This window comes from Candoia aspera, chromosome 1 (genome assembly GCF_035149785.1).
Source record: "Candoia aspera isolate rCanAsp1 chromosome 1, rCanAsp1.hap2, whole genome shotgun sequence".
In the NCBI taxonomy this organism is placed as follows: domain Eukaryota; kingdom Metazoa; phylum Chordata; class Lepidosauria; order Squamata; family Boidae; genus Candoia; species Candoia aspera.
Window position 1 is genome coordinate 4,844,288 of NC_086153.1, and position 472,636 is coordinate 5,316,923.

Genomic DNA, 472,636 nt, shown 5'->3' on the forward strand with positions numbered 1-472,636 from the left:
CCGCCTTTCGGGCGAGCGGCCGGGAGGCCCGCGGCAGCTGCGAGGGGAACCGCGGGGAGCTTCGGCCCTGCCTCGGCTCGCCGCCTCCCCGCCCCGCCGCTCCTTCCCCTCTTTTCGCCTGTGGCCGCTTCTTTCCTGTAAATCCCGGGTGACGGGAGGAAAGCGAGGCGCCGGGGGAGCGGGCTCGGTTCCTGGATTACTACTTCGCGCCCGCCCTCCTTCCCCCCGCTCGCTCGCTGGCTGGCGCTCGTAAATCTCTCGGCTTTTGCCAGCCCTTTTGGATCCCGCGCCCCCGTCTTCGCCTGCCCCCTCCCTCGCTCCGCGGATTTTTTTCCCCCCCTTTGCCCCTTCTGCTGGCCGGGAGGCGTTGAAATTTGTCCCCCTGGCTCGCTCGCTTTTGGGAAAAAAGCCTCCCTCCCATCTTTCCCCGGCGTTCGCCTCTTCCTCGGTTGGCTTCGCGCTCCGGGCAGCCCCGCAACCCCTTCCCTTTCTCTCCCCGCAGTGCGTGTGTGCGCGCGTTTTGGAGAAGGACTAGGCCCGTTCTTCTCCCCCCCGCCCCCCAATCCCTCCCTTTGATTGTGCCCCCCTCCTCCTCCTCCTCCTCCTCGGTCTGGCGTGGTGTGTGTCGCGCTCTCGCTCCGTCTCCTCTGTCTTTTCTTTCTTGTCGGAGGCTGTGGGATAATGGCGTGCGGGTTGTGGCTGTGAGGATGAGTTCCTGCTTCGTGCCGAACGGGGCCAGCCTGGAGGATTGCCATTCCAACCTTTTCTGTCTGGTAAGTGGCCACTTTGTTCGTGGGGGTGGCGGGAGAGGCATTGAAGGGCAGATCGCTAGAGACAGCCGTGCGAGGGGGAGGGGGGGGCGAGAGAGAGGAGATCGCCAGCATCGGGGAGGAAAGGAAGGTGGGGGGGGAGAGGAATGGAAGCAAAGCAGCCATTTTTAGCATTGCTTCTGCTCGGAGGAGTCCTCTGGAGTAGGCCTTGGCCAGGAGTCGCCCAATTCTCCGTCTCCCTCCCCCCGTTTTCCTTCCTTCTCGCAAGGCTATTCGCTCCCAAGCCTCTTCGGCGCTGGGCTTCCTCTCCCCGTGTTTTTCTCTTCCACTCCTTTGTTTTATCACCTTCGTGATTTTTCTAAACTTTCGTTTTCTCTCCCCAGCCTCCCTTTTTTGTTGTAGGTGGTAGCACTAGTAACATGATTTCTTGTGTTTATCTTATCCCAGCTCCTGCTCATTATGGCTAGCCCAAGGCATGTCTCTCCCCCCCCCCCGTTTTTAAATCTCTCAAGCTAACTTTACTTCTTCCCCCCCTTCACCCCACTCCCCTAATAGTAGCACCCTACTCAGATTGGAGACAAAGTGCCTCTGGGGGAGGGGCCAAATTGTTATTTGTAGGCTCCAGATTTCCTTTTAAAAAAAAAATGGATGGAGGCAAACCGCCCCATGCTCTCTTACAACATTGTTTTTCTCCTTCCTTCTGTGGAATCCAGTCGAGTTTCCTAGCCAGGGTTTTTACTGACCTCTTTCTCAAGTTTTATTTAAATGCTGATTGGTAGCTGCTTTGGCTGGTTGGTGGAAGTTGGTGAAGGGCTGTGTATGCACGTAGCTGGCGCAAGGAATTCAAGAAGCTGGAATACATCTGCAGGGATACAGATTGCTGGTTAAGCTGGCCCGTGCTTAGAATTACCACTGTCCCGTTGGCTTCTCTCCCCCCTGCTCCAAAGGCACCGACTGTTGCAAATTCTGTTGCTTGATCCCGCTAGCGGGATTGCCCTTGTTGGAATTAAAGAAGCAGAAAAACCTGTATCATCGGCTTCTGTTGGGAAAGGGGAGTTACATATTGAATAGGGCATGATGGATAGTTGAAGTGGAGCCCAGGCAGTTTCTGTTCCTTCCCCTGATAATTTGTGGACCCCGTTTGTGAGGAAGCGGGATGGGGGTATTGCACTACTGGAATAGGGAGCAAGGAGGTTTTTGTACACGTTCTTTTGGAGTACGGTAAAACTGTTTCAAAATTCTCTTAGCTTATTTTGCCAGCTTTTTCTCTGTGTTCCTCTCTGGTAGAAATAGTAGCAATTAATGCTTTTATTGGAATTTGTGTGTTTAAAGATGGTCTGGCTGCATTTAATTATGTCTCAAGTACTAAATAACTCTGCTAATGAGGGGCTTATTGCTGAGGTGTGTTTGCATTTCTGACAAATGCAGACTCTCTCAAGGCACAGGTTCTTTATATTGAGATAATCAGTAGATACACCCAAATGACAGCTATTCAGAGTAAGCTTTTAGGTGTTTTGACTCAGCTCTCTCAAAACTTTACCCTTAGCCTTGCTGACTGGGTGACATGGGAATTAAAGTCCCAAACATCTGGAATGTGCCCTGGCATTATTGAAACCATTATTTTGGTTTTTACATCCTAGAATGGAATTTTAACTGTATTTGAATAACAACACTGCCACTGATTTTATGGAGCGCAGATGGACTCAGTGTAGCTGCTGTGGCTTCAAACATTTGTCACCTGCAAAATGATTATTTTGTAATTTCTAAAGTGTCTTTTATGTGTTTATTCTCTAGGATGAGAGGAAAAAAAACTTGTTTGAATCACTAGAGAACTGTGGATTTGATAAAGTCTGAAACCTAAAAAGAACCTCCAGCCCTTTCTGCTCTTAACAACTGTTAATTTTTTCTTTCAGGCTGATTTAACTGGGATTAAATGGAAACGATATGTATGGCAGGGCCCAACATCTGCTCCAATTCTTTTCCCTGTGACGGAAGAAGATCCCATCCTAAGCAGCTACAGTCGTTGCCTGAAGGCCGATGTCCTGAGTGTGTGGCGACGAGACCAGAGGCCTGGGCGCAGAGAATTATGGATATTTTGGTGGGGTGATGACCCCAATTTTGCAGACCTAATTCATCATGACTTAGCAGGTAAGGCAAGGATAGCTAAGCCCTTGGACCCCTTCTGTGATGGTGCCGTGCTTCGAACTTAACATTTTCTTCTTGAATTTGTTGCTGGTTTACTGGCTTGATAGGCTTGGCTTTAAAAAGAAAGAGAGGATGAAGTGCATGTGATTGTGTTCGCTCATACTGCTCCTTTCTGCTCAAACTGATAAATTTTTATTTTCTAAACTCCTTGTAGTGGATACTACTGTCGGTCTACGAAGGGCCACATACACCGCTAGTTCTGTGTGAACTTTCAGGTCGTTACAATGGCCACAGCCTTAGTGCTGTGTGAAAATCAGCAGGGTGGCAAAGGCCACGTACGCTTCTCTGGGAAAAAAGTTTCAAGAGAACTTACGGGATGGCTTTATTTCCGCATCTGAAATGTGTCTAGTCTTGTATGTGTTTGGAAAATGTGTTGAATTTAGAGGTCTGGAAGTGAGGCAAGTGTAAGATTCAGGTAGATTTGTCAGTTATGCTACATCCACAGGAGAATTGTGTTCTTTCTCCCCCCCCCCTTTTTTTTTCTCTCTCAAATGGAAGTTGTTAGGGTCAGTAGAAGAGCTGTGTTTAAAAAGAAAATGGATTAGAGAAATGGATAGGATCTGTTTCGGCTGATCAAACCACCCATCTTGAATGGATGGTTGGAGATGCCTATCCCTCCTCCTCAGTGGACTACATACTTAGCATAAACAAGCTCTTAGATTGAGTTCTTGACATCTTTAACTACAAGGATCAAGTAGCAGATGATGGCACCCTTCTCTGCCTGATAGAATTGGCTACATGAACAAGTAGTCTGACGTGGTGCACTCCAATTTATGCTGTTAATATAATTATACTGGTAATTGGTAGGAGTGAATAACGTGCAGCATTTCACAGTTGTTTATGCACTTGCACATACTGCTGATGAATCCCCTTTTTGCCGTCAACAGTTTTTTCCCCCAGACCCTAGCAAGAATTATATACCTGTTTAGGGTAAGGGGGTCATATTTTTAAGTAGTAATATGGGTTATCTGTATGGAACTAAATGATAGGCAATTTTTCTTTTTTACAAAAAGTCCAAGCAAAGACAGTTGGAGGAAAAAGTTGTAGAAGCAGGTTTTGTGGGAGCTTTCAAAATGGGCTTAGCAGAATTGACTTGTCTGCCTTTGGCTGGTGTATCCTGTGTTGATAGTCAGTAACTCTTAAGTGCTGTTCATGAAAGTACTCTAGCTGCAAGTACACAAGAAATAAAGTATTAAATCTTTAAGTTAATGTTCTAAAACAAACTGTGTATCAGCATGTTCATTGTGTTCACATCCCTCTATTGAACCAAACATCAAAGGAATAGAAAGAGTACAGTTGAAAAGTTAAAACAAGGTTTGATAAAATAGTGGCAAAAGTTTGGGGAAAGGAGAGGTTATAAATAGCACAGAACAAGTTAATTTGTTGTGTTCTAGAAACAGAGTTTTACGTTACTTGGAGAGTGACTTGTTGGTTTAATCTAAAAATAAATCAGTGTAGTTCAGCTGTAAAGCTGGGAATCAGTGGTCTTCAGAACATTTGGACATTTCCCTCTAATTTTGGAAGGATCACCTCCAAGCACTTATTTCCAAGGTTTGAGCTATTTTTTCCTCCTCTATCCTAGCAAAATGGTGCATCAGCTTGTTCTTGGCAGCAGTATGCTTTACATAAAGATGCTCATCAGCCTTTAAATGTCATATTTAATCCTTGAAAAGTTAGCATCTTCTATGTGCTATATTATTGTAATTTAAACATTTACATATTCTAACTGCTGCACATATGTAAAAGCTAAGAGTTGTTTTCTACAGGGTCTCAGACTAATAGACCCAATAGGAGTAAGGAATGGGAATGAAAATGGAAAGCAAACATTGGCATTTCCCATCATCTTAGAGGATTGTCTAAAACAAGTATTCCCTTTCAATTGGATTTGCATCCAGAGTCGTACTTGCCTGTCCCAAAGCTTGTAGAATTTAAGAAAGATCAGTGCAGATAATATATATAGAAGATCCAAGAATACTAAGACTATCGTTATTTGGTGTTAAAACAAGCTTCTCTCTCAAGTTAGAGAATTCTGGAGTGGAAGAGTGGTATAAAATATTGTAATACAGGATTAAGAATTGTGTCCTCCTTGATAAGACTATTGTAATGACAGTATGCTTGATCAATTAAAGCGTTTGATTTTAATTATTGTTATAGGTAAAATCCAGTTAACTCTGTAGATCTTGGGTTATCATTTGCGGCAACATGGATAGCTCTCTAGCAAGACTCACCGGATGCCTGTATTGTGGTGTTTTTAGTTACAGGTGTTTTTGGAAGTAGAATTGTGTGTGTGCTTTGTATAACCTTGCCGCGCTGCTGTTTTTACTTCTGGCTTTGCTGTGTCCTGCTGGCAACTTTTAATTTGACCTATTTTGTTTCAGCTATTTTTCTTCTTTTATGCATTTAATTTAAATATCCCTGAAAAATTTCAGTTATTAGATGGCTTAATAACATAATAAATATATAGTCAGTTAATGTAGAAACCTTGTTGTAACATAGTGCACGGTATAATATAGGTCAGGAGGAAGCAATATGGTGCTTTCTAAGGTTTTTTTGGGGGGGGGATTTAAGCTTCTGTCCCTTTATATTGTTTGACCAGTGGCAAAGTAGCAATGGTCTAAAACATCTGAAGGGCACACTTGTGCATAGCACACACAGCTACCCAAACCATCCCCATTTTTATATCATGACAATTTTGCTGAGTCTTCTCTCTGGCTCAGGACTTGCTGGAGCAATTAAATAGCACAGTCTCTGGACTCCTCTGTGATCCCCCTTTATTTGCTATGACTTAGGAGAGAGGAAAAGCTTTATGCATTCAAGAGCTCAAAGCTAATGAGTACATTGCTAAGAATATTGAATGCATGGTTGTGATCCTAGCAGCAATAATAGGGATGCCAGAACATCCATAACTAAGCCTTTTACCACAAAGCTGCATTGTTATCTGAGGAATTGTCTTAAACCTGTCCAGCCATTAGGAAGCCGCTGCTGTCAGAAGTTCATTTTTCTGGAGTGTAGGAGATGGCCTTCTGCTCCCAGGCTATGGAATTCACTCTCTCTGCAATTAAGCTTAGCCTTCATTCTCTCTGCCTTTGGAAGAGCAGAAGAGAATGCATTTCTTCAGTATGTATATATTTTTATGGTTTTATTTGTATTTTCATTTTTGTTAGCTGCCTTGAATAACTTAGATGAGGAGCAAGGCAGTATAAATTGAGCAATATGTATAAAATCTATAAAGATATGAAATGATACAAATAAAAGATCAGTTCAGACATGTATGTCTAGCACAACAGACAGGTCATATAGCAGAGAAGAGAAAATATTCCTTTATGTTGTAAAAAACAGTTTCCTTCTGATTCTAAGATACTTCTTAAATATTTATTGCTGCTTCAAGGATTTACAGGGATCTAACAAATAGTACAACTGTAGGTATCAGATGAGTGTTTAAGAATGCGCTTTAGGTTTTATCTACTGAAATCCAATGAGATGATCAACCGATCAAAATCCTCCTCCTCCTCCTCCTCCTCCCCACCCACCTTTTAAGTGTAGCACAGACTTCTCATCTCGCCAAGGTGATATAACCAAGCCTAATGTTGGATACTTTGTCCATCTGACCCTTCATTGATTATTTAAGACCCAACCCGAGCTCTTTCCTGTTGTTTCCCATCTAAATGTTTTAGCTGGAGGGCCAGGATCAGGGACTTTATACAGGTGAAGCATGTACTTTATCACAGTTGAGCAGTATTCCCTTAAATTGCTTGTCTGTGGGTTCCTAATAAGTTGTAATAGAAGCAAGATTTGAAAAGGGAGTATTCAGTTTTATAGCTCAGTTGCTAGTATCTAAGAAGCTCTATGGTAGTTCTGGTGTACAGCGTGTAATAAAGAAATTGGAAAGTTTTTGCCATGGTGCTGGTTGAATTGTGAGCATAAGCTAATTGGAATTCCATTTGTTTGTAAAAAAAATCTCCCTTTGTAATGCTGTAATTAAATAACAGATATGTTAAGTATTTTGATAAGAAAAGGAGATGGGTATAGCCTGTAGTCTTAGAATTGAGTAGTAGGAGAGAGCGCATTATAGTGGTAAATCTGTGGCTTCCTTGTTTTGTTGTCAGAGCTAGTTCAGTCCTAATGTGCATGGGCTATCTTCTGTAAAGCTGAGCTGTAACTTAGCACATAAACCTATTTTTGTCCTTGGCAGTTTCAGAGCAAAGGCCAACAGATGTGTAGGAGTATCTGTTTAAGCTTTGCTCACCCTTGTGTTATTTGCTAGAAATAAAATGTTCAGAAAGTGAAAGGATTACTGGGCTATCTTTTGATTTGCAGAGATACACAAGTGTTTATTTTACTGAAAATTCTTGGTTTAGCAGAATGGGAAGGGAGCTAAAGTATTAGATTGTTACCACAATTATGCACTCGTGTCCTGTGTAAGATTGCATAGAAATGCAACTTTAATTAATGATCTATTAATGCAGCCTTTCGCTTGTCAGAAGGACCAATTTTATCTGTGGGTACCTTTCCATTAAATGACAAGACAAAATTAGCCTAAATTCTCATTTACCAGAAAACAAACCAAAGTCTCGGATTCAGGCAAAACTGTGAACAAATTTGGAATGGAACCACCTGTCATTGGTTAATTGCTAACCCAATATCTAGGCAAATTTGTCTGTGTATCTTATGAAGGCTTTACATTTGTCTCTCTAGTTTGCTGCTGTCAGCTAAGTTTTCAGGCATTTATTTATTATTTTAATTTTTATCCTGCCTTTTATTTTTGGTCGGCTCAAGGCAGTATACATACCTAATGTTCCTTCCTTCCTTTTTTTCCTCCCCACAACAACAACCCTGTGCGGTGGTTTGGGCTGAGAGAGAGTGACTGGCCCAAAGTCACCCAGTTGGCTTTAATGCCTAAGGGAGGACTAGGATGCACATAACTTGGTTTCTAGCCCAGCACCGTAGCTGCTATACACACCCCCCCCCCGGTCAGTTGCTTAACCAATTGTTCTAAGTGGAAAAGTCAAATTGAAGTTGGAATTGTCTGCATGCAAAACAGACAATTCTGCCTGTTAGGCTGTGTCCCTTCACTGATGTGCAAGGGTAGCATTAAACCTGTGGCTCTAGAGGTGCATTTTTCTTTCTGACACCATCTTTCTGTTCCTTATCAATACTTTCCAGAGGGTCGCCAAAGAGTGAAGTGGATGCAGCTGAGAAAACTTATACGTGCAGTGCATGTATAGATGTAGATGATGAACAGCCCTTTGAATTCAAGTCATAACATTCAGCAGCTGAGGAGCTCATGGTTCTATTCTAACACTTTTTTAGCCAAGATACTAGCTGTCCAGAAGATATTGATGGATATTTTATTTATTTATTGTAGGATCAACATTGACTTGCAAATGTGACTTCAGATGCATGTGCATTCTGCATTCCTTTGCAAGGAATAGCAGCTCACCATTTTGTATTAATTTCCCAATATCCTTCTAAAATCTTCCAGCCTCCTTGATAGGTAGGAAGACCTAACCTCCTATCCATTATTTTGTTCCATTAAAAACTGCTGCTGGCTGTCTGCAGTATTACCCTTAATAGGCTACTTCACAGTTTCCTTGGTTATTAACACATTCAGAAGTGGTTATGCAACAGTGCTTTCCAGGAAGGCAGATGAAGTACTGTATGTCTGTGAGATAAGGACCTGGTTTCAACTTTTCTTGGAGGAATTCTCTGAGAAAGGACTCAGGCTGAGACTCTTCCTAGCAAGCCCTACAGCTCCCAGTTGCTAAGCTTGAGGGAAAACGCGGGCTGGAGTTACTCAAGCTGTGAGAAGCTCCCATCCAGCTAAATCTATAATAGTAATTGTATTTCAGCAATAGCCTAATATTGCCTTGTACAGTTAGCCTGTTTCCTCCGTTTTCCACATACGACAAACCAGAAGCTTATGTGTTTGTTAATACTTTTCTTTCATCACCTTAGTGGTGTGAAAGCTTTTGCATTTTAAACCAGTTATTTTAGCAAGCGAAATGCTTTGATTTATGTGATGCGCACCTAAATTTGTGAAATTTTCTCCTAGATTTTCCTGACTTAGTCACTATTTCTACACTCTCCTCTTTAATGTGCATTATGCTGAAAGTTTTGATAACTTAATTGACTAGCATTGGGTTTAAAAGCTTTAAGCATGATTTGTTTTGCTTTGCTATGGTCGCATGCATTTTCACCCTCTTTTTAAAGTAGCTTCTAGAATTACTGAAGCACTGTGCTAAAAATAACTGGGGGCAGTATACTGTAGTGTTGGGCTTCGCATAATGAATGACATAATCTATTTCAAATGAACGTTCTTAGAAGATTATGGAAGAGCAGTAGCAAAGTTCTGAAAAGGAATAATTATATGTTTTCAAAGCTTGAAATTTTCTTGCATTCTGGCTTTGCTTTGGAGCATGAAACCGTTGCTGTCACTGCAGGTATTTGGATGCATTAGAACTTCAGCAGTGGCCCCTTGCACAAGTCTGTATTGCCTGAATCATTTTAGAAATTGATTCAAAGCAGCGATTTGACAGCTTTCTGTGTTCAGGGTACTGTTTGCATGTTGGCTGCTTTTTCACAGGATACCTCTGTTTGTAAACAGTTATAGTTTGGTAGACCAAGGGAATGCAGTGGAAGTATTGTATTTGGACCTGAGTAAAGCATTTGACAAAATCTCATCAGATCCCTGTGGATAAGATCCATACGTGTGGGCAAGATGGTATTGTGGTCTGGTGTCTCTAGCTGAAGAGTGTGATGCAGCCACCAAAAAGCCACCACAAACTTTGGGCTGCATTAGTAACAGAATTGTGTGCAGATCATGGGAGGTAATAGTTCCATTGTATTCTGTACTGTCAGACCACACTTGAAGTACTGAGCATTACCTTTTAAAGGAGACATGGAAAAGCTGGAGAGTATTCAGGAGAGGGCTACCAGAATAAGGGTTCGGGAAACCAACCCTGTGAGGAATTATTAAAGGATCTGGGCATCTTTTGTCTGCAAAAAAGGAAGATTGAGGGGAGATATAATGGTCAAATAACTAAAAAGGCTGTCATGTTAAGGGACAGACCTGTTAACGGTTTAACATGAAAGCAGAACACAGACCAACAAGTTGGAATGAAAGAAAGAATGAAAATTGGTTTAGACTGACTAATAGGAGGAATTTCTTGGTGGTAAGATCAGCCGACCTGTTAGTCTGCTTAAAACAGCGAGGCGTTCCATTTTGTTTGAAATTTTTAAATGAGGATTGGATGGCCACCTCTCAGAATGGTTTATAGTAGATTCCCGGGGTTTGGACTGCCTGATTCTAGGTGCATGCTCAGTTGCAAGAGACCGTGGCTGCCACTGGGCTTCAACTTCTTATGAAAGCTAAGAGAACGTTGTGGAATGTGCACGTGGGAGGAGGTGGGTGGTGACAAATTTGACGAATACATGAATAACAGTGCCATGCAAAAGTGGATCGGTGGAAGTGGATGAGTTGCCTTTCATGGAGCTTTGCTCGGTATTATTGAGAGGGCTTTCAAAATTGTACACTGTTCAGTGGGACTTAGTTTGAAAACATTTGGATTAAAGGTGGAGTTTTGGATCTAGAAGCATTTTCATTTGGAATCCTCTGCTGAAAGGTCTGGAATGCAGACTCCTTCAGGGGGCTTCTCATCACTTATTTGGTTCTCTCGGCAAGGGCTTCTCTTTTCAAAAGCAAGCAGAATAGAGTCACTAGAATAGAATACCTGGACCTTGCCTTTTCTTGGGAGAGAGAGCTTGGATTATGGTGCCAGCTGGCTGAATTTGCTGCCAGCATCAAGTCTGGCATAACCACTTATTATTTCTTTTTGCTCAGTAGAACCTTTCCCCCGCTTTGCTTTTTTGTTTTGAAAGGATTTTTTTCCCCCAAGGTCAGAATGCTGGGTAAAGAATCCTGGTGTGTCTCCTTATACAGACACCTCTACCAGACGTAATATGAAGATTACCTCTTCAGTTCTGCAGCTGGCTCTGGGCCGTGGCATTATTTTTATCTCACGGCTTCCTTGCAACAGTGACACATGTCTCTGGTGGTAGTGGAAGCTCAATTATTGTAATATCTCCCCTACAGGGATTAAAGTAGGACATCTACACTGCTTACAGCTCATTAGGAAAGCAACAGTGTGTGCTGATAGGTATAACAGCAGTTGCAGTTGTGTCACACACACACACACACACTGCCTCCCTTCCCCACATTTTCTCAGCTTATAAAGAGGGCTGTGTGTATTTTGTGCCAATGATCAAATTATGCGAGTAGAATAGATTTGTATCTGTTGGCACACGATATTTGAAAGACTAGATTTTGAAAATAGTTCTGGCACTCTTTGGTTTTGTTTTGGTGGTGGGTTGAATAGGCAAGCAAATAATATGGCTAACCAAAGAATGCAAAGAATAAGTCTGCCTGGGGCAGGAAAGAAGCTGGAATTCATTGATAAGAGTAGCAAGTGCTTTGCAGTCCATTGTAGTACGAAATTGCTTTATGTGGTAGGTTTTGAATGTTGCTGTGTGTGTGTGTAAGAAATTGAAATGTGAAATTCATTGATTTCTCAAATTTGTGCTACCACCCAACTCCCCCCAAAGAGGGGCTCTGAGCAGATTGGAATATAAAAGCATAAGTAAATTAAAAAAAACCTTGCAACATGCACACATTTCTCTGGCTGCAGTACTTTGAAAATAAGTTGCAAAATCTTATCCAGCAGTCTCTTTCTCAGCCTAATCATATCCTCAGTTACTCTTTGGGATTGATTAGGCTGAGAAAGAGACTGCTGGATGAGAAATTGGGAAAAAATATTTCTCCTTGTACAGATGTCATGCAAATACGAATAAGCTAGCTGATGCAAATTTAGCCATACATCATATTAAAGAGGCTACCGGCACAATACAAGTCTTTGTTGGTTCTAAAAAACTTCAAAAGGCTTCCGTGGAGGAGTTGGAAGTCAGGAGATGAGAAACCTCTTTGATTGAGGCTCCCTTATTCTCTTGAGATCTGTTTTTCTCTAAAATAGTTTAAATCTCCTGCTTTTTCCTAAATAAACGAGCTTCTCTTATATTGAAGATTATATGAAAATCATGTTTCATTTCAGTTAACTGTTCATAGCACTTCAGATGACAAAAGGGGAAACATTGGAGTGATTATTTAAGTTGCTAGCTGTTTGATATCTTTGTATCCTCTTATGACCAATTTCCTTTCTTTTTTTTATGGGGGAAATGGTAACATGTTAATGAAAATTCTTCCTTTGCCATCCAAACCGCTGTCCTTGTGTCTGTATATTATATTTCTTCTGTTCAAATATACTTTCTTTGTTTCTTGGCCTCTTAGGTCTTTCTATTAAAAAAAATGTTAAGGTATCATATCCTTTTGCAATTTATGTGGCTCATGTGGAGACATGTTCTCTTCTCATTCTCTTCAAAGCATTGTCGCGGTTTTTGCGCAACTTATTCTGCAGAAGTTCTTTATTTGCTTTTATCTTTGTGCTTGATGTGCGTAAAAGCTGGAAAGGTTTCATCAGCTACACCTTCTAGGTTTTTGCCAAGTCAGCAATAACTTATCCACGGTATCTTTACAGAACAGGGAAAATCAGTCAGAGATGGCAAAGGTGGGTTTGGGACGTGATTACCTTGTTGCCAGAATAGGATCAACATGATTGGCATGTATTTCCTTCTAATACTTGGATTTTGCTTTCTGAAGAGCGTGGATATCGATCGTGAATGTAAATACATGTTTTTTGTTGTTGAAATTTGGTATCGTTTCCCAGGTTAAAAAAAGTAACTTGGGTGGTAATTCCAAACATCTGTAATGGGAGGCAACAGGGTATAAGAAACATAGTTTCTGAATAAACACACTTCTCACTGCTCTGCATGACATGTCTCATTAATTAGGAATGCAGGGAGCAGAAGCTTTTATGGAATTCCCTTTCTTTGAGAACTTGACAGACCATGTTCTGGAAGCAGAGTAAGGCGCTCTTATTTCAGGTTGCCTTTAGGTAGGAGAACAAATTAAGAATTAATTAGCTTTTTGATCTATCTCTGTTATTATAAGGCTCAAGAGCCCTTACTGCCATGAGGTGCCTTTGATCAGGCTAGGCTTGTGAGTTGCTTGTAGCCCTGCTTGGGTAGATACTTGCTTCAGTATCCCAGAGCCTAATAAATGTTTCATTTAGATTGCTGAAGTACATTATTTGTGGGGCTGCCCTTGTAGACAGTCCAGAAACTTCCACTCATGCAAAAAGCTGCAGCAAAAGGTACTACAGGTAGTCCTCAACTTACAACTGTTCGTTTAACAATGGTCTGAAGTTACGATGGCCTCAGAATGGGTGCTTTATGGCCTGTAAAACACTTCCAAATGTCGCAAAAGGTTGCACTCCCCCCCGTGGTCACATGATCGCATTTGGGCGCTTGCATTTACGACCGGTCGCAGCATCCCGTGGTCATGTGATCACATTTTGTGACATTCTTTGCCATTTTCCAGCAGAAAACGCCCATTGGGGAAGCTGGATTCACTTAACGACCATGGTGATTCTCTTATCTACCTGTGATTTGCTTAATGACCACTGTAAAAAATGGTTGTAAGATCTTATCCGATCACGTGGTGACTCAACTTATGACCACAATGACCTATGATGGAAATTCTGGTCCCAGCTGTGGTTGTAAGTCAAGGACTACCTGTAGAAGGTGGTGCTATATTCATATTAACACAAGTTCTGCAAAACCTTCACTGCTTCACAGTCAGCTTCCATTCCTGATACAGGGTACTAGTATTTATTTATTTTTCAAATATCTCAGGCTGCCTGACTCCATAATGACTGACCAGCGTACAATATTAAAAACAGTTGAAAACACTACAGCCAGCAGAAAAGAAAGAGGGACATCCATAGGGAGCAATAACATCCTAACTGTCAACACCATATATGCCCCAGAGGGGCCTGCCACATTCCATAGCTAAGAGCCTGAGGGAAGGGCCAGGTTTTCAAGGCTCACTTAAATAAGGTGAGGCTGGGGAATTCTGGGAGTTGAAGTCCACACCTCTTAAAGTTGCCAAGGTTGAGAAACCCTGGGGTAGGGGATGCTGTTCCAGAGTGTAGGCTTTCTCCTTATAAAGCCCTTCATGATTTGGGACCGCAGTATCCAAAGGACTGACTTACCCTATTTGTTGTGGTTGCCCCTCCATGCCAAGCTGCATGTTACGTGTTTGCCTAGGAGTTAGTTGGTGTTTTTAGTAGGAAGGCCTTTATTTTGAAATCCTATCCAGTGAGCACACTAGGCATCTACTTAATCATTCTTCCAGCATCAGGCAAAGACCTTTTTATTATCCTAGGCCTTTTAATATGTTAGTATTTTCCTTAATCTCACAACACATGGACAGACTCAACCATAGTTTCAACTGGGAAGCTGTGAGCATCCTAAACCAAGCCAAATCCAAAAACGCCAGAGAATTCCTGGAGGCCTGGCACTCAGACAAAGCAGCCATCAACAGACACATAGAGGGAAACAACATTTCCATACCATTCAAAAGAGACAACAGAAAAGCCAAAAGACCAGGACCCTCCCTCGCCAGCAATCAACACCCAGATATGCAAAGGTCAACACTAGGATTAACCCCAGATGAGCCATCAAACAGCACAATACACCCTCACCAAGGAACTATCAACTCAGGCAATCAACCAAGCAGCAAACAACAGCCCAATCAAGGAACTCCCAGGGAGAGAACAACCCCCCCAGCAACACAAGCAGGGTAAGCCCCGGTATATAAGCTGAGAGCAAGGCCCACTCCCTCTTTGCACTGAAGATGTTGCCCAGCCTGGCAATGAAACGTCTGCAAGAAAACAACGAGGCTCAGAGAGCACCAGGGACGCCACAGCTCAACCCTGAGCTACAAATATTCGCTTTGATTAGTATTTTAAATATATGTGTTTCATAGAAGGTTTTAATCTGTCTCTGATTTTATTGTATATTGCATTTTTAATTATTTTAATTTAAAAAAGCACATACCGAGATTTTAATTTGTTGTGCACTGTCCTGGGAAAACTCAGTTTTGAAAGGCAGCATATAATTTTTTAAAAAATTAGAAATAAATGTCACTTGCCTCAGCCTAAACTTTCAGTGAAGACAAGAGCCATTCCACATATGTTTTCTTGAATATATTTTCCACTCAAAAAGTGACCCTGTGATGACTCAGCTTTTTGCTACACAATTGTTTTGTTCAAAGTCTGTCTTCGATCGCAAAATTAGTATCTGAAAAATTCCCTAAAATAAAGCTTTGGCATAATTATCTTTTGTTCCTTGATCATGGAGAGCTGATGAGGTTGAATGCCCTTTTTTTTTGTTCTTACAGTGAGAACAGTTGAACCAGTTGCCATTACAGCCTTGATGAATGAGGTTTGAGTTTCTCAGTTAGGAAACGAAAGCGCTCTTAAAACCTATATCTGCAGCTGTAACTTTTATATTTCCAACAGCTTTACATTTCCTACTTTGAAAAGCTGCCTGACTGGTGTATAATTTCAGTGGTAAAATTAAAAACGTCAGTTATTTCCACGTGCATTTTCTACAGCTCAAGGCTTACTGTTCTGCAGATATTCTCATGTTACTAGGTAATTATCACTTTCTGCTATAAACAAATACCGTTTTTGTATCACTTCTTTAATCACAATCTTTCAGTTTCTTGGTTGAGTCTTAATGCTGTTTTTAAAACTCTGTTTAAGGCTGCTGTGTATGATTGTGAAACATGAATTGATTAAACTCTTTTGGGATATAGCTTTTAATTTATGCATCTGGAATGAGGGCTGAAAGCCTCGTGGCATGCTATACACAAATGACCTCCAAAAGTGAAATTCTCTGGAAGAGTTGGATTTCCATGATCCCGTGATGGTTTGGGATTTGTGGAAATTCAAATTCAACCCATTTGAAGTGTGCCTATTTGTAGAGAGTTGTTTTGTGCTGTGGAGGCTACTTTTAACTACACGGTTACGTTTTCTAGCTACAGTCAATTACAAATTATGGTTAGAAGTTTTCTGTCTTTAACCTTAGTTTGCTCTTTGTGATGGTAACAGTTCAAGGTGATGCAAATTAATTGCTTTCAGAAGTAAAAGTCAGGGAGAGAAATGATCATTTAGTTCTTGGGAGTGGACTTGGTCTAATTCTCTAGCATACTAAGAAAATCTGGCAATGTTTGCCTGTGTCAGTTTTGCCTTATATAAATAGATTGCAATTTTGTAATAGTTACACTGTAACAAATGATTACCTAATCACCCTTCCAAAGTGAAGAACCAGATTAAAGTTTTGGTTTTTAAATACAATCAAATGAAAATTTCCAGGCGTGTATGTTTGGAGAGCAGGATAGATTTAAATCTCTTCACAGAGAACTTTATGTGCTGATGTAGAATGTGGAAATTAAGGTACAAAGTGCAGTTTGGATTTTGCTGTATTTTATTATGGGTGTTTGCTGTTGCTAAAAACACTTGCACTGTGTTCACAAGTCAAGGGTGGAAGTAAATTGAAAGACTAGCATAATGTTCTCATCTTTTTCAAAATGTTTCCTTGATTTATTACTACTTGTATCTTGAATCAAACAGCCATTGTCTTGGTATACTTTTGAGGTTAGTAAAATGGAAAAAACAGTTTATTGTTGGCAATTTTAAAAATTTGCTGCAGCTTTTTATAAAAGAAGCTAAAGTGTCAGACTGTTAAGCAGAACCTTAAAGATGATAGAGTAGCTGATTCATTAAAATACTATCAAATGAAGTTCGTAACATTCTAGCAGTTTTCTAAATATTTAAATAGTGGGTTCTTCTTTGTTTCTACCAACTTAATTTTGCTTTTAGCAGGACAAATACAAAACCACAATTAACAATAAGTTCTGTCAGTGTTCAGCCACAAACAGATGATGGCTATATTCCAGCTGTGTCTTCAATTTATGCTGATCCAATTGGGTTCAGTAAGCCTAGTCCTGTACTGTATAAAATACAGAGCAGTACCTTTACAACATATTTGTTAAGTTCCGAGTTGTTGTGCAAAGATAAAATATTTGAAGGCCAATTCATGAAGCTCAATATTAGAAAGATGATTATGTTAGAATAGAATGAGGATTTAGTGTAAAGACTGATATTAATGAAATGACAAAAGTAAGTTCAGTTAATAGGTTACTGTGTTCTTGCAAATTTGAAGTCACAGAACTGGGGAAAAATAATTAATGGCTGTTAGCCATGAGAATCCCAAACAATTAGGTACCAACATTAGTCTTTTAAAATGTCAAGTTTTTTTGTTCTTTGATGTTAAAGTTGGTCTGCATGCTGTCTTACACTGAGTCAAGCCATTATTTCATCTAGCACAGGACAGTTTACTCCTATCTGTTTGCCAGAGGATTACTTGAAATTCATAGAGACGTTATTCCGTTATTCCATTCTTGTTACCTGAGATCCTTTTCATTTGGGAGTATAACATGATGTATTCTGTCTGAAAGTTCTAGGTTCTACAGTAGATACTGTGTATTCTGTAGGCCAGCTATTCATTTTACCATCTAATGGAGAAAATGCTTAATCTTCATGGAAGTTGTGGCACTCTGCACCATTTCATGTGAAACCTTGATTCTTTAAGTCTTCCTGACACTTCCTGTGCACTGTGTGCCTTTGTATTATACTTGGATTTGTTCATTCTTTTAGTGTTTACAGAGACTAACTCTACTTGACCTTGACATCTCAGAAAGCTAAACAAAATGGGGTGGGGTGGGATACAGAATGTTCCTATCTTATTTTTCTTAATGATGACCCTACATGAGGGGTTGTGGTTAATACTATGGAATGGTTTGTCAGATCCCCCAGCAGGCCTGAAGCACAACAGAAGATTGAGTCAAGTGGCTTGAATCTACTGTTCAATTCTAAACATGAATACTAGGAAGTTAATCTCACAGAATTTAGAAAGACTTTCCAATACATCTGTTTATTCAGCATTGCTCTTGTTCTCTTAATCCAACCCTTAGATGTTGGATGTTCTTTGCATATAGGGTCAGATCCAAATGGCCAGGTATAAAAGTGAATATTTAGGCAATTTATTTTTCAATTTGGATGCCATCTGACTCCAACTGACTCTAGTTGGTTCACAACAATAACATAAAAACAGCAGAACACAAACAATTGTCCAAAACAAGTACAAAAATAATGACAAACTAATCACAAGGTGGCAATCCAACAACAAGGATACATAAAACATCACAAACAGTGGAATCCCATCCACCCTACCCCAAGGTTTGGGTAAATAGTCAGATCATTAAGGCTCTTTGGAATGATACCAGGGTGGGACCATACAGGTCTCGAGGGACCTTATTCCAGTGGGCAGATGCCACTACAGAGAAAATGCACTTCCTGGGTCCTGAATGATGACACTTTGATTAAGGAAATCCAGAGCACACCAGCTCTTCCAGATTGTACCAGATGGGTAGAAGCCATGGAAGACAGGTAGCCAGGCCCTATGCCATTTATCTCCTGCTTCACTTCAAATAGACTTTAGGCAGTGTACAGGAGCTAAAAAATTAAAATAAATTTCAAAACAATTGTGTTACTACATAAGCCAATATTTCACATATTTTGGAAGTAATCTGCGGACTCCAGGCAGTGTACATCAGTCTTCAACGGCTATACATGGGGCTGCCCTTGAATCGCATCCAGAAGCTTCAACTAGTCCAGACTGCAGTGGCACAGGCAGTGATGGGCATGCCTTGGTATGCCCATGCAACACCTCTGCTTCGTGAGCCGCACTGGTTGCCAGTTTACATCCGGGGGCTGGTTGTTACCTATAAAGACCTACATGGCAGAGGGCCTGGTTACTTGAGGGACTGCCTGTCTCCCATGACATCTGCCTGGCTGATTTGATCTGGTGGGGTTGGTACACTCCAGGTTCCTTCAATAAGCAATGCCATGTATCAGGACCCTGGAAGTGTGCCTCCTCTGTTGTAGCACCTGCCCTATGGAATGAGGTTCCCCCAAATCCAAATGGTCCCATCTTGCTGGTGTTTTGAAGGGGCCTGAAGACCTGGCTCTTCACTCAGGCCTTTAGTGAGGATGATTGAAGCCTCCTTTTAACTTAGGTTGTTTTCTTTTGTTTCCACCCAGTTTGTTATTCCATTTCTCCCCTTTCTTGTTGTTGTTTTTATTGTCCTGTTTTCATGTGTTAAATCATTTGTAAATCACCCGGAAATGCTGGGCGTCAGGCAGCATATAAATTTAATAATAAATTCAGAGTGAAAACAAAAAGACAAACATATGCTTAATAGAAATCCCCCAGGTGGCGATTGGAAACATTCAGTCCTGGTTCAAAGCACCCTGGAAGAGTGGTGCTTTAATCGCTTTATGGAATTCCAGAAGGGAAGGGGCTGAAGGCAAGAAGTTCCAAAGTGTAGGCACTGCAGTAGCAAAGGCCTGCTGCCTGGACCACGTCCTCCGAATCTCCCTGTGATGTTTGTGCTAATTTAACACTAGTGATGATGGCTCGACATTAATCAGTCCCCAAAGGCGTCATGGAACAGCCATATTTTTACAAGCTTCTGGAAAAGAAGGGAGGTAGGCTGTTCCAAGGGTGGGGAGCTCCTACAGAGAAAGCCCACTGTTAGAGTTAGGTATCAGATGGTCAGAGTCTGTCTGGGAAAGGTGATCTTTTAAATAGGTCTTTAAAGGTCACCACCACCACCTTCAATTGAATCTGAAACAAACTGGCAACCAGTGTAGCTCCCTCAGCAGTGGTGTAACATGGCAATATGTTTATAACACTTCATTTATACCAGCTGAAGTTTCTGGGTGGTTTTGAAAGGCATCTCTGTTAGAGGAAATGATAGTGTTGTAGTGCAACTGAGGAGTACGGCAGGGCTGTCTACTCTCACCCTACCTATTCAGCTTGTACGCAGAACACATCATGCGACATGCTGGGCTTGAGGAATCCAAGGCTGGAGTTAAAATCGCTGGAAGAAACATTAACAATCTCAGATATGCAGGTGATACTACTTTGATAGCTGAAGGTGAAGAGGAACTGAGGAGCCTTATGATGAAGGTGAAAGAAGAAAGTGCAAAAGCTGGCTTGCAGCTAAACCTCAAAAAAACCAAGATTATGGCAACCAGCTTGATGGATAACTGGCAAATAGAGGGAGAAAATGTAGAAGCAGTGAAAGACTTTGTATTTCTAGGTGTGAAGATTACTGCAGATGCTGACTGCAGCCAGGAAATCAGAAGACGCTTAATCCTTGGGAGAAGAGCAATGACCAATCTCGATAAAATAGTTAAGAGCAGAGACATCACACTGACAACCAAGGTCCGCATAGTTAAAGCAATGGTGTTCCCCGTAGTAACGTATGGCTGCGAGAGCTGGACCATAAGGAAGGCTGAGCGAAGGAAGATAGATGCTTTTGAACTGTGGTGTTGGAGGAAAATTCTGAGAGTGCCTTGGACTGCAAGGAGATCAAACCAGTCCATCCTCCAGGAAATAAAGCCAGACTGCTCACTTGAGGGAATGATATTAAAGGCCAAACTGAAATACTTTGGCCACATAATGAGAAGACAGGACACCCTGGAGAAGATGCTGATGCTAGGGAGAGTGGAAGGCAAAAGGAAGAGGGGCCGACCAAGGGCAAGGTGGATGGATGATATTCTAGAGGTGACGGGCTCGTCCCTGGGGGAGCTGGGGGTGTTGACGACCAACAGGAAGCTCTGGCATGGGCTGGTCCATGAAGTCACGAAGAGTCGGAAGTGACTGAACGAATAAACAACAAAAACAAAGTGCAACTGAGAGGCAGACAGGGGCATGAGTGATGGGCCTCAGTGTATCTTGTGCCAGATAAAATCACAATTGGTGTACTAGCTGAAGCTCAGCAAAGGCTCTCCTGGCCACAGCCTCCATCTGCTCCTACAGCGAATAGGGGCAATTTTATCCACAAAATGTTTGGTCAGCTAAGTGTAACACAGACTAATAGGCTGTTCTGGCCCGTCCTTTTTTCATTAAGTTTGGACTAGTGCAGTTGCCTAACTCTCCACAAACCAAGTATGGCAGAGAAGCTCCTTGTTGCCTTATCAGCCTTATAGATTTGAGCTCATAACTCTGTGTGGTTGTACTTTTCATTTTTCCCCAGCATTGCTCCAGGCATCTCTTCATCTGTGTCATTTTCCACAGCTTTTTAGAAAATCAAGAAACTGATTAGGATTGGTGGGCAGGGAGAGAGCGTTCCGGAATCATCTTGTATAGCACCTTGTTCACCTCTGTATTTTAGAGGTGAACAGAACATTGAACGGAACTATATTTGAGTCCCTTGGGAAATTTGGAAACCTCTGGATCCATCAAGTGCTCTGGTGGGCCATCTAAATCTAACCACCCAGAGCCCCTCCTTGGAGGGAGATGGGCGGTGATAAATTTGATTAATAAAATAATAAATCACCTTGTCTTCCCAAGGAGCCTAGTGGGTCCAGTCAAGTCCATTGTTACAAGGAAGTGATTGTGTTCATTGTGTTTCCATTTTTATTTGAAGAGTCTCCTTTGCCCAGAGGCTCATAATTGTGCCTTGGCCTACCAAGGCAGCCGTCATCTGTGTTTTCACTGAGCCTTGCGCTAACTTCTTTGTGCCATTCAGATGACTTGAAGGATAGTATCTCTCGGCACGTCAAGATACGAAACATAACAGCATCTAAAGAAGTCTGTTCTGTTTTGGGGCCTGCTCCAAAGCTCTCCAGTGGCGAACATCCTCTTGTTACCCCTTTATGCTCCAAAGGGAAGGAGAAAGTCTTATCTCGTACTGTGGTCTGCAGCAGGCCAAAACTGATGCTAGTCATAAGTTCATTGTGACCTGAGTGTTTTTCTCTTCCACAATTCATAGAGAAATTGAAGGAGAGGGCTTGTGTGCTGGTGGACATCCTGTCGTCTTAGGGTATTCATCTCCTTTGCAGAAGGCTTCTACACGTGCCCTTCACCCTGACTCCTTCACCCTGACTACTAAACAGTTCAGTGGTCAAATCACATTCTGTGGCTGAGACTCTTTCCAGGGATATCAAATATATTTAATAACTCTTCTTGTTGGCTAGTTTCACTTCAAACAACTACTTAAAGTCTCTTAAATTAGTATTGATTTTAAACACTAGCCTAATAGGTACTGGTGATGACAGACTTTATATTCAGAAGAGAGTAGGAACAGTCTTTTTTCACCTCTGAGCCCAGTACGAGACAAGTTGGGCTGCTAGAGAAGTCAAATATCTGCTGTTTACAACATGGACATGCTATCTTCCGTCAGTTCTTAGTGGTAATGTACTTTGCTGAGTAGTAAATTTTCTCGTGTTATTTACAAGCTTATCTAAGGTGCTGTGAAGGAAAATAAATCCTAGGGAAAAGGAATGATTTGGACCGCGTATCCCACTAATTATGGGAGCGCTCGTATTGTGTGTTGTGATTACCGGTTTTCATGTCTTCTGCTATTAAGCTGCTGTCCCATCACCAGGCTTTTCTTGTTGACAGTGCTTAGAGGGAATGCTACTAAAACTGAAGATTGAATTGTAACCCAATTTTCTCATCAGGTTATATAGTAGTGCTTTTCAAACTCTCTGCTTTCAGGGGTTTATAGAGGATTTTGAGCAAGTTCTAGCATAAAAACTGGCCAGGCCTATAGGGTATCATTGCTACCCTGCATGAGTGGTGAATAGTCCATACTCTGAACAATTCTGTACATTACAGAGATAGTTTATGGAACGTATAGGCAAGCTGTTGTTCAGGAAAGCTCGTCACTGAGGAACTAGGTTTGAAGACTAGTGATGTAGAATAACAGATAGTTTCAGTCTCTGGAAATGATGTATATTTATTGCGTTTTTAAGAATCAGTTCAGTTACTGTTTCTCTTTCGCAGGTAGACGATGTGGCAGGGCCCGTATCATCTGCTTTGATTAGGGATTTGAAACTGCTAATTCGTAGCAAAATCAAATGACTTCAATGCAATTGTGCCCAACGTGAATTTATGAAAATGTTCTCTCTTTCTGGCTCAGTGTACTTTTCCCATAAGGAAAAACCTCACTGATCCCTGACATTTGACAAATTTAATTATTGACCTAGGCTTCTGCCTTGTTAACTTTATGGAATGTTTTGAGCTACTTCTAATGTTATGTTTATGACTTGTGTTTCAAAAAAAAATATGGTAAGGGCCATGAAATAATTAAGACAGGGTGATTACCAGAAGAGTGTAACTTTTGCAACTTTTTACAAATACATTCACAATGGTTACTAGTTTGCAGAATCTGTTACTAACCTGCTGGAGGCTGGCAACAAAAGAATAATATTCTAGATTGCTGGGCACAGAAAGGGGTGCAGTAACCAAAAATTCAATACTTGGCACTAGGGGTGTGTGTGTGTGTGTGTGTGTGTGTGTGTGTGTATAGTAGTGGGATACTACTGTTCTGTTGTTTGAACGCTTGTATGAGCGTTGGTGATGATGCATGGACACTGCTTTAATTACTTATGGTTGCTCTGTTGAATGTGCTTGTTTTAACTTAAGAATTCATGAATAGTATGTCAAGAGAACCTCCATATTAAAAATTACTTATAATAGTCAATATCTGGGCTGTATTCTCTATGTTGAAAATTCTCTGTCAAAGAGAACTGGTATTAGAGAAGCCCTACTTTACTCAAACTGTCCATGCAGTTAAGTATCTTTTTTTCCTATAGTGGCTAACCAGGTGGCCCATTAGCAGGGCACGAAGGTGGTACAGTGTGTATTAATTTGATTTATATGCCCCCTTCCAACTCTGGTGGATCCTTAAGGTACCTAACAAAATTTGGAAATGCAAACAGAATGCATTGAATAAAAAACACAGATTAAAATTGTGTCCCTCGCCTGAATACTGCAGCTCTTTGTGAGATTTTACTGTAAACTGCCCAGAGTCCCTCTTTTGGGGGAGATGGGCAGTAACAACATTTGAATAATAATAATAATAATAATAATAATAATAATAATAATGAAAAATACGTGTTATGGAAAACATTCATTTATACAGCTTAAGGGCATCACTACTGATTGGATGTCTGTAACTCTCGGTTTCTTCTCTTTCTCACCTGTATCCTCCATTGTATTTCTTAGCACAGGAATGTGTGTTTGTGGAGAGAGTGTGAGCGAGTGTGCCTACGTAATAAAAAATGAGTGATAAATTTATTAAAGACTCTTATTGGTGATAACTGGAGAGCTGAGTTTCTTCCACTGAAACCAGAGGGCTCATTTCATCTTAGTAGTAACTGTGGGGAAAAAACCTTTATCTCAGAGGTCTTTATCTCAAAGATCTTGTAGTCTAAAATTTAACAGCGGCTGAGAGAAAAGATGTGCTCATATTTTACTGACATGGCAAATCCCTGACATCTCTGCTTAGACAGAAAGGTGATTTCTGTTTAAGAGCTGGAAAAGATGTCTGTTCTGAGACCATGGAGATTTGCAGCCTATCGGAAGACCAGATAAGACTCCTTCATGTATTTATACTTCAGGTGGCCTTTGTGTACACTTTAATATAAGCTATTTAGATGCTTCTTACACAAACTGTGAAAGCTTGATATTAATTTGGGTTTTTTGATCTCTGCAGATGAGGAAGATGGTGTCTGGGAAAATGGGCTTTCCTATGAATGTCGCACTCTGCTCTTCAAAGCAATTCACAACCTGGTGGAAAGATGTTTAATGAACCGGAACTTTGTGCGTATTGGGAAGTGGTTTGTGAAGCCTTATGAGAAGGATGAAAAACCTATAAATAAAAGGTAAGGTATCTTAGTGGATTTTTCCCTCCATTTTCTTTTCCCCTGTACCCTTTACTTGCAGCTTTAAAATAATGTATTTTTAGAAATAAATAGAAGAATAGGAAGTGGTGAACTGATGCTTCATTTGGTGCAGATTTTACATAGTGATAGAACTGATTTTCATATGTTTACAGCTTCCTAGAATAGAATCTGCCTCTGCAGCTATTCCTATATAAGACCTTTCTTTAATTTTGCATGTTCTGGTATCAGTGACGGCCGAGTTGCTTTTTTATCCTTTCCTTAGGCTGCCGTCAACTCAAAGTTATAGCTCTCACAGAGAAGAGATGCAAATAAATGCCATACCGAAGTCTTTTATTAAAATAGTTTTTTGGAATCATGACAGTAATGGCATGTAGCTATATTGGTCCATTAAAAAAATAAATGGAAAGGGCCATAATGAGATTGAACTTTTCATTAGGATCGAATGAAAGTCCGAAAGAATGTGAAAGCTTATTCATTGTTTTCTGATTTAACTGGACCTGAGAAAAGATAAATACATCACTGTTACTTTTAGATTTAGGAACAGAGGCTCTTACTTGTCCTCCATTGTACACTGTGTATGACCTTCACTGGCTCTTTTTTAAAGTCATTGTAAAATGACTTTATGGATTCTTGTATTTGTTAGGTATATTTTGCTTTGTTCTGGAGAATACAGAAGGTACAGTAGTTTGTATTTTGAAAATGGGATGTTCTGCAGGCCTTCAGAATCTTCCTGATAGAAACTCATTCAGTTATTTTGTTAAAAGAGTCAGTTCCCATAATTCTTACTGTGAATTGTGCAGCTGGAACTGTATATATGTTGCTGAATGTTCATTGGCTGTGAGTTCCTGGTTTGTGTGCAGTATTTTAGGATGAGCTCCTAAGAAGTTTTTGCGTAGGTATGGCAAAATGATCACTGTGAGAAGTATGAAGCAAGTTTGGTCTATGAGTTCACTTGTTCAGTATTAAAAATGTGTTGCATGTATACCTTTTATTTCATCCAAAGTTGTTAATAATGTCAGTTATGCTGTTTATGAACATTCATTTGTAGCCTGCACTGATTTTAACCTGGCACATAGTTACAGTTTTCTTCAGGAAGAATTCTTAACCTATTTTCATGTGGCATTCCTCAGTATAGTTTAATGTGGCAGTGTCAAGTACTGTTTGCATGTAGCAGTTGCTTTATGTAATTTCAATTCTGAAATTGCATGTGTTTTTTTTTTAGTTTTAGGTGGATTAAGTTTTTTTTAGCAACTGAAGTATTGATTAAATGGGATATCTGTTTTAAGAAGTCAATAAAAAGATATTTTTAAATAAAATTAAAATGGATGGTTTGATAGGTACCGCAGATATTAAGCAGCTAGCATTGCCAGTGAGATAACTGTTCAGTGCTCTTTAGAAATATTTTGTATTTATTCAGTTTGGAAGTGAGCGGATGAAAGAATCTGGACTGACACAATAAAGAAAATGTATGAAGGAGAGTCTACAGGTAGGAATAGGAAGCCAGAGAAAAGCCCCATTTGATCAGAACAAAGGCCCACCTCAGCGTTCTATATCCACAGACATCTGATGTTTCAGAGAGGAATCCATAAACCACAAATAAGCACAATTTCACCCCGTTATCCGTATTCCTCAGTAACAGGTTTAATATGGCATAGGACCCCTGAGGTTATAGCTATCATGGCAAATAACCATTAAAAACCTTTTCCTTTAGGACTTGGTTTAACCTCCTTTTGAAATCAAGCAAGTTGGTGGCCATCTCTACGTCCCATGATTATGAATTCTGTGGAATATCTATGTGCTGAGTTTAAAATGCTGAAGTTTTTGCAAAATAATTGTATTAATTTTAAGGTTACCATTTGAAACTACCCTTGCCTTAAATATTCAGATGATGGTAAAGGAATCTGCTTTGCAGAGATGCCTAGATAATCCATGGAAGCATTCAAATGGTGCTGTGTTCCGGTGGGAGTTCTGAAGAAAAGCAAATGAAGCTAGAAAGCCAACTGCACAAGGGGGCATTTTCTGAAAGCAAGGATATTTATTGGGCAATCATGAAGAGGAATTCACTTAAACCATAGTTCAGATTCTATCTTAGATAGGCCTGGCTTGTAACCTGGAATGCAGTGCAATGGAAAACAGCAGGTATATAGCTCAGACTCCAGTCTGAGTGAAGGCATCAGACAATAGGCCCAAAAAGAGCAGAAAGAACATTCCACTGAGCATCTGCTTTAATTGATTTGTCTTCTGCTCCCTTCATCTTTATGCAGCAAATACAGAAAACTGCAACAAAATGAGAATATTAGTAGCTGAAAACAGGAGAGAGTTACTTTGATTTCTAATATTTTGACTACAGGTAGTCCTCACTTAACAACCATTCATTTAGCAACTGTTCAGACTTATGACAGTGCTGAAAAACCCCAACTTATGACCGGTCCTCACACTTATGACCATCACAGCATCCTGTGGTCATGTGATCACCATGTTCAACCTTCCCAGCTGACTTACAGCAAGCAAAATCAGTAGGGAACCATGTGATTCGCTTAACAACCACATGGTTTGCTTAATGCCCTCGGTGATTTGCTTAACAGCTGCAAAAAAGATCATAAAATTGGGTTGGATTCACTTAATGACGGTTTCACTTAGCAACTGAAATTCCTGTTCCCAGTCGTGGTCTAAGCGAGGACTACCTGTAGTGACTTCTCCATTCTCTTCTGTCTTAACCCTGGATCAAAAGAGGCCATAAAGTCTGGAAATAAACACCTTTTACAAGTCCTATAAAAATACTGAGCAGCTCAGTGTTAATTGCTACTAGTGATTTGAGTACAGATTTAATCTGCTAACTTTAAGAGAACGCTGATGTCAAGCAAATATGGTCTGGGGAAGTTCTTAAGCACCTTCCAGGAAGTGATCCTTTGGATATTTTTCTTCCGTATTGCTTAGGACTTTCGATTTGAAAATATTATGGTTGCTGTGAGGGAACATGGAAAATTGAGATACCACTCCTTTTTCTTGGCCAGAGGCTACCTAATAATCTGCTTCCTAATCCTTTTTCGCTTGAGATGCCAAGGATATCTTTTTTTTTCCTGTTCTCAGTTTGTAAGTTTGAACTTGTGGTTAAAATGTAATTTTTTTTGCTATAAAATGGAATTTGCTATGTGTGCTGAGGTTGTATGAACATACAGCAGTCTCTTTCCTCTGCTCCCCAGACTCCGCTGGGAACAGGAGCCTGAAAAACATCCTGCGTCTTTAAATCTACAGCATAAAACTGTTAAAAAAACAAAAACTCTGTAGCAGTTTTGCATGAGTACATGATTATTTATGTTGTTGTTTTTGAGTGCATGGGATTTATCCATTTGGATGCTTCCAGGCTTACTGTTAAGATATTTTTAAAAATACGTTCTTAAAAACCATGCATTCTTTACATATTGGTTGCTTAAGGATGGTTGAAATTGTGTAAATTTCCTGGAGAAAAGCATGGTTATACACTCCCTCCATTGAAATAGAATATGGTGACCTCACCTTTAAAATGAATTCATGTAAAGTTTGCGATGCTGCTGCTGATTAGGTGGAAGGTTTAACAAACAATCCACTGATCACTGAATGGGCAGAAATAATTAGACTCTTAGGTATCTTTATACTCCGACTTCACCCTTCATGGTTCCCACTGATAACCGTCGTCTGAGGAAATCATTGAAAAAAACTCCACAGTGAGAGGCAGTTTTCCTTAAGGATTTCTGTTGTGGCTGAATTTCAGCCACTTCTCTTGCACAGCCGCTCCAGCTGAGGAGAACTTTTTGCTACTTGGAGGCAGCCTTAGTTTTATTTTGTTTCCCAGGAAAATATGTGAAACTTAAAAAGAAGTAAAATGTGTATGGACTCGTTTTTATCAAAGGAATGTTTTGTGGAGGGGAGAAATAGAGATTCCTCTATTCCTTTGCTGTTTAATTAGATATTAAGGCCACCCTGCCCTACGGGAAAGCTACAGTTGTCTTGCCTGAGCTGCTCTGAGTTCCACCTCCAGCTTGAAATCATCCTCCTATATGGAAAAAAAAAATTGTATAAAAACAACTCTAAGCTATTCATTTTGAGAAGCATAGCTGGGTTAGCCTTTTGCAGCAAAACAAGGTTTCATGGCACCTTATTAACCTTATTTTTATATTAACAAGTGTATTAGGGCAACTTCAGATGTATGAATTGGGCTATTTTTTTTAAAAAAAAGTGCTACAAGCCTCTTGTTTACTTAATCAGTATGTGATAGTCTCTTTAAATGGAAGATGAGCCATAACATGGTGTTTTTTTTAAATTTTAAATGCATTTACTTCAGGTAAACTATCTTATTTAGGGAAACATTTAAAAATTGTAAAGTGAAATTTAATGGCACTCCACGTACAAGATTCAGTTGAAATTAAAGGAGGCTGCTTGTCATCACTACTTGATGGAATGGCTGAGCACCTGGAAATTGAAGAGAAATGCCTACAGCCATATACTTGCACAATTAGGTTGGGTATAATTAGATTTGGAAATGGCAGAGCTAAAAAATCCCTGTCTCCTCTCCGTGAATATTTAGATTTATAAAGGCGAAATTGTCTCTCTCCAGCAATCTTTTTTGTGGCAGAAAGATGTACCCAACAATATTTAGAGACCTTCTATGATCGTAGACAATTAAAAGATTCCAGACATAAGTCTGTTTAACACTAATCAACATAATGTTTATATATAATTAAGTATCAACATTCAACATACAAATTGCTGAGATTTACTTAGATTTCATAGTAAACAAAGCTAGTCAATTAATTTCCCATCCAAATAACCCAAAATAAAATGGTTATTAATTTGCAGTTCCTTCTAAAGCAAAAGTTTTTCTTTATTAACAATTCATTTGCCCAAAAACACAAGTCTCCCTCATCCAATCTTTCCCGTCCCTTTATTTCTATACAACTCTGATAGACAATCACTGGGAAACAGCAAAATTGGCAACTTAATGGAATTTGATATATTTGACAATATGCGAACATATAATAAATCCAAAAGTGATGAGATCTAGGGTGTCAACCTCAAACATTTTCCCCATTCACACCTGGTCCTATTCCAGCATTTGATCAATTGCCACTTTCAAAAATCATCATTACTCCCATAAATTAAACTGCAGATAAAATAAGCCATTATGCCATGTTTGAAAACGGGTTCAACATACAGTACTTGATGAGTGCTGAGAGAATGGGACAGAGGAAATAGAAGAAAAATTGCAAGATACAGAGGAAGGAAGATAGAGAATGGAAGGAAGAGACAGAACATTGGGATCAGAGTGTACTGTGGGATAAAGCAAGGACTGGATATTGTGAAAGAGTCAGAGTGCTTGAAAAGTGCACAAGGAAGGAAGTGGCTAAGCTGGGCAAGTGCCAGCTCTCTTCTGCAGAGAATGTATATTAACTGTTACTACTATTCTTATATTAATCCCTCCAATCGAGGATGTGCATTCTATTGCGTTGTCGTTCCTTAAAATATTTCCAAATAGGTTTGTTGAAAATACTTCAAAGTAAACTTTTGAATTGTTGAACTAGTGAAACTTCATCCATATGGAGCTAAATTGTAGGTATATTTGCACAGAAGCAAGCTGGCAGAGCTTATTGTGTCTTGTTGCAGTTTGAAAGCATGTGTAAGCCCACATCAAATATTTCAGTTCAACTACACTTGACTATTTTTTTAAAAAAAATCTTCCATATATTTATGTATCGTGTAAAATATTTTCAGCTGTAGGTTTCTGTAGGCTCCTTTACATTTAAACACGATAAATTGGGTATCAGCATAGCAAGTGGGAAACTTTTCTAGGCAACTCTGTTATTGACCTGCAAATTATATTATGGAAGATGAAATACTTGTAAAAATTAACATTTTCCTGTTAATATTCTCAGACAGGTATTTTCCAACTCACATAATAGAATCCTAAATGTAGTATAATATTAAATACTGCTTGAAATAGCATAAGAATGATAATATTATTATCTGGCTGGTCTGAGAGTAGTGGATCACTTCAATTTCAATTGATTGTTCACCGTCAGTTACAGATTGAATAAAATAAATAGTATTATCATATAGTCATGTGTTATGCTGTTACATTAATTCAGTTACTAATACATTATTGGAGATGCTAATTAATTTATTTTTACAGTGTTAGTGCTCAGTATATCTTTGATTAGAAATAAGAACAACTTAAGTTAGAACATTCTGAATTTTAGATGATATCCAAGTTCCTACAGTAGTTAAAAATAAATGTATGCTGCTTGCAATCCTTCTATCATTAAATTCCTGAAATTTTTGTTGTCACGAGTTCAAACCCTTACTAAATTTTACACAGGCTTAATGGAAGCTTAGAGATTAATATAGCATGAAACAATCCTGAAAGCACGCCCAGCACAAGATAGATACTTTCATTAGTGTGTGTGTGTGTGTATCTTTTCAACTGTAGTAGCCCTTCAACAGTGTTTTCCAGAAGTAAATGTATTTAATTAATTCTTACAACACACTAATTAGAGATACTTAATCTAAAGCTATTTAACCTGCATGGGAGAAAATTGTAGTCTGTCAGTGGTTGCCCGTGGTATTTTGAGAACTGCGGCCATCTTGAATTTCATCCTTTGGTTATCTCTGTGACGTGTACATTTATAAATGTGTAAATCTGCTTTAAGGTGCAAATTTTGTGGGCACACGTCAGTTTTTCTCACTGCAGTTATGCAGGAGTTTGCACGAATGTGCGTGTTGATTTGGTATATCAGATGCTTCCTCTGCATTGTTTATTACTTTATTTATTTGATTTGTATCCTACCTTTCCTCCAGGAACTCAAGGAGTCATACATAATTCTCCTGTTTTTCGCCACAACATCAGTCCAGGGAGCTTGGTTGGGCTGAAAGAGACTTCACCAAAATAACTTACTTACTTATTAATTAAATTTGTATAACTGCCCATCTCACAAGTGTGACTTGGTGAACTTCCATGGTTTAGGCAGACTTGAACCTGGGTTTCCTCAGCTCTAGTTCAGCGTTTTAACTGCTACACCATGCTGCCTCATGCTGTTGCTGGTGTACTTAGTTTCTTGCCATTTTAAACCAGCTTCTACCATCTTTATTCTGGAAATGTTAGTTCTCTTTGGAAAGAGGTGGAGTGTAAATACTTAAACATACGTTGCAAAGCTGGTATCTTTCATTATAATGACTTTTGTAAGGTCTCTGAGCTGGTGTTTCTCAACCCCGGCAACTTTAAGCTGTATGGACTTCAATTCCCCAGCCAGCGAGCTAAAAGTTGCCAAGGTTGAGAAAGGCTGCTCTAAGCATTCAGACATCTCACTTTCTCCCAGGTTACTAATACAGGCATGCTACTTGGACAAAATTATTCTCTAGCCCACATTTAAGAGTAAAAAACTCTGAGGTGCTGGTATCACCAATAAAACAAATTAGCATTCATTAATTTTTGATACCTAGACACCCATTCCCATTTTATATTCTTCATAAAACACTAAGAGTAGCCAAATCCACTCCATATCATTTCTTCTTTGCCCTGCCTAATGCCCCTTTCCCCAATTTTCCTTCCAAAGTGTTGCATTATATTATCACTTAGGTTCAAGGGCAACTATAAAGGCTTTTCTTCCATTGCAACCATTCAAGCAGAGCTTATTCCTTTTGTATGTAATTTGAGTTAGTTTCCATCTCAAAGTAATCTAGGATGAGGAATCAAGAAATTCCAGGCATATTCAAGCTGTCTGTTTCTAAGGATTGATTTAAAAAAAAACCCTGAAGAATGTTTTGGAATAGAAATACATTCTAGCACAGCAGAACTCTGGACCGCATTCTTCATCTTGCTGTGAGGAAAAGAAAATGTGTGCTATTGTTCCCTTATCATTCTTCAATTTTTTTTTTTGTCCATTTTCTCTAAAAGTCTGTATCGTTATTTGGCCTGGGTGCCTGGGTTTCTGATGCCTATAGCTTTTTTTTTAGTTGATATCACTTAACTCTTGATATTTAACATACATTGATCTTGTCACCTCCTGTCTCTTCCTACCATTTTGTAACTAGTTTCTGGTCTGTCTAAATGCTATCCCTGTACACTCTTTCAGTATTTCTCCATTAAACTGATTATCTGTTTGCTCTAATGCTGTTTTTATTTCCTAGCTGATCATTCCTGTAATAACTTTGTGGTGTACTCTGACCCTTGATTCAAGATTATTCCTTTTGTTCATGAGAGCAGCTGTTGGGATATAAACAGGAACAACAATTATTTACTAATATGACAAGTATCTGTTTACTAGGGACACTTAATGTCATTTCACACACTTCAGACTATTTGAACGTGAACAAGTTAAAAGTGAACAACATTTAAAACGAGCCACATCAATCGGAGCATTAGGAAATGAGGAGGAAAAAAACAGCCTTACACATTCAATCACAGGAAAGCCTTCCTTCTATGAAAAAAAAAGGCAGATGGAGCATACATGTACCCAAGCTACTTTCCCAGCACTCTTTTGATTTTACAGCAAAAAACTTCTGTAATTTGGGTACAACTGGTATGGGTGTATCAGAGCTTTAGACATCAACAGCTTATGTAGGCTCTCCAGATACTGAAAGTCTACCAGTGGGACTAAAAATGATATAGTGTCATTTTTTAATTATTTCGTTCCTTGGCTTTTCTAAAGAACAAAGTATAAGCACTGCTTTAGATATCCTTTTTCTTCTGGTAGATGGACTATTTACTGGGAAACATCTTACAAATATTTGTAGGTTACTGAGACAATTTTCATACAATAAATCGGCCCTGGTAATTTCAGTGATTTTACTTAAAGTTCATGAAAGACCATTAAAAAGAGAAAGAGGAGCATGACTTACACGTGGTTTTCAGATGGAGAAGGGTGTGTAAGCCAGTGTCATGGATTATTCATATATGTCTGTCTGTTTTTCACCTAACTATAATTTTGTTTCCAAATAGACTTTTATTTTTCCAGTGTTAACTGAGATGAAATCAACCTCTGTGGTAGAAAATAAAAGTGGTACATTTGAGATATAGTGCCAAACTTCCTTTAGCGTCAGGGGCAGATCCAGAAGTTCTAAGATGTCTTTGAGATTATCAACCATCTTGGAAAATTCAACAGAAATCATTGAAGTGATCTGCCTTGTGCCTGCAAAGCCTGATATCTGTTTCAGGTTTTATTTCTTGGTGTAATGCAGTGTTTCTCAACCTTGGCAACTTTGAGACGTGTGGACTTCGACTCCCAGAATTCCCCAGCCAGCATGCTGGCTGGGGAATTCTGGGAGTCGAAGTCCACACGTCTCAAAGTTGCCAAGGTTGAGAAACACTGGCGTAATGTCAAAAGGCAGCCAAATTTTAGCTGTTACGATCTTTTAGTAATACGATCTGGCTGAACATTTTTGGGGTTCACATATTAGGCTACTTGGCTCTCATATTTAAATTCTTGGCTGTTACTTGTTTCTGAACAATTGCTGCCACCTGTAGCTCTCGTACCATTTGCTTTCGAGTTCTTTTCCAACATTATTCTTAAATTTGACTCCTGGTATTGAAAGTCTACTTTTAGCTGAGTCCCCTTTTCTTTTTCTTTGTTCTTTTTTTGCGGAAACTCTGAAAATGAAGACACCCCTGTGTTTTCCTTCCTCTCTTTTCAAAAATATGTTTATATCAGCCTTCTCCATAGTGGGCATCCTCCAAATATATGGAGTCAAGCCCCAAAATTCACAGCAGGGGTTGATGCTGGCTGGAGCATTCTGACAGCTGTCAGTGCATTCATCTGGAGCAGCCTTTCTCAACTTTTTGACCCTGGAGGAACCCTTGAAATATTTTTCAGGCCTGGGGGAACCCCTGCACATTCAGGCTCAAATACAGGCCAGAGGCTAGAAAATTATGACATTTGTTTCATGTGTGGGCCTGTCTAGATGCATCAACAGTGTTCTTAAACTAAAAAAGAATGAAACTTACCTCTTTAATGTGAAGTTCCCCAAATTTGAATTATTTTTTTAAATAAACCGTGATCTCCCAGGGAACCCGTAGGGATCTCTCGCGGAACCCTCGGGTGCCACAGAACCCTGGCTGAGGAACCCTGATCTGGAGAGTGCCAAATTGGAGAAATCTGACATTCATATTCATGAAATGATCCATTAAAAATTGTGGGAAAAATGGAAAAAGTTTGACGCTTCCCACGGCTGTCGCTGAGTTTCTGATCCCCCTTCGATGGGCTGTTTTACTCTCTGGTCTCCCTCCTTATGGCTCCTTTCATTCTGCTCAAGAGGGAAAAAGCCAGTATGACTGGTTTTTAGAGTTGTTTGAGAAGAGGAGGAGACAAAGCGCGCAATGGCCTTCTGCGTCTTTCCCTTCCCTCAAGAAAAGGGCTGCCTTTGAGCTGTGGGGCACCTGCTTAATGGAGGAGATTAGTGGGACGGTGTGAGATTCTGTGCCTTGCTGCCAGCACTGCTACTCCACAGGTAGTGCCTCTCCGCACTCCCTTGACCAGGGCCCTGAGACAGAGGCGATTTCAGGGCAGCATTCATCTGGCTCCGAAGATACCAGCTCCTGTGTGTGTGTCCCACCGTGCTGAGAATCCTCCCTGCAGCCTTCCTCCCTGTACAGCGGCAAGGGTTAATCTAGAACAGTGTTTCTCAACCTTGGCATCTATAAGACGTGTGGACTTCAACTCCCAGAATTCCACAGTTGAAGTCCACATGTCTTAAAGTTGCCAAGGTCGAGAGACACCAATCTAGGAAGTGCTAATAGGGTTTTCTGAGAGGCAGGAGAGAGATGGTTTATGGAGGGAGAGGAGCAAAAGGGGGAAACGAAACAGGTTCCTACAGAAGTTACGACAAAGTTGGATGTGGGAGTTTGCTGTGGAGGAACATGATGAGGCGGTTCTTACGCAAGATATTTAAAATTGCAAGCTGTAGAAGGTCTGTAAGTTCAAACTTCAGGACCTAGCAGTCCTTGGCTGATTTTAGAAGCTAGGCAGGATCAGCTCTGGTTAAAGCTTTGATGGGCACCACTTGAGAATCCCAGGGCCATTGGCTAGATTGGGAAATAAAAGAAATACCCCAGAGGGGCGGGGGGAAAACAGTAACAGACTACTTCTGTTAACATTCCCAGGAAAACTATGGATGTAGTCATCAACAGTTAACCTGTACTTGAGGAGATCTTTATTTTTTTCAAAGGGTGGCATTTGCTGCCCTTTTCAAGTATTCTTGATGGTTCTCTGAATAAATAGGCAGTGTTGAAGGGTTTGTAATAGTTTAATAGTTTTTAATAGAAGCCTTGATTCCTCCCCTCCCCCCAGCCAAATCATGGCATGGAGGTTCTATTTAAGGATAGCAGTTCAGTGCACACAACTATGGAATGAATCATGCACCAATTTTGTATGGAATCTAAGTAGTCCTTACAGTAGCCTTGCATAATAGGCCAGCATTACTATATCCAGATAAGAAGATAATACATAAAAATGAGTTGGGGCTAGATAATCCTTTGAGTGTAGAACAGGTAGTTCTCACTTAACAATCATTCGTTTAGTGATGGTTCAGACTTGCAACAGTGCTGGAAAAAAAGATGACCAGTCCTCACACTTACAACCGTTGCAGCGTCCCTGCGGTCATGTGATCACAGTTTGGGCACTTGGCAACCAGTTCACATTTATGACTGTTGCAGCGTCCCTTGGTCATGTGATTGCCATTTTTGACCTTCCTGGCCAGCTTCTGGCAAGCAAAATCAGAGGGGAATTGTGTAATTCGCTTAACAACCACCTGGCTCGCTTAACACCCTCAGTGATTCGCCTAACAAGCACTGCAAAAAAAGGTCATAAAATTGGGTTGGATTTGCTTAATGACTGCTTTGCTTAGCAATTAAAATTCTGGTCCCAGTTGGGGTTGTTAAGTGAGGACTGCCTGTAGTAATTTCCTATATAGAGTCTCAAGATAATGTTGGAAGGTGCCGTATTCTGTAAAAACATCAACTTTCTCACAGTGCTTACATTTTATTATTGCTGTATAATCTCCTCCTTTCATTTACAGTTATGATGAAATGAGGATCTCCCTTTTTACCACAGGTGTCTCTAGCATGCACAGAATATCTTTCCTTTAGGCAAATGGCAGTGCTGCATTTGCTGAATAGTTTTTCTTCTGTTGCTTAACTAGATTGGCAGGTTTAAGGACTATGTGATTCATGGTGTAAAATCATCTAGATTTGCTACTGTGAAACACATTCTTACTGGTATTCGTTTACGTTTATACTGCTATTGAAGAATTCAGTGTTTCATTGACAGGTCCTGGTAACTACTGATGAAAGTAGGCATCTTTATTAGATTTATATTTTCCATCCTAAGAAACAAATGAGCCAAAAGCACAACATTGCTCAGTATCTGAAATACTCATAGTTTCAGATTTTAAACTTTCCTTTCAACTTTCCAGATTTGCAAAAAATGGAAGTATTGCTGGCTTGTTCACTGATAGATATTCATGCTTTAGACCAGCCTTTCTCAACTTTTTGACCCTGCGGGAACCCTTGAAATATTTTCCAGGCCTCGGCGAACCCCTGCCCATTCAAGCTCAAATATAGGCCAGAAGCTACAACATTAATATATTTGTTTCATGGGTAGGCCTGTCTAGATGCATTAACTGTGTTCTTAAACTAAAATTAAGGAATGAAACTTAACTCTTTAATGAGAAGTTGCTTGAAAAAATGTTTTTAAGTAAATCATGATCTCCCAGGGAACTCCTGGTGACCTTTTGGGAAACCCTAGGGTGCCACGGAACCCTTAGGGTATCACGGAATCCTGGTTGAGAAGCCCTACTTTTGACGTTCACCAGTGTTTGATTACAGAACGTAGAGGAGGGGAAAAGTTTCCGTGCTATCTTTCTCTAATGGATCAGCAGTCAGGCTGTTTAAACAGCATTATACAGTATACTGTTTATACCGTATTGCTACGGATCTTTTCTGGATAAAGAGCTGGGCATTACATCCCACATTCAGTATTTTGAGGCTTTTGGTCTAAGAGAACAGTTTGGGAGCTTGCCAGGCGTACTGCTCTGGGCGATACTTCAAGCCCTTTCTCTGGTGAATTTAATGAAAGTGAAAAGTGGAGCTGGTTAAAGGTCTTATCGCTATGCTGTGGGAACAATATTTCTTGGTTGTTGCCAATATGGCTTTGCTATAAAAATACTGCAATTTGTGGTGGCAATTTTTTTTTTTACCATACAGTATTATTTTAACACTGAACTAAGTCAAATAATTTCTTTTGATTAACTTGGCTATGGAACATAAATTGCACATGTTCTTTTTTGTTTTTTTCCCCCTAGTTTCAAGCTATGATGGAGGCAGTATAAAAAATGGTGGAATCCTCTCTATCACCAGGGCTTTATATATCCATTTGTGTGTTCTAGAGAACAACAGGATGCACTGATTTCAATTGGAACGATTGACTGTGTTGAGTAGTAGCTAAAATAGACACCTGATGAAAAGTTGCAGTCAGTCTTTATTACCACAATAATATCTGAGTGAACAAACTTGCAGTTAGAGACACAATTTTATATTTGTAGGGCCGAAGAAAGAAGGCTTAATGACAGACGCGCATTGACAGATTAGACATACAAGAATAAGAACATAATTTGAATTTCCTAAGAGGTAGGATTTAAATCAGTCCTGCACAAACCTGAAAAAAATTAATTCTTCAGCAAAAAAATTGTCATTTTTAGGAGCCTGGTTTTCAGTCTTCCTGAATTTTTTTTTTTTTAGGTCTAGGCTGTAGGCATGCACAGTATATCTTACATGAAGAGAGGGATTTTATTCATCTAAAACACAAATTCACGTGTGTGGAATTGGATTATCATATAAGAGGTATTTTTGGACAGTTTGCCACTTTATGGCTGAATTCGGTGAAAACTATTTGCTTTTAGCCATGCTGTTTTCTAATAATATAACAAACAAAAGCAAGTAGTCGTGCCAGACTATTTGAAAATAAACTGAAGTTTATGGCAGTTACTGATTTGTATGCATGTGGTTCATGCTGACTCTGCTGAAGTCAGCTGCAGTTCTGTGCAATCTTCCCAGAGCTGTGGTGGAGCAGAATGTGCCCAAGTGACGTCCGGCCAATGACGGCATCTGTCGTGAATGGTGACATCATTGGCTGTATGCCACAGTGCTTTCCTTCTCCCTCACAGCACCCAGAAGGGCTTTGGCCATCTTCACCACCATCTTGAGCTTGTTGCTGCCGCATTGGCCAAATGGATCAGCTGTGCCTGACTCTGTTACAAGGCTGCAAACCACAGCCTGAAATGTACTGCTTCCTAACAATCTGGATGCCCGTGATTCTGTCATTCTCTGTAGTTGCAACTTCTAGAGGCCTTGATTAGGACGTGCTATTGATTGATTAATGCTAAAAGAGTGTGCGTTGCATTCTGATAACTTGATTAATCTGTTTTTAATAAAATACGAATGGTAGACACATGGTCTCTTTTAAACTCTGCACTTTCTCTCCCTTACACCCTTGCTTTAACCCAGTTTTAAAGATTTATTTATTTATTAAATTTATATCACCGCCCATCTCCCCCAGTGGGGGACTCTCGGCGGTTTGCAATGAATACTATTAACTTCCATGAATGTGAAGGTTAGGAGACCAGATAATGGTTCCTTGCTGTAGAAAGCTGGAATGGGAAGCTCCTGTAAAGTGGGGCAGGGCAGCGTGAACAGTGGGAGCTGAGAGCATTGATCACATGATTGTCTCATGGGAATATGAGGTTACTGCAGAGACCATTCAGCCAAATTCAGCACTTAGCATAAGAACAGTGATTTCCCCCGTCTGTCTCATAAGAATATATAGAAATGGTTAGAGGATTTTGTTTGGTAACGGGCTGGATTTTCCCTTCCTTTCCAGCATTGCTCTGTACTTCTAAGAAAATAAAAGTATGTTTTCTTCTGGTATGTTAGACCGAAACCAGCTGAAACTATTCAAGGAAGGTTTGCGTGGAAGAGACACTGCCTTACTCCACCTGTACATATTTATCGTATTTTATATCTTGCTCATTTAGGATAGCACACACATCTCGTTTTATCACCACAGTATCCCCATATGAATGAGTAATGTGCCCAAATCAACTCATTGGTTGTGTCTGAACCGTGTACTTAATCTGGCTATTGAATTAACCTATTTATTGGACTTGGATAGCACATTGGACCAAAACCAGCCCAATGAGCTGTGTTCATGTGGTATGCTAAACCACAAAAAACAAAGCAAAGTTAATAGTATACAACCTTAGTATGTTCTGAAAGTACAGACTGGACCGGAGAGGGGAGGCAGAGGAGAACACCGCAACACCCGGCCTCCTATTTCCAACCCCTGAAGGCAGTCCGAAAGGATACCAAAAGAGATGGCATCCAAGGCCGCTGAAAGGTTAACATGCAGTCTCTTAACATCTTTAGAAATCAACTGATTGAAAGTGTTAATTCTCTTTAGCTCAAGCCTTCCCACACGGCAGCTCCCCTGCTATTTTCACATTTGGGTTATTCCAGAGCACCAATTTCTCATGTGACTTGGGATCAAAATGCAGCTGCTTATCTGTTAGTAACCAAATGTGCCTGACAGGTTTCAAGGCTGGAATAGAAAGGTGACTTTTCAAGATTTCACTTGCTCCGCAGATGGGCCCAAAGAGATGAGTAATTATAAAAAGGTTTATATCTAGATAGGCACATGCACGTGTGTGTTAAAAGAAAAGCTCAGTGATATAGTTGGAAATCTGCCACCATCTTAATAAGGCAGCCTCAGTTTGCCAAAGATATTCTAGGCACTTTAGCCTGCCATAAAGATGTTCCCATTAGCTTATCTACCTGGGTAAATCATTAAATAGGAATTAGCACTGAAATCCCTCTCGAAATACACTTAATGGCTGAGGTTATAGGTGAGGGTACAGAGTTGCACCTCTCCATGATTATGGTGGCAGTGAAAAGAGCTTTCTTCTTTGCCATTAGTGATCTGTTTAGCTTTCTCAGGTAATGAGGGGGCTCCTAAAGTTTTGTCCAGATCTATCTACGCAGACTGCTCGGAATCCTATTGCAGTAGGCTTGGATAATGGCCAATAAGAAGGGTACTGTTGGTAGATGGGTGTCAGGCCTGGGAGTTAGTAAGAACTGTTCTGGATGAGGTGACACACCCTCTAAAGAAAGAGATGTGTGGTTTGGGGAGTCTTCTTAATACCAAACTATTATTAGAGGCTCACATGTTTTACTGCCACAAGGGCCTGGCTTCAGATGATGCTCTAATCATGACCCTCCCTAGATTATGATAGTGTGGTTATTCTGTGTCTGAATAACTATACAATTGAGTGGCTGCATAGTGGGAATACGCTTGTAGTGAAAGAACACAGCTCGCCAGATTGGTAAGCAGGTTATTCAGACTTGGAGGCCAAGGTTAAAACAAACAAACAAACTGGAAAACTTCAGGGAACTTTGCTTTCCTGCTCCCATCCCCCCCGTCCCTTCTCCTGGGGCCTTTTTAATTTTTAACAATGTGGAAAACTGAAGAAATTACGAAATATTTCCATTCTTTTAAAGTGAAATATGACATGGTTTCAGTGTGAAACGAATAGGTTTGTATTCGGAAACGCTTATACAAAATTGAAATACTACAACATGAAAAGGCAGAGAAGTTTGTGTCAATCAACACTGGTGAATCTGCAAAAATCCATTATCATGATAAAAATAATCAGAAAAGATAGAAGCATTGATGACAATAGCATTTTGAATTTAAAAAAAATGGACTAATAAAACATTTTCTGGCTTTGACCTCTTTAAGTGACCGTTTTCCTTTACCACATATTTCATATAGCGAAATTGGTATGCACTAGCATAAGTTCCCCTCCCCCTTCCAATTTTCTCAGTTCTTTTCTTGACATTAACTCTTGTATCTGCTTAATATGTGGGGGGAAAAGGTCTAGATTGTACAATTTTATTTTATTTTTACTGTAAATTGATTTTTTTCTTTTAATTCTAATATTTGCGTAGCTCTTTCAGGCAAAATTGAAGAGATCTTCAATTTCCCTTAATATTCTTCCTCATCTTCCTTAATATTCAGTGTTTTGTAGCTCCATTTGGAACAATAATTAAAAACACTTAAATTCAATCAGGGACTTTTATCATCTTTGTTTAAATAAACCATATGTGTCAATTGTATACACAAAGTATATTTTTATGAGCTAAAGTTATGCGTAAATAACAAGCATGACCTTATAAAGGATGCAAAACAATAAGTGTAGTGTATATGTCTAAATTTTCTGAAAAAATATTTTTTCCATTCTTTCAGAAATGACCACTGATTTAGTATATCTAGTAGGAATACAAAGGGGCTTGTATCTTTAAAGCGCTGCACGGGTTGCCTGTGAACTACTGGGTACAAATATTTAAAGGACCATATCCTCTAGTCCAGCATTTCTCAACCTTGGCCATTTGAAGTTGTGGGGACTTCAACTCCCAGCATTCCCCAGCCAGCCATGGACCACATCCTCTAGTCCAGTGTTCCTCATGCTGGCTGGGGAATTCTGGGAGTTGAAGTCCCCACATCTTCAAGTGGCCAAGGTTGAGAAACACTAGTCCTTCTAACCTGTGCAAGCTGACGAGGCCCTGCTTGTGGCCCTGTTGGTGGTTCTGACTAGTGGGTAGACCTCGTTGCAGTGGCACCCTGCTTATGGGATTCCATCCTGGGAAGCAGCGTCAGTGGCCCTAATTTCAAAAGACAGCTTAATATTTGCGTGTCCCCGCAAGCATTTACTGGGTAGCAACGGGTTCTGGAACGCTTTGTCTTTTGAGTTGAATTTTAACTGCCCTCTCTCTGAAATTGCCACTTGGTAAGATCAGCACATGGCACCTCCTGTTTGTTTTTATCTCTGTGTGAAGTTATAACCCCTGCATGTGATACTACTAGTGCTGTGGGGTGCACTTCTGGACTCCACAGTTACAGCCCAGCTGCCCGCACCAGAGAACTATGCGGAACCTAATCTCGGCTAGCTAGTCGTATCTCTTCCGCCCTGTCAAAGACATACTACTTACGCCTTTTGCAGCAAAGGAAGTGAAATGAAAGATACCTGAATGTATTGCGAGATAGGATTCATTCTATGTAAATCTCCATTATGTCAGGCCATGTGAATTAAAAATATGTTGTGGTGTGGTGCAAAGACTTCAGTAGCAGCCAAATTCTTGGACAAAATCAGATTTTGACATAAATAGAAGGAAGGAGAAAGAAAACATACTTCATTGCAATGAAAAAGCTTGCCTCTCCGTTGAAATGTACTTCTCTTCATATCCTGTGCTGATAAACTAATAATTCAGGGTAGTGTACTTTTCAGGAGCCTTAGATAATCCTGAAAATGGTTCTGAGCAATGCACCGTTGACTACAGATTATCAAATTAAGCTAATCTACTGAAAACTGTTCAAGCTGGATAATAAGTATTTGACTATATTATGACCCAATTAATAGTACAAGTAAACTAAATTCAGTTATCTAGAGAATGGGAGGAAAATGTGCATTTAGACTGTTCAAATTAGCATGATAAGAAGAAGGTTAATTGGTTACAAAAGCACTGATCATTATGGTGGATGCTTTTTTTTTTTTTGGTACTTTCAGATTGGTTACTTTGCTCTTAGTTTAAATTAAAACATCTTAATATTTTTATGATAAAATATAATTTTATTATACATATTATTTGCAAAGATATGATTGTGCAACACCCCCCCCTCCATAGCTTGCTGATTACTACATTAATTGCAAAAGCCATAAAATGTTTCCTTTTAAAATGCTTCCCTTTTAGTCTCTTCCCAGTATAATTATTTTCCTGGGTTCTGAAGTGTTAGATATCTGTTGATTCAGTTTTCAATATCTGTAGGACTGCCTGCTCCAGTTGGAATTGGCCTAATCCACCAGATCTTCTAGGTAGAAAATACTTACATTTATCCCACACTATTTAGAATTTTCTGAAAAGCTGTTGTGTTTGTTTGTTTTGGAGAGCAGTAGTATAGGTCCCCCCCTCCCCCAGATTATTTATTTATTTTTCAAAAGTGTTATTGCTTTTTAAGAAATCTCAACAATAGTTCAGAATAAAGACTAGTCAGAAAAGCAATTTGAATTAATATACGAAACACAGATTAAAACAATTACATAAAATGGAAGAAAATAATGTTGAGAAAGCAGAAATAGAAGATAAAAAAATTACATTATTGTTGTTAGGCCTGGGATAATTAAACATATTTTTACCTGGTCCTGAAAAGATAGTAAAGATGGTGCCTGGCATTTATTGATCAATCAATCAGTCGAATCTGTATGGCCACCCATCTCACAAAAACGTGATTCTGGGTGGCATATAACACTTAAAAAAAACCAATAAATGTATAAAAACATTCATTATAAAAACTATAAAAAGCACAAGAACAAGTTTTCCCTGCTCCCCTGGGACCCCCAGACCTGATGGCTTTAGGACAGTGTTCCTAAGTGGGGGCTGGGGGAGAAATGCCCATTTCCAGGTAACTTACAGGCTTGGAATGGAAGGGGGAATAATTGTACTTGGGGATGGCTAGTGCCCTAGAGTGACTTTGGATGGACCTTCGACACTCATGGTCTGATAAAGAATTCTTGCCCATCTTGATTCCATTACCTTCTTTTATTGTATTTATAATTGTTTTGGTTTTTAACTCTATTTTATTGTAAACTGCCCAGAGTCCCTCCTTGTGAGGGAGGTGGGTGGTGGTAAAATTCGATAAATAAAATTAAATAAATAAATAAATAAATAAATAAACTTACCTTCATAGGTTAGCCTTGGATATGGCCCTTGGAACCAGCCCACCCAGACGATCTTGGGATGTGTAGAATGAATGAATGAATGAGGGTAGCAACACAAACAAGCATTCCATTGGGCTTTGTGGCCTCGATAGAAGAGCGTACATAGTACATAGCTCAGGGTTGAACTGTTGAGTCCTTGGTGCTCTCTGAGCTTGGTTGTTTGCTTGCAGACACTTCATTACCCAACCAGGTACATCATCCGTGCCATCAGCACCAGGAGCTCCACTCTACTCTCAAGCCATGAAGGGTTTTCTAGACCAGGGTTTTTTTAAAAAAAAATTCCCAGAACCCCTGACCAAGAGGCAAGGCTCTAGCGATAGAAAACTGACTGTGTTGAGTGAACCTTTTTTTTCGTTTTTGGCTCTTCGTCTCTCTCAGAACCCCGCCAAGTTCTCACAGAATCCTGGCCTTCCCTGGAACCCAGTGTGAAAAACCCGGTTCCAGGCTATTGCCCAGTTTCCATCAGGACTCTAGCCACACATTTTGTACTGACTGAAGTTTCTGAACTGTCTTCAGGGCCAACTTGGTGTATAACAGCTTATAGTACTCGAAATGGGAAGTAGTCCATGGTATGGATTACTGCTGTGAGACTATCAGAGAAGGATTCTCTGTTCCCTCTTTCTGACTAACTGGCGCCATACTGATCATTCTATTCAGACTTCAAGATTCAGGAAATCTTTGGCTCTTAATAAAACTTGTTTAGATCGCTGTGCGACACATCTGGGCTTAGTCTTGTGTTGTGCGTCTGGATTACAAAAGGAAGTTAATAGGCTCGAATGTGCTTTTCCAAAGGTCAGACTAGGTCTATTTTTTGAGTAAATCAAATGAAGAGAATCTTGTGCTTCATAAAGGCTGGCAATCTTTAACTAATTAAAAAAACAATTGCAGCAAACAAGATTTGAGTAGGCATGGTCAAGAATGTAGTTGTAGGTGAATCCCATCAAACCCTACGATTGAGTGTTCAGTTTGCATGCATGTATAATTATTTTTCTCTAGCAGTTAAGTAAGAAATACAATGTCCTGTGTAATTTCATTATTTTGAGAGCTCATTTAAATTACTCTCGGGGATCTGTCTCTATGTTAGGCTTGGCAGTTCTTTTTCCATTCAAGTTAACTTTAGGGAAGGAAGACATTTATGTACTTTCCTGTAATCAGATGAGATCTTTCCTCCAGAAGAGTAAAAACTTCCTGAAGAACGATAATTATTCAGAAAAAATCCTAGAGTTCTTCAGTTGTTGTCTGGCATGGCAAAATTGCAGCGTAATAGTGTTTCTTCATGTAGTCTGTAAATTTATAATCAATGCTCAAGAATTGACTAACTATATTGGAACTCCAGAAATTTTATTGATTTAAAATATACACACACTGCTTTTTATAGAATCTACAAACAGTGTGCTTGTGTCCCCCCCCCCACTGCAAAGCAAGCTTCACCTTAGAAAGTAACTTGTTAAACTGCATTTTGCATAAACAACCAGAAAGATTTTTCCACACTTAACAGAGTGAAGAATAAGTGAAGTAAACATTGTTTCAGAGCTTGCAATCACCCAAAGGTCTATCAAAACCCAGGGTTGGAGTTACAAGCTTTGGGAGAGGCCCTTGTTTTGTGGAGTTGTGTTTGAAAATGTCAGAGAGGGCCTTGTTACTGACTGGTAGGGTTTGAAATTGCCACTGAAGACCAGGTTTCTGTTACCGTTTGATGAGCAGACCTTTGTAGGCAGGCTTGGGACAATCAAGTTAGGGAAGACCCAGTTAAAGCAATTGAAGAAGTTGAGATGTTACATAGATACATCCAGTAACATTGAAGGACTTTGTACTGTCTCTACATTTAGTGGAAGAATTAAGCAACTAGAACGGGGCCTTGTATCCTCCTCCTCATATACAAAATGTGTGCAGTAATACACTATTGCGTGATACGTGATATCAGTATTTACTGAACGTGCTTGTTTTATTGTTTGAGATAGTTTACATACTTTTAATTGGATACTAAACCTGTGCCTTTAAAAGTTGATTTAAAATCAGACAGCCTGATTTAAAACAATCCAACTTCCGTTCACTAAAATTAATGTGATTTCTAAGTTTAAAATGTAAGATTGACTCAAAACAAGCTAAGGGTGCTGACAATTAATCTTTTTTTTTAATCAGTAAAATTGCTTAATAACATTCTTTGTATTTTAGATATAAGAGTAGTAAGCTTATCTCATTTTTAATTATCTAGGGCTTTTCTGTACTGTTTCTTCAATAACAATTCTGCTGTAATTTTCCCAAGTGCCGCCTTGTACAAAGTAAATGGTCAAAATGGTTAAAACTTCACCACCAGTAACTTGAATTCTGAGTTCGAGTTCTACTGGACTTCTTGTTTTTAGGCAGAAGGAATCTGTTAGTGCCACAAGATCTGCTCTGTTTTCATTTCTCTGCAAGCTACTGTACAGCTGCATGAAACTGGCACACCGCCAGTTGTAAATGAAGGCTGAAAGTGTTTCTGAGCTAATGCTTAAAGATCTAGCACAGACTGACCCTGACATGAGGACAGAATCTTACACTGTGTAATGGCTAGATTTGCTTTTGAAGTTCACTGTCTAAATGGAAGAGGTAAATTAATTGACAGTAACCACTAGGCACACAAAAAGTAAAGTAGATTTTAGCACCCAGCTGATTGTTGTATGTTCAAAAAGTGCCAGCCCTGCTTTGTGATACTTTAAAACCAACTTGTGGATTTCAAATGCTTGTACAGTGATTTGTTTAACATTCAGAGGAATTGCTAGATTCTTATTATTTTCTTTTTCCAAGCTGAGCATATGGATTCTTGAAAACAATTTTTAAAATTTGACCAAATAGGCAGATTAGGTATCCAGTGAATGCAAGAAAATGTGGTACACATTTATACTGGCTTAATTTTGTAAATTAAATTGTTGCCTTCTTACTGACGCTAGGATAATACCCAAAAGACTGTCAGGGAGACAAAATCAAAGTTTTAGTTTCTGTTGGATCACTACTAAAAGAGCTTGAGCAATGCTCCTGTCATCTGAGTGTAGGTGGAAACTTTTTGCTTTCTCATGAAGGTTTGATTTTTCTTCTATGCTTTTGTGTGTTAACACTGTAAATATTATACATTCATTGAGATATGCTGAGAGGAGCATCCCTTGTTCATCTTTGATTTGTTTTATCATTGAATATGAATTGTAACTCACTAGGATTTTTCTTTTGTAAGAGTAGTAGCAAAGTTTAGATACCCTTAGCTAGATATCTAAAATGGGGCGGGAAGTTCCAGAAAGAAAGGAATCCTAATCTCTGTATTTTTTCTATCTGTAGTTTCATGGGAATTCCCTAACAGAACCCTTTATTTGATGAAAGAGGTGCATTTGCTGGAATAAACATACCTGCTCACCCATACTATATGCATTGTAACACTGTAGTTTTTATTTCTTCTTATAATTAAAATGAGTAAAGTTTTTTTTAAAAATGTTTTTCCTCTGGTGCTTGGTTAAGACATTTTGGTGGTCTGGAGAGAAAATGAACATAATGTTTGGACTTGGATGATGAAAAGTGCAATTTACCCCTTAGTTCTGATATATTCATACTCATAGGTAAAGGTAAAGGTTTCCCTTGACATTAAGTCCAGCTGTGTCCGACTCTAGGGGGCGGTGCTCATCTCCGTTTCAAAGCCGAAGAGCCAGCGTTTGTCCATAGACACTTCCATGGTCATGTGGCCGGCATGACTAACCGGAATGCCGTTACCTGTCCGCCGAAGCGGTACCTATTAATCGACTCACATTTGCATGTTTTCGAACTGCCAGGTTGGCAGGAGCTGGGACTAGCAACGGGAGCTCACCCCGTCACGCGGATTTGAACTGCTGACCTTCCGATCGGCACGCTCAGCAGCTCAGCGGTTTAACCCGCAGCGCCACCGCATCCCTTATTCATATATATACACACATTTTGGGGGTGGGCTTAATGTTGAAAACAAGGCATTTTTTGTTTTACTTTGTACATGAGTTATTTAAAGAAATTTAGACTGGTGTTTATGTTGCAAGTAATAAGATTTTGTATATAGTGTTAATGGGACAGAGAAGGGCTTGGGAACTTGTAGTCCTCCAGCTGTTGCTGAACTACAATTCCCAGAAGTCTCTGAAAGCATGCAAATAGTGAATGATGCTGGAAATTGAAGGTCATCAAGATCCCCAAAACTATGACTTTCTCATCTCTGAGATGACTTACACGGTAGTCAGAAGGAGTCTGGTGGTACCTTTTGTGACTCGCAAATTTTAGTAGAAGGCATGAGTTTTTGTGAGGTCTCTTAGGAAATTAGCTGTAGGTCACAAAAGTTTGACTTTTGATAGAACTTGTTAGTTGGAAAAAGTGCTACCAGACTCCTGATTTTTTGCTACCATAGATTAACGTGGCTCCTCTTCTGCAATGCCTACATTACAGTCCTAAGTATCTTTACTTCTGAGCAGGCTTTGTCGTAGAAACAGATGACACTTCTCCATCTAACTTAGTATTATCTGTTCTAGTTGTTTTGGGTGTGTACTCAAAACATCTTGGATAGGTACTTAAAAATGTAAGTGGGAATGCAACAAGGCATCCGTTTATAATCCTATGCCAGTTATTGCAGTTGGTGGGGAGCTGTTGTAGGAGGACAGCCATGTTAGACAATAATAGTGAATATTCAGAAAGTCTGGTAGCACGTTTTGAGACTATGTTATTTAAGGTATGAGCTTAAATAGCTGGAACTCACTTCATCAGATGCATAGAGGGGTTTGACTGTTGTGGGGCACCTATCAGTTAACAACTGCAAAGTATTAAGAACTCACTGTCTGTGTTAAATCCTTCTGAGATAGCCTGAGACCTCTTGAAGTATGTAAACTCAACTGTTTCCCATTCAACTGTGCTGTCAAAGTTTCTTTGTGCCAAAACTGCGACTTGGAGATCTGTGATGAAATGTCCTGGGAGATTAAAATGTTCTGCAAAACCTCGTTGCTGTTTTGAATCCTGCTGTGAAACTTACGTTGGTTAATTGTTTTGCGCAACGTCTGACCTATTTGTCCTACATAGAATCCAGAGTGGCATTGCTGGCAGATGGTGGCACGTATCACCTCAGAAGGAGAGCATGTGAAGGCGCCTCTAGCTTTGTATGTTAAGTTGTTGAGGCCTGTGGTGGTACTGTTGGTGTAGATGTAGGGACAAAGTAGAGTAGCCAGATGCAGGGTCTGACTCCCATGCTGGTATCATTGTCCTGTTGTTTCATGTGGTTGTCAGAATTTGCTTCAGGCTGGATGTTTTCTGTGTGCAAGTATGGACATAACAGACAACTACCCGTTGGTATAGAGCTGTGACTGGATGCTGCTTCTCATTTTTATCTATTTTTAATCTTTTTAGGCTTTCTTTATGAATAAAATGTACACCTGAACATTAAAATAAACCTCAGTTCTCATTGGGCCATTGGCAGAGCAACTTAGTCAGGGAATAGCTCCTTGGGTTGTGTGAATTATAGTAGCAAACTTTTTTTAAAAATTTAGAAAACAGTATTGAGATGGTATTTACACTTATACTGGTAGTCCTTGTTATCCTTCAGCCTTATTATATGCAGTTTTGTATATTTTTGGTTGGTAAATATAGACCTGTTGGAGGAAAATTCTGAGAGTGTCTTGGACTGCACGAAGATCAAACCAGTCCATCCTCCAGGAAATAAAGCCAGACTGCTCACTTGAGGGAATGATATTAAAGGCCAAACTGAAATACTTTGGCCACATAATGAGAAGACAGGACACCCTGGAGAAGATGCTGATGCTGGGGAGAGTGGAGGGCAAAAGGAAGAGGGGCCGACCAAGGGCAAGGTGGATGGATGACATTCCAGAGGTGACGGACTCGTCCCTGGGGGAGCTGGGGGTGTTGACAACTGACAGGAAGCTCTGGCGTGGGCTGGTCCATGAAGTCACGAAGAGTCGGAAGCGACTGAACGAATAAACAACAAATATAGACCAGATCTCTTACCTGCAGAAAAGTGTTTTATATAGCCACATTTTTTGGCACATGGTTCTGACCTGTCTGCCATTTTGAACTTGCTTAAAAAGTACACATCAGGTCCCACCCCCCATCTTCACAGCAAGTTGCTACTGATCTTCCTATCCATTAGCTCATCCAGCCTTGCTGCACACTTGCCATCTCCACATACTTCTTCCCTTCCCTTCAGCCTATCCAGGCCTGAAATTCCCTCCAGACACCACCTGATATTTGTAGAACCTTTGTGGCCAGTTCCTATAGACGTAGAGTCTTTTTATCCATGATTCTATTGTCCACTATTATAGGCTGGAATGGAACCTCGGTGAATAATGAGGGCCACCTGTATTTCTTACCAATCTTAATTCCTTTTCACCTCCCCATTTCACCATACACATACCCAAGAGGCAGTGCAAGAATGCTATTTTTGGAGTAAGCCCCCTTTTATCAAAATGGTGGATGGATTTAACAGAGAGGGGGACGAGGAGGAGTCTCTAAATGCATTAAGTCAGAGGTTCCAAACTTGGTTCACGGTCTTAGTTCACAGTGCCACTAGTGGTTCTCAAACTGTGTGCAGTGATGTCACTAAATGTTCTGTTAATTACATAGTAAAATATCCCGTGGTGACCCTGTGGGTTTGTTGTGGTGCCACAGTTTGGGAACAACAGCATTAAGCACTGGATTTCAGTGCTGCCGTTTACTTTGAAATAACAGGGAACAAGTTAATTCCTTGGGTTGTGTTTGAGGATTGCCAGGATACCTTCAAGCACAAGTATTGTTAATTCACTTGCAACTTAATTGAAGGGAAGAGAGTACGTTTTCTTAGTGTTTTTTGGTTGTTTTCTGAAACGTTCATTAGTAATTGAAGATCATGGAGTATAAACTAATTTTAAACAGCCCTGGCAAATATACCTCCCCTTAAGTGTTTTAGCTTTATTTATCTTTTTGAGGCCCTGTTTCATTAATTATCTTCTTAATTCATAGTATTTTGAATCTGAAGACTTAATAGCCAATTTAAATAGCCAAATTCTTTTTCTCAGTTGTAACTTCAGACTCCTTTGATCTGAAGCCCAGTAAGTTTCTTCAAATATTGCCGAAAAATAATTTTGCGAAGGACGAGTCCTGCAGCATACTGGGGCTCCTAACTTATTCTGAATGACCGATGTGCTTTTATGTGCAGCCTATTTGCATTCATTTTGTTATTCCCCTTTCGTACCAACTGAATCAAAGATACCAGACTGGATTTTTGTTTTTATTTATTGAGTTTTGGCTTGTTTGGGAGAGACAAGTCAGGATTTCCTGCTTTAATGACATTGCTAAGCATACTCTTTTTTTAACTTAGTGGTTGCTTTAATGTGGAAGAGCAATGTGCAAGCATAGTCAGGATCTGATGTAGTCCTTTCTGTGTTGTGTTATCTTATCATGTAAAAAAAACCTTGATATTTAGGCTGACCATACGTTCCATTTTGAACGGGACAGTCTTGTTTTTTTAACATTTCCAGACCGTCCCGTTGTTTTAATATAAATGTCCACTTTGTCCCGTTTCCTTAAAAACCTTACTTAAAAATTTGAAAGTTCCTGCGAACCTGTCAGAATGCAGTCTGACTTTGAGTAGAAGGAGAGGGAGCTCAGCAGAAACAGCGATAAAAAAGCCGCAGAGCTCAACCCGCCGGGAAACCTAAAAAGAAATAACAGGATCAGCTGATAGGCGGTGATCAAAGGGCGAGCCGATTGGCTCCTGCCTTGAAAGGGTGGGAAGAAAAGAACGTCAAAGCACAGCCAGAGGAGGAATGGCTTGTTGGGGACAACTGTTCACTAGACTCTCCAGCCCAGCCTGGCCTCTCGCAGATGAAGGAATCCAAAGATTCCCAACCCAAGAAAACCGGAGAAGTTCCTGCCTGCTGATCTGGCCCCTCACCCAGCCCTGCCCCGTTTGGCCATCCCAATGTCCCATTTTTATCTCAAGGAAATATGGTCAGCCTATTAATACTCCTAGCTTTACAGTGGTGGGATAGACTTCAATCCCACCACTATGGTGGACCCACAAAGCTTATTGCTGTAGTTTCAGATTAGCCACCTCAGACTATGGATTGTTAACTGGAGGCCAGCTGATTGGTAGCCTCTACATTTCTTCTGTCTGCCCACACAGAATGGGTACTTTGGATCAGGTTCCTAATTTAAGAGGCACCCCCTTTTTGGATGTTGGCTGTGACATTCTTAGGATGCCGCTCTGTGCTAATTAACTTTACTGCCTTCCGTTTCTTCTTCAGCGAGCACTTGTCTTGCTCCTTCACCTTCTTCTTGCATGGGGACAGCAATGTCTGCACCAGTGTGGAAATAAACCAGCATCAACCCGTGTACTTTGTGAGTGAAGAGCATCTCACCCTTGCCCAGCAGTCTAACAGTCCTTTTCAAGGTAGGTTTTTTTGGCTGACTATGAAAAATTGTGTCCTCCTGTTTTCAATCTTTAAATAAAAATATTGCAGCAGAGAGAGAGAGAGGACACAGAAGGGATGATCATACAGTGGGGAAATACTTGATGAGTTTTCAGACTCTTTTGCACACTGAATTTTAGTGCTTTGTTTTGCCTGTGCTTAGTTTTTTCATTTTGTCAGAGTCATTGTCAATCATAGTAAACTTAAGCAGATGATAATAGTTCAGAAATAGGTGTGCTGTTTACAGATTGTTTATTAAGGTAGTGTGTATTTTTTAAATCCGTTGAATCGTGTCTGATTCTTGGACACTGCCTGGACAAGTCCCTGCAGTTTTCTTGGCAAGGCTTTTCAGAAGTGGTTTGCCATTGCCTTCTTCCTAGGGCTGAGAGAAAGTGACTGGCCCAAGGTCCCCCAGCTGGCTTCGTGCCTAAGGTGGGACTAGAACTCACTGTCTCCCGGTTTCTAGGTCAGTGCCTTATCAGTATCTTAGAAGGATTTTAATCCTGGGATACTTAGCACTCTCTTCTTGTACGATGTGCTGAAAAAATCTTAGAGGAAAATCTTAGCTCCATGTTGAAAGGGATTTTTTTTTTAATCTGTTCAGTCGTGTCCGATTCTTGGAGACTGCCTGTCAATTTTCTTGGCAAGTCCCTGCAATTTTCTTGGCAAGGTTTTTCAGAAGTGGTTTGCCCTTGCCTCCTTCCTAGGGCTAGAGAGAGTGAGTGGCCTAAGGTCACCCAGCTGGCTTGGTGCCTAAGGCAGGACTAGAACTCACGGTCTTCCAGTTTCTAGCCTGGTGCCTTAACCACTACACCAAACTGGCTCACAGTGTGTATTTAACATATCCTATGATATGTGGGATGCTGTTTTGTTGTATGTTTTATTTCTGTATCCTACTTCCTTCTGAAGGTAGAGTAATTAAAAAAAAATCTTAAATAAATCCACCAGCAATAAAATAAATAACCTAAAAAATTACATAAATTTCATTGTAAAAAAGGGAAGACAATCTGGATGATAGTCTAAAAGATTGTCTAGTCCTTGAAAATGGATATCATACAAACATCTGGACGAATATGCTTTTCTTCAACTGTTGCCTAAAAGAAGACACTTTGGGACCAATTGTACTTCTCTCAGCAAAGAACTGCATAATTGGGGTGCTGCCATTGAGCTGGCCCTACTGTTATGAACCAGATCAACCTCTGGGAGGTCTAGCAAGTCTTCTCCAGCTTATTTTAGTGCTTGGGTTGGATGGTATTGAGGGAAGCGATGTTTTAAATGTCTGAAGTCAGACAGATTAAATTGGACCCAGTAGGTCATAGACAGCAAGTTATTGTTTCAAGCCTGGTGTTACAAGATGCTAGTTAGCTGCCTTACAGCTTAACTGGGGTCTATACTAGTTGCAGTTTCCAGACAGTTTCCAAATGTCAATTGACATGGAATGTGTTACACAAAGTTATTTAGACATTGATTACTGAGGTTAGCCAGTTCAATTAAGGTTGCAGGTAATGTGTCAGCCAAAGCTGGGCACGGGTCCTCCTTGTGACTGAGCTCAGCTGGATTTGTAGCGATAGTGTATATTGAAACCAAGGAAAGCCCCCAAAGTATGCATCTGTTGCTTCTTGTTGCTCCTTATCTCATCCAGAGTAGGCTACTTTCCCAATTCCCAAACCTGAGAACAACCCGTCCTCAACACTTTTAGTCTTTTATGGATATAGCTTGAATTCCTTGGCCCTCATTCAGCTGGTAACTGTCTCCAGGCAATTGTCAAGCACCTACATATTCCAGTGGAAAAGAGAGATAATATCGTCAGCATACTGATGACACAGCAGTGCAGATCACTGGATCACCACCCCTGCCAGCTGAACTCAACCAGGAAAGGGAAATAGGATCGAATCTTGTGGAATCCCACAAGGCAAAGACCAAAGTTGAACAGAAATCTCCCAGTAACAATCTGTCATGGCAGGCTTGCACGCAGGAATAAAGCGCCAGGAGAATCCAATGAGAGACGGTCCCTGTCTCTCTCTAAGCAAAGTTCACCAGTTAGGGCAACCAGAGCTGTTTGTGGGCTAACTCCAGGCTTGAAACAAGACTGGCTAAAGAGTTCGCTTTTTTCAGCCATGCTTCTCATTGCATGGCTACCACTCTCTCTGGCACATTGCTCAAGAAAGAAACAGTTGCAGCTGTGTAAGACATCAGAAACCAGGAGGGACATTTTCAAGGGATGTTGCACCTTTCCCCCCTTAACAATGCAAAGTCATATTGACCACTCCTGGGACTTACCCAGTTTGACTTAGTTGCTACATCTGAATCATGATGGGAACAAGTAGAGAACAGGTAGCTGGCCATTTTGTCCACTTTGTTAGGCTACAAAAATTGAAATTGATCACACAAACTCTGGCCAGATCCCCCGCTAAAGATTTTGTAATTATTGTAGTGTCTATTTGTGAGCCAATATGACTAACTTTACCCTCAAAGTGCATTGAAAAGCTGTGACAATCAGCAGCTGACTGTCAACTGAACCTAACTGTGGTCAAGCTTTGAGGTAGCTCACTATTGTCTGTTCAGTAAAACAGGAGGCATTCCAGGGTCACGGTAACCAAAGAGAGTGATGATGTGAAAAATTCTTGATGTTCTGCAGTGTGACCAGGCCTTCATTTGAATTCCCAGCTCTTGTGCCTAGGAAGTCCTTAGAAGTCCTTCTATTGTGCCTAGGAAGTCCTTCAGATTCTCTAAGTTCTATCAGCCCTGCCCTTGCTGGGGAAATCAGCCACTGCCAGTCCAGATCTCACCAGTAAGGGTCAGAGTTCACATGAGAGAGGCAGTGAGGTGAACTGGAGGGCCAGATGAGAAACCAGGGCTTCTATCATCTAAGTCTGGCTTGTGCTTGGAGACTGGCTGAGCTGCCTAACTTCCTCTCTGGTCATTATGTGAGCAGGAATTCCTGCTGAGAATTGCTTTCTGCTGGCTGTTGCTGATCCTGATTATCCTGACAATGTTTTTTTTTGCTGAAGAAGGTGTGAATGTTGTGAGGATATGGCCAAGTAAGAACTGGGAGCTTCCCCAGGGGTCAGGGAGGTGCTGACTTCAGTCTTGTGTTAGTCAGAGCCGAGTTGGTGGGCAGTTGCCAAGATGAGAGCTGGATTGTTGTCCTTGAATTTATGCCACATGTAATTTGGTGGGTGGGCTAGGCGTTTGACTGCCTACAGTATTCTGTGGAATTTTAATTATTGCCTTTTGTTTTTTCTTTGGATGAGTGTTGGGGTGTGTGTGGAAAGGGTATGGGGTGTTCCTGGAGTGGGAAGATAGAAGAATAGGGTGCCACAACTGAAGTGATCACCAGTGGCAGACGTGAAGGACATGGAAGTACTAAATATTTAATGACGAAGGGATCCAACCACTCTCCCTATTGTTGAGGCCTGAATGGGCAAGCTACATAGGTGGTTTGGATACTTCTGTGTCAAATTCCCTGATTTCTCAATGCAGCATCACCCTAGGTTGGGGGACAGGAAGGTGGAATTGGTGTGATCTGTATGAACGCCATCTTGCTTACCAGAAAACATGACCTTGGGGGACCTTGAACTTGGCATTGGGTCAGCGAGACAGATTGGGGTATTTGGTAATGAACCACCCCTGCTGCTGTCTAATAGCCTCCCACTGAGCTGGCAGAGTGTGATCTGATACTATGTTTGGTGTTGGAAAACCCCAAGTCTCTGTTTCTGGAAGGCTTCCACGTTGATTTTGAAGTTGTCTTAACACTGCCAGCTTGGGATTTCATGGACACCATGGCCGTGATGGGTCTTTCTTAAACTGGTATTGTGCCAACCAAGAGCACGCCTTGACTTTTTTGTTTGTTTGTTTGTTTGCCTTGACTTCAGCATTAGGTAGCTGATTACCGGAGGTCAGAGTTATCGTTACACCCTTGTTATGATCTGCTGAAGTTTGATCTTACGGCATGGTGCCTCCCTCCGCATGGGTGGCTACCCATTAAGATGGTCCACCACTTACGGAATCTGACGGATTCTTAAATGCCCTGGGAAATTTTTCAGGTGTCAGGTCTGATGATAATGTTGCAGTCTGGTTGACCTGTGGAATGAAGAAACAGAACGGACCATTGAGAGGCTTTTCTGGGGAGCTTCCTGCAGTGACATTGTCAGGAGACAGCTAGAGTGTGAGTGATGTAAGACTTGCCTGGAAAACAGCTGGACGTGCTTTGGAATATATAATCATTTCCCTGTCTTTAAGTGAATATTTCTGCGGAGGCACACACATTCATCTTCTCCGTCTAGTTTTTTGCCATTAATGTATCATCTACAATTGGTCATTTCATTTTCCCTGGCAAACACAACTGCCTTTCTCTTTAATTTATTAATTTTCAGACCCGCGTTCCTTGTTTCAGCACACAGTCTGTCTACTGCAGATCAATGTACCATGCAAAATTCTATAATTCAAGCCTATTAACGCTATCATACATTTTCTTTCAATCAACGGGCATAAAGTGAACTTACTTTCTTACATTCGTAAGCTTCTCAACAAGTGAGGTTCAGGGTTTGGATTGGTGATGCCCCGTGCCATCGAATGACCTCTCCCAGCCAAATTTACAGCCCCAAGAATCCTGTCCACTTCCTCAAGACTAACAGGATCAAATTCAGCCCACATAACCAAGCTAGCGCACGCTTCAGTCAACTCCACGGGACCTGCACCAAAGCCAGAGTCCAATTGGGAGCGAATCTGAGTGACTTTATCCACAAGATGCCTAACATATTTCTTACCACTGCATTGGCTCTCAGTTTGCTTCCAGGCACAGTTTAAGGTATAAAGCCCTGCATGGCATGGAGCCAGATATTTAAAGCGCCAGCTTATTCCCGTTGTTACTACCCATCCTAGTAGGATGAGCAGGAGGGGCATGCTCTGGGTACCGTCAGCCAGGGATTGTCATTTAACAGGACCCAGGAAGCCTTTTCCATAACTGCACCTTCATCTTCCTTCAAGGCATGGGGGATGGGAGAATAATTGAGCCCACTTTGTTGCTATATTTATTTATTTATTATTTATTTTCAATCCCGCCTTTATTATCTTTATAAATAACTCAACGCAGCGAACATACCTAGTACTCCTTCCTCCTCCTCTTTTCCCCACAACAACAACCCTGTGAGGTGGGTTGGGCTGAGAGAGAGGGACTGGCCCAAGGTCATCCAGCTGGCTTTCGTGCCTAAGGCGGGTCTAGAACTCTCCTGCCATGCCTGATTGGCTCTTGGGCTGAGCGCGTGCGACTGGCCCAAGGTCACCCAGCCAGCTTTCATGCCTAAGGCGGGACTAGAACTCACAGCTTCCTGGTTTCTAGCCCATTGCCTTAACCACTAGACCAAACTGGCTCTCTTTTTATTGCATCTTTGGCAGTCACCTTGAGTTTTAGTTGGTCCTGATATGTATTTTTTATATTGTGCTTACATTGTATTTTTAAGTCTTTGTTAGCTGCCCAGAGTAGCTTTAGTGAGATGAGTGGCCATATAAAACAATAGAAATAAATAATAATGAGTTATTGTTCACATTTTTGTGCTAAGAATCTTGAATATTGTTGTTAGAATTTACATTAACAGCCAGAATTTCCTGATGACAGTAAATGGACTTTGATCTGTTTTATTTCTGAAGTGATTTTGAACATGTTTTTTGACCATTTCTTCTGTGTGTAGATTAAAAAAACATGTTCGGCAACTTTTCAGCTGTGTCTCTGTTGAAGTGTACTGATGAAGTGTACTGACTATTGAAGTGTAATTTTCCTAATATAGTTTATTGTACTTTTCAGAGACCATCCTTTTATTATTAGGCTCTCCTCCAGTTTTTAAAAATTGAACTCCAACCTGGTAGCATCCTGCAGTGTTGACTTCAGTACATTGTATTTGTTTTATATCTTTTAAAAATACAATATTGTATACCAGAATATTATTTCCATTCCTGCTTTATTGTAATGAGTTTGTGTCAGATGTTCAGAAGGATTAATTTCTAGCTGTTGTTATGGAACATGATTCTTACATAACATACTGTTTTAGGACACATACATTTTAATGAGGGACAATAAGTCCTTGTCCTGAGATTGCCAGTAATCAGTAGCTCTTTAATGCAACACAACTTACCTTCTGATACAAATAGGGCATTCAGTTATTAATTCCTGAGATGTTAATTTTTTGTAGTAGTTTCAGATCTTGTCAGAGTTAAGAGATTATCCATAATATTAAACCATGATTTAAAAGTTAAAAACTAGTAGACATGAATTTGATTTATACTCCATTCTCTCCTTGCACGTCAGTCTTAGAAACATTCCAAATTCTTTGCCATTTCATCTGAAACTTGGAAAATTATTTGCATAAATTGTGATCAGCCCACAAATTATGGATGCATTCGCCAAGAAACTCAGCCTTACTTAAAAAAAAATCCAAATGCTCATGAAAGGGTTAAATAAACTGGGGTGAGCCATGCTTAAAAGTTTTTGGGACAAGGGGGAGTGACAGCTCCAATAGATGGGACAGTACATAAATAGAAAGTGGAGGGGCTGATGTTATACATGTAGGCAGAGCTGGGATTAAAAAAAAAAAAAACATGCTAAGCTGATTTTAACAAATTCAGGGTTTTTTTGTTGTTTTTGATCCCAGAAGCATAAAATGTTGTGGGTCTCCAAATCTCTTAATTTCCAGAGACGGCTCGTGGAAAGAGGTGATGGGACCACCTACATTATTACTAAGCTGTGTTCAGTTTTTGAGGAAGTGATGAGGGAGAAAGCTCTTGGTCAAAGGGAGAGCTGGATCTAAACCCGGCACCATTTGCAACCACCTAATTATAGTGACATTTTTATCCTGTCCTGTTTTGCAGGCTTAGGTAATGATACTTCTCTGTGTAAATATTCTAAAGAGGAATGTTCACAAGCCTCTGTTCTGTGCTTAACTTTGGCTGCCGAAAGCCATTTTAATAAGAATTGCGTGCAGCCCTTGGGGAAAATACTTAACAGTTTGGCATACCTCCAGAAATAGATCTTTCTGTGGGATAGTCCCGAGCAAGTTTTCCTGGGATAGAGTCGTCATGACCTATCAGCAGCCTTTGGGTATATGATCCAATGTTAATTATTGCCGTTGCTGTTCTAATGCAACATTTTCTCTGTCACTGTAACTTTTAGTTATTCTGAGTCCGTTTGGACTGAATGGTACACTCACGGGGCAATCGTTCAAGTTGTCAGATTCCGCTACAAAGAAACTGATTGGCGAATGGAAGCAGTTCTATCCGATCACGTCCAACCTGAAAGAGGGACTGGAAGAAAAACAAGAAGAGATGGATTGGGAAGATGACTCTCTAGCTGCTGTGGAAGTCCTTGTTGGTATGGGCTTTTAAAAAAGTTTTCCAAAGAAATGAATCTCTATTTGAATAGTTATTTATAAAACGTTGAATGTCATTTTAGGATTGACTATGGAAATGTTAGATGTCCTGCCACAAGTCATCAAATTATGGCATTATCCCATTGCCATAGGGTATTTGCAGCAATTAGGGTGGTTAAGAATAATCGTTCTGATTCAGAAATATGCTTATCAGTAATTTTGATAGAGGAGTATATAACAAAATAATTGGTCTTTAGAGAAAAGCACCTAAGTTTTCCATTTAATTTTTTTTAATCTGTCACATTACGTACTACCATATAAGAGGGTTTCCCTCCAGTGAAGAAGGAAAGAGAAAACGCTTCTTATAAGGAGCTGCCAGCTGTTCACTCTTTTTAAGAGTGATATTTAAAAAGATTGGGAGCACCATTTCAATTAAATGAAAGGTTTTAAATTGTTCTGATAAAGCAAATAAATATTGTATTCCCTATGTAATATACCATATGTCGCTATTGGGCAGCTGCATGCAATGTAGTAGGGTTGTAGCATACATTTGATGCACAAATTGCTCTGTGCCATTCATGTTCAGGCTGAAGTGCACAAGTTTGTCTGGACCTGTAGCAAATTGTAGGTCTTCTGATCAGGTTCTGTGTGGCAGGAGGAGGGCAGTCAGGGCCAACAACAACGGCTAAGGAAAGGTCAAGAAAGGAAGGTGCTGGGAAGATTGACAGGCAGATCAGGGCCAAGACTATCCAAAAGATGAGGGGAGGCAGCTAAGGGGAGGTCGGGAGAGAAGAATGTGGCAGAAGAATGTGGCTTCTAGGCCATATGGAAGAGGGGAGCTAGCTGATGGCTAAGCGGAAAGGAAGGTACCAGGTAGACCAAGTGGGCAGGTGAAGAGGTCATGTAGAGAGGAGAAAGGGGCAAGGTGCACTAGCCTTGTCCCACTTGCTCTGTAGAACATTTCTGATTTTGATTCAGCTGAAGTTCGGAACAGTCAAAATGTTCCAGGATTCAGTTCTGTTGAACTGCAACCTGCTCTGAATGGATTAGCAGACTTCTGAGATACAGCACCTTTTCCATTTTATGCCCATCCTTAGGACGCAACACTGAAGGCACCCTTGTTTTAAAAAACTCTTCCCTTGTATTCACCTGACTTATTTCATCAGTCGTTTAATTAAAATTAACTGGCAAACTGGCATCCTGCAAAATAAAGGACCAGTTTTCAGCATCATCTTTATTTCCAAGAACACCTCTGGAACCTATCTAGGTCCTATACTTGTTATTACAAAATCAAAAAAGGCGAGTTACTGCAGACCAATATTTGGTCTGAAAGTGTGCTCACCTGCCAGGAGAATAAAAAGTTATCTTGGTGGAGAACTGTACCCTGAAGAGGTAGAAGACATTGGTGTGGAGCAAGCCTTCTTGTAAATAGCTGTTGGGTGACTGGCAGTCCATCATGGCAGCCTTTTTGTGAGAGCGCCACAACATGCCCTACCTACCTACCTCTTCTCTGGAGCTATCTTTGTCAAGAATTGTGTCATAAGCACACTAATTTAGGAGCTGTTAATTGCCTAGTGAAAATAGCAGTTATTTTGTCCCTGCCTACTTAACTTGCATGGATGTGTAATTCATGAAAGCTTGGGCCATAATAAATTAATTACATACCACATTACTCTTTGTTGTATAATAAATAAATCCCTTGGCTCTGAGACTATATTATGTTTTTAATTTTAACTGGAGTTAGGGCTGATTTAAACGTAATAGTAAGAGAACTTAAAGGCTTTGCCAGAAAAGGGCACGGTAAGAATGAGGAGTAATCTGTAAAATAGAAAGCGATATGGTAGAACTGCACAAATTAAAGTAAGTCTAAAAAAGCCATTCAGGGCAAGGTTTTTAGGAGGGGAACTGGATGCCAGTCTAGTCCAGTTGTGGAATGTAAAACAAGCTATTGTTGTTTTACTGATTATTCAAAGTTTTGTTGGCTAATATAAATAGAGGAAGAAAGATGAAAACTGAAAGGATATCAGTATTTTAATTTCATTTTTAAGGTTGAATTTTGTTATTTAATCCTAATATTGGCTAAACGTCCCTTTGATTTCCCTATTATCACAATGAATATTTGTTTTGATAGTTGGCTCTTTCCAAACAATACAGTTTTGGAGATTAAGATACCCAGCCTCATTAAAATTTAGATATACATATTAAGGTTCTAGATGAGGGAAATGCGCCCCCCCCAGCCGCCCAGATGCTGCTGGGGCTGCTTGGAGCTATCATTCAGTAACATTTGGAGAGCCACAGGATGTTCAGCCTTGTATCTTGCACACAGTGTATCATTCACCTCTTGGCAATTAAGTCTGGATGTAAAACTTTATAGTGCATTATATTCAATCATCTTGTCCTGCATGCTTTCTAAATCTAACAGATTTTCTCATAGTCCTGTAAGCTTTCCTGGTTGGTTAGAAACCCATCCCTCTGCTGCTTGCTTGTACCTCTTGAATTTGAATGCTTCTCCTAGCTAATCCCCAGTGCATGTGTAAATGCTTCTCCTAGCTAATCCCCAGTGCATGTGCAAATCTGTATCTGCCACAACTCTGCAAAAAGATCTCTTGTTATATCCTCTCTCTACACATGCATGTGGCTGGAACATGTCTGGCAACACCTGGACTGATGGATCCTTTGCAGAGTTAAAAATTGGGGCTTGTCTCTGTGTAAGATGTGGAAATGAGGCTTATTTGCAGCATAACTAATTAATTTTATTCAGTAAAATCTTAATTGTAGTTCTTTTCCTGTAGAATATCAAAAGGGCTTTTTTCTTCTTCTTTAGAATATGCTTTCAGCTGTTACTCCTTTAGGTTGGCAAGTGATAACTTCTAAATTCAGAATGAAAATGAAACAGCTTTGATAAGAGGAGATAACATTTGAAATAAGATTTCAAATTATGAGGATATACAGCTTGTCTACTGCACAATTAAACTGTTCTCAGCTAGGGTTCCTTCTGGATAAAATTAGTGTGCAGTTCAAGGAATTCCCAAATAGAAGGCAAGTGGATAAGGCTGAATGGTATCCCTCTGCCCAAAAGAAGAGAAATTAGTCCTCCAAGTGAAGAAAATACTTTTATTAATAAAACCCGTAACACACAGCAAACATCTGCAGAAAAATGCGAAAGGGGAAAAAGACTCTAAATGCACGTTCTGTAAAAAACCTATGTGAATAATCTGTTTGTAATACTAAGCTTACCAAAATCATGAAATAGGATAACCTTGCTGTTTACCACAGTTATAAAATAGGATAGCCAACCGGCTTTTTTTGACAAAGAAATAATATGACGAAGAAATAATGTGACAGACAAACCAGTAAGAATACAAATGAATATGGCAACATTTCTTACTGAAAAACATGGTTTAGACCCAAAATGTTAACCGTACTTTTAATTTTTCGAACTTAAAATGGTCACAAAGAATTGTGTTTCCGTAGCAAGTATGGAATTTATTTATTTATATATTTATTTTTCAAATTTCTATCACTGCCCATCTCCCTCAAAACATCTGTTGTGTTGCACTTACAAATCTGCAGGGGGGGGGGGGTAAAGAAGATGCAACCATTCACAAAGGTAGTGACTGACTCCCTTGGTTACATCGAGAAGAGACAAATTATGAAACCATTTTCTTTATAGACCAGATAACACAGCTCAGGTAGCTGAAATATTGCTGCATATTTTAATGTCCAGCAGGTGGCAAATACCAAGTGCTGCGCCTTTAAAAATGGTGTTCTAAAAAAGGTGGTGAGAATAATTATTTATTCATAAGTAGACCGCATAAAAAAGCTGTGTAGCCTATGATCATTGTTTTGCACCATTGAAACAAAGCCAAATTTAAAACATTCATTATGTATCTGTTAGACATTACCTTAACAGATGTAAGTATTCTAAATTCTCATGCAACTAAGAGCTCTTGAATTGAAGTATCCTGAACGTTTAAAACAGGATAAGCAACCTGTGCACCATGCAAGGATTCTCATGGAAATGCCATTGAACTTTGATGGCAGAATGGCTTGACACGCCTAGGTTAGGTAATCTCCCATTAATGCACTCCAGCATCCATGAAAAATGGCTGAAAACGTTGATGCCGTCCACTGATATAACTGATTATATAGCCAAATTGAGGTTGAAAAGCTTTTAAAAAGTGAAAGTGGGATGCTCTGAAGGCAAAAAAAATTATCCATCGTGGTTCTAAAGGAAAACTTAGCGAAGAATATATTCAACTAAAGAAGGATCTGTTGTACTGTTCCAAGGATTACCACAGTGTTCAAGGTTCACAGACATGTTTTTAAAAATGTATTATTTATATACCACATACAGAAAATTTTAGCTACTATACACAGAGAATTAATGAAAGTATGAATTATTTTGCCTTCAGGATTAATGATATATTTGTCAGTATATATGCAAAACCCAAAAAGGCTATATGCATCTAGGAAGATCGTTACAGAAAGCAGTCCTTTTTTCAAGGCAGAAGTTGTTGAATGTTTCATTTTGAGCAGGGTTCAAACCTGTGATTGCCTGATTGCCCCCTTTTCTAATACCAATGCTGTAGATAGCTTGCAGCATCCTGTATTTCTCTTACCTGTTATGAACTTGAACGTCCAATCTTCACTTTCCTATTTGTATCTCCTGTTGGGAGATGGCATTAGACAAATTTTAAGTTTAGAATGTTCTGGAAAACCCATGCCAGTAGGTATATGCCTCTGTAGATATTTTTTTCATCTCTCCTATACAGAACTTTAAAGGGAAAGGAGGTACTGGCAGTCCTTGCTTAATGAACACAATTGAGACCAGAATTTTGGTTGCTAAGCAAAGTCATTAAGTGAATCTAACCCCATTTTATGACCTTTTTTGTGGCAGTTGTTAAGCGAATCACTGGGGTCGTTAAGTGAACCACGTGGTGGTTAAGCTAATCACGCGGTTCCCCATTGATTTTGCCTGCCAGAAGCCAGCTGGGAAGGTTGAAAATGGCGATCATGTGACCGTGGGATGCTGCAACGGTCATAAATGCGAACCGGTTGCCAAGCACCCAAATTGTAATCACATGACTGGGGGGATGCTGTGATAGTCATAAGTGTAAGTGTGAGCACCAGTTGTAAGTCGTTTTTTCCAGCACCGTCGTAAGTCTGAACTGTCACTACACGAATGGTCATTAAGTGAGGACTACCTTTAGTTAAAATTGTTATGAAGCTTATGGCCAATATGTCATGGTGTTACTATTAGGCTAGAAAGGTCTAAACAGACACAAACAGCCACTCAGCCTTGTAAGCCTTGTGAATATAAAATGATAGGAGAGAATCCTTTATACCTTTCTGAATTCAGCACCGTCGTAAGTCTGAACTGTCACTACACGAATGGTCATTAAGTGAGGACTACCTTTAGTTAAAATTGTTATGAAGCTTATGGCCAATATGTCATGGTGTTACTATTAGGCTAGAAAGGTCTAAACAGACACAAACAGCCACTCAGCCTTGTAAGCCTTGTGAATATAAAATGATAGGAGAGAATCCTTTATACCTTTCTGAATTCCATGGAGAAAGGGACAGAAGAAGGATGTAAGTAATTTAAGAAATTCCTTGTTTAGCTTTGATTAATTATCAAGATTTACAAGTCTGAAGTCTTGCCTCAAATAATCCTCCTGCTCTTTGGATGTCAGAACAGTTGTCAGCCACGCTGGGGTGCTTGGTATTATTTAACTTTTTAAAAAGGATGACAGTGAGATGGATTAAAATTTAAGTATCTTCGCACAGGAGAGTGGCATTATTGTGGACCCCACTAGAGTAGGATTTATGGCCAAGATGTCAAAAAGGTTTTACTGCTTTAGTGGAGGAACAGAAAAGGGAGATAAATTATATTACATCACTGACAAGTAACATGCTTTTAGCCTAGTGCTGGACTGGAGATAATTGAGACAGAGACAAAATGAGGGGGTCTGTCGGATTTATATGTGAGAACAGAAGTAGTTTCAGGTTTCACAGAGAAGAAACCGTACGCTGTGCATTATTGAGCTTAAGTAGAGAAGCTGGTAATCATTCCTTGGGTTTCTATGGTTCTAAGAGAAGAAAAGTGGGTAAATTTCTAGAATCCCATGTCCTGCAGCTTGTAAACAGCACACATTATATAGGTACAATGTTGAAATGGAAAGCAAGGAGGCAGAGGTGGGTAGAGGGTGTGAATTTACTGTGAGGACACTATTCTCATGCAGGTTCTTCTGTTGTCTGCTTAGCGACCACACATTGTCTAAAATGCACGTTTGGTTCACTGTGATATAGGCCAAGTCTCACTCTTGTTTGGCTGAAACTAGGAGTGATACCCAGAGAACACCTAATGTAATTTCCTGCAGTTGCAGGGAAACACCCCAAACCTGTTGCTTATAGCCTTAACTACAGTTTTTTTAAGAGGGAAGAAAGTCCCAAAGCTTTCTCCCAAACCCCAGGAAACGCCCACCCAGGTGTATTGTGTATTTCTACCCACTTTGTAGGAAATGTTAGCCAGGAAGGTCTTTATTCATGGCCCTGCTTAACAATGAAACTGCCTGGGGGACATTTAGCCAGCTCTTTTGGCTGTGTTTGTGCTACCCTAAACCTTGATTTGTTTTGTGTTTTGTAAAATAAGCTACAGTGGCTGGACTCACATGTTGCTGTTAGCCAGCACAAATTTCCTAATAGTTGAGCATTTGTGAACCCCATAATCCTCAGCGCAGTCACAGGGGCTGAGAATTTAAAGACAGAGTGAAAAGGCTTGAGCCTTCTGGCATTGAAAGGGGGATAAGTGCAAACTCATTGCTGTATCTGTAACTCATCTGAACTGTGAAATCAGTAAACATTTATTTCCTTTTTCTTTTCATTAAAGCTGGTGTGCGAATGGTCTACCCAGCATGCTTTGTTCTAGTTCCTCAGACAGACATTCCTGCTCCTAGTACTGCTGGTTCAAGCAACTGTTTGGGTGTCCATCAAGTGCCTGTTTCCACAAGAGATCCAGCTATTTCCTCAGTTACTCTCACTCCACCAACATCTCCAGAAGAAGTTCAGACAGGTAGAGTAAAAATAATTATTTACCTGTCAAAATGGAGGCTTCTTAAAATTAGTCTTGTCTTTTGAATCTCCAGAGTAGAGGAACTTAAACTCTTGACGTGGTCTTTTATGCTGATACTTAGAATGGCTGTTAGTGCCAGCAATATCTAGCAGACGTGCCACAATGAAGTCCAGTACATTCATGTGTATGCCTGATGCATTTATGAAGGAGGGGAGGGGAGGGGGAAAGTATTTTGCCTTTTGGCCCTAGCAGAGCTTCCAAGGCAGTTTACAGGGTATCGTGCCACAAATTAATCAGTTTTTCTTTGGTACAGCAACCTGAATAGAATAAAGAATCATAAAGTTGATCTTAGAGACCTTTGAGTCCTGTCTCCTGCTCCATGCAGGATTCACTAGAGCATCTCTGACAGATGATTGCTGGCCTTTCTTTGAAGACCTCTAGTGAAGGGGAATTTACCGTCTCATGTGGCAGTCGGTTCAGCTGGCTGACAGCTTGAGTTGCTCCTGGTGTCTGGCTTGAACCTCCTTCCTTGTAGTTTTAACCCACTGATTCTGGGCCTGCCCTCTGAAATAATAGAGAATAAGTCCACTCCCTTTTCTGTGTGACAGGTCTTCAGATACTGGAAGACTGCTATGATATCTCCCAATAGGCTTTTTTTTCCTGTAACCCGAACAGCCAGATCCTTTAATTGTTCCTTATAGGACTTTGCTTCCAGACCCTTCACCATCTTGATAGTACCCCGCTGAAATTGTTCTAGTTTGTTATTGTTCTTTTGGAACTGTGGTGGAATTTTGGATTTTCTTTTCCTGTATGGCAGCATCAGCAACTAGACATCCCAAAGGCTTTAATCTAGCCATGTCATAAACATCATTAGTACCCCAAAAGATCCTCAGCTCTTACTCAGTAACAAGTTGAGTGCCATCCGACCTGAGGAGCCCATCATCCGGCGCTATATCGTCAATCATTTTATATTTTCTATCCATATGGTTTTCTTGGTAAAAATACAGGAGTGGTTTACCATTGCCTTCTCTCGTGCAGTATGAATTGATGCCTTTTCCACTGTCACTAAAGTGATCATCTGCCTCCAGCATCATCATATATCACTCCTGCCCAATATAGGTACCTTCTTGTTTTAGCTGGGCAGATGGGATGACCATCACGCCTTGGGTGACCCTGCTGGGACTATATACCCTTGGCATATACTTCCGAAGTTCTCCCCTCATCCCTCCCCACCCTGATGAGGCAGCACAGCAGGATTTGGGGGGTTAATTATGCTGCTTGATAATCTGATGGAAAAACTTACCAGGTATAGATGTCCAGCTGATAGTTCTATAGTATCCCAGATGCTCCATCTTCCTGTTTTTGAAGATGTGGATGATATTTGCTTTTCTGCAGTCTTCTGGATCTCACCGGTCCTCCAGGAGTTCTCAGATACATAGTTTGTGGTTCTGTGATTACACTCTAGTTCCTTCAGTACCCTGGGATATGATCCATCTGGCTCTGGAGACAAATTCATTTCAATTAGCTAAGTTCTCTCTTACCCTCTCCTTGCCTGTCCTAAGTGCAGGTCCCTCCTTCAGTGCTTTAGCATGATCAGCTAGGACTTCGTTTTCCTCTAAGAGAAGACAAATGCAAAATAAAAGTTAATGGGTAATGGTGAGAAGGCAGAAGTTCTTAAATCAGTGCCCTTTGTACCTTAAAAAAAATTAAGATGTAACTCACCTCTCCTGGTCTTGGCTGTATAACTGTCAGTCTTCATCCAGCAGGCAGACCTGGAATCCTTAAGGAGGCTCACAAGAATCCTGTTCAGTAATCTTTGCTGAAGAAAACCTGAGGAAGCCATAATGAAAGAATTCTAACTGCTGCGCTTCAACAGCAGGCCCTTTTAATTGAAACAATGCTCACATTCTTTTGCGTCTTGTTCTTTTTCTCATCCCTTCTCATGTGTAGGAGAGCTAATTTCCATTATTTTTGCAATAACCAGATTTGCTATCCACTAATGTTGTTTTGTACTGGCTGTGTGAGAACCAACACTCACAATAATCTTCCTTTCATAAGCTGACCTTTTCCATTATAAGAAGCATCCTCATGAGCCCCCCCCCCCTTCCAGAGCTAGTAACCGAATTCTGAGCAGAGATGAAGAGAGGGGGAGCGTGACTAGAGGAAAAGGCAGGCAGCACCTCTGTGCCCTGAATGCTGGAGCCTTGAGAAGGCCCTGAGTGCATTGAATATCCCCGATAAACAGAGCTTTCTAGAGAGAAAAGGTCTAGCTGTCTGTTCAAGCCAGAGTCTCTAATCTAGATACCACCTTGCAAGCTTCCTTACTGTTGCCCACAAACCACCAGCTCAGAGACACCTGCAGTGTCCTGACACACACTCTAGCATTGTATAAAGCAGCGTATGGATGAGATGGAAGCAAGGATAGTTTGCAAAGACAGAAAGGCATGGAGAGTTAGTAATGAATGGCGTTGTCATAAATTACGCCTTTTCTTGGCTTAATATTTCTCCTTTTCGGTGCTTTGCTTAGCCTTGCTTGTCTTCAAAGGAAGTAATGTGATGAGTATGGACATAAAACTGAGCAGAAAAATATTTCCCAATAACCAGATGCTCCAGCTAAAAATTACAGGAAAATGCCATTTTCACGCAGTCCATGTAGAACCAACAGTATTCATTTTTACCTGCATTTGCAGAATTACACATGTGCAGCATATAGTCGGTTGAATGTAAATTATTTTTCTTGTTTGACCATTATAATGTTATGTTAAGAAAGGTTTTATGTGGCTAAAATAAACCCAATTCCATCAGGTTTTCCTTTTCTGAAAGTATTTTTCTTGTGCTGCTTTTCTGTACCTGTTATCAGCCAGGGGCTAGTGTAATTTTTTGATGCTGTGGCATACTTCATAAAACTTTGAGGCTTCTGGTTAAGCTTGTGTCTACACAGTGTCCTAAAATGCTGGGCTTGTTAGTTTTGACCTCCATTCTAAATGCATATCTAATTGTGTCTCATCGACAAAGGCTGTATCGATTTTCTTTTGGGTTTCTGGTTTAGCAGGTGGGGTAGATGCAATATAATATTTAGATAACTTCTGTTTTGGCTTCCTTCTCCAGTGGATGCTCGTTCAGCTCAGAAGTGGGTCAAACTGTCTTCAGTTTCAGATGTATTCAGTTCCGACAGCACTAATCACCATGGGGGCAGAATCCCCCGAAAACTGGCCAGCCAGGTGGTTGACAGAGTTTGGCAAGAATGCAATATGAACAGAGCACTGACCAAGTACGTGATTCATTCTATCTATCTATCTATCTATCTATCTATCTATCTATCTATCTATCTATCTATCTATCTATCTATCTATCTAGATTTTGTAAGAACTTTAAAATGCAGCTCAGTTGATCAAGGATTCAAGATGGGGTGGGAAGAAAATACTGCCTGCTTGCTTATGTATTATAGGTATGGACATAATTTAAAATATATCCACCAGCTCAAAAATGTTGGGGACCCTGAATGGACTATATAAAGCTTAATAATTGATTTGCTGACTCAGGGCTCGGCCAGTGTTGTTGTTTTTCCCTAAATTTGATCAGCCACACGCTTTGAGGAGCCTGATCTTAAGTCACAGAGATGCTGGAGCACCTTGATAGTTAATACACTGACGTGGAAATGCCCAGTAAATATCTTGTGATATTAGAGGCTGATAAACAGCATCTATATTAATTATTTAATTAAGTGTGTGCTGCCAAATCATTCGGGCTCCCAATGGATTATGACGAAGTAAAATACAATAAAGTTTCCATAGTGAAGAAAGACAATTACTGTACAACATTTGCAGTAAGGAAAATAAGCAGAAAAATTTGTCCCACGATCCCAATTACGCCACAACCCCAAAATGAGTTTTCAAATCAAAACCAACGATAACAATTAGAAAAATGCAATAAAAAGCATAATAGTAATAATAATAATAACAACGACATCCCAAAAACCCTCCAGAAAGTTTTCAGCCTTCCCTAGCTTCTGGAAGGCTGTTAGCATGAAGGCCAGTCTAATTTCTAGAGGAAAGCTATTCCAAAGTGTGGTTGTCATAAGCAAAAAACGCTTTCTAGCCTCAGTGTTCCTCGTTTCCCCAAAATGGGGCACCACTGGTAGCTTCTTCTAGAATGATATCCTTAGACAGGTCCATATTTGTTGGAATAGGCAGTCCTGCAGGTAACTTGATGCCAAGCCATAAAAGCTTTATAATCCATATGGGGCCTGTCTAATCTTGGAATGTACCCGAAGCTACTCAGTATTGCTACAGTAAGTTCTCTAAAGGACTTCGGTATGCTGTAATCTGAATAATTTCTCACTCCTCAACCAGTTGTCTTGAGGGAATGATATGAAAGGCCAAACTGAAATACTTTGGCCACATAATGAGAAGACAGGACACCCTGGAGAAGGTCCTGATGCTGGGGAGAGTGGAGGGCAAAAGGAAGAGGGGCCGACCAAGGGCAAGGTGGACGGATGATATTCTAGAGGTGACGGACTCGTCCCTGGGGGAGCTGGGGGTGTTGACCGACAGGAAGCTCTGGCGTGAGCTGGTCCATGAAGTCACGAAGAGTCGGAAGCGACTAAACGAATAAACAACAAAACAACCAGTTGTCAACTTCATTCTTTTGCCTAATATTTAAGTATACAGGAAGAAGAAAAAATCATAACTTTATAGACATTTTATCTAAAAGGGCCAGCAACAGCTTTAAGCTGAAATGCAGTGTCAGTCTTAGCAGGCTGCATAGAGTTCACATTGCATAAACTGCAGTGCATATGTACCGCAATGTACTGCCAACTGGATATAGTTCACATTTTAAATGCTGTGATAGGCATCACAGGCTAACTACAAAGTGCTAGTTTGCAACTATTTAATTTGGTAACATTGTGAATATCCAAAGAAGTTGAAGCCTTACAAGACATTTTATGGTTTATTTATTTATTTATTTATTTATATTATTTATTTAATTTTTATCCCACCTTTATTCTTTTTTTATAAATAACTCAAGCCGGTGGACATACCTAATACTCCTTCCTCCTCCTATTTTCCCCACAACAATAACCCTGTGAGGTGGGTTGGGCTGAGAGAGAGGGACTGGCCCAAGGTTACCCAGCTGGCTTTCATATCTAAGGCGGGACTGGAACTCACAGCCTCCTGGTTTCTAGCCCAGCATATTAACCATTAGACCAAACTGGCTCCCTGGTTTACTTGTACATGCTTGTTAGTTGTTCATGATTTTAAAAAATCCAGCGTGATAAATGGTGTATGCTAATGTGATAATTTCTTGCTATGGGTTGGTTAGGGAGATGTCCATCCACAAACTTTCTGTCTCTGTGTTATTGTCATAACCTCCCCTATTATGAAATGTATGGGGATTGTTACTCCTAGAATTCCTAATTAACAGGCCAAAGTCCTGGGAAGTCTGGGAATTTCAGTTCCAGTGGAGCTGCAGAAGACAAGTTGGGGAAGATTATTTTGTAGCTTAGTGCCTTTTTTACATTTTCCTGTACTTAAAGAATAATTTTCCCCTAAATGCAATGTAGAAGGAAGTACTCTGCTACATCAAATGGCTTATGCGAAGAGGAGACAATTGAGAAAATGGCATTTTGGGACTTCGTTGAAGCTGCGCAGAGGGCAAATTGCACATGTTCCAGGTATGAGGGCCTGATGGGTGAGAATAGGCAGAGGCCTTTCAGGATCCACTTTATGGAATAACAAAGCAGTAAGAAGCTAATGGGCTGCCAGCATGATATAAGTTTAAATGTATTGATTTCTCAAGGTAAGATACTGGACTATGTATACATAATCTAGCCAACCTTTGCTAATCTCCAGAGATCGATCAGGATCAGATCTGATTAGTGCTTGGATGGAAAACTGCTAGAAAATCCTAGGGCTATAGACTAGACTGGGAGGTTGAAAGCATTCCTGGAAGAAGGCAGTGGCAGACTACTTCTGTATAGGTAAAGGTAAAGGTTTCCCTCGACGTAAAGTCCAGTCGTGTCCGACTCTAGGGGGCGGTGCTCATCTCCGTTTCTAAGCCGTTAGAGCCGGCGTCCGTAGACCCGTCCGTGGTCATGTGGCCGGCATGACGACACGGAACGCCGTTACCTTCCCGCCGAAGCGGTACCTATTGATCTACTCACATTTGCACGTTTTCGAACTGCTAGGTGAGCAGGAGCTGGGACTAGCCACGGGAGCTCACCCCGTCGCGCGGATTCGAACCGCCGACCTTCCGATCGGCAAGCTCAGCAGCGCAGCGGTTTAACCCGCAGCGCCACCGCGTCCCACTTCTGTATAGTTGTCAAGAAAACTACATGGACATGTCCATGAAATCACAAGGAATCAAGTTCGAGTCAAACGAAATTGTGTATCCATCCTTATGTATAATCACTATTTAATTACTGTTTTTTGTCTGCTTCCATCTATCGTCTAGAGTCTTTCCCATAAGGCAGTTACAGGTAGTCCTTGGTTAATGATCACTCGGTCAGTGACTGTTTGAAGCGCTGAACAAGGAGACTTATGACAGGTCCTTGAAGTTGCAGCTCTCGCAGCGTCGCTGCGGTCACATGATCGCGATTCAGGCAGTTGGCAACCAGCTTGCAATTACAACAGTTGCAGCATCCCGCGGTCACGTGATCACCATTTGCGACCTTCACTGTCGGCTTCCAACGAGGAAAGCAATGGGGAAGCCAGCAGGAGGTTGCAAATGGCGATCATGCGACATCGCGCCAAACAACCATGTGGGATCCGCCTAATGACTACAGCCGGAACTGCCGTCATAAGTCAGCGTGGTCAGGTGATGTCGTGCTTTATGACCGCGTTGCTCAGTGACAGAGTTCCAGATCCCAATTACTGTCATTAATCGAGGAGTACCTGTAGTAGTAAATGGCCCTGTCAACCCACTTTGAAGGAAGGAAGGCTCAGTATTCCACTGCCCCTTCTCTTCCTGTTTTTACTTGGTTGTAAATCTCTTATGACACAGGGGTGCCGCTGGGTAATTTCACACTCTGGATTTCATGCTCTTACAAGGCCCCTAAGGGCAGCCATGCCTCACGTGCCCTTATGTGACAATCAGCATCATTTTGTTAAGAAAAGACCTATTTACGCTGAAAGGAATAAAATAAGAGTCTGTAATTATGTACATTTCCAGCTGGCTGCCCTCTGACTATATAATATATGTAAAGAAGAAGAAAGAAAGGAAAGAAAGAAAGAAAGAAAGAGAATGCTGTGGTGAGCAGAGTCAGTCCCAGTTGGCCCTGTCATGTCCTCTGTCATGTATTGACATCAGGCCTGTTTGCTGCTGCACCTGTTGTCTACCACTCTGACTGGGTTCACGCAACCTGCGAAACCCAAAACCTGGGTTAACAAAACACAGTTGCTATGTTCACATTACATGCTATGCCCTCCCTCCCCCAATAAATGGTTTAATGTGGTGGCCTGGTTCATAAACTAGTCAGTTCCATTTTAGTCTAGTCCCTGTGCAGTATCGTGCAACCCAGCCCTTAGGTGCTCTTTTATTTTGGCCCTTCCTTTACCGCAGGGCCCGTCTCTTTGGCCCCACTGTCTGGTCATGTCTGCCTTGCTGGGTAAATATTGCAACCTGAACTTATGCTTTGAAGTACCTTTGCAAAGGGCAGGGTTTATCAACCATTACAGATAACTGTCTATAATACATTTATGTTTATGTTTATCATCTATTATAAATACAAATGTGCTTGGTTGAAATTATGTCTAAGGTGCTTTCCCCCATCTTCAGTTTCTCTATAAATAAGGTAATTAGTTGATTTTATGAGTGTCTCCTTATTAATGTCCTCCACGAAATGGCCTCAATTCAACTCAACTCACAGAGCTAAAGCACGATCATTTAATTTTGGAGCTTCACTAATGTTAAGGTTAGTAATGTGAAGAGCAGTGAGGAGGGAAAAAAAAATGTAAACAGTTCTCTCTCTCCCTATGCGTAGCTCTAGTTAGCAGTGAAGCAAAATAGTAATCATGGCTAAATGTTACATTTGTGTATCAGTTGGTTGGTTTTGCTTTTGTGAAATGTTTATTTAACTTGTGGGATTTGGCAGCTAAAATACGGATGACCTACATCCAATTATCTTTCTATCTCGCTTCAGGCACAAAAGTCTCAAACCCAGACTTGCTGTTCAACAGGGGCCAGTGCCTCCTCTGGGCCAGCAACCACAGCCAGCTACAAAGCACAAGGCCAACGAGAAGCAAGAGAAAGGGGATAAGCCCCAGAAGCGTCCTTTGACTCCATTTCATCATCGAGTGTCCATTAGCGACGAGGTGATCATGGAGGCAGACTCGGCCAGCCAGCGGCTTGTGATCACCACAACAGACAGCCAAGTGCGGTTTTCCAATCTCAGAACTAACGATGTAGCAAAGACTCCTCAGATGCATGCCACAGAAATAGCAAGCTCCCCTCAGCCACCCCCCCTCAGCCCTCACCCGTGTGACGTCGCAGATGAAGGGGCAACCAAAACGCCTTCCACTCCCCAGAGCCAGCATTTCTATCAAATGTCAACTCCTGATCCTTTGGTTCCTTCAAAAGCCATGGAAGATAGGATAGAAGGCTTATCACAGACTTTCCCAGCTCCTTTTCCAGACGTCATAGAGCCCACGATGTATGTGGGTGCCGCAGTGAACTTGGAGGAAGATGATGCAGATTCCATGTGGAAGTATTACAAGGTTCCAAAGAAAAAAGATGTGGATTTTTTGCCACCACAGCTTCCAAGTGAAAAATTTAGGGATGAGCCTGTGGGATCTGCGGCGTCCGATAATGTACCTTCTGCTACAGAGTAAGCATACCTGACATTTGACCTCAGAGTACACGTCCATGCTTTTTCAAACATTTGGTTGTCTTTAACTGATCTATATGTTCTGTGTGTGTGGGGGGGTATCTGCATTAGTTTTAGAGATGTTATAGTATTAGCAGCAGCATCAGTAACAACAACAACGACAATATAATTTCTTACTCTGATCAGTTTTTTCTCAGCCTTGGCAACTGGAAGATGGGTGGACTTCAACTCCCAGAATTCCTCAGCCAACCATGCTGGCTGGGGAATTCTGGGAGTTGAAGTCCACCCATCTTCGAGTTGCCAAGGCCGAGAAACACTGCTCTAGGTGATAGTCCCATAAAAACCTGTGTCAAAAAGCTAAGGATGTCAGCACATCAACATATCATGGAATCATAATGCCGCAAGGCATGTCAGAGGTCTTATATTTCAGTTCTGTGTGAGTGCAGGGTTTGCTAAAGCATTTCAGACAAATGGCTATCCAAGCATGATTTCAGGACCTCCAGTGAAGGGGAACATATTACTTCACGAGGCAATCTGTTGTACGGGGTGACAGTTCTTACTGTCAGGAAATTCTTCCAAATAACTAAGCTGAATCTGCTTCCCTGGTTTCACTCAGTTGGTTCTGGTCCTTCGGTCCTTGTTGATAGAGAACAAGTTTACATTTTCTTCTATGTGACAACCGTTCAGATATTTGAAAGGCACCATCCTCTCTCCCTTCAGCCTTCTCTTCTGCAGGCTAAACATGTCCAGTTTCTTTAGTTGTTACTCTTAGGCCTTTTCAGACCCTTCCCACCTGGGTAGCTCTCTTTTGAACTTGCTGTAGTTGGTTGATGTCCTTTGTTGACTGCTGTGCCCAGACCTGGCCCCAGTATTTCAAGTAGGGACTGTCCAAGACAAATAGAGTGAGGCAGTGGCTTTCCATGATCTGCATTCTGTGTTCCTGTGGTGTTTGCCTTTTTAGCAGCTGTATTACATTGTTGACTCAGCCCAGGTTTTGCTTCTGCTCCTGTCAAACCAGGTTTCCCCCATCCTGTACATGTGCCTTTCATTGTCTTTTTCCACTGAGGCAGGACTTTACATTTCTCCCTGTTAAATTTCATTCTGTTCATTTTGGCCCACCATTCAAGCCTATCTAGGCTGTTTTGCATTTTCTCTTTCTGTTCTAGCTGCTTCTCCTAGTTTTGTGTCATCTGCGGGTTTGATCATCCCCTCAGTCTCCTCATCTAGGTCCTTATTAACAACGTTAACTGTTCAAGACCCAGGATAAATCCCTGTGGCTTTCTGCTCTATACTATTTTCCAAACTAATAACGGGATTTTTTTACGAGTACTCTCTGGATGCAGGCATTCAGCCAGTTATGAATCTATTGTGTCACCTAGCCCATATTTTGCGATTTTATTTATGAGGATACCATGAGAGACTTCACTGAATGCTGTGCTGAGGTCAAGGTACACTATGGCATTTACCAATCTATTAAGCTAGGATAGCTTATCTTGTTCAAAAATGAGATAAGGTGAGTGTGATAATACTTGATTGTGATTCACCGTGCTGACTCTTGTTAATTATTGCATTCCTTTCCATATGCTATGTGTTTATTTGACTGAGCTTATATGTCACTCTAATCATTACTGACTAAGCAGCTTATATACTCTGTTTTGTAAAACCAGATTGAAAATATTTATATTTCAAATTTCTGTCATCGCCCATCTCCCCCAAGCGGGGGACTCTGGGTGGTTTGCAAGACAATAACAAATTAAAACCATGAAACATAAATTACAATACAAATATCAATTATAAATAGATAAATATACGACCCTTGTGGCGAAAAGCTACATAAATACACATAAAACATGTAACAGGCAGCTCATAATTCTGTGCCACAATTCTTTTATATTTAATAATCTGCTTGAAGAGCTTTCCCAGTATAAATGTCAGGCTGACAGGACTACGGTTTCTTGGGTCCTCCTGGTCCTCCTCCTCCTCCTCCCTGTTTTTGAAGACTGCCCCGAGATCGGGTCAGTGTCTGTGCTCCTTGTCTCCTGAGACCTCAACAGTTCTCCAGGAGTTCTCAGAGATTACAGTTAGTAGTTCTGTGATCACCTCTGCTAGCTCCTTCAGAACCCTAGGATATAATTTATCTGGCCCTGGAGACTTGAATTCATTTAAATTAGGTGCAGCTCCTCCTCATCCTGGTGGCACAGTGACGGCCAGCTAAGGCTTCATTTCTATTCTAAGAGAAGGCAGATGTAAAATAGGAATCATATTTTCTGCTTTCTTGCTGTAACCCATCAATCCACCCCTTTTTTTCCTCACAATAGACCCACATACAGCCTTTGTGCCTTTCTTTTTTTCTGATGATGCAGAGATTTCTCTCAAGCCATAGCACATTCTGAGATTTAGTCTTTTGGGCAGAATCCCTATATTTTCTGGTAACTGCTTTCTATCCTTCTTTGGTTATTCATCTCTCCGTTTTTCCCTATTTCTGTCTTTTTCTTTTCGGTGTTTTAGAAATCCCTGTGTATATGCAACTGGTTTATTTAGATATCTCCCATTTTTCCTTTTAGTAGGAATTGTTTATAGGAATTGCATCTTCCGTATCTTGTTTCACAAGCTTTCCCAGACATTTCTCCTTCAGGATTTCAAACCATTGGATCTGAGCTACCTTCTTTTTTGAGTTGATCAGAATCTATTCTTCTGAAGTCCAGTATGCACTTCTGACTCTTCTCTGTCCCCCCCACCCCTTTGATATCATAAACTCCAGGATAATACAGTCACAGTCTCCCAAGGTTCCAATCACCTTTACAATACGTTTTGATAGCCAGTCTGCTCTTCATTGTTTCCATTAGCATTTACGTTGAGAGAGAGAGAATTTATTGCTTTGCTTTGTTCTTGAGTCATTTTTTTCACTTAGAATTTACGAAGTCCTGGATTCAAATCCCCAAGGGCCTGGTAGCTGAACCATGATAATGTTGGGAAAGAAGCCGAGTGGTGCATAATTTGCCTGAATAAGATTTAGATTAAATTCCTGGCATTTCTGTTTGTATGGATCGTGGCTGGTACGTTCTGGGAAGGGAAACACTTTGGTAAGCTGCTGCTCGTTAAACGGTAGTATTGGGTTAATTAAAATGTTTTATTATTTTGTGCTTCGTTGCCTGGGAGAAATTTCTAACACTCTTCAGACTTCCATACGTGGCCTTCTATGAATGTGTTAAAGACTCAAGCTATCTCCAGACTTCTCTCAGTGTTATTAAAAGGTTGAAAGCCTGTGATTCCCTTTGGATGTGTTCGCAAGCTTCTGATAGTGAAGTCACTTTTTGAGTGAATTCCTCTTTGTGAACTCTACTAATGGAGCTGTGCTTAGGTTCAATGCTAGTCCAAAGCAAACTTCCTTCCCCAAATTTTGAAGTTTGTAATGTGGTATGTAAACTATTAGAAAGACAAAAAATCTTGCCTTCAGATTTTTAAAGATACCTCAACTGCTTTTAAGCTGCTTTGGAGTTTCCGTGCTAATTGTTTGTTCCATGAACAGTATTAAATTATCAGCAGTATTTATACGGCATATTATGCTGTCTACTTAGGACAGTGTACAAACTTTAAAATGATAGACTAGGATTGTAATGGACTTGTAATCAAAGCTTAGAACATAAATGCGTTGGGGGACGGGAGGGTCAGAGAATGATATGAGAGAGAAAAGTGCATTTCAAAATTTAACTTGAACTGATTCTCAGAGAGACTTCAACAATAGATAATGTTTTCATAATATTTTGATGGTGGCTGAAGACAGGGAGAAATGCATTTCTGCTGATCCAGGGACTAATAATTTTTTCCTTGTCTGCCTCCCTTTCCTGTAGTTCATTCATACAAGGTAGCATTATATGGCCACTTGCTTATCCCTGCTGAAATTTGAGGCATATGCAAAAATGGCATCTTCATTTGCCCCATCTCTAATCCCTTTTTGGTTTTTTTCCGGACTCCTATCTATCTATCTATCTATCTATCTATCTATCTATCTATCTATCTATCTATCTATCTATCTATCTAATTTTGTTACCGCCCATCTCCCCCAAGAGGGACTCTGGGCGGTTTACAATAAAATTCATACCACAACAATAAACATTAAAATCTGATAAACAAATTACCGATATAAAATACAACGTAAATAAATATAAAATCCAAGTGGCTCTAAGATGCCAATTGGGTGGGAGGGGCTCTGAGGTGCAAGCCACTCCCACGAATGGCTACCCACCTTCCCGCCCCAAGCAAGACGGCAGAGCCAAGTCTTCAGGGCCTTCCTGAAGGCCAGGAGCAAAGGGGCCTGCCTCACCTCCAGGGGCAAGGTGTTCCAAAGGGCGGGGGCCACTTCAGAGAAGGCCTGCCTCCTGGACCCCGCCAGGTGGAATTCTCTTGCAGACGGGGTCCGCAGCATGCCCCCTCTACATGACCGGGTGGGGCGGACTGATGTGATGGGGATGAGACGGTCCCTCAGGTAGCCTGGCCCCACGCCACGTAGGGCTTTAAAGGTGATAACCAACACCTTGAATTGGACCCGGAAGCAGACCGGCACCCAGTGCAGCTCGCGCAGCAAAGGTGTTACATGCGCCGATCTAGGGGCGCCAAGAATGGCCCACGCGGCTGCATTCTGGACCAGCTGAAGCTTCCGGATACTCTTCAAGTATCTTATGTTTGATCGGTGTATGTCGGCCTCTTCTGTCAGTGGGATCACTGTACCACCGAAGATGTTCTCTTCCCTTTCAATGAATCTACCTCTAAAATGTATGGGCTGCCACTAAAACCACAACCTTTTGCAGCCATATTGCTTTGTGAATATGAGCCACTGCATGTCTTCTGCTTTTCTGAATCTGTACCGTGTATTTATTTGTCTGTCTCTCAAATTTGTCACCGCCCATCTCCTCCGACCGGAGGGACTCTGGGCGGTTTACAATATACAAATACGGCTCAGGCTGGGATGGCCCGTGTAGGACTGAATCTGCCCTATAAGAAGGGTTGGTCTGTGACAGCAGAAGGGAGGCAGGGAGAGGTGACAAAGTGGCCTATTCTTGCTTGACTCAGTCTACTGCCCTTTGGGCTTTTTCACAGTTTTAATCCCCTACTGAAATTTGCCTCCGTAGTGATTCTCGGCTGTGTGATTTATTTGTATCAAACCTGTATTTATCAATTCCAAGTTTGTTCGTGCTTTTCTGTTCTCAGGTATAGGTTTAAAACATCTCAGCGGTATACCTAAAATGTTTTTATGAGAACTGAAGCAACGATAAGGGAGAGGGAGCATGCTATGCAAGGAGCTGTCTTTCCGATTCTGTTGCTTCTGGCAGGGTTGCATCTTCCTTTGCTTCCATTATTCAGAGAACCAACCTGACAGTTTCATAGCAAGCTATCGTCAATCTTCCCCCCTCGCTAACAAATGATGAATTTAATTGTCCTTGATTGCTGCTGAATTTCAAAAGCGCTGCATTTCCCTGAAATAAATTGGCAAAAGAACCTGCAGCTCTTGCATCTGTCTTAAAATACTTCAGTTGCAGATGATGATTGCAGCTGTTCGTTGCCTCAGCGTGACATCAAAACAGAGAGAGACGAAAAGATACAAGTTTAATTATCCTTGGGTGGAAAAGGGCAGGACTCTTTTTTGTTGGACTTAAGAGCACATTTATACCCAGTTGGGAAAGACGGTTGAACCCTTTACTGATTTCATCCTGAGAGTTAAAAACCATCTTCCTGATGCTGATTGTATCATTTTTCTTTATCCGTATCTGGAAGACTAGTGAGGGTCTCGTGACTGCTATGTTCTATTTAAAAAATGTGGGGCGGTTCTGCTGCTATTGTGGGGAAGCGCAACGAGGTCCATCTCCACTTTTTTTTTTAATTTTAAAGCTGAGAGCAGAATTTGCAGACATCACATCCAACTGTCCTGGTCTGATGTTAGTGCAGAAGCTTCGGATCTCTGCGGGAACAAATCTAGATTGCTTGTTAGTGGCCGTAGAACGGCTCCTCTGAAGCCCGCCCTTTTCAGAGTGGTCCTCCAGAGAAACTGAAGGACTATTTGAATACAGATTTATTTTCAATACTCTCTCTAACCCTGGTTGTGCTAGCTGGGAATGTTTGGCATTGCGATCATAAGACAGCTGAAGGGGGATGCTCAACTTTTTCAGTAAGTGGCATAGTTTTACGCACTCTCCTCAGATCAGATCACTTGGGGAATAATTGTGTCCCAGTGTGAAAATTCTGTGCTAATTGCACTCTAATCTGCTAAACGAGGAAATCAGTCACAGTCTTCTAACAGGTTTCAGTGGTGATTCCCAAGTCGTATGATGTGCATCACAATCCTTTTTTGTGCTTGATTGACATGTATGGAGATAGATTTTATCTGAATTCTAGCTGCTGAAAAGCGAGGAAAAGGTCTACTAATCCTCCAGGGTCATTTTGTAAGAACACAATCTGAACTAGGATGGCTGTTTTAAAGGTATGGATTTTGATACAGTAAAATTACTGTGGCTGCATTGGAGAACTAGGAAATTACTTTTGTGAACCCAAGGGCTTGTGTTATTCAAATGCCCCATTTCCCTCACTGAAGGGCCTTTCAGAATTAGTATATAACACGGTCTGTTTGGTTAAAAAATTCCATAATATAATATAAACTGTTAGGTATACTTGACATGTTTTTCGGGATTTTGGTCTATGTTTGTCTTGGATAGAAGTTTTATAAAGTCTTCCACGTGTAAATAGTTTTTGGCAGCTACTATTAATGTTAGCGCAGTTCACTATACATATACTGAACTGTACGTTGATTTGGTATTGGTGAGACAAAGCAAAAGGTTAAAATCTAAATAATGGTGTTATTAATAGATATTTTAAAAGACATAGCTATTACTAGATGATCAGAAAGGAAAATCGTGATGCACTAATAATACATGGACATAAAAAACTTAAAACAACATTAGTCCATACATAAAGTTCATTTAAGTGAAAATAGGAGGAGGAGGGAGTATTAAGTATGTTCACCGACTTGAGCTATTTATAAAAATAATAATAAAGGTGGGGTGGAAAATAAATAAATAATAAAAAGTGCCCACGGTGCATTACCTAATATTCTTACAGAAGTCTTACACATCTATATGAAGGTTAAATTACTACAAATTGTATTGTGAGAGAATCAGCATGGTGTATTGTTTAAAGAGCTAGATCTGTAAAAAGTAAATCCACAATCAAATTCTTGCTTAGGATAGTATGGTTGGGATGTGTTAAGCAACCCATTTTTTGCAGGGTGGTAAATTGCTGCATGCTATTTGGAGCTGCCTGGAGAAAAGATGGATATAATTGTGAGAACCATTTAAATGTCTAGTGAAGAGAAGGGTTTTGGATTTTCCACTTGTACTTGTTAGGGTTATGTCTTTTTCTTTCCCATAGATTAATGGTGCAATGCAGAAAGCCTCTAAAGGTCTCGGATGATTTGGTGCAGCAGTACCAGAGCAAGAACCAATATCTAGCAGCTATGGTAGCTGACCAGGAGCTTGAAATGGACCCTTATGCATTTGTCGATGGAGATGAAGAGTTCCCATTTCCCGATAAAAAGGATAGGCCAAACAGTGACAGAGAAGTTGGGAAAAAACATAAGGTAAGTGAAAAAAAAATCAAGGTATAAACTAGTACAGCAAGCATTAATCTCAGGGGTCTAGGATTTTTTTCTGGAATGTTTTAATGTGGTGGATTACGCACAACAGGAGCACAATGTCTGTACAACTAATTCTGTGTCCCAGTGGAAAAGTGGGCTAAGATTTCTTTAGAATTTCAAGGTTTTCTTAAAAATATAAATTGTGATAGGGCATAGGCATCTGCCTTCAAGGAGTGAAGTTCTGCCAGATATGCCTTGGGTTTTTAGACCCATTTAAAGTAGTTATTTATATCCCAGGACAAAAAAACCCCATAGCAATCCAGGAAGATTTTGATAACTACACATTTCTTCTGGATTATGTTTCTGCTGGCTAGAAGCTTTTTTCCTGAAACAACGGTGTTCCAGTGTTTTCTGCTTAGATCTGTCCATGGACCTCCTTTTGAAACAGTTCTGGGGAGTGAGGATAGCTCAATAATAAAGCACAGGCTTTGCATGCTGAAGATTCCCAGGATCAATCATATCTTAAGTGGAAAGGATCTAGTAAAAGATGCTGGAGAATGCTTCTGCTGAGACCCTGGATTGGTTAATTGATTGACTGATTATGTGCCATCAAGTTGGTGTCGACTCCTGGTGACCACGTAAATAGATTTTCTCCTTGCTGGTCTGTCCCTAACTGAGTCTTTCAGGTCTTCCAACAGTGCATTCATCACCACTGTAACTGAGCCCATCTGCCTTACTGCTGGTGATCCTCTTCTTGTCTTTCCCTCCATCTTTCTCAGCATTTAGAGCCTTCTCCAGAGAGCTAGGACTTTGCATAATGTGTCCAAAAATAGGTTACTTTGTGCCTGGTCATTCGTGTCTGGAATGAGAACTGTAGGTTGATTTGTTCAGTGATCCATTTGTTTGTTTTCTTGGCTGTCTGTGATACTCTCAGGAGTCTTCTTCCGCACCAAATTTCAAAAACATCAGTACTCTTTCTATCCTGCTTCTTCAAGGTCCAACTTTTGCTTCCATAGAGTGTCACAGGGAATGCCATTATTCACACTATTCTGCTCTTTGTAGCTGTAGAGTCATCATGGCATCTGAGTATCTTTTCCAAGGCCTTCCTACCAGGTGCTAGTCTGTGGTGTATTTCTTGATTGCTTGTTCCTTTACTGTTGTTAGTCGATCTAAAAAGCAGAAGCCCTCCACCGCTTCTTCACTGTCACTTCTAAGGCTGGTTGTTGTGCTCGTCATTAGTTTGATCTTCATTGTATTTAATTTTAGTCCCATTTGTTCACTGTGCTTCTTGACTTTTATTACCAGAGCTTGCGGGTCCTTTGCATTTTTGGCTATCAGAGTAGTGTCAACTCATCAGCATAGCACAGATAATTGATGTTTCTTCCTCCAGTTTTAAAACCCCACTCATCTTCTTCCAATCCAGATTCCTTTAACGTGTATTCAGCGTGTAAACTGAATAAATAAAGGGAGAGTACACAGCCTTATCTCACTCTTTTGCCAATCTGGAGCCAGTCTGTTTCGCTGCATTCTGTCTGTATTGTAGCTTCCTGACCTGTATACATACAGGTTTCTCATAAGGACAATGAAATGTTCTGCGATTCTCATTTTTTCTAGGCACATTCTGCAGCTTCGCATGATTGGCACAACTGAAGGTCTTTCTACGATCAATGAAGGCCATACTGACTTCTTTTTGGCATTCTTTGGCTTTCTTAATTATCCAGTGTGCATCAGCAATGATGTATTGTGTTCATTGGCCTTTTCTAAAGCTTGCTTGAATATCTGGCATCTCATTCCATGTAGGGCTCCAACCTGCATTGGATGATCCCAAGCGTTATTTTGCAGGCAAGTGAAATTAAGGATATTATATGATAATTTTCTCCTTTTTTGGCGGGGGCGGGTATTGGAAGGTAGCTTGACCTTTTCCAATTGGTTGGCCGCTGTGTTCTTTTCCAGCTTGCTAGAACCTTGACTGATGCTTCTTCTGTTGCTTGCCATATTTCAGTGGGCATTCCATCTCTTCCTGTAGCCTTCTGACTTGGTAATGACCAGAGTGCTGAGCTAACTTCATCTTCTAGTACTAGAGGTTCTTGTTAAGTAGGGAGTATCTTTTAAGAAATCTTGGATGTTGACATCTCTACTGTGCAGTGTTTTAGTGTACTTCTTCCATCTTTGTTTGACCCTGGATGGTCGCTGCTAATCAGAATAGACAGTACTGGGACGGATAGGCTAATCGTTTGACCAGGGTCATGGCGGATGTGTTCCACAAATGTCTCTCAGTCAGAATGCAGTCATTCTTCATGCTGAATTTGCTCTAACTGGCAATGATAGCTTGTCAAAGAAGAAGAAGAAAAATCTTACTCGGGTTTTGGATGTTGTTGTGCACAAAATATCTTACGGAGTAGCTTTGGTGGTCTGGGATTTGCTTTTTACTTCTCTGTCCCTTTTGCTTTGAAGGCATAGCTCAGAGAGTAGAGCGCAGAGATCTTAATTTGTCTCCGAGCATCTTTATGTAAAAGGATCTTGGTGCAGCAGCTCTATCAAGGGAAGCAACTGCCAGTGAAAGAGGCAGTGCTCAGCTAAGTAGTCTGTCTCAGTGGATGGCGGGATCTAGTTGTTTGTAGGCCTGTTCACATGTCCTTATTCACATGCGCTGCTGACTGCTGCCTTTTTCACAGCCTGAAGATGGAACACCCAGTGTTGGGGAAGATGCAATGTCACTTTTCAGCCCTTCAGTCAAACAAGGTAAAATGTCTTAGTTTTAAAAAAGTGTTCAGTTGGCTCATTTTTGAAAATCTGTTAAAAGAAATGCATTAGTTTATTTGATAGCAGAGCCTGTAATGGAATGCTGTCATTCAGATAATGGCTTTAACCTGCCTCACTCTGTTTGGGTGAAATTGGACAGAATCAGGTGTGATACTGGAAGGAGTGCCTCTGCCCTGTATCAGCGGGGCTGGAAAGACTCCCCTTGTTGCGACTGTGGTGCCGATATGCCAACTATTAAACACCTTGGGCAAGACTGCTCACGATGTGCGTTCGCCGGCTCCTTAGAAGATCTGCAGGAAGCAACACCAGAAGCGATCGCCTGGATAGCTGAACTGGACATCCATTTATGAGCCTACTGCTTTTGGGGGGAGATGGGCGCTGATCAAATCTGATAAATAAATAATAAAATAAATACTGCTGTATCCCTGCAAAAGTTTTATATATAATTGTGTGGACTGTGTGTACATATTTGCCTTTTCTCTTGTCACGTGCTCATCATATCCTATCTGTGTATTCATATTCATTCAGATAATAATGCCTTATGGTGGAGCTCTGACCTTTCTCTTCTTTCAGCAATAGATGCTCAGCGTGTCCCGCCCCACAATCGTACGGCATCAACCAGTTTGTTCCATGAAAATGACCTGGTTGTCTCCTACACTGACCTTGACAATCTCTTCAACTCTGATGAAGATGAGCTAACAGTAAGTAGCTTTTTAAGGTTGGTAGTGTCATCCTGGTGTGATCGTGGTCATCTAGAAGCATAGCCTAGCTTCTCCCCCCTCTTTGGGGGGAGATGAGCGGCAATAGAAATTTGAATAACAAATAAATAAAACAGCACAGAGGGACTGCAGTATGGAATGTACCATAGTGTGCATTCTTATACAATGTACAATGGTGCCCATTTTGATTTTTGCAACTTCTGTGTCATTTCATCTAATTCTCTAAATGGACCATGTGCGTAAAACTGATGTTAACCTTTGCCTGTCGACTGTTGCTTGTAGTGCAGTGTGCTGATATCTTTCCTGTTGTGTTACAAAAGTATTGTGTAGTGTAGTCAGTTCGTGGGTGAGGTATGGAGGTTACAGGGGGAAGTTTCCTGTTGTGCAGCTCTGCAGCTGCAAGGCTTTATCTGGAAGGGGAAAACATTTTGGAAAAGGTTGCTATTAAAAGGTTACTAAATTGTAAGCTGTCTTCTTTATGTTTGGATTCTTTCCCCATTTCTGAGCCTGGAAACGTTAAGACGGATTCACGGATGTTTCGTTTTGTTTTTGTCTCTGTGTGTGTTTCACTTAATGACTTACTAAGTGATGTAAATACCATGGAAAGATAGCTCATCAAATCATTTCAAAGGAAACAGTTTGTACAGTGAGTTTCATCACAGTTGCTAAGAGTGACACATACGCAATTGGGCAAGTATCTCCCTACATCACTCTTCGTCAGTGAAGTTGGCGCTGCTGAGAAGAAACCATTCCCTCAGAACAATGTTTCTCAGCCTTAGCGACTTTAAGGTGTGTAGACTTCATCTCCCAGAATCCTGGGGAATTTGGGGAGTTGAAGTCCACATGTCTTAAAGTTGCTGAGGTTGAGAAACAAAGATGGGGAATTCTCGGAGTTGAAGTCCACACATCTTAAAGTCACCAAGGCTGAGAAACACTGCCTTAGATGATCCACTGAGTTACTGCTTCAGTGGTATAGTACCCAGTGTCACACTGCCCTCCCCACCTCTTACTCAATGAAGTGGGTGGTGGTGGTGGTGGTGGTGATGGTGATGAATCTTCTCTCTGTTTTCCCCTCAAATTTAATGGCTATGTGGAAACGGTTGCCCAGATGTTGTCAATGGAACATATGCAGATAATTGAAGCTTTTACTCTATGATGTGATTTGGATGGGATTCTGTTTTATTGGCTCAGCTGTTTGCTTGTATTTTAAAAAGATGGTTATTTATTTTACAATTCCTTTTTTATTTGTGCAGAGTTATAATTTGGAACTTACGCCATTGGGGCATTTTTTCTTTCTTTCTTTCTTTCTTTCCTAGCCGGGATCTAAAAGAATGCTGAATGGAACAGATGACAAATCTAGTTGCAAAGAGTCAAAAGCTGGAAACTTGGACCCATTGTCATGCATAAGTTAGTTGCTTTTTTCTACTGTCACAATATTTCTAGTGTTATCTTTGTGGTTTGATAATGAGAAACTTTATCATGGAAGTGTATACACTACCAGCTAAAATGAAAATGAATCAGAAATGTTCCAATTAGTTGGCACATGTCAAGTTGCTTGTAAAAATGCTGCTTTAGAACAACTTTCTCATATTGGCAGGAAATTATGAAGGTCGCAGTCCAACTGAGCTAGAGGGCACCACAATGGGGAAATCTAGCCCAGGTTATAAAGCACCTAAACACAAAGAAAATAGACTTTTTAAACATCTAAGGAGTCAATTCCAGATAAAACCTTGCTGAACGGTCAAAGAACAATCAACAGGTTCATATGGAGTGGGGAAAAAGCAAGATTAAGAGTCAAAATTTTGCAAGACTCGAAAGGAAGAGGTGGACTTGCATTTCCTAACCTTTAATTATAACATCGAGCAAGCTGTCGCTCATGGATAAGAATGGATAAAAATCTCCAAAAAGTAGTTGTCTTAGCCAGTGGATTTCATAGGTACTTAAAAGAAACAAAAGAATTTGATGGGACATATTATGAGGCAAAGTTTGTTAAACATTTGGAATCTTCTGAGAATAAGGATAAGTCTGGTGATTTTACCATTAGCATCGCCATCAAATGCTTTTTACTTCAAGGATAACTACAGTAAGTTTTAGGTACATATGCTAATATGGTCCATTCAGACTCAAAAAACAGACTAAGGCCACAGCAAGATTTGCTAAATGAAGATAGGAATTTACAATAGTTAACGTATTTAAAAATTTCTGGAAGAATAACAAATGACCTCAAGACACAAGGACAGGCCCTGAGAATGCAAGGCACTTATGGAGAGTCAAGATCATTTATTGAGATGTATTTATAAATTGTTATTGAAATATGACATGGAGATGGAGCAAATTAAAAATTGCATGATAAAGTGGATGCAAAACTTCAAGGAAGTAATTACAGTAGAACGATGGGAAGACATACAGAAAGATCAATAAAATTCACTCAAGCTATAAATTGAGGGAAAGTAGGTATAAAATATTTCATAGATGGTATATAACTCCATTAAGGATTGCCAAAATGGACAAATCATCTATTATAAATGTTGGAAATGCCATAATAGAGAAGGAACATTTTACCACATGTGGTTGTGCAAAAAAACTCAAAACATATTTGGAAGGAAATAACATCAAAATATTCAAAAATTCGGACTGAAACCACAAATAATTCTTATTAGGAGTAATTCCGGAATATATAAATGAAAAATATTATAATTTACTAAAACATATGGTGACAGCAGCCAGAATAAATTTGGCACAACACTGAAAAAGTGAAATTTTGTCGATGATACAAGATTGGGAGACCAACTTTGGAGAATAGGCGGCAGCGGCAAAACTAACAGTATATATCCATAACAGAAGTTTAACTAAATTTAAGCAGAAATGGCTCACAGCAAAGCAAATTTAGACATTTAGGATATGGCTTCTAGAGTTTAAAAAAAAAATTAAAATGACATAATGAAATGATTTAAACAGATATAAGCAACAGTCTCCAATGTTGAATGTTCAGTGCAACAGGCAAATATTCAAGTAGTGGTTACTGGTTAGGGAAAATGGAAGGGAAGGGGAGGAAGCTTCCTTCATAATGTTTTTATCGCGTTTCATTTTTGCTTTCTGTATCATTATTCTTGATTTCTGTGCAATTTTTGGTCAAGCTTATGTAACAATTCTTTTTAAAAGATATGTAGGTGTTTCTCAGGTTTATTCTGGTGGTCCCAGTAGAGGTGAGAGAGTACTATTACAGGTTTCTGGAATTAAATGCTATTACTGATCTAGCCTGCAGATTGGCTACATGTAACCATTGGAAGATGAAGAAGCCCTGAAAAGCCCAATTCAAAAAATGTCTGTGTTTTGGCTTTGCAAAAATCTCTAGAAGATTAATATATCTTAATAGGCCTCTGGGTCCTTTAGACATGTGAATTAAGAGTAGAACATGCAGAACGGTGATTTTGTGATAGATGAGAGCAACTGCATTGTTTCAGTAGCCCGACATGTGGAAGGAAAAATAAAATATTAAAAACCATCTTAAACTTGAATCTAAACCAGGTACAGCCGATCTTCATAAAATGTATCCCACACCACCATCCTTGGAGCAACACATTATGGGGTTTTCTCCCATGAATATGAACAACAAGGAATATGGCAGCATGGACACCACACCTGGAGGAACTATCCTAGAAGGAAATGGTGCTACTACTGGCATTCAGTTCAGGATTGAGGTGGATGAGGGATTCTGTAGTCCAAAACCTACAGAAATAAAGGTATGGGAATTCCTCTGGATATCACAGTTCTTGAATTTTAGTTGTGTTGTCTAATTTTGATTTATCTTCAAAAATGATAGGGGAGGACTTTTTATATATCCTTGCTGTTAAAAGTCGGAAGTCACATCTTTCCGTAAATTTGAAAAAAATTCTCTTGTGTTTTCACATCTTTTTAGTTTTTCTTCTGGGGTTTTTTTTTTTTGGTAGTTTTTTGTTTTTTTGTAGCTTTTATCTTTGTCTTGAAACTTAGTAAAATTCTTATAAAAAATACTGAAAGAGGAGGACAATTTAATAGTTTCTTGGTTTGGGCTTGTTAGAGATAATGCTTTTCTGAATTGTATTTTTCTCCTCAAAGAGCCAGTACAGTTCATTTTAATACTTCTAATTTTGTTCTCATGGAATTCAGTTTGTTTTTTCCCCCTACCACCTATCATTATGAGGTTATTCATAGTTTTATTTTGGTGCACGGTGAAATGGACTGTTAGCTGTTCATTAGCTGTGGCAACAGCTTGTTTGATGACCTCTTGACTTTTTCAGCCCTGCATTCAAATTAAGTATTGACTTATACGTGTTTCTGTTTGTATGTCAGGTGAATGCATTTTGCATGCAGGAGATTCCTTGGCAATGGGGAAAAACAGTCTTTGCCACCATTGCCACAAACAATAGCTCCAATGTTACGTAAACTCAGATATGGGCCAATTTTTCTTCCACTTGTATCCTATTTTTCCAGTAGCTTCATATCCAGGATGAGACAACTGAGCTTTAAAATAGACTGTTTCACATTTAAAATTTAAATCCATGAGTCCTCCTTTTTAAACTTCCCATGTATCACTCTTGGTTTATGTTCTTCCTGGTTTGGGTTTCAGGATTACTCCTATGTTTATAAGCCCGAGAACAGTCAGGCTTTCCTGGGATGCTCCATGTTTGCACCATTGAAGACTCTCCCAAGCCACTATCTCCCTGCCATCAAACTGCCAGAGGAGTGCATTTATCGCCAGAGCTGGACCGTTGGCAAGCTGGATTTGCTTCCGCCAGGACCCACAATGCCATTCATTAAAGAGGGGTAAGTGTTTCCTTACGATGTGATAGTAAAAGGAGTTTAAGGGAAGATTTCATGTGCATCTTCTGATAAATGTGTTGGCCCGCGAGCATGGCTATGTTTTACAGAATTCAGATGCATTTCAGCAGGGATTATGTAGGAGAAAGATCATCCTAGGTTGGTTAAAAGTCCAGCATTCCTTTGAATAAAACAGTGTTCAGGTGGAAAGCCTGTTCTCTAAATAATTCACATTTATGTTAAACCATAATTTAACACTGGTTAGCTTTTTCTCCATTTAAACGTTGTTATTAAAAAGGCTATGTAACAGGTGTACAATCTGACTCCAGCATAATGGTATCTGGGGGGTACTTAATAGTATAAATTTAATTTTAATAAGCCATGAAGAATATTAAAAGTAAATACAAACCAGGGATTCCTCTATACCTCTGGCAGTCTGATAGTGCTGGGTATGTGGAGTGTGTGTGTGTGTGTGTTCCAGTACTTTTTTATTTATAGAAAAAAAAAAGCATGTGAACGTTATATTCCATTGAAAAAAGATCCTTAATAAATTACGAGGACTCCAATCAATGTTTGAGAGTGATTAATTCTTTTTAACAACCACCACCAATAATAATTTTTTTCTCTTATCAGAGTAGTGCACAAAGCACTAAAAATACATCACTGTCAAATTAAAAGACATCCGAGAAAAAGCTAATGGAAAATACATATATTAAGCAATTTTAAGAGACCAAGGAGGTGTGGAATCATTGGAATTATTGCATTGCTTCCACCTTCTTGCTGGTTACACTCTTTGTAATGATGCCTTGATTCCAACTGAAGCGAATATTTGTAGCTCAGCGTTGAACTGTGGAGTCCCTGGTGCTCTCTGAGCCTTGTTGTTCTCCTGCAGACGTTTCATTGCCCGACTAGGCAACACCTTCAGTGCGAAGAGGGAGTGGGCCTTGCTCTCTGCTTACATACCGGGGCTTGCCCTGCTTGTGTTGCGGGGGGGGTGTCGTTCTCTCCCTGGGAGTTCTTTGATTGGGCTGTTGTTTGCTGCTTGGTTGATTGACTGAGTTAATAGTTCCTTGATTAGGGGGTATTGTGATGCCTTGATTATTACGCATGCATTTGGTCTAAAACATACTGTTTGAAAGTCTTGAATAAAACCTTTTCCCATCCTTTTCTAGGGATGGGAGCACTATTGATCAAGAGTATGGCCCTGCCTACACTCCACAGACACATACTCCTTTTGGTATGCCACCCAGCAGTGCCCCCCCAAGCAACAGCGGAGCAGGTATCCTTCCTTCACCTTCTACCCCTCGCTTTCCAACTCCTCGAACACCAAGGACGCCTCGGACTCCCCGCGGGGCGGGTGGGCCAGCAAGTGCACAAGGCTCTGTCAAGTACGAGAATTCAGATTTGTATTCACCAGCTTCTACACCGTCGACATGCAGACCCTTAAATTCTGTTGAGCCAGCGACAGTTCCTTCAATTCCTGAGGCGCACAGCCTCTATGTGAACCTCATCCTGTCCGAATCAGTGATGAATCTCTTCAAAGACTGTAACTTTGACAGCTGTTGCATCTGTGTCTGCAACATGAACATCAAAGGTGCTGATGTTGGAGTTTACATTCCAGACCCAACGCAGGAAGCCCAGTACAGGTGTACCTGTGGTTTCAGTGCAGTTATGAACCGAAAATTTGGCAACAGCTCTGGATTGTTCCTTGAGGATGAGTTGGACATCTTAGGCCGCAACTCGGAATGTGGCAAAGAAGCAGAGAAGCGCTTTGAAGCCCTTCGCGCTGGTTCTGTCGAGCATAGTGGAGGTTTGAAGGAGTCAGACAGGCTTCCCGATGAGCTGATCCTTTTGCTGCAAGACCAGTGCACCAACTTGTTTTCACCATTTGGAGCAGCAGATCAAGACCCCTTGCCCAAAGTTGGCGCTGCTGGCAATCCAGTGCGTGCTGAGGAGAGAGATTGTTGCTATGACTGCTATCTTGCATTGGAACATGGGCGCCAGTTTATGGACAACATGTCAGGAGGGAAGGTTGATGAAGCTCTTGTGAAAAGTACTTGTTTGCATCACTGGTCAAAACGAAACGGTGAGTGCTTCCGTTTGCTGATGGATCAAAAGAACGCTTTTAATCATCTCATGTAAAACGTGGACTTAAAATTGAATCGTTGGTTGGCAAGGAATGGCAAAGAAACGATAACTTGCTTATCTGTCCTAATTATCTAGAATGACCTGTTCATCCCCGAGTTTGAGGATTTTGCTTTTAAGTGAATAGAGACAAGAACAGCAGAAAACCTACTATGGAGCATAGGAAGAACTTGTCTCAGATGGTAGGAGAGGTATGGAAGGTTTAGTTAGATGTGGAGTCATTTATACTTTTCATGTTTTTTAAAAATACAATATTTATGTTTAAATAGAAAACCAGTTTGGTGTTATAAAGCGTTACTGGCACCAAGAAGACTTGGTTCAAACCCATCTGCAGCCACAGGAGCTCCCTGCGTGACTTGGGGCCCACCGTTCTCCCCCGGCCCAGCGTAGCTCACAGAGTTGTTACTCTGGGGGTGCAAGGAGTGTTACACACGCCACCTTGAGCTCCTGAAGGAAAACTCAGATACATATCTAATAAAATATTTATAAACAGCCCTAAGTAATTCTTGGAGTGTGATAAAATCAATATAAAGCAATAAAGTAAAACCTAATAAAAACAATCCAGATTAAAAACAAATACAAGCTGATGCTATCACTGAATTGCAAAGCAAGTCAGGAGAGGAAACTGCGAACACCTGGAGTAGAGCATAGGCGTGATTTGCTACTGAAGTTCATGCCAGCAATTTAGCGGTTGCGTTCTGCAGCCTCTGTGTCATAAAGAGCACACTGAACAATTACAGTCATCTGTGGCATCTCAGTGGGAAGCCACCACTTCATAAACCACAGCGGTCTAGTTTGGGAACGGTTAGAGCTGGTTAGCCTACTGAGTTGGCTAAAAAAAAAAAACTTTAGGCTACTTGGCACCCCAGTGACAAAGAGGAATGCCTGCTATTGTAACATTGCCCAGGGCAGAATACTTAATCACCTTCAAGATTTGGGATCCTTCAGTCTGCAGCATCTCTGTGCCAGTATGCAGTTTGAGTTTGCCAGCCCGCATTCAGTCCATTACAGCTTTGAGGAACTAGTCGGGCATTAGTTGGTATAGATCCTGTATAGACTCCAGTTAGCACCATCTGAATAACATGCTAAATTGGTAGCCATCGTTGCTCAGAATTGATGTAAGCCTTCCAAAACAAAACACTCCGTTAAAGAGCAGTCCTGCCCACTCCTGTCAACAGCCAAGGGGAAGTGGGGGAAGTGTTTTTTATTTGGAAGAAATTCCTGTGATGGGATAGCAGGCCTGCAGTAGAGATCCTGGTTTGATCCTGGAAATTTCCACGGGGATGTTTTTGAGAGCGGTAGGGGCTGCATTGTAGTCAGCCAGGGATGGTCTTGGGTCTGCTGGTTAGATATTTTCCTCTCTGTTCCAACCTGTGGAAACTGACGGAGTTTAGAAGCAGGTCATCGCGACAAGTCGTGACTCCGTGGTACCCGAGTGAGTTAGCTTTAAATAGACTGAGGAGAGGGCTAGGATAACTTTCTATGGGTGTCTGAAACAGTGTCATGCAGGAAAAGGCCAAGATCTGTTCCCTGTCATTCTGGAGGGTACAGAATAAGGGGTTTATTTATCAAACCGGAAGGCATAATTCTCTTGAAGATTAAGAAAAGATTACTTACAAGAAGAACTGTTTGATAGTGACACCAACTGTCCGTGAGATGTTGATCTTTAAATCGGAGTCCTTCATTTATTTGTCTGCGTGTTACGTTTGGGAAGAAGTCGAATTCTAAAGCTGAAAATGCCCCCTTCCTGCTCCTTAACGCTGCGGGTCTTAAAAGTTACAAGGCCTGGCCTTCAGAAACGTAGCTGTTAACAATTAAGGGCAGTGGCCGGTCCTCCGCTTCCCAATTCATCTGAATTCGCTTTTGTTCTTCCAGTTGTGGACGTGAGCATGCAGTGTTCTCAGGACGTACTTCGCATGCTGCTCTCGCTCCAACCAGTTCTTCAGGATGCCATTCAGAAAAAACGAACTGTTCGATCTTGGGGTGTGCAGGGGCCTCTCACGTGGCAACAGTTCCATAAAATGGCTGGACGAGGCTCTTACGGTAAATGCTGTCTGTGGAACATGGCTTCCCTTTAACCGACTGGGCGCTGAGTGTCTGTTTTAAACCATCTTAGTGTTTTATTTGTGGAGAAAAACCATTTCTAAAATAGTTTAAATGGTAGGTACAGAACCATGGCGAGGTATTGGACATGAAAACTGCCCAGGGTTGTGAGAATGGGAGGCATATAAATGTGACAGATACTGTACATTGAAGGAAGTGGCCACAGGACTGTAATGTTGTGTGGCCGCCTCAGAATATAATACAATCGACCAGGCCGTCTTCGTACATTGTGGCAAAACCACAGTTTGCCCATCAAATAATTGCCTGCCTGATTCAGGCAAACCATGGGCATTTCCAGTTTTTTTTTCTTCCTTTTATAACTGCCAAGTCCAAACCATGAGGCACATTGTGGCTAAAAGTAAATCTGGATTGCCTCGTTAGAACAGTTTGGCAAATTTAGCTTTTGGCAATCAAATCCGTAAGTATGGACGTCCACGGAGGAGGTAAAGGAGGGTGTCTGCATTTCAGATGACAGGGACGGGACAACATGAGGCAAACACCACGACCCGCATACTTGCAGATGCTGGGACTCAGGTTGGTTGTGGCATTAGCGTTACGCCGTTGTGGGTGGTGGTTTTGGTGTCACTGCAGTTTACTGCAGATGCTTCTGCCAGCCACTGTAGGAGTCTGAATCTGCAACATGCTTCTGTGACCTTTGATTTGGGTGACTGAGCTTGTGTGTGGGTGTGGGTGTTCGTTCCCCTCTGAACTTGTTTAATTATTCAGGATCTCTCTTCTGGAGAGAAAACTCCTTGCAGTCTGGGACATTGATTCCATTACTAGAACTGTTTTCCTACTAAGTCTTCATTGGGTTGTTTTCAGTTTCTGGGAGGGTTCAGCTAACTTGGTCAATGTCAGAAGTGGCCTAGGGTTATATAATAAAATTCCCCTCTCACCCCTATGGGTGGTCTGTGTCTTCCTCAACCTCGGGTCCTCCACCAGAGGCCTGGGAGTTTGAGGGTTCTGCGCAGGATCTCAGCTGTTCCCAGCCCTGCGCTCTTCTGGACAGAGAGCTCCGATGTTGCTCCTGGGATCTGCTGGAGCCCCTCTCCCAGCTTGGGAGTCACAGCCCCGAGTGCTCCCACCACCACTGGGACCGCTTTGGCCTTCACTTCCCGCATCCTCTCTAGTTCCTCCTTCAGGCCCTGGTCCTTCTCCAGCTTCTCATCCTCCTCCTCCCTGATGTTGCTCTCACTTGGCACCGCTACATCTGTCACCACCGCTGTCTTCTGGTCCTTGTCTACCACCACGATGTCTGGTTGACTGGCCAGTACCTGCCTGTCCGCCTGGATCTGGACATCCCGCAGGACCTTAGCCCTGTCATTCTCCACGACAAACATACCTGCATGCATACATAATTCAAATTTCGTCACCTCCCGTCTCACTCAGAGAGCAACTCTGGGTGGTTTACAATAAAGCTAAAATAAATACAGGTTAAAATAAAACAAAACAGTATTCTTAAATAAGAGTATAAATACAAATATAAAATCCAAGATGGGGATGTTAAAAAGTTCTTATATAAATTCATGTAATCCACGGGGGCCTCTTCAAGTTCAGTAACTCCTATGTTCTTGGAGAAGGGGTGGATAGCCGCGTCAGTCTGTGACATTCTCAGGACCTAATGGGGAAAAAATCTACTGTTTTCTCGTCCAGGAACTGATGAGTCTCCAGAACCACTGCCCATTCCAACTTTCTTGTTGGGGTACGATTATGACTTCTTGGTGCTGTCGCCGTTTGCCTTACCATACTGGGAGAGGCTGATGCTGGAACCCTACGGATCTCAGAGGGACATTGCCTACGTTGTGGTGTGTCCGGAGAACGAAGCCCTGCTGAACGGCGCGAAGACCTTCTTTCGGGATCTGACTGCAATATATGAGGTTAGGAGTTTAAGGGCAGTTCTTTGAGTTGTAGGGCCCCCGCCCCCACCCCCAGTGATCATTCATCAACTCTGCATTCCAGCTGTCGCTGAGAAGTCCTGCCGGCCGGCCGTATCTGAACAAAGCAACTAAAATGGATGGTCGAGTAAGATAAAAGCCGCCTCTGGTTTTTCTTCTGAAGATGCCATCATGTGGTTAACCTTTGTACTGCCCTCCTGCAGTACAGCAGCACATCTTGTAATGTAGGGTTGCTGAACTCTCTGTGTTTTCCAAAAGGCTGTTCCATCCTTGATGGGAAGGCTTCATCTCTCCTTTCCCTGCGTTATATACGTCATTTTAAAATGTTCTGGACCCCTCCCTGGTAGTTCCTGCCCCAGCTTATTAGCCAGTCATCTTGTTAAAGCCTTTGGGCTCCACGTGAGAGTCACAATACAGTGTTTTTCCCGGGTTTATTAAGGATGGGGGGGGAAGATAGTTTGATTCGATCTTGTTTTACAGTGCTGGGCATGACACATGCTGTTTATCTGTTACATTAACTAGCATCCTAATGGTTGGGATCACACAACTTCTAATTTAATTACTGAATTAACCTATTTCCTGGGTTTGCTGGACACACTGGATTATGAACTAACCAAACAGGCTGAGGTTTTGAACACCGTGTGGCAATAAGACAAACCAGCTTAAGCAAGCAAGCATAATATGGGTTGCCCATGGGCAGCTGCTAGGTCTCCAAGTCATCTGGTCAAGTATATTGTGTGAATCCAGCCGATGTGTGTAGTGAAAAGATTCTGGCTTGCAAAATTTTAGCTTTTAAAAGTGTCGTGAGAACACTGCTGTTTTTGTGAAGTATATTATTACTTTTTTAAAGTAAGGTTGTATCCAAAACGCATTCAAATTTGAAAGGTTATATGTACTCACAGCTGAGAGGCAAAATATATAGTGTACTACATCTTGTTCTATAAGTGTGGTAACTCCTTAAATACAATTTAAAATTATGTCAGCCAGCTTTCTTTATCTTATGTCCTTCAGACAAGTTCCAAAATTCCTAAGAAGTTGTCTGTGCAATTCTGGGAATTGTTACCCCAATAAATCTGGAAAGGACCATATTACAGTCTAAACGTTTGTGGAGTAGAATTTGCTTCATTTGCATATTTTGAATTTGTGATGGCTTATTTCATGATTACTCCACTGATCTTGGAAGATGTCAACATAATTTTCAGTGACTGGAAACCCCTTGTGGATTTTTTGCTGAAAAAAAGAGAAAAATGAACTTGTGATTTATGGGTTTGAAGATTAGAAAGGGTAGTTTATGGAAAGAAGGAAATTATGATGTAACCGTAGAGAGGGTAAAATATAAATGCTCCCCTGTCAAAAAGATCAGAAGCCGCTTCCTTATAAGCTTTTCTATTTCTACTTTTTCTATTTCTTTTTTTTTACTTACTATTCTTCCTTATTTTTTGTTTCTTTTTTAATATTTGTATTGTTTTTCTTGTTAAAAATTTCTTCAATAAAAATTATATTTAAAAAAAGATGTCAGCATAATTTTGAGCGTTTGATACAGTATCCTAGCATAACTTTTTGCGGGATTATCATGACTTTTTCTAACATACCCTTGGTCTAAATTATACCCTGCCAAAAGGACATTCAGTCAAAGAGAGCTGTGGTACATCTATCACGTTTATTTACCATGCATGCCAGTGAAGGGACAAAACAGAAAAAGTAACAAAATATAATTTGAAAGTGAGAGAGAAAGCACTTAGCATTAGAAACTATAATTTTTAAACCTAAATTACAACAATAGAACGTGATGCTTTATCTCAGTTGCAGAGGTCACTCGAAAACAAGCAACGAATGGCATTCAACTGCTACCAGAGTAAACTGGTACTTTTAAATTAACCTTCTTTGTTTGTTTGCCCACCTGCACTCCAACTTTTGGCATTCCTTGACAAGGGCAATAAGGGACCAAGAATTTGGTGATGGCTTAATTGGCAGAAATGTCACCTGTTTCCTGCTTATTCTGTATTCCCCGGCTTTTTTATATGCTCTGTGGATGACTTTGTCCTCGTGGGTTGGCCTCTTGAGTACACGTGCTGGAATCAGTCACCAGGGCTTTGCATTCACCGTGCTTCCCTCCTGCTTATGTTGTTCTGCAGTCCTGCAAACTTGGCTTGCATCGACCCATCTGCAAGCTGTTGCCTGACGGGATCATGAGAGTGGGATCCACTGCTTCAAACAAACTCTCCGGGAAGTCTGTGGCCGAGTGGTTCTCTCAGACAGCTCATGCCAACAAGGAATCGTTTTCTAGACTCAAGCTCTACGCTCAAGTCTGCAGATACGACCTGGGTATGGTTTCTGCCCCCCCCTTTTTTCCTAAAGCAGCACTGAAAAATAGGAGTCCTTGGAACAACGCTGAACGCTTTGTGATACTGGCCTTCGAAAATGCAAACTCATCCCTGCACTTGGGCGTGCAGTGTATCACTCTAGAATCCTGGGCCAATTATCCACATTATTTGACACACACCTTCTGCGTGTGACTTTTCTAGCAGCATTATGGAGAATGGCAATGGGCTGCTAGTCAGAAAAGCGCACTGCCCTCTTGTGTCCAGAACATGCCTTGCAACTCCAAGAGTGATACTTTACCACAGCCTAAGAGCTTTAGAAATCCTTCTGATTTCCAACTCCATGTCTGTTGTTGTTTTTTTCCATATCCTGCATGTCTGCCACAAAAATGCAAAGCTTTGCAGAGCATTTGGGGCTGTGTACCAAGGTGTCCAGGTAGCTCATGGGGAGTGGTGGGTGTTGCAGCTCACAGTTATAGGGGGATAAAATGGATGGGTTTGGAGAAGCTGTCCTTCACAAACAGGTGCCAATTCTGGAGACGGCTTTTTCTTTCCTGCAACATAAATTCTCACGCACCCTCAGCTTGGTGGGTACTTAATTTCAGGGAATACAAATAACACCCCGCTATGTCCAGTCGAGTCGGCAGAAACAAAACCACTGATTTCTGTGTGCCTTTTTCTGTTTCAAGGTCCTTATCTTGCTACACAGCCATTGGACAATTCCTTGCTTTCTCAGTCCAGCCTAGCTCCTCCCACCAGCCATCCTGCTTCCACTCAGCCTCAGATTGCAGGCAGCTCCACTCCATCATCCACCCCTTCGTCTGCCACCAGCAACGCCGTAACAGTGAATTCGAGCAGTGCCATCACTACTTCTGCCACCACTGCCAGCTCCACCCTGACCACAACTGCTGCTTCGTCCTCTTCTTCCAGCCAGGGCAGCGGGATGCCGGCCAGCAAGCCTTCTTCGTTTCCCCCTTTTGGCAGCGTGAACAATACGGCTGCTTCCTCTCTCCCCACCCAGCCCGCGGCGGTCCAGAATGGGCAGGCCGGGATACAGCAACAGCAGCAAGGGGCGGGGATGACTGGGGAAGCCTTGTCTGCCCCAGCACAGCCGCACCCGGAGGTTTCAGAAAGGTAATGTGTTGTTCAAAGTTTTTTAGGGGTTGCTTTTAAAACTTAGGTGCCTCCTGACTTTTCTTTGGGAAGTCCAGGGTTCTTACAGGTGTTCTTTCTTCCCGCTCCCAGTTTTAGTATTATCACGGTACAGCCCGGAATGGTGACTGGCTTAGCTTTGCCAAGTGCTCTTCGTGACCTCACAGGACTTTGAGCCGGAATGTTTGGTTGTAGCCCAAGCCTTCAGGGCAGGTTCACATTGCCTTGCCTATCCTTAAAATATGCTCAACCGTGGAAGATTTTAAACATGAGCTCTGCTGTGGCTTCCCACTTCTGCAGCTGGGTTCATCTTGCCCTTCTGAGCCACGTTGCCTGTGCAGACGAGTAGACGTGTGTGAGAAAGTGTGAAAATGAGCGAATAACATCCTATCCGTTGCTTTTCCTGGTCCTTATTTCCTGAGGGTCTCCTCCTTAATGGCCACTGCACAGCGAATCCTCAGGTTGGATTACCAGTCCCCTCATTTGTTCAGGGTTCCTAAACATGGCCTCCTGGCATCTTGGCTGTCCACCGAACTGCCTAGGAACCTGCACTGAAGACAGAGAAGCAACATCAGGGCACGGGCAGGCCGAATGTAATTCTTGTCCTTTGCTGACGTAGGCACCAGGCCTGAAGTCTCAAGAAGCAATAAATCAGCAGGAGGGGATTGTCCCTAACTTGTCAGGATCAAAGGTGGTGTCACTTAGGTCCCCCAGGTGGGATATATGGAGTGGGTGAGGTGGGGCGTGGGGCAGGCTTGCACAAGGGACTGATTGTCTGGAAGAGGAGAAGATTTAAATGCCCAAATACTCAACACTGGAGGTCTGGGGACTCCGTCTTCCAGGTGGGATGAGCGGAAGTCAGCCCTGTTCCGTAGGAATTTATTTCGCACAAGAGAGAAACTGCCTGCATCTCTCAGCCGTTCTGCTTGCCATCTCCTTCCAGCACTATGGAACGGGACAGAGTCGGAATTCCCACAGACGGGGATTCGCACGCGGTCACCTATCCGCCCGCCATCGTCGTTTACATCGTTGATCCTTTCACATACGAGAAGAAAGAGGAGAGCACCTCCTCAAATGTGTGGACTCTTGGGCTTCTCCGCTGCTTTCTAGAAATGATCCAAAATCTTCCTCCTAACATTAGAAACATCGTCGCTGTTCAGGTGAGCTGCTGGAATAGAATGCTGGTGCCAGCTGGACCTCCACCTTTGCATGGTAGACCTTTGGAGCGTTGGTGCCTTGCAGTGACCAGTTTCTTCCCAGTCCTCGGCTAGTTTGCCTTGAAGGTTGGATAGGGAATGGTGCCTCTTTCTAGACGTTGTGGGACCCAGTCAGCCAGCATGGGCATTGATAAGGGGTGATGGGAAGTCCAGTCCAGAAACTTTGGAAGGTTCCAGATTCCTCTGTATCTCAATATTTCCTGCACAGATTCTGTTTGGTAGTCAAAATCACGTAGATTAAATACTTGTATTATTTTGCACTGAGAGCCAGTCTGAGGGAGTGGTTAAGGCATCAGGCCAGGAACCGGGAGACGGTGGGTTCTAGTCCTGCCTTAGGCACGAGGCCAGCTGGGTGACCTTGGGCCAGTCACCCTCCCTCAGCCCTAGGAAGCAGGCAATGGGAAGCCGCTTCTGAAATCTTACCAAGAAAACTGCAGGGACAAGTCCAGGCAGTCGTCAGGGGTCAAAAATGACTAGAAGACGTGTGTGTGTGTGTGTGTGTGTGTGTGTGTACGTACGGACATTATACTGGTGCAAGGTCTTCTGTTTTGGATTGTTCTTCTGAGACATTCTTACTCTGCCAGGCACAGGGATGCCCCTTGATTTGCAGGCAGCTTCTCTTTCCCTCTTCCAAGACCTGGATAGGTGAGCAGGTCTGCTGCTAGAAGAGGTAGATGGCAGTGACCCTCCTGTTATTTGTGCTAGGGGCATATTGTGCCAGCTCCTTGCATTGGAATGGGGTATATTGGTCAGTGACTGCAGGGGCTGCACCAACTTTGACTGGAGTGCTCGAAAAGGGGGAAGTGTTTTGGTCCTGGCAGATGCCTGCTCTGCTGGGCTTTCCTCCCCAGTCTCCTTCAGCATTTCAGTTGCGCATTTCAGAATGTTTTACAGAGAAAAGCAACAGACAAAACGGTCTCAGTTACACAGAAGGTCAGTCGGCGCGACCTGCAAAAGCCTCTTTCCGCTGTTTTGTTATTTATTGTTTAATGGACTAAGCTTCATAAAATTACGGGAAAGATGTAGGGGGGGGTGTACAAGCCATCTACCTGTTGTTATAAAATGATCAGGTTTTATAATGTTTATTTCTTTGGGCAAGAAAAAAAAAAGTTGGTGACCAAAGGGCAGATCTTACCTTAAGTTTTAGTCTTGGGAATGGTCTTAACAGAGAAAAAGAAAGTTGATAGGACGCCTATATGCTTCACACTTTCACTCTTTTTAATAGCTCTGAAGCCATAGTAGTAGCACAGTAGCATTAAATAGATTAATAGATGCCCAGATTAATAGATGTGCGCTCGCTCTCTCTTGTGCTCAGCTTGTTCCCTGTCAATATCTGTTGCAACCTGTCAAGAATGAAGACAGACAGATCTACACCCAGCACTTGAAATCGCTGGCATTTTCAGCCTTTACACAGTGCCGAAGACCACTCCCAGCATCAACCAATGTGAAAACGTTAACGGGGTTTGGCCCAGGCTTAGCTGTGGAAATGGCACTCAAAAGTCCTGATGTGAGTACTGCAAATGGGAGAACAAGGTGAAATTCTAGTAGAGGTTTGAGAAATACTAGCTGAATAAAATTGAGTCCCAGTATGAGGACGGTTCCAGGGTGTGAATGTCCCTTGCTCTTACTGGGAAGGATCTGAAGGAGCTTCTGACTCTTGCGCTGTAATTTGTGGAAGGGAAGCAGCTGCAGGAGTTTTCCTGTACTTTCTTTCCCCATGTCTCTGCGGAGCTAAAGCGATGTTCTTCTTTACCTCAAAGCTTCCTATCTTTGCTACAAGATTAGAGCATTAGAATAATGGTCTGTTTATTCCTGGGCTCTTAGTTTTACTGTGATTAACTGCCAACTCAGCTGCTTTTTGTGCTTAGTTGAGAGGGGCTGCGGAATTGGGGATAGATACGAAGGATGGATGTATTTGTGAAAACAGAAGGTGGGTAAAGTTGGTGTGGGGAAGAGAGACAATTCTGTTTTTTAAAAACACAGTTACTGTAAAACAAGTGTAACGTTTCTGATATTCTGTTTTTTTTTTTTCCTGTGTGTGCGCTTTGCAGAGACCAGAGTGTATTAAACTCTACGCTCCACCTTTCATACTGGCTCCTGTCAAAGATAAACAGACTGAGCTGGGGGAAACATTTGGCGAGGCTGGGCAGAAATACAATGTGCTTTTTGTGGGCTATTGCCTGTCCCACGATCAAAGGTGGCTTCTGGCATCATGCACAGATCTGTACGGAGAACTTTTGGAAACATGCATCATCAATGTTGACGTACCGAACAGGTACCCCTATATCATCTCTTTTGGCATTGTATGTTTTAGACTGTAAGCCAGATGGGAGAGGATGGCCTTTTAAGATACCTTAGCAGCCAGTTTTAAGATCCTTAAAGTTGTTACGTTGCAAGTAAGGAAGAGACAGAGTCTCTTGGAATTCGTTTCCACAGATGATCTACTAAAGGCAGATGTGTTCTCTCTGTCCCCCTCCTGCTCATCTTTTTCCTTCTTTTAGGAAAAAAAAACCCTATAAATTTTTCTCTTCCAGAAATCATCTTCTCTCAGTTTTATGCTGTATTTGTATTACTATGGGAGTTTTTACACCCTTCCTTCCTATCTTCTTCTCTCATTTTTATGCTGTAATTGTATTACTATGGGAGTTTTTACACTCTTTCTTTCATTCATTCATTCATTCATTCATTCATAATCATGTTTATATAGCCGTCCATCTCACGAAAGTGACTCTGGGCAGCATACAGCAATCCAGTTAAAGCAGTAAATATATAAAACAATTGTTAATTAAAACCATTGTCTAATGATTACTTAAGAACAATAAAAACAGAGCTAAAAACAGAAAGGAAATAACAGAGGGAGGGATGTTAACATGGAGTAGTGGAGCCATCTCACTAGCTCAGCTGTCCCCAGGGACCCCAGGCCTGCTGGCACAACCAGGACTTGAGGGACCCCCGAAAGCTCAGGAGTCACGAGGCCAACCAGTGCAGGCACCACAGCAGAAAAGGCCCACCACCTAGGGCCTGCCCTAGGCCACGGAGCCTGCCACATGCCCTCTCTGCTGGATCTAGTAGGACAGGTAGATGTAATTGGGTGGAGGCGGTCCCTCAAATAACTCGGCCCCATGCCACGGAGGGCTTTCAAGGTCAACACCAGCACCTTGAATTGGACCCGGAAACAGACTCCTATTTGATAAGTGGTTGGTTTTAGCTGTTTTTTTGATAATCAAAAGCCAATTCGATTTTTTATTTACTAACCTTTCATTTTAAAAAGTAGGGTAGAGAGCAGGAATGCCGTCCTTTTTGCAAGGGAGGCTGCGCTGTCATTTTTTGCTCTTTCAGATAATTAAATGAGAGGAAGATGTTCAGAAATGGTTCAACCGTGAAACGATTTGCAAACTTTAGAAAAGATACAACTGTACTATTTGATGATGTAGCACGTCAGACTGTTCTCTGCAGGCATCTGAGCGGGGGCGTGGGCAACTATATTTACTGAAGAACTTTTGTTTCTAAATAGAGCTCGTAGGAAAAAAGGATCTGCCCGCAGACTTGGCCTCCAGAAACTCTGGGAGTGGTGCTTGGGTCTTGTGCAGATGAGTTCGGTGCCGTGGAGAGTCGTCATAGGACGCCTTGGAAGAATTGGCCATGGGGAACTGAAAGGTACTATGGAAACCTGTCTTGAAATGGTGGTATGTAAACTGTCTAAACCAGGGTTTCTCAACTAGGGTTCCGTGGCACCCTCGGGTTCCGCAAGCGGCCACCAGGGGTTCCCTGGAAGATCACGATTTATTTAAAAAAATATTTCAAATTCGGGCAACTTCATGTGAAAGGGGTAAGTCTCATTCTTTATGTTTAGTTTAAGAAGACAGTTAATGCATACAGTATAGACAGGCCTACTCATGAAACGAATATCCTAATTTGGTAACTTCTGGCCTATATTTGAGCCTGAACGTGCAGGGGTTCCCCAAGGCCAGAAAACTATTTCAAGGGTTCCTCCAGGGTCAAAAGGTTGAGAAAGGCTGGTCTAAACATACCCTTGAAATAGTTTTCTGGCCTTGGGGAACCCCTGCACGTTCAGGCTCAAATATAGGCCAGAAGTTACCAAATTAGGATATTTGTTTCATGAGCAGGCCTGTAGGTATGCATTAACCGTCTTCTTAAACTAAACATAAAGAATGAGACTTACCCCTTTCACGTGAAACATACCAAACTTTTATTTTTATGCTGCCCTTCAAACCCATTTTCAAGGGCACCTTACCACGCTGTATTTTGCAGAGGATGACTCCTGGCTCATGGACTGCTCTCTGGGGAATAAAGTAGCTCTCGAGGATTGGGGTTTGGATGGTTGCCCTAGTTGCCCTGGGTCTTGTTTTGTTAATTGGTTGGACCTATATATGCCAACTTTTTCAGCTAACGAGCATCCTTTTTGGTAAATCATTCTCACATGTTTTCCTTTGCTTGCCAGACTACAGGGCAGATAACATCCGGGCACTCTAACTGGTTGCAGTCAGAGTGGCGTGAAACCCTTTTACTCGTGCCTTTAAAACCCTCCACAATGACAGCTTCCACCTCTGCAGGCAAAATTGCTTTCATCGCTGTGAAAGTGACGTCCCAGGAAGTCACCCATGCTGTTTTCTTTCCAGACTGGAGCTGTTTGCTGAGTCGCCGAAACCTGCAGTCTCTTAGCAAAAGGCTCAAAGATATGTGCAGGATGTGTGGCATATCTGCGGCTGACTCCCCCAGCATCCTTAGTGCGTGCCTGGTGGCGATGGAACCTCAGGGATCTTTTGTCATCATGCCAGGTATTGCCGAAGTCCTTTTCGTCACCTGCAAACTCCCGCCTAGGGGAGTATTGACAGCCTTGATACCAAGGGTAATTCTCCTTTGTTCTTCTCTTTCTAAAGATTCTGTGTCAACCGGCTCGGTGTTTGGGCGCAGCACCACCCTAAATATGCAGACATCGCAGCTCAATACCCCACAGGACACGTCGTGCACGCATATACTTGTGTTCCCCACCTCTGCCTCTGTGCAGCTAGCACCGTCCACCTACACCACTGAAACTGGTTTGGAACTGGCCTTTAATACGAACAATGGTTTGTGTGTGTGTGTGCGCCTGTGCGTGTGCATGCGTGTATGTGTGGGTATGCTCAAGGACTTAATAGCAGAGTTAAATTAATAGAGGAGCTGTTGGTTAAGATACAGCTGTTTTATTGGATCAGTACGTGGAAGGCAACTGTGCCCATCGCCTCCCAACAGCATACAGACGCTTTCCTTGCTAATTCCCGTGGGTGAGGGTTTCCCTTCCTTCTGCTAACGTCACTAGCTTCAGGATTCCCACACATCACTCTTCACAAGCACAAGTAGTCTTCACTTGCCAACCGTAATTGGGACCGGCAGCTCCATCGCAGTCATTAAGTGAAATGTCACGTGACCACGCCAACTTACAACATCAGTTCTGGCTGCAGTCGTTAAGCAGATCACCACAGGTCATTAAGTGTGACATCACGTGACTCTGACTTGCGACTTCCTGCCGGCTTCCCCGTTGACTTTGCTTGTCGGAAGCTGGCTGTGGAGGTCGCAGATGGTGATCGCGTGACTGCGGGGATGCTGCGGTAGCCGCAACTTGGAGAACCGGTTGTTGAGTCTCCTTTTTCAGCACCGTCGTGACTTCAAATGGTCGCTGAGTGAGTGGTTGGCAAGTGAGGATTACCTGTACACGGCTCTACCTGTACTGGTTGCTTTGTAGAAACCCTTCACTGTAACAAAGCAAACTTCCCATTTGCAGAAACTACACCGATTACGTTCGATCTTATGCCAACCTCAGCTGAAAACTTTGCTTGAAACGTGATAGGCTATTCACAGAGGAATTAAGGAGAATATGCGCAGCCAGTTCTTTGCAGTTTGAAACAAATACAGTAAATTGAAAAAAGATAGATTTGCAAAGTGTCAGACATGGGTAGACTTAAATAGCTGGTTCATTGGCCGTGTTACCCAGTGAATATCCTGGTTACGTAACAGCTCAGACCCCGTCTTTGTAGTTCAGCCCCAAACACTCTCTGCTGCAGTATAGATCAGATAGGGTGGGCACACTCCAGGTCCCTTCCCTGAAATATTGCCATCTAGTGGGACCTTGGAAGCGGGCCTTTTCCATGGCTGTCCCTTCCTTATGGAGCACCCTCCCCCGGCCATCCAGCAGGCCCCCACCCTCTTAGCCTTCCAGAAGACCATTAAAACCTGGTTCTTCAGCCGGGCACCGGGGTAGAGCGGTGGAGCCTGCGGAGGATTGTGGGGGCACCCTGGGGGATCGATTAAGGTGCCAGGTTTTTAGTTTTTGATCCATGGTGTTTATAGTTTTATTGTTGTTGTGAGCTGCTGCCCAGAGTTGTTTCAAGATGGGCGGCCATGCATATCAGATCAGATCAGATCGCATTGCATCAATCAGCAAATTCACAATTACTTGGTCTTATAACGTATGTATGGGTGTATGTTTTCTTTTTCAAAGCATATGAGTCGCTACTCTTGATGAACAGTTCTTTTCTGTTTTGTGGATCTTTTCTTTCAAGATGGGGCAGATGGAATGGGCATCTTTGATTTGCTGGACACTGGAGATGACCTGGACCCCGACATCATAAACATCCTTCCTGCATCTCCAACAGGATCCCCTGTGCACTCGCCAGGTTCCCACTTCACCCATGGAGGCGATATGGGCAAGGTAACATTGCACGGGAAAACCATTTTTTTTAAAAAAAAAAAAAGCTGATTGAAATTGTGTCTCGGATATGGCGTTTACTCCAAAATGCATAAATGCTTCTGCGACCAATGCATACGGGTTCATGATGATGATGATGATGATAGTGCTTGGCAGGGTGATCAGATGACTCTGCAAAACTATCATGATTGCCCCAGTAGGTAGCAGAGCTAATCTTGAAAAGGCTAAGTAGGGTTCCATCTGGTAAGCACTTGGATGGGAGACCTCCAGGCCTGTAGGCTATTCTGGGGGTCAAAGAGCAGAATCTCGGAAGGAGACAAAGCTTCCATGCTGCTGTCAAGAAAACAGCAGGGACGCGTCAGCCTAGTCAGCAGGAATCAAGTGCCGCTTGAAACAAGCGTTACGTACAGCAAGATCACCCTTAGAATATACTACTCAGGTGTAGTTGTAGCGTGTTGAAGGGAGCATGTGGAGCAGGAGATGGTGGCAAAAGTAGCCACCAGAATTATCAAGAGGCTGAACTATCCTTCTTTACCAGGAAATATTATAGTAGCCTTCAGAAAAAGGGGAAATAAGGGGAAATGCGATACAGGTTCGTGGAACTATGCATGGTAAGGATATATTTATATAAACAGACACAGACGTAACCCACTAAGTACTTTGCAAAAAGGTGAACAGGAAAACTCCACATCAGCATCAGCAGAATAAAAAGCTGGCGGCCCAGTGCCGTAGGGTCAAACAAGAATACTGACGATTACTTGCCAGATGCCTGCTGAACCAAAACCATGGCTCTTTGGAAAGCAAGTTAGGAGGGTGCCTGGTGTGTCTCAGGGGGTAAAATCGTCCCTAAGAAGCTGGTCACTACAAATAAGGCATGTCCTCAACTTCACAGTCCCTTGATTTCTCACGGGTGGGCAGATTTGGCCTAGAGGGGACAGTCCCTAAGGCAGGGTTTCTCGGCCCTGGCAACCTTAAGGCACGTGGGCTTCAACACCCTTGCTGGCTGGGGAATTCTGGGAGTTGAAGTCCACGCACCTTAAAGTTGCCAGGGCTGAGAAACCCTGCCCGGAGGTGACCTGGAGCCAAGCCGTGAAGGACTTTCTAAGCCAACTCCAGTACTTCGAATTTGGCCGGTAAACAATCGATAGCTAGTGCAGCGTCGGGCGAGTGCGTGTGTCTTTCTCCCTCTCCCATCTGTAATCCGAGAACCGAACAGCGTATCCCAATGAAGCTGAATGGCGGGAGATGTAGGACATCTGAAATGCGCTCATGAAATGCGATCCCACCCAGTGCAGGGTTAGTTAAATTGACCAGCGCAAGGTACGGTCATGGCGAGCGACTTACATCCCTTTTAAGGTGAATTGAACGCATTCCTAGGTGATAAGGCTGTTGCCGGCTATCAACTCCGTGGCTAGGAGGGGTAGGGAAAGTGTGTGGGTGTGCGTGCTCCCCATGTCTTGCTTGTGAGTTTCCCAGGAGCAAGTGGCTGATCGCTAGTTAAAACAGGGTGCTGAATTGCTGAATTATAATCCTTTGTTTTGACTCAGGCCGGTCCTAAATGCCCGTTTTCTCTGTTGGTTGCATCAGGGTCAAGGTACAGACCGGCTGCTGTCCACCGAGTCCCACGATGAAGTCACCAACATCCTGCAGCAGCCACTGGCCCTTGGCTACTTCGTCTCAACTGCTAAAGCAGGCCCGTTGCCTGACTGGTTTTGGTCGGCATGCCCTCAAGCACAAAGTCAGTGTCCTCTGTTTCTTAAGGTAAGGCGCTCCCTTGCGTGCCACTTGGGGATGGGATGGGATGGGATGGGAGAGGTGTTTGTAGAAGATGATGTGAAAAACAGTGGAGTAAAAGCCAAAAGGCAGCGCGTCCTTTTCTTTTTATCACATTGTTTCTGAGGGACAGTTTTTGTGGGCTCAGTGATGGAAAGGAAGAGCGTAGTGATCATGGCAGGTAGGAAATGGGTGTCCTGTATATTAACAACACAGCTGTAAAATATGCTCGTGATATTTACAGTCCGCTGCTGCTTTTACAAAGCAGGAGGGACCTTCTGTCCCTCTGCCCAAGGAGGTACCAGCCACAAGACTTGGGAGATGGCAATAACCAAGGACTCCCGGCATAGAACTGCTGCCTTCCAGAAACATCTCCCGCTCACTGAAGCTTAAGCAGAGGAGAAGGTGGGGAGCCTTTCCCCCTTTACAGCCAGCTTCTGGAAACAAGGGTTAGGCCATTGCCAGGACATTCTGGAGCCCTTGCTTGGTCCCTGGTAATCCTCCCCTCAGTCCAAGCCGGGTGGCTCAATCAAAGCTGTTTTTTGCACTTTGAGAGAAGGAACGGATGCCCCTGGCTGAGGAGGGCTGCCTTCCGGGAAAGAGGATAATCCCTGGAAGCAGGAGAGCTCTCCTGTGCCACACACTGGGTCGGGAGATTTGAGGAAATCTTGAGCCGTTGATTCTTTTTGAGAAAAACGGGAGTGCAGCATTTCTCACTTCAGTGACTCGTACATGTCCGGAAGGCCCTGAGTGTGGGACAGCTGTGTACTGCCTTAAGTAATGGTAATCTTCTGTTCTGTCCTTCCTTAACCATTGAGGCCTGGGAGGTCTGACCCCAAACAGCCCTTTCCAAGAACGTAGGAGTACCAGCATAATCATGGTTTTATTGTCTTATGCAAGAGCTTTGGTAGATTTTAAATCTGGAAGAAAGGAAGGAAATACTGGGTAGGGGGGCTTAAGCTGGACATTATGAAAGTGATAGTCCAACTCTTCTGGTGGCCACCAAGTTGAAAGGAGGCCCAGTTGAATGAACGGACTCTGTGATTCAAGGGGTTTTCTGTGTGGCCTTTCTAGGTGGCACAGGCAGCGGTTTCTGTCTTCGTGTCCCAACACTGTAGTAGCTGCCAGCAATGAGTAAGGTGGCATTATTAGGCAGGACTTGGCTGCACATTTTTATGGGGCTTCCATTTAAACACCTCCAGGCAATTTAATTCTAAGGCCTAAGCTATGATTCATAATATTGCCTCTTCTGAGATTTTGCTCCACAGCTAGAACATCCATTTCAGAGAGATGGATCATACTGAATGCTGATTCTAGGCTTTGGGTTTTTCTTAAAGGCTTCTTTGCACCTCCACGTGCCTTCAGTGCAATCGGACGAGCTACTTCACAGTAAACACTCCCACCCTCTCGACTCAAATCAAACTTCCGATGTCCTCAGGTACGCTTGTTCGCTGTGGGGTGGGGGGTGCTTGCCAGAGAAATATAGTCGTCATTTTCATTATTTTAAGATCCACTACTGGGCATATCTCTATTTTAACCTGTCAGTAGCTTTCTTTTGTTTATTTTGCTTTTATTCCACAATTTAAGCTATGCACATTTGTTTTAACACATTTATATCCTGTCTTGTTGAGAATACTATTGACTTAGTCACCCACTCAGAACCTGATGGACTGAGGTACTATGCGTAATTATTTAGAAGGTTTAGAACAGTGTTTCTCAACTGTGGCCACTTTAAGATGGGTGGACTTCAACTCCCAGAATTCCCCAGCAGGCAGGCAGGCTGGAGAATTCTGGGAGTTGAAGTCCACCCATCTTAAAGTTGCTAAGGTTGAGAAACACTGTGTTAGAGTCTGCTTTTTGACTGGAACTCTCTTAAGGTGGCTTACAACAGATGGTAACGATATACTTCTGCAGTTTGGCAGCCTAACTTCCCTGGTTGCTGGGTGACCCACAATAGGCTTCTTTTCAACTCTGCAGCCTGAGTATTCTTCCTGATGGGGGAAGCAAGGGAAGAGCCAAGTGCCTCAGAGCTGATTGTCCTTTGGCCAATGGATAGGGCCTTTTCCATGCTCTTTTTCTGGCAATACCACTTGCCATTCCACAGTTAATTTTACCAGTATTGTCTGGGCTGAGTGAGGCTCGCTCTCTCCTGGCTGATGTTCAGATTTTTTTAAGCGTACAACTACAATTTGCTTCTGGATGTTGGAAGCTGAGTAATTGGATTTTACCTGTTGAACTTTTCTGAAAATGAAAAGACCTCCCTAAACGATAACCCGGGCAATTTGTTGATTTGTTTCTGCCTCAGGTTTGTGCTGGAACAGTACAATGCACTCTCGTGGCTAACCTGTGACCCTGCGACCCAGGACCGGCGGTCGTGTCTCCCAATTCACTTTGTGGTGCTGAATCAGTTGTATAACTTTATCATGAATATGCTGTGATCTTTATCCAAACTGCGCGAGATGAAGAAAAACATGACAGAAAGGGAAAACAGGATTCCACTGCAGGACTCAGTTAATTCTTCTCTGTAACGTCTTTTTGTGATGGGGGGGTGGAGGGTGGGGGGCTGTTAATCATTCTTCATCGGTTCCAAGGAAGAAAGCATTCTGACTTTTGGTGGGGAGGTGCATAACCTGGTTGTTTGGCCCCCTCCCCACTTTTTTGTTGATGTGTTACCTAGATCTGGCTGATTGAAGTGGTGGACTGGTCAGTCGACATGTATTATAATGCATCTTTTTGGTAGCCAAGTATCCATTCTCCCCCCACCCATCAACCCGTCACAGTATTTGTGAAGAGTTTATGAGCCATAGGCCCCTGCCATGTTAATGAATATTTTAAAAAGAATGAGCATGGAGACCATAAAAAGATGAATGAGGGAGGAAAAACAAAATTTGTGGATCGCTTTCGGAACATTGCAATGTTCTTGTATTGGATTATAGTATCTAGTATTCAAAAAAAAAAAATGCCTGCATCTCTTATTTATTGTAAGTTTTTAAATGTATAAATTGTCTTATATTTCTTAACCTCTTTTATAAAAAAAAAATTTCCTAGAAGGTTTATACCGCCTTCTTGCTTTAAAGCAATTGGTCTAAAATTATATCTGTAATCGTCTTAATTGAAAGTTGCGGTAGGTTGCTTTTAGAGTATTATTTTTTTGTAAGCGGGTGGGGGGGGGTCAGGGACCGCAAAAATTTGTATTTGGTCTTGATGTACAGTTTAATGGGGAATATAGGAAGTGGGGAGGGATAGAAATGTCCATACCATTGTGTGTGGGAGATTTACAGCTAAGCTGTAGTTGCAGATTATATGTGTACAGTAATGAAGTTCACTGTGTTTATATAAAATTGAAGAAAAAAAAGGTACCAGGTCTTACAGCAATTTTATATCACCCATTTGCAGAGTTAACATAATGGCAATATATTAAAAAGTGATATTGTTAGGTGGTTTAACTTGTAGTGAGAATTTAAAGAAGAAAATAATAATAAATTGTTTTATTTTATTTTATTTTATTTTATTGGTATTTTTGTTGAGGGCCGAGACTAACTTTTGCAGGCCCCTTCCTGTTTCTCAAGGAAGGAGGATCTGCTTTACTACAAGGACCTCTGCTGTTTTTCCCTGTGTGCGTTTTAGCCAAGGCGGAATCTGTGTCATCTGATGAAATCGCAACACTTTTTTCTAAAAAAAGAAAAAAAAAAGAAATCCTTCCCCTCAATAAACTGTGTCACTTTCATTTTCAAGTATTTGTGTTCGTCACTGATCAAGCTTCTCAGCATGGGAATTGTGGGGAAATCGCCTTTCTCTTTCAGGTTGAGTTATGTCGCTCTAACCGTTGTACACAGGCTGAAACAATGGCAGCTGAAGGAAAAACTGGTTGGTTTTGATTTCTGACAACTGCGGTTTGTTACTGATTTAAATAGATTTTCACTAGATTCTTACTTTCAGAATTGATTTCACTAATGCGAGTTCAGTCTTTTTGGAGGGGGAGGGAAGACCCTACTTCTCTCCATGCCTTGATTTAATCTCTGCTGTTTGCACGTTGTAGTGGAAACTCTGGGTTTACCTGTACAGGCCCTTTCCTCTTTTAACTAAGCATTGGTGCCCCGGTGTGATGAAACCATAAGAAAAGGATGTGAAAAACCATGACTTCCTCTGCTGCTTCCATCCCTTTCTTTCAGCAGACCCTTCACTTCCTGTCTTCCCCTTCTATGACGTGCCCAATCTGTGATGCTTCCTTACGTTCCCGCAGCCATACTTTTCTCTCCGGTTTTCCATAGCTGTGTGCAGCTCCTTTCAAGTTTGCTCTGTGGCAGTTCCTGTCTAAGTGCCCACTGCAACACACAGTTCGATGGGCTCGGCTTAGGTCCAAATGTTGATGCTGAACTTCGTGTGATATGTAAAATCACGGAAGTGGTGTCAGTCATCCTTGTGGGTAAGTAGGGACTTGGGAAAAGGGGGTTCTCGCTGCCGTCCTGTTGGAGAGATCCCAAAAGGTTATTCTTAACCTTTTGGGGAGCAATATCTAGTCTTATTGAATAGAAACCCTTTGAATGGTGAAATATATGAACGCCAAATGAAATTCCTTAGAGCAGTGTTTCTCAACCTTGGCCACTGGAAGACGGGTGGACTTCAACTCCCAGAATTCCCCAGCCAGCCATGCTGGCTGGGGAATTCTGGGAGTTGAAGTCCACCCGTCTTCCAGTGGCCAAGGTTGAGAAACACTGCCTTAGAGCCCCCATCTATGTGAGGCTCCTCTGCAAGTCTCAGCAAAGCACTAGACATGATAATAGCAGTCTGGCTAGCTTGGTTTTGTATTGTATTCTGAACCCCTAATTTCTTTACAAGGTCTCAAAATGACCAGCGTCCACCTGGCTTCGGTTTCATTGCCTGCGGAAATCAAGTTAAGCAAATATTTACCCGAGAAGTGTTTATTTGTCCTCCAGATACTGAACTGGGGTGTACAAGTGGGGGTGAGATGGGGAGGTGGAATCCCTACTAGCAGGTTCCCTTAATGTGCAACAAAACTGCCACTTTCCCATTATCGTCAGACGCACCAAAAACCACATACGTTGGTATTGTTACAAGATGGAAATGATTTAATATTTTGTATTAACAACAGAGGAGATAGCTACGATCAGCAGTTATTTTTCCTTACAAGAGGCTGAAGCTTTTTAGACAGAATTAAGTCCCTCGAATAAGTGCAAATCCAATTTTGAAATAGCCAGGTTTCCCTTTATATTTGTCCTGTTGCGTTGCATCTTGTTTAGTCTGTCTAGGACACTGTGCTGGGAAATTAAGTATTAATGACAAATGCTTTTCAGCTCCTTTTTTGTTCCTGTCCCCTTTGCTTCTAAACAGTTGAACTAAAGTGGTTTGGGTGTGTGCTGTTGCCAAAGTTAGAATTTTGTCACATCCAGTGGATTTCAGTGGGGAACTTTAAAACGTGTTCAGAATTTCTCATTAAAATCAGTAGGACTTAAAAGCAGCCACATTGTGCTTTTCTGTTGCGGTCTAAGCCTAATTTATGTGGCCCATCCTGTATTTTGTGTGGCCATCTTCGATCAGTCAGTTAATTAATTAAATCTTGTGGATAATTCTTTTGCCTGCATCCCCACTGTGGCCTGGCTTTTTTCAGATCTGCCTATAGCACAGCCATCTGGAAACGTCCTCATGCTTTGAATTTCTTGTTTAAAACAAAAACTCAATTAAAAAAAAATTCAAGATGCCCTTTGTACTCATTGGCTAGGGAACAGAGTTCCCATTTGGCCCTCTTTTTATGATCAGGTTTCCACTTGCTGTTTAAATTCTTAGGTGGTGATTAGAAAATGGACCTTTGGATGTAAGGTGTTGTAAGCTCATCACCATGGGAGCATTTGAGGTGTGTGGAAATTAGGGTTGACTGTTGACTGGCTAAGCTGGACTCAGAGAAATTACAAAGGAGGAACCTTGCACACAGCTTATTGCAAGGACATATCTGATACCTCCTGGGTTAAATCAGCAAAATTAACCAAGTGTTATTTTGTTTGCTATTAGAAGCACCGCCAAACCTGATTGCTACTGATTTCTGTTTCTTGGGTACTGTGTTCTTTACTTTTTGCTTGTCTGACCCAGGCTGAAAAGTGGACTGATTGGAAAGGTCAGGTGCTTATGTTTCTTGTTTGAAGGGGTGCGGAACTGCCAGATCCTCTCCGTGCATGGCCACCTCTAGACTGGAAGCAGTTTGCAGTCAGCTGTCTGTTTCGCCCCACAGAAGTCCTGCTTATAAAATGAGACGGCCAGCTGCCAGATCTTATTGAGATCTAGAACTTAGTGGGCCAGATCCAATGAGGCATGGAAAGAACACCGTGTACCTCCAGATACACTCTGGCAAGTTGGAGGAACCTTTGTAACTGGGACACCCGGGGATGAGATCAGCATGGAGTTGGAGCAGCAGCAGCAGCAGCAGTACCCGGGAGGTAGCCATATGCATGAATGTATGCGTGTTGCGTGTGTGTGAGTAATAATTCCACACGCATATGCACAAACTCAAGATAAAATGTATGGAGGCGTGCAATATTTTAATGGGTCTAGACCAGCGTTTCTCAACCTTGGCAACTTGAAGATGCCTGGACTTCCAATTCCCAGAGTTCCCCAGCCAGCATACTTCCCTTCCGAAGAGGCTAAGATAACTGCCATTGCCACCGAGTTGAAGGGTCGAGCGGCTGACTGGGGAATGGCTGGCTGGGGAATTCTGGGAATTGGAAGTCCAGGCATCTTCAAGTTGCCAAGGTTGAGAAACGCTGGCCTAGAATGGAAATGTGACTGTATCTATGCTTTTTTCTGATTTGAGATTTGGGGCCTATGTGACGTGGAGAAATGGCAACCTTACCACCTGACTGCTTAATTTACTTGAACTGGGGACTCAGCAGTGGACACCAGTGGACACCTCACTGGATGGCCAGAGGCGACAGCAGCATTTCAGGAAATCCGTAACCAGTCTGAGGTAAAACTTGTCCCATTGGTTGCCTCTGCCATTAAAGCACGGGGCGCAAATCCTGGCTAAGTAAGTTGCTCACCCAGCGCACCCAGTGGTATGACACAATCAACTAAATATTGACCCATCTTCCTTGTTCTTCCATTATATATCTGGTTTGAGTCAAGACGTACTTTTCTGGTTTCGGTAACTTTTCTTTTAAGGCCACACACTTCTATGGAAAGTTGTAGATAGGTTTAATGAAGCGTTCTTGTCTAACTGCAGTATAAAACCTTGGTATTTGAGCCCATTCAGATAAAAACTGGTTCAGAATGGTTTTCTGTGCAGTACAGCAGTCCTGTGGCATTGCATGTTGTTCTGTTAATATCCAACTGTGTCTATGACAGTGCTTCAGGCTGGGGTGTTCTTCATCTTGGCATGGTTCCTCAGTCAACCATGTTCTGCTAAAGACTACTTTGACATGATTTCTTGAGATCGTCCAGTGGATGGATTTTATACATAGTTTGCCCTTGTATGCACCAGTAGAATGGACTTCTCCACCCCAGCTTCCTCTTAGTACTTCAAAACCCCAGGCCAGAGTAGTGTTGTGGGAGAAGACGACACGGGGGAGTTGTTCCTCCAACTGAGAGTCACTTACATGAAGTTGGTTCTGTGGTCCTGAAAATAGCGTCTGTCTCCAAGGCCTCAAATAACATACAGGAAATATCATTAGTTTGCACCTGTTGCTATGAGCGTAACGTTTCAGTTGAAGAAAATAAAATCCTCAGGGTCAAACTTTGAAGAAAATGTTAATGTATAACTAGGAGGCTTTCCAAATAAACTGGGTCTGAGAACTTGGAATTCAAAGCAGCATAGTTTCTGGAAATGCTAGTTTCCAGTTTTAAAAATGCTAAGCTATTCTTAAAAGAAAAAAAAACTTGGTCATTTTAAGGGATGGGAGGAGAGTTTTTTTCAGCAGTCTCATTTGATGGTCCAAGTCTCTTTCTTTCTTTAACCTGACGATAAATGGGATGAAATAAAAAAGGAACAAACTGTTGTTGCAGAATGCCAAGTTGTACAAACTGTGATTGAGGAATGGAAATAGGTTTATACTTAAAAGGAAAAAAATCAAATGGAATAAATTATTCATGAAGCCTTCCTTGATTTTCATGTCTTGATTTTGGGGATGATATGTCTGCCCTTTGAAAGACATACAAGCATGCGTGCGCACACTTTTTAGCTGTCATGTACTGAATTCAAGGCAGTGTGTACCTCAAACTTGTCCCGTTTTATCTGTACAACAACCCTGCATTGCACCAGGATTTGAGCCTGGATCTTCCCAGTCTAAGTCCAAAACTTACTAGTATACCACATTGGCTTCAAAAGAACATTGAAGCTAGTGGCACATTATCTTGCATCCTGCACACTTCATTAGCCGCCAAGCAAAAAAGCAGCCAGTGTGTCAGAGCCAAAATTGGGAAGAAGACTGTCTTCAAATCCTGTTTGTCAACTGTTTTAAACCAGTGTTTTTCAAACTTGGCAACTTTAAGATGTGTGGACTTTGACTCCCAGAAGGGGGTTCAACTTTACTTCCTTCCATTTTGGGAGTTGAAGTCCACACATCTTAAAGTTGCCAAGTTTGAAAAACGCTGTTCTGGTGTTTCAAATAGTCTCACTATAGGCAGGGCAATGTTGGGACAAGTTGGCATCATGGGCTGAGCTTTGCATCTGGCAGCAGTCCTCTGTTAGATGCCATAGAATGGACTCAAATGTGACACAATGCAGAATTGCAGGCAGGCTACACATTGCCATTTCTGGCACAAAAACAATGTTCTGAAAGCAAGTTTGGATTTTAGGAGTATATATAGAGTCCTTGGGCTAAAAAGGTAAAAGCAAGAAATGATACCCTGACGTTGAGTTTGTCTTCTGACTTCCTGGATGCCATGAAGCAGTTCTCTTGGCAACAGCGCAGAAGTGGTTGTCGTCATCACCCCTTGGGTCATTTTTTCTGCTTGGTATCCCTCAGTGGCCTTTCCGGGTATTACAGGTAGTCCTCGCTTAATGACCACAATTGGGACTGGAATTTTGGTTGCTAAGGGGTCATTCAGCAAATCCGACCCAATTTTACAACCTTTCTTGCAGCAGTCATTAAGCGAATCACCGCTGTTAAGCAAACCATGTGGTTGTTAAGCAAGTCATGCGGTTCCCCATTGATTTTGCTTGCCAGAAGCCAGCTGGGAAGGTCGAAAATGGCGATCATGTGACCACAGGACACTGTGACGGTCATACATGTGAACTGGTTGCCAAGCGCCCAAATTGTGATCATGTGACCAGGGGATGCTGTGACAGTTGTGTGAGGGCCAGTTTTTTCAGCGTCATCGGAAGTCCGTACCATCACTAAACGAATGGTCATTAAGTGAGGACTACCTGTAACCAAGTCTGGTGCTGCTCAGCTGCTAAAGTCCCACAAACTCAGGCTGGTGCTGCCTCCTAGTGACTAGTTCGGCTGTCAGTTCATGAACATCGCTTAATAGCTGTGCCTTGCTGTGACCGTGATGTGGGGGAAAGTCGAAGACTACCCTCGCCGCCCATGCCAGCTTTTAGAAAGATGTTCTGCTTTTGCACCCCATTACCCCCCTCTCGCCCTATTGCATGTCCACACTTAGAACCTAACTGCGGTGAGGGGGTGGGGGCGCTTGCCAAGTCGGCTATTAATGTGGGGAAAATAGGAGGAGAAAGTAGTGTTAGGTATGTTCGCAGCCTTGAGTTATTTATAAAAATAAAGGCGGGATAATAAACAGGATTTCTTCTCTGGGCCCATTTCCTTACACTGGCAATATAAAAGGACTTCCACCAAAATGCTCTTTTAATATAATCGATGCTCAAGATACTAAGGATTGCATCTCGGTGAGCTTCCCGGCCACCTAAAACCCACCAATATCCCCCCCGGTTTCAACCACTTTCCCGCAATCCGGTGCCCTCCAGATGTTTATGTTGGGAACGTAACTAGCCCCAGAATTTAAAAAAATTATTTAAAAGATTTGTTTGCAGCCTATCTTCCGTAACAGAAACCTGGCCGGCTCAGAGCAGTAATTAACGGGGGGGGGGGGAAGCATAAAAACCAACCCAGCATAACGAACCCGGCGCCCCAAACGCAGCACAAGGCACGTGTGAGTGCAACAACGATACAACCCCAGCCTCGCACCGCATCATCAATCTGCGGGCGGAAGAGAAGAGGGAAGGAGTCAGTTCCGCCCTTAAGGGGGTGGGGCTCGATGCTCCTCCCAGCCCTCACCGGAAGTGACCTTTTCCTCGCCTTTGGAGGCCTCGCCTCCCATTGGCGGAAGTAGTACTTTTTACCCCGGGAGTAGTGCTTCCCAGGCGTTTTCGCCTGGCCGGAGCGGTGGGATGTGTCGCGTTTTCCTCCTGCGGAAGCATCCCGTTCTCAGGGCGGGTGGGGAAGGGGAGCTTCCCCTGTGAGGGCGTCCCTGGGTCCTCTTCTTGCTTTCCCCCGCTTCCATGTATTAGGTTCATATCCCGCCGTTCCTTCAGGCGCTCAAGGGGGTGTTCATAGCGCTCCTTCCTGCTATTTCCCCCCACAACAACCCTGTGAGGTAGGTCGGGCTGAGAGAGAGGGACCGGCCCCAAGTCCTCCAAGGGAGCTTCCGGGGCTCCGTGCTCCTTCCAACATCTGCAACACTGCACTAGCCTAGCTGTCATTATTGGGGGGTTTTCCCGTCATTTTATATCTGTTTACCCTTTTCTGATAAACTTAAAACAACCTCCCTGCTTCTCCCCTTCCCCGTGAAGTTCACAGCAATCCTGTGAGGTAGGTCAGCCTTAGAGAGCAGGACAGCCAGTTTGTTTCATTGTCCCCTCTCTCTCTCACTTGCTCTTCCCTTGTCATCACGAGGGAAGAAAATATTTTGCGCTCGTTTGGAAAAAATATGCACAATGCTTTTATTTTTGCCTATAATCCCTGATATGGCTCCACCCACATACCTGGTACTGTATACATCAGTCTAAGAGCAGACAGGTAGCCAAAGCAGAGGGATCAGGGCAAAGAGGATAAAAGTTGTACTTAACCAGTATTTTTTGGGTTATAATAGGAGGTTGGCAATTGTTTTCTATTGTACTGGAGTAATTTGATAAATACACGGATTTATGTCATATTGTAATGTATTGTTAATCCGATCAGTCGCTCAGAAAAACTTACTTTGACTCAAACTTTTAAAAAGCTGCTTTCTTTAGAACATACAAGAAATAGATTCCTTTATGACCAAAAGAAAAAATTATTTAAGCACACGCACATTTTAAATGGACAGTATCACAACACCGAGTGTCCCGTTTAATACTGTTTAATGCATAGTAGTAGCATAGTGGACATTTGGTGTTCTGTTGTAAGTACTGATTACTCAGGAAGGAAGAATTTGGTATTGCTTAATAGTTGGATTAGCCCCTTTGCTATATCCACGCGTTTGGTTCACGGATAAAAAATTAAGGAAACCAGAAGGCACACAATCTTGGTTGCTAAATTTCCAGACAGGTTTTTCTAGGGTCTCAAAGCATAGAAGAGAAGAAGGGTTGCAATTTTTCATGGTATGGATTTATTTGTAGCGTTCCGTATAATGTTTGCTTTTTGCATCCGTTGCTTTCTCTTTCTTTTACATATATTTTGACAGCTGCCTTTGAAAATCCATACTATAATAAAGTGGTTGGCCCATGGAGTAGCGATTAAATTACACAGTAGCAGTTCCAGGGTCACAGTTCCTTTCCTGGAATTTGTGCTGTGTGTTTGACTGGTTCAGTAGCAACCCTTTTATTTTCCAAACCCTGTATTTATTGTGGTTTTCAGGGCCCTGTGCAAAATGGCGGAATGTTCAGCTCTCCAGTTTGTCAGTCCTTATGCCTTTGAAGCCATGCAAAAGGTGGATGTGGTGCGTTTAGCGGCGCTGAGCGACCCAGAGCTCCGACTGTTGTTGCCGTGCTTGGTGCGAATGGCCTTGTGTGCACCAGCAGATCAGAGCCAGAGCTGGGCCCAGGACAAAAAACTGATCCTCCGCCTGCTTTCAGGAGTAGAAGCCGTAAACTCCATTGTCGCCTTGCTGTCTGTGGACTTTCATGCTTTGGAACAGGATGCAAACAAAGAGCAACAGCTTAGGTAACGTCCCCTGGTTCTGGTTTCTTCACAACAATTTTAAAAAGTGTTATAACAAATCATTACAAAGAATTTAAACAGCAGTCAAATGAAAAACATAATGTATGAACGAAATGGAGCTTTTTAAAAATGGCATCTGTTGATTTAAGAAAGTGAATTACAGAATATTTGGTGTGAATATGAAATTGAAATCTAGTTGTTGCATGTGGTAAGGTAGAAGTAAAGCCTGCAAAAGAATAAATGGATGGAGAATGGATCGACATTGAGCAGGGAATAAGATAATGTTTGACATCCCTTTGGTTTTTAATGTATTACTGGATGAGTGAAGTAAATAAGGAATGCTTGCGTTTGGTAGAGAAGTGTTCGTTGACAAAATGAAGATTTATGTATTTTGTATGTAGGGGATACTGTGCTATTGGCTGAGAAGCTGAATGATTTGCAGCAAATATTGATAGATTGTATGATGAAACAAGGATCTGAGAATTAATGTGTCAAAGACTGAGGTTGTTATGTTGATAGAGAGAATGGAGTGAACAATTGCAAGTTTTACATAAAGAACTACATAGGGGCGTGTGTGCACCTTCGAGTCAACGCTGACTCCCGACAACTGCCTGGACATATCCCTGCAGTTTTCTTGGCAAGATTTCGGAAGTGGTTTGCCATTGCCTGCTTCCTAGGACTGAGAGAGAGTGACTGGCCAAGGTCACCCAGCTGGCTTTGTGCCTCAACTGAAAGACCCTGAGTTCTAGTCCTGCCTTAGGCACAAGCCCAGCTGGATGACCTGGGGCCAGTCACTCTCTCTCAGCCCTAGGAAGCAGGCAATGGCAAACCACTTCAGAAATCTTGCCAAGAAAACTGCAGGGACTTCTTCAGCAGTCTCCCAAAATCGAACACAACTGAGCAGATTAAAAAAAAATACTTGGATAGGAACTTTCAGGGCCACAGACAAGACTGGGAAGTCAAGACGGCTTGCTAAAGCTTAACTGGAGAGCCGGTTTGGTGTAATGGTTAAGGGACCAGGCTAGAAACCAGGAGTTCTAATCCTGCCTCAGGCATGAAGCCAGCTGGGTGATCTTGAGCCAGTCACTCTCTCTCAACCCCAGGAAGCAGGCAATGGCAAACTACTTTGGAAATCTTGCCAAGAAAACTGCAGGGACTTGTCCAGGCAGTTGTCTGGAGTCAGTGCTGACTGGAAGGGACAAAAAACTACATAGGTTGATGAATTAAATTATTAGAATGTTTACTAATGATGGGAAGATGAAAGGAGAAATGTTAAAATGTGCAAATGGTGGTAGATAGGTTTACTGCATGGAATGAGTATTTATTGAAAAAAGCAAAAACGCCCATGTAGAAGTGCCCACTTGGTTATGTCCCCCCTTTGGGGGGAGATGGGCGGTGGCAAAATTTAATAAACAAATAATTAAATGGGAGTGAGAGTTGGGTACGTCAAGTAAGGTGATGTGGGAATGGCAGTGTGCCTGGTAAAGCAAGAAAAGAGGGTCAAGAATAAATGTTGATGAAAAGTACGAGTGACTAGTCCAAAAGACTGAACCGTGGTAGTTGGTCATCCAAAGAATGAGGAATGAATCACAAAACAAATAGATGAAAGAAGAATGAATGGGTTAGCAGAGGAAAGAGGTGGTGATTCAACAGAATGGATGGGATCCTGAAAAAAATAAAAAAAAAGATGAGGACTTTCAGGGATTGAAGGCAGTGTGTGAAATAATGTAAGGATGCTTACGAGCAAGGAGTGTGTGCGAGGATCTAAAGTTATGGAGAGAGTGAAGGTGTGATGTCGGTCTAAACTCTTTCCCCCCCTTGTGCCTCAGCCTGCTCCTCCCATTGGCAGCAGGCCAGCGTGGCCAGTGGGCATATAGGCCCAAATAACAGTTTAGAAAAGGCGGCCCTTATATTCCTCTCTTCTTAGACATAAACTGGGTGGAGGCAGCGGAGATAGCATTTTGGTGTCCCAACTACAACACGGCCTGACTCTGGAATTCGAACACAGCGATTCCCCCCGGCGGCTCCGTCTTGTGCTGAGCGAGCTGCTGGCAATTATGAATAAGGTGAGCTTTTCCTTCAGTCCTTCCTGACCAGGTCACCTCTCTTTTCAGGGCCCTTAAAACTGCTTGGCTGCTTTGCTTTTCATTTTATAAAAAACGCCTGTCTCTCCAAACAGGTGGCCGACTCCAGCGGCGAGTTTTTTTTCAAATCACCAGAGCTGTTTGAGAGCCCCGTTTATTTGGAGGAAGCTGCCGATGTCCTTTGCATTTTGCAAGCAGGTGTGTGTTTACCTCCTTTTCTAGCTTTGTGGGAGTACAAATACACTTTTCTAGTGCTAGGAGAATTTTGCAAAAGCACAGGCAAATTCTGTTGTGTGTAAATGCCAGTTTCCTGTAAAGGTTAGACCCATATTGTTCCTAAGACTAACTGCAAGGCTGGCGGGGATCAGAAGAGCTTGTCTGTTCATGTCAGGGTGGAAAAACACACTTGTGAACTTGGGAAGCTGCATTATAGCAAATAAGACTGTTTCTCCAACCCAGTTTGCAGTTTTGTAAAGCAGGTGTTCTCTTCCACTGAAGAAGGCTCCCTCCCTGGGTTAAGTATAATAAGGATGAAGAAGAAAATGTTGTGCATCAGAAACTTCAGCACTAAGCCAGCCTTCCTCAACCTTTTGACCCTGGAGGAACCCTTGAAATATTTTTCAGGCCTTGGGGAACCCCTGCACATTCAGGCTCAAATATAGGACAGAAGTTTCCGAATTATTGTATTTGTTAACGTGTTCTGAAACTAAAAATAAAGAATGAAACTTACCTCTTTAATGTGAAATTGCCTGATTTTGAAACAATTTTTAAAATAAATCGTGATCTCCCGGGGAACCCCTAGTGACCTCTCGCGGAACCCTAGGGTGCCACGGAACCCTGGTTGAGAAACCCTGATTTAAGCCCTTTTTTCTGTGCAACTTCCCCTTCAAAGTACCTTCTTTCTTGCACGTCTGATGGTCCAGATCAGTGTTTCTCAACCTTGGCCACTTTAAGTTATGTAGACTTCAACTCCCAGAATTCCCCAGCCAGCCATGCTGGCTGGGGAATTCTGGGAGTTGAAGTCCACACATCTGAAAGTGTCCAAGGTTGAGAAACACTGGTCCAGATGCTAGAGAACGTTCCCACCCTGTTCTCTAGGAGGAAGTTGGCTTTTTCAAAGAGAGAATTGGGTGGAGACTGTCTTAAGAAACCTGTCCTGTCTCCATCCTTTTTTTTTTTTTTTTTGTGGCTTCTATCTATATTTTTGCTCCTGTCCTTGAGGTCCATATTTCCCATGATGTGAAAGCATCTTTCCCCAGCCTGTGCAGTAGTGTGTTGTTGGCTGTCTTCACTGTGAACTCTCTGTGTCTCAGAACTGCCTTCGCTGTTGCCTATTGTCCATGTGGCTGAAGCGTTGCTACACATGAAGAACGGTGCTTGGTTCCTCTGCCTTTTGGTAGCCAACGTCCCAGACAGCTTTAATGAAGGTATGTGACGCAGCTTAATAATTTGTTCTAGCTAAAGCACATGCTTGCAAATTGCAAAGGCACCATTGATGTCCATCAGGAGAAAAATTTGCAGGAGCACAGTTTTTTAAAAGAAGCATTAAAAAGGTACGAAAAGTAGCCGAACAGCTGAATAGGAACTGAGCATGCTCATTTCTCCCTAATTTATAATTCTGGTGTCTGTTAGGGAATGTTAAGATTGTACTCTTAGGGTGGAGGGAACATTAGAACGGTTCACTCTAAGTGTAATTGCATTCGATATGCGTCTTAGATGCTCTGTATGGACTGTAAATTAAATGGAAAATACTGTATATGTTTCAAAAGACAGGAAGAAAGAAAGAATGCAATTCATTTCACAAATATTACTGGAAAAATGTAAACGTAAGGTTTATCTTTGGGATGAGAACGTGGCCCAGCTGGTCAACACCATCACTCCTGAATGCCCTACTTCATTCAGCAGAATAAGGGACTTCTTTGTCTTCTGAACGTTGGATAACCCTGGAACCTTTAGGCCAGGGTGGGTGGCTTGCAATCTGCATGTGCTCTGGCCCCCCAGCACTCTCTTTGCAGTCCCAAGGTGGGCTGAGATGAAAATTTTGAACCTGTTTGTTTGTTTGTTTTTTACATTGGTGGTAGTGGATGTAATTGTTTTGGTAATTACAGGTTGGGCAAAATGGGTGCTTTAAGTTCCTGAGCCAGGATCAGACTTTTGATGTATGGCAGACCTGGTCAGTCTCTGAGATCAGCCAGAGGTAGTCCCATCTGGAGTTATTCACAGGATGGGCTCTGTCTCTGGTACTTAGAATACAGGTAGTTCTCAACTTACGACCACAATTGGGACCAGAATTTCCATCTTAAGTTGTTGCGGTTGTAACTCGAGTCACCACGTGACTGGACCCAATTTTACGATCATTTTTATTTATTTATTTATTTCTCACATTTCTGCACTGCCCATCTCGTGAAGCAACTCTGGGTGGTTTTAGAATTCAATTAAAATAACAGATTAAAATCATAAAAACAAGTACATCATAAAAATATAAATATAAGATAAAAAATACAGAAAATATTTAAATATCCTCAGGGCCACATCATGGCACCAACCACCCCCATGATTGACTATCCCCTCTCCCACCCCAAGCGAAGTGGCAAACCAGGTTTTCACTCCCTTTTGGAAGACTGGGAGAGTAGGGGCCTGCCTCACCTCTGGGGGTAACGTGTTCCACAGGGTGAGGGCCATGGCAGAGAAGGCCCGCTTCCTAGACCACGCCAAGCGGCATTGTCTTGTAGACAGGGTCCGCAGCATGCCCTCTCTGCCTGACTGGGTGAGACAGGTCAATGCAGTGGGGGTGAGGCGGTCCCTCAAGTAACCTGGCCCCATGCCATGTAGGGCTTTAAAGGTGATAACCAACACCTTTAATTGGACCCAGAAGCAAACTGGCACCCAACGCAGCTCGTGCAGCAGAGGTGTTACATGCGCCATCCTTGGGGCTCCTAAAACTGTTCACGCAGCCACATTCTGAACCAGCTGTAGCTTCCAGATGCTCTTCAAGGGTAGCCCCATGTAGAACACGTTGGCAGTAGTCTATGCAGGAGATAACTAGGGCACGAGTGATTGACCGGAGGGCTTCCTGATCCGGGAAGGGGCGTAACTGACGCACAACATGAAGTTGGGCAAAGGCTCCCCTGGCCAGACTGCCACCTGCTTTTCGAGCAGGAGTCGTGAGTCCAGGAGAACCCCAGGTTCCACACCAGATCTGTCTGGGGCAGTGCAACCCCATGCAGAGCCAAATATGGTAAGTTCCTTGATGCCGAGGAGGCCCAACCCTCAGCCACTCTGTCTTATCAGGGTTCAGCTGAAGCTTGTTGTTCCCCATCCAGACCCCCACAGCCCCCAGGCACCGAGAGAGGGCAGTCACCGCATCCCTACCTCACCCGGGATGGAGATGTACGATTGAATATCATCAGCGTATTGATGATACCTCACCCCGTGGCGGCGGATGATCTCGCCCAGTGGTTTCATGTAGATGTTGAAGAGGAGCAGAGAGAGAACCGAACCCTGCGGCACCCCACAACGGAGGGGTTGAGGGTCGGACCTCTCTCTCCCTATCACCACCGATTGGCCCTGGAGGAAGGAGGAGAACCAGCGTAGAGTTAGGCCGCCCACCCCCAACTCCCTGAGCCGCCCCAAAAGGATACCATGGTCAATGGTATCGAAAGCCACTGAGAGGTCAAGAAGAGCCAGAATGGATGCACTGCCCCCATCCTGCTCCCACCAGAGATCATTCAAAAGTGTGACCAATGCTGTTTCTGTCCCAATGCTGTTTTACGGCAGTTGGTAAGTGAATCATGGGTTGTTAAGTGAATCACTGCAGTCATTAAGCGAATCCAGCTTCCCCAATGGGTGTTTTTTTCCCCAGAAAACAGCAAAACACGTCACAAAACGCAACCATGTGACTGCGGGATGCTGTAGCTGGTTGTAAATGTGAGCCAGTTGCCAAGTGCCTGAAATGCGATCATGTGGCTGTGGGGGTTGGTGCGATGTTTTGCGACACTCAGAAGTGCTTTGCAGGCCATAAAGCACCCATTCCAAGGCCATTGTAACTTCGGACCATCGTTAAACGAACGGTCGTAAGTCGAGGACTACCTGTACTTTCCGCCTGGAGCTTTGTGATTAGCATAATGCTACATCTTTCAGGTTCTGACTGAAGGCCTTTTGTGAGAGTCAGAATTCTCACACAGTTAGTGAAAAACAATATGATCACAAATCTGACCATTGGTACTGTAAAGGGGGGGGGCAAGCCAGCTAAATCGAAAGAGGTCTTGTGGTCTGTTACATAAAGCTGGAATGAAAATGAAATACATGAGGGTTTGAGCATTGTTTCATGTTCTTGAATGACTGTAGCTGGTGAAATTCTTTGATTACCGTATCCTAACCTCCATATTCTTTGATTACCGTATCCATGTGTCACCTGACATCCTTGGATTTTTTGTGAAACTTGTCTACCTGGCTCATTCCTGCCGGTGGGGTGTAAAACCTCTTGTTCTTCCCCCAGGTCTTCCTTTTTGGAATCTTTCAGGAATTATTTCCATAATGCGTTATTGTTGCTGTTCTCCCCCCACCCACCCACCCACCCCCCAATTTTTTTAATGAATGTAGTTTGGTTTCTTTCAGTTACTTTTATGGTGATTGATATTTTGCAAGCCCCTTTGCGTAGGAGGTAGTATAGGCCAGTACATAAATAAAAGCCCAGGGTGGGGAGGCTTAGACTAAACTGAAGCTCTGTTATTGTTCCACCACCACCACCCTTGATGGATTCCAGTGTGCAGGGGCTTGATTAAGAATGGCGAGAGGCAAGATGAGGAAAGCTTTGGAGGCCGTCGCAGAACAGATGCTCTGCGCCACCTTTGCAAGATGAACCCCTCCCAGGCGCTGAGGGTCCGTGGCATGGTGGTAAGTCCTCTGGCAACCTCACCAGTTTGAAGGGGAGGAGGGCACATAAGCGAGAAGAAAGAGGTTGGGAATAGAGGAAGGTGCTTGAGGAGGGCTGGCAAGTGTTGGAAGAAATTGCCGCTTTGTGGGTTTCGGGTGGTTTGCGGTGTGTGTGTGTGTGTGTGAGTCTTCTCATTCTTTTGTCTCTTAACCAGAGTGCCTGATCCCTTTCCCAGTTAGCAGACTGTGCCTGCAGCTAAGAGTTTCCTCATGTGATCGCCATTACAGTCAGTACATGTTGTCCTGTGCCTGCCCTGTTGTTTTTCTTTTTTTTCCCCACCTCAGAGCAGAGAGATTGGAGAGGAAGGGATTACAAGAGAGTAAGTGGGCACACAATGGGGAATGCACATCAAAAGCTGCGAGCATGCTACACAAACAGCCTAGTGTATTCCCCATTGTGAGCCTGTGTACTCTTTTGCAATCCCTTCCTCTCCAATCTCTCCACTCTGCGAAGGGAGAGGGAGAAAAAACCCAAGCGATTTCTGCAGGCAGTCTCTCCTGTGCCTGACCTTTTTTTTGCCCGCTCACAAGACTAGTCTTTGAGATTGGTATTTGGTTCAGGGTGATGTAGAAACTCAGTTGAGATAGCAACATGGTTAAAGAGGCGAGGCTTCCCTTGCACAAGGAAAATAAACTTACACAGTTCCTTCGTGGTGGATTAGCATGTGTGTGTCTTCCAGTAATCTGGCAAGGGAGACCCCTTTCTCAAGTAAATTGGCAGTCAGATTTTAAGATCGTTCTTATGTGTTTAGGTGGAGGAATGTCATTTACCAGGACTTGGCGTGGCTTTGACTCTGGATCACACAAAGAATGAGTTTTCGGAGGATGGTGTCAGTGACTTGGTCTGTTTCGTGAGTGGCTTGCTGCTTGGGACCAACGCCAAAGTTCGGACCTGGTTTGGGACTTTCATCCGGAATGGTCAACAGGTGAGAACATCCAGTGTTTGATACAGGAGAAGGCCAAAGGACCAAGCCAATAAAACAGGTGGGAAGTATGACCTGCCTTTCAAATGCCACATCATTGGTAATAGCGTGAAGTTGTTTGCTAATGCAGGGATTTTTAACACCATACCAAAAGAATAGCAGCAGTAGGTTGCTATTCAATGCATTTCATTTATTTCAGTCTCTTTTCATAAGCAGGACCAAACACCAAAGGATTTAATGCTGATTTCTTTTCTTTCTTTCTTTCTTTAAGAAAAAAGGAGGCAAAATGATGAAATTGTGCAAATGACACGATTGGTGCAAATGCACAATGTGTTATGGTGTCATGCCACTTGTGTTCTTCTTTTGTTGCCATTGCGGCTCAGAGTGGATGCCATGGAATCTGGCTATTTGGTTTGCTTAAACTGAGAATGGTAGTTAATGGGGTGATAGAGCTTTTCTTGCAATCCCAGGAAAAGGCCTGCCTGCCTTAAAGAATTTCAGACAGGTGCTACGTTCCTACTCTTCCGGGGCACTCAGAATCCCCTTTTCTTGTTTCTGAAGCGTGGCAGAATCTTTGCCATTTGTGTTAATTGCAATTTAGACCACGGGGTTGATGTGAATGGGAGTCCAGAACATCTGGAGGACCATACTGTAGAGCAGTGTTTCTCAACCTGGGCATCTTTAAGATGGGTGGACTTCAACTTCCAGAATTCCCTCACCAATGCTGGCCATGGAATTCTGGGAGTTGGTCCACCCATCTTAAAGTTCCCAAGGTTGAGAAACACTGCTGTAGATCCTCAACTCCTGGTTTAGAGAAACAAAGCAGGAAGATGAGCTGCGGTTTGTAGTTAACTGAACTTTGTAGTAAATGCCAATTAATTTGTTAAGGTTTGGACAAAACACAGTGCAGTGTTATAAGAAAAGGCCTATTTTTCTGACAGGTAGTCCTCATTTACCAACCGCAATTGGGTCCAGCAACTTGGTCATTAAGCAAAGTGGTTGCTAAGTGAAACATCACAATTTTACTCCAGCTTTCCTTTGCTTTACACACGTGTGAAGATCGTAAATGCAGGAACTGGTTACCAAGTTACTTTTTCATCACTGTCGTAACTGTGAATGGTCGCTAAATGAGTCAGTTGCTAAATGAGAACCATCTGTACTTGCAGACCAAGCCAGTGAGCCTGCAGGTTCTTAAAGAGTATGATAAGCAAGCTTTGGGTTGAAAACGGGTTAATGCTCAGTGGCCTGGTTCACATATAACCTGGTTTGCTTGGTTTTTGTCTTTGTCTGGTCTGCAAGCCTGCCCGATATAGCTTAACTTTACATGTGAATTCAGCCATGATGGCTGGTTCAATCAACAAATCAATATTAAAAAAAAGTCCTGGCTGTGTGAAAGCAGCAATTGCTTTTTCTAAATACAAGCCTTTATTTGGTTCATCAAACAAGCAAACAAACGAAAGAAAGAAAGAAACTCAGAGCAGAGCTGAGCAAGAAATTGCAAATGGGATGGGATGGAGGAGCAAGATTCTTATTTATTGGTCGGTTGGTTGGTTAAATTTATTTCAAGAGCTCAAGGTGCTATGTGGCGGTGTTCCTGCATGGCGCTAAGCCATAATTTGGGGTTTGCTCAGCAGACCATGGTTAAAGGGAACCGCATCTTCCTCCTCTCGTGCAGCGCAAGCGGGAGAACATCAGCTCGGTGCTTTGGCAGATGAGGAGGCAGCTGCTCCTGGAACTGATGGAAATCCTGCCCACGGTCCGCAGCTTGCACATCCCGGAGGAGGCGGAGCCCGACATGGAGCCCAACGTCTCGGTCTACTCCGGCCTGAAGGAGGAGCACGTGGTCAAAGCCAGCGCCCTCCTGCGCCTCTACTGTGCTCTGATGGGGATCGCTGGCTTAAAGTGAGCGGGCGCTGACCCCTTTTCCGTGGACCATGGGATGGCCACGTTCGTGGGTGGGGTCTCAGGGCTCCCTTTAGTGGCCATTCGTGGGGTGGTGGCTATTTTATCCTCCCGTTCTTGGTTTTGGACAAAAAAGATTTATTGCCCTTCTGCAAGCCACCAGGTCTCCCCAGAGCGTGGATGCCCGCCTTTCGTTTCGTATTTGGACAGCAATCTGGTTGGCACCAAAGAAGCATATCTGTGTTCAGAGAAAGGCCAGCAGGGCTGTCTTTGCAAGAGAACGGTCTCAGAGTGGCTGAACTTCTGAAGAGAAAGCGTCGGTCGGAGTCCTTTGCACGCGCCTCCTCGTTTTGGACTTGAGCCGTGTTTTCCCCTCTTTGGTGACGGATCTGGCTTACCACTATCAAGGCTTTCTTCTTTGCTCTCTGCTCCCCTTCCTCTGCCATTTCCTGGTTTCTCTTTTCAGAAGTTAAGCCATTTTGAGACCGTTGTTTTGCAAAAGCTGAAGTCCACACGTCTGAATGTTCCTGAGGTTGAGAAACACCGGCATAGGCCAACGCAAGTGCTGGAATCCAGGACTGCGGCATTCCTAACGGATGGCCACCCAACTTCTCTTTCAACCCTCCTCCAGTCAAGGAAACCCCCCCCCCAAGCCCATCTGTACCACCAGAATGGTGGATTCCTCGTAGGATTTCAGACGGGTCGGATAGCCAGCTGTTTGGATTCCAGCACTAAACACTGAATTGGACTAGATGACCCATAAAGCCTCTTCCAGCTCCTACACTGTATGATTCGCTGTGATCTTACCTGTTAGTTAAGCAACCGTGTGTGTCTGTGTGTATAATTTTTATTTACAGCCGGAGGACCCAGGCAGTCCTCGCTTAACGACCATTCGTTCAGCGACTGTTTGAAGTTACGATGGTGATGAACGAATGGTAGTTACAACCGGTCCTCGAAGTTATGGCCGTTGCAGCGCCCCTGTGGTCACGTGATCAAAGTCTGGGTGATTGGCAGCCCGCCTGCACTTAGGTCCGCAGGGGTGCTTCGGCTACCCCCACCTGCCCCCTCCTCCCCATGTGTGCCCTTTTGGCCTCCTGCACATCACCACCCCGCCTGCCCCCACTGCCCTTCGCCGTCTTCTTCCTCCCGCCGCTGATGAGGTGCACCCGGCCAAGGCAGCTGCTGGCCCTTCATGACCGAGGCATTGTGGAGGCCTCGGATGGCAACTGTGATTGCCACGCCAGATAATCCTGTGAACGCACAACATGGGAAATGGTAGTCCTAGCCACCATCTCGCTTCCTTCTGTTTCGGAAGAATGAGAATAGGAGGAGGAGGATAAATGGAACTGCTGACTGAGACTGGGGGGAAATTATTTTTTTCACCGAACCCCTTGACAGATTGGAGCGAGTGGTTCGCAATTAACGACCGTTTTGTTGGTGATTGCTTGGACGTTTTCAAGGGCACGCTGGGCGGGTGGCAGCGGGAGAGGTTTGCCAATGGAATATCCCATCCCCAAAGGTCACGTCTTTGCTAGGAAGGCCGGCTCTGTGGTTCTCCGTGGGAAGCTTGTTGTGTAGAACAGGACGCCCGTCCTCCTTGCGCGAACCGGTCCTGACAACTGCAGCGCGGAGGAATAGAGCGGCTGCCCAGAAGATGTGTCTCGCCAACAGGGCATCCTGGCGCTGGGGAGAAACGTGCCCCATCGTAGGACGCAGCCGATCCCCTCTTTGTGTTGCTCCGCAGGCCGACCGACGAGGAAGCAGAGCAGTTGCTGCAACTCATGACCAGCCGCCCTCCTGCCACTCCGGCCGGCGTCCGCTTCGTGTCGCTTTCTTTCTGCATGCTCCTCGCTTTTTCCACGCTTGTCAGGTACCCTGTAAATAACCCAATGGTTCCCCCGAAGGAGGGGGAAAGGGGGCAGCCTTGGCTAGGTTGGGGAATTCTGGGCGCTGAAGCCCACCCCTCTTCAAGCTGCCAAGTTTGAAAAACACTGGTTTGAAACGTGCAGCTTTTTTCTTGGCAACGTTCATCTTCCTCTGCAGGGCTCCAAAACTAAGATTAAAGAGCCTGGGGAAAACGGGAGCTCAGATGGTTAATTTAATCCCTCCTTGTTTTGAGTTTATGGTGTTTCGGCTTCTTTTGCTGCCGTGGGTCTCTAGCGCGAGATTCTTGGTGCTTCCCTAGAGGATAGGAGCGCCGTTCTCTTTCGTCTTTCACCGGTCTCTCGCTCGTTAAAACTGTTGGAGCTGAGAGAGTGGTCGCTTGCGGTCTTCCAGCCTACGACTCTAACGCGGTCATCTCTTTAGCACCCCAGAACAGGAGCAGCTGATGGTGATGTGGTTGAGCTGGATGATCAAGGAGGAAGCGTATTTCGAAAGGTTAGAGACCCTTTTCCTGGCCTTGCCAACCCAAAGGCGGCTATGGTGTGGCCTGTAGAAGGTTCTCAATGAAACCTTTTCCTCTTCTCCTCCCCGCCCCTCTTTTCGGACAGCACATCTGGAGTTTCGGCTTCCTTCGGTGAGATGCTCTTATTGGTCGCCATGTACTTCCACAGCAACCAACTCAGTGCTATCATCGACTTGGTCTGCTCTACTCTAGGGATGAAGGTGAGTGGTCCACACTGCCTGGACAGCTCTTCTCCCTCCCTCTGCGGGGCCTGGAGTGCAGTCCTTCCTGCTTGGCTTCTCCAAAACTGCCCCTGTAATCTGTCCAAAATCAGACTTAACCCAAGAGTGGGCTGACCACACGTCCCGTTTTGAACGGGACAGTCCCGTTTTTTTAACGTTTCCTGACCGTCCCGTCGTTTTGATATAAATGTCAATTTTGTCACGTTTTTTAAAAACGTTGGAGCCGTTATTGGGAAAAGCGGGAAAAAAATTGAAATTGAAATTGAGAAGGAGGCTGACTTGGCAGTAGTTCTCAATCCGGTGGGAAAACCTAGAGCGGAACTGCAGGAATAGCTGATCGGTGGTGAGCAAGAGGGAGAGTCGCTGCCGCCAATCAGTGCAGTGGAAGACGGTCGGAAAAGCGCGCCCGGCAGAAAAGAAGCCGATTGGCTCTCGGGCCAAAATGGCGGGAAGAAAATAAAATAAAAGGGCGCGCCAGAGAGGAGCAGGTTGTCAGGGACAACCGTTCACTAGACTTCTCTGTCCCTGTCCTCCTGTCCCAGCTCGCCACCACCCTCAGCCCTCCTGCACTTCTCCACCCAACGCCACCCCTGCACCAGCCTCTCCGGACCCAACCATTGCCACACCTCCCCCTCCTGCACCTTCCCAGCCTACTGTCGATAACCTTTTTCATTGTCTTTCTCGTGAATACGGAATATTACATAAGTTTAGCCCCGTCCTGTTTTCCCATCCCAATGTCCCGTTTTTGTCTCAAGGAAATATGGCCAGGCTATCCAAGAGCTTTAGCAGGACCGTATAAAATGGAATGAGGGGTTCCAAGGATAGTGGCAAAGCCCTGGCTTGACATGCAGAGAGCCTCGTGTCTGATCCTTGGTCCCTCCAGTCATACAAATTCAGATAGTGGTCAGCAGAAAAAATATTTCTTGCCAGAGACCCGGTGTCAGCCAGAGTGGACACTATGGGGAAGGGCTGCCAAAGTTGATAGCTTCCCACCAGAATTCAGTGATTCCCCCCCTCCCAGTGTTCTAGAAATAAGGTCAACTTACAGGTAGTCCTCGGTTTATGACCAAAATTGGGACTGGAATTTCCATCGTAAGTTGTTGTGGTTGTAGGTTGAGTCACCATGTGGCCCGACCCCCCGATTTTACGATCATTTTTATGGCGGCCGTTAAGCGAACCACCATGGCCATTAAGCAAATCCAGCTTCCCCGATGGGTGCTTTTTGCCAGAAAATGGCAAAAAAGTCACAAAATGAGATTACGTGACTGCAGGACGCTGCAACGGGTTGTAAATGCAAGGCAGTTGCCAAATGCCCACAGTGGGATCATGTGACTGCAGGGGGTGGTGGTGAAACATTTTGCGACGCTCGGAAATGCTTTACAGGCTGTAAAGCACCCATTCCGAGACCATCGTAACTTCAGACCATCATTAAACGAACGGTCGTAAGTTGAGGACTACCAGTACTTTTTTTACTTTTAAGGGGACTGGGTCAAAACTTCCAGCCTATCACCATCGTTATTGCTGTGGCTTTTATTATTATTGCTATTAGTATTATACCCCACCTTTATGCTTATAACAGCACCATCCCCCTGTAGTTTTTGGAGAGCTAATTCTCTCATTCTCTTTTTTAAAAATGGACTGTTTCCTAAAATAGTTGCCTGTCCCAGGGCTAGAGGGACAAATAATCCAATCAAGTTTAAGGCAGATTCCTGTGTCCTTGTGAAGGTGGAACAGTCACTCTGTGGTATAGTCCATACTTTACACCTTCCTTTAAACACCAACATCTGGACCTAAAGTGAGGCTGGTGAGGATCTGGATTGTTTTTTCTTCCAAACGCTTTAGCATAAATGCCTTTTAGAGGAAACGGTGTTGACCAAGATAGATAGATAATACATTTTTAAGAAAGACAAACTGTTTTTCTAAACAGATTTATTTTTTTAAGAGAAAGGTTTTCTAATCTGATGGAAGCCTTGCTCTGAATGTCAGAGCTTGGGATACAATTTGGCTGCCCTGGCCTTGAAGAGAGTGGGTGCCATCATCCAGGAAATAATTGTCGAGCTGATTGAGAAGCCGTATTACTCTCTGGAGGGCTCAGCACGAGCTTTTTCAAAATCCTGGAGTGATTGTGAACTCATTAGGCTCATGGTATCATTTTTGATGAGCGTCGATCTGGTTCGGGATCCCAGTGGCCTTTATTTTAGCATGATTTAATTCTTTGTAGGATATTTAATCAGGAAGGTTGGAAGCTAAATTTATCTCAATTCTGGGAACAGCCCTGTCAGCTGTGGGAACATGCACTGTAGCAAAACCCTCAACGTAACAGCAGTGGCGCTCCTGGTCTTTGTTTCAGATTGTCATCAAACCCAGTTCGCTGAGTCGCATGAAAACCATCTTCACCCAGGAGATTTTCACCGAACAGGTAACCTGTTAAGCAATCTTTTTGCTTAATCCAGGATGGAAATCAACTTTGGTTTTAAAAAAAGACACTGGAGGAAGAAACCTTCCTCTGAGTACATATTTAATGTAAAACATTTCTAGCTTTGCTTCACAAAACAGTACAGATAAAAATGGCTATACGTCGTTATTTTTATAAATAACTCAAGGTGGGGAACATACCTCATACTCCTCCCTCCTCCTATGTTCCCCACAACAACAGCCCTGTGAGGCGGGTTGGGCTGAGAGAGAGGGACCAGCCCAAGGTCAGCCAGCCAGCTTTCGTGCCTAAGGCGGGACTAGAACTCTCATACCACGCCTGATTGGCTGAGGGAGAGGGACTGGCCCAAGATCACCCAGCTGGCTTCCGTGCCCAAGGCGGGACTAGAACTCTCAGCCTCCTGGTTTCTAGCCCAGCACCTTAACCACTAGGCCAAACTGGCTCTCGCTGTACGGGCTCCCCTGCACATCAGATCCCCATGCCAGGACTCCATTATTCCAACAGGACAGAATTTTTATCTGGGACACTTGGACACTACAGGAGGCCCAGACTGGTGTTGGAACGCAGACCTGTAGTGGAGAAATTGAACCTAACAAACAAAATGGAGGCTGCACCCTTTTCCTCTCTGTCTTTTGGACACGAGCAGGGTCAGACCCAGTTCTTCTCTTTGCCTAATCCCATCCGACCCAGATTGACCCCCCCGCCCCAGACAAAGCCCCCAACATTGGTCTTAATCCCCCTTTTCCTTCCGAACCAAGTTTCTATAGGATTTATCCTGGAGAGGAGTTTCCTGAAGTTTGTTACCCTTCGGTCCATCCTGACTCTGGATGGCTTACTCTCCTCTCCTCTCCTCTCCTCTCCTCTCCTCTCCCGCCTTTATTATTTTTATAAATAACTCAAGGCAGGGAACATACCTAGTACTCCTTCCTCCTCCTCTTTTCCCCACAACAGCAACCCTGTGAGGTGGGTTGGGCTGAGAGAGTGTGACTGGCCCAAGGTCTCCCAGCTGGCTTTCATGCCTAAGGTGGGACTAGAACTCAGAGTCAATTACTTGTCAGCTGCTTCCTTCTGAGATGAAAGACCAAACCACAGAGAATGAAAAGAAACATGGGTTTCAATGTGGTTTTTGAGTAAAAACCAGCTTGGATGATGAATAGAGGAGATGATTTTTTGGAGCAAACGCTGATGACCAAGAAAAAGGAGATCTTCCCATCTCTGACATAAATGTTTTGCAGGCAGTTTGGAGTTGAACTTCCCTGTTTTTGTGTGCGCATCACTGCACATCTCCTTCCATGAGGTTTCATCCATCAGAAAGGCTTTCCAAAATGTTGGTGTCCTGTCACTTCCACAGGTCTGTCTCCTTCCAGTCAGCAAGAGAATACAGAGCAGAGCTTCAGAAATATCTTCGGGGGAACATGGCGGTCTTGTCAGGTGGAACACTCCCACTTGGTCCTGGGTGTAAATAAGTTTTTTTCTGAGCCAGAAAAAGTGGGCCTGGGTTTTGTCTTTCAGCAGGGACAGCAGCACTAACAAATTTCTTTCTTCTTTTCTTCCTTTCTTCCTTTCTTCCTTTCTTCCTTTCTTCCATTCATTCATTCATTCATTCATTCAATTTGTATAGCCACCCATCTCAAATCAGTAACTCTGGGCAGCGATTCTTTTTCTCTCTCCTAGGGGATTTTTTTTTTTTAATATTTTAAAAAAATAGATTTTTTCCTCTCTCCTAGGTGGTCACTGCTCATGCGGTCCGGGTGGCCGTTACAAGCAACCTGAGTGCAAATATCACCGGGTTCCTGCCCATTCACTGCATTTATCAGCTTCTCAGGAGCCGGTCGTTCACCAAGCACAAAGTCTCCATCAAGGTGGGTCGTGCTGTTTGCAACCGCAGATTCCAGGCGACAGGAGAAGAAGGGCAAGCAAAGGATTGTCTGCTTAATCTTTGGGATCTCCAAGAAGGGCTGGGAAAAGATTGCTATCTGAAGTTGTGGTGCCACCATAAGTGGTATTGGGTGGAAAGTACAATCTGTTTGACGTAGCAGAAGGCAGTGGGAGCTTGGCTTGGTTTTGGGTCAGGGTTTGTAGGCAATGTTGGGGGTGTGGAGGATGTGTCACCACATGACAAAGAAGCAGCTGATTTCGTTTTGGGCCAAGCCCAGGGTTGGCAGTCTTGGGTGTCCTCCAGATGTTTCAGCTATAGCTGACCAATAGTTAGTCTAGCTGGATTGGTCGAGGTTGCAATTCAGACACCTGCAAGGGACCAGTTGACCTGTTCCTACTTTCGCCAGCCAACATTTCCTTTTTTATATTTCTTTCTTTTAAGGACTGGATTTACAGGCAACTGTGTGAAACCACAACACCCCTCCATCCACAGTTGCTTCCACTGATCGATGTCTACATCAACTCTGTTCTGACACCTGCCTCTAAATCCAACCCAGAAGCCACCAACCAACCCATCACAGAGCAGGAAATCTTGAATGTTTTCAAAGGACTGACTGGGGTATAAATTAGGGGGGGGAATCAACATTTATGGGTGATGTTAAGCTTATTGCAGCACTCTACTGCTGTGATTTTGGTTTGATCAGTATTTTTTCCTAGATCTCACGTGCAGAAGGGGATCTGATTCTAGCTTCCAACTGTATAGATCAGAGCTTCTCAACCTTGACAAGTTTAAGATGAGTGGACTTCAACTCCCAGAATTCCCCAGCCAGCGTTGATTCATTCCGTGGGTTTTTACTAAGACATGAGTCATGGGCCTTGCTGGCTGGGGAATTCTGGGAGTTGAAGTCCACACGTCTTAAAGTTGCTGAGGTTGAGAAACACTGATTGAAAGGAGAAGGATTGATCTGATTGAGGACAAAAGGGTAGAAAAGCTGGATTAGCTTTCACCCAGTGCAAAGGTTTGGCCTGATCACCCAAGACCCTGGATGATGTGCAAAGTACCAAAAATCAGTAAGCTGGGCTAGATAAAATCTTGTGCTCAAATAGAGTTAAATTATCATTCTGACAAAAGGTGAATGTTGTAAAATAGACTAATTGAGTGGGCCAACTGTGAGCTTCTTGTGTCAGTCATCGCAGGCCATTGACCAAGTCTTCTGACTAGCCAGCATGAACAGGAATTCCCGTATTTTCTTGAGACTTGCAAGATTGATGTCAGCCTTGCAAGGTAGTCCAGACAGGAAGCATGCCCAGATGAACTAATTCTGCTTTATTGTGAGGTTACATTAACTGAGTCTTGCAAGTCTGAAAGTACATCTCCCTCCACCCTCGCCTTGACAGCCCAAGAAACTAGGGAGGGTCCCTTCTGAGACGTTGGCCGCATCCCTGTTCCTTCTGCGGTCTGAGCTGCCTCTTACCCAACCATTACCCTGGCTGTGGCAATGCCCCCTGTCTCCCGAGGTCATTCCCACAGACCATTTCACTACCACATGATGTATCTTCCGCGTTTTTCATCTGTAGGGAGGAGAGGCTGCTCGACTGAGTCCGCGTTATGGAATCACAGCTCAGCTTTTGGTCCTGTATTACGTCCTGTCTTATGAAGAAGCCATCCTGGCCAGCTCCAAGACGTTGGGTACGAGTCAGAGAATGGGGTCATCTGGACAGCATGAATCTCGTTCAGAAGTGGGACTACCATGTGGTGTTTGTAGTTGCGTTACACTTGAACTTAGGAGGGTTGTTGCTCTCATTTTTTGTTGTTGTCTTTTGCACAGCGGCCATGCAAAGGAAGCCCAAGTCTTACTCCCCGGCACTGATGGACCAGATCCCAATTAAATTCCTCATCCGGCAGGCTCAAGGGCTGCAGCAAGAGCTGGGAGGTAGGTTTAGCTAAAGTTTATTGTGGAATCCTAGCCTTGGAAGGGACCCTTAAGGCCATCTAGTCCAACCCCCTGCCCAGGGCTGGCATTCAAATTAAAGCATCCCTGACCAGTGGCTTGTCTCTGCCTGACAACATCCACTGTGGGGTAATTGAGTCTACTGAGTTTCCATTAGAAAAAAAAATCCTTTAATCAGAGTAGTATATAAGTAGAGGTAGTCCTCGCTTAATGACCATTCATTTAGCAACAGTTCAGACTTACGACCGTGCTGAAAAAACTGACTTCAGACCAGTCCTCACACTTACAACCATTGCAGTGTCCCCACAGTCATATGATCACGATTTGGGCCCTTGGCGACTGGTTTGCATTTATGACCATAGCAGCATCCCATGGTCACGTGATCGCCATTTTCAGCCTTCCCAGCTGGCTTCTGGCAAGCAAAATCAAAGGGGAACCTCGTGATTTGCTTAATGACCACATGGTTCGTTTAACAACTGTGGTGATCTGCTTAACGAGCACTGCAAAAAAGGTCATAAAATCTGGTTGGGTTCGCTTAATGACCACTCCACTTAGCAACCAAAATTTCTGTCCCAATTGTGGTCATTAAGCAAGGACTACCTGTATTGAGAAAAAGCAGTATTTTTTGCATATAAATAACATCATTGAGATTGCAGAATTTGGCTTTTCTTGGAGCTGGAGCTGGAGCTGGATTTTCTGATCTTCTTAACTTTTGTTAAATGTCAAATAATGCACCCAGTTTTGGAGGAGCCCCCTGCTTCCCCTCCCTCTTACACCCCAGGAGTCAGGGCTGGCTGGGGAGTTCTGGGAGCTGAAGTCCATGCATCTTAAAGTGGCCAAGGTCGAGAAGCACTGCTTCTGGATACTCCCTTCAAGGCATCTCTATGGCTCCCCACACTAAGGCAGAGCGTTACCAGCCCTGTTTTGGGGACTCCTGTGATTATATAACTGAGCACTTGTTTTTGAGAAGGGTCCAAATAGGTGCGCTGAACCTTGTTGGAGTTCAAATCTCCACCCCCTGTAAAAGAGTTGACAAATGTGGTCATTTTTGATCATGGTCATGTCCCCTTTGTGACCTGACTTCCATTTCTTCTGTGGCCCCCAGAAGCTGGAAAAATAACTTTTAAGAAGTGCAGCATCCTGGGGGCACACAGGTAGCTCACCCTGTTTTACTGGGCAAACTTTGGAGGTCTGAAAGGATCTGGCGAAATTCTAACCATTACAATGAAAGCTATTTGCCTCTCCCAGGGTTTTGAATTTTAACCTAACTGAATGCTTTGAGATCTGTTGCCTTTGCACTTTGCTGCTGGTATTTTTCATTTCGTTTTAGTCTTCCAGCAAATACGTGCCATCAGGGGGTCGGTGCGTTTTGTCCAACTATTTTCTCTCTCCACCCCACTCCCCCAAGGCTTGCATTCTGCACTACTGCGCCTCCTGGCAACCAACTATCCCCACCTTTGCATTGTGGATGACTGGATCTGCGAGGAGCACATCACGGGCACCGATGCTTTGCTGCGCAAGATGCTTCTGACCAACGCTGCCAAGAAACACTCCCCTGAGCAACTGCAGGAAGGTGGGTCCGTTCTCCTTGGCACTGGGTGTCAGCCTTGCAAGGTAGACCAGACAGGAAACACAACCAGATGAGCTAATCTTTCTTTAAACCTACCTTAACAGAATCTTGCAAGTCTGAAAGTACAATTCTCCCCTCCGTCTCCTTTACAGCCCAAGAAACTAGGGAGGGTCCCTTCTGAGCCTCTTTCCCCACCCACTATGCAGCTGCGGGCTCTGCCTTCTCTTATCTGACCGTTCCCTAGGCAGCATCTCTTCACCCCGCCTCCCAAGGTCTTTCCCACATTCCATTACATTCCCACCCATGGCATCGCCATAACATTGTCTCACAGAGAAAGGATGAAAGAAACAGGGCCGGGGAATACAAATTACAGACTAAGAGATGGCCCTTTAAAGGCCATCAAGGCAGGCATTGACCGGCTGGGACGGAGCTGCTGCTTACTGAGGGCTGCATCCAGGGCAGGGATGGTGGGGCAGCACCATGGCAACAACTACCAGACCATCCCAAAAATACCTGATCTTCTCTGATCTTGGGAGCTAAGCAGGCTCAGGCCTGGTTAGTAATTGGATGAGAGATTGCCTGGGAATACTGGGTGCTGTAAACTTAAGAACCAGTTTGAAGTAGTGGTTAAGGCAACGGGCTAGAAACTAGGAAACGGTGAGTTCCAGTCCCACCTTAGGCATGGAAGCCGGCTGGGTGACCTTGGGCCAGTCCCTCTCTCTCAGCCCAAGAGCCAATCAGGTGTGGTAGGAGAGTTCTAGTCCCGCCTTAGGCCTGAAAGCCGGCTGGGTGACCTTGGGCCAGTCGCTCTCTCTCAGCCCAAGAGCCCATCAGGTGTGGTAGGAGAGTTCTAGTCCTGCCCTAGGCACGAAAACCGGCTGGGTGACCTTGGGCCAGTCCCTCTCTCTCAGCCCAAGAGCCCATCAGGCGTGGTAGGAGAGTTCCAGTCCCGCCTTAGGCATGAAAGCTGGCTAGGTGTTACTTTGGGCCAGTCCCCCTCTCTCAGCCCAAGAGCCCATCAGGCGTGGTATGAGAGTTCTAGTCCCACCCTAGGCACGAAAGCCAGCTGGGTGACCTTGGGCCAGTCCCTCTCTCTCAGCCCAAGAGCCAATCAGGCATGGAATGAGAGTTCTAGTCCCGCCCTAGGCACAAAAGCCGGCTGGGTGACTTTGGGCCAGTCACTCACTCTCAGCCCAAGAGCCAATCAGGTGTGGTATGAGAGTTCTGGTCCCGCCTTAGGCACGGAAGCCGGCTGGGTGACCTTGGGCCAGTCCCTCCCTCCCAGCCTGACCCACCTCACAGGGTTTTTGTTGTGGGGAAAAGAGGAGGAGGTGGCATTATGTACATTGCCTTGAGTAGCACAAAATAAAGGTGGGAGAGAAATCTAATAAATAGGTGAATAAGCAATATTCTCCCCTGAGAAGTACACAGCGTCAGCCAGTATTCAGGTGAAGCTTGATGTTAAATTGGGGAAATGTATACGTAACCATCACTGTTTGGGCAGGGATCATATGGCTGAGTTTAGACAGTTGTGATGGTGTGACAGTGGTGCCAGGGCTTGTGCAAGGACCTGGTGGGTGGGGCAAGCTAGGGGCTGCCTGTCCCTGCATCAGATTGTGTTGTAACAGACCAGGAATAAGGACAAGCCATCAGAGAGGGGGTGTCCGCCCTCTTAGGTGGGCCAGATCAAACCTGTACTTTCAACATATTTTTTAATCCTTAGCTTTTTCAGCACTGCAAGGCAATCACACTCAAGTCTTGCAGATTTTGGAGCACCTGACCCTGCTCTCAGCTGCCGAACTAATTCCTTACGCAGAGGTGTTGACGTCCAACGTGCATCAGCTGCTCTATCCTGGAGTCCCTCGGCGAATTCTCCAGACCGTCAACAGGGTTTGGATGGCGTTGAACATGGTCATGCCTCGAAGGTGGGTGGCCTGGAGCTTCATCTGGAGATATTAGGAAAGTAGCAGCCTTCATAATGGAGAACCATTGGTTCCCTTGACCAAGAAGTTTGTTCTAGGATCGGGGTGGATCTATATATCATATATAGATAAATCAGATAAATATAAATAAATATAATAAATATAAATATAGATAAATACAAATAAATTATATCATCTGTATATCTATATATCGCTTGGATTTTTATTCTTTATTTTTATTTCTATTTATAATATTTTTATTGTATTTTATTTTTTGCATTATTCTGATGGTTTTAATCACTTGTTGTAAACCGCCCAGAGGCCTCCGACGGGAGGAGATGGGCGGGGATAAATTAGATAAATAAATAAATAAATAAAATAAAATATACTTGCTTGCCTCTCAGCCTTTCTTTCTGATTGCCCCTTCCATTCTGCCTTGTTCTTTGATCATGATTTGGGCTTTCCCCATAATTCCTGACTCCTCATGTTAAGCCTTTGATCAGATCCTGTGAGGTCTTTGAGGCCAGGTCAGGAAACAGACACCAGAAGAAATACTGGAATTCTGCTTTATTGATACAGGCTATGATAGCAGAAGCTTGACAGCGTTTCCCCTTCCCTCCCTCTTACACTGAAGAGAGTCAAGGTGGGACAATCTTGAGTTTCTTTCTCAACCTTTCCTGTTTTCCCATACTGAGGTCATGTTTTACCGATGGTTCCCCGCTCCCTCCCTCTCTCCCTTTATCTTTGTGAGAACTAGGGAGGGTCAAGGCTGAGACGCTTTTTCAAGTTACATTTCTGCCCCGGACTCCGACTTCTTTTATCTGATTGTTGTCTTGGTTGTGGCTCTTCCTCCTGTCCCTTGAGGTTATTCCTTCTGCCCATTGCACCTGGCTGGCCAGCAGAAGAGCCATTGCTCTAAGATGGCCCTTGAGCTGATTTAGCATGGTTCTTCTTAAAATTCTTACATCTACGGTTCCCCTTCTTTTCCTGCAGGTTGTGGGTAATGACCGTGAATGCCCTGCAGCCATCTCTCAAAGTGGTCAGACAGCAAAAGTACACTCAGAAGGACCTTCTCATTGACCCCCTGATTGTGTTAAGATGTGATCAAAGGGTCCACAGGTAAGACTTTTCCCCCCTGCTTCCTCAACAGGAACGTCGTGATCTTGAGTTCTCACATAGGGCACAACCTACAAATGTGTAGAAACAACATTTCAAGTGTGTCAGGGTGGAATTCTGCTTGTCAAACATTCCTGTGTTTTTTTTTATTTTATGTTTAATCTTGGCAAGGAGTGTCTGCTTTACCTAGTCTAGAGTTCTGTTTTGTAAAGGTGTGTGCGGTGGCTGCTAAAATCTCAAGCAAGCAGAGTGGCTGAATTCCTGCGATGGCTGGCAGGCACTTTTTGACTTAATGCACCCTTGATGCAGGCTTTGCAATTCAGCAATTCTTGGTCCAGAATTCTGATTTTGCAGGATTTTTGTAACGGAGCATTTCTGGCTATAATCTAGTTAGTTAAGTGCCCTTGAGTCCAGACCGACTTCTGAATATATGGAGAAGTGCCCTCCATCACAGCTTGCCTCTAGCAACAATCCACAGCTCTTCCAGGGACCATCCAGGGATATCTTTAATTTTGTCCATCAGATTTACCCATTATCTTCCCCTTCTTCTGTTTCCCACAACTTTGTATAGCTTTTTCTTTAGTCCACAGTATAACAAAAGGGATAGCAATGCGTGTCCAGAAGAGGAGAAAACTTCCATATTAACATGAATCAAATTCAGCTCTGTTCACTTCTTCCTCCTGCCCTCTTTTTCTCCCTGTTTGTGTATCCTCAGGTGCCCCCCTCTGATGGATATCACTCTGCATATGCTGAATGGCTATCTTCTGGCTTCGAAAGCCTACTTAAGCGCCCACCTCAAAGAAACTGCGGATCAAGATGTCAGGCCTTTGCAAAACAACTTAATGGGTTTGGAAGCCCCAGAGGTGACCCGGGAAGAGCTGAAAAACGCATTGCTAGCAGCCCAGGTAATTCTGCAAATATTCAGCTGTTGAAAGGACTAGCTTTCCACAGCTCAGCTGCTGGACAGGCTTGTTGAGAAGAGTTGGGTCTCAAGCTCAGCCGTTCACTAGACTCTCCAGCCCAGCCTTGCCTCTCGCAAACGAAGGAATCCGAAGATTCCCAGCCCGAGGATACCAGAGAAGTTCCTGCCTGCCGATCCAGCCCGTCGCCCAGCCCTGCCCCGTTTGGCCATCCCAATGTCCCGTTTTTGTCTCAAGGGAATATGGTCAGCCTAAACTGGCGTGATACATATCATGCGGTTAATCCAGCCCTGGGTGGTTTGCTTCTGGCTACCAACACAGAATTCACCCGGCAATCCATTCTTCTCTCTTTCTCCTGCAAGAAAGTCTGCCCAAGATGCATCCCACCTGCCTCCACCAGAGGGGGTTGTGGAATTTGACCATTAAATGTGGCCATTTGATGCTCCAACCAAAGGGCAGCTCATTCTTATCCTCAGCACAGCGCATGCTTGCAAATTGCCTCCACTCAGACTGCTGTGATCTTGAGCTCTGTGTGGCAAGGATGCTGTATAGGCTGGACTTTATCCTGAAATGAGCAATGCCACAAGCTGATTTTGCCTTTTGAGTGTTTCGATCCTGTGCTGGGAAGCTTGGCTCCAAAGCATTGTGACAGTTGCCTCTGTCACTCTTTCCTGTGGCTGGATGGAGTTTCCTAGTTCTTCATTGCTCCCCCTCTGCCCGTAATAACATTAGGCTCAATACTAAAAATAAATATGCAGGTAAGAGACATTTTGCAAAGTAGGCTGACGTTCTGTAATGTATACAAGTGACGAAGGGAAGCATTTCTTTTGGAGCAGAATTTACATTGCCTGGACATGGCGCTTTGCTTTCCCGTTTCCTGCATGTGTGTGGGAGGCAGTATTAAGCCTTTGGAGGGTTGAAACCAGGGTTTCTCAAACTTGCCAACTTGAAGATGGCTGGCTGGGGAATTCTGGGAGTTGAAGTCCACCCATCTTCAAGTTGCCAAGTTTGAGAAACACTGCTTTAAATGCAAATCAGGACCCTGTTTTTTGCGATAGCCTGCTTTACACCATGAGCCGTTGCCTAGTCTGAACTTGGCCTGATTGCGGCTGGCTTGCCTTGATGAAAGGATTGCGGCTTCTGCATCGCTTTCTTCCAGGATAGTGCTGCGGTGCAGATCCTTCTGGAGGTTTGCTTGCCTTTGGAAGAAGAAACCCCTCCAGGTAGTAGGCCCAGCAGGCTGCTGAAGAGCCAGCCAGGAAGTGCTGAACGCAGTCCTCGGAAAAAGCAGGTGAAAGAGGAAGAGGAGGAGGAGGAGGAGGAGGAAGGAGACAGAGAGGAAGTAGAGGATAGCCTTCTGTGCAACTTGCGAGAAGTCCAGTGCCTGGTCTGCTGTCTTGTACACCAGATGTTCATCGCTGACCCCAACATCGCTAAGCTGGTTCACTTCCAGGTGTGTGTTTGCCTTTTTCCAGGCTGCCCTGTGGAGACCTTGGCTGCTCCATGCCATGCCAGACCATTGGTGGCTTTCAGTGGGGAAAGCTCTCCAGGATCTTTCCTGGGATCCGTCCCTTGAGCTTGAGATGCCATCAGGTACAGTTGTCAGATGATACAGGAAACTAATACAGGTAGTCCTCGACTTACGACCACAATTGGGACTGGAATTTCCATCATAAATCATTGCAGCTGTAAGTCGAGTCACCACGTGACTGGGCCCAATTTTACAACCTTTTTTACGGCAGTCATTAAGCAAATCACGGGTCGTTAAGTGAATCACTGTGGTTGTTAAGTGAATCCAGCTGTCCCCGAAATGCGATCATGAGACTGTGGGGTGGTGGGACGTTTTGTGATGCTCAGAAGTGTTTTACAGGCTGTAAAGCACGCGTTCTGAAGCCGTCGTAACTTTGGGTTCTCGTTAAACGAACGGTCGTATGTTGCGGACTACCTGTATTCTAGAGGCCAGAAACCAAGTGCGAAACGATCTTGGTCAGTTAAGGAAGTGGGTTGAAAAGAATAGAATGAAATTTAGCAGACTGCAGCAGGTTTGTCTTAGCGGCACCAGTTGCTGGACGAGGCGGCCGCTTCACAGTCGCTCAGGCCTTGGCCACCTTACATGTGGACTCCTGCAGTGTGCTTTCAAGGGATGTGGTGGTGGAGCACATACAGGCATGGCACAGCGTGCCTGTGTAAGACTCCTGCTTCACCAGCTGCGTTGGCGCAATGCAAGGTGGTAATCCCCTGCGTGGCAAAGGGCCAGGTTTGGGCAGAGACCATCTCTCTCCCATTGTTTCTACCCGTCCTGTAAGCCAGAGCTTCTCAACCTCAGGATTTTAAGAAGGGTGGACTTCAGCTCCCAGAATTCCCCAGCCAACACGCTGGCTGGGGAATTCTGGGAGTTGAAGTCCACCCATCTTAAAGTGGCCAAGGTTGGGAAACACTGCTGTATCATAAAGTCATAGTCGGTCATGGTTGCCTGCATCAGCTGTTAGGATGACAACAGCTCCTTAGTATATTTGAGTGTCGGCAGACATATTTAGAGAGTTGGCTGATCTTCCTTCCACCTCTTCGGTTTGCTTGAAGCAGCCAGGACTAAGTCAGGTTTCCCACGGGTGTGACTTTCGCCTCCGCTTTTTCTCCAAACAGGGCTACCCTTGCGAACTGCTTCCCCTAACAGTGGCTGGCATCCCATCTATGCACATCTGCCTGGACTTCATACCTGAACTGATTGCTCAGCCTGAACTGGAGAAACAGGTGCTGGCCAGGGCAGCTGCCTCCCTCCCGCTTCCCTTCCCTGCCCAGGGTGGGCGTGCTCTGAGTCCCCTCAGTGAAGCAGGGTCCCCTGGTGGGTCTCAGGAAGCAGGCCTCCTTTTTCATGGCTCCTGCCCTGTGGAACAGCCTCCCCCCCAGAGATATGGATGGCCCCAAACCTGTTGGCCTTTTGGAAGGCTGGGAAGATCTGGTTCTTCCTCCAGGCACTGGGGCCAGGATGTTGACGTAATGGTTTGTGGGAAAGACCTCGGGAGATGGGACAAAGAGACACTGTTTAGGGAATGGTCAGATAAGAGGGGGCATAGCCCTCAGCTAGATAGTGGGTGGGGGAAGAGGCTCAGGAGGGACCCTCCCAGGTTTCTTGGGCTGTAAAGGAGACGGCAGGAGAATTGTACTTTCATACCTGCAAGATTCTATCACTGTAGCTTTACAGTAAAGTAGAATTAGCTCATCTGGTGGTGATTCCTATCTGGTTTAACCCGCTAGGCCGACAGTTAGTTACGAGGGCTCTGGCGTGGGTGTATGCTCCTGGTGTATGATCTGAGATTTCCATGGGCAGCGCTGACTTGCTTTTTGCCTTCTTTCTGAAGGTTTTTATGGATTCTGTTTTTCTTCTGTTCGCCATCCAGACTTTCAGAAGGGCGGCCATATAAATTCAGCGTATAAAAAAATGAATGCCTCTTTTCTGGAAAGTTGAAAAAAGTGCAGTGATAAAAGGGAGCTTAGCTAATAATAACCTAACCAAATAGTGGGTGTACTTGGAATACGCATCTGTCTGTAAACTAAATAGTATGTATGTATGTATGTATTTATTTATTTTATATTTCAAATTTCTATCACTGCCCATCTCTCCCGAAAAGGAGATAAAATCTGTCCATGCTTCATCAAAACTGCCGCCTTTTAAAAATCTTTTAAAACCTGCTGTTCTTTATTGCTCTCCCTTTCCAGATTTTTGCTATCCAGTTGCTTTCTTACCTGTGCATTCAGTATGCCCTGCCAAAATCCCTCAGCGTGGCACGTTTAGCTATCAATGTCATGGGGACCCTCTTGACAGGTAAGCCTAGGACCCTCTGGCTCAGAATTTTGCGTGAGCAAATTGGAAAGGACGCCTGAGGAATGCCGGCGTTGGACAAAAGGGACACTCTCTCTTTGAAATTCCATTTCTGGAACCAAACCCCTCTCTAGCAGGGAGAGTGCTAGGCCCACTTCACCAGGCCTGGCGGGTGCAAACGCTCGTCCCCCGACCGGTTTCCCCCCCACCCCATCTGCAACTGAGTCGTTTTAGCAGTTCTCTCTCAGGTACAAATTAGTCTGTGAATTTATTTATTTTCTTCTTCCTAACGGACTCTGCCTTGCCATAAGAAAGCCAATATATGGTGTGTGTTTTAAAAAAATGTGTATGTCTGTTGATAGTGTTACATAACTAATTATAGTATGCAGCTTTTTATTCAAATGGTGTACAATGAATTTTCTGTTTTTGAGGATTTGCGCTGTTTACTTTGAACTTTTCCAGATGCTGGCTTTTACAGTGTTTTATAAGCTTCCCTGAGAAAACTTTTAATATGTGCATTTTTAATATAGGATTTTTTTTAAAAAAAGTGGTGTTTTGAAAGAATCAAAGAAAAAGAAGCTGTTTTTTAGTTTACTTGACATGCCACTGGCTTTGGGTTTGATTGAGAAAAGATATTTCAGTTCTCTTCCTCACCAATTTTCCCTTGTTTGTTTCGGTGTTGGTTTGGTTTCTTCACCTAGATTTTATTCTCCTTTTGACTGGATTTTTTTTTTTTTTAAACTTGGTGTCTTTGCTTTCCATTTTTTTTTCCAGGGGATGGATCTTATGTGAGAGACAGTCTTTCTCTCACATTATATCCATACACTGGGGGGGGGGGGAAGTCATGCTATTGCAGTGTTTCTCAACCTTGGCAGCTTGAAAATGTGTGAACTTCAACTCCCAGAATTCCCCAGCCAGCATGTGCTAGCATATATGACTTTATGGTGATGTATCAGCTCCATTAAAAGTTATATTAAAAAAAAAAAGACTTCAGAAACCCTCTGAGCTTATGTCACTTGCCCATCTAGCGTAGCATCGTGTCTTCTGACTTGCAGAAACTCTCTGCAAATTTGGCAGCTTTCTCCATCACTCGCTTCAACGTGATGTAAGGCAATGCAATGTGGGGCTTGAACCTGTGACCTCCGGGCCATCCCCAGGGCCGCGACCCTTTGCCCATCGGTAGTGACACAAACAACTTGCTAAGGGCGCCTGATCTCAGTCATTTGTTCACACTTGTAGGCCACCACTCTGGTTGTAATCAAAGACGGTACCTGCATGAATTTGCTAAAAGAGTGTAGGGGACGCGCAGAACAGAGCTTGGAGTTAAGTAACCGTCTTCCGCAGTTCACCTCCGCTTCTTAGAACTATCTCCGTTGCCTCAACAGTTCTCACCGAGGCCAAGCGCTACACCTTCTTCATGCCCACCCTGCCCTGCCTGGTCTCATTCTGTCAAGCCTTCCCTCCGCTCTACGAGGACATCATGTCCCTCCTCATTCAGATCGGACAAGTTTGTGCTTCAGATGTTGCCACAGAAACGAGGGAATTTGATCCAATCATCACACGTAAGCCGTGGTGTCCAATGGTTTCCGCGTGCTTTGCTTCTCTGTGGCTCATCCTGTCTTCAGCTGTAGTCATACGAAGGAAAGTTGGTGGCGGGGAGAGAGGAGCCATCTCAGGGTCTCCGTTCCTTTCTTTCAATGGTTTTAGCTAACGCCCTACAAAACCTGGAGCGAGGCTACTACTATACCTCCAGAGTTGCCAGTGATTCACAGGTGTCAGCAGGGTACAGGTAGTCCTCGCTTAACAACCATTAGTTTAGTGACAAACATCGTAAGGTTCAGACTTACGATGGTGCTGAGAAAACTGACCTATGGCTGATCCTCACACTTACAACCGTTGCAGCATCCCTGTGGTCGCGTAATCATGATTTGGGCGCTTGGCAACTGGTTCGTGTTTATGATCATCACAGCATCCCATGGTCAAGTGATTGCCATTTTTGACCTTCCCGGCTGGCTTCTGGCAAGCAAAATCAATGGGGAACCGCATGATTCACTTAACCACCACATAGTTTGCTTAAATGCCCGCTGTGCTTCACTTAATGACCACCGCAAAAAAGGTAATAAAATCAGGTCAGATTCTCTTAATGGCCACTTTGCTTAGCAGCCGAAATTCCAGTCCCAATTGTGGTTGTTAAGCGAGGACTACCTGTATGGTAAAAAGTCAAAATGGTGGCCCCGATGGTGTGATTGTACTGTCACCATAGTTAGTAGCACTTCCCCAAAACCTGTGACTAAAAAGGGACTTTCCCAACATCTGGGATAATCTGCTGATGGGCATCCTATGCCCTTTCCTTTACTGCCTAAAATTATATAAGCATTTCTACTCTCCACATTTAATTTTGCCTTTTTTTTTTCTGCCATGAATTATCTCTAGGCCTCCAGCAACTAAAGGAAAAGCCTACAGAACAGATGAGACTTCCTAAGAGTCTGTCTCACAAAACTGGAGGAGGGACCACCAGCACAGACCCCAATGTCCAGCTCTGTCAGTGCATTGAAAACACCTTGGTTGAAATAATCAACATGAGCGTCGGTGCCATTTAAGCACGCCAGGAATGGTAGGGCTGTCGCCGAGGAGTGGGACATGTGTGGACTTTTGCCAGAGTGAAACTTCGTCAGCCAAAGCGAAGCAGAGGATCGTCTGGGGACCCGCAGGACATTTTTCACCGCAGTGGCATTAACAGAAAGTAACAACGGCTGCTTTCAGAGAAAGCATCTCTAGACCAGGATGAAGAAGGTTCATTTGCTCCAGCCAGAGCCTCTCCAGATGGCCATCCTGGCTGGAGATCCTGAGAACTGTACCAGGCATCAAGGGTGGAAAGCTGGTCTTGTGTTACCCTTCCCCAGAGGGAATCCAGGTTTGCTTCAGTTTCAAAGAGAAGGCCATCGAAATAATGATCCCGAATGTGCAATGTAACCTCATTTGGAGAATTGAATTGACCTTTTGTAAAAATGTCTTATATGTCTTCCCCTGACTACATCTTGGATCAAAGCTGAAAAGGTTGAGTTGCAGATAGAATCTATAAATATATATGGAGATAACTTCATAAGGGACAGTGGGACTGTGAAAAAAACTCCCCTCTCACCTCCCGAGCAAGAAGAGTCCAGAGGAAGCTGATAAAGAGAGACAGACATAATTTTGGCCTTCAGATATTTTAGCATAATTTTGCTGAGATTGCTAATATAAGTGGTACAAACCAACACTATTGTCTTACTGTATGTATTGTCAAGACCCATCAAAATGTATTTTTATCATGTTGGGTAGACTTCCTATGGACACTGATGTAATATTTGTACATAAGAGTTTTTGTTTTCATTTCTGCAATTTTTTAACGTATAATTGGTAGCATTTGATTTCAGATAGACCCAGTGGAAAGAATATGTTGCTTATAAACATTTGTACTTTTTCTATTCATTCTTCCTTTTTAAAAACCTGTATCTCTTGTACGGTCAGAGCAGATTCTCTGTATGGGGATTCTTATCTATTCAAACAGAATCAACCCCACACGAGTGAGAAGGTATTGGGAAACCTGACATTTTCAGACATTAGAAAGTGTTTACCAAAGACACCTTGAGAGTGCTGCTCCTGTTCCCAAACAAAACTTATTCCTTGGGGACCAAGACAGTTTATTATGCCCAGAGCGGTATCTGTCTGCATTTTATATATTGATAGAAAATAATTCTGGCTGTGCACTGTTGTTTAGAAGTCACCATATTAAGAAAATAAGAAAATAATTGCTTCTTTTAGTATGCAACAACAAATCAGACATATTTCTATTTCGTGATAAATGCTTAAGAACTGCAGCCGTTGCCTAATAAATTGGTACATTTCAGCCTGCTGCAGATTTCAGCTGTAGATTTTTTCATAAACCTTTTGAATGCAGTAGTACAAAAGGCAGTAGACCATCGGTTTTTTAGGTAGATATCCCCAGTTTCAGCTCCTGGCAGCCACTGAGAATTAAATTGATTGCAGCAGGATAGAAATGCGATAAGTGGATGAGGTAGCAGGGTAGAAAAGAACATAATTTACCAGAGACTTGGATGGACAAATTATCGTAAGGTGAAATTATAGTACAGAACAATCATCTGCTTCTACTTACCATTGAAGTGATTTATGCCATGACTACTGCAAAGATAGGTATATTTATCAACACACTGATTCCAAGGGAAAAAAAGCTTTCAGAAATAGCCCAAGTTTTCAGAATCCCTGAAGTGACCTCTAGTAGTTGTATTCTTGAAGCTGATTAAAATAAATTAATTCTAATTATTTTACAATTAAAGTCGGAGGGAGGTAAGTCACCAATGGCATGGTAAACTTGACCTGGTTGTTCCAGTAGAAAAAATATGTAATTGATAAAAGTTTAATGGGAAGAGCATTAAAAAAAACACCGAATTATTTGGAACATCATCCCTCCTAAGGCCTCCACTGTATCGGCCTTTCAGGAGACCCTGAGGACATGGCCTAGGGCTCCCGAGCCTGACAGATGGCAGCTTATTATTTGTAAGCTGCTAGTTGGCACTCTCCCGCATTTTATGTTTTTGGTCAATTTGTTTTAACTCTTTTAACTTGTTTTAAATGGTTTCGTTGTTTGTTTATATGAGTTTTGTTTTGTGTTGTGTTGTTTTAATTCTGCAAGCCACCCAGAGTCACGCATGGGATGGGTGGCTATATAAATTGAATGAATGAATGAATAACCCCATTCCTCTCCACAAGATGTCACCGTAACCTTACAGGTGGTAAGAGTTGTGTCAAAACCACATCCCCCTTGCAAAAGCCTGTTCCTAGACAAAGCTGCTTGGCTATCATTGTGTTGACGTCATTTATAGCCCCCTTCTCAGCAGAGCCACCCTGGCCGAGAATGACAGACGTAGCTCAACCCATGAAACTATCAGCAGGATGTTGCACTGGAGAAGGCTGGAAGAATGAAGGCCAACATGCACTTTCTATAAATTACATTAATCAGGGGACATCAACCCAGTCTTGATTCCGGGTGATTTTACGGATCATTGCTTGGCACCTCAACTATCTCTGGTTGTAGCTGGTAGCTCTTCCAAGCGCCATCTGTCCACCTCATCCACCCTTTCTGTTGTTTTTTTGTAATTCCATAAATCCCCAAAATAAGATTCTCTGCTTGCTCATCCTTGCCTCCGCTAGTAGCCAGCCTCTCTTTGGGTGAATCCTAGCTGAACGGTTGATGCTTCTTGTAGTCCGTGGTACTCTCCATAACCATCTCCAGATCGTAATTCAAAAGCATCAATGTTCTTGATCTCAAGATCCAATTTTTGCAGCTACAAACCGGAAAGAGTATTGCTTTTCCCATTCTGATCTTAAGGTCGGAGGTTGAAGAGGCCTGTGTGAGTGCTCCTGGCAGCTGAACGCTTACCTGAGCAAGGATTAGCCCAGTAGGATGACAGTAAGGGAAAGTATATTTATTTACAGAAAAGCATCGTGATAGTCCAAGAGCACAGGCTGTTTGGGAAAAAAGGCAGAAGGAAAGGACCTCTGATTACAATCTCAGAGAACAAGCACAGGCAGTAGCATAAATCAATGTTTCATAACTTTGGCGTCTTTGGAATTTTGGGAATTGAAGTCCACCTATCTTAAAGCATGCTGGCTGGGGAATTCTGGGAGTTGAAGTCCACACTTCTTAAAGTTGCCAAGGTTGAGAAACTCTGGAATAAATCTTTAGCCCTCTTCCCATAATCCAGTGCCCGTCTTGAGGTCAGAGGTCATGAGGCGCTGTAAAGTCAGTGTCAAGGGATCTAGGTCTCCAACAATCCACATGGCCCTTATCCTTCATGGTCCTGCGTCAGAGGTCTTCCTCGCGGCAGTTTAATGTGAATCTTTCAAATTCTGGGACCAGCCGGCGGAATTTACGCCGCCCTGACAAGGGAGCGCTGGTCTGCCTCGGTAACTAAGCCTGAGGGGCGGCTAGGCCGCGCGGTATCTAGGCAACCGAAGGATCCCGGAAGCCACGCTAACCGGGCCGCTCTCGTTGGGACGTGCAGCTCGCCACTGATTCGCAGAGAGGCCGGAAGGGGGCGGGCGGAGTCGAGGCGGGAAGAAAGGATCGAAGTAGAAGAGAGCGAGGGAGGAGGCGCTTGGAATCTTGAGGTAACTCTTCTTGCGCGCGCTGGGAAGAGCGGCGCGGATTGGTTCCTGCGCGTTAGACGAGTCCAAGTCGCGACTGGCGGGGGGGGGCTGTAGCTTTCGACTCTTCCATTCCCAAGGGGGAGTGGTTTTAAAGAGCGCTCGCTTTTACTTCTTTCAGTTTCTCCGCCATAAAATGAGTTTTGTTGGACCGAAAAGCGGGGCGGAGGGGGGAAAATGAAAAGTCCCCTCCAGCGTTTCGTGAGTGAAAAGTCTTAATTTTCGAGGGGGGGGTTGTTTGGAAAGGACTGCCATCCCGGAATAAAGGTTGCTTTCTCGCGCGCCTGGATTCCTTTTCCTAAAAAAAATAAAATAATAAATTATCCCTGAGATCTGTGTCCAGGCAGCCTAACCCCCATTACTTACTTAATCTTAATTTTTCACAGTCTATTCAATTATATTCAAATCGCCTTGAGTTATATATCCAAAAGGTGTTCTAAAATGTAATCGTAGTATTTATAATGATCAAGTTTTAACCCATGAAACTATCACGATATCAGAATGAGACATTATTAATAATCACAACTGTTTCATTCTGAACGTGGATGAGTCACCTGACAGTTTATTTATTATTTATTTTGGAACTTACAACCTGCTTCAGCTGAGCGACTCTGTGTACAAATAATAATAATAATAATAATAATAATAATAATAATAGCAGCTACACCAAAGACCCTGGTCACCTTACAAGATCTCAGATATACAATTTAAACAATTAAAATGTAAAATTATTTGCCGCCCATAGTCACCTGCTAAGATGGGCGGCCATACAAAGAAAAATAAATTTAAAAAAAACTTAACGGCCTGGACAAGAAAATAGCCCTAACCATCAAAGAACATGACAGAGGGCCCACAAACACACTAACCCCACAATTGAAACTAGAAATGTACAATATACGGCACAGCTGCCTCTCTTTCCTGGCACAGTTTCACTTGGCCGGTTTGTCGTCGCTTCAGAGTGATCCTGAGTGGGATTTGTTTTCCACATGGCTTGTTTGAGGGGGCTGCTAACATTTTGGCTTTGCTTGGCAGGTCATGGTGAGCATCCTTCTCCATCTCGGCAGGTTTTTGGAAGTGTCAACCCTTCAAGGTAGACCAGACCAGGAAACCAAAATTATGAATGCTAATACTACTTTTATTACAGGTAGTCCTCACTTAAGACCACAACTGAGATCGGAATTTTGGTTGCTAAGTGAAGCGGTCATTAAGCTAATCTGACCCAATTTTATGACCTTTTTGCAGTGGTCATTAAGTGAATCACCATAGCTGTTAAGCAGACCATGTGGTCATTAAGCAAATCACGCGGTTCCCCATTGACTTTGCTTGCCAGAAGCCAGCAGGGAAGGTCGAAAATGGCGATCACGTAACCATGGGATGCTGTGATGGTCATAAATGCGAACCAGTTGCCAAGCGCCCAAATCATGATCATGTGACTGCAGGGATGCTGTGACGGTCATAAGTGTGAGCACCGGTTGCAAGTTGTTTTTTTCAGCACCTGTGGAAGTCTGAACCATCACTAAACGAAGGTCATTAAGTGAGGACTACCTGTATAAGGTTATAGTAGTAGAATCTTGCAAGTGTGAATGTGCTCCCACACCTTTATCTTCAGGAGAACCAGGGAGTGTCTTGTCTGAGACGCTTTCTCAGGTTACAGTTCTGCCCCGGACCCAGATTTCTCTTCTCAGACCATTGTCTTAGTTTGTTTGTTTATTTATTTATTTGTAAATTTATTCACCGCCCATCTCTCCCCAATGGGGGAACTCTGGGTGACTTACAATAAAACAAGATTAAAATATAAAACCATTACAATTAAAAATACAATATAAATATAAATATAATAAAATCTACATGGCGAAGAGATCTTAATCAGACCTTCAGTGTGGTAGGTCCCTCTGGATCACTTCATGGCGCTAGCCATCCCCAGGCGTAATTATTCACCTCCCATTCCAAGCCTGCAGACAAAACCAGGTCTTTAGTCGTTTTTGGAAGTCCAGGAGCGAAGGGGCCTGTCGGACCTCTGGGGGAGGATGTTCCAAAGGGCGGGGGCCACTGCAGAGAAGGCACACTTCCGAGACCCCGCTAGATGGAATTCTTTTATAGATGGGGTCTGTAACATGCCCTCCCTGCATGACCAGATCGGGCGGGTCGATGTAATAGGGATGAGACGGTCCCTCAGTTGCGACTCTTCCTCCTGTTCCTCAAGGTCATTCCTTCTGTCTGTTATAGGAAGAGGCTGAGCAGCCATCTCTCAAGAACGGTTGAATGGGTTTACTGCACACGGCAGAGAGTTGGACTACTACAGGTGGATCTTTTCCAGCTCCTCCATTTTGGGATTCTGTGAAAAGCCCTTTGGGACTTCGCTTCCGGTTACCTTTGGATAACCCTCTGCTCTGGGTAGGACGTGCCTGTCCTCCACGTTCAAGTCCATAATTGCATGATTCTAAATTTTATCTCCCTTCTTTACACATTTTGGGGGGGATGGCAGATGCGAGTGCTCTCACAGACCCCATGTGTTGTTCTGCAACTGAATCAATGTGATTTACTCTCCCAAAGGAAGTGCTTCAGATCCCAGCCCCAGTCTTAGATCAATGAAGACCTAAATATGCATGTGGTCCCTATTAGTTGACCCCCGATGCCTCCATATCTCCTTGGCCTTCCTCCAAAAAGCTGTTTCAGCCTCCAGCCATGCTGCACACGCAGGTTTTTTTCACCATTTATCCTGATAGGCTGTTACAAATGACAGATTATTTCTGCCCGGGGCAAAGTTTCTTGCATTGTCCCCAAGCAATGAACTATCTTTGTTTGTATGCACAGAACGTGGTTTGTCAGCTGCCAGAGGCTGCTTTAAATCTTGGTAGTATTTTGATTAAATCTGAGCTGCCATTTTCTTCCAACTACAGAGTTGGAAGGGATCTTGAAGGTCATCTCCACTCATTCCTGGGCAGCAGCAGGAAACTTGTTGACACGGTACTTCTTGGCCGTTCAATTTCTCTCTCTCTCTGCTTACAGCGTTTATATGCCACTACAGTTGAAACCATTTCACAGCAGCTGAAACACCATATAAAATTAAAAAGTACAGAGGACAAACCACAAGTAGCAATATAATACAAAACATAGTGCCAGAGAACAAATGCTACATTCATTAATCTCCAGCTTGCAAGAGGGAGCAGCTCACTACATTCTCACCCCCATACCTTGAAAAAAGTGGATTTTGCTGCCCTTTCTGACACCCAGCAGGGTAGGTTGTGGCCCAAGAGTCAGTGGTTTTCCTGAACAATGAATCTCTATTATCAAGTTCAGTAAAATTGTCTTCTAACATATATTTAGGAGTTTAGTCTTGGGATATATTTTATACACAATTACTTAGGAGTGAGAGAGCCAGTCTGGTGTAGTGGTTAAGGCATCAGGCTAGAAACTGGGAGACGGTGAGTTCTAGTCCTGCATTAGGCACAAAGCCAGCTGGGAGACCTTGGGCCAGTCATTTTCTCTCAGCCCTAGGAAGGAGGCAATGGCAAACCACTCCTGAAAAACCTTGCCAAGAAAACTGGAGGGACTTGTCCAGGCAGTCTCCGAGAATCACCGATTAAAAAGAACATTTAGGAGTAAGTCCCATCTGATTCAGTTGGAATTATTTTTGAGCAGACCAACTTAAAACTGAGCTGTTAAGGGGTTCAGCATTCATCTTATCCATTGCTACTTCAGTTCTGAGTTTCATTCCTCCTGAACTAACATCAGAGAGTATTTCAAACATGGATGCCTGTGCAGTTTGTTGCAGCCTATTCTTGGGATCGCTTTTTGCGATGCATCCGTGGGCTTTTTGGATGGTGGTTTAATCATGAAGAAATGTAGGGGCTGGCACATTATTCAAACTCTGTTTATTAAAAAGTGCAGTACAATTTTTTTAAAAAATGCAATCCACAATTTGATTTTTAAAAATGATTCTAATATTATAGTGTGATGGTTTTAAAAGGTTGAAAAAAAATTGGACTCCACTGTGGATTGTAGAATGCAATGTTTATATCTTGTGTGGTATGGTAAAGATTGAGAGTGCCTTGGACTGCAAGAAGATCAAACCAGTCCATACTCCAGGAAATAAGGCCAGACTGCTCACTTGAGGGAATGATATTAAAGGCAAAACTGAAATACTTTGGCCACATAATGAGAAGACACCCTGGAGAAGATGCTGATGCTGGGGAGAGTGGAGGGCAAAAGGAAGAGGGGCCGACCAAGGGCAAGGTGGATGGATGATATTCTAGAGGTGACGGACTCGTCCCTGGGGGAGCTGGGGGAGTTGACGACCGACAGGAAGCTCTGGCGTGGGCTGGTCCATGAAGTCATGAAGAGTCTCAAGTGACTAAACGAATAAACAACAACATGGTAAAGATTACAGAACAGAAAGGCTACCTGTTCCAGATGTTGCAGGTTTCATTGGGAAGAGCCAGGGTTCCCCCACGCTGACTCTCAAGAACTCTGGTAGGACCATTTCCGACTAACAAATTTTATTAAAAAGCACAAGCTTTCATGAGCTGCAGTTCCCTTCATCAGATGCATGGATTCTGGGGAGGGAAGAGAAAAGCAGAAAGCGGAGCAGCGGTTCCTTTCCTGGTCAACAGATGAGACCTTTTTGGTTTCAATTCACTTCCTTCTGGAAGGACAAACTCTTGCGCTTGTTCTGTGTTGTATATTTTATTCATTTGATTTGATAATCATCAAATGGCTCATGAGATCAGGTTTGTTTTGTCACTGCAGTGACTCAAACCCTTGGTAGCTCCTGGTCACCCAGTTGACGGATGAGGCTGGACGGGGCATCCTTTCAGCTCTTCAGTTATCTTTTTCTAATTCTGCACTTCCTGGTATTCCTGCAGTATGAAGATAATATTCTCTTCTAATCAAGCTTGACTCCTTGTGTCCTTGCGGTCATGTCCCTGGTAGTTCCCTTAGCAGCAAAGCAGATGGTTTCTCCTGGTCTGCCTTCTATTAGGGATTTTCAGCTTCTCATTTGAAACATTGTGGTGCATAATTTAAAACGCTGCTGCTTTTTTCTTGCAGGTGGATGTCCTGAAAAGTCAATGTGATTATGGCACTACCAACATCAGAATACACCATTGGGGGAGTAAAAATTCTCTTCCCTTGTAAGGCTTATCCGTCACAACTTGCTATGATGAACGCAGTAAGTCTGTAAAGCAATGGTTTTCCGACGTTCATTGTAAGGTTACACTTAAGCTTCTACAGTTAATTGCAAGCAAGGATTTTCTCCAGCTTCCTTGATCTTTCTCTGTCTTGCAGCTTCTCAAAGGTGAAGGTTGTGATTGTTGTTTTTCCAAAAAAGCAAAAGGATTAAATTCAAAACTTTTAAATAATAGTGAAAGTTGTCGGCAACCAGGCTGAGCCCACCTTGAAACTGAAGTTGGGAGCAGTATTGCCTGATGTGGCTGAAAGGAGAAGGCAGGGCATTAAACTATCTGTAGTTTTGCGTTATGTCAGAAGAACTGTAGATTATTGAAACAAACAAGGATTTGATTTGGGCTTATTTTAAGAAACTCTCATTTAGATTCTAGTTTAGACAGAAGAATGAACTGATAATATGTCTGATATGACATGAATAACATCAGCGGCAGGAGTAGAAAACTTCTGGATGTTACCGATATATGTTACCCCATGTGGCTATTTGGGAGGGATGGTCTATGTTGTGGTTAAATGGCAGCTACCTGTTAAGTGACAGCAATAGATAGTGTTGAAGAATTTTATATACTCCAAGTAACATCTATTTTTTAATTTGATTATATTTATGTTTTACCATCCTTTTTGAAAAGGATAGTAAAACATAAATATATGGAAAGCTTTTTATTTTTAAGTATTGGGGAGTTAGGATCCAGCATTTCTCATTGAGTAGAAATTGTGTTTGCTGTTGAAATCCCATGTTTTAAAATATATAGCAATTTACATTATTTTTCTAATTCAATTCTGCTGTTACAGGTAGTCCTCATTTAGCGACCACAATTGGGACAGAAACTTGGTCATTAAGCAAAGCAGCCACTAAATGAAACCGTGACTGTGCTTACGATCTGATTTCAGCTTTCCTTGGCTTTACAGACCTGTGAAGGTCATGAATATGAAGATGGATGCAACATTACTTATCCATCACTGATGTAACTGCGAATGGTCACTAAACAAGTCAGTCACTAAACGAGGACTACTTGTAATGAAATTAGGAAAATGGTTGAAAGCAACAGATAAATCAGATCTTTAGATTTTCTTAGTTGCCATCTTACAGACAAAAAAAAAGGCAGCAGCTTGTTTTCTCTGCTGGCAAAATTCATTTCCTTCTTTGCAGATTGTGAAGGGGCTCAGCTCCAAGCAGCACTGCCTGTTGGAGAGTCCAACCGGAAGTGGAAAAAGCTTGGCTTTGCTCTGCTCTACGTTGGCTTGGCAGCAGGCACTCTATGGTGAGACCTAGGGGGGGTCTGCTTGTAAGAAGGTGCCATCAAGGACTCTGCTTCTGGCCTCTTCCTGTTAACTCATGGTTTACTTACTCATTTGTTAGATTTATTTATTTGTTAGATTGATTGTTTTACATTTCTTGGCTGCCCGACTCCAGTGCATCCTGGGTGGCCTACAAAACTAGGAAAAACATAGAACATAGAAACAGCTAAAGACAGTGAATCACACAGGCAGCCCAAGCTAAAATTATCTAATAGATGGCAAAAAGAACACCACAGAACAGGCCATTGAACAAATATTAAACATCAGCCCCAGGCCTGGAATCAAAGCCAGGTTTTCAGATTTATCCCCTTTTTTGTGCAGGGGTGCAGGGCGGCATATACAGTGCTCCTCCAGCTGTTGTTTTCAACGCAGCAGCCTCGTGAGGTAGGCTGGCCTGAGAGGGAAAGTCCCCCAGGAGGCTTCTGTGGCTGTGGGGGGATTAGAACCCGGGTCTCCTGCTTTTGTTCCGTTGACTTTATCACTGTAGCTCTCAGATCTTTAAAATATCATCTGTGCTTGCAGATAAGCCCATCCACAGAGAAGCCGAGCCAAGAATTTTTAACCAAGTTACCATGAAAAATGTGCCACTCGAGGATAAGCCAACCCTTGAAATTTTAGTATGTTTATTCAATATTTTCTGAAGAACTTCATTTGTTTCCATATTTTTTATAAGTGAATATTGTTTTCCAGAACACATTCCATTTACGGTTTTCAAATTCATGGGTAGCTCATTTTTCATGTTATTTTGGTTAAAAATTTGTACTCCTTGGAGAACCGCCCAGAGTCCCCCGATGGGAGGAGATGGGCGGGGACAAGATAGATAGATAGATAGATAGATAGATAGATAGATAGATAGATAGATAGATAGATAACGTTTAGGGAGGAAGGGCGAAAAGTGGAATGTGTACCAAAAATCTTTCAGGAAGCTTAAAGCTTCTATTATATCCCTTAAATCTTCTCCCCAAAGGTTTTTACCACTGGGGGGCACAATAGGACATACTTGATTTTGATGGCTCTGCAAAGTTTAAGGCACCCATTTTGCTTCTTAAAAACTCTCTCAAGGCCTTCCGAAACGACCAATTTTTGGCTCCACCCACTCTAGTACTGTCTTGAAATCCCTGTCCACATCCCTTGTAGTCTTCAGGGGCCAAGATAATTTTTTTCCAAGGCCCAGTCCAGCATGCAAACAATCACCCACCTCTCACTTTCTTGCTGCTGAATTATTCCCAGGGTCCCTTTCAGGGACTTGGGGCAATGTCTAGAGCAGCCTTTATCAACCTTTTGATCCTGGAGGAACCCTTGAAATATTTTTCAGGCCTTGGGGAGCCCCTGCACATTTAGGCTCAAATATAGGTCAATAGTTTGGCCAACAGGCCAAAAGTATTGTATTTGTTTCATGTATAGACCTGTATATATGCATTAACAGTGTTCTTAAACTAAAAATAAAGAGTGAAGCTTACCTCTTTAATGTGAAGTTGCCTGAATTTGAAATAATTTTTTAAATAAATCATAATCTCCCAGGGAACCCATAGTGACTTTTTGCAGAACCCTAGGCTTCCACAGAACCCTGGTTGAGAAACTGGTTTAAAGCAATATTTAAGAGTCCCCCTTTTAGGCGGTGATAGAAATGTGAATAATAAATAAATAAATATTTCTCGACCTTGGCAAACTGAAGATGCGTGGACTTCAACTCCCAGAATTCCCCAGCCAGCATGGCTGGCTAGGGAATTCTGGGAGTTGAAGTCCACGCATCTTAAAGTTGCCAAGGTTGAGAAACACTGGCCTAGAGGGTCTTGGGTTCCCCATCGCCTCCTAGACCTGTTCAATCCTAGAGGTCAGAAACAAAACTACAGCCAAGAAATTGCCACAATATTATTTTTAAAAATCTTGTCTGCTCTTCAGAAAAACCGCTTGATGCCTTATGCTCAATGGAATGCAAGAAAACAGAGGCTTTGAAGCTGTGCCAGTGCCTGTGCCATGCTCAGTTCTCCGTTCAGGATACAAAAGGAGGCAGCCCAAACACTTCTTCTTTCTTCCCCAGCAGTGCAACAGAGACCTCCCCAGGCAGTGGGAGTAGCTCAAGAAACAGAGGTATTGTCGTATATAAGACGCTTTTAAGGGCACAACCATCATGTATGTATCTCAAGGGCAGTTTTACCAGAATTGTCATGTTGGAAATGACCTGAAATGAGACAAAGGGAAATTGGTAAATTAGTAACAATTCATACAGACTAGCAAGATTGTGATCCTAATGGCAAGGTCGTTCGAGGGCATAGTAAACAGACTGGGAATAATTTGGGGTGGGCTGATGGTGGAAGAGAAAAAAAAAATCAAAAGGCGTTTCACTTTGACATAAGCCTCGTTCAGTGAAGCGGCGGCATATGAATACACAAAGAGCCGTAATTGTTGCAGCAGGGATATAAAATGTCAGGTATAATTGTGCTGTCAGTGTGGTGCATGAATTGTAACAGATTTCTAGAAAAGTGTCTTGTACCCCTACGTGTTTTCGAAAACACTGTCACTTCCCGAGCCGACCTCACAGAATTGTGGTGAGGCTAAGGTGTAGCTAACTGGATGTGATCTGTGCAATCATTCCGTGAAGGAAGAATAAAATAAACATGTAATTAAATGTGTTGCGTTCTTTAAAGAGCTATAATAAAGTGAGTTGCATCTTTATCAGCAAAGAAAAGAGCTGCTCAATTGGGGTGAATACAGAGGCATATTAAGTTATAACTCTTACAGTATTACAATTGAAATGCAGGAAACAAACGTTTATTTTAATTGATGATGATGCTGTCCATTCAATCGTGTCCGATTCTCGGTGACTCTGTGGACCAGCTCTCTCCACATTGTCTGATCTTGTACAGCTTCTTTTAGTGGTTTCATGCTGTGGCTGGTGTCAGCTTTGATGGTGTCTAGCCACCGTGTTTTTTGACAGCCTCGTTTCCTTTTAGTAAAGGTAAAGGTTTCCCTTGACGTAAAGCCCAGTCGTGTCCGACTCTAGGGGGCGGTGCTCATCTCCGTTTCTAAGCCTTAGAGCCGGCGTTGTCATAGACACTTCCGGGTCATGTGGCCAGCATGATGACACGGAACGCCGTTACCTTCCCGCCGAAGCGGTACCTATTGATCTACTCACATTTGCATGTTTTCGAACTGCTAGGTGAGCAGGACTGCAACCTCATAGAACAAATTAAACTTTTTTCATTCTATTTGTAAACCCTGAAAATTTCATTATTTGTTTATTCAATTTATATGACCACCCGTCTCGGATGTGTGAAAGCTGTAAAATTAAAAAACAAACAAACAAACAACGAAACCCCAACAAAAATTACAAAATATATAGACGATCAGCAGCTGTGATAAAAAAAAACCCACAGCAATAATAGCAACAAAAACCATCAATATAAATACAATAGAAATATTTCAATAAAACTAATTGATAGGCCAGCCCCAGACACGCCAGATGCCAAACCCAGGAACATGGCATGCCATTATATGGTTCTGAAAATGCCTGCTAATGGTTTTTTTGCGGGAGCACTTATCCGAGTAACTTGCAGGAGTTGTAAGCGGTGAACTCAATTGGGAAGGAGCTTGTAAACAGTTATCGTAACTGCCACATGTCTACCATATTTTGGGGAAAAAATTTTTTAGAAAGCTGCTGTAGCGTGTCTCTTCGCGGGGTGAATTTCATAATGGGCAACTACTGAAAAAGCTCAGTTTCTGGTTCTTTTAAAATGCAAGATTCTCAAGGTTGTCTGTGTGGGTTGACTGCCTTATTGGTTGATGCACCTGGTCTGGAGGTTCTTCATGGATACAGAACCTTCTATTTCAACAGAGATGGGTACATAAATCTGTATTCCAGAGATGTCTTCCCTTTTGAAGTGAAGCCTTCTATGATGTACTATATAAAATTTCCTAGCAGTCACTGGTGAACACTCTCAAAGCCAAATTGTTTTTAAAAAGCTTTAACTGCCTATTAGAGCACAGATAGGGTTGGTTTAGATCAGGGCATGGAATTTAACTATTTTAGTCTGCCCAAGCTTTACATATTTGTTTGTCTTAGCTATTAGATTTCCCTCCTGAGGTGGCATACTATAAACAACTAAATTGAACACTATGTCTCTGGGGTTACCTGTTGTTCCTCTAAAGCAGCATAACCTTTCCCCCCATTTTTATTCCCTCCTTAACTCCCTGGTTATGTTTTTCTATTGAACAGGATATTTATAAAATTGATTCCCCTTTTGCAGACTCCTTTTGATGTCTTGTTGTTGCAGAGGCCATCTCAAGAATTACACTGGCTTCAAAACTGTCTGCCAAACAGCAAGCCTCATTCCGTGAAGGAGATGATGATTTTAGAATAGACAGGAAAAGGATCCGTTCACTCGAAACGGCGCAGCAGGTGAGCAAAATAAATAACCAGTAAAATTATTGTTGAAAAAGCCTGTTTAATTATCCATCAGCAAGTAAGTTAAAACAGTGTAGCTAGACTAGTCTGTAGGTTGCCTCTTTAAATGTTTCTCCCGGTATTTTAATTACTGGCATTTGTTAAAACAAAAAATTCTGTTAGAGCATGTCTCTGATAGTTTTTTTTTTAAATAGTTTTAGTCATTTTAGCTTTTAATCATTTAGTCAACTGATTCGGTTTGAAACCCTTGCACCTGACGAGTCTTGATTGAGATGTGCTTTGGAAGCAATGAATAGTGTGCAATAACTGAAAAAAAGCAATATGTTCTTCTTCATGGTTTATTATACCAATAAGCTGGGTTTCTTTGTTACCGGAGGGCCAGGTAGCCTGTGTAATTTGTAGCATCTATTGCCAACTTAGCTTGGTTCATCGGATCCATCCATTCCTCTACAAGGGTAGGTTGGCCTCAGTGCTATACATCTTGATAACCTCAAGACTAGCTTCCTATAATGCATTCTGTAGGAAACTTTCCCAGAATGTACAACCCTCAAAGTGGACAGTGGTTAGCTACTGCCGTCCTTCCTGCATGTTATAGCTAATATCAAAGAGCTTCAGCTGAACCCTGGTAAGACAGAGTGGCTGTGGGTTGATGGCTCCTTGGTTTCTGGGAAATTGTCATCTTTAGTTCTGGATGGGGTGGCACTGCCCCAGACAGACCTGGTGCGTAATCTGGGGGGTGTTCTGGACTCACGGCTCCTGCTCGCAGAGCAGGTGGCAGTTGTGGCCAGGAGGGCCTTTGCTCACCTTCGGGTTGTGCGCCAGTTACGCCCGTTCCTGGAGCGAGAGGCCCTCCGAACAGTCACTCACGCCCTCGTCATCTCTCATATAGACTACTGCAATGCGCTCTACATGGGGCTACCCTTAAAGAGTATCTGGAAGCTTCAGCTGGTCCAGAATGCAGCCACGCGGGTTATTTTTGGTGCCCCTAGATCGGCGCATGTAACACCTTTGCTGCGCGAGCTGCACTGGGTGCTGGTCTGCTTCCGGGTCCAATTCAAGGTGTTGGTTATCACCTTTAAAGCCCTACATGGCATGGGGCCAGGTTACTTTAGGGACCGCCTCTTCCCTACATCAGCCCGTCCCACCCGATCATGCAGGGAGGGCATGTTGCGGACCCCGTCTGCAAGAGAATTCCATCTGGCGGGGTCCAGGAAGCAGGCCTTCTCTGCCATGGCCCCCGCCCTTTGGAACATCTTGCCCCCAGAGGTAAGGCAGGCCCCTTCACTTCCGCCCTTCAGGAAGGCCCTGAAGACTTGGTTCTGCCATCTCGCGTGGAGCGGGAAGGTGGGCAGCCATTTGTGGGGGTGGCTCGCGCCTTATTGCCCCTCCCACCTGATTAGAATTTCCTAGCCTCTTGGATTTTACATTTATTTATATTGCATTTTATATTTGTAAATTGTTTTATTTTTATAGGATTTTAATTGTTTATTATTATAGTTTTAATTTTATTGTAAACAGCCCAGAGTCCCTCTTTTGGGGGAGATGGGCAGTAGCAAAATTTGAATAATAAATAACAAATAAATAAATCTGCTACGCAGCCAGAATCAGGGCCTTGGCTTTAGCTTGCAAAGCCTTAGACAGCTCTGGAGCACGTTACCATACAGAAAATCTCCCGTTGCACCAGCCTTTCAGGCACCACTGCTCTTCAGGGAAGGTCTTTTCCCCCATGCCACGGCCTGTGATGTGTTACTTGGCTCAGAGGAGACCTTCTTCCCAGTGGCTCTTGTGCTTCGGAGTGACCTCATCTCTTCAACCCTCCCCGCCCTGCGTTGCTGTTTCTCTTTCTAATGCCTTGCTTTTATTTTGAAAAACATTTTATTTGGGAGAAGAAAAAAAGAAGATTGCAACTTAGACTTTTAGCCTCCTGAATTCAAAGGCGTGTTTGTGTGGCTTGCAGGCGAGAAAACGTCACCGGCTGGCCAAAGGAACCCAGCTAGTTGATGCTTTGCAAGTTTACGAACAGCAGAAAAAAGGGGAATTGACCGTGACTTCTGGAAAAACGGTCCCTTTTTCACTTAAAACAGTAAGTGCGGTAATGCTAAGTTTAACAAAAGAAATTAAAGACAAATTACGTTGGTTTGGAAGAGCTGAGTAGGAAAGTTCAGCTGTGTGGTAAGGCTTTTGTATTTTCTTCTAGCTACTGCTTTAAAACTAAGTTGGGTTTTTTTGCTGTGTTCAGCCTGGCCTTCTTTATGGGCAAGAGACTTTCTGGCTGAGATTTTACACTTTCTGTATGCTTTCCTCTCCTTAATACCTTGTTACTATTTCTCTAAGTCTCCCAGGAGCAAATATTTGTATTTTCTTTCGCCTTTTGTCTTTTTTTAAACTGTGGAAACTTTTCACAACTTGAGCAATGAACACTTTATATTATTGGGTGAGGGGGGGAGGGCTTGGTTATTTAAAACTGCAGTTTTATACACACCTCCTGTTAACAGTGGGTATAAGACTTGATGAACTGATGAAATTGCTTTGTTAGGATTTGAGATGAAAGACGGAATATAGGTTTCTGGAGCAGTGCCTCTGCACTTGTGCAGGATGGAAAGTTTTGACTTTTTTCTATGTAGCGCTAACCATTCTAGTTCCATCGATTAAACCAGTGTTTCTCAACCTTGGCGACTTTAAGCTGTATGGACTTCAACTCCCAGAATTCCCCAGCCAGCCAGCATGGCTGGCTGGGGAATTCTGGGAGTTGAAGTCCATACAGCTTAAAGTCGCCAAGGTTGAGAAACACTGGATTAAACAGTGCCATCTATCAGGATCCCAGGAGTGCACCTTCTCTGTAGCAGCACCTGCACTCTGGGCTGAGGTTCCCTCCAAGATTCGAATGGCCATCCTACCGGTATTTCGAAGGACCCTGAAGATGTGGCTCTTTGCCCGGGCCTTTGGCAAGGACGACTGACCCCCTTCCTCTTCCTTTTCCTTGTTCCCATCTGGTTCGTCTTCTCTGCCATCTCTGTTCCTTTTTTGTGTGTTGCTTTTGTGTTTTTTGATATTTTTTTTCCTTTTTAAAATGTTTTTAAACCATTTGTAAACCACCCAGATTTTTATTTTATTCCATTGACGATGTTGTTGATGGTTTCATGAGTTTCATGACTCCACAGTTCAACCCTGAGCTACAAATATTTGCTTCAATTGGATGGGCAGTAGTTGGAGAGATACATTATTTTTTGTGAAATTAATCAGCCTTCTTGTTTATGTCTTTGAAAAAGATCTTCAAGATTTCTTTGACCCTAGTTAACAGTGGCACATCTGAAAGAAATTATGCACGTGTTAAAAAGAGAAGTGTCTTTTGGGGTCTTAAGGAGCATTAGTGCAGTGCTTTTCAACCTTGGCAACTTTAAGACGTGTGGACTTCAACTCCCGGAATTCCCCAGCCAGCATACTCCTTCCTCCTCCTATTTTCCCCATAACAACAACCCTGTGAGGTGGGTTGGGCTGAGAGAGAGGGACTGGCCCAAGGTCACCCAGCCGGCTTTCATGCCTAAGGCGGGACTAGAACTCTCCTAAGACGCCTGATTGGCTCTTGAGCTGAGAGAGAGGGACTGGCCCAAGGTCACCCAGCTGGCTTTCATGCCTAAGGCGGGACGAGAACTCTCATACCACTCCTGATTGGCTCTTGGGCTGAGAGAGAGGGACTGGCCCAAGGTCACCCAACCGGCTTTCATGCCTAAGGTGGGACTAAAACTCACAGTCTCCTGGTTTCTAGCCCGTTGCCTTAACCACTAGACCAAAGCATTTGTTTCCAAAGTTTTTGGTAGGGCTATGGTTTGATTCCAGAAAGGTGCTTCAGAGCTTGCAGGGGTGCAAAAATGCTACTTGTCTGCAACTTGTTAGAGCAGCTGCATCTTTTCCTGGAATCATATGGCAGTTGCAGAGGGCAGCTATGCAATCTTGGCAGAAGACGTGACTGCTTTAAAGAATTGCAGACGCGTGTGTGCTCTGAAGCACCTTTCCTGAATTAAATAATACTCTAAGCATTTCCATACTCTGTTGGATGTTTGCTGTGCAATTTAATTCTCATTCATTTTCTTTGGCCAGACCATCTCAATTTGCTTCTTTCATTCTGGTCACTCAGTTTTGCATTTAAGCAATATTCTTTCAGCACCCATTCATTCCTGACCCAATCTCTTTTTGTTTTAGGTGTGCACCTAAAAAGCATGTCATTCCCACTACATTCAGCTTCCTTTTACAAGTAGTCCTCGACTTATGACCACAATTGGGAATGCAATTTCCATCGTAAGTCCTTTCATTCGTAAGTTGAGTCACCACATGACTGGACGCGATTTTATAACCATTTTTTGGCAATCATTAAGCAAATCATGGGTCATTAAGGGAATCACTGTGGTCATTAAGCAAATCTAGCTTCCCCAATAGGCGTTTTTTCCTGGGCAATGCAAAAAAACATTGCAAAATGTGATTACATGACCACGTGATGCTGCAACCGGTCATAAACGTGAGCCGGTTGCCAAGTGCCCGAAATATGATCATGTGATTGCAGGGTGTGTGACCTTTTGTGACGCTCGGAAGTGCTTTACAGGCCATAAAGCACCCATTCTGAGGCTGTCGTAACTTTGGACCATCATTAAACAAACAGTCGTAAGTTGAGGACTACCTGTATATTTCTCCTGCCATACCCAATTCTCACTTCCCTCATTTTCCTGTAACGAAGTGAACTCTTACAACATTTTCATTTCTTTCAGTATACATTCCGTCTGCATACTACCTGCTGTCTTTTTACCAGCATTTAGACTAAGTGTTTCCATTTCCGTCATTGATAAACTTTCTGTCAATTTTCTTTATCTATTGGCATAGGGTTTTTTGTCATTTAAGTAGAAATTGACTCTATTTTCCTTGCCAAATACAACTATCTTGGTTTTCAATCTGTTGATTTTTAGATTCATGCTGTTTGCTGCATTGTATAATCTAATATTTGCTGCTAATGATTTGGATTTTCAGCCAACTGACACAGCTACATACATGTATATTTACATCCCCAACTATCATACCTCTAATGCTATCACAAGCATTCTTTATACATTTATGCATAAGTACATTAAATAGTTAAAGGAGCATGACCCATCGTTATCTCACTCCTACTCAACACTGAAATATTAACTAAGCATTCTGTTTATTCTCATATATACTGTACTGTCATGTGCTACTTTACATTCACAAACTTCCATATTCCATATTCACACAAAGCATTCCGTAATGCAAGCCTCTTCGCTTTATCATACACTTTCTCTAAGCCAACATATATACATACATTTCCTTTATCACACTTTCTCAGTATTATTTTCTTCCTACGCAAGTAAATTTCAAAACTGTTTTTTCAATTATTATTAGTAGTTGATCTGTACACTTCTGATTTTGGTGTCCATTATGTCAGCAATACACTGTTTTATTCCATATTTATTAATCTGAGGCCCATTAGGAACTTGGATATTGTAGGTACTTCCATGATGGCTAGTCTGGTGGACAGAGTCTATCACCAAATTCCAATTTTGTAAGAAGGCAAATGAGAGAGATGGCTCCCTGTATCCCCTTCTCACCTCCAGGATGTCTCCTACAACCTCAAGTGGTCACACTTCTGAAGAAAGTAGTGTGTTGCAGCCATCCACCATTTAATTATCTATTTGAGGCTCTCTGGTTTCAGAATCATCCTTGGAAATGTCCAATTATGTCCAAGGCAGGTGGCTGGTTTTGCAGTGTACTGTCTTCCCATGCATGCATTTATTTTTAATTAAAAGCAACTTAAAAAAAAATCAGCTGAATCAGGAAGCTTGATCCATTGAAAGGAGAAATCATTGGGTATTGGACCAATCAATCAATCAATTAATTAATTAAATTTATATTACTGCCCATCCATTGAAAGGAGAAAACATTGGGTATCAAATTAATTAATTAATTAAATACATAAATTTATATTACCGCCCATCCATTGAAAGGAGAAATCATTGGGTATCGAATTAATTAATTAATTAATTAATTAAATTTATATTACCGCCCATCCATTGAAAGGAGAAATCATTGGGTATCGAATTAATTAATTAATTAATTAATTAAATTTATATTACCGCCCATCCATTGAAAGGAGAAATCATTGGGTATCGAATTAATTAATTAATTGATTGATTAATTAAATTTATATTACCGCCCATCCATTGAAAGGAGAAATCATTGGGTATCAAATTAATTAATTAATTGATTGATTGATTAAATTTATATTACCGCCCATCCATTGAAAGGAGAAATCATTGGGTTTTGAATTAATTAATTGATTGATTGATTGATTGAATTTATATTACCGCCCATCCATTGAAAGGAGAAATCATTGGGTATCAAATTAATTAATTAATTGATTGATTAATTAAATTTATATTACCGCCCATCTCCCCCGATGGGGGACTCCTCCGATGGGCGGTTTACAATAAAAGCAATAATAAAAACATCTGAGCTTCAATCACACTTTAAAAACATAAATAAGATAATAAATATAAAATCCAAGAGGAGATGGAATCCCAATCAATAGAGGGTGCTATGGCACCAACCACCCCCAGGTGGAGCTGTTACCCTCCCCATCCCATGCAAGGCGGCAGAGCCAGGTCTTCAGTTTCTTCCGGAAGGCCGGGAGTGAGGAAACCCGTCTCAACTCCGGGGGCAAGATATACCAAAGGGTGGGCGCCACTGCAGAGAAGTCCTGGCTCCTGGACCCCGCCAGGTGGAATTCCTTTGTTGATGGGGTCTGTGGCATGCCCTCCCTGCCTGACCAGGTGGGGCGGGTTGATGTCATGGGGATGAGACGGTCCCTCAGGTAGCCTGGCCCCATGCCATGCAGGGCTTTAAAGGTGATAACCAACACCTTGAATTGGACCCGGAAGCAGACTGGCACCCAGTGCAGCTTGCGTAACAGTGGTGTCACACGTGCCGATTTCACAGCACCAATAACTGTCTGCGCCGCCGCATTCTGGACCAGCTGAAGCTTCCGGGTACTCTTCAAGGGTAGCCCCATTTAGAGCTCATTGCAGTAGTCTATGTGGGAGATGAGTGACTGTTCAGAGGGCATCTGTTGATGACCCCTTTGTCATATTTGGTCAGAAGTAAATATTAGCCTAAGAGCTTCTTGGCTATCCCTTGGTATTGCTGCAATATCCCTTCTGATATTGTCCTTTTCAAGAGAATAGGTTGGGTAAGATCTTTGTGCAGCTGAGAAAAGTGTCTTCAGACACACACACGATACTTTGTTTATCCCTCTGCTTTCCTAATCTTTTTATGGTAGGAAAAGTTTTCTCTGTGTTCGGAGGTATGGCAGGCAATGTGACAAGCTATTCCCAACACAGCTTTTTTAGGTGCCTGTATTCTGTGAGTTAATGACCTTAGCTGCCACACTGGCCGGATGAGTTGGGCAACCTGTATTGATTTTCACTGTTGTTCTCAATGTCTAACCAAAAACCAGTGACTGTACAGTTAAGTTGTTTCTATCATTTGTTCTCCTGCCACAGTGGAGTTGAGCATGACGGGAAATCAATAGGAACTCCTTCACAAGAAGTGACTCTGGATAAACGGTGTCCCTTTGGATTCCAGAGCAGCCCCATTTTCCTCCCAAGTTTTGAAGTAAAACACAGTTTTAAAAATGTGTTCATAACACTTTTTAGCGTCTCCCAGCTGATCCTTTTTTTATTTGTGTTTCCAGAACAACAAAGGTGACTTAGACATTAAATCTCAACTCATTGTTTGATTTGGGGTTTTGGATTGTAAACTCCCAGGTCTCCTGTATGTGATGAAACTCTTCCCCAGTAGCATAAACATAGCGATGGCAAGGAGAGCAGCCGCCAACTCTGCCAAGCTCTTCCTTACTGACTCCTCCTCTATCTATCTATCTATCTATCTATCTATCTATCTATCTATCTATCTACCTATCTATCTATCTATCTATCTATCTATCTACCTATCTATCTATCTATCTATCTATCTATCTATCTATCTATCTATCTATCTATCTATCTATCTATCTATCTATCTATCTATCACATGTATATGGCCGCCCATCTTGCAAAGAGGGACTCTGGGTGGCATACTCCTTGCCGCAGATCTGATTGGGTGAAGTCGGGCTACCATATCTGAGGAGCTGGAAAGGTTGGCATCTCTTTGTTGTGAAGCTTAACAGTTCTCTCAATTTCTACAGCCCACATGCAAGAATTGGGTCCCAGCAGGAACCACAGTAGAAGAATGGTATGGAAGGAAAGCGGGAGGATATGAGGAAAGAGCTGCTGCTGTTGCTGCTGTTACCACCTCCTCTGGTGCCACTCCCAGGTTGGCTGTTACATCTGAGAATGGAGGTCACAGAGGTCCTGGTGGTTTCCTGGCATTCATTCCTGGCCATTCTTTTCTTGCTCTGCTCTTCCCTTCGGTTTTTGAAGGTGTAGTGGAGGGAGGGAGAGAAAGAATATCCAGGGTACAGTGCTTTGGATGACCACTGGGTGGCAGCAAAGTCACACAGTACACTAAATTCTTTGCTGCCATCTAATGCCCATCTGAGTTTTTGCAGGCAGATGTCTTATCCTTAAAAGAGACTATCAGGCAGCTGAGTAGAAGGTCTTCTGTTGGGAGCGGGTATAAATGCTGCTGTGTTTTGAATGGGAGTTGAAGAGTAAGTTCACCTTGATTCTGATGGCGATGGAAGGGGTACTTTGGGTGACTGAAGAGCCCGGGGAAGAGGTTGGTGCCCTGGCTTTCTCACCCTTGAGCCACCTCACTTGTCCCTCTGAACGAGGAACTCAAAGCGATAAAACAGTGAAGTCTGATTCATTTGCTCATGGTTATTATTCACTGGAGGCTGTTAGTGAAAAGGAGGAAATGTCCCATTCTCTTTTTTTCCACACAGCCACAAGGAAATCAGAAGACTTTGCTTTCTGTTTTAATTACTCCAGCTTTGAGGTTGCTGAAACCTAAATGGTGGCTAATTTAATTAGGGAGTTAGCTTTTATAAATTACAACTTCAAGTTGTCTTTAGTCGAAGGTAATCGCAGTGTTGTGGGTTCAGGCGATACGACAAATTGCAGACTGTGAACCCAAAGGAAGGGTCAGGTTGTTCCTGCTGCCTTTAACTGCAGCATTAAGCATTATATGTGGGAATGAGTATCACAGGTAGGACTTTCACGTCCCCTAGTTTTTGCTTCAATACAGTATTTTTTAGAAGAGGTAGCTCATTTTTTAGGTAGTTAAAAACTGTGACTGATCAATGCCTATGTGAATTAGAGCCCATAGCCTTGTATGAAACAAAAGCAACAGTAGGATTATTCCTTTAGGAGTGTGGCATCCTTGCTCATTTCACTAGTATCTGTTAAGCTTTTAGAACCAGTGAAAGGAAGGGAGACCCCTTTTCAACAGGTTTTAGTGATTTCTTACCTGGAGACCAGGCAGTGTTCTAAAGCTGTTCCTTTAAGTAAATGCTTTACATAAATAAATAAGGACTGGATCATTTTGAGGTTCCATTAAATGCAAATGGGACAGATTGTCTGCCAAGGTAGTTGACATTGATTTCCCCCCCCCCTCTTCACTGAAAACATGTCAGCATAAAAATCTGGCCCTGTAAAACCAGTGCATAAACTTTTAATAATATATGACACTCTTACGAGTGTGAATCTGTTGCGTTTGACACAGAGTAGACATATTGATTCGGATCCAGGCCGACCTGCTGGAAATGCTAGAGAAGTGGTGAGGTGGCTGTCTTTCTGTTCTTCCCCCTTCTCCTGTGTAGTGGCTTCAATTTTTGCAGTAAGAAAGGAGTTACTGTTTCATTGTCCTCTTTCACCAAAATAACAGTGCAGTCCTTGGACTAGCCCGGTGTTTCTCAACCTTGGCAACTTTAAGACGTGTGGACTTCGACTCCCAGAATTGTGGGAGTGGAAGTCCACACGTCTTAGAAGTTGCCAAGGTTGAGAAACACCGGGCTAGAGCAAGTCAGAGCTTGCTGGTAACTGACATGGTTTTAGAGTAGGTTCCTCTGCTGCACTGCACAGCTTGCCCATTTATCTAAATTGGGGGTAGTGAGAGGGCTCCAAAATCTAACCCATATTTGGGGGAATGTCTAAAGGGGGCGTGAATGGCATGGTCAGGTTGGCCAGTGAATAGGATACCAAAATAGAGTAAGCAAAGATAGGAATAGATTGACAAAGAATGCCTGGAGTCTAGAAGGAAATGTATAGCTGGTTTTACAAACTGAACCCCTTGATTTTTTTCCTGCACCAGAATTATTGAGCCCTAAAGAAAAATGCAAGGCTCTCCTTAAGGAAGAAAAACAGGCCACTCAAAAATCTTGGCTATCAAAAGGAGGAGAATTGACCCCAGGAGTCTCAAAACTCTCCGAGGCAAAATCAAAAATAGCAGACAGTTGTTGGGTTAAGATTCGGGTTTTTTTCCCCTTCCGTTAGTTTTGGCAGGTAAACTTTTGTCATGGTGGAAGGCCAAAACTGGAAAGAAGCTGCTATCACAGAAGTTTTCAGCAGAGGTTTATTTTTTTTTTTTAAACTTCTCTAGGATATGGCCAGGCTAATCTGCTTCTCCTGCAAAGGGCCAAAGATCTGGAATATCACAATGAAGTGAATAGGATATCACAGAACAAGACGCTTGAGATAAAAATTCCATCTGGGAACCAGGAAACTATCCATATTCGTCTTTCCAAAGCTATGAAAAGAGTTCTGTAGGGTTAGATATAATATTCTTCCATCTGCATGTTTTAAAGGTAAATACTCTTAAAATTCCCCTGGGCCCTGCCTGGGTGAATCCAGGGAAACTGGAACAATAAGTCACGTTTTGTTATCCTGCCCTTTCCACAAGGACTTGGTGTTTAAAATACATTAGCCTTATACTGCAGGATTATCAGGGCAGGTGAATTTTATCTCGGTTCTGCTCCATTCAGATGTAAAGGATCGCACAACTCTCAGGACGGCCAACTTCTGGGTGCCTTCTCTGAAAAGAGAACAACCGATCAGTCAACATGATGCCTTGAATAGGACCAACTCTTGTTAAATAGCATTTTACACATTTGTGTTTGATAGTTTATCATAAATAAAATGGCTGAAACCAATTTTATTTATGATAAAAAATAAAAAGAGCCAGTTTGGTCTAGCGGTTAAGGTGCTGGGCTAGAAACTAGGAATCTGTCCCACCTCAGGCATGAAAGCCGGCTGGGTGACCTTGGGCCAGTCGCCCTCTCTCAGCCCAAGAGCCAATCAGGCGTGTTAGGAGAGTTCTAGTCCCGCCTTAGGCACGAAAGCCGGCTATGGGCCAGTCCCTCTCTCTCAGCCCAAGAGCCAATCAGGCGTGGTAGGAGAGTTCTAGTCCCGCCTTAGGCCTGAAAGCTGGCTGAGTGACCTTGGGCCAGTCCCTCTCTCTCAGCCCAACCCACCTCACAGGGTTGTTGTGGTGGGGAAAACAGGAGGAGAAAGGAGTACGAGATATGTTCACCACCCTGAGCTTTTTATAAAAATAATAAAGGCGGGATAGAAAATAAAATAAATAAAGATGTATGTAATTTGGCCCCAGTCTAATCATTCCCCACAATCACCACCTAAAAAACCCAAAAGGGAATATAAGATTCCCACCTGAGAAGCAAATGATAAAAAAACTCAATTGTATTGATAATTTGGAGAACATACCGTAATGCTTTCAGGTGTTATTCCAAAATATACTGTGTATAATTGAAAAGGAGAAGAAGTATTGCTTTGTTTCTAGGAAAAGCTAAACTAAACAGAAAAACTTTTATCTGCCCAACTATTTCATAGTGTCTGGCAATCTTTCACTAAATATCAGCATTTGTTATAGAAAAAAATGCTTGCCAGCTAAGAGCTTCAATATCAGGAACAAATCTTGTTTGTTCATTCTTTTCATTTTTCCACGCAATCACACTTAACTAGTTTTTCTGACAAATGATGCAAACAATGTGTAAAATCTGGGTTTTCTTCCTTGTTTTGGTGAATGTTCTGTTTATCGCAAACTTATGTTTTATATCTTGACACCAATAAGAAGCCAAATTGTGCTGTTCATTAAGCTGTGGATGTAATAATAATCTTGTTTGGCAGAAGGGGACCAGTGTTAGTGGGCTGAAAAAATTTGTAAAGTTTGAAATCCGTCAAGCTTTAGAATTTCTTTTCAAATAATTTTGAGGACCAGCAGGGGATGCTGTTGGTTTTCAGATGTGAATCCTTTTTAAAAAACCATTAATCTCCTCAATTTCCTGAAAAATTATAACACAAACCCACAATCGCTGAGGCAAGTCAGGGCATATATAGATAGCAGTGGTAAACCACAGTGTGATGATTTGTATATATAAAGTATTTTATCTTGTTGAACAGGCTCCAAAATTATAAACCGCTAATAAAAAATTAATAATATTAGCCACTGGCAGCAGAAGACGACTTCTACTTTCAAGGGACAAAATATTGTTTCAGTTTCTATCCACAAATATCACTGATATTTGAAATCAGAAGCAAATTGATGGATACTTGCACTTTTCCCAATAGTTCAAAACTCATTCTATTACAAATGGGTGTTAGGAAATAGAGCATTTGGACTTGCATTTATTTTAATTTTTGTTTTATTTATTTATCTAATCTGTATACTTCCAAATCCAGAAGTGGCAATCAAAGGATGAGGAAAAACTACTTCGTAATTTTCATAGACGGTGACTCAAAGTTCACCTGCCTTTTAATCAAGAGGAGTGAATTATTTCAACAATTCTACATTAATGTTTTTTCCTAATAATTACCTTCATCTTCTATTAGTTTTTGTCTTCTTGTTTGTTTCTCCAAGAAAAAAACAAAGGAAGAAAGGATTTCCCATTTGTTTCTAGTGGAAAGTTATATAAGAATAATGTTTGGATTAATGTACAAGCATTAAAAACCATTAATACCCCATCAGGAAATCCTGTCCGTGTCTACCTCTGTTCATAGTCACCAGTAAAGTGTAGTTCATAGTGCTGTGGGATTAAACAACTGATTTAGTGTAATGGAAAAAAATAAACCTAACAAAATGGAGATTGCACCCCTCCCCCTTCTGTTGGATATAACCAAGGTCAAACCTAGTTCCTCTCTTTGCTTAATCCCATCAGACCCAATTTGACTCTCCTTGCCCCAGACAAAGCGCCCGGCAATCCTATCTAGACCAAATAGAAGCTTCTCTACCAGCTCACAGCCCAGCCCAAGGGTAACCCTTACAATGGAATTGCCCCAACCTTCCATCTTCTTATCAGCTGATGACCTCAACCTTCCATCTCCTCAACAGTGAACTTCCCCACCGCCGCCCTCCTGAAAGGCCCATGTTGCCTAACAATAAAAATAATCCCAAATCCATGGACAAGGACCTGCCTAGCTTCCCCATCACTGACCAGCCAATCAGATCCCTAGGACTTCCCACCTTGGAGCCCTCAACTTCTATAAGAATCTTTGCTTTTCCATTGTTCAGGGTCCCTCTTCCTTGTAAAGCAGGCACCCCATGATCGTTGCCATAAACATGGTTCTTCTCCTCAGTGTTGCATGCCTTGCTTTGGCAAAAAAATATCCATGACATCAGCACAGGCTTTCTCTGTTTTGTGGCATGCATCTTTCCCGGCTTTCCTAGGTAGTATCAATAAATGGACATGAGATTTTTTTAAAAGATTTTTTATCCTGCCTTTATTATTTTGTTATAAAAAACTCAAGGCAGGAAACATACCTAATACTCCTTCCTCCTCCTATTTTCCCCACAACAACAACCCTGTGAGGTGAGTTGGGCTGAAAGAGAGGGACTGGCCCAAGGTCACCCAGCTGGCTTTCATGTCTAAGGTGGGACTCGAACTCACAGCCTCCCAGTTTCTAGCCTGTTGCCTTAACCACTAGACCAAACTGGCTCTCTATCTTTCCTAGCCCTCTCTCTTTCCTAGATAATATCCATAAATGGACACGAGATTTTTTTCATGTAAAACTGTGGCTTCTTCTTTAGGAAGTTGCCTTGTAGTATCTTAGATGATCGATCCTTACAGTAACTTAGACAATTGATTCATCTAGGGTAGTGTTTTTCAACCTCGGCAACTTTAAGATGTGTGGACTTCACCCTAACCCTCACCTTCAGCTGCACATTTACTTTTCTCTTGAAATGCACTCTATTCAGTAGGGATTCTAATGTTTCTAAGAAAAGGAGACAAAAGTGAGAACCAGGATAAAGCCATAGGCACACCCTCTGCTTCTGTTCCCTTTTTGATCCCGCACAACGGACGAGTATTCTGCCAGTCTGGTGTTTGTTGACAATCTGTCCTTTAATGGATGTTTTTCTTTCTCTTCTGCTCTTATACTAACAATATCTTATAGAAGCAGGGCTATGCACAACAGGCTCTTTTGAAAATACGCAGATGTTGGTTTTGGAGATCCTCCTTTGTCTCCAATTCACAGGGCATGTATTTCCAGCGCAACAATTAAAAGCATATTTATTCAGTTAAAAGACTTGTCATCCGTTTCAGAAGAAGGGAAGAAGAATGGAAAGAGAAACTGACCGTTGTGTTGTTTTGAGCAGAGCTGCATGTACATTAACAGTTAAAAGGGTGCTGCGCTCTCTTGGCTGGGCGTGATCTGTCATCTTAAAACAATGGATGTTTTATAAAGTAGGCCTTTGCATGTATCTGGGACTTGGCAGCCAAGGAAGATTTCAGAGATTTCAAAGCGAATTGATATAATTCAGTAAACACAGCCCATCTGCGCACCTTTGTACGTAAACTGCAGTGGTCCCCCAGGCACATTTCAAAAAGATATTGATCGACTGTTCTCTTCCCCCATTGACTCGGTTACCTATATCTCTGCTAATTATTTATGACAACTCAACAGACCAAAAAGGAAAATGAGGAAGTAGGCAAAACGTTCTTTACCCAGTCACCTACAAAGGTGATTTTAACTAAGTTAGTGGCTATTTAGTTTTGATAGCAGCTCTGGTAACCTTGCTGGAGGCCCCTCCTAAGAATCCACACACACAGAGACACACACACACACTTACTTACTTGTGGCATTTCTAATCTGCCTCAATCTGCAAGGACTCTGGGTGGCTAACAAAGTGAAACCCAAACCAATAAGAATAACACCTAACCAAGAAAAACAAAATACAGTATAAATGATTCATAGGAATCACCTTCCGGTGGGATTCATAAACAGACCAAACTGGAATAGCGTTGATTTTCGTTGTTTTCTAAATATAAGCAGGTAGCGCTGTGTGGCACTCGAGAGAGGGGGGGGGGGAATATTCCAGAGGGTAGGGATGCCACTGAGAAAGCATGTCACCAAATCTGTACTTCATGCACCTCTCGAGGAGAGAGGAATCAACAGACCCTCTCTACCTGTTTTGACTTGACAGGTGGCCTCCATTCCTGCAGGGTGTTTCCTGATAAATCCTGGCACTGTCCATACAGGGCTTTTGCCCTGTAGGTATGTGTGGTTGGAAACCCACAGGCTCTAGCTGTTCCTTGCTTTGGGAACCATCCTCAGCGAGACCTTTTCAGATGACCACGTTAGGGGGATTGGGTGATACAGAAGTGGCAAATCGTGGCTCCGAACGACCTTGACAGGCTTGGATATTGGGCCAATCCAACAGGTTAATGGTCTGCTGTGGCTGCGTCTGGGTAGCGAGAAGCAAATGTGTAAGCGGGACGATCTGGTTTGTGACAAGGAGTGAAGCTGGCAAAAGTGAGCCTTCAAAGGACACAACCTCCTATAAAGAAATTTATTGTAGGAAAGTTATGAATCCATTGTGAAAGAATTTGTACAACAGCTGTGCATTAAATACAGGTAGTCCTTGCTTAAGTACCGCAAATTGGGACCGGAGTTTCGGTTGCTAAGCGAAGTGGTCATTAAATGAATCGGACCTGATTTTACTGTCTTTTTTATGGCAGTCGTTAAGTGAACCACGTAGTTCTTAAGCAAATACGCAGTTCCCCATTGATTTTGCTTGCCAGAAGCTGGCCAGGAAGGTCGAAAATGTCCTGTTCAGACTACAAGACGGCCAGGCAGAATTACTGATAAAATTCTTTATTAAATTAACTATTTACGGTAGCAAAAGTTCTTGCAATAGGTTAGACCGTGTAAATCAATCAAGTCCACCCAGGTGGCAAAGGACACTCAGGCAACACTGCGGGGTCAGACCATGGCAAGACAGCGAGGCAGAACTCGGCCAATCCTCTGACTGAAGCTGCAAGACTGGAAGGAGCTGTGGTGCGTGGCAAAGGAGAGGCTGGACACTCAGATCTGTGCCCTGGCACACAGGCTGGTACACAGAGGCTAGACAAGGCTGGGCTGGAGTATCTAGGCAAGACTTGGTTCTGGAGGCAAGATCAGACTTGACTGGAGCATCTAGGAGAGGCTGAGATCTGAAGACAAGGCTAGGCTGGGCTGGAGCGTCTAGGCAAGGCTGAGATCTGGAGGCACACCCGGATCGCGCTGGAGCGACGTGGCGAGGCTTGGAGCTGGACGCGAGGCTGTGCTCGGCAGGGAGAGGCTCTACTGGAGTGGCCTGTGCAGAAGATGGTTCCTCGATGGCAGAAGGCACTGGTGCTGGTTCCACGCTGGCTACAGGCAAGGCTTCTGACACGGGTAGGAACTCTTCCACAGGTGCTGTGAGCTCGAAGGATTGGCTGTCTCTGGCAACTTGCTCCTGGAGCGCCTGCCTTTTTATTCGCTCCTTTTCGTGCCATTTTTCTTTAGCAGCCAATCGGATTTCTTTTTCTTTCACGTGCTTCTCTGCTCTCCTCCCTCGAGCACTGACTTCAAATCTCCCTCCGGAGTTTGTCCAATCAGCGTCTGCGATTTCTCCCACCCTGCTGAGTCACTTCTCGGTTTTAATTCCTTCCTGATAAGTTTCGTTTTCCCCTTCTGACTCTGGATGAATTTTGTTTTCAGAGTCAGAAGCAGGCTCAAACCTCACAGAAAATTTAAAATGACGGTCATGTGACCATGGGATGCTGCAATGATCATCAGTGTGAACTGCCCAGATTGTGATCAAGAGACCGTGGGATGCTGCGACGCTAGTAAGTGTGAGGACCAGTTGCAAGTTTGTTTTTTCAGCACCGTTGTAAGCCTGAACCAAACGAATGGTTGTTAAGTGAGGACTATCTGTATACACCCTATCAAGGTTCAAATTCTTGCACCTCTTTCTCCTGCCTGTGCAACATAGTAGGCTTGAAGTTGCTTCTTTTGGGTAGAGGACTTGTTTTGGTTAATGGACTAGTCTGGATTCAGCCTGTTTGCTCGTGACCTTCTTAGACCTGATTCTCACAGTATGTTGCAGCTGCTTAAAAAGCCAGCGCATCTTGGATGGCTTTAACAGAAGCATTTTGTCCAGATAATGAGAGATAATAACTCTAGTGTGTCAGAGCATAATTGGGGGACCATGTCAAGTTCTGGGCTCCACACTAAAAGACCAGGAAAAGCCAGAGCAGGTTCAGAAAGAAGAGCTTCCACAACGATTAAGGATTTTGAAAACCAAGTCTTATGAGGAACGGTTGAAAGGTCTGTGTGTGTTAATCTGGCGAACAAGAAGATTGCAAGAGGGGAGATCTGCTGGCGGTCTGCAAATATCTAAAAGGGTGTCATGGGCAAAAGGGGACAGATCTGTTCTCTGTGAAACGGAGAGCAGGATAAGGATCGGTGGTTGAAAATTAAAAGAAAGGAGGCTCAGACTAAATATTAAGAGAAATATGGAGCAAATTTACAATGGTAAATTTGATATGATTAAAACAATCAGAGCTAACGAGGAGTTTCTCTGCACTAAGAGCTGTTATACATATTATGTATATGGAACTCCATATTGTCATGAGTGAGGATGGCGAGCAGGGGGCTCCCATCCAGGCTGTAAAGCGCATGCGTAGCACTGAGGAATTAGGTGGCCATTCCAAGAGACACAGATCAGACCCGCCTTAGCCTTTGGGGTTTATCTGTCTGGGTTTTTCCCACGCTTCTTCAGTTTGTTAGGATTTTCCTGTTATGTAGCAGCAATAAAACACTAGAGACCTGTTCCTTGTCTCAGCGTGGTTCCTGGCTGTTAGGACACATATTAACTCTGATTGTTTTAATCGGATCCTGCATTATATATTTGCTCCATGTCAGCCTTTCTCAACCTTTTGGCCCTGGAGGAACCCTTGAAATGTTTTTCAGGCCTCAGGGAACCCCTGCACATTCAGGCTCAAATACAGGCCAGAAGTTAAAAAATTCTTATATTTGTTTCATGCATAGACCTGTATACAACAGTGTTCTTAAGATAACAGTAAAGAATGAAACTTACCTCTTTTATGTGAAGTTGCCCAAATTTGAAATAATTTTTAAAATAAATCGTGATCTCCCAGGGAACCCTTAGTGACCTTTCGCAGAACCCCAGGGTGCTACGGAACCCTGGTTGAGAAACCCTGCTCCATGTGGTGAAAACTGCATGTTAGAAGTTGGGATGCTGTCCAAATGACTGCAAGATTTATCCTTCTCAATTATTCTTGACCCTGCTGGGTAGTGTCATGAGTAAGGATGGCGAGCAGGGGGCTCCCATCCAGACTGTTAAGCGCATGCGTAGCACTGAGGAATTGGTCAGCCATTCAAAGAGACACAGATCGGGACCGCCTTAACCTTTGGGGTTTATATGGCTGGGTTTTTCCCATGCTTCTTCAGTTTGTTAGGATTCCTATTATGTACAAGCAATAAGACATTAGAGACCAGTTCCTTGTCTCAGCGTGTTTCCTGGCAGTTAGGACAGGTAGTCCTTTCAGACCTGCTTCCCCCAGTTTGGAGAAGCACAACACCATGTCATTTTTGTTCTTTAATTTTATACTATTTTGGTTCTCATATTGCATTAAACTATACAAGTAGTCCTCGCTTAACAGTGGTAATTAGGACTGCAAATCTGTCACTAAGCAACATGGTTGTAAAGTGCGACATCACATGACCACGCCGACTTAGGACGGCAGTTGCGGCAGTTCCATGGACCCCAGGGGACGGCGGGCGAAGTTGCCAAATCTGTGGGCGGCTGGAGAAACGGGTTGAGGCGGCAAGGAAGGGGGGATCCAGAAATGCAGGGGAGTGGGCAAGCCAGGGCAGCAGCCCAAGGCAAGCGAGGGGTGTGGTGCCCACCTCTGGACCCCCCGGCTGCGTGCCACCACTCAGCTGGGTGCATTTAGGAAGGGATCTTTGGAGGGTGAGGGATTAGAGTGGGGGAGTGCTCTGTGCCCCCCACCCACTTTTGAGCAAGCCCCAGGCGTTTGGGCTGCTTGGGGTGGCTTTACGGCCGTTCCACGGGTAGGTGGAGTTCCTTCGAGGGAGTGACGGGCACCACCGATGAGGCCGGGGGGGCACCGAGGAAGGGGCCGGGGCATCGTGCCCACGGGGGAGAGGAGATGGGCGGGGACAAATTAGATAGATAAATAAATAAATATTGTTAGGCAAATCCCACACAATGGCAATGTCCTGCGATCACATGATTGCCATTTGTGACCTCCTGCCGGCTTCCCTGTTGACTTTGCTTGTCAGAAGTCAGCAGTGAAAGTCACAAATGGCAATCACGTGACTGCAGGGCACTGCAACGTCAGTTGTGAGCGGGTTGCCAAGCGCCTGAATCACAATCATGTGACTGTGGGGACGCTGCAACAGCCACAACTATGAGGACCCTTCATAAGTCCCCCTCATTCAATGCTGTCTTAACTTCAGACAGTCACTGAACAAGGTGTACTACCTGTACACTGTTTTGTTATGTGCACGTGTGTGTGTTTATTTTGTTGTAGCTGGTTGTGCAAATCTGGCCATTGCAGTTTGTAAACCAGGGTTTGCATCTGAGCAAGTTGTGTGAACCAATCTGATTATGGTCTATTTGGCAAATTGTGGCTTACTACAACATGGGAACCTGACCATTTGACATTTTCTGCATACCAAAATCAGTTTGGAAACTTTAGCAAAACCTCTCTTCTAAACACATTCTAGTTCTCAGGCTGTAGCGGTGGTGAATCCAAATGGGAGTCTTGACTTTGATACCTTTCAGCTGTCGCGGTGTTCAGGGTCTTCTGCTCAGATAGGACCAAATCATAGACATAAGAGGTAGTTCAGATGATGGCTCTGAAGAACAGCAGCAGCTGATAAAACCATTAAGTCCAGGAACCCAATCCTGACCATAAGTGGAATCAGGTCCCATCTACTTTGCAGCCCAGAGTTGGCCCATGTTAGGCAGAGGCTGCTGGAGATTCTGCGTCATCCTTGATCCCTTCTTGATCCCTTCCTTCATATGAAGACCTGAAACCTATTTGTAGTGCCCTTCAGAATCTGCTGAGATCAGTGGAGTACCTTCGTGCCCTCTGGATTGGACAGCCCAGCAACACATGAGTATATACTGACCTCTTCCAGTTTCCCCTTCAACGGTATGTTCAGAATTGTCCCAATCAACAGAAAACAACAGAGATGCAGGCCAGCTCTGCTAATTAATTCCACCAAAGTGCGAATGCCCTTGTCATCTTTTCTCCCCAAGAAACAGGGGCGGTTGCATGAAGGAATCCCTACGTATCCTAGGCAAGAAAGTAAATAGTAAATGGAGAAGGGTGTAACAAACACTTGGGCTATCAAGGAACAGCTGTGAAAAGGATCTAGCTTAATGTGCTTGCCTGTTGTGGTTTAACATATTGCTTACCACCCTCACAAAGGGGGCTGAGGGATTTCTGTTACACATTCCGGGAGAATGTCAGCCTACGACAATCAGAGTCCAGGCTTTGGGGCGGGCAAGCTTACCGCCAGCGGGATGAAGAAAGTTCTGGATTTGTATTACATTCTGCCACCTGACCCAGCATCTGATGCTGGGCTCCTGCTGATTGATGTCCTGAATGAGTTCTTTGAAGGGAGTCCCAGCTTAATTAAAATGTTTGCTTGGTTAGCGGTGATCTGTGAAGCTCCTGATAAATATTGAATTGGGTTCATCTGCTGGTTACTGCCAGTGGATAAACAGATGCTTTGTGCTGCTTAATCAAGAAGCGAAGGCTATTTTTTAAAGGAACGTTTTCAATAATGCCACTTCAGGATCTCAGCGGGGTGTACTTGTGTGAGATTTCGCACACCCGGCATTCGCCACCGAGCCAGCTTTGTTTCCCATGATATGCAGCTTGGGGGCTTGGACAGGTATTGAGGGAGCTCTCGTTTTTGCATTTGAGTTTGCATTCCGGTTCTGAAGTTTCAGTGCTTTGGCACTGACTTTCTAAGCTGGCTTATCCTGGGGAGTGCTGCTCTTTGGAACAAGGGAGCTGCGGAGCTGCATTGGCAGCAGAATCTCCTCCTTGATGGTTCTCCTTCTTGATGGCGGCTAATGTCAGTGAAGGGAAAAACTTTAGGGAGCTGTGGATTACACAGATCTTCTCAAAATGTACAGATTGGCTGAAATCTGACCATTGTATTTCTTACCCTGACTTACCCTCTGTCATTCCGTTCTTATTCAGCCCTCCAGTAATTTTGACTAATTTGGCTCTTTTAGTTTTGTAAGAGGGAGGGTTTTGTGGTTTGAAAGAGGTATCACAGGAACTTCTTACTTTTCCTGGTAGGGCTGGATAGATTGGTGTTAGTCTCTGCTATTGTCAAATCTGGAATTACGTGAGACTCATAATTGTGCTGTTAGCACATTTAATCTTTATTTGGGTCTGTTGTGGTTTATTCGTTCAGTCGCTTCCGACTCTTTGTGACTTCGTGGACCAGCCCACGCCAGAGCTTCCTGTCGATCGTCAGTACCCCCAGCTCCCCCAGGGACGGGTCCGTCACCTCTGGAATATCATCCATCCACCTTGCCCTTGGTCGGCCCCTCTTCCTTTTGCCCTCCACTCTCCCTAGCATCAGCATCTTCTCCAGGGTGTCCTGTCTTCTCATTGTGTGGCCAAAGTATTTCAGTTTTGCCTTTAATATCATTCCCTCAAGTGAGCAGTCTGGCTTTATTTCCTGGAGGATGGACTGGTTGGATCTTCTTGCAGTCCAAGGCACTCTCAGAATTTTCCTCCAACACCACAGTTCAAAAGCATCGATCTTCCTTCGCTCAGCCTTCCTTATGGTCCAGCTCTCGCAGCCATATGTTACTACGGGGAACACCATTGCTTTAACTATGCGGACCTTTGTTGTCAGTGTGATGTCTCTGCTCTTAACTATTTTATCGAGATTGGTCATTGCTCTTCTCCCAAGGATTAAGCATCTTCTGATTTCCTGACTGCAGTCAGCATCTGCAGTAATCTTTGCGCGTAGAAATACAAAGCCTTTCACTGCCTACGTTTTCTCCCTCTATTTGCCAGTTATCAATCAAGCTGGTTGCCATAATTTGGGTCTAGGAGTCCATAATTCCACTTATGATATTGAATGTTGCACACACATTCCCTCTGGTGAGTGTAGCAACAGCGAGTTTTCATTCTAATCCTGGAGGGGAGAAGTAGTGACTGTTGCTCCCAAATCCTGAGACTTCTCTCAGATACCGAACAGGAGAACATAAAATGTTCCTTTATTCCAAGTCAGACCATGGATCCCTTTCGTTCCATGTTAGCTAAGCTTCAGTTGGCAAGTGGAACTTCTCCATTCCTCCTTGGAGAGGTGGCATGGAGCTGGTCCTGGCATCTGCACTGCTTCCAAGGAGCCCCTAAAGAAAAATTTAACTATGGTGATTGTGGTCAGGTGAGATGATGCCCCAGCCATTCTCTGCCTCCAAACTTCGTAAGAGAGATTGGGACTGCCATTTTCACACTTCATCACCGAGCTGCCCTACTCCCTTGGAACTAGGAAAGATGGCAGAGATCTATCCCTGCCTTTGCAAGTCAATGAAAATGTATGAAACCACTTGGTTTCTGCTCAGCTAGAAAAATAGCCCACTTAGCTAACCTTGGCTGATCTAAAACAAACTAAGGAGAGTCAGACCTAACCACTACTTAGATGAGAGATCACCAGCAAATCTCAGGGTTATAGTTTAGACTGGGAAGTTGGGAAAGGAATCCTGAAAAAAGGCAGTGACAAGCCACTTCCAAGAAAACTATACATGGGCATCTCTGTCAAGTAAACATAAATCGAGCTTCACCTAATTGGTTCTAAACTGTTGCCTGACCTCTCTAAATTGATGTCACGTGCAGGAAGAGGTAGCGAAGGATGCTATTTTCAAACATGTTTATTCCTACCACTTCATATTATCAAATATATGATGGTTTTCAAACAAGCACTTTTCAGTTTGCTAAAGGTCTTAAGCCTGGGCCTTATCTTTGCAGAATGGCAGGGGGTCATGGAAGGCTTTTATGTATACCCGTAGCCCTCATTGATGATTAAAGCTTGGTAGATGCTCTTGAACCTTAGCTAAAAGACTTAAAACTGCACAAAGCAGTTGGAGAAAAATAGCTGCGTAGAGGTGTAATAATTCACAAACATACAGTGCAAAAAATTGATTGCTGGTTTTGGACTTTCTTCCCTTGCTGATAATTGATGTTCTCCAGAGCCTGTATAGTGTTAATGGATATCTAATTTCTTTGGGTTGAAAGTCTGCTTTTCTCACATGTTCTTATAACTGGTATAAGAGTTATACCAGTTATATAACCCATTTTTCTGGGTTCATACCTGGTTAAGCAAACCATGATTTATTTAATAGTTGGTTCTCTAATGGATAACAATTCAGGAGACTGTTAATTATTTATTTATTTGTGGGATTTATATGGCGGCTTTAGCAAACCATGATTTATTTAATAATTGGTTCTCCAATGGATTACAATTCAGGAGACATTTATGTATGTATGTACGTATGTATGTGATTTATATGGCGGCCCAACCCATGGTGACTCGAGGTGGTTAGTGCCCTAAAGAGGCCCCCATGAATTTATGAATTCACTAATCTAAATTAAGAACTTTTAATATCACCATCTTGGATTTTATCTTTATGTTTGTATTTTAGAAGTACTTTTCAGTGTATTTTAATTTGTATTTATTTGTAGCTTTATTGTAAACTAGAAGGGACGCGGTGGCGCTGCGGGTTAAACCGCTGAGCTGTCGATCGGAAGGTCGGCGGTTCGAAACCGCGCGGCGGGGTGAGCTCCCGTTGCTCGTCCCAGCTCCTGCACACCAAGCAGTTCGAAAACATGCAAATGTGAGTAGATTAATTGGTACCGCTTCGGCGGGAAGGTAACGGCGTTCCGTGAGTCATGCTGGCCACATGACCCGGAAGTGTCCTATGGACAACGCCGGCTCCAAGGCTTAGAAACGGAGATGAGCACCGCCCCCTAGAGTCGGACACGACTGGACTTTACGTCAAGGGAAACCTTTACCTTTACCTTTTTATTGTAAACTACCCAGAGTCGCTTTGTGCGAGATGGGTGGTGACGAAATTTGAAATATATAAATAAATATATAAATAAATCTAGTACCAGACATAATGTTATTAACAGTGGCTTCTTAATTATATTGGCTGATCATTGCTGTATTGTATTTGGTTTCAGTTGGTTGTATTTGCTGAGATTGACTGCACTGTTTCCTAGTTTATGTACTTAGGATACTTATTGGCTACATTTTTTATCATTATTAAAATGCTACAGATTGTTATTAAAATAGTTCTTCTGTCAGGTGGATTATTCAGTCATCTTTGGTAGAGCAAAATTACCTGCCCTCCATCTATGATTCTCGGTGTATTTTAGCTATCCTTCTCAGGTGGAATAAGGAAGGATATTTTCAACTTTTATACTCAGAAAACCTTTCAATAAACACAAAATGGGGGGCCACATTGTAGGTAGCTGCAGAGATCTTTTAATTTAACAGTTATAAAGAGAACAAAATGGAAGTTTCCCCTCCCATAATACAAGTTCAAGTTAACCAGTGAAATTGATGGGCAAAATGGATTAAAAGAATTCCTCTTCAGAGGATGTAGTTCTTCAACAGAACTTCCAGCTGCTTGATACTTTGATGGTTGCTAACGTTTTTAAAAAGTCTCCTGTGAGTTTAACTTGACTTTGAATTTAACTTGACTTTCTGGACACAGCCATGTAATTTCCTTGTCAACTTTGCATTCTTCAGGAATTTTTTGTTTTGACTTCCCAGTCTTACCTGCAAGCCTTGGGTGGTGTCCACCAAGTAGTAACCCAAGTCTGACCCTTATTTTTGAGATTAGCCAAGGTCATCTAAGGGCTACCAGAAGATGGTTTCATGAACTTCACAGAGGATAAGACTGTTGGTGGCTACGAGATTTGATAATCTCCATATTCAGAGATAAAGGAGCTATGAACATTAGTTTCTGTGGTGCAAGAAAGACACGCCCTTCATATCCTGGTTGTGAGATAAGAGAAGCATCTTACTGATCCCTCCTAGAAACAGAGTGCTATAATTTAGCCTGATCCAGCCAGGCATTTCTAATATTCCATTATCCCAGACCAGCAACTTGATGTCCTCCAGATGTGTTTGGGATTGCAGGTCCCAGAATTATTTATTTATTTAAAAGATTTGCATAGCTGCCTATCTTAAAACAACTCTGGGCAGCTTACAACTAATAAAACATATAAATCCAACAGCAATAAATCTGAAAACTGAAAAACCTGGTGCCACAGCCACACTTCCCTGATGCACCCATATTCTCATCCCACCTGAGCTCGCCCTGTCCCAACACCTGGGGGAAGAACCAGGTTTTAACTGCTCTCTGGAAGGATAGACGGGTGGGGGCCTGTTGATCTTGGAGGGGGGAGGTGTCCATAGAGCAGCAGCTGCAATGGAAAAGACACGCTTCCGAAGTCCCAGAAGATGGCCGTGTTTAAGGGAAGGGACCTGGAGCGCTCGTACACTGGCAAGGAATTTTTGGAATGCATCTGGAGCATTTCAGGTTGGGGAAAGTATCCTAAATAATAATTTTAATATCCAGACTGAGGTTGACAAACAGAAAAACAGGTCTTATCAACTTACCTTTTCGTTGATATGAAAGAAAAGCATATTTGCTGTCACTGTTCACAGACTCCTTTCTTTTAACCAATGCATAGCATTTCAAAGGGTGTCTACTACTTTAAGTTTTATCAGACCCTTTATTCTCCCGGGCCAGAAAATGTAAATGTCCACAGTCAACTGGTATATATTGATTTAACATCATCTGCAAAATTGTTACGATCCAGTATTTTTTTAATGATACCATAAACTTTTTAACGGGTGCACTTTTATTTTTCTATTCCTTTTAAACATAATTTGTTTTTAATTTAGCCAACTTTGTTGTGAAATGCATATATTCAGGGGTGTATCCTTTTTGAAAAATGAAAGAGGAGAATGAAGAGAAGAAGCTCCTCATTAATAACACTAGGTGGATATTTCTGGGCAGCTAGACCTTCTTAAAGATTTTGTTTTGGGGTTGAAGGCATCTACAGCCTTCAGAAATGTCACGTCCATTGTAGAGCAATCCCATGTTATTTTACCAGGGATGACAAAATCAAGCTGTAAAGTTGTACTGGTGGAATGCCAATTAAAAGCAGTATTGTATCAGTTTCAAACCTTTTCAGGAAAAAACCTAAGACTGTCTGTTCCTGGGAAGTTTTGCTGTCTTTATTTCATAAGTTTCATCATATTTCTAAAAATTCTGACTGTCAATTACATTTAAGTCCCCCCACCCCCCATAAAACCTACGTCAGTATTTTACCGAAAGTCAGTCGCATGTTTCTCTTGTCTCGTCTGGGATTACAAAAGCATCTGTTCTCTCTAGAGTCAACTCCAAGGGAATTGGAAGGGGAAAAGTGCTGAGGGTGGAGGATACTAGGAATAAAAAGATGGCTCTGTTGTCCCCAAAACACACATCTGATGAAATGGGCTATGGTCTGTGAATGTTTCTGTGATATTAAACATTGATGTGTTTGATCTTTTAAGGTTCTTTGACCCTTATATTTGATTGATATCTCACGAATAGGCCTCAGAGGTCAAATTTGTTCTCGGTTGTTGAGAGGCTAACATGGGGCGGGTGTTGGCTTTTGGGAGGGGGCAGTGTGACTTTCTGTTTTGAGGGTGGAGCCCACTTCCCTGTTACTCCATTACTTCCTCGAACCACCTGCCCCATAGACTAGTCGCTGACCAGTCACCCCTCTCTAGTGTTCCTCGTCGGGTCAGACAGACCTACCAAGTGTTCCATCAAAGGGCACTTTATCCTAGTTTTGTCTGTGCGTGTGCACGGCCACGTGCGTGTGGATGCACTTTCCTCCCTCTTTTCTGAAAAGCCAACTAGAGCGTTGACTGTAATATCACGCGGCATCGTTTGAGTTCCAGTTTTTCTGCCTGACGATAGAGCAGAGGCCAAGATAGCCGCATATGTAATGGACACCATCCGTCAGCTGTTTCCTCCTTCACGGCTGACAAGAGGCCCATTCATAAGTCTTCCTTTTATCCTTTTGGTGAATAAGTAATTATTCAATATCAAGAAGGATGGGTATTTGGAAGCAGCTATTTAATGTGGCAGCACAGCATAATGAAATATGCCGCTTCTGGCAACCTGAGAGAGGAATGTAACAATTCTAGTGCGGCCAGTAACTCTATCCACATGGACGGCCTGTTTACTTGGCACGTCAGCCAGCCTTTTATCCCACTGATTGGCAGCTCCTGAAGGGTTGCATTTACTTCCATTCTATCCTGCATTGTAATATTTAATGGTAGACAAGCTTGAGTGGGACTGTGGGTAATCTGAACCTGCTTTTCCATAGAGCAAAGGCCAAGAGATAGTTGATCCTGACTGACTATTGTAGCATAACGTGCATAGTGACTTAGCATTTGCTTACGGAGGATAATCTTACTGATTGCAATTAAGAGGAGGGGGGGAAATCTGACAAGAACGCTGTGTCTGGTTCTCCATGTCAGTGTGACATTTTTTACGCCGGGAAGATGATGTGCCGTTGTAGCGTCCCTATCATTATCACTGTTATTATTAGCCTAGTAGGGATCACAGATCAGAGCGAACACTAGAATCCCAGAGACGGAAGGGGCCATTTAGGCCCTTGAGTTCAACCTCCAGCTCAGAGCAGGAATCCAAATTAAAGCAGATCTGACAGATGGCTGCCCAGCTTCTTCTTTATGACATTCAGCAAAGGGCCCACCACCTCTCTGGGTCACTGGTTCCACAAACTATTCTTATTAGTAGGAAGTTTTTCTTAATATTCAGTTGGAATCTGTCTTCAGTTGGAATCTATTGTCATGGACAACACCACCTCTTCAGCATTTTTGGTGTGAAGTCCTTTCAAGTAGTTAAAGAGTGTTATACCCACCATTGATTGACTGAGGAGACATCAGTTGCCTCAATGTCATCCTAACTCATAGCTAACCATGACATCTCCAACAGTCTCTTGTCAAAGAATCATAGAGGGGGAAGATGTTGTAGGAGGAGAGAGACATCGTAGTCTGGTAGCAAAAACTAGGAGGAGTCTGGTACCTTTTCCGACTAACAAATCTTATTATAAGGCATACTCTTTCGTGAGCTGCAGCTCACTTCATCACAGTGAATCTATTCTAACCTGTTTGGTGCAGAATCTGCGGTAGCATTTCTGGTAGATGGCTATTGACCTCCAGTGAAAGGACCACACCATGTCATGAAACAACATATTCCACTGGTTGACAATTCTTACTGTCAGGAAATTGCTCCTAATATCTAACCTGAATCCATCAGCCTGCAGTTTCAGCCCATTGGTTTTGGTCCTGACTTCCAAGGCAATACAGTGCAAATATACTTCCTTCTCTCTGACAGCCTTTAGATATCTGAAGACTGCTATTATATCTCCCAGACTTCTGCAGGCTAAACATACTCAATTCCCTTAACTATATCTCATAATGCTTGGTTCCTAGTCTCCACACCATCTTGATAGCCTTCCTCTTAACTTGCTCAAGTTTGTCAGTGTCATTTTAGAGCGTGGTGCCCTGAACTGGACACAGGATTCCAAACGGCCTGATCAGAGCATCGTGGATTGGACAATTATTTCCCACTATCTGGGTGCTACATTACTGTTAACAAGTTCCAAAATAACATATGCCTTTTTAACAGCTTCATCACACTGTTAGCTTATGTTCACCTTGCAATGTATTAGAACACTCAGATCCTTTTCACATGTACCATCCTGTACTTGTGCTTTTCATTTTAAGATTTTTCTCTCTGTTAAATTTCACCCACGTTGATTTTGGCATACTCTTCAAATCTGTCTCAGTTTTTGAATCTTCCGTTTCTCTTCTAAATGGTTTGCCACTCCTCATTTTGAATCACTTGCAAATTCTTCAGTTCCTTCATCCAGGTCGTTAATAAAAATGTTCAATAGCACAAGACCTAGAATACAGCTGTTTATGAGTCTCCCTGGGTGTGTTCCTCTAGCCGGTTACAAACAGTGACATTACAGATCAGCCCAGAGTCACTTTCATAGTGAGATATGTGTATAAATGTAATAAATTAAAATAAATTAAAAAAGAAAACATTGCAATGCACAGAGAAACCGAACATCATGCATGCCAGTTGGAGGAGGTGTTTCACATGGTGGATGTCATTGGTTTTATGTAATTAATTAGCTTCTCCAGACAAAAGCAAAATTAAACACTTTAAGAAGTTGCTGCCTAACTCTGTCATTTATAAGCCTTTGGGTGTCCTTTGAAATAAGCATTTAACACTGCAATCCTGCAGTTCAGGACTCTGCATTCATTCCATAGTTTTTATGCTTAGGAAAATGTGCTTAGATTAATTTTATTGCAATCAGCATTATAGCCAACATTTCCTGAGCTACTTCAGCCATAACTCTCTGGCCCATTTCTGCTTTGGTAATTTAGTTTTGCTGTTTAAAAAAAAGGGAAGATCTCAGACAATGTGCGTTGTTACTGTTGTTGAAAAATGATGCTTTGCTGGTCTGTAACTTCACTGTGCTCCGAACTTAATGAAATGTGTTTTCCACATTCAGACTAATGTAGTATTTTTAGCTGAATTGACTTCAGTGCTGCTGAGTCTGTTGTTAATGTTATTTGATGAATGTGAAATGTAGAACGTAATTCTGAGTCTGCCACAAAAGCACCTGAAGATGCATTAGCTGGTGCGAAGTGCTATTTTGTTCGCAGTTTTTGTTGTGCCTGAAACAGGTAGTCAGCCCTGTAAGAAATGTGGGTTAACAGGCAATGCTGGATAAAAGAAAACTCTATTTTCCAACAGGTAATCAGTTCAACAAGTAATGTGGGTTCGTAGGCAATGATCAAAGAGAATTAATTTACTTTCCCAACTGATGTTTTCTTTACCAGAATTAAAAGGGAAGGAAGTGAGGGGTTGGAACTGAGAACAGATGGTACAGTACCTTTATTTGATTGCTATTATTTTTTAATTGAACGCTTAATTGAGATTTTAATTCCTCTTTGAAAATTTGCAGTTGGATAGAAAGGAACTTTTCTAGAAGGAGAAAAATTTGCCGTGTTAATATCCTTAATGGAATTTCTTTCCCAAAGTTACAGCCTTCCAGTCCCTGTTCTAAGTGTTCCTGTTCCTCCATTGAACAAACTGTCAAAGATACCCCGGATGCAAAGAAGAAGGAAAACGGACGGACGCCCCTGATCCCCAAAATATTTTTTGGAACCCGAACTCACAAGCAAATAGCTCAGATTGTTAAGGAGCTGCAGAGGACGGCCTACTCACGTGTTCGCATGACCATTCTTTCGAGCAGGGACTATTCCTGTGTCAATCCGAGAGTCTCCCGAGGGAGCAACAAGAATGAAAAATGTGTAGAGTTGCTAGAAGGGAAAAATGTGAGTTATTTCTTTCATTGTTACTGCTTTAACACTGGGCTGTTTGTAATACAGCAGTACTGAAAGGTCTGTCTGTTTCTAAGATGGCAAACTGTTGTCCTTAGTTAATTTAAGGTAAAACAGGGAAGTCCCTCTTGAGTCACGCTTGACTCCTGGTGATTTCCTGGATACATCTGTGTAGTTTCCAGGAAATAAATAAATAGATAGATGATAGGTATGTACGTAGGTAGATAGATAGATAGATAGATAGATAGATAGATAGATAGATAGATAGATAGATAGATAGATAGATCTCTCATCCAAATACTAACCAAGTTTTGACTTTGCATCATTTTGGGGGGGGGTACCTATCTGGTTCTTGTCATCTTTGCCCTCTTATATTTTTTTATTTTTCTCTCTTACTGTATTTTTTAAAATGTTTTTATTTGTGAGCTCACCAGAATTGTTAGGAGTCAGGTCGCATGCACATTTAAATAGTAGTAGTAGCAGTAATATTAATAATAATCTGTTAATTTGCTACTGACCACTAGCGGGGAGCCTAGAGAGCTTCCTAACCAACCGAGGGTTGAGAAATGGCAGTCAAGTGAGGATGTGTGTGGCTGAATGCCTTAGAAATATCTTGGTTTGGTTTCTTTGTGTGTGAACAGTGCTGAGGACCTTCTCTTCACTCCGATTAATAAAAGCAATAACCACCCCAAAATATTAAGAAGAAGAAGAAGAAGATTTATAGGCTGTTTTGTGTATGACCTTCATTCTAGTTGTTGTTATACAACTCTTTGCAAAGAAAAAAATCTCTTAACTATTGGGAGGGGTGGGTAGTGGTAACTTTTCACTTCCTTACTCAGCAGGACTGAAAGGTCTGTCTGTTTTTTATCAGTAGCATCCTTTAGTAAATTATATTGTGCAGAAACTAGATTAACTTTTACTGGATAAACAAAATAATATCCATAGTCCAGAGATCACGGCCAAACTTTTAGAACAACCAAAATTAAAGCTTGAGCGATTGTACATTTGTTTAGAGGCGTGGCTGTTTTAGCCCATGGGAGCACACAGACGTGTTACAGATACGTGCCTGACATCTTCATATACCATGCTTAGATTTCATTCATTTTAGATTCTAAAATGATCTAGAAATGATAGAAAGTTTGACTTTACTTTTCATTCCCAGAGGCTGCTGGTAGAGTGTCAAATTAATAATATATTCAGAAGAACCAACCTTTGTTAATCAAAATGCAATTCCACCCCGGAGGCAAAAAAAAAGTTAGACTCAAAAGTTTCACAGAACAGAAAATTCTTTAGCCAGATACCAAAAGCCAAAAAGGAAAACGGTCAGTTTCCCTGAAATATGAAATTCTGCAGCCACAGTTTTGGACAAAACTTTATTTCTGATAAACCAAGGACAACTGAGTTGCTTCTGCATATCCAGTACAAGAATAAATATATTATCAGTTCTAATGCACTTTTAAAACTACAGTTCTCTAAATTTGTGAGAATAAGTCCCTCCCTGGCCAGAATTCAATAGCATTTATGTTTTTTAAGGTGATTTATGTTCATTTATCACTTTTGAACCATGAAAACAGATGGTTTATTTGAGGATAGGCCCTTACCATATTTGGATAATCCAATCCTGGATTAATAAACCTTGATATACTTGCCACCTTGTTTTAAATGGACTCCTGGCTTATTTGAAGCTTCTTGGGTGATTGCTTCTCGGCACCTTCATTTGTTCATAAGAAGCAGCAGCAAAGATTTTGCAAGGTAATTTTCTTGGCCTTATTAAAGTAGAATTCTATCATCTCTCTTCCTTACGCCTAGTTTTCCTTGTAGGCTATGTTGAGTAGAAGAAGATGGAGTGTTCGGAAGAATTGACATTATTACGGAAAACGATCTGCTGTGCGTTCAGCAGATCTGGAAAGCGAGGAATGAAATGCTGAAATTGAGTTGGCAGTGTGATGCCCTCAATACCTCCAGATAGCCAAAATGTACAATTATTTGCCTGTAAATGTGTATTTTAAATAGCCAAAATCTTACAAGATTCTTGGTGTTCTGACATAAAATCTTACAAGATTTTAGCTGACGGCGCCAAGGCTGAGATGAGTGGATTGTTTTATGAGATTTCAGACTCTGAAAAAAATCGGGGCATCATCTTCACCGTGAAGTGCAGTCACGTTCAGTTGCACAGTCACATTCAGTCCCTGAAAAAGTTGCTCACTGAGACCTGTAATCAGCATTGTCCTTCTACCTGGTGATCTGTGAGAGAGATGAGATCAGAAGACCCAATTTTTGGCTGACGAAAGTCGGGTTATTGAAGTTACTTTGCCCTTATATTAAGTTATCCTAGCCTATGTAACAATCCTATGGTGGACTAGCCAAGCAGAGATCTCCAGTACAAACCGTGCTCCCATCCGAATGACAAAATGTGCACCACGATGTCCTATACCTCTTGGGCGTGAAGTCACAATGCAAGAGGCAGCGTCTATATTGCAGTGTTGGGACCCACACTGGGTCATTTCATCCGCCACCTTAGTTTCCCCTTCTGGATCTCCATGTCGCCATGGTTTCAAATAAGGCCATGAGTTTTGTAGCACAGCAGGAAATCAAACCATCTTCTCTCTCCCAGTCCAACTTTCTCCTCTACTCCAGGTGGAGATAGGATCCAGAGCTGTGGGAAGCATTCTTTATAAGCTCTATTGCTCTTGAAAGCGGGGAGTCAGACATGCCGATGGGCGTTGGCAGCATCCTTTTGCCTTTTCCTCCACATGTTCTCGGCTGACTTTGGAACTTGGCAAGGGCAACCGAGGTGTTAAATCTCCCGGGTTGCCCTCCCTCCTTCAAACTCTCCAAGTCAACTGATGTGATAACAAGGACCAATTAGCGCTGTCACTGAGGATGTTTTTGATTTATCCTAAGACCATATTGCAAACTTTAGTTGATAAATGGACGGCTGACCTGGGGTGCCAACTCTCCCTCCGGCTTAAGCTGTTGCAGGCTGAGCGCAGATCAGAGGAGCCTTGGAGGGCTTGAAAAACGGGACAGTCCCCAAGACACTTTCTGCCTCTACTTTGTTTTAATGCCCGTTGTTGGATTTTGGTTTGCACAGGCTGAGCAAGGCTAGGACAGACTGGACTGCAGGAAGCGAATTTGCCAGGTTCTGCTGTGGAAATTTCTTAAGAGAATCCTCTTTCTCCAGAATGTACAGTGAAAATCTGGCTCAAAGATGGTCTTGGATTTTTAAGTACTGGTCTTACTTGCCTAACTGTAAAAAGGTAAAGGTTTCCCTTGACGTAAAGTCCAGTCGTGTCCGACTCTAGGGGGCGGTGCTCATCTCCGTTTCAAAGCCTTGGAGCCGGCGTTGTCCATAGGACACTTCCGGGTCATGTGGCCAGCATGACTCACGGAACGCCGTTACCTTCCCGCCGAAGCGGTACCAATTAATCTACTCACATTTGCATGTTTTCGAACTGCTTGGTGTGCAGAAGCTGGGACGAGCAACGGGAGCTCACCCCGCCGCGCGGTTTCGAACCGCCGACCTTCCGATCGACAGCTCAGCGGTTTAACCCGCAGCGCCACCGCGTCCCGCCTAACTGTGGTATGTGGCTAATTCGCTAAAGCAGTGGTTCTCAACCTCAGCAGCTTGAAGATGGGTGGACATCAACTCCCAGAATTCCCCAGCCAGCATGCTGGCTGGGGAATTCTGGGAGTTGATGTCCACCCATCTTCAAGCTGCTGAGGTTGAGAACTACTGCTCTAAAGAGGCAGGTAGGAAGATTTGCTTTTGCACAAATTACAATTCTGTTTCGTCTCGACCAAGGGAAATGGGTCGGTTTCAGCTGCATTAGTGAACAAACCAGATTTGAAGCAACCCACAGTTAAGAAAGCAGGAGAACCTGGTGTGTTGTGACTTACCCCTGAAATGGAAACTATGGCCTGCTGCAATTGAAGTGGGCCAATATTTTGAATTTGAAAATGAGCCAGTATGGTAAAATGGTTAAGGTATTAGGTAAGAGAGGGGTTCTCAGATTCTCGTTTACACTTAGCCACGGAACTCGCTGGCTGATTTTGGGCCAGGCGCTCTCTCTCAGCCCAGCCTACCTCACAGGGTAGGTTGTGAGGGAAAATAGGAAAAGGGAGCACAGCGTCGGCCATTTTGAGCTCCCGTCCAAAGATGGCAGGATAAAACAACAGCAAATCTGTATTACGGTTAAAGACCAGCATAAGGGGGGTAGGGTACAGTCAGTCAAATGCATGGAAAATAGGTTAAAATCTAATATAAAAAGCTAAGACACAAAAGTACATTAAAATCTGATATAAAAGCTAAAACTCCAAAATTAAAAAAAAACATTAAAATCCAATATAAAAAGCTAAAACACAGAAGTCCGGAGGAAAAGGAAAAAGGAAAGAAAAAATCTAGAGGGAGGGGGAGGAGCGTTAGATGGGTGTCAGGGAGCATAAAGGTCAGTACATCTGTAAATCCAGTACTCTAGTAAATTAAAATGAAATGCTAGTTTATGGCACTGGTCATCATCTGGCAAATTTTAAGCGCTGCTGCTGCGCAGAACCTGGCATGTTGTAGCAGGGTTGGTATCTGTCATGAGCACTGATGGCGAGCAGGAGGGGGCCTCGATCCAGGGGGGAAAACGCATGCGTAGTACTGGGGAGTTGAGCAGCCATTCAAAGAGACACAGATCGGACCCACCTTGGCTTTTGGGGTTTATCTGTCTGGGTTTTTCTCACGCTTCTTCCGTTTGTTAGGATTTTCTGTCTAATGTAGCAGCAATAAACACTAGAGACCTACTCCTCGTCTCAGCGTGATTTCTGACGGTTAGGACAGTATCTGACAGCAGCAGGGAGGTGCAAAATCGTCCTGAGTGCCCTGGGTATTTATACAATAATGGTAAATTGAGGCTAGTACAAACGTCTCTATAAAATGCACTGGAGGAGCCCACGCTCTTGTTTCTGTGTGACTGGAGTCACAGGGGCCTTGGTCTCTCAGGTAAGGGATCTTCCTGTATTGGCCCTCAAGGACAGCTGAGGGGAAGGCAGAAGGTGGGGTATGAATCTAGCGAATAAAGACCCAAATTTCAGTTATCCTTCCTGATCTCAGCTGATTCTCATGGAATAAAATGTACATAAAGGTGGGAGGCTGTTCTTCAAATTGTCTTAATTGTCTGCTTGCAGGGCAATTCTTGTTCTTTTTATCACGGAGCCCACAGGATTAGCGAGCATCTCTTGATCCAGTCTGCAGATAAAAAAAACCAGGCTTGGGACTTAGAAGATCTGGTGAGCCTGGGAAAGAAGCTCCGATCCTGTGCCTATTTTGCAGCTCGGGAGTTAATGGTGGATGCCGAGATCGTGTTCTGCCCTTACAACTACCTTTTGGACTCTCAAATAAGAGAAAGCGTAAGCATTAATATCTTTTATTGTTGACGTCAGTTCAATTCAATAATATTTATGCGGTCAACGACCAGCAAAATTTAAAAGAACAAAAACGAAGTAAAACAAAGAAATACAATAATATACTCCAACTAATAAAATAGATCACATAATAATATAGCATTCGCTCCTCTGTTACTGTATTAATACATTTGTTACCCGGGTAGTGTGCGTCTAAAGCATTAATTTGTATAAAATAAGAAATGAAAATATGTATCCCCTAACAATTTAGTAATGAAGACATTTCAGTTTAAAAGTGATATTTAAAACAAGGGTAATTGCTTCTTCAGCTGGCTTTGTCTTGTTTTCATTGCGGCAACACAAAATTTGGCTACTGCACATATAATGTGTGGTTTTACATTATGAAGAAGATGGTTCACGTAAAAATGATCTAGATTCCCAGGGAATTTATCTGTTAGGGACGAACTGTAGATTGGCCTACTTGTCCCTATGACGTTTACAGCGTAATAATGCGTGTGAGATGGTTTCAACACCCTCTTCACCACGTGGGCAGATACGCTCTGCTCTAGGGGTTTTACTGTACCTGCTTTGCAGATGGAAGAATATTGAAGCTAGCTTTAAAGAATGCAATTCTCAGCTCAGGGAAAGTTAGGTTTGGCAAATAACTTGCTGGTTCCCCTGTTTATCCAAATTCTGTTGTGTTGGGGCAGATTGTTGATGTCAGAAAGCTTGAATAAACAGCTTCCTTCTGTCACAAGCAAGAGAGGTGTGTCCCACACAGCTGGCCAAGGCCAAGGAAGCAAGAATTACACAATGCTGCTATGACCTCATTGCAAGAATAATTCCCAGCCTTCATTTATAGTGAGCAAATTAAGGCAAGAGTCTCTTGGAATGATAAGAAATGCTTCGTCCCAGGTTTCTCGCCACCTGGGCTGTGTGGCCGTTTAGGAGATAAACCATCAAATGATTCATCTGCTATCTCTGGACTGTTTATGTCTGCCCTGTCTTCCGTTCCTTTCCCAACCTCCCCAGAATCTCTCACAAAGGGGAAGGTTTACTTTATGTTAGATCCAAAGTGTTACAAGAGGAAGGAGGGAAAAATCATTTGCGCTGCTCCGAATACGGTGTTCTCATGCAAAAGCAAGCCGATTTTTCAGAGTGCAACACTGTAATAATATTTGTGTCACGCTGTAAGAGGCAGCAAATGAGAAAAAGTTCGGCTCTGCTCTGTGAAAGCGTCTATGGTGCACACGTGAAAAATATTACTTTACAGCAAGGCAAACAGAGAAATGTCTTCGAAATCTTTTCTTTCAGCAACAAATTTCATGTAAAAAATGTCCTTCCAGTAGCATACTTGGGCCCAGTTTTATAAGCCACAGGTGGATATCGTGCTTAGGACAAGGACTGTACCAATTCAGCGCGGACTTTTGAATTCCAAAAACTTTTCGTTAGAGAGGTTGAGAAAAAAATGACTGAGTTGTGGCTGGCAAAGCAAACACAATCCCACTAATACTCTGCAAAAGTAAAATAAATTAAGCGGCCTTGAAGCCATAACTGGAGTTATCAAGTTGAAACATGGCCATAGTTGCAGTTTCATTGAAAATGTAAAAAAGAAAAAAAGTAAGCCACATGGAAGAAGGAGCTGCTTTTGCTCATTGTTAAGCTGGTTGATTTTAATTTTTGCAGCTGGAAATTAAGTTGAAAGACCAGGTGGTGGTTTTAGACGAAGCTCATAATATCGAGGACTCGGCACGGGAGTCGGCCAGCTACAGCCTGACAGAGGAACAGCTCAGATTGGCTCGAGAGGAGCTAGATGCTATGGTGAACCACAACATTAGGCGGGCGGACCATGAACCGTTGCGTGCCGTATGCTACAGTCTGACAAAGTAAGTAAAGACCACGTAGCCGAGGGTGAAAGAGCTGCGGCGAAAATGGAGATACTGTTGTTATAATAATAATATTTTAATGATATTATTGAGACCGTTTTATTTCCTCATTTTCATGTATATCTTGTGGCTGCTGAAAATGGTCATGATGGTGATGGTGATGATGATGATAGCAGTCTTGTGTGATGTAAACACAGAAGCAATGGAATCAGCCTTATCCCGTGTGAATGATTCGGCATTTATTTATTTATTGAAGGTTATCACCGCCCACCTCTCCCCAAAAGAGGGACTCTGGGTGGTTTATAATAAAAGCAAAGTTAAAATCCAATGCAGTTATAAATACAATAAATACGAATGCAAATAAACAATCAGAATATAAAACGTGATAAAATCCAGACGGCTGAAGGTTCTCTATCAGCGTTACATCTGTGATGGCTCCGTTTTAAACTGACAGGCCTCAGCTTGCCAGCTGTTCAGGCAGGGGTCTTTCTTTCCATCCAGGGACTTTGGCATACAACATCTCCCCTCTTCGTAGTAGTAGTGACCCCTTTCTGTAGAGGAGGAGGAGCAGAGAAACACTGAAGTCCACCCATCTTAAAGTTGCCAAGGTACAGAAACACTAGTTAGGCTCTCTGTGCCTAAACTGTCTTGTCTGAAGCTGGCATTCCCGACTTGATCTTGAGAACCAAGAGGCTAGCAGTGGTGGGGGGAAAAAACCACTTTCTCTGAAGAGCATCTTTATCTGCAGTGGGGAGGAAGAACTTGAAAGCTGCTCTTTTCAACAGTCCTTATCTAAATGTCTCTTTCTCCATGTGAGTGTTAAGGAAACCGCAGATAAGAATATTTGGTGCAGATCCAAAACTTCATTTTTTGGTTAATTTTACTCATCCTTTGCTTTCCTGCTGTTGAGACCCATGCTTTTCCTGTGCCTGCAAAAACAATAAAGGCTTTTCTTTTTTTCTGTCCCAGTGGCAAATTCTCCCATAGCAACTCTTTTGGATGTTAAAAAAAAATCCCACAAAACCTTTTGCACAGATGAAAAGAATGGAGCTGAAGTCTGGAATGCCCCAAGCCTTTAACCTTATCAGAAAAACTGAGGTTGATTGTCCTGTCAAACCTCCCCAGTCCTAGTGAAAGCAGCAGGCAGAAGGCAAGAGACGAGACGTAAAATGGGCTACAGCAAAGAAGCTGGCCAATAAAGTGGCAGAGCTGCCAATTCAGAAATCTAAATTTTCCATGTCATTTTACTAATTTTTCATGTTATTTTTTCCAAATTCTTCTGATTTGTCTGGTATTCAGGTCCTGCAGAGCTGTACAGAACATCTCATACTTTTTTTAATTGGATCAGTTCTGCTCCTTTTCACATTTCATGTTTCCAGGAGTGTCCACAAGGTCTGGTCAGGAAAATCAAGAGGGTGGCCAGGACAGCATGTTCAAAGCTCTGCTCATTTTTTTAATGCAATGCTCATAAAAAACAAGTGGAGCTTCGATTGTCCTGCTGTGGCTGCCATTTTACCTTTTCTGACCAGACCCTTAGACAACCCTGCATGTTTTAAAAATGAATTCACATTGTGTAGAGCTGTGCGAAGCATTTGACACTTTTTAATTTGATGACTTTGGAGCCTTTTCACATTGCAGGCTTAAAAATGAATTCACATTGTGTAAAGTTGCACAAACTGTTCGACAGAAGTGCTTTGCGGTAGGCAGCTGAGTCTTTTGCCGGGCAGCTGGTTCAAAATCTGCTCCTGGCTGTCTGCACATGTATGAGGCTCCACAGCTGCTTTGCTCTTTCAGTGGCTCAAAAAGAGAGGGTTCCCTCTCTGTCCTATTTATCGCGACGCATATTTTTTAAATGCTTTGAATGATGTTTTTCAAAAAACATTGAAAGTCCTTTACTTTCAAAATGCCTTGCAGTTGCCTTTAGATGAGGATTGTTCGGGCTGTTTTAACCTAAAAGCTCTGAGGGTCTAGGGATTTCTCTCTCTATTCATGCTTGGTTTTTAAGGTTTTTTTTCATACAAGACTTGTGTCTTTCAACAATGGTTTGGGTTATGCAAATATCACGCACTGCAGTGGAAATTTACTTCAAATCTCACTGAACTTTAGGATAATGCAAATTATTATTATTCTGTTTTTTAGATCATAGGAGTGTGTGCATCATTTTGAATTTGAACCATTTCAGATACCCATTTGGATTCAATATAGGCTATTTCCATAATTTTGGAAGTGTTTTGAATCTGAAACAGAACTTTTTCCAGCGCAAACCGCTTTAAAATGAGTCCAAGAGTCTATCAGAAAGGCCAGACAAGTTGTTTTGTAAACTCTGGAATTAAAGATGTGCTGTTAACAAAAATAAATGTAAAAATTGCTTGTTGTTTTACAGCTGGTTAAGGGAAGCCTGCAGTCAGCTGATCGAGCGAGGTTATGAGACCTCTAGTAAAGTGTGGAGCGGAAATCAGATGGTGATATTTCTGCATCAAATGGGAATAACAGATGCTACGTTTCCCATCTTACAGGTAAGAATTTTTAATGACTCATGAAAATCAATATGAAGGTGCCATCACTGTCTGGAACTCTAGGTAAAAATATCATATTAATGTTGATTTGGCTAAAACAAACCTTTACACAATGTTCCTACATTGTTTGGGTTTTGCTCCACAGTCACTGAGTAATTAATTCATTAATTAAAACTAGTTTAGTACGGGTAGTCCTCAACTTATGACCGTTTAACAATGGTCCAAAGTTATGACAGCCTCAGAATGGGTGCCTTACGTCCTGCAAAGCACTTCTCAACATGGTAAAACGTCACGCGCACCCCCCACAGTCACATGATCGCATTTTGGGTGCTTGGCAACCAGCTTGCATTTATGACCGGTTGCGGCATCCCGTAGTCACGTGATCGCGTTTTGCGACGTTTTTTGACATTTTCTGGCAAAAAAATGCCCATCAGGGAAGCTGCATTCACTTAACAACCCATGATTCACTTAATGACCACAGTGATTTGCTTAATGACCACCGTAAAAATGGTTGTAAAACTGGGTCCAGTCGCGTGGTGACTCGACTTACAACTGCAATGACTTACGATAGAAATTCTGGTCCCAGTTGTGGTCGTAAGTCAAGGACTACCTGTAGCTAGTTCTGCTTTTGCTTCAGCAGGTGGTAGCACTTAGCCAAGCTTGGTTGTTCTAGAAACTTAGCAGTCAGCCCTGGGTATGGGCACCACTTGGAAAACCTGTCGCTGTAGGCTGGATTGGAAAGTCAAAAAAATTATTCCAGAAATAGGCAATGACGAGCCACTTCTGTAACAGTGCTGATAAAACGAGTTGAGCTTGATTCAGAGACGACTGTTTGTTTTTTTTAGTAGCTTTCTGCTTACCCCTACCAATTAGTCAAACCAGTAGGTATTTTTAAAGTTTATTAATAGGGAAATAGAGGTCTTAATAATAATCATGAGAAACATATTATAAATGCTTTGCAACTTTTATCCAAAAAAGACAATTTTAGATGCCAGTATATACATTTTGATCCTTGGTGTTTGCTCATTATTTTTTCAGCATTATCCTCTGTGTCATTAAATCTCTATAACTCTGCTACAGCTATTGCAGAAATTTTAACTTCCTGGACTTAGGAGACACTGGCCTGAAACACCAAACCCGACCCCCGTGCAATAATTATGTGGGTTGTTTAAAGTCCCTGTTTAAATGTTTTGCTCTTTCACAGAAACATTTTCTTGCCGTGCTTGAAAAGGAAGAAAAGATAACACGGAGCCACGGGGCAGAAGAAATGGTTTCCATGCCAGTTATAAGTCCTTCAACGCAGGTTGTCCTAAAAGGTCTATTTATGATCCTCCGGTATCTTTTTAAAGAAAACCACAGGTCAGTAAAGCTCCCATGGCCATTTTCCTTCTCCAGTGTGCCAGTTGCGCTCCTCATAATCAAATACATTTCAGGGATTTATCTACAGAGTCATTTTCAGTTTGCCACTCCCTAGGTTTGCTGATGATTACCGAGTTGCGCTGCAGCAAACCTACGTTTGGATGAATGAAAATCCACCCGATGCTCCGGATAAGAATGGTTTCTTGGCCAGCTCCAAAAAAAGATCACGACACAAAGTGGCCATTCATTGCCTCAGCTTCTGGTGCTTGAATCCAACAGTGGTAAGCTGGCTAGAAGTGGAAATAACATCTGTGCGTTTAGGGCCAAAGAGCACAGAAGACAACACACAGCAACAACCCTTGGCTGATTGTAGGAGAAGGGCGGTGTTAGTGTTTGGGAGCAAAAACGATCAGGAAATGGATAGCACATTTTCCGATCAGCGGTTTTTATTAAAAGGCAGGCGTTTGTGGATTACAGCTCATTTCATTGGATGCAATGAAGTGGCTAAACCAGTGTTTCTCGACCTTGGCCATTTTAAGATGGGTGGACTTCAACTCCCAGAATTCCCCAGCCAGCATGGGGAGCCTTGCCTTATGCATTTTCATTCAAATTTGCCAATCAGACACCTTCTTTCTGTGTTTCGCTCTATGTGTCTTTATCAATCAGTAAAACATGAGGTGCCATTTTTTTGCTACAACACAAAAGCCATGTTTTGGAGATGTAAGTATCTATACATGAAAGCCATAAAGAAAACACTGAAATGTCATCTGTATTTCTTCTCTGTAGGCCTTTTCTGACTTAAGTAGTGTGGTCAGATCCATCGTTTTAACCTCAGGGACGCTTTCTCCAATGGACTCCTTTTCGTCTGAGCTTGGGGTGAAGTTTTCTATTCAGCTTGAAGCAAACCATGTTATTAGAAATTCACAGGTAGGCTCCCTACATTCAGGGGTCAGGTCGCTCTGATGTTAAGAATGTTATGAAGACTTGGGTGTTAAGGATTTTTGAAGATATTTCTACAGGGTGTATCGCTTTTTTCAGACTCAGAATAGATTGCCTGCTTGGTTAGGACAAAGGGGAAGATAGAGATGTAATATTCTGAAGCGGTTCAAAGCAATAGAGATAAGAAGAATTGTCGTAAGTGCTCAAAATTTATCAAATGTTTTAAATAAATGCCGGTTTTCCAGCTCACAAATATTCTTCCCGCATTCCTGATTGGAATTGTTCTGATGCCAAGCTTACGATAGTAATCGAATGGTAGTTCATTGGTTCAGGGCAAAATCTTGCCGATTAGTTTAGTTCAGATTTCCGGTATCTGCTAAATTGCAGCAGACACTAAATATGATATTTTGTAACTTCTCAGATATTAAATCCAGCTATGTCAGTTAACAAATGTTGCCTGATATCAATTGCCAAGTACAGGTAGTCCTCGGTTAGCAACCGCTCATTCAGCAACCATTTGATTCACAGTTATGACAGTGCTGAACAAGGAGACTTACGGGCGGTCCTCGAAGTTGCGGCTGTTGCAGCATCCCGTGGTCACCATTTGCAACCTTCACTGCCAGCTTCCGACAAGCAAAGTCAGCGGGGAAGTTGGCAGGAAGTCTCAAGTCTCACTCATGTGACCTCACACTTAACGACTGCAGCCAGAACTGCTGTCGTAAGTCAGCATGGTCACGTGATTTTGCGCTTTATGGCTGTGTCCTTAGCAACAGAGTTCCCGATCTCAATTACAGTTGTTAACCAAGGACTACCTGCACACAGTTCTGAAACAAGAAGTGATTTAGATATCAGATGAAGGTGTTCAGTAAACAGTTTGGATATTTTGAGAACAACCAATACAATATCGGCAGGAAAAAAAAAATAGAGCAGATTGCTTGCTAACCCATGCAGCAAGAAGTGATGCTGGAGTGGACTGTACCACTTTGGAGTAGGAGGGGGGGGCATTTTTAATGCTTCTCCTAAATGTTTTAGCCCCATGGATTTAGCCCATTGTAGCTGTTTCTATATTGCAACCAATGTTCCTTTTCTTTCTTTTCTTTTCTTTTTTTTTTTGCTGAGACACCATTTCAAAATGCAATCCACACCCTTGCATTCTGAAGCGGTAACTTAAAGAGGTGTGTGCTGTTAATGCTAAAAATCGAAAGGTACAAATCCCGCTGCGTTGTGGGATTAATATTTTCAGTATATGCCTGTGGTGTGATATTAATAATTCAGGTTGTAGTTCCTAGGACAGCCTTCCAGGAACCATAGCGCTGGCTGGATTTTCCCAAATCAGGAAATCAACTAGACTAGCTCTTGAGCTGGCTTAAATTAACTCTTTTTCGTTGCTAAGAACGGGTGAGAAACTGAGTTTTAGCTGTCTCTTGATCCTCACTTCCTGGCCCACTTTCACCTCCCGTGTGTTAATAGGCAGCCTGTTGAATGAGCCTAAAATGAAGTCCTGTGCATTAGAAACAGCTTGCTTTATTTTTCGCCGTTCGATTCGAGTATCTCCAATACTTTAGCGCAAGAGCTGTGTCCTCTGCTTTAAATCCTTGCTTTCCAGTTTTCTTCTTCCTGGAAATTTGTTTTTGGAATAAACTTGCTTACCAATGTCCAATCAATATCCCAACAGGTCTGGGTTGGCACCATCGGAGCCGGCCCCAAACACCGGCCCTTATGCGCAACTTTCCAGCACGCAGAAACCTTTGAATTTCAGGACGAAGTAGGCGAGCTCCTGCTTTCAGTCTGTCAGACAGTGAGACGTGGGGTTTTGTGCTTTTTGCCGTCTTACAAGGTAAAGCCCACCACTCTTTTCCACGGGTGGGTGGGTGCGTTTCACTCTTCTGTTTCGCCTCGTATTTCAGTAGCTTTTCTTTTTAAAGAGGCAAATATTGACTGACATGGTTATTTTCATGCCGCATCATTCTGTTTTTGTGGGGGGGGGTTTCCTACAAGCCTAAAGGCCATTTGAAACGGGAAGGGGTATTAATGCAGTGAGAGAGGAAACCAGTTTGGACCCACCATGAGAGTGCCTTGGACTGCAAGAAGATCAAACCAGTCCCTCCTCCAGGAAATAAAGCCAGACTGCTCACTTGAGGGAATTATATTAAAGACAAAACTGAAATACTTTGGCCACATAATGAGAAGACAGGACACCCTGGAGAAGATGCTGATGCTGGGGAGAGTGGAAGGCAAAAGGAAGAGGGGCCGACCAAGGGCAAGGTGGATGGATGATATTCTAGAGGTGACGGACTTGTCCCTGGGGGAGCTGGGGGTGCTGACGACCGACAGGAAGCTCTGGCGTGGGCTGGTCCATGAAGTCACGAAGAGTCGCAAGTGACTAAACGAATAAACAACAACAAGGGTTGAAAATACAGGTAATCCTTGACTTACAACCACAATTGGGACCAGAATTTCCATTGTAAGTTGTTGTGGTTGTAAGTTGAGTCACCATGTGACTGGACCCGATTTTACAACCATTTTTACAGCAGCCATTAAGCGAATCACTGCAGTCGTTAAGCAAATCCAGCTTCCCCAATGGGCATTTTTTGCTGGAAAATGGCAAAAATGTTGCAAAACATGATCATGTGATTATGGGAGGCTTCAACCAGTCTTAAATGCGAGCCCATTGCCAAGTGCCCAAAATGCGATCATGTGACCGTGGGGGGGTGCGATGTTTTGCAATGCTTGGAAGTGCTTTACAGGCTGTAAAGCATCCATTCTGAGGCCATCGTAACTTCAGACCATCATTAAACGAACGGTCATAAGTCGAGGACTACCTGTAAGCTTCATATAAACATTAGCTCTTAAACGCTGAAATACAAACCTGCCGTATACTGCATCAGATGTGTTAGGCTGCTTAGTTCTCTAAATCCTCAGGCAAAACTGGCCTTTCCCAGTAGTTCTCTAAAATAGTTTTAGCTAGAGATGATGGTGAGCCAACCTGCTCCCTCCATGTGGCTGCTCTGCAATTCAGCCAAATTATAAAAAATGACCAGTGATTTTCCAAGAACTGTAAAATAAATGGGAAGACATAGTTTTAATTCTAATTTAGGGAAAGCGTAACTGGGATGCTGGGCTTGTGAGTATATACACCTGAAAATAGTTGATATGATGTTGCTGTTTTCCTGGGGTTGCGCTAAGCCAGTCTGCAAATCTTTGCTGTTCAAGGGAATGGAGAATGGTCAACACCCATGTGAAGTCACTCTGTGTGACTTTATTGTGAAGTATATATTTGTACTATTAGGAAATATTGCTTACCCAGAAGGAAATAGTGTGATGGGTATGTATGTAGGAATGCTTTGCAAAAACAGATAATCATTTGGAAAACTGGCCCAGATAAAACCTATATACAAGTAGTCCTCGACTTATGATCACAATAGGGGCCAGAAAATTTGTTGTGAAGCGGTGCAGTTGTTAAATGAGGCACCTGATTTCATGACATTTTTTGCAGTGGTTGTTAAGTGAATCACACAGTTCCCCATTGATTTTGCTTGCCAGAAGCTGGCTGGGAAGGTCGCAAATGGCGATCATGTGACCCCAGGACACTGCAACCATTGTAAATACATGCTGGTTGCCAAGCACCCAAATTTTAATCATGTGACTGTGGGGATGCTGTGGTGGTCGTAAGTGCAAGGACCAGTTGTAAGTCACTTTTTTCAGTGCTGTCGTAACTTCGAATGGTTGCTAAACGAATGGTCGTAAGTCGAGGACTGCCTGTAAAGCAAAAACAAAATTAAAATGCATTCATTTAAAAAAAGACTTTATCTGGAAGACTTTATCTGGTAATAAAATAAGTGAATAAATAATAAATCAAAATGACATCAAGGTAGGCATCAATGAGAACTTTCCATTTCTGGTATATTAAGGTTTACCAAGGAAGGGTGAGCAAGAGAAGGTCTACATGGCTCCATTCAGGCAATCCTTCAGTTATAGTAATATCTTGATTTTACAGACCCTGATTCAACAGACTTTGGATACAACAGGGAAAATCTGATTTTAGATACTGCCCCCAAACAACGGACAAAGTCCATTGTTTGGCACAGTTGTCCGGACGATTGTTGCTTCTGTGTATCTGCAACCTTTGTTACTTCTGCATCTGTCTTCTTACGGTGTTACTGGCGATCTCAGTGTCTTTCACCAGTGCTGATCTTTGATTATTGGTGTTGGTATTTCTGTAAATAGTTTACAAACTCTGTGTGTGATGTACCATGGTTTCAGAGGGAGGTGAAAAAAAAAAGGGAAAGAGTAAATCTGAGTGTAAAGACAAAGTAAGAGTTGGTTGAAAAATTCAAATTGGAGTGCCTGGTGTATGTGTTAGCGAAAAGCGCAGATTAAAGAAACAGACAATGTCAGGTATTCTTAAAGCAAAAGGTAAGGTGGAGCTGTATCTCTTACAGTGCAACAGAAGTGCAACCTGTAAAACAGGCTGAAATTGGGGCAAGAAGACATATGAAACTGGGGTAGGAAACACCACTCAGTAAAACTCGTTACGTTCCGCAGCGTTCATGTTCCATGAATATATGTGGAGAGGGAAGTAGCAAAGCAAATGAGCATAAATTCCCAAGTCCAAGATGTGGCAGGTTGTGGCAGTTTAATGAACGCACCCATGGAGGAGAGAGGGCCATTTTAAGAATTTTTTTTACATTGTCTGGCGATGAATGCTTCATGCTATTGGAAATTTACAGTACTGGTGAGACTGGTTTGTTCTGGTTATCAGTTCCAGTGAATACTCAGGTATCTGAGCCGGAAACATCAGCAACAGGATAAAGGATTAGCGAGGAGAGAACATCATTGTTACTTTGTACAAACATTGTGGACTGCCTAGATTAACACCATTCCTAGTTTGCAACCCATGTTCTCCAAGACTGGAAAAACATCACACGTCGTCCGCGAGGCGTATATTGTAATTCACAGCAGGCATGGCTTACGTCAACACTTCCTCAAGAGTCATTCTTCATTTGCTTTGCGCCAGAAAGTATCAAAATGAAGAGCTGAAAATATCACTTGAAAATGTAAACGCTCGACAGTATCTGTCAGGAGAGAAAAAAAACTGTCGCCAAAAGATCTGACATTTAAGTTCATGTTTTTGCAAATAACAACAACAACAACATGAAGAATAATCCAGCCAGTGGGTCATTCTGGCAAGGAAAAGCCTTTATGGGGGAGATGTTTGGATGATGTGATGATGGTGTTGGAGGCCAAGTCTGATAAAGAGAAACAAGGGGCCACAAAACTTTACAGAACTTCAGAAACTACAGCTTAAGGTCAGCGATCAGCCAGGTTTGCTGCAGCTCGGAAAACAGAATTATCAAATGGCTAGAAAAAAAAGTCTTGCAGCATGGATGTAGACTTGCATATGAAGGATTTTAAGTCAGTGACTACCACAAAACTGTACACAAAACAGCTGGCAAAAAGGAAGCAATTGAGAGTTGGGGTCTTGGAGTAGTTGAAGGCATTCCCGGATGCGAGTGGATGAAGAAAGAGAGAAATGGCCGCTGAGATATGGCCGGTGAGAAGGAAGAGCACGTGAGCGTCAAGGGTGAGGAATTAAAATTGCTGGCCCTCAAAATAAAATCTTTGGAGTTCAGATCCCATCTTGACCACATGGTATCTTACACTGACACCTCCTTTGATCATAAGATCCAGATGCATTTCGCTTCCAAGGCACAACTTAAATTGGACAGTTTCTTTAAACTAATCATAAAATTAAGTAAAGTTGCTTTTCTTACGTGTCGAATGTAAAGTTAAGTAAAACTGGGTATTTTTTCCCATGGAAGAATGTGCTTTTTCTGGATGAAAAATTCCAATTGTCCTTTAATGGACATTCAGCTTTAATGGACACCCCTTTCCCCAACTGGTCCATTAAACTGAGGTTTTACCATACTCTGTTCTCAAACCATGAAGTATTTTAGAACATTAAAAAGCACCTGGGAGCTTGAGCAGGATATGATATGGGAAAGAAAATGAATAACCCACTGGCATGAGGAAGTCTCATTTATAAGATGTACAGGAGGTTGCTAAAATTGTGAAATCATCATCATCTCTGGAGGGGTGGATTCCTGCACTGGGCAGGAGTATATGGTCTCCAAGGCCCCTTCCTATTAGATTCTGCAACTCCTACGCTGATCTTAAGAAAGCTAGTTTGGTCTATTGGTTAAGGTGCTCAACCAGGGAATCTGAATTCTCGCCCTGTCTTAGACGTGAAAGCCAGCTGGGCTACCTTGGGCCAGTTGCTCTCTCCCAGCCTTAGGAAGTCCAAACCACTCCTGGAAGTGTGCAATGAAAGTGTAAAGCGACAATAAAAATAGTAAGTAAAGCACAGCTTTCAAAAAAGCACACAGTGGAAATCCCCAGCAGGAAAACCTAAAACTGAACAGAGCATCATGTGTAAAAACTCACCAGCCCAAGGCACTGTGAAATAAAGGTTTGAGTAAGTGGAAATTTACTGATTTAGAGGCAGGTCTTCTAGGGTAGACTCTGCTGCCATCTTGGTATCACCAGCAAAAAGACTTCGCAGTTGGTTTCATTTACTTCTAGGCTGCTGTATTTCGCACTGGCTTGGGACAGTATACAGTTAAAAAGAGGAGTACCAACCTCATACTGAGACAGGACCACAAGTAGAGCCTGTAATCGTAACCCATAGGTCTACTTACAGTATACGGGAGAGGCAGGCCTGGTTACAGAGCTACAGTTTGGTGACCATTACTCTTTGTCAAATAATTAGGCAAGCTTGAGCTGACTTTTGTTCTTGATGCTACAGGCAAAGCCTCAGGATCCTGGTTTAGTGTGCTACTACAGAGAGCATGCAGTCAAGGTCTCCATGCCTTACTTAGCAACATTACTGACCATGACAAGGAGCAGGGGACCATCTACATTTTGGTCTTCTTCTGTCTAAGTAGACTTCTAAGCTAGAAGCCAGAGTCTAGATAAAAGGAAGTTTGGAGGCTGCCTTTCTAGACATCAGCCTCTACCTTAGACATCTATCTCCAGCTTCTAGCAGCTAACTGGAGGCCCTGGGTGGACCATAGCACTTCCAGATCTGGGTCCAGACATGGTCTTCAAGGCTTCTTCAGCCCAACTGGAGCCATACCACAGCCTGACATGTTGCTTTCCTCTTTGATCCTGAGAACATAAATTCTGTATTTTTAGAAGCATCGTCTGGTTGGTTTAGACACTGGGCTTAATTTTAACCACATGAATGTAAGGATTTTGTGATCAGGCCATTGTCTCAGTCTGCTGCAGTCCAAGAGGGTTGCCCAGTGATTTATGGTCTTTGGAGTCTTTTTTTTAAGAGTGGGGGGGGGGGGAAGGTGAGCTCCAGGATCCTTTCTTTTGGGGGAAGGGACAGAAGCTCATCCAGGAGACGATAAGCCATGGTTGTTGAGAAAGGAATGTAATAAAACAATTTTTGAAAAATAGGTCTTTATGTGATCCAGGACTACCAGGTTGTAGTATATAATCACCTTTTCTTGATTGTGAGTGGACTGCTCTTTTCATTCCCCCATCTCATCCCTTGATACTGATGCTTCATGAAATTCCACCTACAACTGACCTCCAGAGGGTCTCCACATTTTCCCAACCAGAGCAAAACCCCATTCTTGGTGGCTCCTCTAGTAAATAATGTGCGTAGCAGAGTACTTTTGTGCTTATGTGCGTATATGTATCCATTTCCTTCCTTCTTAAAAAAAAAAGTGCTCCAGAACAACCACTTCATCCTCCCTTACTTTGGTCTCCCCCTCAAATTGTGGACTTTTTGATAACAGTCTGCATCAAAAGATTGATTCAGTTCAGCGTTTTAAGCCGGCACATTGATGCGAGCTTTAATTTTAACCATTTAAAAAATCGTGACTGAGTCTAGAGGCTTGCGTGCGTTGCAGATGGGCCCAGCGGTGAATTAATGTTAGTAATAAAAACATTTTAGTAAAATTCGTAGCTACCCTGAGAGGCACACCCTATAAAGGGGAATATCAGAAAGTGAAAAGATTACTCAGAAACCTAAGGTGCTTTTAAACAAGATTAAGATAAGGGTCATTAAGGTGCCTGTCGCCAACCTGTCTGCTTTTAAATACATCCTGCCTGGTGTCTGTATCTTGGAATGATTCGTTCAATATGTCTCCTATCAAAGTCAAGAGAAAAAAATGCTAATTGTTATACAGGGCAAGGATGCTGAGATGTGAACTTTGCATGGTAGCGATGGGCTCCAACTTTGAGATACTCATTTTTTATTGGGGGGGGGGATTTTGACCATTCTTCATTAAGACCCTTCCTGCTTGAACACTGATTTGGGCAAGGGCCAAAACAATGAGGATCCCACTGTAAGCAATTCTGCAAAAATAATTAGGTGCAAGGGAGATGGCGAATGGCCGTTTTCCATTCCGGCCGCATCTGTCGGGGCCGTGGGAAAGCAGGCCCAGAAAACCATGGGAAGGAAGCGCCTTGGTTGCTTTAAATTAAGTTAAGTAACTTTTCAATTACATTTTCAACTGAAATTTAAAGAATCGCTTTCTTGTGAGATGGGCGGCTATACAAAGATAGATAGAGAGATAGAAAGAATGAATGAATTTGGGCTAATGGCATCTCTCATTTGCATTTTAAGGATAGAAAAGGAGTCCCCCTCGACTCGGCGCCACTGCCTCCTGACCACTGGGAGACCCATGGAAGGCTGTTGACACAAAGCAGGACAGGCTTAGCACACTGCGCCTGGTAGCTTTCAACGCCAGCCTGTGCCATCCCCAGGCGTCTTGCTCTCCCGTTGAGCAAGGCAGCTTGGAGGCAGAGTTGAGCAATAACAGCTTTTCTCGGGGGCTCAGAAGTATGGGCAACCTTAGGCAGTCGCTCTGGAAGCTGAAGTTTCAGTGTGTGTTTTCTGCACTTGCGGAATGACTGGGTGAGAGACCAGGCGTATTACTTCAGTGCAGCAATCTGGGGGTGTTTAAACAGAGGCTGGATAGTCATCTGTCAGGAGGGATGCTGTACTAAATGGACTCCAGCACTGGGCAGGGGCTGGACTAGATGATCTCCAGTTTCCCTTCAGCCCTTCTGTTTGACAATCGGCTGATTAGGAAGGATTTCCTAACAGTAAGGTCTGTTCAAGGATGGAACTGACTGCCTAAGGAGGTGGAGGGTTCCCCTTCATCGGGGATATTTAAACAGAGGCTGGGTGACCATCTGTGAAGGGTGCCGCTGTAGTGGGTGGGACTAGATGATCTCTAAGGCCCCTCCTGACCCTTCCATTTTACCATTCTATGATACTCTGTGTCATTGTCAGCTCTCCCACCTTTTTCCCATAATCAATATATAATACTTCTAAAACTGTAAGTTGCCCAGCATCCTTTTGGAGTCTGGCAGCCTCAAAATCTAATAAATAAATAAATCTGTACCAAGACAGAAAAACTGGATAACAAGTGGAAATGAAAACTACACATCATTGCAGAAGTGTGGGATCCTGTCTTGATTGTTTCATTTTTATTCTGTGGTATTTTAAATACGTGTCCACCGTTCACCCATGTGCTTTTCCCATTTAAATTTTCCTACATGTTTGAGAGGTGATGGAGCCTTCATTTGGTACTGATGCACTCTTCCTTTTAACATTTGGCTTCTTTAAGAGCAACAAGCTGTCGTAACTTGGCTTTGCCTGCTTGTGTTAATCAAGAGCTAACTATGGTGGAATTGAGTTTTAGCCATGGGAAGGTCTTGGGAAATTAGAAAGAATTCAACTGTAACAGCTTTTGGAGAGATCATAGAGTGAAAGGGTAGCCACAGTGGGCTGCTGAAAAGATTGAACTCCAACATATTGAAATAATATTTAGAAAATGTTTGAACATGATGATTCCTGTTTCCTCATCCACTCTAATTTAATTCAGAATCGTTTCAAATTGTTCTAATTCCTAAATTAGAATTCCATTTTTTTCACAAATGTAAATGGGGTTCATCTCATGTATTATTATTATTAATCCTGCCTTTTTATATGTAACTCCAGGCGGCGAACATACCGAATACGCCTGCCTCCTATTTTCCCCACAACTGCTAACATTTTCACAGAGGTTAATAGAAAAAGGGAGTTGGGAATCTTTAGACTTGAAGTTAACTTCAGTTAAAATGCTGTGCATAACTCAAGGGAAGCTGAGTGGGATTTTACTAAACTAAATGTGGCTTTCGCTTTTGCGATTATGTAAGAGAAAAATGGGAATGGGAATAGAAGGGAAAGCTCCCTTGGGCCTGTTTTTCCTTCTAGCCAAAACAAGATAAAAAGTCACCCTTGTGTTGAGGTAAACCCTGTTGACTTCAGGGACTTGCCCTTGTTTTCTACTAAACAAAAACGCAGAAGGGGTTTGCCGATTTTTCTTCTGGTTTTTTTTTTTTTCAGCTTCTAAATCTAGCCTTCAGCCCTGGGATAGCCTGATGGTCTCCCATCCAAGTACTTACTTTGCTTAGTGGAAATGCCCAAACGTGCATGATGTCGGTGCTTTCGGTTAGGGCAACCCGTGCGTCTTGTGCTCCAATGCATTCAGCAAGACGCATGGTGCCCAGACACCAAGAAGGCAGGCTAGCTCGTTTCACAAGGTCAATGCAAGCTCCGGGGGGGAAAGGGGTGGGGATCAGGCACTGGGGGGACAAAGGTTGTTAAAAGGCTGGGACTCCACAGCCAGAGAGTTTGAGGTTCATAGGGCTTTGCTCGCTGCCATGATTGACGGTCTGTTTAGACCAGTGTTTCTCAGCCTGGGCAACCTGAAGACATGTTCAATTCTGGGAGTTGAAGTCCACACGTCTTCAAGTTGCCAAGGTTGAGAAGCACTAGTTTAGACTGTAAGAAATGACGTTGTGCGGGTTTTTGTCCAGAAATTGTTAATTTTATAATTGGTGTCTGTAAGCCTTTCCAGGTCGTGGCTAACATTCTGCCTAACTGGGTCCAAAATTCTGCTTCGTTTCAACACCATATGTGACACCAGAATGATCTGCCGGCTTTGAGATTTCACAAAGTCCCCTTTCTCCAGGGTTTTGGGCCTCGTATGGCTATTGCAATCATTTTTGTATAGAAAGCCAGCATGGTGCACTGGTTAAATGTTGCACCAGGACCAGGGAGACCCAGGTTAAAATCTTCTCTCCACTCCAAAAGCTCCCTGGGTGATTGAGGGCCACTCTCTCTCTCTCAGCCCAGCCTACCGTGCAGGATTGTTGTGGAGAAAAACAGGAGGATGCAGTGTTACATGCTTCACCTTATGTCCCTGAACGAAAAGTGGGATATGAGTCTAACGACTTTGCTTCCTAAATGAAATTGGACTTTCAGCAGACAAAACATGGCCCTAGAAGTGAGGCGTGAACTGCCGGGAGGGGAAAGAATATGTAGAAGTAGAGAACAAATAAGTTTATTTTATTTATTTGTTTTTCAAATTTTGCCACCGCCCATCTCCCCCCTGAAGAGGGACTCTGGGCAGTTATGCTGTTTTTCTCCTTACAGAAGGATTCATTTATTTAGCAGACCATATCTATTCTATCTTAAAGATTCAGGCTGAATAACACGATATCGTAATTCATTCTCCTTGACTGCTGTTGAAGGGCCAGGGGAAGGGAATTTATTTTTGTCTGTCAAACCTGATGCTAAAAGAATCCCGGCAAAAGCATTCCGGGTTTTAAAAGGTCAAGATGCAACATCAAGGTGTGAGAAGCCTCTTAGGAGGCTGAGCCCATAAAGCCGACACCACTTTGAATATCTTCTGAGTATCTCGCTTGTTTTGCTCTGCAAAACTGCTTGCAAAAATTTAAATAGGAGAAAGGAACATTTACAAAGCATTCTTAGGCCATTGATGAACATCGCTGCACAAAAACTTCCAGCCACTCACTCTTCTACAGCTTGGTTTCAGCGTAAACGTTTTCTGCAGGTTGCATTTTCTGTAAAGTTTACGAGCAAAAATGATCCATTGTCACCCCATTGCCTCCTCTTTCTTTCCTCCACCACAAACAGTATAATTCTTCTTAGTTTTCTGTCCTTGGTCGTTCCTTGATCATTCCTTTAAAAGAGCTAGGGAACGTTTCAGTCCAACTTTCCGCAGGCCATTCTGATCAGGCAGCGGGAATTTTCGCTTGCATTGTGAAATACTCCATATCTTGGTTGCAAGAACTGGACTGGGGGTAGTTTTTGTTTTTATCCTGCCATATGTGTGTATGTGTAGTATGTTCCCACACAGTCACACGCAGAACACTCATATTTGTTGATTTATTTATCTGATTTAGCAGCAACGTGGATGGCCTCAGTTACAGTAGTGATGGGTGTACCATCGGCAGACCTGAAAGACTTGGTTAGGGACAGATCAGCATGGAGAATATCTATGTGGTTGCTAAGAGTTGATAATTATTTGACGGCACATAATCATGGCACCATACATACCAATGCTCTTGCCTCCTATGTAGGTGTGTATGTATGTAGTTAAATGTATTTGTGATCCATCCAGCTAATTCCTTTCGTTGGGTGGCTGTAGACATAGATGAATAGTGAGTAAATAAAATATACTTTGGAATGCATTCAAAAGTTAATCTGCTTCAGCTTGGAGAACCTTTCTGGATGACACATGGATAAGATTTCACCCTGTGGAATCTCTGTCTTTTGTCAAATGGAGGCTGGATCTTTTACTAGCTCTTCTGTAAGTCCAGTATAAAAGTAGGGAGCTATTCAAACTTTAAGAGTGAAGAGAGCTGAATTTCTGGACACATTGATGGGGCACTAAATCTCATTTTTAGGCTATTTTTTCCCCTACTTGCTTAGAAAACTTTCTTCCCCCTAAATGTCCCTATTGATTCTAGCTTACGTTGCAAGAACATACTCATGCCCCTAAGGGTATCCTAAACAACTAGGGGAATTATCAGATATTTCTAATATTAGATCTTAACCAGGAATCTTTCAGGTATGGGAAGAAAGGAGAGTTATCTGAATTAACTTCCATAAATTTACAAAAGAGAAGGTAGCCTGTTTAGCTATCCTGCTTTAAAAGCATTAGGATTTGGACACTGGCTGTTAAAGTAAGTCAATGGCAACATCACAAACGTTAAACAAATGCCAAAAAAACATTTTCCAGAGTGCTGGGATTGTAACGGGACCATTAATGAGGGCAGAGAGGTTTTAATGCAATTTGCACATTCTAAAGTTTCAAAAAGAGAGTTTGAGGTCGTGCATTATTAATGCGCAGAACATCTGGAACTGTGTAAAAGCCACAGACATTGAGCAAGTGCAGAGTTTCCCCACTAGGTCTGATGCTGACGGATTTCCTCCCTGGTGAGACGCCTTATTTTTTTAAAAGTTTGAAACAGTAAAATGACAATATCCAGATAAGAGGGGAGCGTTTTGTGGTGTGCACATGTGCGAGAGAGCGATGAAGGCTGTGTGTGCTTGGGTGGGGGAGAGGACGACGTGTACGTTGGCAATTTGAAATTTCACTTGAATTCTTCCTAAAATTGAACTCGTACCCGGGTATATTTAGAATAGAAAGTTGAAATCATAGAATCAAAGAATTGTACCATTGGAAGGGAACATAAGGATCATCTAGCCCAACTACAATGGGCAGGAAAACCATTTAATCCATCCACGTGGCTTAATCAGGGGAACTTAACTGAGCTGGGACAAATGGAAATCTCATTCATTTCAGTGGAACTGCTGGACAAGTGACTACATCGGAACGCAACTCATTGTAATCTTCCTCCTCTTCTTTTCTTTTCTTTTTTCTTTTCTTTTCCACTTTCTTATTTTTTCTTTAGATCTGTCTTTTACTTACAAATTCTCAATAAAAATTGTGTGTGTGTGTGTGTGTGTGTAATCTGTTCAGTTGTGTCTGATTCTCGGAGACCGCCTGGACAAGCCCCTGCAGTTTTCTTGGCAAGGTTTTTCAGAAGTGGTTTGCCATTGCCTTCTTCCTAGGGCTGAGAGAAAGTGACTGGCCCAAGGTCCCCCAGTTGGCTTTGTGCCTAAGGCAGGACTAGTATTCATGGTCTCCCAGTTTCTAGCCTGATGCCTTAACCACGACATCCATCCGTCCATCTGGGAATGCAACTCATTGTACAAGATCATCTCTCTCTTGTCTATATACAGTGACATCCTCCTAGTCTACCTGTCCTTCCAGGATCTCAAGACAACATTAGTCCCAGAAGATCAGGCAAGAGTGGGCATGCTCCAGATCCCATTGGTGAAGCAATGTTACTTAGTGGGTGTCAGGGAAACAGGCAAAGAACCACGCTGAGCCAAAGTTCCAACTCTATCAACTTCTTTATTGCTCTTGCCATAAAACAGAATCTTGCCCGACTAAAGGTTCTCCAACTGACCTATGGGTAAATATTCAGCAATGGCTCTAAGGCGGAGTTACCTTGAACCTCTTAAGTTTCCCACCATCAGAACCGGGACTGTGCAATCTTTTTCCTCTCTGGAATGTGCCACCTCCCCCTTGGGAAGGAGCACCAGCTCTGAAATCCACCACAGTGGGCCCCAGAAAGCCTGCCTCTTCTGCATAGCACCTCTCTTGTGGGACAGCCTTTCCACTGAGAGACAGGCAGCCCCGGTCCATTTGGCCTGGCTCTTCTGGTACATCTGGCCCTGGGGCTGGGATGCTAATGGAGCTCTGGTGGCTAATGGGGCTTTTTTGTTGATGTGCCAATAAGGTGATTTTTAGGGGGTGCAACCCAGTTCCATTTCAGTGGATTTGTATAGTTTGGTTATGTTTTTATTTCTGTCCATCACCCAGAGTTGCTTGGATAAGTGAGCAGATATATACTGTATATATTTGTGAAATAAATAAAATAGTATTGTAACCTGCCGATTCTGGAATGTGCAAATGCTAGAAAAACGTACAGCTTCTCACACCTTTCAATAAACCCTGCAGGAAAAAAAAACCCTATATATTCATATATGTTTTATGGAACATTTAAATTTTGTATGCAGAAAATAACAAACAAATGAACAGTTGCTGTATCCTGCCCAGTAGTGTCAGACCGTGATTGATAACAGTGCCCAGGATCTTTGGCAAAAATACCCTTTTTCAGCATCTTAACTGGAGATGGACATGACTGATCCAGGGTTTTGTGTGAAAAAAGCAGGTGTGCCACAATTTGAGCGGAAACCTTCCCTCAGCTTCACAGAATCACAGGGTTGGAAGGGACCTTGGGGGTCTTCTAGCCCAACCCCCTGCCCAAGGCAGGAGTCCTCATACCAACTCAGACAAATGGTTGTCCCATCTTTTCTTGAAAACCTCCAGCGATGGAGCACCCACCACTCCGGGAGGTGAGCTATCCCACCACTTAATAGTTCTCACTGTCAGGAAACTCCTCCTTGTTCCCAGGCTGGATCTCCCTCCGAGGAGCGTTCGCCCATGGCTTCTTGTCCTACCCTTGGGTGCTACGGAGAATAGATCGATGCCTTCTTCCCTGTGGCAGCCCTTCAAGTATGGGAAGTCTGCTGTCGTGTCTCCCCTCCGTCCTCTTTCCATTAAGTTAAACATACCTAGTTCCTTTAGCCATTCTTTATAGCTTCTGAAATACTTTTCTTTTACAAAATTCTGAAAGATTTGGGGCTTCTAACTGACTCCCATTCAGCCACTTCCCTTAATTTTCAGTTTGGGATTCATGTCCCCAGGCTAAATGGATCATGGAAGTGCAGTTTCCTTGGACTGCACATGTGATTTTTTTTGGTTCTCTTTTGCAGTGAAAAAAACAATACAAAACAAGTAGGTGTGCGCAGAAACAAGCTGTTCTGAGCATTCTGGAAGACTTCCATGCTCAAAACTTCCTTCTTTTCAACCTCAAAACCCATTTGTTTTTAACTGAGAATACTTCCAAACCGACTGAAAGACCCCATGACTAATAATAATAATAATAACAGTAATAGTAATAATAATTTCATAATTTATTAAACTTGTATGCCGCCCAGCTCTCAGCGACTCTCGGCGGCCTGTAACAAATCAAACAAATTACAATAAAATCAATAAAAGATTCTGATCCTGCCGGTCTATCCCAAGCAATATTACTGGCTGTGACGGGCAACAGATTTCCAGGTTCTCTTTCCCATCACTTGGTACCTGAGATTCTTTTGAGCAGAAATTGGACCTGGAACCCTGCCAGCTGGGGAATTCTGGGGGTTGAAGTCCACACCCCTTCGAGTTCCCAAGGTTGAGAAACACTTGTCTATTGCCTTATCCCAGGCTTCCCAACTTGATGTGCTCATGGTATTTATTTATTTATCATTTTTATAGCCGCCCGTCTCACAAAACATGACTCCAGGTGGCTTAGAATAAAAAAACTATAAAATAGCAATATAAAAAACCTTCAGCACGTAAGCCATTAATATATAATTTAAAACAACCAAGATTTGAAGGACTTAGGGAAAGTTGACGGGGATGGGGCCCACTTCACCTCGGCTGGGGGTGATGTTGGTTTACAACCCTTGGAATCCCTTTTCAGGGTGATCAGCTCTGTAGAGGTTGTGTAAGTCTGTTCTTCTCTTTGGATCTGAGATGGCTTCAGTGGTTCGGATTTGCTCTTCACGTTTTGGGTTTGAGGGCCACGTTATGGGGAGCCAGGAGGAGTTGTGTTAGACACGAAGGCAGGGCAGAGATTAGGGTTCTTCCCCCTTCTCCCAGTTCTCTGGAGAGTTGTCTTTTTCTTGGTTTTAAAAACGGTTGACCCAGTGATAGTAGGTGGTTGCTATTCAGTAGCGAGATGAACCCAGAGGGCAAGACCAGCATCTGTGAGATAAAATTATAAGAAAAGAAGGGCAGTGTAGACATCTGTGGGAGCTTCCTGACTGCAGTCTGTCAGCCAGTGGAACAGGCTGCCCCATGACATGGTGAATTCTCCTTTGCTGGAAACCTTCAGCCAGAGGCCAGATGGTTGTCTGTCAGAGATGCTTTAGCAGAATTTGCATGGAGCAGGCAGTTGGGTTAGATGATTGCTGAGGTCCCTTCAAAGTCTCTGATTCTATTTTAGGCTTTACATTACAAATTTATAGGTGTTTTCTCCCCTCAAAACACTAACAAACCTCACCAGTTTTCAACAACAATGATCAAGTGGGGGATTCTCTGGCTGGGACCATGTCTGGGCTGAGGGCTATAGGTTGTTCTTCCCTCCACTAGGTGCTGACTTTTCCCACATAAAACTGCTTTCCTTTCTTTGAGGGATACTAGCAATTCTGGGGGTTGTTGTTTATGCGTTCAGTCGCTTCCGACTCTTCGTGACTTCATGGACCAGCCCACGCCAGAGCTTCCTGTCGGTCGTCAACACCCCCAGCTCCCCCAGGGATGAGTCCGTCACCTCTGGAATGTCATCCATCCACCTTGCCCTTGGTCGGCCCCTCTTCCTTTTGCCCTCCACTCTCCCCAGCATCAGCATCTTCTGCAGGGTGTCCTGTCTTCTCATTATGTGGCCAAAGTATTTCAGTTTTGCCTTTAATATCGTTCCCTCAAGTGAGCAGTCTGGCTTTATTTCCTGGAGGATGGACTGGTTTGATCTCCTTGCAGTCCAAGGCACTCTCAGGATTTTCCTCCAACACCACAGTTCCAAAGCATCGATCTTCCTTCGCTCAGCCTTCCTTATGGTCCAGCTCTCGCAGCCATATGTTACTACGGGGAACGCCATTGCTTTAACTGTGTGGACCTTTGTTGTCAGTGTGATGTCTCTGCTCTTAACTATTTTATTGAGATTGGTCATTGCTCTTCTCCCAAGGATTAATTCTGGGAGTGGGAGAGGAGAAATGGGCAGTGGGAGGAGACTGCATTCATAAATGTCCATTTTTAACTGCATTCCTAATTCAGCTGCTTACATACTTGGGCACAATGTCATGATGCTAGAACAAGAGGGCTGTGCATGCTCTGTCCACCCGTCCTTACGTCATGACATCACACAAGTACATGTGATGCATGTTTAATGACGGTCTAAGATTGTATGTCAGGGACAAACTGTCCTTTGTCCTTCCACATCCATAAGAAATTCCACCATCCACCAGGAAAGACACTGGCTGCTATTTGCACCAACTCAGAACACCACCTCCAGCAATTTGTTTGTTTGTTCGTTTATATGATTTATGGGTTGCCCAAATGGCTCTGGATGTCTTTTCCTTAAAAACCAAGAAACAGAGATACAGATCATCTGTGTCCAGAAGATCAAACATACGTAACAAAAAGAACATCCTAGAGGAAAGGCTGTTAGACTGGGCTTAGGGTTGAACAATGATTTTCTGCAATGTCTGTGATCACATACTGTATGTTTAAATTTTATTTTATTTTATTTATCGTATTTATATATCTGCAGAGTTGCAGTGAGGTCCCTGTGTCAATGCCTACAGGTTCCAATTCCCCTCTCCCCGAAAAGAAGAAAAAACTTTGGTTGCAGGAAGGAGCAGAAAGTTTCCATACAATATGAGATCAATTTCTGCCCCCACAGAGAATGCCTTTCACCCCCATCTTATTGTCAAGAAAAGCAGTGAGACCATTGGAAGGGATGGCTGAAATGCTATTAAGTATGGAGCCAGGAGAAATAATGGCTCTTAAATTTTTAAAGTTGATAACTTTAAAGTGTAGTTGGGCCTGGCATTCTGTTTCTTTTTTTTTCTTATCTGTTGAGTTGGGTTTCTTTGTTGGGTTGGCTGCTACTAATGATTAATGTGGGCAGATACAGATCAACCCATTTCATATTTTCGGTAATGTTTCCGAGGTGTGACTGTAAACCTTTGATGGATTCATCACTTCTGAGCTGAGCCTTTTCCCATCAACCTGGTTTCTGAAAAGTATGAACGTTAATGGAATAAGACAAGTACGGCCCACCACAGAAGGTAGAGTGTGCTTGGTCAGAGTGCCAGCCAACAGCCAATCCCACGTTTAGGATATTTGATTCTATTTCATTCTTTCTCTCCCTCTCCCCACCAGGCAGATTGTTTTATGGCCAGTGAGCATCAGTGGGCCACAGTTTAATTTTTGTTTACTCTCCGCCCCCACCCTTCCTTATACAGCATTTAGGGCTCTGCATCTCTTAAAAATGATTTTAATGGATAGAGGATAGTGCCTGAGTGGGATGAATGTATCGATATGTGCAACTTACGCCAAAAATCTGTATTTTGGGAATTATGTGTAGGAATCCTGTGATTCCTTTTTTTAAATATCTTTTTGGGATATTGGGGTGAGAATGGGAGAACGCTGGAGGCAAACTGTCCAACTCTTAAGCTCCCCATTCAAAAGGAAAAGAAAACCACAATTATCTGATTTCAGAACATTTTAGAGGAGCTAAGGGGAAGAATGGTAGCAGGAAACTTTCCCATCTTTAATATTAAAAAAGTAATTATTAGGAGAATTTTGCTACTGAAATCTTGCCATTTTTAGATTGAATTTTGGCAGGTGGTATCAAGAGGCTAGGAACTTGTCCGGAAACGATGGATTATCTTTGTTTATGGAATTTGTAAGGCTGCCCAACTCATCATTTATTACTTTGGGCAGCATTACATCAATTATTTTTTTTTTAAAAAAAGTTAAGTTTGAACAAAAAACATTAAACCAAGATAAAGTATAGCCATACAGATATACATCTTCCACTGATGATCAGCTCTTTCTTGGAATGGGATTGAGCAGTAGGCCATACTCAACCATATGGTCATCTGATTTTAAATCTAAAAGTATCCTCCGGTCACTGACCCTACTCCAGCATCAGGAAGAACAGATAGGAAGGATCTCCTTCCTAGGAGGACCAGAGACTCTTTCTCCCCATGGATTTTACTTCCTTTTCCTAATCATTTTTAATAGTAATTGTATTAAAAATTATAATTACAGCAGTAAAAACTAATACAAACTGAAAAAAGATCGAAGAATAAAAAGAAAGAGTAGGAGGTGCATAAAAGAAAGAAAAAAGAAAAACAGAAAAATAAGAATATAGTAAAGAAAAAAGTATAAAGTGATTTCCCACCTTCATCACAACAAGTATAAGCAATTTTAGTCACTTATCACCTCCTCTTAAAATACAACATACTGTCTCTTCTTCCCATATCCCATCTCTTATCTACAAACAAATCCATAAAGCATCATCAGTTCAGTCCTGGTGTCAGCAAAAGTCCATTACGGTTACTAGAAATAACAACGTATCTATTTTAACCTTGATCAAATAGACCAACTTTATATTTCTTCCTTTTACTTCTTAATCTTACTCTTCAGTCCATTCAAATAATGTCATAGAACTTGATTTCTTTTCATTTTTTCTTTGTCCCTTCTTACGAGATACTTCAAAATTTTAACAAGCCTCTTGTCATGAGTACTGATGGTAAGCAGGAGGGGGCCTCGATCCAGGGGGGAAAACGCATGCGTAGTACTGAGGAGTTAAGCAGCCATTCAAAGAGACACAGATCAGACCCGCCTTGACTTTTGGGGTTTATCTGTCTGGGTTTTTCCCACGCTTCTTCAGTTTGTTAGGATTTTCTGTCTAATGTAGCAGTAATAAACACTAGAGACCTATTCCTTGTCTCAGCGTGGTTCCTGGCTGTTAGGACACTTCTTTTGTAAATCCAATATAGGAAAATTATCCAGGTCACTCTCTTGGCTTATTGATTGTATATCCCTTTTAATTATTAAAACATCAGCCAGTTTCTTTTGTATGTCCAGTGTAACATCTTTTTCCTTGTCATTCTTGTGGCCTGTCATTTGTAAATCCACTTTCAACACTGTCTTGATCTTGTCAGATAAAACTTACTCCTCTTCCATAATGTGTTTTAGACACAGTCTTTCCATAGAGGCAGATGTCTCTGTGGACACTATTAGAATTAATTTCTGAGTCTCTTTTTCAAAAATATCCTTCAATAAGTTCAATGTTAGGATATTTTGCTTCATTCTGTAATTGTAAGTTGAGTTTATGTGTTCTTCTCTTTAATTGTAATCTTTAGTTCCCTCTAGTGTCCAATTTTTAAAATGTTATCTTACGTTTTTTTTTAAATTCAGAACAAAAGCATTTTCCCACAGGAAGGATTCTTTATAGTTACTTCCAAAATCTTATTTCAAATTTATCTGGACCCTTAGTCTGTTTGTGACTTTCTAAAATCAAAGTTTTAATCACCCTTTTGCTGTTTATTCCAAAACAAGATTTTTTTAAAGTTCTGAAACTTAAGAAGTTTGAGTGGGTGTAGTTAAAACTTTCTTTCACTTAAAGGAAACTCACCCAGTGCTGTCAAACTTGTTGATCCAAAGGTTTCTAATAGCGGAAAAGCAGTTAACAAGCAATTTCCAAAAGTGATTAGAAAAGGAAGTATGCAAACTTAGTGTCCTTTTGAAAGGCGTTGACTATGGTTTGAGCGAAAAGATGGCTATTCCCCCATCTCCCAGAGCTTTAAACTGCCAGAGAATGCTATCTTGCGGTCTCCTCCTGAGGAGCAACAGTGTGGAGCACTTGTGGGTGATCTCAAGTCCTCTCCTTGTCGGGAGAGATTTCAAAGAGCTGGTCTACGCTCTGGCTTTTCATTCCACTGAGGTCGTCTTCATCCAGAAGTCCCTTTCCCTAATCATTTTCTATAGTGAGAAAATAGAGATAGACATAGTCAGGAGCAGGAAAGAACAGATCTGTTCGTGACATTTCTTTTTCCCTAAGAGAGATGCATGGGATCTTAGCTCCTGAACCTTACACACCTTAGCTTTTATTTAGCTTTCCTTGTGAATCATGTTCCCAGCTATAAAGATGTTAAGAATCCAACACATGGTGTGGTTCCATATCTGGCTTTAAATAAACGCGTTGCTCACAACAACTCAATTTTATTTGCAATTCAGGAGGCAGATTGCATTTATTATGAGCAAGTTGTATAAGTCCTGTTTCTTCTACTGTTTAGTGTATTGTATTGTATTTTTCTGTTTATTTTTGCTTTTGGGATATTCTTTACATTACATTCCCAGTGGCTCTCTGGGCAACTTTAAACAAATCAATACAGTATAAAATATGCTATGGGTATTTCAGGCTTATCATCAATCACTCATCTGGTGATCTCTGGTAGATAAGAATTTTCTCTAGTCAAGCCAAAGTTTAAAGGAAGCTGACCTTTCAGTTACTGTTTTACTAAGAGGTGTGTGTGTGTTTGTGTGTGTGTGTGTGTATCAGTGTTTCTCAACCTTGGCAACTAGATGATGTGTGGACTTCAACTCCCAGAGCTGGCTGGGGAATTCTGGGAGTTGAAATCCACACATCTTAAAGTTGCCGCAGTTGAGGAACACTGTTCCAGAGTGACCGCTGGCCCTTGGCTTTTTACATGAAGAAGGATATTTTCCAACAGTGGCTTCACATCGCATAAATCAGAACACATAGTGACAGTCGATGACAGATTATTGGACATGACGTCTAAAAAAATTACATGCTGAACTGGCAGATGGAACTTTTTCCCACCCAATTTCACACCTGGGATAGCAGCTTCCTTTAATATTTAATCACGCTGTTAGTTTAACTATCTCATACACGTAGCAACAGGGAAATAAATGAAGAATTCAGTTGCCCCATTTCCTTTTGCTGTTGTGCCATAATGAAGGGGTTCAGAACAACTTGATTGAAGTTTGTTGTTTATTCGTTTAGTCGCTTCCGACTCTTCGTGACTTCATGGACCAGCCCACGCCAGAGCTTCCTGTCGGTCGTCAACACCCCCAGCTCCCCCAGGGATGAGTCTGTCACCTCGAGAATGTCATCCATCCACCTTGCCCTTGGTCGGCCACTCTTCCTTTTGCCCTCCACTCTCCCCAGCATCAGCATCTTCTCCAGGGTGTCCTGTCTTCTCATTATGTGGCCAAAGTATTTCAGTTTTGCCTTTCATATCATTCCCTCAAGTGAGCAGTCTGGCTTTATTTCCTGGAGGAGGGACTGGTTTGATCTTCTTGCAGTCCAAGGCACTCTCAGAATTTTCCTCCAACACCACAGTTCCAAAGCATCGATCTTCCTTCTCTCAGCCTTCCTTATGGTCCAGCTCTTACAGCCATATGTTACTACAGGGAACACCATTACTTTAACTATGCGGACCTTTGTTGTCAGTGTGATGTCTCTGCTCTTAACTATTTTATCAAGATTTGTCATTGCTCTTCTCCCAAGGATTAAGCATCTTCTGATTTCCTGACTGCAGTCAGCATCTGCAGTAATCTTCACACCTAGAAATACAAAGTCTTTCACTGCTTCTACATTTTCTCCCTCTATTTGCCAGTTATCAATCAAGCTGGTTGCCATAATCTTGGTTTTTTTGAGGTTTAGCTGCAAGCCAGCTTTTGCACTTTCTTCTTTCACCTTCATCATAAGGCTCCTCAGTTCCTCTTCACTTTCAGCCATCAAAGTGGTATCATCTGCATATCTGAGATTGTTAATGTTTCTTCCAGCGATTTTAACTCCAGCCTTGGATTCCTCAAGCCCAGCATGTTGCATACAAGTTGAATAGGTGGGGTGAGAGTATACAGCCCTGCCATACTCCTTTCCCAATCTTAAACCAGTCCGTTGTTCCGTGGTCTGTTCTTACTGTTGCTACTTGGTTGTTATACAGATTCCTCAGGAGGCAGACAAGATGACTTGGTATCCCCATACCACTAAGAACTTGCCACAATTTGTTATGGTCCACACAGTCAAAGGCTTTAGAATAGTCAATAAAACAGAAATAGATCTTTTTCTGAAACTCCCTGGCCTTTTCCATTATCCATTGGATATTGGCAATTTGGTCCCTAGTTCCTCTGCCTTTTCTAAACCCAGCTGGTACATCTGGCAATTATCGCTCCATGAATTGCTGAAGTCTCCCTTGCAGGATCTTGAAGACATAATCTAATTTCCAGTTCAACTATTACATCTGACTTAGAGATTTGGCCAGCAATTTAAGCAAGAACTGGGGTGAAAAATATCTGCTATGCTCCATCAGCAGACATTCCTTTCTCTTTTTGCTTTTTCTTCTCTTCTGGAGGACTTTCGTAGCAATTGTAATAATGGAATTAAAGAAAAATAAAAGTTGCAGTTGTAGAAGAAGGCAACACATTAGTAGAAGTAATGAGCTTTTTACATAACCTATTTATGTTCTTTGACCTTAGCTGTGTTTTGTATTGTTGCTTCTTCCTCCCTTTGGCGCTTCTTAAAGGATCAGTGCTTGATGTGGCTGAGGTACAAAGAAATTTGCAGTCTCAACTGAGTGAGCACACTCTTAGGGTGCTTATGTCCAAACGCCTACCATTGATGCTTATCATCAAAGCTAAAGCATTCATGAATAAAGGCAAGGTGTCAACCAGAGGAGCCTAAATTTGCAGCAGGAATGATTATTTGACATACAGTACGTATTGGTTTCTGGGATCTTCTGCGAATGGATCCAGACATTCTGGCTCCAGTTCGTTTTTGGGTTTGCCTGGCCCATACACAAGGATGTATTTTAGTCATCCTCCTTTGGGCTTATTTTTAATGGAAAATGGGTTAAAAATGGAAAAAGCTGTGCAGTGCATTAGATCCGAAGGGGAGAAGAGAATGTGCAGGCAAAAATCTAGCCCTGTTGGCAGCTCTTAAAGGCCGTTGTGTTTTTCCCCTGGACCTGCTGGTCTGTGCGTGATCCTGGGGAAAAAGACATTTCATATAAGGACTTGCCGACAGGGGTGACATGCGTGCCCACAGACCTTCCAAAGCACCCTTTCCCCTTGAGATCTGAAGCGTTGCACCACAGATATAAGTAAGAGTGTGAATCTGTACTGTTGGTTGCTGAGGACATACTATCAGCAGGATCTGAAGTTTCTGCTTGCTTATTCATTCATTTATTCAGTTTGTATGGCCACCCATCAGGAAGGGACTCTGGGCGGCAAACAATTTTAAAAGGAAAAACAAATTCCCATCATCACAAATACAGCAATTAAAATACACAAGCAGCTGAGGAAGATGTCACAAAAGGTGGTGGTTAGCACAACCAGGGAACAGGACAGTTCACACACTTAGGGTTCCAGGCCTGGGCACAGAACCAGGTCTTTAGGGCCTTACAAAAGGCCAGCAGGGTCTGGGTAATGATAATCTCTGCTAATCCTAATTAGCAACTGACACCATAGGTAATGTGGAGTCCTGGGTGCTCTCTGAGCCTTGTTGTTTTCTTGCAGACGTTTCATTGCCAGACTAGGCAGCATCTTCAGTGCGAAGAGGGAGTGGGCCTTGCTCTCTGCTTACATACCGTGGCTTGTGTTGGTAAGGGTGCTGTTGGTAGCTTGTGTTGGTAGGGGTGGTGCTCTCTCCTCCAGCCCAATCAAAGAACCCCCAAGGAGAGAACAACCCCCCCCCCCCACCAACACAAGCAGGGCAAACCACGGTATATAAGCTGAGAGCAAGGCCCTCTCCCTCTTCGCACTGAAGACGTTGCCTAGTCTGGCAATGAAACGTCTGCAAGAAAACAACAAGGCTCAGAGAGCACCAGGGACGCCACAGGTCAACCCTGAGCTACAAATATTTGCTTCGATTGGTATAACATAGGTAATGCCTGGGGTGGTGGGAGGGCAGACTGTCTGCATAGCCCTTAATTCTATTTGCTCCCTTCTTCCTTTGTCCTCTGTAGAAATCTGGTCACAAAGTTATAGAGGGGTCTTTCCCATCACAAGCAGGGAAGCAGGAAGCAAAACTGGACTGTCAGTTTTGGTTGAGGTGAACTGTCTCAAAAGGGATGGGTGAGGAATTTGGTTAGAAATGGAAAAACAATCAGGAAAAGGTCTCCACTTATTCAGGGCATTCTACATTCCCTGCAGCTTGCGATATCTCAGGAAGAATTTGCTTACATATCAGGACTATTTCAAAGGAAGTTGTAAGTGTTGCATTCCAAATGTTTTACTAAAAGGGGAAAAAAGGCTTTGATCCTAAATATCCCAATATGGAAATAAGGTCTGAGATTGTATTAATTCATATTTATTTAGATATTTAGTGTTTTATATGGCCACCCAACTCGCAAATTGCAAAGTCAGTGGAAGTTACTTTGACATAAATGTATTTAAGCTTGCCTTAATCAGTTTAAAGGTCTAAATAATTTCAGTCAATACAGTCAATGTAATTCTGAAACGTTAGAATGATTTCTAGTACAGAGTAAGTCGATTATGCACGAGGTGGATTTAATTGCCTTAGAAAAGTCGCCTTTTTCACCTAAGCATTGGCAGCTTCGGCATATTAGCTGAGGAATCTTTGGTGTGCAAAACATTTCATTTTTCATTACTGTTGTCGCTGTTCACATTTTTCATTATTTAAAAGGTTTATTAAAAAATTCATGGCGTGTCGGTACCCTGAGACATCCTGCAGGTTGCTGGGTTGATTTGTGGCACATGGAACATTGTTCCGTGCTTTGGTTTCCTGCTGGCAAGTAGCACTTCATCCTTGTCCCTAAAGAAAAATCGTACCAGTGAAATCCCTTGCGTTCCTTCAAAGTTGAGTGATGCATACTCTATCTTCAGAACTGACTATGAATTATTCAGTATGGATTGTGCTGGTGTGGGCACATTGATGATCATCATCTTGTTTGTAATACGGTTTATCACCCTGTCCTGAACCTGGTTTAATTATAGAGTGCAAGTGTGGCATGTGACATTTTAAAAAGAAAAGAAGTCTATTTATGTCAAGCCTGCAAGATCAGACCTGTTTTCCTTCACTGGCAATTTTGTTTTGTGATGGTTTAATTGTGATGGATTCTTGAACATGCTTTGGGTACTAACTTTTGGTGCAAAAATCAGATCATAGTTCTCATGGCTGATCTGCCACTGCATTCTAGTTGCCTGGGAGAATTGGGGGTGTCTGGATGATATTTAGGCTTAGCAAGCTTGGATCTGACCCAGCAGAAGGTTGACATCTTTTGAAGGATGCTCAAGCTGGGGAAGGCTGCTTTAATGGAATGGATACAACAAAGTTGATGAGGGGAAAGGTAAATAAACAAAAATGAAGGAGTTATTTTGATTGAGACCAATTTTAATGTACTGAATAAAATACAATAAATAAATGAGAGCCATTTGTAGAAGCAAGAAGAAGAGTCAAATGGCATCTGGTCTTAGCTGTACCTATGCACCCAAGTGAAGTAGCTGCTAACAAGTAAAAGAAAGTGAAATGAAACATGATTTCTTCTAAGTTCCTTAGCACTATTTCAACTAAAAAGCTTTCAAACACTGTGTTTAAAGTCATATTCCTGAGTTGGAGTCCAGAAAGATGCCTACCGTATCCGAGTGAATCCACTCATCTTGTGAGAAGAGTATCTTTGGGTCCTCATTGCCAGCTTGAATTAATCAGTTTGGTGAAAACGTACTTTAGAAAATATCTCAGTTCTTCTTAATTTCTTATCGAAACAGTGCTGCCGCGCGTGATCTGGGAAATAGAGGGGGGCGGTCCATGTTCAAGTTCCCATAAGAACAATTTTCCCCCTTCCCCTTCCCCATCTCCTAAGAGTGTTGAGTATTACACACATGAAGTGTCCTAACCGTCAGAAATCACGCTGAGACGAGGAGTAGGTCTCTAGTGTTTATTACTGCTACATTAAACAGAATCCTAACAAACTGAAGAAGCGTGGGAAAAACCCAGACAGATAAACCCCGAAAGTCAAGGCGGATCTGATCTGTGTCTCTTTGAATGGCTGCTCAACTCCCCAGTACTGCGCATGCGTTTTCCCCCCTGGATAGAGGCCCCCTCCTGCTCGCCATCAGTACTCATGACATGAAGTCTTCCCATGGCCTCTCATCGGTTCCCTGAGCTTCTGCTTCCTTCATGTTTTTTTCTGAAGTTTTATGCCAACTGGGTGTAGAACTTCTGTTTGACCCATCAGATGCATTTCTAGCCCACAGAATACATACATTGTGCTTATTCAAAAAGAAAAATCTGGAAAAAGCTCTGGGTGATGAGGTTTGGAAAGCATGGAAACACTGTCATTATATGAGTTGGGCAGCCATATAAATCCAATCAATCAATCAGTCAAATTTAGATCAATGTTAGTCCTTTAAGCGTCTCTGACTTTTTGCCTTAGGATGAGACTAATATTGTAATTTTTTTTTTACAATGTGGTTTGGTTTTTATTAAGGAGATGCTTAATGGTTCTTCTCCCACCTTCCTTTTTTTCTCCCCAAGTAACACAGGAATTGCTTCATCACCATCATCATCATCATCATAAGTGATGTGGTGTTTGGGAAAGAGTTTGAATGGTTGCACTGAATGGTTCCATTGTGCCTGCCCTGCTAATTTGTTTTTAGGCATAATTTTCACAGAAAGTCTATTTTCCCATCAGAAGGGATAGAACTTTAATACGGAGGGGGTGTTTTCACGGGATTGGAAATGAACTGATTTTTTTTCCTCAACTTTGCCTGAATAGCCGTCCAATATTGAGTAAGCTAAGAAATCAACTAAGACCCTTAGAGAGTTAATAGCCCTGGAAATGTTTGAAAGTGACCATTTTGGATGTACAAAACCAGCTTAGTGATTCATTGGCAATATCCCCCACATTTCAAGGCTATCCAATAGATGGGTGGGCAACATTTAATGGATGCCAGGTACCAAGCGAAAATAAAATTGGACCGTGCCAATTCATTTCCTTATGCTATGTCGCAACACGCCATTATATGTGGATGGAGCAATATGAAAAGTCATGCTGCCAAGAACTGCATTTGCTTATAATGATAAAATCAGGATTCCTAGTTTTTCCTCCTCTGTTATGAATAAACAGCATATTGGCTCATCCTCGCTAATTACTCCTTCCAAAGAAAAGTTATTGTGACATCTCAACTTGTGTTCCATAGAAGTCATGATTGAAAAATAGCGGCAAGCTGTCTTTTTTGGAAACCATCGCTAGGGTTTCAAGACCGTCTGTCCAGAGCTATTCATTTTGGGTTACTTTTCCTGTTCAGTCAGCATGTGCAGGAAATGGACTTGTAGGGTGCTTTTTGTTCAGTTGTGCCTTCTAATTGTGGGTTGGATCCAGATTTAGTCATAATAGCAATATATATTATATATCTAGATATATCTATAGATTTATAGATATATTGCAATCCATGGGGTTTAAGTATCCAATCCACCACATGTATAGAGCTTATTAGAATTTGGCAATCATGTTCCCACTTATTTTATGTACTGTATATAAGCCAACTGTTTTTTTATTATGTGCCATCAAGTTGATAAGGTTTTGGTGCTATAGGTGGGTGAGGTGGGTAGGAATTGCTATATGGATAGCCAACATACCAGTAGAAAATATTCCTGGGAAACCCCAACTTGCACTGATTTGAAAATCTTCAGGGAGTTTAACACCAGGTTGCTTAGGACCTCTCGCTGAAGGACTTTTTGAAAGTCTCAACATCCAATTTCTCTTGAATCCCCGCTTGTCTTCATGCTTGTTAACACCCTCAAAGAAGTCTAAAGATTTAACACTACACAAATAAGTCTGCTTTATCTTATTTTATCTTAAGCTTTTGGCTTTCTTCCTCCAGCACGTGCTAGAGAAAAAGATTTGAAGTATCCATTAATCTGTTGTATCTGAGCCAGGCCATGTATAGTTTTTTTAAGCAATGGCTTATCAAAACAGGTTATGGAAGAACTGAGGGGTTTTTGATCCATTATTCCTATAAATCATAGTTTAAACCAAATGTGCATAACATGGTCCATTCTAGATTTTTTAAACTAAAGCTTGTCACTGACACTTTTGCCAAGATTAATGGGAGACCAGGTGGAACACTTCTGGAGGACATCAAGCTGTGTCTTCCTGGATTGAATTAACTGTAATTCCTAGTTCAGACATAATGACAAATCAAAAGAGCTGAACCAATTGCATCTCTTGCCCTATTCTATACCTGAGAAAGAAAATTGAGCTCTTGAGGAGGTGTTTTTATGGCCAGTTTAATGTTTTGCCTGGATAGGGCCAAAGCTTATTCTTGCAGCCTGTTTTCAGTCTCTTAATTGAAGTTAAAAGTTCTGGACTGTTAACATTTGCACTAGACCACAGAAACCTCCCGATGCAAGGGCAGTGAGTCCAGTATACCCATGACTTGGGAGTGTAGTCTTTGTGCTGCCAAATTAGACATGCTGATAATTTAAACATGTTAAAATATAAGTTATTGTCTCTCTTTCCAGAGATCTAGAAAGGCAGTATAAAAAAGTGCCTAATGCTTACTGGATTAAACGCAGCATGAAGGCAAATGGCCTTAGCCATCTACCAAAGTTTAAGGAACCTGCAGCTCTATCCAGTGAAAAATCAGAAATGAGCATATGTGTAGGTACTGTGGTTCTAACCTCCAGCTCTAAGAATGGGACACAGTGTGAAATAAATACCCTACTTCCATAATGAAACACGGGTATTCCGTTCAGGATCAGGCCTGCAGAGAAATCACCAAAGAAGTGAGAGAGAGAGAGAGCGCATAGTTTATGATTCTGTGGTTTTATTTTTGGATCCTCTGTGGAGATGTTAGATAAACTGAAGGATCGCTGGCTACATACCAACTTATGGGAGAAGCTTGAGATGATTAAAACAGTCATTGTGGAACCCAAAGGAGGTGACAAAGCTGACTTTGTTGGGCTGCTGCAAATATACTACGATGCCATCAAATGTCAGGAAGGCAGAGGTAAGTAAAAATGCGGAAAGTGTAAAGCTTGGCTGTTGACTGGGACAAGGTTCCAGCATATTACATAGCTGCTACCAGAGAAGGTTCCTTGTGAGAAGCCTCACCATCTCACATTTGTTTGTCTGTTTGTCAAATTTCTCTGCCGCCCATCTCCTCCACAGTGACTCTGGGCGGCTTACCGTTAAAATAACAGTCAATAAAAAACAATCCAGTTTAAAATCAGTGCCGTGTAAAAAGACTTAAATGGCAGTAAAACTATAAAAAATCAGATATAAAATGTGCAAGTCAAGATGGGAATCGGATTTTGTACTTGGCACGATCACCGTACAAGTCGCATGCTTGTAGGACAGCCCCCGCCGCTTCCCAACCTCACTGAGACGTCCAGTTCTTTGCCTCTTGGCCACCTGATTCCCGACACACCTCAGGCACATCGCTGCAGCGCTGAACCATGGCAGGGGCTTTAGTGAATAAGACCCGAGTTCATTGTGCACATAGTGAAGTAGAAGTATACCTAAAAAAAGTGACGGTGGCCACGGCATGGTGATCAAAGACTTGCCCCTTTTTTTATGTGCCTCACACATGCTGCAGTCTTAAATTTTGGGACACGCACAACCTTCCCCTTTCCTCGGCCCTCCCCCGGATGTCCCTATAACGGAGGTTGACCCTGTCCTGGGAAATAAAGCTGGCAGTCTTTCCAAGTAGTCATTCAGCCAGACTGCAAACAGTTGACTGGTGATGTTACACTGCTGTGTCCTTTTGCCTAGATGGAGCGCTTCTGATTGCCGTGTGCAGAGGCAAAGTTAGTGAAGGGTTGGACTTCTCTGACGACAACGCCCGTGCAGTTATCACCATTGGAATTCCATTTCCAAACTTGAAGGATCTGCAGGTAGGATACTCTTAAAATCAGTCATGGTGTATTTGCACCAGAAGGGAGTGGCATGAATTCCTGAATAAATAAACGGTTAAATGTTAGCAGTTTTGTTTTGTTTTTTTGAGCAAAATATAAATGCATGGTGCATTACGTCCATCCAAGATCCTGTGTCTTCTATAAGAAGTATAGTTTAAAGAACCTTTAATTTTTTTTTCTATTCCTTTGATTCAGAGCTGAGCTTCTAGATCATCCTGTTTTAATTAATTGGTTGACTTTTCCTTCATTCTCTAGATAGAATCTGGCTTAAATCTTCTACTATCTTGTCTGTTGCTTGGAGACCTATGCCAGTTGTATAAACTGGTCTTTGATTTAATTAAAGAGTATGTACATAGTATACTGCTTTCTAAAATAGCAGTATAATATATCCGCTAATCTGTATAAATAATAGAAAGAAAAAAAATTACATATTCTTTCTGATCCTTGATTGATTGATTATGTGCCATCAAGTCAGTGCTGACTCTTAGCAACCATGGAGTCCCGGGTGCTCTCTGAGCCTTGTTGTTTTCTTGCAGATGTTTCATTGCCAGACGAGGCAACATCTTCAGTGCGAAGAGGGAGTGGGCCTTGCTCTCTGTTTATACACCATGGCTTGCCCTGCTTGTGTTGGTGGGGGTGTCATTCTCTCCTTGGGAGTTCCTTGACTGGGCTGTTGTTTGCTGCTTGGTTGACTGAGTTGATAGTTCCTTGATTAGGGTGTATTGTGCTGTTTGATGGTTCCTCTGGGGTTAATCCTAGTGTTGATCTTTGCATATCTGGGTGTTGATTGCTGGCAAGGGAGTGTCCTGGTCTTTTGGCTTTTCTGTTGTCTCTTTTGAATGGTACGTAAATGTTGTTTACGTGTCCGTTGATGGCTGCTTTGTCTGAGTGCCAGGCTTCCAGGAATTCCCTGGTGTTTTTGGATTTGGCTTGGTCTAGGATGCTCACAGTTTCCCAGTTGAAACTATGGTCAAGTCTGTCCATGTGTTGTGAGATTAAGGAGTTCTCATCGTGTCTTCTGACTGCTAGTTGGCATTCGTGGATGCGCTCTGCTAGTCTTCTGCCTGTCTGTCCTACATTGTGACTGTTACAGTCTTTGCACTGTATGTTGTAAATAACTCCTGTTTTTTCTCTTGGGCTATTGGGTCTTTTGGGTTGCTTAAGATGTTTGGAAGAGTTTTAGTTAGTTTATGTGCTACGGTGATGCCGTGTGGTTGTAACAGTCTGTTGGTGGTTTCTGAGATGTTTCTGATGTATGGCAGTGTTATCCTTTTCATAGCTTCTACTGGTTGGGCTGTAGTGGGTTGGGCGGTGAGGCACTTTTTGATAAAGTTGAGGGGGTATCCATTTTGCTGGGCGATGCTGTACAGATGATCTGTTTGCTTTTTCTGGTGGTCTGGGCTCCTGCAGTGCGTTTGTGCTCATCTGAAGAATGTTCTTACACAGCTCCTCTTGTGGGAGGTTGGGTTGTTGCTTTGGTAATGGAGCACTTGGTTAGTGTGGGTAGCTTTCCGGTAGACTTGTGTTTCTAACCTGCCATCATTTCCTCTACGGATGAGGATGTCCAAGAAGGATAGTGTGTTGTTTTCTTTTTCCCTTGTGATTTCATTCCATTGAAGATGTTGTTGATGGTTTCATGAGTTTCCTCCGGTTGTTCCTTTTGTATTATGACAAAAGTGTCATCTACATACCAGATCCATACTTTGGGTTGTATACGTGGGAGTGCTATCCTTTCCGGACGCTGCATTACAATCTCTGCTAGGAGTCCTGAAATAGGTTAGCAACCACATAGATAAATTTTCTTCAGGAGGATCTGTCCCTAACCTGGGCCTTCAGATACTGTATTGGAACTCATCGCCACTGTGACCAAGTCCATCCACCTTGTTGCTGGTCATCCTCTTATTCTCTTTCTTTCCACCTTTTCCCACTATTAGGGACTTCCAAAGAGAGTTGGGTCTTTACATAATGTATCCAAAATACAATAATTCGAGCCTGGCCATTTGTGCCTCTAGCGGGAACTCTGGGTTGCTCCAGTTGTTTGGGTTTTTGGCTGTCCACAGTATTCTCAGCAGTCTTCTTCAACACTGAAGTTCAAAAGTAGCAATACTCTTTCTTTCCTGCTTCTTCAGACTCCAGCTTTTGTTTCCATAGAGTGTCACATACTTGCTATTTAATAATCAAACAACTGAATGGTAATTGAATGGAAAATTAATGCTATATAATAGCTGCATTTTTCCCAAATGTGCCGACTCTTCAGCCCAGACCAGTTTCTTTCCAGCTTCTGGAATTGGTATTGCTACATACTTTGGCTGATAGAGAGGGGCTGGCCCAAAGAGGGACTGGCCCAAAGTCATCCATGGAGCTAGAACCTGGATCTCCTGCTTTAGCCCAAACCACTACACCACGGTGGTTCATGGATTGAGAGAAAGACTGACCCCGGGGAGCTTCTGTGACTGAGGGAGGGGAGGGGGCTAGAACCTGGATCTCCCCATTGCAGGTTCAGCATCTTCACTACACTGGTTCTTGGGTTGAGAGAGAATGACTGGCCCAAAGTCACCCAGGAAGCCTCCATAGCTAAGAGGAAACTGGAACCTTGGTCTTCTGGTGCCAGTCCACTACATTGCCATCTTGTGGGGCCGAGGAAGTGGGCCTTCTCTGTTGCGGCCCCCACCTTCTGGAACAGCATCCTCCCCAGAGATAAGGATGGGGCCCTTTCTCCTAGGGTTCCAGAAAGCTTTGAAAACCTGGCTTTGGTCCCAGACCTGGGATTGATGTTTATTATTTGTTCAATGGCCCCTGTTTTGTTCTGTTGATTTTGTTGTTTATTAGATTATTTTAGTCTGGGCTGTCTGTTTGATTTAATGTAGTTTTATGTTTTTTCTAGTTTTGTACACTGCCCAGAGTCCACTGGAGTTGGGCAGCCAATAAATTTAAATAATTAATAATAGCAACAATAATGTCTACTTTTAATCTTATTATTGTTCTGGAGATCTCCAAGTTGTTCGCTGGATATGTTCAGAAAGACATATAAAATGAGTTAAAAAAATGGAACTTATTTCAGTTGGTGAGGAGGATCATGTTCCTGTCCTAAGGAATCATACATTTCAACATCTCACCATCTTTTTTAAAGGCTCTACAGAGACAGAAGTTAAGGGTTGGCTTCTTAAATTTAACTGGACATGTCTCCTGTTTTTTAAAAAACTGGAAATAAAGTTAATACTGTTGAGTTTAACCCATAGGCATGTTGGATACAATCAGTCAGAATATGTTTCTTTGATCCTGGAACTTGTCTGTTCCGATGCTGGAATGGAGTTCACCTGTTAAAGCGTGCACATTGCTTGTGTATTATGGAAAAATATCGCCATAATCTTCAGAGGTTGGCTGTTCCAGCATAAAGAAAAAAGAACTGTTAAGAGGCAGTCCTAAAACAAGGTCCTTGTAGTGGTGGGAACTTGGCTCTGGAGGGACAGGAAAATGCATGTTTGAGCCAAACAAGTACTTCTTCAGTGGCGTCCAGATTTCCTCTGATTACCTTTGGGATTTCTGCATTGGAATAGAAAAATGGGATTTTTGGAGCCAGCAAATCTTGGTGAGCTGGCCTTGTAAATTACTCCTTACCTCAAGAACTTCACCATGAAGTGTCGACAGTGAAGAGTAAAATGTAAGCTCATGCAGTTTTCTCCTTTAGCCCAGATGCCGCTTAAGAGTCCTCAGTTCAGTAAGAGGCAATTGTAGCAGAAATGCCACACAGGAAAAATTGTAATGTGTACAAATACAAAATTGTAGGAAATTTGGTTTCCTGATGATAAACCAAAACATAACCTACATGGTTTGTGTTCTCTTGTTAGCATCTTTAAACAATCATCTTTGCTTTTCAAAAATTAAATTAGGAGAACAGATAGCCAGGAATACCACAACGTGATTTGTGAACCATGATGATGTTCACCAATTCAGTTACACATTTCACTGCTTCAGGATTGTGTTAGTGATGCAAAATATTTTCACGTTGAGGCTTCATTCACAGTTTTGATGAGAAATCAGTTAGCTAAATGTTATTGGGTTCTCAAATGACAAGTTACCAATCATGTCTAAAAGCTGTTTGTGTTTCCCTGTTTTCAGCTAGTAGAGAGGAAAAAACTTGTTTTGTTATATTCATCATTATAACCATTAAATACTGTTATTTTTCTGTCTTAAATTGCATGAAAATGTATAGACGCATATTCAGTAATATAGTATGAAAAATTAAACCTTGCAACATTTATAACCTCTAATAGTGAAATCCCAACAGAGCAGCCTTTCTCAACCTTTTGACCCTGGAGGAACCTTTGAAATATTTCCTAGGCCTCGGGGAACCCCTGCACATCCAGGCTCAAATGTAGGCCGGAAGTTACCAAATTCTTATGTTTGTTTCATGGGTAGGCCTGTATATATATATTTAATTAATTAATTGAATTTATGGCGGCGCCCATCTCCCCCCAGTGGGGGACTCTGGGCAGTTTACAATAAAATAATAATAAAAACATATCCACCTAAGTTATAGTTAAAAATATAAATTGAGAGAACACATTAAGAGTGTTCAACTAAAAACAAAGAATGAAACTGACCTCTTTCACGTGATGTTGCCCGAATTTGAAATATTTTTTTAAATAAATCGTGATCTCCCAGGGAACCCCTGCTGGCCTCTCGCGGGACCCGAGGGTGCCACGGGACCCTGGCTGAGGAACCCTGTTGTAGAGAGTGAAGAGGATGGCCTTGTTGGAAGGAGGGAAGATCCCTTGCCAAAGGAACAAACATGGAAATGCTGCTTAAGTCCAAGCGATGAGGGAGGACTACAGAAATGTTTCAGACCCACCCACCCCTAATCCACATGAATATAAATGAGGGAAAAGGAGAAGCACAATTGGACCTGCAAGGCTACGTTACTATAGCCAGTCTAAATAAAAGTAGTTTTTAGTCTTGCGTGGAGTCTGTTTCTTGGTCTGGCCTGCCTCATAGGGCTGTCAGTGCTATCAGGATCCCTTTAATTGGGCCAGGATTCATACATGTAGAGAGTTATTATTCTTAGATTGAGTCATCAAGACTTCTTGGCTAATAATCAAACATTCACATCAATAAGTGGCTAATCAGGCACAGAATTCTTCCACACGGATGGACTCCTTGCAGCCTGGGCTGGAAACAGTTAATCTGAGGAGTGGGAATCCAGGAACTCTAATTATTGATGTTTATTAGAAGGAAATGAAAAGTTTCAGCACAATTCCAACAAACGATCTGCTTTCAAATGAGGTGTCTATATGTAGGGACCTGCTCTTGCCTGTTTTATCCCCCTTTTTCTAGGCAGAAGGCTGGACTCTCCCCCACATTTACGAAGGGAGACAGCTTGCACCTGGTCACAATTGTGGTAATTGGCACCCCTTTTGTCAGTATCAAGAGGCAACTCTTGAACGTGTGGGTGTGTGTGTGTGTGTGTGCGCACGTGCGCCAGTGGCAGTTAATGGCTCTCGTGTGCAAGCTCTTCCGCCTTGCTCAGAAGTTCTGATGTCCCAAAATAAGCATCCAGAGCAACCCCTTATTAAACATTTTGTATAGCGACCTCTCCCCCAATTATTAAATTCTTCTGTCTTCAAGGGCAGGCAGGCCGCCAAAATTTGGTGCCACGGTGGCAAGCAATCTGAGCTTGATCGCTTGCTTGCAGACGTTTCATTACCCAACTAAGTAACATCATCCGTGCTAGTGAGGGTGGGGCCTGTTTATATGCAGTAGCCTGCCCTGCCAGTTTTGGTGGGGGTGTAGTTTCCACCTTGGTGTAGTTTCTACCCCAAGGAGGAAATTCCACCACCCCCACCAAAAAAAACCTGGCAGGACAAGCTACTACATAATAACAGGCAGCAAGCCCCCCCCCCTCCTGATGATGTCACCTAGCCTGGCAATGAAACGTCTGCAAGAAAACAACAAGGCTCAGAGACCACCAGGAACTCCACAGTTCAACCCTGACCTCCAGATATTCTCTCCTGTTGGAGCCCTGTTAAGATGGCTTGGATTGGTGGTGGGGTGGGGGAAGTCAGGGCATAGGTGGCCCTCGAACTGCATGTTGCCTACCGGCGGTATGGAGTTGCAAGACGTACTTAAACGATTCTTTACGCCCTAAACCACCCCATCCTTGCTGATCTTGTAAAACTCGAATTGTGCGTAGACCTTTAAAGGACATTGCCAGCCACGGGTTCTGGAAGCTGCCTGTGGTTTTACACAGCTGAGTAGGCGACCTTTGCGAGAAGGAATAACACCCTTGACTCTTAAATTCAGATTCTTTTACTGAAGAACCTGATCTCCTAACCTTTGCCCCAATTTGTAAAAACCTGTCTCCTAAATAGGCCCTTCAGAGACCCCTTTAGATAAAATATTAGGGCAGGAATAAGCTTCTCCTTTTACCTCGGGGAGACTCCTTTTCTGATTCAAGAGGAAGGGGAGGAAAGTCCGGCTCCAGAATGATTCCATGTGTTTAGCTTGTCCTTAGCAAGTAGCACTGACCTTTACGTTTTTACTTCACTGTCAAAGTATGTTGAAGTCTTGAAAAATGAAGCGATCACCAGGGGAACTTGTGAGGACGGCCAACACTTACCGCTTCACCTTAGACGCCATGGCAGGGAACATGTGCAGATGCCTTGCTCCTCCAGGGAAGCCGCTTGATTTTTTTTCTCCACTTCTGCTTCAGTGGAAATGAATTTGCTCTTCAGAGGGGAGTTTGGGTTCCATTAGGTTTTAATCAAGTGACTTGTTTGCAGCCCTTCAGGCCTCCCAAATCCTGATCAGTAGTTGGGATCTGGACTGAATAAGCTATGGGTTAGAACTTCCGGGTTGTGGAGGGCTCCATGCTGTAGCTTGACAACACTGGAAAGTGTTTCCCTGCTTGCAGTGTTACATCAATCGTCTTGGTTTCCTTTGTCACTTAGGTTAAGGGCGCAGGGGGAGAAGAACTGAATCTTAAGGTGTGTGATTGATTAATTGATTAGGTGCCATCAAGACAATTTCAACTCCTAGAGGATGGATGGATGGATGGATGGATGGGGTGTGCAGGGGATGACAAAGAGTGAGGGAGATTGTGTAGATAGTAATCAGAGTAGGCCTGGATAACCTGTATCCCCTGGAATAACTTCAAATCACATCCACGCCCATCGGGGCAGTCCCTCTGAACTTGCTCCAGTTGGTCACTGGCCTTTTGAAATGGTGGCACCCAGAACTGGACTCAGGATTCCAAGTGGGGTCTGACCAAGGCAAAGTAGACTAGGGTTCCTTTCCGTGACCTCGATGCTGTGCTCCTGCTAATGTACCCCAAGATCGCATTTGCCTTTTGAGCAGCTGCATCACACTGCTGGATCACATCCAACTTGTGGTTGACTAGGACATCCAAATCCTTTTCATACTATTGCCAAGCCAGGTCTCCCCCATCTTAGGCTTGTGACTTTTTCCTACCGAGATGAAGAACTTGACGCCTCTCCCTGTTCAATTCCATTCTATTCCTTTCAGCACAGTGATTATTATATATTATTTTCATAATTCATTTTCTACCGCTGTGTCTGAGGGCAATTTGCAGCATGAAATGCCATCAAATCATGAAAATATTTCAGTGCAAATGTGGGAGGAGGCTGGCAAAAGCAGCTCCAAAGTACAGGTAGTCCTCGACTTAGGACCACAATTGGGACTGGAACTTCCGTTCCTAAGCGAGGTGGTTGTTAAGTGAGTCACACCCGATTTTACAACCTTTTTGCCACAGTCATTAAGTGAATCACCATGGACATTAAGCAAATCACTGTGGTCATTAAGCAAATCCAGTTTCCCCCATTGACGTTGCTTGTCGGAAGCCGGCTGGGAAGGTTACAAATGGCGATCACGTGACCCCAGAATGTTGCAACTGCCGTGCCAGCCAAACACCTGAATTTTGATCATGTGACTGCAGGGACGCTGCGCTGGTCATAAGTGCAAGGACAGGCTGTAAGTCACTTTTTTCAGCAACATTGTAACTTCAAACGGTCACTAAACAAATGGTTGTAAGTCGAGGACTACCTATATAGCTTAAAAATACAGTTAAAGGTTTAGAAATGGCCACCGAAGGAAGGTCTCCTAAGCAAACAGAGATTTATTTATTTATATATTCATTTATTTATTTATGCACTTATATCGTTGCCCATCATAAAACAACTCTGGGTGGCTTACAATCAATAAAACAATATAAAGCCAACAGCAATAAAACTGAAAACTGAAAAACCTGGTGCCACGCCGCAATTCCCTGATTCACCCATATTCTCATCCCATCTGAGTTCGCCCTCCCCCAATGCCTGGGTGAAGAACCAGGTTTTAAGTGCTCTCTGGAAGGATAGAAGGGTGGGGGCCTGTTGGATCTTGAGGGGGGAGGATGTGCCATAGAGCATGGGAGCGCCACAGAGCAGGGGCTGCAGTGGAAAAGGCATGCTTCTGAGGACCCAGATTTGTTTGTTTGCTTGTTATTCAAATTTAATTACTGCCCATCTCCCCCAAATGAGAGACTCTGGGCGGTTTACAATAAAACCAATCTCCAAGATGCCAAAGTTTAAGGGAAGGGACCTGGAGGGTGGGCTCCCTGTTACCAAGGGATCCCCAGGCTTCCTGAAAAAAACATGCTTTGAGAGATTTCTGGAAAGTCACTAGTGTCGGGGCTAATCATGCCTCAGCGGGGGGATGACGCTCCAAAGGGCTGGTGCCACGGCAGAAAAGGCTCTCCTCCTGGGTCCCATCAGATGGGGCTCTTTAGCAGGCGGGACCCGTAACATGCCTCCCCTGCCAGGCTTTTAATGAGTTAGTTTTTCAGTTATAAGTTGCCCAGAGTCATTTGGGAGTTGGGCAGCCTAAAATAAATGAAATTAAAAGTCTTCCTCATTCAGGATTCCTTTCCAGGAGCACCTGCAGTAGAATCCCCTGGACTTTCGCATGAACCTGGCGTTCGGTAGAGGTGCTGGAGCAACCTGTCAGTCTGTTTGAACAAGATGCACACTCTGGAAACAGTCGGAAAAGAGATCCTTTCCCTGCTTGAGACCCAGGCGGGATGTCTCCAGGGGGAGGAGATCACACTGGCCTAAATGTTCTCCATGCATACTGTAAGGGTTGGTTAGGCTGATAGATTCAGGAGGCCATTATGGACACGGGCAGCTGCAGGCTTCTCCATTATGAGTGAATGAAGGGACCCTTTTCCTTCCTGGATAACCGGATGGCCATTAGAAGGAAAATCGAACAGTTTGTACCTTCATGCGCCCTGGGATGCATTGGCTCTAAGCGGGAAACAGCTCAGTTGCTGGAATTCTTGTAAGCCCGCCTCTTTCAGATGCTGAAGAGACCTTACGTGAGAATCGTGGAAAGGATCGCTCTTGCTTTCAGCCACGGCCGCCAAACATGAGCCAAGGTATCGCTAAGTTATATTTCCGGAGCAAAAGTGGGATATCGTGAAACACTATGGAAGACAGGATCCCCAAGCTTATCTTCCACCCTCCAAGTTTTGCTGCTGTTTGCAAGCGTTGCAAAGAGGTGGCTTTGGCACAGAAGAAAATCCTAAAATCATGGAAGGGGCGTAAGAGGTCATCAAATCCAACCCCCTGCATGCTGCAGGATGCTCTTCCTTTCTGTTTCTTCCGAAAAAGCCCCGATAAAGTGGGGCAGGGACCGATGAATGAGATTGTTCGGCGTACTCAGTAAAAAGCCTTAGGAGCCTTAACTAGGGCTGAAAGTAAAGGGAGGGACTTGAATTCTCTGAAATTAATTATAATTATTAAATTAATCATCAAATTATTCCAGAGTCTTTTGGATCCATCCGATAAATGCTGTTAACTTGCAATCCATCAGGAATCACTTCCGTGCCGTTAAAATCTAGGGCCATTTTTAAACCAGATAAGGCTGTTGTACTGTGGTTTTCTGTTTTAAGTCAACGTTCTTACAGCATTCCTCCTTCTCAATTTTGCTTTGGTGATGTTTTTCCTAAAAGATCAGTTGGTTTGGTTTGCAAGCGCCTGAGTAAAAGCCCATCTTAGAATGTTTTCCTCTCGTTCATTTTGTAGCAAGATACAGCGCTAACGTAGATTAAGTAAAGTCGCCTCTCCAATCGGTGAGAATAGGCCAGTTCCTTAAAAGTATACTATTAGGCTTTTGTCAGTAAAAATTATATTGCCAAAGTTTGTTCCAATAATTTTGTTTACAATCTGCTGGTCCTGGATGGAAAATGTTTCTTGCACATTTTTTTTCTGCTTCCAGTGTGGTTTTGCTTTAAATGGGTCGAAAGGTTGCTGCTTTGGCTAAAGATAAAACCTTTCTGCGTGAGTGTCTGGCAGACTGTGTGTTTATTTTTACTGAGGCAAAGGTTTTTTTAATGGTTTGGATCTGTATGGTTTAACAGGTTTAGCCCTGATATTTACTTAATGGGCTGAAATTTTGCTCCTAAAAGGCCTTATCGGTTGGGTATAAAACAGCGCCATGCCGATCTTACGTTTTGTTTATGTGACGGCACTATAATCATCTTAGAGTCCTGGGTGTCATGTGCTCTGAGAAATGCATCATTTTTATATTGAAACTGTTGCTGAACTATCCAACTGCTTCCCTTCTTCTGAATACACAAAGCACTGTTATTTCAAGCCAAAAGCACGCCACATTTTTATAAACAGAACGATGTGTATCTGGCCTTTGCCCTGTCTGTTGGATCATTCATCTTTGATCGGCTTCCAGAATTTAGAAGAAAACACATCTGGGATAATCTGTGAGCAGGTCTCCAGTGTGATACTTTTGGATTCAAGTAGTCCTCACTTAATGACCACACTTGGGACCAGAATTTCAGTTGCTAAGCGAAGCAGTCATTAAACAAATCTGACCTGATTTTACAACCTTTTTCCAGCAGTTGTTAAGTGAATCACTGGGGTCGTTAAGCAAACCACATGGTCATTAGGCAAAATCACACAGTTCCCCATTGATTTTGCTTGCCAGAAGCCAGCCAAGGAGGTCAAAAATGGCAATCACGTGACCATGTGACGCTGCAACCATCTATCTATCTATCTATCTATCTATCTATCTATCTATCTATCTATCTATCTATCTATCTATCTATTTTTATTTTTATTTTTATTTTTTGAATTTCTGTAACTGCCCATCTCCCCCAAGGGGGGACTCTGGGCAGTTTACAACACAGTAACAAATTAAAACCATAAAACATAAATTGTTGTTGTTGTTGTTTATTCGTTTAGTCGCTTCCGACTCTTCGTGACTTCATGGACCAGCCCATGCCAGAGCTTCCTGTCGGTCGTCAACACCCCCAGCTCCCCCAGGGACGAGTCCGTCACCTCTAGAATATCATCCATCCACCTTGCCCTTGGTCGGCCCCTCTTCCTTTTGCCCTCCACTCTCCCGAGCATCAGCATCTTCTCCAGGGTGTCCTGTCTTCTCATTATGTGGCCAAAGTATTTCAGTTTGGCCTTTAATATCATTCCCTCAAGTGAGCAGTCTGGCTTTATTTCCTGGAGGATGGACTGGTTTGATCTTCTTGCAGTCCAAGGCACTCTCAGGATTTTCCTCCAACACCACAGTTCAAAAGCATCGATCTTCCTTCGCTCAGCCTTCCTTATGGTCCAGCTCTCGCAGCCATATGTTACTACGGGGAACACCATTGCTTTAACTATGCGGGCCTTTGTTGTCAGTGTGATGTCTCTGCTCTTAACTATTTTATCGAGATTTGTCATTGCTCTTCTTCCAAGGATTAAGCGTCTTCTGATTTCCTGACTGCAGTCAGCATCTGCAGTAATCTTCGCACCTAGGAATACAAAGTCTTTCACTGCTTCTACATTTTCTCCCTCTATTTGCCAGTTATCAATCAAGCTGGTTGCCATAATCTTGGTTTTTTTGAGGTTTAGCTGCAAACCAGCTTTTGCACTTTCTTCTTTCACTTTCATCATAAGGCTGCTCAGTTCCTCTTCGCTTTCAGCCATCAAAGTGGTATCATCTGCATATCTGAGATTGTTAATGTTTCTTCCAGCGATTTTAACTCCAGCCTTGGATTCCTCAAGGCCAGCTTGTCGCATGATGTGTTCTGCATACAAGTTGAATAGGTAGGGTGAGAGGATACAGCCCTGCCGTACTCCTTTCCCAATCGTAAACCAGTCTGTTGTTCCGTGATCTGTTCTTACTGTTGCTACTTGGTCGTTATACAGATTCTTCAGGAAGCAGACAAGATGACTTGGTATCCCCATACCACTAAGAACTTGCCACAATTTGTTATGGTCCACACAGTCAAAGGCTTTAGAATAGTCGATAAAACAGAAATAGATGTTTTTCTGAAACTCCCTGGCTTTTTCCATTATCCAGCGGATATTGGCAATTTGGTCTCTAGTTCCTCTGCCTTTCCTAAACCCAGCTTGTACATCTGGCAATTCTCGCTCCATGAACTGCTGAAGTCTACCTTGCAGGATCTTGAGCATTACCTTACTGGCAAGTGAAATGAGTGCCACTGTTCGATAGTTTGAACATTCTTTAGTGTTTCCCTTTTTTGGTATGGGGATATAAGTTGATTTTTTCCAGTCTGATGGCCATTCTTGTGTTTTCCAAATTTGCTGGCATATAGCATACATTACCTTGACAGCATCATCTTGCAAGATTTTGAACAGTTCAGCTGAGATGCCGTCGTCTCCTGTTGCCTTGTTATTAGCAATGCTTCTTAAGGCCCACTCAACCTCACTCTTCAGGATGTCTGGCTCTAGCTCACTGACCACACCGTCAAAGCTATCCCCAATATTGTTATCCTTCCTATACAGGTCTTCTGTATATTCTTGCCACCTTTTCTTGATCTCTTCTTCTTCTGTTAGGTCCTTGCCATCTTTGTTTTTGATCATACCCATTTTTGCTTGGAATTTACCTCCAATGTTTCTAATTTTCTGGAAGAGGTCTCTTGTCCTTCCTATTCTATTGTCTTCTTCCACTTCCGCGCATTGCTTGTTTAAAAATAATTCCTTATCTCTTCTGGCTAACCTCTGGAATTTTGCATTTAATTGGGCATATCTCCCCCTATCACTGTTGCCTTTTGCTTTCCTTCTTTCTTGGGCTACTTCTAGTGTCTCAGCAGACAGCCATTTTGCCTTCTTGGTTTTCTCTTTCTTTGGGATGTATTTTGTTGCCGCCTCCTGAACAATGCTGCCAACTTCTGTCCAGAGTTCTTCCGGGACCCTATCTACTAAGTCCAGTCCCTTAAATCTATTCTTCACCTCCACTGCATATTCCTTAGGAATATTAGTGAGCTCATATCTAGCTGATCTGTGGGTCTTCCCTAATCTCTTTAGTCTGATCCTAAATTGTGCAAGAAGAAGTTCGTGATCTGAACTACAGTCAGCTCCAGGCCTTGTTTTTACCGACTGTACAGATGTCCGCCACCTTTGGCTGCAAAGGATGTAATCAATCTGATTTCGGTGTTGTCCATCTGGTGAAGTCCATGTATAAAGCCGTCTCTTAGGTTGTTGGAAGAGAGTGTTTGTTATGCAGAGTGAATTGTCTTGGCAAAATTCTATCAGCCTATGTCCTGCTTCATTTTGTTCTCCCAGGCCATACTTACCTGTAATTCCAGGTGTCATTTGACTGCCCACCTTAGCATTCCAGTCTCCTGTGATGAAAATAACGTCTCTTTTAGGCGTGTTGTCCAGTAGGTGCTGCAGATCCTCATAGAACTGCTCTACTTCAGCTTCTTCAGCATCTGTGGTTGGGGCGTATATTTGGATCACTGTGATGTTAGATGGCTTGCCCTGAATTCGAATTGAGATCATTCTGTCGTTTTTGGGGTTGTATCCAAGCACTGCTTTAGCCACTTTACTATTAATTATGAAGGCTACTCCATTTCTTCTGTGGTCCTCTTGTCCACAGTAGTAGATCTGGTGGTCATTTGATGTGAAGTGGCCCATTCCAGTCCATTTCAGTTCACTGACGCCCAGAATGTCTATCTTTAATCTTGACATCTCACCAATAACCACATCCAATTTGCCCTGGCTCATAGATCTTACATTCCAGGTTCCAATGGTGTGTTGATCCTTAGAACATCGGATTCGCCGTTCACCACCAGCACCGTCGGCCGCTAGCCGTCCTTTCGGCTTTGAGCTAGCTGCGTCATCACGTCTGGGGCTAGTTGAGCTCATCCTCTGTTCCTCCCCAGTAGCATTTTGACCATCTTCCGACCTGGGGGTCTCACCTTCCGATGGTATACCGACATATCTCTGGTTGTACTGATCCATTTAGTTTTCAGGGCAAGAACACTGGGGTGGGTTGCCATTACCTTCCCCAGGGATCGCATTTAGTCTGACCTCTCTGTCATGACCTTCCCGTCTTGGGTGGCCCTTCACGGTTTAGCTCATGGCATCATTGAGGTGCTCAAGCTCCAGCACCACGACAAGGTAACGATCCTTTGCTGAAGAAAAACATAAATTACAATACATCATAAATGTGAATTGGTTGCCAAGCGCCCAAATCGTGATCACATGAGTGGGGGGATGCTGCAATGGTTGTAAGTGTGAGGACCAGTCGTAAGTCAGTTTTTCCAGCACCATCATAAGTCTGAACCATCACTAAATGAATGGTTGTTAAGCAAGGACAACCTGTACCTTGAATTTCATCTTTTTTTTAAACCGGGTGGGTGATTTTTGTGTGTCTGCATGTCTTAAAGTCCGTCTTGCAAGTGACTGCCTAGACAAGTCCCTGCAGGTTTTTTGGCAACATTTCTGGAAGTGGTTTGCCCTTGTCTTCTTCTTGGGACTGAGGGGAAGGGACTGGCCCAAAGTCAACTGTTGAATGAATCATAGTTGATTGGATTGAAACAATATATAAAGCCATAAGGCAATCTTCCCCAACTTGGTGGCATGTAGGTGGGTAGTTGGGAAGGCAATTCTCAAGATTCCCCATAGTATGGGGCAGGCAATCTTTAGCCTAGAACAGCCATTCTCAACCTTTCCACCCTGGAGGAACCCTTGAGCCCTTGAAATATTTTTCAGGCCTTGGGGAACCCCTGCACATTCAGGCTCAAATATAGGCCAGAAGTTACCAAATTATTTTATCCGTTTCATGGGTAGGCCTGTCTAGATGCACTAACAGTGTTCTTAGACTGAAAATAAAGAATGAAACTTTCCTCTTTAATGTGAAGTTGCCTGAATTTGAAATATTTTTAAAAATAAATTGTGATCTCCCAGGGAACCCCTAGTGATCCCTCACGGAACCCTAGGGTGCCACGGAACCCTGGTTGAGAAACCCTGGCCTAGAAAATCTGCCTGTGGATACTGGGATGGGCTGCTGAAAGCATAGTTTGCCATAAGGCCACAGTGGGGAGACATGCCCTTCCCAACACCCACTTCCTGTTGTATTTCCAAAGATCTGAACTTCTTCTCCTTCCCCTTTTCCTTATACATCTTTTTATGCGTAATTCCTGCAAAATGAATGATCAAAAATTATTGATCACTCCATAAACCTTTGTAAAGAAGTAAAAGGCAAAAACGGGTTTATAGTCCTCCCTCCCTCCTTCCTTCCCTCTTCCTCTTCCTCCTATCTCTCCTTTTCGTGAAAATGCAACCAGGGGTGAAACAGCAGGCAGAGAATGTGGGAATAGGAGGGGGAGGGAGGGGGCACCATTCTGGCTCAGTTGCAGGGGAGGTCTGTCTAATGCAGCATTACAGGAAACAGCAGTTAACAGGTATTACGTGGTTAGGCTCCAGCTAATCTGGATGCGTCCGTGACCTCCCAGATAGATCAAAGCTTCATCTCTCTGACAGCGACAAGATGACGACGTGGCTCGCCACAGGCCTTCTGCCACTCCCACTGAAACTCTTTGTCTCTCAACTGCGCCCGATAGCTAGGAGTATATTTTCAAGGCTGAACAGGTAGTCGGAAAGGGCTGTCTTTTGACATTTTCACTAATCCCATCAAGCCTGTGGTTAACTGCGCATTTTGGGTGCGCACGAGCAGAGACGCTGGCTTTTCCACATATGCATCACGTCAGGCTGCCTTCAGTGTCTGGATGACGTCCGATAATTGAAATGGATCGGTGAGATGGATTCCGATTGCATTAAGGCGATGCGGGTCGGCTTCTTACCTGTTGGAAAGCCTCACCCCGAATGAGCTAAGGCAAACTTCCATCCCTGTTGCGTAGGGCCTGGTTTTTCAGAATCTGTGGCTCAAAAATCATTCCTGTTTGCATAGCCTCCGGGCAGACACTAAAAGCACTAGCTACAAAAACCATCCCTTGGGAAAAAACAACCACATATGGAAGGAATGATGGTTGGTTGACAGGGGTGTCTGTGGGAAGGGCTGTCAAAAAAAGTCAAGATTTTGGCCACAACCATGTGACTGAAGCCCTGCCTCTTTTCTATGTGCAGGTAGAAAAGGGGCGGGGTTTGGTCACATGGTTGTGGCTGGGGTTTTTTGACACCCCCTTTGGAAGATAAACCTTGAGCACATTTTGGGCCCACGGGGAAATTGTTATGCATGTGCACAATCTTACTAATCCATATACTACTAAAACTCTGGCCTCTGCTTGATATTCGTAACCTTTAACTGGGTGAGACGGTGCATCACAGGCCAACACTTTTTGTTCCAAGCTACCTCAAATGGGCTAACTTACAGAACGCGTCCAAAATCCGGGACCCATGACTCTCGTGGAATTGATATGTGGCGAATTTTATAAAACATTTTATGACATAAAAATTATCACAGAACATCTTAGGACATAACACAAAATGTGGTAAAACATTTCCTGTGGCCATCTCCAGGTGTCTGACTGGGCTCTACAGTTCAACGTGGGCTACCTTCAAGGCAGATACATCTCTTAATCTCCCTGAAATTTTTAAGAACTTTTCCAGTACATAGAAGCTCTGCCATTGTTGAAGGCGCTGAGGATCTTAAGACCATCAACTATGGCAGTTTATAGGTGCCCAATGGGACAGAAGGCAGGGAAGATAAATAATAAGTGGAGCAGGGAGATGGTTGGCGGGGATGGAAACTTTTGATTTCATCCCCACTCCCCTTGTGAAGCTCTAGGAATACGTAAGCCGTGCATTTCAGTTACTTAGTAAAGGTAAAGGTTTCCCTTGACGTAAAGTCCAGTCGTGTCCGACTCTAGGGGGCGGTGCTCATCTCCGTTTCAAAGCCTTGGAGCCGGCGTTGTCCATAGGACACTTCCGGGTCATGTGGCCAGCATGACTCACGGAACGCCGTTACCTTCCCGCCGAAGCGGTACCAATTAATCTACTCACATTTGCATGTTTTCGAACTGCTTGGTGTGCAGAAGCTGGGACGAGCAACGGGAGCTCACCCCGCCGCGCGGTTTCGAACCGCCGACCTTCCGATCGACAGCTCAGCGGTTTAACCCGCAGCGCCACCGCGTCCCTGGTTACTTAACTTAAGAATAATGTCTTACCTTGGTTCAGAAGAATTGCATGCTGGAAAAAGGGGTTATGGCCCCCACTTTCCACCTTACAGCCATTCCAGAAGAATTCGTAGCTCTTGGCCCCTGCCTGCCAGCAGCAGCTACTCTTTGAACAATCGCTTTAACTGATTGGCCATGGGAAGACGATGGCGCTGCCCTTTTGACACAAATCTGATTGGCATTTGGATGGGGAGCCACCAGGAAACCCCAGGGCAATGGCAAACCACTTCCGAAAAACCTTGCCAAGAAAACTTCAGGGACTTGTCCAAGGAGTCTCCGAGCATCGGACCCGATTGAACGGATCAAAAATAAAAAATAAGGGGTTAGGCTGCAGAATCCTAGAAACCGAATAAGCAAAATTCCCACTCTCATTTATATGTGAATTCATGAAGGTGGGGTCCCTGGGAGTTCTTTGAACCCCCTTTTCTAGAAACAGAAGGGCTAATACCCTATTTTCCCCAGTAAGCCTGGCCCTGAGACACTCATCTGCTTTTCCTTAATAATGTTTCAACCTGCTCCCTCTTTCTTTGTGAACCTCTGTGAGTTCTCTTACTGCGGTTTGGGGGGAACAGTCTGCAGAAAGCCAGCTTGGCACCTATCAAGTACAATTGTGAAAAGCCCACAGAAGGGGCATTTGGCAAAGTGGCCTAAGTGCTCTTCCGGTCCCACAGCCCGGTGCCACCAAGGTCCACCCTCTGAGACAAGAGGCCTTCTGCTAGGGGAAGCCCTGAAATGCCTTCAAAGAATATGGCTGCTCCAGGGCTTTGAGCAGCAGATTGGCCTTGCTCAACCTTAACGGGGTTCAAAGTGTCCATAGCAGTGTTTCTCAACCTTGGCAACTTTAAGATGCGTGGACTTCAACTCCCAGAATTCCCCAGCCAGCCATGCTGGCTGGGGAATTCTGGGAGTTGAAGTCCACGCATCTTAAAGTTGCCAAGGTTGAGAAACACTGGTCTACAGAAATGGTAAACACTTGCTGAGAAGTAGAGAGCAAATACGTTTTGGTTCCCCATTTCGGGACACACCTAATTCAGCTATTCAAATCAAACTGAATCTATATTTTGCAAACTGCACAAGTCCCTGGGTAAGAAGGCAGCAGAAAACAGATAATTCTTTTTTATAGTAACAAAGCTGTTCAAGCTGCTGTGGGTCTCTCCAAAACATCTTTTCTAATTAGATCTTATTGCCTCAATTGTATCTTTCCCTTTCTACTATCCCCCACCCTTTCCAGTCATTTCTTGCAGCTCATCTTTCTCATCATGAACTCTGCACACTTTTTATCCTTGCCCTTATTTTTCTACATTTCCTTTTGGTCTGTTTGCTTACCTATATTTCTGCCCTGAGCCTAGCCCTATGATGTCTTTTTTTTTTTCTATCTGTTCGATCGTGTCTAATCCTCACAGACTGCCTGAACCAGTCCCTGCAGTTTTCTTGGCAAGGTTTTTCGGAAATTGTTTGCCATTGCCTCCTTCCTAGGGCTGAGAGGGAGTGACTGGCCCAAGGTCCCCCAGCTGGCTTTGTGCCCAAGGCAGGACTAGAACTCACGGTCTCCTGGTTTCTAGCCTGATGCCTTAACCACTACATCATACTGGCTCTCATATATGATACCTTAATCTCAGCCAAATCAACAACTTCTTTCAGTCCTTTGCTGAGTCACTGTGCCATGCCATGCCATCCTTACCCGGATGGTACAGTATAGATTTCTCTTCGTATAGCTGGTTACATGTATCTGGATATATTGTTGCAGCAATGCATTACTGATAATCAAAAAGAAAGATTTGCAGATTCTTGTAATTGAAGTTGTTTGCCATCTCTTCTGGGTCTATTCTAGATAAGGTTCACTCCACAAACTTTAAACATAGTTGGGTAAAACCTTTTGCCCAAGTGGATAAATTCTGAGTGACAGAAACAAATATTAGATCTATGAGATCAAACTAAATTTATTTTCTGCCTGTGAAGTTTGAATTTGTGAATTTGACAGGTTGTTTTAAAGGGCACAGGCACATAAAATAACATGAAAAGAAAAGAATCTTTTACCTAAATGAGAGTTGAAAGTTACCTGTCAGAAGCTGTTAGAAGCCTGCTATGTTCTCTCCTGAAGCATGTCCTTTCAGTTGTCAGTTTAAAAGGTTAATACAGAATAAAAGAGCAGTGAAATTAACTTTCCTTTGTGTAGCTTGATGCCTTCCCTTTCAAAACAACAGGTTTGCAGAGTAAAATAGCAGACCTCCACCGCTTTTCTAAATTATCATTTGTTGTGCTCTGTCTTGTCCCAACCTCTTCCTTGCCACTTGCTGCTAAAATGGAAAATTCCAGTTCTTGAAAAATCCCAGTTTCGTTCTCAGCAGAAATCAAAGAATAAGTTCCATTGCATCTTAGCCTGTGCACAGAGGGGGTGGGAAGAAGGCAATAGAGCTTATGTGCCCTGCTCACTTGACACATGCACCTGTCCTACCAGTGGTCAGTGGACACAGGGTGTATTCAAAACATATTTTGGACTAATGGTGGGCTTATAAAAAGTCCCTCACTCAATAGTAAAAGAGTGGGTTACTCTCAGCTAATAAAACAGGAGAGATTTGTGTGTATTCCAGTCCCCTCTTGCCTTCGGAGTAGTAAAGTATAGTTTGTGTGTGTGTGCCTTTTAGTCAGTCTTGACTCCTGGAGACGGTCTGGACCAGTCCCTGAAGTTTTCTTGGCACCATTTTGGGAAGTGGTTTGCCCTTGCCTTCTTCCTGGGGTGGAGAGAGAACGACTGGCCCAAAGTCACCCGGTTGGCTTCATGCCTAAGGGGGGATTGGAACTCACGGTCTCCTGGTTTCTAGCCCAGTGTCTTTAACCACCACACCAAAATGGCTCTTGAAATATGGATGGATGGATGGATGGATGGATGGATGGATGGATGGATGGATGGATGGAAGGAAGGAAGGAAGGAAGGAAGGAAGGAAGGAAGGAAGGAAGGAAACATCTTGAGGTGTTTTTTTTTCTTTTTCAGGAGAGTTTTGTCACATAGGGGCTGTCAAAATCCTGGGGACGCTTAGCCTCCAATGTCAGTTTCATAGCTATAGCTAGTCTTGGCAACTGATTGCTGGGTTGAAGAGTAGGGCTAGGCTTGGCTGGTCAGATTTGAAGGCAGGAAGGTGCTTTGAAGCATGTGTAAGCGCTCACATGGCACCTCTCTGCCACTCCTCGAAACAGTGGTGTCTGTTCCTGGGATTGTACAGCTGCCCTCCATAGCTGCAGTGCAGTCCCAAGAAAGCACATGTTGGATTTCAGGAGCTGGATAGAAGGGGGCTGTATGTGCACTCCTGGGCCCTCCAATCACCTTTTTTCCTTTGAATCCACAGCTTTGTTCAGCTCCAGTAAACAGCCTTCTCCACCTATCAATTTGATGCCAGGGGCCTAGGGCAGTTGTACGTGGGTAGCAAGAGAAAGGAAATGCAACTGGATTCCATCTTCCTTGAGAAGTTCACGTGGGCTTGACAAACTTGGCTCAAAAGTGGGCTTATCAGCTGGAGCATTTATCCACTGCTGACGGATAGGGACCTTGGGCTTTCTTGCTCTTGGGAAGGCAGCGTTCGGATTATATTAGCTATCCGTCTTTGGCCAAGAGGTTGCTGAGATCTTTAGGCAAATCCCTGATCACGCTGTAAGGTGAATGTTGGTTCTCAGGAGGCGGGGGGGGGGGGCAAAATTGTTTGGATGGTTCCCCCCTGCCCCCGAGGTGAGACTGGCCCCATCCCTGCCATCCTTTCTGCTGTGTCAGCAGGTGTGGGGATCTCATGGAAATGGAGAACTCATGAGATGGCTACGTTGCACATAATATTAAGATGCTCTCTCCTAGTCTTTTTAACGAATGTTAATGTTTTTATTATAAGTTTTAATGTCTGTTTTTATGGTTTGTTTTTATTGTACCCTGCCTGGAGTCATCTGTGTGAGATGGGTGGCTATATAAATGTGATGAATGAATGAATGAATGAATGGGAAGATGAGGAGGTAAAAAGTTGAGCATGAACTACATAGAGTATTAACCAACTGAAAACCAATCTGATTGGAACTGTTTCTCAAAGAATTTAAGACTTAAGTCTATTTAAATTCTTTTTTATAGGCCCGCATGCAGGTTTTCCAATACCCAAATGCCTTTCTAACATCCTATGTATAAAGAATAAGTCTGGTTAGGATTTCTGACAGTAGTTGTGCAACACTTCTAGAGGCCAGTGGTTGGAGAGGCCCAATACAAGCTTCTGTTATCCTTAGGGTAATTGAAGGCTTCTATCATTCAGTTTCTAAATTAATTTCGTCCAAACAAGGATTGCAATTGGGGAGGTGGGTTGCCATTCTTCTGTTTCGAATATTGTTGAAAAAGTGAATTCTGTTACAATTACTCTTTTGCTAAGAATGTCACTGTGATGCTGATTTCTCCAGGTGGAGCTGAAGAGGAAATACAACGATCAACACTCAAAAGCAAGGGGCCTTTTGCCAGGAAGCCAGTGGTATGAAATCCAGGCCTACAGAGCTCTCAACCAAGCCCTTGGCAGGTAAGCGGAACTAATTGATTCCTTTAAAGCCGCATCCTCAAAGTGTCTGCTGACCACTCCTGTAAAGCGAACGCTGCTATCCATTTAGACCTTTGATTCTAACATTTGAAATCAAGACCCTCTTAGATGCTGACTCACATATGTGGGAAAGCCACCGATCCATGCCAGAGACCTTTGTTTGTTTTTCCCTGCTGGTCAGTCATCAGCTGGGTGATGGGGAGGAGGTGCCATTCTCTTCTAGAGAAGCCATTTGGGGAAAAAGAGAGAAGGAGATGGCAAATCACACAGAGGCACTTGTTAGAGGGTTGGTATTGCAGTTGTTATTTTAAGCCATGCTACCTGTCATAACCCTGAGTCTGCTGTTCGGATTGGTAACCGTTAGGGTTTGTCTTGGCCCAATCCCCCTGCCACTTTTACGTAATTTGATGGGCCACAGAGGAAAGACCACCAATGAGACACCACGTAGGAAGAGGACAGATAGCGTGTAACAGCAGTGTGGAAAGGACAGAGGAACATATTATATATGAACAGCAAGAAGAGATGGAACTGGGGATCACATTGGAGACCAAAGCACTCACAAACATGAGATATGCAGATGAAACCACTTCATCAGCTGAAAGACTTAGAGGACTCATGGAAATAGTACTTAGAGTATACTGTACATGGAACATAAAGAAGCTGGGTTAGTGTTAAATATGAAGTAGACAACGGTTACGTCAACGAGCACATATGTCGTGTTCCCCGTTGCAAGGCGTAAGTGCATCACAACGGGGAACATGCCCATCAGGAAAGAGGAAGGGAGAACCATCATCCTTTAAACACACACATCATCCCTTAAGCACCCAAACCCATAAATAAATCATCAGGACAATAGAAGCGCACCCCGGACAGGGTCTGGAAACCATTAACAGATTGGGGGAACTCCCGCCCATTACCCCGGGGGACGAAGGCAAGGAGACAAAGGGGAACGTCGGAGATCGCCCGAATCGCCCATCGTCGGACCCATAGCAACGCTAATCACCCATCCGGACCTGGCTCGGGGGACAATAGGGGGTGGAGGGGGACAAGGTCCGCCACCGGGGTATAAACGGGAGACCCCGATACCACACCCGCATTCCCGTCTTTTTTCTCCGCATGCATTCCGCCTCAATAAACCCGGAGATCCTTGAACCCTTTAAGTGAGTCCGCGTTTTACCTGAAGCAAGGCTGCCCTGACAACATAGCGAGTTCACAATTGTCAGTGAAGAAATGAAGACAGCACACGGTTTTGTTTTCTCATAGATAAGGTTGGGCAGTGCTGGAGAAGTAAAGAGGAGAATAATCCCAAGGAGGAAGGCAATGACCAGCTTAGACAATATCAGGAAGAATAAGGATATTTCTGTGACAACAAGGATCAGAAGGGTTAAAGTGGCTTTTTTTTTTCGGTGATGAGGTATGGCTTTGAAAGTCGGACATTGAGAAAGAGCAAGAGCAACAAAACAGATCCCCTTGAGTGATGGATTTGGGGATTGTTGCTAAGCGTACCAAAAACCAAGCAATCAGTTCTGGACTTTCGGCTTTTAGAGAATAGGGGAAAGGGAAAACAAATGACAGAATACACGCTGCTATGCCAACTCTGCCTCTTTTGTACTTGCATCGTGACATCACGCGCACATACGTTGGGGGAGGGTTGGAGTTGTGACGTCACAACATACATTTCACCCGTTTTGATGGAATGGGGTCTTCTGGATGCATCTGTCCTGGACCAAATAAAGGTTGGCTGCTCCTTTGACATGATAATCAGAAAGCAGAAAGACGCAGGGAAGTAGAGGAAAATGAAGCTAATAGATAAGGTGGATGGATCAGATCCAAGGGATTAGTAAAGGTCTTTGGAAGAGCTGTGGTTTACCACTGGAGATAGGTCAAAATGGCAGACCTTTTCTTCCTACAGTTACCAGGAGTCAGGTCCAACTCAAGGGTGTCTACCTTAGCTAACTTCAAAGAGCAGGCAATGTAAGCTATTTCGGCTCTTAGAGACTATATGGGAATATATAGTATGTGAAATGGTTTGTGGATAGTTTCTGCCTTTTAGAACCAACGATCAACAGTAAAAGAACCAGCAGTGAAGATATTAGCCCTTGGTGGGTCGCAATGAGGGCCTTGGAAAAACGATTCAGGTGCCCTGTGTCTCTGCCTACAAAAGTCAGAATCATGCAGGCAGTGGTTTCTCCTGTCGCACTCTAGGGAAGTGGAAGTTGGATTTCAAAGAAAGAATATTGATGCTTTTGGACTGTGGTGTGGAGAAGGTTCCTGGAAACACCATGGGTAGCCAAAAAAAAAAAAAAAATCAAGCAAATGGATCATCGAACAAATCAATCCAGAGTTCTCACCTGAGGCACACACGATCAGACTCAGATCAGATTTTGGACGTATTATGTGAGAAGCCCATAATGCTGAGAAAGGTGGAAGGAAAGAGAAGAAGAGGACGGCCAGCAGCTAAGTGGGTGGACTCAGCTGCAGTAGCAATGGGCGTGCTGTTGGAAAACTTGAAGAGCCAGGTTGGGGGCAGATCCACGTGGAGGTCTGTCTATGCAGTCACTAAGAATCAGTGCTAACACGAGTATTGAGCTGATCCATCAAAACTGCTTTTTTAAAAATGCAGAAGATGTAACTTCTCAAGATACTTATTTAACAAAGGAAGCAGCCATGCTTCTCTTTGGTAATCCTATCAATGGGCAAACTTCTTTTCAGTCTTCATGGATGCTTTTCTGGAATAGACTGTTATAGGGGGCTTCTAAAAAATACCTTAATAGCGAGGCATCGGCATCTCAATATCGTTTCCGTTATGCGCTGTTTTGTAAAGGAGGGCACACGCTTGCTGCCTTAGGAAACAAGGCCAGGCAGTGTTCCCTTTGGGGGGCAACCTTGGTTTACTGATACAGCAGATGATCTGCAAGGAGAAAGTCTCCATGTGAGTTTCTGATATCTCCAGTTAAAAAGGCCCTTCTCTGTTCAAGAACTAAAGGGTTTCTATCAGTCACAGCAGACCACACTAAGCCAAATAAACCAATAATCTGATTCGCTTAAAAGCAACTTCTTATATTTGGGACCTCTGAAATCTAGAACCAAAGAATTGTGGGGTAGACAGCAAAATAAGGCGGCCTCCTATATCCCTGCGAGAGGAAGGAGAGGTGGTGAGTTGGAAAACGCAAGAATTAACAGGCAACGTTGCACAGCGTTTGACAGCTTTCCCATGCAATCTCGCAGCATTGCTTGATTTGACAGGGGGGGACATGCCTCTACTGAGTCTAACACATTTAACACAAGCAGTCCTTGACTTACGGCCGTTTGTTTAACAGCGATCCAAAGTTACAATGGCCTCGGAATGGGTGCTTTACTGCCTGTAAAACACTTCCAAGCATTGCAGAATGTTGCACCCCACCCCGGCGGTCACATGATCACATTTTGGGCGTTTGGCAACTGGCTCACATTTACAACCAATCGCAGCGTCCAAAGGTCACTCGATCACATTTTGTGACATTTTTTGCCTTTTTCTGGGGAAAAAAAAACCCATTGGGGAAGCTGGATTTGCTTAACGACCACCATAAAAATGGTCATAAAATCAGGTCTGGTCACGTGGTGACTTGACTTATGACTACAATGACTTGCGATGGAAATTCCAGTCTCAATTGTGGTCGTAAGTCGAGGACTACCTGTGTGCCACTTACTAAAACAGCAGAAAAATGAAGCCAGCAGAAGGCATCTTCTCCTTGGCTTTTCTTCTGTTGGTTGTTACTGCTCCTTCCCCGCTGGCAGGGTTTTCCCCAGCAATGCCACCTGCAGAACGTCCTGGAGGGGGCTTTATTATCGGCTTTAGTCTCAGCAGAGAAGATTTCGACGCTGGGAGTTGCTTCTTCACATAGCAGGTGGCATGAGGACGTCCAATAAATTATGCCTTCGGACATCCTGGTTGGAGAATTGGGAGTTGCACTGTGTCTGAGGGCAGGTTTTATAAATTGAAACCCAAAGCCTGGTCAAATCACTGTTGCAACATGGGCATTGTGTTCCCAAATGCCTAGTGTGGAGCAAGCCTGGCCTGCAGTCCTATTTGTGTTCCTCTTAAGGGGCTGGCTATGCCCTTGAAAGAGCAGGTCCATGAGTTGGGGTTCTTCTTGGATTCACAGCTAGTGCTTCATGGGCAAGTGGAAGGCATAGCTGGAGGGCCTTCCCTCAACTTTGGCTCATGTGCCAGCTGTGGCCCTGTCTGGGCCAGGAGGGTATTGCAACAGTAACTCATGCCCTCATCACCACATGGCTGCTCTGCTACAATGCAGTCTTGATAGGACTGTCCTTGAAGACCATGCAGAAGTTTCCATTTGTCCAGAATGCAGCAGCCTGCTCATTGGCTGGCCCTTGCTGCCATTAATATATAACATCTGTACTCTGAGCTCTAGACTGGCTTCCAATTAGCTTCTGGATGCAATCTGAGGTGCTGGTCATTACCTATAAAGCCCTGTCTGGTTTGGCACTGAAGCATCTTCAGGACAGCTTTCTCCAAGCAGGATTGGCCTGCCCAACTTGAGAAAGATTGACTTGCCTGATGGGAGAAGCTGCTGGTATTTCCCAGGTTCCTCAAGGTACAAACTCTGTAGGCTTATAGGCGATCCTTTCCAACACTTCTATTTTGCAATAATCTCAAGCTGAAAGTGAGGTTGGCCTCTAGGATTCTAGGCCTTCCAGAAACTGAGCTGTTTGGGAGGGCCTGCAGTGATGCTTGATGCCTGGGATGGATGATTGTGCCATGGTCTTTGGACGCTATGATTTCATAATGTAATAGTTTCATTTTTCACCAAGACTGGTTTATTTCCTGTGTTTTATTTATTTATGTATTCATTCATTCATTCATTCAATTTGTCCCCGCCCATCTCCTCCCATTGGGGGACTCTGGGCAGTTTACAAATAATCAGTTAAAACAACAACCACACAATAAAATAGAATATACAAATATATTTATATATTATATTTATTACTGTAAACCATCAAGAGTCTTGAGACTGTGGCAAGTAATACATAAATAAATAAGTTTATTGGAGTGGGAAGAATAAAAATCATGGCTGAGTTAATATCAGCAGTGTAGGGAAGCCATGTGATTCTTTAAAAATAGGTCAAGGGTTGTATGAATGGTCTCACCTGGCTGTGAATTTCACACCTGGCAGACTCAAACTTACGGATGGCAGATTTTGAGCACCTTGATATGGAGTTGAGGTCTGGAGATTGATGGTATCTGAGGCCAGTGTCAGGTTCTCTTAAAAGCAGATTTTTTTTTTTGGCTGATGCTTTCTTCTGTTCTAGATGCATTCGCCATCGAAGTGATTGGGGAGCACTTATTTTAGTTGACAACCGTTTTGGAAGGAACCCAAATAAATACATAACTGGTAAGGTATCTGATTACTTGAGGGATCCATGTTGGCAGGGCATGGACTAGCATGCTCTGGCCCTAATTCAATTTTCAGGGTTTCCAGCAGGGATATTCCCAAGGGGTGTGGCAGAAAAGTCAAGATGGTAACCACAGCCACGTGATAAAAGCCCTGCCCCCATTTTTAAAGTGTTGCCATCTTGACATTTTTTTTATCACCACCCCTACCTCCAAAGATGCCCTTTGACTACTATTGTTCTGCTGTTTAGCAGATGCCCTTTTTACTGTGCATTTGGTAATCCTGGCTGATAAGTCACTCCATCCTCACAACTGGCTAGTCAAAGAAAATGATTTTAAAAAAAAATAGGCTGTGAAAGTGAAGGAAACTCTTGATTCTTCCTTTAACCTTCCTAAGCAGTTTTATGGAATTGACAAGGCCAGCACTGCCCTCGTCTTGACAGTAGGTGGTGCTCAGCTTCCACCATGTGAACTGTTTTAATCACATCACTGAAGGGAGTAAGATGAGAGAATGACATTGACTCTCATTAAAATCTTTCACAGTAATTTTAGATGCAATAAATAGTGGGTGTTTTTTTTCCCCAATTTGGTATAATAGTACTTTTTTTCCTAGCATCTTTCTTGTTGAAACTAGGCACACCAAATCAGAGAAGGTGGTAAATATTTATGAATTAATTACATCCAAAAGGAAATCTAAGAAGCTTTAAAGGTATCACTTGCTGGTGCCTGTTTCACAGTGCAGAGAACATGTAGCCCTCCCAGTATTGCTGATCTTCAACTCCAAGTAACTCATCCAGGGTGGCCAATGGCCAGGAAGAATGGGCATTGTAATCCAACATGTGGGATGTCTCACATTCCCCTCCTCTCCCATTTCCCTTGTACATACATGTATGCGCACCCAAACAATATACACGAGGACATTTATCCCACATAATTTTCACACTAAATTTTTGTGTGATTGAGTGTTCTCTTATTTATGTTTTTATTTGAGCCTGCTGTCCTGGCAGATTGTCAGAAGAGAAGCTTAACTTTCAGAATAAACCTGCACGTACACATAATAGACCAGCAAAAAAGTACCGTTAATGTCTTTCATAGGAATAGTGGTTTATTCTTTTCTTAATTCAAAAGTTTGTCACGAAAGTTCAGCTCTTGGCATTGACCAAGGTTGAAAGACTATCCGTTGTTGATCTTCAAGGGGCAGACAAAGTCTCTGCTTTCTCCCCACTTCTGTGGCAGGCCTTCTTGGCCTACCTCTCTTTCCGTCACATCTCTGAGACACTTCTTCCCAGCTGCCTATATCTTGCCTTGGAATGGGAACAAACGGCCCAGTTGCACATCGGCAGAGCCCTTTAATTTTCACACGTGTCCTTGAGTGAGCAGCTGAGGACCATAAGAACAGGGAAAGTGTTTCCAAAACCTCTCTTCCCACTGGCCTGAGAGAAGGGAGAGGGGAAGTGTACATGGTAAATAAAGAATTTGCCAAGCGACTCGGCCCACGAGGGAGACATAACAATGATGCATTTAAAAGATTAGAATTGAATCCCTGGGCTATCTACAGCCTTCTCCTGTCTATGAAATCATATAACTTGGACTGAAAATTCAGAAAAACTTGTTTTAGAGACATAATCTTTATCGCAAAATTGTAACCAACTTACTTGGTTCTAGTGAGTTTTGTTTCGTGATCCTAGTAAGGAGTTGCATCCTTGTCTTGGCTGTCTTCCAAAAGGGCATTAGACCTCTGTTCCCATAATCTGTGGCCAGTGGGGTGGGGAAGAATTTAGGATGTTTAATTCCACATCTTTTGAAGGGCACCAGCTGAGGCTGGCGTCTCTCTAGTAATAATGTAATAATTCATCTCCAATTCATTGACGTTTCCCAAGGATTGTCAAAATGGATTCGCCAGCAGATTCGGCACTATGAAGACTTTGATTGTGCCCTTGGCTCCTTAGATACATTTGCTAAAATGAACCAGAATGGCACTGGTGCTGCACTTCAGGATAACGACAGATCTCTGCTCATATCTACACGTTCGAAGACTCCGTCATCACTTTATCTTCTGGAGGGACCTCTTTCTCTATCACCAAGCGTTCCTCCTGAAAGGGAAGTGCAAGATTCAGCCCTGGAAACATGTTGTGCTGCAGACAGCATTGCAATTCATCCAGCTGTATTCGGTCAGTCATAGGTTCTCTTTTCAGAGAAAAAGTTAATCTTCCTAAGATTTAAAAGAAACAAATACTTTAGCTGTTCTCCTTATTTCTGGACAGCAGTTTGGGTATGACCAACATCCAAAGAACACGAGGAGCTGTTTCATTCCAATCAGGAACCATGCACCTGAGAATAAAAAAATAGTGGCTAAAACTGTATAAGATGGTCAAGTCTCATAAGATTGCGGTGATCTCACCTTGGAGATCTTGGGCAGTCTTGTCATCTCACGCAATCTTATACAAGAGTGTTGGAACTTTTTTGTCTGAAATCTTGTCAGAATTAGTATAAGATCTCATGCAAGAAAACTGAAATCTTATGAGATAATGGCAATCTGAGTATGGTAGGTAGGTAGGAGTGGGTGAGTTGGGAGGGAGGGAGGGAGGGAGGAGAGAGAGAGAGAAGAAGAAATAGTGAGTTTCTTTTTTTTCTATCGCACTGGGTGTGGCTGGGCAGATTTGAGGACAGAAGGGCGCTTTGAAGCATGTATAGGCACTCACATGGCCCCTCTACAACTCCTTCAAGTAGCAGCATCTGTTCCTGGGATTGTACAGCTGCCTTCCATAGCTGCAGTGCAATCCCAAGAAAATACATGTTGGATTTCAGGAGTTAGATAGAAGGGGGCTGTATGTACACTCATGGGCTCTCTAAAGCACCTTTTTTCCTTTGAATCCACAGCTTTGTACAGTTCCAGTAAGCAGCTTCCTTTACCTATCAGTCTGATACTCTACCCCAGGGTGATTGTGTGTGGGTAGCAAGGAAAGGAAACGCAACTGGATGGATGGATCAATGGATGATGGATAGATGGATTATCTCAGTTCTTAGAGCAGCCTTTCTCAAGCTTTTGACCCTGGAGGAACCCTTGAAATATTTTCCAGCCCTGCACATCCAGGCTCAAATATAGGCCAGCAGTTACCAAATTATTATATTTGTTTCATGGGTAGGCCTGTATGTATGCATTAACAGTGTTTTTAAGCTGAAAATAAAGAATGAAACTTACCTCTTTAAGGTGAAGTTGCCTGAATTTGCAATATTTTTTAAAATAAATGGTGATCTCCTGGGGAACTCCTAGGGACCTCTCACAGAACCCGAGGCTTCCACGGAACCCTGGTTGAGAAGCCCTGTCTTAGAAAAGTTCATAGGTAGGTGATCTGAGATAGATAATTACAGATAAATATAGGATTGTAGATGGATAGATAGATCAAATCAGTTCAAATCAGATAGATGATGATGGATCGATGGATCATCTCAATCTTAAAGAAAGAGAAAAAAATCAGATGATTTCAGATACATAAATAGAAAATATGAAAGAGAGGTATACACACATTATGTCATTCAGGGTGTTGTGAGGTGCTGCCTTACTAGCCCATGATCGGCGGTGAATGGTGCAGGAATCCAGGATCTGAGCTCTCAAAGGGTCTCTTTCCTTTCTTATCACCTGCTCCTTTAAGTAATCACCTACCTGTAAAGCACCTGCTCTGCATCTGACCATTGTCTTCCCTGCCAAGAGGAAGAGAAAGCTTCCTTGCCCCAAGTCAAGTCAGGCCCTTTGTGCATCCGGCCCTGCGTTGTGTGCTATGTCAGGCATCAGCTTTCTAGCATCTGGGACAAAAACCTTTGCTATCCCTTGATCCCCAAGGCCTCTGCAGGCAAAGCAGGTAGTCTGCCGCTGAACTAAGGACAGCCTCCTGAGCTGTAATCATCTCCACCAAAAAGCCATGGAGGGGGTTCCTAGGACACTTCAATTTTGGATGCTTTCTTGCCCCACTGAGCCATTCTGAAGCCTTGTCCTGAGCTGTCCCTGGTGGAGAGCGAAGAGCTGCCGAGGGAAGGGGAAGTCCAAAAAAACAACCCCTGGGCGTGCAGGGATGTGTTTGGCCACACACAGGGCTCCCTTTGTTCCTGAGTGGAAAGAAGGGATTAAGCCCATCTTAACAAAATGTTCAGCAGCAGTTCCTCCCCATACTTAGTTGTATATACACTGATGATAGGAGGTTATATTACGGCATGTCAATCTGCTTGCTTGAAAACTAGTAACGGTCTACAAAGGCAGGAGTTAAGTTCCGGAGGATGGAAAGGCACTCAAGTGGGCTGTTTGATTTTGCTAATGCAGAAGAACAAGCTGTATGCCATGTTGACGCAATGCCGGGCACGGGGTAGCATTCCTATACCCAGGAGGACAGACTTCTGACTTGGTTCTCTAGCCCTACACACCTTGCAGAAGCTGTGGGGAAAGAATTGCATGGGGTTCTCTTGCTGTTCAGGGCCCTTCCTATCAACTGAGGTGATCCAAGTTCTTTGCATGCTACGTGTGGCTCCGTTTTCTTGAAGAAAAGGATTCTTGGGGATATCCGAGGACTGCTCTTTTCATAGGATCTTTAGGTTGGCGTTAATATGTATAAAACTTGTAACATGAGCTGGATGGATAAAAGGGATTGGAGAGAAGCTGGTCTTTCTCTCACTGTATTTAAGCTTAGAACCAAATCTTGGTCCTGCTTCTCTCTTACAAATAGGTGTCTGCAGGGTAATGCCCAAAAAGTGAAGATGGCGGCTGCAGCGATGTAAATGGACCTCTGCTTGTTTCTTCTCTGTTGCCTGTTATGTGCAGCACCCATAAAAAACAGGTGGAACTTAGATTGCATTGTCACAGCTACCATCTTGACTTTTTTGACCATACCCTGCAGATAGCCCTGCTTACAAATTGAGCTTATTGGTTCTGGGAAAGCCTGGTGTTTCTTATGTTTGTATTGCTGGGGGAAGGAGTTGAAAAGCTAAGGTGAGGTTACTGAGGAAGGAAGGAATGGCAGCCAAGATTGGCCAAGGGAGAGCATCCCTTCCAATGTGTAACTGTAGAACAGTTGCAGCCGCCATCTTCACTTTTTGGGCCTTACCCTGCAGACACCTGTTTGTAAGAGAGAAGCAGGACCAAGATTTGGTTCTAAATCTTAAATACTGTGAGAGAAAGACCAGCTTCTTTCCAATCCCTGTCCAAGTCAAGGAGAGGGCCTCCACAGAGCTGTATATTTCCCAGAGTTATTTTCAGTTCACGTCAAATATGACTCCCCCAAAACAAAAAGTTGGAGAACTGTTGATGTAGGTGGTAGTGAAAGCTGATGGTGGTGGGGTGGAAAAGGTTTTCAGCTAGCACTGGGAAGACCTAGATTCAAGTCCCCCTTCAGCCACAGAAGCTCCCTGGGGGACTTTGGGCCAGTTCCTTCCTCTGAGCCCAGGGCCACATGAGGTAATTGTGAAGGTGCTGAGCTAGGCGGGGGAAACCCAGGTTCTGGTCCTCCCTCAGCCACTGCCTTTGAGCCCATCCCTCTCTCTCAGCCCAAGAGCCAGTGTGATGCAGTGAAGAAGGTGTCTGGCTAGGAGCAGGGAGGTTCTGGTTCCTCCTCAGCCACTTAAACTCATGGGGTGACTTCAAGCCCATTCCTCTCGCTTAGACCAAGAGCCAGTGTGGTGAAGTGGAGAAGGTGCTGGATTAGGAGTGGGAAGACCAAGGTTCTAGTTCCCTTGGGCCATAGAAGCTCCCAAGATGACTTTGGGCCCATCACTCAGGTCTCAGCCCAACCTATCTTACAAAGTTGTTGTGGGGAAGAATAGGAGAAAGGAGCACTCTATATGCTGACTCCAGCTCCTGAATGAAGGACAGGATATAAATCTATTATTTAATCAATTATTCTAAAAACCAAGCAGTGTGTCCCGATATATGTGCTAATGACAAGAATTATATTCTCTTCTTATGTCTCTATTCCTTATTATTGGCCCTTCCCCCAGATTCTCCGTCATCTTACCAGACAATAAAACAAAACAGTGCTACCAACTCCAGTTCCATGGGTTCACCAGCTGAAAACAGGAGAGGAAGAGCAAATGGTCAGTTCTCTGCTGGCAGCATAAAAAGGTATTTCGGTAAAACGCTGACTTCAACACCTCTGCCAGCAGTAAAGAAGAACGACATCTTCAAGGCTACCAGGCAGTCAGAAAGGGCAGCGGACAAAAGCAGTCACTCCGTTGCATGTGAACCTCAGCAGAATATACTGTGGGATGAAGAAGACCAACCACCTAGATGGGTGCCAGATGGGGAAATGGTTGGCAGTTCTGCTAGAACAAAGATCGGCTCGGTGACTGAGAAATATCCTCGTGAAAGGCAATTCACTGGACATAAAGACTTGGAGAACGTAGTGTCTTCTCCAAGGAGAGCAAACGTGGAACTTTCCAGGTCAGGTGTAGATGTCGAAACTGATGCTCAAGATGACAGGATCTATTTTACGCCTGAACTTTATGATGATGTAGAGTTGGTGGGAGAGAAGAACGAAGGGTTGATTTACAATTACAACAGCACTTTGACTTGCTTTGAAACTGCAAGTTCCGTTCTGGTGGAAGAGCTTTGTCAACCCCGTGCTCAAAAGCCGGGAAATGTCACCTCCAGCTTTAAAGGTGAAGCAGGAGTGGGTGCAGAGCGGTGGAGGGTCATGCAGAACAGCCAGAATAACAAAGGTGCAGTTGAGGCAGCTGGGCGCAATGCTGGCGTAGATGAAGCTGAGCAGAAGGCAAAGAGAAAGGAAAACCAGCTTTCTGGATCACAAAGCAAAGGTGTGTCTTACTATCAGTTCACTTACCAGTAAAAAATCAGGCTTGAGAAAACAATCACAGGGTCTCTATTTCTAGTTAAGGTTTAGGAATGGATTCAGAGAATCCGTTTTTCGGAAGACTGGAGGGACATCATAATCATGCTTCATGTACATCTGCCTTAATGGAAAAAGTTCAGTCAGAATGGAGATTGACCAGCAGTGTCCAAAGATGTTCCACCTCTCCTCCCATTCTCTTCTGCAACATTCCAGAATAGAGGAAGATGTGACATGGTCCACTCTTCAGTGTTCCTGTCTCTACAAGTGTTGGCAAATGAAAGGAAGTGTCAGCAAGATAACAAATGTTACCAACCCATGACGGATTGGACCCATTCTTATTACAGAACATTGCAGAGAAAACAGGAGGAGGCTGGACCATTCCTTTCGGCAATAGATACAACCTACCATGGAGAACAACTGGTGTAGTCTTGGGAGAACGCTCCAGATGTTAAGAGGATAGGAAGGAATCACTGGAGTTTTGGTTTCCTCTGCTGCAAACTTATTGTTTCATGCTTATTTTGTTAGTATGTCTCACTAGCCTGAGGAAGGAATCAGGTTTATATTAAGTGGTCAGGTGAGATACCATTTCCAAATAAGTACAATATGGCCATTTAATTCACTACTTTTTTTTTCTTGTGGTAAGGGGGAAAGTTTAGGGTTATATGAGTGTAGATTCTTCAACAAAATAGTGCCTGCAAAGAGATCCGTTGAGGAGTTAGCTTAGTAGCTATCAGCTTAGGGAGACTGATCAAAACCATGTTAGTTTGCTGAAATTTGGGGGCCATATCCCCATCCCTATCCTTTGGCCTCTTTAAACAACCCAATTTCATGTGAAAGCTAAACCAAACCAAGTACCTTTTTTACAGGAGATACATAAAGAATTCTGTACTCCTATGTTCCATTATTCACCATCTGCTGAGCAAACCAGAATATGGTGGCATAAGCAGGTGGCAGTAATTATATATCATTTCATGAGCCTATCACCAAGCATATTTATATTAAGGAGAAGGAGAAGTCTGCATGCATTTTTTTGCTAGGAAAACGTACAGCATGAATCAGTTCTTTGCTTCTTCACCAGGACTTTATTTTTTCCTACATAATTACTTGATTTGTGTAAAATACAAAGATAGAGCAGTGTTTGTGGGAGCCAAATCAGGTCTGAGGTAGTGGAGCATATTTAATTAAAGATGTAAGTCTGATAGCTTTTAAGCATTTTCTGATGGTCACATTAAGGCAGATGAGACCATTAGAAATTAATCTTATAACAGGGAATGCCACCCCATATCCACTGGTTTGGCAGTAATGTCCATCATGTCCATATATATATTCTAAATAGAACAGATTGTAAAGAATATATCATAAGAACTTATATATTCTTTAGTATCAATTTTAGGACAGCTTATTAGCTATGCTGCATAATTTTTCAACAAAATCTTAGGAGTTTTTTTCTTCTCCCAAACTGTGTTGGACTTCCTTCTTCCTTTCAATCTGTTTGGGATAAACATTTTTCCTCTTAATCATTGTCAAATAAACCATCATGATGTGTTAGATATTGACCCATGAGCTTCACCATTTTTCATTTGCCTTTTTGTAAAACATATATAATGATCAAGTAATTGAAGGAGGGCGCCTGGAGCATTAGAACAAAATTGTCTTAAATAATATGCAATAATTTGAATTTAAGTAAGGGAGGGATTTTCGGTTGTGATGGCTAGAAAAAAATTAATTGAATCCTGAATCTATTGAAGGGCTGAAAGTTCAGAGAATGTATAAACGAAGAGCCAGGAAACCATCTAATGGCCGAGTGGCACACCAACAGCAGGTAACCTTGAAAAGAATGTGTAGATTGAAGAGTATCAGTGGAAGTATTGGTTACCCAGTGAGATCAATGTTGTATGGAACAGGTCCATGTGAAACTCTTCGGATCACATTAAATAAAGATCTCAATAGATAATGTAAGGTGACATCAGTTCTTTACGAGCTGAGACCTCTTCTGATGTTCATGAGTTTCAAGATTGGAAGTTGGCTGGAAAACAGCTTCCTTCTGCACTGTTGGTAGCTCAAGATCAATCAGAGGAAGTCCATAGTCCATTTCCTTCCTTCCTTCACTTTGGGGATGGGATGGTGTGAGCTGGGTAGAGCCATAGTGCAGGATCTTTGCATGTGATTTACTTCCGGATAACCTGGGAAGGAATTAGGCTGGGCAACACCCACATCCCCACGGTGACATCTTGAGAAGAGGTAGAGTGCTCTGGGTCTTGTGAACAGGCCTTGTGAATGGGGAAATGTTGTGGAAAATGCCCCAGTAATATCTAACCACCATTGCTACACCCATTAGGGGCTACTTCCCCCTGGGTTCTCTCATGTAGAACAAGTCACCTAGCCTTGGTTCTCAAATACTACCCTTGCAGGGCAGGGAAGAATCTCCACATAGGCTTCTCCTGCAAGGGCTGGGCTTTTCACGTTACAGAGGTGTGGCAAAGAATGGCATTGCAGTGATTTTTAAAGGTAGGAACTATATGCTCACTCCTGGCCTGCACCACCATTCACTGAGGTCATTCCTAAAGTTGACCCAGGTTCATTTTGCAGCAACTTGAGGTCAATCCCTCTCTGTAGCTCCCCAAGGGCATCCACAGGGAGGGTCAACAAGGTCAGGATGGTGAATGCAACCATATAATTGAAGCCTCACCCTTTTTTAATATGTGTCTTATGTGTAACAGTGTAACACACCTAAAAAGGGGGCAAGGCCACACAGTTAACAGCCACCATCTTTCTGCCCCGCCTGCGGACATCCCTGTGGGTACCCCAGTTTCTTCAGAAGGGACCTTCTGCTTGGTTGCCTTCTTAGCATTTGTAAAAGCCTTAATGTAACAGATTTTTGAATGAGATTGTAATCATTGATCATTTTGTATATGCATACGCACCTATGTACATTTTTCTGGCTTTTATTTTGGTTGACGTTTTTGCTGTAACAAGCTATGGGACTTCGGTAGTTAGTGGAATAAAAAGTGCAAAATTTTTGAAAAACAAAATCTTGTTCATTTCCCCAAAAGCCTAACCATAGAAAATATAGCCGTGTATTGCTGCTTATTGCTTGATATAATTCAAGGATTCCACTTAGTGCTTGATGTAATTCGACAGTGCTGAGAGTTCCCTTAAAAACTGTCATCATTAAAATGAACAAGGTTGCCACGGTACAGAAACCAAGTAAGCTGCAGTGCAGACTCAGATCAACCTACTCCGTGCTCCGCCACTTCTGGCTTGTAGATTAGCTTCAAGAGTTTTTCTTTGGCGTTAGCTTTGACTGATTCCATGTGTTGGCAGAGCAGAGGTAAAGACATCGTGTGATTTCCAAATGTCTATTTCTGATGCCATTACTTGTAATTGTACTTTCTTTTTCACTTGTTCTGTGTGTCACTTTTGTAGGGCCTTACTCTTAAACATTGTGTGAAATGTTTTCAATTAAAAAAAAAATTACTTGACAGGATAGGTTCTGTATAAGGATGCCATGTCTTATTTGATCAGTTTTTTCCACTTTCTATTCTGCTTCTTCCCATCTAATACTATCTTTCTATCCATCCATCCATCCATCCATCTATCTATCATCCATCCATCCATCCATCCATCCATCCATCCATCCATCCATCCATCCATCTATCTATCTATCTATCTATCTATCTATCTATCTATCTATCTATCTATCTATCTATCTACCTTCTCTCTCTCTCTGATGTATATTTTGCCTTTCCTTCAGGAGCTCAAAGCAATACACATAACACTCTCTGCTCCAAGTGACTCCGCAACAATAACCTTGTTGCACAGGCTGGATGGAGAACTAGAAGGATGGTCCAAAGTCTTCCAGGGGAGACTTTGACAGCTGAGGGGGGGACTAGGACCTGGGTTTCCCCACTCCTAATCTAGCACCTTCACTACGCTGGCACGTGGAGTGCTTTTACAGCACTTCTGGAGTGCTGTGGCTTCATCCTTTCCCCCCTCCTCGGTTGGCTGCAGAAATAGGGCGGGAATTCTTCTTGGAGATCTTGGACTGACTTCCACCAGGCAGTCCAGGGAGATATCATTCAGTAAGGCAGGAGCTATATTGGAGAAGGCACACTTCCTGGGTCCCACAAGGTGAGGCTTAATCAACAGGACCTGGAGCATCCCACTCTAGTTGGTCTCACTGGATGGGTGGAAACATGGGACAGGCGGTCCCACAAATAGCCAGGCCCCAGGCCATGCAGAGCTTTATAAGTAATAATCAATGCCTTGAATTGCACCTGAAAGTCACTGGCAACCAGTGCAGCTAGCAAAGCAGCGGGAAAACGTGCGCTTACTGCGACATACCCATCACTGCCTGCACCACTGCATTCTGGACCAGCTTAGCTTCACAGTGGTCTTCAAGGGCAGCCCCACAAAGACTGCATTACAGTAATCCAGTTGAGAGGTGAACAAAGCATGAGTGACGGTCTGAGGGCCCTCCTGGTCCAGGAACGGGGGCAACTGGTGCATAAGGTGTGCAAAGGTCATCATGGCCACAGCTGCCATCTGCTCTTTGAGCAGGAGCTGTAAATCCAAGAGGACCCCCAGATTGCACATCAGTCTCACACGGAGAAGTGCAACTCCATTAAAGACTAACTGTTCCTGGAACCAGAGGGGTCAAACAAAATCTTGTCAGAGGTTGAGCCCACATCTGTTCCTCCCCATCCAGGTCTGCACAGCCTCCAGACACTGGGACAGGAATTGGATACCATTGCTTGGTCAATCTGGGGTCAAGATGTATAATTAGATATCATCAACACATTGATGTAAGTATAGGCAGTCCTCACTTAATGACCATAACTGGGACCAGAATTTTGGTTGCTAAGCAAAGTCATTAAGCAAATCTAACCCAATTTTATGACCTTTTTGCAGCAGTTGTTAAGCAAATCACTGCAAGTGTGAGGCGAACCATGTGATTGTTAAGCGAATCACGCAGTTCCCCATTGATTTTGTTTGCCAGAAGCCAGCTAGGAAGGTCGAAAATGGTGATCAGGTGACCACAGGACACTGTGACAGCCATAAATGTGAACCAGTTGCCAAGCGCCCAAACCGTGATCACATGACTCTGGGGATGCTGTGATGGTCATAAGTGTGAGGACTGGTCGTAAGTCAGTTTTACCAGCACCGTTGTACGTCCGAACTGTCACTAAACAAATGGTTGTTAAGTGAGGACTAGCTGTGTATTTTAGGAGGCAAAAAGGTATGCCTTGAACTGCTCAGAGTACTCACCTTTAAAATTAGGCTGATTTTTCCAGAGGGAGTGGTATTTTACTGGGCAAATTGGGTGCCTTAAACCTCTGCAGGCTGTTTCGTCTTTTCACAAGGTATACTCTAGGTAAAACAAATGAAATCTGATATCAGTTGATTGCAGACCCTGTAAAATTCTCCAGAAACACTTCCAATTCAAAACATATTGGACAATGCCCACAGAACAAATTTTAGCGAAAGTAGACTTTGAGTTTGTTTTTAAATTGCAGCCTATCCAAGTAGTAAACCACTTCTGAAATGGGATGATGGCTGCTCCAAATCAGTTTATAATATTACAGTAAAAGGAGATTATTCTTAAGCTCTTACCGGCTACTTTAGGCTGGTTATGTTCTTACCAGCTGCGATTTTCAGCTCCATGGGGAATACAAATCAATCCTATCTTGCAAATCTGGACCATAAATGAATAACAAACTAACCCAGCCAAGGCTCGTGTGTCTAAATACAGATGTAACTGTTATTTTAAGAGGGAATGTATCACTCCATCATTTAACATGCTCAGGACGATCCACAGATTGAATCAGAAATAAATTAGGCAGTGTTCCCAAAGCACAGACGTTGACTTGGATCAGTGTTTTGTTGCTGGTAATCTTACACTCACAAAATTTATGAATGTTTGCTTAATGTATACGTCGTGCGAGAGCATATTTGATGCCCAGGTATTCTCCCTTTATGAGGCTTGATGAAGAGTAAGGGTGTAAATCTGATGGAACTTCACCTGTTTTGACTCTGAGAACTGCTGGGCCAGTTTTATTTAAAGTCCGGCATTCCATACCTTTAGCTTTTGACCATTTAGTATCAATCCCACCCGCCCTGCTCCTTTTCTTGTCCAATTTTCTTTTGACAGACAAGTAAACAACAGAAAAACAAGAACACTTCTGCTCTTTTTAGAGGCCCAAAGTTACAAAAATTTACTGGTGGTAACTTGAGATGTTTTGAGGTTGAGTTTTGCTTTACGGAGGGAATTCTTTGGGAGAAACTTTTCTTTAGGGATGGTAACACAATTGCCAGTGAACGCTGAGTAAAACGTACTGCCAGGAATAGTTGGAGTCTAAAATAGTGTGCACAATTGCTTTGTTTTAACCTATAGCAGCCAGGAAAAAATTAGTACTGTCAGATAATCAGGATTTAAGCTATTGAGGGGCTTGAAGTCAACAGCGTTCCTTTAAATGATGCCTGATAGGCAGTGCAGATCTTTCAGTATAGGCGTCATGTGGTCCCTGTAACCTTGCATGATTTGGTACCTTAGCTGTGGCATTTTGCAGCAATTGCAATGTCCAGGCACTTTTCCAGGGTAGCCCCACATAGGGTGTGTTGCAGTAGTCAAGGTGGATTGTAACAAGGCATGGATAATCAGACAGATATTGCCTGATTAGAGCAAGTTCAGAGGAGGTCAGCAAATACGAACATGGACTTGGGGATATGGCTTATGAGAGCAGGCTGAAGGAAAGTCTGGAGAAAAGCAGATGGAGGTGAGACATGATAGCCATGTCTGGTTAAATAAAAGGAAGCTACAGAGGAGACGGTTAGGAACTCTTACACGGGCACAGAAACGGGGCCCAGAAATGATGGGTATAAATTGCAGCTACCTAGAATTCATTTAAATATAAAGAAAAACTTGAGAGTAAACTCCAGTGGAACAATCTACCTATGGAAGTTACAGGTTTTGTATCTCTGGAGACTTTTAAGAAGACGTTGGGCAGCCACCTCTTGAGGATGGTTGATTTGGTTTTCCTGCGTGATGCAGAGGGCTGGACTAGAGGAATTATGTGGTTGATTCCAACTCCACAATTGTATATATAAAGAGAGGAATCCAAATATAGTCCTCTCTTTAAGCCAACCAGCTCAGGAAGGTTCACATTTGGCCCACAAATCATAGTTTTGCAAATGCATATTTGCCACTTGCAAATCCATAACAGTTGTGAGCCAATGAATTCTCCCAAACTGGATCTTTCCACCCCACCTGGGAGAATGCAGCCCCCCATCAAGTTCATCTCAATTTCCAAGTCCAGCTTTCTTCTGGCCAACAGCAGCTTGTTCTCCCTTGTCCAACCCATTATCAAAATTAGGCAATATTCAAGAGTACCGGTTGCTCCTTTGAAATCAGAAGGAAAGGAGCGGAAGAGCTGGGTGTTGTCAGCAAACTGATTCTGCCCCCCCAACTGTGAATTATCTCCTCCAATGTTTCATGAAGCTATTGAACAACAAAGGGGAAAAGATGGGGCTCTGTAGGCACCATACGTCACACTCCATCTAGTTTCTGTCATACGTCATCCATCAAAATGACTAGTGCTGTTCCATACCCCAATCTTCAAGGCCTTTTTTAAAATCTTTACCAGAGCAAACAACCTATGGGCTGTATGCAGCCTCCAAAGCTTTGTATGGCCCTCAGCTCCCCTAGCATGCTTCAGATATTGGGATACACGTAAAAAAGTCTACCACCAAAACTTCAACAATGACACCAGTGGGCCATTAAGTTTCATTGGCAGCAGAAGCACAGCTTTCCAGATCTGCTTTTAAATGACATATATTTGGATGCCCCAACCCTTCTCCCTTTGTAAATTGAGAAGGGTCTTAGGATCATTAACCTGGTCCCTAAGACAGACCCTTCTTCCTGTCTCTTGATATTCTTTCTAAGTCTACTGGGTCTGCTTTTCTTCATCCCAGGTCCCTTGTTCTTGCTTCCTCCAGCAGAGACTTTAACTTGTAGCACATAGTCAGAATTTTGGAAGCTGAGGAACTGAGACCGCTGCAGCTAAGAAAGGAATCCACAAAGTGCTGTTTACAAGTGTTTTGGCCACTTTTATTTAGAAAAACATAAGCTTTAATTAAAAAAACAACAACAGGTGGTCTCCTCGCTTCCAAAAATGTGTAGCCCCATCATTTTTTTTAACCCCTAGCATAAATGACCTCATGATAAAATTGGAAGGAGCCTTATTTCACAAAGAGACTAGATAAATAAAGTTTTAATCTGGCCAGTACAATTACAAAACAGGCACCAGGCAAAAAGTCTAAGTGGCAAACGGTTTCAACGATCACGTCACATTCTTAGAAAATAAAAATTGCTGCCATCTAATGCACTGTTATTGGAAAGGTGCCCGTCTGGCCCCACAATAGACAATGATGAGCTAGAGGGCATTCCTAGAGAGATGATTAGATGTGAGGAAGGAATGTTTTCAGCATGGCAGCATCTAATCGGAGTATCCAGAACATGTTCTGAAATTTCCAAATGTATTCATCATCTCAAAAATGCTTAAGTCATGCTTAATCTTATCTGGGCTTGGAAGTTAAGGATGGGAGACAACCAGATAATATTTGTGCTGGACTGTTTCTTAATCAAAAGGAACAGCTTGGAAGGAAGCCCCAGCAGCATTTCCATGTTGCTGCCCAAAATTCAGGAGGATTCCGGTAGCCTCATATTTGATTAAAAGGCAGAAGCTTCCGTGAGCTGCAGTTTACGTCATCAAACACATCAAGTGGCCAACCCAGTGTTTCTCAACCTCAGGAACTTTAAGATGTGTGGACTTCAACATGCTGGCTGGGGAATTCTGGGAGTTGAAGTCCACACATCTTAAAATGGCTAAAGATGAGAATCACTGATTTAAGGAGTATAAGCAAATGGAATAACTGTTTCACAATCATCAAGGACCCTCTCATCTTTGAGGACAGGGAGTGCCTGCTTTTTCAGAAAAGAGAAATTTCAATGCACAGACAATTGCTTATCAAAGGTACAGTAGCCCTGAAAATTACCCCTTCGTGTTACTGTAACATTGTGACTTCTATGAACACAGACAAGCCTGAATGAATTTATTACAGGTAGTCCTTGCTTAATAACCACAACTGAGCCCAGAATTTTGGTTGCTAAGCAAAGCACTCATTAAGCGAATCTGACCCAATTTTATGACATTTTTGCGGTGGTTGTTAAGTGAATCACCACAGGTGTTAATTGAAGCATGTGGTTGCTAAGCGAATCATGCTTTCCCCCATTGATTTTGCTTGCCAGAAGCCAGTCAGGAAGGTAGAAAGCGGGGATCTCATGACCATGGGACCTTGTGATAGTCATAAATGCAAACCGGTTGCCAAGTGCCCAAATTATGATCACGTGACTGTGGGGAAGCTGCAACAGTCATAAATGTGAGGACCAGTTGTAAATCATTTTTTCCAGCACCACTGTAAGTCCGAACAGTCACTAAATGAGTGGTTGTTAAGTGAGGACTATCTGTATCTTTATCCTTGAGAACAGCAGCCATGAAATTAAAAGATGCTTGCTCCTTGGGAGGAAAGCTATGGCAAACCTATACAGCGTATTAAAAAGCAGAGACGTCACCTTGCCTTCAAAGGTCTGAATAATCACAGCTATGGGTTTCCCAGTAGTGATGTGTAGCTGTGAGAGTTGGACCGTAAGGAAGGCTGGGCGCCGAAGAACTGAGGCTTTCGAACTGTGGTGCTGGAGAAGACTCTTGAGAGTCCCTTGGACTGCAAGGAGGTCAAATCAGTCAGTCCTACAGGAAATCAACCCTGACCGTTCATTGGAAGGACAGACACTGAAGCTGAAGCTCAAATACTCTGGCCACCTAACGCGAAGAGAGACCTCACTGGAAAAGGCCCTGATGCTGGGAAGGACTGCAGGCAACAGGAGAAGGGGACGGCAGAGGGTGAGATGGCTAGACAGCATCACCGAAGCAGTGAACATGAATCTGAGTAAACTCCGGGAGGGAGCGGAGGACAGGAAGGCCTGGCTTGCTGTGGTCCATGGGGTCACGAAGAGTCGGACACAACCACTGAAGAACAACAACAGCAGCACAATTGGAGGACTTCAGACATACATTTCAAAGCTTCCTTTGAATACAAGGAGGATGTTATAGTAAAGAATGTGGGTCTTGCCAGGGTCATGAAGATTTGCTACTTGCATGCCAATTTCACCTTTCTTAAGCAGGAGGTGAGAAGATTGCCGTGTTGCAAAGCAAGCAGTTTATATGGATTGCCAATTACTGCGACTTTTTTATGTTCTATGTAAAGAAATATCCTACGTTTATTGGTTATATCTTCTAGCGCTACAACAAGGTGCAGGGCTTTGAACACACAGTCACGGCCACCATCTTGATCCTGCAGATGGCCCTGAAGTAAGTCATCTTATTGAAATAAATACAGGTTGATTAATGAATAAATGCAGAAAAGAATGGCATTGCAGGTTAGGACCTACTTCCCCATTGCAATATTTAAAAAGAAATTGTTGTTTAGTAAGTCCAGTGATTTCAAATGTACTTTATCTAGCAGCTGCCAGCATTCTGTAAGAACAATCGTTTTTATAAACGCAATTTATTCAGTTCAGTATTATCTGAAATAATGCAAAGGTGAACTAGACAATGCCTTTAACCGTATCGCTTGTAAGGCAGGAACTAAGTGATCAGGCGGCCAAATATTTTAGCAAAAATGTGTGCCTTTTTTTTTTTGGCTGCATATGTGAAATTTGACCTTCTGCTGTTGAACTGTATTTAGACAGACGCCTGCAGTAATCTCTAATAAAACCAGCAAACTTCTGGCATGCAGGATCCCTTTGGTTCTATGGTATTGTATGTTTATGAGGTAAAAAGAGACAGGAAGGGTTAGAGTAAGGAATTTCAAACATTGTTGACATTCTAAATTGGCTTCAGGCTTTCCTTCCTTAAAAATTATGTTAGGGTTAAAAGGTATCCCTTTTCTTCCTGATTCTTGTGATTTTGGCAAGTTAAAAAGCAACACTGGGAATCTGGTCCAAGACCAGATTTATTTGGAAGATGTCTAATGCAAAGAGCCAAAAGTTGGCGCTCACCTCAGAGTAAGGCTTTTCTTGCCTGAAACAGAATCCAAATGGGATCATCCATCCTTTCAAGGTCCAAAATGTTCTAAGATGGAGGTTTACAAACCACGTTTTGCAGAACCCGAGTTCCATGAGAACTTGATGGGCCAAAATCATCATCACCAACATCATCATCGTCGCCCAAACACGTCCAAATGTCTATTACTGGAGCTTTGTCTCTTGATAAGCAGTTTCAGGAAATTTTATTTTCAGTGGGTTTCATGGTCTGAAAAAGTTTGGAAACGTGTTCTAAGACACCCATTTCTGCTGATCCTGTTCCCAAACAGCTCTGCCTCAGAGATCAAGTAGGTGTTTTGCCCATTTCCAGAGTCCTCTGGTCTGGAAGGATTCGTGGCTAGTTTTTTGGAGAAGTGGTGCTGACCAGAATAAATCAGAACTGAGTGTGCTCCCTTTGTGCCTCCTGAACTGTTTAAGGATCTGTTTAGAGCAGTGTTTCTCAACCTTGGCAACTTTAAGACAGGTGGACTTTAACTGAACATTCAGCAGAAGGGTGTGAAAGATACTAAAGAAATACTTCAAAGCTTGGTCCATGTTAAAGACAATTACTTTTATAAGTTTAAAAAAAAAAATCCCCCCAATTTATTTCAGGGCTTCCCACCATTGCTGCTTAGACCATCAGCTGCTAAGCAGTGTCGTGTTTTTCCATAACAGGATATTGTGTCCTTCGTTATGCTGCCAGATTGAGCCAACTTTTAGCTTAATGTGTCTTTTGGGAATCCCAGTCTGACCTCATTCTGAGAAAAGCCGTACAAGTCGACTGGAGGTGGTGGGGGTCACTCCCCCCCCCCGCCCCACAGACTATTATTTATTATCACGTATTAATGAGACTCAGTTTAATAAAGATGTCATCTGCCCCACAATTGCATAATCAGCAGTGTCCTTGCAACTGTTGAAGCCTTGCGGGGGCCAAAAAAATGACAAGCTTTTTGATTTGTCCTTTATGTTTATGGTTATGCAGCTTGGTCCTCATTAACATGCAAACACGTTTGAGAGAGCAGGGGATCCAAAAGAGTCTCATTAATGCTTTTTTCCTTGATTTGCCACTGATGCTTCCACAGGGATTTTGCAGGGAAATAGGTACTAATTGTGAAGGTTAAATTGTATCATCCATGCACCTTTTTTCCTCTCTCTTTCTTTACGGTTATATTTTACCAATATAGGCAAAGGAGATCCCAAAATCACAAAACTTTAATAGGATAGAAGCAGCAGCAAAATGACTGAAATACACTTGTGGGCATCTTTGTTTCCCGTTTTCCAAGCTTCCACTTCCACAAAGAGGACAGATCAGGATTCTTTGACAACAGTTTGCCCCAGACAGAGCTTCCCCTTTTTATTTTATGTTTTAGTAAGAGTTTTATTAAGTTTAGAAGAAAGATAAAAATTACCAAAAAAAGCAAAAAAACTACAAAAAGAAGAACAAACTAAAACAGTGTAAAACCCAAGAAAAAAGAATTTTGGAGATTCCATAAAGAAGTGACTTGCCACAGCAAGAACGTTGCATATAACCATTTCCATAATTAATCCCTTACTCTATATCAAACCAAGATCACATTATTTCTATGAATCGTACGGAGCTTCCCCTTGGAAATATCCTTTAACCAGACAACCCCTACAATGGTGAAGTGTTGTCTCTAAGAAGGAAATCTGATCTCAGGGCCAACTCACTTCCATCTCGTAATGTGTCTGATATTTTGTTGTGTTAAACACAAGCCTTTTTTTTTTCTTTGTCCTCTATCCCACTTCTTCCTGAAACAGCTTTCGGATGAAGTTTTTCGTTACCGTTCTTAACAGCTGTTTCTGTCCCTCCCAAAGCATTATAATGCCCTGTGAAATATGTACAGGCCAAGAAAATGAAATGTACAGATTTGGCAGGCCCCTGTAGTGTGACAGCTTTGCCCTTAAGTGCCTAATTGGTTTAAGCCAGGTAGGGCTCCTTTCTGATCCTAGGACATCTTCAGTAATCTCTCTGCCAGCAGAGCCGATAAGACTTGGCTAAAAGCACAGTCTTTGCAGCCCCTGAAATGAAATCCTCATCCGTTAAGGATTTAGTTTTATAATCTGGTTTATCAAATTGTGTGAGCAGGCAAACCTAAGAGGAAGCAAACCTTTCTGACATTGGCTTGGATTGTGTTTTCTAACTAAACACTTGTTGACAGCATAACCTAAATTTCCATCTCTTTGCTGCTGTCTTTGTTCATGTTGGCAAAGGACCGGTTTGGCCGCTGGCCAGCCTGCAGTTATGTTTTATTTACATGTATATTCATATGGGTCCTCATGCAGCTCCTATTAGATTAAAGAGAACAGGGAAGAATTGAGATCTATGGGACACTTAGAAAATGTGTGGGGGTAAAGCCAGAATTGATAGGGTCAAAAGTAAGTAAGTGCTGAATGAATGGTGGACTGAATATGCAGGTGAACGACCAGCACAAAAGTGTATAAAGAGGATGAATGAAAATCAGATTGCAAAACAAACATGTGAAGGAAAAGTGAATGGGTTGAGAGGAAGTAGAAGGCCAAGGAAGTTCTGGCTGGATGGAGTTGATGAGATCCTTAAAAAGAGAGAGGGATGGATGGGCATGGTGGGAACAAGGATGATTTGCAAGGAGGGAAAGGTATGATGAACGGGTCTAGTGAATGGCGTTGATGCCTTTAATGTCTTCGTCTTACTATTTCTTACTCCTTTTTGGTGCATAATATGACTTACCCTAAAAAGGAATAGCATATAGGATGAGGGGTCTGTTGTGGTTTATTCGTGTAGTCGCTTCCGACTCTTCGTGACTTCGTGGACCAGTCCACGCCAGAACTTCCTGTCGGTCGTCAACACCCCCAGCTCCCCCGGGGACAAGTCCGTCACCTCTAGAACATCTTTACAGGAAGATCTCTTGCCTCAGTGTCCTTTCTGCAACCCGTTACTCCAGCATCCTGAAACAATACAGGTATTTGTGTGGATAGCCAGGGGAACAGAAAGGACTTGCTGAAAGTTGGATTGGTCTGCAGCTATAGTGCTTCTCATCTTTTCTCTCTTTAGATTTTATTCCTGATACGGCAATCCTCCTGGGAAAGCTAATTTGTGCAGAGGAAGCAGTTTTTCTCTATAGTTGGGGAACCAGTTTTCAAGTCCAAGTTCCAAGTGGGGAGAATCTGTTCCTGCACTGAACCAGTGGTCAGTAATCAAGAGGCAAGAAAGACTATCAGAAGGCTCCCACGGCCGCCCCCTCTTGCTAAAGAAGATTGTACTTTCTCTTTAATGCAGTACAGGTAGTCCTCGACTTACGGCCATAATAGGGACCAGAAAATTCATCATTACAGGAAAATTGGACATTACACGAGGCATCACGTGGCTGCACCCAATTTTATGAGATTTTTGCAGTGACCGTTAAGCGAATCGCCACGGCCGTTAAGTGAATCACACGGTCATTAAGTGAATTATGCGGTTCCCCATTGATTTTGCTTGTTGGAAGCTGGCTGGGAAGGTCACAAATGGCAATCACGTGATCCTGGGACGTTGCAATCATTGTAAATGCATGCCAGTTGCCAAACCCGAATTTTGATCACGTGACTTCAGGGATGCTGTGATGGTCGTAAGTGTGAGGACTGGTCGTAAGTCACTTTTTCCAGTGTGTCATAACTTCAAACGGTCTCTAAACTAGTGGCTGTAAGTCGAGGACTACCTATATTTGTCTTCTGATGGGATCAGGTTTTGGTGAAGGAACAAGACATCTCCCATCTCTCGATTTCTTCCTCCCATACCGCCTAGGAGATGGCTACCTGTCTTGCTTCTATGTCAGAGGACTCTCTTGGAAGATGCTGGAAAGTGACTCTTGAGTTAAGATGAGAAGAAGCCCTATTTAATGATTGTAAAGATCTGGATTCCCCCATCAATATAAATCTTTCCAGTTCAGTTGACAGAATAAGAAGTGGGGGGCAGAAATCATAGGTTGGAAGGGAGCTTGGAGATCGTCAAGACTAATCCACTGCCCGTTGAAGGAATGCAAAACTTTAGCATCCTCAACAGATGGCCATCTATCCTCTATTTCAGTGTTTCTCAACCTCTGCAACTTTAAGATGTGAGGACTTCAACTCCCAGAATTCCTCAGCCAGCATGGCTGGCTGAGGAATTCTGGGAGTTGAAGTCCGCACATCTTAAAGTTGCAGAGGTTGAGAAACACTGCTCTATTTAAACACCTCACCAGCAAAGGAGAGCCCACCATCAATCAAGGCAGGCTGTTCCATGGCTGAACAACTCTTAGGAAGTTCTTCCTGATGTCCAAGCAAAATCTACTTTCTTGTACTTGAAGCCCTTTGTGTCTTGTCCTGCGTTCTGGAATAACGGAACCAGTCTGCCCCATCTTCTACATAAGGGCCCTTCAGATCATTGGAGAGGACCATCCTGTCTCCCTGCGGTCTTCTCCAGGCTAAACAAACTCCACAAGATTTTAAGCATTGTTTCTTTTATGGTTAACCACCTTGACTCTAATAATAGCAGATTTTAGATTCTTTAGATTTAGAGCAGAGACATCACACTGACAACAAAGGCCCGCATAGTTAAAGCAATGGTGTTCCCTGTAGTAACATATGGCTGCGAGAGCTGGACCATAAGGAAGGCTGAGCGAAGGAAGATCGATGCTTTTGAACTGTGGTGTTGGAGGAAAATCCTGAGAGTGCCTTGGACTGCAAGAAGATCCAACCAGTCCATCCTCCAGGAAATCAAGCCAGACTGCTCACTTGAGGGAATGGTATTAAAGGCAAAACCGAAATACTTTGGCCACATCATGAGAAGACAGGACACCCTGGAGAAGATGCTGATGCTGGGGAGAGTGGAGGGCAAAAGGAAGAGGGGCCGACCAAGGGCAAGATGGACGGATGATATTCTAGAGGTGACGGACTCGTCCCTGGGGGAGCTGGGGGTGTTGACGACCGACAGGAAGCTCTGGCGTGGGCTGGTCCATGAAGTCACGAAGAGTCGGAAGCGACTAAACGAATAAACAACAAAAGATTCTTGCAGGAACAGTCATGGTTGCAGCCTCACATTCTCTCTTCTGTTTCTATGATAGACCATACCTTCTGGGCAGAGGGGGATCTGCGGGGCAGGGGGTCAAAAAAGTCAAGATGGTAATTGCAGTCTTGCAATGGAAGCCATGGTCCATTTAATGTGCCATGTTAAAAGGGCAGGGCTTTGACTATGCAGTTGTGACAAGCATCTTGATTTTTTTGACCTTGCCTGCAGACTTCCCCAAAATGGGGCCTCCATTCTGTGAATGGGCAGTTTGAAAATAATAAACTGTCCTTAAGAAATATGCTTCTATATTAGAGAGCAGTCAAATCTTATTTCTAAATTTGCAAAGCCATGGATTCTATTTATGCATTCCTCCTGCGAATCAGACAAAAATATGTAGCTCTTAAAAAAGCAGACTTCTGTTACTGGCCATCTTTTATTTCCAAGTGAAATATCTTTCAACAACCACTGACATCTTTTTATTTCTAATTAAACCTTTTGATTTCCAGCATGGCTCATGAAGCAGGCTGGTATGGAAGAGGGGGATAAATTAATCCGTGTCTTTATATTTTTACTCCCCTCTGATGTTGAATGGCTATTTTGCTGCAGGGGGGTGGGGTGGGGGGAGAAACCTCAACAAATCTGTTGGTCTTCCTTGCAATAAAAGTTGTCTTTAATGCCATTTGGAGCCATCTCCGTTGGTGTAAATCCAGCTTGTGGTGAGTTTTTAATTTTTAAAAATCCGTTTCTGCTCAAATGGAGTTCAATGCAGAGATTACCCTTGTTTTGTATTCTAATGAGCAGCCTCTGTATTTTTTTAGGCTGATTAAAGGGTAGTCTGGAAGCAACAGCCATTGCCCCCCACCCCACGCTTGACTAACAAATGCTTCTTTGTTATCTTTTTGGGAGATCCTCTTTGAGGTGTTATTGCTGCACAGAAGCATGAATGTATTTGTGTCTGGGTGGAATGGGGGGAGGGTGCGATATTACTATTTCTTTTTTACAGTGCTTATTGGCTTCCCTATAACAGAGCGATCCGACTGGCTCAAAACCAGAAATAAAATAATAGCAGTTGTAGCTACAATACAGAAATAATATACAGGTAGTCCTCACTTAACGACTGTAATTAGGACCAAAATTTTGGTTGCTAAGCAAAGCGGTCATTAAGCAAATTGGATCTGATTTTATGACCTGTTGTACAGCGGTTGTTAAGCAAATCACTATGGGTGTTAAGTGAACCACTTGGTCATTAAGTGAATCACATGGTCATTAAGTGAATCACTCCATTCCCCATTGATTTTGCTTACCAGAAGCCATCTGGGAAGGTCAAAAATGGTGATCACGTGACCATGGGATGCTATGACAGTCATAAATGCGAACCAGTTGCCAAGCGCCCAAATCATGATCATGTGACTGTGGAGATGCCACGATGGTCATAAGTGTGAGGACCCGTTATAAGTCGCTTTTTTCAGCATGGTTGTAATTCTGAACCATCACTAAATGAATGGTTGTTAAGTGACGACTACCTGTAGTGTTTAAACATACAAATCGCAGCAGCACATTCCAGGGAAAGAAAGTCTTGAAGCTAAGTTGGAGAAAACAGCTGATGACTCTCGAACCAATGCACCAGGTGAGACTCAAAGTGGGAAGCATTCCTCCAGATTTGGGGTGCTGCTTTTATAAAAGGGGGCTGTCTCTGTAGCCACTTTTTCAATTAGTCTATTCAGAGAAGCCCCCATTCCAGAGAGAGACAGTTAATGGTGCAATGAAAGGGCAACAGTATATTTTGTTGGTTTGATTGTTAATGTCAGTATTTTTCAAACTTGGGAACTTTAAGATGTTAAAAGACCATTCCCACTTCCCTGGAGTGGAGAGAGATGGCTAGCTGAGGATTACATTATTTTTATCTAATTATTTATTTTCCGCTCAGCCAGCTACATTTTCTGAAAAAGAAATTCCATCTTTGTGCCATGTGGATGTCAACATTTGGAAACCATTAGACCAACTAGCAAGCCCTGCTATTCCCAGGGCACTTCTATTAGCCTTCATGGAGAAGCTGCCCAGAAGTCCTTTCTGTTTCGCTATTGGGGTTAGGATGTGCTCCAGCTAAAATTAAGAACGTTAAGAGCAGGCTAGGACGTTTTTGGACTTTGCTCCGGGAGATTCAGCTTCAGGCTGGGTTCTCGGTTGTGAAGTTCTCTGGGTGATGCTGGGCCAGTTGCATCCAAACCAGGCTTAGACCTGGCCTAAATTGCTGCATGCAGTTATTCCAAGTATTGGACTTAGACCAGTTTGACTTCCTCTCCTGGAACACACCAACTTAAACGGCTTGGATGAAGGGAACATAAATTGCCAGTAATCATAAATAGTTGGATCCCACTGCTCCCTTCTGCCAAAGAGCCATTTACCATTAGTGTCTTCCCTCAAAATAAGATAAGTGGTCGATTTATCCCACTTTAAGTTTTAAATTCCCCTTATTTTAACAGAGGGGGTTAAGATGACACTAAATTCTCACCCAATGAAATCAAGAACAGCAGTGAGTTTGGCTACACTTTCAAGACCATAGAATCATAAAATCAATCATGGAATCATGGAATCACAGGGTTGGAAGGGATCTTGGAGGGGTAAACTCCTGGCTTTGTTATTGCATTCACTTCTGTGTGTTGGTATTTGTTTTTTCTGCTTTTGGCTGTAGAGGAATTAAGTTACTGTGGTAACAAATCACTCTGGCAGGGTGAGAAGGTCAGACTTAAGTATCCTCAGTTTGGGGTGGAAAAGCATGACCATATAAGGTAAAGCTCTTGATTTGCCTACAGGAAGCTTGCCTGGACCTTGTTTCAGTTTCCTTTTACACAGCCTTCCTTCCAGTCCTACTCAGAGCTCATGTGCGTGTGTATGAGCTTGTAAAGCTTTTGTGCCTATCCAGGATATCTGGATATGAAACTGTTCATGTTTTTGTGCTTTCTGTAAATGCTTTTATTTTTATAGAAATGCCTGGTGTGTGTTTCTTCTGATCTCTCGGGCCAAACGCTTTCCAGCACACTCTTAACACTGTGGGCCAGTCTCTACGGTCAGGTGCATGAACCTTTTGGCATCAGGTGGCAGGCCTGCAGAGCTGTGCAGCTTTGGAGCGACTAAGAGCCACATTGCCAAAAAAAAAAAAAAAAAAAGGTGAGGCCAGAATAAAAAAAAAACCCTAGATTTAATTTAGTATGATTTATTTATTTATTTATTTATTTATTTATTTATTTAATTATAATTAATTGTTCATTGAATGCAATCAAGGAGTGGCGACCTATGGAGATGCTCTTTGGCAGGGAACGTTCAAATCTTTTGGACCTTACGGGCAGCCCTAGGCCAAAATTTATAAGCCCCTGGTGCAGTGAGAAAAAAGGTGCAAGAAATGAGGACAAGCGGGTGTGCTCTAAATATCTATACAGCGACTTTCACGGCGTAGAAAGGCAAGATACGCTCAGCCTCCCATCTGTTTAAATAACTGGTCTGTCGAGCGAGTTGGGGCCATGCAAATGAGGCAGGTTTGGCTCCGAAGCGTCAATTTGGAAAGTGGATCCGGTGGAACATTCAGTCGTGAGGTTGATTGGGTTTGATTCTGATGTTCAGATGGAACTGCCAGAGAATGGAGGGCCAAAAAGGTTTCCGGACCCGTGCTGAAGCATCCAAATGATTTCAGAGGCATCCAACTCAATCGTATAATTTCTAATTGGATTCTGAGGTTTTATTCAGACTGAATTTCCAAATCACATGGCTCTGGTAGGAGCATTCCAGAGAGTTTTCCGGGCCCTGCTCGGAAATTCTGGGGATTGAACTGCGTGCAAAGAATGCTGTACAACTGAGCCGCAGTCCCATCGCTTCTTTAGTCAATTTCCTTGCATTCTTGTAAAGGATAAGTAGAGATTTCCCCCAGATTCCCCCTCACGGAGCATTAAGGCGACAGCTTTCTTTTATTAATGATGCTTTTCAAAAACACCAACGGTGGTGGTGTATTTGCCGGCTTCATTTCTTCCTGTTGCTGATTGCTTTTTCCAGCCTCTTGGTTTGAAAACCTGCTCAGCAGAAGCAAAAATTTTAGCATTGGGGGCCACCCAATGCCCTTCTTTAGTGCTGAGTCTACAGACAAATGTTTCTCAACCTCGGCTGGCTGGGGAATTCTGGGAGTTGAAGTCCACACATCTTAAAGTGGCCGAGGTTGAGAAACACTGCTATAGCCTGTCATTTGAGTGTTGAATTGCAAAGAAGAAATTACACTTACTCTTGAGGTCACTATCTCGGAATATCAACCTGTCAAAGCCAGGGTACCTTTTCAGGAAATGTATTATCCTCTGACATTCCCCCCTCTGGTCCTGCCTCCAATAAATCAAGAATACACAGTTGGAATCTGGCATAAGTTCTGCCTTTATTTCGGAGTAGGAGACCCCTGTGTTTCCAGCCCCTTCCTTACACACTGTTTTGGGTCCTTCCTAAGGCTGCGATACAAATAGAGGCTCAGGAGGGAGTCTCCAAGGTCAGATTTCTTCTCCGAATTCAGAGCTGTCCTTGAATCTATTGTGTCCTACAGTCCCTTGGAAAACTTGGGATGCTCCATAAGGTTGCAGTTACACAATACTTGCTCAGGACCAGCTCCAGCCAATTTGCTGTCCAAGGCGGAGACCAGTGTGGGCACCTTCCTCCTTCCAGTTCCATGTACAGATTGAAAAAGGGAACATATTTCAAGGAGAGCATCAGGAGAGCATCTCCCGACACAACCAAATCCAAGAAAGTAGTAGCATGTGGTTCAAATTCAGCTGCTGAAGTATGTCCATGTGTCACCATGCCATACGCTTTTGAGTCTGTCCCATAGCAGCGCAGCCCTGTCACTTAAGATCCCTTCCATCAATAATTATTTGAGATGGCATTTAAAGAAATGCCTGAAATTCAGCACATATGCTTTACGTGGAGAAAGTCCCTGATGTTCTCCATGACGACATCTCCAGGACCAGATCATGGAAAGACCTCTTTGGGCTGAGCATCTCAGGAGCTTTTGCTAGGCAGGGGAGGTGGGCAATATTAGGTTGGATGGACAAATGGACCAGTTTTAGGGGGCCCATGAGTTTGAAATACAACTCCCAGCATCCCTCATCATAGGCTATGCTGGTCTGGGTTGCTGGGAATTATAGTTTGGCAGTTGTGGAGCAAAACAGGAAGCGGGAATGCTATGCATGGGTTGTAAACCTAATCAATTTCTGAGCTTCATTTTTATGTTTTAAACTTGTTTCATACTTGTTAAACTATTTAGCTCTGTATGGAGAGAGTGACTGTCCAGGGTCTGAAGCAGAGAGATCTTTCCCGTCTCCTGCGGATCCTTTTAATCAACGATGGCAGGGATTTAACTCTGGAATCTCTGTAAAACAGAGCAAACACCCCACCATTAGGATTTTTTATGCTTTTTAAAGGAGTTCAGTTTTCTCTAACTGCAAGTGACTGGAAGAGGCACTCCTGCTTTATAAACTTAAAACCCTTTGGTGAACCACTGGTAGTTTAGGGTTAAAAACAAAAACGAAAACATCTAAGACTGAGGTCAGTCAGCTTCTGACATGGTTTTGCTTGCTTTATTTTTGCCCATTCACAAGTAGTAAATCATAGAATTCTGGGTCTGTAGAGTTGGAAGGGACCACAAGGGTCATCTAGTCCAACCCTTGACACCCAGGTAGAACTAAAGCTTCATAAACTATAATGCAGTTTCCTTGGTTCCAAACCAAGCATCGTAGGGAATGAAGCCAACCAGTGACTAAAGTTTGCTGTCCCTGAAAATAACTGCGGGCAGCTGCATTTCGAGATTCCTCATTCCATTCTTTCTTTGCTCCACATCGGGTGCTGATGAAAATCCTGGCTTGAAATCGTAGTTAGGACATGCAAGTTCAATGAAAAAAAAATATCCTAATTCATAAAACACCTTCATGTCAAGTAGGAGGAGGTCTTCTGTGACAGTGAAGTAGAGCTTGTGGCTTAAAAATCTCCAAGTTGAGCCAAAACAGCAAAGTTTATTCTTTGTTCCAATGAATATCTAATAGAAGCCTTCAGAACTACAACGTTTTGGTCTAATTTTTGCTTTCTAAGATGTTAGAGAGAAAACATGGGTGCAATGATATTGATGGACTATTAACTAATGTGACATATTGTCTGTGGTAAGTGGTTAATCTATCAAAATGTTGCTTGTTATAATACGTTCTGGGGATGAAATCTGTTTTTCAGATATGTTTTATATTTGTACCAGGTGATGGGAAAGATAATATATTATGTGCTGGTATTGCAGAGGGAAGAAACTGTTTAAGGGCAATAACTGAACATCATAAATCTTTTTCACCACTTCATCCCTTCTTTGCCATCTGTTTTGTATCTCCCATGAAAGTTCTTAAGCTCAACCTCATTAGTAACATTGCAGCCAATTTCTATGTGCAGATTTCCCACCCCATCACAGGCTCAGAACCAAAATGCTGAATTAGGTGTATGCAATGGAATTTTCCCTTTTGCTTCCATGGGATTGTAGGCCCCAACACAAATGAAAAACAAATTTAAGAATAACACAGTGCTTTGCAGGAAGGGAAAACTGTTGAGAGTATCAGGAAATGTCAGCATTTGAACCAGGAAATGTCAGCATTTGAACCTGGGATCCACTGAATTGCCTGGTGTAGCAACTGCCTTGGGCAGCTTCATATCTGTCCCCCTCCTTGAGGGGCTTTCCTGGACTCAACTATGTTAGATAATTTTTGTCCAGTCTCCAGCCTTTCATTTTAGGAGAATGTTGTTGAGAATGTGGTTGGGTTATGGAAGATCCTGGAGGAAACAGAATAATTAGATCCTTTTCAGTTGGACTTCATTCTGGGGCATAGTATGGAGATAGCTTTGATAACTCATGTGGATAACTCATTCAACCAGGATGAGGGAGGTTCAACCATCCTGGTTCTTCTTGATTTCTCAGAGGCTCTAATGTCATAGATCATGGTATCCTTCTGAATTAACTTGAGGATGTGGGGGGCATGGTGTATGGTGGTTCACTTTTCTCCATAACCAGTTCCAACTGCTGCTGGTAGAAGGAACAAAATGAAGCCCAATGCTCCTGATTTGGGGGGATTTTTGACACACTTAGTCCTCCTATTTAGCATCTTCATGAGGCTACTGGATCAGGTTATCCATCAGTTGGCATCAGGTATCAACAGTAGCCATACATCTGCTCCCTGGCCCAGCCAAGTGATGCTATTGAAGTGATGTGCCAGTGCCTAGAGGCTGTGAGGTTTTGGATGGGGAAGAACTCAACCCTAGCAAGACTGAGTGGCTGTGGGTGTTTGAGTCTCCTGATGCTGGGGAGCTTCCATCTTCGGCCTGAAGAGGGGTTGCACTACCCTGTTCAGATCTAGTGCACAATCTGGAGGTCCTCCTAGACTCACACCTCCTTCTCAAGGAGATGAAGGGCAATACAGTCACTCATGCCTTCGTTACCTCCCAATTGGGCTATTGCAATGTGCTCTCTATGGGGCTGTCCTTGAGTATTCGAAAGTTTCAGCTGCTCCAAAATGCAGTGGTACATGCAGTATTGAGAACACCATGATACACCCATGTTACATTTATCTATCTATCTATCTATCTATCTATCAAATTTGTCACCGCCCATCTCCTCCGACTGGAGGGACTCTGGGCGGTTTACAATATAAAACAATAAACATATAATAAAATTCCAATAAAATCCCTCTAAAACAATTTCTCAACTACCCCATCTAATTGTTCAACATTGCTGCTACCTGAGCTGTACTGGCTCCCAGGGGACCTCCTCTTGCAATTCAAGGGGCTGGTTGTCACCTTTAAAGTTCTCCATGGCATAAGGCTGGTCTGTTTGCAGCACCACCAGGCTCTTGTGGTTCTGGTAAGATCTGGCAAAGGTGGCTCTCTCTGGATCCTTCCAATTAAGCAATGTCATCTAGCAGGACCCAGGAGGTGGGACTTTGCTATCGTAGCACCTGTCTTCTGGAATAACATCCCCTGGAGTTCCTACTTACCAGCCTTTAAAAGAGCATTAATAGCATGGCTCCTCCCGGAGAGCTTGGGTTAGCGTTATTTAGAGGCCTTTTGTCTGCTTTTTATCTCCAGGGCAGATGTTGGTTGTTTTTCCTTCCAGACATATCATTCTCATTAATTGTTGCTTTGCTTGTGTTGTTTATGTTAGTTGTTTAATCCTATATTCACTGCCCAGAGTCGCAGTTGTATGATGGGTAGCTATATAAAATGAACGAATGAATGAACAAATGGATGGTTTTACTGCTGAATTTTACTGTTTGTATATGTTAAGCTGCCCAGAGTGTTGGAGTTCGACAGCCCAGAAATCTGAAATATCAATCCTGAGATCTTAGACCAGAGCTACATAATCTTTTTCTTCAATCCAGATGCTGCATTTTAATTTTTAGTGGTGTTCCAGGGCCTCAATCCAACAAATTGGTGATGCCAAGATGGAAGGAGTAGAGCAAGAATCGATAGAGTTGATTTAATGTAATTGAAACCTAATAAATTAAACATAACCAATTTTATTTATTTATCTATCTATCAAATTTGTCACTGCCCATTTCCTCCCACCAGAGGGACTCTGGGCGGTTTACAACAATATCCAAAAAACAACAAATATGTAATAAAATTCCAATATAAAATACACTATAAAATAATTTCACAAAGCTACTAAATATAAATAAACTCCAGATGGCTGTGGTCTCATTCAGTCCTTGCGTAGGAGGGGCACTTCAAGGCACTAGCCAACCCCAAGTATGACTATTCTCCGTGCCCCAAGCCCGGTGGCAGAGCCAGGTCTTCAACTTCCTCCGGAAGGCCAGGAGCAAAGGGGCCTGCCTCACCTCCGGGGCCAAGATGTTCCAGAGGGCGGGTGCCACTGCAGAGAAGGCCCACCTCCTGGACCCCGCCAGGTGGAATTCTCTTATTGACAGGGTCCATAGCATGCCCTCTCTGCATGATTGTTTCCTAAATGTTTAATAATTCTGTGTTGTTTTAAATCACAGTTTGGTGTTAATTTCTGCAGGAGACCAAGAGGTCACACCCCAAAGTTTTGGACCTCAACTAGTTTACTGTTGAATTGTACTGACTCCACTCACCTAGGATGGTCTATGAATCTGTGATGAAATGTCTAACAGATCCTGGGAAAGCAGAAGAGGGAACAAATCTCTGAATACCAGTTGCGAGGAACAGCATTGGCAGAAGGATTGGTCTCCACCTCTTGCTTGTGAGCCCCATCTGACAGACCAGTGGAAGAAACAAAATGGTGGACTAGAATGCCTGATCCAGCAGAGCTATTTTTATCATTAAGGGCCATTACGCATTTGTTAATATTATCATAGAAGCATCTGTAAACCGATCAATCAAGATGTTCTTTCTGGCAGAGAAGAATAAAATAAGTTCCCTGCATCTGTTCCTTCTCTTGCCAAACTATGGTGCCAGAGTAATCTCTCCTTGATGTATTGTTCTTCCTAAAAAAGTAGGGGTATACCTTTCAGCATCCTTAGACCCCTGGCCAAAAAATGAGAATGTGTTCCATCACGGCATGTCCAAGGCAGTCTGAAAAGTACCTTTGCCTGAAATCTGACGAGAAGAAACAGTGAGGTCCACCAGCCTTCCCCAAATGGATGTTCCTCCAAACTTGTAGACTGGATCTCCCCAAATTCCAAGACAATATCATAGTTGGGGATGGCTGATGTAGACAGCTAAGCACCGTAGAAAGGCCTGGGAAATGTCACCATTAGGGCTTGTGTAAAAGGACAATGAATTTAGAGGCCACCAAACTCTGGATAAACAAACAAAAAAACCATACAATATATCAAGGAAACAACCTCTGCACTCACCCTACTCCAAGGTGGGGGAGAACACCAGATCTTTGAAGACCTTGAATATGTTGTCAAGGTGGGAGCCATACAGATGTCTAGGGAGATGTCGTTCCAAAGGGCAGGCACAATGACCAAGAAGTTACATGTTGCAGCTACCCAGAGTTATTTGATTAAGATGGGCAGCCCAATAAATAAAGGGGTGGAGCTTGCACATTGTCCCCCATCTGCTTACCCCAATTATGAATAACTCCATTACAGGTAGTCCTTGCTTAACGGCCACAGCTGGGACCAGAATGTCAGTTGCTAAGCAAAGCAATCATTAAGCGAATCTGACCCAATTTTATGACCTGTTTTGCAGCGGTCGTTACGCGAATCACTGCAGTTGTTCAGCAAACCACATGGTCATTAAGCAAGTCACGTGGTTTCCCCATTGATTTTGCTTGCCAGATGCCAGCCAGGAAGGTTGAAAATGGCGATCACATGACCACAGGACGCTGTGATGGTCATAAATGCAAACCGGTTGCCAAGCACCCAAATTGTGATCACATGACAGTGGGGATGCTGCAACGGTTGTAAGTGTGTGCACCAGTTGTAGGTCATTTTTTTCAGCACCGTCATAAGTTTGAACCATCACTAAATGAATGGTCATTAAGTGAGGACTACCTGTATTCCGTTTCAGGCATTCTGGAATGAGAATGAAACACCTCTTAACCTCTTTCTCCTGACAGGTATCTGAATATAATAAACATAATGGAGGACACCTTTATTTTTCCACCCTTCTGCTGTTCCTTTTGGCTGCTTATTCTGGGCAAGCCTAACCCTTAAGAAGTTGTTTGCTCCCCTCTCCTGCCTTCCCCTCTTTTCTGCTCGGCTGTTTGATCAACCGGTGACAATCTTACCTGGAGTAATGTAAAAGTGTTAAAATGAAGCCGTTTGTTTTGTTAAAAAGCTTTTAGAAAATATTTAAATGCACTGGGGATTTTCTTAATAAAGAAACAGCGCGTTTGATTTTGGAAAGACACCCTTTAATCCAGTAAATATTAGCAGTGCCCAGACTTGCATTTGGGATGTATGGATCACTCGGCCCAAAAGTTTATTTAGCAAGACGCTGAGCAGAGTCGCTCAGAGTTTGTGAGATGCGTCCCATGTGTTGACTTCTCCCCCAGGAAAAAGTCGGCCTTGTGTCCTGCTAAGGGTTTCTTGCAACTTCCTTTAATGAAGGTTCTCCCAGTGATAAATTAATATTAATCGTTGGAAGCACTGATGGGGGTGGGGAGTTGACACAAGCCAAAAGGTTTGAGCAACAATTAAGAAATTGTAGAGCATGTTCCTGGAGCTTCAAGATCAGGGCTGTCTGCAGGGAGGAAGTCAAAACAAGTCATGAAGCACGTGTCAAATCAAATCTTTATTACGATCCTAGACCAGTTGAGGGCCAGTGGAAAAGAGGAGGACCTTCAATGCGATGGATTGATACGATCACCGCAACAATGGATGCAGACTTTGGAACAGTCGGGCGTATGGGCAAGACCAAACAGCATTACGTTCAGTTATACATAGGGCCGCCGTGAGTTGTAAACGACTCGACGGCAACTAGCAACAACAACAGACCAGCATGTAAAAAGGGGCGGGGCCTTGAACCCTTGGCCATGGCCACCATCTTGACTTTTTTGACCCCCGTGAGCACCTTCCTGTTCAAGCTCTTCCCTATGACATTCTTCACCAGCCTTTTGAAGTTGTTCACTCTTGGATCATTTCCATAAAAGTTACAGGAAAAGTAGGAGAGTGTTTTTCAATAATTGATTTAATGTTATGCAACTTTGCAGCCATGTATCGACCCTTTCTTCCCAGAAGCTCAGGACCATGTGCCATCTCTCAACCCCACCTTTGTTTGGCTGAAATGCTCCGTGACTTTTCCTTGTCTTCCACTGGGATTATATCACCTTTATGAAGACTCCGTCCTTCTCAGATCCTAAAATAGAATAACCCACCGCGCAAATTCATTTGCTGAAGCGGAAGTTGCCACGTTCCCTCCAAAGGTTGCAGTTTAAGAGAAGAAAGTTGGGGGTGTTTCTGATACAGAAGATTTTTAGATTAAAAAGGCGGAAACTGTATAATGGTATCCCTTTGTATATCGAAAAGGCACTCTGGGACACGGCCCAAGGGTCGAGCTTGTGAAAGAAATCCATTTACAGCTGGGAGTTGAAGTCCATGCATCTTAAAGTTGCCAAGTTTGAAAAATGCTTGTTTAAATGGTTTTCCTGCATAACGCAGAGAGTTGGATTGCGGCCTTTCAATTCTGTGATTCACTGGACATCTGGAGGCTGCAGGCTGTCCTCCACTAACTATAGTCATTTGCAGGAAAAATGCATTAAAAATAGTGTTGCAGATTGCATGAGAATTTGCTTGCAGTTTGTAATAAATAGTTTCCTGTGTGTATAAATCTGTAGACCAGTCTGAAAAGACTCTAATACTGAGGTTTGAAGTCTTTTTTTTTTCTGAGCTGCTGTTTAATGCAACAACCCCAAAGTGGCATCTACTGAGTCCATTGGGACTACAGTGCCCATCAGTTCAGCCTGTTAGCAAGAAGCATTGGGGATCATGGGAGTTTCAGTCTACCATATTTGGGGACAGGACTGCAACTAGGGTCTGTGTCACCCCGGGCAAACATGGATTCTGCGCTCATTTTGGTGCCCCCCCCCCAGTGCAGCGCCCAGGGTACATGCCCCGGTTGCCCCCCCCCAGTTGCGGCCCTGTTTGGGGAGAGGGGGGGCCTAGTGACAGGAAGCTGGTTTGAATGGGCAACTTAAAGACTTTCCCTGGTTTTCTCTGGGATGTGACTACAGTATATTTTCATGAGCCAACGCTTCATACCTTGCCTGGGGGTGGTGGGCATGGGAGGGATTGGAAATAAATACTTCTAATTCAGCAGAAGACCACAGAGGGCCAGTTTGGTCTAGTGGTTAAGGCTCCAGGCTGGAAACCAGGAGGCTGTGAGTTCTAGTCCCACCTTAGGCGTGAAAGCTGGCTGGGTGACCTTGGGCCAGTCACTCTCTTTCAGCCCATAACCTCAGGCTTGTGTGACAAGCTGGTCCTGTTGCAACCATTGGATCCTGCACCCGTGGGAAAAATCTAGGAAGAAAAAAAATCAGCAGAAGACAACAACATAGGCTCCTCCCTCCCTCCCTTTCCTCCTTTCTTTCTTTCTTTCTCTTTCTTTCTTTCCTTCCTTCCTTCCTTCCTTCTTTCTTTCCTTCCTTCCTTCCTTCCCTCCCTCCCTCCCTCCCTCCTTTCTTTCTTTCTTTCTTTCTTTCTTTCTTTCTTTCTTTCTTTCTTTCTTTCTTTCTTTCTTTTTCTTTCTTTCTTTCTTTCTTTTTCTTTCTTTCTTTCTTTCTTTCTTTCTTTCTTTCTTTCTTTCTGTTCTGTGCCACTTCCCACCCCCTTCCTCATGAGCCCTTAAGTGCTGAGACCTGAATAATTGTTGGTAATAGAATCTGCCAGCATTAACATTCGCATGTCATGTGTGCAGGGAGGATTAGAGCAGGCATGAGTTCAGAAGCTTGAAGGCAACAGAGGACAATAATGTTGTTGTTTCAGATCCAAGTGTGATTATAGGTAGGCTTCACAATATATGACTTAAGCTCTTCAGCGTTAACCAGAGAAGGTGCATCTCTATCACCCTGGCACAGCTTGGTTGTCTTGTCAAAGAGCACCCTAGTTCAGATGAAGAGATCAAATACTTCGCCAGCAATAGCTTAGGACAGGTGTGTACTTTCATCAAACCCTTTGACGAAGGTCACAATGGATGGTGTGTTTGGATTATTTTTATTAAAGCACACACAGACACGCACCATGGAACGGGAAGGGAAGAGTGCTTGCTATCAAAGAGCTGGGTTAATGCTTCTCCAAACCTGATGATGACAGTTTTCTTTCTTGCAAAGATGAGTCATGACTGAGTCACCCCTAAGCCGATAAAAGGATGCATGACACCCCAAAGTCAAAAGGCGTGCCTGGGCATTGCGCACCGAGCTGGAAGCCTGGGAGAAAATTAGCTTAGGGAGCTGGGCAGCTGATTGGAGAGAATGATGCATCATTTGGAAAGCAGATTGCCTCTTGCTTTGAGACTGTCAGAGGTGTCCACAGGGGGTGGTCAACAAAGTCAAGATGGTGGCCACCATGGAAACAGCTGGAGTTTTGGTTGCACCATCGTGGCTGCCATACTGACTTTTTTGCCTACCCCCTGAAGACACCTCTGGAGACCATGCAATGGATTGAACTTTGATCGTCATGGCCTTTGTTCCTGGTTGGGTATCAGAGCCAAACCCAAGAAGGGTTCGGCATGCTGCTTATCTCCTAGACAGGGAGACTTAATTCTGAAGTCGGAAGGCCCCAGCCTAGCAGAGCAGTAATAAAATAATAAAATAGTAAGAAAAAATTTAAAAAATATGAGAGAGGCTAACTTGGAAGATGAATTCTCTGCCATGTCTGGGGGTTGTGTTGAGAGGCTAACAACATTTGGGAACAGCCCCTTCAAACACCAAATTTCTTGGCAACTTCAATCTTTCCTGGCCTTGGACACATTTGCTGCTGGACTTCCCATGGAACGTGCCAGTTGTGAAGGCTGATTTGGGGGTGGTAATCAAGGTCAGAGTCCCTTCTGCAAGACTGGAGGTAGGTAGGACCTGTTTCACGAGTACCTTTGCAGGGTGGAGGAATCTCTCTCTGGCCTTGGGGTGCGTCAGAGGAAATAAAGAATCACGCAACAAACCCCAAAGCCGCATAGTTATACCATGACTTCCTGTGAATCGCATCCTAGGGAGCTGGCAACCTAAGCAAAGACAAAAATACAAGGGAATCCCCCAACAGTTAAGAATAGCAGCAGATGAAATAAGCGTGGTTAGAAATCAAGTTGAAAAGCAGCTGAACAACAACAGAAAGGAAGGAGCAAAAGCAGAGCTGAAGGCAAGCAAATGAATTCACAGGAATGTCAATTTATATTCATTTAGAGATGGAAGTTTTCAGAATTTCCAAGAAAGAAGGCATGGATGAGTGGCAGCCTGAAGGAAGGGATGTCTTTATATCCAATGATTGCTTGCGTTCTTCTGGGTTGGTGACATGCAAAAAGGTCCTATTCCATTTCTTTGAAAATTGGCCCAAGATTTGGGGGGCACACTTGGAATTTGGAGAGTAGATTTGGACACACTCACAAAATGTGCTTCCCATCTCTGAATGGCCAGGAACTCTGCCATTGGTTTTCCAAAATCGTGATCAGAAGGGCCTGGAGGGCTGTTTAATGGTATGTGAGAAAAACCCTGAGAAATGGGGCAAAGAGACGCTGCCAAGGGAACGGTCAGATAAGAGAGGGCATAGCCCACAGCTGCATAGTGGGCAAGGCAAGAGGTTCAAAAGGGACCCTCCCTAGTTTCTCAGGCCGGCAGGAGATTTGTAGTTTCAGACTTGCAAGCTTCTGTTAATGTAGCCTTACAATAAAGTAGAATTAGCTCATCTGGTCATCTTTCTTGTCTGGTCTACCTGGGAAGGCTGACAGGCTGCAAGAAGGCCGTATGCCGCCAAGGACCATAAGTTTGCCCAGCCTGGACCTTAATCTGCACCTGGCTACTCTGTGGGGCTACAGAAAAGGACCCCCTCATCTTGCCTGCAGCATATTTGAAGGGGGATGCAACAAAAAGAACAATGAAACCCCCCTTGATAGCTGGTTTTATGCTGTTCTCACTGCAGGGTTGCACAAAAGGAACGTGGTCCCCTGGCATGTCGTTTAAATACAAATAATTTGCTCATGCAGCAAGACAGCCTTAGGTCTCCTGTGTAAAAGAAATCTCGGGGGGCCGGGAGCTGAAGGATATGAAGATTCTTGCAGATAGATAAAGATCTGTTTTCTTTGGGTCTCCATTCTACAGAGGTCACAAGTCCATCTCTTTTTTTAAAAATTACCTTTCAGTAGGAAAGAAAAGAAGTGTAGCCAGTTAAGATTGCTCCCAGATTGAAAAGTTTGTAATTAATCAAAGATTTTCGGAAAGGGAGGGAGCTGGGAGATGACCTATCTTTTGGATAGGTTTGATGCATCCAAAGATCAGAAAAAGATGTTGTTATTGAAAGCATGGCTGAAAAGCAAGATGTCATCCCATTTGACTGCTTTAATTTATTCCATTTTATCTTGCCTTACTGTGGATGTTTTCTTCACATAGTTTTGTTCCCTAAAAATGGTCCTTTCTTAAAATTGGGAAAGGCTTAAAGAGTTTCGGAGAACTGAGGGTGCTCTTCATTTGATTGGTTCTATAAAATGAACTAAATCCATCAAACATTGGCAAAGTTGGATTCTAGTCATTCGTCTTGCTGAGGGTTGAACTAATTACATTCTGGGGGGCATCTTCAGCCCACCCCACCCCACCATGCCTGAGGGGGTTAATAAATGTCTGATGTTTCAAGGCCTGAAGAGTCTTATTTGACCCCCTTAACACCTCTGCCTCCCTCAAAATTTGCCTGTTTTGGACAAAAGTCTTTTTTTCTTCATTTCTTGCTTTCAGTTCAGTTTGGGTGAATTCAGTTTATCCGATTCTGGTACAAGTTTGAGAACTGTTTATTTAAAGTAGATTTAGAGTAAATCTATGTATATATGTATTTCCTCAGAGCCCCTTTTTTGAGGGAGATGGGCAGTGACAAAATTTGATAAATAAATAAATAAATATATTGTTAGCATATTTTTGCTTACAATGCCCTTTTTAAAAAAAATATTGCCTGGCTTCCATAGTCTTAGGGAGAATATTTTTCCCTAAATCAAGGGACGGACACACATTTCTGGGATGGTCTGAGGATTCCTGCCCTGGGCAAGGGGGTGGACTAGATGACCTCCAAGTTCCTTTTCTCCCTGTGATTCTGTGATAATAATATGTTACATTTGCAGTCATTTTTTAAAAATCAATATATGCATTTTTCACTCATACATGCCATTTTCCTGACTGATGAAATATATTGCAAATTTTCAGAGAAGTGTGACTCTTGAAGAATAGCTGGATTTCAGTTTGTGAGGGAAAACCTGGTTAGCTTGCAGCTGAATGTGAAATTACTGAATTTGCATTCTGTAAATGCAAAGTAAGTGCACATTCCAACACAAACAAACCAAGTTTTTCCTCATTCCTAACACTACCTGATTCTTTCAACTGATGATGCCACAGCTTGAGGCTGGAAGTTTTTGTAAGCAGAATACACAGAATCACAGAGTGGAGTCAGAGGAACCACAAGGATCATCTAGTCCATCCCCCTGCTGAGAACTTCATCACTAAGAATCTGAATGCTGAGACAGCATTTGTACTATATAGCCAGGGTGCTGTATAGATGTTTGGTCTGAAAACAGATAGAGATATGTATCCCTATTGACTTCTATTTTTGTTTTTATTTTTTTGATGGAGTGAATCTGTATGGCAGAACGCTCATGAATTTTGCCGCTTGCAGATGGGTTGAACCGCAATGCCCATCATCCCCAGCCAGCTGGGTTCCAACTCATTTCAGGACAGCAATCACAGTGTGTGTGTGCAGGAAGCAGATCGCTCTTCAGCCAGTGTCAATGCAGGTCTGCCACCTAAGCAGAAAATTTGGGGGTTGTAGCATGAAAATAACAAAACACCATGGGGGGTGGGAGGCGGACAAAAATGTCAGCCAGGCAGCCACAACTGTGTGATTGAAGCTTAGTGCCTTTAGGATGCCAGTAAAAAAGGGCAGGGCGTGGGTTTTGCCCTATTAACTTTTATGACCCCCCCCCGAACACCCCTGGGGACAGGTATAAATACGATTGATTAACCGATGATACAATTTCAGAGTCTGAAATAGGATTAGGATTTTGGTTCTGTTTATGGAAATGGACGAGGGCAGCTGAGCTTTGCAACCATTTTCCCCCTGTGCTGCATCTCATACAAAATTATTTCGGGGGGGGGGACGGGGGGGACACAGGGCTTTCGTTAGACAAAATGGAGGAGGAGAGGAATTTTAGTCCACAGCCTATACTAGCCTTCCCCAAAGGCTACCCTTCTGGTGAGGACGACTACAATTCCCATCATCCCCATCAGAGAAATTCCACTTAGGCTAATTCCCAGGTAGGGAAACCGGCAATCTGTATAATTGGGAATTTGCTTTGCTTCATGGTTACCATGATCTGTAACGGCTGGATAATTTTTGGTCCCTTCTCTCTCTATTCGGTAGCAAGAAGATACGGTGTTAAACCCGGTTCCCCAGGGAACACGTTCTCCAGAACGCCCCGCATCTTGGTCTTACTCCCACGTGTCAGAAAGTAAAAAGGTTTTGCATCCTTCGACAGAAAACCGCATTCATGCCTTGGATGGCACGTTAGTGGGGCGAGTGCCAGATTTTGATCCGCTTCGATAATGCTAACTCCTGACCCGTTTTACCCAGCGACTTTGGAGACTGAAAAAGGATTTATTCAGTGTAAACAGTTGAAGCGTTTGGATTGTGCGCCTTTGATTCCTTTCCCTCCGCCTGTATTGACAGAAGAGCAGCAGCTTAAATTGCTGGCACTTGTTGGCTCACTGGGTTGTCCCCCCCCCCAATATCTCACTGCTAGCATTTCGGGAGGTTCGGCTGGCAAAGCTCGTCCGCTTTGTTCTAAAGCCAGTTATTTCGGTTACTTACTTACTCTTCTACTACTACGATCAAAACGCAAGTGTTCGGTGCGATGGTGAAAGACGAGCAGGGGTGGGGTGCGGGGTTGAGAAGAGCTCCTTTAAAAGCCTTGTGAATATTTGTCTTACATTTGGAAGTCCTTTCAGATAATACCTCTTCGATTCAGAAAACAAAGATTTCGTTTTTTTAAACAAACGCGTGTGCGCGCGCGCGCGCACAGTGGGCCTGGGGAGAAGTAAAGGTCCGTTCAGGCAATCGGTGTGGTGCGTGAGTTTGCCTAACTTTGTTACAGTTTTGGGGGATGATCTCACAGCGGGAGAACAAGGAGGAAGGGTGGTCCTAGGGATGGTCACCAGGAGGTAGAAAGGTCAGGTGGATATTGTGTCATATAAAAGCGAGCAAGGACGCATGGAGGTTTCAGTCAATGAACTAAGTCAAGGAGGAAGGGGGGGAAAGACCCCCCTCCCCCTCCAACCAGCTCCTCCCTCCCATCTCCCAACATCCCTTATTCACATCCAGCAGTTGCCTATTCCCCTGTAGACCATGATGCATGGTTCTGCAGATCCCCTTAGAGCATCGCCTATAGCGTGGCCAGTGGCTCTGGAGAGCTGTGCACCTTCGTTAGGATGAAGTGACTGTCCCGGGCAGTATTGGAAGCCTCATTTGCATGTGAATTAGCATGTAAATTGAGTTGTCCCACAATGCAACTCTGAGGAAGCTGTTTGTTGCCACCCCCACTTCCTCTTTCTCTCTTCCTTCTTCTCCACCAGAAGCAAGCACAGGAATGTGTGCTGCTCTCCTCCATTCTGGGCACCATGTGGTGGGTCTGGAGTTCCCCTTTCTTCCACGCAGCTCTTGGCAGCTGTAGGGCTGAGAGTTTAGGGCAAAACTAAGTGTGTAGAAAGGAAAGAAGAACAAAGGAACTTCATCTTTTCCACCAAGATGGATGTAACAGAAGCAACAGTAAAGTCAGTAAGAAATTCTTTTACTTATCTTAACCTAATCTGTCTAAGCGTGTGATTCTTTATGCTTGGGAGGGCTGAGTGTGTAAGATCCATAACCTGTGTTTCTCTGGCATGATCCTTGAAGCTCTCTAAGATAATTTTCTTCTTCTGTGCCAGCTTCTCAGCTGTGTTATAAGCTCTGCTCCATTTCAGTGGTTCTAGCAGGCCACTAAAATGGCTTCAGGCAGCAGCACTGGAGGGCAGAAAATTGGGGATTGGCCTCCCTTCCTAGTCTGCCCCTCAAAGCTTCTGCTTCCTTCCACCAAATGGTAGGGCTGGCTCTGATGAAAGGGCTAATGGTTCTACAAGGGAAGCTGGACCTTATTGGACATTGCTCTACTCCAGCATTATACAATCTCTACACTGGTTCTAAAGCATCCTTCCTGAAGTTCCCAGGCACTCTCACCAAGGGAACTGGGGGACTGATCCATGGGGTGATCAATCACTTGGGGAAAGCTCTGCTGAAGTATCTCAGAATTAATTATTAATTTGAGAAAAAAATTGCTGACCAGTGTTGAAAACAGATATCCTGGGCTTGGTGTGAGCTGAAGGTGTTTCTCATCTGTTTTTTTTTTAAAAAAAGACAGGTAACATATGGCAGCTGATGAGAAAACCCAAGAGAAGACAGTGCTGGATTATCATCGCCTTACATGGGATCCTGGCTGAAACTTTACTGACCAGTAATTCCCTCAGTAGTGCAATAGCTGTGAACTGTTTGTCGTAATACAGATAGTCCTCACTTAACAACCATCCGTTTAGTGATGGTTCAGACTTACAACAGCGCTGAAAAAAACAACTTATGACCAGTTCTCACACTTTCAACCATTGCAGCATCCCCGCAGTCATGTAATCACAATTTGGGCACTTGGCAATTGGTTTGCATTTATGACGATCACAGCATCCTGTGGTCATGGGATTGCCATTTTTGACTTTCCTGTCTGGCTTCTGGCAAGCAAAATCAGTGGGGAACCTCATGATTCACTTAACAATTACATGGTTTGTTTAACACCTGTGGTGATTTGCTTAACAACTGCGGCAAAAAGGTCATAAATTGGGTCAGATTCTCTTAATGACCGCTTCACTTAGCAACCAAAATTCCAGTCCCAGTTGTGGTTGTTAAGCAAGGACTACCTGTAGAAGAATTTTCCCCTTTAGGGGAAAAAAATTTCATTGCTTTGTTGACATCACAGTCCAATTGTCTGACTAACAAATTCCATTAAAAGGCAGAAGCTTTTGAAAGGCTTCTGCAAGGGACTACCAAGTGATATCTGACTTTGGATTACCACACTGGCTCTGCTTTTCTCCTACGAAGTGTGGTCCAGAGCAGAAGTGATCCTAAGTCCATGTTCAGTAAGCTCATCAGGACGGGGGGTTTTGAAATTAATAGCAAATGCCTGAAAGGAGCCCATTTTCATCAAGGTCCCTGCAGATGGGGAGGGGGAGAATTAATTCACTCTCATTATTATCCCTCCTCTTAGTTAGTAAAGGAGTAAAGAGGAAACATTGAAGAGGGAATAATCAGGAATATATCAAGAAAGACAAGGTTATAATCTAGGGTCCTGTTTCTCAAACTTGGCAACTTTAAGACGTGTGGACTTCAACTCCCAGAATTCCCCAGCCAGCATGCTGGCTGGGGAATTCTGGGAGTTGAAGTCCACACGTCTTAAAGTTGCCAAGTTTGAGAAACATTGATCTAGGGCTAGCAGATCCCGGCTGCAGAACTCCAGATCACCACTAGTCAGCTGCAAAGAGTTACAGACAAAACCATCAGTCTCTGCTGCCTCCTTGTGGTCATCCCTGTGTACTGCAGTCCAGAAGGGATAGACCTCACCCTGCGGAAAACCAGAGTTGGAATGGAGAATGACGCTCCTGTTCTACTTTACAATCCCGGCCATTAGATCCGGTTTGGCACTCCAAGACAGCTTGAAGTTGCATTTAAAACAACTCCCAGAGAACAAGGTTTACTTGAGGCATTAATCCTCTGTACCTCAGTATTGCATGGCCCTAAATGCACTGAAAGGCAGTTTTTGACCAGACGTATTTGCAAGGAGTGTGTTGCACTCGCTTGTAGCGTGGCGCCAGGCGTTGTCAGTCAAACTACGGAATCAGCAACCGCAGTTCTTCCAGTAGAGCTCTAGGTGGCAGCAAAGCACCAGGCTGTTGCGTGGCGCAGGCTAACACTTCTTCCACTTCCATCAGAATTTGTAGAGCAGTACATTCCCTCCCTCCCTCCCCCCAGCGTAGCATCTGAAAAAGAATACTTTTGTGGAAGTAGGTTGCCATCCACAAATGCTTCAGCCCTGCCGAATCTATAATTATTGGCCACGGGAGGAAAACCTCTCCCTGCCAAGGTGCCAAACTGTGGAGCATTCCCCGCGGAAGCCAAGTCATCAAGGGTGCCTGCTGGCAGGGTCAAAAAAGTCAGGATGGCGGCTGCAATTGCAGAATGCATCTAAAACAGCGGTGAGGCTTTGGTGACGTGATGTGGTCCCGTCCTGACTTGCCTGACTCCCCTCTAAACATTCCTGCAAGGCATTTAGCTGATTCTACCAACGAGGGTCACTGTTTTAAAAATCAATGCCGTCACTTTCAGCTGGCCATCTCCTGTCTTTCTCTAAGCTCCATCTTGTAGCACTGCTTGAAGGAGGCTGACATAGGCATCCTATACAAGCCACAAGGTCACCACACGCGCCATTAGGTCATCGTGCTGGTGATGCAGATTATGTCTGGGTATCCTGGTCGACCACAAGTGAAGCATGAGCCAGCAGTCATGCAGCTGCTAAAAAGGCGAATGCTATCCTGGAGCACAGAGTCCAGGCCATGAGAAGTAATTGTTCTCTCCTCTACTCTGCCCTGGTCAGACCCCATTTGGAGTCCTGCATCCAGGTCTGGGCACCACTGTTTGAAAAGGACAGTGGCAAATTGGAGCAAGTTCAGAGGACAGCTGTGAAGATGGTGAAGGACGTGGAAACCAGTTCTTGTGGGGACCACTTAAAAGATCTGGCTAAGTTTAGCCTATGGAAAGGATGATATGAAAGCACTTTTCAAATATCTGAAAGGCTGTCACGCAAAAGAGGGGGTGAACTTACGTATTGCCTCCGGAGATACGATCAGAAACAGTGTAGAGGGAAGAGGGAATGGCCTTGAGGGACAGGAGGAAGAGCTAAGACCAAGACAACGGCCGATAAAAGGGGGTTGGGTCCGAGGAAGAACTGGAGCCTGAGAAAGCGTCTCAGACAAGACCCTCCCTAGTTCTCACAAAGATAAAGGGAGGGAGGGGAGAAGCACATTCAGACTTGCAAGATTTGGTTATTATAACTTTACCATAAAAAACAGTATTGGCCTACATGTCTTTCGTTTCCTGGTCTGGCCTACCTTGAAGGGCTGGCAAACAGCAGGAACAAGGAAGGAGGTTCAGGCTACATGACAGAAGGAACTTCCTGACTCTATATGCCAGCGTTTCCAACCTTGGCCACTTGAAGATGGAGTCGGCAACTAGAATTCTGGGAGTTGAAGTCCACACCTCTCCAAGTGGCCAAGGCTGAGAAACACTGCTAAATGCTGTCAGACCACAAACGGGTCGCCACACGAAGCTGGAGGCCTGCAAAGAGAAGGTGGATGATCATCCCTCAGTGACGCTGTGGTGGGTCCTGGCTCAGGAGGTGACTTCCATGGTCCCTTCCACCTCTGATGCTGTGAAATTTGCAAATTACATAATTCACATCATTTGCGTGATTATATTATAATTCACATGGTGTTTCTTGCATGCTTGTCCCCCGACCCCCTCAGACGGCCACGGAGGTCGTTCATCTCCCCCTGGGTCTGCACACCGACTCACTCTCTACTCCTCTTGAGGCCTTCATCGTTTAGCACCTAATGAAGCCTGCCTGGTTCTCCCCAGCTTTCCCAGCATCTGAAATCCTTTCCACCTGCTGACTTTTACCACAGTGATCTGTTTTCCTTGCCGGCTCTGATGTTTTATCTTATCGGGTTGTTAGGATTAGTCCAACTTAGGGTTAGACTGTTGTAAACATTGGGAGTCCCTGATGAAGCCGAGCCAAAGATACAGGACCGATAAAGAGAAGTTGTCTGTCTCGGCTGCTTAATTAACTTAAGATTTTAACTTGCCTGAGGTTTGGTGATGGTCATGTCCACCGTGTTGAGGGCTATAAAATGGGATGAAAGCAATCCACCCGAGAGGAGGAGGAGGAGGACTATCTATGGCCTTCAGCCAAGGGAACCCAAGGTCCATTTCTAGCCCCACACCCTTGCCAAGCCCTCCTTGGATCTCAGCTGGACATCTTCGTTGTCTGCTGCCCGAGTATCTTTCCACTGCAAATGCTAACTCAGCCCACGATGAAGGCATTTGGTTCAGAACTCCAGCTGAGAACCTCCTGACCAGGACTCCTGAGGTGCATCACACATCAGATGAACAACCTGGGCCCAGGGAGGGAATAGGTAGGAGCAGCTGTGGGGTCTCATGTCCTTCCCCATTGGAAGTTACACATCAACCCACAGCCAGCCAGGTCAGTAACGAAGGATGCTGGGAGCTGTAGTTCAACAAAAGCTAGAGGCCAACAGGTTCCCAGCTAAGAGTATATGGGCATGGACTTTCTTTGGGACAGCCAGGGTTGCTGGAGATAACCTGTAAATATTGTCCCTCCCTCCCTCCCTCCCTCCCTTCTCATCTCTCTTTCTCCCTCTCCCTTCCTTCCTTCCTTCCTTCCTTCCTTCCTTCCCTCCTTCCTCTTTCTCCCTCTCCTTCCTCCCTCCCTCCCTCCCTCCCTTCTCCTCTCTTTCTCCCTCTCCTCCCTCCCTCCCTCCCTCCCTTCCTTTCTCCCTCTCCTTCCATCCTCCCTTCCTTCCTTCCTCTCTCCCTTCCTTCCATCTTTCCTCTCTCTTTCTCCCCTCTCCTTCCTTCCTTCCTTCCTTCCTTCCTTCCTTCCTTCCTTCCTTCCTTCCTTCCTTCCTTCCTTCCTTCCTTCCTCGCGCTCTTTTCCTTCCTTCCATGTTCTCTCTCTCCACACACCCCCCCCCCGGCTTTCTTTGATCCCTCCACTGTCTTAATCTTTGAGGAAGGCGAAGTCACCCAGAACAATCCAGTAGCTCTCAGGTCCTGGGGGACCCACCCTCTCGAGAACAAAAAAAGTGGCAACGTTTGGGGAGCCACTTTCATCCAGTCACCTGTTCGGCTGCTCTGTTCACAGGTCTTTAGGGACAGCCCGGGCTAATTGTGGAGACTTCCTTTGCCCCTTGCCAAAAAACACAGGGAGGCAGACGGTTTAAAAGCTGCTGATGGTGAGTGAAAAGGGGCTTTTGTATGCTCTTTCTACAATGGGGAAACAAAGAAAAGAACCGAACAGAAACACAAAAGGAAACTATTTGAGCAGGTGTGCTAACATTGCTATTCAAAAATGTGAGCTTCTCCCTGCCCACAGCAAGGTTGTGGTCTTCCTAGATTTTTAAAAAAAGTGCTTTTTTCCTGCATGGTTGGGTGGAGATCAGAGAAAAGTGTGTGCGCTTTTTTAAAGAGCGCCCTGAGAAAATGAGCTCCCATTTTCCATTTGTATTTATTTAGCTTTTGCTGGTTTTCCCCTGAGCATCCGGGTTGCAAAGCAGCTGCCTGCTTCTCTGGCCCCTCCAGAGGCGCTGGACTCCCATCCTCCCCATCCAGCTGTTCCTCAACACACCTCAAGGAGATCCACTTGAGGAGAGCAGTTGCAACACGCAGGTGCAGGACTTTTGAATCTGAGATTGTTCATTTCAGGGGCACGTGACCCATGGAAAAAAGAGGAGGGCTTTGATCATGCAATCATGGCAAAGTCATCTTGACCTTTTTTAGACACACATACACACACACAGACAACCCTGGTCCATTTATTTATTCTTATTTCTATTGCTCCCTTCCTTCCTTCCTTCCTTCCTTCCTTCCTTCGATTCTAACTGGCTTACCCTTCCCCAATGACAGGAATAAGGTTTACAAACACCTCAGCCCAACAGGGATCCACTGAGGCTCTTTCATCAACCCCAAGAACCCCAAGACTCTTTGCATCCTTCTTTGTACCCCCAAAGCTAGGTCTTGACTGCCGCCCAAGAGACCAACAGGGGTGGGATTCACTTCCTGCAAGATGGGTGGTGACAAAAATTGAAAAAGAAAGAAGTTGTCCTTGTCTCATCCAATTCCTCACCAGGCCTGACCCTGCTTAGCTTCTGAGTCCAGACAGGTTGGCTAGGAGCTGCCCTAAATCTTGCTAGCTGATTCCAGCCTTCAGCCCTAAATGGACAATCCTCCTTTGTCTGCTCCAGAAATCGGCCTCTGAGCTACTTCAGGTTTTTCTTCTATCTTGGCATTTTCAGCTTCTGATTTTGGCTAGTCTCTGACCACATTTGGCTATAGGCTGATAGGAACGACCTGCACCCCTAACCCAGGACACCCCCAAAGGCCAGAGGCCAGGAATAAATACGTGTGCAATTTCTGTGGGTTTTCCAGGCATCTTCAGCAGCACATCCAGGACAGAAAATACAAACGAAGTGCCCTCTGTTTTCACCGTAAGGGCTGGGAGCTGGAGCTGGCCTGTTTCCTGCAAGGGCCTGGGTCCACCAGCAGAAAGAGTGTAGCATAAGCAGCCAAGAAGCACAGGAAGAGCGGACTGTTCGGACTGACATAAACTGTATAAACACACCATGCTTGGATCTGAGCAAGGGTCAGTGTGGGGAACCTGCCAGAGTCAAATCCAGGGGGGGGGGGAGTCCTGGATCCATGACAGAGAATCCATGAGCATCAGAGCCAAAGGGGCTTCTGAAGAAGGAGCCAGACCAGACCATGCAATTTTGGAGCCTACCACTCGGTGCTCTGCAGGCTGCTCAGCATCCCTCCTCCTGGTCTGATGGAGTCCAAAGGTGGAGTGAGACCTCTCTCTCCCAAGCATTGCTCTTCTCAAACCACGGACAGGAAATGGGCTGTTGACGGTGTTTACCGGCATCCTGCCCTGAGCGAGGAGTCTAAAATGGGAAGGTGGGGTGTCACTTTGCACCTAGAGCAAATCAGGGGTGTCTATCGTATATGGTTGAAGTAGTCAAGAGGGTGGCCGTGAGTTCACAGCGCTCAAAGCTCTGATTGTATTTTATGTGTGTAGCATGTTCATGGCATGCAATGCGCATGAAGAACAGTCAGGATTTCGAGAGCACCGACATGGCCACCTCTTGACTTTTTTGACCACGCCCTGCAGACACCCCCAGCATCACACTTACCCTGCTTGGGAAGCTGCTTCTGCCTGGGTCCCACATATGCAGACCTAACGCATGTGCCAAATTCTTACGTAACGGCACCCGTTCCCTCCCATTCCTGTGCCAATATGGATTTTTAAAAACGATTCAAATTCAAATTCTAACTCACAATTTAAAACGTTTTAAAGAGAGTTACTAAGATGTCTACTAAAAGGAGACAGTGGGAGATTTGTACTTTCAGACTTGCAAGATTCTGTTAATGTAGCTTTATCTTTAATGTAGATAACGTAGAATCAGCTTATCTGTTTCTGTTTCCTGTCTGGTCTAGCTGGGAAGGCTGACATTAACAGAATCTTGTAAGTCTGAAAGTACAAATCTCCCTCTGTCTCCTTTACAACCTGGGAAGCTAGGGAGGGTCCCTTCTGAGCCTCTTTCTCCACCTATTATGTAGCTGTGGGCTATGCCACCTCTTATCTGACCATTCCCTAGGCAACATCTCTTCACCCCGTCTCTCCAGGTCTTTCCCACATACCATTACAAGATTCTTGCAAGTCTTTACAGCCTGGGAAGCTAGGGAGGGTCCCTTCTGAGCCTCTTTCTCCACCCATTATGCAGCTGCAGGCTATGTCCTCTCTTATCTGACCGTTCCCTAGGCAGCATCTCTTCGCCCCGTCTCCCAAGGTCATTCCCACATACCATTACAGATGAGGACTGTTGGAATAGTATGGAAGAGGAAACATTGGTAGATACTACAGCTCTGATCCTGGGGTTAGTTACGTTCATCCTGGAATATCCACCATCTCCACCATATCACTAGTTGGCCTCCAGCCGAGTTTGGCTGCCCTCACCCTTCACCGGTCCAGCATGGCGGTTGGTGAGGCTGGCAGGGTTGGGCTCTGAAGTTCAAGGGATCTGCAGGCCACCAGGTAAGGAAAGGAGACTGCGGATCTCTTTGTGCAGAAATAAATGCTGGCAGCTGGAGTACAAAAGCTGAAGCAAGGAATTGTGCGTTCCTTTGTCAAGCACACTTCATCTCCCCAAAGCACTTTTGGCAGTTTACAGGAAGAACAAATGCTTGAATGGTGCAAAGATAGCAGCTTGAAAACATGGTGCTGTAAGAGCTTTCGAGGACTTCCCCGTTTTTATCGACCAGTCTTCAAGCTTCTAAGCTTGAGCTGCTCCTAGTTCCCTCCTTTGTGCCAATCTGACCCATAATGGAGAGGTTCTCCATGCCATTCTTATTGATTTATCCTTATTTTGTTTGATTCAGTTTGTATACTGCTCGACTCCCAACAAATCTGGGCAGTTCACAAAAACAACAACAACACAAAACTATGAAAAAGTAAAAAGAACCCAGCAATAAAAGAAGAATCAAAGATGGCAAAACTGGGCTACAACAAACACACAACCACGTCTTGAAGGGGGCTTCAATCATCCTGCCAAAGGCCTGGGCGAAGAGCCAGGTCTTCAGGGCCCTTCAAAACACCATTATGGGGGGTGGGCTCTGGATCTTGGGGGGAGCCTTGTTCCAGAGGGCAGGCTCTGCACTAGAGAAGGTCGTCTTCCGGGCTCCCAGTAGATGGCATTGCTTCATCAAAGGAACCGGGAGTGCCCCGACCTGCTTCATCCTAACATATTCTTCCTTCATCTTCCACCCCTCCTCATAACCAGCAAAGGGCTGCATCCAGTCCTTTCAAAGTCCTTTTAATAAAAGAAGCTCAGCCACGTGCTGAGTCTTCTCTTTGGGATCAGTCAGACTTACAGTAACGGGGAGGAACAGGCTTGGGCCAAAGGGTTAGAACCAGGCCAGCCACCTGGGCAGATGAGTCAGGTGACATCCCCTTTCATCCATCTTGCTCCCCACATTCTCCTAGAACAGCGCTTCTCATCCTTGACAACTTTTTGAAGAGGTGTGGACTTCAACTCCCAGAATTCCCCAGCCAGCAAAGAATTCTGGGAGTTGAAGTCCACACCTCTTCAAGTTGCCAAGGCTGAGAAACACTGTCCTAGAAGAAACCTACTTCATCCTGACATATTTTCCTTAAATGTCAACACACTGCTAGAACTGTCCTCTTGGATTGGGACGTGCTGGGAAAACCTGCTTTGTCCGCCCCATCCTTCACCTGCAAGGGGAAGGCAGAATACGGGCCAAGCAGGCCCAGTCGGATGCTGGTCTGCCAGGAGCATTTGCAGGACTGGGAAGGCAAGCAAGGATCAGGCTGATGTTTTGGTAATCCGCATGCACACAACCATGCTGTTTCTTTGGCAATGATACGGAAGTAGTTTGCCACTGCCTTCTGCCAGGATGTTTTTGAAATTCCCAGTTTAGCCTGTAGCCCAGGGATTTCCTGATGGCCTCCCATCCAAGTCCTACCAAGCCTAGCTTGGCTTATTTCTGAGCCTAGACAAGATCTGCGGGTTAGTACACTCCCCCTCCAGGAGAAAATTGGCCTTAACTTTGCCTAGCGTTTCAGAACTTGCTAAGCTATTTCAAAGAGTGTCTGAATTTTGACTCCTATCATTTATTTGCTGGGCTCTTTTTATTTTTGTAGTGCTTTTATGCATTTTCTTATTCTCTACCCCACCCCACCCCTACCCCCAGTTTTGTTTTTATCTTATACCGTGGATGTTTTAAGATATTGGAAAATTTTCTAAACCACCAAGAGTTGTTGGACCGTGACAGGTAAAAATCCAATAAATAAACAATAAAAAAACCAACTAACCAATCAATAAATTCCAGAATGGGAAAGGCAGCTCTGCAGAGTCTTCCAAACATGATAAGCTCAAACAGATGAGCCAAACCTGGAGAATGAGGTCTGCTGGGCTCTTCCGCTTCAAGCCCCCTGATCTGGCTGGTGACTGCAGTCCTCTTTTTCTGGTAAATTGAAAAAGCAGCTTTGTGCCGATGCAATTCAAGCGCTGCTCCTTGCATGACATCAAAAGCCCGTAGGAAAGGAGAGGAGCCTTCGTTTCAATGCTATTTTGTCATTTTGATGAAAGCGGTGGGGGACACGTCTCTCCAAGAAAGACAAGGGGTGTAGCTATTAGAAGCTTAAAAACATCCCAGAAGAAGACAAGGTTGTATTACTGCCTAGAAAACTGCATAAATGTGGCCATTGGTTGAGTGCCACCCTATGGAGATTCCGTCTTTTTATTCTTTCCAAGCCAGTGGAAGCTTGGAAAGAATTAGGTAAAGGGACTCAGCGGGAGAACATTCCAGATCTGAACAGAAGGATCCAGAAGATCCAAATCTTCCACCAAAAATGTGGAAGGAGCCAAAAGGGGAAAGATCGAATCTGAGCATGGGCCAGGTCCAGTGGGAGACCATGGAGAAAAAAAAATCCAGAAAAAATCACTATGGTGCATCCCTGTGGGAGGGGCAGCTGGGCAGCGGCTCAGAATGTTGCTGACCCCTCCATTCTGAGCCCCCTCCCTCCTCCTTCCCAGTCACATGACCCAGAGGGGAGTGTGGCAATTCAAATTCTGCTACCCATAACCCCCTCCCCCCCACCCACACAATACAACTTAGGGGGAGAGTAGAAACACACATACAGGGGCACAACACAGAAGAAACTACCATCTCCTCCTGTCATGAGTACTGATGGCGAGCAGGAGGGGGCCCCTATCCAGGGGGGAAAACGCATGCGTAGTACTGAGGAGTTGAGCAGCCATTCAAAGAGACACAGATCAGACCCGCCTTGACCTTTGGGGTTTATCTGTCTGGGTTTTTCCCACACTTCTTCAGTTTGTTAGGATTCTGTTTAATGTAGCAGTAATAAACACTAGAGACCTACTCCTCGTCTCAGCGTGATTTCTGACTGTTAGGACATCAATCCTAACAAACTGCTGAAGTGTGGGAAAAACCCAGACAGATAAACCCCAGAAGTCAAGGCGGGTCTGATCTGTGTCTCTTTGAATGGCTGCTTAACTCCTCAGGACTACGCACGCATTTTCCCCCCTGGATAGGGGCCCCCTCCCGCTTGCCATCAGTGCTCATGACACCACCTATGGGTGAGGAGCTGCAAAGAATTCCAGAAGCCACTTCTGGGGCCCGCTCTACCTCCCTTGTTTCCAGTGGGATAAAAGGGGAAAATCACTAACTAGAGCAATGTTTCTCAACCTCAGCAACTTTAAGACGTGTGGACTTCGACTCCCAGAATTCCATCGCCAGCATGGGCCAGGTCCAGTGGGAGACCATGGAGAAAAAAAAGCCAGAAAAAAATCTGGATTTTTTTCAGGTGTAAATTGCAGTTGTTAGATTTTGTTTAAACATAAGAAATTAGAAGGAGTCAGGTGGCACCTTTTCCAACTATCCATATAGTTAATATGGTGACTCTCACTCTTGTTCAGTGTTTCTCAAGCATGCTGGCTGGGGAATTCTGGGAGTTGATGTCCACATGTCTTAAAGTTGCCAAGGTTGAGAAACACTGAGGTAGAGTAATGTGTGCAAGAGGCCCTTGATGGCCCGTCTCAATAAAAGGGTACAGTGCCCCTTGCCAAGTTGGCTATTTAGCATCTGTAAAGTACTGCCAGTTAAAATCTTCCACTTTGCGCATCAAACTAATCTCTCTTTCCTGGACTTGCTAAGCTGAATACATTAGGAATCTGGGCCAGGCCTCCATTTATATTAATAGAGCTTGCCCAAGGTCATTTGGTGGGTTCAATGTGCTTTAAGTGTTTCCATCTCAACTACATTAGCTTGAACTTTGAGACACCGTGGACTTAATATTCCTAATTAAAATATTTCAGCTTGACCTTCACTCCTTGTAAAAGTTTTGATGAATTTATGCCATTTGCGGGGGGGAGGGGGCAGGAGAGGTGTGGGTGAAAAAAATAAGGTCGCTTATCTAACAACCTTATTTCACCTCTCTCTTTCCCTGGTCTCCAAGCCACTGGTGATCGTTTTCCTGCAAAAAAACCCAAAAAAACCTCCATAAAACTCTTCTAATTTAATGAACGTCTTGCAAAAGGGTCTTTTTTCATTTTTTCGTTGGGTTAAATGAATCCGAGGTTCAGGAGACCAAATCTTTTCCCGTGAGTTAAGATTACTGAAATCAGACTGAGCTTTTCCAGACTCTGGAATGGTCACATTTTTGTTAGCTTAACTGTAAATCATCTTTCACTTAGAAGATTTAGAGACAGGCTTGGCGAGCTCAATCTTCCCATTTGCCCTCTTAACCGGCTGCATGGAAAGAGGTGAATCTCTTACGAAGCTTCTGAAACCATTAATCCAAGCTGCTTGGTAACGCTTAAAGTAGGGCACTGCAGCCATTGCAAGCGAAAAAGCTGGAACTTTGCTAGGAGACTGTGAACAAAAGATAACTTGCACAGATAAAAAGGTACGTTTTTTTTTTCTTTGCCTGCAGCAGTATTTTAAGGAACATATTTGCCCATAAAATATAATACCCTGGAATGATTCTGTTTGGACTGGGTTGATCCTTTCATAAAACCAGAAAACCAAATACAGACTTTTTAAAAAAAAAGATTTTGCTCTATTTATTTATTTTTATACCTCCTTTATTATCTTTATAAATAATGCGAGGTGGCAAACATACCTAATCCTCCTTCGTCCTCCTATTTTCCCCACAACAGCAACCCTGTGAGGTGGGTTGGGCTGAGAGGGAGGGACTGGCCCAAGGTCACCCAGCCGGCTTTCATGCCTAAGGCGGGACTAGAACTCTCATACCACACCTGATTGGCTCTTGGGCTGAGAGAGAGGGACTGGCCCGAGGTCACCCAGCCGGCTTTCATGCCTAAGGCGGGACTAGAACTCTCATACCACACCTGATTGGCTCTTGGGCTGAGAGGGAGGGACTGGCCCAAGGTCACCCAGCAGGCCTTCATGCCTAAGGCGGGACTAGAACTCTCATACCACACCTGATTGGCTCTTGGGCTGAGAGGGAGGGACTGGCCCAAGGTCACCCAGCCGGCTTTCATGCCTAAGGCGGGACTAGAACTCTCATACCACACCTGATTGGCTCTTGGGCTGAGAGAGAGGGACTGGCCCAAGGTCACCCAGTCAGCTTTCATGCCTAAAGCGGGACTAGAACTCTCATACCACACCTGATTGGCTCTTGGGCTGAGAGAGAGGGACTGGCCCAAGGTCACCCAGCCAGCTTTCAGGCCTAAAGCGGGACTAGAACTCTCCTACCACGCCTGATTGGCTCTTGGGCTGAGAGAGCGCAACTGGCCCAAGGTCACCCAGCCAGCTTTTGTGCCTAGGACGGGACTAGAACTCTCCTACCACGCCTGATTGGCTCTTGGGCTGAGAGGGAGGGACTGGCCCAAGGTCACCCAGCAGGCCTTCATGCCTAAGGCGGGACTAGAACTCTCATACCACGCCTGATTGGCTCTTGGGCTGAGAGAGAGGGACTGGCCCAAAGTCACCCAGCTGGCTTTCGTGCCTAAAATGGGACTAGAACTCACAGCCTCCTGGTTTCTAGCCCAGCACCTTAACCACTATTGGTTAAGAACCAATACTGGCTCTATGGTCTTTGTGTGACTTTGAACTGGACATAAAGAATAGTTTAATTAGTATTTTGGTCTGGCTGGGTTTTAATGGAATCATTAACAGCCATCGACATAATATGGGGGCGGGGACATATTATTTATTCAGGTAATCAAATTTATCAGCTGCCTCAGCCACAACTGAGACACTAGGTGGCTGATGGAATTTAAATAATTAGGATGAAAACAATGGACAAAAAAGAAAGGCCCAAATAATAACAGATAATAATAACAGATAATTACAGATAATTACAAAAACAAATGATAACAAAAACAGAACCCCCCCCCAAACAATTATCAGACACCCCTGTTGGGGGAAAAACACAACCCATTACAAAATATGTAATGGCATAGACATGGACGAACATACATTTTTAAAAATTATGTGCCATCAAGTCAGTGTCGACTCTTAGCGATCACATAGATAGATTTTCTTCAGGAACAAACATCCAGATGTACAGAATACACATTAGAAAGCTGGTGATTATAAGGAAAAAATGGTCTCCCAACTATCTGAATGCTAATAAAGGAAGAAGATGCGGGGGTGTCCGTGGTATGTGTCAAAAAAAATTAAGACGATGGCCACAACCATATGATCAAAGGCCCGTCACAGGCTGATTTTTCTCTCCATTCTTGATCCTCAACTGTCATCAGTGGCAAAAGCTTCTGAGTGGTCTTCAAGGGTAGCCCCATGTAGAGTGCATTGTAGCAGTCCAATCAGGAAGTGACTAGGGTGCGAGTGATCTTGAGCAGTGCCCCCCGCCCCAAGTTAGGGACAGACACTAATGAACACCGACCACCAAGGCATGGTGGCTGGGGAATTCTGGGTGTTGAAGTCCAGACGTTGCCAAGGTTGAGAAACACTGGTATAGACCTATCTGCTCATTGTAAGAAAATGCTCTTAACGCACCTCCTTAGTGCTTCCCTTTCCTCCTCCCTCCCTTCACCAAGAACTCAAGCAAGAGATGTGTGCAGAAAAATACTGTTTTTTACGGGAGCAAGCAACAACCTGGCTGCTTCCCCTGGAAATGATGGAGAAGTCCGTTGTTTCAGAGGAAGGAATATTTTGCCTGGCCCATCTCTGCTAAACGGAGGTGTGTTAAACCTGGGATTTACTGTTTCTTTCTGATTTCTTTCTGCCGCCTTCCAAAAAGTAGCCCAATTTAATTCGATGCAGCTTTTCCTTCACTAGTGATAACCCATCCCCATCTGACTATTCGGATTAGGAGCTTTGCTCTGATTAAAGTGCGCAAACTGACAAACCAGGCTGTCCTTGGGACACGTCTTCTCTGGGCTGATAATCGTCTTTCCGAGCTTGGATCCTCTCTCGAACTATTCTGGCACCCAGCAATGGCACGGCCTCCCGTTAAGCTGCATTTGTCAAACTTAAACACTTGATCGGCGTCGGCATCTCGGATGGCAGCCAGGCCTTGAAGACGCCAGACGAAAGCTGCCGTTGGGATTGAGGGCGTTTGATCGCTGGAGATTTGAAATGGGTTTTCCTGGCTAATCCACACCGCTTTTCCTGTCGGATATGCCAACGCGGCTCCTTTGCTGGTGGGTTTATTGTGGCTTAAGTGGGAAACGGATGGCGATTGCCAAGCCTTGATGCCTCCAAAGGAACGTGGAGTCCTGATCAGGGACGCCATCTTTGGCACAGGACCCGCACACCAGGCTGAGCGTGTGCAGGTTGCAGTGAAGGAGCCTTGAATTGATCCCGGCATCCATAAAGCTCCTTGACAGACCGTGCTCAGCACTGTCCCAAAATCCTTTTCATGGGGTGGGGGGTCTGTTCCAGAAAGCTCATGGCTACTGCAACCATGTCATTATGTATGTGATTTTATAGGTTTGGTTTGGTTTCAGTCAGGGAAGAAAGGATGACATTCTTGATGGGTCCTTAGGATGTGCTTCTTCATTCCAGGTGGAAAGAGCATTTGCCAGAGAAATTCCTCCCAGCATTAGAGAAATTGAATAAAGGGAGCAATTCTTATTAATTAATGGTCTCTCAAGCTGACTCTGGTGGCCAGTGGTGGCCATGGTAGGAATGCCACTCCATTTAATGGTATTGTATGATTGCTTTTACCATATGCTGCTCACAGTCATTGCAGAGTTGGGTGGTCTTATACATTTCAAAAATAATACAGATTTTTTTAAAAGCAGGCCACTATTTTCAGCTGGGCATGCCAAAGTGCCTATGAGAATCTTTGGGGTTGCTTTGCATTACATTTTCAGAGGTCCATGTATATCCGTGTTTTTCAAACTTGGCAAGTTAAGATGAGTGGACTTCAACTCCCAGAATTCCCCAGTGAGAATTCTGGGAGTTGAAGTCCACCCATCTCAAACTTGCCAAGTTTGAACAACACTGATGTATATTTTCAACAGCTGCCAGAGGGAAAGCCTTCCTTGCTCATGCTTCTACCATTTTCTGTCCTTCTTCATCACTTCCTCCTTCTCCCAAATAAAAACTGGGTGCACGCTTTCCTCACACTTCTCTGGAGGGGCAACTGATCCTCTGGGTCACCATGAATTGTTAGTGATTAGAGAGAGGGGATCATGGGATGGACTGAAGTGAAACTGAATGCACATAATCCTGCTGCATGTTGTACTGAACACCGTGGGTCACCCGTGCAGAGATGGGAGAGAAGGAGGCCAATCCAGAGCAAGGAATCAAACAGAGATGCAACGGGGACCCTCCTTTACAAAGGTGACATGTTGATCTTACACTTCCTTTGAATTGCTGAGTACAGATCTCAAGCACCATATTGGAGAATCATTTCCAGCCCTGGCAGTTTCCATGTGAGTTGATTTCCCGTGACTGGGAAGCCCTTTTAAAAGAGCAGCTTGAATATATCCAGAGGCAAAAACTCCATGTTAAAATACAGAGGATGTGCTGGAACTTCCCAGCTCAGCTCTGTTTCATATGTTGTGTAACCTTGTTGAATCTTTAATCTCTCTTGCCTTTCTCACTCTGCCTAGGAAGTTAGAGCGATCATCCCGGGCTGAAAGGTCACAAAGGTTTAGCAACGTCCATTCAAGTCTCGGTGTAGTGGTTAAAGGCATTGGTTAAACTGCAGGGATTTGTCTCCAGAGTCACCAGGGGTCAAGACTGACTCAAAGGCGCACAAACACACACACACACAAAGATTGAAGTCTCACATAGCATATTGCACTCACGAGACGGGCTATTTTAATTCCAGATTAGTATTAATGCTTGAACAGTTTCGTTCCTGGATTTGATCATTCCTTTTCTTTCTCACGGCCGTAGGGATCCCTGCATCTGCTGCTCCTTTCTCAACCTGGGAAGACCACAAAGCTTCCATGCGTGTGATTTGTTAATTAAGCTAATCTAGCCTGCTTGATGAATGTATGGTTCACCATATTGTCCAAATCTGGGATACTGTCAGCTCCACCAGGTAGACCAGTGCAGGAAATCAACTCCACAGGAAGGCTAAAGCTCCTCTCATTGAGATGGGCTCTAAGAACAGAACCTTGCAAGTCTGATTGTGCTGGGCCTCCTCTTCCTTCTTACAGTTCAGTGAATTGGGGACATGTCTGTCTGAGCCGCTTCCGAATGTTATCTGGATGTTCTGGATGTAAAAATGCTTCAGCCCCTTTTGCCTAGGTAAAGGTTCCTGCATACTTCCATCAAAGTCTTCTATTTTTTTTTCTTCTCTTCTTTCCTGTTTGCCCTATTGTATTAAATAAATATAGCAAAAATGTGGATTGCTGTTTGTATTTTCCTTACACAGTAAACATTTCCTAATATATGTATTTGCAACCATTTTCTTCAATGGAGTGCATTTTTTATTTATGCATGCTTTGTTTGCACTTTTTTCTTAATATATGTACCCAGTGGATGAGGAGGAGGAGGAGGAGGAGGGTGGTTGGTTGCACAGTCAGCCAAATGTTTAGACTGGATTTGGCATTTTTATCCACCTATCAAGTCCTTCCCAAGGACCTGGGGAATATTACTTTTATTTTTATTTTCATTGTTGCTGCCCCACTCCAAAGGACTCGTAACTGCATCTCAGCCCTTACATTTTCTGGGTTAATAATATTTCTTCTGTAGCTTGTTGCAGTGCCCAGCAAGACAAATCTTTGGATCCAAAGTTTTCAATGAAACAGTGCAAGGCATGTATTGCGACCCACACGAAAAGTGGACGGAGCTTTGATTGCACCGTTGTGGCCAATATTTTGACTTTTTTGACTGTACCTTGTAGGCCCCCACGTTCCCTGCTCTGCTCGGCTCTCTTTGATCGGCTGTCGGAACAGCCTGCCTGCAGAACGATGCCCAGAAAGAATTTATCTCTGCACAAAGAAAGCAGAGCTGAGAGCTGGATAGACACAGGAGATGCTCTCTCTAGATTTTTAAACTTCGCCATCACTTTCCTCGACTGGGCTCATGGACGATTGCTGCCGTTGCGGGCATGGAATGGTCCTGTAGCCTTGGGTTTTGGCGTGCAGCATACCAGTTCTAATGCGTTCACTGAACAGCAGAGGTCGTCAAGACATCAATTCTGTTGCACAGGGAACCGGCTCTCCCACTTCCAATCCCTCCCCCAATCCATCCTCCAACTTCAACTTTGGTAGACAAAGTTGTGGAGCAGTTGCACGGATATTTCCGGGGTTAGGAACGTAAAACAGACCTCTCTGATCTGGATTTTTGCTTGGACTTGAAACCACTTTCTCCAGACTATTTCTGGAAGTGCTCCCTCTCCAGGCTAATTCTCCTGACCCCCAGCGAGAACAGCTGGATCGCCTTCACAGCCCGAGAGGTCACACGTGACCTGGGACTCAAGAGATGGGAAGGGATGGTTATGCTCCCTTAATGCCAGGTCAAGGGGTCTCCTCTGAGGTCTGTTACTGGATGGATTAGATCTACACCCCACTTTTCATTCAGGAGTTCAAGGTGGCACTCTCTCCTCCTATTTTCCCCTATAACAACAACCCTGTGAAGTAGGCTGGGCTGACAGAAAGGGACAGGCCTAGGTCTCCCAGAGGGCTTCCCTGATGAAGGAGGCAAATTCTCTCTTCCTCCCTCCCTCCCTCTCCCTCTCCCTCTCCCTCTCCCTCTCCCTCTCATCAATATCAATATCAATATCAATATCAATATCAATATCAATATCAATATCAATATCAATATCAATATCAATATCAATATCTATCCATCCATCCATCCATCCATCCATCCATCCATATCCCTCTCTCTCATCTATCTATATCTCTCTCTCTATCTATCTGTCATCTATCTATATCAGTATCTATCTATCGTCTATCTGTCTGTCTGTCTGTCTTTATCATCTATCTATCTATTCATCCACTGGCTTTGTTCACATACTACCAATTGCTTATTTATATCATTATCCTATTTTACAGTTTTGCCCTGTTAGGACTTGTTAGATGCTGTCCTTAATTCTAATACCATTAACCCTAAGCCTTCTGAAAATTTACGTCTTTTTGGAATTTCTTCCTTGCTATCTCAGCTTTTAGGAGTCCCACTGCATTTTGATACCTGGATTTGTGCATGCATTTAAAAAAAAAATACAGCTTTGTGAAGGATAGATTAAAGCCTCCCCCATATTTTACATGGATTAAATTGCAAATGAACCTAGAGGAATAAGTGAGCAAATCAATCTGATCAAAGGAAAAGTGTCATGAATTGTTTAAAGGAGACACTTATTGGACAGGTTGAAAGGCAAAGGAACAGATTTCCCTTGCATGTGGATCGAATCAGAAGCAATCCATAATTGATTCTTTACAAGGCCTTGCTCCGGTGAAATGGACTAGACGTTAAGGCTATGACCATTTAAAACGGCTTTCCGCCTTACTCTAAATGCAGGTCTTCCCCTAACAGCTATTTTACTAGATTTGACACATTAACCGTATCGTTCTGAAATGCACCGGCTTTGCATTCTAAATCTCAGCATCTCAAGAGGCTTCAGCAGTTAAATTGTGTGAAACAGGGATTGCTAGAGCCGATGGCAAAGCCAGGCAGGACCTGCCAAATGATAAAATTGTGGTCAGATGGGGAGGCATCTCCTTATCTTTAGGTGGACTTTTTGCAGGAATTAGTAGCTTTTGGCTTAAATAACGATATACCTTTTGTGCTCATGGAATTTTCTGGCCTCCTGTTATCTAGGCTTTGGAGCTGGGTTTTTGGGATGCCGCTGCCATTTAACATTGATTGGTCCCTGAGAGGGTGCCAGGTGCTGTACAGGATATCAAAGGTGTTCCAGTCTTCAGCACAAGAAATCCTTTTATTGTTTATCTCCTGCAAGGCCAAAAGATGAAGAGACTAACAAATCTTGTGCCTTAAAATCACTCAAAGCAAAACTATGCGTAGTCCTCTACTTACAACCACAACTGGGACCGGAATTTCCATTGAAAGTTGTTGCGGTCGTAAGTTGACTCACCACGTGACTGGGCCTGATTATAGGACCTTTTTTACAACAGTTATTAAGCGAATCACCACGGTCATTAAACAAATCCAGCTTCCTCAATGGATGTTTTTTGCCAGAAGGTTGCAAATCGTGGTCACATGACTGCAGGACACTGCAACTGGTCGTAAATGCGAGCTGGTTGCCAAGCACCTGAATTGCAATCACATGACCACGGGGGGGGTACGATGGTCATAAGTGCGAGTACAGGTCGTAAAGCACTTTTTCTGAGGCCGTTGTAACTTTGAATCATCATTAAACGAATGGTCACAAGTCGAGGACTACCTGTACCTTTTACTCCTCAGTCAGGAACCATGCCGTGGAATACAGATTGGGGAGCAATTTTTAAGGAGGGTCTTGCAGCAGGAGAAATTTGGGGAAGAACGCCAAGAACTCAAAACACTTGTGGGCTCTTCTGGAGCTAATTACCTAATGACCATGTTTTAAGTTGACAACTTGCTGATGTTTGGATAGGAAAAAAATCAAAGGCATGAGTATATTTTATTGTAAACCGCCCAGAGTCCCCCTTTTTGGGGGAGATGGGCGGTGATAGAAGTTTGAAAAATTAATAAATAAATAAATAAGACTGAGGGGAACTGTACTGGGCAGCATACTGGGTCTTGGTGGATCATAAGCCAAGTGTGAGCCAATGGTGTGACGCAGCTGCAAAAGAAACAAATACAATCCAAGGCTGCAACGACAGAAATCGAATGCCGTTGCTCCATTCTCTTCTGGGTTGCTTGGTCAAACCCCAGCTTTGAATACTGCGATACTGTAATCTTGTAATCTTGTCCCAATCTGTTAAAACTCTGAGAAATGGTTGGAAGCACTGGGTGCTTTTAATCTGGAAAAGAGAGGAGGAGGGCCACCTCGAAGTATATGAAGGGCTGTTGGGAGCAGAATTATTTGGAATTATTCCCAAGGATAGGAAAAACTTGGGGGTTGGACTAGAAGACCTCCAAGGTCTCTTCTAACCCTACAATTATATGAATGATACCTAGGGCAATTTATACTTTTGTGGTTCTGCACCTCTGTGAGCCCTCAGCATACATTTAAACCAGGATGGGACAGTTAAAATATGGCTTCCTTTTTACTGAACTTAAAATTTAAAACCTTGACCTTGACCTTGACCTTGACCTTGACCTTGACCTTGACCTTAGGAAGATGTTGATCAAGAGTGGTGAACGCTATTTACCTTACTCATCACAGGTCACTCCTGTGGTCCTTGGATGAAAGGCATTATGGTTACATTCTCTTAAAACTGATTGACATTTATAAATTGCGAGGGGTTGATGATGCTTTGTTTGTGTTACATTATACAGGTAGTCCTCACTTAACAACCACACTAGGGACCAGAAAATTGGTTGTTAAGCAGTGCAGTCATTAAGTGAGTCACCATGTGACCGGACCCAATTTTATGACCATTGTTACAATGGTTGATAAGCAAATCCAGCTTCCCCAATGGATGTTTTTTGCTGGAAATCGGCAAAAAAAGTTGCACATCGTGATCACTTGACCACAGGATGCAGCAACTGGTTATAAATGCGAGCCAACTGCCACGTGCCCGAATTGCAATCACGTGACCTCAGGGTGGTACAACAATTTGCAATGGTCCTAAGTGTGAGTACAGGTCATAAAGCACATTTTCTGAGGCCGTCGTAACTTCAGACTGTTGTTAAACGAACTGTCGTTAAGCGAGGACTACCTATACAGAGGTTTTTTTTTAGGTTTTGATCCTGTGAAAAGTGTAAATGCTTCTTAGTCTAGGCTGCTTCTGAGCTAAGTATGCTCCATACCATCAGAATTTGTAGGGAATTACAGTAATGGCAGAGTGAATGCTGTATTATTATGTGATATATTCTGTTAGTTTTTAGTTTATTATTGTATTTCTTGATTGTACTTTGTTTTTTCTTTTAAATTTTGCTGGTCATTGACCGCACCTAATAAAATAATAATAATAATAATAATAATAGTATTGAAATGTGCCCTTTTGTCATCTCCTCGATTTACCTTTTGCATTACAGTCCTTGGCTTAGCATTTGCTCAGAAAGCTGGCACAAGGTAACGCAAAGAACAGCTCCGCCTTTTGAGGAAGCTTCCCTTGTGACAAATTTAATTTCTTAGAATCATTTAGGAAAGCCTGGGCTGTATTTCTTATTTAGGGAAAGAGGGTAGACGCTCTGCTCTGAGATGGAATGGAGATGGCTTCATCCTATTTATGGCTTCCGTTGTTTTGGGTTTTGAGTGTCACTGTGTGGCTTTAATGGTTTTGTTGATGATTTTTATTAGATGTTTTATTGAGGGCATTATTTACTGTGTTTTTACCGATTACTGTGTGCTCCGTTGGCTGATGCCTTTCTTTATTTTATTTTTCACATTTCTGTACCGCCCTTCTCGCAAGCGACTTTAGCTCATGGGGATTTAAATCTCAAATAAATAAATACCACGACTCCTTCGAAGAGTTCCTGGGAGGTTGAAAATGCAATTATTTCTGTTCGGATGGATATTCCTTAGATTTTTTTTTTTTCGTTGCACAGCTTCTGGAGCACGATTTCATGAGAGGAAATGATTCACAGCCAGTAGGAAATAAATCTAATTTTAAAGTCATTGACTCCTTTTTAGTCATTGGTTTAGTGGGTTTTGTCATTTTTCAGTGAGGCTGCGTCCTCTGAATTTTGGAGAAAGGCCACTGGTTAGGATTTCATGACATTTTAAATAATGCCTTGGTTCAGGATGATCAGTTAAACAGGAGGATGGAATTGAAAGTAGCTTTTGTCATCCATGGCAGCCAAGATAGAGCTTTTTTTCCTTTTAATTTGTTTAATATCTTTTAATTCATTTACGTTAATTCTTTTTTTTTCCTTTTTTTCTTTTAATATCTGGGGAGGGGAGTCTGCACAGCAAATGCAAATTCTGTTGACTAATGAAGGCACTATATCATTTATTTCTTTGTTTTATTTCTTTGTTTAATTTATATCACTGCCCATCTCCCCCAACAGGGGACTCTGGGCGGTTTACAATAAAAACATTATTTTTGTATTCGTAAGATTTATATCTCATTATATCTCATCTTACCTCCACAGGTTTGTGGCAGCATACATAGCAATCTCTCCTTGAACCTTAGCCCCTAAATAACCCTGGGAGGTAAATAGCTTTAAAATATAGCTTCTGTTTCAAAATCCTCTTCCCCCTGTGAGATTGCCCGCTAGTCTTTGTGCTGTTTAAATCACCTGTCGCTCTTCTTAGAATGCCAAACATTGACCTGAAGAAGCAAGCTTCTAGTCCTCATTGGTGCTGAAATAACTAACAGAATACAGTGAAAATGTGAAGGAATCAAGACCGAAGAGGACATTGCAATACCGACTTTTGTATTCATAACATATGAAGATTCATGGATATTAAGAACTCTCTTTTTTGCAATAGATGTTTACCTGGCTTAGCCTGAGAAGAATACAGTAAGGCAGGCAAAGAAACAAACTCAGTTTCATAGCAATGCCTTGTTGTGGATTCAGTCCGAAGAAGGAGCTCAACACGGAGAAGAACCATGTTTATGGCAAGGGTCCTTGGTGCCGGCTTTACCAAGAAGAGAGACCCCGAACAAGGGGAAAGCCAAGATTTCTACAGAAGTTGAGGGCTACAAGGCAGGAAATCCTAAGGAACTGATTGGCTGGCCAGTTTGGGGGAAGCTAGGCAGGTATTTGCCAGCGTACCTGGAGTTATTTCTATTATTAGGCAAAATTGTGCTTTCAGGAGGGCAGCTGAGCTGGGAAGCCCATTGTTAAGAGGATGGAACCTTGAGACAATGGGGGCGTGTCCCTGACTGAGGATGGAACCTTGAGACAATGCGGGGCGTGTCCCTGACTGAGGGTGGAATGTTTAGACAATGGGGGGGTGTCCCTGACTGAGGATGGAACCTTGAGACAATGGGGGGCGTGTCCCTGAGGATGGAACCTTGAGCCAATGGTGTCCCTGACTGAGGATGGAACCTTGAGACAATGGGGGCGTGTCCCTGACTGAGGATGGAAGGTTGGGGCTTCTCACCTAGTTACTATGTTGCAACTCCCTTATTAGGGCCACCTGTGGGTGGGCTGTGAGCCCGTGAGCCAGGCTTCGGTTCTGTGGTCTAGATGGGATTTTGGGGGCTTTGTCTGGGGCGGGGGGGGTCAATCTGGGTTGGATGGGATTAGGCAAAGAGAGGAACTGAGTTTGACCCTGTTCGTGTCCAAAAGACAGGGAGGAAAAGGGTGCAGCCTCCATTTTGTTCGTTAGCTCTGTTTCCTCCACTACAGGTCTGCGTTCCAACACCAGCCTGGCCCTCCTGTAGTGTCCAAGTGTCCCAGATAAAAATTCTGTCCTGTTGGAATAATGGAGTCCTGGCATGGGGATCTGATGTGCAGGGGAGCCCATACAGCAAGAGCCAGTTTGGTCTAGTGGTTAAGGCACTGGGCTAGAAACCAGGAGGCTGAGAGTTCTAGTCCCGCCTTGGGCACGGAAGCCGGCTGGGTGATCTTGGGCCGGTCCCTCTCTCTCAGCCCAACCCACCTCACAGGGTTGTTGTGGTGGGGAAAATAGGGCCAGTCTAGGCCATTCCACTCTCTCCACTATACTTTTTACCCTTTTCAAAGCCACCCACCAGGTAGACCACCCTACCTGATTCCATCTATGATGGCATTAATCTGTTTTTTTAATTCCCCCCCCAAATGTAGAAAATATATATAAATATAGGAAATGACAGCTTCTCACCCAATTATGTGGCACTTGAGAAACTGTCAAAGATGGCTGTTTGCCATTTGATTGGGGCATTTGTTGTCAAAACCACAAAAAAGTAATACACATAATCAATCCACATAAAAAACATATAAAACCAATACAAATTAAATTAACAAAATCCACAGCTGGGGGCTCAAAACAATCTACACTCAACATTTATTTTTTATTTATTTTATTTTTATCCTGCCTTTATTATTTTTATAAATAACTCAAGGCGGCAAACATACCTAGTACTCCTTCCTCCTCCTATTTTCTACCTGTATAGAAGATCCAAGCAGACACAGGAGGAAGAGTTAGAAAAGAGCAAAGTCCTAGAGATGCCCCTTTTTTTCCAGGGCATCTCTAGGACTTCACTTCTATGCCTGCCAACCCAGTAAGAGCATTCCCATTTCTAACCTTGGTGACTCTTGATCTTTTCTCTGGTTCCTTCATCCCTCTTCTTTTCTAACTCTTCCTCCTGTGTCTGCTTGGATCTTCTATACAGGTAGTCCTCACTTAATGACCATTTGTTTAGTGACAGTTCAGACTTAGAATGGTGCTGAAAAAACCAACTTACAACCGGTGCTGTCCTAACAACCAGGAAACACACTGAGACAAGGAACTGGTCTCTAATATTTATTGCTAGTACTTAACAGGAATCCTAACAAACTGAAGAAGCATGGGAAAACCCAGACATATAACCCCCAAGGGTTAAGGCGGTCCCGATCTGTGTCTCTTTGAATGGCTGACCAATTCATCAGTGCTACGCATGCGCTTGACAGTCTGGATGGGAGCCCCCTGCTCGCCATCCTTACTCATGACAGGTGCTCACACTTATGACCATCACAGAGTCCCCATGGTCACATGATCACAATCTGGGTGCTTGGCAACCGGTTCACATTTATGACCATCACAGCATCCTGTGGTCACGTGATCACCGTTTTCAATCTTCCTGGCCGGTTTCTGGCAAGCAAAATCAATGGGGAACCGTGTGATTTCCTTAACAATCATGTGGTTTGCTTGATGACCATGGTGATTTGCTTAATGACTGCCGCAAAAAAGGTTGTAAAATCGGGTTGGATTTGCTTAATGACCGCTTCACTTAGCAACCAGAATTCTGTCTCGATTGTGGTTATTAAGCGAGGACTACCTGTACCTGCATGATTGTTTATCTGCCTCCATTGCCCTTGTGACGTTAGCAGAACCCAGCTCAGTTTGCAGCTCCAATGATCAGGGGCCCATCCGAAACAGCCTCTCCCTCATGCCCCCCTCAAAGGACATTAAAGGGTGGGCTACTTTGACTGTTGATGGATTCTCCTTTGTTCTCTTTGGGCAGCTGATCCTTTAAGAAGCCTCAAATTACTCATGTACTAAGAGTTCTGGGGGTGAAAAACAGTCACAGGAAAGCCGAACCCTTTTTATGATGATCCTAGCCAGCATCCAAGCCTAATTTATAGAGATCTGGTTGCCAAAGTGGAATTCAGCTGGAATTTCATTCGTAAAACCTCATTACGGTTTTGAGTACTTCCGTTGCGATGAATATCAGAAGTGCAACTGCATTTTTTTATGCGGACGTAACCACAATTCTCTAGTTAAGAAGGAACGGGGGTAAAGGGGGAGAAAATTATTAAGGAGCTCCAAATCCAAATTTTTCAACAAAAAGGGATCTGCAGAGACATCTAATGCCTTGTAGACTCTGAAGAAGGGAAAAGGACATTGAATGATACCAGATTACACTTCCTGGGAATACAGAGTCAGACCATTTTGTCACAGCTGTCCAGCTGTGCCTTTCCACATTTTCAGGCTAGAATTTGGAGATGTGAAGATCTGGTCCAGAAGCTAGTTGCAAGCAGGCAAACATGGCATAGAAACACGAACTGGTTTCGTGCTCACTTTGAAAGATGCCTAACGTCGAGTTAAAAGATGCAAATGTTGTATTTGGATATTATTCTGAGGAATCACACAGTTGGGAGGGATCACAAAGATCATTTAGCCCAATTCCCTGCAGAAAAAACAGGGCAACCATCTCTGAGAGGTGCCTGTCCAATCTCTTTTTAAAAACCTCCAGAGATGGAGAACCCATCACCGCCATAAGAAGACCGTTCCACTGTTTTACAGATCTGACCTTTGGAAAGTTTTTTCCTTATCTTTAAACAAAATCGCTGATTTTGACGTATGGACTCAAAACAAGGTCAAAATAAAATCAGAGCATTTCAGACTCCCAGGACATTTTATGGCAGACCTCAGAGTGATTGCTCTGGAAAAATGGGACTTTCACAGTACCATCAAGTGAGAAATGGTTGAAATTAAATACATCAAAAGGTCTCAGGCAATCTCAGAAGGCCTCAACAATTACAATGGCTTTGACTTGAAATTGCCAATTGATAAGGTTCTGGTAATCAGTCTCACATGTAACCTGTATCAGCTTAATTAATCTGCCTCCCCTCCTTTCCTCCCCATCTCATCCCAATTGAAATCCTACGTTGGTCTAGCCCAGGGTTTCTCTACCATGAGAGGTCACTGGGGGTTCCCTGGGAGATCACAGTTTATTTAAAAAAATATTTCCAATTCGAGCCACTTCACATTAGAGAGGTATGTTTCATTCTTCATTTTCAGTTTAAGACCACTGTTGGCGCATCTAGACAGGCCTGCCCATGAAACGCATATCATAACTTGGTAACCTCTGGCCTCTATTGGAGCCTGGATGTGCAGGGGGTTCCCTGAGGCCTGAAAAATATTTCAAGGGCTCCTCCAGGGTCAAAAGGTTGAGAAAGGCTGGTTTAGCCACTCTGTGCATCTGATGGAGCTTATGCCTTTCAATAAAACTTGTTAGCTAGAAAAGATGCTACCAGACTCCTCCTAATTTCTTGTGTTTAAACAAAATCTAATAGCTGCAGCTTACACCTGTTATTTCCGGTCCTAGTTTCTTTGAACATGGGAAACATGGAATCATAGAATTATAGAGTTGGGAGGAATCATACAGAATAGGTAGAACAGTGTTCCTCAACCTTGGCAACTTTAAGACGTGTGGACTTCAACTCCCATGGCTGGCTGGGGAATTCTGGGAGTTGAAGTCCACACGTCTTAAAGTTGCCAAGGTTGAGAAACACTGAGGTAGAGGAACTACAGTACACCCATCTTGTCAGGGTTTGATGTCTGGTCATTCTGAAGTATGGCGGTGTGCATTTTCGCTACCCACAGGGACGAAATGGGCATCCTACTGTTTTAGATGAGGTTGGATGAGTGCATCGAAAGCATTGAGAATTCTTCCGTCAAAGCAACACAATAGCCAGCATTGCACAACGGAATCCATCGCTTTTAAATGGGCAGCTTCTTCCTGGCTGTAAATTATGTTGCCTTTTAATATTATGCTACAGGTAGCGCTCAACTTATGACCACAATTGGGATTGGAACTTTGGTTGCTAAGCGAGGCAGTCATTAAGTGAGGCATCATGTGAGCATGCCCAATTTTACGACCTTTTTGCCATGGTCATTAAGTGAATCACATGGCCATTAAGCAAATCTGGCTTCCCCCATTGATTTTGCTTGTCAGAAGCCGGCTGGGAAGGTCACAAATGGGAAGGTCACTGTCATAAATACATACTGGTTGCCAAGTGCCCAAATTTTGATCACATGACTGCAGGGACACTGTGATGGTTGTAAGTGCAAAGAACGGTCGTGAGTCATTTTTTTCAGTGCTGTCATAACTTTGAACTGTCACTAAACAAATGGTCGTAAGTCAAGTACTACTTGTATGTTGGTTATCAGGTGATCGTGGAATCCTAGAGCAAAAAGACCCACTAAGTCTAAATCTCTGCTTCATGCAGGAATCTACAGTAAAGATCTTCAACTAATGGCTGTCCAGGCTCTGCTCGAACACAGCTAGTGCAGGGGGGGTCCAGTTAGCTTTACAGTTGCATTTTCATCTCTTAAATTTCATTGCATTGACTTTCACCCATTTCTCTAGCTCAACAGTCCTCAACCGTGGCAACTTCCAGAGGTGTGGCCTTCAGTACCCAGAATTCCTCAGCCAGCATGGCCGCGGCTGAGAATTTTGGAAGTTGAAGTCCAGACCCCGCTCAAAATGGCCAAGGTTGGGAACAACGGCTACAAAACTGTTTCTACCATTTCTTTTGAAGAAGTCGCATTCGTCACTCTCCAGCTGCTGCATTCAAACCACGAGACTCATAATGCCAAGCCTCAGTTGTGCCTGTTAAATACGGTTCGCCTTCCTGTAATAAGAGACCATTCACATTTTATTTCCCTGTACTCTGGGTATTAGAATATAGGAAAAGGGCATTGACTTGATGAGTCCGTGTTCTTCCCGCTTTTTCACTGGGTGACAGAGGCATCTGCAAAGGGGTTAAAACGTTAAGGTGGTGGCCAGGTCCATGTGCTTGAAGGCCTGCCCCTTTTTCACACGTGGCACAAACTTCTTAGAAAGTCTTGCTTCTAGATCTCCATCCCAATCCTATAGAATCTAATTGAAATCCCTTCTTATTCAGGCTGACAAGCTTCAGCCAAGCACCTGCTTCCTAATCTTTGTGAGATGCCTTCAGTTTTGTGTATCCGTATTATGCCAACCGTGTTCCCAGAAATAAAGCATCTCCTCTGGATACCATTTCTATAGCCAGCTACTCAACTCCATAACTCCTCTTTTCCTTCCTTTCTCTCCCAGGGACCGAAAGGATAGATTCTCCAGCTTGATGAGGTTTAGCTCCACTGTAGCCCTAATCTGGGCAATCCTACAAGGCCCCATGTCATGAGCCAGCAGACAGGGACAGCACGTATCGTCTTCCAGTAGGCATCACCAAGGGTCACCAACTTGTAGCTTCCTCTACCACAACGCACGTCAAAATGGGTGGGTCTTTGAGCACCTGTTGGTGACTGCCATCTTACTTCTTCGACACCCCCATGGACGCCCCTGAGGGTGCCTCTTTCTCTTCCATGCGACTCGGAGGCCAGTCTAGGGATCATCCATCCGTTGAGTCTATCATCCTTATCCACTTCTGCAAGAAGAACCTGTGTCCTGTGGAAGGCAAGAATGCCTGCGGGCAACCAAGTGATGCATCCCGCGGATGGCTTGAAGAGGCAATCAGCTTCGGGGGGAGTGTGGTTGTAAAGACTTGTTTCACTGACAGGGTACAGAAATCCCAGTGAAAGGTTCCCCCCCCCACAGCCCCATTCCAAGCTGTCTCCCTTCCTTCATAATGATAAATTGCTTCTTCAGGTTGTCGGCTGGCTGGCAAGACCAGGGCAGGGGAATTGCGTTCGGATGTCTTGCTAAACCTGTGGCTTTATCGCCTTTATTTTCTTTCTTCAAGGCTTCTGTGGAGGGAGATTCGGTTAAAGATGTTTTTAGTTGCTGGGAACAGGCGGGAGGGCCCCGTGCCTCGGCTCATCTGCTCATCTGTTCATCGGGATTGCTCTTGTGGCAACCGTTTTGTTCTGGCTGGAATCGTTCCTGTAGGATTTTTCTTCCTCTCCGCCAGCGCATGGTTCTTCTTCCCATTTTATGACCTTCCCAAAGATACCTCTTTATTAATTCCTTATGCTCTGCGGAGAACAGTTTTCAAGGTGGAAGGATGCAGCTTTGAGGAGTTCAGTTATTTCTTTATGATTCGGGATGCCTAGGGCCAGAGTGGTCAAAAGAGTCAAGATGGTGGCCCTGTCTGTGTATTCAGTTGTGGCTACCAGCTTGACTTTTTTGACCCCCCGCCCCATAATGCTTCTACTTCTTTGCTTTTTTAATGAGCAAGCTAACAATTCCCACATACAAGTACCAGGATGTTGCACTATAAAAAGATTCTGCTGTGTGAATGCTCCCCTTTATGGCAAGTCAGGTGCAATCCTAATGAGTTAACTGGATCAGGGGCAACTATATGTGTGTGTCGGGGGTGTGTGGTTGTGTGTTAAAAAAAGTCAAAATGGCAACCGTGCACTCAAATCCCCACCCCTTTTTTAAGGTTAACCACTACACCAAACTGGCTCTCATATTATATATGATTTATATGATGCATTGTGTTGTAGCGTATTGTATTGTATTGTATTATATGATTTGTATGATTATATTGTATTGCATTATATGATTATATAATATTGTATTATATGAACGCCTGCCATGAAGGTGTTACTCAGTAATGTGATGAAACATCTGCAACTCCGAACTCCCAAACCAAGCGTAGAAAACTTAAACAATGCAACATACATTTATTGCTTCAACTTCAGCTTTGGCTTCAATGCAACAGCCCATACTCCTTTGAGGAAAACTCAAGACCCTGGTTAGGATTCATTAAACCCCAAATTGCCTGAGGTCAGTCCAGGTCTAATGCCTTTTTTCGCTGTTGCTCTGACCCAGCACCACTTGCTAAGCCAACATGCCGTTTGGCCTCGTGTCTTGTCCAAACCTTGATCAAATAGGGCTCAAGACAGTTGACTTATCTTAAAGTTGGCTCATTTTTCTGGGATCTAGATGGGAAGTTTAATCGGAGATCAACCTCAGCTACAATATCCCTTCTGCTCCAGTTTTTAATTCATTTCTGCGGATACGCTCCTCATAGAGGCTCAAGAAATGAAGGAAGACTTGGTCTCCCCTCAACCTGGCATCTCAGTGGAGCAACCACAATTTATTTCATTTTTCTTAGCGAAAGTAGGAATTTTAGGAGAAAAGGACCAGCTGGTCAGCCATCCTGCTTTGCTGTGTCCTCACGGGGCTGATCAGATAATGGTGGAATTCCATGGACTTCAGGTACCGATCCTTATTTATTATTTTTATTATTTATTTATTATTATTATTTCCTGTCTTCAGGTACCAATCCTTATTTCACCTGAAGGTTTCAGATGAAACACAGCTTTTCACCTGTGTGTGGCAGAAATTCGTTCAACGAGTCTTCACTCAAGAATGTCTACAGGGGATGGTCAAAAAAGTCAAGATGGTGGCCACAACAGTGCAGTTGAAGCTCCACTGGGTTTTTAGGTGTGTTGCACATTAAAAGCAGACTGAACTTTGCTTGCACCATTGTGGCTGCGCCATCTTGGCTTTTTCTACCATATCCTGCAGATACCTTGGTGCCTTGATTTTATATTTTAAACCAGAGGCATCTGCAGGGGCAGGTTAAAATTGGCCAGATGGTGGACGGAGTGTTGCATGCCTAAGCCTAGATCCCACTCAGCATTTATGAGAACTCCCAAGAAGTGAGCAAAGATCATAGACAATGGAATTTACTTTAGATACAAAAGTCGAACCCATGCTATTGATTTTAGTGGGTCTGCTCTGATTAAATCTGGAGGCAATCCAGTAATGGCAGATGTCCTGTTCTAAGAATTCCTGTTCTAAGAAGGATCGGGAAGCCCTCCGGTCAGTCACTCATGCCCTATCATCTCCTGTATAGACTATTGCAATGTGATCTACATGAGGCCACCCTTGAACGGTATCCAGAAGCTACAACTGGTTCAAAATGAGGCCACGTGAGCAATTTTGGGTGCACCAAGGGTGGCACATGTAACATCTTTGCTGCAGGAGCTTCACTGGGTACCAGTTTGCTTCTGGGTCCAATTCAAGGTGTTGGTTATCACCTTTAAAGCCCTACATGGCATGGGGCCAGGCTACCTGAGGGACCGTCTCCTCCCCATCACATCAACCTGTCTCACCTGGTCAAGCAGAGAGGGCATGTTGTGGGTCCCGTCGCCAAAAGAATGTCATCTCGTGGGTCCCAGGAAGAGGGCTTTCTCTGCTGTTGCCCCCGCCCTATGGAACACTCTTCCCCGAGAGGTGAAGTGGGCCCCTACTCTCCTGGCCTTCCGGAAAGGAGTAAAGAGCTGGCTCTGCCATCTCGCATGGGGGGTGAAGAGGGGTGGTCAAAAAGATGGCTGGTAAAAAGTTCTTGATTTAAATTCCGGGGTGGTGGGCACCTTAAGTTGCTCCCCGGAATTTAAATCAAGAACTTTTTACCAGCCATCTTTTTGGAACTTATTATTTATTAAGAAGACTGTTTTTACTGTACTGTTTTACTGTTTTATTGTATTTTAATTAATGTTTTATTTCTGTTTTATGTAACTTGCCCAGAGTCGCTTTCTAAGTGAGAGGGGCGGGGAATAAATTTGATATATAAATAAATACAAAAAATAAAATAAATTTATTTTGCAGTGTATAATCCCGAGGATCGCCCTGCCAACACTTTACACCTTCTGTCCAGGGGTGCTTGAGAGCCCTAACAGGCTGCAGAATCTTGCCCTGGGCCTCCTTTCTTGGGGAGATTCCATCTCCCCTTGAAAAGAAACTTAATTTTTTCTACACGTTGCATATTGAATTAATGACATAATAAAAGTACTGTGAAGCAGCTTGTATTTTCCAGACTGTGAAGACTTCCCTTCTCCTCGCCGTAAGCAAATGTCCTTGCCAAAAATGTGCCCTTTCAGTTCCAGATGTTGGCTTTTCTCAAATGCAAGGACTGCCAAAATTAATGCATCCATTTTTTTTAACTCTATGAATTTTTTTAAAAAAAATGCCTGGCATGTTTTAGCATGAGGTATACAGGTCCTCCGCAATCTGCTTTAATATTCATTCTGCGTCAAGGAAAGGCCAGATCTAATATTGTCAGTTGTGGAAGGAAAGGAAATGAGCAAATAGAGGGAATGAATAGGTCAGAAAATGTCCAGTGTGGGAAATGTAAATTTGAACAAGAGAATATCCAGGAAGGTAGGTATGGTTTTTTTTGAAATACAATTAATTGCTTGAAATCAGTTTTCATCGGATGGCACTATAAGTGCTTCAACTGAATTAAATTTAATTTGAAAACTGCCATGTAGTAGAAAGACAGGTCATGGCTAATGTCCCCTTTCTTTTTCTACTGCAAACTATTTTTAAAACTAAGCCAACTAAGCCCCTGGGCTTGTGTAGTATTTTTGGCCAACCAGATGCCTCTAGGGGCCTTCAAAGGAAGAGATGAAGACCTTGCTCTCTCCATCGATGTTCCTCTGCACTTGACCAGGTACTTAGAAACATAGCAGTGGTGTCAAAATCAGCAAGACGGTGGATGGTGGCCCACCATCTTCTCAATTTCAACCTCTGCTGCCGACGCCTATGGAGGCACGCCGTTCCAACCTAGTAACTCAACGTGAGCGCTTCACAACCACTTTTCATTTCTCCAACCCAGTTTTGGGAACACCTGCAACCTTGGCCACCCTACTGTTTCCCCCCTTAACAAACAAAATTTACGGACAAATTAAAAAGCACCAGACGCAACCCACATTCTTAAAGGAATCTATTTCTTACTTCCCTCCCTCAAGACACAGCCCATTTTTCTGTCCGTTGTTACTAGCAACCCATAAAGGGACAAGCCGTTATTCCCACGATTGCGAAGCCTACTCAAGAGCCTTCGCTGATCAACTTTAGTGAAGTTTTCTCTTTCCCAGGTAAAATTCCCTGTCTTTTTGTTATTCTGGAAACGCAGTGATTTCCAATAATGACTCATTCCCAAGCAGAGGGGGACACGGGGTTGGGGGTCTATATGTGGGTTTTTCAAGGGAAGCCATGGATGAAGTCAGCCTCGAGCATTGCAACACAATTTCTGTCCCCTTTGTTTGTCTGTTGATGTTGCCTGTGTGTTCAAAAGGGGTGGAGCTTGCATTGCAGCATTTGTTTTATCCTCTGCGACCCTGTGCTGGGACGCGGTGGCGCTGCGGCTTAAACCGCTGAGCTGCCGAGCTTGCCGATCGGAAGGTCGGCGGTTTGAATCCGCGTGGCGGGGTGAGCTCCCGTTGCTAGGCCCAGCTCCTGCCAACCTAGCAGTTCGAAAACATGCAAATGTGAGTAGATTAATAGGTACCGCTTCGGCGGGCAGGTAACGGCGTTCCGTTTAGTCATGCCGGCCACATGACCACTGAGGAAGTGTCTTTGGACAAATGCCGGCTCTTCGGCTTTGAAACGGAGGTGAGCACCGCCCCCTAGAGTCGGACACGACTGGACTTAATGTCAGGGGAAACTTGTACCTTTACCTACAGTGACCCTGTAGAAACTTGGACTTGGTGGTGAGATCTGGACCTCCATCTGCTTAAGAAGTTTATTCGTGCAAAAATGAATCAGGGATAACAACACATTCATTTCTGCATAAATAGGCCATGGCCGCAGTCCTAGTGTCGCTGCAAATAAACATTCTTGATGGCAAACAATCTCCCCAATGTTTCATTAAAAAAAAAAATCTCAATAAATCAACCTTTTGATGAGTAACACCTCCCTGAGAATTTATGGTCTAGGTAGTGAAAGCCCCCCACCCTGACAATGTATAGTAGGGTTTTTTTAGGTACCGATACAAAAAATGAAATATTCATATTATGATAACCGTTCTTTTTAAAAAAACCAAACAAACAGAAATCTACTTTGGATTCTAATAGAGCTTTATCTGTAGCATATATAGGTCATCTAACCAAATCTTAATTTTTACAACACAAAAGGGTGTAAATAATAATGGGGGGGGGACCTTAAATAGCTGTCTTTTTTATTAAAAAAAAATCCCCTTGCAACATCATTCTTTTACTAGGAATTTTATCGTAAAAACAGCAAAGCTGAATGGAACACGTGGGCCTGCGTTTGTGACAGATAATATATTTTTTATATAAAGATATATAGATATATAAATAACTATGTAGCATGCAACATTTGTAGTGATGTCCCAATTTTGATTATTATTATTTTTTCTTAAACAAAACAAAACAAAACACCAGCCAATCTTCTGGATGAAAAATAACCCTTTCTTTAGCAGCCTTGGTAATGGGAAAATGTTTGTTTTCCTCTCCCACCCTACTTTCTGCCCTGGTTATAGACTTGTTCATTACAGATCCCCATGAAAGGATGGGCAGAAGCATTCTGGGTGACTGGGAAACAGATGGTAAAAGTATGAATTCTTAAGAAGCTCAAAAGTTGCTTAGATCATGTTTTAATTCCGTTCTTCTTTAAGTCTTTTTCAGAAGCCAGGAATAAATGTTATTCCAGCCAAATTACCATACACTGGATGCTTCAGAGATTATTGTTTGATTTGTATGGTTTTGTGACCATTTCGAACCTCTACTACATGTGTGTGGAATAAAGCAGCTGAATCCATTCTGTGCAAGAGGGGGTCAAAAGGGTCAAGATGGCGCTCACACCCACAACTGAAGTTCCACCCCTTTTTGATATGCAACACACATCAAAAAGGGGTGGAGCTTCAGTCACACAGTTGCAGCCACCCTCTTGATTTTTTTTTTTAACCTCCCCCATCTGGGATGTCCCTGGTCATTCCTTAATGCAAAGGAGTTAGCAGTTGGATTCACACAACACACACAACCACAATGTTCTTGGCTTGTTTGCGGCATAGGGTGACATGTGAATCCAGCCTGTATGGTTTGTAAACCAGAGTTCAAAGCTTAAAACATTGTGTAAACCCATCCATGGTTTATTCAGTTAACCACAGTTAAATGAATTAAGGCTTAACCTATTGTGTGAACACAGTTGCTAAGTACTGACTTTGATGACACACTGTTCTGACTTAAAGTAAGGCAGTTTGTTCCCTGGGGCTCTTCTTGAGTAGGAACCATTTCTCAGTGCTTCCCCATTTTAGAAAAAAGCCCCGCAAAAAAAGGGAGGGGAGACAGCACTTCAGGAGAAAGGATCGAAGTCTGCTCCCTGCTGTGCTAGCTTTCTAGTTACAGGGAGTTTTGAAAATGCCATCACAGAACGCTTTCAGAATTTGAACGTGTTTGCCGTATGGCTAATCCTTGGCAAGAAAAAAAAGATGGTTAAGTTAAACACATTTTAGAAGTATTTAAACAAATTCCCCTATATATTATCTGGTCAATCTGTGAAACCCTTACTGGGTATGCTTGGCAATTTATCACTGGCAGTGATGAGGTGCCTTCCCTGCATCTTTCACAGGAAAGTGGTTCTAAACCAGCCTTTCTCAACCTTTTGGCCCTGGAGGAACCCTTGAAATATTTTCCAGACCTCGGGGAACCCCTGCACATCCAGGCTCAAATATAGGCCGGAAGTTACCAAATTATTATATCCATTTCATGGGTAGGCCTGTATAGATGAACCAACAATGTTCTTAAAGGAAAAATAAAGAATGAAACTTACCTCTTTAATGTGAAGTTGCCAGAATTGGAAATAATTTTTTAAATCAGCTGTGATCTCCCAGGGAACCCCCAGTGACCTCTTGCGGAACCTGAGGGTGCCACTGAACCCTGGTTGAGAAACCCTGGTTTAAACTGGGCTGTAGATTACAAAACAAGGCTGGAAATCAGATGTGGGCCTTCTGTATTTAGGAACAAACCTGAGTTTCCGATTAGGTGTCATTGCATGCTTTGCTGAAAGAACTGTTAACTATATAATATCTCTGAGGGCCAGGTTCAAAATTCACAGCTTCTGTATTTACGGTTAGCTTGAATAATTGCCTGCGGCTCTCTGACGAGCTTCAGGACTAAGAGAGGGATTAAGAGGCGTTGCTTGTGCGTGGGTGTTGCCCAAGGGCAGAAATTCCATTCTCTGCAATCCGATTTCCACCAAAGGAAATCAGAAAAATATGACCGTGTATCCTTCATTCGCCTGGCTTTATCCAGGGCAATTTAGCATCTCTAGAATTCGCTTATTACTAACAACTGCAGAAAAACGCTGGGGCCGATTTATTTCCCAGTTTGCCCTTGTGAACGCAAAAGGCAAATTCCTGCAGCCAGCACTTCTGGGTTCCTTTTAACAAAGTGGGGGCTAAATTCAATCCAGGGGTTTGAGGGGGGCATTTTGGCTACTTTTCATTGGAGCCACCTTGTGCTGCAACATTTGAGGTGAGCACTTCAACACTTTTAAGAGCACCCCCTTTTAAGAACACCCTTTCTTCCCCTCCTATAATCAGTCTCTACATGGCTCAAGTTCAAGCATGAATGTACAAGTAGTCCTCACTTAACAACCATTTGTTTAGTGATGGTTTGGACTTACAACAGTGCTGAAAAAACCAACTTACAACCAGTCCTCACACTTACGACCGTCACAGCATCCCCACAGTCATGCAATCACAATTTGGATGCTTGGCAACTAGTTCGCATTTATGACTGTCGCAGCATCCCATGGTCATGTGATTGTCATTTTCGACCTTCCTGGCTGGCTTCTGGCAAGCAAAATCAATGGGGAACCATGTGGTTTGCTTAACAACTACGTGGTTTACTTAACCCCGTGGTGATTAGCTTAACGACTGCTGCAAAAAAGGTTGTAAAATCAGGTCAGATTTGCTTAATGATTGATTTGCTTAGCAACTGAAATTCTGGTCCCAATTGTGGTCGTTAAGCAAGGACTACCTGTAGCCGATTGTAAGTAAGGGGTCTTCCATCTGTCTCTCAAACCAAGGGCAACTGCAGGGGACAGGGTCAAAAAAGTCAAGATGGCAGCAGTGACTGGGATTGAAGCCCCTTTTCACATGCAGGCATCTGTGCCTCCAACTATCCTACTCAAAACCATTGGGGATTGTTTCAGTGATTTCAGCCTGTGATTTCTTCCCTTGCTAACCATTTTGATTAGCAGTGGGTGGAAGTCATCAGCAAACAATCTGGTAAGTTTGAAACAAACCTAGTGAGTTGGGGAATCAGCGGTCACAACTAGACATTTTCATACCCAAGGATAAACCACATTCGCATGTTGTGCAAATGGGCTTAATGGGAGAGGAAGCACTTACATGTAGTCCTCGACTTATGACCACAGTTGGGACCGGAATTTCCATCGTAAGCCGTTGGGGTTGTAAGTTGAGTCACCATGTGACCAGACTTGATTTTACAACCATTTTTACAGTGGTTGTTAAGCGAATCATGGGTCGTTAAGCAAACCCAGCTTTCCCAGTGGGTGTTTTTTGCTGGAAAACAGCAAAAAATATCACAAAACCTGATCACGTGACCCTGGGATGCTACAACCGGTCGTAAATGCAAGGCAGTTGCCAAGCACCCAAAATATGATCATGTGACTGTGGAGTGGTGGTGCGATGTTTTGCGACACTCGGAAGTGCTTTACAGGCCATAAAGCGCCCATTCTGAGGCCGTCGTAATTTCGGATTGTTGTTAACCGAATGGTCGTATGTAGAGGACTACCTGTCCTTGGCATTTTCCCTGCCACAAGGTCCAGGAAGAGTACTAAGCTTCAGAACTCAAGGCATAGGACTGTGCTTGGCTTTCTGAGTTGAAGGGGGGAAGTAATGGTGATGGGTTGCCCGTTACTCAAAAACAGCCATAGAGAGAGAGAAAACTTCCAACAGGAGAACAGCAAAACCCATTCCACCTTTGAAATCAGAGGTATTTGGTGCAAAGCTTCTCCGCAGTGACATCACTGCATAGGTGCCTCCTTGTGCACTGTGACACCACTGTCACCATGACTGGCTGACACCATTGTGGGATGGGGCTCATATAGTGTTATCACTGCTCATGTGCAGATACCACAAAACCACATCTTGTACTTTGCTTGCCAGCAAAAAACAGGCTGGCCAGCCCAGCTAGCTTGTTTTTTGCTGGCAAGTGATAATTACCAAAGCAAATTGGCTGCAGCTGGAAAAAAAAATTGTTTTGCTGCCCTCTCATTGGATTAAAAACACACCTTGGAACCCAAGGTATGTCAGTCAAATGGCTAGAGTGAAGACCCCTGTTCTGAGAGAGAATCCAATAATGTTTTAAGCATCTCAGGAACTCAGTGAGGGATGCCTCTGCCTAGGAGGCAAACGTCCAACCGGATCATTGGGACCGGAAGATGCATGCTGCTGAGCCAGACATCTTCCACTGAACTAACCCGCCCCCCCCCCGCCCCCTGCAAACACAGCTCCTTTTGCGCTGCACAGAACGTTCCCAAACGCCAAGGGATGCGCAGGTCTCTGTGGATGCTGTGCACGTGCGAGGCGTCCGTGGACAGTCGCCCCGTATTGACCGTCCCGGAGCAGCGAACCTCATCCTCGCGCTGACCCTGGCAATCATCCATCAGTCCAGTTGTCCACTGTGCCCGCTCCCGAATGGTACTGCAAAGAGGATTCCCTGGACAGGGAGAGAGTCTGCGAGTACAGAAATTCGTTGGCCGCGCTCAAGTGGGGCGACGGGAGCTTCCTCTCGCCCACCCGTTCTCTGGGGAAGGAGGACCCCGGCATCCGCTCCCGAGCGGGGGGTTGCGAGAGCTGATTGTAGACCGCGAAAGGGCTGCTGCCCGGCGGCTGGGACCCTTGGCCGGCCGTGGGGGGGAGGCGTGGCATCATGGTGGTGGCTGTGAAGTGAGCGGGGAAGGGCTGGTACGGGACAGTCTCCACGGTCTGGACGCTGTAGCTGGTGTAAGGTGCAACCGAGGTCCACATATTGCAGCTCAGAGGCGGCGGGGGAGGAGGAGGTGGGGGAGGAGGGGGAGGGGGAGGGGGAGGGAGATCTTCCACCCCCGAGACGCCTGCAATTTCAGACCCAGAGTACATGCATGCTTCCCGCGGGGTCACGTCGCTGCAGTACGAGGGGCTCAGCATCTGCTGGTCGTAGGGTGGGGGCGACCGAAAATAATGTTCTTCTCCAGCGGAAGAGGTCGGCTCCAGATACGAGCGTTTGCAGGGTAAGTCCAGGTGTCGGGCCCCTTCTGTGAACGTGCAAATAATTCTTTTCAGTTCCTGGTGTTATTCGACGCCGCCCAGAGTCACTTCGGGTGAGATGGGCGGCCGTATAACTTTGACAGACCAATAAATCAATAAACCGACCGACCCAGCCAGGCTTGAACAAAAAATTCTTTAGAAATGAAAGGGATTTGAAATTAATGAGGCCGTGCGTTGCAGTTAACCCCTATTCATTTTCTCTAGATTCGGCCTACCAGATTCTTTTCCCCAACAGAAATCCCCTGTCTTCTGCTCCAGTGATTTTCCACCTATTTCTGGGTATCTTGTGTGTTCTTCACATTATCACTGGGGTTTCTTAATGAAAAGATGAGACCCTAACCGCCCAGAGTCCCCCGGTGAGAGGAGATGGGTGGGGACAAATCGAATTACATAAATAAGGCAAGGCGAAGTTGCACATCCCTATGGACATTCTTCCCTGGCCTTGGACTGCTGGATAGTTAAAGATCAACTCATCATTTGGGCAAATTATACTGGAACACATCTGATTGGCCCTTTAGGTGTGCATTAAAACACACTCAAATCTTGTGTGAGCGGTAGGCCAAGACAATTGGAAGTGGTTTCCTAAAAGTAGCTGTGGTTCTAGCTGAAAGCCTGTGCAGTTGGGGCCAAGTGACCCTTGTGCTACTTCAGAGCCATAGAGATCGCTCCATTTTCTCCTTTTCCTTAAACTAAGCTTCATTCCAGTTTCATTGTCCTATGTATCTTATAGATCAATTTTATGCAAAACTAAGTTTGCTCACTGCTTTTGCTTGGTATAGACAGTCCTTAACTGTGTAGGATAAGAGGGGTTTTTTTAATTGACCTGGACCATAATAAATTGCTTAAGAAACTACCGCATCAGCAGAACCTTGCCCTATTTTTTTTTCTCAAAGGGTTTTTCTTATTAGCAAAAAGACAGAGTACAGCCAGGATCTAGTTAATCCTATCAATCTTAATTTCCAGGACCTTGTTTCATCAGCTGAGAATTTTAGTGACTTGGGCGCCTACTACTTTCTTATGTCCAGCAATTACTTTTTGCAAACTTTGACAACGAACATGCTGCAGTGTTTTGGTACTTGTGCTTTTGACAAGTTCAAGGAGTCTTAAAACAACTTATCGTGAACACTTTCCAGCAAAACGACTGGCCTACATTTGCCAGAAGCACATGTCAGGAGACTGGGGAAATCTTGCGAGATAAAACTAAGGGCTTATTCCAGACTAGTTAAAAAAAACAAACCCTACATGTTCAGGAGAAAGATCTCCTTTCTTATCTGACAGTGTTCTGGGGTCAAGAAGATTTGCTTACTCTCATGAGTCGCCCTGAGATGCTTTTTAAAATTATTATTATTAGATTTGTATCCTGCCTTTTTTTTTACATATTATATTTGGTCAACTCAAGCTGGCGGACATACCTAATACTCCTTCCTCCTCCTATTTTCCCCACCACAACAACCCTGTGAGGTGGGTTGGGCTGAGAGAGAGGGACTGGCTCAAGGTCACCCAGCTGGCTTTCATGCCTAAAGAGGGACTAGAACTCTCAGTCTCCTGGTTTCTAGCCCAGCACCTTCACCACCACACCAAACTGGCTCACTTATATTGAAAGTGAATGGCACACATTAATTTATTTCTGTCAGAGGGTGGCAGAACTGGCAGTATTCATGATTTGGCTTGCTTTCTGCATACTAACCATATTGCTAATCTCTCTCTCTCCCATCTTCCATCCTGCTTTTTCATTATTAAAAATAATCTCAGCCGAGTATCTTAAAGTTTCCTAGTTCTCCAGAACAAGCCGGTTTAAAATTAAATGTTAAGCGTGCTCCCAACCAATCAGGAATCCTTGGGAGGTTCAGCATATTCCTAACCAGCCAGAGACCTCGTTTGTTTCTTTACTAGGATTCCTTAGATGTCAAAAATTCCAGGACTGCCTCAAGTTTGATATCCTCCAGCAGAAAATCCCCCATTAATCTGTTCAAAAACATCCCCCCAGTCCATCCCCTTGCCGTACCTCGTCGTTTCAGGCAGTGGTAGAAGAGGCCGGATTCTCTCTGTGCCGTGAAGGTGTTGAGGGGCAGATCTTGGGCATCTGAGGTGGCAAACTGCATGTGAGCTCCATTCTCATACTGGTAGTGCTGAAGAGCCTGATGGCTTCCATGGAGCGAGTTGATGTCTGATTTTGCAGAGAGTTGACCATGTGTGGACACCAACCTCTGTCTCATGATGGTCTTGGAGATCACAGGATATTCTTTGCTACAAATGTTAGTCAAAGAGAAACAGGTTGTAGCACATTTCAGTGGTGATCAGTAGAACCCAATTATCATATGCCTGAGGCAGTTCTAGTCATTTTAAATTACATTAGGCCTAGGATTTGGAAGACCTTGAGGTTGCCCCTCCTAGCTCCCCCTATTCTGCCTCCAAAAGCTAAAGCCTGCATCTCATCTTCGTCTGATCTTCTTGGAGGTGTTGTAAAAAGTTGGAACGGGAGCATGGTTAGAGCAATGCTTCTGCTGCTGGTCTGGAAATTGTGACAAATGCTCAGCAGTGTTATCTTCAGTTCCCATTCCTGATCCCCACAATCCCACCAATGTGAAGTTAGCAAGAGAGAATTTGGGATGATTTGGAAGTCAGTCACTCCTTTTAGATTGGGCAATAGGAAGTCGTTAAGGCTGCTTGCCCTCTTGATGAACTGATTTGTGCACACTAAAATATGTCTTGGCGTAATTATATGTGGGAAAGACCTTGGGAGACGGGGCAAAGAGGCGCTGCCAAACGAATGGTCAGATAAGAGAGGGCATAGCCCACAGCTGGATAGTGGGCTGGGCAAGAGGCTCAGACGGGACCCTCCCTGGTTTCTCAGGCTATGAAGGAGAGGGAGGGGGGTGAGAATTGTACTTTCAGACTTGCAAGATTCTGTTAATGTAGCTTTACAATAAAATAGAATTAGCTTATCTAGTTGTGATTCCTCTCTGGTTTGCCCTGCAAGGCCAATATCAATCTTGCAAGTCTGAAAGTACAATTCTCCCCCCTCCCTTTAGCCTGAGAAACTAGGGAGGGTCCCTTCTGAGCCTCTTTCTCCACCCATTATGCAGCTGTGGGCTATGCTGTCTCTTATCTGACCATTCCCTAGGCAGCATCTCTTCACCCCGTCTCCCAAGGTCTTTCCCACATCCCATTATACTCAGGATCCTTTGCAGCAAGACAACATCTGGAAACCTTTGCGCTTGATCTTGGGACAACAGAAGGTGACTTATAGGAAGTCGGACAGTTTCTCCCTTGACTAGCTACCCAGACCTGCAGCAAGTCTTCAAAGAGTCCTTCCCCATCACTTCTTCCCTTTTAAATTGGAGGTGCACAAAACTGCCCTACCAAGTTTGCTCTGTTTCTCCTCAACCTGGGAGATCTAGGTCTAAGAGCACAGCTCCGCTATTGAAATGTGGGTGGCCCTGGGCAAAACACCTCACTCTGGATCTGTTTCCCATCTGTGTTGCACATTGAATTGATTCATAGCCCACTTCTGCCAAGCGCATACGGGCATTGGTCCAAGCAGCACATTGTATATTGCAAAGCATTCAGCAGTTGGGGAAGATTGAGGCCACCGATGCTTTGCAAAGAAAGCTGAGGGTGCAAACGGAGAACATAAGGTACCTGCGATTTAGGTTGTAAGAGATGACGGTAGGAGAGGGGACTTTCTTTACAGTCAGTTATCTGGACATCCCCAAAGGATGCCTCGCTGTAACATGGACTTGTACTGGGACATTTAGGAAACTTGAGAGTAACCACAAAGCTGCAGATTCACAAACAAGAACTATTTAGTATTATTTCTCCACGGCCTCTATCATTGTAAATTTATTTATTTATTTAATGTATTTATAAATAAATAAACGTCAGAACTTGGAATAGATGAAACTCATAATATCTTTCCATTGTGTGCTGTGATACCATGATGATGATGATGATGATGATCATCATCATCATCATCAACCTATCCAAAGGCCGAGTGGCCTTATTTTCTTTAGTTTCCTAACAGAAATCATCTGTAATTTTCCCCTGAAGTTTAAAACGTGCCAACTGGGAGGCCCTGAGGGCAGCAAAAAAGGTGTTAGATCTATGTGCACATCATGGGCCAGAGGCTAACCACTTTTGCATCAGGAGATGTAATGTGTAAACTGTCCCTTGCATAAAATATTCCTTGCCCACCCACATCTAGCATCCCAGGGAAAAAATTCTAGGCCAGCCTGATCCTTGATACCCTAGTTTTCTATGTGCAGCTCTCTGGAGAAGGCTTTAATGCTGGGAAAGGTGGAAGGAAAGAGGAGAAGAGGACGACTAGGAGCCAGGGGGAGGGACTCAGTTATGGGGGTGATGGGGGCACCGTTGGAAGACCTGAAGGACCAGGCTGGGGACAGATCATCCTGGAGAAGGATGTGTTTATCTATGTGTTTACAGGTAATCCTCGACTTACGACTACAATTGGGACTGGAACTGCAAGGCAGTCCTTAAGTGAGTCACGCCCGATTTTACAGCCTTTTTTGCTGCAGTTGTTAAGTGAATCACTGTGGTCGTTAAGTGCATCCAGCTTCCCCCTTTGACTTTACTTGTCAGAAGCCAGCTGGGAAGATCACAAATTGTGATCATGTGACTGGGACGCTGCAACCATTGTAAATACGTGCCAGTTGCTAAGCGTCTGAATTTTGATCATGTGACCACAGGGATGCTGCATCGGTCGTAAGTGTGAGGACCGGTTGTAAGTCACTTTTTAGTGCCACCGTAACTTCGAATGGTCGCTAAACGAACGGTTATAAGTCGAGCACTACCTGTACTAATAATTGACACTGATTTGATGGCATGTAATCCATCAATTGACCAATCAGAAAAGGAGGAGCTGATGCATGAAAATCAGCTCGTACTTCACCAATTTCACTTCAGGACAGCCCAGCCCAGCCACTGATACATGTTCAGACAAACTCTGATGTTGATTTATTATTGTTGATTTATGGTTGCTGTGTTTTCCTAATTTTGATGTGTTCTATTGTTCTTATCACTTTAACTTGGGGCAACAAAGACTTTTGAGGAGGGCAGGCTGTGAAAACTCTAAAATAAATGAAATGACTAGAAATCTCCACTGCAATGGGATTGGGGAATAAAAGGCTGAGTTACCCCATGTGTGCCACTGGATTCCATACAGTGGCAAATACAAGAGCTTTGCACACTTTAGAAAGCATACGGTACCCACATTTTCCTGCTAACAACTTCTTTTAATCCTGGGGAAGGGAGAGCATCCATGAAGTGATGGTGTCAGAAAGACCTACCTACCATTCATTTAGTGATGGTTTGGACATAAGACAGTGCTGAAAAAACTGACTTACGAGTGGCCCTGACACTTACAACCATCACAGCATCCCCATTTATCACATTTATGACCATCATAGTGTCCTGTGGTCACATGATTTCCATTTTCGACCTTCCCATCCAGCTTCTGGCAAGCAAAATCAATGGGGAACCGCACGATTTGCTTAACAACCACATGGTTCGCTTAACACCCGCTGTGATTTGCTTAATGAGTGCCACAAAAATGGTCATATAATCAGGTCAGATTTGCTTAATGACTGCTTCACTTAGCAGCCAAAATTCCAGTCCCAATTGTGGTCATTAAGTGAGGACTACCTGTAACATTCACTTAGAATATCATTTTATGGACTTGTTTGTTTGTTTGTTTTCTTTCATCCCACCTTTGTAATCTGGCCACGCGGAGGTCAGTGTCATCGCTTCCTCGAAAGCCTTTGGCAAACGGGTTATTCTCTATCTTCAGCTGAGTTATCTTTCAAGATAAGGAAAGAAAAAGTTACATCCAGATTTGCACAACCCAGGATTCTCTGCCTGTTGAAGGCAAGCTGGTTTTACAGATTAGAGCAGGGGACGTCAAATGTTTTCAGGCCTTGGAACCTGTTGCTTTAAAAATAAAGATTCCAAGTACTGCCACTCAAGAGGCAAACCCTTTCTAGTGTTAGAAAATTAGTTGTTTTCCAGCAAACTTTTTTCATTTTTGCCCTTCAACTCTCCGAGAAGGCCATCAAGTTGAAAAATCCTGCCTTAGTGCAGTTTTCGTTCTCTTTCTACCCGTCCTCTGCTGTCATTCTCGCAGCCTCTGTTGCCTTCGCTTCAGCTGGCCTCAGAACAGGCAGGGAGCATCAGAAACCTCTTTCCATCTCTTCCCTAAGAGGGTTGAAAAACCAAGATTCGAAACCTCTCCCACTTTCAGAGCTGCTAAGAGGCCCTGGGATGGCTGAACTCCCTTGTCCCACCACTATAAAAAAGAAGAAATTCCTAGCCCTTCCCTATCCACATTGCAAGGACAGATGTGACTGGCAGATGTGATTGGCGGGGAGCCATCCTGTTGTGAAGGCACCATCCTTCTCTTTCTATTAAAAGGACCGATAAAAGTATCGGCAATACTGGAGAGAAAACCTGTTAGCCTTTTTTTTGCAACCAAGCGCTTTCCCAAAAACTCATACCACGATTGAAGGTTGCAAAAGCTCCCCCTGGCAGACGCCAGGTCAAGAACTATTCAATCCGTGAACGGTTGCAGCTGGCAGATCGGAAAGCTGGCATACTCTGTAAACTGGTGGATCTTTGGGTGCCAAATTAAACTTACCTTTCTAGATTTGGGGAGTGGTCTTGATCAACAGGGAAGAGGGTTGCTAAACATCCTGGGCTGCTTAATTATTTTTTTTTTAAGACATGGTGTCTGCCCTTTTGAAAACATGGAACTGAAATGCAGGGTCAACATGTCTTTTTAAGAAATAGAATCTATCAGGGAAAGGTTAAAAGCTTCTTGATTGTATGTGCAGCTGAGATCTACGACTTCTCTCTGCTTCTCGCACCCACGACCGGGGACCTGCGAAGCCTCCCTTAGGAATTACTTTCTGTCTGTCGGCATCACGTGACTCTTCAGCCCACCAAGCCTGAGCTGTTGAAATTTGGCAGAAAACAAATGTTGACAGCCCAATTTGGGGCTTTAGAAATAAATAATCGGAGTATTACGGCTCCATCTGTTTTGTTTTAGGGTTTTATTTGCCCCTGCCTAACTCTCCAAAACGGGAAAAAAAATCCAGCCAAAACGTTCAGCCCTTGCCATAACCACCACGTAGCTGGTCTATTGCCTGGGGTCTTGGCTGGCCAAAAGAATCATAGAATCCTCAGGTTGGAAGGGACCTTGGAGGTCTTCTAGTCCAGCCCCCTGCCCAGGGAGGAATCCTCAATCCATCCCAGACAAACGGCTGTTCTTTGCTTGAAATCCTCCAGCAATGGGGCCCCGACGACTCCAGGAAGAAGGCTGTTCCACTGTGTAATACAGGGTTTCTCAACCTCAGCAACTTGAAGATGGGTGGACTTCAACTCCCAGAATTTTTCAGCTAATATGCTGGCTGGGGGAATTCTGGGAATTGAAGTCCACCCATCTTCAAGTTGCTGAGATTGAGAAACACTGGCTTAATAGCTGTCACAGTTGGGAAATTCCTTCTGATGCTGACTTTGGATCTCTCTCTGTAAAGCTTCCACCCGTTGGTTCTTGTCCTACCATCAGGCACTACGGAGAATAAACCCATCCCCTCTTCCCTGGGACATTCCTTCCTGTATCGGAAGATGGCTCCCATGTCTTCCTTTTAGCCTTTTCTTCACCCATCCACCTCTCAGATTTTATCTTTTCTAACAGCTTGGGAAAAAGAAAACCCATTTGGGATTAATGTTCACTCCATGATTCCACCTGAATCTTTCCTTCCCCTGGTGAACTGAGGCAGATGGCTGCTTGGAATCCCAGAATTCTGGAGAAGGAGGGTTCCCCTGTGGCCATCTAGCCCAACCTCCCTCCTTGATGTGGGAATGCAAATCAAAGCCTCCACGGCACACAGCTGTGCAGCCACCACTTCAGCACATGCAAGGAGAAGGATGTGGGTCATGAGTCAAAATGTTCTTCCTCTTCAAAAGTTTTTCCCTAATAGCCACCCAGAATCTGCCCTTCCTCTCACTTTTCATTATCCCATGTCCGACCTGCCAAGATGAAGAAACTGAACAGATCATGGTCTTCTGTGACACCCTCTGAGTTCCATCACCAGCCCAGTCTTCTCCAAAGGGATTCTTTGCTTGTTATTCCTCAAGTAGGCGCTATTTCAAAGCTCAGTTCTGTTGCCATTATATGGCTGCTGAATATAACCTCCCACGCTCCTTAGATCTACAACTGGGGGCAGCATTTAGCCAACCGTGGCTGATCTGAAATGCTGAGGAGGATGGGAGACCACTAGGAAATTCCACAGCTCAGCTTGACCATCCCCCGCAGACTTTCTTGAAGCAAAGCCTGAAAAATTATCTTCTTGCTGGAGATAAGGGCTTTCCACCCTCTTCCTGGCCTTTCCTAGCTGGCATCTCCCACTACAGCAAGAACAGCAGCAGATTAATAAATGTCTGCAGCCCGCAAAAGGCTACGAGCCTTGCCCAGTCCCTCTCCCTGCAAACCAGCATGCAGCCAAACTCATCTTAACTCAGCTTCTTTTTTGGAGATGTTACGAGCAAGAAGTGCTTTCCGGCTGCAGCTGGCAGAATTTTCTGGCTGCGGAGCATTTCTTTTTCCATCTCCCTCTTCCTGACTTCTGGCTGCAAGAGATTTACAACCAACGTCCCTTCCCTGTTTTTTTTCCCCCCCACCCTTGCTTAGTGTTATGCACAGTCAGAAGGCCTTCTGCTCAAATCCTTGGTGGGCTAGTTATTTATTTTATTCCATTTGCACAGCATCTCCGCAGCTGACACGACAGAGAAAACGTTAACAGACCCGCGCCGAGTCTTAAAACCTACGAAGATGCTGGACAAGCAAGCAAAAAGAAAAAGAACCGCAAGAAAAGGGGGAAGCAAAATAAAGATCAAATCGAAGACAGAGGTGGCCTGGATGAACGAGAAGGCTTTCCTGAACCGCTCAGTTTTCTGCAGCCACCTGAAGGCCATCCAGAAGAGCCTCTTCTGATTTCTCCCAGGACTCTGATGCAAAGAATTGATGCTGCTACTGAAGAGCAGCACTTCCTAACTTCAGCAATCTTCGTTTCTAGGAAGTGAGGAGCTACTGTAAGAGCGAGTTTTTTTATCTCCGACAACCAAAAAGGTTAGGACAATTCTGGTTGGGGTGAGCCATCCTAAGATACCCAGGTGTTAAAACCAACACTTTGTCGCTTCCGTGGCCCATGCAGAAGCAGCCAAAGCAGGAACCTTACTTCACGGCATGCTGTCTTGTCATCCTAGTTAGTTTTACACGTCTGGACAAAGTGAAGAGTGAAGGGGGAACAAGATGGTTGCCTGTTGTGGAGCCCTGCCAGGATAAGCCAGGAATCTGGGCTTATTGCTGTGTGCAAGTATAGCAAGAGTGGTGTAGTGGATAATGAGTTGTGATACAGTAGCTCCAAAGTCTAGAACGGGTGACAGCCCAAGAGTCGCTTTGGCGAGACGGGCGGTGAAGAAATGTGAGGAATAAATAAATAAACACTTTAAGTTGTACTTTAAATTCCTAGATTCCAAGAAGTGCCAGAGTTCCAGTCCATTGGGAGTCAAGGTCTCTCATGTGTGGAAACTACTCCTTAATTTCCTGCTCACTTCCTATCCTGGTCTTCTTCTGCTCCAGGGTCCCCACTTCCCTCTGTTTTCTGTTCTCTAGTCCAGGGTGTCTCAACCTCAGCAACTTTAAGATGGGTGGACTTCAACTCCCAGAATCCCCCAGCCGGCCTGCTTTAAGATGGGTGGACTTCAACTCCCAGAATCCCCCAGCCAGCCTGGTTTAAGATGGGTGGAAATCAACTCCCAGAATCCCCCAGCCGGCCTGCTTTAAGATGGGTGGACTTCAACTCCCAGAATCCCCAAGCCGGCCTGCTTTAAGATGAGTGGACTTCAACTCCCAGAATCCCCCAGCCAGCCTGCTTTAAGATGAGTGGACTTCAACTCCCAGAATCCCCCAGCCAGCCTGCTTTAAGATGGGTGGAAATCAACTCCCAGAATCCCCCAGCCAGCCTGCTTTGAGATGGGTGGACTTCAACTCCCAGAATCCCCCAGCCGGCCTGCTTTAAGATGGGTGGAAATCAACTCCCAGAATCCCCCAGCCGGCCTGCTTTAAGATGGGTGGACTTCAACTCCCAGAATCCCCCAGCCGGCCTGCTTTAAGATGGGTGGACTTCAACTCCCAGAATCCCCAAGCCGGCCTGCTTTAAGATGGGTGGACTTCAACTCCCAGAATCCCCCAGCCGGCCTGCTTTAAGATGGGTGGACTTCAACTCCCAGAATCCCCGAGCCGGCCTGCTTTAAGATGGGTGGACTCCAACTCCCAGAATCCCCCAGCCGGCCTGCTTTAAGATGGGTGGACTCCAACTCCCAGAATCCCCCAGCCGGCCTGCTTTAAGATGGGTGGACTCCAACTCCCAGAATCCCCCAGCCGGCCTGCTTTAAGATGGGTGGACTCCAACTCCCAGAATCCCCCAGCCGGCCTGCTTTAAGATGGGTGGACTTCAACTCCCAGAATCCCCCAGCCGGCCTGCTTTAAGATGGGTGGACTTCAACTCCCAGAATCCCCCAGCCGGCCTGCTTTAAGATGGGTGGACTCCAACTCCCAGAATCCCCCAGCCGGCCTGCTTTAAGATGGGTGGACTCCAACTCCCAGAATCCCCCAGCCGGCCTGCTTTAAGATGGGTGGACTCCAACTCCCAGAATCCCCCAGCCGGCCTGCTTTAAGATGGGTGGACTCCAACTCCCAGAATCCCCTAGCCGGCCTGCTTTAAGATGGGTGGACTTCAATTCCCAGAATCCCCCAGCCGGCCTGCTTTAAGATGGGTGGACATCAATTCCCAGAATCCCCCAGCCGGCCTGCTTTAAGATGGGTGGACATCAATTCCCAGAATCCCCCAGCCGGCCTGCTTTAAGATGGGTGGACTTCAACTCCCAGAATCCCCCAGCCGGCCTGCTTTAAGATGGGTGGACATCAATTCCCAGAATCCCCCAGCTGGCCTGCTTTAAGATGGGTGGACTTCAACTCCCAGAATTGGCTAGGGAATTCTGGGAGTCGAAGTCCACCCATCTTAAAGTCGCTGAAACCGAGAAACACTGCTCTCGTCACCCCTCTTTTATTCTTCTCCTCCTTCCCCATCACCAGCTTCTGTTGTCTCCCTGATTTTGTGATCCAGCCTGACATCAAGGGACAAATGTAAAGGCCATCGTTTCCACGTTGTGTTCAATCCTCGAACATCCAATTCTGACCCAAAATTGCAGCCCTCCATCCAAACCTCCGAATGATCAAAACAGCTTTTTGGCTGGCTGACAAAGCAAACTGGCTCCAATAAACTCTCAGGAAGAACCATTAAGAATACTTTCACCAGATCCCCCAGTTCGCCATGATGGACTGTGGCACAAGACTTAAAACTGACATTCCGATTAAGGAAGCATCTCAGTGAACTTTTTCGGCTTGGCCTTTTGTGCACCCTGATTATAAGTCCTGGCAGAAAGTTGAGGCTGCTGAGTGCTCGAAGTTAAAACAACATGCTTTCCAAGCTGGATGTTCCTTTTCGGAAAGAGAAAGAAAATAATCTCCGTCCAAGAAAATAATCAAAGTCCGAGTAGGCACAGCTCAACGTTGGCTTGCCCTGGCTGAGTTTGGTGCCTTGGGGACTGCAGAGCTGTGCGTGGGTTTAGCATGCTTTTGGAAGAACGCTACATCTGTTTACCAAACAGGGAGAGTGTCATCCTGTGCTGCCCAAATGGCTGATTTGCAGTGAGAAAGGGAGCCAGAATCTGCCAGCTGCTTTTGTGACTGAGTCCATGACAGGATTCCCAACAAGAGGCTTCACAGGGCCACGTTTTGTTTTAATGTAATTCTTCGTTATTGTTTGTGTGCCGCCCAGAATTTTTTGAATAGGCGGCTATACGAATTGGATAAAGAAATAAATACTGGGCATTTTTATTACAGGCAGTCCTCGCTTAACGACCGTTCATTTAACGACGGTCCAAAGTTATGACAGCCTCAGAAAAAGCGGCCGACCGGGTGGAGTAAAGGGGGACCTCTTCCCCCAAGCGCTGAATCTAACTTTGATTCCAAATGTAAAAAATGTTTTGCTTTGTGTTTTTGGTATGGGAACACCTTCCCAACCTTCCTTCCCTCCCTCCCCACGCCGCTTGCTTGCTTGCTTGCTTGCTTGCTTGCTTGCTTCCTTCCTTCCTTCCTTCCTTCCTTTTATATGGCCGTCCATCTCACAAAGCATGACTCTGGGCGGCATACACACCTTCCCAGGTTTATATCGGGAGAGTGGGGACAATTGGGCTACGTGACGGAGAAGGGGGTGATTTTCCATTTCACCCTGCATGGTTGATGTGGGGGAGCTTTTCCTTCCTCACCTTAAATCCCTTCCCCCGAGAAATTATTTGGCAAGCTGGAGGCTGGATCCATCCCCAGGTTGGATCTAGTTTCCTCCCCCTGCTATATGTATGTATGTATGTATTTAGCGACTTTATATTTTATAATACAATAATAAATAAGTAATTTATAAAAAATAAATAAATAAATTAGCAAATGTATCTGTGGAAGCTTCTATCTTCTAAGGGAGCTTTGAAATCTTTGTTGTTGTTGTTGTTGTTATTACTTCCAGCCAAACTTAAAAATCAACTCAGCACAGTCAGTCCCTGTTAGTTCATGTATGGGAGAGCAAGGAATTGAAGAGTCATAGGCTAGCCTGGGAAGTTGAATAAATATCTTGAGAAAAGACCATGTGAGGTCATCTCTACATGGAGTCCTCATTTAGCAACCACAATTGGGACTGGCAACTTGGTCATTAAGTGAAGCAGCTGCTAAGTGAAACCGTGACTGTGCTTGTGATCTCACTTCAGCTTTCCTTTGTTTCACAGACCTGTGAAGGTCATAAATGCGAGGATTGGTTGCAAGGTTACTTCTTCATCTCTGTCGTAACTGCAAATGGCCGCTGAATGAGGCAGTCGCTAAACGAGGACTATCTGTATTGCGAAGAGAATGCTATGTGCATGTTGAGCTCAACTAAGGGACTCTATTTTTATATCATCAGTGGTGTCTGTCGGGGGGGGGGCAAAAATGTCAAGATGGCAGCCGTGACTCCACCACTACCCCGTTCTTTTTTTTCATACGCATCGTATCCCTCCTCTTGACTTTGTGACCCCTGCCCCATTTGTGGATGCCCCTCAATATCATTTTTAATATTAATAGTTACAGGGAGAACAGAATCAATCATGAAAATGACAACCATAACCATAACCATAGAAAGAGGCCCAATTTTCTTCCCCATTTGGTCTGGCTGGGCCTCTCTCCCCACCGAATTAGCACTGAACCGACTTGAAATTCAGCTTCTCTTTGTTTCCCCGACTACTTCCAATTTGTGCCTGGCGCAGCAGGAAAGGAGCTTTGAAGCCGGGTGCTAAGAAAGCCGTCCGGCTCTGGCTCATTTGGGTAGAAATATTACCCCCTCCTTAAGACTGACGTTTTAAGAGGGACCTCACGGTGATCTCTCTCCATAAAGCCCCTCGAAGTGCGGCTGACTTCTGGACAGCTTCACTTTGCAGTGACAATCCTGCCCCAGGTGAACCGGTTATAGGCCCTGGGTCCCTCCGTGCTTCCTCGATCCAGCTGTTTTTTCCCCGTTTTCTGCTTCTCATTCAAAGCAGGATCCCTTGGCCTCTTTCATTTCTCCCCACATCTATATCCGGCAAGGCTTTTCCCAAATTGACCCGAGCCCATCCTAGACTGTGCACGTCAAGTTTTAAAGGCAGTACTTTGCATTTAATCAGGAGGCAAGCCACCCGAGAAAAAACACTGCGGGGCCCTGCGCCAGTTCCTTCCATAAATTAAATTGCCCTGCAAGCTTGCAATCCTCTTTCTCCAGGACTGGGGCTGCAGAGGCACCCGCCGGTCCTCTTTTAAAGCCGGGTGTGCCCCATAAAAGGAAGATGGGCCTGGATCTATTGGTGGGTCAGGATGATTTGCAAAAGGTCAGGAAGACTTTCTGACTCCCAGTTGATGGACAGTAGCAAATAAATAATGATGGGCTGCCAAGAGCCGAGCACTGAAAAGAAAAACGGGAACAGATCTTTCTCTGGGGAAAGATTTCAGCCCAAGCTGGGGATGGAAAAAACACTTTTCAGACCAAATCTGTGGCCACGCACCTCTTTCTTCATCCTCCGTGACCCTGAAACACAGTTTTGCCCTTGACTCTAGCTGGTGCCTCTTGGAAAAATCAAGGAGTAAGAAAAAAGTAAGCTAAACTCGGTGTGGATTCTGCAAGGCAAAAGCGAAGCCGCCTAATGCCCGGCTCTAGAACCAGATCTGGCAAACATTTTCTCAAGGTCATTCTCACTCCAGGTTCTCAATTTGTCTCCCGCGTGCCATTATGCCAAGTTCCCACAACATTTTAATAAACTTGCCACAAGGGTGTCTGCAGGGAGAGGGTCAAAAAAGTCAATATGGGGGCTCCTACCATGTGATTGAAGCCTTGCCCTCTTTTGTTTGTGTCAAAAAAGTCAAGATGGCATCTACAGCTATGTGTCCAAGCTCCCCAGGTTTTTTTACACACACTTCCCTTCTAATTCTACTTCTTTTCCCCCTTCCCTGCCCATTACAAAAGGCCCCACCTTTCCTTCAGGTTCAGATCGCAAGACACACTCTTAAGTCTGCTTTTATAGCCACATTCCTTGAATGTCTCTCTAAATATACTGTATATATATACTGCAGTTACTTTTCATTGAAGATTTATGGCTGGACTTTACCAGTCCTTATTAGCTTTCTTTGCCATTCTGAATGACATTTGGGGGCTGATGTCCTTTGATTCATGCATTTTGGGCTTCTCCTGACTGCTACTGTAGTTTTGAAAAGACACAATACATTTTCCTTTCTCTCATGCCTACATTCTTTGGGCTTTGCAGAACGAAGTGTGGTTGTGTAGGTGCGTATTTTGATTTTTGATGTTTGATTTTGTGTGGCCTTTTGAAAGACCACAACAGATATTAGACCACTCCTCCCACACTTGGACTGTTTTAGATTCTTCACCACTTGGATTTTTTATTTTTACCTCTATTTATATTATTTTTTACTGTATTTTACTCTTTGTATTTATGGTGATGGTTTTAATCGATCGTTGTAAACCGCCCAGAGTCCTCTGACGGGAGGGGATGGGCGGGGATAAATTAGATAAAATAAATAAATAAATAAATAAATTAGCATTTTTCAGGACAAAAAAAATACAGCTGATTTTCGGGATCTGATGAGCCCCCATTTGGGCTTAAATGTATTATTCATGGAAAGTCACAAGTGAAGCATAATGACAAAATTCTGCTTTCAGGTGTAACACACACCTACACAAACACACACACACACAGCCTCTGATTCTCAGAGATCCACCATTATACATAGACAGAACTTCAGTTTTAGATATCCTTCCTTTTTCATGACATCAAGGATGTCTGCAAGGGTTAGTCAAAAGCCTCAAGTTACCACACATGCAATGCACCTAAGAACAAGCAGAACTCTGATTGTGGCAGCCATCTTGACTTTTTTGACCACACCCTGCAAACACCCTTTGAAGCCACCTAGCCTATGACATTAGTAGATTCCTTCTCTTGGGAACATGGTGGAAAGAAATAATTTTCTTTCAGCCACTCTTGACTTGCTAACAGCCAGGTCTCACGTGTCGGACCTCTACTCTATTTTTTTAATTTATGTTTTTATGTATGTATGTATGTGTTTAATTTGGAAGGCTACCCAACTCCATAAGACTCTAGATGGTGCACAGCATTAAAAAAACAGTAAGAACAATAAAAGTTCTAGAGGAGAACAATTTCTGGAGAACGTTCCTCAACACAGCAGAATCCTGGGGCTATTCAGCCGTGTTGATTTTCAACCTTTTGAGAAGCAGTAGTTTGATTTCTCAGCATTTTGGGGAAAAAACTAAAACAGGATCAGAGCAGATTAATAATTGGTTGGGAAACTCAGGAGAAAATCAGCACTGTAGCCTAGACTGAAAAGAATACAACAATAATGAATAAGTCTGGAAAAAGATAGTAGCAAATAATGTCCATGCTGTTGCCAAGAAACTATCTAGATTTTTCCATGAAGTCACCAGACGCTGAGCTCAGTTTGAAGGAGACTTCAAAAGTGGAGTTTATTTAAACCTCATTCTTGAGTGAGAATGAAAAAAGTTTGTGGTTGTCTAACTTTAACCCAATGTTATCATTCTATAACAATTCAATGCATAAATAAGATCAGGATAAACAGGAAAAAAATTTATACTGTCTATAATTAACTTCTGGATTACTGTACACACAGCCTCCAATGTGGAAATAGCCCAGACAGTTGTGGAGTGGGAAAACATTATATCTTGAAGGGCAATAATTCACAATTGGTGAGCTATTCACAACAGGAGCTTGCTGGGATGAAGAAGAATTGACCGCTTCTAACTTCAGACGTTCTAAAAAAACTTACCTTCCCGACATTTAATTTGCATCTTCCATACCTAATTCACAAAGCTAAAAAAAAAGGCCTTCGAAGTGAGCTACAGACGTACCTTGTGGTTCTGGTAGGACGTCACGGATATAAAGGACGTTTCTGGGAACACGTGGGTGCAGAAAGCTGTGTTCTTTGAGCCAAAGGCATTGTTTTCGTCTGCTTTCACTATATGCAACCTGGGCTGGTATTTGTGCATGGAATTAAGTATGATCTGGTAGGAGAAAAGGAGAGGGCAAAAGAGAGAGGGTTACCAATAAAAGCCTGTTCAGCTAAAAGGGACCATCAGTGCAGAGCAAATCTTTAAAACCACCAAGCAGTTTGGCGTTGATTTCAAATAAGAAGGGGGTTGTGTCTCTCTGTGATCGGTGTAAACGTTGAAATCCCATAGCCAAAGGAACCACAAAGGATCGATGTGGTTCCTTCCAAAAAAAAGTGTTCATTTTATCATGGCCATTTTAACCCCACCTTTTGAAGGAGATGCTTCAAATCAAACGCAGACACACACACACACACAGAAGTTTTTAAAAAAAGCAAACCAGAACAGAGCAGAAAAACAGTAAGTGACAAAACAGTGTTTCAAAGTCTGGGAAGCCTTGTGCATTAATTCCATGCACAAATTCCATGCATTTCCGGTAGGAAAATGAGAGCAAGACACAGGCCTGGTGAGTCACCTTTGGACTGATCATTCACACAGGGGAACTGATCCTGCTCTTGAGAAGGCCCGCTCCTCTTGAGTAGACCCTCGCCACATTTCAGATGGGTATCTAGAGAAAGTTCTGTGTTTCCAATCTAAGCGAATCTCTGCAGCTCAGGGTTGAACTGTGGAGTCCTTGGAGCTCTCTAAGCTTGGCTTGCAGACGTCTCATGACCCAACTAGGTAACATCATCAGGGCGAGGGAGGGTGGGGTTTCCTGCCTGTTTATACTGTATGCAGTAGCTTGCCTTCCCAGGTTTTTTTGGGGGGTGTCGTTTCCTCCTGGGGGTGGAAACTACACCAAGGAGGAAGCTGCACCTCCACCAAAACTGGCAGGGCAGGCTCCTGCATATCAATAGGCCCCACGCTCCTGGCTACATTTTCCGCAGTCCTCTAGCTCTACCCTTGTCCTCCATGACCTCTTGAAGACTGCAGAAAGAGGCTCCAAGATGACGCCTGCAATCTCCTTCAAGGCTCTTAGATATGACTAGCCTAGTCCTGGAGACTAACTCATTCACGCTATCCAGGCGCTTCCTAACCATCTCTTCACTTACCTTGGATGGCCACTCCCTCCTTTGGAGTCCTTGGTGAGCTCTGAGCTTGGTGGTTGGCTTGCAGACGTTTCATCACCCACCTAGGGAACATCACCACATCATCAACAGCACTGGTGACGTTCCCTAGCTGGGTCATGAAATGTCTGCAAGCCAACCACCAAGCTCAGGGCGCACCAAGGACTCCACGGTTCTGTGAGTCAGGACTGCTGTCGGTAGGAAAAGGTAAGATGCAAGATGGAGCATCTGGGTTATCGGCTGCCCAAGGATATTTTTTTTCAAAGCTCAGAACCAGAATTGGACCGAGAAACATGGTGGAATCCCAGCAATTAAAATGCACTGGTTTGAAATTGTCAAACATCACACCCCAGCCACAAAGCAATATCTGAAATCTGCTGAAGCATCATCCCATCTCCTTATTTTGTACTCCCTCCTCTGCTCAATTCCACTGGAATCTCCTTTAGTTGTACCCCAACCAGCAACAGGCTGAGGAATTGGGATCTACCTTGCCCTCAAGTCTATATTAAGGGGGCTGTCACTGGATGCTCTGGACTATACATGCTGTCAGCCAGTGGAACAGCCTGCCACATGAAATGGGGAGCTCGCCCTTGCTGGAGGTCTTCAACCTGGATGGTCATCTGTCAGAGGTGGTCTTGGGGATCCTGGCTGAGCAAGGGGTTGGGCTAGATGACCTCTCCTGAACTCTGTGCTTCTATAAGGCTTCCGTATTGCTATCAAATCCCTGAGTGTACAGTGCTGATTTTTGTGGGAAATAAAGCGGGAATAAATTAAGTCCAAGGCCTGTTCTGCATGGGTTTGTTTCCAGCCAGAAAAAGGGAGCTGTAGCTATTTAATCACATAAACTCGGAAGAAATTGCAGGGAGTAAAGTTTACAGCCAGGGGTGTCCACATGGGGTCAAAAAAGTCAAGATGGTGGCCACAACTGTGGCGTCTAAGCCCCATCTCTTATTTATTTATTTGATTGATTGATATAGCTGTATGTGACTCTTTGTGTGTGCGTTACATATTAAAAAGGGGTTGGACTTCAGTCACATGGTTGTGACCACCATCTTGACTTTTTTGACCTCTCTGCAGGTATCTCTGTTTCCAGCACTCTTTATTCAGTCCTGAGACTCTGTGTGCTGTCCCAGACATTTGGGTCCACAGATTTTGCAGCAGTGAAACCCCAACAGCTTCGTTCCTTTTCTAAAACACTTTAAAAAAAAAGTCCTCAAATTGCAAGAGAAAACATTGCATTAAGGAGTTATCCACAAGCTTGCATTTTTGTTTGTTTGTTTGTTTATCCAATTTGTCCCCGCACACCTCCTCCCATCAGGGGACTCTGGGCAGTTTACAAATAATCAATTAAAACAATCCAATCCAATAAATAAAATATACAGTATAAAATTACAGTAATAAATAATACAAATAAGAGTAAAAAATTAAAAAGTCCAAGTGTTCCGCCAGGGAAAAATATTCCTTCAAAGCAACTGGGGAAAAAAACAACGCAATTCTGTTTTTTCACATTCCCCCCTGGATGTAAGAAGCTAACTCGCTCAGCGTTGGGCCTTCGGACAATCTAACCCTATTTCTGTCAACAGAGGTGAGCAGCAGCTTTAGGGGTTCAAGATGGTGTTTTCTAGCTCAACTTGAAGATGCTGGAGGTTGAACAAAGGACACTTTATTCCTCACATTCGCAATAGGTTCTCTGTGCTTTTCCATGCTGACATGATGCAGTGAGGGAGCAAGCAAGTTTCTGGATGGGCAAAAGGGGACATTTGGGGACCTCCTCCCCACATTCATGTCAATCTCTCAAGAGCTAAGTAGCAACACTGACCTGCCCTTGAGTTTGACTTTCCTGGAGAACATTTTTGCACAGATGAGCTTAATGCCTGATATCTGATCTCTGGTGCCTCAAGACAGAGAACTGCAGGAATCTGATGCTTTTCAAATGCAACCCAAGCCGCCTCATTGGCAGTTTTTCCAGCGTCATGTGAATTTATTGCCCAATAACTTTGGCTTTTCCCAAAAGTCCCAGGACCATTCTTGGCTCAGAAAATGCATCCAAAGCAGGTTTAGAAATACGCATTTGTAAACAAATGTAGCAATGTATATTTTGAGATAAAAGAAAGACATCCTTGGATGAGTATGCTTGTCCTGATGAAACACATTATGGATGCAGGCAAAAATGGGGCAAAACCATGATAGTTCATTGGGACTGGAAATTTATTTATTTATTTCTCACATTTCTTCCCCGCCCATCTCGTCAAAGCGACTCAGATTAGTTGATGCCCTTGTCTTCTCTCCAGGAATCTCTCCTGATTGATTATGTCCCATCAAGTTGGCATATACTCTTAGTAATCACATAAGCAGACCTTCTCCAGGATGATCTGTCCCCAACCTGGTCCTTCAGGTCTTCCAATGATGCATCCATCATTACTTGTAACTGAGTCCCTCCATCTTGCTGCTGGCTGCCCGCTTCTTCTCTTTCCTTCCAGCTTTTCCAACATTAGAACCTTCTCCAGAGAGTGTCTGTAGGTCTTCGCATCATGTTTCTGAAGCAGGATAATTTGAGCCTGGAGAATTCAAATTCTAGATGGGAAAAAGCATCAATGAAGAGGCCACTGTCCTCCATTTCACTGTTCCTCTTCAGCTGAGCTCCCCAGCTTGATGGAAAGTGGGTGCGAAGGTTAGAGGAAAACAGAAGCCCTTTCTTTGTTGAATAGATGCATCTCCTCCATTAGGTTGGGATCAGCCTTTTAATGGCCCTTGTTTAATCTGGTTGCAATGTATAACCTTACCCACGGAAGCAACTGCATCTTATACCCCTGAAATGTAGTTTTTATTGATGACATTTTCCAGATCAAGTCTCTCCCCCTCCTCTCTGAGAGGGAATGAGAAACTGGCATTTTCTGAGCCTCACACAGGGTTTTTTTTTAACTCTTTCGCTGCGGCTGGAGTTGAAGTCCACATGTCTTAAAGTTGCCAAGGCTGAGACACGCTGCTCTAGGCAACAGATCCCTTTCTTGCCTGATAGACAGATTTGGCACACGCAGTGTAGAATCTACTTCCTGTTGGATGCTTTAGAGCCCAATCTTGTTTCCTGGCTATGCTGAAGTTCTTCCAGATTTCTTTCAACTATAAAAAGTATCTGACCCCTAGTGTCCTAGTGACAACGTGGAAGTGGGTTTGAATTGCCTTCTGCCAGGATGCCTTCTTCTCACTCTAGCCCAGTGTTTTTCAACCTCAACAACTTTAAGACGTGTGGACTTCAACTCCCAGAATCATCATCACCATCACCACCATCATTATCATCATCCCCAGGCTTTTCATAGCCTTCTAATGAGGATGATGATGATGATGATTCTGGGAGTTGAAGTTCACACATCTTAAGGTTGCTGAGGTTGAGAGACACTGCCCTGCCCCATAGCCCAAGGATTTCCTGGTGTTATGTCCTTCAAGTACTAACCAGCGTCAACCCTATTTAGCTTATTCTTAGCCTGGGCTGAGGGTGAGATAAAGATTAGTGGCAAATAGAGGAGCCTTTCTGTTACTGCTATGGTTCAGATTCGGGAAGCCAGAATCTGTTGCTGATCTATCTCAAATCATCCAGCAATTCCCCACTGAATCCTCATCTCCTTTCATGCTGATCTCTGACACAGTGGATGCCTCCCCATGTAGGTAAAGTCTTGGCTTGCTTGAGCTGTCTGTACGAAAGACTGTGCAGGTTGGTACCTGAGCCAAAACTTGCCTTCCCATTAACCCAGTCTCTTCCAATTTAAATGTTTCCTCTACTTCTTCCAACCACAGATGCCCTGCTCTGAGCCCCTGCAACTGTCATGTGCCATGACTATTATTATTATTATTTAAATGTATATGCCGCTCGACTCCCAGCGACCTTGGATGCAAGTATGTAATTGGGGGGATGATGTCATGCTGCAAGTGACATCATTTCCCTTCCTATCCCACAGTCCTCTCTGAAAAGCTGGGCTGCGGGGTGGGAGTAAGACTGAGAGACGACGATTTGCAAATTCCTAGTCTGGATTCACGTGATTAAGAGGAGGTATTGTGGTTAAGTAGTAAAGGTGCTAAGAAGGAATCCACAAACCACATGATTGCTTAATGCAGTGGATAAAACCTGGCCATGGACATCAGTGAAGTTGGCAAAACAGCACATTTGTGGTTTGTAGAAATGTTTATGGCAAGGCAGGCTTCTAGACTGAATGTTTCAGGAGATTTTTGCTAAGCGCTGATCCTTGGAGGTTTATGGGCTACAGTACCTGGGGGCTGATGCTGAAACCCTTTTTGGGGACCACCCCACTGGAGAAGGTCAGATTGTACTTATTTGTTGTCCATCCAAAGAACAACAATCATAATAACATTTAGAAATTTCTCTTACGTGTCCAAAGGGATCCAGGTGGTTGTTGGTGAGTTTTAGCTTCTGAAAAGACACCAGCTGTCGCATCCAATGAGTCCCAGTAGCTGGTGAGTCAGGGTGAACATACAACCGTCCAGGCATTGCAGGTTCAGCTTTGCCAGCCACCATCCTATGTTCAAAGCAACACAGGATATTGAATTTCCCAGCCTCTCTTTGTAAACTGAGCAAGGCAACTGTCTAGCTCTTTGAGAAAACCATGCTTCCTTTTTTCAAACAAAACCTTCCTAAAGAGCAGCATATTAACCAAATAACAGTAGAAGAAACTGGCAATTTTCTTCTTCAAGAGCAGATACACTCTTTCCCAGCTCATTCACCTTATGAGTCTTGTTGCTCTGCCAATGTTCAGGCTTTGTTCTTTGCCAGATAGTAAGAGAGCAATATCAACCTTCTCCAGACTCTGTAAAGATGGTGGAGGTCGTGGTGGTAAGGAGTCCTCTCAGCCTCAGCTTTCTCTGAAACAAGACTCCAGCCCTTTTCTGTCCATACAAGACTCCATACAAGAAATAAGTTGAAATCTTCTCAGGTGGCTTTCCAACCTCCTCTGAAACATCCCTCATGGAAGGGCTACATTCTGTCTCATCCCTTCCATGAGGGATGTTTCAGAGGAGGTTGGAAAGCCACCTGAGAAGGTTTCAACTTATTTCTTGTATGGACAGGAGTTCCACTGTCAGTTCCATTCAAGAGCCAGACAGCAAATATGAAGAGGGGGAGGCCTGGAGAACAAGTCCTTCTAGAAGGAGGGTTGAGAATATTTTGCCTGGAGAAGAGAGAGGTGATATGATAGCTAACTTCACATCTTTGGGGACAGTGAAATGATGGAACAAGCTTATCCTCTGTCGTTCCACAGGTTATGTCTCAAACCCAAGAGTACACATTAGAGCAAAGGGGGTTCCAACAAAGCATTAAGAAGCACTTCCTGGGGTCACGAGTCATCTAATCATGAAATAAATTGGTTGGGTGGTCATTGGGCTTCCCCTTCCATGAGGATGTATCAGAGGAGGGTAGAAAGCCACCTGAGAAGCTTTCAACTTATTTCTTGTATTGACAGGAGTCTGGACTAGACGATTTTTGAAGTATTTCCCATCTCTTACTATCTGACCAAGATCATCTCTCTAAGCACTGAACATCTATCAGTCTTGCTTTGGTCAGCCTCTGCAATCCAACTTTATATTAATTAGGTCCACAGTGTTCTAATTAATGGAATCACATGAGTGTCTTAATGTTCCAGAAACAGCATTATGTACAGATAGGTTTTTTTGAAGCCAGCTTCTGTCTATTAAGCCACTAACTTAGTTACCGAAATAAATCAATTTTCTGGATTTCCAAAATCCATTGAGCCATCTACTTACCAATTAGGATATGTCTACACAACATGCAAAACTAATCAAAATTTAAGTAGGCTTTGTCAGTTGGACATATGAAGTTGCCAGGTCTTTAATGGGTCTGGTTAAATGCCCAGCATGAACACAAACACTATGGAAAATCTTTGGGGCAGAAGTTAGCAAAGTAGAAGGAGGGCCCCTTGAAACAACCGGAATGGAAATAATCTTCTAACACTCAAATGAGCACAAGAAAACCATTATGAACAGGTTCTAAATTTACTTAAAGGTGAGGTCCTACCTCAGATTTCCCCACCGTTATGTCACTGTGCTATTCATCACATACCACTTGTTGTCGCAGAATTTGTATCGATGATCGTCTGCCGGGACGATATCAATCAACAAGATGTACTTAGTCTTGGGATTCATCCCTGTCACCTTCACTTTGTAGCTTGGAAACATCCTCCTTATGGGAAGGATAAAAGGAAGGAGGAGGAGGGGGAGGAAGAAGGGAAGGGAGGGAGGAGGAGGAGGGGAGGGGGAGGAGGAAGAAGGGAAGGGAGGGGGAGGGGGAGGAGGAAGAAGGGAAGGGAGGAGGAGGGGAGGGGGAGGGGGAGGAGGAGGGAGAGGAAGGAGTAAAATCAACATTAGACACACTGAAAAACAAACTGGGTTATAAACCAGCTTTCTGTGATGTGATTGGGATTATCATTCCCAGAATTTCTACATCATCAACTTTTATATCAACTGGGAAGTAGAGATGCCCATTGGGGTAGGAGGTCAAAGAAGTCATGCCACTGAAGCCACACCCCCTTTTTGGTGCAATGCAAGTGTGACACACATTAAGAAGCAGCAGGGCTTTGATCACACAGTTATGGTCACCATCTTGACTTTTTCTACACCCACCCCCCCCAGAATACCCTTGCTGGGAAGTTTTAGCCCCCCCACCCCGCCATGATACATCTGGAAAACACACCATTGGAGAAGTCTGTATAGACCCACTTCAAACATTAAGAGAACAACTTTCATTTCATCACAAGAACCACTGATCTGCACAAGGAAAACAAAGGCGAGCTCAAACCTGGCTGCCATGAAATTACAACTAAATTATGGGATTCTTATCCTCAAGGAGTGGCTATTTTAAGTCACTCTTGGGTAGGCTGACCATACATCCCATTTTGAATGGGACAGTCCTGTTTTTTTAACATTTCCAGACTGTCCCATCGTTTTAATATAAATGCCCATTTTGTCCCGTTTTCTTAAAAACCTTACTTAAAAATTTGAAAGTTCCCGTGAACCTGTCAGAATGCAATCTGACTTTGGGTGGAAGGAGGGGGAGCTCAGCAAAAACGGTGGGAAAAAAGCCCAGAGCTCAACCCAGCAGGAAACCTAAAAGGAAATAACAGGATCAGCTGATAGGCGGCGATCAAAGGGCAAGCCGACTGGCTCCTGCCTTGAAACAGCGGAAGAAAAGAACGTCAAAGCACAGCCAGAGGAGGAACGGCTTGCTGGGGACAACCGTTCACAAGACTCTCCAGCCCAGCCTTGCCTCTCGCAAACGAAGGAATCTGAAGATTCCCAGCCCGAGAAAACCGGAGAAGTTCCTGCCTGCCGATCCAGCCCGTCGCCCAGCCCTGCCTGGTTTGGCCATCCCAATGTCCCGTTTTTGTCTCAAGGAAATATGGTCAGCCTACTCTTGGGCATTTGGAATTTCAGCTGGCCCCTTTCTTCCATTCTTCTCTACCACCCCCTTTGCCCTCCGCCCCTGGAACTCAGCCTCCTGGCAGTGAATATTCTCAAAGCTCATTCATCTGTGTTAGGGGCAGGTCTTCCCCATCATCTTTAAGGATACAGCTGTTACAAAAGACCAACCAAACTACACCATTGAAACAGTCCATGTATTTGTATAGTCCTTCTCCCATAAATAGACTGCGGCAAAGGATTTGCAAAATAGGCCATAGGAAGAAATATCAATAGATCAAATTCTGTGAACTTATTGAACTTGTCAGCTGTGAACTATTTCAACTTACTGAAATTCAAACTAGGAGAAATCAAATCAATGGGCTAGTTAAATTGTAATATCAGCAGCGTCAGTAATACCAATAGTATCAGGATTTCCTTGGAAAAATCATGTTAAGAAACCTAACAATTCCTTACACATGGGGTGGGGGGAGAACAAAAAGGAAGAAATGGCAATGTCACACCCAGCCCAATAATTCGTCCTCGTTGCAATATGTGTGCAAGGTTGTCCATAAGAACCGGTGAACCAACCATGTGGATGCTGATCCTGTCTTATTTACCATGATTTGTATATTACATGTCTATGGATCCCTATAGAGCAATGTTTTTCAACCTTGGTCGCTTTAAGAGGTGTGGACTTCAACTCCCAGAATTCCCCAGCCAGCTTGCTGCCTGGAGAATTCTGGGAGTTGAAGTCCACACCTCTTAAAGCAGCCAAGGTTGAGAAGCCGTGCTGTAGAAGCATTCCAGATTTTGTCAACTTCATGAAAGCTGCATCACGCCCTTGCACCATTACGCCGCAAGATCCGCCCCTTTTGGGTACGAGTGAGACATTCTGATGCATATTCCAAAGGAATAGGGCTTGTGTGGTGATTGTGTGATGCTGCTTTCCTTGGTCTGCCTGCTAGGGATGCCATCTTAGATGTCTACCCTGCCTTTTCTCCAATCAGTTCAGGACAGCAGGAACCACTCCCTTTCCCCCATCCTCAGGTTACAACCATAGTTGTATAACACCAGGATTAACACCAGATGAACCATCAAACAGCACAATACCCCCTAATCAAGGAACTATTAACTCAGTCAATCAACCAAGCAGCAAACAACAGCCCAATCAAAGAACTCCCAAGGAGAGAACAGCAACCCCACCAACACAAGCAGGGCAAGCCACGGTATATAAACTGAGAGCAAGGCCCACTCCCTCTTCGCACTGAAGATGTTGCCTAGCCTGGCAATGAAACGTCTGCAAGAAAACAACAAGGCTCAGAGAGCACCAGGTACTCCACAGGCTTGATATCTCTTCAACAACAGCTGAGTAATTCTATAGAGATGGTCTAAGCCAGTGTTTCTCAACTTTGGCCACTTTAAGATGGGTGGACTTCAACTCCCAGAATTCCCCAGCCAGAATACTGGCTGGGGAATTCTGGGAGTTGAAGTCCACCCATCTTAAAGTGGCCAAGGTTGAAAACCACTGGTCTAAGCTACGCATGGGAAAATGCCTTAAGTCCAAGAGTACCCTTGTTGTGGGAAAGCCAACCATTTGGCGCTGGGGACACAGTTCTATTTTGGAAAGCCAGTTGAATAATAGCTGCCAGGGTGGGCTTGGGGAATGCCTTCAATTTTTCCCCTCTAGCCAAACCCCCAAACAAAAATGCTGTTTGTATGTGGCCCAGGAGTCATAGGCATGTACTAAAGAGGTGGACTTACAGCGCAATGGTGCGATGCTGCTTTATTTTGACAAAAGTGTTGAATGCTTTGGATGTCTCTGTCCTCAGTGCCCTTTTTCAAGGTTTTTCAAACCTCGTCCTGCAGAACCCCAGGGTTCCATGAGAGACGAAGAGAAAAACAAAATTCACTCCAGTGCAGCCAATTTACTATCACTAGAGCTTTGCATCTTGATCAGGGGTTCTGGGATTTTTTTTTCTTTAAACTAACAGATTCTGTTGAAGAAATTTGAAAACTCTTTGTCACTTATTTTTGTCTCTCTTTTCCCCCTGGGCAAATGGGAACCTTTCCTCTCCCCACAGAGGGAAGGGGGGGTGGACTAGAAGACCTCCAAGATCCCTTCCAACCCCGTGACTCTATGATTTAAATTACTTGGCTAAATCTACCCACCATTTTTATTTTCCGATGTTGTAGAAATGTAGAATCCTACATTTCTAAAATTCTAAATTCTCATCACAATCCTATATTCTTCAAAAAATGCTAAAATGTAGAATCCTTTATCCTTGGAAACAGAGGTACCATTACTTTATTGCATACTTTGCTTTTTTGTGGGCTAGCTGTTAATTATTATTAAAAGAACTCTTTAAACATTAAGGGTAGAGCAAGACGCTTCGTGTATTTGTTTATTAATAACGTTTCCATTCTGCTTCAATAATGCCATTACTTTTATTTTTAATTTTATGATGCTGGAGTGCTGGAGTCTGATTAGCCTTCTTTTCCCAGTTCCAAAACATTTTTTCCCATTTCAATCAAATCACTGCATTTTCTTTGCCTCTTTTCATTTTCACCATTCTTCGTTGCGCACTATTCTTTGCAACTATGCTTTTCTTTCTGTATTCAATAGACAGTATCTTTCCCTCTTCAGTTTTTGGGGCAATCACAATCTCTTCCAAGCAATTTTTTCCCTCATCCACAGCTTCTTCCACTTCATCATTTCTGAATGATACCTCAGCGTAACTCCCCATACTTCTGTAACAGAATTCTTTTCAATCCTCATAGTTTCCACTTCCACTAACCTTACATCCATTTTCCATTCAATCTGTTGGGAGATTAATCTATTGTGTAACATGTTTCATGTATTTTCTCTTCTTGCAGACATTCTGCTTTCACTTTCATTTCTTTCAACTCTTTCCTTTCTTTCCATGTCCATTTCTTCCCAAGACTCAGTCTTGACACTATGAAAAAATTCAACATTCAAAATCTCTCATCACACCTGTATCTGTAGCAGTCTGGTTAGTCTATTCTAACAAATTTTATTTAAAAGGTATAAGATTTTTTGAATGACAAGATTAGCATAGACTAACATGGCTCTCTGCCTACCTTGTATCCTTTACTAATTCTTCCATTGTTTCCATAAACAATCAAATCAGTCATGCTTTTAGGTTTACATTCATTCTTTTGTCATCTATCAGTATAAAAAGAATTACTTAAACCATGTATTCAGAAACATGCAGATCTCTTTCTAATAAACTACACACCCAAGAATCACCATTCTCATTCATTCTTTGGTCACTAACTTGCCCAAGGATTTTGCTTTTCACTCTTATTTCATGTCATCATCCATCCATTCATGTCAACTTAGAACATTTTCTCCCTTGATTGCATTCATTCAAGTTGCACAATTTTCACCCAAACTCATCCCTGATTCTTCCATGATCGCCTTTCATTGGACCATAATATATACAGGTAGTCCTCACTTAACAACCATTTGTTTAGTGATGGTTTGGACTTATGACAGTGCTGAAAAAAATGACTTGCAACTGGCCCTCACACTTACAACCGTTGCAGCATCCCCACGATCATGTGATCACAATTTGGGTGCTTGGCAACTGGTTTACATTTATGACCATCACAGCACCCCGTGGTCATGTGATTGCCATTTTTGACCTTCCTGGTTGGCTTCTGGCAAGCAAAATCAATGGGGAACCACATGATTCACTTAATGACCATGTGGTTTGCTTAATGCCCACAGTGATTCACTTAACAACCACCATAAAACAGTCATACAATTGGTTTAGATTCACTGAATGACCGCTTCACTTAGCAACCAAAATTCCAGTCACAACTGTGGTCATTAAGTGAGGGCTACCTGTAACCTTTACCAACCTGTGGATTCCCATTCTTACACACCCATAACAACCTAGGTGACATTATTTTTCTTTCATTCATTTTAGTTGTTAATCTTTTTAAACTCTTTAATAAGAGTTAATTTGTTCCTTCTTTACCATTTCCTCCTCTTACATTCCAAGGCACAGACTTCAGTATATTATGGTCCTCACCAATGGGTATATCAATATTGATCTCCACCACCCATCATGAGTTTGGATAATCAAGGTTTTTGCATAAGTTAGAGAAGGTACAGAGCAGGTTAACAACCTTACCACATGCAAAACATAGACAAATTCAAGTATAGTTTGAGCTGGGAAAACTGTAGACATTCTAGACCAAGCCAAATCCAAAAAGGGAATTCCAGGAAGCTCAGGCTTCAGACAAGCCATCCATCAATAGACAAATAGAGAGAAACCCCTCTACATCCATACCTTTAAAAGATACAATCAAAAGTCAAGGAAGGAAACAAAAAACCCAGAATACATTTTCCTGAGTAGCCAACATCCAGATAAGAGCAGGAAATAGCACCTGATACACCATCAGGGAAGAATAAACCCTAATCAAGGAACCATCAAGGAAGAACCACGCCCCATCAAGGCTGGCTGGGCAAGCTGCCATATATAAACACCCAGTGAAATCCACTCTCCTTTGCACTGATAATGTAACCTAGTCTGGTAATGAAATGTCTGCAGGAAACAACGAAGCTCAGACCACACCAAGAACCCAACATGTCGCACTCCCGGCTAACAATAAGGAGCTAACAGTCAGCTTGGCTGCATTTGGTCTAGCATGCTACGAGCCCAAGCACAACCATAGCTTAATTTTACCCCAAGCGTTCACATGCCATTCTATGCAAGCTGCAGTATTCTCCTTTATCAAGAGAAACTTGTATTTGCAAGTGAGAGCGAGAAAGAGAAAAGAAAGTTTTGGCAGAAACGAGAAAGTCAAGATGGCGGCTCCAACTGTGCAATCAAAATGGCCATCTTGACTTTCTTGACACCCTCCACGGGGTAAGCGGTGATTGCTTACTACCTGGTGACAAAAGGTTGTTCTTTTAGAAGTCCTTTGAAGTGTGTCTTCTAACAGCCTATGTATAGGTAGTCCTCGCTTACCAACTTCCTCATTTAGCAACCATTTGAAGTTACGACGGTGCTGAAAAAATAACTTTACGACCAATGTCTGCATTTATGACCTTCGCAGTGTCCCTCAGTCATGTGATCACCATTACAGTCAGTACACATTGTCTTGTGCCTGACCTTTGTTTTTCTTTTTTCTCCCCTTGCAGAGTGGAGAGATTGGAGAGGAAGGGATTACAAGAGAGTAAGCAGGCAGACAATGGGGAGTACACCAGGCTGTTTGTGTGTGAGCTTGGGGCTCCCGGTGCCAGCTCATTGCTTTCTATGTGTATTCCCCATTGTGTGCCTGCTTACTCTCTTGCAATCCCTTCTTCTCCAATGAATGTAAACACAAACATTAATTCCCTTCTTGTTAATTATTTCAGTGATGGGGTGAGCATTCCAAAGGGTGGGGAGTGGGGAAAAAGAAAAGCAGAGTCGCAGTCACGGGATTTCCCACGCAGGGACTGCTTTGCCTAACAACAGAGCTGCTGGTCCCAGTTATGGTCACTAAAGGAGGACTACCTGTATATTTCCAAGACTTTCCCATGTGATTCATTTCGTCCAAAAGGGGGCAGTTCACAAAAGATGCCCCTCTGATTTCCATTCATAGCCTTGAGACACATTAGATAAGCAACTGCATAAATATCCTCCCTTCCTTCAATTTTTGCATGTCATCTGAGATCTTTCCAAAAAAAGAGAAGAAGGGGAAAAAAGTGGAGAAAAGAAAATGCTTAATTTTTAAGGCCAAGGTTTCTTTGCCATGCCGTTTTTGTTATTTTTAAATCAGGCTTTAGAAAGCTATTCAAAAATCATGGGCGCACACAGACCCACACGCACATCCAGACGCAACGTTTGTTCAGGGCGATTATAAACAGAGTGCTTGGAAGATTCTGCAAGGATATTTATGAGCTCAACTTTTGAACAGCTTCCTTTCTCTTTTACCCTCCCAGCCCTTTCCAAACCATAGGACATCCAAGCTACTAAGGGAGCTGCAATCTGAAATATTGTAAATGTTAAGTGCTTTTTAATGGCATTTAAAATTAAGCTTTAGCATATGGACTTCATACAGAAGAGACAAGTTGGAGTTAATAATGTTCTGTAGAAGAGGGCTGTAAAATAAATAGAGTGAGCTGAAGTACTACCCTAATATATACAACTGAAATTCTTTTGGGGAGAAGAAATCTGAACTTGCATCTCCTCCTAGGTGTCATCGAAGCTGCAAGCTGCTCCGTAAACAGCCTTGAATATCATTTGGTACAACAAATCAGAATTGGTCAACCAGCCAGAGGCACCTGCCAATTTTTGCCTCCTTTTCCAGGAAGAAACCATCCTGTAGGGCTGGCCCTCCCCGGTCCCATTTTCAACTGGATGCATGCTTACTGCCTGTTTCATCATACGGACATGCTGGTGCCCTTTTGGCCACCACAGGCAACATGATGAGGACTCAGCAGTTTCATTTTATTAATAGATATATTTTCAGCTTCTTGGCATGGCTGGGACTTGCAACCAAAAACGTGGAGCAATTGGGAAGGAAGGAAAATGAGAAAGGGAAAAAGAGGGGAGGGGAGGAAGGAGGGAAGGGGAAAGGGAAGGGGAAGGGGGGAATAAAAAGAAAAAAGAGAAGAAAGTAAGAGAAAGAAGAAGAAAGAAAAGAAAGGAAGGGAAGGGAGAAAGGAGAAAGGAGAAAGGAGAAAGGAGAAAGGAGAAAGGCCAAGCAAGCAAGCAGAGTTGTTCTCACAGGGAGGTTAAGAAAATCAAGATGGCAGCAATGACTGTGCAATCAACACACATAAAAGGGGCAGGATTTTCATCACACAGTTGCAGCCACCCCCAGCCGCCACCCCCTGGGTGGACGTCCCTGAAAGAAGGAAAGGAATGCATGCATCTTGCTGTGGGACAAATAAGTCAGAAAGGGAGGGCTGGGTTGCAAGAAACAGTCCCTGAAGAGAGATCACACTGGCATTTGTCTTGTCCAATTGGAATACCTGGTGGGGTGTGAAATTGCAAAGTTGCAAGACGGAGTTACCTGGGATCTTGTGGTCCCAGGACTGAGTGCTGTCTGACAACCCTTAACCCTTGTGTGGTTGGGCCAAATTTTATTCCAAGCTTTGGAGCAGCTGATGGAAATAATGCACCATTCTTTTGTGGTCTCATAGCCATTGGGTGGTTATCTGGCTGACGGATAAGACAGAGAAGGTTGTTTATCGCAGGCAGGGTTGCAATTCAGTGGAAGGAGCTTAACTGATGCTGGGAGGTTGGAAGACCCTTCCCCCCCCCGCAATTCCAGACACCTACATTTGGAATTTGGTCCCGCTTATGACTGTAACTAGCTGTAAAGCTAGTTTAAAAGGGAAAGGGATCTCATTTTTGTTTATTTAGTGACTGGATTTGTACCCACTGCATTCAAAAGCACTCTTGGCAGTTTGCAATGCAATGATTAAGGGGAAAATGCAATCAAATGTAGCCCAGTTCAGTCAGAAACCAAGAATCAAAATACAGGTAGTCCTCGACTTACGACCCCGATTGGGACTGGAACTTCCATCGCTAAGCAGGGTCCGATTTTATAACCTTTTTTGCTGTGGTCATTAAGCGAATCACAGTAGCCACTAAGTGAATCACATGGTCATTAAGCAAATCCAGCTTCCCCCATTGACTTTGCTTGTCAGAAGCCAGCTGGGAAGGCCGCAAATGGCGATCCTGTGACCCCAGGGCGCTGCTGATAGATGTGAGTGCTAAGGAACTTGCAATTAAGTAGAATTAAAATAGCTTCCTATTGTGGGAACCGGTGGAGCATTTTTTTAAAAAAATGCTTTAATATACAGAAAGAGAAAGGAAAGGAAAGGAAAAACAGAACAAGCCACACGAAAGCAGAACAAAAGTAACTTTTAAAAGGTCCATGGTTTAATCTTAGGTTTAAATACGGAGCTGTTTTTTGCACGCTTATTATGTTTTTGGATTTCTGTCTCTTTTTTTCTTGTTCTGGTCAGGGGTGGGTGGGTATTGGCATACACAAAATAAAAAGGTTGCATCCTGCCTGTCCCAGGATCACCTCAGCCATTAAGAGCTGGGCCTTTGGAGACAGACTTTCCAGAGATTGAAATCCTTCTTCATTAATGGGGGAGGATGACAGCTGTTACCCACCATCCAGCTTCTTGACCTGTCATGTCTGAAGCTTCACATCTGGCTCTGAGAACCTAAGTAGGCCTGGGGCGGGGCGGTTTGGCGGGGTGGAGAGGAAGAAAGGCATTTTGCTCCTCTCTTCCACCAGGACAGAGAAAAGGGGGGGGGGGAAGGTGAGCAGGCCCACCAAACAGATGTGGAAACTGCTTGCTAACTTCTCTTCCACACAGATTGTCCCCAGGGAAATGTCTGCGCAAAGAAGATTTTTGGAGGCCTCACTGAGAAATTCAGGACACGAAACTAGATCGGCGGTCAGCAAGCCATGTGATATATTTAATCAATGTCTGCCCACCCTTCGTCTTAAAAAACGACGCCGAGGATGAATTCTGAGATGGGTCCAGTGTAGGAGCAGATGTCTTTCCTAAAATCATATTTATTCCCCCCACCTTTATGACCCAACTCTGTGCAGTTTGCAAAGGATGAATTAAACCAACAATCCAGCGAGGCAAAGACAAATTGAGAAACTACCCCAAGAGTATAAACCACAACATTCCTCTTTAAAAGAGATCGATGTCTCTCTGTTTGTGTTTGGTGCTGACATCCAGCTGTCAACAAATCAGGGCCTTATGTTCTTTGCGAAATAACAGGACACAGACCGGCTTCCCGTAGCCACATGGTTCCAAGAACCGACTTCCAGACTAGAAAAAGCTCCTTATCTTCCAAAGGTTTGTATCACAAATAATTAGGTTCTTGGCAAACATGAGTTCAGGAAAAAGAGAATCTTCAAGGAAACATTACGAAAGCTGCAGCTCTTCAGGGTACCAGCCAATTAGCTATCTCCTCCTCCAAGGTGAATCACCATCACCATCACCATCTTATTCTTTTAGAAATTCAAGGTCCCCCAAGATGAATCATCACCACCATCACCATCACCATCACCATCACCATCACCATCACCATCACCATCTTATTCCTTTAGAAATTCAAGGTCCCCCAAGATGAATCATCACCATCACCATCACCATCACCATCACCATCACCATCACCATCACCATCACCATCACCATCACCATCACCATCACCACCACCACCATCACCATCACCATCTTATTCCTTTAGAAATTCAAGGTCCCCCAAGATGAATCATCATCACCATCACCATCGTCACCACCATCACCATCTTATTCCTTTAGAAATTCAAGGTCCCCCAAGATGAATCATCACCATCATCACCATCATCGCCATCACCATGATCATCGTCATCACCATTGCCATCGCCATCACCCTTGTCATCGCCATCACCATCAACACCATCTTATTCCTCTTGGAGCTCAAGGTCGCTTCCCATTTTACCTGCACAAAATTCCTGTAAGGAAGGATGAGAGAGAGCCTCTGGCTCAAAGTCACAGAATTCCACTTTGATACCTTTATCACACCACCCCTCTGGCTCTCTATCGTGAACCTACTACAAGATTAGAGAAATCCACTGTTCCTTTTCCAGCTGACATGCAAGCTTTTGTGATTTCTGAGAATGCTGATCTCTCCTTAAGCTGTGGGAGAGGAGAATTCCCTTTTTATCTAACTTCTGCATATCTTATCTTCATCCAAGTATGCTGTGGCTTCCTTCCTCTTTCTGACTGACCTCATCTTTTGCCCAGGCCTAAGGGCTGGCCCTACCATTAGTAGAGTGTGGCAACCAGCTCCAATGTCAGATGCCAAGAACAGGAGCAGAAACTCCTTCCCTGAAGCCTTTCCTCCTGAATAACCCCACTTGGGGTCTTCTGTGATATCTGCTTGTGATCCTGGTGCCCTAAAATTGTGAGGGAGTCACTAGCTGCCAGTGTGGATGCAACTCAAGAGCCAGCCCAAGTAGCTTCTGTATGTGGAGTTATGGGAAGGGGGTGCCATTTTCTTTTCTCTGGGCAGCAAAACATCATCAGACCGCTTGTTGAGACTCACCGTGAGGGCTTATTCAACTAAGTGAAATTACTTCAAATGCGTGGATTTTTACTGGGCTCTGTTTAGATCAGTGCTTCTCAGCCTTAGCAACTTTAAGATGTGTGGACTTCAACTACCAGAATTCCCCAGCCAGCATTAGATGTTCAGCTGCTCAGGGCTAGTTCCAGGATAAGCATAACAATTCTTCTTCTGGCCATCACACCAAGGTCCCCAGTTCTGCTCAAGCCTTGGAGCAGGAGGCAACCAAGGAAAATAACCAAAGGGAGATACAGAATAGACAAAAGAAAATGCTTCTCACATTGCACATCATTAAACTGGGAATTTGGCTGCCTTCTCTAAGCATAAAAGGAGGCATGAATCAAGGACAAAAAGAAGGACACCAAGCAGAGGCTTCCATCTTGTCCCCATCTTCCATGAATGTTGCAAATTGGACCTGCGAGAAGGTTGGGAGTGGGCAGCGAAGTCATTAGAAAGGAAGAGGTCCTGTTCAGACATCTATCTGAAGGGCATCCCAACATCTGAAGCAAACATTGGAGTTCCTTATCATCCAGTTTAGAAGAAACAAGCCTACTTCTACAAAGTCAGCTGGGGTGGAGAACAAATTCCTTCTGTGCCATATCTAGCATGGGGTCAGGTGCTCCTTTGAGTTTGGTGTCCCTCTGGGGATTTGGAAAACAGTTTATGGGCACTTGACCACATGGCAGCATGGGAAAGCATGGCCAATCATTAACCAACCATTGAGCAGGAAGCCAACGGTAGAAGTCGCTCCCTTTTGCTCTCTTGAGCACCAGATACTCCCAAACATCCCAGCCATCTATTTTGGGGTAGAAGGTAAGTGGTCACACTTCTCAAGCACCCTGGGTTGCAGCCACCCATTTTTTAAAAAATGTCTAAAAAGCGAATGGGTGTGCATGCACGCGTGTTGGGAGGGTATAGGACCATGTGAGTCCAGATTCGTTCTACAAACTAAACATAAAGTTAGTTGTGCAACAAGCCAGATTGCCTTTTTTTAAGTAAAGTAATATTTTAACAAGTCAAGTGGAGGATGAAAGCTTAGGTGGGTATCATAGGAGATATCTGCAGGGACATTATAATCAGGAGCATCAGGTTCCCCGTTCCTGATCTAGGACACAGGAATCGGCTCGGCTTCTGGAATTTTACCAATCCCTTTAGAGCAACTCCACTTTAGGTCACAGGACCAGAAGGGAGGAGTCAGGGGCTTAGCATGGAGCAATCAGCATCTTTCTGAGCCACTGCCCAACCACCTCTCCCATAGAGATGCTCTGGGGAAATTTCTGGATTGTTTTTCTCTAATTGGGTCCAGCCCATTTTCATACTTCTTTTGGTGGCTTCACTCCCCACCCCAAATCTGATCCAGTTCAGTTCAGGTTTTGGAGAGCTATTGTGCTGATCAACTAAGAGATCAACAGACTTTCAAAATCCAAAGATTTTTTCTTTCTCACATGCTGTTGGGTTGGAAGGCATCAAGATGTTGGTTGTGGAGTCCTGGGTGCTCGCTGAGCCTTGTTGTTTTCTTGCAGACGTTTCATTGCCCAACTAGGCACTGAAGATGTTGCCCAGTCTGGCAATGAAACGTCTGCAAGAAAACAACCAGGCTCAGCGAGCACCCAGGACTCCACAGGTCAACCCTGAGCTACAAATATTTACTTCGATTGATGCTGGTTGTAGCAGCACCAATGCTAATCCCATCTGCATGCTTGGGACCCTCTGTACAGTTCAGCAGGGAAACAGGCAGTCTTTCCCCACTACTGAGCTGAAGTATTCTCTCGAGTCAGCGAATTTATGATTTATGTATTTATTTATTTATTTATCAAATCTGTCACCGCCCATCTCCTCTCACTAGAGGGACTACAGCTCCCACCGCCTATCATTCACCTTCTCAATTGTCCCCGTTCACTCCCACCATCTAACTTCTCCCCAGTTGTCCCTAGAACTACCAGTGTTCATGTAAACCTTTCCTGCTTACTCTGACATCATTTGAGGATAACTTCAAGCTACCGCTATGGACCATTTAAGCCTCACTAATCACTGAGGCTGGGGAGAAGGCGACACATCATGGGGACATGGCAGAAAAGGGATGTGGCACCATAGTTACACAAAGAGGAAGGCTGCTACAGAGTTGGACTAGTGAACACCCCAACCCTCCCATGCCAACTCAGAAGGAACTCCATCAATCTCAAGAGACTACCATATTGGGTTCACTGGCTGAGACAGATTTGAGTAGAGCAGCTGAAGGTCAGTGGTTGTGATGGAATGTGAGGGTCACCTTGGAGAACAGAGGGAAGAGATGCTGCCTAGGGAATGATCAGATAAAGGGAAGGGAAGTCCATGAGAGGGTAACGGACTAAAGAAGAAACTTAGGAAAGGCCTGCCCTGGCCACTCAATAGGGAGGGCAGGAGAATTGTACTTTCAGACTTGCAAGATTCTGTTAATGTAGCCTTACAGTAAAGTAGAATCAGCTCATCTGGTCAGGTTTCCCGTCTGGTCTACCTGGAAGGGCTGACAGTGGTATCTTCTGAGCCCGCAAAGCATGTGAGATATCAAAAGAAGGTCAACCCCGAGAAAACGACTTTGCATCCAACCTGTTTCAGACCTGCTGATGTTCCAGCTTACTCCCAAACCCCATCACTGCAGGGCCAGTTGAAGCGTCCCTAAAAAGGACATTTTGAGAAAGCTGGTTGAGAGAGGAGAGAAGGAAGCCGTGGCCAGTCAGACTGGCTTCCTTCTTGGCCCGTCTTCAGAAACCCAGCCTGACTCACCCAGCTCTACAAGAGACCTTCTGTCCCAGGAGAGGTGCCCTGCTGTCTTTCTACCCAAACACCCCCTTTTGGCAGCCCTTGTGCTGAACACAACTCTGCTGGTGGCCAAGAACAAAGAAAAACCGGGGGGTGGGGGGTGGAGAAACAAAAAGAAAAGCCAGGGTTAAAATAGCTACGTGATGAAGTGCGAATGACTTATTCCTCCATAATGATGTGCTCTCTGTGTCATTCGGTTTGTCCCAGACACGCCGGATCCTCACAAATGGCTTTTAAATGAACTGACAGAGGAGAAATCCCTGGAAAAAAAAATTCCATGTTTTGCAGCTGGGATTCCATTCGTGCGGTGTGTAGGGATTTATTTGTTTGTTTGTTTGTTTCCCAGAGCAGCCCCATGGTTCTTGGTCATTGTCAGCGGTCACAGACTCTGAATCCAAAGGGTCCATCCAGGGATCGGCTGGCTGCTTCAACGCCAGGGATCCAGGGGAGAGGAACTGCAAAGCTTCTTTTAGAGAACACTTGGTACCAGGTCAGCCTGAATCCTGCATTTTGAATCCCCCCCACCCAGCCTCAAAATTGAAGCCAATTTAGTGGCCTGCTAGAACCACTGAAAAGGAGCAGACCTTATAACACAGCTGAGAAGCTGCACACACAGAAAAAGAATATTATCTTAAAATAGCTTCAGTGAGCATGTCAGAGAAACACAGGTTATTGATCTTACACACTCAGCCCTCCCAAGCATAAAGAATAACACGCTTAGACGGATTAGGTTAAGATAAGTAAAAAAATTTCTTACTGACTTTATTGTTGCTTCTGTTACATCCATCTTGGTGAAAAGATGAAGTTCCTTTGATCTTCTTTTCTTTCTAAATAGTTTGCCCTAAACCCTCGGCCCTATTTTGCTGCCAAGGGCTGCGTGGAAGAAAGGGGCAGAATTCTTTGTCAAGGCCCGAGCACATGACCCTGATGAAGAGAGCAGCATCCATACTGCCTGCTTGATTGGTGGAAGAAGGGGAAAGGGAGAGACAGGAAGTGGGAGTGGCAACAAACAGCTTCCTCAGAGTTGCATTGTGGGACAACTCAATTTACATGCTAATTCACATACTAATGAGGTATGCTGGATTTGCCAGGACCTCCAACAAAAATGTGGTGCAATTTCAGAAACTGGAATTGGGTACCCAAAGCACCGTGAACCTGGATCATACCCCTCTTAGGCCAGCCTCCTCTTTCCTATCCAGATACATTCAGAAGTTCACGTGTCAGAACAGGCAACAGCTCTTTTTCCTTCTTGCTCCTGACAAAAATGACATTCAGAAAGCGGCTGCCTGATGTGGCATTAGGGGGTTGGACCAGAGGACCTCTAAGGTCCCTCCCACTCTTTCTAGGTTGCACCACTTGCGAGTCATTGAGAGGTACGCTCCTAAAACGACCATGGTTCAAAGCAAGCCCAAACAAGGATGCAGTGGGGGTGAAACCAGAGCTGGACTTTTGGAAGTACAGGAGCTGTCTTTAACTTCAAGGGACATCTTCAATTTTATGCAGCTCATTAACCATAACAAATTGTGGCAAGTTCTTAGCAGTATGGAGATACCAAGTCATCTTGTCTGCTTCCTGAGGAATCTGTATAACGACCAAGTAGCAACAGTAAGAACAGACCACGGAACAACAGACTGGTTGAAGATTGGGAAAGGAGTACGGCAGGGCTGTATACTCTCAACCTACCTATTCAACTTGTATGCAGAACACATCATGCGACATGCTGGGCTTGAGGAATCCAAGACTGCAGTTAAAATCGCTGGAAGAAACATTAACAATCTCAGATATGCAGATGATACCACTTTGATGGCTGAAAGCGAAGAGGAACTGAGGAGCCTTATGATGAAGGTGAAAGAAGAAAGTGCAAAAGCTGGCTTGCAGCTAAACCTCAAAAAAACCAAGATTATGGCAACCAGCTTGATTGATAACTGGCAAATAGAGGGAGAAAATGTAGAAGCAGTGAAAGACTTTGTATTCCTAGGTGCAAAGATTACTGCAGATGCTGACTGCAGTCAGGAAATCAGAAGACATTTAATCCTTGGGAGAAGAGCAATGACAAATCTCAATAAAATAGTCAAGAGCAGAGACATCACACTGACAACAAAGGTCCGCATAGTTAAAGCAATGGTGTTCCCCGTAGTGACATATGGCTGCGAGAGCTGGACCATAAGGAAGGCTGAGCGAAGGAAGATAGATGCTTTTGAACTGTGGTGTTGGAGGAAAATTCTGAGAGTGCCTTGGACTGCAAGAAGATCAAACCGGTCCATCCTCCAGGAAATAAAGCCAGACTGCTCACTTGAGGGAATGATATTAAAGGCAAAACCGAAATACTTTGGCCACATAATGAGAAGACAGGACACCCTGGAGAAGATGCTGATGCTAGGGAGAGTGGAGGGCAAAAGGAAGAGGGGCCAACCAAGGGCAAGGTGGATGGATGACATTCTAGAGGTGATAGACTCGACCTTGGGTGAGCTGAGGGTGGCGATGACCAACAGGAAGCTCTGGCGTGGGCTGGTCCATGAAGTCATGAAGAGTTGGAAGTGACTGAACAAATAAACAACATTAATACGCATTATGCGCCAACCCAACACAAGCAAGATTGCTTCAAGAGCCATTCCTAATGAACAGAGAAGAAAAGTAGGATTAGCTATTTTGTGTGTGTGTAACGATTGGGAAGGGCTGCTATCTTTTTCCCTGCTGAGGCAATACCCACAAACAGTCCACACCAGCCTTTCTCTACCTTTTGACCCTGGAGGAACCCTTGAAATATTTTTCAGGCCTCGGGGAACATTCAGGCTCAAAGGTGGGCCAGACCTTACCAAATTATTAAATTCCTTTCATGGGTAGGCCTGTATAGATGCATGAACAGTGTTCTTAAACTAAAAATAAAGAATGAAACGTACCTCTTTAAGGTGAAGTGGCCCAAATTTGAAATAATTTTTAAAATAATCTGTGATCTCCCAGGGAACCCCTAGGGACCTCTTGTGGAACCCGTGGGTGCCACGGAATCCTGGTTGAGAAACCCTGGTCCACACTCACACCAAAGCTCAGTGCAAAGACTTGGCTTTGTATATGGCAGGTCTAAGCTTCAATGCTCACCATCTCTACTTTAAGTAAAAAAAAAAAAAATTGGCAACAGGAGGACTGTTTCTGGGCCTGAAAACCTGGAGAGAGTTTACCAGCCACATCATCCTGGGATGATAGATCAAGTGTCTGCCCCAAAGGATGTAACTTTCTATGTTTCTCATTAAAAAAGCAGATATCCTGAAAGTATTTAGGAGACTGCCCTTTTTTTCTGCAACAGGGACATGCTCTCAAAATGTAGTTTATGTTTTGACATCATAACTTTGAAAGCTTTGAACTTGGGCATGTGATGGAGACATTCCTCGAGAGCCAATACTGAAATCCAAGTCTGAAGTGCTTGAGACTGTCCCCACACCTCAACAATCAGTAAAATGGATTCAGATCTCTTACGACTGCACAAAGGAGAGCCCCCGGCCGAATTTACTGTCCCCAAATCCCTATCTCCCTGGAAGAAAATTCAAACCACGCTCCTAGTCCTTAAAGCCGGGCCTGAAAGGGCCTCAAGAAAGCTCGAGCCAGGATTGATGGTTTCTTTGACCCTCCTGATGATCTGCAGGAGCTAAAGCAAACAGGGCATCCCCATTCGGAAGGTCCGGTTCAACTTTTCGGACTGGAAAAAGGCGGTGGTCTTCCCTATCCCCCGGTTCAAAGAAGCGCCAAAGATACGCGGCTTAGCGTTTATTGACGCAAAGAATCAGAAGGGTCTCTTTAAAAAGGAGATGGGAAGGAGATGACAGAGAAAAAGAATCTGGCCCTCAGAAAATATTTGAGAGAGATCAAAGTGTTTTCAGTCCATGTCCCTCTGTTCCCAGGGCATCGGATCCTTCCTGCGCCAGCTTCGCTTATCACGCCACGCCGCTCGGCTCTGACGTGTTATATACAAAACGAGAGCCGCCCTCTTTGAAGTGCAGGATTAGCCCGGGCCCGATCCTTACTCCAGAATAACAAACAATGCAGGTTCAAGAGGAGTTCTCAGTTGCTAGGTCATTTGTCAGCCCCAGATTCACTTTCAGCATACACAAGCACCCTTGAACTCATGGCCCGCAGACAGATCGAAGAGATTTATCTGGTGGCCAAGCAGGGCGATTACGTGGATGGACCATTTTTAAATCTGGAGACATCTACATACGGGGAGGGAGGGCCAGAGACTGTGAGACAGACAATATCATCTAATTTTTATTTAAACCATTCTCTTTCTCGCTCTGGCTTTTGTTTAAGCTCTTCTCTCTCCCCACTCCCCCTGAAAAGATGGCTAAACTATGCTGTCAGGCTGAAAGGCCAAATTCTGTTCTTTTCCTGTTGGACAAAAGCAGTCCTTGGCTTTTCTCAGCTTCCCAACCAGACCTCCAAATTGAGCTCCCACCCCACCGCCAAAACACCCCCCCCCCCATCTCTCTGGCCTAGAATACCCAAAGCATAACAGAGCTAAAATTAGATTCCCACTTAGCCAAAGGTAAATCTTCCAGAGGACTTTATAAATCCTACAGAAGTGGGGGCAGGGTTAATGACACCACTCTGCTTCATAACCTATGTAATTGGTCCCATAAAAGACAGAAAGAACTGGCCTTATCCAGAATAGTGAAGGATGGTCTTCTAAGCAAAATGTCTCAAAAAAAAAAAAAGGAAAAGGAAAAGACCATCTCAGCTTCCATTGTATATAACACACACACACACATTCAATTGTGCCTGATTCTTGGAGACCACCTGGACAAGTCCCTGCTGTTTTCCTGGCAAGGTTTTTCAGAAATGGTTTGCCATTGCCTGCTTCCTGGGGCTGAGAGAAAATGGCTGGTCCAAGGTCCCCCAGCTGGCTTTGTGCCCAAGGTGGGACTAGAACTCACGGTCTCCCGGTTTCTAGCCCGTTGCCTTAACCTCTGCACCAAACTGGCTTTCCTGTCATCCATCCATCCATCCACCTACAGTTTATCTATCTACCTATCTATCTATCTATCTATCTATCTATCTACCTACCTACCTACCTACCTACCTACCTATCTATCTATCTATCGCTCCTACTGCAGTACAGATTTAGCTGTGGCACCAGGTTTTTTTTTCTAATTTTTCTGTTGTTGTTTTATTGTTTGCACATATCGTTTTTATCCTGGGGTTGTGAGTCACCCAGAGTTTGGCTGAAGATGGGTGGCCGTATAAACATTTTGAACAAATACAGTAAATAAACGCACAGTTTTGACCATTTCGATTTCACCTTCCTAAAAGACAAGGGACATGGCTACTTAAGAGGCGGAGTTGTGAGCCAGCCATCCTGAGGAAGCTCGGGTGGTAGCCTAAAGTGCTGTGCTTTGCGCACCAAAATTGTCAGATTCAATCCTTGCCCTCTCCAGTTAAAAATAAATATTATCAGGTGGGGTAGAGCAACAAGTAGTAGGAAAAGGCTATTAATATGATTTTTATTAGATTTGTACCTGCCTCTATTTTGTACAACTCCAGATGGTGTACCTAATGCTTCCTCCTCCTATTTGCCCCATAACAACAACCCTTTGAGGTGGGCTTTGCTAAGAGACTGGCTAAAAACCAGCTTTCACACATAATGGAGGACTAGAGCTTAGCCACCTTAACCCCTACACCAACCTGGTTTTCTCTCTCTTCTTTCTGACCACATTATAATCTTTAATTGAATTATACATAATTGTGATTTAATTACATATGATAATTAAATACTTTAATTCATACATTAAAATCAGGCAGGTAAACTATTGTTTCTTCTCTACATCCCCTCCGTCTACAACAGGCGGAAAATATTCACATTGGTCTCCTGCATAGGGTTGTTGCAAGGAATCATGACAGAACATTTATGAGATGCTTATTAACTCCTTCTCAAGTGTTATTGATGAAGCCATCAAGACAGTTAGGCCTGGATTGCCTTCCTTTCATTAACTGGTCTAGCTTTTAACATCAAGTTATCATCATATCTGATAGCAGCAGATTTGATAGAGAATGCCCTATCCATTTACACCTAAAGGTGTCAGGGGGTTCACTAGCTTTAATTGTGTCCCTGTACCTCCCACCTTGCAGATGTTGAAACTTACACCCCACAGCCACCCCTGTGCACACCATTCCCTTTCAAGGTAAGCAACATTATGCAAGAGGCAGAAAAAGAGTAAAAGTCATTTAAAAAAATTGAGCGCAGGGAAAATGGAAAACGGAACAAAATACGGCTAAAATCAATGTACACCAACACCATTTATTACCCCTCTCTGCTCCATTCCAACTTTGCAAATCATCCTTGTTTCCTCCACATCCATATTCAGTTTCCTATCTTGCTTTTTGTCCCTTAAACTTCTCACCTCTCTCTGAGGATCTCAGCAACATTGTCCAACCATACAGTAATTTCCTCCATTTTCACCCTCCTCTCGACCCATTCCCTCTTCTTTCGGATATGTAGCTATAAATTGCAGCGCCCATCTATCGGCTTGTTTTCGTTCCTGGTATGAATGTATGTCATCCTAAGACAACGGCTTGTGGAAAATCTCACAGGCCAGGATGACAGGAGGGGTCAACCCTGCATGGATAGGTAAGGTTTAGCCAGACTGTTTTAACCAGAGTTAGTCTTGCCAATGAGCAAAGTCATCCTAGCTTATTTTCTTGATGTCTTCTGCCTGGAGCCCAAAGCCCAAAACAAGCCCATAATAAAACAGGATTCTAGGTTCAGTCATGAAACAGTGAAAGCAATCTGGGGCTTATAAACCAACAACAAACCACAATTTCAGATAATGGCTTCTTGTCCAAGAACTCACACCACATTAAGCCAAAAGCAGATCAGAGGATGGTTCAACATACCGTAATGTGCAAACTCTGATAGGTTGATATTTAATCACGAAACTTTATTGATTCCCACCATATGGGCAAAAGTTGGGTTTAGGTGCTAAACAACATGTGTGCAATGACTTGAATTATTATTATTATTATTATTATTATTATTATTATTATTATTATTATTATTCAATGTCCTCTTTCACACATTGACCAGTTAAATGTCTCCAAAGAAGCCTGGAAGTTTGGAGGCTTAATCTAAGGCATGTTTCCCAAATAAATAAATAAATATTTTTCAAAAAGCTACTCTGCATGCCAAAATAGAGTCATAATAAAATCCTGGAACTCGGAAAGTGCATAGATTTATGCCCTGAAACATTTGCAGCCTTGTATACTTCTACTCTCTTTTATCCGCAAAGGAGTCAACCCATTTTATCCCAAGTTCAGAGAACGTGGTTAATATAAACTTCTCTCTTTTTTTTTTTCTTTCAAATCTTTTGATGATCTTAATATGAAATAATCTCTCTGGTTTCCCCCTCCTGTAACTAAAACAGCCAAACATTGGAAAGATAGTGAGAGCGTTTTAAAGATGTTTCCACTTTATAAATCACGCATTCTTGGCAAAGGCCTCCTGCCTATTGTAGCAGGTTCTGCTTTTTTCACTGGGCCTAAAAGGGAGTAATGAATCGGTAAGTAGATGCTAGTCATAAATCCTTGGTAATTTATAGGCCTGCTTTCTCTTGCCTTGTTCAAACAGGAGAAAAGAATTGCGTGCTTTGAAAGTGACGGTGAGTTGGCCAATCGTTGCTGGAACAGACTTTTATGCCTAAGGAGACCTCTCTTCGATCACACCACAATCTTAAATCAGCCAAGCTTGGTCTTCTTCAACCCTTCCACAAGTCACCTAATACAAAACAAGGGCACAGTTTTCCCAAGAAGGATCCTTAATTCCTGCCTCATCCTCCTGATAAATTTCCATCACTGTTTTTGCTTTCTTCAAAAACATCATGCTTGTAAATGGCAAAGGGTTGTCATCCTTGATGGGCCAACTCCCTTCTTTGGAAGTGAAATTAGGAACAGGAACCACATCCTTTCTTAGGATGAACACATGGTGCCTGGACACCAAAGCACGGGCTTGCAATCGTAATTAATTTGCAAAATGTGGGTGCTGCAGCTGCTGGAACATACTGGGAACCTTGGCCATGGATAGAATAATGAATGCAAAGAATTCCAACATTCTCAGCTTTTCAAATTGGCGGAAAGCAGCCTCTCCCTCGACATCAGGGAATGATCATTAGCAGAAGAAGAATTAGCAAAAGAAGCAATGTTTTCAACTAGGAAAAGCGGGAAGGTGATTCCCTTGATCCCAACTTTCTTCCAGGGAATTCAGAAAAGCAGCTGTGCCCCCCCTTTGCACCCCCATAACAATCCCACGAAGTATAGGCTTGATGGCAACAGGATGTGCTAAATAAAAGCTTGAAAACATGTATTTTTTTTATTTTTAACAGATTGTTCCAAACGCAAGCTTACCTCCCGGCTTTAGTTATGATCATCTCAGTCCCAGCTTCGTGAAACTTCTTCCATAGTTCTTTTTCATGCAAATACACCTTGATATTCTCGATGGTCTTCCAACAAGTCAACAAAGAACAAAAATTAAAAGTGAGATAGCTGCTGGAATGTAGGAGGAGGGAGTTATCCCCTCTAACTAGAAAAGAGAGGGTGAGTAATTGGCTTTGGCAGAAAAAGCCATAATTATTCAGCATTGGCCAATCTGTGCCCACTTGGTACCCAGCCAACATCTTCCCCATTTGCACCTAATGGCAACAAACATCCCCAGGCAAAACTCCTGTTTCTGCAGGTGCCCACAATGTTGCCATCACCAAGTCATCAGCCTTTTGATGAAAATCTCTGCTGTTAAAATCAATGTTTTCCCACTTATTCCAACACCATCCAAGGGCATCCACAACTCTGCAGAAGGGGTCAAAAAAGTCAAGATGGTGGTCACCACCACACCATCCCTGCCCCTTTTTCACATGCAACATAAAAAGGCTTTTCCACCATACTCTAACCAGCTATCAGTCGTCCAGGCAAACAGGAAGAAACTGATTTTCAATGCCTGGGTGTAATTCTAATTACTTAAATGCATGTTGTATAAACTTATTTTTGTTTCTGTTTTTAGTAGTTTCTATGGCAAAAAAAAGGTTCCCTAACTTCCCAACTTCGCATCTTAGCTTCCTGGTTATATAAGTCTGACACAGCACTTTGTTTTTTAAAATATAGATACTGAACAGCTTTAGCCAATCAACAGGCAGGGTGGATATGCATGCTATTTTCCAGTCACCTCTCCTTTATTCTGGAATAAAGGTCCATGATTATATTTAATAATTGTATAAAAATGGCAAGATCTTTAAGATAATACACAATTGACATTGCTCATATATTGCGATTTATATTGTTTGGTATATCAGTCTATTTTCTTCTTTTGCGCACCAGGGCAGGAGCAGACAACTTCCTGTGGTTGGAAAGTCCAGTCAAGTTTTGCCTTGCAAATTGAGAGTCAAACAGAAAACTGGGCAGCACTGGGATCAATGGTGGGAGGGAAGGAGTGTTCAGGGGGTCCCTCAAATTCCAAGAAAATGCAAAAAAAGGGGGGGGATGCAAAAAAAGGGGGCGGATCTCTGGCCACTCCGAAGGGGGTCATAGGTCATGAAAGAGATATTGGCTGGTCATACGTGACTCCCAGATTGCCCCTCTGTGATAGAATCAGTTGAGGGATAGTTGATGGAGTCATCTTCTCTTCTCATCTGGGTCTGTTAGACTTTGATAGATTTACAACTCCCAGAATTCCAAGCAGGCATGTGAGCTGAGAGTCCTGGGAATGGTACATTTAAAGGTGTCAGGCTGGAGAACTTTGGGTTAGGGCAGGGTTTTTCAGCCTAAGCCACTTTAAGATGTGTGGACTTCAACTCCCAGAATTCCCCAGCCAGGGAATTCTGGGAGTTGAAGTCCACACATCTTAAAGTTGCCAAGTTTGAGAAACACCGGTAAACTGCTTCATTTGCCAAATGCATACCTGTTCTGCATCCGGGACCTGGGGACTGTTCAGGGGCGTACTGCTGACCCCTGCAACACCCAGAACTGGAGACTCCCCCGTGGTTTCAGCATGGCCAGGGCCCTGAGGCACCACAAACCCATCCTCCACATCCGACAAGCTTTTCTCCTGGAGCATTTCCTGAAGGCAAGAAAGCAAATAGATATCGATGCATTTGCCACATTTAATGCATTGACGCCCAGCAAAAGAGATTCTGCATAGTTCATTTTTCACTTCTTTCAAAGTGAGATCAGTCAAGATTTTGCGCTTGGCCCATCAGTTTTTGAGAGGGCAGCCCCTGGCCTGGAGAAGATTAGGACACGGTTGCACCTTCCCGCTCTAACGCTACCACAATTTAGCATTTACAGTCAGTTGTTTCCCCCCACCCCCAGGACGGCTGAATCCAGAAAACTGGCACATTAGATTTTCCATTGGTAGCAGAAATAGGCTTTGGTTCATGAGTTGATTTGGAAATCTTAACTTTCCCCCAACTTTCCAAGTCCTAGGTACAAGGAAGATTGTACAGGTAGTCCTCACTTAACAACTACAATTGGGATCAGAATTTTGGTTGCTAAGTGAAGCAGTCATTAAGTGAATCCAACCTGATTTTACAACCTTTTTTGCACCAGTCGTTAAGCGAATCACTGCGGGCATTAAACCACATAGCTGTTAAAGCAAACCACACGGTTCCTCATTGTTTTTGCTTGCCAGAAGCCGGCCAGGAAGGTGAAAAATGGTGATCATGTGACCTAAATGTGAACCAGTTGCCAAGTGCCCAAATCGTGATCATGTGACCATGGGGACACTGTAATGGTTGTAAGTGTGAGGACTGGTCGTAAGTAGTCTTTTTAGCACCAAGTCCAAACCGTCACTAAATGAATGATTGCTAAGTGAGGACTACCTGCACTGCTGTTCAGCTCCTGAAGAACACAACGTTAGAGCTGTCCTTTTTCTCCAGGGGTATCTGCAAAGGGGGTCCAAAAAGACAAGATGGTGGCTGTGCCAGTGAGATTGCAGACCCCCTCTTTTCCTGTGCAATGCATGCGGGGGGGAGGGAAGGTGGGGCTTCCATTGCACAGGTACACCCATCATCTTAACTTTTTTGACCCTTCCTGCAAACCAGCTCACTCCTTCCCATCTTGATTTCGGTTGTTCGTTTCAGACCGCAGGGAGAGCTCTCTCCTATCCACAGAAGGCTCTCTTGTAAATTTCCCAAGGCTGCCAATTTGGGCATGAAGGAAGGAGGTGGTGCTCTTTGGATTAAAATCTGAGCCCGCAAAATATTCTTGGCTCACCGTGCATGTCTTGTTGTCGAGGGAAGCCTGACAAATCGCCAAAATTCTCATTTCTCATGCAGGAAATACGAAAACCAGCAGAGCCCCTTACCAAAAGTATAACTGGATTGCGATAGAAATTTTCTATGGGTTGGAGCCAACTTCACTGGTGGGGAAAACCATTCCTTGTCACAGTGTATTTATTACAAAGCGCATTGCTCCAAGGTGGAAGAATGGCCCTTCCCCTGTTTTTATCACACTTGCCGCATATAAAACATTGGAGGCCTGACTGCTGAGCACCTGATTTATTTATTTATTTTAAATATCTGCAGCCCACCCACTGCCCAGATGATCTCATGGTGGTTGCACTCTGTAAAATAAGCCAGGGTAAACAGCAAAACCAAACAAAAGAGATAGTGGTTTAAACAAATAATAATCAAGGAATAATAACCAGCAGCAACATTGATAGAGGTGGGGACAGGGGCAGGCTGTGGATGCACAGTCGCAAATATGACCATAAAAAGCCAGATCTGGTGCTGAAAGGCAGCCTGGCCAGCGGGAGAAGGAGATATCTATGCCAAGGTGCCAATGTAAAGAAGGCCCTGTGGTGCATCCCAATTTTCCTTTTTCTTTTTTTAAAAAGCTTTATTGATTTTCAAAGTATAAGTAAGATACAAAAGGTCAAGTACAGAAAAGATACAGCACAGAACTAAAGAAAAAAGAAAAACTATAGAAGTGCAAAAATAGATAGAAAATATATAGAGAAAGTGACTTCCGATCTTCTCCAACACAGACATAAATGCATATAAATACCTAAATACGTATTATACAAATGTAATCTCTTACCATTGGTTAAACTTTTAGTAACATTAGTCCCCCATTGGGGGAGATGGGCGGTGATAGAAATTTAATAACTAATAATAATAATAATAAAAACATTATTTCTAGAAAATCAAACCACTCAGTCATCAAAACCCAAAATCAAAACATTTTTTTTCAGATCCAAGCAAATAATCCAAAAGCAGTTTTCAGATAGAAATAACTGTTTTGGGGACAGATGGGCGGTGGCAAAATTTGATTTTTTGATGAGTCCCCCATCGGGGGAGATGGGCAGTATTGTAAATTTAATAAATGAGTAAAATTAAATAAATAAGTAAAATCCAATCTCAGGTTTTTCCCTTATCAATGCTGTCGGCTTAGTGTTTGTGCCCGTTCCAAGAGCTTAACCATTCATCTTCCAATTTTTCTCGGGTCTCTGGGACACTGTAAAGTTCCCCTTCAGAACTCAATACCTCAGCAGGTTCACACAAAGAGACGCATCCCCTTCAGTTTGACATCTTGAGCTGTGAAATTGTTCCCAGCGAACAGACAAGCCAGCCACAGGCATTATGATGCCTTACGGTTCATTCACTTTCTATTACTTCTCCAAGAATACAGTGTAATTCACGAATCCCGTGAATTCATGTGAATTTAAATTAGGAACTTCTAATATCTCCATCCTGGATTTTATATTTTACATTTACGTTTCTATTTGAATTTTTATATAAGGAGCACTGTTTTTGTTGTATTTTAACCTGTATGCATTTTTAGTCTTATTGTAAACCGCTCAGAGTTGCTCTTTGAGGGAGATGGGCGGTGACGAAATTCGAAACCTAAATAAATATAAATAAATAAATAAATAAATATAATTCCACTTTTTCTTATTGGAACATCATTCCCCCAGAGATCATTTTTTTTAAAAAAATTGTTGTCCTGTTTTTATATTTCTTTTAAGTGTTTGCAAGCCGCCCAGAATCATATATTGGAGATGAGCAGCTATATAAATTTGAGAAATAAATAAATAAATAAATAAAATCACGGTAAGGCTGTGGATGCAATTGAACATCTGTTTATCCTACTGCGGCGAAGGGGGGTGGGGGCAGAAGGAATCCCCAGATGCTGAAAGTGTTATTCAATTCAATTTTATTACAGCAGCCTAAGGCCAAATACAATCAAAATATCTAATAACTGAAGTATTACATCCATAAGTATTACATACACACACACACACAAACACCTCAGAAAAACAATAAGTATAATAGAACCTAAAGGATCTAAGAACAAGATACTAAAATAAATCAAAATAAAACACTATTCTAAGAAATTCCAAACTTAAGTAATGGTGCGGTGTATTGTACAGATGGCAGCACAGAACTGGGCGACCTGGGGGGATGTTTTTGAGTCATTGTCTGAAAGCAGTCACATTTAATAAAAATCCCATTCCCTACCTGGAAATTTCTTCAAGATCCAATATGTAAGGGTCTGTCTAGCCCAGCCTTTCTCAGCCTTTTGACCCTGGAGGAACCCTTGCAATATTTTCCAGGCCTTGGTGAACCCCTTCACATCCAGGCTCAAATACAGGCCAGAAGTTACCAAATTATTATATCTGTTTCATGGTAGGCCTGCACAGATGCACCAACAGGGTTCTTAAACTAAAAATAAAGAATGAAACTTATCACTTTAAGGTGAAGTTGCCCGGATTTGAAATAATTGTTTAAATAAATTGTGATCTCCCAGGGACCCCCTAGTGAGCTCTTGCTAGGGTGCCACGTAACCCTGGTTGAGAAACCCTGGTCTAGAATTCTTATAGAGGGAACAGTGTAATAGCATATGGCTTAGAGTTTCTATTGAGCCATCACCAAACGGACATATTAGACCTGTCAAGCTGATGGAAGGGTGGAGACATCAGAAGCCTGTGAACATCGACTTCTGGAGAACCAATCAGAAGCCAGAAGCCTCAGGTGAGCTTTTAAAAGGGGGCGGGGCTGGTTCCATTCGGCTTTTTTCTCTTTTGCCTTTGTTCAAATTGGACCTTGTCCATAGGACTGGCTGAAAGAACTCACAGAACTCAGTTCAGCTACTCAGTTACTTTATATCAGTGTTTTTCAAACTCGGCAACTGTAAGACGTGTGGACTTCAACTCCCAGAATTCCCCAGCCAGCTGGCTGGGGAATTCTGGGAGTTGAAGTCCACACGTCTTACAGTTGTGCTGGCTGGGGAATTCTGGGAGTTGAAGTCCACACGTCTTACAGTTGTGCTGGCTGGGGAATTCTGGGAGTTGAAGTCCACACGTCTTACAGTTGTGCTGGCTGGGGAATTCTGGGAGTTGAAGTCCACACGTCTTACAGTTGCCGAGTTTGAAAAACACTGCTGTATGTGAATACAGACCAAGATAAACACAACAGCAGAACCCAACAGTTAGGGGAGATCCATCATAGGAGAAAAAGCAGGAAGCTTGTTGGGCAAATCTCCTTAAGGAATCCTTGGCAAGCTTTCAAAGAACTTCAAGGTTCTCCAGGAGAACACAGTTTGAAGAACACTGCTCTGCTGGCTGGGAATTCCTTTGACCTCAGTGGAATGTCCACCTAAACCAGAACCATGTCTATCTTCTGATTATGGTAAGCAGAAGTAAAACTGGGGAGAAGAGGGAGAGTGGGAGAAAGCTTGGGGGATTAGGATGAAGGTATTACAGACCACAACAGGAATGAGAATATCCACTGGTATAATGGAGATACTGTATAAACATGCTGGCTGGGGAATTCTGGGAGTTGACGTCCACCCATCTTCAAGTTGCCAAGGTTGAGAAACACTGCTGTTGCTTTGCACCGTAGCCAAATTATTGTTGGTTCTGAGCCCCCTGGGAATTCAATCTGTATTTAATTTCCCCTAACCCAAAAGGCTAAAATACTGTTTCTCAAACTCTCTGAAATCATGGGCCACTAGATGTTTGCAAAATGCAGGGACAGCCCAATTAAACACACACTCCTTCCCACTTCGGTCTTTAACAGCATAGAAGCTCATATATTTGAAATCAGATCATTATCATCATTTCATTTATGTATGCCTTTCCATCCCCTCCATTCTTAGAGTTCTTTTTAAATTAAATTATAGGAGGGGAGCCACGTTAGTCTATGGGTAGCCAAGAATCAGAAGGCATCATGGAGCACCTTTTCAGACAAATGCATTTTATTAAGAAGGCACAAGCTTTCCTTTGGGTTAGTTTTATTTATTTATTTATTCGTCAAACTTCTATTACCACCCATCTCCCCCAAGAAAGGGGGACTCTGGGCGGTTTACAATAAACCCAATAAAATTCTTAAAAGGTTTATGCCTTTTAAGAAAATGTGCTAGTCTGAAAAGGTGCTAGCAGATTTCTTCCCATTTTTAAATTAAATTAAATTGCCTATCAAAAGAAATAATCCAACATTAAGCATTTATTAATCCAACATTAAGCATTTGTTTCCCCTTGGATTATTTTATATACCTGAAGCTATAACAACAACTCTGAGCATAAACTTGTTGGTCAAGAATGCCCTTCCATGGAAACTCTGAGTATTAAGGATTAAGGGAGTCAATCTCCAGTGACATCAGGTCTGGCCAGCTGATGGGCAGTGAACCAGGGAGCCCCATTCCTAGCAGGGTGTTCACTTTTTCCCCCAAACATATACTCCAAGATTGTGGAGGCAGTAATCTGTATCAAAACAGTAGCTGTGGGGTAGATTTACCCTGGTCTATGACTGCAATAAAGATTTGATTGAATTTCAGTAAATGTTTTGTATCAAAACAACCAGGGATAGAGAACACCTATCCTGCCAGCCAAATCTGGCCCACCACACCCTATCATCTCTGGCCATGTATAACGGTAAAGCAACAGGGTAGAAGCTGTTTCATCCGTTTGAGAGCTGCACACAAATTTGTTGGTCCTACGTGCAGAATTTTTCAGCTTTGGCTGTGCAAAACTGTGGTTTCAATCCTTTTTTCTTCAAAGGAGATTTCATAAATTTCAGAGTCACATTTGGTATCAATGCATGCAAGACACACAGGGAACTGCTTTTCCAAATCTGAAGATCTTAGATGTTCAGTTCTATATTTCTGTGAAATGTATGTGCTTTGAGTATCACATGAAGGCATGTCCTGTATTGAACTTCTGATTGCCCCTTGAGAGGAGGACTTTTCACCTTTAAATCCAAATACTGTATGCTTTTAGTTGTTGAATGTATAAATATATAGGTGCTTTTGAGCCTGTCTTGACTCCTGGTGACTGTCTGGGTTGTCCCCTACAGTTTTCTTGGCACCATTTTTCAGAAGTGGTTTGCCTTTGTCTTTTTCTGAGGCAACTGGCCCAAAGTCACCCAGCTGGCCTTGGGCCTAAGGTGGGACTAGAATTCACAGTCTCTGTAATGGTATGTGGGAAAGACCTTGAGAAACAGGGCAAAGAGATGCCGCCTAGGGAATGGTCAGATAAGAGGCGGCATAGCCCACAGCCGCATAATGGATGGAGAAAGAGGTTCAGAAGGGACCCTCCCTAGCTTCCCAGGCTGTAAAGACTTGCAAGAATCTTGTAATGGTATGTGGGAAAGACCTGGAGAGATGAGGCGAAGAGATGCTGCCTAGGGAATGGTCAGATAAGAGGCGGCATAGCCCACAGCTGCATAATGGATGGAGAAAGAGGCTCAGAAGGGACCCTCCCTAGCTTCCCAGGCTGTAAAGGAGACAGAGGGAGAATTGCACTTTCAGACTTGCAAGAATCTTGTAAAGGTATGTGGGAAAGGCCTTGGGAGAAGGGGCGAAGAGATGCTGCCTAGGGAACGGTCAGATAAGAGGCGGCATAGCCCACAGCCGCATAATGGATGGAGAAAGAGGCTCAGAAGGGACCCTCCCTAGCTTCCCAGGCTGTAAAGGAGAAGGTGGGAGATTTGTACTTTAAGACTTTCAAGATTCTGTTGTTGTAGCCTTACAATAAAGTAGAATTAGTTCATCTGGTTGTGTTTCCTGCCTGATCTACCTGGGAAGGCTGACAGTCTCCCAGTTTCTAGCCTGGTGTCTTAAACACTACACCAAACTCCCATGGCCTTGCCTTCTTCCTGAAAGGGAAGGACTGGCCCAGGGTTACACAGCTTCATGCCCAAGGCAGGACTAGAATTCACAGTCTCCTGGTTTCTAGCCTACTGAACAAGTACACCAAATCAGTGCTTATCCTGGGAAAGCGAACAGGTAAACACTATCCTATCACTGGCCATATTTCTTAAACCTCTCTTTCAGTAGGTGGGCCAACTGATAAAGTTCTTTTAGCTTAAATAGAAATTTGATCTTCAGGAATCACAAGTTTTTCTTCGAGTATTAACAGCAGAGAAACAAGAGTCAATTTTAAACACTGGAATCACCACCACCTCCATTAAAAAAAAAAAAAGTTCTTCTTGATCTTCCCCAGATCTGTGGTGGAACAATGGCCTCCAGCATGCAAGTTTAAGGCTTCATTCAGACAACCAACAACTTTTATGGATTTCAGAGACATTCCCACAGTGACCTTACTAGGGAGCGAGCCCCACAGGACCCTGTGAGGTTAATTTGTGAATAAATCTGCCCATGATCAGACTAATTGGCATGGTAAAAAGGGTAATTGCAATGCATTTGAAAGCCACAGTAGGAAAAAAAGTATTATTAGGGGTGGGAAGGGGGTGAAAGGAGGTAGAAAATATCATGCAAGTATTTGAAATCCACAATTCAAACACTGGCTTGCTATTTTTGCAATCATTTCTGGCCACTTCTCTTTGAAGCTAATATCCGATGGGAGGGAGGTGTTTGATGAACTCTTCCAGTGGGTCCTCAGGGTATGGCCAAAAAACTAAGATGGCTGCTGTGATCAACATCCCGCCCATTTTTTTTCTTATGTGTGCACACCCCTGGAACTGATCCACACCCCTACCAAGTGATTTGCACATGCCCCTCTTGACTGAGCTGGGATCAATCACCTTTCAGGACAGCTCTGAAAGCAGTTTGAATGAGGCACCGAACCCATCCCATTTTTCGGCTCTCTTCTAGTTCCTGCTGGACAAATAGATGCTGGAAATAATAGACACCTGCAAGATATGTGATTGGCAAAGGAAAACATGCAGGTACCCCCCCTCCCCAAAGAGCACCAATTTCTACTGTATGCCCAGAGACTTGGATAAATTTCAGGAAAGACTGATCAAGGAAGACACTGATAAATCTCCCCAACTTCCCAGGCTTTGTAGTGGATGCAATCTGTAGCCTTGTTTGTATTTTCTAATTCTTGCTGCCGCTTTTTAGCATTCAGTGTTTTACTGTAACAGCAGCAGCATAGTTTTGAAGGAAAAGGGTGTCCAACAGAATGCATGTCCTGTGAATATGTGTATGATAGAGGTAATAGTATGCATGCATATGTGTACGTGTATACACCTAGCTATAATATATAGATATACAGATGACATATGTAATCTGAAGTCTGCTATTGCTGTATCTGTGGTATGCTGGTGTATGAAGGAAATAAAATTGATTGATTGGCTATATCTATGGGTGGGGGATATACACACAGTTTGCTCTAGTAGTTAAGGCAATGGGCTAGAAACCAGGCGTCTGTGAGTTCTAGTCTCTCCTTAGTCGTGAAAGCCGGCTGGGTGACCTTGGGCCAGTCCATCTCTCTCAGCCCTAGGAAGGAGGCAATGGCAAACCACTTCTGAAATCTTGCCAAGAAAACTGCAGGGACTAGTCCAGGCAGTTGCCGGACACGATTGAACAGCAAACACACACACACACAAATCCATAACTTGAGCCACAACATTAAAGTCTTGCAACTTAACCCAGAATCTCTGAGAAATTCCTGATCTCCTGAATGGCTTTTTATTTTCTGCAGGATCAGGGAAAATCAGCAGAGAATAGAGGCAGCATTTAGTAAAGTTAGCTATGGATTAACAGACATGGGCAATATTTAAGGTAGAGGCTACAAGTAGTGGAAGAAAATAGAGGAGAATGTTGCAAACCAGAGTTCAAGCAAAAAGGTCCCTAAATTCAAGTTGCTGTCCTTCTGACCAAAAATAACTGGAAGAAAGAAAAAATCTTATCCAAAGTCTGCTCAAAACCTGTTTAAGCGAGAAACACTAGGATTGCAGATGGATCCCTGCAGGTTTATTTACATTTTTTTTAACCTACCCCCACTGAGATTGGAGCACCAGTTTGTGGCACATAGAACTCAGCAGCGCAGGTTTACCACATAGTCTTTTTGTTTTAAACCAGTCTTTTAAATCAGAAAAAAGTACAGTCATCTTGTGTGTTTTATTTTTTTTTCAAAACGTTTTTTCTCAGTTGATTCTAAATGCCTAAAATCATTTGAGTCTTGAAGTTTTGTTGCAGTTTGAAGTGTATACAGTCAGGGGATTTCAGAAAAAATTACCTTTTCAGAATAAACACTCCTGTGCTAACTAAGTATATTACTGCATTGTAGTTGTTGTTACTGTTTTGAATTCTCTTTTCACTCCAGTTTCCTTCAGATGCTATTGTTTCAAATTTTGCCAGGAAAAAATTCCATAATACGGATAAAATATCATTATCGGATGACAAATGAGAGACCAAATATCTTGTCCTGCCTTAGCCTGGATAGTAAGATATGACCTTTCTACTCTTAAACTCATTGGCCTGAGAGTAAAGTGGGTTTTTCCTGGAAACCCCCACCTCATTCCCCCCCCCACCATTTAAGAGGTCTTACTTCAGAGCCAACATGCGGAAGATCACAGTATAAAATAACACAAGCATGACACTGAAAACCACCAAATTCCTTTTCAAGCAAAAAGATAGAGAATCCAGCAGGATAACTCTGGCTTTTGGAAAATTCACCCAGATGAATTGTCCTAAGTGCTGCCTGTGCTGGTTTTTGCAAAAATTTAAAAGCATCTTTATTTATTTCTTTCACTACAGTTTTAGAATTTTTGGAGTTCGACCTGTGCTTACAGGGGAGAAAATCCACCAGATTCCATGAGGCTTCCCTTGGCTAACATTCATAGGAACTGGCCTAGTCTGTCAGTTTTGATCAGGGAATTAGAGAGAAGATATTTTCCTGGACTTTACAAAAAAGCTGCATCAGGCCGCAATCACATGGAACTTTACCATGGAGCAAAGCCTATTGAACCCAATGCTTACTTCTGAGAAGGCTGGTGGCGCTGCAGGTCCTTTTATTTTTCAAACCCTGCCTTACTTAGAAAGATGGTAGTTGTTTTTAAGGTCCTACTCCCTTGCCCCGAGTTTCTTATCTGGAATCCATTTTTAGCGTTGGTATTAAGACCAGAGACAGACCCAAGGATGCGTTGAAGTAAACATCCCAACGGTGAGCCTCAGTCAAGATAAAAGAGAGGCACTGGGAAAAAAGCAATAAAGATTTTAAAAAGAAAAAGAAGGGGGGGGGAGGAGGGATAGAAAAAGCAGTAGAGAAGCTGCCGATTTCCCTCCTATTTAAGAGGAATTACAGGTCCCCCTCCCCTCAGAAAAAGCCAGGCTGAGATGGACTCTAAAGGGACTCTAAAGCCAGGAATTTCTAAGGTCCATTCAGTGCCGACCCTGCAGTTTTTGGCAGTGCCGATTCTTCCCTAGATCTCCTCGGAAGTAACAGGAGAAAGTCGCCCGCTAAAAGCCCACCCGCGTCCTCCAGTTTAGCCTGGCTTATTTAATTCGAACATTCATACCGTGTTTCTCTAACCAGGATTGACAATGAGTTGAAAACAGGTCCGGCTGATGGGCACCCCTACGCATTACTCCGGAGTTAGCCCCAATAGGTTATGCTCATTTTAGGGAGAGCAGCTAAGTTTACCCAGATGTAAGCCAATTGATTCACACAGGCTCAAGGAGGAATTGATAATAGGGAAATAGGGAAAATAGGAGGAAGGAGTATTAGGTATGTTCACTGCCTTGAGTTATTTATAAAAATAATAAAGGCGGGATAAAAATTAAATAATCAAACAAATAAATAAATGGCATACCCCACATTGGCCGCGTTCACACAACTCTTTTAACCCAGTCAGATAAAGGCCTAACGGCTGCACTCCGACGCAAGGCGGTAAATGTTAACCGTGGTGATCTTGCTGGATTTCTTTCCGGTTCCAGTTGCTGTGTGAACTCGGAAAATGGGTTCATCCATTAACTATGGTGAGCGTATCCTGCGAACGTGGAAATCAATTCTGTATTAATTGAGGGGGAATCACCTGATTTTGCTGGACGTCTGTCCGACTGCTGGCGCTGCAAATTCATTCGGACCATCTCAAGGGCATTAAAAAACACAGATAAAAGAAGGGAACTTCTTCCAAGTCAATCGGTTTCTGCCCGCCAGAACTCGCTCCAAAGGCTTCAGGGAGAGCATTCTGCCCCAGCCTCGCGTACAGCCGCTTTGTGCCTTCTACAACTCCCATCACCCCCACCTCTTCCCGCAGGACCCCTTTGGGGGACTGTCGGCGGGCCTCGCTCAGAGCAACGCAGCTTTCACCGCCCAGCCGAACGGCTCCTGTCCCAGGTCTGGCCGGGCCCCGACAGCCCGTGGCCCCCTTTGCCGGAGCGCGAGCCTTCCCCGCAACTCCTGAAGTCACCGAGGAGAGAAATCCGTTGCGGGGGCTGCCAATTCTTGCGAAGCGGCCTCTCCCGTCCTTACTTCGGAGCAACCCCGCAGAGCGTCCGGTGAGCCAGGTCGGGCTTAATGGGTTCGTTCCCCTAACCTTAAGCCGAATAAAGCTGGGCTCAGCTCTGGTCGCTTGAAAGCCTCCCTACCCCAGGCAGCTGGCCATCATAGGCGCAGGCTTTGAAGGAGGCGGGTGGGCGGCGGAACTCAATTCGGATTCAGGAGAGTCGCCCCTGGGCGCGAGAACGTGAATCGTCCGGCAGTCACCCGCGGGAACCTCCGTCGTAGGAAGGCATATTAACGCGAGCCGCCCCTCCCGTCGGAAAGCAACTTCAGACAGGATCGGGCACGGAGGATCCCTTCAGACGGCCTTCCCCCTCTCCTGATCTGTCTGGATGCTGTTCCCGCGGTTAAAGTGCGCCGGCCTCCCAGGCCGGATTCCCATTCAGATTAAGCCAGCCTTCCCATTCAAAAGACGGGTCCGTACCATTCCTTTCCGGTTACAAAAAGCAGTATAAGGGTGCCAATTTGCACGGAAGGCCGTTTGAACACGAGCGCTCGAAATAGCAAGAGGACGGGGCGCGGCGCGAGCGAGCGAGGCTCCCTGTCTGATTCACTTGGACATTTCTGGGAGTAAAACCCCTGCAAGAAAGGGGTTTGGGGACCTTAAGAGACCCCCCCCCCACCTCGACTCCGCGCTCCTTTCCTTCCACACAACCGCGTTTGCTGTGCGCCGAAATCGAACCAGATCCAGAAGGCAAAGGGACGCGCCAGGCTCTTCCGTTTGGCCCTGGAGGGCCCATCCGCGCTTCTCCTGCCCAGTCGGGCCTGGCAGAGATTCCCGCCACCTTGCCCTTGGGGGCGTTGGCAGGAATTCCTTCGCGGAGTAGGGTCGTTTTTATATTGTCTTTCTATGTACTGTTGGCTGCCCACAGTTACGTACTTAAGATAGGTGGCTGCTGTCGTTTTCTAAATAATTACAATAACATAGGCGCGGTTCCAAGGAAGGCAACTTTTTGTAATTCATGGATTGAGATTCTGTCCGTTCCTATTGTGTCCAGGTGGTTTTTCAGACTTATTATTATTGTTATTATTTGGTAGTTCATGTCGAATCTCACGCAGCATTTACACACTTTAGATTTTATTTCATTTACTCAGGTATATACAATTAAAAAAACCCATCTCCATAGTTTGAAGTAAGACAGCTTGAGCATCCGAAATGGCACCTGTTTGGGAGTATCACACCAGGACGGATTTTAATTTTAATTTTTAATTTTATTTGTTTCCAGAAAAGCTGGGGAAGAACGGGGTTTTCATGAAATTCTCAGACGGTCCCTTGACTTCGGAAGTTATCTCGAACAGAGGTGGTAGGCAGGAGGCCTAGAAACGCGATTTGCAACCCAGGTTAGTGGGAAGTGCAAAGTAAAAGAGAGAGTAGGACGATAAGAAACTTGCTGCCAAGACCTCTTGGGATTTCTCTACTTTCCAAATCGCACGCTATCAGAGACACGCACTACTGCGCCCGCTTCGCAGTAATTTCACTTTTGGGGAAGCCGTAGCCAAGCCTAGCGCACCATTATCTGTATTTTAAGGGCACGGTCCAACCACCCGCAAGCTCTTTAGGTCCCAGCGTGCTGAAAATAACTTTCCGTTTAGAACTCGCCCTCCGCCCCAAAGAGATTTACTTCCCAGAAAAGGCAAAACGACTGACTCCAAGCCTCCTCTGAGAAAGCAGCTGTTCACTCACTAGTAGATCAACGCTAGCCCCGCTTTCAAGGGTCTCCGCTTCACACACACACACACATACACCCTCCAAATTTGGACAATCCAAGCCGGCCCAGAAAGATTTTTCCGTTGGCTGGAAATGGGACTAAACTGGGCGTCTGGGACCTTCCGCTGTATCTGCCACTTTCAGGCATTTAAAAAAAAAAGTTTTTAAAATACACAGTTCTGAGAAAGGCAGCAAAATCGCCCGGCTTTTCTCTCTTCACTACCTTTTTGTGGACTTTTTTTTTTAAGTTACCTATACAAACGAAAGAAACGTTACTTTCGAATAAGGGGTTGGCTGCATAGAAGAGAAGTGGAGCTGCGCTTCTCCAGCCTAATTTTTATTTTGGAAAAATACGGTGGTCTGTTCTTAAAATAAAGACATCCAGACACAGCCATTGACTTCTTCCATTAGCAAGAAAAAAAAAGCTGCATTCCTTGAACCTTAAAGTATATTTATAGAATCGATTGATCCCCTTAATTATATTCAATGACTTTCTTTTTAGGTTCTTTTCCTTTCGGAGAGAAGAAAAAGAACTTTAAAATCTTCCATCCATTTCTACGGTGCAAAAGGAGATCAGGCTGAATCTAGACCGCTTACTCCTGAGCACGCTTTGTAAAACTTTCGCTGGCAGATAAGACCGCGGAAGCTTAACATTAACGAAGTAGGAAGGGAAGTCCTTTCTTCCGAGGAAACACGTTACAGGCTGCTGTGGGTTTTTAAACGGCTTAATGGAGCCGCTTTGGCACGCGTTAAAACCAACACGAAAAGATCTCATCCCTTTTTAATTTATTTGAAAAATTTAGAGCAGAAGAGTGCATTGGACACAGCTACTTTGAGAAATCATCCAGAATAAGGAAACCATTATAACTGCTTTTTTAACATGATGGCGAAGTAACACTTCCAACACTTCTACTTTCAAATAAAACGTTTTCCCGGGAAACCAGCCACAATCTGCTAAAAGATGGTACCCATGGAACAGTGCAATCCTAAACAGGGTTACCGGGGAAGTAAATTCCAGCGTTTGAAAATAGGGTGCTGGCAAAGGAGTGGGACGGGAAGGACATCGCAGGCAGCCGTGAAAGGCTTGGAATCTGCATCTTAGAAACATTAAAATGAAATATTTAGCCGGCCATCCGAGGCCTATCCTTAGGCTTCAGCCTCGGTTTCCCAGCCTATAAAACAGAGACGTTTGGAAATCCCTGATACGAAGGCAGACATTGCACGAGGAAGCGAACTAATATTGCTGATTCCTATTGCTAATATTAATAACGGACGGAAATAGATATGATTGCAACCAATAGCTTGAATTGGATAACCATCAAGGTCCTGAAGGAAGCCTGCAGCTAAAACTAATCCAGACGGGGAATTAGGGTGGGGAGGGGACTTCCCCCCGCCCTCCAAGCGAACCAAATTGACCTGCCAGAGGGGGAGGGGCGATATTATACGCCTCATTCCCGGTCCTTTGGAACAAGCCCCCCCCCCGCAACACACACACACACACACACACACACACACACACGGCTGTCCAGGCTGATACTTAGAAGGGGGCCTGTTTCATGTTTGGGTCAATATTTGAAAGATGGAGTCTTTTGCACTGAAAGCATGAAAGGACCCAGAAGTCCGTCGGGTCGCTCCGAATTTGCAGGCTCCCGGGAAACGGGGAGAAGCGCTCTGATCCAGCGGCCGTCTGGCTCCAGACCGGGCGCGCGGGGGTTAACCTCGGTTCTTTTGGGGTCGAGTTGGGCAAACTCGGCCTCTCTGTGCCCAGCGGGTTGCAGGCACCCAGAAAAGACGCCAGTTCAGTCACCACCCTTGTCACCAATTCAGTCACCATCCTAGTCGCAGATACTGCAGGCTGGCAGAGTTGAAACAGGTTTAACGGGGCTGAGCCCCGTTCCTAGGCCTGCCTCACTCACTCAGAGACAAAATAAAAGCCAGTGCTGGGCGTCGGGGCACATTTCTCCCCCTTTTTTGTCCGGAGGGGACGGGGGGGGGGCAGTTTAGAAAGACCTGGACCTCTTCTTTCCCCCTCTCGCGGGCGCCTACCTGGTCTTTCTTAAACGCCCCCTCAGCCCAGGCAGCGCGTCCCGGGGCCGGCCTGTCTTGGCATCCCCGCGGGGACAGCGGTTCAAAGGCCGCTCCGAAGTTCAAAGGCGGTCGCGGGGAGGACGCCGCTCTCTAAGCACGCGCCGGTTCCCCCTGCTCTGCAAACGGAGTGAGGTCAGCAGCGGCAGCTAAATAAAACCGGCCAGCGGGGATTGCACGCAGGGCCCCCCATCGCCCGAAGTCTGGCAGTCTCCGGACGCGTGGGATGGCGAAACGGACGAACCCAGCGCTCCGCTTCACTTTCACGGCGTCGTGGGAGGGAGAAAGTGGTGAACTGCAGCGCGCACACCCTGCGCGCGCACACAGCGCAAACACAATCCTAATTGCCGGTTACTACACGATCGAGAGGGCCTTTATTTTTCAAACTAACCCTCTGATGAAAAACACACTTTCCTCTCCTCTTTTCAACCGAAAAAAACGTCAACCCACCATCCCTGGATGTTCTCAGAGCTGCGTAATGAGGATTCTCTTTCTAAAAAAAGTCCTTCCAAAATCTGGATTTCCGGTGGTACGGCATGGCTTTTCCTGCGCCAGCCCCCTTTCCCTCGCTATTCCACGTCGCAGCCTGCAAACCGTTTCTCGCGGCGAATCCGATCCCCAACCCCGGGGCCTTAAGCGGCCTTACTCGGAAGGTGCTTAAGGATCGCGTTCTGCCAGGCAGGCCGGTGTTCAGCGGGCCCAGGCCGTGGAAGAGGAAACGGCAGTTGTGAAAAGGGAGAACAGCTGGATCGTGGTTTGGAGGGGGAGGGGGAGGGGGAGGGGGAGGGGGAGGGGTGGCCGTTTCCAAGAAGAAAACATCGCTTCCCCTTTTGGCAAGGGGGCTGCAAGTCCTTGTATGTGGAGGGGAGACGTGGAAATTAGGCTGTTCTTGATTTAGGGAGAAATTCCGGGGAAGGGGCCGCTGGAAAGGAGTTTTTGTACGCTCTCAACGCACCTTACTGCGGCTAAACGAGCCCGCCAAAAGCACTTTACCTTTCCAAAAATCTTCACCGTCCCCGATTTTCTGATTCCCGGAAATGTCCGCCAGAGCCACACGGATCCACACAAACGTTTGATTTGCGCTGTTGTGAGTAAACCTGCTTTTAGAGAAACGCGAGGGCGGCGTCTGCGAACGCCTCTCTTCCCTTAACTTAGGATCCAGTGAGCAAGGTTGGGTTTGATCCCAGAGGAGGCCAGAGATGAAGGCGAAGGGCCATTTTTTAAGGAAAGGAGGGAGTCAAGCCTGGCCGTAAATGAAGACACACAAAGGCCGCAGTGCAGCCCGGCCACTACACGCGGTGACTGCATTCCCACAATCAGTTTACTCGCGTCGGAGAAAAACCCAGCAACTGCCTTCGAATAAAGACTAGGCCTGTGGAAGGGTGTCTCGAGCTCGCCTTTTCTGTGGCGTAGTGAGCTAGCGAACCCAGGTCGGGTTCTGTGCTACATGTTGCCCGGGGTCAGGACAAGAGAGAATGCCGGAACCAGGTTTCAAGGAGTCCTGGGAATGCAGCCACAGCTGATTTCCTGGACAAACCCTGTAAGGTGTCCTTCCTTCTTTAGCTGCGCTAGTGTGTGAGGGGGGGAGAGACCCATTCCTATGCATTTGGTCCTTCCCCACCTCCTAATTCTGTGCCGGAGGGTCCGACAGGCAAGCGGTGGCAGGCGGGAAACCCGGCTAGAGACCTGCCCCCTCCCTCTCCACCCCACTTGTCGGCTGAGGATCTTTGCCAAAACGGGGGCGGGGGGGCGGGGGGGCGGCATCGCTCCGGACTCACAGTAAATGCCTGAGGCTGGAAGGTGGGAGGACCAGTTTCTGGGGCTGTGCAGCTGCGGCGGCATCAGGAACGTCCTAGGGGCTCCGCATCCTCGTAAATCCTGCGCAGCGACCTCCAGAGTCAGAGAAATCTCTTCGGGGAAAATAACAACAACAACAACAACAACAACGATAGCAGCAGCAGTTTTAAAAGCGTCAGCGAGAGTCTCTTCCTTAGGATGGTTCGGTGGAGGGGGTCTCCCCGAAAGAAGACAGAATCTGGGGGCGGCGGGGAGCCGGAGAGAAAGCAGTTCCCCCTCCGGGCTGCTCGGAGCCCTAACAAGGGTCGCTCGGCTTCCTTCGGATCGGCGGTTCAAGTGTTCCATAAAACGCCTGCAAGGGACGGAGGAAAGGCTGCCCTCCCGCGCACCCGCTCTGCTGACGTCGCTGCTGTCAATCTTGAGCGGAGGATCTCCCAGACCAGAGGGGCCTGCTTTCGCTCTTAGCCACCCCCACCCAGCAGAGACCCTCTCCCAACCTTTCCCCATTTCTTCCGTCCATCTGCAGAGAGCCCCCAGATCTCCGCGCAGGGAACCCCAATCAGACTTTCTCTCTGTCTGCTCCCCCCACCCCAGCAGCCAAATCCTCCCCCTCCCTCCTTCGCAACATTCGGCTCCTGCTTCAAGCAAGGCAAGAGGCACATGCACTCGCGGGGGGGGGGGGGAGAATCAGCGAAGCCCCTCCTGGTTTAAATTAACGGTACATCTGGAAAGCACAGCCAGGGGGAATTCTCGCCCGGCTCGGGGCAGCGGCTAACTGGGCGGATTGTACGGCTGCGGGGCAGAGATCTGGCAAGCCTCGATCCTGCCCCGTCTGGCAGCGCGAGGCTGGGGGACCCGCTGCGCAAAGACGCAGGAGCCTCTCAAGGCTGGTTTGAGGATGCGCAAAGCTGGCTGCGGGCCCAGGTGCCTGTTTTCCCAAGCAGCCAGAGGGAGGTTTGGGGATAAACCACAGCCTGGGCCATCCTTCAGCATCCCCAAAGATAGACTGCTTAGAAACATGTAGGCTCCATTCTGCCTTCTTATCTGATACATTCTATCCCCAGCCTTGGCATTATTGTATCAAGAGAGAGGAAGAAAAAAGCTTCAATTTTCCTCCAAAAGACTTGTAATGTCTTCGCGTTCCCTTAGTCCACTTTCTCTAAATTCTGGTGGAGATTACACAATAGGCTCCACCATGGTTTGCTTAATTGTGGTTAACTGAATAAACCACCCTTGGGTGGCTTATTCACAAGGCACTAAGCTACAGACAAGAGCCAGTTTGGTGTTGTGGTTAAGGCATCAGACTAGAAATGGGGAGACCATGAGTTCGAGTCCTGCCTTAGGCACAAAGCCAGTTGGGTGACCTTCGGCCAGCCACTCCCTCTCAGCCCTAGGAAGGAAGCAATGGCAAACCTCTTCTGAAAAACTCGCCAAGGAAACTGCAGGGACTTGTCCAGGCAGTCTCCAAGAACAGGACATGATTGAACGGATTAAGCTACAGACATGTTCTATTTTAATTTATAAGATTTATAGCCTTCCTGTGGTAGCTTAAGGCAGTTAATACAGCACTCTCCCCCATTTTTTCCCACAACAACCCTGTGAGGTAGGTACAGCTGAAAGAGTGTGTCTGGCCCAAAGTTACCCAGGGAACTTCCATGGCTGAGGGGGGACTTGAACCTGGATCTCTCCAGTGCCAGCCCAACACCTTTGCCACTACACCAAGCTGCAGCACTCGCAAGAATAGTGCACACCAATCTGGATTATTCCCAAAACCTTGGCCGACTTGCGATCTTCCAAATAACCATTTTAAAGGTGGCATCTCCTTTAAAAAAAACACCAGTAGAATGTTGCATTCATCACACACCTTTTCAAACCTTCTTAGTCTGAGAACACTGGGCAAGGCCTTTATCAAGGGAAGGGGTACCAAGAAGAAATATTTTCTTAAAAATTAAAATCAATTCTGCAGTCTTTTACAATCTTTGACAACACCGCTTGTCCTGAAAGAGTTAACCCCTTGCTCCTATCTAGAGGTCATCTGGAGTTTGGCAGCCAGCATCCGGTGGGGAGAGAAATGACTGCCTATTTCCATTTCACAGATGGGGAAAATGGGGGCCCAGATTCAAAACCTACTCAGATTTTGATCCAGAGTTTCACCCCCGGCAGTGGTAAGTTGCCTCCTGTAGGGTTTCTGTCCTGCCCCACCTACTGACATTTAGAGATACAGTAGACTATTACTGACTATGGAGGTTTGGTTCATCTTTTGCAACGAGAAGCTCCTGATGTTCCTCTGATATTGTGTAAAGCCACCTTGCAGGCAGGGACCTGTGGTTAAGTGGGCTTTACTTCTGAATAAAAAGGAGGGGATTGCTTAGTAATTCCTTTTTCTAAAACTCCATTCCAGCCAGCATCAAAATCACGCTACACCCAATTCACAGCTTCTCCCCCATTCCAGCGAATTGTGTGGACGGAGAAACCCACAATCAAGTTTTAAATCAAAATTAGCAAATTTCCATCACCGGCAAATAACCCAATGCTCAAACCATAAAATATTCTGAAAGTGTAAGGCAATCGCTACTCCCAGCCCGAAGCAGATGGGACAATACTCATTTTGCTTTTATTTACAGTTCACAAAGTCAACTGTTGCAAGCTCTCCACCCAGCCTTTTCTCGCGCGGAAATTCAGAAGAGCGCGCAATGTCGACCCAGCTGCAAAGTTTTCTAAACTTCGCAAAAGTTGGGAGGGAGGGAGGCAGGAATCCGCCGCCAGCCCCAGATGAACCATGCAAACCAACCCACCCACAATGGAGGAGACCTCAATGAAGGTCTGGAGTCTGGAATCTCTCTGGAGAATTACAGATTTCTTGCGCAAATGGTTTAAGTGCAGCCTCCAAGTTTCTACCTCAGTGTTTCTCAACCCTGGCAACTTTAAGATGTGTGGACTTCAACTCCCAGAATTCCCCAGCCAGCCCTGCTGTCTGCCCCGCCTCAGTCTCGCCGCCAGGATCCCGCGACCCTGAATTTCCAATTGGAAGCTGCGCGGGGCAGAGGCTTGTCTTCTTCTCGGCTGCCCCGCTGCTCCGCTGAAGGCAGCCCACCTTCGTCTTTTGAACCCGGAGCCTTCCCTCTCTCGCCTGTTTTTCTCTCCCTCGCCCATCCCAAGGTTGCCCCTAGCTGGGGGTTGGGGGCAGAGCGAGCTCTCCGCTTTGGCAAGGAGAGAAAAAGAGAGCTTCAAATTCGCCGCTCTCGGCAGAGAGGCGGCGGCGGCAAAAGGAGCTAAAAACATAAATTTAACCTAAAAAAAACCCCTTCAATTATGGGTAGGTGCAAAGCAGGAGAAAGTTTCCCCAGCCCCGGGCACACTACGGTTGGGGGAGGGGGGGCACCCGAGCCAAGGCGCCACATTCTTCCCAATTGTTGACCTACTTTGTTCATTTGGGAGTGATCACTTGGGAGGGGGGATCAAAGCGATGCAGGACCAAGGGCCTCAGGAGAAAAGTCGCTGTTCTCCTTCAGCAGGAAGAGATCCGGATTTTAAAACGCCCGCGTTGGACAGGCCCCAAGATCTCTTTCGGCGATGAAATTAGGGTGGGGTGAGGGTAGGTGGGGCGGAAAACCCAGATTAAGCTTGTTCAATTAGCCGAGCAATAATAAAAGGTCGCCCAGCCCCGGGAAACAAGGAAGGCCCCCGAAATTTGGGGGCCTCTGCTTGTGTTTGCGCGTGGAAGACTGTGCTAGGGCGTTAAAATTGGGCCTGGAATGGAAACTTTAATTATTCCGAAGTTGTGCGAATGTACCTTCTCCCGATCTATCTGCGCGCGCGCGCGCGTGTGCACGGTGTACCCATCTATCTACGTAGTCGCTAGGAGTCGAAAACGACTCGGAGGCACATCATCATCCTGTGTGGGGGTGTGGGGGTGTAATGAAACAACCATGTGCAATTAAATCTACAGAATAAAAGCACTCAATATTTACCTGTTTGCGATATTTGTGTAAAGCAAGCTCTCTCTACATAGATGCACAAATGTACGAGCGAGTTGCAGAATATAAAAGCTCATTGCATGAGTGTGTGTGTAGATATATATAAAATATATTGCCAGAATATTACATAATACTCTTACTACAAATGCGTGTGCGGACAAGTACCCAAAGGACACTTATTATGCGTTATATAAAGTGTGTGTATAGGTACTTGAGTGTGTGTGTGTGTATGTATGGTTTGGGTACCTAATATGTAAACAAGAAGTTTGCCCAGGAGACAGTGGTCTCTCCCTTTCTCTGTCTGAATTATGGCTGGTAATGTTTCACCATATGGCTGCGAGAGCTGGACCGTAAGGAAGGCTGAGCGATGCTTTTGAACTGTGGTGTTGGAGGAAAATTCTGAGAATGCCTTGGACTGCAAGAAGATCAAACCAGTCCATCCTCCAGGAAATAAAGCCAAACTGCTCACTTGAGGGAACGATATTAAAGGCAAAACTGAAATACTTTGGCCACATCATGAGAAGACGGGACACCCTGGAGAAGATGCTGATGCTGGGGAGAGTGGAGGGCAAAAGGAAGAGGGGCCGACCAAGGGCAAGGTGGATGGATGACATTCTAGAGGGGACGGACTCGTCCCTGGGGGAGCTGGGGGTGCTGACGACCGACGGGAAGCTCTGGCGTGGGCTGGTCCACGAAGTCACGAAGAGTCGGAAGCGACTGAACGAATAAACAACAACAACCAGCCCTGTCTGCCTGTGAGTGTGGGACGGATCCCACCACTGGGGGGGGCCTGCTGGGGCCTCCTTCCGCATACATGGGGCGTGGGGGGGACGGGACAAGAGAGGAATCAGCCCTCCCCTCCAAATTGAAGCCTATGGGCATCAGGGGCTCTGGGGGAGGAGAGAAGACAGGACAAGCAAGACCCCCCCCCCAACCTAACGAAGCAATTCCCACCAACCCCCTCCCTTTTTTTTTTTGCAAGTCTGGGTCAGTAACTGCCCCCCTCCCCTTTGATTAGGGAAGAGGGGGTTTAGGAATTCCCACCAACCCCCTCCCTTTTTTTTTTTGCAAGTCTGGGTCAGTAACTGCCCCCCTCCCCTTTGATTAGGGAAGAGGGGGTTTAGGAATCGGTTCGCTGGTGGGGTTAGAGAAGAGAACGGGGCTGTGGGGAGGACTACCCAATCGTTTCAAAAAGGCTGAGCTTTGATGAACTAGTGGTTACGTATATTATATATAAGGAGAGTATATGCCCACGGCATATACACTATGTAAAAATAGAGAGATTTCCCCCTTCCGCGAAGTGGGGGTGCGTGGAAATCATATAAAACCCCTACAGGAGCATGGCTGAAGGTAACGTATGCTTAAGGGAAAGTTCTGACCCGTGGCAGCGTTTACAGACCTAATCCGGTTTGCTCCTCCCCCCTCCCCGCGCACTGATCAACAGCCTGCACCACCAAAATAATTACAATTCCGAATTCACTCCGGAGCGACTTCTTTTTTTTTGAATGAGGCCGGCCTTGGAACCAATAAACGCGGTGGATATGTACAGTCTCGTCTTTTAGGGCCTGAGCAAAGCCCTAAACTCAGAAAGGAAGGCCGAGGAATTGTAGCGCTTGGTCCCTGGAAGAGCGGCCTACCTCCTTTTACTTCGGAGCAAGGAAACGGTTTCGCGCCCTAATGAATAGATGCCGGATTGGCGCCCGTTTTCTTCCAAAGCCGGAGAACATTTTATATTGCAAAAGAGGCATATCTCCCACAGAAAATCGACGTGAAGGAACAAAGCGAAGAAAAAGGAGAACGGAAACGAGAGAGGACCAATTTTTAAAATGTGCACAGTATGTCCAGACACACACACACACACGCACGCACACGCACGCACAACGTTCTCCTCTGAAACAATCACTGCTCTTTTCCTAAGTCCCATCAGCCATAAATCAAATGCAACGTTTAATGCCAAATGTTGGATATTTTCTCCCCTTTAAAAAAAAGAAGAAATGCGCTAACATTTCGGTCTAAAATAAATGTATAATAAATAAATTTGGGAGCGGGGCGAGTCTATGGGATTTTTCCAGCGCTGGTTTTAGACGTATGCAGAAGGCCAGCGAGGCGCCGATCTTCGCGCGAGGAAGCCCAGAGGTTTGCTCGCGAAAAAGCTCATGGCTGCCAAAGAGAAGCCGCAAGGAGGTTTACTTGGCAGCTGAGGTTCTAGTCCTCAACACCCCCTTCCTTAGCGGGGAAGCTCCAAATTGGCGCCGGACTAAGCTTGGCCACCTTTCTTGCGATGTAGGTCGCCCTTCCCGCTTCAGTAAAACATAAATCAGTTTAAAGTTCAGGCCCACATCCGCTTGAATTCCATTAACAGCTGCTGTTTAGGCAACGTTGTTTTCCTCTGAATGGAACATTTGAAAGTGTAAGCGTTAAATAAAACTCTTCAGATTATTTATACCTTTTTCTTGGCATTTCAGACGTTTGTACAAAACATGCCAAAATTGCCTCTGCCAAGAGAGAGAAAGAGGCAGGCAGGCAGGCAGGCAGGCTTCAGAATTTGCCAGCGGGTCCGACCTCCCAGCCCACCGCTGCTGAGATTTAAACTTTAATTATAACAACACCAACACCACATATATAATTTTGATTTAATTTTCTAAGTCGTATTTAGGACCCCTCCCTTAAAAATACTATTTGAAAAGGGGGAGTCAAGAAAAAACAGCTTCCAGTCGTCTAAGTGGAAGGCGGCGAAGTTCCCCCAACCAGGCTCGACTCCGGAGTAAACTCTGCACCCAAGAAGTGTTTCTTCTTTTTTTCCCTCGCTCCTTCGCAAGGAATAAACTTTTTCAGCGCTCCCGCGATTGGGGCAACTTTATTTAGAATTAGCCTTCCGCTTCAGCCGGCCGCTCGCTCACTGGCCTCAATCCGGATAGGCCTGGCTTTGAGATTTACTCTAAAGTAAGCGGGCGGCGCGAGAGGACCCAGCCCCGCGGCCATTCGCTCGCCCCGGGATCCGGGTCTCTGCCGAAGCGGGGTAGGTGATGGAGCCCCGATCCTGCCGAGGGAAATCCGGACAGGCGCTCTTTGCTTCGGAAAGTCGCAAAGGGGCGCTAGCAGGAGGGGAAGGGGGAGCTTGAGAAGATTACCCGGGAGTAAATCATCTTGCAATCAACACCCAGAGCCCCTTCCGCATTCGGGCTGATCTGGCCCGTCTCCTCCACAACCCCGAGTTTTCTACTTCGGCTGAACATTTGGCTTCCGCAAGAAAAAAAATGCCCTTAAAACCACCAGCACCAGAAACCCCAATACAGGGGGAAGTGAAAAATTCTGATTAAATCGAAGGAGCCTTCGAATTGCTTTCGAATTTTCCTATGTTTGGGATTTTGCGTTTTGTCTCCGTTTTGTTGTTATCCTCGTTCCCAGTTTCTTAGAAAGAGATAAGGAGAATAGATTTGGGGGCGCAAGGAACGAGAAACGAACCAATCGCTTCTATCAGGATTTTTGCTTTTCTGATTGATGCCTTCTGAAATCTGTAGCCTGATACTTCCTGGGTAGTAATAAGGCCGCCAAAGACGAGGGGATTTTTCGAAATTCACAAATGTTCCCCGTATCTATATTATGGGCGCATCTCATGAATGGCAGGAAGCAAAGAATAGCGGGGGGAAGGAGCTTCGAAACTCCTTTGGGATTTTCGATTACAGTGGGGACTAGAGGCTTGAAACGTAAAAACAGGGCGATCCTCTAACCACGGATATGGGAATAAGCTAACCGAAAGGCAAGAAAGTTTATTTTTGAGTAAGGTGGCAGATGGCTCGAGACTCGGTCGGCGGGATTCCTTTCTGAGCTGAAACGGGACTGATCCCCTTCCGTGGATCTGTTCACACAACACGCGCGTAATCCGAGCAGTTCCATATCAAGGAGCTGCAAGTGAAGTTTGGTTAATGCTGATTTGGGAAGGATTTGATTTCCAGGGGCAATACGTGGGTCGTGTGAACGCGGCCTCCGTGGCAACTTGCTGAGGCACGCTGTGTCAAAGCCTGCCTGTTTTAGGAGCCGAGAGATAGGGCGCCCTTCTGGGCCCGCTTACCTGCGAAAAAGCTCCGAGGAATTTCTCTATCTCTATCTACAGTATCTAATTAGAGAAACGAAAGAGTGAGAAAAGAGAAGAAAGAAAAAGGAAAGGAAAGGGGAAAAAATCTCTATAAATATTGAAAGTAAAAGAAAAATAATAATAAGGGAAAAAACCGATTGGAAACTTTTAAACACCGTTTTAAACCAACAACATCAAAAGAAGAGGGAGGAAATAAGACAATATGTGGTCCCCGTAACAGGGGAAAAAGTATGCTGTCTTTTTGAACAAAAAGTGTTGCGCGTGTTAGGTGGAGGAGAGAGAAATAACCAGCCGTAGTCTTCAAATCAGCGCCTGACTTCGTTGCCTGAATCGACCGGGATCCCTTTCCAAAGCTGTAGCGCGCTCCCAACTTTGCATTGTAGACCAGCTGGAGAACGCAAACGGGCCGGCGCGCGGCTGACACGTGTGCCAAGGAACGTGCAGATGCGAGGCCAGCGGGCGGGACGGAGCCCCAATGCCTTGGCCGCCAACAGCCTCGCGCGCGGAAACACACACCCAGCCTCCACAAGCGCCTCGCGAACTGCGCCAAGTTCGTCTTGCAAGAAGTGAACCGGCCAGGTGTCATTGGGGGAAGGAAGGAAGGAGAAAAGAGGGAAGAAGGAAGAAGAAAAGGGGGAGGGAGGAGAATGAAGAAAAGAGAAAGGAGGAAGGAAGGAAGGAAGGAAGGAGAAGAAGAAGAAAGAGGGAAGGAGAAGAAGGAAGGAGGGAAGGAAGGAAGGAGAATGGAGAAAAGAGAAAGGAGGAAGGAAGGAAGGAGAAGAAGGAAGGAGGGAAGGAAGGAGAATGGAGAAAAGAGGGAGGGAGGGAGGAAGGAGAATGGAGAAAAGAGGAACGAAGGAAGGAGAATGGAGAAAAGAGGGAGGGAGGAAGGAGAATGGAGAAAAGAGGAAGGAGGAAGGAAGGAGAAAAGAGGAACGAAGGAAGGAGAATGGAGAAAAGAGGGAGGGAGGAAGGAGAATGGAGAAAAGAGGAAGGAGGAAGGAAGGAGAAAAGAGGAAAGGAGAATGGAGAAAAGAGGGAGGGAGGAAGGAGAATGGAGAAAAGAGGAAGGAGGAAGGAAGGAGAAAAGAGGAACGAAGGAAGGAGAATGGAGAAAAGAGGGAGGGAGGAAGGAAGGAGAAAAGGGGGAGGGAGGAGAATGGAGAAAAGAGGAAGGAAGAAAGGAAGGAGAAAAGAGAAAGGAGGAAGGAAGGAGAAGAAGGAAGGAGGGAAGGAAGGAGAAAAAGGAAGGAGGGAAGGCTGGGCTGCTTAAGCCACCGAGAGGCTTCTATTTCCATTCCAACAAGCATCTCCCAAATAAATACAGTACCTCCCTGTCTCTCATATTATACACACACACACACACAATATATATGTATTCTCTCTCACACACGCATATATTCTCTGTCTCTCACACATACACAGGAATGTGTGTTAAAATGTAAGCAATTCCTTCTCCGCCTTTTTGCATCCCCAAAGCCTCGCTTCGCCCGGGTCTCCCTCCCGCCCTTACCTTTCCTGGTCCAAAACCAGCTGCGGCGGCCTTCCCAGCCCCTCCGAAGGGGTTACATTCGGGGAGGGGGAGCGAAGAGAGCCCTTCTTTCGCCGGGGTCTGCCCCAGCCGCGGACAATGCCATTGCGCAAACGGCGCTCCTCTTTCTGGACGGGACAGGCTTTTTCCTTTTTAAAAGGCCCCCCTCCCGAAAGCGAATTGCAACCCTTCAACTCACTCCCACCATCACGTGGTGCAGAAATTGGGAACAGAAGCAGGGTTGAAAGGGGGGAGGCGAGCGAGTGGGTAAACTGGGGTCGGACGCTGAATGAACGGTTTTCTCCCGACTTTAAATATATTTATGTATATAATCCGCAGCTGTCTGGAGTTTGATCCTGGAGGAGGAGGAGGAGGAAAAAAGATGAGGGGCTAGAAGACACAAGACACCCCTGACTTGGTGGGTAAGTATGCCGGTAAAACTGATTTTGGATGGGTTGTGAAAATCCTTACCAGTTGCTTTTTGAGAATGGGTTCACACAACATGTATCACAGGTCAGCTGAAGACAGCAACAAACTTGAGCAGTATTCATTTCCAATTTTGTGGCTGTGTGGTGTGAACTTGCCTGTAGGCTGAATCCTTGATTTAGCCTCTTGACTGGCCTCGGAAAATAGATTAATTCAATCGTCAGGTGAAACTTGTGCGAACCCAGCCAAAGAGAGGCAAAGTTTAGCAGGTTGCGGAGAGGGGCATGGGGACAGAGAGAAGGCGAGGTAAAAGCAGCTAGGTGGTGGCACACATTCCCACAACTTTTTTTTTTATAGTGTGCTGCCTCTGAGTCTTCATATTTATTTTATTTATTTCATTCCTTTTATATAGCTGCCCGTCTCACTTAGGTGACTCTGGGTGGCTCACCATACATATGATTATCAAAGAAAAAAACCCACTCAATTTAAGGCACATTTGGAGGAAGAATTCAACAGTGCCTGTAAAGTAAGAACACCCCAGAACTGAGGGTCCTGTTAAGGGGAAGATGGTGGAAAGAAATTTGGGCTACAGCCCCTGAGATCTTTGTTCCACTATGCATCTATCTGTCCATGAGATTTACACCCACGTTTCAACTACCCTTCTTTCAACTTTGCTGGGTCCAAGGTTTTAACACTGCCCTCGTTTTTTTCTGCTTCTCCCTGTTTTTTCCAGTTGGCTCTCCTGCCATCAGATCATGGCATGAAATATTGGAGAGGCCGGATCTGGGATGCGGGGGCTGCGTGCCCATTTATTTGATGATGGTGATGACGATAAAAATAATAATTTGAATCTGGTAATGGAATGACTCCATTTCTCCCTAGTGCGAAACTTGAGAGGCCCAGAGACAGCCACTATGATTTTTCTCTTCCCCTCAAATATTTCATCTCATTTATTTCTTTTCCCCCTAGACTTCTTTTCTTTTTCTAGATGCAGGCATGAAATACTTTCTGAGTCTTTTTTGTTTTGAGAGGCATTTTCTACCACCGCCCCCCCCCCTTCGAAACCATTCCCAGAGAAATCTGGTGTCTTAGCCAGGCTCAAAATTTGGGGACCTCCCTACCTCTCAAAAATTGGCTCAAAAATTTTGCCATGTCCTGCATGAAGCTCCCTGGGTTTCTTACCCCTTGGTGGAAAGAAAAGGCCCATAATAAACCATCATAGTGTTGTTTGAAAAGGGGGGGGGGAGTTATTTCTGACTTCCTTGGATTTTGTTTTTTCCATTCAGACATTCAATGGGATCAGAACTTCCAGAACTTGATAGACAACAGCCTGGGGGAGTTAACTCTGCAGGAACTTAAGCCAATTTCCCTACTTTTGCTTCTATCTGGCTACAGCTCTGTAGGGCAGATTGGAGCTGGCTCTCTGTACGTGTTTAGTGCATTATTATTATTATTATTATTATTATTATTTCTGGCCTGGGGACTCACCCCACCCCTCTAACCTAGGCTCATCCAGCTTATTATTATAATTATTATACCTTTATTTAATTATTATACCTTCATCCAGGATATGGCTGATTGGCTTTTGCTTCCCAGATTAAACAAAGCCAACCACTGGATTTGGTAAATCTGGTGTAGCGTTCATGCGAACACGCAGCCTTTGGGTTGAAACATACATCCAGGTTCAGGTGAGAGAGATGCCAATGTCTGTAGTCCTCCCTCTTCCCAAATAAAAGGAAGAGGCTGTTTTCACAAGGACTTCCTTGTTTTTCCAGCTCCTTGGTTCCATCTTGATCACAGGAAAGTCCTCTTGAGGTTTCCATCTTTGGGCTGCTGTTCATAGGTCAGGCCTTCTGAGATCTGGTGAAACTCCTGGATTATCTGTATTGGAGAACAGGAAGCAGGGGTGTTTGCTGGGAGGTGGTCAAAAAAGTCAAGATGGCAGCCAGATGCAACACATGTGAAAAAGGGGCAGGCTCTCCATTGACTTTTTTGATCCTGCTGCATCAGGAAAACCATGTTCTTTAAGTCACCAGGAGTCACACTCAAAAGCCATACCATTTTTAAGCCCTGGTGAATTCAATTCAGAGTAGAAAAATACGGAAGGCTGAGTAAATAAATAAATAAACAAATAAATAAACAAACATTTTCTGCCTGGGGAGAGATGCAGCCAGATTCTAGAACAATGCCTACTTGTTGTGACCAGCAGCAATGTGGTAAATCCAGGATCCTAACCCTTTCCATGGAATTACTCAGGAGTAGCCTCATTTCAGCTTGGTGGCCTGCTCTCATACGAACAGGGCACGTGATGTAGATGTGATTTAAGGCCGTTTATTAGGGGAGCGGAGCGTGTTTGGTCCAGACAGCCATGAAGGAGATCAATTTGGGAAGTTTTCAGAAAGAGAGAGAAGGTGTTCTTTGTTTAGTTTATGCCCCCCTTGAATTGTGTTCCCCAAAGTATCCTACACACACTTCAGGCTTCCAAATCTCACACCTCCACAAGCTAATTAAAGCCATTTTTCTCTGCAGATCCAAATCTTGGTCCTAATGGACAAAGGCCCAGAAACAAGGAACGGCAGGGCACAATTAAGGTGAAACCATTAATTAAATTTGTTGTGATTTATTCTCCAACATCTGAAAAGAATTTATCATTAATCATTATTGTTGGGCTTCTTTGCTTTCGAGGGGTCATTGAGAGCAGACAGCAGACATGTGTGCAAGTGGACAATTTTTTCCTACAAAAACAAGATTTTACCCCCACCCAAACTGGAAAGTATATTCAGAGGAATTGCAAGAAAGAAGAGGGAGAGAGAGATTCCTTTTTGAGGAAGCAAAGGCAGAAAAACGGGGGCGGGATAAAGGGAAAATTAAAATTAATCAGAACCATCCCCAAAATTTGCCAACCAGATCAATTTTAGGCTGTGCATCTTCAGGTAGAAAAATAATGCAATTCTCCTTTTGAAACATCAATGTAAAGCCAATCCAAATTAACCACTGTTCTCCCTGATTTCAGGCAATTGGCTTTTTAAAAGATGTGGAAAAGCGAACAAGCTAACTCAGAGGCCAGCCCCTTTCTTTCCACTGGATGGATTTGCGTAAAGTTTAATGCCTCAGCTTTCTCAATTAGCCTAACTGTATGCATTTTTAATCAGGGGGAGACTTTTTAAAATTAGGACACTGCTTTCTTTCAACAACTTCTTCCCATGGAAATTTTGAGATGGGGAGGATTTTGAGGCAGACCAATTCCTATTCATGCCTGCCCTGAAGTGTACAAAAAGTTTTTTTCCCCCCTTAGTCAAATACAATATTCAGGATTGTGGCCCAGTTTTGTACAATTTACTCAGTTGGTAACCTCATCCTGCTCAGTGGAATTTATAATCAATGTATTATACAACCATATGCACACTTATGGTCTAAAAACCTTGTGTTTGTTTATTTTAAATCATTGTTTATTATTTATTTTATATTTTGCCAGCTGTTGATATATTCTGCAGACAGCCTATAAGCTGCAGCCATGTTTTCCCAAATTATGGATGTTTCTGAATTGAATCTCACTTTATTCAATGGCTTTATATTTTAGGAATATTTTATTACCACTTCATGGTGCAATCTTGCATGTTTGTCAAATGTAAGGGTCTAATTGGGATACTATTTGGGATTGTAAAGATTTCCTTTCCTCTTTTTCCTTCCTAGTCTTCCTCCTTTCCCTTTTCCCCTTTCTTTCCTTTCCTAAATTTTACTAATCTCTTAAAATACCACATCTGGTGTTCAGAACTAGATCTCAAACTGCCCAAACTTTTGAGGCTTCAAACATCACCTTCCTAGAATTCTGATTAAAAAAATAAGGTTCCCAATATTTAAATTTGGGTTTAATTTAATGTCTTCAAGCCAAACAACAGAAAACGTGTTTCTTCCCCCCGACTCTTGTTCTTTACACAATGGAAAATACTTGGATAACAGTTCATTTTTAAAAAACAGATTAAAAGATTACTTTGTGGGGGGAACGCTTTAACATTTTTGGAACAACTCACTAACTATAGAGTCACGAGCCCTTTCACACTGGCAGAGCATTCTTGGATTTTTGGAGGATACAAATTGCAACCTTTTACAGTAAACCTTCAAATGGAAAGCTAGACAATGCGGGTGGGTGTTTTCATGGGTGGGTGTGAATGTTCCTCAAGATCCCTCAGCCCCAAGCTATGAATTTGATTTTGGCTCTCCCGTTGTGTTCAATGTTTTGGTTCAATATTTGGTTAATGGGCAAAGATAGATCAAGATAAGGCAAAATAATACAAGCAACAGAAGTGGCCTTCGATATTGTTTAAGGTTTCTGAATTTTAAACATTATATGGAGTATGGGGAGGGAGGGAGGAAAAAGGGGGAGAAAGTGTGTGAGAGACAGAAGGAAAAAAGAATGGAAGAAAAAGGCAGGCAAAATGGCTAAAACATCATTCCTTTAAGATCATGACACCCACAACTGCAAATTAAGCCCTGGAGCTGGATTTCAGAAGGTTTTCAAGTCCCCTGCTCATATGCCTGAGTAAACCTACACAAAATGCTACTAGTGTTTTATCACAGGGCCAGGCATCCTGCACTTCCCAAGCCTGATCTGACCACTGTTGTCAAAACCAGCGATGCAATTCCCTATACCATCATTCCTATAATATTCACTATAAAGGAGGTTTGGTATCGCTTTAAAAGAAAACACACCCTTCGCAACCTGAGTATAAGTGGAAAATCTTGCTGGTGCCCCGCCCATTGGCCCACTCTGGCCTCAGTGCCTCCAAATATTGACCACCACTGCACTGATGCATGGTTTATTTTAACTGTGACTTGTTGACTAAGCCTCACTGACCAAGAAAACATCATGCTAAGCTGTAAACCATGATTTACCAGTTACCATATCTAGTTGGGCATGTCATGTTCAGTCATAGATTGCTTTCAGCTTGATCTATTGGACAAGCTGGATTGGCTTAACTCAGTGTAACTCTAAGCCATAATGTATTCCTTGTAATAGATGGCTTCACATTTCCTGCTAAGTCAAGATCAAACAAATCATGGCTTAATGTGATGTCCAACCTCATTATGGAATCCATCACTAGCCTCTTGCGGAACTCCACTATTGAAGAGGCTTGTCTTAAACACTTGTATCTAGGACAGTGTTTCTCAACCTTGTCAACTTCAAGCTGAGTGGACTTCAACTCCCAGAATTCCCTAGCCAGCATGCTAGGGAATTCTGGGAGTTGAAGTCCACACATTTTAAAGTTGCTAAGGTTGAGTAACACTGGTCTGGGGTTTAGATGTGGCCCTGAAACACACCCTGAAAGAAGTGTTGCTTCTGGAGAATGATATACTGGAAAGGTCAAATTGGTATCTCTGGGAAGAAAAATGGAAGATTCCAGCAGACAACCAGAATAGAGAAGCTTGCCCGCAGACATTTTTCTATACAGCATGTTAGCTGTCTGCTTAGGTAAAGGTAAAGGTTTTCCCTGACATTAAGTGCAGTCGTGTCTGACTCTAGGGGGCGGTGCTCATCTCCGTTTCAAAGCCAAAGAGTCGGCGTTTGTCCATAGACACTTCCGTGGTCATGTGGCCGGCATGACTAAACGGAACGCTGTTACCTGCCCGCCGAAGTGGTCCCTATTAATCTACTCACATTGGCATGTTTTAGAACTGCTAGGTGGGCAGGAGCTGGGACTAGCAACGGGAGCTCACCCCGTCATGCGGATTCGAACCGCCGACCTTCCGATCGGCAAACTCAGCAGCTCAGCGGTTTAACCCGCAGTGCCACCGTGTCCCGCTAGCTGTCTGCTTGTGTATCTGTACTTATTAGAATCTTTAAAATAATAAAAAAAAATACGATCACGCACAGCAGGAAGCCTGGTTGGTGACCAAAGACACCTTGATACCCATGGACACCATATGGGAGATTAATAAATTTAATTTAATTTAATTTAATTTAATTTAATTTAATTTAATTTAATTTAATTTAATTTAATTTAATTTAATTTAATTATGTGGGAGACAGGTAGTTTTTATCTGGCCCCCCAGGAATGTCTCCCCCTTCATATTTGCATAATTCCAGAAAGCAATTGATCTTCGCCAATTCTCCTCCTGAAATAAAACACCCCCAAAGTCTTACGTAAAAGGGTTGTACAGCTGCCATTTTTTTTTCCCCTTCCAGCAAAAATACTTGAACGGTGTGTGTGTGTGTGACTGTGAGTTTAAAAGAATCGGGCTAAAAAGCTTTTCTTCCTCTGCCTTTAATGTATGTTTGAAAAAAAAAGGAAACCACGTCTGCTATGTAAGCAAAGAAAGTGAGTGTTTGTACAAAAAAAAAAAAACTGGCAGAATGCGTTGCTTTGAACTTTTGGGATTTCTTGGGAAGAATGGAAGAAGCAGTTGGGGGAAAAGGGGGAATAAATCAAGCATACACAAACTTGGGAAGAGGGTTAATAGAAATCAACCTACGCTCTGCTCTGCTCTTCGAATATAGGTAGTCCTCACTTAACAACCATTCATTTAGTGACAGTTCAAACTTACAATGGTGCTGGAAAAACTGACAGCTGATCCTCACACTTACAACTGTCACAGCATCCCCATGGTCACATGATCATGATTTGGGCACTTGGCAACCGGTTTGCATTTATGACCGTTGCAGCGTCCTGTGGTCATTTGATCGCCATTTTCAACCTTCCCAGCTGGCTTCTGGCAAGCAAAATCAATGGGGAACTGCGTGATTCACTTAATGACCATGTGGTTCACTTAATGCCTTCAGTGATTCCCTTAATGACCATTGCAAAAAAGGTCATAAAATCAGGTCAGATTTGCTTAATGACCGCTTTGCTTAGCAACCAAAATTACAGTCTCAATTGTGGTCGTTAAGTGAGGACTACCTGTAGCCCAATCTTGCAGGTCTGGAAAACTGAGCATCAAAGATTTTTCACTGCTTTGGGTGATGACAAATTGTAAGGAACACAGCTGAAGTAGAAGCAGAGCAGGGAACAACCAGCCGTGCCTCACGCTGGAAATGTCTCTAATTCCATTGATATTTTATCTACGTTCACTTCAAAATAGGATTGAACAAATAAAAGATGTTACCCCTAACAACCAATACAGATGTTTGCACAGGAACCCCCCCCCGAAACTGGCCTGTGATTCTGCTCTAGAACTTTCGTTTGTAGGGAGGTCTCCGTATGCAGACATGGGGGGTATTTATCTATATAACAATGCTGGTTGGGGAATTCTGGGAGTTAAGTCCACACCTCTTAAAGTTGCCAACTTTAGTTGCCAACAAAGTTTTAGCTCAAAGGATCTGGACTTCAGTCAAGGAAGATGTTGTTCTAGATGTTACCAAACTGCAGTTCCCAGATCTCTTATCCTGAGTCAAGCTGCCTGAAATTGTGGGGAGGGGCGATTTATTTTGACTGCCTGCATCAGGTTCATACATTTGCACCAAAGCCATGATGTGGTTGGTCTGGTTTCGACTTGCAGCAGGGTGTGAAGTCAGCCATTGTGGCTTATTCAACAAATCAGGATTAAGGAAACTAAAGTTTAATTCAATCTGTGAAGGAGGTTACTGTTTTCAGGTCCAATTTGGCATTCAGATCGAGCACTAGGTTTACTTCTGTTAAGCCCAGACTGGTTTAATCATAGTTTGTAAACCAGAGATAGTTTGCATGGGTCATACTTCTTATAAACCATGGCTTACAAACCAGAGTGTCTGAGTTCACACAGCACCTGAATCCCATCCAAACCAAATCATAGTTTAGTGCAGTGTTCTCAACCTTGGCAGCTTTAAGATGGTAGACTTCAAATCCCAGAATTCTGGGATTTGAAGTCCACCCATTTTAAAGCTGCCAAGGTTGAGAAACACTGGTTTAGTTCAATGTGTGAAAAGAGTTACCGTCATTTACAGATTGGCCCTAGAAAATGTGCCCAAGGTCAATCACCTGGTTGTACCTTCCATTTTGATGCTATTGGCTCTTCCCCACCTCCCTGCAGACACCTGTTGCAAGCATTTGAATTCCCCCAAACTCTTCCTGAAAGGGGGGCACGGCTTTGATCGAGGGCTCACAGCCACCATCTTGACTTTTTCAACATATCCCTTGCAGATGACCCTGATTGGCTACTGTAAGGAGCTGTGGACACACACACACACACACACACACACACACACACCCTCTCTTTGATCACTGGGAACTGTCCAATTTGGTAGAAAGGGGGCATTTGCCCCAGCGATGCCTAACCAGCCCTTTCTGTAGCATTCATCAGGTCTGGTGTGGACTCCCAATAAACACGGGTTTAGCGTCCTGGGCAAGAACGCTACCAAGCTACTACCGCTGTGGCAGTTGTATTAAAACACAAGTTAGGGCTTCTGGCTCCTCCTTTGCCCTGCCTTACGTCAAGAACCACATTCTAAATATTACTTACCTTGTTCCCAGAGTGGTCTCCAACTTATCCTTTTCAATACAACTGGATGAGAAAAGGATAAATTACTATTATTGATTTAATACTGTGAGGAGCTAGACAGTTAATTTAAACCAGGAATGAGAGCTAGGCGTGCTTGGGGGAGTTGCTAGTTTTTCATTACAGATTTTCTGCTATTTCTGCTCACAAATGCTGCTATATAACTGGCTTGTCCACTAAATCCTGATGATGTCCCTGTTCCCTCCCTCCATCTCTCTTTTTAAGTTTGATTGCTTGTGGAAAAATTATTATCATGATACTTGTGGATTAGTTGCGAGCTTTGGTCACTCCTAGCCATTCATTCCCTTGCAACAGTAGTGAAAGGCAGTCTGTTATTTCCTCCCATTTCACTCCACTTCCCTCCTCTGTGCCTGTCAAAAGAGTCAAGATGGAAGACAATCAAAGCCCCGCCCTTTTTAATGTGTGATGCAGTGTAAGTTTGGACCAGTCATTCTCTTCCTGCCCAGCTAATTTCCCAGGATTGTTGTGCAATCCGCACTGGAGAGATCCAGACTCCAGCGCTGATTTCAACCACAGAAGCTAATTGATCGATCTGGGGCCAATCCCTCCCTCCCAGCCCACAAGTCAGACTGGTCTCCTGGGGAGGATCTGGACTGGGAATGAGAAGGCCCAGATTCGAGTCCCCCTTTACCCCAAGAAGCATCTGGGTGGACTTTGGGCCAGTCACTCCCTCTCAGCCCCAGCCAGGGAATCATAGAATCAGACTTGGATGGGACCTAAATGCTCATCAAGTCCAGCTCCACACACCCTGCAGGAAGCCAAATGACATCTGTCGCCCTGGACAAGCTGATGCTAACGATACTCTCTCAAAACTGCTCTGCATTGGTAAAAACACTGGTTTTTCAGGGCGGCTGCTCTTCTCCCACCCCTCTGCATTAATGATGGGAATGCCAATGGTCAGAATGAGGTTATGTCCAGCCTGATTCTTTCTGGATATATCATTTGTGCATATAAATAATTATTTCACAATCTTAAATCTCTGAAATTTCCCCCTCCCGCAGAAGTACTGCAGCGTGATGTGAGGGACTCTCTCTTTTCACTTTAGCCCTCCACCACCACCACCACCACCAGAGGGTAGAATGGCTTTCTGCTCTTTTCAGCTAATGCAACAGCCAGTGATCCACAGAAAGTGAACCTTGAGATCAATGGGCCAGTTTCCTCAAAATTACTTGTCATCCAGTCCATACCGGTTTCCTTTTGAGAATGGTTTGGAAGCTGCTGTCAGTTAGTGGAAAACGGTTAATGGAGTCCTTAACGCTCATAAGTAATTCCAGTGCTGAAAGATTTGCCCTGCCTTACGTCAAGAACCACATTCTAAATATTACTTACCTTGTTCCCAGAGTGGTCTCCAACTTATCCTTTTCAATACAACTGGAAGAGAAAAGGATAAATTACTTTTATTGATTTAATACTGTGAGGAGCTGTTACATTCATTGAATTCTGCATTATATTTGCATCAGCAACGCCCACCAAATCCTGCTGCTTTCATCAGCGTTGTAGTGTTACACCACAAGCTCCACCCCTTTGGGGTGGGGGCTGACCTAGTGACCGCGGACTTGCACATATTTCATTCCTGGATTGACACCCCCTCCCTTATTTGCGCAAGTCCCGCCTACTTTAGAGGGAAGGCAGTTCCTCAAATGCTATTTGAAAGCCAAGGATGGCCCACAGTCACCCCAAAGTTGCACACCCCTCCTCTAAAATGCTGGGGATCAGGTTGTCTGGGAAATGGTCTTTGTCCACAAACATAGAGTCAGAGGGACCATGGAGATCATCTAGTCCAGCCCCTTGCCCAGTGTATGAATCCACAATCATCTTCCCCTTTTGTCTTCAGCAGAAGATATGCTACTGATTGTGGACAGCCTGTGCAAGCTTCTTCATGGGATCCTGGAGGCGGGTGTTCTCCATAACAGTGCTCCCTTCATGGACAGAGTTTTCAACACAATGAACAACATGCCTCTCCGCTTCGAACACCTTCCTTATTTCTCCAACAGCCTAATTACAGCTATCCAACTCAATCTTCATTTGGTTTTGTTAGCTTTTTACAGACCGCAACAGTCACTGGATAACACAGTTATCACTGCATTGTTCTTGCTGTTTTAGACCTGCCATTGCATTATGGGTGACTGGTTTTGTTGCAACCCTCTTTGAGGTTAGTTGCAATTATTTATATATCTAATTATTCTGAAACCATATGAAGCAATTGGCAAAGTGTTGATCCAGATCAATAAAAACCAAAGACCTGTGCTCCAAATAGCATATTGTACTCTCTATTGTGAGATGCATGAATCTGGGCGTGGGAGGGGTCCCGCAGGATTTGGTGAAAAAAGAAAAAAAATCAAGGTAGCAGCCACAATGGTTTAATCTAAGCCCTGCCTGTCCAGAGGAAGTCTCAGTCACATCATCACGGCAACCATCCTGACTTCTTAACCATAACCTGCAGACACCTCTGATTGATCTCTATTTTGGCTTCTTCCCACTTCTGGCTGAGCCTTTGCAGAAAAGACTTGGAGCCTCTTTTGCAGAGTGTTAAGAAAGGGAGGTGGGGAAAGACCCATCCAAATGCCCCACTGATTCAAGCAGGGCTCCGTCCCCCTTTGACATAATCTCTGCAGGATCTTCTGTATGTTTGGAGAACCCACTGAAGCAAAGTTTTGGTCACACCTAACGTGTCATCACTAGATAAATGGCAAGGTATTGCAAGTTAGCAGTGCGATTTTTGCAGACATTCCTTGTCAACATGGAATCAAGGAGCACCGAAAAGGCTGGGGGGCTGGGTGGGCTGGTGGGCATGCAGGAGTCAGGCAAATAGAGACAAACAGCCTGGGAAAATCACTCATCGCTGCTATACAGCTGGCTTGTCCACTAAATCTTGATGATGACCCTGTTCCCTCCCTCCCTCTCTCCCTCCCTCTCTCTCTAAGTTTGATTGCTTGTGGAAAAATTATTATCATGATACTTGTGGATTAGTTGCGAGCTGCAGAAGACGGCTGCAGATAAATGAGAACAGCACTGATATTTTAATATTTTAACCTTTCTCAGGGTGGGATTATGGTTTCCTCCACATTCCTCCCAGTAGAAATTGAGAGTTCTGAAAATCATCTTATGTTGCTAACCAACCCCTGGAAAAAAGGCTGAAAAAAATGCTTATAGATTAGAAAGTATATTTTATCTAAGGGCTTGCATTGTTTTACACACATGCTGTACACACACACAGTCCACTTTTTCTGGTCACTGACTGAAATAAACATGATTTAATCATCTAGAACACTGTTTCTCAACCTTGACAACTTTAAGAGGTCTGGACTTCAACTCCCAGAATTCCGCAGCCAGCATGGGGTGAGAAACACTGATCTAAGGTTGAGAAATACCGATCTAGAAGAAAGAAGAGTGATTTTCTGAAGAGTTCAGGGAATCTTGAGTTTCCTTCTGAAGTAAATAAAGAACTTTCAAGATGTGTCTATGAAATTGATCCTTTAAAGCAGTGTTTCTCAACCTTGGCAACTTCAAGTTGTGTGGACTTCAACTCCCAGAATTCCCTAGCCAGCCATGTTGGTTGGGGAATTGTGGGGGTTAAAGTTCACACATCTTAAAGTTGCCAAGGTTGAGAAACACTGATCTAGATTGACTCTGATAAGAGAAAAGGAAGCAATAGACTCTTAAGGGAAGAGAAAATATTATGCAGACTTAGGAAAGAGGGAAGTGTGAGAAAAAGCTCAAAGTAATCCAGCCATGATTTTGTTTAATATTAAGATGGGGGGCAGAGAGAAATTTGGACAGGCCTTCAAGATTCTGTTTTTCTACTCTACAACAATAAAGTACTTTCCTGGAGTTCCTGTGTTTTGACCTGGCCTATCCTGAAGGGCTGACAGTGAAGCACATAATAATGGATTTTAATTGTGCCTCATCTTAACTTTTTCAGCTCCCCCATGGACACTCCTGGGTGCACCCCAAATTCTGTTTGCACAACACAGTTAAACATCAAGCAGCTGCATTTACACCCCAGAAGCAGCGTGGTCTAGTGGTTAAAGGGTTTGACTACTGAAGAGAACCAGGTTCTTGTTTCTCCTCAGCCACAGAAGCCCCCTGGGGGGCTTTGGGCCAATTATTCTCACTCAGCCCAGCCTACCTCACAGGGCTGTTGTTTGGGGAAAAATAGGAGGAGGGAATGGCATGTACACTGCCTTCAACTCTTGAATGAAAGATGGGATATAAATCTAATAAATAAGTCTGTGAAATTTCATTAGTCTTAAGGAAGGTTGGTTGGTTTGGAGGAGATTATGAATGAATTAATGAATGAATTAATGAATTAATGAATGAGACAGAACAAAACTGTTACAGTGGACACAGCATGGAACAGAAGCTATAACTCTTCTAATGCAATTTTTCTGCTTCCTGAGGCATGAGCAGAAATGGCAAGCCTATAACCATCCCTGCTGAAAACCAAAAGCAGTTTCAGCTCCTCAAAAATACTGTTCCTCTTTCCCTTTTGCTGGTGGGGAAGGTAAAACTCCAAGAAGAAAACCAGTCTGCTTCAAAGATGGCCAAGCATCAGATCTCTTTTACCTCCCAAAAAAAGCTGGAGAGAAGCTTTGCTCCATGCCTGCAAACAGGCGTTCTGCAATGTGTTAGCGGCACCCGCTCCCTCACCCCCCCCTTGCAGGGGCCCAAAACAACATGAACCTGGAGCTGCCATCCAGTTGGTACTGCTCTTCTCCCAAAGCGGTTTCCTTCCTCCATGGCTTAAAGTGGGTCACCAGGTCAGCATTTACTGCCTTGCTTTCATCCCTCAGCTACTACATCCCAGGGACGATTCCCTGCCCCTCCTCCTCTCCTCCTCCCTCTCCTCCCCCTCTCCTTCTCCTCCTCCTCCTCTTTATCCTCCTCTCTGCCTCCTCCTCCTCCTCCTCTCCTTCTCCTTGCCCTTCTCCTTCTCCCTCCTCGACCTCCTCTTCCTCCTCTTCTTCCTTCTGGTCCTCCTCCTCTTCTCCTCCTCTCCTCCTCCTCTCCTCCTCCTCTTCTTCCTTTGGGTCCTCCTCCTCTTCTCCTTCTCCTCCTCCTCAACCTCCTCCTCAACCTCCTCTTCTTCCTCCTCTCCTCTTCACCCTCCTCCTCTCCCCTTCACCATCCTCCTCCTCCTCTTCTTCCTCCCTGTCCTTCTCATTCTCCTCCTCCTCCTCCTTTCCTCCTCCTCCTCTCCTTGTCCTCCCCTTCTTCCTCCTCCTCCTCCTACACCAGAGAGAGCAGCTGACCTTCAAAAGCCACCCCCCACATCAAAGGTTCTGATTTTGGGTTTTTTTTTTCCTAACAGGCCGGAAAACGTTCTGAAAACCCTGCTCTGGATGAGGCTGAGTTGCCTCTTGCAGGAGCCCCACCCAGCGTGGCTAATGGGGAAGATCCTGAACTACACTCAGTGACAGCGGCCACTGGATCTCCTCTTTGAACTGAGATGGAAGAATTGCACGCAGCTGGGTCCAGGGCGTTACCGCATCCTCTACCTCTGCCCCTTGGATCAGCACTGTCATACCTTCTGCCCACCCCCATCGCAGGCCTCCCCTGCCCCCAGATGCTTTCAGCGGAGCAGAGGAACAAGAAGCCGCCATGCAGAAGGTTCAGCTGGCTGTCCCCTCCATGCACGAAGCGTCCCATTGCGGCAAAACTCGGCTGACCCAGGCAGGAGGAAAGGGACAAGAATCTCCTTAATTAACTGTGCAGAGTTGCTGGAGCGGGCAACATACACATTTAATAAATTATTATGGTTGGTCGCACAGTCAGCCAGATGTTTCGACTGGATTTGGCATTTTTGTCCACCTATCCAGTCCTTCCCAAGGATCTGGGATAGGCAGATGTTGTTTGATAATATTAAAGGTATTGTCCCAGGATGGAAGCTGTTCCAAGTAAAGCTGCCTTTTGCAATTGACTGATGGTGATATCAACGTCGTCATCATCATCATCAGTGGGTGCTGAAGATGAAGATTGCAGCTTTCTGTTCTGTCCATGCGTTGAGGTCTCCAGATGGAGTCGAGGCCTTGATGAGGCAGAAGGGGGCAAGTGAAGTCCCTACCCGCCCACCCCAAAAGGCAACTTGGCTGTCTGTCTTCACAACGTTTGACGCCACACCAGCAGAAGCCTGAAGATCTTAAACATCCAGTGAATGAATGTGTAAGAACTTAGCTGTGGTTATTGTGAATACTGAGAGAAAGATGGAACCAACTTTCTTCCCCCCTGTACTGCTGATCCTTCTTGTTTAATGAGAAAAGCTGGGGAGGGAGGAACCCTCCAGATTTCCCTTCCCTTCTTTATTCATTTACCTCCTTCCCTTCCCTTCCCTTTTTTTTCTTTCTACCTAGATCTGACTGTCTAAACTTCAGAAGAAAATGTTTATAGCGATTATATACATTGTAAAGTTGGTTGAATATAGCAGACGGAGACTTGTTGAAATATTTTGCTTTCAATACCAGCCTCCCTTAAAAATCTGTTAATAAAGGGGTGATGACCTGCTTCAAAGAAATCAGGACCCTCCCTTTTAAGCTTCGGATAGTTTATAGAGTTGGAGGGTGTGTGCCAGTCTCTGTGCCATCTTACTGGGCATACAAATCTATGTGCCTGAACTGCACTTTACATCCATTAGACCCACACCAGTCAGGCACTTCTGTACACATCTCCTCGGAAGCCACTCCTGAGCAAAGTGAGTTTTACTCCCAGGTAATCCCATAGCCAGTTATTTGCCCGCATAAACCTTGGTGAACTTCATGGGACATACCAGACATGCACAAGCTTGCCCTATATGTTTGTGATCCTACGTGCAAGGATGTAAACCAACTCAGTGCAGAGTTACTATAGATAAACAGGGGAAGGCAGGGACAAGCAATCACTTAGTGAGAACCCTTAAAGGGGGTGGGGGGTGAGGAGATAAGATTTTTCTGCATAATTTGAGGTTGTCATTTTCCTGCTTTTCTAGATGCATAAACTAATCTAAAGTTTAGCACAGTAGTTTTCATTTTTTGTTTGCCATCAAAAAACAGCGGGAAATCACCATGATGTTTTGGACACTTGCTGCCTATTTACTGCCCCCCCCCCAATTTCTTTTCTTTTTAAAAAAATAACACTTCATTGGCCCATTTGCATGTCCGGAAGCTCCTTCCTTCCTCCCTCCCCTTCCTCCTCTCTTCTTTCTCTTTCCTTTCCTTTCCTTCCCCTCCCCTCCCCTCCCCTCCCCTTTCCTCCCCTTCATCCTCTCTTCTTTCTCTCCCTTCCCTTCCCTTCCCTGAAGGGGAGGGGAAGGAGAGGAGAGGAGAGGAGAGGAGAGGAAAGGAAAGGAAAGGAAAGGAAAGGAAAGGAAAGGAAAGGAAAGGAAAGGAAAGGAGACTCCTAGAATCTCAATAACTTGCGATTCTTTCAATAACCTTTCATTGCCCTAACACCGTAAAGGCCTTGCTTCCATCAATTTTGGAATATTCTTTTTCATGGCCAAGTTGGCTACTATGATGGCTTTTTTGAAAGCAAGCAAAGAAACAAAAATCTTGCACACCCCAGGTTAGTCATACCGGACTGGAGTTTGCAGCAACTGGGCTACAGAGACAATGGTTGACTTGGGAGACCTCTGTCTGTGTTGGAGGCGGTTGTAGAACATGATCAGATGGAGCCTCCTATGAGGGGAGATGCATGGGATGGGGTCAAGGGGCTTTATATTTGTTGGCTTCACCAGCAAAATGTCCAGATATTTATTTATTTATTTTTTATCCCACCTTTATTATCTTTATAAATAACTCAAGGCAGCGAGCAGACCTAATACTCCTTCCTCCTCCTCTTTTCCCCACAACAACCCTGTGAGGTGGGTTGGGCTGAGAGAGAGGGGCTGGCCCAAGGTCACCCAGCCGGCTTTTGTGCCTAAGACAGGACTAGAACTCACAGCTTCCTGGTTTCTAGCCCAGCACCTTAACCGCTAGACCAAACTGGCTCTCATATGTAGTGAAGGTTAGTTCGATTGCAGTTGCCGTGAGAAGGTCTGGGGGTTTCATTGTGCTGGTTAAGGGGACTGAACCCTCCTGCACACACACACACATACACACACACACATCTTTATCTGTTATTCTACTGTACTCTATTTTCATATAGAAGTATTAGGATATTTGGTAATCTGTTTCTTCTTGTGCACAGTTTTTTTTTGTCTCTGATCGTCAAATAATAACGTTACACCAGAGTAACTCTGAAATAAACGCCTGTCTTGAGAAGCTGGGAGGATGCAAAACTGTCCGCTGTTGCACAGGGCAGACTCCAGGACAGATGGGCAAGTTTTAATAGGCACCTTTCCCAGGACAGACCCTGGCCTCTCCAGACGCTGGCCAGAAAAGTCTGGGGGGGCTCTCAACATCTCAGATTCCCAGACAACGAGGATCAGACTGGACCGGTTGCTTATCCTGTGGCTGAGTTTGACAGTGGTTTTCTTTCTCAAAATCAAGCCTCCATATTCAAAAGCACTCTATCATGAAATTCCAGAGTCCGAACCCCTGAAAGACTTTTATATTGTTCTCAAGTGGTGTAAGCTGTCCAGAGCTGATTTTGAGTGAGAAGCCATAGAAATGGAAATAAACACATAAATAAATAATAACAACTCTTGATGGATTAGCCATGTTGTTGTTTATTCGTTTAGTCGCTTCCGACTCTTCGTGACTTCATGGACCAGCCCACGCCAGAGCTTCCTGTTGGTCGTCAGCACCCCCAGCTCCCCCAGGGACGGGTCCGTCACCTCTAGAATGTCATCCATCCACCTTGCCCTTGGTTGGCCCCTCTTCCTTTTGCCCTCCACTCTCCCTAGCATCAGCATCTTCTCCAGGGTGTCCTCTCTTCTCATTATGTGGCCAAAGTATTTCAGTTTTGCCTTTAATATCATTCCCTCAAGTGAGCGGTCTGGCTTTATTTCCTGGAGTACGGACTGGTTTGATCTTCTTGCAGTCCAAGGCACTCTCAGAATATTCCTCCAACATCACAATTCAAAAGCATTGATCTTCCTTCTCTCAGCCTTCCTTATGGTCCAGCTCTCGCAGCCATATGTCACTACGGGGAACACCATTGCTTTAACTATGCGGACCTTTGTTGTCAGTGTGATGTCTCTGCTCTTAACTATTTTATCGAGACTTGTCATTGCTCTTCTCCCAAGGATTAAGCGTCTTCTGATTTCCTGACTGCAGTCAGCATCTGCAGTAATCTTCGCACCTAGAAATACAAAGTCTTTCACTGCTTCTACATTTTCTCCCTCTATTTGCCAGTTATCAATCAAGCTGGTTGCCATAATCTTGGTTTTTTTGAGGTTTAGCTGCAAGCCAGCTTTTGCACTTTCTTCTTTCACCTTCATCATAAGGCTCCTCAGTTCCTCTTCGCTTTCAGCCATCAAAGTGGTATCATCTGCATATCTGAGATTGTTAATGTTTCTTCCAGCGATTTTAACTCCAGCCTTGGATTCCTCAAGCCCAGCATGTCGCATGATGTGTTCTGCGTACAAGTTGAATAGGTAGGGTGAGAGTAGACAGCCCTGCCGTACTCCTTTCCCAATCTTAAACCAGTCCGTTGTTCCGTGGTCTGTCCTTACTGTTGCTACTTGGTCGTTATACAGATTCTTCAGGAGGCAGACAAGATGACTTGGTATCCCCATACCAATAAGAGCTCGCCGCAATTTGTTATGGTCCACACAGTCAAAGGCTTTAGAATAGTCGATAAAACAGAAATAGATCTTTTTCTGAAACTCCCTGGCCTTTTCCATTATCCAGTGGATATTGGCAATTTGGTCCCTAGTTCCTCTGCCTTTTCTAAACCCAGTTTGTACATCTGGCAATTCTCGCTCCATGAACTGCTGAAGTCTACCTTGCAGGATCTTGAGCATTACCTTACCGGCATGTGAAATGAATGCCACTATTCGATAGGTTGAAGATTCTTTAGTGTTTCCCTTTTTTGGTATGGGGATATAAGTTGATTTTTTCCAGTCTGATGGCCATTCTTGTGTTTTCCAAATTTGCTGGCATATAGCATGCATTACCTTGACAGCATCATCTTGCAAGATTTTGAACAGATCAGCTGGGAGGCCATCATCTCCTGCTGCCTTGTTATTAGCAATGCTTCTTAAGGCCCACTCAACCTCACTCTTCAGGATGTCTGGCTCTAGCTCACTGACCACACCGTCAGAGCTATCCCCGATATTGTTATCCTTCCTATATAGGTCTTCTGTATATTCTTGCCACCTTTTCTTGATCTCTTCTTCTTCTGTTAGGTCCTTGCCATCTTTGTTTTTGATCATACCCATTTTGGCCTGGAATTTACCTCCAATGTTTCTAATTTTCTGGAAGAGGTCTCTTGTCCTTCCTATTCTATTGTCTTTTTCCACTTCCGCGCATTGCTTGTTTAAAAATAATTCCTTATCTCTTCTGGCTAACCTCTGGAATTTTGCATTTAATTGGGCATATCTCCCCCTATCACTGTTGCCTTTTGCTTTCCTTCTTTCTTGGGCTACTTCTAGTGTCTCAGCAGACAGCCATTTTGCCTTCTTGGTTTTCTCTTTCTTTGGGATGTATTTTGTTGCCGCCTCCTGAACAATGCTGCGAACTTCTGTCCAGAGTTCTTCCGGGACCCTATCTACTAAGTCCAGTCCCTTAAATCGATTCTTCACCTCCACTGCATATTCCTTAGGAATATTAGTGAGCTCCTATCTAGCTGATCTGTGGGTCTTCCCTAATCTCTTTACTCTGATCCTAAATTGTGCAAGAAGAAGTTCGTGATCTGAACTACAGTCAGCTCCAGGCCTTGTTTTTACCGACTGTATAGATGTCCGCCATCTTTGGCTGCAAAGGATGTAGTCAATCTGATTTCGGTGTTGTCCATCTGGGGAAGTCCATGTATAAAGCCGTCTCTTAGGTTGTTGGAGGATTAGCCATAATACCAAAAAATTGAATAAAGCCATCCATAGTGAAACAACTAAAACAAAAAACTCATATGTCCTTACCATTCTTGGTTTACCCCAATCAGATCTCCATAGGCATCTCCCAATTGCACTGTTTTATTCAAAAAGGAGGCTGTTTTATACATAATATTTGTGCCCTGACCTCACATACTACAAGATATTGGTCTAAGATAGAGGCTCAAGTGAACCATTCCTCTTATATACAGTTCCACGTTTTTATGCTTTCCAAGCTGTACAATAATACAGGTGCTATATTTTTGATCTCTGGTACAGCAGCAATACATGTAGTACACTCATGATTGACATAAATAAATAAATAAAACATTATGGGCAAAAATACCAAGAAGGGGAAAACGGAAGGACAATGCCTAGAACAGTACAAGGTCAAAATACAGCAATGCCGCCGGGGTGTCTGCCATAGGAGGTGTCAACAATTCAAAATGGCAGCCACCGCCGTGCAATATGGGTGTAAAAAAAGGGCACCCATCGCATGGCCGCAGCTGCCATCTTGACTTTTGGACTCCAACCCTGCAGGGCAGGCTCAAGGGTATATGGCACCCCTTGGCCACATTGGCTGATGGTGCCACCTCCCGCCATGGCGGCAATTTGCCTTTTTTTAGGATGATTCAGAAAGAGGGGTGGCATTGGTGCCCCCTCAGCTTTGGCAACCTGGGCCAGTGCCTATTTGGGCTTAGCCTAAAGCTGGTCCTGCTGAGATGTTTGGGGAGGTTCAGTGTTTCTCAACTGTGGCAACTTTAAGATCTGTGGACTTCAACTCCCAGAATTCTGGGAGTTGAAGTCCACACGTCTTATAGTTGTGCTGGCTGGGGAATTCTGGGAGTTGACGTCCACCCATCTTCAAGTTGCCAAGGTTGAGAAACACTACTTTAGTTTAGACCAGGGGTCCCCAACCCCTGGCCCTGGACTGGTACCAGTCCATGGCCTGTTAGGAACCAGGCTGCATAGCAGGAGGTGAGCGGTGGGCGAGCGAGCAAATTTACAGCCTGAGTGTTTACAGCTGCTCCCCATCGCTTGCATTGCTGCCTGAGCTCCGCCTCCTGTCAGAGAAAGCAAGCCCATTGGCTGCTATCTCCAAAGGCATGAAGAAAAAAGAATAAAAGGTCAGGAAAAAGAGGAAGCCCTTGAATCATCCTGCCCCCAGTCCATGGAAAAATTGTCTTCCACGAAATTGGTCCCTGGTGCCAAAAATGTTGGGAACCGCTGGTTTAGACCATTGCTTCAACACCCCTACCAGATTTCAAGCCAGGGACTGTCTGCCCAGCTTAATACATTCTTGCATTCCCCCCACCCCCATCCCATGCTGATTTAATTGGCTATGGGGTGGTGGGGAGAGAAGATTTATCAAATTTATCACCGCCCGTCTCCTCCCACCAGAGGGACTCTGGGTGGTTCTCTCTCCTCCCCTCCTCATTAAAGGTGGGTTCTCTCTCCTCCCCATTAAAAGCATTACATAAACCTTCCCAGCAAGTATCCAAAAAGGGGAAGAAACATTACCCAGGCCATTGCTGGAGTGGTGCCAAAAAGTCTGCAGCCTAGCCCCTGCTGCCCTGGATGGGGGAAACAGACAGAAATACGGATTTCTAATCTCCAAAAGGCCTGCCATAGATCTGGCCCACCTTTGGAGACAGCTGGCCTGATGGTGACAGGCTAAAGGGGAGAGGAATTTGCTCATTCTGGGGTTGTTTTTCTAGCCAAATTTAAAGCCTGAATGTTAGCATCTGCTTGTCCATCTCATTAGCTAGGCCACCATTAGCTTAGTTGAGTGCAGTGTTTCTCAACCTTGGGAACTTTAAGAGGGGTGGACTTCAACTCCCAGAATTCCCCAACCAACATGGCTGGCTGGGGAATTCTGGGAGTTGAAGTCCACCCCTCTTAAAGTTCCCAAGGTTACACTTGAACTTAGCCAAAAGGCCAAGAAGTTGCCATGGTTGAGAAAAACAGAACATCTCCAAACATCTCAGCAGGAGTGTCTGGAGGGGCAGGACCGGCTGGCTGGAGGAGCAGCATGGCTGGCTGGGGAATTCTGGGAGTTGAAGTCCACACCTCTTAAAGTTCCCAAGGTTGAGAAACACTGAATTAGATAAAAGAAAAAGCTGGCTACACCTGCTGTTCTGGCCATGCTTCAAAAGTTGTCTTCTCCCCAGGACTATCCTACATTACAGAGAGGTTAGTTGCTGTTTTTCCTGCCAGCCCCAACAGCTTTCCTGAACTTGCCCCGCATTAACACTGCAAGCAGCAGAAGCATCCCCAATATCTCATCCAAGGGCTGAAAACAGCGCCATTCCACCACGTCGTGAGATCCACGTCTTTTGTGCCCATGGGTGATCTCCCAGCAGCTGTCCAAAACAGAAGCCAATTCAGTGGCCTGCTAGAACCACTGAAATGGAGCAGAGCTTATAACACAGCCGAGAAGCTGGCACAGAAAAAGAATTATCTTAAAATAGCTTCAATGAGCGCATCAGAGAAACACAGGTTATTGATCTTACACACTCAGCCCTCCCAAGCATAAAGAATCACACGCTTAGACATATTATGTTAAGAAGTAAAGAACTTCTTACTGACTTTATTGTTTCTTCTGCTACATCCATCTTAGTGGAAAAGATGAAGTTCCTTTGTTCTTCTTTTCTTTCTACATACTTAGTTTTGCCCTAAACTCTCGGCCCTACAGCTGCCAAGAGCTGCATGGAAGAAAGGGGAACTCTCTCTGAAAGAGATTGTTTTGGAGCATTTTTTCAGCATGTACAGAAGCCTACAGCTTCTCTGCTCATCTCCAGTTCTCTAGGAGTCAAAGGGGGTCTGTTGCAGCTCTGAGATGGCAGCAGGGCAACGCATGGTTAAGGGAACCATGTAGAGAAGTAAAAGTTCCCAGGGGATGAAAAAGGGGTGAAGCGCAGATCACACGGTTGCAGCTGACATCTTGATTTTTTTTTTACACCCCCCCTCCCCTCATGGATAGCCCTGGTCATCCCATAAGTCACTTCCCAAGAGGGGGCCTTTCTGAACAAAATGTGGCATGTAAATTTGAGGATAGGTAAATCAGGCAGGGAAGCTGGATCTCAAAGCTTTTCAAGATGGGCTGTGATACAGGAAAGTGCTTCGCAAGCAGCCGATGATGGAATGAGCATTTGGGGATTTTTATTGTAGAGGGGGAGAGCTAGTTTGGTGCAGTGGTTAAGGCATCAGGCTAGAAACGGGGAGACCGTGAATTTTAGTCCCGCCTTAGGCACAAAGCCAGCTGGGTGACCTTGGGCCAGTCACTCTCTCTCAGCCCCAGGAAGGAGGCAATGGCAAACCACTTCTGAGAAAACTTGCCAAGAAAACTGCAGGGACTTGGCCAGGCAGTCTCTGAGGATCAGACACAATGGAACAGATTTTAAAAAAAATGTAGAGGGGAAATTAAGTAAGCACGACAGGACCCAATTGTGTGTTTGTGTGTGTGTGTACACATACACACATACATATACACATATCGGGTGCACCAAAAGTCAGGCCCCAAAAGCCAGTTACAATATGTTTTATTAATATTTTCCAGAACTAATTAATTAATTGATTGATATTTTTACTCAAACAAGTAAGGAAGTGCTTAGAAGAAAATGGCAACCAATTTGAACACTTCCTGTAATTCTCTATGGGGCTTGACTTTCAGTATACTATCCATCCATCATCCATCCATCTATCTATCTATCTATCTATCTATCTATCTATCTATCTATCTATCTAATCTCCCACCTTTCCTTTAGGACAAGAAAGTAGAGATTATAGGAGTCCCTCTTCCGATTTTTCTCCACAGCCACAACCCTGTAAGGTAGGCTGAGAGTTAGTGATTGGCCCACAGGTAGCTCTGAGTAGCTGTGATTGATGAGAATGGGATGGAAAAAGGGGAGAAGTGGCACTCTCATTGCTGAGAATTCTGGCAGTTGAAATCCACACATCTGGAAAGCTCCAAGGTAAGAAATATTGGTTCAGATTCCTGCACTAAGCAGGGGGTTGAACTAGATGACCTCAAGGTATATTCCAATTCATACATTCTACATTCTAGAGCACTCGACCAATTGATCTCAATGATGGAGATCTTGGATGGACAAAAGAAGGGATTTCTGCACACAGAACAGCCCGAGCCTGGACCAGTGTTTCTCAAACTTGGCAACTTTAAGCTGTGTGGACTTCCACTCCCAGAATTCCCTAGCCAGCCTGCTTGAAGATGGGTGGACTTTCAGGAGCTTCGATGGTGGCATTGTGGCTTCCATATTGACTTTTTTGACACATTCTGGCTGAAGAGATGTAGTTCCTTAACCTGGGAAGAAAAAATCAGAGCAGAGGTGATTCTTTCTTTCTTTCTTTCTTTCTTTCTTAATCAAATTTATCACCGCCCATCTCCCAAAAGGGACTCTGGGTGGTTTATGATTTTCAAGTCTCCAGAAAGCTGCTGGGCTGAAGATTGGACAGAATTGTTCCCTGTTGCTCAAGAAAGCAGGTTGAGAACGGATGGCTGGAAAAGGTGGCTTGTACCTTATAATCAAATTTGCTAGTCTGAAAAGATGCTCCCAGGTGCCTGATTTGTGGCCACAATAGACCAAAAGGGCTCTCCTCCTGCAGTATCCAGTTCCTAATTTGAAGGAAACAATAATTCCAACTGAAAAAGAGAAAATTATCCAGGTGGGTTTTAGAACCACTGAGGATTTTATTCACCAACCAGCAAAAACATGCTTCTACACGCTTGGAGTTTGACCTTGAGCAACATCTAGTGGTAAATATATAGAATTACTCTATTCTTCCCCTTCTCAAAACTTTTGAGTTTTTAATAGTGAAAGAAGTGACAGTTTTCAGATGCTGACATAAATGGCTTTCTTTTCCAAAATAAGAAAAAAAAATAAAAAGTCCAGGTGCCCTCAGCCTTCACAATCAGAAATCTAAGTTTATATGTTTGGGGAATGTCTGATGGCCAAGTGGATAGTCCATCTTACCATTTTTATGTGTTTTGGCTTTGTGTTTTTAGAACAGAAGCCAAGAATCTTGGCTAAAATCTGATGTTTGAGTTATCAAGTATCTTGCTCATCATAATCCCATTTTAAAAAATTGTCTTAACTGGCAGGGGAAAATGTTTATACAAACAACTCTTAACTATGTGTTATAACATTGCAATTAGAGAGAAAAAGAAAAGAAAGAGAAAAGTACAGAAAAATGACCAAATTGCTAAAAATCCTTTTCCTTAGCCCTTTGTCCAAAAAAGACTAAGTCCAATGTTAACAGGCCCCATATCTACAACTTAGATACAGCTTTATCTTTCCAGGGTTGTATATTAATACTTTTAGCTCCTCCTTTATGTCAAGACTCCACAATTTTTTATGTTTTGATAGGTTCTAAAATCTGGGTGTATTGCCAAAAAGAACACACACGTTTCCTATGCAACAGTGGATTCAAATGCATGTTACCAATCCTGTGGATTTCAGCCCCAAATATGTCAATAATATGACAAGCACAGACCACATGAGTTAATATTTCAACTCCAGAATAATCCAATCTAACATAAAATTTTGCTTCTTCTGGTATTCTAGTGGTAGATACATCTTTTAGAGTTCTGCTTAGATTCATCTTTTAGAAAATCTGTTTAGAGTTCATGAAAATGCCATTTGGAGAAATCTACACAATGAAAACCAAATAAGGGTTAGAAGCAACTTAAGTGAACTAAGAAAGCATATCTATCTCTTCAGCTCAAAAGGAAAACGTGTTTTCTGTTCTAATAATAACTTGCATGGTCAAAACAACATGGTTTTTGCACATGTGGGTTAGGTTCAACATTACTGTCATGCATCAGTGTAAATAGACTCCTCTCCAGGTTTCATTATTTATCAAAGATTGTGTGAATGTTCTGATTTTAACTGTTTTCCTGAGGATCCCTGAGATTGTTAACCTAGCAATCAAATTCTCAGAGCTGTTGAGTTGTTCCTTAGAATTTCAGCATGATCTCTAGAAAGGACATTTCTGAACAGTGGAGATGAATGGATCCTGTCTCTTTTGCACATGAATATCCCTCCATGTCCAGGTAATTTAATTTAATTTAATTTATTCAATTTAGGCACTGCCCAATGTCTCTTGGACAAAAGTAGGAGCCAATCTGGAGTTTCCCACCCTCCACCATCAGGGATGTACGTTAAAATACTATCATCATTTTTTGAAATAGTGAAAGATACAGAGCAGTTTAACACACACACACACACAACTGTTTGATGTGGATGGTTGGTTTGTGACTGTGTCTATTGTTTAGGTTATGGGTCAGCGACCTTCCAAATACTCTTCAAAGTGGGGGGAACCTACATTTTTTTAACCATTTCACTGTGGATTGAGGGGTGTTAAAAGGTAAAATAGGACTTATATGATGCTTAGGGCCCCTAGTGTAACCCTTAGAAATATTGAAAATCTTCAAAAACTGGACTAATTTTCTCAGCTGGGGGTGGGGTGTTCAGGCAAATTGGATGCATTAAATATTTGCAAGTTTTCTCACTCCTTTTGCCTTTTAAAATATACCAACTCCCAATGCAAAACAGGAGCACAGATTTTGATTCCACCCATTCCAGAGACATCATGATGTCAGTGAGTGGCAAATCCCTTCCATTTTCTTGCCAAAATAGCCATACAGGCTATTTCTGAAATCACCAAGAATCAAATCTGACTTCAGGAGGCTTCGTTTTATTTCCAGCTCAGTGGTGCTAGCACCTTCCTAAGCATGGCTGGTTTTAGAAAGCTGAGCCACGCCAGTATCTAATATCAGTTGGATAGGAGACCACTAGGAAATCTCAGGATGGTACGCTAAGCTGTGAAGTTGAAAAAATATTTGAGGAGAAGGCAGTGGCTACTGATTTCTGTCCTATTGCCAAGAAGGACCTATTCTTGGCTCTCCCTAAACTGAGGTTAACATCTTTGAAAAGCAAGATGCCCTCCCTCCAGACTTTCCACCCAAACCTGAAGCAAAATAAATGCTAGCCATTTAAATGGCCAGATCCTCCCCAGGTTGCAGTTCTTCCCATCCCAAAGTTGTTATGCAATTTCCCTCCACATTGGAGTTTTCCAGCAAAAAAGTTGAATAACCAGGAGGGCCTAAGTTCAGTATCTACGACTGGCAGCTGGGTCAAATGGATTCTGCAGAGAAAAGTCAGCCAAGGCCTTGACTTCCCACAGTCCTTTGTGCGAAGGGCCAGGCTGTTTATTCCCCCCCACCCGCAACCCCAAAGCCCACCTTTACCTGATTAAACCCTTATCTCATCTAAGGAGGCTAAAACTTGTGACAATTGTCCTTGCTGCTGGCTCCAGAAGGTAAAGTGACATTTTTCCGCAGGGGACGTTGTCAATTCTATGAAAAAATATCCCCAGTTGCCATCTTCCTGGTTTGTGGAAAATATGGAGAACGGTGTCTAACCATCCTATTTGAATCAAAGAAACCCAGTCAGTGTTTACAAAACTCATTTAACGAACGTCCTGAGCTCTCATGCCAGTCTTTTAAAATTATTGGAAGAAGATTGGATTTGAACACAAAGTCCTCCCAAGTCTATTTTGACATGTCCTGAAGAATTATTTTATTCATTCATTCATTCATTCATTCATTCAATTATCCCTAGAGGGTATCATTTCCCCTTGAAGCTGTGTTCTATTAATCTAGTCTTTTCTAGATTGTGTGGGACGGATTGTCATCAAAAGTGTTACACCCCTGATGTCAACCTCTGCTTAGCTATTTATTCTGCTTGAAGATCTTTGACCCAACTTGGGTCATGAAGTCTCTTGTACCTTTCTTGTTTACTTTCCCCAAGCTTCTCTAAATGGTGCGACAGAAGAAATTAATTCAGTATTTGTTCTTCCTGCTTCCAGACTTATGACATCAGAACAATAAGAGAATCAAAGGGCTTCTTCCTTCAGATCAGCAGTATTTAAAGAGCGGAAAATAGCTTCCGCTAAAAAATTAGCTCAAGAGCAGGGAAGCAGAGGATGGTTGATGCAAAGAGGGGTATGGATCTCAAAATTGATGGCTCAAAGACCAAAGTTGCGTTTGAAAGGGAAACTGGAACAATAGATGGAAAGTTATTCCCCAGTGGCAGGAAAACAGAGTAAGATGAATGTATGTATCTTGCCAGAACACTTGCTACAGAGGGCAAAATAGATACAGAAATTTTAAGATGGGCGAATGTGGATAGGTGGCGGCTGTCAGAGGTCTGTCGTCAGGAATGAATGTTTGTTGAAAGAAGTGAAAGTGGCTGTGGATAAGAGTGTATTTCTGCCCACTTCGGTATGCAGGAGTGAAAGCGGGATAGGTCAGGAGAAACATCAAACGCGGTGGAGATGCAGAAGTGAATGAATGTGGACTGAGTGAGAAGGGGAGCTCAGCAAAGTGGTCTGAGACCAGAACGAGGGAGGACTGAACTCTCAGTCCACCATCTGGAGAAACAGTAGACGAGGGGAAAGAAAGGGAGGCTGTGGTTGGATGGAGGGGATGAGACAAAAGGCAACAGACGAAGCGGTGAATGGAAACGATGGTTTGCAAGGCAAGAAAGGCAGAGAGACCAACCAATTTCTCTTCTCTTTCGCCTTTAATTCCTTTGACTTACTATTTTCAATCCCTTTTCTGCGCTTTGCATCATGTTTGCTTATCTTGACAGAGCCATAACATGATGGCCATGTCTGGCCTTCACTCTGAGTTACATTCACAAAGTAATTCCCAGCAAATCCCCTCCATCGAGGGCTGTTTCAAATTGCATGTGGGGGTCTTTCATTAAGGTTTGGTTTTGTGGCTTTATGGCTTGTGTGTGTGTGTGTGTGTGTGTCTTGTGACTCTGTGTTATTCTTTATTATGCTATGAGTTTAGATGGAAGGGAGAACAGGAAATGGGGAAGGGAGGGAGGGAGGGAGGGAGGGGAGAGAGACAAGGAAGGAAGGAAGGAAGGAAGGAAGGAAGGAAGGAAGGGGAAGGAAGGAAGGAAGGAAGGAAGGAAGGAAGGGGAGAGAGACATGGAAGGGAGGGAGGGAGGAGAGACATGGAAGGGAGGGAGGGAGGGAAGGTTCTGCTGGTTGCTGGGGAGCATTCATTCAAAAATGGGGCTTGGCTAGCTAGATGGAAGTGTGAACAAGAACCTTCTACTTTGCAACATTTTAATTGCAGATCTTTGAATATATACAATTACTTAATTTTTAAAAATGCTTCTTCTTCCTCTTCCTCTTCCTCTTCTTCCTTTTTTTCCTTTGGTATCTGTGTCCAAATATCAGCCCTGTGCTTTCATATTTACTGTTATAAAGGCCATGTACAACTAAGGTCAGTTTCCTCTGTGAACCAAATAGGGCCTGTAACTAAATAAGGGAATTTGTGCAGTTCAAATGGAAGAGGGGCCTGTGAGAAGAATACTGTATTTTCCATCTCCTCAAGAACAGGTTAGAAATCTGACTCCTTTAAAAGTTATCTTCTGTGGCACTTTTTAAGGCCATGGCGAGGAAAAAAATCCATGCCAACAATTCTTGTGTTACCTTTACCTTAATATTTAATGTTAACCCAGATTTTTTTCTTTTCCGTTGTTACTGTCATAACAAACACTTCTAAGTCTTCTTTAATTTCAGCTGTAAGTGCAGTGCCTTCCTTTAAAAAAAAATGGCCATCATCGTTTCCAATCCTGCCTTTCTTATAATTTATTGGCTGTACAAACTGAACACATTTCCTTTCCCAATCCCGAACCACTCCATTTTACTCCAAATCCAGCTGTTTCAGTCACTTCCTGTTCCCTGGAAAAGGTCCTCAGTGAAATAATCCAGTGTTCTCGCACATCCCTTCCACATCTGGATGATCAGCACAACCAACGGCCTTGCTGCAGTGAATAAAACGGGTACGCTTTCTAATATTCTCTGCTGTCTCTCTATCACCCATCTTATTATTAGCTCTGTGATCTCATCTCTCTCTGCCATTCTGAACATTGGCAGAAACGCTTTGCAAATAGGATTATAGAAAGGCAGAAATGTTTGTAAAGACAGAAGAAATTTAGGAACCAACTCCACTAGAAAGTAAGATAGAGGTAGTCCTCATTTAGTGACCACAGTTGGGACTGGCAACTTGGTCATTAAGCGAAGTGGTCGCTAAGTGAAACTGCAGCTGGGCTTATGATCCTACTTCAGCTTTCCTTTGCTTTACAGACCTGCAAAAGTTGTGAAGTCGTAAAGTTACTTTTTCATCACCGTCGTAATGGCAAATAGTCACTAAATGAGGCAGTCACTAAGCAAGGACTCCCTGTATAACAGGCAGTACATCAGCTGCCAGATGGGAACCACCAAAATGACACCAAAATCACAAAGTGTGCATTGTGACATCACCCAACCCTTTCATAGGCAGGTCCTCCTGTTATCTAACGCAGCTCTATGTTAGCCATCAGGGAGCTGGGGTTGATGAGATCCTCCTAAGGAAGATTTTACCATACAGCCACTTTGTACTCAACATTTCTCTTCTAGCTACATCTTTAGTTTTTAATCCAGGTTCTGTAGACAAGCCACTTGGAATGTGTACAGTTTTAGTTTCCCCCTGCAGAGTTAATCTGATCCTTGGTGCAGGGTGGATTCTCCAAATCTGTTGCTGTACTGGATCCCACATTCCTTAATTCAGCCCTGCACTTTTGCTGCTCCATTCTAGGCCAGCTGCAGTTTCTAGATGGTCTTCAAGAGATGTCCTAGGGAGAACACATTAGAGTAATCTAACCTAATGGTGCACAACCTAATTGTGTTGTCTGCCAGTTACGCCCCTTCCTGGACCAAGAGGCCCTTCGAACAGTCACTCATGCCCTGGTCATCTCCCAGATAGACTACTGTAATGTGCTCTATATGGGGCTACCCTTGAAGAGTGTCGGGAAGCTTCAGCTGGTCCAGAATGCAGCCGCACGGACAATCTTGGGTGCTCAAGATTCGCACACGTAACACCTTTGTTGCGGGAGCTGCACTGGGTGCCAGTTTGCTTCTGGGTCCAATTCAAGGTGTTGATTATCACCTTTAAAGCCCTACATGGCCTGGGGCCAGGCTACCTGAGGGACTGTCTCATCCCTATTACATCGACCCGCCCCATCTGGTCATGCAGGGAGGGCATGTTACGGGCCCCATCTATAAAAGAATTCCATCTAGCGGGGTCTCAGAAGCGGGCCTTCTCTGCAGTGGCCTCCGCCCTTTGGAACATCCTTCCCCCAGAGGTCCGACGGGCCCCTTCGCTCCTGGACTTCCAAAAATGACTAAAGACCTGGTTCTGTCTGCAGGCTTGGAATGGGAGGGGGAACGGTTATACCTGGGGATGGCTAGCGCCCTAAGTGATTTTGAGGGGCATCCTACACTCATGGACTGATTAAAATCTCTTGCCACTTAGATTTTACTATATTCTTATTTTATTGTATTGTTATACTGAAATGGTTTTAAGTTTTAACTGCATTTTATTGTAAACCGCCCAGAGTCCCCCATGGCCGGGAGATGGGCGGTGAATAAATTTATAAATAAATAAATAAAATAAAATAAAAACCTAAAAGTTACCAGCATGTGAAACACAGAAAGCAGATCTTTCCTCCAGATGGGGATGTATGTGAGTTATCCACTGAAGCAGATAGGGAAAAAAAAAAACCTTGCTGCTGGTATGATGTGGCTATCCAGCCTCAATGCTGGATCCAGGAGGACCATGCCTGTCACTCTGGTCTCTAGGAGCCCACCTCCATCCAAACATTTTAACCCAAGCCCATCCAGGGCCTCACACCCTGAATGGTGTATGAAGCAACCACTGGATTTGAAATAATCAATTCAATCCATTCAGTTCTTCCTAAAACATCCGATGTAGAGTGCTTCAATGGGACGCGGTGGCGCTGCGGGTTAAACCGCTGAGCTGTCGATCGGAAGGTCGGCGGTTCGAAACCGCGCGGCGGGGTGAGCTCCCGTTGCTCGTCCCAGCTCCTGCACACCAAGCAGTTCGAAAACATGCAAATGTGAGTAGATCAATAGGTACCGCTTCAGCGGGAAGGTAACGGCGTTCCGTGAGTCATGCTGGCCACATGACCCGGAAGTGTCTATGACAACGCCGGCTCCAAGGCTTTGAAACGGAGATGAGCACCGCCCCCTAGAGTCGGACTCAACTGGACTTTACGTCAAGGGAAACCTTTACCTTTACCTAGAGTGCTTCATGTCCTGGCAATTTCAGGTTCTCCTTGGCTGAGACTTCTCACCTTTCACTGTCTGTGTCCTTCTAAATGGGGAACTCCGCTTTCAATACCAGCACTATCTGTGATTTAAATACGATGGATAAATTTGTGGAACCTCGATGAATGCAGCCTTTTATCCACTCTTGCGCTCGCCTGGAAGGACCATCACTCATTCATCCCCTAATGAGTGCCTTTCCGAAGGAACAAAAAAGAAAGAAAGACGGAATCTTGGGCAGTCTTAACCTTCTTGGCCTTATTAATAACTTGTGAGGACTTGACCGGCATTGGCAAAACAGCTTTAATTAGACAGGTAATCTGGAATGAATGAAAAGGGAAGTGTTACTCAGACCAAGAAAATAACTATATATAAAGTGCCGGGGTTTCACTGCCTACCTAGGCAGATTTATTCAGAAGGGAATTGGGGTTCAAAACATAGTAGCCTCTAATGTTTTGGACTATCATAAAAGGGGCCATAGGGATGATGGTCAGTAGCTCTTTGCCATGGCTACCAAAACTGGAACCAGAAATAATGGGTACAAGTTGCAGCTATCTTGATTTTATTTAAATGTAAGGACAGACTTCCTGACGATCAGGTCTGTGAAATAGTCTGCCTATGGAGGTGATGGGTTCTCCATCAGTGGAGTTCTTCAAGAAGATGGACAGTTGCCCCTAGAGCAGTGTTTCTCAACCTTGACAGCTTTCAGATGTGTGGACTCCAATTCCCAGGATTCCTCAACCAGCCTGCTGGTTGGGGAATCCTGGGAATTGGAGTCCACACATCTGAAAGCTGTCAAGGTTGAGAAACACTGCTGTAGAGGACGGTGGAAGTGGTTTTCCTGCCCATTGCAGATGGTTGGGCTAGATGATCCTTCCAACTCTACAATTCCAGGATTTTATGACTTCATTGGTGCTGCAGGTTAAACCGCTGAGCTGCTGAGCTTGCCGATCAGAAGGTTGGCGGTTCGAATCCGCGTGGTGGGGTGAGTTCCCGTTGCTAGGCCCAGCTCCTGCCAACCTCACAGTTCGAAAACATGCAAATGTGAGTAGATTAATAGGTACCGCTTCGGCGGGCAGGTAACAGCGTTCCGTTTAGTCATGCCAGCCACATGACCACTGAGGAAGTGTCTACAGACAAATGCCGGCTCTTTGGCTTTGAAATGGAGATGAGCACCGCCCCCTAGAGTCGGACACGACTGGATTTAATGTCAGGGGAAACCTTTACCTATGACTTCGTTACCCATCAAGCCTAAGCTTGTGCAAAATTGTTTTCAGCAGGATTTCAAGAGCAGTGTAATGGAGGAGTTCACCAAAATCAGAGGAATAAGACTGAACTAAGGTTCAACTTAATTGGGCAATCAATCAATCAATGCAGCAATGAGTTTCCCCCCTCTATTTTTTGTTTTCTGGCCCCATCCTCCTGTGTTACCTTGTGCACAGTTGCAATGGGCTCTTTACCTCACCTATTTTCCGAATCCAAATTTTTCAAATTAAAAAAAGTTGTTGTATTTTCTGCTAGGGGCTCAGGTCTCCTGATGGTTTATATGATCCCAGTTTCTGCTCACTGCACTCCAACCATTTCCTTCTAAAATCTGTAATGCTAACCAATAGAGGAACGTCATGAATTTTGCACAGCAGTTGACCGATGTATGGATAAACCGCAGTGCAAAACTTCCCTAATTTGCAAAATTAGGAAAAAGGTATATAGAAGCCCATAGCCACATGAAAATAATGCACATCTCTTTTGGGGGAGATGGGCAGTAACAAAATTTGAATAATAAATAAATAAATAAATAAATAAAAATTACATTAAGGATGTCTGCAAATGAAAATACCTTTGCTTGGAGAAATGTACGCTGTGACAACCATGCATATTTGTGTCTGTGTGTGTGTGTGTGTGTGTGGGGGGGTGTGCGTGCATGTGTCCCTTCAAGTCAGTTTTTGACTCCTGGCAACTGCCTGGACACATCCCTGCAGTTTTCTTGGCAAGATTTCAGAAGTGGTTTGCCATTGCCTACTTCCTGGGGCTGAGAGAGAGGGACTGGCCCAAGGTCGCCCAGCTGGCTTCGTGCCTAAGGCAGGACTAGAACTCCTAATCTCCCGGTTTCTAACCTGATGCCCTAACCACTACCCCAAACTGGCTCTCTATGCAAATTTTAGTGCCAACCTTTTGACCAAAAATTCTCATAGTCAAAAAACTGAATTTGTTGTATTTTCAGAAATAAGGAACTGAGACTGTGTTTGTATAATATATTTACCCATGGTTCATTTAACTTGGGTTTTCTAAAATAACCCAATTTTCTGAGTCGGTAGGTCACGCTGAACTATCAACTGGGCTGCATTTGCACAACGTATTTGTGGTTGTGCTATTTCTATTTCCATGCACCACACATACATAGCCACTAAGAAACCAGAACTGACAGACTTACCCCTGCCTCTGTTTTTTACCTGTCAAACCTGCAGCTGGGCTTTGGGCTCACGTACCTGACCATCACCCCCATGAGTCATCAGTTTCACTGGATGCGGTGGGTAAAATGTGCATGGCTCGTACAAAAGAGCACCTCAGAAGCCAGAAAACGGACGGCCTTCCCAACGGGTTGGACTTCAACTCCCAGAATTCCAAGCTTAAGCAGCCGACTTAGAATTCTGGGAGTTGAAGTCTGACACATCTGGAAGGAACTTGGTGGTGAAAGGCCACCTTTGAACTAAGTTTGGGAAATGACCTGTACCTCTGGTACCACTTGAACACACGCCAAAACACCCCATTCAGCTGAATAAAGTCAGTTCCTGTTGGGGGTGCTCAGCCCAAACGTTTTGCGCTCCACCCACTGCCATCAGTAGACATCCATGCTCTCATGTAAACTTACACGCATACGCACATACATTGTCCAGTGATCTCTGTTAAATGCCCCCGGACAAAGACCTCTTTTCTCCTCGAGGGTGCAGAGCCGTTAATTGGGAGACAACGGTGGTGGATAATGGCACTGTGGGATGAATAGGGAGGGGAAGAAAAAAAAACAGTTAAGAAAAAACACCAGCGCAGACGCCTCTAATTGGAAACTCTGCTGGGTGGATCAGCCCGGTTTTCCTTTGTTCGCGAGACAGGAGGGGCCTCGAGCCGGAGCAGAAGGCGTCAGACAGCAGCATCTGGACAAAAGACTGTCTGCTGTCCGTAAGGCCAGGCGTCCCGCTCTCTAGGCCCCCTTTCTCTTCCCCAGCCCAAACCCCAGACGACCATTAACCCTTTCCAAATTGGTTCAGGACTGGAAAAGTCCATGCTATTTGAGGAATAGACCACCCTTTAAACGGAGCCCAACAGGTTGGTCATTCCAGTGCAGCTTCATTTGGAGCACACACACACCCGCTTTTTCCCCCCTCATCTCCAATAGGTTAGGCAGGTTTTGAGAAACGACTGAAAACCTGCACAACCTATTTGTCAAAAGGGGAAAGCTGTATTTCCTGCAGAGCCAAGTCTTCCCCCAGTGGACTCTGGCATCGTGATGAAACGACCCCTTTTTTCTCTCTCAGAGCTGGAGGGCCAAAACAGTCAAGAGTGCTGCTGTGGCACCAAGTTCAAAGCCCTTCTCCTTTTTTAGTTGTGCTTCATATGTGATGCCTGTACAAAAGGGGTGGGGCTTCAACCACACGGTCATGGCCACCCTCTTGACTTCTTTGCCCCCCCCCCTTTGTGGATGCTTAAGTATTTACTTACTTAAATTCTTTCCTTTCCTTTCCTTTCCTTTCCTTTCCTTTCCTTTCTCCTCCTCCTCCTCCTCCTCCTCCTCCTCCTCTGGCAAGCTGGTTAAACATCCAACTTGGAAAACTTACAACCGATCAAAAGTGGTTGAGTTTAGGACAAGGGTGGCTGGCATTAGTCTTTTCTATTCAGGGCCACTTATTTTCAGGGATAATCATGTAAGGGTCATCTGGCAATAGTGGATGGAGCTGACTAAACCTGGACAATGTTTAGCCACAAATTGATTGACTGATTACATGCCATCAAGTCAGAGTGTACTCTTAGTGATCACATGGATAGATTAGCCACAAATAGGTGGAGCCATATTATCTCATTCTATCCATCCATCCATCCATCCATCCATCTATCATCTCTATCATCTATCAACTATCATCTATCATCAATCATCTATCTTATCTTTTTCCATTCTCTCTCCCTCTTCCAGACAAAGCAGGCTACCAGAAAAAGGATAAATTATTCTTGCCTGAAATTGCCCTTTTTGCTTTTGTTTCTGTCTGAGCAAAATAAACATCCTCACTTAATGACAGTAATTGGGACCAGAATTTCCATTGCTAAGCAATGCGGTCATAGAGCACAACATCACCATCACGTGGTCATCATTTGAGACCTCCCGCCAGCTTCCCCATTGACTTTGCTTGTCAGAAACTGGCCATGAACATTGCAAATGGCGATCGCGTAACCGCAGGATGCTGCAATGTCAATTGCGAGCCAGTTGCCAAGCACCCAGATTGTAATCACATGACCATAGGGACACAGCAACCGTCATAAGTACGAGGACCAGTTGTAAGTACCACTCATTCAGTCCTGTCGTAAGTTTGAACAGTCACTGAACAAATGGTTGTTAAGTAAGGACCACCTGTAATCACTAGCTAAAACCCCAATATACAAAGCCCTTGGCCTAAATATACCACCAGTCAGTTTGAATACTTATGCAATGGAACTGATAGAGAAATACGCAGGTTTTGAAAGATGTGGACCTCCAAAACCTGAACAAAATACTGGAAGAAAAATGTTGTGCCATATCTCCTTACCACTGCAACAGGTAAGCATCTGAGTACAATTGACCAGGTGCAAGGAAATTCGGCAATTTTTTCTACTCAGCGTCTTCTGCAGAATGGTAACTTTAAGGGCTAAATGAAACAATTCATGGAGCTTTCACCCATTTCTGATTTGGGGTGCAGAGAAAGTAGAGGTATTGTCCCTAGTTATCTCCATGTGATCTACTGTATTGACTTGTACCCAGCTTTTAGCTTAATATTGGGTTAGTATGGCCCAAGAGTTCTGGAGAAAATTTACCTGTGTGTTCACTAAGGGTCAACATTGACTTGATAGCACCTAATCAATCAATCAATCAATCAATCAATTATTGTTCAGAAGCAGACTTCTCAAGCCTGGTGCCACAGGGCATTGAGAATTCAAGGCTGTAGAGTCCCCAAAATATCTAGAGAGCACCCCATTGGGAAAATACTCTTCTGGAAGGTGGAGGAAATCAAGAGTGAATAGATGTCAATGAGATGCCAAGTGAGCATGAATTGATCCTTTGCCTATCCTGCAGATCCCACAAACCTGCAGGAAAGAATTATATGTATTTTAATAAACAGGGGGAAAAGGGAGAACTATCTTCCAGTCTGAGTTCTTATTTGATGTCTACATGCTATGAAAGCAAATGCTTCACTTGGTGGGAGGGCAGAACCTTGGGGAGATGAAATTTGGAGAAGAGATGCCTGCAACTGATTCTTCCTGTTGAAACCATGCCAGAGTTCAGGCATGCAAGATGAGGTTTAGGCTCAAAGAATGGGAAGGAGTCTTAGAGATCATCTAGTCCTATCCCCTGAGCAGGGCAGGATCTAGGAGACCTTCTCTGACAAATGGCTATCCAGCCTCTGTTTGAAGACCTCCAGTGAAGGAGAAACCTCCACCTCACCTAGCAACATGTTCCATTGGCTGATATAGTCTGGAACAGTGTTTCTCAACCTCAGCAACTTTGTGTGGACTTCAACTCCCAGAATTCCCCAGCCAGCAAGAGAGTAAGTCCACTCCCTCTTCTATTTAACTACCTTTCAGGTGTCTGAAGACCACAATCGTATCTGCTCTCCATCATCTCTTCTATAGGCTAACATACGCAAAACCTTTAATGCTTCCTCTTGTTTAGAGCAGGCGACTTCTCCTAAAATGCTTTGATCCATTAAGCAAAAGTTGGTGTAAGATTTTCTTTTTCTGCTGTGACTGAACCTGGGATAATGGTGAGGATACGTGAGCCACCTTCCCCAGCATCTTGGCATGGAAAAATATGCTGAAGATATTCCTCCATATTTATCCCCTGTTTTCCTTTGCTCTGATTATCCACCCTGCTGTTCCACACTGCTTTGTGGCTTCTTCTTTCATCTCACAGGAGTCTTAGTGTGGGGATTTTCAGGTATTTTCTGAGACAGGGATAATGCTTTGATCTTGGGGACCCAGAGAACATCTTGGCTCTTTGACACCCCCCCCCACCCCTGCAGACAACCCTGTTCTGGGAAGACCCAGAACTGAAGAAGGAAAAAATGGAATAAAGCCAGAAGATATTTCTTTTGTTTATGTTTGTATGTAAACTTATTTGGAGCCAAGGCACAAATTCAGGCTTTTACTTAAAATTCTCACTTTCCCAAAATTTGCAGCGCAGCTGGCCATTTTTAAAAAAAAGCATTTTAGGAAGAGCAGAAGAGTGGATGATAACAAGTAGAATGGTGTTGCCTGTCCTGCGAAGGAGCTGGTTAGCAATTTGAGGGTTCTCCTGGTTGAAGCCCTGGTTGGTGTGTTTGGGGGTGGGGGCAGGTTGCTTTGCCCACGTGAGACAGGTGCACCAGTTGAGCCCAAACCTGGGTTACAAACCCAACAGTCTCCAAGCTGAATCTCCTCCTTGCCCTGAACTCATTCGGAAAGGTGTTTTCCGGCCCTCCCTTAATCTGCAAAATGATTGATATGTCACTGATCTTTGCAGGCTATTTGTAAACACCGCAATCTAATAATACATGCACAGCATTGACAACAACAGCGTCAAAGTGGTATGGATTTTTCCTAACCCATTCATGTTTAAAATGACTTGACAGGCTTGGCCAGAAGAGGGCACCCCGTTCATAAATTGCTGGCCCTGAATTTTCTTCCCAGCACAATTGGACCAATTCATGTTCCAGAGAATGAGAAAAGGCAAAGAAGAAAAGAAGCTGTTATGTCATTCTTTACTACTTTCCTATGCAGCTGAAGGAAAGCGAATAAAAAGGAGAAAGTGCTGGGGGGGATGAGGGAGATGTCCCACCTTCTAACTTTTGTGAAGTCAGAAAACAGTTTTCACTTTTGAATTTTGGGGGGTGTTAACATTTAGGCCACTCTTTCTCAACCTCAGCAACTTTAAGATGTGTGGACTACAATTCCCAGAATTCCCCAGCCAGCCATGCTGGCTGGGGAATTCTGGGAGTTGAAGTCCACACATCTTAAAGTTGACTCAGTTGAAAAATACTGATCTAGGAATTGGCGTTGATCTTGAAAATGAAAGGAGGGCCTGGTTTGTACTCAATAGGGGAAAATCCCACTGAACAAAATGAGAAACTGAGAAAAATTAGTACACCTAATGTTGTCGTACTGCAAAATTAAGAATATGCCATTCTTTCATTAGGGCTGAAAATTGTCCTTGGTTGTGAATATTGGCTGAGACTGTGTTATCCTTGATTTTGCTCGTTGGGCATCAAGAGAGGGAATTGTTGATTTGAAGAGACTCTGGATGTGGGTGGCCTTGAAAACACCTTCATTCAGACACCAGGTTCAGGGTGATTTGTAAATGTGGCCTCTGGGGATTTCCTTTCTCTGCTACAAAGGTGTTGTTCCAGCATGGGGACTTCAGTGTGGTTGTATTTCATTTGTCATCACATCCTCATTACATAATGAGAGCCAGTTTGGTGTAGTGGTTGAGGCACCAAGATAGAAACCAGGAGATGGTGTGGTCTGGTCCTGCCTTAGATACGAAGCCAGCTGGGTGATGTTGGACGTTCTCTCCACCCCAGGAAGGAGGCAATGGCAAACCACTTCTGAAATCTTGCCAAGAAAACTGCAGGGACTAGTCCAGGCAGTCACCAGGAATCAAAAACTGACTGGAAGGCACACACACACACACACACACACAAAATTACTCAGCCAGGCCTCCTCCAGATGTGTCAGCATCCAGCCCATTTAGAGAAACAGCTGGTGGGGAAAGATGCTTTCAAATACTGAAACCATTTTCGACAGCTTAAGGGGCAACTAGCCAAAATCCGGAAGGAGCTGCATTGAGATGCCAATCTGGACAAATTTTTTGAAGGTTACTCAGCTGAAAACCACACCTAGTGAATACAAATTGCCAGTGAAAGAATACTTGAAGGAAAACAGAAGTGTAATTGTCTCTTTCAGGCAGGGGCCTTGGAGGAGAGGGTGTCAAAAAAGTGAAGATGGCAGTTGCAACTGAACGATTGAAGCCTCACGTTGTTGTTTAACATGTGCCACGAAAAAAGGCTCAAGATACAATGGTGTGGTCACAGCTGGAGTATTAACTTTTTTTAACACACACACACCCTCCTCAGGGGCCTATAGTTTAAAGGGATGCAGCCCCTGCTCCCACCTTACCGAGGGCCTTACAATTGCTTCCATTAAATGCGCATGCATTTGTGTGAGATTCAAAGCGATGTATTCTTAAAGAAAAATGTAACTGAGAGACCAGCTTTGCCTTATTGGGATGTGGTGAGAAAAGCCATTCAGAATCCCTCCACTCTTGTCTTTGAGAAAATGCAGGCTATCAATACAAGAAATAAATTCAAGGAAACAAATGCAAGAATATATTTTCCCAGTGAGGCCTTTTGTGGAGCCAAGAAGCCAGGATAATCAAAGGAAATCCAATGTTCCTTTGTTCGTAAAAGTCACATAGGCTGATTTTAAATAAATTATACCCACACCCCTTAAAAATACCCTTTTAGTTGATTAAAATGTTTGTCTTAATTAATTCAGTTCTGACTCACTGGCTGGCTGGGATCCCACAAGCCAGATCTCACAAGCAAGTTGTGTGAAGCATCCTTGGGTGCATTTCTTTGGGCATGTCACCATCAATACAGGTAGTCCTCACTTAATGGCCATTCTTTTTCTGATGGTTCAGACTTACGACAGTGCTGAAAAAACTGATTTACAGCCAGTGTTCCCACTTAACAACTGTCACAGCATCCCCACGGTCATGTTACCATGATTTGGGTGCTTGGCAACTGGTTCACATTTATGACCGTCACAGCATCCTGTGGTCACGTGATCACCATTTTTTATCTTCCCAGCTGGTTTTTGGCAAGCAAAATCAATAGGGAATCTCGTGATTCACTTAACGACCACAAGGCTAGCTTAACGGCTGTGGTGATTCATTTAATGACCACTGCAAAAAAAGGTGGTAAAATCGGGTCAGATCTGCTTATTGACCACTTCACTTAGCAACCAAAATTCCATCTCAGTTGGGTCGTTAAGCGAGGACTACTTGTATGTGTACTTCAACCAGGTTTAGCAATCAGGGTGTTGAGTGACCCCAGCCTGTCAGCAACCCTTAGAATAATTCAAGGACTAGTTTATTTGCTTGATTCGTATCCTACTTTCCATATAGGTGCTGAAGGTGGTATGCATTGCACCCCTCCCTCCTATTTTTCTCCACCACCACCACATCCTTGTGAGGTAGGTTGGGCTAAGAAAGAGAGACTCACCCAAGTGACTTTCTGTGCAGCAGCATCAAAGGGGGCGTAGGGGAAGCAGACAGACAAAATCAGTGTGATGCAAGACCTTCCTCTTTTGTGTGCATTGTGAAATTGTACACATGTAAGGTGACCTAGACGTCCAGCAAAAGGACAACATGTCCTCCTTGTTGAGCTGACATCCTCCATCTGGCAGGCCTAGCTTTAAAATCAAATATTGTCTGGTTTTTGGGGTGTTTTTTTAAAAATTATGATTTTGGACTGTTTCACGACAGTAGTTATTCAAACTTTCATGTGTATTGTGACCTTGCAAGTTGTCCACTTCTGTCTTTCCCTCGCCTGTCAACAGACTCAACAGCCGAGATTTACGTCATTTCGTTTATTTCCTGATTCCACCCCTCGGTTTCAATTCAGCCCCTTCAAGTCTATGACCGCCATAGTCTGGAGAGGCACAACTTACCAGTTTCTACGGTGAGATTTGGGAAGCGTGTCTTCGTCGATTCTACGTTATTGCTAACATATGTTCTTGAAAAGGAAGATTTGTTGGAAATATATTGCAACTGAAAAGACAGTCTTTCTGATGCTGGAAAAACCATTTCATATGCATGGTTGTTGTCGCTTTGCAGTTTTTCACTGTAATTTTTGTTGTGGATGCCAAGAAAGTTAAACTGTGAGTGTGCCCTCTTTTCTTCCCCATTTGTCCTCTTTATAATTGTCCATGTCCTCCTTTTCCTGTTCAGATATCTGGTAACTTGATTGATTTGTTGATTATGTGCCATCAAGTCGTTTTTGACTCCTAGTGACCACATAGATAGATTTTCTCCATTGTGGTCTATCCCTAACCTGGTCTTTCAAGTCTCCCAATGGTGTACCCATCTCTTCTGTAACTTGAGTCCCTCCACCTTCTGCTGGTCGTCCTCTTCTTTTCTTTCCTTCCACCTTTCCCAGCATTAGAGCCTTCTCCAGAGAGCTGGGTCTTTGCATAATGTGTCCAAAGTAGGATAATTGGACCCTGGTCATTTGTGCCTTAAGGGAGTACTCTGGGTTGATTTGTTCAAGGATCTGTCCGTTCGTTTTCTTGGCTGTCCATGGTACTCTCAGGAGTCTTCTCCATCCCCAAAGTTCATAGGCGTCAATACTCTTCCTATCCTGCTTCTTCAAAGTCCAACTTTCACTTCCTTACAGGATCACAGGGAATACTATGGATTGTGGAGTCCTTGGTGCTCTCTGAGCTTGGTTGTTTGTTTGCAGATGTTCATTACCTGACCAGGTAACATCATCACCAAACAACCAAGCTCAGAGAGCACCAAGGACTCCACAGTTGAACCCTCCACAGTTCAGCCCTGAGCTACATATATTCTCTTCTATTGGATACTATGGATTCCACAATTCTAACCCTATACACATGTGCAAGAGGCACACAACTGCTTTTGTCATTTTGACCATCCTTTTCTGGTTGAGGGGGACAAGAACCTGGGTCTCCCTGCTGCTAGTCCAGCACCTTCCCCACCACCCCTCACTGGCTTGGTGACTGGGAGGGAGGGACTGGCCCAGAGTCCCCCCAGGGAGCTTTCAGTACTAAAGTGTACACCAGAGCATGGGCATTCCCCTCCTGGTTCAGCATCTTCACCACTACCCCACATTGCCTCTAGGGTTATGGGGGGGAACTGGCCCAGAGGCCCCAGGGAGCATCTGTGGCTGAAGAGGGGGGTCTCCCTGTCCTAGACCACTGCCTTCATTACTACCCCACACCAGCTCCCATCTAAACAGCGGCCTTTTGGCTAAACTGTGCTCACCCTGTGTTATTTGCACCCCACAGGTTGCTTCCCCCCCTCTCAAGTCCTACAAGGGACAGGCCTGCTCAAACATTCATCCCACTGAATTCAGCTGCAGTACCTCGCCAGGCTGTGTGGCAAGCAGGCTCATTAAGAATGGGGTCTCAGTTCCTGGTGCCTTGCATATATAATTTATCTCAGTGTATATGTACGGTTCCAAAAAGCAACTGGGGGATAAATTCCAGAAAATTCAGCTCGCCACAAAAACAAAACAAAAACAAAAACAAAATAAAACCAGCCATAAAGTGCTCTTTCTGCGAGGACAATAAGCATATTTTGCAAACATAATTAAGCCAAAGATCCCTTTCAAAGGGAGACGGTTTATATTGGCAGCGAGAATCAAAAGGAAAAGGATGGAAGATTTTATGGACTATCGGGGCCTTAAGTTGTTGTTTTAATTCAGCAAAACTGTACAATCTGCCTCTTCTCTTGCTCCAGAGCTGTTCGTTGGCTGTCGCTTTAAATCAATCTTTGCACACACATGCCCCCCCGGCCCCCCCTTTTCGTTTATACCTCTGTAATGCGAAGCGGATGTCAATGTGAATTCAAGCATTTTAATCTTTCCTGATCAAAATGAAATGCAGACCCACTGGGATTTATAGCAAACTTCCTA

At 43.7% G+C, this 472,636-nt stretch overlaps 4 protein-coding genes and 2 long non-coding RNA genes across 7 annotated transcripts; 3 read left to right on the forward strand and 3 right to left on the reverse strand.

The window, feature by feature from the left end:
- The first annotated feature begins 450 nt into the window (after positions 1-450).
- MED13 (mediator complex subunit 13) lies at positions 451-115,249 on the forward strand. Of its 2 annotated transcripts, none has more exons than XM_063296326.1 (30): positions 451-773; positions 2,684-2,918; positions 24,568-24,736; positions 52,873-53,018; positions 60,203-60,400; positions 67,291-67,473; positions 70,582-70,744; positions 73,037-73,147; positions 75,614-76,297; positions 83,717-83,924; positions 86,597-86,663; positions 87,258-87,385; positions 88,720-88,810; positions 90,932-91,146; positions 92,013-92,209; positions 93,376-94,289; positions 96,224-96,391; positions 98,105-98,328; positions 100,482-100,671; positions 101,357-101,801; positions 102,763-102,979; positions 104,352-104,543; positions 105,088-105,311; positions 106,551-106,693; positions 107,677-107,835; positions 107,938-108,126; positions 109,597-109,745; positions 111,330-111,503; positions 112,853-112,953; positions 113,821-115,249. In XM_063296326.1, the coding sequence occupies exons 1-30, from the start codon at positions 708-710 to the stop codon at positions 113,951-113,953; spliced, it is 6,483 nt and encodes a 2,160-aa protein (XP_063152396.1). In that variant the 5' UTR covers positions 451-707; the 3' UTR covers positions 113,954-115,249. The 2 variants fall into 2 exon arrangements, with proteins under 2 accessions (XP_063152396.1, XP_063152388.1); XM_063296318.1 differs by having other exon boundaries at positions 604-773; positions 107,938-108,096.
- Positions 115,250-122,941: 7,692 nt separating this feature from the next.
- INTS2 (integrator complex subunit 2) lies at positions 122,942-155,170 on the forward strand. The gene is made up of 25 exons (XM_063296361.1): positions 122,942-123,060; positions 123,317-123,622; positions 125,547-125,685; positions 125,799-125,901; positions 127,017-127,130; positions 130,469-130,599; positions 131,391-131,564; positions 133,237-133,463; positions 135,208-135,333; positions 135,771-135,842; positions 135,956-136,070; positions 138,442-138,510; positions 140,253-140,387; positions 140,846-141,022; positions 141,982-142,093; positions 142,233-142,337; positions 143,764-143,928; positions 145,649-145,850; positions 146,841-146,966; positions 147,679-147,868; positions 149,043-149,336; positions 150,527-150,634; positions 151,601-151,706; positions 153,089-153,265; positions 154,137-155,170. The coding sequence occupies exons 2-25, from the start codon at positions 123,330-123,332 to the stop codon at positions 154,301-154,303; spliced, it is 3,627 nt and encodes a 1,208-aa protein (XP_063152431.1). The 5' UTR covers positions 122,942-123,060; positions 123,317-123,329; the 3' UTR covers positions 154,304-155,170.
- A 7,787-nt stretch (positions 155,171-162,957) lies between these two features.
- Positions 162,958-278,934, forward strand: BRIP1 (BRCA1 interacting helicase 1). Its single transcript, XM_063296349.1, has 19 exons — positions 162,958-163,080; positions 164,245-164,356; positions 166,296-166,484; positions 168,668-168,792; positions 170,756-170,881; positions 199,293-199,589; positions 204,768-204,989; positions 206,670-206,869; positions 209,253-209,385; positions 210,590-210,744; positions 210,860-211,025; positions 211,531-211,671; positions 213,359-213,520; positions 242,093-242,252; positions 243,017-243,138; positions 265,028-265,140; positions 270,472-270,554; positions 272,434-272,724; positions 276,536-278,934. The coding sequence occupies exons 1-19, from the start codon at positions 162,988-162,990 to the stop codon at positions 277,381-277,383; spliced, it is 3,738 nt and encodes a 1,245-aa protein (XP_063152419.1). The 5' UTR covers positions 162,958-162,987; the 3' UTR covers positions 277,384-278,934.
- On the reverse strand, positions 243,779-471,507 carry LOC134492363 (uncharacterized). Its single transcript, XR_010067434.1, has 2 exons — positions 471,472-471,507; positions 243,779-243,925 (listed from the first exon to the last, which is right to left on the reverse strand). It is a non-coding gene; the product is annotated as an uncharacterized LOC134492363 (long non-coding RNA).
- Positions 302,600-302,774, reverse strand: LOC134487112 (uncharacterized). The gene is made up of 2 exons (XR_010066844.1): positions 302,693-302,774; positions 302,600-302,652 (listed from the first exon to the last, which is right to left on the reverse strand). It is a non-coding gene; the product is annotated as an uncharacterized LOC134487112 (long non-coding RNA).
- TBX4 (T-box transcription factor 4) lies at positions 352,958-401,807 on the reverse strand. Its single transcript, XM_063296413.1, has 8 exons — positions 401,652-401,807; positions 400,109-400,203; positions 377,488-377,607; positions 375,784-375,931; positions 370,198-370,350; positions 359,335-359,423; positions 355,614-355,855; positions 352,958-353,595 (listed from the first exon to the last, which is right to left on the reverse strand). The coding sequence occupies exons 1-8, from the start codon at positions 401,805-401,807 to the stop codon at positions 352,958-352,960; spliced, it is 1,641 nt and encodes a 546-aa protein (XP_063152483.1).
- Positions 471,508-472,636: the final 1,129 nt, after the last annotated feature.

Coding starts and splice junctions, on each gene's coding strand:
- MED13 (XM_063296326.1), top strand. CDS start 708: ATGAGTTCCTGCTTCGTGCCGAACGGGGCCAGCCTGGAGGATTGCCAT. Junction 83,925..86,596: donor AAGTTGGGAAAAAACATAAG/GTAAGTGAAAAA, acceptor CCTTTTTCACAG/CCTGAAGATGGAACACCCAG. Junction 112,954..113,820: donor CAAACTTCCGATGTCCTCAG/GTACGCTTGTTC, acceptor TTTCTGCCTCAG/GTTTGTGCTGGAACAGTACA.
- INTS2 (XM_063296361.1), top strand. CDS start 123,330: ATGGCGGAATGTTCAGCTCTCCAGTTTGTCAGTCCTTATGCCTTTGAA. Junction 123,623..125,546: donor AACAAAGAGCAACAGCTTAG/GTAACGTCCCCT, acceptor CTCTCTTCTTAG/ACATAAACTGGGTGGAGGCA. Junction 141,023..141,981: donor TTTTCAAAGGACTGACTGGG/GTATAAATTAGG, acceptor TTTCATCTGTAG/GGAGGAGAGGCTGCTCGACT.
- BRIP1 (XM_063296349.1), top strand. CDS start 162,988: ATGGCACTACCAACATCAGAATACACCATTGGGGGAGTAAAAATTCTC. Junction 211,026..211,530: donor GGTGCTTGAATCCAACAGTG/GTAAGCTGGCTA, acceptor TCTTCTCTGTAG/GCCTTTTCTGACTTAAGTAG. Junction 272,725..276,535: donor AATTCATCCAGCTGTATTCG/GTCAGTCATAGG, acceptor CCCTTCCCCCAG/ATTCTCCGTCATCTTACCAG.
- TBX4 (XM_063296413.1), bottom strand. CDS start 401,807: ATGCTCCAGGAGAAAAGCTTGTCGGATGTGGAGGATGGGTTTGTGGTG. Junction 377,608..400,108: donor ATCATAACTAAAGCCGGGAG/GTAAGCTTGCGT, acceptor CCTTCCCATAAG/GAGGATGTTTCCAAGCTACA. Junction 355,856..359,334: donor CGCGTGGCCAGATTACAAAG/GTGGGATGAAAG, acceptor TAACATTTGTAG/CAAAGAATATCCTGTGATCT.